The sequence below is a fragment of the Podarcis raffonei genome, chromosome 12 (genome assembly GCF_027172205.1).
Source record: "Podarcis raffonei isolate rPodRaf1 chromosome 12, rPodRaf1.pri, whole genome shotgun sequence".
Classification (NCBI taxonomy): Eukaryota; Metazoa; Chordata; class Lepidosauria; order Squamata; family Lacertidae; genus Podarcis; species Podarcis raffonei.
Genome location: NC_070613.1, coordinates 37,221,090 through 37,630,068, shown reverse-complemented (window position 1 = coordinate 37,630,068; position 408,979 = coordinate 37,221,090). Strand labels below are relative to the sequence as shown.

The 408,979-nt window shown below is 42.9% G+C and overlaps 2 protein-coding genes across 7 annotated transcripts; one reads left to right on the top strand and one right to left on the bottom strand.

Annotated features, from left to right (window-relative positions):
* Positions 1–14,080: 14,080 nt before the first annotated feature.
* On the top strand, positions 14,081–17,027 carry TRIL (TLR4 interactor with leucine rich repeats). Its single transcript, XM_053359552.1, has one exon. The coding sequence runs from the start codon at positions 14,686–14,688 to the stop codon at positions 16,972–16,974; it is 2,289 nt and encodes a 762-aa protein (XP_053215527.1). The 5' UTR covers positions 14,081–14,685; the 3' UTR covers positions 16,975–17,027.
* Positions 17,028–68,800: 51,773 nt separating this feature from the next.
* CREB5 (cAMP responsive element binding protein 5) lies at positions 68,801–333,904 on the bottom strand. Of its 6 annotated transcripts, none has more exons than XM_053359566.1 (12): positions 333,783–333,902; positions 276,193–276,323; positions 272,420–272,491; positions 270,679–270,772; positions 258,835–258,956; positions 237,926–238,098; positions 142,075–142,201; positions 140,911–141,021; positions 81,877–82,194; positions 75,063–75,290; positions 72,029–72,137; positions 68,801–69,164 (listed from the first exon to the last, which is right to left on the bottom strand). In XM_053359566.1, exons 3-12 carry the CDS (start codon positions 272,471–272,473, stop codon positions 69,001–69,003), a joined length of 1,500 nt encoding a protein of 499 aa, XP_053215541.1. In that variant the 5' UTR covers positions 272,474–272,491; positions 276,193–276,323; positions 333,783–333,902; the 3' UTR covers positions 68,801–69,000. The 6 variants fall into 6 exon arrangements, with proteins under 6 accessions (XP_053215541.1, XP_053215544.1, XP_053215542.1 ...); XM_053359569.1 differs by having other exon boundaries at positions 276,200–276,323; XM_053359567.1 differs by having other exon boundaries at positions 276,193–276,319.
* Between the last annotated feature and the right edge of the window lie 75,075 nt (positions 333,905–408,979).

The following is a 408,979-nucleotide window of genomic DNA, read 5'->3' as shown; positions in this document are numbered from 1 at the left end:
TTCAGCACCCTGCCCACGAAGGGTATATTAACAAATCGCAACAGGTGGTTAGCTGGAAAAGTCATCTGGGTCCAAGAAGGGTTTTTAAGAAGCATAGAATCATAGAATTGTAGAGCTGGAAAGGACATTGAGGTTCATACAGTCCAACCTCTGCAATGCAAGAATATGTGGCTGTTCCATATGGGGATCAAACCTGCAACCTTGGCGTTATCAACACCACGCTCTAATCAGCTGAGCTATCCAGTCTCACTGCTGCCTCTGTCAAGGCAACCAGAACCCACCCCCCATCTCTCATGAAGACATTCACTACCTCATTGATTGTCCATAGTTATCCAAGATGGGCAATGGGATGACTATAGGTAAGCACCTCCAGAAGCACAGCTTGTGAAATTTACTCAGGCAAATGCAACTATAAAATAGGAGGGAGAGAATGAGAGAGAGAGAGAATGTCATTTTGGAAAGGATGATCTCCGGCGAGCTAGGGACAAAGGTGAGAGTTGTTTCCTGGTTCTGCTGGATCTCTCAGCGGCCTTTGATACAATCGACCATAACATCCTTCTGGACCGTCTAGAGGGGCTGGGAGCTGGGGGCACTGTTATGCAGTGGTTTCGCTCCTTCCTCCTGGGCCGTGTTCAGAAAGTGGTGGTGGGGGATGAGTGTTCAGACCCCTGGGCCCTCACTTGCGGGGTGCCTCAGGGTTCCGTCCTCTCCCCCATGCTTTTTAACATCTATATGAAGCCACTGGGAGAGATCATCAGGGGGTTTGGGCTGGGTGTCCATCAATATGCAGATGATACCCAGCTCTACCTCTCTTTCAAATCAGAACCAGTGAAGGCGGTGAAGGTCCTGTGTGAGTGTCTGGAGGCAGTTGGAGGATGGATGGCGGCTAATGGATTGAGGTTGAATCCTGACAAGACAGAAGTACTGTTTTTGGGGGACAGGGGGCGGGCTGGTGTGGAGGACTCCCTGGTCCTGAATGGGGTAACTGTGCCCCTGAAGGACCAGGTGCGCAGCCTGGGAGTCATTTTGGACTCACAGCTGTCCATGGAGGCGCAGGTCAATTCTGTGTCCAGGGCAGCTGTCTACCAACTCCACCTGGTACGCAGGCTGAGACCCTACCTGCCCGCGGACTGTCTCGCCAGAGTGGTGCATGCTCTGGTTATCTCCCGCTTGGACTACTGCAATGCGCTCTACGTGGGGCTACCTTTGAAGGTGACTCGGAAACTACAACTAATCCAGAATGCGGCAGCTAGACTGGTGACTGGGGGCGGCCGCCGAGACCATATAACACCGGTCTTGAAAGACCTACATTGGCTCCCAGTACGTTTCCGAGCACAATTCAAAGTGCTGGTGTTGACCTTTAAAGCCCTAAATGGCCTCGGCCCAGTATACCTGAAGGAGCGTCTCCACCCCCATCGTTCTGCCCGGACGCTGAGGTCCAGCGCCGAGGGCCTTCTGGCGGTTCCCTCATTGCGAGAAGCAAAGCTACAGGGAACCAGGCAGAGGGCCTTCTCGGTAGTGGCGCCTGCCCTGTGGAACGCCCTCCCATCAGATGTCAAAGCGATAAATAACTACCTGACATTCAGAAGGCATCTTAAGGCAGCCCTGTTCAGGGAAGTTTTTAATCTGTGATATTTTAGTGTATTTTTGGTTTCTATGGAAGCCGCCCAGAGTGGCTGGGGAAACCCAGCCAGATGGGCGGGGTACAAATAATAAATTATTATTATTATTATTATTATTTCTTTTGCTACACTATAGTGTAGGTACTGAAAAGACAACACAAAAGCACTGATGCAAAGCTCCCAGACAGAAGAAGAGTTTGGATTTGATATCCCGCTTTGTCACTACCCTAAGGAGTCTCAAAGCGGCTAACATTCTCCTTTCCCTTCCTCCCTCACAACAAACACTCTGTGAGGTGAGTGGGGCTGAGAGACTTCAGAGAAGTGTGACTGGCCCAAGGTCACCCAGCAGCTGCATGTGGAAGAGCGGAGACGCGAACCCAGTTCACCAGATTACGAGTCCACTGCTCTTAACCACGACACCACACTGGCTCATAGAGATGGTGTCACCAGCGCAAAACCACTGTGCTCGATTTCCTGCCCAAGTGAGACCTCAAAATGTTCTTAAGATGCTAAGCATTGGTGTGAAGCAACTATATTTTTTGAAGCCAGAGTAAGTTTCCTTCAGAATCATACCTGGCTTTCTTGCCCATCCCAAGCCATTGTTCCACTGGTATGGGGAGGATCTGAAGTCGGCAATGGAGACCACTGGATCCCCTGCCCAACTCAACATGGTTTTTTTAAAAAAAAAAACTGCTAGATTTACTGCTGTGAAATTTCTTGCACTCCTTTACTAATCTCCTGAGTAGTCAGCCCAGCCAGTCTGTTCTTTCTATAGGAGCAGTGAGCTGGGAGAGAGCAGTAATCCCCCAGAGAACTGATAAATTTGGCAGTCCACAAAAATTTAACCATTAAAGTTTTCACTTGGCTCGCTCTTCCCTTGGCGTTGTACATGGAATGTCAAGGAGCCTTTCTGGAACGAGAAACGGGTAAGTGGGAGCTAAATTATCTGGGCCACTGTGTTCTGTTCTTTTGCAATGCTTGTGTTTTATGTCCAAGCGGCTTGGTAACTGCGAAGCGTTATTTCTGAAGAAATCCCCTCAAGCTGTGATTTGAGGCTTTGGCGTTGACATGACAACCTGAAAAGCAAGCAAGTCACTCAACAATGAAAAGTACAGTGTGGAATAACGCTGAGGGGAGGGCAACAAGGCTATGAGAAAAAGGACGAGACGACATAAATTTGGGCAAAGCTGAACAATAAACCTGTACTGAAGATGTTGTGCGAACAACCCCGCAAAAGGGCGAACAATCTACATATAATAGTAGTCAAAGTATCAGGTGTCTGGTAACCATCCCAAGGGATGAAAAGATTGTGTTACTTACTCTCTGGGCAAATCTCCAGTATTGCTGTGTGCCAACAAAAAAGTTAAGTATTCTTAGCAAAAGAACACTTCAGTTGCTGAAAAGTGGAGGCAGAGGTGTAGAACGAACTTCACTTTTAGAGTTACAGGAATACCTAGGAAAGACTAATTATTGCCAAAGGCAAGGAAATATTTGTATTATTTATTTCTATTTTAATTCCAGTCTCCCTGAAACCTGAAGGTTAATTACAACATTAAAACAAAACAAAACCCAAAGTCTAATGTTTCAGTGCAGAGAACTCTTGCCGGCAAAGGAACACATAAATACACCCACCACTTTCTAGAACATCCCCATTTAAGCAAAGGGAGGACCCTAATCTGTAGGAGCTTTGCTTGAGCAGTTGGTGGTGGTGGTAGGGTGTGAATCTATAAAAGAACAACATGAGCACAATGAAGTCATGGTCTGCAATATTTCACTGAACATTAGTAGGCTAGGTGTTCAAGAAAGGCTATGCTGGTAGGATCATAGGAAACACAAGAACCTGCATTTTCCCAAGTCAAACCAATGTTCCATCTAGATTTGCTGGACTACTGTTCCCATCATCCTTGACCCATGCTGTTGTTTTTGTCTGTTACTATGTTACGCTTTTCTTTTGCTTTGCTTTTATATTGTTAAACCACCCTTTGATTCCAGGATGAAAGGCACCATAGAAATTTAATAAATAATAATTATAATTATAATGCTGTCAGGGGCTGAAGGGAGTTGAAGTCCAGCAAAATATGGAGGCATCTCTGGGCTATACTGACAGGTGATAGCTCTCTAGAGTTTTGGCATCTCTATGGATAGTCTACAGGGAGGAGGCTTGTACATACAAAGTATGTGCTCTACCACTGATATATTTTCTCTCCGCATAAGCACATCAGACAACTTAGACGTGCCCAGAAGTGCAAGTCAGTGTCTCATAGCCTCTACCATCCTGGCCTGACTCCCTAAACAACACAGCAAGATCATGGCAGTAATTAAGGGCCTTTGTTGCTCTAATGTAGGGTGGAGATCAGATAATATGTTCTTTATATGAGGTGCAATGACTTCTCCGTGAATCTCCCTCTCACACCAAACAAAATTCCAAAGATAGGTCCATGGGGGCCAGCAAAGGAAAAGATCTAGAGGAAAAGTAGGAACCTCAACTGTTTTTAAAAGCAGCATATGGCTTTGAGGCAGGACCAGCCCAAGACATTTGGCCACCTGAGGCAGAGCCCAATATGATGACACACACACCAGAGAAGAAGGGGTGAGGGAAGATCTGTGTGAGTGTCCGGAGGCAGTTGGAGGATGGATGGCGGCTAACAGATTGAGGTTGAATCCTGACAAGACAGAAGTACTTTTTGGGGGACAGTAGGCAGGCAGGTGTGTAAGACTCCCTGGACCTGAATGGGGTAACTGTGCCCCTGAAGGACCAGGTGTGCAGCCTGGGAGTCATTCTGGACTCACAGCTGTCCATGGAGGCACAGGTTAAATCTGTGTCCAGGGCAGCTGTTTATCAGCTCCATCTGGTACACAGGCTGAGACTCTACCTGCCTGCAGACTGTCTCACCAGAGTGGTGCATGCTCTGGTTATCTCTCGCTTGGACTACTGCAATGCGCTCTATGTGGGGCTACCTTTGAACCGGAAACTACAACTAATCCAGAATGCGGCAGCTAGACTGGTGACTGGGAGTAGCCACCGAGACCATATAACACCGGTCTTGAAAGACCTACACCGGCTCCCAGTATGTTTCTGAGCACAATTCAAAATGTTGGTGCTGACCTTTAAAGCCCTATATGGTCTCGGTCCAGTCTACCTGAAGGAGCATCTCCACTCCATCGTTCTGCCCCGACACTGAGGTCCAGCGCCGAGGGCCTTCTGGCAGTTCCCTCGCTGCAAGAAGCCAAGTTACAGGGAACCAGGCAGAGAGCCTTCTCAGTAGTGGCGCCCGCCCTGTGGAACGCCCTCCCACCAGATGTCAAAGAAAAAAATAGCTACCAAACTTTTAGAAGACATCTGAAGGCAGCCTGTTTAGGGAAGCTTTTAATGTTTAATAGGTTATTGTATTTTAGTGTTTGTTGGAAGCCGCCCAGAGTGGCTGGGGGGGCCCAGCCAGATGGGCAGGGTATAAATAATAAATAATAATAATTATTATTAATATTATTGGGAACAAGGGAGAAGAAGAAAGAGTGACATTGGGATTGGTCGCCCGGTTGGACCTTGCCACCTGAGGCAGTCACCTCACCTTGCCTCATGGGTGGGCCAGACCTGCCCTGAGGCCATTCAGGGACACTTGGCAATGAGCTGTCATAAGTGTACAACTCTTCTCTTCAAGCATTTATTGCATATTTATTTGTCACAGCTGAATCCCACTCTGTCCCCAAGGAGCTCATGGTAATGCACATGGAGTTGCCACGCTAGTTTGTTGCAAGGATGAGGTAAGTTGGAATGAGCAGGGAATGTAAGATGAAGTTCCCACATCCCTCAGGACTGGGCTGAACAACGGCAATGCAGCCTAATACTTTGGCAAAACAATAATAGTGTTGTCATGTTTTAATAAAACGCCAAAAGCATAGGGCCCCTTATAAACAAGATGATGGCCTGCATCTGAATGCAAGCGAAGAAACCCTTCTTGCAGAGTGTTTTAATATTCTACCTGTACATTGCCTGTGAAATCAATATTCACGAGCAATTGTGATCTTTGTGATAAAATCTTTGACTTTTTACCTCAGCCTTTAAAGTGTTTTGAAAGGATTCACAGAGATAATAGCCGGGGGGCACTGGAGATTCCTGAAATCATTGTTCCAGATCTTCTGGAATTATATAGAGACAGTCACACTGAATATTATTTTGACAGATCAAAATTACATGAAACTGTTCTTCTCTCTTCTTAATTTATATAGGTTTTAAATTGAATGAATGAATGAGTTTAAGCATTGTTCATTCAAGCCCAGACCATACACACTAAACCATTTGTAACACAAAAATCATAGAAGTATACAGTAGAATTGTTGAGTTGGAAGGGACCGCGAGGATCAACTAGTTCAACTTCATGCAATGCAGGAATATGCAGCTGTCCCACAGGGGGATTGAATTGCAACCTTGGCGTTCTCAGCACCATGCTCTAATGTAGTCCCCCCCCCCCAATCCAGCATCCTTCATGCTCATCCTCAATATGCAGCTTTCAATTTACATTAATTCTGGATCCTGCCATCCATAAGACTGGGTGTGGTTCATTGGGTTGACGAAAAGTACCAGGGTCCTTCGGATGTCATATTCCTAAAGTAAGCCATACCTGATGTGGGAATTGTGAGGGCAGAGAGGATTTAAAAAACGAAAAGAAACCAAGTCAAAGACCCTAGTGCAAGTGAAAAAGTATGCAATCCAAGACAATTTAGGTCAAATCCAGTCCTACCAGAAGAAATACACCAAACTATATCTTTTAAAGTCATAGTAAGGATGGTAAACTGCAAGAAGAGGTGCTGGAATTAGGTTATGAGGCCTGGAGCTGGGGAAAAGAGAATAAAGACTTGGAAGCAGTTAGGCTGAGCAAGGCTGAGTTTACACATCTAAACCATGAACAGCAATTGTTATGAAGCATTACTGACACATGGCAGTGATGTGTGGTGTCTTTCCAATGGTGGCTGCCCCAGGGCCAGGACTGACTCATTCCTTCCCCCATATGCCAAACACTAGAATCTGCTTCAGAAATGATGATCTAACTACATGGCTACATATAGATGTTGGGGGAATAAATTATATTGTTCAGACCTCTTGGCCCTGAATGATCTTTCAGTCAGAGTCAAGTCTCCTGTATTGCATTAGCAGATTCCATGGCCGTTTCCATTGCTTTTTTTTGTGTGTCGTATCGTTACCAATGTAACAATAACATGCTTTGTATTTAAATCCACGAACACATATTTTCTGCGGCATGCATCAGTAATGTACATCCCATACGATCTTTGCAACCACAATGTTACATTGGCTCTGCATGCATAATGGTCAAACTAGCCGGATACTAGGAACAATGGAAGCACTCTGTTATGAGAATTATAAGGTCTAAGATATAAAACAAATGTTCATACATGTACCTGGCAAACACATACACAAGTATATAAACCACGTGTCTGAAATAGTACAGGAGAACAATCCTGAAGCCATTTTGACTCCCAAACTGACCTCAAATATTTCTCTGCAAGCAGGAAGGAAATGGGAAAAGCTTTCTAATTGTCTTTGGACTCTAGGGGCTTACACCTTCCTTTTATAATACAGTCTGGCAAGTATCTGCTAAGCTGAGCACACTATCAAAATGTGTAAGAGAGTCAGGAACTAAGTATTTACCATCTCTAAGGAATGGCCAGACTGCCCAGAAAATGCAATCAGTGACCATTATCAGGTACCCTGGCAAACAGGATTTCTGCTGTAGACTGCCTCCTCTGCTGTTGACCACCTCCTTTTATGATGTATGCATGGTGTTTCAGCGGGGTGGTCTTGGGCTACAGGGTGGGCAATTTCAAAAGTCTATATAAGAGCTTGCACACCAATGTTCTGGGTTCCTCCTCCCTCCTGCTTGGGGGTGTGAGCACCCTGTTGCAACAGTTTAATAAAGATCAGGCTTACTAGCTGCTTTGCTTCTCAATATTCTCTGGTTGGCCTGTTATTTTTCTCCTACCAATAGAGAAACCTACATAAGGACTCTATACGGGCTCTTGGGTACCCCATAAGGGAAAAGGAGCTGTTTTCTCTTATAACAATTCAGTCATCACATGACCCTGAAAGTGAAGCGAAGAGTCCAGAAATGTCATCCGGTCTTTCTGTAAAGGACTCTAAACACACTGGGGGAAATCTGGAACTGGCTAATCAATCGTCACCACCACAGCTAAAGTAGTTTTAAAACAAAATGAACACCTAAAGCAGAGACCTTTGTTATCCAGCTGGAACAGCTTGTCAAAACAAAAATTCTCTTTTCAGAAAGTCCAGATAATGAGTGTCTAGCTGTGAGGTTGCATGGACAACTATGTTCGAGCTGTCCCATTCCAGGAATGACTGCAGCTGTCTTACCAGTCAAAGCTGACAAAAGGCACTCCTAGTCCAATAGAACTGGGAGTAAAAGCTATTGAGATGATGTACAAAGCTATCAGATCATGCATTTGATAATACAGTGGTACCTCGGTTCTCAAACGTCTCCACTGATGCGTTTTGGAACCCAAATGCCGAAAACCCGGAAGTAAATGCTTCTGTTTTCGAATGCGCCTCAGAAATTGAACGGCTTCCGAAGCTTGTTATTCAATTTTCTCAACTGAATTTGCAGACAACCCTTTGTAATTACTTAAGGATAAAACTAATAAGAATGAATTTGCTGATCAATTTTTAAAGTGGAATACAAGAAAGGGAGGCGGGTGGAAGTCAGGAAAATAAGGCAATGAATGATAAGAATCTGAAAAGAGGTTCTTCTCTTTTTTCTTTTCTTCTTTTGTGCTAAATGTTTTAATATCTTTTTCCTTTTTTCTGGTTTGTTATATCTTTTTTCTTTTTTTTCTATTTGTTGTGTTTTAATTGTTGGTATTTGTTGGTGTTTTAATATGTATTGTCTTTCTTTTGTATTGTTTTTTTGTAAAACCTAATAAAATATTATTTTTAAAAAAACAAAAAACCCTTTGTGCCTCGGTTTTTCAATGTTTAGGAACTCGAACAGTCTTCCGGAACGGATTACGTTTTGGAACTGAGGTACCACTGTACTATTTAAGGCTTATACAGCACTGTCAACATTCCTGATGCCTAACAGAGTTTCATAGATAGTAGATCCCTGTCTCCAGGGCACTTACATATCTATGCAGAAGTACGGTAAGTTTCACCTTCCTCCCAGCTAAGTAGATATAGACCGGGGTGGCCAACTCCCAAAAGACTGTGATCTACTCACAGAGTTAAAAACTGACAGTGATCTACCCCTTTTTTCGGGGTTCAGGTCAAAGCCCTGTTTTGGGGGGGTTGAGCTTTTTTTAGGGAGGAAGGCCCATTTTTGGGGGTGCAAGGCAATAATGTTGAGCTTTTTTTAGGGGAGACAATGTTGTTGAGCTTCTTTGGAGGGAGCCAGTGATCTACCACAGACGCCCAGTGATCTACCAGTAGATCACAATCTACCTGTTGGATGTGCCTGATATAGACTATGTATTTAAGCCAAGAGACTTATGGGAAAGGATTTGAAGGAACAGAAAGAGAGGTGCTTGGCTTGTTGACTGAAGCTCCCACCAAAGGGTATCAACTGTTGCGTCAAATGCTTGTGTGACAAGTTACTGTATTGCACTGATAAAAACAATGCAGTCTTCAGGAGTGAAGAAAGTTGAAAACACCAGCACCCCATTTCCAAATGTGTTTAGAAATCTCATTCATTGTCCTGTAACTCACCACTACCTTATGAGTGGTGATACTGTAGCCTTCAAGACACAGGAGTAATGGATTGATGCCCATTTAAAATGATTTTTAAACGCTCTATTTCAGTTATCATGGATGCAAGCAACCTTATATGGGCTTTCAGGCTGTTTGGAATCAATTGCAATGCTTATGGAAAGAAGCATGTAATAGCATTTTATACATTAGGGCCTCAGCACTGCAGTAATAAACGGCATCTAATTCGCCCTGCCTAAAAGTTTGAAGCCATGTATGTGATTTGCACTGCAGCCATTTATGGGTATATAGGCTCTATGGAAAGTATACATTTATCTCAACTCCAGTGTTTGGTTCCCAGAGAAAGGAAATGCCTTATACTATAAAAAGCCCATTAGCAGCCGGGTTATTGGCTAGTTTGGCCAGAGTAGAGGATTGCACTGTTAAAGTAAAAAAGCAAAGTTAATATGCAAACACTTACCATTCAGTTTAAGTAGCAAATAGGAGCCAAATGCCCTGGGCGGCAGAGATCACTGGGGAACAGGACTCAGAAGACTGAAATAATTATTCAGTTATTATCTTGATCAAATGTCAGCACAACTAAAAATTCCCATGCAACAATCTGACTACTCCAGTGCAGCTAAAACTGGTGATGTTTTGTTCAGACTCTCCCCCCCCCCTTGGATTGCATCCCCAATTGAATTCAAAGCTGTAGATTGGGCGGGGGGAATCTGTGCTCCTCCTGGTTTTATTGGACGTCAACTCCCATTAGACCCAGCCACCATGACCAATGGTCAGAAATTATGAGGATTGCAGTCCTGTATCTGGAGAGAAAGAGGTTCCTTAGCCCTCCTGCAGATTATTTTGAAAATCTAGCAATGTAATACTATGGATAGTTAAGGGCCATACTTTGGTCCAATCACCCTGACTTATCAAGGGAAATCCACAGGCAGCTGCAGTGCTTGGAACTGATGGGAAGGCACATCTGGAAGTGTATTTGCAGCCATATTGTGGTTTTAATTTGGACCCCGTTGCACTGGTTGGATACATTTAGTGTAGGGATGGGAAGCCGCAGACCCCTCCAGATATTGCTCAGTGACAATGCCCACCATCTCTAACCACTGAACATGCTGATTAGGACTGGTGAGAGTTGGAGTCCAGAAGCATCTGAAGTGCCACAGGTTCCCCATTTCTGATTTAGATACAGCAGGGAATGACCCTTTCATACCAATATGTGTGCTATTAGCAGTAGAGCAGAGCCACTTACAGCCCCTTATCTCATTGGACTTGATGGGAGTTACTTCTGAGTAAAGTAAAGGTAAAGGGACCCCTGACCATTAGGTCCAGTCGTGACTGATTCTGGGGTTGTGGCGCTCATCTCGCTCTATAGGCCGAGGGAGCCGGCATACAGCTTCCAGGTCATGTGGCCAGCATGACTAAGCCGCTTCTGGCGAACCAGAGCAGCGCACGGAAACGCCGTTTACCTTCCCGCCGGAGCGGTACCTATTTATCTACTTGCACTTTGACGTGCTTTTGAACTGCTAGGTTGGCAGGAGCAGGGACCAAGCAACGGGAGCTAATCCCGTCGCGGGGATTTGAACCGCCAACCTTCTAATTGGCAAGCCCTAGGCTCTGTGGTTTAACCCACAGCACCACCCGCGTCCCTACTTCTGAGTAGTCATGACTTAAAACAAAAAAAACCATAAATGCGTGCCTTATACATCTTTAGTCAGGCATTTACTGCTTAAAAGCTCCTTCCAACTGGCAGAGCAAGTTTTTGTAGTTGAGTATTCCCAAAGGAAAAGGTACAGATAGTTATTAAACATGTGGCTGCATCTCCCTGCTTGAGCAGGGAGTGTGTGGAATATTTGCTGCGAGTCTGGAAAACACACTTTCTTCCTGAAGAAGAGCTGAAGGTCTCGAGTGACATTCCATTCTTAAACGAAAGCAAATGATCCCATCAGAAAATACCTTATCTGCAATGCTATTCAACCAACATGAATTACAGATGGCACACAGATTACTTCCACAAGTAAGCCATAAATCTGGGGAAAGGGTGTGTGCATGTGTGTCTATGATGTTTGGCAGCAAAATGTTCAAATTAGGCATTGGTGCTGAACATCGCTCTCCTTAACAGCAAATAAAGTTTTGCAGCTTAATTGCATGCTTACTCAGATGCGAGTCCAGTTGTGCTCAATGGGGCTTACTCCCCAGTAAGCGTGTTCTGGATTTTCACTCGAGTTTTCGTCTTTGAACGCCGGACACATTGTACATATTAAGTTGTTAGACATGTTTGTATTTTTGTATTAGAGCTTTTTATAGAATCTTAGTGGACATCAAACCCCAAAGCTCTCCCAAAACAGCCACAGATGTTATGCAGATGATTTTAATGCCGGTTTTAGTTTTGTAAGCCACCCTGGGAATGTTTTGAGACTGAAGTGTGGGGTATAAATTCATAAAATAACAAGAACAGCACAACAGCAGCACAGTACACATCTTATATGTGTGAGAGCGGCAGTCATTTGTTAAATGATTAGTAAATGTGTAACTGAACACAGTTTTTTAGTGAATGGAAGTGAATTTGAGAAAGAGACAACTACTGATAAAATGGGGTACTCGGAATGAGTGCATGTGAGAGAGATGGGGGTGGGAGGGAGATGAACTGAAGAGCTGTTGAGGCAAATCGGTCACAAACAACCACATATGTTGATTCAGAAAATAAATCTCTACTGATTTCAATTGGATTTAATCCCCCAGAGATTTCAGCCTTAGAAAGGAAGTTGTCAAGTCCAAGACCAATTCATTTGGCTGGGCTGGAAGCACAGGGTTGGGTTGGGGGAATGTTTGGCTTTTCAGATGTTGGTGAGCTACAACTCCCAACACCTCCAGCAGGCATAGCCAAGGGACCTGTAGTTCAGAAACATCTGGAGGGGGCAATGTTCCCGGGCACCTGCACTTGATGGAAGATTAAAGTCTCTTCCCATCTCCATACACCTGATCTGTCAAAGTTCAATGAATCACATTGCTATTAGCAGGGAGCTCACCTGGCAGACGAAGGTGGACTGAGCCAAGGCCCATGCGGTATGCAGGTTGCCCACCCTGTCCCAAATGCATCACAGCTGGGAATAAAAGCATATATAATGGGATGCTAGCGGACTTCATTCTTCCACTCCTTGTCCATATGGCAAGAGAGTATATTCTAATCCCTGCACCCTTGCCTTCTCCTTTTTATCTGTTTTCACCGCAGATTTCCTCTTAAACGTTTGGCCAGACATTAAGGTGGGAAATTAGCAGCAGCGATGTAATATACATGGGAATGATAGGTATTGTTTTCGCGCTGTCTTTCCCAGATTGATATTCAAGATGTTCGGGACGTTTTCCTCCTGTCTTCTCTTGCATGCTGCAATTTCCCAGAAAAAATCTAGCGATGGCTGCATAAATGCTATCCTGGACAATGTAGTTTGTTAACGGGTTGCTACGAGTTGTAACTTTGCGAGGGGTGAACTACAACACCCAGAATTCTTTGAGGAAAAGAATGCGCTTTGAGGGTGCTTTAAAAGTATAGTGTTCAGCTTTATTAGTTACAAAATATAGCCTAGCACAAATTTGTTATTAGAAGGCGACATCATCTAACAATTTACAGTGACAGGCTGTTGCACTGACACCAGGAGAACTGCTATTTGTAAGACACCCATGTGAACCAAGATTCAGGAACTATGATGAATACTTCAGTTGAGCTGAGCTCTCTGGGCTCCATCGTCACCCTCCAATTCCTTGAACCATCTTTACTTTATACAAGCATTGCATCCATGGGCTTTGAAGATGCTTGAACTCAGAATGAAAGGGACAAACATGCTAAGAGGAAGTGTGTCATGTGGTCAATGGATAAACCATTTATTTTGTTTGGAGAAATGGGATTCACAAGCTCTTGGGTGCACTGTTTGGTATCCAGATCATTACATTACAGCTAAGTTTGGGTAATTAGAGATCCTCTGTGAGGTGGGTTAGGCTGATTCCAGGGCCAGCCCTACCATTAGGAAGACGGGAGGCAACTGCCTCAGGAGGCAGAGACTAGGCAGCTGCCTGGCTGTTTCTCTTGAGCATCTCTAGTAGCTGCGTGTGCCTTGCTTGCTGGTCTCAGGTGTACTGGAGGATGCCCACTGTATTGAACAAAATCTCATCTGCCGATCCTTGCGGCTTCTGTAGATGGAATTGGAGGTGGGGATGCCTCATCCTGATCTGACATCCTATACCCAGGGGAGGGGGAGCCTGTGGCCCTCCATATGATCTGGGACTACATCTCCCTCATCCTTCTCCATCGGTCACGCCAGCTGGATCTGATGGGAGCTGTAGCGCACCCTCATGTGGGGGTCTCATCATACTGGCTCAGCAAAGCGATCCCTTTTGCGTCAGATATACTGTGGCGGCTGCAAATCCCAGCAAGCCCTCTCCTCTTTTCACAGAAGACCCGTTTCGTTTTACCTTCCAGCCAGAGAGGTGCCGCGGCGGGCGGAGGGCAGCAGCAAGGCGATTCAGCCGTCGGTGTCAATAGGCCCTAATCTGCGGTAAACCGTGACTATTGCTCTTGGCAGGCCGCTGCTCCGTGCAGAGAAGGGGCGAGTGGGAGGGACTTGGCTGGCAAGCTGCGCAAATTGAAACCATCCAGCGCTTTATCTGCAGCCCACGTGCTCCGATCTCGCTTCCCCTCCTGCCCAGACGGCCAAGTTTCTCCTGCCGAGTCCCCCCCCCCACTCTGCACCCCCTCCTCCTGCTGCTGCTGCTTGGCTGCGCCTCGGCACCCCACTTCCCCTCGCCTTCTGCACGCACACACTGACTCCGGCGCGCTGCCCTGGTCCGACGGCCTCCCTCCTTCTGTCCTTTCGGCTGCAGCAGCCTCCCCTCCTCCTCCCCTCCTTGCAGCCGCTCTTCCCGCGCGTCCCCGAGGGCCAAGGGTGGGAAGTGCGAGTTTCCGCTCCTCCGCTTGTCTGTCCCCGGCCGCCTCCGCCTGCAAGTCCGCAGAGCAGCCCAGGCAGCGGCAGCGGCAGGAAGCTCGCCGGGAGACGCAGCGCAGCCGACGGCTCTCTCCCGCCTAACCCTGCGCGGCGGCGGCGGCGGCTGCAGGGAACTGGCGATCGCCGTCTCCAGTGGCTGGAAGCCGTCGGTTGACTTGGCGAAGGGGATCTCTCCGTCGCCTCCTCAGCAGCGGGTTCGAGAGGCGCGCCCCCGACGCCAGAGGAGGAGCCCGACGGGCAGCCGCCGCGCAAGAGAGAGAAAGCAGGAGCGAGGAGAGGGTGGGATGCCGGAGAGACGCCGAGGGATCGGGGGAAGCTGCCGCTCGCCGCCCGCCCTCGCGGGATGGAGCCGCCGCGCCCGCGCCGTCTGATGCCGCTCCTCCTCCTCTGCTGCTCCTTGGCTCTGCTGCCTCCCGCCGCGCAGCCCGTGTGCCCGGAGCCATGCGACTGCCAGCAGCAGCAGCACGTCCTGTGCACCAACCGGGGGCTGCGGGCCGTGCCCAAAGCCGTCGAGCCGCAGGACATCCTCACCTACAGCCTGGGCGGCAACTTCATCGCCAACATCTCCGCTTTCGACTTCCACCGCCTGGCGGCGCTGCAGCGCCTCGACTTGCAGTACAACCGCATCCGGGCGCTCCACCCGAAGGCCTTCGAGCGCCTGGCGCGCCTGGAGGAGCTCTACCTGGGGAACAACCTCCTGACGGCCTTGGCGCCCGGCACCCTGCGCCCCCTGGCCAAGCTGCGCATTCTCTACGCCAATGCCAACGAGATTAGCTCCCTGAGCGCCGCTTCCTTCGCCGGGCTGGGCAGCCTGGTCAAGCTGCGGCTGGACGGCAACGCCTTGGGCTCGCTGGGAGACGCCACGTTCTCGGGGATGTCCAACCTGCTCTATTTGCACCTGGAAGCCAACCGCATCCGCTGGCTGAGCCGCAACGCCTTTGCCGGCCTGGGGAAGCTGCGCTTCCTCGACCTGTCAGGGAACCAGCAGAGCCTGCTGCGCCACCCCGACATCTTCCGCCCGATGCGTTTGCTCAGCACCCTCCTCCTCTCGGGCAACAGCCTGCAGCAGCTGGGAAAAGGGCTCTTCCAACACCTGCCCAACTTGGCCAAGCTGTCCTTGAGTGGCAACCGCCTGGCTTGGTTGGCGCCGGAAGCCTTCGCCGGCCTGGGGGCCCTCAAGGAGCTGCGCTTGGATGGGAACGTTCTGAGCCAGCTGCCTGCGCCACTGCTGCAGCCACTGCGCAGCCTGGAGGTGCTGGACCTGAGCCACAACGCCCTGGCCGCTCTACCGCCGGGTGCCTTCGCTCAGCTGCACAAGCTGCGGGAGCTCAGCTTGCAGGACAACGCCTTGACTACGGTGCCCGGTGACCTCTTTGCCTCCAGCCCAGCGCTCTACCGCTTGGAGCTGGATGGAAATCCCTGGAGCTGCGACTGCCGCCTGCGAGGCCTGAAGCACTGGCTGGGCTCCTGGCATGCGCAGGGCCGGCTCCTCACAGTGTTTGTGCAGTGCCGGCAGCCGAGGGCCCTGGCTGGGAAATACCTCGATTACCTGGAGGACTCCCAGCTCTCGACGGCTCTCAACGGCTCCTCTTGCCCCAACGTGATGGCCTCCTCTCCTGCCCCGCTTGCTAGGGGCAACAGCAGCTCGGGCCTGGGCCTAGTGCAGGAGAAGGTCGGCTCCTTGCCCTCTGCCTCGACCATGCAGCTGCTGGGCTCTCAGAAGATCTTGGCGTCCGGGAGAGAGAGCTGGGCAGCTGAGACGGGCCCCACAACCTCAACGCCCGGCTTGCACCTCAACACCAGGCCGCCTTCCCTACCTGGAGCTGCTTGGCCCAGGCGGGCAGGCAAATACCACTCAGTCTCGTCCGGCATCCCTCCGTTGGTCACCGACCCCTGCGATTTCAACAAGCTGTTCCTCTACAACCTGTCGGTGGAGGCGGTCGGCTCTGGCACGGTGACGGTGCGCTGGGGGGTCCGCCCACATCGTAGCCCCCGCCTGCTTGGCCCTGTGCGCTTCAGAGTCCTCTTCGACCGCTTTGGGGCCGCCACCAAGTTCCAGCGGTTTGTTTACCTCCCCGAGTGGAGCGAGCCTGTGGCCACCCTGCAGGAGCTGCGCCCCGACACCCCTTACCTGGTCTGCGTGGAGGGCGTGATCGGGGGCCGTGTCTGCCCGGTGGCGCCGAGGGACCATTGCGCGGGGCTGGTCACCCTGCCCGAAGAAGGTGCGGGCGCTTCCGCCGCCGTGGCGGGCAGATCCCAAAACCTGGACCATCAACTCCTCACCCTGGTGCTGCTGGCGGTCAATGCGTTGCTGCTCTTCCTGGCCCTGGCGGCCTGGGCTTCCCGCCTGGTGCGGAAGAAGGTGCTGGGGTGCCGGCGGCGGAAGGCAGCGTCGCCCGTGCACGTTCGGCAGATGTATTCGACCCGCCGGCCCCTGCGCTCCATGGGGACGGGCGTCTCCGCCGACTTTTCCGGCTTCCAGTCCCACCGCCCGCCCCGAAGTGCGGTCTGTGCCTTGAGCGAGGCTGACCTCATTGAGTTCCCGTGCGATCGCTTCATCGACAGTGGCGCCGGAGGGAACAGCAGCGCCCGGCGTGGAGAGGATCACCTGCTGCAGAGGTTTGCAGACTAGAGGCGTGGACGGAACAAAAGCTGTGGCTTCCGTCGCCGCCCTGCTATGCCGGAGTCAAGTGCCCAGCATTGAGATTTGGCAAGGTCTGCTGGGAATGGCAGCCTTTGGTTGGGTGTACTTAGGCCTTCTGCTGTGCAAAAATGGCGGCTCATCAGATGAATGTTGGATGGTTCTAGGATAGGGTATGCTGGAAAAACAGTAGCAGCAAAGGGGTTGCCCGTTTCTCATTTGGGGACCAACCCTAGTTAAAGCGGGATTCTACCACTGTTCTCTTGAAATTACCACTATACTGTAGCTGAAGGGATACTTGTTCCTCTTCATGGGCAACTATCAACTTGGTGATGTGGGTTTTATGGTTATCCAATCATCAGTTTCCACACTGAGATGGTCTATTGTTGTTTTCTAAATAACTATTCTGTAATCGTCTCTAACCTGTGGATATAATTCTTTAGCTAATCCTAATTACTGTTGGCCAAGAAATGAACAGAGATACTAGGAATGAAACAGAAGATGGAGAATGTAACCCTATACAAGTGTTCAGAGCTCAGGTGGATTGTGTGCCTTATAGTTGCTCCGTATTTGCACCATTTTACGTGCCAGGTACATCACTTAATGCAAATCCCAGGTCTCCTCTTTCACAGGACTAGGGTCCTGTTACTTCTGCATATGAACTGTCTTACATATGAGAACTCTGCATACAGCTTAAATCCCCCTTACCCACTAGAATGGTTAAACCAAATGCTCGTCCAGTGTGGCATGTGGCCAGCCAGTGTGGCATGAACACAACAGCCGTCTTCTGCTTGCCTACTCGAATTAGTATTTAGAGCGGGGTTTCCTAAACTTGGGTCTCCAGCTGCTACACCTCCCATCATCCCTCACTAGCAGGACCAGTGGTCAGGGATGATGGGAATTGTAGTCCAAGGCAACTCAAGTTTGGGAAATTATTGATTTAGAGGCATGCTACCTCTCCAAACTTTATAGCCTTACTTTTCATTGAATTTGTTTAATCCCCAGTTTTTGCTGGCGGCCATCTGTACATCTTGTGGCAGGGAGTTCCATAGTTTATGCGCTGCTCGAAGAAGAGCTTCCTTTTGTCTGTCCTCATCTCACACCCTTCAGCTTCGTTGGATGTTCCCATGTTCTCACGTTAATGACAAGGAGGAAAGCCTCCTACCTGCTTTCTCCATGTGGTGGATACTTCTTATTTTCTTCTGCCATATCCCACCTCACCTTTTCTCCAAACTGAAAAGGTTGAAGCATTTGTAACCTTCCCTTATGGAGGAGTTGCGCCAGCTCCGTTTACACCACCTAAATGTACAGAGCCTACGCATGGTGCTTCTGCCACTGCTGGGTATACGCTGGCACTGCCATGCACTTGTTGCAAGCACACGCATGCTAGGGAAATGTCTAACCCATCCCTAAGTCCGTACAGTGCTTGATTTGCAGACCGTTTGAATCAATGACGTTTCAGACACTGACCTCCTTGATCTTTGCACCAGCCTCTATTGAAAATGAGCCAGGCTTGCTTCTGTTTTGAGTAATGTGAAGGCAGATTACTGCTATGACATGGGGATTGTTGTTCATAGGTGTCCAAACTTGAACACTAGACTTTTAACTCTAGTCAACATTTTGAGCCCTAGTCTTTGACTCAAACCCTTTCCCTCCACAAGTGGTGCCTTGGAGACAAACCTTAACATGCAAGTAATTGGAAGAAACTAGAACGGTGCTTTTTTTTTTTTTTTAAATAGCCAGAGCCTTTTTTTAATTAGCTCAAATCAACGTGAGCTGATTTAATGTGTGTTTATATATAAAGTATGCAAACATGTTGGTTTTGCTAGGCTAAATTGCCGATACCACTAGGGGAAAACTAACCCAAGTCTGTTATGATTTGTTTAGAATGGGTTATTTTTACAATGGTCTTGAATAAATACTTTTTGGTACTTCTACAGCTTAGCATGTTTTTCTTGTACAAGCTGCTGCGACTATTGCCAGGGAGTGAAATGCAGAGATTTGTAATGAAGAGTGGATCTGAAGGAATCTGATTGGTAAATAGGTAACATGGTTGAATGAATGTTTGACCTCTGAAAAATAACACTCGACATAGTTCAGACATCTGAAATGGTTTTGTTTTTTTTAAGGAAAAAAAGAAAGAAATTCAGGCAGTTCAATGGGTCTTAAATAAATTGCTCTTCAGCATTTTCCTCCCTAATGTGACTCTCACTAGAAGTTTTATTCAGTTGGGCAACTTTTCATTAGCACTAACAAAAATAATGGTGGCAAGCTTTGGAGTTCTCCAGGACTCCTCATTAGGCAAACGAAGGGGTGGAGGAAGTGGGGGCCTGACTCAAGGTACAAAAATTAGCCTGGGTGTTGTAGCCATGAGATCAGCTTGTAGCCTCAGTTGTAAGATGGAGACTGCAGACAGAATAAATCCTTCTCATGTGCTACAGGTATCAGGTTACACACCTAGAATTCTGGGGTAAAGAAACAATGCTTGCTCCCAAATTATGAGAAATTAAAGTTAGGACATTTCAGGTTATAGATCCCCCCCCACCTCTGCTAATCTATAAGCTATTTTTAAAAATTATATATAAATACTGTCTTCAATGTTGCCTGATAATAAAGTTATGATGACAAGTCAAGACTTTAAATTTTTCAGAAACGAGGAGTTGCCATTGCTTTTAAAAAAAAATCCTCATCTTGCTCTCTTCTGTGTAACAACTTGCCTGTTGAAGAGTTTGGAAGAAATCAGAAGTTTGCTGCAATTTTGTGATACACTGGTACCTTGGGTTAAGAACTTAATTCGTTCCGGAGGTCCGTTCTTAACCTGAAACTGTTCTTAACCTGAAGTACCACTTTAGCTAATGGGGCCTCCTGCTGCCGCCACGCTGCTGCTGCATGATTTTCGTTCTCATCCTGAGGCAAAGTTCTTAACCCGAGGTACTATTTCTAGGTTGGCGGAGTCTGTAACCTGAAGCGTATGTAACCTGAAGCGTATGTAACCCGAAGTACGAGTGTAGTTTGGTTGGTCCTAATAAAGTTATTACGGGATGTGGGTGGCGCTGTGGTCTAAACCACAGAGCCTCTTGGGCTTGCCAATCAGAAGGTCGGCAGTTTGAATCCCAGCGATGGGGTGAGCTCCCGTTGCTCGGTCCCTGCTCCTGCCAACCTAGCAGTTCAAAACCACGTCAAGGTGCATGTAGATAAATAGGTACCACTCCGTCAGGAAGGTAAACGGTGTTTCCGTGCGCCGCTCTGGTTTGCCAGAAACGGCTTAGTCATGCTGGCCACATGACCCAGAAGCTGTACGCTGGCTCCCTCGGCCAATAAAGCGAGATGAGCGCCGCAACCCCAGAGTCGGCTATGACTGGACCTAACGGTCAGGGGTCCCTTTACCTTAATAAAGTTATTACCCAACTGTGGCTTTTAGAAGGTGGTTCCCCCCCTCTATGGACTAACACCTTTGCTTTTGACAAATTTTATACATATTTTCACATAAAATCTCTATATTATGTCTGTGTTTCTCAGTGATTTTAGAAATTTCTCAGCTGGTTGAGCTGCGATGCCTTCAAATGGTAGTTCTCAATTTGGGTCATAAACCACTGAGAAGTTATCTTTGTGCAGAAGTAAATGGGAAATCTGTCACTTTTGCCCTGTTGTGCAATCCCATTTATTTTAGTCTGACCTGGGTAGGGGGTCCTCTTAATGAATGATGCCTGTGGATATTACTTTTACGAGGGAATTAAACTGTTACAGAGAAAGTCTTCATGCGACGTCAGAACAACGCTGTTTTACTTCTTACACAAATATTCCTCTTGAGTGTAGCCTGGGAAAACACTGATTAGATTTCCTTAGAGACTGCATGGTTCTTAAATCTGCGATCCTTTTATTCTTTGATATTCCATATTCTTTAACATTTGCTTGATAAGTGTATGCCTGATGAGTAAGGAGAAGAGTCAAGTGCTAATGACATCACCATGTTTTCCCTTGCTTGTTCTAGATTTTTCCGTTCCAGGAAGGAAGGGGAGTAGAGCATCTGCCTTGCATGCAGAATGTCCCAGCTTCAGTTCCTGACATAGAATCTTAGAATTGTCGAGTTGGACGGGGGTCCTAAGGTTCATCTAAGTCCAACCCCCTCAAATCCAGGAATCCTGCATTCCAGGTAGGGCTGGGAGAGACTCCTGTCTGAGGTCCAGCGCTGAGGGCCTTCTGGCGGTTCCCTCCCTGCGAGAAGTGAGGTTACAGGGAACCAGGCAGAGGGTCTTCTCAGTGGTGGCGCCCGCCTTGCAGAGCACCCTCCCACCAGATGTCAAGGAAATAAACAACTATCTGACCTTTAGAAGACACCTGAAGGCAGCCGTGTTTAGGGAAGTTTTTAATGTTTGAAATTTTATTCTGTTGGGAGCCGCCCAGAGTGGCTGGGGAAACTCAGCCAGATGGGCGAGCTATAATCAATATTATTATTATTATTATTATTATTATTATTATTATTATTATTATTATTATTATCATCATCATCATCATTACTTTGAGAGTTGTTTCCCCTCTGGGCACACAATACCCAGCTAGAAAGTACAGTCTTATGACCCAGTATAATCCTACGCTGGTTGTTTTTCTCACGTTACATTAAAAACCCAATTGACCCTGCAATCCTGAACCCACTTACTTTGGGAGTAAACCCCACTGAGTCCAGTGGGACCCACTGCTGAGTAGATACGGTTAGGATTGCAGCCTTAGCCTTAGCCTTCTCCTGTATCCTTAGCTCTACATCTGAAAATTGTTAATATGTCCTGAGAGCAGAAGAGAATTTAAGGTTGTGTTCCTGTGCACACTTTCAGAACAGGCAGTGTGGTGTAGTGGTTAGAGTGTCAGTCTGGGACCTGGGAGACCAGGGTTCAAATCCCCCCATAGCCTTGAAACTCACTGGGGTGTCCATGGGCCAGTCACTGCCTCTCAGCCTAACCTACCTCTCAGGGTTGTTGTGGAGATTAAATGGGGTGAGGGAGAACGATGTATCAATCAATTAATCAATAGATAGATAGATAGATAGATAGAAGTAAGCTCCTCTGAACACTGCCACCATAAAATCTATCTGAAAATGTATGCTCTAGCCAATGTAGGTTTCACACCTGCATTACAAGACTGATTTAAGTACCAATGGGTTTAATAAGCCCCCCTGTGGAAAAACACGCTTTGTTACCAAACTCATCTGGGTGATGTGCAGCGTGACCCCCAAAGGCGTCTCTTCTTCAGATGTATCCATTAGGAAGTTAGGACTTTGGGAAGGGGGAGGGGTGATAAGTCATTTCCCCCCTGCTAATTGACAGGATGTTGTGGAATTATAAGTGCTGCGTAGCAGTAAACAAGGCCTTATATTGGCGGCACTAAAACAGTAGATGCTGCCACCGCTGCAAATTCGCAATGGGAAATGGGGAGAGAACGGAATGTCAGTGGAGAGGGAGGCTGGTTTTTTGGCAAACTGGGAAAGTCTGAAGCCTCTGCTATGTGCATAGCAATGAGCTAAGGCTCACAACAGATGTGTACGACACACAGAATTCCATTCCATCCGTGTAATGTGGGAATCAGCCACTGGAAAGAACAGCCATCATTCTGACAGGGCTTCCAGGAAGCAGTGTTCACCAGGCCCAAATGACATAAAACGCTATGCAGTATTAGCATTAATGCTAAAGTGTTTTTTGCAGCATGCTTACACAATGAAGAGATAAGGGCCCCATTCCCTTTACTTCTGCTGTTCAGCGGTGATGAGTACTGCTTATGCATCCAAAACGATCCTGTCCAAGAGGGAGCTGTCAGTAGGCTTTGTGAAACTGCAAAGTTTGGACAAACAGAATAAGAATATGTATCTATCAGCGGGTGGTGCTGTGGGAACGCAGGTGACGCTGTGGTCTAAACCACTGAGCCTCGGGCTTGCCGATCAGAAGGTTGGCAGTTCGAATCCCTGTGATGGGGTGAGCTCCCGTTGCTCAGTCCCTCCTCCTGCAGTTCAAAAGCACGTCAAAGTGCAAGTAGATAAATAGGTACCGCTCTGGTGGGAAGGTAAACGGTGTTTCTGTGCACTGCTCTGGTTCGCCAGAAGCGGCTTAGTCATGCTGGCCACATGACCTGGAAGCCGTAAAGCGAGATGAGCGCCACAACCCCAGAGTCATTAGCGATTGGACCTAGCAGTCAGGGGTCCCTTTACCTTTATCTATCTATCTATCATTATCTATCTATCTATCTATCTATCTATCTATCTATCTATCTATCATCTATCTATCTATTAACAAACCCTCAGGGAAATTGCAAAGTTGAGAAACCACAGAAGTAAAAATATCTTCCTGGAACTTAGAGCGGGGGATTAAAACACAACAACCCAAAACAGTGTAATATGGACTGAGCATGCTCAGAGGCCGCAGAATGCTTTGTGTCTGTTAGAGGAGGGGAGAAAAATAGAAAATGGGTGGGGGAGGGAATGGGGTGGAATATTTTGAATGAAGGCATGACTAGCTGACGCTCACACTGCAACATTTGGTTGCAGACCCCACTTGTTCTCTCAGTATTAATGCGAAGCAGTTCTCATAATGCCCTTCAACTTGTCTTTCATGCTCGCAGTCAATTAATACACGGTCTCAGTTTATTAAAATGCTAATTTTGGGAGTGCTGTTTAAATGTGTGCTCACGGCTGGAGCGGACATGCTAATCCATAATCTTGCTAAAAGCACTTCGATGTACAATTGTTAAGCTTCACCCGTTGCACAATCCCTGCCATTTTATTCTTGGCAAACTTAGCATTACAGTATTTCTTGCAAGTATTTAGGGCTGAACTGGAAAAGGACTCCTACCTCCCCAACTTTACCACCTTAGGGTGGAAAAAGGTTTGGTAAGTTGAAGTGTATGATTTCAGTCCCTCAGAGGCTGTAGAAGAGACATATTCACTCCACGCAACCCTGAAGCCATTCCTACTCCCCACTCATGTTGGGTACTGTTTCTCCAATGCTACCTCCCAATAAGACACCCCAGAGAGGACAGGAAGAATTGCATTCTGGTTCTGTGCGCAGTCTGAGGTTCATGAGGACGCCATGAAATGATGTTTCCTTCCTGCTCTCTGGCATTTTCCCAGTAGGAACGAACTACACAGCACTAACCAAACAGGCACCATGACCAGTCCAACCATCAGGAGGAACATATGTGGTAGCAGACAGCATCACCTCCAGGGTTTGGAGGACTCAAAACGTAAGAACATCACAAGAGCTTGCTGGGTCACACCAAAGGCCCATCGAGTCCAGCATCCTGTTCTCACAGTGATTAACCAGGTGGGGATTCCCAAAGTAGGACCTGAGCACAACAGCACTCACCTCCTGCAGTTTTCAGAAACTGGTCTTCAGAAGCAGGTTCTCTCTGAAAGTGAGTGTAAAGGTAAAGGGACCCCTGACCATTTGGTCCAGTCGTAGCCGACTCTGGGGTTGCGACGCTCATCTCGCTTTATTGGCCGAGGGAGCCGGCGTACAGCTTCTGGGTCATGTGGCCAGCATGACAGCCGCTTCTGGCTAACCAGAGCAGTGCACGGAAACACTGTTTACCTTCCCGCTGGAGCGGTACCTATTTATCTACTTGCACTTTGATGTGCTTTCGAACTGCTAGGTTGGCAGGAGCAGGGACTGAGCAACGGAAGCTCACCCCGTCGCAGAGATTCGAACCGCCGACCTTCTGATCAGCAAGTCCTAGGCTCTGTGGTTTAACCCATAGCGCCACCCACGTCCCTGCAAGTGAGTGTAGAACATAGCAATTGTGGCTTGTAGACATTGATAACCCTCATGGTGTCCTCTCCTTCACTGAGTCTAGCTTCTATTTGCAGTAGGCCCAGGAGGTTCAGGTCAGTGGGCCCACCTCCTGAGTGGGCGGTCCTTGGCAGATGCCCAACTGTGCCAACCCTTGGCTCTCTACCTGGTGTCAGAAGTGTGTATATGTGTGGAAAGTTTCATGAATCCTAGCCTTCCCTGGCCCCCAAAGCCCCCAGGTTCAAACAAACAAAACACCAAAAGGACTTCCACGCATACTTTAGGAAAGGGGATTGCGGTCAATAGACAATAACTGAATGAAGATAAGGCTTTTCTGTGGTGGTATCCAGAGTCTGGGATGTGCAACTGGTGCCAACATTACAGCCTTTTCAACACCTTGTTAAAATATTTTTATTTTCCCAGGCATTTTAAATTATGTTTAGTCTGCATTATGGTTCTAAAGTTTAATTGCTGTTAATTCCTCATATTGCAACTGGCCTTAATAGTTTTGTTCATACACAACGTACACCACTCTGGAATTCCTTTGGATAGGGGGCGGTCAAGGAATACTTTAAATTGATCAATCCCCCCAAGCAAGTGTTTGGCCAATGTTAGGTTTCGACCTGGTTCTTACAGGTTTATGGCCCAGACTCTTAACTACTCTTAAAAAGGTAAAGGGTAAAGGGACCCCTGACTATTAGGTCCAGTCATGACCGACTTTGGGGTTGCGGCGCTCATCTTGCTTTATTGGCCGAGGGAGCCGGCGTTTGTCCGCAGACAGCTTCTGGGTCATGTGGCCAGCATGACTAAGCCGCTTCTGGCGAACCAGAGCAGCCCACAGAAATGCCGTTTACCTTCCCGCTGGAGCGGTGCCTATTTATCTACTTGCAATTTGTGCTTTCAAACTGCTAGGTTGGCTGGAGCTGAGACCGAACAACGGGAGCTCACCCCGTCGTGGGGATTCGAACCGCAGACCTTCTGACTGGCAAGTCCTAGTCTCTGTGGTTTAACCCACAGCGCCACCCGCATCCCCTAACTACGCTTATAACATGCTTTATTGCACTCTCTTGCAAATGTGGAAGCAGGATGGGGAAATACATTGATGACTATATTCTGGGTGGACTCATCAGTACGAGGGTGTGATCTTGAATACTGTGTGCAACTGTGAAACTCGAGGGAATTTTCTGGCTTCTTGCAGAGTTCATTCCATTCCTGTGTCTTGCTAACTTGCTGCTTCCAGAGATGACTTGCCTCTCTGATTCATAAGGTGACACTTCTTGTGGAGCGAATGCTTTGTTCCTGACGCCCACATTGCATGGGTCTTCAGAAATGCTTTCCCAAGCAGGGTGAGCCCAGGTTGTACACTGAACAATTTGTAAACATACTAAGGAATGAGTGAAAAGGAGAAGGGGCAGCTGTATCTTTCTAATGAGGGTTTGTGAGATATTTATCAAGCAAATTAGGCCAATGAAGCCAAACACAGCTGTTTTATATTGCAAATTAAACTCTTCCTTTTCAAACAGCCATTAAAATATAAATAAATGGGGCCAAATTCACCCCTGATGCCTTGCTTTGCAATCCAGGAAGATTTGTCCTGAGATGACAGGTGCCTATAGTAGATAGCTTTTTACTGTCACTACATCATGGCTCCTTGTTGGGTTGGATACACACATGATTTCCCTGAAAGAAACCTGGGAGCTGCACTTTGCTAAGGGTGCCTGGAATTGCAGCTATGCGATGGGCAAACTCCACTTCCAAGGATCCTTTGGAGAAAGCTATTTGCTTTCTAGTGGTGCAGCAATATAACTGCTAGTCCATTTGCTAAAGCTAAGCAGGGTCTCATGTGGTTTCAGATTGGATGGGAGACCACAGTTTGAGATTCATGCATTGCAGGGGGTTGGACTAGATGATGTCTTTCAAAGGTTGCATGAATAATAATTGCATAATAATTTTATTATTTATACCCTGCCCATCTGGGGCAACTCTGGGTGACTTCTAACACATTTAAAGACATGATGAAATATAAAACATTAATGTGAAACATTACGTAACTCCTTGGCTCAGGGGTTGCATAACTCCATACCCTCCAACCCTCCAAATAGGGACGTCCTAAGGAAAAGTGGGACATTCTGGGATCAAATCTGAAAACAGTATGGCTTCTGTAAATCCAGGACTGTCCCTGGAAAATGGAGACACTCGGAAAGTTTTGTCTACACGTTTATTTGCTACAGCAAAGCACTGGACTATTGGGAAGTACACACGATTAAGCAAATCAGTTCTTGGTTTCATTTCTGTCACAGAGGACACGGCCTCATTATTTGTGACACTGTTTGAGAATTAATTAGTCTCTGGAAAGATTTAATCTCTGATTCAGCTGAATTTATTATACCTTGGAAGTGTCACATGGAAAACAAGGTTAACAAAAGGAAACATCTGCTCTTTATCTCCGCGGATGAACATTTGCGCAGTTAAGAAGCACATACGATTTGAATCATTGCTTATTTTGTACTGGCTAGAAGTGATATTTGAGGTAGGGCTCTGTCTTGGATGCATATAGTGGGAAACCACTTGACGATGATATTCCATTTAATGAGTTCCCATTTTTTCCTCTGGATACTTCTTCATAATAACCTTTTTTTGATTCTGGAAACAAAAGAGCGTGGGAATCTAAGAAAGCCTGAAGTGGAAGACAAATGCTAGTAAAGAACAGAAACCTCCAGCGCTTTTAGAATGGGAGCGAGTCGTTCCAACTTCATGCTGTTTTTCTCCAAGGAAAAGGGAAAACAGAGTGGGAAGAGAATTACTGCAGTTTGGCACTCTCCAAGGACACACCTGGACATCTGCTTCAGAAATGGAGTCAACAGTACTGTGCATGTAATATATAGGGGAATTTCTCTTTTGGAGGAGAACATTGCCTTTTTTTAAAAAGGAAAAGGATGATACATTTCTATTACAAATTGGGGCATCTTTTCCTCTGTTCCAGTATGTCTTTATTTCTTCTCTCCTTACCCATAGGTATCTGGTAGGTCACTGCGAGAACAGTACGCTGGACCAGATGGGATGTTGGGCTCTTCTTATCTTTTGATGTTCTTCTAAACCAGGGTTTCCCAAACTTGGGTCTCCAGCTGTTTTCGGATTACAATTCCCATCATCTCTGACCACTGGTCCTGCTAGTTAGGGATGATAGGAGTTGTAGTCCCAAAACAGCTGGAGTTCCAAGTTTGGGAAACACTGTTCTAAACCAAAAGGACCTATTTACCACTTAAGTTTGAGTGTCATGTACCATATAGCTACAATGGCCCATTAAGGTGTGTGTTTTTCATAACTGCACAGTATTCACAATCGTCGTATTTTAGGAGAAGACAAGGAGAAAGCTATAATACAGCAGAGGGAAGGACTGCAGCCGTCTGGTGCTGGGCTGAAATGCTGTTTGGGAAAATTACATTTTCCAAAGGAGCATAAAGGATTTATGAATGCTGGTTTCAGGATAAATCAACATGAACCAGTTGTTTTGGCATAGATTGCAGAAGGGACATCATTCTTCTTCCTCTTTCTGAGCTCCAGTCCAGAGCAGGAGGTGGATTCCATTCCCCCCCCCTGCACAATACAAGTTTTGCTGCAACAAGGAAATCCCTTTCCATGGCGAACTGTTTGCATGCATTACCTTGCTCCCACACCCATTTTCCCCTCCTTCTTCAATTCAGCTAGTCTTTGTCAAACATTCTATGATTTTAAATGCCTTAAACTCACATATGATAGACAGGACCAGCGCTACCATTAGACAAAGTGAGGCAGCCACCTCAGGCAGTTGATGTAGAGCACCATAAAAAAGGCAGCATAGCTCTAGCTATGTATTTGTGACACTTTCTGCCTCTGGTGCTAGACTAAACTGGTCATCTTTGGAAGGCGGTCATCATTTGCTGGTTTGCCTCAGGCAGCAAAATGTCTTGAGCCAGCCCTGATTATGGAACAGCTTGTCACTTACTTAACCGCCTTTCAACTTTTGCTTGCGAGTAGTTAACGTGTAGCTGTACAGCGGAGAGGAAATTCTAATCCCTGTTAGTAAGCATAATGTGCAAGTGAGTGATTTTATGTATATGATGAAATCTCCTCTCTCCCAATATCCCCTCAAAATCAAAATAAAGTATGGATGCATATATGGAAAGGCTGTAGTAGTCATGGGAGATAAATTTGGTTCAAGCCATACCTAGTTTGAACCCACTTAATTCTCACTCCCTGAAACATGCGAATGGAAATGCAGCTACCCTTCAAGATCATGTGATGCAGACCTCCAACCAAACAATGTGTACAAAAGCGTGTAAACAAGTGAAAAGTGCCAATACAGCACAACCTCTACTTATGATAATAATCTGTTCTGGAGGCCTGTCCGCTGGGTAAAACTGGACGCTAGTAGAGGCGCCGTTGTGCGAGTGCGCATTCGGCGGCAGTGGGCTTCAGATGGCAGAAGCCACTTCCGTGCATGTGCAAATCATGGCAAACCTGGTGTTTACTTCCAGGTTTGCTGTGGTTGCAACTTGGAACGTCTGTGAGAAGAGGCGGATGTAAGTCGAGGTTCCACTGTTTATGCATGCAAAAGCTATTGCTGAAAATGACATACAAAGTGAGAGCTTCAGGAGGAATGCATAGCAAAAGACTGATGGATATCCATATGGACTTTTTTTTTTAAAAAAAATCCATCTGTTGAGGAGAAATGAATCTAAGATTGGAAAAATGAGAAGCCCAAAAAAACTGAAATGGAGAGATTTTGTCTATCTCTGAGTCTGTAGGTCGTTTCCTAGGCTCCCCAAAACAGCACTGGGTGAGGAGAAAATGAATCTGCCCATGCTCTTCAGTGAATAATCTCTGAAGAGCAAGAGATGGTGTCTCCTCTTCTCTGCATCACCATGGGGAGTGTATGCGTGTGATTTTGAGTGTGTATCTTTGAGAGACGGGTGGGGGCTGTGTATTTGTGTGAGTGGTGAAGGCAAGTGCTGTTTGTGTGGTGATTGTGCTTGCAGAGTCGGTATGTGGATTGGTATATGAGTACAGTGGTACCTTGGGTTAAGAACTTAATTCGTTTAGGAGGTCCATTCTTAACCTGAAACTGTTCGTAACCTGAAGCACCACTTTAGCAAATGGGGCCTCCCGCTGCCACTGTACGATTTCTGTTCTCATCCTGAAGCAAAGTTCTTAACCCAAGGTACTATTTCTGGGTTAGCGGAGTCTGTAACCTGAAGCATCTGTATCCCGAGGTACCACTGTATGTAGTCCGTATGTGTGCTTTATGGGTGGTGAGTGTGCATGCACTCGCGCATGCATTGGTGTGTGCTGGCTATGCTCACTGCTAGCATGTGGCCCTTGGAGGGAAGTCTGACTGTCAACGTGACCCTCTGGCCAAAAAAATTTAGCCACCCTTGCTCTAAGGACTTCAGTCACTTCTGTAATCCTAACCGTCATTAACTCCCTTGAGAAAGTTCTCCATTTTGAAAATTTTCCTCACAGATTTTGAAAATTAAGTCTCCACCTTTGCATGGTTTTATGGCTTGTTCATAGGCTGTGTGACACAGCCTTCTTTCTGTCCAATTCACTGTCCTCCTCAGTGTGTTCCAGACAACTGTTTGCTTCTTTCGCTCTGTGTTGCCCTGTGTGTATCTGGTTACTTCGACCCCCTCAGTGAATAATAATCTTCTGTGCATGGAAGCCATGAAATAGTGACAAAGTTGAGCTGAGGGGGGAGAGGAGAAGCCCTCCAAAAGAGCATTTTCAAGCGAATTAACCTCCTAAAACAATCCTACATGAAGACTTCTTCAAGTTTGGCTGCCGTGAAAAATCATGTTCAAACATAAACCATTTGAGGTTAGGTTGATAGTTGCCACTTTAACTAACTGCAGTTTGATGCTGAATCCAAACCAGATGTTTTATTTTCTGTCAGGGGTGTTTTCTGTTGTCTAGGGAGGGAGGAAGGGAAGGGAGGGGGACGGGAAGGCAGGCACAAAGGGTTATGGAGCAGGGTTTTTTTTATACTGCAGTTGATTAGGACAAATTACAAAGAGCTATGCTTTCGGATTGGAAATGTTGAGGCGTTTATGATCTCAGGCCCCAACAATTAAAAGAAAACAAAAACAGAGGGATTGAAAGAATATGTACTGTGAACCGTTAAACCGAAAGGCCCACGGGCCCACAGCAGCTGGATTTCATTTAGCCTTAAAAAGTTTAATAGCCTAAGCTTGCACATCTCTCCACTTCAGAAGATCATCTGCCAGGTGGGGGAAATTCTACTCCTTCCTCTGCCCCGCTCCTGGTAATAGTCATGCTGTCTCACTTCATTTTTGTAATAAAAAGGTATTGTCTCTTGAAATGTTTTAGCAGGATCTGCGTTTTACCCAGAGCAGAATTTATAACCCTGGAGAAATGGGAATTCAGCATAAAGGGAACCGAAGGGATGAACCGCCTGTAGGTCTGTATTTTAGTTTTCCTCCTCAGCCCTGTATGACTGAGAAACATTTCATGCCCATGTTTGCCAGGAGACAAGTCGAGAGAGTTTGACAAAACCAGCCTTCAGAGCTCTGGTGAGAGAAAATGCCTCAGTCCAAACAAAAACTGGCTCCTCCATTTCTCTGATAGATAAACACGATTTGTGGCTCCTAAAAGCTGTCACATCCCGGGAAATGGCTTAAACTGGCCAGCTAAACCAGGTGGGGGTAGCCAATGGGTCTCAAACCCCTGGTGAGTTAGGGGCTTCCCCTGCGTGTGAAGATAGGCTCTGGAGGATTAAGCGGACGAGACCAGTAGTGGGTCCAATGGTCAAGAAGGCTGTTTCTGCACGTGCTGTAAAGGGAAGTGTTATGTACTGAAGTTCTCACCCTGGGCCAGCAGGGGGATACTGTAGATAGTTTTCACTCAGGTCCACATATGCAAATAAGGAATTGAAAGTGATGTTCAGTGACTGGATAGTTACAAAAAGTTGTCACTGTTGCGTTGTAGTCGAGCTGTATATAAGCAGGTTGGCTGAACCCTTCAGTTCAGTTTTGTTCCGGCCTGTGAATAAACAAGAGCTGTCTGAAGAAACGCTGTGTCGTCTGATATGTTCACCCACAACTTAACAGGAAGTGAGGGGCAGATGAGGCTCATCAACCTGCGAAGAGTTGAGGAGAAGGAAGAAAAACCTGACCCTAAACCTCCACAGCCCTGTGGGATATCTTCAGGAGAAGAAAAGGCTAGGGAGTAAACCCTACACAATCCAGAGTGGAGCCCCTAAGACCAAGGCCTTTTCCAGCTGGAACTTGCCGGAACTCAGTTCCAACACCCCTCGGGGGACGCCATTGCCATTCTAAGAGAATGATGGAGGCATTCATGGTGACTTCTGGCATCTAGAAGAATTGTACTGCCTAAGATAGTTGGATGGTGCCTTGCATGCCACCTTCCGGCAACTCCTGCAGCCCAGCTGGGGCCAAACTTATCACTCTGCTTTCCTTTGGACCACATCAGCGAGGCCGAGAGGGGGGTCTTGTCATTTGAGCAGCCCAGGACCTCCATACACATTGCCCAGGCTTGCGGCCTGGGGAGGTCAGTTGGGTGCTGCTAATGCAGTGGTTTGACTTCACTCCATTGTCTCTTGAGACAGACAGATGCCAACAACAGCAACATTGGCACCATAGATTTATACATACAGTGATGCCACTTTTAACTGGCATGGCTTCCCCTGAAGAATGGTGGGGGCTGTAGTTTGTTAAGGGTGCTGAGAGCTGTTAGGAGCCCCTCTTCCCCCCTCACCTGAGCTGCAATTCCCAGAGTGGTTTAACCACCAACCCCCCCCCCCCCCCAGGAAACCCTGGGAATTGTATCTCTTAGGAAACTCCTTTTCCCTTCTAACAACTCACAGCACCTTTAACAAAACATAGCACCCACAATTCTTTGGTGGAAGCCATGACAGTTTAAGATGATGTCATCGTGGCCTATCACTGCTTCCAATGTGGCACAAACAGAAGAGCAATTGGTTTTAACCCGGGACAGAAGTCCCAATTTCTGTCATGAACATAGGGTCAGTCGCTATCTGCACCAGACCGTGTGGCAGTAAGGTATGTGATTTTAGAGGGCAAAACTTAATTTTGTAAATTTCTTAAGTGTCGGGTCTTTAAGATTTTTTATTTTTTTTGGTGGGGGGTGGGCATGAGGGATTTAAATCGGCTACTATTTTGGTGATTACAACATTCAGCTCGGAAAGTTTCTGTTTGATGAAGAAGCACATAAACTGATTTTGGAAAACCAAAGAATTTTAATTTTACCTTCTGAAAATGTCAGTTATTGTGACAACAATGACAGCAACCAGTGCTTTCCCTCCCCCTGGGGGTACTTATGGGTATGCAATACCGGTACCTTTTTTTTCTAGAGGAAAAGCACTGATAAGAAATACTAATAATACAAATACTATAACTGCAAGTACTTGACAGTCATTCATTATTTCTATGGAATTTTACACACACTTTACTTACCAAGCAAAACTAAATTGTGTTAATTTAACCAAAATTTAACTTTCAACTTCCCAAGCCATGTTCTAACTTTGTAGCACCCTTCATTTTTGGAAAAAATTCAACATGTCCCAATGTGTCAGTGCCTGCTGAAATTGCGGCTTCTGTCAAGTGGTAGCTGAGGAGGGGTGGAAAACTTATATAAAGGTAAAAGGTAAAGGATCCCTGGATGGTTAAGTCCAGCCAAAGGTGACAATGGGGTTGCGGCGCTCATCTCGCTTCCAGGCCAAGGGAGCCGGCATTTGTCCACAGACAGCTTTCCAGGTCATGTGGCCAGCATGACTAAACCCCTTCTGGCGCAATGGAACACTGTGACAGAAACCAGAGCGCACGGAAATGCCATTTACCTTCTCACCACAGCAGTACCTATTTATCTATTTGCACTGGCGTGCTTATGAACTGCTTGGCAGGAGCTGGGACAGAGCAACAGGAGCTTGCTCTGCCGTGGGGTTTCGAACCACCGACCTTCTGATCAGCAGGCCCAGGAGGCTCAGTGGTTTAGACCACAGCGCCACATGTGTCTAGCCACTACCGCCAAGCACTCACACAGCATAGGTATTACTAAAGCAGTCTACACTCACAGGAACCAGTGATGTCCTTGACTTACCCCGGCCACTACCAGCCTCTGTGACAATACATACATCACATGGGGACCCTACTGTGCAATCAGTAAGGGTGTCATTGGCTGTGAAATATACTCGAAGTCGAGTGTGGATTTCATGCTCTTTATTCAGCTCAGAGTAGTGAGGAATGGAAGTTCCCCCGAAATGTTTGCTTTATATACCGTATTTTTTGCACCATAACACTCACTTTTTTCCTCCTAGAAAGTAAGGGAAAATGTCTGTGCGTGTTATGGAGGGAATGCCTACGGGTGGCATGCCTACGGATTTTCCTCCTCTAAAAACTACGTGCGTGTTATGGTCGGGTGCGTGTTATAGAGCGAAAAATACGGTACCTTATGTACACAATGGGCCCCACGTGATTGGCTGATTCTGGGATTCTCCTGTAGGCCAATCAGGTTGCGGATTCACTTCCACCCAGAGTTGGATTAGGTGGCTCCTGCGGACCAATCAGACTGCTGCATTCTGGATCCTATTGTTCTAGGACCAATAGACTGCTGCATTTTGGATCCTATTCAACTCAGGACATAACAGGCTGTAACCCCCACACCTCACACACCAGAGCATTTGCATCTGAACAGATTCCCATACAGGGCTGGCATCCGTGTGCGACATTATTCCACTGATGCCTACCCTAGGCTCCTTCAACAACAACACCACCACACCTCCTATTTGAATTTCCCAAAATAACCCTGATGCAGCATTGGCTGTAAGCATTGAGGGAAATTTAAACAGCAGGCCCCTGCTTGGAGCATTGCTCCTGCCTACCAGAGCCATTATCCAGGGCCTGCCAGCAGAGGAGGGGGCTTAACACGGGGCACATTAGCCAGCCCCCAGCCACCCACCCACCACACTGCTCACCCTCAGAGCCAAAGCTGGCCCTGCTCCCACTGGTAGAAGTCCGGCTTGGCCTGGAGAGTTTGATAGTTAGAAGAATATCACAACTGCAAGCTCTTTTTATTATTATTAAATATTTTCTTGATTTACAAAACTGCAAGCTGTTTTCTGCACTGTTTTTATTTTTAAGCGTTTCCATGGCATGTCTGCAAATCATCTGGGGATAAAAGGCAATTCAAAAATTAATACACACACACACACACACATCCCACTGAAAATATAAAACACCATGGAAAATATCAAGTCTCCCATACAGTTATAATCCACCCAAGGGAATTTGAATCTGCCAGTGCTCTGTGCAGATGGATTCCTCTCAAGGGAGACAGCTGGCTAGTTCACAGAACCTGGACAAATGGCACATTGGCCGCCATCTGGAATTACATATCTGACTGGTCTTCCAGCGAGTGGATCAAGTGGCCACGTTGCTGGAGAAAATCACTTCCACATAATAGCAGTTTGCTAAATGAGCTGTGACTTGATTGTGGTCCCATAAACCGCCTGTGTTCTGTAGTTAATGCAGAGTCTACTTTGCTATAAAGAAACCGTGCTGTTGCCTCAGAGCTGGCCTCTGGTGGAGCGCAGCAATGTGAAGTCTAAGCTAGGCTTTGTAGCCTGTCACCATGAATGGTTTGTTTATTATAGTCCTTCCATTCAGAAATGTCACCTGCAGTCTGTGCTTGTTAGGTCTTCTCACAGTTTTTCCTTTTCAAAAAAATCACTTAAAGAAATCTAGTGCCACCTTGTGGATTTGGGATTTACTGCAGAGCTTTAAAATCCTCACATTTTGTCAAGGGTGGGGGGGGGGTCAAAAGTGGATTGTTTAAAGAGACACAAAGCTGGGTGAGCCACAAAACCGTTTCACTTTAATTTCAACGCAGTTGATCTCAATTCATCAGTGTGCGAGAATACATTACGAATCTGTCAGTACCCAATTATCGTTGACTGCTTACTAAAGCCACATTAAATGTTTTTCCACCCGAAGATCTAAACGGCAGACAGACTCTCTTATGTTATCAGGCTGCCAATTGTATGAAGCATATTTTACTGCACTGTGGGCTGTATAAACAAGTTAGGGATCAATTTAATTAAACCCTTATTGGTAAATTTACCTGGAAATACTGAAACCTCAGGTATCTTCTCAAAGATAAGTCAAATGATATTAACTTGGCCATGGCAAAAATTCTCTCAGAGGTAATAAAAAATAGAAATCAACATGCTCTGGATAAAACATAGTGACTGTCTTGTATCTTCCCTTATATCTCTGCTGCACTTTGATTTCAAAACTGTTTTTGTGGGTTTTTGGACCGTAATAAAGAATGTGTGTGAATACATAAAAAAACCTCAACCGCTTTTGAAAATTTACATTTAATTAACAACGATAACCTAAGTGATGTCGGACATAAGAACTTTGAGCTGAAGTTCTAAAACTGATTTGCACAAAAAAGATGGAGGAATCGTAAGAAATAGTTTCAGAAACACACTGTCAGTGAATCCTATACTTGTCTACTCAGAAGCAAGTGCCACTGAGTACAAGGAGATTTACTTTCAGGTTGGTGCATATAGGATTGCAACCTAAACATCATGTGGATTTGCACATCAGTTCTGGTGGGGGACCAGTCTGTTGCCTGCTGCAGAATCTTCACGCTCCCTGTAGCCAGTTCACACCAGCTAAATGTATTCACATGATAGATGCATGTAGCTCCCAAAGTGGCTTACAAACGTAAGATCAATAAAAATAAGATGCATAGATCACAGGCTTTTTCTGTGCAATTTACAAAAGACGGGGCAGGGAGATGAGGGGAAAGGAAAACAAGCAAAGCACCAGTTCTTAAAGTTGCATAATAGTTCTTATAATGACCAGCTGAAATGGGAGCCATTCAGGGGGACAGGTCTCTCAGCAGAGCTAATGGAAAGCTACTCATCTCTCCTCTACAACCTGATAGGATCGATGAATGCCTAGGAAGTCAGAAGTAGGAAAGCAGTCACCCAAGTCTCCTTCCTCGCATGTATTCCCTGACCGTCTGAAAAGAGCTGTTGTAATTAGAAAAGCAGCTGTGAGTTATTCTAAAACAGGGGTAGGCAACCTAAGGCCCCGGGGGCCAGATCCGGCCCAATCGCCTTCTCAATCTGGCCTATGGATGGTCCGGCAATCAGCGCACAGAAATTGTGCAGCAGCAGCGGCACGGCGGCAGCGGGAGGCCCCATTAGCTAAAGTGGTACCTCAGGTTAAGAACAGTTTCAGGTTAAGAACGGACCTCCAGAATGAATTAAGTTCTTAACCCGAGGTACCACTGTATACATATCACTCACCTTGCACACTTAAGTCCTTTCCTTAAAAGCAGGCAGTTCTCAAAAACCTGCCAGAATAACAGTCTTCACCTGCTGGTGGAAGGACAATAAGGAGGGAGCCAGTCTAGCCTCTCAAGAGAGGGAGTAACAAAGTCTGGGAGCCACCGCTAAGAAGGCCTTCTTTTGCTTCCTCACCAAATGTGCCTTGTGAGGTTGGCTGAACTCAAATGGGACATATGAGTGGACCTTTATAAAGTTTTACTTTCAGCAGTTCACAATGGAATGGATGATTTGACCTCAGGTGCAAGCATTATGGCTGAGGTGATCTCTGTCTGTTGCATTTGTTCTGCACGTGTCTTTTCACTTATGCTGGTCACCATGTCATGTTGCCATTGGTGATGAACATGCATGCGTAAATCAGCATAAGGACGTGGTCTGTTGGTGCCACATTTATCGTATTCCTTTTTTTATGGAGTTGCCTTTATTTGTCAAAGGCCTTAAAAACTTTCGTTATGGCTCCACGTGACCCTAGTATCTTTCCTTTTCTTTCAACTGCCTGCCCTCCAAACATGCTCATTCATTACACACTAAGCATGCAGTCCTAAATATGCCGAACTGAATAATCATTCCATTAAAATCAATGGAACATAAATACTTGACAATTTTAAGGCGGTAGGTTGAAATCAATATGAGCTGAGCATTTCTGTGGATATGCATTGTATTGCATTAGCAACGCTTTTTCTTAAATTGAGCATAAAAAGCTGCTCAATACCAAGTCAAAACAATTCGTCTGTTTACCTCAGTATTATCATTTCTCAAACTCTGTGGTTTTGTGGACTGCTTAAACATTGCTGTGGGTCATCACAGACCACTTAATTAACTCTTTCCGTCAGCATCAAAGCCAGTGCCATGTTACAAACATCATGGGCAGGCTAAGTACAGATATTCCCACCTGTTCTGCAACCTTTCCATGGAATGTGACCTTGCAGACTACCAGACGTCCATGGATAATGCCAAGGTTGCAGGTTCAATCCCTGTATGGGACAGCTGCATATCTCTGCATTGCAAAGGGTTGGACTAGATGATCCTCAGGGTACCTTCCAACTCTACAATTTCATGACTAAGGCAATCTCTGGTCTACTGCCAGATGTTCTCCAGGGTTTCAGACATGAGACCTTTCCAGCTTTACCTGCAGATGCTGGGTGCTGAACTTGCATGCAAAACCTCTGCTCCTACCACTGAGCTATGTCCCTTCTTTGGGGAAGAAAATCTTGTTGTTGTTGTTTAGTCATTTAGTCGTGTCCGACTCTTTGTGACCCCACGGACCAGAGCATGCCAGGCACTCCTGTCTTCCACTGCCTCCTGCAGTTTGGTCAAACTCATGCTGGTAGCTTCGAGAACACTATCCAACCATCTCGTCCTCTGTCGTCCCCTTCTCCTTGTGCCCTCCATCTTTCCCAACATCAGGGTCTTTTCCAGGGAGTCTTCTCTTCTCATGAGGTGGCCAAAGTATTGGAGCCTCAGCTTCAGGATCTGTCCTTCCAGTGAGCACTCTGGGCTGATTTCCTTCAGAATGGATAGGTTTGATCTTCTTGCAGTCCATGGGACTCTCAAGAGTCTTCTCCAGCACCATAATTCAAAAGCATCAATTCCCTTTTTTATGGTCCAGCTTTCTTCCATCTTAGCATTTACCTAAACCAGGGGTAGTCAACCTGGTCGCTACCGCCCACTAGTGGTCGTTTCAGGATCCCCGGTGGGTGGTAGGGGGTTCTGGCACATGTTACTGCAGCCCTGGTGGGTGGCAAGGAAATTTTACCGTCAAGAAAGATGCATTAGTGGGCGGTAGGTATAGAAAGGTTGACTACCCCTGACCTAAACTATACATTTTGGACTGAAACGTGAACTATCCCACATTTCTAACATACCCTTTTTTACCAATGAGCAAAACAGTCTAATAATGCAACCCAGTGTTTGTTTACTCGAAAGTAAATGTTGTTATAACCAACAAGGCTCACTCTAAAAGTATATATGTGCAAAGAATTGCATGGTTAAACATCGATAGCCTACATCTTTAAGATCTCCTAATAAAATGCCAGCTTAAAAATTGTTTCCGCGCCTCTCCCCCAGCTTTGCTAACATCTCAATCTCCTCCAGTTATAAAGAAACACACTATAAAATATTTTCCACCCCTTTAAAGAAGTTCCCCATGTTTGCTTTACCATCCATCTCACTTCCTCTCTGAATTTTAATTATGTGCTAACATAATCACTGAAAGAAGGTCATGGAAAGTTCAGGCACATTTTATGTCCCTGCTTGTTTTGTGGCTTTCAAACTGTCCACATTACTAAAGGGGCAATACATCACACACAAACACACACACAAACACACAATCTGCATCAGCTGTTGCTTTAATCCAAATCTAGTGAAAGCTGTATGAACTCCCTTCTTGGCATTTACACAAGTCAGGGAATGATTGGAGTTGCTGGGTTTATTTTTATTTTTTTAAAGTGTGTTTTTAAAAACTTGTTCACCCACATGAACAAATCCAATCTCAAGCGACAGCTGCTGTATTTGTGGCTCACCTAGTCCCTAGGTTTCAGAATAGGCAACCGTTTCTGCTCTCAGAAGTAACTCTAGCAATGTTGGTGAAGTTTGAAATACCAGCTTCTAGAGATGGAGGAGAAATTTGATTCAGTTCACAGTCAAGGCCAAATCTATCAAATTCACACTTTCTGAAATAATATGAGAACTGAAACACAGCCATATTTAGGAATTCAGCTATATATTTTTTGTGGAGCAGTTCTCCAACCAAACAGCATTTACAAAAATGCATCTATGAGAGGAAAGTGTGCTTTAAAATTAGTGAATATTATATACATAAATGCATTCGATGGATTTATAAGGCCCCCAAGAGGAGGATACTCAGAGGGTCTCTAAGGATCGACCAGGATAAGTACATTGCTCATGTTTTGCATTCCCCCCAATTTAAATGAATGAATGAAATATCACTTTGTTCTGCTCTGTTACAAACTGAGCAGCATTTCTCCACTCCTCCAAAATGGAATGTAAAACGAGATCCTGCACACATGAGATCAAGCAGGCCCGGCTCCAGGTTTTGGGCCCCCTAACCAGGCTGCACTTGGAGGGACCCACAAGTGCCCATAGCCACTTGGGCCCCCGGTGGTGCTATGTCTGTAGCCACCAACCTCCTCCTTGTATACCCAGACCCACCAACCTCCTCCTTGTATACCCAGACCCTCCAAGTGCCCCTGTTTTCCAGGGGACAGTCCTGGATTTATAAAAACCATCCTGGTTTCTGATCTGATCCCAGAATGTCCCGGTTTTCATTAGGACATCCCTATTTTCATTGGAGAAATGTTGGAGGGTATGGAGTTATCCGACCTCCAAGCCATCTGAAGGCAGCCCTGTATAGGGAAGGCTTTAAAAAAAATGTCTAATGTTTAATTATGTTTTTATATGTGTTGGAAGCCACCCAGAATTGCTGGGGCAAACCAGTGAGATGGCTGGGCTATAAATAGTAACATTATGGAATAGGATGTCCCTATTTTCATTGGAGAAATGTTGGAGGGTATGCACACCCCTTCATGTTCACATGCAGATGTAAGCAGGTGGCACTGTGGTCTAAACCACTGAGCCTCTTGAGCTTGCCAGTCAGAAGGTTGGCGGTTCGAAACCCCATGATGGGGTGAGCTCCCATTGCTCTGTCCCAGCTCCTGCCAACCTAGCAGTTTGAAAGCACTTCAGTGTGAGTAGATAATTAGGTACCACTGTGGCGGGAAGGTAAACGGCGTTTCCGTGCACTTTGGCACTTGTCATGGTGTCCCATTGCACCACAAGTGATTTAGTCATGCCAGCCACACGACCCAGAAAACTGACTGTGGAGAAACGCCGGCTCTCTTGGCCTGAAAGTGAGATGAGTGCCGCAACCCCATAGTTGCCTTTGGCTGGACTTAACTGTCCAGGGGTCCTTTACCTTTACCTTAGCCAGTGGCAGTGACAGTGTTATAATGGCCTAGGAGCTGAGCAGCCTGCTAGCCCTTTATGGTACCTTGCAGTCACCATATTTCATCTTGCGCAGCTCTGTGGGGTATAAAATATTGTGGCCATCAGGAACCGAATGGAGCTGAGTGGCTGCTTAGCTCTCAGCTCATTACAGCAGCACTGCTGCTTAACATTCTTCTATTTATTAGGGAAATGTTAAGGATTTCTGCAACCGATGACAGGGGAAGAGTTTTCATATTCAGCCTAAAGTACTAGTGCTTCCTCAACTTCTCTATGAAAAAATGTGTGTTTATGTGTCCGGCTTTTTAAATACGTTTGTATTGAGGTGGGGGAACAAACAAGACAGGAATGTAGAAAAAGATCATATTTGATACATACAATGCACATGTAGTTACAGGTAAGTTCCGCTTTGTTTAGTTGAGCCTATTCCCTGAGAAGCATGCCTAGGATTTTAGCTGAAACTAATTATAGGCAGCGATTGTTTTAGGCACATCCAATATGAGCCTGATAAAAAAATGCGCTCATTGCCCCGAACCTGGAAGTGACCCAAAAACGTCACAGAAAGGGGAAGGACAGGGGCAGGCTTTTTCGATGGTGTTTCAAATATATGCTATTTTACTTAAACACACAGTGCCTTGGAACATAAATTGGGAGTTGCCTGTACACCAACAGCAAAAGTGCTTTGTTAAGGTACCTATGTAGCCAAATTGAGGCTACTGGAAAACAAGACAGAGGTATCAACATGCACAGTGAAAGAAACCCCAAAAATTGCAAGATGGCCGAGTGTTGGGATGAAATAATGGAGAAGAAATAATGTGAAATTGGCTGGAGGGGCAGCTGAGGGGGAAGGAAGTACCCTGAAATCAGGAATGGCTGGCTTAACAATGAACACTCCATACTACAACATTTAGTTGCGGCTCTCACTTTGTAATACGGATTCTGAAATATGAGTGAATCCGCATTTAATGTTTAATAGACTATTGTATTTTAATATTCTGTTGAAAGCCGCCCAGAGTGGCTGGGGAAACCCAGCCAGATGGGCGGGGTATAAATAATACATCATCATCATCATCATCATTATTATTATTATTATTATTATTATTATTATTATATACTTTCTGCACTTCATAGCATCTTACATTTTCCATCTCACTGGTGCTTTTCTTGTTGGCAGCTGTCACAGCAATAAAGTGGTTTGTTGCGGCAGAACAGCATTGACATGAGATTTATCCCTTAAGCAAAGTTAGAACCCCATTGACATTTTGCGAAAATTGTGCTATTAGATGAAGCTCTTGTCAACGTGGACTAAATCAAACATAATTTTCAAACAGCATCAGCGTTTCCCCAATGATCAGGTTTCAGACAAAGTTGACATGCAGAAGAAATCACAATTCAGCTTTCTATTTATGACTGACAGATTCAATTGGTTAATTACTGTGTCTTCCCCCCCTTTTTATTTTCTTCTATAATTCTTGTTAACAGGCTAGATTCAACTGTTGCTATTTTCGCCTTGTTACCACTACTCCGTTTGACATGTGAGTCATAATTGTAATAAGCAATGTGAGTAATGACTGTAATGACTTTATTTCCTCCCTCTATTTCTCACTACGCCCGCCCCTGTGGTGGTTTGGGATTTGTGCTCTTCTCGGAGGCAGCGGCCATTATTAATGCAGATGTGTCAAAATGGACCGCCAGAAGTAGCCATTGTTTCTCTTGAAAGACAAGCCACGAAGCAATGTGCTCTCCCAGGTTTCAGCCTTAAATAAACTTACCGCATTTTTCGCTCCATAGGACGCACTTTTCCCCCTCCAAAAATGAAGGGGAAATGTGTGTGCGTCCTATGGGGCGAATGCAGGCTTTCGCTGAAGCCTGGAGAGTGAGAGGGGTCGGTGCGTACTGATGCCTCTAGCTCTCCAGGCTTCAGGAAGCTATCCGCAAGCCTTGCAAGCCCGGCGGGAGGTCCCGCGGGCTCACAAGGCTTGCGGGCAGCAGCCTGCAGCCCGAAGCACGGGGAGCCCTCCGGAGGGCGCCCCGTGCTTCGGGCGGGTGTCCGCAAGCCTTGGGGCTGCAGCCGCGGCTGGGGGGAGGGAAATATATTTTTTTTATTCATTTCCCCCCCAAAAAACGAGGTGCGTCCTATGGGCCGGTGCGCCCTATAGGATGAAAAATACGGTACTCTACAATCCCATTGTCCCTGAAAGAGCATCCCAGGGAACTCAGGAAGTTGACTTACACTGAGTCAGACCATTGGTCCATCTATGGCTGGATCAACACATATATAAAAAAAATACCATGAAAAAACACTATAAATATATCTACCCCAATGCAATTTGCCATTGACTTTGGATTGCAGCTCTACAGCACTATCCAGTGTCACATTTCTATAACATAACATTATAATTGACCAGTGTAACTGAGTCCTAATTTAGTACTGTCGACACTGACAAGTACTGAAACGCCAGGTTTTTAGGCAGGAATCTCTCCCATTCCTACCTGGAGATGCTGAAGATTGAACCTGGAGTCTTCTGAATTCAGAACAGACGCTTGGCCACATATACCCATTTTTGTATGCAGTTCCCCCTAATAAAATGAGTATTCTATATATCTTATTAGCATAGGGGTTTCTATGTGCCAGTGTGGTGTAGTGGTTAAGAGCGGTAGTCTCGTAATCTGGTGAACCGGGTTCACGTCTCCGCCTCTCCACATGCAGCTGCTGGGTGACCTTGGGCCAGTCACACTTCTTTGAAATCTCTCAGCCTCACTCACCTCACAGAGTGTTTGTTGTGCAGGAGGAAGGGAAAGGAGAATGTTAGCCGCTTTGAGACTCCTTCGGGTAGTGATAAAGCGGGATATCAAATCCAAACTCCTCCTCCTCCTCCTCCTCCTCCTCCTCCTCCTCCTCCTCCTCTTCTTCTTCTTCTTCTTCAATCCCAGTGTACATATGCAGTGCAAAATTTGCCTTGAGCCTTTGCTCAGTCAGCAGAACACGATACTTTTAATCTCAAGGCTGTGGGTTCAAGCCCCACATTGGGCAAAAGATTCCTGCATTGTAGGGGATTTTACTTGACCCTTGTGCCCCCTTACGATTCTACAATTGAAGGATGGACTGGGTTCAGGTATTGTTCAGGAGCATTCACATTTAAATGCAAACTGAATTGAATTTCTCTTTCATCCTGAGGAGTAAGGCCTATCTTCCCCATGCAAGATTTCTATACTGAGCGCTTGGGGTGAAATATAGCTGCATGCAATTAAACAGTTCTTTAAAACCTTCATTATTTGGATTCCCTGCTTTCACAAAGACATCTCATTGTCATGCCCAGGACTATTGTTCTGTATTAATAAGCTGACACCAAGCAGCTCCAAACACCAGTGTCATGCTTCGCAAATATTTGTCTAACTTTTGCTTGAAGAAAAATGATTAAGAGATTTGAGTTGTTTATACAATACTAGCGTGTTCCAATATAAGCAGAGGAGTTTACAGAAGAATCCCCATGACACTAGTCTTTCTCATCTGGATAACCATTTAACTTTGCTTTTATGGAACATATGATGAATAAAGTGCCAAAAATTTGCTTGATATTCCTAGTGCAAGGACAACAACCCAGAGAGGCTGTGCTGTGTGTGCATGTGTATGCTCTAAACAGATTAACAATAAACATTTTATTGGTTTGGATCTAGATTACGTTAGTTGTACTTAAGTCTCATTGACTTTAATAGGAACTAAGTCGTAACTGACTGGTTCCATTGATTTCAGTGGGATACAATTTCTATTAACTTTCAGTGCAATCCCAAGTCATGTCTGCTCATAAGTAAACATCACTGACTTGCTCCAGCTAAGGATTTTAGCCCTAATCTAGAGCCAAGCTGTTGCATGGGATCCACCTAACAAAGGGCCTGTTCACCTGCGTTTATTTATTTATTCAAAATATTTGTACCAGTGGCACGGTTAGATGGGGGCCTGAGAGCTAGGACTGAGGTAAGAAAGCACCAATTCCTTCAGGCAGCCCTTTGGCTCATAGGGATGTTGCTTAATGCCCAGATTTTAAGGTAGGTGAGTGGGAGAGGCAAGGACTATTTTCTACAGAGTGGCCAAATAGTCTGGGCTAAACCAAGTTGCTTTTATGTAGCTGGTCTATGTGCTGAACTCATGCATGTTTGAAGCCTCCAACGAAAGACCTCCCACTTGAAAACCAACACATCTTTCATGTATTCCCTTTGTGTCAACTGATTCAGATTAGAAAGGGATCCTTTGTGAGCCAAAATTTCCTAAGGGTGAACCTGCTAATGATTAGCTGAACAATGATGTCCGCAAGCCTTCAGTTAGTGCTGAGGAAAATATTCCCCACACACTGTTAAATGAGAAATTATGAACTGGTGTCACTTACTTTGTTGACATTAATAAACTCTGTAATCCTATACTCATATACAACAGTGTTATTATGAAAATTGTTCTGGCTTTGCTGGAAACACGGCATGTTCTATCATCCTACACCTTAGTGAGGATCTCAGTCTACCTTCTGCCCCCCCTCTTTTAAATTTAAAACAGTCAAAAAGTCATGAACGTCAAAATCATTCTAATATGGCAGTCCCTGACTAATCTTGCCCCTTTCTAACATTTCTGTGTTTTCCTTTCTGTAAATCTACCAAAGAATAAAATAATATAAATTTGGGAATAAGGGGATTTCTCAGGATGGTGGAGGGCATTTTTTCTGTGCCCCATTGATGTGGTGGCAGCAAAACTCACCCTTCTTCAGATAGGAAATGCTCTTTGGGTGGGTGGGGGGCACACAAAAATGGGGGGTTGAGGAGGGTCAGTTGGGTGTGTGTGTGAGAGAGAAAAGTGCCTATTTTCATCTGAGGAATGTTGGAGGGTATGCTGCAAGTGTCTATTATTTTATAGACAAAGCTGGCCCTAACATTAGGCAGAGTGAGGCAACTATCTCAGGTGGCAAATATTGGGGGTGGAAGCAGCTGTTCCTCCCGAGCATGTGCTTCTTTTGGGGGACTGAGCTGTGTATGCCACAAGACTTCTCCTGGGGCTTTATATTAGTCTGTTGCCTCAGGTGCGGCAAAGGACACACTCCCAGTGTTTGAAGTAAGCTTCAACTGCCAATCCAGTTGGCTTCTGTTGATGGACTGAGGCGGTGACGCCATCTTGTCTTTCACCCCAGGCAGCAAAATGTCATGCACTGGCCCCATTCATAGTGCTTTATGAAGTTTGAGATGCTTCTAAGAGTTGGCAGTTGACTCCTTTTGCCGTAACGTGAGGTAATCATTTGACAGCCTGCAATTACTCCTTGTCTCCACTGCCGTAATGTCAAGCTACAATCTTGACGCCTGCAGAAAATGTGATTATTAATGTACCTCCCCTAAGCTCACATCTGTCTCTGGAATTCTGGAGAAGACATGGACAGAAAGGAACATTGTGTGTCTCTAAAGGATGAAGCTTGCCCTTTTGCTCCAACTACTAATTGTTCTTTAGGGACGACTAGTCAAATGTAAGAGTCAGGACTCGGTGCCCATCAATGTCTTTAATGAGGAATCTCTGTGCAAGGGGTGAAACGTACTCCAAACGTTCTTCAAATAGGCAGTGGCATTTCCCCATTGGGAAATCCCAGAATCTATTAGATAAGCTAGATAAAATGATCGGCAGCGGTTGTCCTCAGGTGAAGAGCAGAATCCTGCACTCTGTATATAGGTTTGCCAGGAGAATGTGATGGTGAGGAGGAAAGAATTCAGCAAGATTCTTTTTTTGCGCTTATAGAAAACGAACTTTGGGCCTGTCCCTAGGCTAATCCTCAAAGCAGTATAATTAATGACACTGGAGAGTTTGAGAAAGTGAGAAGACCCTTTGAAAAGGGTATTCTAAAGTTCTAAAGGGGACATCTTCAACTCCCAGAAGGTGGAATTTCAAGTTCATTTAAATATTCACTACTTAGTAATATATAAGTTCAACAGAAAGTCTTTAAAAATCTCTTGTTCATCTATCTGGGAAATGTATCGCTCCTGATATGTTGCTCCTGTAAGGAGGTTTTTGGAGGAAGAACATAGGGCAATGATGTTAGGCCATTACTTCTGTTTCCCCTAGTTTATTTTCTCATTTGCTTAAAGCAAATGAATGTACGCCTGGAGTTTTGAGATACAGCTTGTCCTACAATAGGTTCAGTTACTGGAACACTAGATCCATTTGGGCCTCTTAATGCGTTGCCCTCTTATAATTCTTCCAATGGAGTGGAGTCCTGTTTAGACTCTGTAGGGACATTGCTGCTATCACTGGTAACCTCCCAAAGTACAATTCTTGGAGGAAACATTCTTGTGGAGTTCAGTCAAGAACTTCAATCACTCATAGTGATTGAAGTGTCCCCTAATAGTGTCCCCTAATAGTGTCCCCTAATAGCAGAAAATGCCAGAGGCTAGCATTCAGCGCCATGAATAGAGCACTATTCATAACTTGTACTGTTAAAGCTGATTTAAACTTCTACATCTTTCCTCCATTAAAGGGAGGATTTGTGAAACATCGGCATCAATAGCTTTTGCCACCACAATGTTTCACGTTTTTAAAACCCTTTTAGGGATGTAGCAGTGGCATTAAAAGTCTGTAAATGTTTTAGAATGGTAAAGCCTGGAGATCAAGTTTCTGTCTTTAGATATCCCGTTGTTTCCCACTGACTGGTGTCATTAATATTAAACTGGATACCAAAGTCCTGACACAAGTAATGGTTTCTGGTAATAAGATTGTTTTAAAAGAAATGTACTTCTTAAAAGTTTGGGATTTTTTCCAATGCATGTTTACCAAAATTTATGAATTCAAAGCTGTTTTTATTTTGTCTTGATGAAGATGTCTTGGTGTGTCTATAATTTCCCTCCCTGGCCCAACCTTTTAGTTTCATGAGGAATATTCAGTTTCCTTGTTTGCAGTACTACAAATCGGAAAGAATCTTTTTCCAGTGCAATGTTTATGAGATTAGTACAATCTGGACAGTGGAGAGAGCACAGATTCATAAAAAATGCCTGCCCAAATACACTGGTTGAATAAATTGCATTAACTCGCATCTATTTTATGCAACTGACTATTTGCTTCCAAGGTGTCTCTTGCCTTAACCTTGTCTGTTGTACATCTGTGCTGTCCAGAGATGGCAGTGTTTCAAAACATTGCAGCTGAAGGAAATGAGCCTGTTGCTCTTACTATGCCACTCCTATTTGTGATCAGGCATAATTCTGTACGATAAGGCATCAAAGTGTGAAATAACAAATTATCAGTGTTCAGCTTTCTCATCTTTGTTGCTCGTTTGGAAAAAGGGTTACTTGCCTAAATCACATATTACAAATGCACCGCCATCATGGAATGACTGCAAGATCAAGTGATAGGTTGCATTTGTGAAACATCCATCAGAGATAAAAACATTGCACACATAGCTTTCATGCCAGTCGACAACACAGAAGATACATTGTTTTCTGGTGAAAGCAGTTCACACCAGGTGATCAAATAGTGTGTGTACATGTGAAAATAGGGACCACATAGAGTTGCTTGCCTGGTAGGGTTGTCATACGTCCGGAGAAACCCGGAATACTGTACAGTGGTACCTTGGTTTAAGAACAACTCTGTTTATGAACTATTCGGTATACGAACTCCGCAAAACCGGAAGTAGGTGTTCCGGTTAGTGAACTTTACCTCGGTCTACGAACAGAAGTCGAATGGTGGAAGGGCACCGGTGGTGGGAGGCCTCGTTAGGGAAAGCGTGCCTTGGTTTACAAACGGCTTTGGTTTAGGAACAGACTTCCGGAATGGATTAAGTTCGCAAACTGAGGTACCACTGTAATGGGAAGTAGTGTCCAGGCAGAAACCATCCAAAGTGTCTGGGAAAATTCAGAAGTATGGTCTAATGGTTATAGGGTTGCTCGTGCGTAAGTTGCCGCCACTCCTGGCTAGGTGGCCTGGTTAAACCTTTCCTGGCTGGACAGCCCCTCACTTCGTGGCTGCTCAGTCGCTGGCAGAATCCGACAGTGGGCGTTTCTTCAACCTTTTCCAACATAAAAGTTCTTTGACGCCCAGTCTCTTCCTAGCCTCCCTGCGCGGAAGCCTTCTGCGCAGGGTGGGCGTGGGTAGCGGAGGACCTGTGCTCTCTCCGCTGGTGTCCAGTGAAGAGTCTCTGAGCCTGCTCTCCGCTTCCCCCATTGGCCCCCCTCCACCCCTGGTGTCGCGCTGATTTTCTTCCCCAACAGGAGACCTGCCTCTCTCCCTACTTGGCCCCTCTCCAGCATCGTCGTGGAGTCCCTCCTCCTCCTCTCGTTCCGATGGCAGTTCCCTGACATATGGCTACCCATGTTGGCAGAATTGCTTTTGCCTATTTTTTGCGACTTCTTTTGTGTCCGGATTTTCACTTTTTGAAATATGGCAGCCCTGTTCCGTGGTGATGTTGGACTAACACTCCCATCATTCTTGACTGCTTCCCCTGCCGGCAATGGATGATGGGAGTCGTAGTCCAACAACATCTGGGAATCCAAGGCTGATACAGAGAGATGTGCTTAGAATGATGACCAGTATACATTCTAACATGATTTCAACACACTTTGATTAAATATGTATTGCTGCTGAAGCAGCAAATGTGTGTTCCAACCAAATTCTGCCACAACCCTGTGCAAGATGACTCAAGCATAAGTTTCGGTCCACTCACTGGAACTCACTCCTAAGTAAATGTGTCCAGGACAGCAGCCTTAGAATGTCTGTCTTCACCCTTCTGTGATTAGTACAAATCATCAGCACTCATGTGACTCTGATGGAGAAAAACTAGAGAAAAATTCAGAGGCCTTGAATGATCCCTGGCTTTAAAAAAATTGCAAACACATCTCATGTAATTTATTATCTATGTGTTTTTGAACCAGATTTGGCTTTGAAATTCTCTTTTAAATACAAACACTCTTCTTAAGTGGTGTAATTTCCTAAGACTAGCATTAGAAGATAGTGGGTGGTCTCTTTTGATAATTGCACTGGTTCCCCAATGCTTTGAATGCTAGAACACATGTCCCCTGCCCTTTTACAATCTTCCAGCTGCCCTTTTGTTTTTCCAGACTAATTCCACATTAGCTTGCAAATCTGGGAAGGTGAAAGCGAAAGACAGGCAAGATAGCTTGCTTCCAGTCAGCAGGTAAAACCAAGAACTGAGGGTACTTCCAGCTGACCTGCTTATTGAGTAGTCAACCTGATTTGTTTCCAGAGAGATTACGAGATGTTGGCTATTTAGTGAGCATTCCTTCCAATTTGTTTGCGGGGAGGATAGACGTTGTTGCATCAAAGCAAGTGTTATCCCACACTTTCCAGTGCAGTTCTGTGTCACTTTTCTGATCACAAGAGTCCCATCTTTGGGGAAAGTGGGTTCATAGCATGGGAACACAAACTGAATTTGCCAGTATGTGATTGGATCCCAATGGAAAATAGCAATGGTCTCGCCAAAGCACCCTCGATCTCTGTGGCTCATTGAAACTTCCCCATGGACATTCAAAGGGCAGCTGCCTTTTGGGTCTCCTATTTGTTTAGGTTAAGTGTGACTTAGGTAGGTTCGTCTTTAAATGCAAACTGAATCAAATAGTACCTCACCCATTCCTGACCTTCCCACAAGGGAATTGAAGCTAACCTTCGACAGAGTTCCAATGTATCCAGTATGCTCAAATTTCAGAGCTTTGAATTTCGAATGGGATTCCCTACAAACCACATACGCTTTTGGGTCGTGCCACCGGGCTGCCATTGCTTCCATTTGTATTTATGCACTAAGAGTAGAATTTGCTCAAGTAGACAAATAACCCTTCACTAAACATCTGAACAGAAGTAGTTAGCATTTCATATCTGGCAGTGGACTGTAAAAGAGGAACTGATTATCTCCACTAGCTAATATATTTTGATTGATCAGTATTTAATTTATTTTTCAACTTTTCATTTACTTTATTTTTCAGTTTATTTAATTGCCTGCTAAAGAGGTTTTGGTTTGTCACACAGATAGTGTAAGATTGTATCTGCTATGTTCTTGGTTTGATTGCTTGAGTTGGCCCCAGAGACACTTACGCTGCGATAGACTGCAATGCCATCGTTAAATCAATGTGTGTGTTTTTTATGGCCTCTTATGACTTGACAACTTGCTTAAAGGTTGATCACTGACAGATTAGAGAACTGATGCAGGATTTTTGTTGAGTTAAACTATGGTGTAATTTTTAAGCCAGAAGGGCAATCATTGTGTTGGGACATGGGATTTATCACCCCAATGGAATGCAACATACTTTCCAAAGTCTCTCCTTAGTTTGATATTTAACCAAATCTCGATTCCATGCATAAACGGACAAATGCACAAAACATGCATAAATGCACAAAACAATAAACGTTAGGCTGCATTTTCTGCGAGGCTCAAATGAATTCTTCCATTTGCTCCACTAGAGGGCACTGTGGGCTACATAAACAAAGTGTGATGGCTCGGCCCTGGCACACGCTTATTATTTAAGCAAGAACAAGTGAAGTTTAGAAGGCAACATGCATTTGTTTTCTCTGTTCTGTTAATGCCCTCCTTCCAACTCTTTCTCCCAGCCTTTTAAATATGTAGAGCTGTTAAAAGGAACTTTGCAGTCCTACCATTCCCTCAAAATAAAAGTTTTGTTTAGACACGAAGCCTGAAAAAAGTTTGTTGTTGTTGTAAAGATAGGCTTGTTTACACATTTTAAGATTCCTGAGGATTTCTCCATGCTCACCTATTCTTGTTTGTAGGAGCAAGATATCTGCAAATTGTATTGTGGTCATCAGTTTGCTCCTCCTTTCAGTGAATCCATAGGTCCCTGTTACCTTGTAATGGATTATGGATCCATCTCACCTTTATGCACTTCAGAGGAGTCCCACAGTGGTGTCTGCAATAGCAGGGAGGAGTGTGCACAAGATAAGAATCCTATGGGTCAAATTCCTGGATCACGAAAAATCAGAGGCGGAAGCGAATTCTCATGACAGATTGTCAAAAAGGACAGATAATCAGGAGAAAGGCACAGTATGGTCCACATTCTCTGCCTGTCCATGTTGTGAGGTAGAGTTCTTCAGAATTTTAAGTTTTTAAAATAATAATAATTTGTATACTGAAAGTAGAAATCACAAGAGTTCCATACACACGTAAGGAATGACAGTATCAATGGAAGTGACTCTCTCTTACAAACTGTTACCAGGCGGAAGTGCCTTCACAAAGCATTCTTCTTCCATTGTGCTGGAAATGCTGTATTTACTCAAATGTAATGCGTGCCTTTTTTGGCCAAATCTAGTCACCAAAATTAGGGTGTGCATTAGATCTGATAGCGCATTTACATTCACCAGCAAATACTCTTTTCGTTTCAAGGTTTTGAAAATGGAGGTGCGCGTTAGATTCGAAGGTGCATTAGATTCGCGTAAATACAGTACGTCATTTAAGCTTCTTATCTGACTTGATCTGGCTGTCGCATAAGAATCCCGTGGGAAGCAACAGGGCCTGTGCAGGAAAGCAACAGTCAGGACCAAGGAAGTCACCACCCAACGTCTAGCAGAAAGAGCAACAGAGATTCCATACAACAGACACAACAGGGGCCACACAAGGCTGTAGAAACAAGGGCAGGAAACCCTCATCAGAGAAGTTCAATGACTGGATTAGCTCAAGAAGGAGAGCACTGGAAACTATAGAGGCACCTACACCTACTTTTATGGTTTCTTAAACATTCTACCCTGAAGGACCTCCTTCTGCCAGGACTTTTAGGACATTCAGTTTATGGCCCTCTTAAAATAGCAACGGCCAACCACCCACTGTGCTGCTTTGGAGAACTTCTACACAGGTTCTGCTCAGAGATGTTCCTGGGTGAAGTTCAAGGTGTTACAATTGGTATAAAGCAGGCATAGGCAAACTTGGCCCTCCAGATGTTTTAGGACTACAATTCCCATCATCCCTGACCACTGGTCCTGTTAGCTAGGGATCATGGGAGTTGTACACCCAAAACATCTGGAGGGCCCAGTTTGCCTATGCCTGGTATAAAGCCTAGCTTGGGACCAATTGACTTGCAAGACTGCCTAACCCCAGATGCGTCCATGTGACTGATTTGATCTGTGAAACTGGCTATTTTCAAAGTGCCACCTAACACTCATTCTGCTGTTGTAAGAAATCAATATTTTAACGTGGCAACACAGCTTAAAATGTTTTTATTTAGGCAAAACAACAACAACAACAGCAGCAGCAACAACAACAACAACAACAACAATTTTATCATTTATACCCTGCCCATCTGGCTAGGTTTCCCCAGCCACTCTGGGCAGCTTACAGCATATATAAAAACATAGTAAAACATTGAACATTAAAAACTTCTTGATACAGGCCTGCCTTCAGATGTATTCTAAAAGTTATGTAGTTCTTTATCTCCTTGACATCTGAAGGGAGGGCGTTTCATGGGGAGGGTGTGACTACCAAGATGATGTTGTGCTGTGAAGTCAATTATTTTTAAATGTTTTGAATTTTTTTTTAAAAAAGAATTTCAATACCTCTTCTTAACCGCTTCGATGTGTTACTTTTTTCAACTTTGATTGAAAGTTTTCCATGTAAGATACCAATAAATATCACACTAATCCAAAACAGAAAAATAAAAAAAGAAGATGAAGAAATTATTATTATTATTATTATTATTATTATTATTATTATTATTTATATATTGCCCTATATCCAGAGGTCTCAGAAAGGAAGAGACTAAAGAAGAAAATAAAGGAAGGAAGGAAGAAAAGGAAATGACCAAGTCCTCTATCAAAATTAAATCTTAATCATTATTCCAAACATGGAAAAGTGAGCCCTCCCTGCTCTCACCTGGGAGTCCCCCCCCTTCCCCCAGCGCTGCCCCTCACACAGAGCCCCTCATCTCCATCACCTTCCTGTGTCTATCTTCCTTGATATGAGATGGGGAACTTCAAATTACAGAACAAAACCTAAATATAATGAGAAGAAAGAAAAACAAAATGTTTAAAATAAATAAACGTGCACAAGTAACACCTCTCCTCAGTCAGCTGTAGCTGTTTGTTCTAAAGTGATTCCTCCTAACAAGGGCCCTAATTCCTGAAAACAAATTCCAGAATCCATTAAAAATATTACGTTAGCCTTCATTCTTCATCTTGTTAATAATGCAACTGAATGTAGAGAAGAGGAGACGATTCAAAAATGTGTGGATGAAAAACGAAGAATGACGATATAGGCCTATAGTTTCACAAATTATGAACAGCAACTGTGGGTTGTACCCAACTACAAAAGTGAACATTTGGAGCAACTTCTTTGTGCACCATGAAGTTTCTCTCCCCATGCCTATTCCTGCACGCCTCCCAGATATGTTATGGGGGTTCCCCCCAACCCTCTGGCTCAGAATTAAGAGTCTGGTGGACGAGAGACTGGGTCCTCTCTGTTGGTGCTTGTGAAAATCGTTCTACTCAAGCAATGATTTTGTTCAATATAAGACTGGAACTCTCTGGATGTTCCAAACTACAATCCCCCAAATCCAAAGTCAAGCAGTCAGTTGTCAGGTATGGTGGGAATTGTAGTCTATGGTGATGGATCTCATGGAATTGCTTGAATTTTATATTCATTTCTTATCCCTATGTCTGAAACATTTAATATTCGAAACTGAAGATAAATGAAGCATTTCTTCTCTGTTGATGTAGTCAACAGATTAAAGAATCCTACTGAACACAAATATATTCCAGGGATATTCAACAGATTTATTAAGAATGGGAAACAGAATATATATATATATATATTCTTTCTTTCTTTTTTTTTACAAAAAGAAGTCTATACAAGTTGCTTTCTAGTAAAGGGCTAATTGTAGAGTAAATCAACCATAAGTCCCACAGCCCATTAGTTTATAGTTTATGGGATTTTTACCCTAAGGTAAGGACCTCTATTAAAATATACAAGAGTACACATAGCTAAATATTCTCTCTCTTTTTACAGTGCTCTGTATATAATGTTCCCTTTTAATTTGCTTCATTAAATGGTTTTGTGTGTGTGTAATTAATGCTTTTAATGGGAATGCTATGGTAACAAATATAGAATTTATTACGGCTTGTTGGTTTTCATTTTTGTTTTTCAAAAAACATTTTGCTTACTAGACTTTCCATTAGCAAGCCGCAGTGCGTGGAAGCCCTCGTAATATTTATGTACCCAGACCAGAAATCGGCTACCAAAAACCAGGTGATGTTTTCAATAGCGCAGGGAAATATCCTACATAAACAATCCTGACGAAAGGGTTAGTCGTGTGTATGGAACAGGAGGCAACACCAAAGGCTATCTTTAAAGGAATCCAAGGGAAATTTTTCCCATGGTGATAACGGGATTTATATGTAGGCACCAGGACTTGAAGGAGTGAGTTATGAAGTGTAGAAAGGTATAGTTCAGGGAAAAAACAACCCTGCCTCTTTCTGATTTTTGAAAATAAACACTACCCAGCTGCCCAACATAGGATGCATGAAAAATCCTAGCTGAATGCCTGAATGTGCAATCCAAGGGGAATTTGAACAAGCCCCATGCGGGCATACCTTGGTTGATGCCGTTTTCGGTTCCTATGAGAAACAGATTCCGCTTCAGGAAAGAGCTGTAAAATCTGTCTCTGGCTCAATGGTGCAGAGGTTGAGATACGAAGCACAGTCCTGTACAGTGGTACCACAGGTTACATACGCTTCAGGTTACATGTGCTTCAGGTTACAGACTCCACTAACCAAGAAATAGTACCTCGGGTTAAGAACTTTGCTTCAGGATGAGAACAGAAATCGTTCGGCAGCGGCATGGCGGCAGCAGGAGGCCCCATTAGCTAAAGTGGTACCTCAGGTTAAGAACAGTTAAGAACGGACCTCCAAAACGAATTAAGTTCTTAACCTGAGGTACCACTGTATAGGGATGGGAGGGGGGTGGGGGAAAGAAATCCAGCTCACTTTGCATTTTCCTGCAGATCTCCCCACTTTGCAACTTTCCAAAACAAGAAAATGGAAAAGCAGCAACCCTTCAAAATTTAATTGATTACTCCACCAACAAACTGTTGCAGCACAACCAAAACACCTGACACCCTGGGGTTTCAGGTTTTTCAGTTTAGCTCCCTCAAAACTGTGGGTGGGTTGGTGTGAGGAGGGGAGACAAGTTTGCGCAAACAGGGCCTCTGTGGAACTGGCTGGTTGTGGGGAGGTTCAGACTTTTATGGAAAGATGCCTGTAGGGTGGGAGGGAGCAGCTTGCATTGCTTCTACACAACTCAGCTTCTTTCAGCACCTGCTGTTTCGGAGACGGCTTGAACTGGGAGCCAAGAGTGAGACGGAGCCCACCCTTTCTCTCTGGAAGAGTGTGGAGTGCCTGTCAAAAATGCGGATAATTATACTTGCCTTATAACACAAGATCAAGTCTAAAATACTGCAGCTCCTCTAATAAGTATAGCAATTAAGGTGGATGTAACACATGACTGTATGGGTGGGCTCTAGAAGGACAGATACTGGCCTAGTAAAAGGGCTTTGTTATGAAGCTGCCTTTATTTCATTGACTGAATGACTGCAAAAGTGAAATTACAATGGTACCTTGGGTTACAGACGCTTCAGAAGCCGCAGAAGCCGCATCAGACATTCAGGTTCCAAAGTGCGTTCGCAAACCAAAACACTCACTTCAGGGTTTGCAGCGTTTGAGAGCCAAAGCGTTCGAGTCGCAAGGCATTCAACTTCTGAGGTACGACTGTATTTGTCATTCTTCCTTTAGATCAGGAAGGCTTAAGCATTAGTCTGCTGTGGCTTGAATCAATCTTATCTGGCCTCTGGTAGCCATATCAAGTGATAAAACATTTGGGGGGGAAACACCAAATCTCTTGACCTTGTGTTTAGTGTATATTGGTGGAATATAGTCGATTATATGAACTAGCAGGGGAAGAGAATTTCTCCATGTGCTTCAGCTTCCATTGCATTTGCATGAAACAAGAAATGGGAAATACTAAACCTCTTTCTCTACTTTGCTTTTAGATAACAGGTGAAGATTTGATTGATATTATGATCCCAGGCCAGCCTCCTGTGCTTCTGGCTCTGTGGTGCAGCTTTGCCTTGTTTTTATTTGGTTTATATTGTTGCAAACGACCTGTTAGTTTTGACAGGGAGCCACCTTGGATGCATCGGCAGAAAGGTGGGATCTGGAAGTTTACATAAATCTAAATAAGTGACAGATGTTTTCAGTCCAAGAAAATTGCTCAGTCTTTCCCCCTTTCTGCCTGAGTCAGGATATTTCAATTCCCCCTGCTTTAAAAGCAACCACTTTCTTGCTTTTACATGCTTTTGTCTCAAGCCCATCGTCTTCATATACTCAGCAGTTATGTCAAGCATCTCTCCGCCCGCCCTGACTGATTACCGCTGCCTGCAAAGTGCTGACGGAGATATTTTTCCTGTAGGGATGCCTCATTTTCCAGTGGGATGCCAGGGAGATAAATGCCGGACATCCCCAGCTGATTATGTTCGTGAGCTCCTCTCCGGCTGCGAGGCCACATCTCTGCTCGCCTGTATCTAGGGCCCATATTGATTGCGCTCCAAGCAAATCCTCGGAGATTGGGCCGATCAGGTTCACTAATGGTCAGACTTCTCCTGGTATTTGCTTACATAACACTATCAGAACACATGTCTTAAATATTTTATCAGCTTTAAAGGGTCGCTTTCATAACAAGGCATTGTGTTGCACTGGAGAAGAGAGATTAGGTTGGAGAATAGATGGTCTGCAATACCCTGCAGGGAAAACAATAGCCTTGGGCATGAGTAACTTGCTGCCTTGTCACTCTTTTAAAGGCACATTTCTCCACTGGGGTGGAGAGCCACACTTTTCAAATAAGAATATTTTTGCAGGAATATTCCACGGCGACGTGCTAGGCAATCTCAGCAGGCTAATTGTTTACTTGCTGCGCTCTTTTCTGACCATCAAGGAAGAATTTGGGTTGCTTTCTTCTGCAGAGACCAATACGCACGCCACTGTTAGACATGCACTTTATTTTTAAAATAAATAGGTTACACAAGAGCTATCTTAGTCAACGAAACTGGAGGATTTCGTGCATCCAACCTCATTCACAGATTAGAATTAAGACAATTCAAAGCGATTGTTCAAGTTATGGATGCATACACAACAAACGTTTAAAGCACCCTCCCCCTCCAAAAGAATATTGGGAACTGTAGTTTGTTCAGGGGTGGGTGGGAATTATGACTCTGTAAAGGAGCCAATCTCTGGTATAGTCATAACCTTCATAGGAGCAGTCAGTAGTGCTTCCTGTAAAAGACATGGAAATGATGCAGACTTTTGCAAAGAATGAATGATTTCCAAATGTTGGTGCTGACCTTGAAAGCCCTAAACGGCCTCGGCCCAGTATACCTGAAGGAGCGTCTTCACCCCCATCGTTCAGCCCAGACACTGAGGTCCGGCTCCGAGGGCCTTCTGGAGGTTCCCTCCCTGCAAGAAGTGAGGTTACAGGGAACCAGGCAGAGGGCCCTCTCGGTAGTGGCGCCTGCCCTGTGGAACACCCTCCAATCAGATGTCCAGGAAATAAACAACTATCTGACTTTTAGAAGACATCTGAAGGCAGCCGTGTTTAGGGAAGTTTTTTATGTTTGATCTTTTATTGTGTTTTTAATATTCTGTTGGAAGCTGTCCAGAGTGGCTAGGGAGGCCCGGCCAGATGGGCGGGGTATAATTACGGTAATATATATATATTTTTTAAAAAATATCATTCACACATTATGCACCAGCAAAACTTGGTTTACCACAGAACTGACACTTGGCAATGGTGGTGGGGTTGGCATACAAGGAATCCTGGCTCCCAAACACTTCTATCAGTATGGTCAGTTCTTCAAATATACATTTGTGTGTGCATGTGTGTGAGAGGGATAAGATGGAACTCAAAGGTCATTTAGTTCAACTTCCTGGCAATGCAGGAAAAACCCACCACTGCAGCAACTCTGAAAAACCTTAAAAACCTCCACACCATTTGGAAGTTCTTCCTAAGGCTTAGATGAAACTTCTGTCCCTGTATTTTGATCCAATTGATTCAGGTCTTACGCTCTGGAGGAACTGAAAACTAATTTTCTCCATCTATGTGGCAGCCCTTCAGATATCTGAAGATGGCCTCTCTCCAATCCCTTCCACCTTCCTTGCAGTACTTGCTCTCCTGGCTTCTAACCATCTTTACCACCTTCCCCTGGACATGCTCCAGTTTAATTTTGGTGCCCAGAACTGGGCATAGATGGGTGGAGGGTAAATAACTCTCTCAAATAGATACTATACATATCCATATCATGCTAGAAATGTATAAAACTGTGTATGGTGCAGAGAAAGTGGATGGAGAAAAGTTTTTCTTCATGCATCAAAATGCTGGAACCTGATGTCACACAATGAAGATTGTGTTAGAAGATTCAGCACAGATCAGAGGAACAACTTCTCCATGCAGCACATAGTTAAAAACTATGGCATTTGCTTCCCACAAGATGTAGGGATGACCACCACCTTCAAAAGAGGTTTAGACATATTCAAGGAGAATAAGGCTATGGTCTCTTTCCACTGATGGAGGCCTTAGGCCTCTGAATACCAGTTGCTAGGAATCACAAAAGGGCAGTGTTATGTATTCAGTGGTCTGTGTTTGCCTGAGCTTGAGTCTGGACTAAGGATACTGAGCCCCTGTGTTCTGATTTGATATATGATATCCAATCACAGAACATTTCAGTACAGTATTTGGGCCTCTGCCATTGGCCCTTAAACTCTGAGTCGTGATTCGCAGTTTGGAAGTTTAGACAGCCAATCACGTCGGGAAGGGAGTGGCCCAGGCCTTCAGGAAAGTATATAAGCAGTTGCTTTGCCCCTGTTGTCCAGTTCTGCTAGTTCAAGAAAGGTTCTTGCTGTTATCACTGTGTCTTGTCTCGTGGGAACCCACCTACACTTCGGGCAGGGTGCGGTTACTTGCAGGCTTCTGGCTGGCCAACTGTGAGAACAGGATGCTGGACTCGATGGGCCTTCGTCTGATCCAGCAAGGCTTCTTCTCTTCTCAAATCAGATAAAAAAATGGGAGGACAGTATAGAAGATAACTGTCCGGTAGCAAGGCTGATTGGATTTGATGTAATAACTGAATGAACAGGTTATGTCAGTTCCAGAGAAAGAGGTTGGATTGAAGCAATCCAAGGATCAATTTTTAAAAGTTTCCCCTAATAATAATAATAATTACAATAATACTAATATGCCATCCATCTGGCTGGGTTGCCCCAGCAACTCCTGGTAGCTTCCAACACATATAAAAACATAATAAAATATCAAATATTAAAAACTTCCCATTACAGGTCTGCCTTTAGAGGCCTTCTAAAAGTTAAAATTAACGAAAATTAAAGAAAAAGTGGAAACTGCAGGCATTTAATTGCATTTGAGTGCTTTATTATACTGGAATTGCAGTGATATTATTAACATTTGTACAAATGCACAAAATCTCCCCTCGTTAGAAAGAGATGTAGAAATCGGATCTAGATGAATAATCTCAATGAACTTCACTGTCCATTCGTAATAAATGTGTTCACAATGCGACAAAAGAAGCGTAAGATAAAATTAAACATATTAAAAGCAACTGCACGTTATTTACAGGTATGTACCAATTTTATTTCTCTCCTCCCAGCAAGGGAGGTGGTTGGTGGCAGCGGCTGTTTAAACAGAAAAGAAGAACAAGCACAAAACCTTTGCAAATAATACCAAAAAAAATAGGATCAAGCCCCAGCTCTAGCGACAGAATCTTTACCCTCCCTGTAAACCTCCACAGTGCTTACTTCTTCCAGTGCTAAGTGTTCCTTTAAAAAAAATAATCAATGGAGTTGAGTAATAATATTTCATAGAAGCAGCTTGCATTGATCAGCCGGTGCTTAAAATGGAATAATTTGGAGGCATGGGGAAAATAAAGGAGCTCTCCAGAGAGAGGAACAGCTCTTGTTTTGATTCCAGTTCTACATTCTTACTCCAATAGACATGCCTTTGACTGGAGGTCTATCTAGCAAAGGAAATCAAGTAGATTCAAAATCCAATATGGCGACCCTGCCCCATCATAAGTTGTTTTCAAGGCTGGGGTCATAAAACACCCATGGTAGCAGAGGTAGGATTTCCTGTCTACTATTCTCTTCGTAGGCATTCTTTTTAAAAAGTCAAAACCTGTGTCAGCTGGTTTTCAGTAAGTGGAGTAGAGTGTTGGGTGGTTAAAAGGGAAATATACAGGGCGATATTGACCACAGCTACTGATTCGGTGTTGAGAGACACCAAGGCAGGGAGGGAAATACAGAAACTTTTGGTTTTGTGTCCATTATTTTCAAGAGAGCATTGGAGACAGACAGGAAGGCCTTCCTTCCCCTGTTTAAGGATTTCCCTAGTTGTACAACTTCACGGAAATAACATGTAGCTTTGCAGACTTGGGAGAAAATACCATTGGACACAGTGATTGTAATAGAATGCTCTCAAACAGAACTGCTTCATGAAACATAATGTGAAATGTTTGTTTCAGTGAAACAAGATTCTACAGATGGCGCATTCCACATATTATGCATTTTATGTAAACATACTTGAGCATAATGTTCAGTTGTTATCCAAGGAGAACTTGGAAAGGGGTCAGATTTCCACTCAGGAGAATTCCTCTCTCAGCCTCATGCTAACATTTTGGATTTACGCTCTTCTCAGCCCCCCCCCCCTTGCAAATCCCTGTAAGTCATTTACAGAAATAGAAAAATGTCAGAAGAAGCTTTCACGTATTAATTCTTCCAACATGTGCCAATATTGATACACAGGTATTGCTGCTTCCAACACTACTGATACACAGATTTTAGTATGTCTGGCAAGGAAAGGTCTCTGACCGCATGAATATTTACTCCTGAAGAATGAGGTTTATATGCATTTTCTCCCCACTCTGTTATCAATTTAGCAGTAGGTATTATTTGGGCAGTGGGGGGGTGGGGCAGGTAGAGTGACATGAAAACAAAGTAGGAACACTTTAATAGTTGCTGGAAGAAAAACAATATCTTTTATCTTTCAGTTTTTAAAAAAAGTTGGCTTTAAAAAAATCCACTTGACGTTTTATTGCTTTAAATATACTTGCCGTTACGTTATTACACTTTAAAAAAATTAAAAAGGTGCTGTCTCCCGTTAATCTACAAGGCGACGTGATATTAAGTGGGTTTGGAATTCAAAATGGACTTCTGATCACTGTTCTTTTCACCTCGCTGTAGCTTAAGTAGCTGCTGCTACAACTTGGGCAATATTTAAAGAGCATTCCAATGGAAAAGAGGCACTTTCCTGCCCAATGACATACACCTACTACGGGTTTAAACTGTAGTTCTTGTAGAAGAGCTGGGGATATTTAGCAGAGTGTTCCTAGCACCTCATAAAGCTGAAATCCCCAAGACTCTTTGGAGAGAAGAACCTAAGCTAAAGTTGTGTAAAACAGACGTAGATAGGGTGCTTTTAAATACCAGGCTATTAGAAAACAGCAGGTCTAGATGTGGCAGGGTGGTCCATATGGTGCCTGCCATTTGTTGTTCAGACTACAACTCCCATCATCCCTGGACTTTGGCAATGCTAGCTATGACTGATGGCAGTTGTAGTCCAATTATACATGGAAGGCGCCATCTTGGCTAGTGACTAGCTTTTCCCTACTTCAGTCATCCAAGAAGGCTTTCTTGGAGCTAGAGTGAGAGACAAAGGTGGCGATGTCTCCAGTTAGAGCATCTAAATATCACTGGCCAGCCTCTTACAGGGGAAGAACTTCGGCCGGGGGAGACAGCTAAAGTGCAACTTTTCAAATAATATAAATAATTGAAATGCCGCGAGATACTAATTAGTTACAATGGTTTCCATTCTCTAGGCACTGTTTGAGTATCTGTACAAAAACCGAGACCTTTACTTCCCCCTCTCCGCCACCCCGGCGACATGGCAGAACATTTTTATCTGATGCACAATGGAGCTTCAGTGGTTTAAAGCTACTGAGCGCTGTTTTCGGAAGGGACACAAGGAGGACTGATAAGGCAGTTTTAGTGCAACTCACTAGGCGATATTAGAAAAAGAAGCAAGCGTCGGGCAGGATCTCCATTGGAGTTGCTTATAATGAGCCTATTCATAAAGGCAGCTTTCCAGTTATATGGGTTATTTCCCTTGAGCAGGCCTGTGCACATCTTCAACAACAAAAAAAGAGGAAACAACTGTACATTTGTACGCCTTTGTTGTCGTCGTTACAAATAGCAGATGCTGCTTTAAAGAAAATACTGAATTCTGGACATTTCCAGGTAGTAGACGCCAGCAAAAGAGGTTCCATCTAGGATGGATAACTCTTGCTTGAGATCTACAAAGATATATATATTTATATTTGTATTTATATATATATATATTTACATATACACTGAGAGTTGTGCATTGCAAAAAATTAAAGCGGTAGTCCACTCAGAACCGCTGCTGCCATTCTCTGGTTTTCCGTGAGGCTTGTGTGAGATTCAGAGTCATGAATGTGCAGCAGCTGTCGCCGGGCGGGTTACTCCCAATGTAACTAAGAAAAATACAAACATATTCTAATATAAGAATGCTGTTTAAATGGAATGTGTTAAAAATAACATTTAGTAATAAATACTTTATAAAATTCTATGTGAATACTAAATTAATAGATTCCTGTTTTGTTTTTAAATTTCAACTTTGGTCCTTAATGAATTTCCATAAATCCACTATATACTTTCCCCCCCTTTTCTTCTTTTGTAGAAAAAAGTGTTGTTGGCTAAAAAGCAGATTCTAACTAAAAGGCTTCTTTTAAAAACACACACCACACACAAAATATCATCGCTTAAAAATATAAATCCCCCCTCCCGCCCCCCCAAAGAAGGGCTTTTACCAGTTGCAGCTAGGTTGTTAGTGAAGAGAAATATACACCAATTTTCGAAGGCCCACCACTCAACTTTCCCCTGTTCTTCCAACCCACTCTCCAAAGGGTGGGACACTTTTACTTAAATTGCATGGATGAGCATGCAGTAAAAGCTCCCTGTTGTCATAATAAAACACACCAGAAAAGTACACACACACACACATACACACCACTTTTTGCCCCCAGGTTGTGTCACAGAAATATGGCTTGCATAAAAGATCAATGTAGCACAGAAACGTGTATTGCAACACAGCCCTTTGGGATAAGTATTGCAATCAGCAGTGCTTGGAATTTTCCCCCCACACAAACACACAAACACACAGACACACACATTTCCATTTTTGTACAGTGAGATAGAACACTCCTATATGGAAGAAGAAGAAGAAGAAGAAGAAGAAGAAGAAGAAGAAGAAGAGGAGTTTGGATTTGATATCCCGCTTTATCACTACCCTAAGGAGTCTCAAAGCGGCTAACATTCTCTTTTCCCTTCCTCCCCCACAACAAACACTCTGTGAGGTGAGTGGGGCTGAGAGACTTCAAAGAAGTGTGACTAGCCCAAGGTCACCCAGCAACTGCATGTGGAGGAGCGGAGACGCGAATCCGGTTCACCAGATTGCAAGACTACTGCTCTTAACCACTACACCACACTGGCTTCCAATGGCATCTTAATGTGGACTCTGAACACCTCATGCATCCAAGTTTTCACAGCATCTACAGGATGTCATCCTCATTCAAATGCCATACCATATGCCCCACAACGTCCACCCATTTGCTAGAGATTTACTATTTCTTCTGTTTTTTGTTTTACTTCTTGGAACTGCTGCAGCAATGGGAAATCTGGATTAAATGGGGGGGGGGATGCGGTACGGCAGTTGGTTGTGCGGATGCAAAACTTGCATGCTGGAGCAACGCTGAGTTCGCAATAACCTGCCACGTGGAAGCATCCACAGAAAGCAGTAAGAACCAAGTTCAACAGTCGTAGGCAGACATAATGAGACCCCATTTTGTCAATGCTCAGAGAAATGGCTGAGGCGCTGATATCACCAGAGCAGTATTGAAATGCAAAGTCAGGGGATGGGGAAATAAATTGATCAGCCTCTAATTGTAGAACACAGTTAAAATAAAGAGAGGGGAGAAAGTGGCCTTCACTTCCTCTTGTGAATGTGAGGGGTTGTGGATGTGATACTATGAAACAAGGCTACCTATAAGAAAGACAAGATAGGTCAGAATTATCAGAAGCCTGGAAACGAAGAATGACGCACTTATCTTATTCGATAGACTTGTAATAACAGCATAACGTGATGAGTTTGTTTTGATGCACCGAGTCTAGTTAGTTGTAGAATGAAGAGTACATATGATCACACAAGGATTAGTGTGAGCTCATCATAAAGTTCTCTAACATAGGATACGAAGCATCATTTGCAACATTATGAGGGAGCATGGGATCTTGATTCTGCCCTAGGGGGCTAGTAGAAATCAGGCGGTCAAATTCCCTAGTCGTTTCAGCGATCAATTCTTACCTGTTTGAAAATAACACCTATTTATCCCTTTCTTTTTAAACTCCTCATGTATTTTGTATACACAGTATACATCTCTAATGTCGGCCTCAGAACAAAATGTATATGAAATACTATATAGGCATTTTAAATATATTTAGTAATGCTATTCAAAATGATGAGATTTGTATTCTGTAGCTTGGTCCAGATATACTGGGAAACCATGGTTTCCCATTACATATATAGATGAACTTCAGGATCACGCCCTACCCTTTACCTTCTCTAACACACACCAGGAGGAAACTGAAAGTACCTGCTTTTGATTTTGAACCAATTGGTGGCATCCAATGGAAATCCACTTGCTCAATTCAACTTCTGGCTTGTCTTCTCCCTCTCCATTCCTCCATGCACCCCCCAAAATCTGCTGCCCAAAGTCCCTCAACCCTTCAGAGCAGATTTTGGGGGCGCAGCGGTGGGGGGGAGCTATAGGAGAAGATGAAGAAGCCTCACTGCATGAGCCAGACGTCTGCTCATGTTAGTTTGGATCTCAGCCCACGGTTTGAGAACAAACCAGAATTCGAAACCGCAGTTTGATTTGTTTGTAACCCATACTAATTATAGTTCAGGCACAGTTTCCTGAGTTCAGATGTCATGGGGAAGTGTGGTTACTTTAAAACTGCAAGCAAACGCTTTGATCAGCTCTGACATATGCAAAAGGAGGGGAGGTGACATGGGAGTGTGTTAAGTGCAAGGCTTGCTGAACATTATGCACCAAAGAGGAAATCTTCATTGTGTGTGAATCTGGCCTATGTGTAATTTTCAGAGCAACGAATAGAAGATCTAAAGACTTTTCGACGATTTAAGGCAGTTCCTTGGCCTAAGGAAATCCATTCTAGCCCAAGGAAGTATGGCGATGCAACTCTCATTGGGGGTTCAGTTCCTTATGTGTTTCTAAGAAAAAGCAATTCATGGCAAGAATAATTTCCCACCCACTAGGTAAACGACTCGGGATTCATGTGTATAAGAAAACAAGAATATTACATGGTAATCCTAGGCATATTTACTTGGAAGTAAGTCTTGTTAAGAACAAGGGAAGCTGCTGTATACTGAATCTAACAGTTGACAACTGTGCTGTTTCCCTTGAGACCATCGGAACATCAAGTCCTGGACTTTGGGCTCTCAAATCTCAGCAGTGACTTGTGAGATGCTAAAATTCAGCACCCCCGCCTATTGCACTCTGTCCTGTGGTATTGTTGTGGTGTCCCCAACAGTGTGGCACCCAGTGCTGCCATACCGGTTGCAGTTCCCTAAAACTGCCCCTGCTGTCACGTCCAGGGGACTTGCTGTATATGCACACTCAAAATGTTGCCATTGTGGTGGAGGGAGAGCTCTGTGCACTAGCCCCTTGGGCTCTGGATGCCCTGCTCTAGAAGTTTAATAGGGGAGGGGATGGAGGCAGCACACCCCCTTGGAACACCTTGTATAGGAATGTGCCAGACTACAGATTCCGAGGTGGACCATTGATGCAATCCAGGTCATGATCCACCCGGATCAGATCCAGTGACTCTGCTTTGGAATCTGAGTTGCGCAAATTCCTCCCCCATCCCTACGCCCAGTTTCCTGGATTTGGGCATATGTTTTGCTCTTTATTGACTGGCAACGCCACAGAAAACTGCGACTGACATAATGAGATCTGCCCTCCTCTTATGCCATGAATTTTTACAACGAAAATCTTACAAGAGTTTCCCTAGCACTGATGACTTACAAGCAGACTTCACCTGTGGTTAAACTGCTTTTAACTTTTACTATTTATTAAAAACACTAAATCAGGATCATAAAATGTATGAGGAGGGTTTTTCCCCCCCTTGTGGGTTTTTCCCCCCTCTCTTTTTTTTGACAAAGCAAAAGCCAGTGCAGCTGTGGATAAGTGGCTATTGAAAACAGTGACCAAGCAGCTGTTTCTGGGTAAATGGCTGGTGGGCCTGGAGGCATTATGGTTTCTTGAATACTGACAGAAAATTGTGCAAGAAATAGGAATAAGAACTTTAGCCTGCGATCCTATACCCACTTGCCTGAGAGAACGCCCCACTAAACTCAACAAGATTTACCGTATTTTTTGCTCTATAAGACTCACTTTTTCCCTCCTAAAAAGTAAGAGGAAATGTGTGTGCGTCTTATGGAGCGAATGCAGGCTGCGCAGCTATCCCAGAAGCCAGAACAGCAAGAGGGATTGCTGCTTTCACTGCGCAGCGATCCCTCTTGGTGTTCTGGCTTCTGAGATTCAGAATATTTTTTTTCTTGTTTTTCTCCTCCAAAAACTAGGTGCATCTTGTGGTCTGGTGCATCTTATAGAGAGAAAAATACGGTACTTCTGAGTTGGGTATGTATAGGATTGCAGAGTTAGTATTAAGCACAATAAAGATGCTTTAAAAGGAGGACAATAGCTATGAGGGTTGCGAACAGGAACAGAAGGTATAGAGGGAAGGACAGGGACAGAAAATACAGTGGAAGCTCAAAAATCATTTCAATGGCATCGTGGTGGTAGGCTAGAGGCTTTGGATTTCTGGATGAGAGAACATTAAGAAAGTGACAGAATGGCCAGGGAGGGTCAAGATTTCTATCCCTTGGAGCATTACATAGACCACCTGCATGTTTTCAAACATTCATCCGGAAACAAGCAGACTAAGGAAACCAAAATTACCAAAATAAAAGGAAAGGTGGGGGAGCCAAACATTCTGTAGAATTGAAACTTGGTGCCACAACACACTGAAAAGTGAAATTCTATGCATGGAGAAGATGATAAGCAGCTTGGACAAAGGGAGACGAGATGGAGAGCAGGACCAGTTGGGTGTATTGCCATAATTTGCTTTTTTGAGCAGATAACTATGTAAAGTATGGAAACAGTTTTCAAAACAGAAAATAGATATGCAAGGCTATGGATGTGTTTTAGAGCCTGGTGCTATAGGAAAGAAAGAAAGAAAGAAAGAAAGGAATTATGCTGTCAACCAGGCTTTTTTGTGTATTTATAGTCCAATTATGCCTAGTTGCCAGTGTGTGGCTGCTTAATGCTTCTCAAGCCTTGTTTTGGCTAATAAGTGGCCCTTTAACACGTTTCCGCTGTAACAACTTGCAGTGGTGAGAAGGAACATCATTATGTACAGGAACAGTTTGGTTTAAACGTAACAAACAAACAAAGAATACAAACAAACAACTGGTACCAGAAAAACCGGAGAAAGCACCAACGCATTTCCCAAGCTGATAGCATAGTCATTGCATAACTCCCTTTATTATTACTAAGTATAAAAGACATTTTATAAACTATAAAATTGGAACTCATAGTCTTTTGGGGGCTGAAGAGTCCTCCAGATCTGAGATAACTTTGAGAGAGAAAAAAATGCCTTTAAACCAGAAAGGAAATCTGATATTTTCCTATCACTTTTTCATAGCAGTTCCTGACCGATAGGTTTTAAAGGATCGGATTCATATCTGTTCTGTGGCTTGTGAGCTGACTGAGGGTTGAGCTTCCGACGACGTCGCTGACCGTTGATGAAGTTGTGATGGTGTTATGCTGGATGACTTGTTGCTGGGAGCAGGCAGGGACCGGACTTGAAGGAGGACTGCTTTCAGGACCTGAGGAAGGAACAAATGAAGGCTCAAGTCGACATGGGTAGAGGAACCTCGCTTTCTCCTCCACTACCCTTCCATTTGCCCCACTTTTTGCAGAATATTACAATGCTGCTAAACAGGCAGCAGAGTGTAAATGCCACAAAACACACAACGAGAGGAAACCCAGAACCCAGATATTCAGATTAGGACATATTATTATTATGTTTATGATTAGAAAGTACATATCTGTCTTAAGCCGTAAGCATTTTGAGGCTGCAATCCTCTACTCACTCACTCAGATAGGAGTAAGACCCACTGAACTCACTGGGACTTGCTTCCAAGTAGACAACAGTAGGATTGTATAATGACACCTCAGTGTCCACAGTAAATCACCACCGTGCTACTTGCATGTACTGACGTATCATCTTCATGAAGTCAGAGCTGCTCCAGCAAAATACTGAGTACGTGGCCTATCGTCTCCAGGCTGCCTTGTCTCCTTTCCAAGCACTTTAATGGGGCTCTGAACGAGGTGAAGCTGGGAAAGGAAGGCAGTGCTAGTCCCAGATTCCTTGAACCTCCAAAGATACATGGGAATCTGGAAGTATGAGTATTGTAGGAAGGCACTGCTCCCTGGGCGGAAGGACAATATGGCATTCCCTCCCCAGTCCACTTGGCAGCTGAATCTTACTTCCACAAAGGGCAAAGTTGTGTGGTACACAAAACTCTGTCCACTAGCACCTCATCAGTGGACTAATCTACAGTGGTCAATTAAAACGTTAAAAATGCATTATAAAATGTGACACCAGAGGGAGCTGTAGAGCAGTGATCTGTCGTCAATGTAAAATTGCATTGAGAGCTTTTCTCCGCTTCTCAATAGCGTTTTCCAGATCGGTGTAGATCCAGCCCGTGTCTGCCTGACTTCTGGCATTTGCTGCCTGAGGTGGCTGCTTCATTTTGCCTAATGGTAGGGCTGGTTCTGGAGTCTTCTCTGGCCCTAGGAATTTATGGATGCTGCTGTCTCTGGGGAAGTAAAAGAGATCCTTACTCCCCAGATGAAGAGAAGTAATGAGTTGGAGCAGCCCCGAGTAGTAGTAGTAGTAGTAATAATAATAATAATTTTTATTTATACCCCACCCTCCCCAGCCAAGGGCGGCTGAGTAGTAGCAGCAGCATTATTACAGTTTATTACCTGCCCTTCCCACGAAGGTCCCAACAATTAAAACACAGCAAAAATATTAAAACACAACAATTCTCAATGTTAAGAACAACTTCAAATTACAATAATAAGGTGGGTCCTAAAAATATATGTCTTGGGTACCAAAAGCCAAGGCGAACAGGTGTCTCCTCAGCATTCACCCAAATCTGTGCAATGAAGGTGCCAGACGCACCTCAGTGGGGAGTTCCACAACTTAGGGGCCGCCACAGAGAATGCCCCCCTCAGGCCACCATCGCCATTGCTTAGGAGGGCAGTGGAATGACCAAGAGGGCTCTTTTCACCAATCTTAGCACCTGAGAGCTGCTGTAAGGAAGGAAGTGCTCTTTCAGGTATTTGGGGGCCTGACATGTTTAGGGCTTTATTACGACCTTATTTGCACTAAACTACAATTGAGGGGCACCTCATATAGCAACAAACCTAGGTTTGCCGCCATATACACACCCAACTGGCAGCACAGCTCAGCTGAGCTCTCAAATAAGTATACCAGTATGACATCCATGTTTGCAAACACAGGTTTGTTGCGCTCATAATTCCCTCCCCAGTCCAGTCAGCAGCTGAATCTTACTTCCACAAAGGGCAAAGTTGTGTGGTACACAAAACTCTGTCCACTAGCACCTCATCAGTGGACTAATCTACAGTGGTCAATTAAAACGTTTGCAAACACAGGTTTGTTGCGCTCATAATTCATATTGCTAGGTGCACAAATGAGGCTATGTTTTACTTCCAAGCAGTACCACTCCAGGTAAGGGCTTGCATACAGAGAAGCAAAGAAAATAATAAAACCATGCAAGAAGCAAGAAGCATTTGAGGTGATTTTCTATGTGGTCCTGGCTTTTCTCTTTCATTTTTGGAGGGCTGTTCCAACTATGTGAGCCCTCCGCTGCAGCCTGAAGTGGTACAGCTTTGCCATGTAAATTGGCACCATCTTTGATGCTCCCCCCCCCCCCAGTCTCAAAATATTTTTTTCTTGCATCTCTAGCTGTTCCTGTACTTTTAATGTCCCATATGGCATTTTTATTGTATTTATCATTCTAAATTATACCCTGCCTTTGAAGACTTGAACTCAGTGACAGCCAGTAGAGCAAACAAGAAAGCAAATAAATAAAATAACAGTAAACTTAGGGTTTAGACTGTAATCCTAGACCCACTCCTGGGAGTAAGCCCCATGTAACTTACTCCCAAGTGCATTGGGGCTTACTTCTGAATAGGTATAGATATAGGATTGTATATGGAAGGTGCAATGCCCAGAATAAGAACAACAGGGCTAGGCATTACTGGACATTCTGAGGCCTTTGAGATGCCCCTACCATGTATATTTTAGTACTGAGGCTTCTCTAAGTCCGAACTGGTCCAGCTTGCGCATAATGTTAAACCATAGTTCATATTTCACTTTGATGGTTTGGCTTTATAGCAACACACGGGCTCGAATTTGCATGTAATTACAAGCTGTGGTTTGTTGCTTGTTGCTCCCATTTAACATTGCGTGCAAACCAGGCCATTTTAAGCTTTGGTTGCTAGCATGCTTCACCGCAGGTGCTTTTCCTCCATGCTAACTTCATGCCATTCCTAAAGATGGTTGAAGGAGACTGTTTAGAAATTGAGAGGTTAGGTCAAAAAAGAAGCGCATCATTAGTACTTAACCTATGATAATATAAATATGTTACCTACTTACTTAGGTATCCTTGCGATTCTTTCTGCATGGCTGTTATTGGACAGTCTTTGTGTGTTAACAATAACTGTTTCAGCTGTGCTACCTCGTTTTTCAACATGGAAACCTCATTCTGGAAGGAGAGAAGAGATTTTTTACTTTAACAAATGTATACATCTTAAGAGGAGACAACTTTGCATGCTTTTCATTGTCATAAATATAGTAGGCTTGCATACAGTTTGAATCTTCATGCAATTATTTTTTCATTGTAGATATACTAGGACGAAATCCATATCCTGCCATGTGCCTTAAAGTCTACTGTGTATCTGCCATCTCATTTTATTTTTTTAAAAAACCAGTCTTAATAGGATTATTGCCCTAGAGCACGACAACCACAGCAAATGAGGCAGCTCTACTGCTCATTGGGATTGGGCTTTAGGATCCCATCATCAGATTGCTGCTCTGTGTCCATTTAAAAAACAACATTAAATTAAATTGTATATATTTAGCAGTGGATTGACAATGAAGTAACCATTTTTAAAAAAAACAAAACCCAATTCTGACAAATGTAGCATGGTGTAGTGGTTAAAGAGGCCAGGGTTTGAATCCTCACTTGGCCATGAAGTTCATTGGGTGTGACCTTAGGCCAGTCCCTCAGCCTAACCTACCTCACAGGTTTGTTGTGGGTATTTCCTCTTTGGGGAAAGGGTGAGATCTAAATACAGTAAATGAATAAATGAATGAATGGATGGATAGATAGATGATAGATAGATAAATAAATGAATAAATAAATGGGCTCTCATGTATACACAGTGCTCCCTTCCTCTCCCTCTCATGTGAATGAGCTCTGTGCGCATATTACAGTATACAAGCAGCTCAGGATTGCGACAAATATCCTTTGAAAATGAGGCCCAATATTACAAAAGACTTTAGCTACAAATAAATGGATTGGAGCCTCGTGTTTTGCTCTGGAAATGGAAGAAGCTTCTGTTTACAGAAGAATTGTGCCCACAGAAGGGGTTCTTCCATTCAAGGAGCAAAAATATTATCAAAACTTAAACTCGTAACTGTTTTAAAAAGAGAACTACAATGACTCTATTGGCTTGCCTGAAAAATTATCTCTTCTGCAGTATTGGCTAGGCTAGCAAGGTCAGACGCAATGAATCAGAGATGGAAATAAGGCGTGGAAATGACTGCTGTGACGAAAATCATCCCCGTAATCCATACAGACTATATTCATCCAATTCAGAAAAGACTGTTGCGAATCGGACGTGCTTGTCTCTAGCTTGCACATGCAGACATATGATGTAGCATTAAACACATGCTTACAATTGAATTTTAATTCACTCATTGCTTTTGCAAGCAGGAAATCATATTAATTTGGTAGAAACGACCAGTTTTTATATTATATAAAAGGTTCGGCTTGTCACCAAACTACTGCCATTTGGTATGCACTGATCCCAATTGGTGTCAATAAATTTAACAGATAGATTTTCTGCTTCACTTTTTCTTTAAAATAAAACGAATTATTCCAACTCCAGCAGAACATTTCTGACTATCAAATTCATCTTCATTAGTAAGAAATCCTGTAACAAAGGGAAATCTATGAATTTTTAACTTTCCTCTTTCATATTGAGCTGCAGCACATTGATTACAATGTGTAGATTACATTGTCTAGATTACAATGTCCTATAGTGCAACTGGGACCATATAGAAGACAAAGAAACAGAGACAGGGGGAACCCTTTTTCTTATGGGCAAGTTGCAATCCACCTGGAAATTATCCTTTGCATATTACCATCTTATAATGAGTTGCATTCATTCTGATGCGATTTGCACGCAAGAATTTCCCATTTTGTGCCCATTGATTGCGCACAGTCCTCACTGAACCCTTTTGGTATTCCCTGCCCACCTTACAGTCCCCTCCCCCTTATCCTTCTGGATTTACCCAATCTTCCCGATTCCCTCTCTTGTATGTGGGCGGTGCCATTTTGGCTACATAAGGATTGGCATCCTGCAAATTAATTTGCTATTAGTACACAAGGTTGTCTTTAGATATCACTGTTTGCGGTGAGAAAAATGATCGGTGCAGAGTTTAGTCTACTTCAGACCATGGCTCTGTACTTAAAATGGAGGGTGAAGATCATTCGTTCCCTTTTGAGGTCTGGTAGTACGAAGGAGAAAGGCCCAGGCTAGATGAGAAAGGCTTCCTTTCTCTCTGCACATCACTCATCTATTACTTACTGTCTTTAAACATCCATTCCATACCTGAACAAAGATGCAATGAACAAAAGGTGTTGTTTCATGCTGTTTGCTCAGAATGTCTTTATATGTGAGCCTGCTTCCAAATCTTGACACTCTTCTTGGTTAATGTGTGTGTGTGTGTGTGTGTAGATAGATAGATAGATACAGAAGTAAAGGTAAAGGGTAAAGGGACCTCTGACCATTAGGTCCAGTCGTGGCTGACTCTGGGGTTGCGGCGCTCATCTCGCTTTATTGGCCGAGGGAGCCGGAGTACAGCTTCCGGGTCATGTGGCCAGCATGACTAAGCCGCTTCTGGCGAATTAGAGCAGTGCATGGAAACGCCGTTTACTATCCCGCCGGAGCGGTACCTATTTATCTACTTGCACTTTGACGTGCTTTTGAACTGCTAGGTTGGCAGGAGCAGAGACCGAACAACGGGAGCTCACCCTGTCGTGGGGATTTGAACGGCCGTCCTGAACTGCCGACCTTCTGATCGGCAAGTCCTAGGCTCTGTGGTTTAACCCACAGCGCCACCCGCGTCCCTAGATACAGAAATGATAGATAGATAGATAGATAGATGATAGATGATAGATAGATAGATAGATATAGATGATAGATAGATAGATAGATAGATAGATAGATAGATGATAGATAGATAGATGATAGATATTGTTCAGATTCTCTGTGTTTGTGTTAGTAGCCTAAAGTGTAGCAGCACCAGTTTAAGTCAAGAAGGTCTTGCTGGTGCAGCAGTGACCCAAGATGCAAACAGTGCCTCTCTGTGTCCTAGCCATGTCCTAGACAGCAGCCCGCACCTGAAGTTGCATGTTTGTCTGGGTGAGTTCTTCTGCTTTCTTTTCCAGTGACATCACCCAGACCTTCCTCTTCTGTCTGCAGCGTGTGGCAGCTGCTCGGTTTCGTTCCAGAAATTTCCGCCGCCTCTCATCTGGGTCTTCGTCCACCACTCTCCTTCGGCGCCCCCCAGTGGGCTGAGGCGGCTGTATTGTCTGCGTGGGCTGCATCTGTTGGGCTGCTGCTGATACCTAACGAGAAACACAACTGATCTTAATTAAGTAGCCAGTAAGGGGATGACACCATAGCTGACTGTGGAATAACAGTAATAATAATAATAATAAAGATCAACTGTAATAATAATAAAAAAATACGACTGGGATATGTTCTTTGAATACAGACATTTTGGCAAGATATGAGAGTGGCAGAAGTTCAAAGACTCCACCAGATGCCCTTAAATTACTCTTCAACTAACAGCCTGCATGGACCAGGAAGATGTTTTGGAAAATGGCCTTTTTGAATTGCAGCAGAGAGGATGTTTTATTTTATTTTATTTTGCTCCATCGTATTAAAAAAAATGTTTCATTTCATTTCAAGAACAGTTTTTTTTAAAAAGCCAGTCAGTTCAAATGTGAAACATCTAAATCACACCAGTGACTTGCATTAATCATGAAACAGAAGGAGCCTTGGGACCCTTAATTTTGTTCCTAATTTAAAGGCGTGCATTTTCCTTTGCACTGCATGTCTTGTTTACACAGATAGCTATCCTGAGGTAACAACCCATTAATTTGCTGTGCTTTGGATTTATGAGAAATAAATAAATCTTAAGATGGAAGCAGGCTTTGAACCAAGTGGGCAATTAAGGGGTGTCCTATTATCCCCCTTTTCCATTTTCTTGGGGAAACTGAGGTGATTCACTGATGAGTTTATGGGAACTAAAAAGAAATTAAGTTCTCAGAACCATTAATGTGACAGTTCTGTGAGGAACTGGAACACGTCATAAGACACATGATGGATTTCATATTGCTTTCCATCTCAACCCGTTCATGAGTGCTACACCAGGGAGGACAATTCTAGGCCAGTGAGCTAGCTTTGTTGGCTTCCTAGCTTTGCACCAGCACGACATGATCCTTTCAAGTAAGCAGTCCCTGCAAAACCTTCTGGAATGTCGTGAAGGATTGCTAACACAGGCTGCTCCAAACATTTTTGCCATCTGAGTTTGTGAATGTGCCTAGACTCAAAATTTTTACAATGACACCACAACAACTTTCAGCTGCTGGTTGGTTTCCAAATAGTAAAAGTCAAATGGCAGCAGGCGTAGCAAATCCAAGTTGTTTGACCATGAGTAAGGCAATCACTACTTTCATAATGAAATTACCATTGTATGCCCAAACTCAGGCCCCATGCCATCCATCTCACATTTTAGCCTTCTTGCTGGATTCTGTGAATTGGTCCTCAGTGTCTATCACCCCCATCTTGGCTTGAGAAGTTTATGTTGAGTAATGCCAGATGCCCCTTCCAGCAGGGATATGTATGTTGCCTCTACAGCAACACACCTGAAATGTAAAGGCCTCAAAGGTCTCTTTTAAACTGTCAGTCTAACATCAAAAGCCACAAGCAACACCTTCTGAGCCATCAAAGGTTTGTTGTTTACATTGCAGGACACGGACATCTTTGCACAAGCCTTTCTGCCTTCTCCCTTTTTAATTCAAGCTGTAAATTCTGTTTCTACTTCTCAGGTTGGTTCTCTTATACAGAACAGCCCTTTCCACTCTTTTAATGTTGTTTTACTTGAGTGAAAATGTGTTCTTTTTCAGCCTCTTGTTCCTCTGTTGCCTGAATAGTCTTAGATGACATGGTGGGACAAACCCTGGTAAAAACAGGGCTCATGTACCTCACTGTTTATGCAGGAAAAGGTAGACCAACTTACACAACATGCAGAAAATGTGGCCAGAACGGTTCTGTGCAAAGTTTGGCATATGCTGGAAGCATACCCTCCAAAACCTTGAAGGCAAAAACCAGGAAACCACCTACCCATTTTTTATGAAAGAGAAGGGTGGCCATTTTGGGCGCTGTGATCTCGCATGATTTCATGCTGCAACTCCCCTCTTGAAAAGCACATTTTTGGGGCATGGAGCCCTCAAACATGTGTTTTTCAAGGCACAAGATCGCGGCCCTGGGGGAAAAAAGCATTTTTTTCTGGAGAGAAATTGCGGTCCAAAATTGCACGAGATCACCGTGCCCAAAATGGCTGCCGTTCTCTCACGAGAAAAAAAATGGGATGTACCGGCTTTCTTGGGACACTTGCAGGGTATGTGAAATAATCACTTGATAGCTTACTACAGGAGGGAAGTTCTTGCATCTCAGTCCACATTACACCCCAGCTCATAATGTGTTGCCCGATGACATGGTAAATGTACTCCATGGTTCTGTTCAACACATGGATGAGTTCTTTACAGATATGCCCAACACATATTCTGGGTGCATCAACATGGCTATGCCAATGCCCTTAGATATGTATTATTTAGTGTATGCTCCAAAGGCTGACAGGAATGTGACACTGTTTGTGCTTATGTGATGACAGAGGATCGTGGAAGTGCATAGACTGAAGGTTTTAGAGCTCCTGACTCATTTGAAACACATGAATGTGTTTGGTTATGTAGATAATGTGGCAGAATCAATTAAAAAGGATACAGAATGTTGTCATATATAATTTTTTTGTTAACACATTTCTGACAATGTATAATTCGCAGCAAGGGGTAATGTAGGGTTGGCCATTTGGGGGCAGACCAAAGTTGTTGAGATTTTTTTAGTGATTTTCCTGGACATTTCAGTGATTTCTACCAGGACGCTGTTTGCAAGGGCTGAATACCAGCTACGTCCAGGAAATTACAACCTTGCTGTCTCAAAGTTCTTCTGATTGGAAATTCATCTGAAAGAAATTTCAGTATTAAAACCAAACATGTGTGAAATATCTGAATTAGGCTGGCCAGCACAGAGCAGAACAGAAAGGGAACTGCTAAATTGGCTGGGCTTTGCCTTGATCCCTGATCCTGTATGTCTCTCCAATTGTTTATAACCCTACTGCTATATTTTTAGCCATTCATTTTAGCAACCCCATAATTCATTAGGTTCTGCAGGGCTGTTGAAAACTTTGAAATTTAATACAGGGGCATGGCATAAAATAATCAAAGTTATGGCAAAAGGGGAGCGTAGCTCCTAGCAATTCAGATCATGCATTGGTTTTGACATGAACCTTGAAACTTAAGTATTTGGTTCAATAGAAAGAGTTGGTTAATAATTAGTAAAGTGTACCATAAGATTAATGTGTCTGCTGAAGCAGTCTGACCCCCCAAAGAGGCCAATACTGAGGGGAATTATAGATGGATTTTGAAAGCAATAACCTTATGTTTATTACTCACTCAAACCATCTTTTATCCCAGTCAATGCCCTCTTCAAAAAGTGTCATTGCTTTTGTGTTCCCTTGAGGAATTCAAACTGTTCTGTTGTCCAGGGAACTACCTGACCTATAGATCTTAAAATCTCCACCCATCCTCCAAGCAGCAACGCACAATGTTTTTTGAACAAATATCTCTTTTACATGTCCTACAGAAATGGAACAATTTCTACTAAAGCCCGTGAGACTGCTCTTTGTGGGTTTTGGCAACAGCCGTTATCTGCTGTTTCATCCTTCCATGTGCAAATATTAAATCTTTATCTGTTTAGAAGGAAAGTATAATTATCTTGGAGTTTGGTAACAATTATTTCTGAACGGGCAGATGAAGGACTGTACCTGATTCTCCCAAGGCACCAATCCTAAATACATACACCTAGAATTAAACACCACGGAAATGGAATTTAATTCATGGGTGCAAGATGAACTTCCGCATAACTGCTATAACTTGGCAAAGGCAATTTGCATATGGCAAGAGGTCTTGTGTGAATGGATTGCCTTTCCTGATCCAAGTTCCATGTGTGCAAAGAGTGTTGCACAGTGCGGGTGGAAAAGCCCTGCATCTAGTTGAGGGCTGCACATGTGCAGTTTTCACCTAAATCAGGACCTCATGTACAAACTCTTAGTACTGTTGAGTCTTGCTTTGTTGAGTACCTCTTCTGAGAAATGGAATAACTAATTCCAGGCATCTCAATTGTTCCTCTCTGAAAGTGTAGATCAGTACTGTCAAAGCTGGTAGTATTCCTTCACCACCATCTCTTTTCATACACAAGAGTGTCTACTTAAGGGCCAATGTATATATTTTTAAAATCACAAATGACAATTGGCTATGTCCATCTCAATTATTTGCGCACTTCTTCTTTTGTTAGTTAGTGTCCATCTTGTATATACGCTTCCTTCAAACTTCTGTCTAGTGGGTCAAACATTGCATTCCAAGCAATGAGAAATTCAGATCCATCTCTTAATGATTTCACTTTCTTCTTTCTCTGGTATTACCATTCTAGAGTCCCACCACTTTTCACCTTGGCACCATTTGTCACTATCCTGTAACTTATGTGTGTGGTTTTTTTAGCCCATGTGATCTTAGAAATTGGATTTTTGATCAGGATGCCAACCAAGACAGAGCATCCATCATTGCCGTCCGTTACTCTACTTGGTACCCCCAAATTAAGACCAATCGCTCAAGGCCCCATTACCTTGAAACTCTGACCTTCCCACAACTATGCAGGGCCTTTGTAGAACTAAGATTCCAACAGATGCCCTCAGCATATTTAGAGGGGAGATACCGGGGAATTCTCCAAATGTATACATGCATCTCCTCAGGTAGAAGACATTACACACTATCTGCTGGTTTCCCCCTGTACACAACACCCAGAGGAAAATTTATATCAGCAATTCTTAATTGGCTTCTGGGTCGATCCGCACAGGAAGTGATAGTTGAACTCCTAGCAGATAAACATCTGTACATTACACACCAGGTAGCCAAGAAGCTCTGTTCCAGCTATGTGAATGCACCCCAACCTTAAATTTTAATGTTGTAAATTTCCTTTATGTTGTTAACTGCTACAGGTTACGTTATATGATTTTAGATGAAAGTTTTTCTTTTATTCTCTGTCGTCCATTGTAAAGGCCTTTGACTACATACAATAAAATTGACTGATATACAGAATGTATAATTTCTCCTTTGATACCAAGACGTGTGTTTTTGTGGGTTTTTTTAGGTTTGCAGGTTGTTTTAAATGGTTTTTAATGTTGTATTTTAGATTGCTGGAATCTGCCCAGGGACTTTAGGATGAAAGGTGAGTAAATAATAATTTTAATCAGCTTTACTCCTCTGCTGTGTTTAAATCTTGATGGCATTCTAAGACAAAAAAATTTCATGCAAACTTCCTCAATTGTTTCACATCTAACTTTAATGTTTAATCTTATATTCAGCTTGGTTTCAGTTTTGCTCTGGGTATTGCATTAACCTGGTGGATTTTATCCCACTGAGATTGAAAAAAACCCTCAACGGTAAAAATAAAAATGTTGTTTTCCTATATGACTGATTCTCCGAAACATCCATAAATTTTTTATAGTAATGACATGTAGGTTGCTATGGTATATAAAACAAACAAACCATGGCACATACATGGTCAGATGTTGCCCCAAAACACATGTGAAAGGCTAGTTATTTCAAGACGTTTTGCAGCAATACACTTGAACAGCTGAAAAACTCGTGCGACAGACACTTCTGAAGCTGCTGTATGGTAGCAGACACATGAATACTCTGTGGGAAATACTGCTGTAACTCACAGAAATGGGTCCTGCAGCATAAAGTGTGGATCTGCCTTGAGATATATTCATAACCGTAGACTTCTTTAACCTGAAAATTTGATTCAAGCTCTTTGGAAGGTGGCAACTGGAGCAAGCAATGATACCTACATTTAGAAACGTGTTTGAACTTCTACCCCAACATAATTCACTTTAGGTTTTCGGCATAGATTCCTGAAGTACAATGTCGACCTTGATGCAGATTTTTTTTTTAAAAAATAGTCCTTGATATAAAGTGAAGGTGCCAATGAACAGTGCCAGATTTACGTATAAGCTAAACAAGCTATAGCTTAGGGCCCCACTCTCTTGGGGGCCTCCCAAAAAAATTAAAGGGGAAAAAATCTGGAAGTACATTTCCAAAATGTAAGATAAAAAAGAAAAAAGAAAAGATTAAAAAAACCTACATACAGCAACAGTGTTTTGCTTCTATGATGTAAGTCATGGGCCCCGCCTGCTAGCCTGCTCCCTAAAATATCACTGGTTTGCTCCTTTCTATATACAGGGTGCCTACATTCTGCATGGACTGGTTGCACGGCAACATGTGCAAATGGCTTTAGATACCTATTAGGTCCATAAATTACCATGCAGCATATATTCAACACAAATAAACAGTGACAATTTCCTGTTGACAAAGGACAGCTGGACATATAAAGGGTCCCATTACCTTCAGTAGCTTAGGGCCTCATCAAACCTAAATCCAGCCCTGCCAATGAGTACAGAAAGAGCTGGAGAAAATCAAAATCAAGCCAAGTTACAGGGAACCAGGCAGAGGGCCTTCTTGGTAGTGGCATCTGCCCTGTGGAACGCCCTCCCACCAGATGTCAAAGAGAAAAATAACTACCAAACTTGTAGAAGACATCTAAAGGCAGCCCTGTTTAGGGAAGCTTTTAATGTTTAATAGGTTATTGTATTTTAGTGTTTTGTTGGAAGCCGCCCAGAGTGGCTGGGGAAACCCAGCCAGATGTGCGGGGTATTAATAATAATAATAATAATAATAATAAAAAGACAATGTGAACATTTGATTTAAAACCCGAATTTATATCACAGAATATATTTTGAGGAAGTTCTACCTGTGCTTGCCCGCCTGTGTGCAGGGGTGGATGTGGCGAGGTCTGATGATGCGCTGGGTGCGCATGAAGGTGAGCGTGAGAGTGGTGGTGCGGGTGGTTCTGCTGGTGATGCGTCTGAGGGTGGTGCGCTGGGTGCTGATGCTGGTGTGGATATGGGTGATGAGGTGGAAGCGTCTGGTGCTGATGCGGATGTGTGTGCATATGGTGGTGAGCTGTCTGGTCCTGTCGGGAGCTCATCATCTCCATCATATGGCCCATGCTGTTCATATTTCCATTTGACATCCCTGCAGGATGATGAGTCAATGCTGCCTTCAACCTCTGCAACAACAAAAAAAGTTTGTTTATAAAGTCAGTCCACAGACGAGGAGACGTCATATTCGTTCTTTGCATTTGTTGGCCGCTGTCTACAAAATAAAGTTCTCAAAGCAACGTGACAAAATACAACAATTCAAATCATAAGAAAATTATCCATAAAGATTATGCGCGGCTAAGATTTGTCGCAACTGTTGTCGGTTTTGTTAACTGACAAAAATGCAGCCACAATCAAACACTTGGTAGCCCTGTTAGAATCTCATTTGAAGGGGCAAATGTGAATATTCTTGAGGGAAGCAGAACCAAAATTACACCAGAAAGCAGTGGAGGAACTCAAAAAGTGATAGAAAAATTAACTGATTTTTTTCCTTGAGGAACCAAATTATTCCTCAAGTGTTTTGAGAACAGGATGCTGAAAATGGAATTTAAAAAATATAATTCAATACAATATTCTCACATTTAAAACACAGCCATTTAATGCAACCATATGGTGATGTAGGAATTGTTTTGTTAAAGGGTGCTCAGTGGAACCTCAGTGTAAACATAGATTCGAATCCAAGGAACTGTGAGCTGAGATAAAAATGAGGGCTGGTGGCAGATGGTGGGCCTTACAGCACCACAACAGAGCTTGGTTATAACAGCCTTCAGCATATCAACCACTGTGGGTCATAAAAAGTACTTGCTCAAGGGCTGTGCTCACAGAGTAACTTTTCTGGATTTGGAGACATTTTTTCTCTAAATCTGCTTGGTTGGAAATATCCCTTCAGTAAGTTAAAGGCTCTTTCTGCTTGCAGATGAAACACCTTAGATCTCTGGATCAAAGCTGTATTTGTTTGTGATATTTTGTATACCGTTCTTTAAAATAAAACTATTATTTATTTCAAGGTGTCTTAGAATAACAATTCAAACAGCAGAGGCGCAACAGCACTTAAATAAAAATCAATAATCTTTTTAAAGGCTCTTAAAAATGCCACTATTCTATAAATATCAATTAGTATATGGTTACAATAAAAATATGCACCAACTATGCCTGGTATTAAATAAAAAAAGTCACTGTTCATCTACACACAAACATACCTGATTCATAAAAAGAGGAAAATATTCAAAGTGCCATTTAAACAAGGATTCAACACATCCAAAGCTAAAAGTCTTTTTAGAAAAGCCACTGGGTTTCTTTCTTTTATATTTTAGTAATATTGTGCTCTTACTTTTGCCTTCTTTGTTTATGCTGAGGTTCCATTGGAAACACACACACACACACACACACACACACACATTAATGGCATAATGTGCTTACATGAAAACCTCATGTTTTAAATTGAGTGTTGATTTGTTTGTTTGTCTGCTTAATTGGTTTTTAATGGCCTCTGATGCATTAGGTAATTTGGAATGCTCCCGTATGAAATTTGTTTAAAAACCCAGTATTTCTAGGTTCTCCTTTTGGGGTTTGTCTCTGTCGACGTGCATATCTCCTATTTGGAAAAAGTTCGGAAGTGTGGGGATGAAGGAAGCACAAATCACTCATCCAGTTTCCTTCAAATGTCTGGTGTAGCTTTTGTCTGACAATGCCAGGGACTGAACAATAGGATGTGCTTTTCTGTTTCAGAACCTAAGAGCCTGGAATGTAACAAGTTATCAGCCACACTCAAATAAAACAGCAACTGTTTCCATCAGACTAAAAGGTTAATTGCTGGCATTAAGGAGAAAACAATGGTGAGAATATTGAAATATTTGCTGGAGCAACCAAACATTAAATGCACATTGTAGTCTAAGCGGTCCTCATCTTTTTTTTTACCTTAGGGATATTTCTTCAGCTTTAATGTAGGTGAAATATGTCAACCTGTCTGGGTGCAGCAGCTCTGATTTCACTTAACTTATTGTGGAATAATCAATTTCCGTAGTAATGAAAAGGCAACAATGCTACCACCCTCCTGTTTTGAACTCAACACGGCTAATGCCTTTTGGTTCAGGGGCATAACGTGATCTCTTTCCAGGAATAGGATTGTTTTGTTTCAGTTCGTGCGATCAACAGATTTCAGATATCCATTTCATTCAGTTTTGCCGTACACATCAGATGAAAGAATTCCTCCATACCAGACTTTAAACGTGAAGAATTCACCACATGCAGGCAGGCCTCTGGACTGCAGCCAGCAGAGCACAAAATATGTGATACAAGTGTTGATAAAGTATCACAGGCAAAACTCAATTCTTAAAATAACCTTTAGCTGCTTCTTCTGCTATAAAGTACTGTTCAAAGTTCAAAAGCCTGCATTCATTTTCAACACCAAGATTCCCCTTATCCGCTTTGCGTATCTCACATTTTCACCTAATAACCATCCAAAAACAGCACGGCATTTGCCAAACAACCACTTATTTCAGAGAAACGTATTTTTCTCCACTTGTCAGGAATTTTCTGGGAAAGAGAGAGTCTTTCCCTAGATTCCTCCTCGACTTCGGCTACTGCTACACAACCCTTATTCACACAGTGATCTGTAGAACATGGTCACACATTTCTCTTTAAGAGGGCTTGCAACTTAATGTTATTTGCAAAAGAGAGATATGGAGGGGAGATATCAGGGGGCAGTGCAGATGCAGATGCAGAAGAAGTAAGGCTGCTATTGGCCCAGGATCAGGAAAGCTTTTGTTGGAGAAGAGACCAAATGGAACATTTCACCCACTCAAGATGGCTGCACATCCCCCTCACGTTCAGAAAAACAACAGCAACAAATAAAGAAGAAAATATGGAGGGTGGCAGACACCAATACTTTAGTAACCCTAGTTTCTCAGTATGTGTAACTCAGGAATCCAACGCAAGCAATACAATACTGAGTTTTCATCCATTTAAACAGGGATGAGGAACTGTGGCCCTCCAGATGTCATCATCTTGACTTGGGTATGGTGGCTGGAGCTGGTTGCAGCTGGGAGTCTAACAATAACATCTGGATGGCTTCAGGTTCTTGCCCCCCTGTATTAAAATGTACTATACAGTGGTACCTCGGGTTACATACGCTTCAGGTTACAGACTCTGCTAACCCAGAAATAGTACCTTGGATTAAGAACTTTGCTTCAGGATGAGAACAGAAATTGCACGGTGGCAGTGCAGCGGCAGCGGGAAGCCCCATTAGCTAAAGTGGTGCTTCAGGTTAAGAACAGTTTCAGGTTAAGAACAGACCTCCGGAATGAATTAAGTACTTAACCCGAGGTACCACTGTATTTCACACAGCACACAGCATGAACAAACTCCTTTCCATCTGAAGGGTTCTTTAGGCACTGTGGTGGTGATCTCCCTGGAACAGAGTTACTTTTGGCTAATCCAGAACTGACCGACCTACTTACACTTGTCTCTATTTAAGTCAATAGGACTGACTAGTTGAGTTTTACCATGTTTAAATATCCCACCTTTTCCCCATTACACCGGGAATCCAATTTGGGCACACAGGTTGGTCAACCTGACCATGATGATGATGCGCAAAAACTCTCTCAGCCAAAAAGCAAAGCAAAAAAACCCTCCCACTTGTTTTATAGATCTGGTATCTTTACGTTGGACAACTGCGCCATAAATTAGGTTATCTGTCCCCAATTAACGTACTGAAAAACAGAAGCACTGCAGCCACTCGAAAAGCAAAACAAGCAACTTATCAAGGAATTCTAATTCATCCTTACCTCCATTACCAAAACAAAAATGCACCCAGCTCTGCTGCCCACGGTCTTTGCTGGACTGAAACGGAGGATCTCTTCGTTTAGGCTAATTTTTTAAAAAATGAACACAAATTCTATCATAGCCACAAAATAGCTGGTGGTAGTAGCTGACGAAACTCACCAAGGAAAGATATAGAAAAATACACCAATCTAAGTCATTTTCAAGCAAGGCATTCTTTTCCAAAGCCAAATCTGTGGCATTAAAAGGGTTGGATAACTACCACTATTTTGGAAAAAGTCCAGTAACGTTATATTAAAGAGTGTTTATTCTGCCCAAATATAAAACTCCCACAAACCCCTATTTGCCAGAATTTTTATAAATGGTGACTATTAGTCTGTAGATGTGCCCACGCACTGTTTGTCCAAATGATCCTACTTTGATGGTGAACTGCACCACTTGCCATTATAAACTGCACACTCCCCAAACTCTCTTCCCCTTTCCCCAAAGTGTCAGGGATGAAAAAGACCTTAATGTGTGAAGGAACACCCAGCTCCAAATGCACACACACACACACACACACACACAACCATAAAAGCTGTGAATTTGATTCTCAGTAGAATACATTATTCTGTTTTCTTTCCACAGACCCTTCAGCCACATCTATTTATTTGAGATTGCAAATCAAGAGAGGCAGGGAGAAGCTTGACGTGCAGCTGGTTTCTGTCAATAGGGGTCATTTGTATGTGGTCTCTGTACTTTACAAGCTTCTTGTTCACTTTTCCCAATGGGAGGGTGAGCCAGCTGCCCTGGATCCAAATTCTGGTAAGAGACCAGCTATCTACCTCATCTTCTCCCATAGCAACAACAGCAACTGCCCAGCCCCTCTTTAACTTCATGCTTAGGTCAGCGCTCCATTGACAGGAGTGTTACGGAGCCCCTGCAGAACATTTATCAGACACACACAACTGCACACCATGCTCTTGCCATGAATGAGAAGTATTTGAGGAAACATTTTTATTCTTCTATTGAGGAAACATTTTTATTCTCCTGCCTTTAAAAACAGGCACTTAAGACCTTTGTAAAACTGAAGCCTTTGCAAAATAAAGCGACATTGCACCACCCGCAACATGGGCACTGCAGTATCAAATTATCTTACGTGCATTAGCCAGCATTATTGGAATAATGTAGACAAAACGTCTTAGATATTGCCAAGTGCTGCTTAGATTCTAATTCATAATATTTCAAGTGGGATCTGCAATACAAAGTCGTCTTCTTTACTGTTCTAGGCAGCAATGCCCTTTTCCATGGTACTCCATTTCAGCTTCCCATCCACACATTTCTGGCCATCCCCCGGCAATGACCAGGCTACAGAACATACTCAAACCTCACTGAACTGTTTTTAGAGGTCCTCCATGTAAGGGTTTTGCTTTTTTAAAGAAAAAGATTTGCACTTAAATCAACCTTGGGGTCCCCCAAGCCTACTGATATTTCCTCACATGCACAACTAAATAAATATATGTATTTATAGACATCTATTGCCCAGCCTTTACCACGGAGTCCTAGGGCAGGTCATGTATAGCTCATTATAATGAAACCAGGCAACATCTTCTGCCCCCAGGTTTTAGCTAGATAATCCACGACAAAGAAACTTGAAATTGCATTACAAAAACAGTTGCATGTTGCAGCAAGGTTACAAGGGCAAGCTAGGCGGTAGACAACTACTGATACATTTAAATTAACCTCTTTTAGTAGTTTAACTTTTGTATGTTTTAAAATACGGTTGTGAATTTTCCTCGAGGTTTTCTACAATCAAACCGGCGTGTATGGGTTTTATGAAATAAATAATAATAAACGCATGGACTGGTGTTGGTTAGCTCAGTGGGTTAGAACATGGTGTTGATAATGCCAGGGCTGCAGGTTCGATTCCCCATAAGTTACAGCTATATATTCCTGACACAAGCTACAATTCCTGACAGGGGTTGGACTAGATGATCACCAGGGTTTCTTCCAACTCTTATGATTCTATGCACAGTGAAAGCCTTGTGTCAGTGGTGGCCCTAACAGGATCGAACTGAAGCACATGCATCTCACATTCCCCCATAATCTTTTAGGTGGCTTGTTAATGCAGTGCTATTCCATCAAGCTTTGGGTATGTGGAGGTGTAGATTTATATTTATTTACTACTATTATCCAATGTTTTGATGGACTGCTGCTGATTTTTGACATTTGGATCATGCTGTGCGTTTTGGCCTTTTTTTTAAAAAAAAAATTAAATCATGTAATGGGCGCTAGCTACCATGTGGAAATTTTCTATGGAAAGGAACATTTTGATAGGTAAATAAAGAAATACATTTATATTGATATTTCACTGCCTTTTAAGATGAATGTCATGAGATGCAGAAGAAGCACAGGAACGAATCTTATCCCGTGCTTCACCACCAAACCCTTTAGAGGCAGACAAGATGAAGCTGCTTTTTGTAAACCAGAATTCCACTCAAGATTCGTAAAAAAAATATAAGCTGAATATAATTCATCTCTATCCAGCAACAGAACTGAAGATACTTAACGATGACATTTCAGAAATGGATAGAGCTGTTTATGATGATGACATGTAAGGAACAGCATTCTTTTCTGTACAGAAAACGCCTAATGATTTCAAGAGGGGGACAGCCATTCCAAAATCCACATCAAGGTCTATGTCTTAGTTTAGACAATGCTAATTTGCTAATCTTTGTAATTAGTCCCAGGCTTGTGCCCCTTCTGTTCTCCAACACTGAGACTTACAGCAGTTGGAACAATGAGCTGAACTGCTGGGATGGGAGTCAGAGTGGAGAGCCAATGTTAAGGATTTGGTTCTATGGGTGGGGCATTGCTCAGTCTGCAATGAACACAATGTGGGTGGAATTTCTGACCGAAATTGGCAGGATTCTACCAAGTAGGCATCATCCACCCAGTCCAAGCATAAACCATATTCATGTTGGGGGAAATTAATGTGTCATTAAGTGCTGTGAGTGGAGGTGAAAGCTTGTAAACCCTGAAAGACCAGAGAGTCTCCTTCTTTAATGGGCATACCTCGTAGCAACAAAATGGACGCCATTAACTGGCTGGCACAGTTTTTCAGCGGTAATATCTACAAAAACACCCAATTTGTTGTCTTATTAGAAGCCTCGTCTTCTTAAAAGCTGCTAGGCTTCCCTTAGTAGCTTCACCTCTTTCAGACTATGCAGGGTGAAGGGGAAAGAAGAAAATAAGAGGATTTTGCAACCATTGAAACATGTTGGGAAGAAAACGAAATAAAATAATTTGTTGGTGTAGGCCGCATGCCACTGAACTTAACGGTGAAGTCCATATGGATCCTAATGAGTCTACTTCTTTCCTCCTTTCTCACTGCTAAAGAACGGGACCACAATCCCGAAAGAAAGGAGGATAGTGCTGGGATACGGCCAGTAGCCCAAAGACAGTGAATGAAGGACAAGCTCAAATTTAACAAAACTGAATGGGGAAAACTGCAAATGTGCTGTGCAGGTACGTACAGGTGCTGATGGAGCCTAGGTCAACTCTTTTGCAGTCATTGGTCAGGACAGGTATTACATGTGGCTCTAGGTCAAGGTTTCCCAAACCTGGATCTCCAGCTGTTTTTAGACTACAACTCCCATCATCCCTGACCACTGGTCCTGCTAGCTAGGGGTGATGGGAGTTGTAGTCCAAAAAGAGCTGAAGACTCAAGTTTGGGAAACCCAGCTCTAGGTGACACTTCCTTAGATCTTTGTATACAATGTCACTATACCCACTGTCCGGAAAACTTGCAACAGCTTTGCTTATTATTTGGAGATCACGGCTATACAGACACAGAGAACAGTTCACATTTTCTTGTCTGGTGTGTGTGAGAGAAACCCTATCAGAGCAGCCCTAAAGCTGTTTGGCATTAAGCAGAGATACCACTGGAGAAAGCAGACACTGCAGTATTAAGCTAGCAAACCACATCACACACCCCATTCATTTTAACAAGTATCTTGCGGGCTTAAGCTGTGGCAACCTCGGATCTGAACGCGCCTCGCCGGTGGAACAGATGATCTCCCTTTCCCACAGAATGCTTGCATCTTACCACAGTCTAGGGGCTTATCTGCTATCAGCCTGGGCAAATGAAATAAGTTCTTCTCGTACAGCTACTTCTCCTTGGAAGACTGCCAATGTGTAGAAGGCAGGTTGTGGGAGAGGCAGACTCAGTGGTGGTTGGTTCAAACAAGGGGGTTAAGGTGACTGCATCTTTGCTAGTTATTTTCCCTCCTGTGGTTAAAGCCAGGAGAGATAATTTATCCCATGTTTTGATGGTGCTCCAGTTGGCAGCAGAGAGAGCTGTTTATTAATTTGCTCAGTCCACCTACATATCAGCACAGGGCTTAAAGGTGCAGTCAAGCTGTGCTGGTGTCAGGAAAATTGAGGAACGGAAGCGTTTTCCGGCCTGTTGCTCTGACAGTGCATGCCAATTGCAGATTTTGGTGCGAAAGGGTCTTACTATGGAAGACGACAAGTGAATTTTCTGCATTTGGGGGGTAGAATTCTATTGATGTCTATCTTTCTCAAAACCTACCCAGAGTTAGGGATGGAAGCAATTGTCAGTTATAGTTCTCTCTCTTTTGTCATTTTTCTACTCTTAAATTCAGTTCTTCACATTTCCACAGCAACTTGCGTTTTTAAAAACATAATCTTCATGGTGCAGTGCAAATTTCTCCTCAGAAACACAATTTTCTATGGAGGTTTGACTAATGCACATGCATTTGCAAACAATTTTCCCTAATATAAGTTAGGTTACTTTCACTATGTTATTCATTTTCATGCACAATTTCCCCTAATATATATTGTAAACATTGGTTGGCTGGATAATTGCATTACAAAATTTGGATAAGTGTGAATTCTGAAGGTTAGTTGTTTTGGTCTGTGCTTTTTTTTAAAGATTTACCATTAAATATGAAGTGAATCACCACCCCTTTCATTCCTCCCTTTCAAACACACATGGGTGAAATACTTATAATAATATAATCATAGAATTTTGGAGCTGGAAGGGACCACAAGAGACATGTAGTTCAACTCCTGCATTGCAAAAATCTCCTGAGATTAAGAGTCTCATGCTCTACTGATTGAGCTAATTTTAAAAAGAAAAAACGGTAAGCATTTAGGAAATAACATATTTTCTTTCAGAATTTGCATTTGATTTTTAAAAGCCTTGTAACTTTTCTGCTAGCGCCACCCTTATCCTAGCATGACCCAGTGCTATAATTCTGACATGCAGTCCACACATAACGGGCAGAGAAGTTGCTTTACTGTGTTTCTCACTTAAAAAAAAATTTCAGAAGAAAACAGGAAGATGCCCCGTTTGGAGATGAAGAACGTTATTGAAGAATGAATACAAAACACTGTGTAGAAAGCAAAAGTGGTCAAAATAGTGGGACATTGGTTTTGGGTGGTGACTTTCTTTCCATAGCTCATTAGTTATGAGACTAGATGAATTTCCCCATGCTGTTGTGATCTACAGCAGTGGAATGCACTGGAATGTGTGTTTTTTAATTTCTTTATTTTATTTAAAAACATTTTTCAGCTGCTTAATATTTTTTCAAAAGAACCCAAGCTGCATAAAAATAGTAAAAATAAAATACAAGCAGCATCAAAACAGAGACACAGGATAAAAACTAGTAAAACAGTATTATAAAAACAGGAATTCAGTAAAAACAAATACCAATATTATGAGTCGGAGAAAGCCTGGTTGAAAAGACAAGTCTTTATAAGACTGTGTTTTACGTATGGCAGTTGGAAGTGCCTTTTTTGGTATATCTTCTTGATTAGTCTTTTTTGGGAAGTTTTAAATTAAAAGTGAAACAAAACTTTTAGAACTCTAAAAAAATTGCAAGAAGACATGACCATAGGAAGTTATGCCGTCCATTAAATCAGAAACTACACCAATATCCGATTGGAGCCATAAAAACACATGCAACCATTTCCTCCACAATTTTCCGCAGTACCTTACTAATTGTATTTGCTTTGTGTTGCCTTTCTCTTTTTTAAAATCAAAACGATTGGCATAGGAAAATTTTAGGAGCAGACTGTACTTTGGATTCTGGTGTGCATTTGGGCACATATCAGTTGTTTCGAGTGAGAAGACGTTGCTTTCCTTGCTTCTGCTCATAAGAAATGCCTTCTTCATCACACACAAACCCACAAAGTTCTAATTTAGACCTTCATATTTCTACTGATATAGCTAAGTGTTTTATTCTTTTAAATGGCATGGCACAAGCACATATCAGAACGGCTCTAGTTGGAATCGGAACAGCAATCTCCATGGCTATGCCTATCGCTTTATTCATTTTAGATCTCTGCTGTTACTTGCACACATGTGTTTCGTATGAAAATCTGTTTTTAAACTCGTATCCCAGCAAACTTTTTTACAGATAGAATTAGAAAACACCTCTGCAGCAGGAATAGGTTTGAGCACAAAACGGGCATTTCTAAGAGTTTTAATGAAGATATCCTGCAAGGCTGTTTTACTCACCCTTGTTGTTTGGGTCTGAGGCTCATTCCCCCCCCCCCCCCGGATTTTTCTTCTAAATTATTTAGAATTGAGACTCTATATGACACACGATCCCATTATTATTTGGGAAACACAACAACAGCATTTCATACATTCTTCATTTTTCTCACTGCAACCACATTGAATAGTTTTGTGCAAATGAAGCTTATAATTACTCCTATAAATCAGCCCAATGTGGTATTTCTTGTGATCTCTTTCAATAGCCTCCCTCGAGGATAGGAATCCCATCTGCTTCCCTCCATTCAGGCTAATTGAAGGGCACTGACTTTTCAAAATGGATTCATTAATGACTCCACAGCGCATATTCTCAAACTTTGTCACGGCGATCCTCTTTAAGTCAAGAAGGGAAAAAGAGGGGGGGGGGAGAGAGGGAGACGAGGGGAAAAAAGAGAAGAAGCTGACCTATTCCCAGGTGTGACTCAGAGACACTTCGTGAAATATGCACATCACACGTGGAGCAATTGCAACAGTCGCTCCATAGCGGCTATGCCAGGCAGACATCGCTTTGGCATGCCAACTCATTTAGTAGGTTCCACGCAAAGGACCGCAGGTCAAGGAACGTCCAGGTGTGTTCACCAGACTGTGCTGTAAATCAAGGGCAGAGTTGTTGCCTTCTTCACAAGGTGGTACTTTGAGGGTGGCTAGCAGCACCCTACAGGGTGACATCATTGGCCTGGGTATATGTAGATACCGGGGTGCCCAAGAGCACTATCCTTGCCTATCATTTAGAAATCTCCCTTGTTGATATTTAATGACATGCATGGATATAGTCTCATACCCTCCAATGTTTCTCCAATGAAAAGAGGGGTGTCCTAACAACAAAGGGACGCGGGTGGTGCTGTGGGTTAAACCACAGAGCCTAGGGCTTGCTGATCAGAAGGTTGGTGGTTCGAATCCCTGTGACAGGGTGAGTTCCCGTTGCTCGGTCCCTGCTCCTGTCAACCTAGCAGTTTGAAAGCACAAAGTGCAAGTAGATAAATAGGTACCACTCCGGTGGGAAGGTAAACGGCATTTCCGTGCACTGCTTTGGTTTTCCAGAAGCAGCTTAGTCATTCTGGCCACATGACCCGGAAGCTGTACGCCGGCTCCCTCGGCCAATAAAGCGAGATGAGCGCCACAACCCCAGGGGATGGGGTTTGAAATACTGCTGATGTGAGTGCAGGACTGAAGGATGTGCTCCCGGTTCTTCCTGCTCTTGTGTGAGGAGGAAACAAATGACCAGAATTTTCATCCCCTTATTTGTGAATGCTGCCAATGTCTGCTCTGAAGCCACATTATCTGAATGACTTTACTTTGCTGGGACATTATATCTGTAAATGGCCCAGGCTTTTTAATGGATGTCTGCAGGATTCCCCCCACCCCACTCCTTCTTTAGACTCTCCTTCATGATGACGCCTCTGCTTCATTGTGCCATCTGACCAGGTTTCTGCAATCTCATCGTTCTCCTTATGTCTTGATCTAAAACAAATGCAGATGTGCTGGCAGCTTTCCCTTCTCTTTATTTCTAGTTTCTGAGTGCAATGTTACAAAACACTTGTAATCCCATTCCTCTTTTGCCACTAATTTAATGTGCATTCAGCATCTATAAATATTAAGGCCAAAACTGTTTCAATATGTTTTCTCCACCACAATAAATGCAAAAGATGGCCTGGAAAGAAGAAGAATAAATATGCAGGTAATGAATGTCAAACTCTCTCTATCCTCCCCTTGCCAAATTATTCTTGTTTTTGATTATATATATATATATATATATATATTCAGCAGCATACAGTGAAGAACTGATTTCTGTAGGTTGTTATGAGTTTATGGAACAGACATTAATTGAGAGCCAGGTTTCAATATACTGCTTAGCCAAGGACCAAATTTAAGGATTTGGGGGTGGGATTGGTTGTTATATATCTGTGTGTGTTTTAAATGAATAGATACGAATACTACACAACAGAGCAAAAAGACATCCTATATTTCAAGCCTGAGATTTCTCCTGATGTTTTGTATACAGCATTAAGCTTCAAGGGAGCATTAAGGTTAAACATGTTGTTGATGCTGACATGAAAAGCAGCAAATGGTGCAAAATGGTCCTCCAGATGTTTTAGACTACAATTGCTACCCCAGATGAATGATGCCTGTGGCTGGTGTGGGGAAGACCAAGGAAATGAACACAGGAGATTGGTATTGGGTTGAATTGGGCCACAATTGTACTGATTACATGTAAGAGTAGGTTTTGCTAGGGCATTGGGCCTGTATCTGGCATCAGACAGCCCACATGCTGGCTGATAGGAACCCAGTGGTGTCCAGCCTGTGCTGGGGAGTCCCCCCCAACATGGACTGAGTACCACAACCCCACACAGACCACCATTTGGAGAGGTGTTTAGGCCCATAGGTCCCTGTGTGGATTCCTGGACAGAGTTACCCCTCCCAGAGCCCATTAACCTTATGAGGAGGCAAAATTACCTTCCAAGTTCCATGCTATTGTATCTAGAACTGACAAGTAAGTTTGGAAATTATGTGCAAGTACTGTAGACTCTGACTCCTTTTCAAATGGTTGTAAAAATTGGAGTGGTTTTTAAAAAAGTGTCAGTACAGTCGTACTTTGGTTTTCAAACAGCTTAGTTCTTGACCATTTTGGCTCCCGAATGCCACAAACTGTTCCAGTTTGTGAACTATTTTTGGAAGCCAAACATCTGATGGGGCTTCCGTGGCTGCACTTTGGTTTTCTGAACCTTTTTTAAGTCGAACGGACTTCCGGAACGGCTTCCGTTCGACTTCCAAGGTATGACTGTATATTAAAAAGGTTTTCAAGTGAAAGTGTCATATTATGCTTTGTTCAATAATATTTCAGTGTTTCAAAAGATGGAATGTTGATGAATAACAGAAGTTAACTGAGAAGTGGTATCAGAAGAATCTCTTCTAAAGAAGATATATTTATACCTCTGGGATCACACTTTAAGAGATAATATGTGGAATCTGACATTTCCAACTTTAATAAATGTGCTCCCTCTCTCTCTTTAACACACTCACACTATTAGGGACTGTAACACAATTATTATGGTGGTGATGTGATAATCCATTTCTCTGCAACACACATGAAGCTGTTGGCTGGGGACAGCTGAACAAACAGCTTGCAAAAGTCTTTTTGGAGACAGCCAACAAGTTACACCCATAATTTCATCTCTGTTAACAAAAACAACTCATACTGGTGCGGGGCTGGGGTTGATTTCCTAGCTTTTGAATTACAGAGTGTCAAGATGCACTTAAGGTACCACCTTACTGATTTATAGGACGCTATATGATGTCAACCCAAACTAGAAGATTCCATGTGAAATTATGCAAAGCCAGTAAGTTTTCTTGGCAATATTACTGCATGCCCAACAGAAAAAACGATGACACAGAAGTGTTCAATTAAAGAGCTAAGATTGACTAGTTTAAGAAATTCCTTATTTGTATACGAAACTAGATTAAACGAAGAAAGGTTAACGTTTTAAATCAAGCTGATTTTGTTATCTGTTTACCAAATTAAGATACTTGCTGGAGTTTAAGGAGCCTTAGGTGAAGTCGCTAAGATTTATTACACTTCCCAAAGTGACATTTCAATCTTCCTGGGGATAGAAAATAACAGAATAGAATGAAGGAAAGTAAATGAAAGGACGGGGGAGAAAAGATTGTGGCATCCTAAATTGCTGTAATAAGGTATATCAATGGCAGGATTCTGGTGAATTATGACTCGGTAGTAACATGAAGGTGGGTCAGCAAAATGAAACAACAAAAGCCATTTTGGTGAATGATCACAAAATCGTAACACAGAAAGCCAAGTGAAATATTGTGTTTAAAGAGGGGCATATATGTATCCTTGGTACCAATGGCAATTGTTAGAGAAGTTTAGAAAAAACATATGTGGAAAAGTTGCCAAATAAGTATTGGGCTAAGTTAAAGGGGCTGGTAAAGGTAAAGGTAAAGGACCCCTGAGAGTTAAGTTCAGTTGCAGACGACTCTGGGGTTGCGGCACTCATCTCACTTTCCAGGCCAAGGGAGCCGGCGTTTGTCCGCAGACAGTTTTTCCGGATCATGTGGCCAGCATGACTAAGTCACTTCTGGCGCAACAGAACACCGAAACCAGAGCAGTGCATGGAAACGCCATTTACCTTCCCGCTGGAGGGTACCTATTTATCTACTTGCACTTTTTTGCGTGTTTTTGAACTGCTAGGTTGGCAGGAGCTGGGACAGAGCAAGGGGAGCTCACCCCGTTGCGGAGATTTGAACCGCTGACCTTCTGATTGGAAAGCCCAAGAGGCTCAGTGGTTTAGACCACAGCGCCACCCGCGTATTGGGCTAAGTTAAAGGTACTGGTGCATAAAGCCCTGTATGGTTTACTGTGAGTTCGAAATAGACACAAACTTCTGTCTCTAGATGGAATAGCTCATCACATATCTCGGCTGCAAGGCTATGTCTGGAATTAAGCCGCACTGAATTCATATGGGTTTACTTCTGAAAAAACAAAGGATGGTGTTTTTAATTGCTTCTGGGTTATATGAATCCAGAGTGCAGGTAAAGCATTGCTTGATTTAATGCTGTTCCAGGGAGAGGGGTGGGGGACTAAGATAGAAAACTAGTACTTCACTATATCCATAGAAACATTCGGTCACAGAATTCCCCACCCAGACTCTGGAATGATAGATTTCAGGAACCACACGATGGACGATTTGTCTACAGAGCCTCTGAACAAATTAGTATAAAAACAGGAAAGCACAATGCTTTAGATTGTTAACTATGTGGTTGTAATAGGAACTCAGAAATGTAGTCTACTTTAAATCTTTCAAGCAGGGAAAAAAGAGAGAGAAAGTCACAGAAGCGGCCACTGCAAATTTCCATGGCTAGGTATCAATTTCTGAAGAGAAGCCATAAGCACCCACCTCCCCCTGGCCAATTCGGGAGATGCATATAATATAGCTAGTGAACTACACATAATGTTTAAGAAAACGAAGGAACCAGAATGTTACAACTTTCCCACCCAAACACATATGTGAAGCCATAAAATGAAATATTAACAACACAGCAAACTGGCAGCTGGCGCAGCGAGTCACATTCAGTGCCAGCTGTGGGCCCCTTTACAGATTCCCCACCCGCTTAGACATTCACCGCTAAATGGACCATTAAAAGCACACTGATTCACTGGGCAGAGCTGAACTGAACATAATCAGATAGAGACAATACATTGTACATTTTATGCCTCTAATACAGATCTGATGAGACATGGGACTCAAGACTCAAAGCTACCCATATAATTTTGTAGCCTGCTGTTGTTTTCAAGATGAAAAGGAACCACCGTACAAATGGTTGAATTCTAAGATTTAAGCTTCATTGTGATATAATGACAAGTTAAAGCAACATTTCGAAGACCTTACTGTGTACTAAAATAATGTGAGAATCAGCCTTATTAATGGGCTAATAAACAGTTGCTTCCTTGTTTGCAAGGCAGATTTATTTTAGGTTCTGACTGTGAAATGAATGCAATCTTGTGTAACTTTTTCTTTTCTTTTTTGCTTATAGACACTGGGTTGGATCCAGTCTGATTTAGTTGAACTTAGTTCTCACTGAAATCAGTGGGGCTGAAAGTAACACATAACTTGTCCCAATGAGCCAGTGTGGTGTAATGATTGGAGTGTGGGCTAGGACCCAGGAGAACAGGGTTGGAATCCCCACTCAATCATGAAGCTCATTTGGTGACCTTCGGCCAGCCACCATCTCTTAGGTCACAAGGTTGTTGGGGAGGAGAACCATGTACACCACATATAAAGGTGATATATAAATGTAATAATAATAATAATAATAAAATTCAATGAAAACTAACTTCAACTAACTTACTCTGGATTGAGTCAACAGTTAATGTTAAAATATTGTTACAAAAGTTGGCCACCTCCACTCCCTGCAAGATTCCAGGACTTCTAGGCATACCCCAGGGTCTGTGCTCCTTTGGAGAATTGAGACACGGCAGAGACTGTTGTAGCTTCAAGAAATATGGTTTATTCACCTATTTATACCTTCAGTCTGCATGGAGTGAGTCCAGATCTTACAGAATGGTCATTTCAAAAGGGGCTTGTCCCCCACAGCAGTGCAGCTCTGGAGTCCAAGGCATCTCTCCCAGCCAACCTGCAGCCAGCCTGCCCAATATGGACCCCAGTCTTTTCTCTCCTTTCTTCTTCCCATAACACCTTGCTAAAAAAAACCCTCTCTTTTCCTGTCACCCCAAACACATACCCCATCACCTTGGCAGCATGTGTCTCCACAGGCTAAAAGATTTTGATTAGATGGCCCATCAATACCTTTCATCACGTTAACAGATTTGCTCCAGCCAGGCTGGAAAACTGTAACAATACTTAAGAGAGCATGCAGTTTCCAACACTCTTTGTGTGCTTTGTGTGTGGATGTTTTAAGCAGAAGGTATTAACTACAGGGTATGTGTGTCAGGACTTGAAAGAGTGCCTTGGAAGACCTTCTGGCGGTTCCCTCGCTGGGAAAAGCCAAGCTACAGGGAACCAGGCAGAGGGCCTTCTCGGTAGTGGCGCCCGCCCTATAGAACACCCTCACACCAGATGTCAAAGAGAAAAATAACTACCAAACTTTTAGAAGACACCTAAAGGCAGCCCTGTTTAGGGAAGCTTTTAATGTTTAATAGGTTATTGTATTTTAGTGTTTTGTTGGAAGCCACCCAGAGTGGCTGGGGGGACCCAGCCAGGTGGGCGGGGTATAAATAATAAATTATTATTATTATTATTATTATTACTACTACTACTAATACTACTACTACTACTACTATTATTATCCAGCTCTACCTGGAAGTTCCAGGGGCTGAGACCTATTGCATTCAAAGCATGTGCTCTTAGATGGAATAGCTCAGAAATAAGTCCAAATCCATTCAGTGTGGCTTAGTCTCATGCAAATATACATAGGGTTGCGTATTCAATTTTCAATATGAGGGAAACTTGCTTGAAGCCTCCCCCTCCCAATGCATATTAATGCCCACATCAGCTGCAAGTGTTAGTTATGTAAACAGGCATTCTGCTGCCTTACTGTATTGCCAGAATGAAAATGCATTCCCAGCAAATGCTGATTCATGGCTCGGTAAAATGGAATCATAAACTATTCTTGTGCTGAAATTATATTACAAGCACATACAATCCACTGGCAAAAAAAAATCCCCTGTATTTAGTGATTAACTGCTCAGTAGGTAATACAATATTCTAATGAAACTCAGAAATGCTTCCATGGGAATGTAATGAGAAGGATTGGGAAACCACCTCCAAAATGAGCTGTTACAAAAAGGAATGTTGACTGTGGAAAAAGACATTACGCTCAATTTTCAAAACAAAGCACGGCCAGGACTTTTGAGGATGTTGCTGGCGTTCACCTACTTAAGCCCATCAGTAATGGTTCAGAAATCAGAGATGACATCAGGACATAAGCAGCAGTCTGTGGCGTGTGTGTGTATATGTGTGTGCTAGGAACTAAACCCAATCCACTGCTGATGTCATTTTACACACTTGCAAATAGTGATGTCAGTTTGCAGGATTTCCATTTCTTTCACATAATAAACAGCCTGGGTAAATTGTGGGCAAACAGAAAGCTGGGCATGTCACAAAACTAGAGAGGGGAATAATGGTTTTTAAAATTAGGACAACTCCTCAGTTATAGGATTTCATAGATTTGGCAAAAAGAGCTCTCAAAAAGGGAAATGTCCTTCTTCATCTGAGTTCTTTTTTGTGTGTGTCTCTACCATGAGAGGTCCAGAGGATAGCAATGCGAGAACGGGCCTTTTCTGTGGTGGCTCCCCATTTGTGGAACACTCTCCCCAGGAAGGCTCACCTAGTGCCTTCATTACATATCTTTAGGTGCCCGATCAAAATGTTTCTCTTCAGCCAGGCCTTTGGGTGATTCTATGGCCTTTCAAATGTGTGTAAGTGGGGGATATTGGTTTGTTATTATTCTTGTTTGTTATTATTATGTATTCCTGTGTGTTCTCATTTTGTATTTTTGTGTTGTGAACTGCCCTGTGATCTTTGAATGAAGGGCGGTATAACAACAACAACAACAACAACAACGAAAACAACAACAACAACAACAATAATAGGTTTGCCTTCAGTATGCTCCCAATCACTGGCACTTTAGTGTGGCCGATGAATTGCTTGCTAATGCATGCAAAATAGAAACACATTTATCAATTATGTCAGTTATTGGATTCTGTACTTTATGCTGAATGGAAAGAGAGTGTTTTTAAAGGAAATATGTTTATCAACCAGAATTTCTGCCTCATAGATACAAGCTGCCAAGCTTCTCCACAACAGCTACAAGGCACCGCACTGCTGATTCATAGGTACAAGCTACTGTACGGCCTCTGTTCATCCCTCTAGTGTTGCCATTCAAGTCCCTTTGAAATGAACAGGCTCACAATATAGCTTATCATATGTATCATACATTTTACAAAAATAAATAAATACTGTCTTCCCTTCTGCAAATTGTGGATGTAGACACCATGCATTGGAATGTGTGGCGGAACTGTTTTAACCAAGAGTGATGTCTGTTCAAAACAATTCCACAGTTAAAAACTTGCTTGCCCTTCCTTCAACCCAAGCATTTTCAGACAGAGGCACCCCTCCCCCAAATAATAGCTGCTCTTGTTTTGTAATTCAGTTAACAGCACAGTCTTCTCCGTGTCTACTCAATAAACTTACTCCCAGTCCCAAAGGAGCTTCAGTCCCCGGTAAGAGGGGAGAGGATCGCTGCTTAAAAAGTAAACTGTGCACAGTATATCCATGGGCTACCTTCTTTCTTGCTTAATTGTTCCTGCTTACATATTCATGTAAAAGCTACAATCTTCATTTTAAACACACACCCCTTTTATAACTATAAAACATATTGTATAACTATGCCCTGGAAACTTTAAAAACCCCTTTCAAATTTGTGACATGGAAAAACAACACACTTAATCATGCTATTATATATATAAAAAAAGGATTGCTGTTTTGGTTGAGTTGTTTTGCTATAATTGCCTCCTAACTATGCATTTTTCATTAATGCTATTTATGCTGAGGACTTTCTTTTCACCGTAAATAGTAAGATTACTGTAAGTCAACAATCAAAAGAGAGGCTCTGAAATATTTATCAACAGGTATATATATATATATATATTCTGACAAGCCAATCAGTATTGTGGTATTTTCCTTTCTACTGAGGTTCCTCCCCCCCCCCCCGCCCCGGAAGGTTACATAGGCTTTCATGAAAACTTGAGCTGAGCTGAAAGAGGTCACTTTCAGTGGCATAAAAATCCTTTCCACTTTTGGTGATTTTAAAGCTATTACTTTAAAAGTAACAGCAATAGAGAGCATTCAGAGTGAGGTCAATGCTTCCTGAATTTGCTTTCCTTGCAAATTCCTCAGCAATGTCAGTATGTAGCCATATCTGATTCACTACATATCATCCTGATGCCATATTTCACCATGTGATCCACAAGTGGCTAGGATTGGCAATATGAAGGATGTAGGAAGTGTTGCCCTCACTCCTCATTGACTTGTGTGCCCCTGACGATCTTGTCAAATCTGACTTGACTGTGCAAGACTGTGACATCATCCCAGTTCCTATGGAATTATCAGTTGGCCTGGACACACTATATTAATAAATAAGGAAGAAAAAAGCACAGCCACCTGAAGAACAAAAGTAGTACTGAAATTCCAATGGCTCAAAAAAAAAAGAGGCTGACATTTTCCTAATTAAGGTTTTGTGGTTTTTAAAGGAAATATTGCATCTATCCCAAAAAACATCCCTCTTCTGTTAGAAAATAAAAATGGATGAAAGTCTAGCACGTTTCTATTTAAAATGTCTTCCTCAAGGACCATTTTGTCCTACCCCACACAAGGCAAGGAATGTCTTTATTGCAAAAGAAACATACAACAGTCCCCACGGTGTTCCAGATACACACACACGTGCTTCTAAACTTCTAAGCCGAGACCACATAACACCGGTCTTGAAAGACTCCCAGCACGTTTCCGAGCACAATTCAAAGTGTTGGTGCTGACCTTTAAAGCCCTAAACGGCCTTAGCCCAGTATACCTGAAGGAGCGTCTCCAACCCCATCGTTCTGCCCGGACGCTGAGGTCCAGTGCCAAGGGCCTTCTGGCGGTTCCCTCACTGCGAGAAGCAAAGCTACAGGGAACCAGGCAGAGGGCCTTCTCGGTAGTGGCGCCCGCCCTGTGGAACGCCCTCCCATCAGATGTCAAAGAGATAAATAACTACCTGACATTTAGAAGACATCTGAAGGCAGCCCTGTTCAGGGAAGTTTTTAATGTGTGACATTTTGATGTAGTTTTAATCTTTGTTGGAAGCCGCCCAGAGTGGCTGGGGAAACCCAGCCAGATGGGCGGGGTACAAATAATATATTATTATTATTAGCTGTTCCCAGATTTGTGCCCTGCGGAGTAGTTGTAACAACAGGGTGAACTCCCCCCGACAAACTTATGTACCCTCGTCTGACAGGGCACGCATACATAGAAGCCTTTGCCGCTCTTCCCTCTTCAAGCCCCTCCTGGTTCTAGGAGACCAGGGGCGGGGGATGGCAAAGGGTCTACATGACTGTTCCTTGCCTGAACCATCTCGTCTACCTCCAGCACATCCTGCACACCTCTCTCCACCTCAGACTGCCCTGCCCCTTCCTCCTCCTGCTGCCTTGGCTCCTGCCTTGCAGGTGGCACCAAACCCCATAACAGCTTGGCTCCCTTCTTCTGAGTCACTCCCCTGCCTCCACCACACAGTCTTCAGAGCCCTGCCAGTCCCTAACACATATGGTTCCTGAAAGTCTATTTCCCTCTGTATCCCATCTAAGGGATGGATCTTCAAAACGATAAACATGGGCAATGCTATTTTTCTAGAAAAAGAGGTGCCAGAACTCACCATGAACGCCTCCCTTGTTCTCTTATAATGGCAATGGCGCCCACCTGAGAGGTGCCGGAACTGAGTTCCGGTGAATTCCGGCTGAGAAAAAGCCCTGAACATGGGTACCTCTTAGGTTCCCTGTAATTAAAGCACAAAGTTAGGCACTCTATTTGAGTAGTGAAGAAGAAGAGGCTGTAACTTGGGTTTTAAAAGCAGCTACTTAGCTTTCCCCTGAGTTTGGAGAGGACTGTGGAAAAAAGGAATGTATCCCATGCTCACAGGAGGGATTTTCCAAGTTCTCACAGCTCTAATTATGATGGGTGGGCAGAAAAGAATCTATTGGCCCACGAATCTTTGGCAGCTTGCTGCAAGTCCTTTGAAGTTCCCATAATGTGCAAAATGAAGTGACACATAGCTTTGACAAAAACCCTAACATGGCTTCGTAGTTCAGCTCTGCTTTCCCACCTTTCTCCATTTCACGAGTTGTATCCAACCCAGTCCTACTCAGGTCGGACCCCCTGAAAAACCAATGGATTTAAGTTTGCGGTGCCCACGGATCGCGGTAGGTCTACTCTGAATTCAAGTGATTTGGAGACAGCCCGAAATCTTGGCTGAATTGGAAAACTGTGCAAGTTTTCACCAAGATGATGCCAACATGAAGCTATCATTCATATATATATATATATATATATATATATATATATATATATATATAATGGGGTTGAGTCATTTCTTTTCCCAAAGGAAGGTGGGCGCGAATGCATGGATGGGTGGATGTGAGTACAACTTTTGGTGTGTTTTCAATATTACTAATGTGGACGGATCCTTAAGCAGAAATTTTCCTCACAGTGGAGTTGTTCAATAGCCACACCAGTGGCAGAATATGGCTCAATAGCTTTTCTTTCTTTCTTTCTTTAAAAAACACCATAGGCTTTAAAATAAACTATATGAGGCTTTGCTTACATTAGAGGTGTAAAGAGGTCTCCACAGTGCACTTTATACAAGCTGAGGAAATAGTATACTGTGTATCGGACTGTAGAGTACAATAGTGTGTGTATTTCGGGTCCTGCGAGAGGCATTCAGGCATGCTACGGAGCGCCCGTCATAGCTCTGCTTCAAGAAGAGACGAACTGTTGCTGCGGCAGAAAAGCCTGTAGATTCAGCTGCCTTCTTACCTCACTTTCTCTTCTGCAGTGACCTCATCCTGTTACAATGCTACTATTCATGCAGATGCGGTGGAAAGCCACACACAAAAGTTTCATTTAGTCACATAAACAAGTATATTTGGCCTGTTTGATTAAAAACGAACGCTTAATACGGTCCTGTGTCAATTTTCTAATTTATGTTCGAAAAGGATACATTGCCATGAAAGAAACAACAACATCAACAACAACAACCCACAATCACTTCTGCCGACAAGTATTCCTTCATATAAATATACATGCAAGGCCTGAGCTTCAGCAGGCTTTTAAAAAAGTAACTGGGGTATAGGCATATATACAATAATGCATCTTTTAAAAAAGTGAATCTGGGGCAAACATCCATAGCTGAAATGCATTCCTGTAGATCTACTGATGTCAGGAGATGGGCAGCAATATTTTCTGGAAAAGGGTGAAACCCTAAGCGGGGCTTCACAAGAGCACACTCTTTCTATCATATGCCACCAGAGCCTCAGCCAAGTGCCATCTATTCCTTATTCTTATGCCCTCTGGTGGCACAGATCCAGGGTTAAGACTGTACCATTCCTCCCTCTATGTATGTTAAGCAATGCAGCCTAAAGCACACATTGAGTTCCCTCAGCCCAGTGGAAGAGACAGTTCCATCCATGGATGAAAAAGGATTTCTGCAGAGATTCATAGACTCAAATTGGGAATATTTATGATGATCTGAAAAGTAAGGAAAGGAAAATCCTAGGGTCCCTATTTCAAAATAAATTTATTCCTGACAGATTAGATTTTTACCCAGTGGCACTTTCAATTACATACCTCAAATAAGGATTCAATTTAGATTTAATAAGACAGTTATTGCATGCTAATGAAATACTAATGGATTATTAAAAACATATTTTTCCTCAGGTTTAACAACCCCAGAGTAGACGCATCTATCTGGATCAAAATACACATGGCTTCAATCTCCTATTGGAATTGAATTTAAACATATCTGCTGAAAGATTAAGCGTATCATTTGATTATAGGACCATTACATATTTGATACAATGGAATAGGTAATAGGTAATATTTATCTATGAAAAGACCGAGGTTGCTTTTAATTAATAATGATTAAAACAAACAAACCACAGTTTGCCTGACAGTGACATGCTATGTTCATTGTGTGGGTGGGTGTGGCACTTAAAATAGATTTTGGCATGGTTTGGACATAGTGGGAAATTGTGGTTTGCCACCGTGTGGACAAGACTGTGTGTACCCGACTGTGTGTACCCATTCAACCTGCTTCTCCTTCATCTATCAAAAATGAGAAGAGATTGCTTGTTTTACAGATTTGCTGCCTTAGTCTGTTTCAATGTATATTAAAGTATTTAAAATATTTATCAAAAGCTACCTTGCTAATGTTGTTAAAGGACAGGATACAAATGTGAATATATAAATAGAAAGCTTCTGCTTTCTGTTTCAAACTAACAACGGATTTACATTATGTCTGAACTCTTTGGTTTATTTAAACTATGGTTAGCAAGGGGAAAACCCCTACCCCCAGAAAGAAAACCTAGGTTCTCAAACCAGCAGTTCTTTTCAAGCCACAGTTCCCTTAGCTTGGGTATCACAGGAAACTGTGGTTGGTTAAAATAGAAAGATGTTTATCCTTGTGAACCCAAAATAATAGGCAAGGGAGAGTGATCAAAAGAACAACAGACTCTCCAAAGCTCATTCACATGGCCAGAAACCATAGCCACCTGTTGCAGCTGAACCAAACCACAAATTGAGTAATGTGCACATTTGCTACGTTTCAGGAGTGTATGGTTTTCTCCCTCAGATCAAGTTCAAGGGTTACCTGGTCTTCAGAAGAAGGCAGATTTGCCCATTACTGATTGACTAGCTGTTGCTTCAATCACACAGCCACATCCCCTTGTCCTCAGAGCAGCACTGTGCGAGGGGCTGAGCTAAACCTCAGGGCTGTCGTGAACCCACGACCCCCTCTTCTCAGAGCTAGCAGTGAACAAGGGTTCAGAATAAAGCACTAAGCAAATGTTTGAACAGAAAAACATGGAATGTGCCTGAAAGCAAGAAGAGTGGATTTATTGTGTGTGGTGCTGAGAAGACGTTCGATCCAGAGGCTCTTAGCGCATCATTACAGGAGTGAAAGTGGGAGAAGGCAGAGCTCACCCGGCACCAGCAAAATGCACACACTTGTGTGTGAAAGTACATCTGAATGCAGCCTTCATGCAGAAATGGACAACTGGTGATTTCATTGAATTACAAGGAGAGTTTCTGTGTGAGACAGTGGGCGGTGGTAGGTTCTCTCCTGTCCCCATGGTCTGCAGATTGGGAGGCATATTTTCAATATGAATTTGCACATAGAAGTATATACCAAAATACAGGCCTTCATGTGACCATACGTATCTATGCAAGCACAGAAATATACTGAAAACATCTATTTCAATGTGTGGACAGCATGACCTTAAGCCTACTGCAGGACACCCTCCAACATTTCTCCGATGGAAATACGGACTTCCTATTCCATCATCATCATCATCATCATCATCACAGCTCCCATCTGACTGGGTTGCCCCAGTCACTCTGGGCACCTTCCAACATATATAAAAACATAATAAAACATTAAACATTTTAAAACTTCCCTATACAAGGCTGCCTTCAGATGTCTTCTAAAGGTTGTATAGTTAGTTACTTATCTCCTTGGCTCAGGGGTCGCATAACTCCATACCCTCCATGAAAACAGGGACGTCCTAAGGAAAAGTGGGACATTCTGAGATCAAATCAGAAAACGGGATGGCTTCTGTAAATCTGGGCCTATCCCTGGAAAACAGGGACACTTGGAGAATCTGCTGCTGTCTAGCATCTGTGCATATACTGAATGCATGCAGAAGATATGAAGAGAGCTGTGAAATTGGAAGTTAAAAGCAGCCCAATCCCAGCGTGGGGTGGCAATTTTCTAGCACTTTTGACATGTAGATACCTGAATTCCAACTATAAATGTGCATTTCTCAGCAGATCCCCATACAATAATTATTGCAGGTCTTCTTTAAAGAAAGAAAGGGGGGAAATACCTATCTGAATGTATTTCATTCTTTTTTTAAAAAAACAACAGAATTGTACCTTACAAGATATATAGTACACTTTTTATATAGGATATGCTTTTTTTGGTTTTTTTTAAACCCATCAATTGCCAAGAATGATGTCACATTTTAGGTTGTTAGCCAAGTTTTCAACCAATTGGATTCTACGTCTGAGACATGTAAAACCATTTATCTTCCAAAAATCTGGCATTCACATTGAACACTTCAGTTCATACTTCATTAGGTACCCCTAGCAACCCAATAAACACACAATAACTAGGGAGGTTTTCTTAAATAAAGAATGAATTCATTTAATTAGAAATACTGTTTCAATTAGCTTTCAGCATAGCAAAAACAAAGAGCTGTGTTTTTTCCGCCCCCCAAACACAGAAAGCTGACTGCTTTATCGTTATTGCTCAAAACAGTCGTTCATGATCAATGAGGTCTTCAAGGATGTTCCTGATAATCCTGCTCCCCTTTTATTTATTATTTAAAAGGAATAATTTAATTTTTTCTTCACATATGCTTCATGGTTGTTTATTTTTTTATTTTACTATGGACTGCCTTCACAACAACCCTGTGAATAAGCTATTGTTCCCAATTTACAGAGAGGAAATCCCCCCAAAGTCACAAAATGAATCCTGGATGGAATTGAGACTTCAAGTCAGCTTATCAGAGCCGGCCCCAAATCTAGGCTTGGAGGGCATGTACTTCAGTTCACTTAGTGAGCTTGAGCAGGGGATTGGAGAAAGTGGAAACAGGAGTGCCACAAATGGGAGGTACTTTGTTCAAGAGCAGAAGAATTACGTTTCCGAGCACAATTCAAAGTATTGGTGCTGACCTTTAAAGTTATAAACTGCCTTGGCCCTGGATACCTAAAGGAGTGTCTCCACCCCCATTGTTCAGCCTGGACACTGAGATCCTGCTTTGAGGGCCTTCTGGCAGTTCCTTCACCGTGAGAAGTGAGGTGACAGGGAACCAGGCAGAGGGCCTTCTCAGTAGTGGCGATCATCAGTAGATGGCCCATTCCATCCTATGGAATGCCCTCCCATCAGATGTCAAGGAAATAAACAACTACCTGACTTTTAGAAGACACCTGAAGGCAGCCCTGTTTAGGGAAGTTTTTAATGTCTGATGTTTTATTGTGTTGGAGTGGCTGGGGAAACCCAGCCAGATGGGCAGGGTATTAATAATAATAATAATAATAATAATAATAATAGTAGTAGTAGTAGTAGTCCAGAATTTACACCAGACATGGCTAATCCACTAACTTCATCATAAATCATCTTCAGGCATTCAAAGGAATGCACAATGACTCAAACTGGGTAGCGGTCACCCCTCCCCAGCTTCTGTCTGTATGCAGAATCCACTCACTAAGTATCACACACTGAGTGTGAAGGTGTGAAGGAAAATCCTGGGCACATTCAGTTCCCATGATCCAGAACCTTGAACAATCAGGGTTCCTGATGAAAAAGAGAACAAGGGAGGCGTTCACAGTGAGTTCCGGCACCTCTTTTTTCTAGAAAAATGGCACTGCTTAACACATAGCTCCTGTTGGATATGAGCTGGGCATCCAAAGCTGTGAGGGAACACTAAAAGTGAATCCTCCAAAGATCTCAGTGATTGGGCAAGGATATAAGGGATCAAGTGGTCCTTGAAGGGCTGTCTACTCCCAGTCCTGTTAAAAATAGAGAACCCTAAAAATGAAGGGTATATATGATATATTCAGATCTATCTATGTGCTTATAGATGTCTTGCCTGGAGTCTTCAAATTACCCTTCTCCCTCCACTGACATTAGACTTGAAGGAAACATTCTGTTCCAGCCAACATAACAGGTTGTGTTGTGTGTTTGGTTGCACTGGGTGTGGTGAGTCCTTGGGTGGGATGGGGACATGTTGCAGTGAACTGCAAGGGAGAGGAGACAGTGAGAAAAATCACTCCTACAAGGTTCCTTCTACTCATAGTTCTCAGGATCCAGCCCAATGCTTGGATAGTGATCAACGTTCTCTAACGAATTCCTCATTTGTTCACCCGTCACGAATCTCAAGACATTTTCACATGTGATGCTCAAACCAGTAGATGCTGGATGCTCAGTAGGGAGGGAGACTGTATGGTCTCAACTGGAAGGAAGTCCTATAAAATTGGGCCCACAATACTGAACACACAGCTCCTGCTGGGTATGAGCTGTGCATCCAAAGCTGTGGGGGAACACTAAAAGTTTTATCCTTCTAATCCCAATGCCAACACTACATCTCCTCTACCTCTCACTCTTCTCTCATCTCAATTTTTCTTCCACACTGACAGCATCCAAATGCCATACAAACAGTGTGGGAACAGATAAACAATTATGGGTATCACATAATCAAGCACCACCATAGCTTATCCACTTGTACCTTTCCTCCATAACACACACACACACAACAACAACAACAACAACAACAACACCACTTTTTTTCCTCCAGAGCTTTCCCCACAGAAACCAAGCTGAATTGGAGCAAATGGCAGTCTGTGGAAAACCTGAATATATGTTGCTCCGATTCAGCTTTGAAGAGCTGGGGTTTTTTTTTGGGGGGGGGAGCTCCGGAGCAAAGAAAATAGCTTTTGGACACAAAACTTTAAAGTGTGGACCTGTGCCTGGAAAGAGCAGGGCTAAAGGTAAGTGTGGATAAACCCTTTTGTTGTTGTTTAGTCATTTAGCCATGTCCGATTCTTCGTGACCCCATGGACCAGAGCACACCAGGCACTCCTGTCTTCCACTGCCTCCCGCAGTTTGGTCAAACTCATGCTGGTAGCTTCCAGAACACTGTCCAACCATCTCGTCCTTTGTCGTCCCCTTCTGCTTGTGCCCTCCATCTTTCCCAACATCAGGGTCTTTTCCAGGGAGTCTTCTCATCTCATGAGGTGGCCAAAGTATTGGAGCCTCAGCTTCATAAACCCTTAGTCTTGCTCAAAAAAGCCTGAGCAAATTCTAATCCTGACTAAAACTCACAGTGAGAGCCCCTCCCTGCAATTCCGCATTCCTTTTTTAGTTCACCCAAGCTTCAAAAAAATCATAATTTGCGTTATGAATCTCTCTCTCATTATTCTAGTAGACAAGCATGGAATTAGGTAAGGTAATTTGGAAAACAGATGAGAGGAGTATGATTTGTTTTAAATCAACACCAAGTGAAGGGGGTCCCAATCTGGGGCCTTCAATTAGTGCACAGAAACAGATGAACATTGTGTTTCTTAGACCAAAGTCTTTGAGAAAGGGAGAGAAGCACATCTATCAATGAGGTCACATATGCAAATGACCCTTTAATCACTCCCAATTGTCCTGGCACTGTTTACCCATAGGAACACCAGCATGCATGTGGCTTTCAACTAGAAGCATCATGAGGATTGAAGTGGAGAGTAAAGAGAGCACTGCTCAAATTCTTACAAGCCGTACAACCCGTCTCAAGTTGGTCCTCACCTCAAATTTTCTTATACATATTTCAAAGAGTCATAGAATCGTAAAGCTGGAAGGGACCCCAAGGGTCATCTGGTCTGACCCCATGCAATGCAAGAATCTCAGCTAATGCATCCATGACAGATGGCCACCCAATCTCTGCTTGAAAACCTCCAAATGAAGGAGAGTCCACCACCTCCCAAGAGAGTCCATTCATTCTCTACTGCCTGCTACACCAGGCAGAAAATGTACTAGGAAAGTAGGGGAAGCAGCAATGATGGCTTCATAAATAGAGAAAGAACTTGTCCATGTGAAGACCACCTGGTGGAAACCCTTACACATCTGGTTCTTAATTGTAAACTATATGTTGATCTCCGTCAGCAATTTCTAGATCAACTCTGTACCCCCAAATGGAAACCAGTGTTGGAGGTCATACATTTACTATTACTGGGGAATGATCAGGAGCTCAGCAAGTTAGTGGCTAAATAACTCTATTTGGTTTTTGTCGTCGAAATACACTGCAGACGTCTGATCTCCCTGGAGACCTAGAGATGTGACGATAGACTGCTCTGCCTCCTTTCTTTTAGCAAATTTTTGTGCCACTGGGGAAGTGGTAATTATGTATTGATTTGTTTTTGATGTTTGTATGTGATGCCAATAAAAGGTTTGATGATGATGATAAATAATGGTGGCCTTCATAAATAGGAGACACCAGTTAGACTTCTCCTACTTCACCTGCGATTGTAAAATGAAGAAGATATTGCAGAGTAGTTCAGTCTCAATGATCCTTGGTAGATTCTTTTGTTGGCAGAGATAGTGGTGATGGGAGATGGAGAGGCTGATGGGCTCCCCTATATTTGAAAGTGCCAGCTGAAAGTGGGACTGTTAATATGAAAACTTTTTTAACAACACCACCACCACCACCACAATGAATCATTCTCGAGCAAATGTAAATTCTGATTTGCTGCACAGCCAATTTGTTTTTACCTGTGCATAGAAAACTCAGTAGCCCCCCCCCCAAAGGTCAACAGTTATCTTTATTCTTGCACACATTTCCTAGACAACCCAAAGAAAGGAGGAGGAAAAGGGAAAAGGAAACATCACTGACTCATTGCAGCAATCCATGCTGGATGACAAATTCTTGAAGCAATTCTAAAGCTCAATCCCAGAGGTGGCATTTGTGCCAAATTTCAATGACACGCTTCAGTAACATGAGATGTTCACTGTTCGCTCTGCCGTTCCTAACAACTCTCCAAGATTTGGATTCTTTTTCCCCAGGCTACAAAAGCACAAGGAATGAGTTCATTGCTGAAGAACGAAAGGGTCTCAGTGGCACAGGCTGCCTGGTGATTTGCTAAAGGAAGCATGTGCCTGTTATTTTTCTGCTTACTCCACTGTTATGAGTTTTAGCCAAAGCAGCCTACTGATTTAGGGGTTGGAAGACACCAAGGTAAATGCTAGAAGAATAAGAAACATGGCATTTTAAATTTAATATTTAGGCTCAGACTAACAACCAAATCCATATCTAAAACAATGAGAACCCTTCTGTTAAAGAGTGTCCTGTACACTCAATGCATTTTCATATTTAACATTTACATGTCATGTAAAGCTTATCACATCCCATTGCAAAGAAGCGAAGTACTTCGCTCTTCTTTTATGGCTCAAGCCAATCTGGAAACTCTTTTCCAGAGAGCCAAGATAGGATTAGTCAGTAGTAAGGGATATATATGTACTTTGAACATACTCAGAGGTGTTTTTGTTTTGTTTTGTTACAAAACACAAGTCCTTTTCTCACCAATACCAGAGTTCACTGGACATTTTGTTGTGGCTGGAATGGCACCTGTTGACCCTGCAACTCAATGTCTATACAGTGGTACCTCGAGTTACATGCGCTTCAGGTTACATATGCTTCAGGTTACAGACTCCGCTAACCCAGAAATATTACCTCGGGTTAAGAAATTTGCTTCAGGATGAGAACAGAAATTGTGCAGTGGCGGCGCAGCGACAGCAGGAGGCCCCATTAGCTAAAGTGGTGCTTCAGGTTAAGAACAGTTTTAGGTTAAGAATGGACCTCCAGAATGAATTAAGTTCTTAACCCGAGGTACCACTGTACTTCAAAATATCTGCAAACTGAGGTGGAAATTTGGAGAACTTAATTTAAGACTGGAATAATGAGAAGCTGAAAGAAACCAAAGCTGGCAAATTTATGTGACCCCTGAGCTCTGTCATCTATGAGCTAACTGAGATTCCTGCATTGCATGGGGTTGGACTAGATGACCCTTGGAATCCCACCCAACTCTACAATATTATGATTCTATTATTCATCCCTAACCCTATGATGGCCGTTCTTTACTAGCCTGCCCAAACCAGGAAACTTTGCTCAGGATACATGGTCAACTAAGAAGCCACAGCAGGAGTTTCTAAATCTGTGATGTTATCACTTTAACTTTCCTCTGACATCCAATAATTAATCTATCACGATAACATATGCTTTTATAGGGCACAATAACAAAAGCCTGCATTAGCCCATGAAAATAACTATGATTACAACCGCAAACGGGCAAACAACAAATTTTGAAAGGTTAGAGATTTTACAGGGATGAAAAACATATTAAATACTTTAAAACCCAATAGCATTAAAGTTCATATAGAGTGAGCAGGTGCTTACAGGGCAAGCATTCAAGTAAAACTAGAAATATTAATATTCTTACTATATATTATATATAAAGTGTAGCATTAGTAGTGCTGGGCCAAAGTATTCAAGCCAGAGATTTTCATAAATTTTGGGAGTAGGCAGACACCGCCCTGAAGAGTGGATCAATCTTACTGGTGTTATTTCAGCAATTTTAATAGCTTATTGTCTTAGTGGCCAAGGGATTTTCTTCCTTGCCCCCTTTAACAATATAAAGCCTTGTTGCCACTTCAAGAGTACCCATTCAGCTGCATTCCTGGGACAGAATGCCCCCTGGTGTAGCAAATATTCTGAAACTGCAAAAAAACCCAATCCTGCTCAATTTTGTAAATACTTTTTATGAAGGATCAATGCAGGTTGCATTGATTTCTCACTGAGCGCTGAATTAGAAACAGTTTATACAGTCAGGAAAACAAAGTGGCAAAGCCTTCTCCAGCCCACGTGTCTTCATCAGACAGCAGAGAAGGGTTTTTAGGAGTATGAATGCTCCCCATCAACATTTTGTTTCATGTAGAAAAGTCAGACAGGCAGAACCTATCTTCTGATGTGCTAGGTTTCTATGTGTTGCATTTTATGTTGCCTTTCTTTCAAGGATCTCACCCACCCACCACTTTATCCTCAAAACAACTCTGTGAGATGAGATAACACTGAGAGAGTGTGACTGGCCCCGTGAATGTCATGGATAAACAGGTACATTGGTACCTTGGGTTAAGAACTTAATTCGTTCTGGAGGTCCGTTCTTAACCTGAAACTGTTCTTAACCTGAAGCACCACTCTAGCTAATGGGGCCGCCCGCTGCTGCCGCGCCGCCGGAACATGATTTTTGTTCTCATCCTGAAGCAAAGTTCTTAACCCGTGGTACTATTTCTGGGTTAGCGGAGTCTGTAACCTGAAGCGTATGTAACCCGAGGTACCACTGTACACTGCAACACCTCTGAGCTTTCCCCAGAACCTTCAGGCAAAACAGGTTACAACATCCCAGCTGCTGCTGCTGCTGAGTGTGACTTGCAGTAAATTCCTAAGGAGACTTCAGACAAATGAGTTTAGACTAACCTTAATGACCCTCAACTGCTGCTGTTCTTTGGACCCCAGAGCCATAAGCTGGAGCAGCTACAATGTGTTGCCGTATGCTACGAAGGAAGAATTTAGCAGCATGCATTCTATCTCTAAAACTAATATGTTGATACACAGAAAACACAAAAAACTAGTTCCTCTGCGGTATTGGGGGGAAATACTGTGAGCTATGAAAAATTGGGAAGAGAAAACCAGACCAGGAAAGCTGAAAGTTAGGGAACATTTCTAGTAAAATGTCCCATTTTACTAGCATGCTTGATCTCTATCTTTAGGACAGAAATTCCTATATTGGGCTTGTTTGGAGGTTCTAGCAGGGGAGCGCAGCTATCGTATACCCTTGACCGAAGAACGGTACACTCCTTCTATCTGGGATGGTCGTCCTGTTCCACCGAGCGCGCAGCTTCGGGAGGGACGCACATGGAGCGGTGAGGGAGGAAGGGGACACCCGCCTAGCCAGCCAGATCAGCCGAATCAACCCTGGCGATCAATGGGGTGACAGATGTCGCAGCCAGATCGCCCTCACTTATATACTTGGGTATAAACATGACAGCTAAGAATGTGAATTTATTTAAAGATAATTATGAAAAAACTTGGACAGAAGTGAAAAAAGACTTGGAGATTTGGTCGAATTTAAAGCTTTCCTTGTTAGGTCGAATTGCAGTCATAAAGATGAATGTATTGCCAAGAATGTTGTTTTTGTTTCAAGCATTGCAAATAATGGATAAAATGGACTGTTTCAAGAAGTGGCAAAAAGATATATCTAAATTTGTCTGGCAGGGCAAAAAGCCCAGAATTAAATTTAAGATATTAACGGACTCAAAGGAAAGAGGGGGGTTTGCCCTGCCAGACTTCAAACTGTACTATGAAGCGGCAGCTTTCTGCTGGCTGAAAGAATGGCTGCTTCTTGAAAACACAGACATTTTGGATTTGGAAGGTTTTAACAATATTTTTGGGTGGCATGCATATCTGTGGTATGACAAGGTTAAAGCACATAAAAGTTTTAAAAACCATATTGTCAGAAAAGCACTATTAAATGTCTGGGTCAGATATAAAGACTTGCTGGAAAACAAAACTCCAAGGTGGCTATCGCCAATGGAAGCAAAGGCTGTTAAAAAGTCTAATATGGAGTCAAAGTGGCCAAGATACTGGGAAATCTTGGAAAAGGAAGGGGACAAATGGAGATTGCAGAATTTTGAGAAATTAAAAGGGAAGGTGAGAGATTGGTTGCAGTATCATCAAATAAATGAAGTGTTTAAAATGGACAGTAAAATTGGCTTCCAGGTGGAAAAATCAAAATTGGAGACAGAACTGTTAGAACCCAGTACTAGAAATTTGTCAAAAATGTATAATTTGCTGCTGAAATGGAATACACAGGACGAAACGGTTAAGTCAAGTATGATTAAATGGGCTCAGGACATTGGTCATAACATCATGTTTGCTGACTGGGAAAAGTTGTGGACCACCGGGATGAAATTTACGGCATGTAATGCCTTAAGAGAAAATATTATGAAAATGATCTATAGGTGGTACATAACCCCAGTCAAGCTTGCAAAGATTTACCATTTGCCTGACAATAAATGTTGGAAATGTAAAGAAAAGGAAGGTACATTCTTTCACCTTTGGTGGACGTGCCCGAAGATTAAGGCATTCTGGGAAATGATCTATAATGAACTTAAAAAGGTATTTAAATATACTTTCACCAAGAAACCAGAGGCCTTTCTCTTGGGTATTGTCGGCCAAGGGGTGCTAAAGACAGATACAACTTTCTTTATGTATGCTACAACAGCAGCTAGAATACTCATTGCAAAGTACTGGAAGACGCAAGATCTACCCACACTGGAAGAATGGCAGATGAAGGTGATAGACTACATGGGTTTGGCAGAAATGACGAGCAGAATCCGAAACCAGGGAAGAGAAACAGCGCAAGAAGAATGGAAAAAATTTAAGGACTATTTAAAGAAATACCATAAAGTCAATGAAAGCTAGAATGATGATGGATTGAAAGTAAATGGTTACTATTAGCAATGGTTAAGACAAGGAGAATAAGGGAGGTTAGCTTAAATTTAAATTAAAATAAGGGAAGATTTGCTGAGTAACTGATAAGAATTTGGAATACAGAAAAGGGAGGCATGAGGAAGTCGGGGAAGGAAGGTATAAGAAATTAGGACATGAAATGGTACATGTTTTTTGTTTTGTTTTTGTTTATGTTTTTGTATGTTTATGTATGTTATGTTTATATGGAAAATTTTTTGAATAAAAATATTAAAAAAAAAAAAAGAAATTCCTATATTGGTACTGTTTATTTGTAGACATGTATCTTTGAATTTTACGGGACGCAGGTGGCACTGTGGGTTAAACCACAGAGCCTAGGACTTGCCGATCAGAAGATCGGCGGTTTGAATCCCCACGACGGGGTGAGCTCCTGTTGCTCGGTCCCTGCTCCTGCCAACCTAGCAGTTCGAAAGCACGTCAAAGTGCAAGTAGATAAATAGGTACCGCTCCTGTGGGAAGGTAAATGGCGTTTCCGTGCGCTGTTCTGGTTCGCCAGAAGCAGCTTAGTCATGCTGGCCACATGACCTGGAAGCTGTATGCCAGCTCCCTTGGCCAGTAAAGCAAGATGAGCGCCGCAACCCCAGAGTCGGTCATGACTGGACCTAATGTTCAGGGGTCCCTTTACCTTTACCTTTGAATTTCAGAGTTTTGATACCTCCGTTTTGGCACACAGGGCAGATTACAACACAGCAAAAATCTCACCAGAACTGAATTCTTATTAGAATCATAGAATCTTAGAACTGTAGAGCTGGAAGGGACCCCAATGGTCATCTAGTTCAACCAACTGCACTGCAAGAATCTCAGCTAAAGCATCCATGACAGATGATCCAACCTCTGCTTAAACACCTCCAAGGAAGGAGAGTCCACAACCAGCCGAGAGAGAGAGAGAGAGAGAGAGACCATCCATCTCGCCCTTGGTCCTTCACTTGCTGCCTCCTCTACTCCTCCTCCAGTTAGGAAGTTAGCACAGTGCCCCATACTTGGTGTTTCCTCTCTAAGGCAACCAGCTATAGAGAGCCTTGTTAGCTTCCACAACTGGAAGAAAAGACAGCCACAAGAGTAGGAAGGGACAAAAACGACAGCTGGAACCCATGTTTGATTTGCTGCTGTGATCAAGAATGGTGAGTTGTCCTTTTTTATTTTATTTTATTAAGTCTCCTTTCACCTTCAACGTGCCTAACGCTCCCATTTGGAAGCACTCCCAAAGTTAGAAGCAATTTACTGTATGCTCTAAGATACTGTGTTCCTGGAAGCCAGACTGTTCATACCAAGTCTGTGGATAAATAATGCTTTTATTAAAAAATGCAATCAGTCAAACGCCGCAGATACTGAGCTGATGGGTGCTTTTGAAAAACATTAGGGAACAATTTCCTAGCTTGCTTTAAAGAAGAAAAACCAAGGGGAAAATCAGTTGCAGTTTCTGGATCAAATTCACCTTGATAGACAGATTAAATAGGCATATTACCTTTGATGTTATATGAAATTTGAGACTGGCTTATCTCTCCCCCCCACCTTAAAATTCAATTAAGAGCTTTTTCCTCTTTAGAAATTGTTTCAAATTAGGTTAGATTTCCAAACACAGAGCTCAGAATTGGGTTATATGTGTTTACAATTATATAAAATTCAGTTTTCAAAAAGTATAGACATATGTAATTTAACAATAACCAGAATAAATTTGTAAAGCCGGTTTCCAAACTCCCATCTTTCATTTTTGTTATAAAAAGCAATTCTGCAATATATTATACATACTCAAGAGGCTAAATGAGGGTCAGTTCACATAATTAAGTCATGTGCAACAAGTTGTATGGAACCATAGGTGGGGTTCTTGTTGGGTGATTATATTGGAGCATATACATGTGGATTCACTTTGAGATGTGCATTTGCATCCAGTCTGTGCATGTGGTTCCCAGACCAGCAAGGGGACGTCTATTTAGTCCTCAAGTTGATCTCTGTTAGTAGATCAGGGTAAATATGTTTTTCTACAATGATGTACGCTGGTATAGGAAAAGCCCATATACACAATGTTCACCATAATGTGTGAAGTTCACACAACTGAATGCTCACTCATTGCGAAGTAAACCTTGCCAGTAGAAGTTAATGGAATGATATGTATCCTACTATATAATAAAATTGTAAGGTTAGTGTCATGCTGCAATTCAGCATGACAACAAATCCGCAGGCACACAAGTAAACAAGTAGCAAGTGGCCCCACGGTGAGCAGTTGGCTAAACTACTCTCTGAAGCACCTCCAACTCTCCTTTAAAAGGGCTGGGGGGGGGAGCTGTGAGGGGAGAGGGAGGGCTTTGAGGCAAGTGGGGAAGGGAGAGGTTTGGGAGAGCTGTGAGGCGATGAGTGAGGAGTACAGGAAGGGGAGTTTGGTCACATGCAAAGGGAGGAGGAGCTGGCCAGGTGCAGGGGGAGAGATGTTGGCAAAAGGGTAGGTGAGCAGAGGTAGGAGTCCCTAAAAAGGTAAAGGGACCCCTGACCACTAGGTCCAGTCATGGCCGACTCTGGGGTTGCGGCGCTCATCTCGCTTTATTGGCTGAGGGAGCCGGCGTACAGCTTCCGGGTCATGTGGCCAGCATGACTAAGCTGCTTCTGGCGAACTAGAGCAGTGCACGGAAACGCCGTTTACCTTCCCGCCGGAGTGGTACCTATTTATCTACTTGCAGTTTGATGTGCTTTCGAACTGTTAGGTTTGCAGGAGCAGGGACCGAGCAACAGGAGCTCACCCCTTTGAGGGGATTCGAACCGCCGACCTTCTGATCGGCAAGTCCTAGGCTCTCTGGTTTAACCCACAGCGCCACCCGCGTCCCAGCAGTTCCTAGTACATGAATAAATACAAATCAATATATAAAACTTATTCAGCAATCCGTGATCTTCCCAACGATCAAATGCCAAAAGTGATAGTATTTACCCCTGACAATTACAGGATGCAAAACGAAACCATACTTAACAACGATGCCTCATTGGGTATACATATATTTACACGGTTAAATGTTGCATTAGAATAAAATATGACATCGTCCTGCATTGAGGGCACAGTCCTCAAATCCCTGGGAGGCCACTGTTGGAAAGGTGGTCTGATGTCAGAACCTTCTGGTCTGACTACCACTGGTGCCTCAGTGTGATCTGATTGATATCAAAGTTCAGATGTCAGTAGGGCCAAAAAGGAAGTGTCTTGGGGCCACTATAGGAAGCATCTTGAATCCAAAGGATCTAAAATAATCTGATCCCCTGACACACCACCAAACCAGCGAAATGTTTAGTTAGGCTCCTGAGTGTGACTTAATCTCTTTGTCCCCTTTCCCTCCCACTGCTTCACAATACAGCCCGGAAATAGAGGGAGGAACACAGAGGGAGTCTTTCCACTCTCACTTCCGCCCTGCCAGTTCGAGCCCATCAGGATGTTTGGATAGGCCTTTGGTTTTCTCTCCCTCCACCCTTAGGATTGCACCCCAAATATGTTTTATATTTGGTGCATGTTTTAAAACTCTACAAAGATACGAAATACACACACACACACACACACACACATCTCAGGAAGAACAACGACTAAAATAAAACAAAACACCAAGCCTCAACATCAAAGTGTGGGAGAGTAGGTTTGTGACCTGATTTATTCTAACCTGTAGAGGGTCTGCCACCTCCTGCTGGAATTTCAATTAGGTTCTTTATATGAGTTCTGGAGCCATAATGCAATGCAAAGCTAAGTGCTCAAGCTCATTGGTTTCAATGGGCTTAAGCACACTTAAGCCTGTGATGGATTGTGGTCACAGAATGTAAGAAAATCAGTTCATGCACACACACAAAACATGAAAGCAGCTTCACAGTCACAGCCCTTATGGTTTTTTTTTCCTCCTAAGCATCTGGGGTATAGATTGGGGCTTGACACCGCAAGTCTGCAATTTTTGCGTGCGTTCTTTTGAACCTGACACCGGTTATAAATCCCAAGAATATACAGCCAGGCTCAGAGTGGCGGTTGCTGTTGTTGTTGATTCTCTTTTTCATCTGAAACAACTCCCTGACACACCATGGTATTATTTATTCATTGCAGAATCGCAAAGATCAGGTAGCACCTTCCAAAATACTCCCGGAGCCTTTGAACTGGCTGCATATTGTATGAAAGTAGCCGGCGACGAGAGAAAATTAAAGATTAGACCTTGCTTTTTAATTTAGAAAACAAATGTGAATAAGGCAAGCATTCAGAAATAAGTTACTAAAACCGACTTATAAAGTCGCCTTAAAAATCTCTCAGCAGCTTTAGCTTCTATTGTGTCTGAAGAAATATATGAGCCCATAACAGTCTCATGAGATTTCATTACTGAAAAGGCTCATTAGAAAAGGCATTAAAATACTAATTACCTCATAAACTATTTAGTTGTGTACCCACTGGGAGAGTACTTACTAGTGCCCAAGCTCTGCATAGATCCAGCTAATCAATTAATGCTCATTACAACTAGAAAGAGTATGCAGACTGCAGCGTGTAGCAGAAATAAATAAGTCAGAGGTTAGCTTGGAAAGTGACTTGGCTGTAACAGAGCCTTCCTTTGCAACACTGCTTTTATCTGCCACGATTTAATTTTAATCAGCATTTTCGATACTGTGGGTAATGTGACTCTGTCGGCTTGAAGAATCTCAGCAAACACCATTGCTTCTTAGGTACATAATTTATCACAACCAACCCTATGAATGGCTTTCAGAGATTAAAGTTGAAGAGGTTGATAACTGTTTATGTTTTGCAAAGTAACCTAGATCCCAAAATAAGCCATCTTAAAAGAAAGGGATGCGTTTTCACTGTTTGTTTTCACTGTTTGTGTTTTGGTTGTTGGTAAATTAATAATAATAATAATAATAATAATAATAAAAAGGTAAAGGTACCCCTGCCCGTACGGGCCAGTCTTGACAGACTCTAGGGTTGTGCGCCCATCTCACTCTAGAGGCCGGGGGCCAGCGCTGTCCGGAGACACTTCCGGGTCACGTGGCCAGCGTGACATCGCTGCTCTGGCGAGCCAGAGCCGCACACGGAAACGCCGTTTACCTTCCCGCTAGTAAGCGGTCCCTATTTATCTACTGCACCCAGGAGTGCTTTCGAACTGCTAGGTTGGCAGGCGCTGGGACCGAACAACGGGAGCGCACCCCGCCGTGGGGATTCGAACCGCCGACGTTTCGATCGGCAAGCCCTAGGCACTGAGGCTTTCACCCACAGCGCCACCCGCGTCCCTAATAATAATAATAATAATAATAAATTAAAAGAAAGGGATGCAAGCACTTTTCTTTTCGCATCCATTGTAGTGCTTGGGAAACACAGGAAATGGCTTTCATAGATTCACAGAGTTGAAAGGGACCACACGGGTCATCTAGTTCAACCTCGTGCAATGCAGGAATTTTTTGCCCAACGTGAAACTCGAACCCACGACCCTGAGATCAAGAGTCTCATGCTCTACCGACTGAGCTGTCCAGTTTTACACCAAGTTATATCACTGGTCCATCTGCCTCAGCGCTGACTACAATAACTGGCTCTCTGGGGTTTCAGGTGGGGAAATATCTTCCATCTGTGTTACAGCTTCTGCTGCTATGACAATTGTGGAGCTGTAAGAAAGACGATAGGGGAAAGGCTAAGGGTGGCCTTTTACAAGGATTGTGCAGCAGAGCTGATGCAACTTAGGGACATTTGAGCTGTCCATACACTCCATATACATGGCAAGAGATCATTCCTCCCTCCCTGCTCCCTCCTGCTGTGCTCATGATGGCATTTCTGAAGCAAACAAATGTGTGGCTATGCTCACTGCCGCTCAATGTTTGTGTCTGATATGCGATGGATTCCTAGCGACTATGGCTTCTCATTGAATTCTTGCCACTTGCCAAATTGTGATAGGGATGAAGCCTGTCATACGTTTGACTCCTTCAGATCTCCCATCTTCAACCAGAATAGTTTTTGGGGCAGAGAGAGAGAGAGAGAGAGAGAGAGAGAGAGAGAGAGAGAGAGATGGATGACTATGGAATGCACTACTAAAAGGTGGAAGAAGGGAGGAGAACTAGATGGTCAGGGTACCAGAGAAAGTAATGTGCAGCAGGGGGACAGGAGTTGCGTGACTGTTCCTTTAAGTCTTCCAAACACTGGTGTGCACATGTTCAAATGGTTCAAAATGAAATCTTAAAAATAGGAGTGGGACGTGATGGTGACTACAACATTATTCCATGTATGGTTGAATATACAGTGGTACCTCGGATTAAGAACTTAATTCGATCCGGAGGTCCGTTCTTAACATGAAACTATTCTTAACCTGAAGCGCCACTTTAGCTAATGGGGCCTCCTGCTGCCGCTGCACCACCTCCTCGTGATTTTTGTTCTCATCCTGAAGCAAATTTCTTAACCCGAGGTACTATTTCTGAGTTAGCAGAGTCTGTAACCTGAAGCGTCTGTAACCTGAAGAGTCTGTAACCTGAGGTACCACTGTATATTCCAGAATGCTCAGCAACTTGGAGATGTAATTGGAATCTCATCTCAACAAATGGTTTGGCCCATTGATTTCTAGGCACTGGGTTTTGTGATATAGCTCCCATTGGCCAACTCTGGGAACTGTATACCCACCTGTATAATTTCCTCTACTTCTAATGTTTAAGCTGTGAGTGTTAGTGTTTACCTGGCCAACATGGCACCTCCTCTTTGCAAGATGTTAGCAGGCTTGGAGGAAATGCAGGAATCGCAGATATCTTTAGAAAAATCCAGCGGGAGGGCACAAACAATAGTTCAATGAGGACTGAGTGTGCTTAGTGGCCATGGAATTTTGACTGTTGGGGTCTGTGTAAAACTGAGTAAGAGGGGGAATGGAAGGAAATACAGTGGTACCTTGGGTTAAGTACTTAATTTGTTCCAGAGGTCCGTACTTAACCTGAAACTGTTCTTAACCTGAAGCACCACTTTAGCTAATGGGGCCTCCTGCTGCTGCTGTTCTCATCCTGAAGCAAAGTTCTTAACCTGAAGCACTATTTCTGGGTTAGCGGAGTCTGTAACCTGAAGCGTATGTAACCTGAAGCGTATGTAACCCAAGGTACCACTGTATCATGGTGACTGAGACATTGAACAGAAGCACTTTGCAATTTTGTTGCAGGCCCCATGTGTTATATATGATGTTGTAATACACCAATACCCAAAATTTAGTCAACAGTGGTCTACTGCCTGACATCAAAGCAAGCCCCTCACGGTGGGCAAGTGTGTCTTTTTGCAAACCTCCTGGAAAATGCAGCACCCTTTCCTCTGGTGTGCCTGACTTGGTATGCAGATGGCTGTGGTGTACTGCCTGCAAAATGGTGGCCATAATTACCTACAATGAACTGCTTGCTAAATAGGCTAATTGGAAACAAGATAACCCCAGTGGCAGTTGTGAAAAGTACTGTATTGAGAATAGCTGCAAAAAGTGCTTCCACGAAACAAACGACCGCCAAAAAGAACGGCCCCCTGCTAAAGAAAAGGTAGAGGGGCTTGCCAATAGGCGATGTCTTGCCAATGAACTCTCCCACTGGTGTGGACACCAGGAAAACAGTCCTCTAGGCTCCTGCAGCCATATGAAGGCAGGTGCAGACATTTTCAGTTTCTCCCTACAACTCGCATAAAGAGACTGCATAGCTGCTTAAGGAACTGAAGTCACAATTTTCATTTATTTGTATTTATCTAACTCCGCTGACATTTATGGGATGTAAGAGGCCTGGTTAATGTTTTGGCCAGTTTAGTTCACATCCAAAATTGCCTGGGCAAAATCTTCTGGGCTGCTGAAAAGTGAGACTAAGAGGGAAAAGGCTTTCAAAAAGTCTCCTTATTGCTTAATAACACAATCCTCCATTTAGCGGCAAGCTCCTTCGAAATTAAACTTCCCTTGAAAAACAAAGGTTCATGATTAAAACGTAAGGTTGTGGTTTTTTTCAAGAGCAAAAACAAACCCTGAAGAGTTTCATGAGGGGGGAAAAATGAACTAAGAAAGTTTTAGATGTTTCGTGGAATTTAAAATCTCAGTGCCTGCTATTCATGCAAGGTGAATATTGGAATCACAAAAGTGTAGAAGTCCAGGCTTAACGCCACCAGAAAGCCATTTAAGCCAGCAGCATTCAAGGGAAGGATTTTCCCAAACTAGCATAGAACTAAACTTGGTTGATGTTTAGGGATACAGTGGTGCCTCGCAAGACGAAAAGAATCCGTTCCGCGAGTCTCTTCGTCTTGCAGTTTTTCGTCTTGCGAAGCAAGCCCATTAGCGGTTTAGCAGATTAGCGCTATTAGTGGCTTAGCGGGCTTAGCGGATCAGCTCATAAGCGGCTTAGCGGATCAGCTGATAAGCGGCTTAGCGGCTTAGCGGATCAGCTGATAAGCGGCTTAGCGGCTTAGCGGATCAGCTGATAAGCGGCTTAGCGGCTTGGGAAAAAGGGGGGGGGGAGGAAAAAACCCCACAGGAACTCGCAAGACATTTTCGTCTTGCGAAGCAAGCCCATAGGAAATTCGTTTTGCGAAGCACCTCCAAAATGGAAAACCCTTTCGTCTAGCGGGTTTTCCGTCTTGCGAGGCATTCGTCTCGCGGGGCACCACTGTATTGAAGAATTCTGGCAGAAATGGAAAAGGGGGCAGAAATTGCTGTAGTTCACATGTGGTTAGGAATGGAAGTGAATACAACTGGGATTCATTCACATCATTGCTGCTGTTTTGTTAAGACTGCAAAAACAATATATAATTAATGACATGGGTGGTGGTTTTTTTTACATTGTTTTGACATTTTCTTTATATTGAGATGAATGTAAGCTATGTAGGTTACGTGAATAGTTATGTAACGTACGTAACCTATGTTACATAGCAGAAAGCGAGATGGATAATGTCGTATTTGGCAGAAACCAAACTGCAGCAGAATGGAAACAGCTCTGGTTGTGATACATACAGGGGACGAGTGTGTTTCCTGCTATCCCCTTTGCCCTCGGATGCCTTATAAGAAACTGCTTCAGGAGAGGGACTGTAAGCAGCCTGAAACTGTGAAGCTCCCTTGCTATTGGATGCTTCTTGTTGTTATATTTCTAGTACTGGTATACATTTTTTAAATATGTTATTACATTTGCAATTCTTTCACTATGCTATTATGAAATTGTTTTGCAGTGGTTTTTTTAAAAAAATGCATCCCTGTTTCTTTGTTGAAAGCCGCTTTGAGCATGATGTGTGTGTGTGTGTGTGTGTGTGTGTGTAAAAGCGGCATAAAAGACAAAAACAAATGAAGGAATGGAAAAAGGTTAGAATGGAAATGGCTGCCTTCTTGCATCCTATTGATGCTATTTGAATAAGAAGTGGCAAAGACAAGTCAGATCAAGAGGGCTTCCATTTCCATTCTTAGACTGGAAGTCCTTTGGTCAGACATCTTATCTGTAAAGCACCATGTGCATAGATGGTGCTCCAACTAGAAAATGACCTTCTACTGTGAGTGACCAAAGCATATTTAAATCAACGGCAAAATGTTAAATCACAATTAGAAATCACATTTAAATGTCATAGATCTGTTGGTTACGTTCTTATCATTTTCAGAATTGCTAAATTCAGTATATAGCAAATGCAAATACACAGGCGCATGCGTGCGCATGCACACACAAACACAAGCCACAGATGGTGCGCACAGTGCCATATCTTGTCGCCATGTAGCAAATGGGTGGGGGTGCTGCTGCTGTATCAAAAGATAGTCCTCCTTCAAGCTGCCTTTTCAGGCCCCCATAAAACCTCATACCCCCCCGACAATCTTGCGAAGGACACAATGAAAGTGGCCCAAGCTCACACTTTCTGTGCTTTCGTGCTTCACTCATGGTGAAATGTGTGAGCACAAATCCATATGCAACCAATGTATACCATAATAGAAGAGAAAAGCAAACCTCCCCTTCTCATGTCACCTAGAAAGAGGAAGAAGAAGAAGAAGAAGAAGAAGAAGAAGAAGAAGGAGGAGGAGGAGGAGGAGGAGGAGGAGGAGGAGGAGGAGGGGAGGAGGGGAGGAGGAGGAGTTTGGATTTGACATCCCACTTTATCACTACCCGAAGGAGTCTCAAAGCAGCTAACATTCTCCTTTCCCTTCCTCCCGCACAACAAACACTCTGTGAGGTGAGTGGGGCTGAGAGACTTCAAAGAAGTGTGACGAGAAAGATGAAATGTAGAGGCAAGAATCAGGTGTGTCACAATTTTTCACTATATTTCTGAATTCATGACGCAACTCAAACAAATTAGTTGGTTCTAAAGGTCTCCCCCAGAAATCCTCTCGCAGTCAGTATTACCACGTCCCTAAAATGCTAGATCTGTGCGGCAGAAGGAGAGGATGAGCTTAGTGCTATTTCCCCCCAGTTAAACTAGTGATGACATATTCATCAAGCACATTTAAAAAGTAAAAAATAGTGTTTTGATTGCTAGGGTAAGGCAATTTCCCTGCAACATATGCCCTAGTCAGTGGAAAGCATATGGACCCCAGTAACAACTCAGACATATATATATACGGTATATATATAGAGAGAGAGAGAGAGAGAGAGAGAGATCATGACAATGAAGTAATCAGAAACGAGATTTTCTCAGGCCTTCCATGACTCAAGAGAGACAGAATAAGTTCCTGAGTCACATTGTTGGGTGGGTATGTTAAATACTAGAACATTGCTGATTTAATCTGTGGTGAGTCTTATCCTTTTTCATACTATTCTATCATGCAGTTAATGTTTTATGGAAACAAGCCTGAATATTTCCTGCATTTTTTAAATTTCAAGTCTGCTGGGCATTAAAATAACCATTTACTTCATACAACAACTTCATTCTTCTGTCTCTGTCTCATGAGTCATTTGAATGGTGGTGGTTTTTATTTTTTATTTTATTTTAATTCACCCTGGATGAAAATTGCTGGGTACAAAACATTTAACTCGGGATTAGCCAAAGTGGAACCCTCCAGATGTTGTTGGACTACAACTCCCATCATCACTGACTACTGGCTGTGCTGGCTGAGGCTGATGGGAATAGTAGTCCGGCGACAGTGGAGCATGTGATGCAGCAGCAAAAACCCCTAATGCTATTCTAGACTGCCTCAACAGAAGTATTCCTGATCAAGGGAAGTGATGGTGCCACTCTATTCTGCCTTGGTCAGACCACACTTGGAGTACTGTGTCCAGTTTTGGGTACCACAATTTAAGAAGGATACTGACAAGCTAGAATATGTGCAGAGGATGGTGACCAAGATGATCAAGGGTCTGGAAACCAAGTCTTATGAGGAACAGTTGAGGAAGTTGGGTATGTTTAGGCTGGATAAGAGAAGACTAAGAGGAGATATATTAGTCATCTTCAAATATCTCAAGGGCTATCACATGGAAGAGGGAACAAACTCGTTTCCTCCTGATCCAGAGAGTAGGACTAGAATCAATGGATTCATATTACAAGAAAGGAGATTTGTTCCGCCAGGCCTTTGGCTTGGAATCAATTTGATTCCCTTCCCCTCTTTCTTTTTTCCTTTCCACTCCTGTGATGGAACTCCTATTTGGTGACTTCCCTGGCTTTTTTCTGGCCCATGTAGGACCAGTCTGGATACTTAGCCTTGGTGATGTTTTCATCCCCCCCAAAATGTTTTTGATTTGAGTTTCCATTGAAAGAAGGCTGCATTTTAATGTTTTAATGCTGTATTTTAATCTTGTTTTTTAAGTTGTATTTCAATCAATTTGTTTTTATATTGGTTGTTAGCGGCCCTGAGCCCAGTCGTGGCTGGGGAGAGCCTGGTATAAATAAAAATTATTATTATTATTATTATTAGACATCAGGAAGATCTTTTTGACAGTAAGAGCGGTTCGACAGTGGAGCAGTCTCCCACAAGAGGTGGTGGACTCTCCTTCCTTGGAGGTTTTTAAGCCGAGGTTGGGTGGCCACCTGTCCTGGATGTTTTAGATAAGATTCCTGCATTGCAGGAAATTGGATTAGATGACCCTTGGGGTCCCTATTCTACAATTCTATGACATCTGGAGGGCGTCAAGTCGGCTACTCCTGATGTAACTTGTGTATGCTGTGTTGTTCTCCCTGAACCTGGTATACATGAAAGCAACTCCTTTTGGCAGTAAAGCCAGTTGGACAAAGGAAATTATAGTCTTTAAAAACAAACACCCTGCCCCCTGTTTTACAGAGATGGGAATTTCTGGTGCATGGATATGTTTTAAAGTCTTTTCCTTGGAATTTGTGCAGTCTCACTTTCCAGGATTATTTTCATGCACCATTAACAACAACATTGTTTTACATTGCAAGCTTTTCTTCCTTCATCTGGCATGCACTTGAGTTGTATGTCTCATCACATCACAAACGGCCTCAAAGGCAGAGGGGAGATATTATTTTTACACACACACACATCTAAAGATCTAGTTTTATCTGCTCAGGAAAGTGAGCGTGAGCATGCCAACTATTCATGAAACCTCTGACAGTTAAAAGGATGAGCTGTGAAACACTTTCCCAATTCTTCTTCTTGAAATATATTTTTTCTTTCTTTCCCCCCAGTCCTCTCCCACAATACATTCATATATAATATAATAATAAATGTTTGTTTTGAAAGTTCTGAAATTAATTCAGGCTCTAAAATGCAATCCATTAATAAGTTAAATAATTTTTGATCAATTCAAAAGCTGCCTCTGATTAATCAGTAGGCATTTGTTTTGCATTGTTCTGTTAAATATTAATACAAGTAATTGAATGAGTGGTTCGTCCACATATAGTTTCCTTGCTTTCACATAATGGAGACAGGCGCCTATTTTATCTGAAAATATGTGTTCTAAAATTCTTGCTGATACATTTATTGAACTGAAATTAAGATGCAATAATAAAAGGCGTGAAACCCAATGGATGGTTACATTCCAATATGTGAATTTCAACCCACATTTTTATGATCAAATGGACTTCCATTAAAAGTTTTTGCTGTGTACCTGTTAGAGATCCAGCTGCTGCTGCTGGAATACAGTGCTATTGACTGCATTAAAATTAATTAGTATTTTAGGACGAGTCTCTCCTAAATTGCACATTTTTATGCTATAATATACTCCTAATATATACATTTTTACAAGAAATTTTCCTAATGTGATGCATACATTATTTTACCAGTATTATATGCACTATTCTGCACATTTTAGCCTAGCACATGTGGGGTTTGTTTTTTTTACACATTACTAGAAAGCTGCACTGCAAAATTCGCAGAAGCATGAATTTTCAAGGACAACTGTGTGCTAGTTTGTATAGTGTTCCAGGAGTTTCCTCCTTCATTCTGCGTACACACACAGGCACCCTACTCAAAATGCAGATGTTGGGGGAGTAAGGCCAGTGGGGCAGGAGATGGAAGGGCCTGTGTGTGTGACCCTGCTAACAATATTTTGCCCATGTGTTGTGGCAATGAGTGAAAGGGGCAACAAGGGCACAACTATTTGAAGATGGGAGGGGGGAAGGGAAAAGCCCCAACATGTACGCATAACTTGCTTGCACAAGCCCAAGGGATTATTTGGATTCTGGCCTGAGTAATTAAACCCCAAATTTGTTTAAAGGAAACTGAACTATGAGATGAACTGACCTAGCCAAGTTCAAGGAAACTGTGCAGTAAATGGAAGGTATGGACAAAGGAATTCCTGGTATGCATTAATATATGTTAGAGCCTGCTAAGGTCATGTTAATGCAAACAGAGAGAACCAGTCATTATTCTTGTAATTTTATTTTAGTTACCAGTTGTTCAGTGGGTGATTTGCAAGATCAGTTTTATAATTAGTTAAAATTACACAGTTTTGCTTTCGAAGTGGGAAAAGTTGTAATGTCTGATTTTGAGGATACGATGTACGGCTTCCAAAAGGTATTTAAAATAAGCATGTCAATGTATTTGGGAGTCAGATGCGCATAGTGTGACTCGGTTTCTTTCCCCCTTTTTCATTAGTAGCAACCACAAGCTTTTAAATGTTATTTGTGAAGTGTTTAAATTAGCACGAAACCCACCTCTGAGCACACATGCGAATACAAGTAAGACTTAAAAAATATTGTTTTGAAAAGACATGTGTCGTCCAGTTGCCGGCTTAGGATGCTGTCAAGAAATAATGTTTTTATTATAGTAGTTCAGTTCGCATTCATTCTCACATGAAAGGTTTGGTAATGCCATATTCTTAGGTGCCAAGGCTACGCACGAATTCTAATGGGATCTTGCAAATGTTCGAATGCCTAAAATAGTCTTTGCTAGACCTGTACAAATTATTTTAAATTGCATAAATATTTTTAGTATGTCTGGCTTCTGACAGAACACTACTATATACATGAGGATGGCACTGGCTACTTTTTCCACTTCCTCCTTCCATTCCCTCCCTCCCTCCCCCTGGAAAATAACGAGCAATCTTTATTAGTTCACACACACTGGAGTTGCTTTTATGTACTGCGTGACACTTATCATCAGTTAAACATCATATGGATGGCGGGCTGAATTCACAAAGAAAGGCACTGCAATCTGGAAGGGGGCGGGCATAATCTCGCCCAAGGTTCCAGTGCTATTGCACACCTACTTGGGAATAAGCCAAGAAAACTCTCTGGGCTTACTTCCAAGCAGATATAAGGGAATCTTAGAATTGGACAATACATCAAAGGTCATCTAATCGAAACCCCTGCCTCTGCAGTCAATCCACAACACAGAAGCATCGATATGCACAGGACCACGCTGATAACCTAGGACACTTGACTTCCAGAGTTTTAGTAAGGAACCTACAGTAATATTAAAAGCATTTTGTGTTTTGAGAAATCTGCTGTTTGATTAATCAAGAGAGACCTTGATAACCATCCTAAAGTGAAACAATTTCTCAAGCTTTTAAACCTGACCGGGACACTTCCAACCTTAGTTGTGGGCGAGGTGGAAATAATCCACAAGGCTGAGGTTACCTATGTGTGTATTTGTGTGCACACACACTGCAGCTACACTGCTATACCCGGCATCTTCCCTACAGCTCCCATAACCATTATCTGCTGATAGGTTGTTCTGCTGCTTTAGGATTCTTCTTCCATTTTAACAGAGGGTGTTTTACTGCGGTTTTCCCTGATGTTTTATGTTCCGATGTCAAGATGCCACGAGGGCCGTCAGGAGCCATGTGATTGGTTATAAATTCCAAACAGGAATATTTTCCCCAACACGACACTGGTTGCTCCTTATCCCTCCGCCCCCAAATATTATGAACCTATACAAGCTGGGGCCGGATACTGTTTGGTTTTCTCCACTTTCTGTCATTTTAAATCAATAATCATGCCTTTTAAATAATGCAGTATAGAACAAAGAGAAAAACTACATGAATAAGCCAAAGGTAATTGATGAAGGCTCAAACATTTACATAAAAAACTAACTTGTCCACTTTGACACAGCAGATAATATGTGTCTCTCCACGTAACCATGATATGTTAAAGGAATGATACTCCTTCGAAAGCATTGGTTCATTTAGTTTGTTCCAACAACTCCAACATGTTTGCAAAGCTGCTCTTTCATTTTTCCTCCCAACAATTTTCCTGCGTTATATATAGTGTAGCATACACAAAAAAGTTTGGCAATCACAATAAAATATGATTCTGTGGGTGCAATCCTATCTGAAGAACTGCCAGCAATAGGATTTGGCAGGAGTCCTGCTGTATCAGCAGAACACCAGATACACAATGAAAAAATATGTCAGTGGAATTCTTTGGATATAGTGGGTATAGTACCAGTGAAAATACAGCGAAAAATGGCTAAAAAGGGGTAGAGCTATGGGTGGGCTATGAGTGGCACAGCAGAGAACAGTTATGCCAAATCCTACACCTCTTCAATTCACACTCCTGTCAATGGAGCAAATTTACACCAACCAATGTTCTACAGTGGTACCTCGGGTTACAGGCGCTTCAGGTTACAGATGCTTCAGGTTACAGACTCCGCTAACCCAGAAATAGTATCTCGGGTTAAGAACTTTGCTTCAGGGTGAGAACAGAAATCGCATGGTGGCAGTGCGGCGGCAGCGGGAGGCCCCATTAGCTAAAGTGGTACCTCAGGTTAAGAACAGCTTCAGATTAAGAACGGACCTCCAGAACGAATTAAATTCTTAACCCGAGGTACCACTGTACTTGTGTGCTTTCTTCTTACCATCTCAGGCTAAGCATCTTTTGGCTGTTCCACCAGCATAATGTGAATATCAGATCACTTTGTACGGCTGCAATCCTATATCCACAGTTGGTTAGAGTGTGGTGCTGATAACGCCAAGGTTGCAGGTTCGATTCCCATATGGGGCAGCTGCATATTCCTGCATTGCAGGGGGTTGGACTAGAGCAGCGTTTCCCAAACTTGAGTCTGTTTTTGGACAACAACTCCCATCAACCCAAGCTAGCAGGCCAGTGGTCAGGGATGATGGGAATTGTAGTCCCAAAACAGCTGGAGACCCAAGTTTGGGAAACACTGGACTAGATGTTCCTTGGGGTGCCTTCCAACTCTGCAGTTCTATGATTCTGTGACCTGAGATCAAACCTCACTGAACTTGCTAGAATTCATTTCTGAGTAAATATGTGAAGGCTTGTACTGTAAGCCTTGGACCACAAGCTTAACATGAGCCAACAGTGTGATGCAGCAGCAAAGAAAGCTAATGCTATTCTAGGCTGTATCAACAGAAGTATAGTTTCTAGAGCAAGGGAAGTACAGTGGTACCTCGGGTTAAGAACTTAATTCATTCTGGAAGTCCGTTCTTAACCTGAAACTGTTCTTAACCTGAAGCACCACTTTAGCTAATGGGGCCTCCTGCTACCACCGTGCCGCCACCGCATGATTTCTCTTCTCATCCTGAAGCAAAGTTCTTAACCCGAGGTACTATTTCTGGGTTAGCGGAGTCTGTAACCTGAAGCGTCTGTGACCCGAGGTACCACTGTAATAGTATGACTCTATTCTGCCTTGATACACCTGGAACACTGTGTCTAATTCTGGGCGCCACAATTTAAGAATGATGTTGACTAACAGGATTTATGCAGAGGAGGGCAACTAAGATGACCAAGGATCTGGAAAATAAACCTTACGAGGAACACTTGAAGGATCTGGGTACATTTAGCCTGGAAAAGAGGAGACTGAGAGGAGATAGGATAGCTACTGCTCTTGAAGGTAGGACTTAAGGCAATGGCATCAAGTTACAGTAAAGGAGATTCTGACTAAACATTCAGCAAAGCTTTCTGACAGTAGGAGCTGTTCGACAGTGGGATGGTCTCCCTTGAGAGGTTGTGGACTCTCCTTCCTTGGAGATTTTTAAGCAGAGGTTGGATGGCCATCTGTCATGGATGCTTTAGCTGAGATTCCTGCATTGCAGGGGGTTGGACTAGATGACCCTTGGGTCCCTTCCAACTCTAAGATTCTATGATCCAAAGCAAAAGAGCACTCCCAGCCCTGATATTTGTAATAACCACAGCTTTGGGACTTTTATAACTTTGCAACATACACATTTCTTAGCTTATAATCAGTTTACAATGCACAGCCTATTTAGGGAAATTGTATGAATGATTGATGCATGTGTATGCTTAATGCACATAAATGCATATTATAATTCTTTTAAACATTGCTTCTATCAAAAAGTAATTAAGCCCGCAGGTTAATGGCATCCTGTTGTATGCCGGTTCTTGGAATTATCTGCTGGGGAAAAGCTTGCCAGAGGAACACCTTTGCAAATCTGACTCTGAAGCCAAAACAAATTTACTCAGATTAAAAAGCGATCCACTTAATTGCACGTATTAAAGAACAGAATTCTCACCATATGTATCAATAATTTCGGTTTTAAAGCCTCAGAGTTCCATTAAAAAAAAAGTTGGGGGGGGGAGGCAAAGTAACAGTAGAAATGTATGCCTCTGAAAGAGATGCCAATGTGATGTTTTTTCTTCTTCAGCCAAGGAGTATTTTGCTTGGCTCAACAGTACTTGGGTTAGAGAGAGAGAGAGAGGGAAAAAACACTTGCCGGCAGCCTAATCCAGAAAGATTTAATAAGCTGGGCTGGAGATGCTGTTGCTATTTGGCACATCATGATTACGGTATGGCACACAGCAGAGAAAAAAAACCTTGACCACAGATTTAGTTTGGCTGCTGTTGCCAACTCTTTTGGCTACATCTGCTGCTTTAAGCCAACCAACTGCATGTTTACAGAGTGTGGTTTCAGCTGAGGTGTTAAAAAGACTTGGGTTGGCTGCCTAGCTGAAATTTATATTGAGTTAAAGATGTGACCGTTCATGTCTACCATAAGTGCGCATCGTATCTACTGGCAGGCAAAAAGCCTCCCTCCTCCGCCTCCTGCGGCGAACAACAGCAACTTCAAAAGCACACATTGCGGCTTTCTTTCAAATCGGCAATAAGGAGTTCTAAGCATGTGGTGACAATATGAAATGCTAGGCACCAGCTGCCTGTCTCCCAGCTGCCATTTTGTTAGGGTATTGACTACAGCTCTCCTGATCAACTGAGGCGATTTTCTGCTCAGAAATGCCGTATCAGAATCCTGAAAACACTTTTACGTACAGTGATACCTTGGTTTATGAACTTAATCCGTTCCTGAAGTCCCTTCTTAAACCAAAGTGTTCTTAAACCAAGGCGTGCTTTCCCATAGCAGCGGGGGACTCAATTAACAAATGGAACACACTCAACATGTTCTGCTTCCAAGGCAAAGTTCACAAACCAAAACGCCTACTTCTGGGTTTGCAGCGTTCATAATCCAAGTTGTTCATAAACTAAGCTGTTCTTAAACCAAGGTACCACTGTATCTGCTTCTTATAGTTTCAGACTTATAAGAAGAAGAACTTGACACTAGCACAAGCGAGCCTAGATCGTACGGAAGTCCACAGTGTTAGACCAATAATGAGGTAAAGTAAAGGTAAAGGGACCCCTGACCGTTAGGTCCAGTCGCAGACAACTCTGGGGTTGCGGTGCTCATCTCGCTTTATTGGCCGAGGGAGCCGGCGTACAGCTTCCGGGTCGTGTGGCCAGCATGACTAAGCCGCTTCTGGAGAACCAGAGCAGCTCACTGAAATGCCGTTTACCTTCCCGCTGGAGTGGTACCTATTTATCTACTTGCACTTCATGCTTTCGAACTGCTAGGATGGCAGGAGCAGTGCTATTTTGGCAATCTTCACAGAACTCCAGCCCAATGGTTGCCATCAATTTGATTTGAATTAATTTTATAATGAATTGATTTTAGAATGTTGTACTATTTTATTGTTGTTAGCCGCCCTGAGCCCGGCTTTGGCTGGGGAGGGTGGGATATAAATAAATTCTTCTTCTTCTTCTTCTTCTTCTTCTTCTTCTTCTTCTTCTTCTTCTTCTTCTTCTAGAAAAATAGGTACTGGAACTCACCATGAACGCTTCCCTTGTTCTCTTATAATGATGGAAAGGCACTTATTTGAGAGGTTCTGGAACTGAGCTCTGGTGAGTTCCAGATGAAAAAAAGCCCTGAGATGGAATGAGACAATTTTCATGTGGAGACAAAGCTCTTCACTGCCAACTCCTTACTCTAAGTCAAGCATGTTGGCTTGCCCCCATGTGAGGGGGCTGTCGTTGTGTGGCATGCGCATGCACGCCACATGATGCGCTGACATATTGTGCAAATGCCATATGGCTTGCACATGTGCACACCATAGTCATGGGATATTGAGGGGGCCCGGTCCCCCAAGATGGTGCCCCTCCTCTGAGGAAGGAACAAGGGGGTACTTCAAAGTGAGGCCTTCTGGGTTGGGCAGCCAAGAGAGAACTGCTGCCACAGTTTGCCATGGTGGCTAGAACAGCTGCTTTGAACCAAGGTGGATAAAAATCAATGATTTAAAAATAAATAAACAAATAAAAATGGATTTTTTAAATTTAAATCAGATTTTTTTAAATTGGATTTTTAAAATAAAATGCTTTTGGAGGGAAAATCTTCTCAAGATTACATTACATACATTACATTATAGTTCAAAGGCTATTCATCAGGAAATAAGGATTTGTTTTAAGTTTTTCATGTGTGCTAAAACTCAGTCAAAGTTTTTTTTTAAAAAAAAGTTTAACCACATCAGTTAACAAACATGGATACATATGCTATAATGTTATTGTTTTAGTTAAATACATTGTTTATATTGTTATTAAGGAAGCAGAAAAGTTGTCCAAATATAAACAGTGAACTTATTAAACCTCACAATAATTTCATAATTATCGGTCTACGTATTTTGAATAGTATAACCAAATCAGCAATTTTTTATATAACTGTAAGAACTACTCCGAAAATTTATTATTCCAAAGATGAAGCGTTCATCTGGTTGTAAATATTAAGATTATACCAGCAAGAATGAGTCTTTCCATAAAAAAAAAAGATTGAAATCAAGTCTCACTGACTAGTGATTTAAATTGTGATTTAAATTGATTTGATTTAAATCAAATCCCCCCTGCTTTGAACATATTGTAAAGAAACGTCACAAGAAACTATCCATAAAGTTTAAGACAGGGGTTTTTTCTATAGCAGCAGCAGCAGCAGCAGCAGCAGCAGCAGCAGCAGCAGCAGCAGCAGCAAACCATGGTTGCTGAAGCCTCTTTTGACCCACCTTGCTGAAAAGATCTTCCTCTCCAGGCCCCCTTTAACCCTTTCTCAAAATAAGGCAAGACAGGGAAGAGGCGGGTGTGTGTGTGTGGAGAAACAGTTGGCGCTGCCACTGCTGGCATGCCAAAGCAAGGGCGAGTTTTGAACCAGTGAGGGCCCTGGGAGGTACAAGGAGGAGGATGGCACAGTGCTATAAAGCAGAGGATGGAGCAGGTCGCTCATTGGGCCTAGAGAGCCATTTGGTACAGATAGCATACTGAGCTGATGGAGAGAGAATCTATGAGAGCCAGTGTGGTGTAGTGGTTAAGAGCGGTAGTCACCTAATCTGGGGAACCGGGTTCGTGTCTCCGCTCCTCCACATGCAGCTGCTGGGTGACCTTGGGCCAGTCACACTTCTTTGAAGTCTCTCAGCCCCACTTACCTCACAGAGTGTTTGTTGTGGGGGAGGAAGGGAAAGGAGAATGTTAGCCGCTTTGAGACTCCTGAAGGGGAGTGAAAGGCGGGATATCAAATCCAAACTCTTCTTCTTCTTCTTCTTCTTCTTCTTCTATGCACACATGTGTGCATGCTTGTGCATGTATATATATGCACATGTTGATTTTATTTATTTATTTCCACAAGTCTGTATACCGCTTAATCCCAGTCATCCCTAAGCAGTGAACAGGAGTCCAAATACAATATATCTATGTGAGGGGCAATGCATAACGAGTTTTAATACAAATGACAGCAGCTTGGACTCCTCAGTGCTGGAGGAATTTGATCTTTCCAAACGGCAATATGAACTGACTGATCCACACCTTCCAGACTAACTTGCGGTTCAGAACATACATTATCCATCATGTCTCTCCCCCCCCCCCCACTTTCTAAATATCTCAACAGCTCAAAAACGTAGCACAATACATTTTTAAAGGTACACTATGCTTAGAAGTGCATAGTTTGAGAGGAAACATTTAGGCATGCATTATTTTGAAGAGACAATCTGTTTAAAATATATATTTAAATATGTATTATGTTTTTTTTTATAAATTTTTTTATTGCTTTTTTCCAGAATCTAAATCCATCATCAATAACACAACAAAAGCAGTTTTACAGAAAGAAAAAGAAATTAAACAAGAAAAAATTCATTTTTCGAAGTCTTTTTTTTTTTTTTTCATCATCCACTGGACTTCCCCATCTCCTCCATCCCTGCATTCTTTATAATAAATATAAACAGCAAATTAATACCTTGTTTCCTGTGTTTTTGTATTTTCATCTAATTATTCACTCTGAGATTAAAACTTTTCTCAATCATTAACTTTGTTTCTATCAACTCCGAATTTCAATACTGAAGCATATTTACCTCAAACCTTAGCAAATTTTTAACATTCATATATCTTATAATGTTTTTGTAAATAGTCCTTAAATTTTTTCCAATCCTCTTCCGCAGCCTCTTCTCCCAGGTCTCGGATTCTGCCAGTCATTTCGGCTAGTTGCATATAGTCCATCAGTTGTGTGTGCCATTCTTCCAGTGTGGGTAGCTCCTGTGCCTTCCAGTATTTAGCTATGAGAATTCTTGCTGCAGTCGTTGCATATAAAAAGAAGGTTCTGTCTTTCTTAGGTATCCTCTGGCCCACAATGCCCAAGAGGAAGGCCTCTGGTTTCTTCTGAAAGGTATACTTAAATACCTTTTTCAACTCGTTATAAATCATTTCCCAGAAGGCCTTCACCCTCGGGCATGTCCACCAGAGGTGGTAAAAAGTTCCTTCAGCCTCCTTACATTTCCAACATTTATTATCAGACAAATGGTATATCTTTGCAAGTTTGACTGGGGTCATGTACCACCTGTACATCATTTTCATAATATTTTCCTTTAAGGCACTACATGCCGTAAATTTCATACCGGTGGTCCATAACCTTTCCCAGTCCTCAAACATAATGTTGTATCCAATATCTTGTGCCCATTTTATCATGGCTGATTTGACTGTCTCATCTTGAGTATTCCATTTAAGCAGCAAGTTGTACATTCTTGAAAGCACTTTCGTCTTAGGTTCAAGTAATTCTAGTTCTAATTTTGATTTTTCCACCTGGAAACCAATTTTTTTATCTTTTTTAAAGATCTCTAAAATTTGGGCATAGTGAAACCAGTCTCGCACCTTCCCTTTCAATTTTTCAAAGCTCTGCAACCTCCAAGTGTCACCCACTCTTTCTATTATTTCACAGTATTTTGCCCAGCCACCCCCCATATTAAGTATTTTTGTGGCTTTAGCCTCCATCGGTGATAACCACCTCGGAGTCTTGTTTTCAAATAAGTCCTTGTATTTAGTCCAGACAGAAAACAGAGATTTCCTTACAATATGGTTTTTAAACAACTTATGAGACTTTACCTTGTCGTACCACAAATATGCATGCCACCCAAAAGCATTGTTGAACCCTTCCAGATCTAGGACATCAGTGTTTTCTAGCAAAAACCAATCTTTCAGCCAGCAGAGGGATGCAGCTTCATAATACAACCTTAAGTCCGGCAGGGCAAAACCCCCTCTTTCCTTTGCATCTGTTAATATTTTAAATTTTATTCGGGGCTTTTTGCCCTGCCAGACAAACTTCATAATGTCCCTCTGCCACTTTCCAAAACATTCCACTCTGTCCACGATCTGTAGGGTCTGGAACAGAAACAGCATTTTTGGCAATACATTCATCTTTACTGCTACAATTCTCTGGTTTCTCTTCAGATCGTATAAATCTTTCGCCTTTTATTAAATATGTATTATGTATTAATATTAAATATGTATTATGTACACACACACAGTTTAATGAGGAAGTGGGTCAAAGAGGACTTTTTGTGAGAATATGGAAAAGTTGCGTGCGCCAGCAGTTCACCCATCTCTACTTTTTTATATTCTAAGGTCTCAGAATCCACTTGAAGAACAAAGTTTTTAAAAAACCACACCATTAAATACACGCAGGCAAGAGAATCAAATATTCAGGCACTTGGGAAGCAAACTCACTAGGATTCCTTCAGCGTAGTGTCATAGCCATCCATTTCTACATGCACCCTATGGCAGAGACCACTTTTGCACCTCCTTCCACTCTGCCAAATATTTTCTCATAACTTGCACCTAAAAGCAACCTTTCACGTACGCAATTCTACTGCTAACGTTCAAGTATTCCAGCTCAGTATCCTCTCAGTATCCTCTCGCAATATCCTATGCCCAATATCCAGAGGCGTACCTAGGCTCTCTTACACCCTTGGCAAGGAGATGTCTTGGCACCTCCCCTGCCCCTTGCTCCCTTGGCAATCACAGTCTCTCTCCATCTTTCCTCATGATTTCTGAGGCACCGCCTGGACCAACCTATCTAACCCCTATCCAACCGAGACACAAAAAAATCAACTGAGTCAGCCATGCTCTGAACTTGTTTGTAGCAGACACGTAATCACATGACCAGAAAGGAATTATTCGGATTGTCCTGAGAGGCCAACAGATGAAAAGCATAATAATCTTTCCAGCAGACAACATCTACAATATGTTTTCAATATTTTACCATTTTGGCTTCTGAGTGCATTGGCGGGACTTGTGGTGAAGCACACGGGTTGCTGAGGTTTGGGCCTTGCATTCCCATTATGTTGGTGTTCATAGACATCTGTCGCTCCATCTTGAGAAGGATAAAGAGCAAAATAAATCAGATGGTATTTGAAAGGTAAGATAAATTTCCCAAAGGCTTTCTACAAGCAGGCAAAAGCGAGGCTCATGCAGTGTCCATGCAGGATGGCCATCACTTTTTACTGGCTGTATTTATCTGCTTTCAGAAAATATAGCCAGTAACTTTGTTTTGTCCAACAATCAATAGAAAACTGCCTCTTCACCAGAAGAACAAATTAGTCACCTAGGCTCGAGACTTTCAATAATGATTTTCCCTTGCTTTTAGAAAACAACACACTGGGTTAAGTGGCTTTTAAAACATCACTGTATAAAATTATGGCTGATGCTGTCAGGGCAGCCCAAACTAACTTGTTTAAGCTATATGTATAAAATGTATGATCTAGGGGGGTTGGAAATGGGAGGCTTTTCCCAATGGAGCTGTTGAATCTGACAGCGGGGGGGGGGGGGGAATTCACATGCCTGCCTTAGACTGCTGCGGCACAACATTATTTAAATACTCAGTTCATGCAGCAAAACAAAAATGATGTTCCTGAAAATTACATTGCAGGAGAAATGCTCAAGAATTGTTTATTTTAAAAAGTGTTGTGCTATTTTCAGTGAAACAATACTGTTTCTTTCTATTCATTTACTTTTTATTATTTTTCTTATGTGGCATAACAAACATAGCCAGTCAAAAATTTAACAGAAGAGAAAAAGAACATGACAGAATCTAAGCTATAACCAGCCAAACAGAATCAGGAAACAAAAATACCAAGAGGTTTTTATGTGCAGACCTCTTAATTTCTTCTTCTTCTAACGGATGCAGAGATACAGTAATGAAATTGAAAATGGTGCATACTTGATTTATATCAGCATTTACATTAAATTAGAAAACAATATAGTTTCTAAGAAGTCTGGCCTTTCTGGGGGACAGGTGGCAAAAGCACTTTGAATCACCAAACCACCAAATAACACACACACACACACACACACACACAGAGAGAGAGAGAGAGAGAGAGAGAGAGAGAGAGAGAGAGAGAGAGAGAGAGATAGCAGCCATACTTACGGGCATCAAAACAGCAGAGGAACCAGGCATGGTAGGATTTGGTAGAGTCCCAGGCATAGAGGCAGGCATTGGCTGTCGTTGCCGGTTGTGTAGTTGCAGTAATGACGATAATGAGCCTGGGACAGGCCTAGAAAAAAAGGGGAGAGAGAGAAAAAGGAACTGAGACATATTAAGGAAAAAATGATCACACTCAATTTCAAAATGAATGTCAAAACTCAAAACCCATCTGGTATTTGAACTTTAAGTTCAGTGAAATTTTCTCATTTCAGAGTTGGAAAGGATGGCAGAAAGTTTTGGGGGAAGACTTAATGCATAATCAGTTTGATTTTTTTAACTGTATTAAAGTCTCTGAAAAATGTCCCGCAAAAGTATAATTTTGAGACGGAAGCTGCAATCCTACATTTACTTACGTGGGTGTAAATCCCATCAAACTCTTCTGAGTAGGCATGTATAGGATTGTGCACTTATTTCCTTATATTACACGTATAGGATTGTGCACTTATCTCCTTATTTTATGGTGATTTTTCTTGAACCTCCAGTACTGTGCTCTGAATTCAGCATTGTTTTTGACTGAATATGAGCAGTGAATAATATTTTTTATTTATTTGCATGAGGAACATGACTCTTCTAAACCTAAATTTCAGCTCTTAAATCCCCTCAACTGAACTTGGGTTCCAGACTGGCCAATATAGAGAGTGAGCGCTCCACAAAATATCCAAGACCCAAGTCGTTCAGAGTATGTATGATTCAACAGCACCAACAATTTCAGTACAATGATATTGAACTTGAGTATTTTGCAGTTGTTACTTAAGCATATCCTCCAACATCCCTCAGATGAAAATAGGGGAATTCTATCCTACATCAGTGTTCTCCCCCCCAGCCCCCACTGCTGATGGAATTTAGGAAAAGGGCGAGGTTGGCTGAGCTGACCCAATGCCTGTCACCAAGAGGAGTATGTGACAATACTGTACTGGCAAATGTCTTGGTTATATGTGGGAGCCTTGGATGATACAGTGGAACCCTGGTTCTTGAACTTAATCTGTTCCGGTAGTCCGTTCGACTCCCAAAATGGTTCGAAAACCAAGGTGCGGTTTCCGATTGGCTGCAGGAGCATTCTGCACTCAATCGGAAGCTGCAAAATCCATATCGGATGTTCAGCTTCCGAAAAACGTTTGCAGACTGGAACACTCACTTCCGGGTTTGCAGCGTTTGGGAGCCAATTTGTTCGGGAGCCAAGCCGTTCGATTACCAAAGTACCACTGTATACGGCAAAACTGTGATGCTTCCATCAGCCTGCCTTGGGTGTCAGAGGAGGTACCCAGGCTGGATGTTTACAAAATGGCACTTCTGCGCCCGCAATGTAGTCTCTGTGATTGAGGGCTAGGACTGCCAGAGGAACCTTGTGTAGCTGTGTGAACTGGCCCCCGCTTAAACTGCTCCTGACAGCACCATCACCGTAGTTGGGTGTATTGAGTGGTACCGGCTGGGAGAGCTGAGGAGCGCAGCAGCAGCAGCTGGTGCCCTGCCCCCCTCCTCCTTGTGGGTCCTGCTGTGTCACCGTGAAGGGCTGGGTGGCCTCCCCCCACCCCCACTCCCTTCCCCCTCCCTTTGCCCACTTGCAGAATCCGGGACTCTGCATGACATAGTGAGAAGCTGTGACGGCTTCAGGGTTTTCATGATGGCCCCAACATTTTTGGAGCAGTTGGAGGCTACGCTGAAGGCTTTATTGATCCTCAACTTTTTCCAGATTAGTTCTACTGAAAAATATGGACATAAATAGTTTGTTTAAATAGTTTGTTGTTAAATAGTTTGTTTCCCTTGACTGTTCTCCACACCCTGAGCCACACCACCAGCTGATATTTAAACATTTCTTGGCTTAAAGGCCAGCTTGGAAATGCTGAGCTTCGGAGTAGCTGCTGGCTGAAAGAAAAAACCCAAAACCAAATTCTGCTTTGTATGCCCAGGCCTTTCTTTGCATGCACATCAAGGGGTTCATGGTGCTACGGCTTTAAACTGCAGTAAACTCTACCTCTGAACAAGGCATTTTCAGATTGCCTTGAGCCTTAAAAAAAATCAAATCTAACATTTGTGACTCAATGAAACTATATTTTTGTGTAAGGGAGAGCTGATTCTCAAGGTGACTGACATAAAACAAGCAGCCCCCAGATAACTTTCTGGAGCCCCACAGCCAGTCCTTTCTGCACTGCTTACAGACCCTTTATAGAGCTCTCTACCTTCATAATAAACTTAGGTGTTAGGCCATTTGACAGAAACTTGTTTTGGCTTGACTTTTGCCGTTTGCACAGGTAATCCTCAAGAGCCCATATGGTTGGAATTTTACTTACATGTTCCAGAGCCAAAATGTTTTCTGAAATTGATTTAATGAGCCTGGGAATAGGGGTCTCGGGTAGAAAGGAAATTATTTGTGTATATTAAAAAAATAGCAAATAAGCTACTTTGCTGTCCTCACTCTCACCCTCGGCTCTGCTTAGCTTTGCAAGTCTGCATCTGCTTTGCAGTTGGGAAAATTACTGTTTTCGTTGGGGATCCCCCCCTCCCCCTTGTAGCACCTTGGAACCTTCCAGGTTTTTCCTGGATGGAGGGAGAAAAAACAAAACACCACACACTTTTGAATTTCGGGCCACAATTTTGTCTGTGCTCGCTAACAAAAGTATTAAATAATTGTGCACGCACAGTCTAAATTGGCAGGGATAAGCATGGGGACTACATGGGTCCCCTCTGCCTTTATGATGACAGGTCCAATGAAACAGTGCACCTGACACCCAAGAAATTTCGTTTCTGGAATCCAGAAGTAAATAGCCTGGAAGGAAGAGGCAAAGTTCAGAAGAGAAGCCTTGTTAGCTGGTATTAGTGAAACCTCAAAGATCACCTCCATTATATTTGCAAAGCATCAACAGTGTTCTGGGTACTGTGCAGATCACATTGAGGATATAGACCATCTAGACTAGCCACAAAGCTTGAAGTCTACTGCCGTGGTGCCATCTTGTACCACCTGCAAAAAGGTTGCTGCTGCATCCTAAAATAATGCCAGGCAGTCAGCATCTGAATTATTTGCATATGTAAAAAAGGTTTATTAACATTTTTCTTCTAGGCCCTTGAATGAATAAATAATAGTTCGTGTGATCCTCCTTTACCCTTACTTTCCCTTTTTGCTTCCCCTATCCAAGCCAATCTTTTCCCAATGAAAATGGCGCCCCTTGCTCTTTTAAAAAATAATGTTGCAATCGATACCCTATCATCATGTCATTTGTAGTTTCTCTCTCGCTCTCTTGCTCTCTCTCTCTCTCTCTCTCTCTCTCTGTGTGTGTGTGTGTGTGTGAAAAGAGCTACATCTTCCTTCTTCCCCAGTCTAATTTTAAGCCCGGACCCATCTGGTATATATGACATTTTGGAGTGAAATCACTTTCTTGATTCACACAGTTGAATTTTAGTATAAAGGTGCATAAGCTTTCCTTGAAACCTGGTTTTTAACGGCACAAATATTTTCAGTAATTGTCAAAGTGATTATGTATATCAGTATTAACTTCGCAAACAAAGCAGAAGTTTTCCTCTTTAAAATGAGAAGGCAAATTACAGTAGACTCATGAAAACAAAGACCCAACAGTCTCTCCAGTGCAGGCTTGTTACCATGAGCTAATAATTCCAGACTTTAAGCAAGCAGAGTCTCCTTTTCTTAATAATTGTATGCCTCTGGGCAAAGCATTTCTACTAAAAACTATTGAGGCATGGAACAAGGCAAGGTGTGTGAGCTAATGTGGGATTGTTGAACCACTAAACCAACTCTTGTGGCACCCAGCCTGCTCTGCACTGACAGATTATTTCTCCACATACACTTGTAAAAACACACTGCTTAAGGTTAAAAACCTGCTTAAGCTTTTCTTTTCAATTAAAATGTCAAAGATGACAGGACGTGCAATCGCTATCCCCCAACAGTATGATGGATGTGAAGGTGAGAGTTACAGCTCCTCCTCCTTTAGAGACAGTTGCCTGATGATGGAGAAGTGGTCCTGTATGGTCCTCCCCTCCCGGTACCCATAACAAAGAGTTACTGTGCCAGGCCTATCTTCCATAACATTTGATAAGTCAAATAACCACAAACCGGGACTTCTGTTAGGCCAGGGATGGGGAATCTGTGGCCCTCCTGATATTGGTGGACTCCAGTTTCCATTAGCCCCAGCCATCATGGCCAATGGCCAGGTATGATGGCAGCTGCGGTTCAACAACATCTGTAGGGCCTCAGGTCCTCCTCCTTGTAGCAGGCGCACATGTCTCCTGTGCTTCCAACTGGGTATGGCGTGGCTGCACTCAAGTGGAAGCATGAGAAGCATCTTTGGCAAGGACCTAGAACATCACCAAATGAACAGTAGGAATCCAGGTGAGCTGATTGCACAGTGTTCACTGCTCCCGCAAGGCTCCAATCGAGCCACTTGGGAGCAAGCATCATGAAGCGCATTGCACACGTGTGTTGAGAAGATTAAGTGACAGCTGCTGGAGACTGGTTCACTGGGTCCAATGAGGCACTGCCAGCCCCCATTTGCCTGTTTACCCACTTGTAACTAGTCCAGGGGATCACACAACCTGTCAGCTCCCTCTCCCCATCCTCCATCTCAGTGTCATCCTTGCAGAACTCAGCAGGAAAGACAATGGAGACGGACAAAAACAGAATTACCGTACTTTTCCATGTATTAGACGCTCCCATGTATAAGACGCCCCCTCTTTTTTTGGGACTCCAAATTGAGAAAATGGGGGGAAATTACCCAGAGTTGTTGAGCTTTTAAGGGGGTGGGAGTTGCTGAAAATTGCTCACCTGCGGGACCAACACAGCTGATCACATGCACATCGACGAAGCGACCACTTATCTGCATGCTCACCAACAGCAAACGCCAATCGCCCACCCAATTGCCACAGCAGCCAATGGCCTGCAGAACTTGCAGCAACAACCAATCATCCGCCAAAACACCGCTGACCATCTCCGGCTTGCAGCAGCCACCAGTCACCCGTCCAACCTCACCGCTACCCATGTATAAGACGACCCCTATTTTTAAGCTTCAAGAAAATAACCTAGGTATCAATAGGGCTTGGGGGAACCTCAAAATCCTGTTTAGAAAAAATGCTAATGGGGAACCACCACCACCCCAAAGCCCAATGAGTTTTGAGCATGTTAATTGGAAAGCCAACTGGCTGTTGATGGGGAGGGATAGTGGAATATCAGGAAGAAGGGGTTTTCCAATAGCATGGCCTGGCTGCTGCAATGTTTTGTTGCAAACAATTAGGATAACCATGCCATAAAAAGGTAAAGGTACCCCTGCCCGTACGGGCCAGTCTTGACAGACTCTAGGGTTGTGCGCCCATCTCACTCAAGAGGCCGGGGGCCAGCGCTGTCCGGAGACACTTCCGGGTCACGTGGCCAGCGTGACATTGCTGCTCTGGCGAGCCAGAGCCGCGCACGGAACGCCGTTTACCTTCCCGCTGGTAAGCGGTCCCTATTTATCTACTTGCACCCGGGAGTGCTTTCAAACTGCTAGGTTGGCAGGCGCTGGGATCGAGCAACGGGAGCGCACCCCACCGCGGGGATTCGAACCGCCGACCTTTCGATCGGCAAGCCCTAGGCACTGAGGCTTTTACCCACAGCGCCACCCGCTGCCCATAGCAGTTGGTAATTGTCCCTGTATTCTTCCATTCCCATCCCCAGAAAGAAATCACCACTATATTCAGCAAAGGGCACTTGTGTGATAACAGATCTGTGACCAGCACAATGGATCGCACCTGACAAATGCTAAATGCCCATCTGGGAGCTCAGAAGCGATGACTGCTGGTAGGTTGAGGGGATATAAATACCTGACTTGTACGTTTAACATTTTAATAGAAAGGTTCATCATTTATGAATGGGAACCAATTTGGCAGCAAAAAGGCTACCTTAAAGCCCTGCATACAAATGCATTTACTCACACCTCATAGGTCTCTGCATGTACATTTCTTTTCTAAACATGCCCCCCATTCCCTCTCCCCCCCCCCGCCACACCACATACATACTCTCTCACTTGTATACAAAACCCTTCCAATGTGAAGCTTTAACAAAGTGATTCTATTTGTGCAGCAAAGCATATAAAAGTCTGCGTTCCTTCCCAGTCACAATTTGGGCTTGCTCCATTCCCTTTCAAGTGCTGCATTGAACATGAACTTGCAGCTGATTCTGAGGGTTGGAGTCCATTTGTTTTCACATCAATGAAATTAATTTCCATTGGAAACTGCATCTAAGGCATTTAATCAAAATGGGCCTTAAAATAATTCTGAAAAGCTCATCTGTCTCCAATCTATATAGTGTTTTAAAAATTGGACATGTGCCCTGCAGTAATATTGCACTTTACAAAGCTTAATGCTCTGCACTTCTGAGTATCGGTTACATCAAGGCTCTGGTAAATTAAAGCAGACTCATATTCTTATTTACATTGATTTATAAATATATAGACAAAACTGAAGTAACTATGCCCCCGGGTTGAACAAAGTGGAATTTGAACATTCTTGTTTGGGGGTTCAGAGGTATTTTAACATTTCAGACAGAGTTCACTGTAGCTAAAATGTGTGTAAGGAAGCATTGCGCTTTAACTGAAAAACATTTTCAGGACATTACGGTTCTGAAGTGAAGAGCTGTGCAAGGAAGGAGGTACAGTGGTACCTCAGGTTAAGAACTTAATTCGTTCTGGAGGTCCATTCTTAACCTGAAACTGTTCTTAACCTGAGGTACCACCTTAGCTAATGGTGCCTCCCACTGCCGCCACCACACAATTTCTGTTCTCATCCTGAAGCAAAGTTCTTAACCCGAGGTACTATTTCTGGGTTAGCGGAGTCTGTAACCTGAAGCGTCTGTAACCTGAAGCGCCTGTAACCCGAGGTACCACTGTATTTAATACTGTCCCCACCAGCCATTTTTTTACTAAAATTCATGGTCAAGCTGCTCCTGCCCCCATGGGAAAGGTTTAGAACTGTAACCCTGAGGGGAAAAATGCAGCTGGGGAAACAGTGCTTTGGAGTCGACAAGCAGCCAGTGAGGAAAGGGTTAAGCCAGGGGTCAGCAAACCTTTTCAGCAGGGGGCCGGTCCACTGTCCCTCAGACCTTGTGGAGGGCCGGACTATTTTTTTTTGGGGGGGGGATAAATGAATTCCTATGCCCCACAAATAACCCAGAGATGCATTTTAAATAAAAGCATACATTCTACTCATGTAAAAACAAGCTGATTCCCGGACCGTCCGCAGTCCGGATTTAGAAGGTGATTGGGCCAGATCCGGCCCCCAGGCCTTAGTTTGCCTACCCATGGGTTAAGCACTCCACCCACCCACCTCCACTCAAACTCATGTCCTCCCGAAGCTGCTTTTCACTTGAAGAAGAAGCCAGTCATCTTAAAAATAATGGGTTAGAATCCAACTTAACAACGTAAGATGAGAGTTCCAATGAAGGAAGAATGGCTTTTGAAAATGATGCGGAATATGCGGAATGCGCAAGATTAACAGCAAAGATTAGAGGCCAAAATGATGAAAAAATCCTCCGGGACCTTTTATTGAGTATTTAAAGAACGATTATAGCAAAGATGAAAACGCGAGAAGCATTTGAAATGTGAGCGTTGGTGCTAATTATTAAGATAAATAGGTTAAAATGGATGTATTGAATAGCGTATGCGAAATATATGCAGCATCCGAGGGTAGATATTGAAACCATGGAAGGGGAGGACAGGAAGCCAATGGACAAAGTAATTTACGGTCTTTTTGTGTGGTTTTTTTGTGTGAAAAATAAATAAATAAGATTCCCCCCCAAAAGAACATAAGATGTGTCTGCTGGATCTGGCCCATCGAGTCCAGCATCCTGTTCTCACAGTGGCTGACCAGGTGCCTGCAGAAAGCCTACAAGCTGGACATGCGCAGAACAGCCAACTTGAGACTCCCAGCAACTTTTGAGTACAGTGGTACCTCGGGTTACAGACGCTTCAGGTTACAGACTCCGCTAACCCAGAAATCGTACCTCGGGTTAAGAACTTTGCTTCAGGATGAGAACAGAAATTGCACGGCGGCAGCAGGAGGCCCCATTAGCTAAAGTGGTACCTCAGGTTAAGAACAGTTTCAGGTTAAGAACGGACCTCTGGGATGAATTAAGTTCGTAACCAGAGGTACCACTGTAGTATGCTTCAGTTGTTTTAATGCTTTTGTGTTTTCTGCCTCAGGCTCCTTTGGGAGGAAGGGCAGGATATTTTTCTAAATAATGATTTTATTTTTTAAAAATGATCTGATGAGTGAACCTCAGCAAGGGGTAGCCCAAATGTGGTGTATTCAGTCAGATGGTACAGAGGTAGTTTCATCGCAAGAGCTGGAACTAAGAGGAACTAAAGCCAAGGACAGCTCAGGAGTAGCCAGCTAGGCAACCCAAACACAGCAGAGAAAACCTGTACAGTGATACTTTGGGTTACAGATGCTTAAGGTTACAGACGCTTCAGGTTACAGACTCCGCTAACCCAGAAATAGTACCTCAGGTTAAGAACTTTACTTCAGGATGAGAACAGAAATCATGTGATGGTGGCGCGGCGGTAGCAGGAGGCCCCATTAGCTAAAGTGGTACCTCAGGTTAAGAACAGTTTCAGGTTAAGAAAGGACCTCCAGAACGAATTAAGTTCTTAACCCGAGGTACCACTGTACACACATTGAAATCAGTAGGACTTAACTACTCTAAGCATGGGTCAACTACTCTTAAGCATGATTAAATCTGGATCCAACTCATTTTTTGGGGGGGGGGAAGCTGAAAGGGCTTCTAGTTTGTGTGTAACATGTACTTTCCCCCTCATGAACAAGATAACTTGGTACACTTCAGTGCTTTGGCAGTTGTAAAAAGCCCGCGGGTCAGCCTTCGTCCAGCCTGGTGTCCTTCAGATGTTGTGAACTATAACTCTCATCTGCCTCAGGCTGCATGAGGTCAAGATGCTTGTGTCACTAAGAATTCGTTCTGCTTTCTGCAACAAGTGTCCTGAACAGGTGGTTAAAATCAGAATCTGACTCCTCTCTCTCTCTCTCTAAGTACAGTGTTCTGTGTTTCCCTGAATGCTTTTCTATGCTCTAACCGGCCAGGTGGCATCCAAACTATGCTTGACTGCAATATAAGTGCATTACTCCACACAAATTCCATTAAGCAAATATAAAGCTGAAAAAACAGAGGCCGAACTGTAATCTAGACTTCAGAATCACAGTTTTAAAAATATCCTTGTTGACCTTTGGGTTCCCAGGGGGGGAAATTCCAAATGATTAGCGGGCTCCTTGTGCAGCTCTATTGGAAACAATGTAGGCATGTGAGAGGCTTGAGGGATGCCTGTGGTTCAAGTAGGAAACTCTAAATTTGCTGCCGAGCCCCAGGGAGCAAAAAAAGATCTGGGAAAAGCCTTGCAGGAGAATGTGGTCTCGGAGTGCAGCAGAGCACCAGCAACAGAATTGTAAAGCAAATGCTAAATAAGTGGAAAATTGGAAACAGCAAAATTAGGCCGGTTCCCAACAATAGCTGTGAATCCAGTTAAAGGTAAAGGGACCCCTGACCGTTAGGTCCAGTCGCGGATGACTATGGGGTTGCGGCGCTCATCTTGCTCTATAGGCCGAGGGAGCCGGCGTTTGTCCACAGACAGCTTCCGGGTCATGTGGCCAGCATGACGAACCAGAGCAGCGCACGGAAACGCCGTTTACCTTCCCGTCGGAGCGGTACCTATTGATCTACTTGCACTTTTCATGTGCTTTCGAACTGCTAGGTGGGCAGGAGCAGGGACTGAACAACAGGAGCTCACCCCCGTCGCGGGGATTCAAACCGCCGATCAGAAGGTCTAGGCTCAGTGTTTTAGACCACAGCGCCACCCACGTCCTTGTGAATCCAGTTACAGCTCCGCAACTCTCATCTCACCTTCACAAGCTGTATCAACTCTCCACAGTCAGTACAGTCCCTATGGTGGCTCAACAACCAAAGCAAAGTGTAGTAGTAACAGTCTCTACATATGGGGGACTGGGTGAGAAGCACAAAAGCGCAGCTCTCCATGCGTAATGAAAGAGAAGGTTGAAATGTATTTAAAGCAACTCTGATTTCATGGATAATATTATAAGCTCATTCACACATAACACCAAACCCAATGGTGGTGGTAGTCATGATGATGATGATAATAATACTCCACTCTTCTACTTTCACATCAAAAGTGAACAATAAATGCCTAAGGCAAAAATCAAAACAAAAAAACCCCATTCAACCGCAATGTAAAGACAACAACAAAAAACCCAAACCAATCCAGAATGGTAATATTGACATCCTGGGCATCAGTGAACTAAAATGGACGGGAATGGGCGAATTCAGTTCGGATGACCATCACATCTACTACTGTGGACAAGAAACCCATAAAAAGCCATGGTTTTCCCAGTAGTGATGTATGGAAGTGAGAGCTGGACCATAAAGAAGGCTGATCGCCGAATAATTGATGCTTTTGAATTATGGTGCTGGAGAAGACTCTTGAGAGTCCCATGGACTGCAAGAAGATCAAACGCATCCATTCTTAAGGAAATCAGCCCTGAGTGCTCACTGGAAGGACAGATCGTGAAGCTGAGGCTCCAGTACTTTGGCCACCTCATGAGAAGAGAAGACTCCCTGGAGAAGACACTGATGCTGGGAAAGATGGAGGGCACAAGGAGAAGGGGGCGACAGAGGACGAGATGGTTGGATAGTGTTTTCGAGGTTACCAGCATGAGTTTGACCAAACTGCGGGAGGTAGTGGAGGACAGAGGTGCCTGGCGTGCTCTGGTCCATGGGGTCACGAAGAGTCGGACACGACTAAACGACTAAACAACAATAACAAAAATGTTAAAAATAATTAAACAATCAATATTAAAATACGCACAAGTTTTCAAAAATTGCACATTAAATGTCCACTAGGTCCATGAGCCCACTACAGAAAAGGTCCCTAGACCACCATGTGAATGAGCACTCCCAGTCAATATTTACCACCTCCTACTCCTAGGGCTCAGCGCCTAGGGCTTGCCGACTACATGGTCGGTGGTTCGAATCCCCGTGGCGGGGTGAGCTCCCGTCTTTCGGTCCCAGCTCCTGCCCACTTAGCAGTTCGAAAGCACACCTAAGTGCAAGTAGATAAATAGGTTCCACTTTATAGCGGGAAGGTAAACGGCGTTTCCGTGTGCTGTGCTGGTGCTGGCTCGCCAGAGCAGCTTTGTCACGCTGGCCACGTGACCCGGAAGTGTCTCTGGACAGCGCTGGCCCCCGGCCTCTTAAGTGAGATGGGCGCACATCCCTAGAGTCGGACATGACTGGCCCGTACGGGCAGGGGTACCTTTACCTTTACTCCTTTTAAAGGTAAATCAAGTGTTGTTGTTCTGTTCAAATCGTCAGCTGATGGTTCCATCCTAGTTTTCAGGACAAGCAGAACCCACAGACAGATAGTTTGGACGAAACAGAAAACTATGGTTTGCCGCAAACCAGGATGTGGTCAGCGAATCATCATGTGTGAGGGAAAGAGGGAGTCCAATCTTTAACCATGGTTTGATGTTATGCCATGTAACCAGTTTGCTACATTTGTGTAGCAATTCATGGTTTGGCAATAGGTTTAAACCTCCCCTATCTATGCAATGTGAATGGTGGTGTTCTGATATAATGGAGCCATCGAAAATGTGCTTCTCCGTGTTAGGGTGAAACGCATGGTTTAAAGCATGCATTAACAAACTGAGAATGAGTTTTATTTCACTGAAATGAAGTAGGAGCATAATGTAGCAATGTGTAGAAACTCTCAGGAGAAATCTGTCACCATTTTCCCAGATCCAAGCAGTGGGAAAGATTTAGGCCCCAACCTAAATTCATTTAGTTCCATGTTTACTCCATTTGCTCAATGCTTTGTTCTTTTTCGTTTTCTTGAACGTATGTCCCAGATGTGGTTATGTAAGTGTATTTGTTTGAAGTCAAACTGTGTCATGGGATTTTACTGTTCAAGATGTCAAAATGGGTTTGAAGAAAACGTCACAAGAACACATATGTAGTGGGAATATAGAAAGAGACTTGGGGAGGGATAACCAGCAGGAAGATCACCTTTGGAGGGACCTATTTAAATGAATGGGAGCCATGTGAGAGCACTAATGTTCACTGGGGGGGGGGGGCTTGTTACTAGAATTTCCTGTATGATTGTGCTATTGGTGTGTAAAGTTTTTCAAGAAAATACAGCTTAAGGAAAAAGAAAGAAAGAATAGGAAGTCTTTTGGAATCTATATATAATGGTCTAGTAGTAGTATAGTAGTAGTAGTAGTAGTAGTAGTAATAATAATAATAATAATAATAATAATAATAATAATAATTATTATTATTTTATTATTTACACCCTGCCCATCTGTCTGGGTTGCCCCAGCCAGCTTCCAGCACTTATAATAACAATGTAACATTAAAAACTTCCCAATACACGGCTGCCTTTAGATGTCTTCTAACTCCTTAACATCTGGAGGGAGGGCGTTCCACAGGGAGCATGCCACTATCAAAAAAAGCCCTCTGCCTGGTTCCCTGGAACCGACAGAAGGCCAAATGACATATAGTTCACTACTATATGTCATGGTTTTTATATCATTGCTCAACGTACTGAGCTATCAAATTGCACATCGATGAACCTGGTCTATGTTGGTCATCATTGCTAACACTTGCTTAGCTTTGTATTGTTGGCTTCCATTTTTAAATGGACAGAACTCCATTTTGGAGCCAGCAAAGCTGGCCTGTCTTGTTACATACACTAGTGCTTTTTCTGCTAGTGTGGACTACAAATCTCAGCACTTTCACTTTCCACCCTGCCTAATTAATAGGAGTGTTGGAAGCTGCCTTTTCAGACCACTGGTCCATCTGGGTCAGTATTGTCCACACTTACCAACAGTGACTCTCTAAGATTTCATACAAGGGACATTCCTAGCTGTAGTGGACAGTGGGGTGGGGTGGCGGTGCTAACCTCCTGAGTGAGCAGCTGAGTCAGTTCTGCTTACCTTGAATGAAAGGCGAGGGGCAAGGTATCCGGGAGGTCAGTGCAGTGCAAACACACAAGCAGGAGTGCCAGACTGGCTCTGCCAGTGCATTTGCACTGCACCAATCTTACCACCTCACCTGTCCCAGTAAGTGACTTAGCTATTGGAGGATCAAGTAAGGACTGCCAGTGCACCACACCATGCCCTGAATTTAGAGGGACTTTGGAAAGACAGGTAGGGGCTTGCCTAGCTTTTTCTGGATTTGAATCTTCAGCTACTACTTCTCCTCTAAAATGCTGTTGAGCTATGTGGCATTGGTGTTTGGATATTTAAAATTTATAGGATAATCTAAGGAACCTCCAAAGGTTTTGTGGAAGAAGAGGAACTTATGAAGCCCGGTTTGGAGTGATTACTATGCATTTGTGCTATTGATTTTTTTTCCTTTTGGATTATTTAGCAAGCAAATTTAAGGGCACAAAGCTTGGAAGTTTGTCCCCTGCAAGTACCCCACATTTCCCATATATACCAAGAATAAATTTATACTACTGTGCTTGGATGTGTGCAGTTATAACTAGGAGCATAAAAGAAAAATGTGAGAAAATACTTTACACTAGACAGAAGTATCTAGCAGCTGTTTGTTCTTTAGCTTGTGGCTGAAAATTTAATCAGCGAAAATAACTCAGCTCCTGGTCTTATTCCTACTGTAGTCTTATCCCTTTCTTTGGATAAATGTGGTGTCTGGGGTTTGGAGTTAAGTGTCATTTTGTATCATTTCTGACATCTCCTTGAGCTTCTCTTCATAAGAGTCTGATTTTAATTTGTGGTAGAGTTATGACTACAAATAAACATGTATCTCAGCTATTCATGAGAAAGTGCTAATGCATATAAAATATGAAGTCAACTCTTCTTCTGAACCATCAACACCATGCACACAAAGCATGCACAAATCAGGGATCTGTTCTCAGTGAGTCTCACTTGTTTCCCACTGAAAAATAGGCTTCATTGCTCAACACATAAAATGAGATCCACCCTTAGTATCTAGGGATAAATCTGCACTGTCCCAGAGTGGACCAGGCGTAATCTTTTTCAAGGGTGGGTTAACCAAAAGATTAAGAACCTAGTGGCATATGAACCACATCAAGACTGCACAATTTCCAGCTTTTCTGCCAAACATCTGCCTCTTCTTTCCTGCTTGTTCCACCATCATTTCTCCAGGATTATTTCCCTCTAACTTTTTGGAGCAACTGGCAACTTGGTCCAAAGTGGTATTTCCTGCCCCATATGTCTTAAGGAAATATTGAAATAGGAATAGAGATAGCAGCAACTCTGAAAAAGAACAGGTGTATAGGAGAGGCAAAAGGCACCAGACTCGCAGATCCACAAATGGAACTAGTTAGATGAACAAGACAGTAATACTACACAAAATTAGTATACATAGCATGCAGAGGGTAGAAATGGCTCCAATTTTGTTTCCCTTACTTTGGAACATGTACGTTAGAGTCCAACCTTATAGCTCTACAGTTAATGGAAGTGTCTTCTTAGTGAGGTTCTCCATGCTTACTTTGGAAGTTAATAATACAAGCTAATAATACAGTTTTTTCCCTAGCAAATGCAAGTTTCTGGATGCAGAGTACTAACTATAACAGGTTTCTGGTTGAGACTATTTTCAATTTGTTTTCTCTCATCAGAACTTGCAACGTTCCTTTCCCCATTTTCTCTCACTTGCCTCATTTTACTCAAAAAGAATGCTATTAATGGGTAGAGGTACGAAGACGGTGTTGTCTGTGGAGTTTTATCCTTTTCTGTGGAAAACTCCACAGAAACCAACTTCTTCATACCTATACCCATTTCCAGCTGAAAGTGACAACATTCAGACTCCTTCATGTATTCTTCAAGCAGTTTAAAAATGAAGTGTTTCAATTTCAAATTGACATGATCTTGTTCATTATAAGCCTGGCATTATGTACAAAAGTCCAGGACACCAATTTTCTAGTCATCATGATAAGGAGATAAAAAGGTAAAGGGACCCTTGACCTTTAGGTCCAGTCGTGACCGACTCTGGGGTTGCAGCACTCATCTCGCTTTATTGGCTGAGGGAGCCGGTGTACAGCTTCCGGGTCATGTGGCCAGCATGACTAAGCCACTTCTGGCAGACCAGAGCAGCACACGGAAACACCGTTTACCTTCCCGCCGGAGCGGTACCTATTTATCTACTTGCACTTTGATGTGCTTTAGAACTGCTAGGTGGGCAGGAGTAGGGACCAAGCAACCGTCGACCTTCTGATCGGCAAGTCCTAGGCTCTGTGGTTTAACCCACAGTGCCACCCACATCCCATGATAAGGAGATAGGTTTGTATTAAAAGTCAGAAATACCAGTTTCTGGTGTTCTCCCTCTCCATTGCAGCCCCTTTCCCAAATTTGCTCTGGGGAATCCTGACCCCCATAACACGTTTTTAGGTGTGCATGGGGAACTGCAGCGGTTGGGGGCGAGGAAGTCCCACTGCGTGAGGAGAAGTCCATTCCAGTGGTGATGATCACTTTTGGATGTCACCCACAGATTTTTCAGAATTCAATGCAAACGTTCTGTTCAGTCATCCATCAGCTACTGTGACTAAATGAAACCTTGTCTGAAAAGTTGGCAAAAAATGGGGGAAAGCAACTCATACTGACAACAAGAGGCTAAGTAGAAGTAAGAGATTATAATTGATACTGATAGATCTTAATTGCTGACCCAAATTACTGGCAAAAGTAGTGCCTTTTTAATTTCCCAATTATTTACTGAATAATTTCACGTAAGGAAAACAGAAGATCTGTCCAACTTTAATTAATGAACTACAGTTGTTTCAAGTTGAGGTAAGCCTAGTTAATATTGTTGACTTCCATGAATCATTGCCGGTTTTGAGGTGAAGATTTGACACATTATTAGGAGAAAGAATACAAAATGGAACACTTCTATAAAAGAGTTCAAAGCCCACAGCCAGGAAAAGATAGAAAGGCTTCTCTCAACTATTTTTTCCCCCAAGAAAAGACAAACAAACTGCAACACACACACACTTATCTGTTTCCCTGTGGACCATTTCTCCTGCTATCCAAATCAAACTACTGTTACACTGAAACAACATGAGGCATTTAAACCATTTTATTGTACTTGGAACCGTTTTACAGTACTTATATTGCAATTATATTGCCTTTATTTGGTTTTATAATTCTACATTCTAAAGTCCTATGCATCATGGGACTTTATGGGGAAAGGCAAGTAAGAAATCTTATAAACATTCAAACAAACAAACAAGCTGACCAGAAGTTGCTTGTGAGAAAAACAAGTAAAAATAAAAGATAATGTTGGCCAACGCATCCTCACTAGACCAGCATATCCAATTTTTTATAATATATACTATTCAAGTGTAAGAACAGTTTACTAGCAACTGACCCAGGCCCTGTACCATGTGAAAAAGATACCATACAGTGGTGCCTCACAAGACGAAATTAATCCGTTCCGCGAGTCTCTTCGTCTTGCGGTTTTTTCGTCTTGCGAAGCACAGCTATTAGCGGCTTAGCGGCTATTAGCGGCTTAGCGGCTATTAATGGCTTAGCGGCTTTAAGAAAAAGGAAACAAACTCGCAAGAACTCGCAAGACGTTTCGTCTTGCGAAGCAAGCCCATAGGGAAATTCGTCTTGCGGAACGACTCAAAAAACGGAAAACTCTTTCGTCTTGCGCGTTTTTCGTCTTGCGAGGCATTTGTCTTGCGAGGTACCACTGTACTATGTGAAAAAGATAGCGTGTTGAAATTTGGATATCAATACTTTTGATTTCCCCCCTGAAATGTCTCATAACTCAGGCCTCTAAATTCTCAATCTCTTAAAACAAGAACCTTCAGAATTGGGACTAGTCTTATCTTCCTCTCCTTATTCGTCACAGAGGCGTTATTAAAATGTTTGGTCCTTCTTCTTCACAAGACTTAGCAAGTAATAAATAAAGTCTGGAACAGGGAATTAAAGAAAATAAAAACTTGGATCAAATTTTATTATCTATTTATTTATTGGATTTATAAACCACCCTTGCATCACAGGCTCTCAGGATGGTTCATAGGATATAGTGTGTGTGTTGTGTGTGTGTGTGTGTCCTCAAAACATCTACACAAGTAATATAGATAGATTAGTCACAGATTTATGCTATCCTACTCGTTTGAGTGCAGGAAGCTCCTGTAACCAATCGAAAGCCGTGCCTTGGTTGTCGAACGTTTCGGATTACATTGGACAACCAAGGTTTGACTGTAACAAAGATGAATCAGTGAGTATAAACAAGACTATGTATCTGCTCCTTCAGGAGGTGTATGACCCTGTCCGGAACAGGCAAATGTCTAATTTTCCAGACTTTCCTTCCTTTTGCTCCATAGTGGCCACTTCCAGACCACCAAGTTATCCAGACACCAGCCCAAGACTTGCACATAAACTCCTGCTGCAGATGATACAGAGCTGCGTCATCAGCATACTGCAAATGCTATGCTCCAAATCTTCTGACGACTGCTCCCTATGGCTTCATATAGATGCTAAAAAGCACTGGGGACAAAGGAGTGCCCTCCAGGACACCACAACATAGTTGGCAGGAGGTGTGGCAACATACAGTCCCCCAGAGCTACCTTCTGGAATGGGCAGGTGGGAACAAAACGGCTGAAGAACAATGCCTCCAACTTTGAGAGACAATTCAGGAGGACACCATGGCATAGTCAATTGTATCGAAAACTCATGACAGATCAAATAAGAGGGGCACACTTACGTTACACACCTACGCAAAACTGAAGCCCAGTGTTTCCTTCCTGGAGAAGAAAAGTTGCTTCTGTGGGAAGGTGACTGGAAAAGGAAAACCAGTGTCCGCTGCTTGTATCACAATTCCAAGGACACATTTGAAACTCAAAGAGGGGAAAGACACTTGGGGAGGAGGTAATCTGAAGAGGGAAAACAGCAGGTAGGGAAGTCTGGAAGTCTCTCCATTCACCACCTATCTGCTATCCCACCTGCTCCCTCTAGAAGTGGCTTTTCCTTTTCAAAAAGGACTTTCAGGCTAATATATATTTTGCATGCAACAGGTGGTTTAGCACTAAGCTGAGCTAGGCCTTGCCTGGAAAAATAATGCTTCCCTTTACTTAGGAATATAGTAACATTAATTATGTGCTTGCATTTAGCTGGGGATGCGGGTGGCGCTGTGGGTAAAACCTCAGTGCCTAGGACTTGCCGATCGTATGGTCGGCAGTTCGAATCCCCGTGGCGGGGTGAGCTCCCGTCGTTCGGTCCCAGCTCCTGCCCACCTAGCAGTTCGAAAACACTCTTAAGTGCAAGTAGATAAATAGGGACCGCTTTATAGCGGGAAGGTAAACGGCGTTTCCGTGTGCTGCGCTGGTGCTGGCTCGCCAGAGCAGCCTCGTCACGCTGGCCACGTGACCCGGAAGTGTCTTCGGACGGCGACGGCTCACGGCCTCTTAAGTGAGATGGGCGCACAACCCTAGAGTCGGACACGACTGGCCCGTACGGGCAGGGGTACCTTTACCTTTACCTTTATTTAGCTGCTCAGTCCAGGGGTATAATGAAATAAAATAGGGTCTTCTAAAAAATTTTAAACAATATTTCAAGTAGGTAAACCTAAATCAGTTACACACCAGATTTCAGCCTTTAAAGAGAGATGTCAGTGTTACGAAAGTTGGTGAAGGCAGTGATATGCAAAGATGGTAAACTGGGAAACTGTTGGCAAAATATTTGGCTTGCTCTTGGCCCGTGGCCCGTATTTCCTTTGTAAATGAATCCCACATCTTTATTAACTTAAGCATTTCTTTTTTCTTTTTCTAATTTGAAACGTATTTCAAACCTTTTGTTTAACGAAGTCCTTGGAACATGATATGGCCCCCAGATCGAGAAAAATAGGAAAGTCAATTAAAATTCTGACATTAGCCACAATCACGTAAACACATGCTTCAGCTAATCCACTATTTTATTTTTTTAATTACATGCCTCAAGATGCAGAGGAGGAGCCACCAAAGGGCGTCACCATATCACTGTCATGGAAAACACAAGTTCTGAGCATTTTCACAGCAAGAATTCCTACTATTTGACAAATGCTAATACAGTTGCAGATCCCATAGTTTTTACTAACCTGCATAGAAACCTTAGAATCGTAGAACCATAGAATTTTGGAGGTGGAAGGGGCCTTGGGGTCCGGGGGTTGGCAAGGCTTACTGGGCATGAGTCGGATCACTCCCGCGGAGATCCTCTGTGGGCTGGAGCGGCGCAGCATGATGCCGGAAATTGCGTCTGCACATGTCCGCGGTGCAGGAAGTCACTTCTGCGCATGCCCAGCCGCTGAAAACCGCACCTACGCAGAAGCGATTTCCGGCACCGTGGACATGCACAGATGCGATTTCCGGAGCCATGGAAGAGAGTCCCCACACTGCGCAGGTTTAGCACAGCGTGCGGGGACTCGCCGAGTGGGCGGCTCAGTTTGGGGGCGGCTCATGGGCCAGTTAAGCAACCCTCATGGGCCGCTTCCGGCCCATGGGCCTTCGGTTGCCGACCTCTGATCTAGTCCAACCCCCTGCAATGCAGGAATCTTCTGCTCAACATGGGCTTGAACCTATGCTGCTGAGATTAAGAGTTCCATGCTCTACTGACTTAGCCGTCCCAGGTATTCTAGCCGTACATATTTTACAGCTACCTATATTTCCTGGCAGAAAAGGCCTACTGGCTTTCTTCCAAAACGCAACCCTTAAGGCATCATTTTTCTCACCCAAAATATCTTTTTTTTTTTGTATACACCATTTGAGTACAGTGGTACCTCGGGTTAAGTACCGTATTTTTTGCTCTATAAGACTCACTTTTTCCCTCCCAAACAGTAAGGGGAAATGTGTGTGCATCTTATGGAGCGAATGCAGCCTGTGCAGCTATCCCAGAAGCCAGGACAGCAAGAGGGATTGCTGCTTTCACTGCGCAGCGATCCATCTTGCTGTTCTGCCTTCTGAGATTCAGAATATTTTTTTTCTTCTTTTCCTCCTCCAAAAACTAGGTGCGTCTTGTGGTCTGGTGCGTCATATAGAGCGAAAAATACGGTACTTAATTCGTTCTGGAGGTCTGTTCTTAACCTGAAACTGTTCTTAACCTGAAGCACACTTTAGCTAATGGGGCCTCCTGCTGCTGCCGCCACACCGCTGCTGCATGATTTCTGTTCTCATCCTGAAGCAAAGTTCTTAACCCAAGGTTATATTTCTGGGTTATCAGAGTCTGTAACCTGAAGTGTATGTAACCTGAAACGTATGTAACCCGAGGTACCACTGTACTTGGATGTCAGCTGTAGGCCTCATTGAGTGTCTGTTGTGGCCATTCTGCACACAGACTACTATTCCTGCTCCTCTTTCTGTTTGCTGTCTCTACCTGTCTTCACCTGTTGCCTCCAGTCATGAAAGCAGGGCTCCCCCCCCCGGCAGAACTCTCAGGTGGGCGCCATTGCCATTATAACAGAACTCGTTCATGGCGAGTTCCAGGACCTCTTCTTTTTCTAGAAAAAATAACACTGCAAGAAAGCAATGGCAAGGGTGGGGAGATACAACAGGATCTTCCACCTGCTTTGCACTTTCCCTTCTGAGTGGTTGTATGGATTGGGCACTGGGGCAAATGAGTGGGCAGTGGTGCCTTCGAGAGAAGAAGAGGTCTATGGTGGCAAATTGCCCAAGCTCCCAATAACCTTTGAACCCAGAACTGATGATTTATTTATGTTCATCATGGATTTTGCCTACAAGAACATCTTTTATGAACAGGCTAAAGTCTGCAAATATGGCTATTTTGCATACCTTAATTTTGATCCCTTGGAAAATGTTGGTCAATATCAATACGCAGACCTGAAAAGTTTTCTTAGGGTTGCCATATTGTGAAGAGCAAAAAAGAGGACACATTTGCCGACTTCTACTTTTAACTATGGGTCGCTATGACGAATTTTCCCCTTGAAAAAGAGGACGTGTCCTGGGAAAAGAGGACATATGGCAATCCTAAAACAAAGACAGCACAACCAAGACAGAACACTTAAAGTCCCTACCCACATTAAATGAATGGAAATTCTAGACTGACGTGTGGCTTTTCAACGAAATCTTTGACAACAGAGATAAGAGGGTGCTTCCACATAAGGAAGCTAAAACCATTCCTGTTTGTATATTCAGATACTTCCTGCTTCAATTCTGCATTTGTAGCTTTCATTGCTCGGAAAACTGGTATCGGGACGTGTCCTTCGTTTCTAAAGGAGCTACAACACTCTCAACCTTCCTCAAAGAGCTGGAATTAATATGTAATTCATAGATGTATTCTAAGTGGTTACTGTACATGTAAATATTAACAAGCGATCAATAATCTAAGTTGGGAGCCATAGCAAATTTAATAGTTTAACTTTGTGCTGTTTGAGAAAGGACTTCCTTTCGTCTGTCTTCAGTCTCCTGCCAGGCTGCCTCACTCGCATGACTCCTGGGTCTAATAGTATGAGAGAAGAACAAAAACTTCTCTGTCAACTTTGGTCCACATCATGTAGATGTTTATTATCTCCAGACTTAATTGCCTTTTTTAAAAAAAAAAAAAAAGAGAGAAAGAACAAAAACAAAAACAAAAAGCCCCAAACATTGTAACCTTTCTTTATGGGAAAGAAGTTTCAGGTCCCTGGTCAATTTGGTTGTCTCATCTGCACCTTTTCCAGCTCTGAAAATATACTTATTGAGATGCAGAGGCCAGAAATGTACTCCATGGTAGATGTTAAGGGATGGCAGACGATTAAACAACCTTTTCACTGAAAAACAGAGCGTGTTTGTGATATATTGTTGCTACGAATTTCGAGAAAATGTACTGGATCCCTTGTAGAAGGAGAAAAAATATATTTCATCCTATTATGTTACGCTGGTGTCAGGGGTTGAGGGGAAAGATCCCATTCAGTACCTAAAAGCATGCACATGCTGCAGAGAAAGGGAGTAGAAATAACTTTTCTGTTGCTTTCCTATACAGCGGCACCTCAGGTTAAGTAATTCGTTCCGGAGGTCCGTACTTAACCCGAAACTGTTCTTAACCTGAAGCACCACTTTAGCTAATGGGGCCTCCTGCTGCCGCCGTGCCGCCAGAGCGCGATTTCTGTTCTCATCCTGAAGCACAGTTCTTAACCCGAAGCACTATTTCTGGGTTAGCAGAGTCTGTAACCTGAAGCGTATGTAACCTGAAGAGTATGTAACCCGAGGTACCACTGTAATACTAGAACTTGGGTTCACCAAATGAAATGTACTGGCAATAAGGTCAGGACAAAAACCAATGCACTTCATCACATGCTGTGTGGTCCATTTATGAATTCACTGCCAATTGATCCAAGTGAGAGTGCTATTGCTTTCATGACCTCCTTTCAGGCTTCCCATAAGCACCCTAGCTCAGTGGTAGAGCTTCTGCTTTCCATACAGAAGATCCAATCCTCAGCATCTCAAGATAAAATGGTGAATGTCCCCTGGCCAGATGCCCGGAGAGCTGCTGCCCGCCATTTTGAAAATACTGAGCTAGATATGGACCAAAGCAGTTTCCTCTTTTCCTAGCTGAGTGGTCCATGTTTGAAAACAACACCAGATAAACCTTTGGGCCTGATCTAACAAGGAGAATGCTTATGTTCATAATGTGCTCATGGTGGCCACAGGATTATGTGACTCTAAATGGGAATTAGACAAATGTATGGAGGCTATACCCCTTCATGGATCACTGCCTTGCCGTGGTGAATGGGCTTGAATAACTCAGAGAATCTATGAGCTATGCCGTGCAGGGTCACCCAAGATGGACAGGTCATAGTGGAGAGTTTTGACCAAACGTGATCTACCTGGAGCAGGAACCGGCAAGCCACTCCAGTATCCCTGCCAAGAAAACTCCATGGACCGAGATGGTTGGACAGTGTTCTCGAAGCTACCAGCATGAGTTTGACCAAACTGTGGGAGGCAGTGGAAGACAGGAGTGCCTGGCGTGCTCTGGTCCATAGGGTCATGAAGAGTCGGACACGACTAAACAACAACATGGAGGCTATATGGTGGCTAAATAGAACATCAATTTTCAAAGGCAATTAATACTGTTTTGGGGAGCAATAAGAGCAGAGGGAGGATTACTGTTTTCATGCCCTCCTTGAGGGCTTTCTAGAACAGGGGTCAGCAACCTTTTTCAGCCTGGGCCGGCCCACCATCCCTCAAACCATGTGGTGGGCTGAACTATATTTGGGGGGGGGGAGACTGAACAAATTCCTATGCCCCACAAATAACCCAGAGATGCATTTTAAATAAAAGGGCACATTCTACTCAAGTAAAAACACCAGGCAGGCCCCACAAATAACCCAGAGGTGCATTTTAAATAAAAGGACACATTCTACTCATGTAAAAACACGCTGATTCCCAGACTGTCCGCGGGCCAGAATGAGAAAGCGATTGGGCCGCACCCGGCCCCCGGGCCTTAGGTTGCCTACCCCTGTTCTAGAAGAATCTGGCCAGCCAGTGGGGAGGGGTGTGTGGGGAGTAGTCTGGACTAGACTGACCTTCAGTCTGACCTATCATGAATCTTATATTCAATTACACATCTTAAATAACGAGTCAGAAAAGAGGAAACACAAGTTGCATGTTACAGACACCATGGGCTGACATTTAAATTTTGTGGTGACTGGAGGGGAAGCACCCGCAGTCAGGAAAACAATAAATTTCCCCTTAATCTGTTGGACTGAATAAAATAACTTCACAGAAACTTTGGAACAGCCAAGGAAAGTTTAAGGCAAGAAAGGAAAATCTTTGGTGTTGTCCTTTCCTTTCCTTTTTTGCTGTCTGGTTGTTTAGAGCGTAGAAATGGGCAACCAGGACAGTTCTCTCCACCCACCGAATCTTTAGAATTCTTGCCAAGATAAAGAATGGTTTCTCCTGCCCACCTTCCTTCCAAGACAATAAAATGCAGTAAGTAAATGTCTTGAAGGAAATCGAAAAAGTAACATTACATGAAGGAGCAACTGGAGGGTAAAAAACAAAACATGGGGCATCTCTGTGATTCCCTGATAACTGGTCAGGAATTGTTGAACAGATTCATAGTTAGATGGGTTTATAAAATCATATTTTCCATCACAAGTGTATTTTTTATAGTTTCTGCACTTTATACATTCCTATTTTTAAAAGTAGAGTCTCTGGTCAAAATCTAATAAACAAATCCTATAGATTAAAGATAATTTAATAAATAAACCCTATAGAGTCAAAATAATTTAATAAAGAAATACTATAGAGTCAATCTTTTTTCAGCGTAGTAAGAACTGCTTATGGAAATATTGGATGCTCATAGATCTCTACTAGATTTCTACTTGGAAGCTGTTGAAAAGGCAGGTGTCCTCTATGGATTGTGAATGGAAAACCATACTCTGTGCCATTTTTAGCTACTTTCCTCATTCACAAGAGCAATCGGCGGTGCAGCTGGCAAGCCAGGCACTTGTGGGTCTCAGTCACCACAACTTTCAAATTCTGTACGGTACTTTGGAGAAGCAGAGTTTGCAGAAATGTCCATGCCTGAAACCCCCACCCACCAAATGGTAGCAACCAACTCCCATGAGCAAAGAAAACCCCCAAGATAACATGTGAACAAGCCCAAAGGTTTGTTCTGTGCAACACTTTTTTAAGGATCCCAGACGTTTCCCACTTCTGATGGGCAGTGTGCAGTGGGACGTATTTACATGGATATAAAGGAATATCTTTTATAAACTTGTTTCTTGCACAAGAGCCTTTGGCACAACACATCTTGGGTGCTGCTCTGTACTTGTGGCAAATTAAACATTTTCATGTGGATGAGTCAGTTACAACTGTTGTTTATGGAGAATCTTTCCACTGTACAGGAGATGAGTCTAGTTCAGCCCCACCAGCGAAGACTGATACAGGTACTATACAACCATGGTTGCACTATACAACCATGGTTCATCCATCAGAAGCATTCCAGGGGCTTTCACCCTTCCTTCTGTGTGGCCATTGCTCCACAACTTTCTGTTTGTAGGCTAACAAACAAAGGTTACTGTCAAGGTGCGCCAACTCCTAGGAGCCGAGCCCATTTGGACATATTTTTTGGGACAGCCACCCCCAATGTTCAAAGGGGGTGGTGGCGGCCAAGTGCAGAGCCAAGCACAGTGCAACTTCAGTGGCTGGTTCCTTCTTCTCTTCCTCCTGCCATGGAGGGGAAGGAGCAGAGAAGCAGCCCCCAGCCAGTGGCCGTGGCAGGAGGAGCCACCGGCCATTGAAGCTGAACTGCCACCGTTTTCAGCTCCACTCCTGGCTCCCCCAAAAGTCCTGATGACACACGTGCAACATCAGCCATCCAGTCACACTCAAATGTTGACACCTCTGATTACTGTTACCTCTCTGCCACTGTCAGCACTAACCTTTAGCTAGCCATAACGGCATTTTGCAAATCCACTTTAAACTATGCTGTGAAATGGGATTTGGCACACTCCAAAATTAGGTCTGAAACAGCAAAGGAAGGAATGGCCACATGAGAGGGGAGGAGAGAAGAATGCTTGTTTGTTATCACATTTTTATTTTTTTCACTGTAAATAACTTCAGCATAAGGTGTAAGGCACTTCCACATAAATGGGTTTCCTGAATGTCAAATATGCTGATTCAGAGCACCTGACGCCAGGAAGCCAAGTCTGGTTGTCACTGAGCTGACTGCCACTAGGTCATACTACAGAACACCTTTACCTTTTCCATTTAACCCTCTTCCACTGTATTTTCTTTTAGAAAGCCAAAGGGGGCAGGGGGGAGGGAATAAACCTGGTGTTTCAAATTCTGGCAAAGCACAGATTACATTATGGAAATAAAATATGAAATGGGCCACACATCTATGTAAAGACTCCCAATATTTGCAATTCATTTATTTGTAAAAAATTGTTATATAGGCTTTGATTTAGCATGCTTTATAGTTTAAAATTCCAAACTCCCTGTCCCGAACCTCCCAGGAATTAGCTACATGTGGCAAGTATTTTGCTTTCTTCTTAACAGGTATGTTTGCAGGGAGGGAGGGTATAAATCTCAGGGACTCTTTGCAACAGAGAGCACGAGCGTGAACGCCCAGGAGCCACAATCCTGAAATCGCTTTGGTTGTAAGTTCCCCCACCAACATAAATAAGTGGTTGCATGGCTTGCAGAACTGCGTTGGCAAAGCATTAGCTTGAAGCCCTGAGTGGCACCTTTGGGACACGACGCACAAATCACAACCCTAAATGATTTATATCCTAGAGAGCGTATCTTTACCAGCAAAACCTTTTATGCGCACTATTAGACAGCAGTTAACTGATCTCAAATTGACCAGTCTCAAAAGCAGTCCCGTCCCCCATAGCCCTTCCTCGAAACCCAGTTTCAAAACTGTGTGTGTGTGTGTGTATTCTAGCAGAAAATAATTCGCAGCTGTGATAATATCAGGTTGGGATTTTTTTTTAAAGAAAGGAAAAGGAAAACACTATACTATAGTTTTACATTGAATAATAAAAGATAAAAAAGGGCAGTCTGTGAATAATTAGGGGTTGCTGTCTGAAGCCAGTTGCAGTCACTGCAACTGATAATAAACTTAAACCCCCTCGAGAGCAGGTAAACGCTTTGCAACCCTGACCCCCTACATCTCACATTACTTAACTACCCTGCAGCTCCAACATTACATCACCATCCCAATGATTGGTCCCTGCAGTTTAACTCTCTCCCTGTCTCCTCCGATTAGGAACGAAAGAGCAACGCCAGGGAAGGAGGGAGGGGAGGAAGCAGCAGCCTCGGAAGAAACTTCGCTCGAAAGTTTGCTGCGCTCCCTCGCTTGGGCCGGTGCAGGATCGGAGGATCTGCTCCGCAACTCTTTATGGAGGAGGATGAGGATGTTTGTAAGCAGAAAGAAAAACTGCACCGAAGTGCAGAGAAGGACAAGGGGGCGGGTGGGGAGGACGAGAGAGAGATATATGCTCCCAGAGGAAATGAATCAAGAGGCAAAAAAATAAAAGCAAGAAAAAGGTGGTCGTCTGACTGGTGGTAGTAAGAGGAGGAGGAATGGTAGTAGTAAGTCGTGCGAGAGCAGAGCGCGATCAGAAAAGGAAAATTAAAAACAAACCTCATGGACATCACTGGGTCTGAATTCCCTGCTGAGGTGCAGAACATGAGAGCCCTGGAATGAGTGTATCGAGAACCTGAGCCAAAGCTTAACTAGCCCGAGTGAGTCATATCCTTCCCATTTGATTCCAGTCCAAATGGTGATGTAATGCTCTGGCCCTCTCTCTCTCTCTCTCTCTCTCTCTCTCTCTCTCTCTCTCTCTCTCTCTCTCTCTCCCTTCTACGCCTGCCTCTCTCCCTCCTCCTCCTCCCTTTCTCCTTTTTAGCTCGGTGCTAGTGAAGTCACCATTTAAATCTGGCAGAGCTGAAGCTGAAAAACTTCAATGTAACCAAAACAGCCCCAGGCGAAGTTCCAGACGCACAGAGACTTGGTGGTGCAATTGCCATTGGAAACGGGTAAACACTGGGAGAAACAGTGCCGCCTCACAAGGGCCCGAGCAGCTGCCTGGGCGAGATCACAGTCAGACCCCGGGAACGGGGCTGTCGGAAATTTAATGGTTTTGTATGTGTGTGTGTGTGTTTTCTTTCTTCCCCCCCTCAGAAGATGCTACACACACACACACACACACACACACACACAGGCGCATTCCCGCACATTTTAAGACCCCAAGGAAGAAGAAGAAGAAGAAAGGGAGGACTTGCAAATGGGAGGAAAGCAGCTATGGGAAGAGGAGGTGAAACAAGCAGGAACAGGAGAGAGAAACTATTCGAAATATGCTTAGGCTTATAGGGAAATGAACGCAGACATATCTGTCAAGAAGTCTTAAATCGAAGAGTCACCCTTGTTCTTGAAGGCCAGCCCAGGGCCCAGTTCATAGGGAATGAATGGCGCTGCCTTGGTAGTAACAGCCCAGGAAAAGCTCTGCTCCGAGGAGCCAGACAATTCTTTAAAAACTTTTTCATAGCTGGCATTCTATTGTTATTAATTCCCACAATTGCTCCCCCCCCAACCTCTGCTGTGTGTTTTTTAGCAGTTTTCTCCATTTCCATCAGGATCGCGCTACCATCATGCGAGGAGGCTTGCCGACATGACACCTGCCTTCATTTCCTGCCTCTTAGGTTTTTTTTTTAAAGAAAAACCACTTCATCTCCCGTGACCACCGTTTTATTTCACTTTTTCAAAACCATCGCGTGTCCTCGACGCACACCACTTTGGCAGTGAACCTCTTGCACCGATTCAGTGCTTCCCTCGAGGGAAGCAGATTACTACCGCGCTAGCACAAAAAGAAAGTAAAAGGGTTTTTATTGTGGTTGTTGTTAAAACAGTTGCTATGTCTGGTAACAACAGTGTCAGCTGGTGGAAGAATCAAGAGATTTGTGATCTCCTGGGAATTTGAATCCAGGCCGCCATTAACATTCGGTTCTGCAGCAGACCTGACAGTGCATGGTTGATTGCGCAAAGTCTAATAATCATAGAATCATAACGTTGGAAGGGACTCTGAGGATCATCCAGTCCAACCCCCAACAATACAGGCCTATGCAGCTGTCCTGTGTATGGATCGAACCCGCAACCTTGGTGTTATGAGCGCCATACTCTAGCCCAGTGTTTCCCAACCTTGTGCCTCCAGCTGTTTTTGGACTACAATTCCCATCATCCCTTGCCACTGGTCTTGCTATTCAGGGATGATGGGAGTTGTAGTTCAAAAACAGCTGGCGGCACAAGGTTGGGAAACACTGCTCTAGCCAACTAATGTCTAATAAAAAGCTGGAGGGCTTGGCTAGAGGATACCAGTTATCTATGTACCACTTGATTTTAACATTTCACACTACTAGTTGTTCAGGAGTTATGGGAAGTGAAAGAGAGCGATGTGCCTCTGAGATGTGGATGGGAAAATAACTGCAGCGCACCATTGCTTGTAGCACATTGCAGGAGAATACCTTATGAGGACTGCTAAAGTGCTGTAGTGTAAAAGCACCTTGTGTGGCTGCCATTATTTTAACAGCAGCCCATTTCTAAGATGCTTCCGTTGTGCAAATTGCAGCAGCAGGAGCCGCTGTCATAAATGTGCTTCTACAGAGGTGAAGAATAAATATCCCCTGTAAGATAAATCACTTTTTCCCAGCTCGATGGGCATGACCATCACTTAAATTTAAGAAAACATCTCTGTTATTTTCAGACAGTTTGGTTACAGCTATGAATTGTTGCTATCTCTGGGGACTAATATCTATGGCTGCGAGTTGGGTAAGGAGGGAAATAAAGGAGGGCATATTCCTTTCTGTGGATCGGGGAAACTCACTTGATACTAATACTATGTGGCCAGTGAAAGTGACAGTGTTACCAAGTGAAACAGCTTGGAATGAGAGGTGATCAGCCATAATTATTCCTGGCGCCACTGAAGTCGGTGGCTTGACAGTATCATATGTAGTTATAAAGTTTGGTTCATTGTGTCATTGGACTGCATAACTCATTTATGTCTGAATGACCAGTTATTGATTTCTCATCTTCTGTAACATAATAAAAAGAAGTTTAATCACTCTAAAGCTTTCTTTTATTTCCATGCTACTTTCAACTGAACAACATGCAGAAGCACCTCTGTTTTTATTTCCCAGTTGCCCTGCAAAATAATATTCTAAAGGAAGGGGTATACATTTTATAAACAAAATAATAAAAATATAACGATTGCAAGTCTCCTGTAAAAAAAATAAAAATGTTCCGGTTGTTCAGTTCTAATTTTTTTCTTAAGGATTTCAATGCGTTTAAGTCTTGGGAGCCAAATTTCAAAGACGACATGGTACTTATAGATATGATTTGGAATACCTGGTTTTAAAAGTTTTTTTTTTAAAAAAAACCCAACAACTGAATAAATGTTTCTAATACCATTCCTAACGTAGGATGGCGGGTTCATAAATAAAACGAAAGCAAAACCATTAAAAAAAGCAAAAGCCATAACTCACATAGTCTCCAAGTTCCTACAGATGAAAATAGGGCATGCCTGTAACACCCTTATATACAGACCAATGATCACTACCAGGACCCAACCCCTGTCTCTGGTCAGACATTGCTAATGACTGATGTATGAGTTACTGCACCCATTTACTCTGCAATAGCCTCTCTTATATGGCTTTAAAAGCCAAGAATCTGTTTGCTCTTTTAGTTAAACATACATCTAAAAACTGTAACAGTCTGGTAACATGTTATCGCAGTTCAGAACGCACCTCAGCATCTGCAAGTGTGTAAAACTACAGGCTGCACACTGCATGGTACAGTGGTACCTCAGGTTAAGTACTTAATTCGTTCCGGAGGTCCGTACTTAACCTGAAACTGTTCTTAACCTGAAGCACCACTTTAGCTAATGGGGCCTCCTGCTGCCACCGCGCCGCCGGAGCACGATTTCTGTTCTCATCCTGAAGCAAAGTTCTTAACCCGTGGTTAGCAGTGTCTGTAACCTGAAGCGTATGTAACCTGAGGTACCACTGTGCCTTCATTCATTTCCATTATTTACATGTGGGTCCTCCACTGGGGAGAGGCTTCATTTTGCCCCTGCGGCCTCTTAATTTTCCTCTACTGAGTGCATTCAATGGGGCACAAGTAAGAGACTGAACATACGATCGTTCTAGGGCTGCCATATTTTGAAGAGCAAAAACGAGGGCACATTTGCCAACTTCTGCTTTTAACTAGGGATCACTATGACGACTGTGCTCGTGAAAAAGAGGGTGTGTGCTGGGAAAAGAGGACATGTGGCAACCCCAAAGGCTCAAAAAAATAATCCCAAATCGTAAGAAAATAAAAAAAAAATGTTTCTTTTTCTGGAACGTGTCAGGTGATTTTTCAAATCAATTTGATGCAAGTGTGGCGCTCATCCATCTCTAGAAGGTATGGCTATAGCCCAGCCTTATCTGCTAGATCAGGGGTCAGCAAACTTTTTCAGCAGGGGGCCAGTCCACTGTCCCTCAGACCTTGTGGGGGGCTGGACTATATTTTGAAGGGGGGAAATGAACGAATTCCTATGCCCCACAAATAACCCAGAGATGCATTTTAAATAAAAGGACACATTCTACTCATGTAAAAACATGCTGATTGAGCAGGGCCAGATTGAGAAGGCGATTGGGCCTGACCTGGCCCCTGGGCCTTAGTTTGCCTACCAGTGTGCTATAGCCATGGCAGCACATGCAGGGGATTGTATTGCATATTTGAGACAAGCAGGAAAGAGGTTTATTTGCTGTTCAACCCTTCCTGTCAAATGTTTTCACTGACACAAGGAAGCTGACAACTGCCGGATGCACAATATTCTTATAGCAACCTGAAAATAGGTTTGCATCCATGTTCATTCTTTGTCAGTTCCAGAAATCTTCTTTGCGTGGTTGCTTATATTTCTTTTCCACAACCCCAATCCAGCATCCCCAATGGTGTAGTTTCCAACACTGGCTCCTAGGAAGAAAGCACCCCTGTACAGTGAAGTTGGGGTCCCTGCACATCTTTCTGTTCCCCAAAGTGCCTCTCTGTGCAACAGGCTACAATACTGGACCTGTATACTAACTATAAATATTGTCTTATAGTACAGAACCTTTCAAAAGGAAAGGGGTGTTCAATAGAATGTGGTGGTCAGTGAATTCAACATTGCATCATAATTAATAGGTTTCATAAAATGAATAAAAGGTTCGTCTACTACACATCACACTTTTCTAAACGTACTTGGAAAAAAGTTGCATTACATTTCGGCACCTCGGTTATCCGTTCTGTGGTTGTTACACAGGTGAGCGGAGGAACAATTCAGGATCAACTCTTTCTCAGACAATCAAAATGTGTTTTTGAATGAAGCTAAATGTTTAAATAGAGTTAAAAACAAGACGACTGGTTTGAGGGTATTAAAAAGTCACTTCCAACTCAGGTATTTTCAAGGTCTGTTGACACCTCCCCCCCCCCAAATCCTTACAGGAAACACTGTTATCCCATTTTCCTTCCTGTGACCTGTAAATGATGTAGGATTTCCTGTAGTCCAGAGGAAATCTCAGTCAGAGACCAAAGCTGCACCTTTTCATGTGTGTATTAACTTTATTCCTTTCTATTCTCCTTCCCTTTCTCTTTTCCCTGCATTCCTCATATACAGTATTTCTAACATCCAGACGTACTGAAGAATAGAGGCTGATGGGATGGGAAGCAAATGATATTTTAATTCCAAAGGGATCCAACTTCAGAACAGTGCCCATGGCTCCAATTTTGCAGACTAGCTGAGGAATGTTTATAGCCCCTCTCCCTGCAGCGTATCTCATCCTTGGGGAGAGGGTGGTGTGGCAGATATCACAGCTGTCTGATGTAAGCACGGTTAACAATTCCACTACTCTGGCTGCAAAGCTCGTATCTCTGCACAAAGGAGCAATGTGTACGCTTTGAAAATCACACCACCCAGCAATTATTTGGCAAGAGCACCATCAGCTGAAGCAAGCACAGGGAAAAAGCATTTAAAATGTTTAAAAGTCTAGAACATGTATCCATAACTTGAAACAGATCGTTGTTTAATTAAAAATACATTTGTGCACACCTACGTACAAACAAACAAACAGCGCCTACATACAAGCCCCAAATTCACCGTGAAGTACCGTAGGTTCTACTGTAATTAAGTGGGACTTATATCCAAGAAAACATGCTCAGGATCAAGACATTTGAGCCTGAACATGATGTCTTCATCCAAAACAACTTTCTCTGTTTTTTAAAAATTAAATTTTATTAGAGTTTGAGGAAAGGGATACAAAGATTATTATCTATTCTCTTTTTAATAAAAACTAAAATGTTAATCTAAATAAAAAGACAGGCCGAAAAGAAAAAGGGGGAAAGAAAGGGGAGGGGAGGAGAGGAAAGGGAAAAGAGAGAAAGAGAAAAGGATGGGAAAAATAGAGAAGGGATGAAGGGGAGAGAAAGAGAGAGGAGATAAAGAAAAAGAAGGAAGTTAATAAAATAAAGAACCTCTGATTCTTCATCTGTCTGCTATATATAAACATTATTCAACTCATCCACACCAACATAACACCCAGTGAAGCCACTTTCTATAATCTAAAATTATCTTCAATCCTCAAACCCCAATGCCAATAGTTCATTTTGTTTTTCTACGAGAAGTTTCAAATCTTTAGTAAATGTTAACAACGGCTTTTCTCTGATTAAACATGTCAATTATGCCATCTCAGCTAAGTCCATTCCTCCATAGTTGGCAATGATGAGCCTTTCCATCTTCGTGCATATAAAAGTCTCGCTGCAATAATCATGTACTTAAACAAAGTTCCATAGTCTTTTTCTAATTGTATGTTCATAAACCCTAGCAGGAAGAGCTCTGGTTTCAGTTGAAAATTAACCTTCAAAAATCTCCATATCAGTGTATGTATTCATGTCCAATATTTTTTTGGCTTTTTTACATGTCCACCAATCATGGTAAAATGTCCTTCCACCACCACATTTCCAACACTTATTTGGAATATTTTTATACATTCTAAATACAGTGATACCTCGGGTTAAGAACTTAATTTGTTCTGGAGGTCCGTTCTTAACCTGAAACTGTTCTTAACCTGAGGTGTCACTTTAGCTAATGGGGCTTCCCGCTACCACCACGCCGCTGGAGCACGATTTCTGTTCTCATCCTGAAGCAAAGTTCTTAACCCGAGGTACTGTTTCTGGGTTAGCAGAGTCTGTAACCTGAAGCGTCTGTAACCAGAAGCGTCTGTAACCCGAGGTACCACTGTAGCTTCTCAGGAGTTAAATACCATTGACATGTCATTTTATACAAGTTCTCTTTTAAATCCTAACACAGTGTGTATTTTAACCTTTGGTCCACATATGTTCTCACTGTTCTTTAACTTGTTCTTCTTGCATTTCAATTTTCAACAGTAATTCATACATTTTCGCAATAACATGTCCACCATCCGCACACAATTGTATTTCAAAGTCAGTCTTTTTTTGTTCTATACCAAGTAAATTGTGAATGAGAAAACCATTGGTTTCCCCTTGTTAGTTATTCCCTTGTTTTCACTTTGCAGTCTCCTTGATTCCACTCTAATAACTTTTGGTAAGTTAACAATTTCTCTTTGCCTATCCCCTCTTTTCTGTGTTTCGCATCCAAAACAACTTTCTCACTGACTGATTACCACTGGTGCAGAGTCATTTCTACGGTTCACAACTGGAGTGCTTGAATTTCAGCTGATGCTAGTTCCACTGATTAGAATGGTATCAAATCATCTTAAATCGAGCTGCTCCATCTGAAATAATCTATGTGATGTGTTGCAAACTATAGATTGCATAAGCTGGAAAAATATATATGCCTATATTACCATTTGTACGGGCGCGATTAATTCTGAAATAATTGTTCTCCATTGAGGGAAGACTCATTTTCACAGACATTATTTTTCCTTTTCAACCCAAGATCCTTCTAGTCCCAGTGGAATCAAGAGGGCCAGCAAATTTCAGGGTTAAATAAGCTTTAATGACTATCACATGTACAAAGACTTAAACCTAGCATTATTATTTTTTATTTTTTTTAAAAAATGTGACATCTCTTCCTTTTTTAATTTAAAATAACCATCCAGGTGGTTTCCTAAGGACTTCTTTGCAAATTGCTTCCAGTGAACCCTTTCGGTCACAGACCACTGCAAAAACCATGTGGAGTTATTCAGTGTTCAGTTCGACTTGGGTGTCCTATGTTTTTACAGTGGACAGAACCATAGAGAAATTTTATCCACAAGGCTACATTGATAGAGACAGAGCATGCCTCGCTGTGAAGCGAGATGCCAAAATTATTCTGGAATAAGATAGCTCTGAGTGGGGAGAAAATACCTCAAGATACCATTTGAAGGCACAAAAACTGATTAAAATCAGAGAATGCCAAACCATAAGCAATACAGGAGATATGCGATGATGTTCCTATTTTGAAACAACTGCAGGGCTCTAATTTTGATTACAGCAGGAGTTTGGTGGACTGGAAGAATTCACCTTTACCAGTATGTCATTTTCCAGATCTAAATCCCTCTCCCAGCTTTACCGTCCAATGGGAAAAGCTGGCACAATACAAGTGCTTCAGGATGCAAGAGTTTCAGGATGTAAATTTGATCAGGAAAATGGGATGGGGCGAAGAGTTAACTTCTGCTCCCCTAATGCCACTATGTTGATCAAAATCACAGCTTCTTGTGACTGCTTAAAATAAATGAGAAAAATCAGGCCATTTGATTGTGGAACTCCTACATTGCATCAGTACAGTGGTACCTCAGGTTACAGATGCTTCAGGTTACAGACTCCGCTAACCCAGAAATAGTACCTCGGGTTAAGAACTTTACCTCAGAATGAGAACAGAAATCATGTGGTGGCAGCAGGAGGCCTCATTAGCTAAAGTGGTACCTCAGGTTAAGAACAGTTTCAGGCTAAGAACGGACCTCCAGAACGAATTAGGTTCTTAACCTGAGGTACCACTGTATTCTTATTACATACTTGCACAGCAGAAAAACAGATCAAATCTGTTTCAAATCTGCATGTAGTAGAGTAAAAGTATTTCAAACTGTAATGTATTAGTATGTTTGAGAACCTACAATGGGGACAACAGACATGTGATTCCCATATTTAGGTGGGGCAAGACTTTACCAATATCTTTGAGGCATGCGATTGTGAAATATTTGTCCTCATATCAATGTTGCCTGCTATGAACCCTCTAGAGATTTCCTAAGCCTTCGTCCTATTCTATCCAGTACCTCTCAGGTGAGATTGTCAAAGTCAGTTAGTGTCAACTGGAGTAGAGGGCTCTTTTTTTTTGTTTCAAGTTGTTGACATTTGCCCCATAGGAAATGGGGTGAGAAATCTGCCTATTCATTTTCATATAGACCTATATAGGTGAAATAGCCTTAAGCCAGTATTGTGCTGGCGACCTGGAAATTAAGTCTTCTGTATCCAATTACTATCTTTGAGCCATGTGGTCCAATTATACAGATTTTTAAATTACAGTTGTAAAACATAGGTGCCTATAAGTAACCCAACAATTCCTGTAGAGACCCCCCCCCAGTGTTTTAAAAATTATGTAGGGTGTTTTTCACATTAATTAGGCTCGAAGCTACTCCCAACCTGTGCATAAAAACTGCAAAGAGATAAAATCATGGTTTTAAGAAAACAAACAGTTGACTGGTACAAACTAGTACCATACAAGACTAGTGACAAAGGCAATTTTGACTGAATATCTTATACAAACAATTCTCTTTCCCCATTCAGTTATCTAAGTGTGAACAAAATGTCGTATCTGTTCTACCTTAGCTTAGTGGTCTAATTGATCTGTCTTGCTGAATGATCCATTTCCAAATGCATAGTGAAGTGGAAAGGCAAAACTTAAGAGCCTCATCAGTTGCTAGCTTGGAACTCATCATAAAACTGACTGCTCAAGTGACAGGTTCTGGCATGTGGCTGGCCATAACACATTTGAATTAGCTCAACACTCAATTCATTAAGGCCTGATGGGAGAGTTACGAATTAGCCTCAGCTGAAAATCTGAAGGCTTTTCAGTGTTACCTTCTCACTCTTCTCTTCTATTTCAACAGAGGCTTTGCTGAGAAGGCCCTTCCAAATATATGCAAAATTTGCAGATCCTTCAAGTGCCGATATTTCCCAGGGACAGTCCCAGATTTACAGAAACCATCCTGGTTTCTGATTTGATCCCGAAATGTTCTGCTATTCCTTAGGCAGAACTGTAGCTGGGGGGGGGGGGGGCTAGCCAGGTTTTTTTTTTACCTGGGTGAAGCCACCAGAGGGGTGCCATTGAGGCTCCCAACCTTTGAGGGTGTGTATGCAACTTTGCATGGGATGGTGTGCTAAACTGTGTCTTTGACCCAGGTGAAATGCAGCCTACTTTCGCCCCTGCCGTAGGACATCCCTATTTCCATTGGAGAAATGTTTGAGGGTATGGTAGGATGCCCCTATTTACACTGGAGAAATGTTGGAGATGATGGAGTTATCCAACCCCCAAGCCATCTGAAGGCAGCCCTTCTATAAGGAAGTTCTTTAATGTTTAACGTTTTATTATGTTTTTATATACGTTAAAAGCTACTCTGAGCGGCTGGGGCAACCCAGTCAGATGGGTGATGTATAAATATAACAACAACAACCTTGGTTGTCGAACTTAATCTGTTCCGGGAGTCTGTTCAACTCCCGGAACCGTTAAAATACCAAGGCGCGGCTTCTGATTGGCTGCAGGAGCTTCCTGCACTCAATCAGAAGCCTCAGAAGTTCGGCTTCTGGAAAACGTTTGCAAACCAGAACACTTACTTCCAGGTTTGTGGCGTTTGGGAGCCAAGCTGTTCGACAACCAAGGTACCACTGTAATGGTGGTGGAATAGGGCATCTGTATTTGCATTGGCGAAATGTTGGAGGGTATGACTTTGGTGTTGCAAACCACGTGACACAAATATGTGTTTCTTGTGGTCAGGTGAACTGTGAGATACCAATACAATTCTTCTAATGGAGGAATCATTAAGACAACTGGTCTGCTAACGGGAACACAGTTCCTAAGCGCAGTCCTATAGACATTTGCCTGAGTCAGTGTCCTTGTACTGAGTTCCATAGTTAACCTATGGCTTTGGCTCCCACAAGTTGTGTTAATGGTCACCAGCTTGGATGGCTTTATAAGAGGATTAGACCAATTCGTGGAGAAGAAGGCTGTCAAGGCATGGTCATTAGGCACAAGGGCTACACTCTGCTTCCCTGCCAAGGCAGTATGCCCCTCAATGCCCCGGTTGCTGGGAATTGCATGTGGGGAGCAGAGACCTGCTGCGCTATGGTCATGCTTGCAGGCCTTCCCATAGACATCTGGTTTGTCTACCATGAGAACAGTGGTCTGATCAAGCAGGGCATATTCTTAACACAATGGGAATTACTTCTGAGCAGGCATGAATAGAATTTCACAGTCACCTTCACATCTTGCTTTTCATCTCAAATTCTGCTCAAGTTAATGTTTAACATTGCATGCTTTTTCAGATAATGACGTTTCCTAGACTGTCACTTCGGACACAAAGTGGAGAGTCCCATATCATCCAGAGGCAACTTCAGCCTTGGATTAACCCCCGACTTGTGTAAATAAATCCAAGGTTGAAGCTCCTACCTCAGGATAAGAGAAAGTGCAAAGACGGTTTTAGTAGCTATTGAAATTCCTTCCTTCCTTGAGGTTATCGACTCCTTTCTTAAATTCCATTTTTTTTTGTCTTGGCTGTTTCTTCTTCGGCTTGCAAAGAGTTCCCCAGGTCACCTATGTGCGGAAACAACAATCCTTTTGTTTGTTTGAAACCTGCTATGTGTTATTTTCATTGGGTGCCCTTGTCATACTTTTCGCATTATCTGAAAGGGTAAGCAACTATTCCCTGCTCACTTTTCCCAGCCAACTCATAATTTTATGCATTTTGGCTGCACTCCCTTCATGCAGACTTCCTCCCCCTCCTGAAACAGAGGAATCCAAATAATTTTGGCTTCAGCTTTTTTGCATGGACCTGAATTAGGGGACAATGAAAAGTAATCAGTCCAAAATCCTATGCATGTTTACTCGAGAGTAAGCCCCGCTGAGTTAATCCTTTCCAAGTAAACATGCACAGGGCTGGGCAATGAGAATTTGTATTTATTTATACTCATATGGTTACCCCCACTTTAAATGTTGAACCCAGCTAATTACATCATGCAGCAAAGTAAAACGATTCCAGTGTTCCCAAGGAAACTGTTTTCACTAAACAACACGATTCCCTCATTTTAATCTTATACACACACAGGGCAAACATTTAGTTTTTATCTAACTTCACAGCAATCCCATGCTATATAACCCCTCTGGTGGCAATTGAGATTAGCCAGGGTAGCTTGCCATCAGTACCGAAGGCAAAGGTCCTGAAAAACCACATCAGGAATCACTCTTGAGAAGGCCTCTTGCATTTTCATTCACTATCTTTGGTAAAATGCCAGAGGGTCTGAACTTGGCAAGCATCGCAGCACGCTCAAAGGGCCATTAATTCCAACTAGTATTTGGTTGATTATCTTTAAAGCTTTGGTTGATTTTGTCTTCCTTCTGTTTTGTTTGGTTTGTTTTAATTTTGCCTCGGTTGTCAATCTAGTTTGTTCTGCATCTTTGGCCTATTAAGACATTATAGCATACTACTGACAGCCATAACAAGCAGGCCACTTTGAGTGTGATTGTTTTCCTTCTTCTGCGATTATCCATGCAAAAAAATAGCTGGTCTTTCCTCGGACCATTATCTGTTGTAAGAATAGATGAGATTTCAAATAAGTGATTTTGCTTCATAAAGAATGGTGCATAACTCAAACGATTCCGTATCTAGCATCCCAGCATCAGAACTTGGTCCTCATGGCGTCTTAGCCCAGTTCACATGCCATATTGCGCCAAAACAAACCAGGGTGACAGTGTTGAGAAAGCTAATCCCTGAGCCTGGGTTTGGAGGACATGCTAAGCCAAACTATAACTTAGTTTAGCATGGCACAGTCACATAGGAGCCAACGCCTAAGGGCTGTGGGGTCTTTGGCCCCCACAATAAAATATTTGAGGGGTCTGGGCCCCCAACCCAAAGTTGATGGGCATTCCCATTCAAATGGTGTGTGTGCACTGCATCATATGATTATGTATATCTTCCAACTTTTGAAACTCAGTCACGATGTCTGATATCATTATTAAGCATTTTCAGTATTTTCATAGCACTTTTAGATGAACAAAGTGATTCACAATTTTCACATCAGGGACTCATTCACACCACCTTTCTTCGCAAGTGGAAAAGTCATCATGAGGTGATTTGCCCACCCACTCCCACATGCTTAAAAAAGGCTCTACATTCTGAAGTATTCTTGATTTTCTAATAATGCCTTTTAAACAGAGAATTCTAATAATTCTAATAAAATTGCAATTCTGGCCATCAGCATCTATGCCTGCTGTTATATGAAGGCATGAATAATGTAGAATCCAGATAACACATTATTTTTACATTTGCTTTCTGATCAAGCACCTGGATCTCCCTAACATTCTAGCCACTGCACCACACGAGGCAACATATTTAATATATTTAAGCAAATTAAATGTTACTTTAACTACCTCATTTGTGTTTTTTTCAGCAGATACTTTGGCTAGGACCAAAGAAATGGAAAACAATTTCCATGAAAAGGCTTTGTATTTGTGTTTCTCAACAACAACAACAACAACAACAACAACAACAACAACCAGCCACTCACCACTCCACACATACTGATTTCACACTGAAACCAGTGTGAAATTGCTTTGTATTTTGTCATAGTTTGGCTCTCCCAAGCAAACCATAAACCACATGACAAACCATGTTCAGGCATTCAGTTCAATCTCCTAAAGTCTAACCTGAAGGAGAAACCAAACTAGATACCGTATTGGCCCGAATATAAGCCACACTTTAAAAAAAAAACAAATTTGCTTAAATTTGCAACCTTACAAAAATTGGCTTTTACGATATCACTGCTGAAACAGACATACGGTAAAGCGGAACGGGTGTGAGCGCCTGTGGAAACAGCTTATATTCAGGTATTGTCTTTTCCCCCCTTCCCCCTTGAGTTTTAAAGGTGCAGCTTATATTCGGGCCAATATGGTAATATTTTCCCTGCACAGCTTGAGAAGCAATCATTCAATGGACTAGGAAGACTAGGCTAGTCCCCTAAATATTCCTGCTAAATTAAAGTATTAAAGCCTGGCGTCTCCTTCCCAAAGCCCAGGAAGCGTCTGATCAGCTTAGGGAGGGAGGGAGGCAAAATGCTTATGATGTTGTGGCCCCCTCACATCACCCTTGTGAGTGGGCACATCTGGCCCTAACTGTTCCTCTACGAAAAATTTCACTGCACGCCACTGGAAGCAATTAAATAAATATCTAAAGAGAGAGGCTCCCATTTTTATCAATAAAAAATAGTTTAATAAACTATGTTTTACCAAATAAACCTTGTCTTGTTCAGCAAATCTGTATTTTTAGGGGATCCTTAAAGGAGTTGGCCATAGTCCTTAGTCTCATCAATGTTCAGTTGTCTCACATTGAGTTTTGCTCATTATCCAAGCCAGGCACAGGTAAACTCAGCCCTCCAGATGTTTTGGAACTACAACTCCCATCATCCCTGACCACTGGTCCTGTTAGCTAGGGATGGTGGGAGTTGTAGTCCCAAAAAATCTGGAGGGCCGAGTTTGCCTATGCCTGATCCAAGCCAACAGCAGAGAATCTCCAGTTCTTTGTTGTCTAGCTCTGGTGTAGCTAAGATATTGTTAGGCAACAACGCCCATCATCCCTGACCATGCTGGCTGGGATTAAGAGAGTCCCATAAGTTACTCATTTCTGGCAGCAGACTGTGGCCCCAGTGTACAGTTTATCCTACAGAGGATTACTGTAAAGAAAAACCAAGCTGGAGGGATAAGACAAATATAGGTGCCAAAAATCCAGCTATGATCAGGAAAGAACAAGTGCAATTAATAATTCAAATAATCATTTGAATGTTCATTCAGACATTTACCACAAGGTGCCAGCAGTTCTTCTTCACTGTTTTATTGTTTTGTTTTTACAAAAAGCAGAACATTTTTATGACGTTACAAAGAGGAATAGAGCTTCAGATGAGGAACTAACAAGGGAAGCTGTGTCTCAATTCGGACTAAAGAGTGTTCCCTTTTCGTCAAGGGCGGAAGCCAAAACTCTATGGTTTTGCAATCATTCTTAAATGCTGTCATCCCCCCAAGAGGAAACAAAAACAGTTGTTGCATCACAGAATGCAGGATTTCCATCAGCCAGAATGGAGAAGATGAAAGTGCAGTGAAAACTATTTATCATGCTTTATAGCACTTCAAACCACACATAAGGACATATTTTCCCTTATTTTATTTATAAAATGCACTCTCTGTCTTAAAGGCACCTAAGGCAATTTACAAACCTTTAAAACACAATACACAGGGTAACTTCACAAACTCAGCATTTATTAGGTTTTCTGTTCAGTTTTTGCTCTCTTACAGAGAACAACAGAGTTTTGACTGGAGCTTTTCATAAGCATACAGATTTATCATTTCCCCTTATATTAATTTTCTTGTGATACTGTCCTCCTAGGATTGTATCATTTTGGAGCACAAATGGAATATATGTTTTAGAGAAGCATTTCCCTCCTTAAACTACTGGATTGACTGAGACAAATTATTTCCTCTATTCCTGTTGTTGTTGTTTTTTTAATTAAAAATATATTCTAAATTAAGTTGAGGCAAGAATAGGATAGTTCATCCATATTCAGTTGCTGTTGTGGTTAGTTAAACCATTTTACTCTTCTACATCATGTTGCAGATGTAGGAATTTTCTACCTGCTTCTCATTAGCCAGCTTTATTCATGAATTTTGTGACACCACAAATGGAACGGGACATAGATTCAACTTCACCTAGACACACACAGGGGGAGTTTTGTTCAGCCCTCTATAGATGCCAGTCTCTGAATTGCCCAAAGATGTTTCTAAGGAGGTAATCCCTTAAGGAAGTGCAGTCTCAGGGCAGATACTACTTCTCTTCCGTCAGAGCTGAATAATAAGAGACAGGCTGTCTTCCAGCTCTCTGAATTTTGGAGTCTCACCTACTCTAGGAATCATTACATTTTCATATGAAATCATTATCGACTATCGCTTTTGAAAAAGCACTTTTCCCTCCAATTTTTTTTACTCTCAAATGAGGTTCAAATAATCTGAAAATCAAAACATTCTGAACTTGCTTAAAATATTTTAATGGGCTCCATTCACAAGATATATGACTAAATATCCCCAGTGAGTAATACGACTTGTAGCCACACCAGCCTTAGTCTGAAATCTGGTCTGGTGTTCAAAAATAAACAGGGTTGTGCCTCTTTAATAGCAACATGGAAGACCACCAAAAAAATCCAAGGGTGCTGCATGAAGAGCTTTTGGTGAGTCAACGGGCAGCAGAATTCTCTTCCATTCAGTGCTCAAGCCAAATTATGAGAATTCACATAGAGATACAGGGATTCCATATTTTGATTTTTTTAAAAAACTTAACATCGCAGGTATTCCATCTTGCTCAGTATTACAGTGACATAGGGCTGCCTACTAAAAACAAGAGGTAAATTAGAGTAATTTGGAAGCACATGCCTTATTGATTACAGTGGTACCTCGGGTTAAGAACTTAATTTGTTCGGGAGGTCCGTTCTTAACCTGAAACTGTTCTTAACCTGAAGTACCACTTTAGCTAATGGGGCCTCCCGCTGTAGCCGTACCGTCAGAGCACGATTTCTGTTCTCATTCTGAAGCAAAGTTCTTAACCCGAGGTACTATTTTTGGGTTAGAAGAGTCTGTAACCTAAAGCATCTGTAACCTGAAGCGTCTGTAACCCGAGGTACCACTGTACTGAGTATTATGAATATGAGCCCACTCATACCTCAAAATTGTAATGGCTGCACTGAAGGTATGTGGAATTTGAGAGGAATGTAAGAGGGTCTTTTTTGTCATAGGCCCTGTTCTTTGGGGTGCATTACGCAAGGAAACATGCCGACAGAACATTATTACCCTGTAAATCTTCTGTTCCGAAAGTAGTGCAAAATCTTTTTCAAGTTATTACTCTTATTGTTTAGGGAAGCTTTTAGATACTTTTAAGAAGCTTAGTAGGCTATAAATAATTCAGCTGGATTATCACATCTACTTGGTTTTACAATATAAAAATATTCATTTGCTATTTTAAATTGGGCATTGTATCAACCCTTTGTGGTACTTATAGATGGCTGCCTTGTAGAATCTTGGAATGATAAGTGCAGGGCATACGTTTCATAAATACAATGATGATGATGATGGTGACTGAGGGTGGTGGTTGTTATCCCAGCACAAAAAAACATTAATAAGGAACAGTACGCATGTGAATGGCGTCTTATCAGCACTGAATAGTGACAACTAGCCCCCTCACACACATCAGGGCGAAAGTCTTCCTGCTTAGTAGCTGCAACCTGAGTCCCAGCGCTTCTCTTCTTACGAATACTGTATTCCATTTTAGGAAGCTGCCAGTTAACTCTTTTCCAAACTATACCAGTATATCTGAAGGAGCGTCTCCTCCCCATCGTTCTGCCCGGACACAGGTCCAGCTCCGAGTGCCTTCTGGCGGTTCCCTCACTGTGAGAGGCCAAGTTACAGGGAACCAGGCAGAAGGCCTTCTCGGTAGTGGCGCCCGCCCTGTGGAACGCCCTCCCATCAGATGTCAAAGCGATAAACATCTACCTGACATTCAGAAGACATCTGAAGGCAGCCCTGTTCAGGGAAGTTTTTAATATGTGACATTTTAGTGTATCTTTCATCTTTGTTGGAAGCCACCCAGAGTGGCTGGGGAAACCCAGCCAGATGGGCGGGGTACAAATAATAAATTATTATTATTATTATTATTATTATTATTATTATTATTATTATTATTATTTGTTCATCTATCCCAGTACTGATACCATGACTGGCAGTGGCTCTCCAGGGTCTTTTTCAGTAGTAAGTATTATCCAGAGAATTAAGTATTAACCATAGAACTAAGTATTAACCATAGAACATTAGCATTGGGAAAACTGGCATTTTTCCTTTTTTTTAACCACCCAGAACTATAGCCCTTGAAAAACATGTTCATGCTGCTGTGTTTTCACAGCCATCTGGATCTGTAAATGTTTGGAGGAAGGAAGGGCGGGAGATGGATGTTCCTACAAGTCTTTCTTTTTAATGTTTTAAGCAGAGCTTTCCAATACGCTTTAGCACAGCACTTCTCAATCCTTCATGCCGGATCAATGATGATTTGCTATCACTTTTGCAGCATCAAAATTAATTTTCCAATGGAAGAGGTCAACATAGGTGGCTCACAGATCTCACTTACAGAAACCTCACTTTCATCTAAAGTGCTTTGTCTGAATTGTCTTTCATACTTTTTTTCCTTTCAGGTAAAAGCCTAGTTGTCTGGCTCATAGCTATGGCAGTGACAACATAGATGTGATCTGAGTGTTGTAGTATTTAATAGTCTTAGATAACAGATGCCCCTGACACAATACTTAACCAGGTTCTGTCTTTCTTTCAGTATGCTCATTATTACTGTAATGTAAATTCTAGGATATCAGGGGAGAATATTTTACCAGTGTAAATATTCTTCAGCTGTTTGATCTTCTGAAGCTATGTTCCATCTTCCTTTGCTTGACAGTCCTCAACAACACAGCACTGCCTGTTTTCTTAACAAGGCACACTCTCCCCGATTTTGAATGGCCTTGTATGTCAATCTTTTACAGTCCCTCCGTGCCATTTTGGATTTAAAATAAACCTGCATCTTTGAAACAGATCGTTTTCCCAAACTCAAGGAAAACCTTGATTATATCTCACATAAAAACCAGGGACACCTAGAAGTCACTATGCAAACTTATTTCATATGCTTATGCAAAACTCTGCTAGAGAAACAGAAGAGCTGGGGGCAGGGAAAGAGAAATGAATAACAGTTTAATAGTAATCATTTGGAAGGAAGTATGAACTGAGTAGTTTCATGAGACCAATAAAAGCACCAATAAAATCTCTAGCTTACAGTTACACACTAACCTTACATTGTTTTGTGAAACCTACCACTTGTTCTTCCCTTCTTTCTTAGTTGCCACCCCTCATAATATGGATTTACTCAGTGCAGTGAGATTTTAGAAACAGATTGTTTCTTCCAAGTGCCATTTGTTAAACACAAAATGTGGAAAGTTATTCTGAAAGCAAGCTTTGCATCTGCCTAAGAGTAACATCCAGAATAACGTCCTGAACAATTGTCATATTTCCTGATTATCAATATATGGATACCACAAAGGCACTGTTATCTAATAAATTAGATCTCATTTATAGCACAGAAGAGGGCCACAAAGAAACCTCCAAGAAAATGCAGGACGGTATGAAATGTGCTAGCAGTAAATGCAGAATACCACCTGGACAACTTAATTCTGTCTGGACACTCCAATATGAAATATATAATGCTGTGTATCTGTTATGTACTGAAGTTCTCACCCTGGGCCAGCAGGGGGATACTGTAGATGGTTATGCAAATGAAGGATTGAAAGTGATGTTCAGTGATTGGATAGTTACAGAAAATGGTTACTGTTGCATTCTAGTGGAGCTCTATATAAGCAGGCTGACTGAGCTCCTCAGTTCAGTTCTGTTCCAGCTTACAAATAAAGAGCTGCTTTGGAAGAATCGCTGTGTCGTCTGATATGTTCGCCTACAACTTAACAGTATCCATGATCAAATAAGTCATTACCTAAAAAGTTATGGCCTGCACATCAAGTTTGCAAAAGTGCAGTAGATCTTTCATTCATATTTCATTCCACCCCTTGTTTCATTTTGCACTGGTGCCTTCAAATTAGGAGTTTTAAAACCCTCAATAAGGGGAGAAAAATAGAAAACCAACATATGCCCCCAAGGGCCAGTTCACAAATTATTTTAAGTGGTTGTTATTAGCCTTCCTACTTGATAAGCTTCCCTTTGCTAACATGTGCAGCATTTATTTGTCAAAAGAAGCTCCATCTGTGTGATAGGCTGTATGCCTCAGAACAAGACCTGTATCTCTGCTTACGCTGCTGTTATCTGTGGATGCCTAGTATGTGACTGTTTTCTAATTAGTTTTCAATAGATAGGAGGCAGAGTCAAGGAGGCAGAGATAACCCACAGGAGAAGGGCTATCTCAACCAGGCATAAATTGGGGGAAAGTTGCATCTCTCAGTTTCACCATATTATCAAAGTGTATTTTCTTCCACTCTTTCTTAGATTGGCCTTCAGTTCGTTGGGAGATAGATTCCACTGAAATCAAAGGTGCCTAGTTTCAAGTAAATATTCGCCGGGACCTAATTTCAGGTAAATATTCACGGGAGCAAGCTGCATATTCAAGATCACTTCCCAACTCCTTAACTATTGGAGAGGCTGGAAGCAAACTTCTCGAATTCTTCTTGTAAAAGCCGTGTTCATGGCCGATCCTCCGCAACACTGCACTTATGTTACCTCTGTGATTCATGAAATAAAGAGCCCAGGTTTCCCTTCCTTTTTAATCCAACAGTTTTATGTATTCCACTGTTATTCATTTAAAGCCAACGAAATTGTCCTCGGGGAATGGCATGCACAAGCACAACATTATAAGTGTTAATAGGAAACGGATCTGAACAAAGAACCACATTTCCCTATTATATTGTGTTTCTGCCTTAGTACAACATGTCAGCTTCCGTCACAGCTGGCTGTTTTTCCTTGTTGCTTCAAGGGAAGCAGCTATCATTTGCCTCGCACAGTCTTCTTTTCAATCTAATTTATTTCCTATTATAGTCTCGTGCTTAGCAAAGCCATATATTATACTACAGGGTTTAGGCCTCGCATTGTAGGTCGTGGAACATAAAACAGCTAACATATTTGAAAGCGGGGAGAAAAGACATTATAGATGATCCAGGCCCACAGAAGAAAGCACAATGTATCATTACATTCCTATCAGCATAATTAATGATAAAAAAATAAATCAAGCATTCATTATTGTGAATAAAAACCTCAGAGGGGGGCACAAATAGTTTCTCCCTTTTGTGAAGGCTTCAATAACAAATTGCATTCAGTTTCTTTTACGAGTTCTAAGTGATTTCCTACATCCTATGGGAAACATACAATCCCTAATGCAAATGAAAAAAGGGGGACAGCTTGTATTCTAATATTTGGCAATAATAATAATACAGTGGAACCTCCGTTTACAAACTTAATTCGTTCTGGAAGCCCGTTCTTACACCGAAAATGTTCTTAAACAGAGGCATGTTTTCCCCAATGAGGCTTCCCACCGTGGGTGCCCTTCCATCAGTCGGCTTCTGTTCGTCTTCCAGGGCAAAGTTCGCTAGCCTGAACACCTACTTCTGGTTTTACGGAGGGCATTGCCCAAATCGTTCGTTAACAGGACTGTTCTTAGACTGAGGTACGACTGTAATAATAATAATAATAATAATAATAATAATAATAATAATAAGTGTTCAGCATCCAATTTGAAATAATGCCTTGGTTTGGTATCCATTTATATGTGCCTATGTTGCTTGTATGGTTTTGAATTATGGTGCTGGAGGAGACTCTTGAGAGTCCCATGGACTGCAAGAAGATCAAACCTATCCATTCTGAAGGGAATCAGCCCTGAGTGCTCACTGGAAGGACAGATCCTGAAGCTGAGGCTCCAATACTTTGGCCACCTCATGAGAAGAGAAGACTCCCTGGAAAAGACCCTGATGTTGGGGAAGATTGAGGGCACAAGGAGAAGGGAACAACAGAGAATGAGATGGTTGGATAGTGTTCTCGAAGCTACCAGCATGAGTTTGACCAAACTGCAGGAGGCAGTGGAGGACAGGAGTGCCTGGCGTACTCTGGTCCATGGGGTCATGAAGAGTTGGACACGACTAAACGACTAAACAACAACAACATGTTGCTTGTGAATATTGTTCATACAATTACTTGTACACACAATCATGGAATTAAACATTTGTAACCTTCAGAACACAGATAAAAGTGGACCATGGAATCCTACAGAATGCATCACGAGGAAATTCATAAGAGGAAGACTAACATGTACAGTGGTACCTTGGGTTACATACGCTTCAGGTTACAGACTCTGCTAACCCAGAAATAGTACCTCGGGTTAAGTACTTTGCTTCAGGATGAGAACAGAAATCGTGCTCCGGCGGCGTGGCGGCAGTGGGAGGCCCCATTAGCTAAAGTGGTGCTTCAGGTTAAGAACAGTTTCAGGTTAAGAACAGACCTCCGGAACGAATTAAGTACTTAACCTGAGGTACCACTGTACTCAGCAGACAAACCATGGACTAAAGAATCTGAGCTAGAATGGTTTTACAGTAATTTGTTTTCCACCGGCAAAACAGACAAATTCACTGCAGAACCCAGGCCAAAGGATGGATCAGTTGTGTAACTCAGTACCGAGCCTTTGGCACATGCAGGATCGAAAACGTAGAACTGCAAACCGATGCACACTTATTTGGAAGCAAATCTCGCTGAACTCATTTTCCAAGAGTCATTTCTCGGCTTGTAGCATTATCCATGCTGATGTGCATGCATCTAACAATGTTCCCAGCCATAGAATCATAGAATTGTAGAGTTGGATGGGTTCCTGAGGGTCATCTAGCCCAGCCCCCTGCGGTGTAGGAATCTCAACTCAAGCCACAGTGCTGAGTCACTTGGAAATTCAACCTCCCTCCCACCAAAGCAAACAAGAGAGATTTGCTTAGCAACAATATCCATATACAATGTTTTCCAAGGAAGAAACAACTGAAGGGGCTGGTATCTGAAAGAGAAGATATTCACCAAGATATTCACCAAGCAAACAGCTACTTGTTTGGATGGCCTTGTGATGCAGCTCATAATGTTGAATGAAAACTTAATTGGAAGCAAGAAACTTCTGTGCATGTGCCTAAAAAGCTTTGTCATTTCAGTGATTAATCAGACATTTAATTGGAGTTTGATCCAAGATAATGGCCAATAGTAAGCAACTTTTATGCATTTGCCTGGCCAATCTGAGAATTTGCAGACTCTGATTTGACATTGCAAACAACTTCTGAAGCTCCATTTACAACGTATCAGAACATTACATGCTGGGGGAAAATTGTATTCTAAGATAGATAATTATTTTAAGTGATTACAAACTTTGGTGCTTTCTCTCTCGTTGAAATGCATGGGCATTTTTGGTTAAAGAAGTAACACGTGCCACTACTCTTCAACTCCAGGACAGGTTTCCTTTCTTCCTTTCTTTTTTAGAAAAAAAAATGTACAGACATATTAAACATCTTATGTGCATACAATTTTGTCATCTTTTTTAACAGCACGGGCGTCAGTGCTGTTGGGTCCTGCATGCTCTTTGTTACAAACTGCTTAGAACATAAGGCCTTTTGTGCAGTCACCGTCTTGTAAATTCTAAGAACATGCAGCAGTGCTGAATAATAATAATTTCTTCTTTTAAAGTTCAAAACATTAAGAAGAGAGAGAGGAGAGAGAAAGAGAGAGATTATATTGTAGTCCCCCCCCTGAATTTTAGCTTTATTCTCTTATTTAGTGTTTCACACAAAGTACACTTTACATAAAAACACAGAAATGCAAATGCATGAAATAAGTCCAGGAAGGACAAATGAGATCCGAAGATGCTATTACTTCAATATGTTTTGCTTAAAGTAAGTATTCTCCTACAAGTGGATTTGTATCTGTGCCCCTTTAAACTCCCAGTCGCAAGGCAGCTGTCTGCCTCTTCTCTTAATCCCTCATCACCCCAAACCACAGGTTCAATATGGCCTCGCCGTTACCTTTTGTATTAATCAGCCTGGAGCCTGAGAAACACAGCCTGTGCACTCCTGGGAACACTAAGAACTGCTGGTGTGGCCGAAGGGGCAGATTTCATCTAGCTGTCTACTTGATACCATCTCATACATTTTTGTGTGAATTAGTGCAGGCACGATCTTCCTGGTGAACGCCAGAACACTGCTTTTAATATATATAAAAAAGGAAGATGCGAGCAAAGCGAAAGCTACGTGAAGAGGCAGAGTTTCAGTCGGCCCTCTCCGCCCCATTCATTTCTTAAAATTGGCAAACAGCTAAGCAGTGTCCATTATTATCACTCTGCTTATGCATGGCTGTGTGTGCTCTGGTGCTTCTGAAATCGGGATTTGCTTCTGGAATACCAGCTCATGAGATAAGCAATATCTCTTGGTACTAGGAAGTGTGCGGTTGGACAACTGCCTGCAAAAATGCTGCTGAGCCAGAAAAAATCAGCAACTCCTTGTTTGATTTCATTAGCAGTAATTACAGCCAGTGCTCAGTCTGTCTATGACATGCAGCTTACTTGTTGTCTATTCATTGAAGAGGCGATAGGTGCAGAGTGAATTATGTCAGCAACAAGTGATTTAAAAGCATCCCAGGGCTTTAAGCCAGGCTATTATACCTGCTCAGTAAACAGTCCGGAAATTATAACTAGTGGCTGATCATTTTGCACAATCAGTATTCATTCAGCATGTGCAAACAATGGGACTGACAAAGACAATAAAGTAATAAAAACATCCTCCCAGAATATTTTACCTCTCGACTTTTATGACTTCATTAACAAGCAATGTCACTGTGCATCTAATCAGGCGGTTTTGAATGGCTGATTGGTTCAGCTACATTACATTGCATTACAGTAGGGGCATAATGGGACTGAATTTTATGGAATTAATTTAAAAATAAAAATTAAGAAGGCCAGACCCATGTGTTAAAGGCAGCATGCTGGTAGAGTCGTGAAAGAAACCTCCCCCCCCCCAGCTATTTAGTTATTGATCTGATGGGTTGCACTTGACACTCAATCTCTTAATGAAACCTGGTACTAGACATCTCCTGCCAAAATGCATGGGGGGGAGGAATGTCTGAGTTGTCAAGGAGCAAGTTGCCTTGCAGTTACTGAGAACACTATTTTTCTTACAGGCAAAATGTGGCACATTATTTCCAGTCAACCTGTGTTGATATGCTACATTCTAAGAACGTTGCCATGTCAGACTAGAGTCCATTAGCACCATTGAGAGATTTCTCTGCCACAATCAGCTAGAAACAGCTCTACTGCTACAGTTCCACATATTGCTTAATATAGCCCTATATTTTTCCATTATAATCCTGTAACATCCAGCCCTGCGACATGGTATTTTTCATTTGCACAGGTATGCATTAGCTCAAAAATGTATGAAAAATTCAAAAATGAAGAAACAGCAAGTGCTACACAGCAGGGGTGCCAACTTGAATAAAATATGGGGGGGCAGGTAAGCCCCACTGAACGTAATTGATCACATAATTGAGCACATGCACACCATTTGAATGGCAATGCCCACCAACTTGGGGGAATGGACTAGGACCCATCAAATATTTTTTTTGGGGGGGGAGGGCAAGGGAACCATGGCCTCTAGGTGTTGGCCCCTATGCTACACAGGAACCAACTAATTATACAGCATGTAATGGCCAAAGGTGACTTAAGAATCTTGGTGACTGCATGTTTAGCATAAAGAGAAAAATTGGGGTGTTGAATCTAATCACCACCTGCCTCTCCTGAACAGCTGAACTTCAAAAATAAAGCCTTTTTGCATAGACTTACCTAGGATTCCTTGTGCCCTTGGCAAAGAGTTGTATTAGAACTCCAGGCAAGGAGCTGTATAGGCACCTGCCCCCAGAAAAAAAATACTTTACCGCAAGCCTTTGTGCCGTGGTGCCAGAAGGATGGGAAACATCTCCTGTGTTCAATCTCCCATGACAACGGCAGTGTGTCACCACACAGAAACACATCATACACTCCTTAGTCTAAGACATGGGTAGGCAAACTGAGGCCTGGGGGCTGGATCTGGCCCAATCGCCTTCTCAGTCCAGCCCACAGGTGGTCCAGGAATCAGTGTCTTTTTACATGAGTAGAATGTGTCCTTTTATTTAAAATGCATCTCTGGGTTATTTGTGGGACATAGGAATTCGTTCATTTCCCCCTCCCAAAATATAGTCCAGTCCCCACAAGGTCTGAGGGACAGTGGACCGGCCCCCTGCTGAAAAAGTTTGCTGACCCCTGGTCTAATATGTGACTTTTGTGGCCTCTGCCTTTTTTTAAAGGGTTCTGTGGTTGTAGGAAAGATAATAATGACCAGGAAATGCAGGGGAAACCAGACAGACAAGGCAGAGCTCCCAAGATCCGCTGTGGAATTAGCTTTGAAACTGCCAGTATAACATGGCAAGGCAGGGAATGTCAACCAGTTCTTGTTGATAGCGTTTTCTCTTCCAAATATCAGACCAAGGGTTAGGGAGCAAGCTTTGTTTGCCCTCTCTGCCGCTGTCACACAGCCAAATCTGAGGTCATAATTCTGTGATTTCTGACTGGATGGAATCGCACAGAGAATACACCCTTTCAAGAACAAAGGGAAATGTTGCTGAAGCAGCAGCCGATCAGGAAAAAGAAAACCCCCAATGCCATCTGAGTTTGTAAGGAAGCAGAATGGGCATTAGAAGCATGGCCTTCACTCAAAACAAGTTACATCTCCTTAAAACAATACAGTGGTACCTCGGGTTACATATGCTTCAGGTTACATACACTTCAGGTTACAGACTCCGCTAACCCAGAAATAGTGCTTCAGGTTAAGAACTTTGCTTCAGGATGAGAACAGAAATCGTGCTCCGGTGGCACGGCAGCAGCAGGAGGCCCCATTAGCTAAAGTGGTGCTTCAGGTTAAGAACACTTTCAGGTTAAGAACGGACCTCCGGAACGAATTAAGTACTTAACCCGAGGTACCGCTGTATTCAGAGTCTGCACACTAGTATTTAGTGAAAGGACGTATACAAAGGTGGGGGGGGGGGAGAGAGCATGTCGTCTTTCATATGGTTCCTGTGTCCGCCACTATTAGAGCTGGTTGCACACGCTCTGAGATTAGGGACCCCAGTTTGCACAATACCGGAAACACTGGAAAAAGTGACTGGTATTTCCACTGCCCTGTTGCCCCTCGCTCTAGTACCTTGTTGCAGCATGACTGCCCTAACTGCAGTGTTTAATCATGGAGTGCCATGCCAGGGGCAGCTGTTCTTAGGTACAAATCTTGTATTTTTCTTGCCGAGGGATATTGTTTGCAAGTTACTACTGCTATGCTGTTCACCACCTTGATTTTTTAAAAAAGAAGGTGGTATAGAAATATTTGTAAACATGCAAACAAATAAATATATAAATACTGCTCACACTACTGCTACGACATCACTGTTTTAGGATTTATGTTAACATGCATTTTTTTGGGGGGGGGATGAAAAAACAACAACCATAACTTCATAAAGAGAGGAAATCATTCAGATTCTAGGCAACACAAACATAGTATAGCTTATGATACAGTACTGGAATGTATCCCAAGCCTTTATTCTGTTGTTATTCGCAATAAATTAGGCATAGCAATTTCCAATACAGTGGTACCTCGGGTCACATATGCTTCAGGTTACATACGCTTCAGGTTACAGACTCCGCTAACCCAGAAATAGTGCTTCAGGTTACGAACTTTGCTTCAGGATGAGAACAGAAATCGTGCTCCGGCGGCAGCTAAGGAGGCCCCATTAGCTAAAGTGGTGCTTCAGGTTAAGAACAGTTTCAGGTTAAGTACGGATCTCCGGAACAAATTAAGTACTTAACCCGAGGTACCACTGTAACAGGATGTCAATTAAACCAATGTATTTTCCTCAATCAAAAGTGATACAGAAATCAAAAACATAATAATGTTCAGAGTATTTATTAGGTGAAGTTCAGTTTGCTACAATAGTGGCGCTGTGGGTTAACCACAGAGCCTAGGGCTTGCTGATACGAAGGTCGACGGTTTAAATCCCTGCAACGGGGTGAGCTCCTATTGTTTGGTCCCAGCTCCTGCTCACCTAGCAGTTTGAAATCATGTCAAGTGCAAGTAGATAAATAGGTACTGCTCCGGTGGGAAGGTAAACGGCGTTTCTGTGCGCTGCTCTGGTTCGCCAGAAGTGGCTTAGTCATGCTGGCCACATGACCCGGAAGCTGTACAGCAGCTCACTTGGCCAGTAAAACGAGATAAGCGCCGCAACCCCAGAGTCGTCCGCAACTGGACCTAATGGTCAGGGGTCCCTTTACCTTTACAATGATTAAAATGAAAGAGATGGCTGTCCTGTGAACACCTGCATTGATTACTTCCTTTTTAAAATAGGATGGGAATGAAAAAATCTATTATACAACAATAACCCCCCCGCCGCACCCTATGCACATACTTCAGTAGGTTTTGCTTGCCTACTGCCACTGCTTATGTTTGGATTGTTGTTAACAACCTGAAAATAGACACAAAGAGATGTGTCTTTGTATGCAAAATTAAAGATACTTTGAATTGTTATTAGTAAACCAAACACTATGCAGAAAACATATGTCTTGGGTACAAGCATCTATTAATAAATGACTGAAAAATATCTTGGAGATCTAAATAATGTAGCATCCTGGTGGGTGTGCAGGGATGAGTGCGTGTATTGTGTGTGTTTGTGTAAGAGGGCATAGATAATTATTGTAAAAACATTTATTCCTTCTGTGGATGGATATGTCCAGGGCCAGATTTACGTATAAGCTAAACAAGCTATAGCTTAGGGCCCCCCTCTCTCTCCCCCCCTCCCCCCCAAATATACTTCTTCTTAATTGTATTTCACTATTAATATACTTCTTCTTAATTGTATTTCAGTTCAACAACTACTTTGATAAAATACATATTTTGTTATGTGCAAATGGCTTTAGATACCCATTAGGTCCATAAATTACCATATAGCATATATTCAACACAAAAAACAGCGACAATTTGTTGTTGACAAAGGACAGCTGGACATATAAAGGACCGCATTACCTTCAGTAGCTTAGGGCCTCATCAAACCTAAATCCGGGCATGGATGTGTCATATATATGCATGAAATGAATGTGGGATAATTCTGCTAAAAAGCTGTGATATTGGTATAGCTCTTGCAACATACTAATTTATTTCTCATTCCAGAGTTCCCAGTTATTTAAAGGATTAGCATTAGGCACGGCTGTTTACATATAACAAAATAAGGTTCTATTAGACCGAGTAAAATTATCGTTGAACTCATAATATAAAAAACAGAAATGCAAATGCTGCCTAATTTCTCCTTCCTCTTGTTTTTAGACAAATTTAAAAAGATTTTTTTTTCCGGAGCAAAGACTGTGGGATAGACAATTTTTATAGAGAAGGTGTTTTTTAAGTGTCTTCGTTCCTGTACATGAATAGGGGAAAAAATACTTCACACAATTGCCAGATGGTGACTTTGGGGCAAAATAAAATGATTACTGAAGAGCCTTAAACACATATCCTCCTTCATTTCAACAGGAGGGAAACTTGGTGTGTTTTCAAAAATCGTATTTACCCAACAACAGAGCAGTTGGCAACTAAGCCTTCTGGTGTTCCACTCATTTCATTTACTTATTATTAGTTACATTTGACTTAGTTATTTGTAGAATTCTTCAGACATCCTTTTAGTTCGTTGATCAAATCAATCTTTTAAAAAACTAGTAGTAATAACCTAAATCTAACGGCATTTCTTAATCGCTCAAATGTGTTTAAAAGGATTAACTAAATTTTAAACATTTACTTGTGGTTCTCATAACAGTATGATTAAAGCTGTTCTGAAGATAATTCTCTTCATTGCCGCAGAAAGCGGAAAATGAATATTGCATTTACTTTGCTTGGCACAGCCAGTTATTTCCAGTGACTTTGGAAAGCAGTGACAAAGTCTGCACTATATATTTGGGGTGACAGCAGCTATACAAGCTGTGATATCTGCGGCAGGACGGTGTCACCTAGACTTTCCAAATTCCCCTTGGTTTGAATAGGCTGGCTTGACCACAAAGCTATATAAATGCATGTCCAAATTTGGAAGGAGAACTTTGATTGGCAGCAGTATTTTTTATTTTTTAAGTGTTTTCATGTTGGTGGTCTGACCTTTCTGGCAACAACAACAACAACAAAGGGTCTCAGAACAGAAAATACCTTTATGTGACACACATTACTTTTGCCTTGATTTGAAATAGCAGCTAATTCCCAGGAGACCAAAGAAGCTGACTTAATGTAGCTAGCTGAATTATGGACTAGCAGGGAACAGGCAAGAACAAGCTGTTTTGAGGGCTGGCTGGACTGTGTGCGAACTGGCTAGAAACATTTGTGTCTGCTAGGAAGTGCACCTGAATTTTTGTGTGTGTGGCTTCACCCAAACACTATAGCACTATTCAGGCATTCAGTGAGTATGTGGAGGGAGTGATTCGAAATAATACCTCCTGTGCTGTCCCTGCTCCATGTTTTCATCCGAAAGTCTGAACAGAGCTGATGGATGGCAGTTTGCACAGGACACAACATGCTCAGATTTGTCCTCTTCCACATATTCACTGAAGGGCTGAATGCTGCAAATGGCTTGTGGCTTGCTCTGTTCTTCCAGGTACAAGAGATGAGAGCGATGTAAGGTGCTCTGAGTGTTGCAAGCACACTCATCAGGGAAAGCACTCTTTGTGTAGCAAAGCAAAAATCTGTGTATTTTCTACGTGCTCTGCTACCAAGTAAGTCCACTTTACTCTCTATCAGAATTCCTGGTAGAGTGTACTCTTGAAACATGTTGGGCTGAATCCTTTATGTTTTTCTGCAGCTGAGATGTTTTATTTTTATTACAGTGGTACCTCGGGTTACATATGCTTCAGATTACAGACTCCGCTAACCCAGAAATAGTACCTCAGGTTAAGAACTTTGCTTCAGGATGAGAACAGAAATTGTGCTCCGGCGGTGCGGCGGCAGCAGGAGGCCCCATTAGCTAAAGTGGTGCTTCAGGTTAAGAACAATTTCAGGTTAAGAAGGACCTCCGGAACGAATTAACTACTTAACCCGAGGTACCACTGTATTATGTATTAAATTTGTATGCTGCCCTATACTTCTAGATCTCTGTTTTCTCTATCCTCTTTTTTAACACTGGTACAAAGTTGGTTTCTTCCATTTGCCCTTTGTCCCATATATAACTACTTCAAGGAATGTTGCTTTGGTTGCTTAGAACAGGAAACAACTTTTAAGAAGTCTCTCCGCTGTATACTGTTTTAGGAATAGGACACATTCAATTCCAAGATTGCCCTGGTCAGACTGTATGCCACCATGAAACCCTGTGGAGATAGTGAGCATATCTCCCATGATGCAGAACAGGATCATATCCTCCTCTCTGCTTTCTCTGGGATGCAGCCAATGCCCTAGTGATCAAAGATTGGGCAGACTCTGTGACCTTTTGGGGTTTCCCCCTATGAGTCTTGATTTGTTATGTTCTCTGTTGACATGGGTATAATATTCTAGACTTTTCTTCAGCCCAGTTCTGACCATGTTTCCTCAAAAGTCAGTCCTGAAATGCAATTCCAAGTAAGTATGTTTAGGATTGCAGCATTGGCCTTCATTTGAATATAGCCTATAGTTAAGAGGAAGCAGAATGAATGCAGCATGAGTCATAGATATATGAGGATGCTGAGTGTTTTCTAAATAAGGTGCTCAGTGAAAGAACTGTGGGTGTTCTCCAAATAAGGTATCTAACTAGTTCCACAAATCAGGAAGCGATAAGTGCTTCAATTAAATGAAATAGCTCAACCCGTTGGTAAATAGGCAAATTGGCAAATAGGTTTCAAAGTACTCCCTGTACCCCACATCTTGATATACCCAATCAGTTCTGTCACTTCATGGACTAGGAACGCACTGAGAAAGTTCTGTTTCCTGTGCTCTATTAATTGTATGACATATTATACTTATTCATTAATAAACATGCATTACATACCCTCCAACATTTCTCTGAGGAAAATAGGGGCATCTTGTTCCATTATTATTATTATTATTATTATTATTATTATTATTATTATTATTATTATACCTCTGGGTATAGGGCCGTATATAAATTCAATAAATAAAGAATAATAATAACATTATTGTTATTATTAAACTATTTATACCCCACCAATGTGACTGGGTTGCCCCAGCCACTCTGGGTGGCTTCCAACATGTATACAAACACTATAAGACATCAAACATTTAAAAACTTCCTTGTACACGGCTGCCTTCAGATGGCTTGGGGGAAGCAGATAACTCCATACCCTCCAACATTTCTCAGATGAAAATAAGGAAAAGCAGGACATTCTGGGCTCAAATCAGAAAGCGGGATGACTTCTGTAAATCTGTAACTTCTTTCCAAAAAGCACAACAACTGAAGGGCAACCTGCCCCCCCAATGCTAAGCAACTCAATAAATATTTATTTCTTAATTTGGGGTTAAAAAAATAGGGGTCGTCTTTTACATGGGGGCGTCTTATACACAGAAAAATACGTATATTGAGCAATTTATCAAGGAAGCCACCATGGACAGGGCTTGTGGGTCAGAGAATAAAATATCTAAGAAGTGTATTACAGGAACAGATCTTTCTGTCTCGTCTGTGGTTTGAGGTGATTCCCTTCTTATTAAATTTGCTTTCTGCCATTTGTTATTGGTTTGCTTACCATTTTCATGGCGTTCAACCCAATACACCTACTTATCTGGAAGAAAGCCCCCATTAAACTGAACGGGGCTCCTTTCTGAGAAGACGTGTAGGATGGCGCCTTACGACTAAACCTAACCTTTTCCTTTGTTGTGTCTGCACAAAGCTCTCGAAGTGCTGTTGCATATTTAGGAAAACAAGAAATCAGAGGTAATCTCTGGCACCTTTGCAGTTTATCCTCTGGGACTATTGCTACACATCCCACATGGTACCACACACCCTTGTAAGGGATAGCCTCAGTCAGGTTTTAAATATGGATTAAGGGGACATAAAAATAGAAGCTGATGCACACACATGCCAACAAAATTGGCAAGGCTGTTTGCTTTGCTGACTTGGTTGGTGGAGGAATGTCAATATAAGTGCCAGTACCCTTTATGGAATGAGAAGGAAAGGTGTAAGGTACAACAGATGAACCAAACTAGAACCAGGCATGCAAACGTTTTCAGCAGGGGGCCAGTCCACTGTCCCTCAGACCTTGTGGGGGGCCGGACTATATTTTGGAGGGGGGAAAAGGAAAAAAGAACGAATTCCTATGCCCCACAAATAACCCAGAAATGCATTTTAAATAAAAGGACACAGTCTACTCATGTAAAAACACGCTGATTCCCGGACCGTCTGCGGGCTGAATTTAGAAGGCAACTGGGCTGGATCCGGCCCCCAGGTCTTAGTTTGTCTACCCATGCAGTAGATGCTAGTAGCCACTTTGAAATGACATTCAAAAGATGCCCGTAAGCACAGTCCACACCATAAACACCCTGGATTAATTTTTTAAAATGTAGAGTTTTTAATCCATATCTTTTCATGTATAAGACGCCCCCGTGTAAAAGAGGCCCTCTACTTTTGGGGATCACAAATTAAGAAAATGGGGAGAGATTGCCAAAGTTGTTGAGTTTTTTGGGGGGGAGGATTGCCCAGATTTGTTGAGCTTTTTCGGGAGGGAAAGGCCCCGAAAATCACTCACCCGATGCTGCCATTCACACACATCACAGAAGAAAACTAGCATCTGCCCGCTCGCTGCCAGCTGCTGCCAATCACACGCACAATTGCCACAGCAACAGCCCTTGACGCAACCACTGATCACCTACCCAATTGCCACTGACAAGCACCTGCTCGCAGCTGTAACTAATCGCCCGTCCCGAATATGCAACTATCTGTGTATAAGACGCCACCTGATTTTTAACCTTATTTTAGAGTAAACAAACCTCGTCTTATACACAGAAAAGTACGGTATATTTTAAGTCAGGCTTCCCCAACTTCAGCCCTCCAGATGTTTTGAGACTACAATTCCCATCATCCCTGACCACTGGTCCTGCTAGCTAGGGATCATGGGAGTTGTAGGCCAAAAACATCTGGAGGGCAGAGGTTGAGGAAGCCTGTTTTAAGTCATAGAACTGTCATGTCACAAATGTTTTTTGGCCCTTGTAAAACAAACTCATTGGCGAGCGGTAACTGCAGTAGATCTGAATCGTAGAATCACCCCATGGAGGGTTATGTGCACTGATAACGTTATCTTTCATTCATCACGGAATAAAATGTGGGGTGTGTGGTAACGCAAACAGGGGCATTTTGCAGCCATGAACTGCTCCATTTATTTCAACGGAGTGAGCAGATCTACACTTGTAAAGGAATGTGCCCAGCAATCTGGTTTCTCTATTGAAATGAATGAAGATACATTGGAGCAGTCCACAAGAAATCACTAGATTGGGACAAACAAATCGAAAAGCCTGTTTTAACTTATTTATTCTAAACTAAGAGGCTTGCTAGAAGCTGCCGAAAGCCTAGAGATCATCTATGAATCAAAGCCCTCCTCTGAATGTAAAGGACAGCCCAGGAAAGCCAAGCAGAGAAAAGAGCATTTTGGGAACTTTTTCGCCTAAGGGAAATAAGTTCACATATAATTAGAGTGCATAATTGTCCCAGTAGGAGATAATTATTGTTCCACTGCTGAACAAGTCACTTGTTTCTACGAATATTATAACCGCACAACTGTCAGATCTCCATAAAAGCCCCACATTCAGAAAAAGCCTTTTGTAAACTAAATTGCAAAATAAAATTTCAGCCAGGCCTATAAAAAATAAAATAAAATACGAAACACAAGTTGATAAATGCACAATTCTGTTTTGCGCCAAGTGGTATGTTAGCATTTGTAACAGCTTCTCACTTTCTGGAGTTTTAATTACGACTCAAGGGACTGAGGAAATGGGGAAATGGGATGGAACACAACTTTTTAACAGCCTACTTGGTTGTTGCCCCTACCTTTACTGCTGTTGAACTGCAGAAGAAAAGGGGGGGAAATCTCCACAGGCTAAAATTCTTTGCATTGCATATAAAATAGTTTCCTCCTGATTTTTATCAGCTAAGGTCCCACAAGGAAATGACAGACGGTTCATGTCAATAAGATGGAGTTATTGTTTTCAGATCTCTCCCGCCTCCCAACTCCCTGTACAAAAACAATGTGGCCAGTACAAAAACTGGTTAAAGCAAATGGTGCTAACGACAGCCAGAACGCTCCAATTTAGGATTCTAGCATGACTGCAGTTTGGTGTAGCACAGGTCTCTGGTAAACCAGGTCTGTTATTACTGATGCAAATTTGTAAGAACAAAACAAGAGTTTGGTTGCTGGATTAGACTCAAGGGCCATGAAAGTCCAGCATCCTGTTTCTCGCAGTGGCCAAACAGATGCCTAGGGTAAGCCTCCTCCTTTATTCAGATTTTTTTCTGAAGGATTAGCTAAAATATTACAGCCACTGCATAGAAGGACCCTGTAGCTGTTCACAAGTCGTAGTTGTACGACTAAAAAACGTTGTGAGCCCCTTTGTGTGTTTACACACAGACACACAAAGGGGTTTGATATGTGTTTAATTATACCACTATAAACCATTTAATACACACACAGAGAAAGAGTTTAGTGCCATTATGAGCTATTGCACAGAAATGCATTACCACATGTTAACATCCATACAAGTGACCATTTTAATCTCCTTGAGGCAGCCATTGCTATAAATCTGACACACAATCAGAAAAATGCCCAGTAATTAAAATCAATTCAGGGGCATACAAAGGCTAAATGAATCTTGTTTCTATTTGTCTTTCAGTTGCAGGACCTGGGTGCCTATGGAGGTACAGAATCACAGAGTGAGAATTGGCCACTCTTTTAACAACCCCACCCCCAACAGAGGGCTGCCAACCCCTTGCTTCCACAGCTCCAGAGGGGAGAACCCACTACCCCCCAAGGCAATCGTTTCTGTAGCTGAAATGCTCTTACTGTTAAGACATTTTTCGCAATGTTCAGCCAAAATCTGCCATCCTGTAACATCAGCCCATTACATCTAGTCTTACCTCCTTGGGAAGCAGAGAACAAGCAGAGGTGGCAGAGCTTCAGGTACAGTGGTACCTCAGGTTAAGAACTTAATTCATTATGGAGGTCCGTTCTTAACTTGAAACTGTTCTTAACCTGAGGTACCACTTTAGCTAATGGGGCCTCCCGCTGCTGCCACCGCGCAATTTCTGTTCTCATCCTGAAGCAAAGTTCTTAACCCAAGGTACTATTTCTGGGTTAGTGGAGTCTGTAACCTGAAGCATCTGTAACCTGAAGCGTCTGTAACCTGAGGTACCACTGTATTTGAAAAGTAGCATCATGTACTGACCAGTCTTCTCTTCTCCAACTCCAATTTTTTTATCAGCTAAGGTCCCAGGAGAGACGTGTGGCTTGGGCACACTGCAGGCCCTGCAGTGAGTGCCGCCCACCATTTTGTCACCCCCTCAATGGTGAGCTTTTTAACCTTCCCTCATAGGACCACCATTGAGGGGGTGACAAAATGGCGGGTGGCACTCACCACAGGGCCTGCAGCGTGCCCGAGCCACGCGTCTCTCCTGGGAGTGAAGCGGTGACTTGGGCGCCCACAGGCTCCGCACTGCCCCAAACGGTCCGCCCGCTGCCTCCCCCTCAGCTGTAGGGCGGCTGAGTGGGAGGAGGCAGGCAGACTCCTTGGAGGCCCTGCAGGGCATCCTGGCCTGGCTTGCCCCACCCCATGGGTGGCTGGCCCTGCCCCTGGGTGCAGGGCACGCACGCTGCCCCAGGTGCCCGATTAGCTTGCTCTGCCAATTTAAACCACTAACCATCTTTGTTGGTCTCGCTGAGAGTCTTAAGGTTACCTGCTTCCAAATATTTTGGGTGAGGTGATGGGAGGGAAGCAATTCTCCTTTGGTACGGCAGATGCAGCTGGTTTAAATTATCCGATATACAGTGGTACCTCTGGATGCAAACGGGATCCGTTCCGGATCCGTTCGCATCCTGAAGTAAACGTAAGATGCGACTGTGCGTCTGCATGTGCGCAGGTCGCGTTCCACCACTTCCACGCATGCGCATGACGTCATTTTGAGCATCTGCGCATGCGCGAGCGGTGAAACCCGGAAGTAACGCGCTCTGTTACTTCCAGGTCGCCGCAGAGCACAACCCGAAAATACTTAACTTGAAGCTACTTCAACCCGAGGTATGACTGTAAGTGGACACACACAAAACGTGTGTGTTACAGAACCCCTTGAACACTGACAGAAAATTTGTCACACAAAATGACACTTCTCCTAACCCATCAAAACAGAACTCTCTGATCTCGAGAATTTTGCACACGGTGAAGGGAGGTGTTCTGGCACACTTCTTCAAAGTCTCCAAGTGCTTTCAAATCTCAATCCAGTGTTTTCCTTTTGACATAGGGACTGCATAAAGAGAGTAACTTTCCTCTTCTGTGGCAAATGCCCTAATTCGAGCTGTGTTGCCTGATAACACTATAAAAACAATGATGGCTATGAATTGGTTTGTTCTGCCTTCCTAATTTCAAATGACTACTGTGCTAGGAAATTGCACTACTAAAAGATGGTAAATTTTAAAAGAAATGTTCTTAACTAGCTGGGCACTGCTAAGAGAGAATGTCAGCCCTGAACTTAGGCATTGCAGTAACTCTGTAATTCCTCCCATGTTGATAAGCATTCATTTTTTCACAAATTAAATAAATGTAAGAATATTTAAAAAACAGTTCCAGAATGTTCTGGCCATTCATAACTGAAAAACTGCAACTATCCAATAGGTAATTAAGGAAATGGACTGATGAGTTTAGATAAAGTTGCAAGCCAATATTTCATCTCCCAAGAGATTTTTGAAGTATTTTTAAGATTGCCAGTAAATATCCGCTAAGTGTAATATTGGGTGTGTGTGTGTTTGCTATTCATTAATGTCACTTAAATAAATGACATTTTCTATTATCCAATAAAAAAGAATAATTATAAATGCTTTAAATGACAAGACGTACCATTTTGTTTGTTTAATTTAACAGGACAGGGTTTAGCATTCAAGGGCTGCACTTACCTAAACAGGACTTACTTTTAATTAGCACATAGGCTTGTGCTGTGCGTGCGTGTGTGTGTGTGTGTGTGTGTGTATATATATATATATATATATATATATATATATATATATATATATATATAATGTTTTAAAGCTCCAGAATGTACATTTCTACTCTCTGCCAAGCAATGCCTTCCACTCACGTCTTTACTTCAAGACATAACTGCACAGAACCTCATGGGAATCCTAAATAGTTCAGAATTTGGTCCCAACATATAAACAGGAAGTACAATAGAAAATGTCTAGCCTCAAAGTGGTACTGAATGAAATATTAAAAAAATAAACAACTTTTGTATAAAACTCTTCTGACTTTGTTAGATGAAACTCGCTATACTGCTAGTAATATGCCTAAGGACATTTTATATATTTGCCTGAATAACATTATCGGTATCAATAAAAATATGCTTCTTTGTTATTGAATGGGTAAAGGCATCCTTCTTCACAGGGTACAGAAATTCTTTGCTAGAATAGTGGATCAAAGCATTCAGTAAATATACCTTCTTATCCCTTGTCATCTGGGTTTCGCTGTCTGAGATGGAACAGGAGGAACAAGAAGACAGCTGCCTTCAAACAGATGCTTGTAAAATGTCTGGTGGGAACAAACTCCCTTTAAGCATAGTATCACAGTGTATGGAATAACATCTGCTAAATCTCATTTGAAAATTGCTATGATGATCTTTCAGAACATAGTAGGGTAAGAAGAAATATGTATAGAAATGTTCTGAGCGGCTTACTGCTCCCTCACTGCAGTGGGCAGAAAGGCTACCAGTTTGGAGGTTAGAATGAGGTTCATTTTAACTATTATTATTATTATTATTATTATTATTATTATTATTATTATTATTATATACCCCACCCATCTGGTAATGCATCATGGCTTCAGCAGGCTGAATAAATAATAGTTTACCCAAAAAATTAAATACATCAAAATTCGATTGAAAATGTGGACAAGATGCTTTCGTTTCCCTCCAATTGTATGGATGTTTCTTAGGAAGGAGTTCCCAAACCAGCTCCCTGAAAATCTTCTTGCTTAGAATTCCGTCTTAAACTTGACAGTTAAGTCCTACTGAAGTCAATGGGACTAATTTCATGCTTAGCATTAGGTTGTTATTTGGGTCAGTAAGATATGATCACAAGTCAAAGATTGCCATTTAGACAATGATTGCTTCATATTTTACTAAGCAAGGGTGGTCGTAAGCAAACAAATAAACTATCAAACCCACATTTCATCCAGCTCCTGACATGGATGCTTTCAGGCTGCATTAAGGGGGGGAATCTTGGGGGAGACAATCTTCTACACCATTAAGAGTTTTAGGTAGCACCTGATTTAGGTTCAACTGGAAGAGTTGAAAGAATTTAAGAAGAGGTGCCCTTTTCCAAAACTCTTCAAGTGGAAGAATCCATCTTACTGTCACTAATTTAAGTAGAGCACACACTGTTTTAAGTTGTAGGATGTCAGTGATATGCAATGGAAGCAACTTCAATTAATTGGGGTGGGGGGAAATGGTACATTAGCTAGATTTCTCTTTTCTGAAACATCTTTGAGTGTTAAGAAGAGGTTTGGCAACACAAATAAGCGCCAGTTAATCACAGTCGCTTGGCTATCTGACTTTTCTCATTTGATCTATTCATCTTTCTTTATGCTTTCATCTATTCAGCTAAATGAAGCAAAAATAAACCCAAGGCAAGGGAACCTCTGAATCTTACATTACTTAATGAGAAATAAATTGACCAGCTGTGAAAAAGATACTCTAGCCATTTTTGAGAAGGAACAAGCCTCTCTTCGTCTGCACATTATAGCTTCAAAATGAAATTCATAAAATTCTTTCCCTCTCCTGGGATCTACATTCACACAGTGTTTCTTTTAAGGAAAAAAAAAAACTTAGGAATGTACCTCTTTCAAAGCCTCATGGACACTTGGGGTTAGACGGCCAGTTGCTATAAATCAACATTTTTTATCCAGCTTGCACCCCTTGACTATCTGATTCAATAATCCTTTGAAGGCTGAGACAGAAGAATGAACTGCCTATTTCTTAATAGGTTGAAAATATATATATATATATATATATATATATATATATATATATATTTACTTGAAAGCAATATTGTGGGATTGTGTTGGAGTTACAGAGAAAGATAGGTGGTACTAACAGAAGAACATGGTGGTACAAACCAAATCAAGAATTTCCCCCACTAAAAGTCAATTGAAATGCATGAATTGCCCATGAATAACTTTTGTACGCTTATGCAACAAGTACTCTTAAATGGAGGTTTTATTGGATTATGTCCATTGTGTTCAGCTTCCATTCACAGATTTCTTGAGCAGCAACTTTGAAAGGCATCAAATTTGTTTGATTTGGCTTTATGGTGCCATTTTCTGAAGGTGATTCTACCTAATTACCTGAAAGACAACAAAATCCTCAAAGAGAGTCTAGACTTTGCTACGCCTCTAAAGAGATGGACCCTAGTGAATTCTTTCATTTGAGAATTCATCTTTTCCCTAAACCAGACTGCTGCTCAGACTCTGCAGACACCAATGTCCTGTCATTAGTCAACTTCAGGAAATATACCATGTTTGTTGCCCAATCTGTAAAGACAGGAAATAAAGGAAATGGAAAGGTTGTTTGGGGACGGAAGAAGCCGTGTTTATTGGTAAGGGATGCATTGCTGTGAGAACATGGCTGCTCATGTTTGTTCAGCCCAGTCGTCTAACACTTTAGCCGAGAGACAAAGGCCTTAACTTCTGAAACCAAGTAAACATCATTTAGCCAGAATGTGAGGACAAGTCTAGACCTACATAAGGAAAGGGCTTTGGAGCTGGGCTGAATTAAAGAAACTCTGAGCCAAGGGACAGAAGCTATAATCCTGTATCCTTTCCAAAAGCCAAGGAGGTTTTTTTTAAAAAAATAAAAAATTAAGGAGCCAATTTATACAGAGATGGATTTAAAAGCCAGAACTCAACGCACACGCTCCCAATGATTGCAACTGGCTCTGGGACAAGCTGAGAATGATTATATGTTCAGCAAAACAAAAATATTCAAGGAATATCAAGGGAGGATTTTTGATGGTTTTAGGATAGATTTCTTGCAGTTCATGAATGCTGATTAAAGAGATACTGTGGGGTGAAGAACTTCTGAAACAATCATGCACTCAACTGGAAAATGTTTAGATTTGATACCTTATGACTGACATTATCAGTGCATAACTATGAAGCAAGGCTAGACAATATTTGTGTCTTCCTAGCCTATATCCTATTAGCTTCACTTTCCTGGGAGCTTTGACTAGATCAGGACACGTCGCTCTAGTTTCCTTCAACCATTTTGTGTACTTTTTTCTCATTAGAATAAATATTCTATAGCTCCTTTTGTCTTGGGTCACCTGAATCCATCTAGACTGCTGTTTCCAGAACCCATTCCTACCAAGCTGACTCATATTCCTGAACATATGAAAAGTAGATGGCACAGGCGTATCACATAAGATTCTAGAGATTATCACGCACTTGGAAACATACAGTTATTGGCTCCTGCAGGAGAGCATGGTCTACACTCAGCTCTGTAGCGACTTACACACCTCCCCTTTGTCAATATATGTGAGCAACTGGCATATTTCTGTGTTACTTTTATGTGTTTCACACAGACCACTTAGAGTGCTTTTGAGCCACTCTCCAAAAGTTGGTGAGCTTGTGACTGAAATGCAGTTTTGATTATACTTGTATGATCAATCGATGGCAACAGATCTGCACTCACATTTCAATCTTACTATATATATTTTTTGTGAAACATATGTTCCATCTGAAGCACACATGAATGGGACTTCTCCTCCCATTTGGAAGTGTCTCTTTCGCCATTACTAACAGGAAAGGGTGAATAATAACAAACGCAGTGGAGAGAGAAAGCCCTGATTCTGAATTAAACACTTTTCTGCCTTGGGTAAAAGAGGGGAGAGGAAAGGGGGCAAGAATGAGAGAGGGGGGGGTCTGCAAGTTTAAGAAAGGAAAGATGAGTCCAGCTTTAGGATATGCGTCCCCCCCATACACATACCATACTTTCCTGTGTATAAGACTAGGGTTTTTTAAACTTTAAAATTATGTTTAAAATAGGGGGTCATCCCTAGTACCTTGGGTTACAAACACCTCGGGTTACAAACACTTTGGCTTACAGACTCTGTGAACCTGGAAGTAGTACCTCGGGTTAAGAACTTTACCTCAGGATGAGAACAGAAATTGCATGGTGGCAGCAGGAGGCCCCATTAGCTAAAGTGGTATCTCAGGTTAAGAACAGTTTCAGGTTAAGAACAGACCTCCAGAATGAATTAAGTTCGTAACCAGAGGTACCACTGTACATGGATAGAGTGCCCATACTACATTACACCATTGATTAGGGCTCATTTTACAAGTATGAGGCAGCTTGCTGCAGAACCACCGTGAAGAACTGTTAATTAATTTCTCTAAAGCTGATGCTGCGATTCTAATTATGGAATAAGTGGTAGACGCTTTTTCCGTCCTGACTTCCAGTTGACACAGTATGCTACGTAAGGTGACGGTCATGGTCTTCCGCAATTCATTCATTACATTAGTCTGTGCTAGATAATTTCCTGGTAGGTTCAGGGCTCTCTATAAAATAATGTTGGGCCTGGCCTATCACAGCAAAGGGTTTCCAAAAGAAAGGAAGGAAATCAGGTCTACAGAAAGCATTTCTCAATGGCATGAGAAGAAGCTGCTGAGGCAGCAAATATCAAATTGCACCACATCTCCGCTTCATATTCAGAAAATACAAATCTCAGGCAGTAACCATTATTTGTAATAAGGTTATAAAAGGTGCCCATTATCCGTAAGTGAATAATAACTGGATAATTTAACACCTATGAGTTTTTTACCTTTCCTGTTGTTAACAGGATCGGATCAGATCCCATGGCCACTTGTTAGGTTATATTATTTAAACCTCTTATTCTCTCAGGCACCTTCCACCTTCACTTCTCTCCCTCCTTTTCAATCCCATGCTCCCACTATCATAAAACTATCTTAGTTCCAGCCGCCATATATGAATAGCAATGTGATCTAAACACTTAGTGCATGTATATCAAAATATTGGGGCTATTGTCTTTTGTAATTACTGTTTCCAGGAAAAGACTTAATTATTTGGGTTTGGCACTGGATCTTTAGAAAGGGAAGGCAAACACTGCAAGTTTTCAGCCGTGGTACTGAAAATAGTAGGGTAATAATAATAATATCAAAAAGGCAATAACAAATATCTGGCATTTCCATCCTGCCACGGGCTACCTTTACTACAAAAATGAAAAGATAATACAGAAAGCCTGTAGTTTAAGAGAAGAATGGGAGGAGCTAAGTGTACAAAAACAATCACAAAATGGAACCTAGGTCTATAAACTACACAATTTGAGTAAAAGGTAAAGGTAAAGGTACCCCTGCCCGTACGGGCCAGTCTTGCCAGACTCTAGGGTTGTGCGCTCATCTCATTCTAAAGGCCGGGAGCCAGCGCTGTCCGCAGACACTTCCGGGTCACGTGGCCAGCGTGACAAGCTGCATCTGGCAAGCCAGCGCAGCACACGGAACGCCGTTTACCTTCCCGCTGGTAAGCGGTCCCTATTTATCTACTTGCACCCCGCCCCGGGGATTCGAACCGCCGACCATGCGATCGGCAAGTCCTAGGCGCTGAGGTTTTACCCACAGCGCCACTCGCGTCCCTACACAATTTGAGTACTATACTCTAAAGTTGCTATGTTCCTGTTCTCTATCCCAAGCTTCACCACCTCACAATTTTACATTATTTAGTATGGTTTCACGGACAGGTAATTCTGTGACAATATATTACCTGCTGGTTTGTCCTTGGAGGGTAGGTTTCCCTATTAACATTTCCTTATAAAAACTACGGAATACATTAAAAGCTCATTCCAATATTCACCATGTTTTACTTAGAATTATTTCTCACTTCCTTTGTGGTACTTTACCTCACTTAAAAACCCCTCTTTATTTTCCTCTTCCTTTCCTCCCATTACCCCATAGAAAATGAAATATATCATGCCCATAGACTCTCTTGCTAACAGTCCTTTTAAACAGAACCTTTTGTGTGGGAGCAGAATCACCTATTACCACCAATGCTCATCTGGCATAAATTTAAATACACGTTGCTCAGCATAGTATAGGACCACAGTGCTCTCAGATTCAGCATAGATGTAATTGCATTTGACTTTAAAACATTGACTTTTCACTGTTTTTGTTTCTTATCACAAAGTGTTTGCTGCCTTGGGATCCTTTGCAGGAAGGGCAGGACAGAAATGTAGTAAATAAATTTAAAAAGAGAGAAAGAGAGAAAAATGCTCAGCAAAGACTCCTACGTATACTTATTGGTCATGGAGTAAGGGTGGCGCTATGGGTTAAACCACAGAGCCTAGGACTTGCCGATCAGGAGGCTGGTGGTTCAAATCCCCGCAACAGGGTGAGCTCCCGTTGCTCGGTCCCTGCTCCTGCCAACCTAGCAGTTCAAAAGCACGTCAAAGTGAAAGTAGATAAATAGGTACCACTCTGGCGGGAAGGTAAACGGCATTTCCGTGCGCTGCTCTGGTTTGCCAGAAGCGGCTTAGTCATGCTGGCCACATGACCCGGAAGCTGTACGCCGGCTCCCTCGGCCAATAAAGCGAGATGAGCGCCGCAACCCCAGAGTTGGTCACGACTGGACCTAATGGTCAGGGGTCCCTTTACCTTTAAGGGGACAGTACTTCATGAATTGGTAATTTTTTAAAGAACACAAAGCACACAGTAAGACCCAGTGCGCAACAGCTGCACAAATGGTGAAGTTCATTATTAGAAAAAGGAACTGAAAATAAAAACTGCCTCCCTTGGGCCCATTCATCAAGCCATGGCCCCCTAAGGCCATCACAGATTGGCTCTTTTGAATGAGTGGGTTGGGCGGGAACCAGTGAGCCTCCATGGCGGCCGAGGGGATGTGCTGCGCTCAAAATGGCGCAGCGTGTCCAAGCAGTGAGGGAGGCCAAAACCACTGCTCACCGAGGAGGTACTGTAAGTGGCCCTTATTGGCACCACGCTCTAACCAACTGAGCGGTCCTAGTCTCCAAAATAATTGCTCCCTCCATAGCATATATTTGTCCTGAAAAGGCAGCTGGTAGTGGTCCAATATCTGCTTCTTTTGGGGGTCAAATTGTAGCTTGGAGGAGGAGGATTTTTTTTGGGGGGGGGGATAATAATAGCATGGGAAGAAAAAGTTAAGCCTCACTGTGGCCTGTATTCCAGAGTGACAAGTCCGAGTCCAGATTAAAGACAGGTACAGTACAATTCCATGATTCTGAAGTGTTTGTTTTTGAAACAACAACACAGGGAAAGTTCAGTTGACTTGACATAACCTATGCACTTGTGAACACAGGATGCACTCTAAATATAAAACAGCTGGAAAAGAAGATGGTCAAATGCAAATGCATTGTAAACAGTGCTGACCAAAAGTGAACACAAAGATGCAAAGTAAGCTACAACGCAGAAGTGGCTTGCCCTTATTTAGCAACAAATGCTAGGAAACAACAGATGAGCTGAAATAAAATAAATGTCATAAATCACTGCAGTTGCTCTAGTGTGACTATTAATAACGGATTGTTGTAAAGGTCTTTTTGTCTGTCTGTCTGTCTTTCTGTCTGTCTTTCCTTCACTATGTCACACAGCGACAAGATGTTACATCTGAGAAGCTTCCTACAAAACTTCTTAGTCATTTGGGGAGGTCAAGAGTGTGGCCTTCAATATTAAACTTTTGCAGGGAGTTCTCGACTGAGTCGTTATTCTGTCTCTCTCTTTTTGCTGGCTATCCAAACTTAGAATCATAGAACTTATTTAGATCTTTAAGTTCACAATAATAATAAAAAATATATCAGGTAAGTAAAACAAGAATAAAGGCCACTTCCTACAACTACACCATATTTGTATTGCATTGTTGTAAGTAAGCTGAATGCCATCAGCCTCTTTATAAAAGGAACAGGAAAAGGTTAATATCAGAGGTGTCAAAACATGGCTTTTTACGCATTTCACCTCTTCCCTTTTACCAGGCCAGGATGCTTTACCTAGCTGACACCATGGATTATATAAATTAAGAAAGACGAGGAGAGATACAAAAGAAAAATATGCTACCGAGCTTTTAAAATCAGTGCTGTAAAGATTTATCGCGAGGTCTGAAGGGACAGCACTCAGGACTTGACAGTATGACTTACAGCATGTACTGGGGAGGGGGACAAAAAAGGGGGGTTTAGAATGAGGGTGGGGGGGGGGACCCTCGACTCTTGTCTCTGAAATGCTCTTGGACTAAAGCCAACTATTAGTCCAGAGAACAATGTTGACATTTAGCCTTTCTAATCAGTGTTGCCTGTCACCCAGGGCAGAGATTCCTGGCCTATGACGGAGTTTTCCAGAAACTGGCAACACTATCTCTCCCTTCCTTCTCTTCTTTCCCCTTTCACTGTAGAAACCCATCGCTGCCCATCCTTAAATCCTTTGTAGTCCTGTAAACTCCATATACTGGAGCACACAAATCCACAGTAGTCAAGGGCTGGATGAAGTGAATATTCACTCATGTGCAAGGTACCAGAAGGCCAGTACAGTGGTACCTCAGGTTAAGTACTTAATTCGTTCTGGAGGTCCGTTCTTAACCTGAAACTGTTCTTAACCTGAAGCACCACTTTAGCTAATGGGGCCTCCTGCTGCCGCGACTGCACAATTTCTGTTCTCATCCTGAAGCAAAGTTCTTAACCCGAGGTACTATTTCTGGGTTAGCGGAGTCTGTAACCTGAAGCGTATGTAACCCGAGGTACCACTGTATTTGCTTATGAGTGACTGTCAGACTCAAGGTAAAAGAGACTGGGAACTCATCTTAACGCAGGTCTTTCTTTTCCTCCCTAAAAACAGGTTCTCCTGGGTGGTAGGGAAGAGAGAGTGAGCAATGTGTGTGCTCCTCTGGAGAGGCTTGGCACTGGGTGCCCTTCCTCCATTTCGCCCCCACCATCATGCGTTTTGAAATGATGGAGGACCTGTCTGTCGGCACAGGCATGTCTTTAGTGCTTTCGTCTCTCCTGCCCCTTCTGGTCTATACAGGGATGCCGACATACAGCCGCCAGCTGGCTTCCAGTGAGTGGTTGACCATCTAAGGGGGCCTGCTGGGCTATGCCCTCTTCATCTTCTCCCTTACAGCCTTTGCCAACCTTGAACATTCGATTTTCAGCAAAGGACTCCAAGCTAAGATCTTTCCTGAAATCATTACCTGCTTGCTGCTGCTGGCGCTGTTTGCTTCAGGGCTGATTCACTGAGTCTGCATTATCACTTGTTTCATCTTCTCTATGAGAAGATCTTCATGCAGTCAACCACCCTGGTGCCCACAGTTGCCAAGAAGGTTAGGAAATGCAGGAAGATGAATTGATCCGGGGGGGGGGGGGGAGTGGAAGATCCTCCTCAACACAGTCTGAACATCCAATAAAATCTTTTCTTTTCTTTAAAAGTAGTTTCTCTTCTACTTGAGAAGTCTAGACATCTGCATGGCATAGAACACTTAGGAATCAGAAGCGCTGGTTCCTCTCTCAGAATGGAATAATTCTTAGCATTTAATCAAGTGGGCTCCCGGTGCCCATTTTTATGGAGGCAAGAATAATAATTTGAAGTCTGAACACGGGCTGCTGATAGTAGAGGCACTACAGTACTGGGTAAAAAGCCTGCAGGGGGCTACTGCAGACTCATACTCTGAGCCTTCATTTTTTAAAAAGAAGTCTCTAATTGCATTTGAACAACAGTTCAGAAGCAAAACGTACAGGCACCATTCTAAGCAAATGTTTCATGAGATATCAGCCTGCAGTAGCCTGTCCACCCAAAAGCAAACAAGGAGCAGCAAACACAGCGGCTCATGCTCTCTTTAACTCAGGTTTAATTTCATGCAAAGGTTTTCTTTTCTGAACACGTAAACATGCTTTAAGAAACACCTGCCAATGCAAATAAATGTCATCATTAGTATAGTCATATTGTGGGGTGTGTATGTGGTGAGAATATTGTGGTTGCAAAAGCATGGGCTGCCATTAGCCCTGCTAAGCAACCCATCACTGCTGTACTAATATTGCTGGGGAAGACGGTTGAGATAAAACAACAACAACAAAAATCCTGCAGTGTAGTCAAGTGCTGTTATCCAGTCTCTTGGTCTGATTTGTTTTCCTTTCTTTTCTAGTTAGGGAAATGTAATCAGGGGGCTACTAAGAAAACCGTAGCAGCAACATGGGGCTAATTAACTGCTTTCCCATGCATGCGAGAAAAATAAGGGGATTATTGGGGATGGATTGTTGCTGGTGCCAGTATAAACACTTATGGGTATATTCATATCAAAGGCTCAAATAGGAAAAAAAGAGGAAAGGGTGGATGTTTGACCTCTGCAAAAGTTACTGTAATATGAGGTATAAATTGCGACAACAAATGCTAATAGAATACACTGCTTGCTTTTTAGCAATTTAAGCATGGGCATCCTTAGTTGCTGTATATCTTAAAGCTCTTTTGACACCTCCGCCCGCCACTGAAATGCCTAGCCTGATCCTGCTCTTAATATAACATTGCCAGCATAAGATCAGTTGATGAGAGACCTACAGAAATGTTTTGTTCCATATACTACAAACCAGTTGCATCCTTTGCAGAGTTTACGGTTGGCATTGCAGGAAAGCAAGGCTCTTGTGCCTTTAACAGTTGTGTGATAGGCATAAATTCAACAGGTTAAGTCTTTTCTAGTACGGAGCTTCACTTGTTGACATTCTGTCCGTCATATATCAGATTACTTGTGTGTGGCCTCATTTATTTTAGGGTCACCTGCAAAACTGGATGCAAAAACTTTGTATGTCACAAAGCACACAAGTATTTTATGCAATTTTGTGTCCTCTTTTGTGAGGGCAGAGGAGGCTCCTATTTACCTCCAGGGTACCGGTCCCAGGAAATCCTGTTTGCATCTCTGCTTGAATCTGCTGAAGCAGGGGTGAGAAACCTGTGGGGAGCCAACTCCCATCGGCCCTAGCCACTACGGCCAAAGACTAGAGAAGATGAAGTTGCAGTCCAGCAACATCCAAAGGCTCAAAGTCTGTAGGATTTTTGAGTAAGGTTTCCTTTGGCTGGATATGAGCTCCATGGCTTTTTATGACTTGTCTTCCAGCTAATAGACTCCACTAATGGGCCTTTTCCTCCCCTTATGGTCCTATGACCCACTAGTATCTCAAAAGTTACCATCTCCTCCACTGTCTGTATCCTTATCCCTGACAGATGTTTCATGCTCACCTGTACACCACACATCAACACCCCCAAACCATAGCCACCATTACTTGGTTATAATATGATACCAGGAGAAAGCAAGCGCCTGGTAATTATACCCTGAGTTGCCGACATTATTCAAAAAATAGTTTAGTAAAACAATCCAGATTGCTCGAGCAAATATGCCTAGGCCTACTGCTTTTAATTACTGCCCTTTTGCATTAACAAGAACTCTTATGATTATTTCCTGTTCTGGCAACCATTCCCAAGGCAACATGATTACTTGAATCAACTATTTCAGCTATACTTAAATATTACAGTGAACCAGTTCATATGTCTCATGGAACTGTATGTTCAGATCCTGAATGCAAATTTCATTGAAATTAACATGGAACTTATTTCTAAGAAAGAATGATTAGATTTGCTGTTCCTAGAATCATGTTGTTTGCAGTTAATATTTCGATCCTGTCAGTTGTTTGATACCACTGACAAAATCTTTATTCTTTTTTTTTCAGGTGTGCATTTTCACGCTAAGATTTATTTAATCATTGTGTTAGGTGTTGTCAGGGAACTGCCATCGGAACGAGAGGAGGAGGAAGGGCTCCACAACGATGCTGGAGAGGGGCCAAGTAGGGAGAGAGGCAGGTCTCCTGTTGGGGAAGAAAATCAGCGCGACACGAGGGATGGAGGGGGGCCAATGGGGGAAGCGGAGAGCAGGCTCCGGGACTCTTCACTGGACACCAGCGGAGAGAGCACAGGTCCTCCGCTACCCACGCCCACCCTGCGCAGAAGGCTTCCGCGCAGGGAGGCTAGGAGGAGACTGGGCGTCAAACAACTTTTATGTTGGAAAAGGTTGAAGAAACGCCCACTGTTGGATTCTGCCAGCGACTGAACAGCCACGAAGTGAGGGGCTGTCCAGCCAGGAAAGGTTTAACCAGGCCACCTAGCCAGGAGTGGTGGCAACTTACGCACGAGCAACCCCATAACCATTACAGGTGTGTTTTTAAACTTTTGGTGCTTTCTGCTTTCGAATAGGTCACATTTGCAATAACATACATGCGTGCGATCGGCAGTCAAGTATTTGAAACTGGTGGCTTAGCATCGCACGAAGAATCGTATCTGAATATTTCATGATGTGAAATGTGAAAAATTGTGAGCTGCGGTCATTTTTTTTGCCCACCCAAATTCAGGAACTGAACTCCCACGCAGAGTGATGGAATGGAAACAGGGGTGGGCACCTTATCCCCCAAATGCAGAAGTGTCAAGAAGAAAGACAACTAAGCTTTTTCTTAACTAGGCCAGAAAGGATTGGAAATGCTACACAAGAAGAACACTCGTCCCCTGTGGGCAGGGAGTGGCTGTCTGGCTGACGCTCGCTCACAGCTGGCATTGGCACACTCCAGATGGACCTGTTTCCAGCTTTCCTTCTCCAAAGTGAGGGTTGCCGTGGGCGTCATGGGGCCTTTGGGGATGGGTGGAAGAGAGGAACAGTATACAAGTGAACACATGGCAAGGTATTTCCTGTTTCCATATATTATTATTTTTTAAAAGTCTGACATTCAGAGACTGTGCCGATGAAATATCATAGTGCCCCAGTATCAGGAAATCGCACAGACTCTGCTGGCGCATATTGGATAACACCATTTGAGTTCATTGCATGTCAATATGGGCTGTGTATGGAATCTAGAAGGCTAGCCAAGCAAGTTCTTTCGCTAAATGTCACTGGATTTTACGCAAGAAAATAGTCGGGCCAAACCCCGATGAATGAGAATTTGTTACCAAAACTTCTCTGGGATTCAATAATACCTGGTTTTGACTTGAATGAGCATCCTAGAAGACCCACTTTAAATTGCCGTTCTCGGGAGTTGTCAAATGTATAAAAATGCACCGGCCCTTTCTCACCGAAATCCTTGTCCTTATTTAGCTCTTTGGCCTAAGAAAACTATTTTCTAGTCAATACCATTCTTAGTGACAGTGCTTTTTTTCTAAAAAAAAAAATGTTTAGGGGTATCATTTTGACTCAAGAAAATCACCATTTTATAGTTCAAATTGGGAAAAATAAATATAGTAAATGGAGAAAAGTACAAAGATTCACAAAATGTTTAGGGGTATGCGTACCCCTCCGCACCCCCTGTAAAAAAAGCACTGCTTAGTGGTATCCTTTATTCATTAGATGTATCATTAGGGTAAATATTGCTGTCTCCTTTTCTACTTTCATCAAGCAAATGACACTAGCTTGGCGTTCCTCTGTAGCAAAAAAGAAGAGGTACTTCTGTACCCGACACCTTTTAACATAAACTGCTTTAAATTTTATAAGGAAATTTACACTTAAATAAATTGATCTTCTTTATTTATCCATTTCTGTGCAAACTGCTATGTATTGTAGTACAGTAGGTAACAGAATACCACAACAGAAGCATTGCCTGCTCCATGCGACCCTCCTATGGGGTTATGCTGACAACTGAGCTCACAACAGTCATTTAACTTCTCCTCTTCCTCCAGCTCTGACTTCCCCTGCCTCTGATTCTCAAATCCTGGCCGGTACAGGTCCCTGCAACTCACTGCCCCCACACCCTGACTCCAGACCCCCTTCAGCATCCTAGCAGTCCCTGATACAGAAGCTAGACTGCCTCCCTCCCTCCCACCATGCTGTCCTTCTAACGGAAGGTGAAGACAAGCGTTTGGGAATTGACTGCTTTTAATTAAAGGGCTGGTGCCATGCTGTTTTTATTGTAATTATTGGTACGTTTTAAACACATTTTATATATGCATATAGTTTTAATCCTACCAGTTTGATTGTCTTTTAATGATTGGTTTTTCTATTATTTTAGCAGTTCTTGCTTTTGCATGTTCAGACCTTAGATAAATTCAGACAAGACTCAAATTTTGGTTTGGTTTGGTTTTTGGCAGAATTTAGGCCACAACTTTATTGATTACAGCAATTGAGTGGTTGCATAGGCTCTGGTTCGACTAGCTCCCTGCACTGTTGCAGGTAGCGCTGACCCAGGGCACCAGCATAGGTCAGCCTAGGGTGAACACCTGGATAAGCGGAAAGCCAGGAACAGGCTATCTCCGCCACCCAAATGCCCCCCTGGACTCAGGCACGGGCACAACACGGGCACAGGGGTTGACCAAACCATTAAGTCCCTGGATTCCTTTAATGGAATACCCTTCACATAGGGATGGCAAGAGTATTTTCCCATCCCTATCACCTGAACCAGAGCCTATCCGCAACCTTACAAGTTGTGACGATTTGCTATGCAGCAGGTGAAACCCAAATGGCACCAGCCAATCAGCCAAGTGGGGAAAATTCCAGCTATGCCCCTGTCCCAACGACACATGACAGCATAGCAAGGTCAAGCACACAGCCCTAAATATTAGGGAGAGGTGGGCAGGTGTTCCGATGCACGCACCGAAAGAGGAAGCTCTGGGTCACATGCATAGGTTTATATAGGTTCCTTGATCCGTTTAGCCTGTGTCCCATTGGCCTGATTAAACCCAACAACAAGGGACCTACCCATCAGGTCTTGTGGCTATTCGATCAAACCCACCCACAACACAGGGTTTGGTTACCAGGTCTCACTGCAACATGTGCCCTCTTTAAGAGAGGACCCGATTTATCTGTATTCCACCTTGAGTCCCATCAGAGGAAAAGGCTGGGTATAAATAAATACATAACAATGACAGAAGAGGGGACTTCAGGTCTTCAGTGATGAGGTGGGAGAGTGTTTTTTCACTTCCAGGCCTCCACGCTTTCAGTTGAAGAACAAAATATAGCCTATGCATGAAGGATGAAATATAGCCTATGTAGCCTATAGGAGTAGGGCTATGAGGCCCAGTCCAGCTCCTTGTCACTCTGCACCTCTGATTATCGCAGATAGGTTGGGAAAGGGGTACAGAAAGATAGCTTATAAGTGCACAGGTCTTTCTCTGTACATTTGGGAACTCTTGGGTTTTTTCCATCATTCCCAGTTGTCTGCAGAGACAACTCTGCAACAGGGTTCAAAGATCATTATGTTCAGTCCACATTTTTAGAAATAAAACTGACCAATGCACACCTACCAATCTAATACATGGATCAGACCATAATTATCCTTCAGATTTTGGCACATCTCCCATCTTTACAATACAATTCTCAGCTCCAAAAAAAGGGACAAATCTATCATCTGTCTATCTATCTATCTATCTATCTATCTATCTATCTATCTATCTATATCATCTATCTATCATCTATCTGTCTATCATCTATCTATCATCTATCTATCTATCTATCATCTATCTATCTATCTATCTATCTATCTATCTATCTATCTATCTATCATCTATCTATCTATCTATCTATCATCTATCTATCATCTATCTATCTATCTATCTATCTATCTATCTATCTATCATCTATCTATCTATCTATCTATCATCTATCATCTATCTATCTATTTGTCTATCATCTATGCATACACTGAGATGAACTACATTATTTAAAATACTAATTTTATGTCAAAAAATTATATTTAAATATGTATTTAAATACAGGTTTATATGTAGGGTTTTGTTTTTTAAAAAACACAATGGAACAGACTTATGAACACACGCAAAATGGAAACAGACCAGGAATACAGTTTTATTCACATAGGTCAGGCATAGGCAAACTTGGCCCTCCAGATGTTTTGGGACTACAACTCCCATCATCCCTAGCTAACAGCACCAGTGGTGAGGGAATTTGGGAGTTGTAGTCCCATAACATCTGTAGGGCGGAGTTTGCCTATGCCTGACATAGGTTTTTATTCTTTATTATTACCCTTAAGGAACACATCGAGTCAGAAGCAGGAATAGTATGCACATCTCAACTCCAACATATTCAGTGAAAGTTTAGTTTTAAAGGGGGTAGCTACAAAATAAGGCAAAATAAGCACATTTTTTTAATTCAGCAAAATTAAGGTGTAGGCTTGCCATTTTCTATTCATGAGGGGGAAACTTGGATATTATGGGTGATAGGCAAGAGAAAAAAATCTTAGCCTATTGGATAAAGTAAGAGGGCCAATAATGATTGCTACAAGAATTCTTCATTGGAGTAACCCACACAGCCCAGCAGCAAGTTACATATAGTTCTTTGTCTCTTCAATTAGCTAGAGTTATGGCTGTACATATTGATTTTGAGAATTATGCATTCTTAATGTAGTGGAAGTTGAAAATTAAGACACTGTGTCAGTCAGAATGGAGTGGATAATAGGGTAGACACAGAAAAACATAAAAGAAGAAAAAGGACAATGCTTCCGAAAGTTTAAAGCACAAGAAATTGGTTCTTAGAAAAGCACAACATGCTAAAAGAACCCCTTCAAATACCGCTACATAATTGAATACTTTCATGGCATTGAAAGTTTAGCCAGAACTTCTGTTTTGGAAGCCTTTTTTTAACCACAAAATAACCCATAGCGGTGTACGGAAATAATTTGTTTTGAGGTGCTAAAGCAATGGTAAAGTTGCATGACTCAGAAGCAGATAGTTGCAGTACACTGTAAGGTAAAGATATCAAAAGCCTGATTATTCCACTGACAGCTGGAGCATGTAGAGTGCAGAGACGTTAAGAAAAAGAGTAATTATCTGCTATTCACATTGAGATCCTATTCCAAAGTTTCGAGAGAAAGCAACGCCCAACTGTAAATCATGTCATCAATGAAATCAGTATATAAGGCAGTTTTGGGGCAAGACGTAGGACAAGGTGAATGAAGGATTCTATTTACAACACTTAGGCTTCTATTTTTCCCTGAGGGAACTTATTATTGAGCTTGATCTTACTGGAGTCATTGAAACTTTCACTACAATTGAATGATCCCTTACAATTAGACTCCAAATCTCCTATCTGATCTCAGCTCCCTGTGCTACCCCTACACACACTAAATTTTCACTTGCCTGTGCTGATTTATAACACAACCATTCGGTAAAGGTAGCATGGAAAATACGAAGTCTTAAGAACAGTTTGCTTCTCCGTAATCTGGGGACAGATCAGCAAGCAAGCTCACTAATGCCAGGGCAACTAATGCCAAACAGTTAATATCATAAATAATTGCTTTTCATCACAACAATTTAGCTGGCTGCCTTGTCGTTTCTGGTCCCAACTGGTCAATACATCAAGACAGCATGCTAGGTTTTAGGCTTGCAGTAAGCAAAATAACATGGTACATCTTGGAAATTACTGGGTAACATTCGACTAACTCCTTCTCGCAGTGAACCAAAACGAGTCATGCCTATTAGATTCATGGGTCTACTTTGAGTTGCACTAGCATGTTGTATTTGGATTAGACCTTAAACTGGGTCATTCAGCCAGCCTTCAGTTACTGACCTGGTAGATAACAATAAAAGGTCAGCATTATACCTGCTCTGAAATTTGCAATAATTTGGGCTAAGGTGAAAGTTACTGATTGTGGATTTTCTTTAAATAAGCCATACTCAAGAGTAGAACATAGGAGCCAACTCCTATGGTCTTTTTGCCTCCCCAGTAAAATATCTGAGGGGGCCACACACCCCCACCCAAGTTGATGGACATTGCCATTCAAATAGTGTGCCTGTGCTATGCTATATGATAAGTTAAACAGACTGGGGCTTACTTGGGCCTCCCCAATATTGTATTTAAGTTGGCATCCTTGGAGTAGAAGTAGCAAAATGAGCGGTGTCCAATGGATTACCTTGTTAAAGGATTTGAGGTTGCTTGTCCATGTGCACAGATCACAGAACCCAAGTGAGTATTTCAGGACGACGTTTCAGTTCAGGAATTTGTAATATGTATTGAACTGAATAAAATAAAATGAAACTCATTCAAAACAATTAACTGCAGCACTTAACTAATAACCTGCGCTAAAGGATAGGTCTTTATTTTGCTAAACTATTGCTGGTGCCTAACAGCCGACTGCAGTGTCACTGGACTGCGGCAACATTCCTCTGCCATACAGCGCTATTCAGGCAGCCGGACTTACTCCAGCTGTAGCTTTGACGGGAAGGTATTGCCCAAATGCTCTCTCCTGTTACAATGTTAAGAAATAAAGATGTTTAAATAAAACACCTTATTCTCGTTTCCCTTGAAACGATATCTCTTGCTCTTTGTTAAGTGAAACCTGATGAAATACAAATCCAATCCAAGGGACTTCACCTCAACCTTTCACCTCAGAACTTCCCTATGCTTTCCAAAGCAGAGCGGCTGGGGAGGAGTACAAGAAGGGGCAAGAGCAGAGAAGCATTAGGGCTTAAACAAGTGTTTTACATTTATTCACATTGATCAGACTCCCACTCACGAACCCTGCTCCAAATCCTGTAAAAATGAGATACTTGCACATAGCAGGGTTTGAAGGAAAATATCATCTAGTGGAAACACACACGAGACAGACAGACAGACAGACAGACAGACAGACAGACAGACGCATGCCAAGGCTTCAGTGGTGGCAGTGCTGAGTTTTGGGACAACATGGTGAAATAAGTTAAATCCATTACGGGTAACTTGTATAGCCCACATCCAAAATATCTCCACCACAGATCACAGGGCCACATTTAATGTCCATATTTAATTTACACACACATCACTGGCTTGTGATGAAATTTTTCATAGGGGAACAGTTAGGCACCAGCTTGTGAGGGCGATTGTGAGGGATGGGGGGTTGTGACGTCGCTCAGGAGAGCATCACACCTCCCTAAACCAGGCAGAAGCTTCCCAGTCTTTGAGAAGAAGGCACCTACTCTAATTTACTGGGAACATTTAGGGGACTAGCCTAGTCCACTGACCGCACGCCACTGACACACACATCCAAATTTAATGTCGGTACACAGCAGATAATAAATTTAAGTTAGAGAGGCTACGGTTGCAATCCTAAACCCGGTGAAACTGGGAATAAGCCCCATTGTGCCAACAGGACTGATTTTGGAGTATGTTGTGATTTTGCTGCCTGCAAACTTCATACATGGCCTTCTGAAATTTAAAGAGCTTGAGCACGTCATGCAAATATGACGGGTGAGTAGGAGAAACTCACATATGACCTAGCACGCTGCTTACTGCAGATTTCAAAAGATTGTGTCTTGAGTTCTGCATTAGGAAACAAGGCGGGCAGGCAGAACCATAATTTAGCAGATTTGGGGGCCTAAGCAAACCCCACCCGCCACCGCACTTGGCATGCGCCCTGTTACAAAAGGCTTTCACAAACATGATCTTCTGCAATGGATTAAGGCACAGTAAACTACTTAACTTAACTTAAGTACTTGTTTATTAATTTTTCATTGCTTAGCCTAACCTCTGAAGGGTTAGATTCCCCTTTACCCCCACAAAATCAATGATTTTATGTTTATAATGGAGCTGGAATTAGCGCGGCTTCGCTCTCCTCCTCCCCTTCATTCATTATTCAGAGGAATCTTTAACACATTAAGGGATTCGTCTTGAATGCTTAAGACCTTGCTGAGGGGGGTTGGGAACAATGTATCCCCCCACACACACACACATCCCAGTATTTAAAATGTATAAATACTGGTACCTAAGGAATGAAGATATGGAAATAATTGGAGGTTCGTAAATTGATTCTGCTAAATAATTTTGATTCAAAATGTATTCGTGACGAAGCATGCCCAGCCCTTATGAGTTTTGATCTGGGGTGGACTATGCAGCATAAAAAGAAACAAGCACACCAATTATTTCTGTGAAATACAGTGCATTTTTACCCACAAAAAACCAGCCTCCCTGCCCCCCGCAAAAAGAAAAAGTAACAAGCACATAAATCCCTCAGACTCCCATCCTGTTTTTCTGTATATTCAAACGTCAGAGTTATTGAACTGTCACAAAGGTGTATAACTCAAGCTGCCAGTTAAATGGTATCCAGGTTTTCCCCACTACTGTTCCCGACCAAAAACAAAACAAAATTCAGATATAGTGCAATTTACTGCACTTGTCATTTGAAGCCTTTATTTCAAAAGGTAATAGGATGGCTACTGCACTACTAAAAGCAGAAAACCGAAGATATATGCCTTTAAAGGGGAAAAAAATAATAATGTTGACTGCAAGTTGCAATCAGTCTTAATTCATTCTTTATTGCTGCTCTAGTTCAGTGTTATTTGAGCTGGTCTTAACTGTTAAAAGCATTTCAAATGTTCACATGGTGTGCATTAGGTTTCCAAGTAAAAGCAAGGAGAGCCCACCAAATGTAACTTTCCGAATGCAAACCACATGAATTTGATTTCTTTGTGGCATAACTTTAATTGGGTTCAGAGGTCTCTCAGATGTACCTGTCTATCTGCTTTCCGATGGCCTGATGTGATAAGGCTAATACGAAGAAGCTGCTCCGAACTGCTCTCAGTTACCGTGAGACCATTACCAAGTTTACCCATTTGTGGCTATGCTCAGACCTCCCCCCCCCCGCCAGACTGCAGCCACCAAGAAGCTTGAAACTGCAAGATGGCGCAATACTTGTAATATGACATGGTCTTGCATATTTACAGGGCCATGCAAGTTGTTGCTGGGTGATGCTGTTCCAGAAGCTACTCGCATCTCTGCCGCTGGCTCTTACACCAAGACAAGCAACGTCTGCCCCATGAAGGTAGCGGTGGATGTGAGAGACACATACAGACCTCCCATTCACCTCCCTAATGGCCCCTCTTGCAATCCTATATGAACACAATAGTTGGGGAGAACAGGGCTCCATTGAATGTACAGGCATCCTCCGCAGCATATTGTATTGTGCTATTGTTAATGGGGAATAATTTATGGTCCTGCTGATGGCTAGGGGCACATCTCGCAAATTTACCAGGCAATCATCAGGAAATGAATCAAAGAGGAGCATAAAAGGCTGCAATGCTAGAACATGCCCCAGGTCCCTCTGCCAAATGAACAAACAACAGAAACTCCTGACTCCAGGAATTCCCACAGGAATCTTACAAATGGGACAGAGATAGAACGGCTATGCGTGAATATTAATCGTAGCTGTCGAGTCATTTTTAAGATGGCCGTAACCACGCCTCGTAGCATTTGTTTCATTAAGTTAATCATGCACCACTTGAAACGGTAATAATAACACTTAGCGCCTAGCATTGCTTTCAAAGCGTTACACACAACAATTATGCCAAGTTGGCTGCTCCTACTATCTTCATGATATACGGCCCAAAGTGGAGAGGTGCTTACTGAAACGGCATAGTGGTTTGCCAAAGGCCAATGACTATGAGCTCTAGGTGGGGACACCTTTATGGCTGAATGGGAAGTTCTAGCTAGTGCATACCTTTCAACATTTCTCTGATGAAAACAGGGGCGTCCAGTGCTATTTTTCTAGAAAAAGAGATGAACTCACCATGAAAGCCTCCTTCATTCTCTTAGAATGGCAATGGCTAAGAGGTGTTGGAAGTGAGTTATGGCTGAAAAGAAGCCCTGGGGACGTCCTATTCCATACACTCCATACCTATTTTCGCCGATGAAAATAGGGACATCCTAAGGAAAAGCTGGACGTTCATCAGATACCAGGAGAGCTTCTGCAAGTCTGGGACTGTCCCTGAAAATAGGGTTGCCATATTTTGAGAAGCAAAAAAGAGGACACATTTGCCAACTTCTACTTTTAACTATGGATCACTAGGGCAACTCTCATTTTACATACCCATGAAAAAGAGGACGTGTCCTGGAAAAAGAGGGCATATGGCAATCCTACAACTTGAAGGGCTTGCTACTGCAGAACACTGCAACTAGGCTGGTGAGTAAAGCAGCCTGCCGAAAGCATATTACACCATGGCTGTCCTGCATTAGCTGTGAGTATGCTACCAGGCCAAATTTGAAGGCTCTTGTGCTAGCATACAAAGCCCAACACAACTTGGAACCAGATACTTTAGGAATCCTCTTAGTCCTTATGTTCCTTCCTCGTCACTGCAATCATTAAGAGGGAGCATTGTAAGTACTTATTTTACACACACACACACACACGGAAATAGATGGCCTATTTTGACATTGCAAGGGATTTGAATATTAATGTCAGATCAAGATGCTACAGAAAATTTGCTGTCATGCACCTTGTTTTCCTTTGTTTCCTCATCTTTCATTTGCCATATATTTAAAAGATTATATTGGTGTTAATTGGTGTGTTGCTTTGTTACTGATTATGCATCTTGCAAGACACTGGTTTGCTTAAGTATTTCATCTCAGTGATGCTATGTTAAGTTTTTTCCTGATTCTTCAAACAATGCAACAGAACAATCCATTTTCTTCAGCTGCAACCCAAACCTGCTTCGAAGTTGAATAGAAATCAATGACTTCTAAGTAAATTAGTTTAGCACTAGTTTAGGACTGTGGTGCCAGTGGCTATTTCTTTTATATTACATTGAATTGTAATCCATAACCAAGAAGGAAGAGGGAACCATGGGGAAATTTCAAGCAATCAGGAAGTAGTAAGCTTTTCCACAACAACCTGGACTCCAGTCAGAGCTGGCTGTCATTTTATAACCTTCTGACCAAATGTGTTCGGTTAAGACTGGTTTCAAAACTTTACCATGAAACCTTAGGAAAACAAACCACATGAAAAGAACACAAACTGAGAATATTAAATAGGCGTTTTCACAGGAAATGGGTTCAATCCCCCCCCCAATATTCCTGGATGCTAAACTCTGAATCATTTATTCAAATTTTTATATTGGTGCTTTAACAGGGAGTCAAACATCTACAATAGCTTGTTTACTTTAACCAACTTTGTTTTGTTAACTCCTCAAGAATTCCACAGCTTCTGCACTGTTCATTTAATTTTCATCAACCCGTGTCCAAAAATACTGATGACTCACAATACTAATCTCTGTTACAGTGGGCACAACTGCATATACTTAAGGAACTACCCTCAACTAATGCAAAAACAAGAGTAGCCATATACTGGAGGCCGCCCAATTTTTACTTAGTGTTCTGGAACATATGCAGGGTTCCCACAGATAAACAAGCTGCCCATCATGTTAAGATACATTAGGGCTTCTGCTTCTTGCTTCGGAGTGCTCAGCACCAAAGTTGTTGTCAGGATTTCACTCTGGACAAGATTCCCATTAAGAACTCTGGAGTGGGAAGCTGTTTGGGCTTTGTCTATTCATGTTTAAAGAGAGCCTTCCATAAAATATAGCAGAAGTAATAAATTAAGCAGCAGAAATGGCAACAGATTATTTTGTAGAAAGGAAGTTGCATTTGCTACCAGGCCAGCGGCTGCTGCTCTTGCAGCTGAAACTCCAGCCAGGAGCTATAAAACAATTCCTTGTGTCTGGGAGAAATGATAATACTGCTCATTTTCAATGATTGATTCAAGATACACACCCAATGCCTATGCCAAAACCTGCTAACATCTATAATCAATAAAGTTGTGGCCTGTTTAAATCCCAGTTGGTTGTCCTCAATTTATTGCAACTAAATCATGTCTTGGCCCCACCACCTATTGCTCCACCGCACCTGGGCCCATATTCCTATGGTAGTGAAAATAGCACCATACTATTAAAAGTAAATGCATTGATTAATTTAATTACTATCCAACCTTTTTGTTCCATCATGGAACTCAAAATGGTGTACATGGGATTCCCATGGAAATAGGTCGTTCTCCTAAAAAAAAAAAAGTGCAACAAAAATTTGCTTCAGACTGATGAAACAGATGTGCAGCATTATACCAAGTCCAAAATCTAGATTGTTTTGGTTTAGAATTTCTTTGCTGTTCAGGTTTTAGTTTAGAATTTCATTGTTGTTCAGGTACCAATCAATAAATGCTGACACTTTAAGTGAGGCACATCATGATAACATCTAAGTAAATGGCGTTGTAGGAAAGAGCACAGATATAATAAATGAACAGATCAAATTATCTTCACTGTCTAAGGAAAGAGTGGACACCTATCTCAAACAGTGGTTTGGATTGAATATTATTTAGGAAGTGGCTCAATAATACTCTATATATGCAAATGTTTGGGCTCACTCAACACTGTACAGAACTTTTATTCTCAGTAATAAAGGAACTCAAAGGTTGAAAATACATAGATATAGATACAGATATAGATATATAAAGTTTTGTATGAGTTATTACTTTATCATCCCTTTGGAACTCTGCTGTATCTTTGCACTTTTATCCTTCTAGGTTGTGACACTTTATGGTTTACATTTTTGATTCTTTGCTTTCCTTATCTCTTGTTATGTTTGCACTTTTCTTTTTTGGTAACAAATCCCTAAAAAGTATTTATTTAAAAAAAAATAAAAGTGTTTCCCTTCTTCACTGGCAATGCAATGTTTGCTTTTTGTGAAAACAAAAATTGTCATTTATTAATAATTTTGTAAGAAATCAGTTGCATGAGATGTAGTAATGAAAGGGGAGGGAGGGAGGATCCACTTTATCTGCCTTGCCTTGCTTTTAAAATAAACTCTTATGCTATTTTATCTTTTCTCACTGTTTGAGAGACTACTGTCTTTCCTCTCTTTGGCTTCCCAGAGACCCCATATTCTGGCGGTAATGAAGCAAAGGCAAAGCATGCTGATTAAGACTGCACTCTTAACGTCACTTACCTGGGACGAAGTCCCACTGAATTTAATAGAACTTACTTCTGGGTAGACATGGTTAGAATGTCACTGTTTATATTCTTCTGATTTTTTTTCCTTTTGAATATATCAGGGGTAGTGAACCTTTTTATACCTACCACTCACTAATGCGTCTTTCTTGATGGTAAAATTTCCTTCCCGCCCACCAGTGCTTGATGGAAGGAGGATTCAGCTTGTGCCATAGAACCCCCTACTGCCCACCTAGAATCCTGAAACGCCCACTAGTGGGTGGTAGGGACTGTCAGCACGCCTTTCAACCGATGTCAGCGACTGGGCTCAATAACTGGTTCTGCCCCGACTGGGCTAGGCGACTGGAGCACTTTCAGAGACCTTCCAATCCTGGAAAGCAAGTCTCAGTGTACTGGACTCACAACTGTAAATTGTGAGCACCAGACTCATGCAGAGTATAAATAACGCGGAAGCTGGCTGTGAAGCATAACTCCTTTTATTTCTAATAGCTACTACAAACTAAAGAACTACTGGCTTGTATGAGTGGTGCATCTCCCACTCAGCCATCTAGTCACTACATAGGTAAGACTCTCTCCAAACACAGAATCAGGCAGTCAGGAGTGGAAGAGCAGAAGAGCAGTTTCTGGCCCCTCCTTTCTCTAAACATCAGATCAGGAGATTCTTGAAATGGGAGGGGGTGAAAATATCAACAGGGACCAGGTTGACAACCCCTGGAATATGCAGTCAAATGACTCCACCACTTTATACCTGGGTCGGTTTGGGATGTGTGTTTTAAGCACTGGCAGAGGAAAGGGGGGGAGGAGCAGTCCGCCCTTGGTGCCATGGGGCTGCACAGTGAGAGGGGCACCGCCTCCCCCTCTCGCCTTCCCCTTCCATCGGTGGGGGAGCATGTGCCTGTGCCACTGCCCCCCCGAATCCACTCAGGCTCAAGCATCGCCCTTACAGCCACTACCAGGAGGGAGGCAGACGAGAGGGGGGACTGAGCCGCCCCACCGGCACTTGGGAGCTGCCCAGAACCACTTCTCTTTTGAGGTGTGCACTGCACACCTGTAGCTCTTGAGCACCCACACTCAGGTATTCATGGCTTTCTTTTCCTGAGTAATGGGCTGTGCTTTTGAAGTTGCAAACGGGGCTTGTCACCAGCAGTGGAGCAAGCCGATTGGATGCCTGGGGCGGCGCGCGTGCCCTGCACCCAGGGGCGAAGCCAGCTGCCCATGGGGCAGGGCAAGCCGGGCCACCCTACAGCTGAGGGGGAGGCAGCGGGTGGACTGTTTGGGCAGCGGGAAGCCTGCGGGCGCCCAGGCCACCGCGTCACTCCCAGGAGAGAGTATTGTTTTTAACACTTGATTGGGAGCCGCCCAGATTGGCTGGGGAAACTCAGCCAAATGGGCGGGATATAAATAATAAATTATTATTATTATATTATTATTATAGCTGTCCACAGAAGCAACATGCAGGTACAGTGGTACCTCACGGTTACAGACACTTCAGGTTACAAACTCCGCTAACCCAGAAATAGTACCTCGGATTAAGAACTTTGCTTCAGGATGAGAACAGAAATCATGCTCTGGTGGCGCGGCGGCAGCGGGAGGCCCCATTAGCTAAAGTGGTGCTTCAGGTTAAGAACAGTTTCAGGTTAAGAATGGACCTCCAGAATGAATTAAGTTCTTAACCCGAGGTACCACTGTATAAGAGATTACATTCTTCCTTATCCCTCCTGCTTTGCACTATTTTTGGGTGCTTTTGCCTGGCAGGGATAGATGTTTAAGCTCTGCCTGTGTTTGAAGCAAGAGAAAGAAAGAACACAATGAGGCATTAAGTAAAGCAAAGAAGAGGTGGAGTCTGAGGTGACAGGAACAGAGTGCCTTCCCACCCCTTGGGTTGCGGGGGGCGCAGGGGGGGGAGGGAAGGACAGTCAGAGCAGAGGGGAGGACTGTGGCAATTCAGCGGGATTCCCGGGTGAGGAACAGCGAGAGGGGCGGCAAACTCAGTGACAGCCCCGGGCAACAAAACCCTAGCCACGCCACTGGCTTTAAGGACAGTACAGCAACACATGGGAATTTTCAGACTAAAGTTGGTTCCAGACAGGGGCTTAATTTGCAAACACACCGCTAAGATCACAAACAGGTAATCAGAAACAGGCTTTTAAAAACAAATTTCTAGATTTTCAACAGAAGGGGTAAATCCAGTTCAAATGCAGAAGAAAAAAAATGGATTGAAATTTGGATGCCAACAGTGTAATGCGAATGATACAATAAACTTGCGTGCTTACGTTGCTATCAATCCCACAATAAACACCACATCGTGGTTTTTGTGGGAGAAGGAAGGAAATATTGCTGTATTCTGCTTCTCCTCTTCTCAATTATCTGACTTGGGGCCTCCTCGGCAGCAAAAGTATACAGTGGTGCCCCGCAAGACGAATGCCTCGCAAGACGGAAAACTCGCTAGACGAAAGGGTTTTCCGTTTTTTGAGCTGCTTCGCAAGACGAATTTCCCTATGGGCTTGCTTCGCAAGACGAAAACGTCTTGCAAGTTTGTTTCCTTTTTCTTAACACCGTTAATACAGTTGCGACTTGACTTCGAGGAGCAACTCATAGAACGCAGTGTACATAGTAGCCTTTTTTGAGGTTTTTAAAGACTTTGGTGATTTTTGAAGCTTTTCCAAAACTTCTTTTGCAGCCATTTGGCAAGTTAAGCTTTTAAAACTTTTTTGGGGGGTTTTGGATTTTGGGTTGGGGTGTTTGGAATTCAAGGACTTGGTGTTGGGGAGGGGTTTGCAAGAATCTGGAAGCTTGTGTGTTTTTTTCCTGCATTTTTATGATTTTTTTGTGACCATTGGGGCACTCTGCTGTTTTTTTTAAAAAAATCTGGATTTGAATTTCTGTGTGCTGGGTGGCTGGGGGAACATTTGGGGATGGGTTTGCAAGAATCTGGAAGCTTGTGTTTTCCCCCCTGCATTTTTATGATTTTCTGTGACCATTGGGCCACTCTGCTGTTTTGTTTTTTTTTAAATCTGGGTTTGAATTTTGAAATGCTCTTTACAGTATGTGTGACTTTAAAGAGCACTTAATAAACTCTTGTTGTACCAAATTTGGCTTTGTTTGGACTTTTTTTGACCATAGGAACGCATTAATTGATTTTCAATGCATTCCTATGGGAATTCGTGCTTCGCAAGACGAAAAATTCGCTAGACGAAAAAATTCGTGGAACGAATTAATTTCGTCTTGCGAGGCACCACTGTATTAACATCTGAAATTAGTATGCATATAAAAATTATACAATGCCAGTAATTTGTTCACAACAACCCTTATCCTGTCTGGTATCTAGGATGATACCATTTTATACACATGCCTCCTGGGGAAGAAAGAAAGAAAGAAAGAAAGAAAGAAAGAAAGAAAGAAAGAAAGACCTGGAAATAAAAGTTACAGCCACTCCAAAGACACCTCACTCTGCCTCATGGAATGAAATGCACATGCATACAGATGAATCCCAGTCTCATGTGCAGGAGTGAGGCCTGAATGCAACAGTTTGAATGAAACCTTATCTTGCCATTTGTTGTTTTCATTGGACTGCAGCCAGTGCAAACATTTGCAGGTGGCTGGGCCATATTTTGACACTTAACTATCTACAGTTGTGATAAAAACCAGAATGTTGCTACACTGCAGTTTCCAATAGCCTACAGGGCCAGATTCTGCTCCCACTTAAGACGCACTAAGACCATTACGACATTGTCTGCTGAAAAGCTTAGAGTTTTTTAACCAACGTATTTCGCGGGGCCACTCATTTCTCTCTCTCTCTCTCTCTCTCTCTCTCTCTCTCTCTCTCTCTCTCTCAAAATAAAAAGAATCCTTTTCTGAGGCAGCAAATTCTCCTAATACTTCATACTGTTATGAGTTTGTGGGTGCCAGAGCCCTGTAATTAATCCCTGGATCTAGCAAGTGTTAACATCTAATCAAGACAAACTAGCTTTCCACGAAGTGATTGCCCGGGTGACGACCCATTAATGGGGATTAAGGTGCAACAGAGCAAATAGTCGGGGCCCCCTCTCTCAACAGTGGTACCTCCGGTTACATACGCTTCAGGCTACATACGCTTCAGGTTACAGACTCGCCATCAGTCCATGGAAGCAGGGCCAACGGCCAGGAATGATGGGAGTTATGTAGTTAAAAACATTTGAAGGATCAAAAGCTCTCTGCATTTGCCCCAAAGGATGCATGTGACAGCAGGAACAGAGCTCTAGTGTGTAAGAGAGGTACACAACAGAACTTTGGCACACCTTTGAGAATATATTACCACTGTATTTTTTTTTAATAAAAGAAAGCACACAATACTGTCAACATAGAGTAAGTGTTTATCTCCATTACTAATGAGCTAAAAAACTAATGTCAATAGCTGGTAGATGCCCACAACATTCACAGAACCACATTCCGGACGCCAATAGCAGTATCAATGAGTACATAAATTGTCAAAAGAACCTGATTTTCTTATCTTTCAGTGCTAAGAAAACAGGAGGTCAATACAACAGGAGCACACACACAATGAAGGAGCCTGGGATGTGTGAAACATATAGGCATCCACTGTGCATTGTTTTTTTGAAGAAAAAGACATCTGGAAAAATCTCTGAATGAGTCTTACACAGTAGAAACCAGTTTGGTAGGGTTGAGCTAACACTGGCATCACTACAGCTGACTTTGATGGCACTGGGGAGGGAAAGAGCCGCAGCAAAATTGGTTCTACTGCTGCACCTGCATAGCCCAAGCTCACCTCCACTGTCCTACCCTACCCATTGTAAAGGTGAGCTATAGCAAGGGCAGTTTCACAATTCTATCCCACCATACCAATTGCTGCACTCATCATGCAATTCTTATTCATTCAAGGCCAGAGGTCCAGGAAGAAGCATTCGAGCATACGACAACACGATGGACATGCATTTTACTACAGGTGATAGAAAAGCTGTAGAATACCCATTGATGGCTCTTTCAAAACTTAGGAAACAGACTAATAGATTATAAACAATGTATGAAGAGACACTAATGGGTTAAGGACAACAACTTGGCTGGATGCTCATTGAGGACAACAATTTGGCTGGATGCTCATTATGGATGAACGGGAGAGCCAGCACATGGAGTGGTTAAAAAATCCTCAGCCTAAATATAATGGAGTTGGGGTTGACTTTGGAATCAAGCTGGGGGCCCAATACATTTTGGCACCTGGGGCAAAGCAGAAAATGGTGCTCCCCAATCGGGGAAGAGGAGGGGAGTGAAGAGCTACATCAGGAACAAGTGGGGAAATCAGATCAACCTTACCCAACGGTTGAAGTGGGAATCAAAGGCTGTCATGGTGGTGGAGGAGAGGGACCCACTCTGAATCACATCAGGTGGGCGCAGAGCCCAGGAGACCCCAGAGGGCAGCCCCTACCATTTACTCCCTAGGGGTGGGAGGAGACCAGCCAGGGCTGTCTTAAGCATATGTGGCGCTGGGGTGCAAAGATCCGCCCGGCGCTGCCCCCCCTCCAGCTACCCAGTCCCAGGCGCACAGGAGGGTGGAGCCGGCTGGCCGTCTCAGCGTCTCACTGGCTTGATCACCCCCAAACTCGCGGTGCAGCACCGCCTGCAGTGGAAGAGCCTGCCGTGGCGCTCCAACTGACGGACGGGCTCTTCCCCGGACTCAACTCTTGAGCCCCGGACTCTCGGCCTGGCGCCCTGAGATCTTGGAACCCAGGTGCCCCGCACCCCTAGTGCCTATGGGTAAGATGGCCCTGAGACCAGCAGTGCCTCCTAGTCACCAATAAACGAGCGATGCATTCTTTGGAGGCCAGATCTGCTGCCCCTGTGGATCCTGCAACCTGAGGTAGTTGCCTCACTTTGCCTCATGGGTGGTTTGGCCCTGAAGGTCACAGGACATTTTGATGGGTGATCAGCTTCTTTCCTCTTAAAGATAGCTCTGGGCTCTTGTGGAGAAGAAAGGCTATCACTTAAGCTCTCAGTTATGATTAGCTTTGCATTATAGACTCCAAACTGTACAGAAGAAACGTGGGGTCTCGCTAGGATAGTAATCCGAGATATATGAACAAACACAGTACGTTTTGAATGAATGGCTCTTTCGGTGGCTGAAATGCTAAGCAATACTATTGATAAGGGTTGAGAGACTACTCAACAGCTCAGCTTGTTGGGGTACAAGTCCCCCGCGGGTCCATGCGGTCAGTAAAAGAAGGAAATTCCAGCCAAGTAATTTGGAGCAAAACAGCAGTCAGTAGACTTAGATCCTTTATTGTGGCGCAACAGGTTCCAACAGCAGTAAGAACCCTGAGCATGAATTTCCATGACACTACATAACCGCCGCCGCCCCTCGCTAGATTATCTTGCAAACGTTTCTCCGTGTATCATTCATCGAACCCAACATCTGGCACAAGACCTAGACCAGCACTTCATCCAAGCAAGAATCAACCGCGGATGTCCTTACCCAATCTGCCGATTCGTGGAAGGTGCTTGTGTTATGACGGAACTCGATTGCGGAGATGGCATGGCTTGTTGAATAACGATGCTGGTCTCGTGGTTTGGCATCCTTGGGTTTGAGAGCTGGTGCGTCCCCGGTGCTGCCATGGCTCCTCCAACGGCGTTATGCATTGAAATATTCTGTGAGAAGGGGATTGGGAGAGTAAATTGGATGCTATCCTGTGTTGTTTTTAATTTCCCTCCTGCCTAAAATTAGGGACCTGGAAGTGTCAACAAAAAATGAAAAGTTATTGGCTCCCGGCAAACTGCGTGTCAATAGATCTTGCTCTAACTAACAGCTATAAAGAAATGAAAAATAACTCTTCTGCTTTTACAGTGCAACACAAATTGAAAATACTTGGAAGTTGACTAATCACTCTTCTGTACATCTGACTCGTGATTTATAATATAGACATTTTGCACATATCCATTTGCCTGTGTGTGATATATATTTCATTTGAAAATGATTTTCACGGTCAGTCTATGGCACATTGATTTAGTATTCAGCCTGGTGCTACAGTACTAGATCTGCTGAGAATGATAAGTGAATTGGGTTTGACAGGACTCAGAATAACAACTAGTGTGTGATATATATATATATATATATATATATATATATATATATATATGTACGAGAACCTTAACATTTATTCTGGGTGTAGCTGACATCTTAAGCCAATACAAAGTTATTCCTGGACTCATCTTTGCTCTCTCATTATTGCTCTAACACCTGTTGGTACGCAAGATATGTTTTTGAGTATCCTAGAGTTCTTGTTAAGTAGTAAGAGGAGCTAGACATGAAAGTCAAAAATTTAAGGCTAAATGCAAGGTAACATTATTGCCACAGATAAGTAAGTATCTAGAGTAAATTCAGCAGCTGAGACCTGAAACAGGAATAAGAAGTTGACATCTAAAATTCATAGAATCATATAATAGAAGCAACCCTTCCATTATATGATCCTATGAATTCTAGATGTCAGCTAGTCATCTAGTCCAACCCCTTGCAATGCAGGAATCCAGCCCACAGCTATCCCTGAGTGGGCTGGAACCACCAACCTTCTGCTTAACAGCCAGGTGCACCAACCCATTGTGCCATGATAATAAAATCACCTTTAACTACCTGAGGAAATGAACTAGATTGCCCAAGAGAAGCACAGAAAGGTCCCAACCTCATGTTGTCTTTCTAAACCTGCAAACACAGGGATGGCGTGGCATCCGTGGAGGTGTGGGAGGAGCAAAGCATTCCTCCATCCCCCTGGTCTTCTATAATTGCCCTCCACACCCCCACATTCCTGTATTTGCAAAAGCAGTTTTGGTGATTGCATTAAAAATATCACCCATCTAGAAGCACAGCTAAGGTTTTTCTTCAGCCCTCACTGTTAATCAAGAAAGTGCATAGCAGGCCACTATCTGTCAGATGCTGCCTCACAAAGAACAGGAACAGATATCTTTCAGGCATACAGAGACAGATGACCAGCTTGAGAAGCATTTGACTTTGACTAACTTTCTCTGCTGCTGTTAGACAAATCTTGATTGGTCCAGCCTGGTCTTCTTCCTGGGTGTTCCAAGTTGGGTCAATGCCAGCCCTGAATGCTTGACAGCAGCCACATCCATGGTTTTTATATCATGCTAAGTACTCTAAACTCTCCTGAGTGTGTGATAATGCTAAAAGCAAGATGAGCAAGAGCACTCGTTGTGAATGAACGAGTGAAGAATTAAAAGGTGATGCACACTGCTGTAACAGCTAGGTAAAAAATATGAGTCCCTGAAATACTGCTTGACTGCAAAGTTCTACTGCCAACAGAATGGTTAGCAAACATTGCATGCATGGGAAATGGAAGAACATATTTATGGTTGTTAGATCATCTGTTACCCAGCACCTTTCTCGGATTTCTGATTTCCGAATTGTAGCTGCATAGTTTGTCAGAATCCCAAAAGGACACTGAGCCTCCTGGTTCTCAGCTGCCAGAGCTATATACAGTACATTGAACCAACTTTTAGGATTGATAGTGCCAGTGTTGTTAATCAGTGGGCAGCCCTGTTTTATTCTGCTTTGCTGGGACCTTTATTTACCTATATTTAAACATGCAGTGAATCTTCTGACTTCTATTTTAATCTACCAGACACAAGAGTAAAAGTTTTCAGGTGAGGCTTTTGTTTTATTTTAGTCACAGGTTGTGGGCACACACCATACAGTTAAAGCCCACACACCAAAGAATTCTGGGAACTGTGGTTTGTTGTTGTAGCTCTGTGAGGGACAAACTACAGTTCCCAGAATTCTTTGGGGGAGGGCGCTAGAAATGTATGGTGTGTATGCGGCCATAGTTCAGGAAGCTTGCAGGATCAGCCCGAATGGCTAAGGTCACATCACAGAACTGTAGGACGTAGAGCATGGGTTGGTAAACTAAGGCCCGCAGGCCGGACCAGGCCCAATTGCCTTCTAGATCTGGCCTGTGGACGGTCCAGGAATCCAGGCAGCCAGCACAGTGCGTGCATGCAATGGTTTTTGTGACTCAGCCAGGCTTGGGGGTCAAAAGTGAGGCGGGTGGCTGCTTGAGACAAGCCCCTTCTCTGTCCGTTGTGCGCGCAGGAATCTTTCCTTCTGGGGTGGGGAGCGGAAAAGAGGGAAAAGGAGCCACAGTTTGGATTTCCACCATGGAGCTACTGTCAACTGACCTCAGGAAGGGCAGTTGTGGCGGCAGGGATTCGGAGGCACCTCAGGAGCGACACCCACCGGTGTCTGTGGCGGTGGTGCTCCCCGCCAGAGGAAACGGGGAGCGCCTGAGCAGCTGCACTCTGAAGCAGTTCTGTGCTCTGCTGGGGAGACCACTCATTAGCTACATGGTGCAAGCCATGAAAAGGTAAATAGCCGCTGCTGCCTCGTCTTCCCTCACATGGGGAAAAGAATGTTTTTGCTTGAGCGGCACTGGCCTGACTTAGCGTGACCAATGGCTTTCCCCTTCACCCACGCATGCGCACACTCTCCAGGGCTGACAGGAATGGTGCGCTTACCTCAGTCCCCCACCCTGCCTTACGAGAGAAATAATAACTGTCAACGCATAAAACACAAAGGAAGCAGCGTGGGTGTATGAGGGAACCCCCCCAAAAAAATCATATTTGGGCAATGTTGGGGTACTGCAGCAGGTGCCACCGCTATTGCGTCCAATGGAAGGCGCCACTGAAATTTGAGACACTGAAAGCTGTTTATCCCACTGCTTTGGCTGAGTGCACAATGCTAAAACAGAACCTACTAAGCTACCATCTATACAGACTTCCAATATACATGTATTGGATTAAATCAGCCATGCAATGATGACAGCAGAGGAAGACTCGCAGAACTTTCCACAGAAAACATTCCTGGCAATCATTTCTTTTGTGGCATGAACAGGCTTCTTCTTTCCATCTCCTGCGTGCCACTCATCTTAAATGTAAACATCGCTAACTCTTCTGATGGCTTCCTCAAAAACATAATGGATTAAGTGCTTTTCATCTTTTATCTTAATTTTTGTGACATGATCTCATTAGTGGTGCCCTCTAATTATCAATGGAAATGAATAATGAAAGATGCCTCCTGTTTTCCAGACCCATCAATAACATGCATCCATGTCCCTTTTTTGTATCCCCACAGATTATCCCCTTTGACATATGCTTTTACATACACAATAGTATACAACATATACCGGATGTGCCAGTGGCTATGTTAGAATAAAGTTTGAGCAGAGTTTTTGTTGTTGTTGTTAGGCATTCTAGATTAAAGGAAAAGGCAGTATTTTGAAAGGCAGGGAGCCCAGTTCCACGAACCATTACATGAGAATGTTAAAATAAATTTTCATATAGGGAAAATACACGCTGCCCTGGAGGAATACTGAAAGAGTACATTTCAAGCTTCAAAAAGGAGGACCCATATACTACATGGACTAAAGGTTATTTATTTCACAAACAATCAGCTGCCTGAGATCATCACTCAAGCAGCACTGCACACAAAGCACTCCTTATGTTCCAGTTGAAATTGCAGTAACACAAAATACGTACCGCACAATTAGGGTCATTTACTATATGTTGCACCGGGATAACTGCACAGCATCCTGCTAATTGAAGGCCACTGAGCAGGGGAATTCAACTGGATGGATAGCTTTTTATTTATATTTTGTCTTAATAGTACTGAAGCCATAAAGGGAGCATTTTTTCTCCCTTCTTCTTCCTGAAACTGCCTGTTGTGGAGTTTATAAAACAGGAATTTGGCAGCATGTCAGTGGTGCAAACTGATTTCCTCTTCTAAATGTAATTTTTAAAAGCAAACAAACAAGGTTATGTCTGCTAATGAAGCATTACATGCTACTCTGGAGCTTTCCCCCCTCTTTCTTTTTGGTCGAGCAAACGCAATCTCAATAGAAAACAGTTAATGGCCTTGCAAAGGAATATATTTGCTTCAAATTCATTCAGTAAGTATCTCTGTCCAAATGAAAGCATCACTTTATATTATAGCAATCACGTATACTTTTGCTCCACAAACGTAATCAGGAATAGAATTTCAACTACAACAAAAATCAGCAGTTTTGCTGAGAAATGTGGGGTACTATATTATGTCAATATTTATTTATTTTTTAAAAAACCACATAGCTAATTATAGGCTGCCATCAGCAACTTCAGTATAATATTGTACTTAATTGATTAAAGCCTACTTAGATATACATGATTATATCCTCCAAATGTTGTTGGATTACCAGTCTATGTTGTCAATGGCCAGAGATCATGTGATTTTTTCATCCCTACTCTAAGGATTCATTTTGGCATAACATGGTGTGTCCATTGGCATATCCATCAGTTCAGTCACCAGATTCTCACTGGAATTCTAAAAACTCATTGGCCTATGTCTGTGGACCAATAGAGGTTTGATGGAATGTCCACAAAGGATCCATCACACTCTGACCTTTTGAATTCCACCAGCTCATAAAAAAGCTGTGTTCACCAGCCAACTATAAATATGAAATATCACAAGTTACATATCCATTTCTTTAGCAACAGTATCATTTCACTTTCCTCTTAGCAAACTGTGAACCAAATCCCACTGCAGTGTAGATCTCTCTTGCTTTGGTTAAGACTAAAAGAACTGGCTTTTCCCCCCTTTCACATAGTTAATCCTGTGTAATTCAATCAATGTTCGAGACAGAATTCTTATATTTAAGTTTTTCATCATAAAGATAGTTTCTTGACAGATTCTTTTTTCATGCTGTTTGCGAATTGAAAACTTTGGGGTACAATTTTTCCAAATACAAATAAACAGTAAACATGGCTAATGCTCCTGAAGAGGAGCTGTGATACCCAGACCATTACATTTATGCTGATTTTTCCTTTACTGTAACTCCTACAGAGGTATCCACACTCAAGACCAGTCGGGAGATTTATAGCATTGCTTCCAAACGACAGACTATGGACATGAATCTCTCACCTTGCATGGTTTTACATGGCAGTATCAATATGAAACAACTTCACGCTTTCCTAAATTATGGTCATTGCCAGAGCTGCTTCAAAGACATGCACAGGAAGTGCACCTTTATTGTAGCCAAATGTATAAAGGTCCAGGGTTGTTTTAAAAGATGCTTCCTTCAAAATTTGCAACTCGGATTTAAAATATCCAGAACTGGTTGGCCTTGGAGAGGTAATTAGAATGTTGTGTATGCAAATCAAAGCTGGCGGATCAAAAATATGTGGAGGAGGGTGAAACCTACAAAAAATAAGAATCTTGCAAGTACGTGAAGAAAAATTAAATGGCATCTATTACCATCATTTAAAAAAAAATTATAGCATCCAAGTCTTTGAATTGCCCGCTTTTCAATTGAAAGAGAAAAAGTGCAGAAAGTAAGTTCCGCTTTTAAACTAAGTGTTTTTCCAGTTGTTGTTTTTTAAAAAGCTTATTAGTTTCCCTACACACAAATGTTCTCAAAATAGCTTAACCTTGAATGGCTTAAGAGGGGGAACTTTTTTGAATGATAATAATTTAATCCTGGCAGCAGCACAGTACTGATGCATCCATTCCCCCTCCCTTCGAGCAATTGTCTAAATCATACACAAGAGAGTGTTTGTTTTTAAAGGCAATATAGATATTTTGCTCAGCTTCGTTTTAGTGATTGCCCACTTCCAGGAGGGCATCCTGTCACTGCAAGATTGAAGTGGATGGATGCCAGAACAGAGGAGGAATGCTAATACTGTCCTTCTTCACACTGATAGTTCCTCCAGTTCTAGTTAATAATTATGCCCCTTCATTGTGCACTATAATCTTTTAAAGATTACAACGCTCCTTTGGGAACAAGCCAAGAACCAGGGGAAATTCTCTCAAGGAAAACTGATAACCGTCTCCCTATCTTCTCTGAAAAGGCTTTTCTGCAAGGAATTCCACCCTAACTCGTCTCCAGCCAAATTCAAGAGAGCTGACTCAAGGCACCAGCATGAGTGAGGGACAGTGTTTTGATGGACCAAATGCGCTCAAATGTTGCTCACCTCTGCTATAAGTAAGTGTTGTGGGGTTTGCTGACTATATGAAGTTATGCAGGGCAGCAGAGGTGTAGCATGGGGGCGGGCAGCAGGGGCCACTGCTGCGGGCACACATTCAGAAGGGCGCAACTGGGCTGCCGTGAGACTGGGAGGAAAGGTGGCTCTTTATTCTGGTTCTGCAACACAGAGTGCGCCTCTCTTGGTCAACTGGATTGGCTGCGAGTGGAGAGCGGGTTTGCTGGGGCGGAGCCCCTTCTGTGTTTTTTTTTTTAATGATATTTATTAAGAATTTAAAATTTACAGAAAAACAGAAAAAGAAGAGAGAGAAAAAAGAAATTAAACAATACAAGTCAACAAAAAATAAAAAAATACAAAACACACAATACCTCAAAACCAAAAACAAAAGCAAAAAAAGAATTAAAAACAAATCCAATATTCCCATATCTTTATCTTTCATTAACTTGTTTCATCGACCTCCTCACACCTTCCTTTTTTGTATTCTAATTATTAATTATCTCAGCAAATCCTTTCCATCTTTCACCATATTCTGTCATTTAATTGTCTTAATTTATTTTAACTTTTTCTTACCATAAAAAGCCCTAAGACTTAAAACTTATTTTAAACATAACTCCTTATAGCGTTTCTACTAAAGCCAAATAGTTTCATTCCAACATTTTTCTAACAGTCATTAATTTTACATTATTTCTCTAAATGAGTTTTTAAACTTTCTTCCAATCTTCATCCACCGTCTCATCTTCCTGGTCTCGGGTTCTGTCAGTCCTTTCTATCAATTCCATCTAGTCCATCAACCTGGTGATCTTCTGTCCGAGGCTCTTAGCTCTTTTCCATGTCCCTTCTGCAGATCTTCTTCATGTTTATACCTGCACTTTACTTTGTCTTTTGCTGATCTTGTTCTTAATTTCCTTCCTTTGCCACAGAGGAGTAGATCTCGGGTTGACTCCAACCTAACAATGTCTTTATCCCTTCTCGACAGGTCAGCCCATTCTCCATGGTCAGCACTAAAATTCAAAAGATATTTCAAGGCATGCTTCAATGTCCCTCTAAAGTTAAAGGCCCCCACAACTCCAGTCTCCCCCTGGCCCAGAACCAGATCCCAGAAGTCAGAACATCCCTGCGTAGGGGAATCTATCCAACTTCCCATCTCCAGTCCAAACGGGACTCCATCTCTCCAAATCTGGCCCACTCCAGATTCGGGCATCAGAAACAACAGCTTATGTTCCTGCAAGGCCGCGGCTCTCTCCACTTGCATTACTTGAGGTTCAACAACGACCTCCTCCTTTATTTTCTCCGCAGCTTGCCCTATCAAAGCAGATTCCTGGGTCAGTTCCTGAGAGGTTTCTATATAGGTATTCAATGTTTGTCCAAAGTTTTCAGTTGCAGTAGTCATCAAATCCATCTTCTTATGAAGCTGCTCCAACAAAGCACTTGTCCTGCAAAAAGCAGAGACTAAGAGCTTCCTCTGCCCACATTCTTGTCCAAGGTCAATGTCTAGTTCTCACGATCTTTAATCTCTACAGCTGGCGAGTTCCCCAGGTCCACTCCAACAGCAGTTTCAAAAGCTCCTTCTATAGGAAACAATTTCTATTTGTATCCGTCCTTTTGAAAGCAGATCCGGCAACAAAATTACTTTCGTTTTTCAAATATTTTGTTCCTTTTAAGTGCAAAAGGAAACATTGGAATCAATATGTTTCTCTTTTTTAACTATCTGTCAACATACGTTTTATTCACTGTCAATGAACTTTCCCAAAATGTCTGTCTTCTTGACAGCCCGTTCCCAGGTTCAAGACGGTAGAAATATATCTTTCTTTACTCTCTCTCCTGCAGGCTTAAACAATATAAGATTTCCCCCCTCTTCTCTTGCTTCCAAGGGGGGTTTAGTAATTTTAGCCGATGGAAATTTAGTCCTTTACAAAAAACTTTTCAGACTTTAGCTTGCGATGTCTTTGCTTCAAACTATTTACAAAAGCGGAAGGCGGACTTCCTGTTTAGACCTTCCTGCTTCGATGCCAAATTACGTAGTTTAATAATCCAATTTTCACGGGTACTTGTTTAAAGTCCAATTGTCCACAGGAAAAAGTCAGCGCTCTCCGGCAACAGCAATGCGGCTTCACTCCGTGAAAAGAGCAGTCGATTCGAAGCACCACACCGCTCACCCCACGTCGCTCCGGATCCCCGAAACCGGGTTTCTCCGTGAGTAGGGGAGGCGCAAAAGGTGCCAGCCGAATCTCACGTCCACAGGCTTCTCCCGCCTATGGTTTTTGGTGGGTCTCCGCCTCGCCGTGGCGGTCAAGACCCTAATTTCCACAAAGCGGATTCCTCCCGATCAGAGGAAATCCGCCATTGCCGGTGGCGCTAACCCGGAAGTCAGGCGGAGCCCCTTCTGTATGCCCTTGAAATAAATAAATTAAGGTCTTATGTATATAATAAAGGTTCGTAAATGTACCAAGCAAACACGTACATAGATATATAGGCCACATGTCTGAAGCTGCACAGGAGAGCAGCCATGGAGCCATTTTGACTCCCAGGCTGACCAGGTGTTTTCTCTGCAAGGTCAAATGGTGGAGCCTCCCCATTGTCTTCTCCTTCGCAAATCCTGTCTTAAGGGTATGTCTGTGTAGGAATAGGGTGAGCCTGTGACTTGGCTCAGGAACTAAGTACTTATCATTACAAAAGACTGGCCAGGCTCCCCAAGGTATCAATCCAGTAAATATTAACAGGTAACTTGCCAGACAGGAGGTAAACAACCCACTCAGATTATGAGATAAACAACCCACTCAGATTTCTGCTTTAGCCCGCCCTCTCTGTGATCTAGGTATGATGTATCTGGGGGTGGTCTTTGACTCCAAGGTGGGCAATTTAAAATTTCTATATAAGGGTGGACACACCTGGGTTCTGGGTCCTCCTCCTTCTCCTGTGTGAGAAGGGGCACCCTGTTGCAACAGTTCAATAAAGATCAGGCTTACAAACTGCTTTGCTTCTCAGTATTCTCTGGTTGGCCTCTGTTTTTTCCTCCGACCGATGGAGAACCTACAAAGGACTCTATAAGGGCTCTTGTGTCCCCCATAAGGGAATAAGGGCAGATTTTCGTTTATTACACCCTCCTCCTTTGACACCTCTGAACAGTGCACCACAAGCTTCTTGTGCCATGGCTGCCGCTGTGCATGCCATGTTGTTGCTGCTCTAGGAGGCCCCCAGCTCCCTCCTGCCCCAGGCCCACAGCAGAACCACCAGCCAAGGTCCCTGTATTGGAGCAAGCAGCCACAAGGCATGGCAGGATGCCACTGGCGCGCCCGGCGTGGATGCAGAAGCAGCTGCTCAAGCCTTGGGTGGCAGCACACCGGCTCCTTGGCCTGGCCTAAGGAGATTCCTTTTGTTGTTGTTAAATCATTTTTATTAATTTTCCAATAAAAAACATCCAATTAACATATCAAGTCATAATCCAATTAAAATAAAAAACTAAAATAAAAAAGACCAAATTATCATCCAAATTATAATTATTGATTTTTCGGGACTTCCCATAGTGTGGACCTTGAAGCATATCTCCAAATCTCAATCCCGCCTCTCCTCGTTGTTTCCATATTTTCCACATCTCGATTTTAACACTTTAAAATTCTTCATCTCTGGCTCTGTGATTCTCAATCATGTCAGACATCATATATCCTTTCATCCCCCAAGAACAGCTTTATTTGCGTATATATCTTTTTCCAACTGTCTTTTTGCCAGCCTACGGAGATTCCTGTGGGTGCGCTACAGGTGAGTTGTGGTGCCCAGACTCTTTTGTACCTTGCCCTTGGTGCTGGATACAGACGCTACACCACAGCAGGTAAAAGGTAAAGGTAAAGGACCCCTGGATGGTTAAGTCAAAGGTGACTATGGGGTTGCGGCGCTCAATTCCTTTTCAGGCCGAGGGAGCCGGCGTTTGTCCACAGACAGCTTTTCGGGTCATGTGGCCACCAGGACTAAACCGCTTCTGGTGCAACAGGACACTGTGACGGAAGCCAAGGCACACGAAAATGCCATTTACCTTCCCGCCACACCAGTACCTATTTATCTACTTGCACTGGTGTGCTTTCGAACTGCTAGGTTGGCAGGAGCTGGGACAGAGCAACGGGAGCTCACTCTGTCGCGGGGATTAGAACTGCCAACCTTCTGATCACTGGCCCAAGGGGCTCAGTGGTTTAGACCACAGCGCCACCTACGTCCCACAGGGCACAGGACACAGGGCAGGACAGGACCGGAGAGGCTGCAGGCTGCAGCAGTTTGGACTCCTTAGCAGCATGTACAAGTTCACCCTATTTTCTGACAATAGCTAAGGTGTATATGAAGTAACAAATGTTAGAGGGATCAGTTGTTTTCTTACGGAACAGTCTTTTTTAAAAAGCAACAACAATAACCAGTACATTAATTTCCACACACATGTCTTGCAGTGCTTGGAGAGGCCATGAAAAGGGCATTCTTTCACTAAAGCAACATAAAGGGCTTAAGATGGGATGATCAGTATCCCATTGTTAGCTGCCACTAATACCTAACATATCAAATCTAGATCCTCTACTTTACTAGGGGGCTGTTCCTGCTTTAGTGGATTTATGCCTCCTATATTGTTTCTGTTTTCTTTTCCTTTGACCTTGAGGCACAAATTAAGGGCCTGCATTGTGGGATTAACTCTTGTAGTTACTCGCTGTATATGTCCTCATCAACAACAGCATTTCTTTTGCAGAAAGGAAACATGCCTTTTGGGACTAGGAAGCAAGGCCCAATTGCAAAAGCCCCGGATATCCTGAGGGAGGCTTAGAATAGATTGGGGCAGCCTGTATAAGGTGAAACAAATCCAGTTGACACAGCAACTGGAATCCTCTGTCCTTCTCCATTCGTTTAAGCAGCAAGTAGATTTATAAGCAAATAATAATGCCACGGCTGCAACCCTAAACTTACTAAAGCCCCTTGAATTCAGAAAGATTTACTTCTTAGTAAGCGTACAGAGGGTTGTGCCGCACATCACACAGAGTGCACCGAGAGCTGGCAAAATAATTCAAAGGAGATGGAAAGGATTTCGTCAATGGTAATTTTTAAAAAGTTCTCTGAGCAATCAGTTCATGTGGGCCATGATCCTAAACACAATTGCATGGGAGGAAGTCCTGTTGATCTCACTGGAGCTTACCTCTGAGTAAACATATTTAGGAACTGAACTGTTAGTGATAGATTTACCTGCTTGTTAACATCAGGCGGGATGTGGGTGGCGCTGTGGGTTAAACCACAGAGCCTAGGACTTGCCAGTCAGAAGGTTGGTGGTTCGAATCCCTGTGTCGGGGTGAGCTCCCGTTGCTTGGTCCCAGCTCCAGCCCACCTAGCAGTTTGAAAGCACGTCAAAGTGCAAGTAGATAAATAGGTACCGCTCCGGCAGGAAGTTAAACGGCGTTTCCGTGCGCTGCTCTGGTTCGCCAGAAGCGGCTTAGTCATGCTGGCCACATGACCCGGAAGCTGTACGCCGGCTCCCTCAGCCAGTAAAGCGAGATGAGTGCCGCAACCCCAGAGTCGGCCACAACTGGACCTAATGGTCAGGGGTCCCTTTACCTTTACCTAACATCAGGCAGGCATCTTCGCTGAAGTTTTTTTGGCACCTGCTAAAAACACATTGAATCATAGAACTGTAGAGTTGGAATGGCCCCAAGCGTCATTAATTCAACCCCCTGTAATGCAGTAATCCTGTACACAGCGGCTAATAATAATAATAATAATAATAATATCCCTACTTGGACTCAAACCACCAACCTTCTGGGTAACAGCCAGATGCACTAATCCAGTGTGCCACATTTATTTATTTTTTTATTGAATTTATATACCACCCTACACCTGGAGGTCTCAGGGCGGTTCACAGAAAAGATCACAATATATAACATCAAAATAAGAACAATAACCCAAAAACACCCTCCACCCAAAAAAGAGCCACATTTTAAAAGGGTATAGGATTTCTTTTAGCATTAATGTTAACAAATTTACTTGTGTTTAACTGATAATGTTAATATTTTTTTCTAAATGTCTTACAGGAGGTTTTATTACAGTCAAGTGGTATATACTGTACATTTTGTTAGAGAAATAAATAGAGCGTCACGTCAAATACGACTCAATGTGGATCTCATTTGAAAAGCAAATGAAACTTATTCCTGAAGTATAAGGAAAGAGTAGAGATGGGGGAGAAATGCAATCAAGTTCACATTTAAGGAAGAACCTACCAAATTTGCACTTTCTGAAACAATATTCGAACCAAAACACATCCTTCAAAGTTAACACATTTCTGAATTCTGCAGTTCTCCAGCCTAGAAATGTGTACACAAATGGATATGCTGCAGTAATGTATGTGCAGAAATGCATTCCTATAATAGTGAAAAAAACCATACATATATTGTGTAAAATGCTTTGCGAAGAATGTGTATTATTAGGCAACGTTACGTACAAAAGTGTTTTTATACAAAAAATAGTCATACTGAAATGCTGATGAATTTTTGAAACCCCACCCCCATTGCAAAATGCTTCAGAAATGTGGAGAAATGGATTTAAGAATGGAAAAGCGAGGAACTGAGAGAAATGGGCAGGTTCATCCATCCCAAGGAAGGGGAGGAAGCCAACGATTTGAAGGATTCCAGCAACCTTTGCAGAATTTTACTAACCACCTGGCTGAAAATGACTACCTTATGCTGAGCAATCGCCATTCCTCTGCTTTCTGAAGCCTTTATTGGTGTTTCCTGTTGCTGGCTTTTTTTGGCTCCACCTTTGGAATTCCCACTAAATAAAGATGGCTATAGCCATAATAGGCTTAGCCAGTCTGGCTTTTTATTTCCTCCTTCGCCAATTCCCATTCACAATACTTCTAAGATTAACGTCTCCCGCCCCACACAAATGATACCACTTAAGCACATAAATAGTTCACAAACAAGGGTGGAAGGATGAACGGAAGAGGAGGGGGAGGGTGGGAAAGGGGAGCCCTGAGAGGGGGGAGCACAGAACACTGTCCTACATGACTAAAAACAGACTCCCCATATTAATGCAAAATCAGCATATGGTTCTAATAGGCTTTCCAGGGTGATTTATCAGGTATGATTAAGTCCTCAACCTGCATGTCTGTCTCCATAAATAAGGCAGAAGTGCACCTTGCGCTAAAATGTATCAGCAGTGTCCTATTACCCACCCAGGTTACAGCTCGGCTAGGGAAAGAGAAGAGTTTGTGTTTAATAGACAAAAGAGGGCATTGAAAGAAGGCTGCCAAGATTTAGGAGCCTTATCTTAGCAGTATCTTAGTAAAAAGCTATTGCAATAAAGGCTGTTCCTTAGGTCTGTGCTAACCATAAAGCACCAGCATGTCAATATTTAAAAAGTTATGCTTTAAAAAAACCACAATCAAAATTCCCTAATCTAGAAATTAGTTGCAGGTGCTGGGGCTTTGCCTGAAATCTCCCTCAATCACACTGTTGCAGGGAGCGCACAAATATGCATTCCACTGATACATGCCTCCTTCCACTTCTATAGTTATTTGGCTAACAAAGCAAAGCTGCTGTGAAACATGGCTTTTGGAAGGGCAAAGTTATGATGGTATAATTATATAACTTAGTCACCTGGTGACACTGGATTTATAAACCTAGACAGCATCTTAAAAAGCAGAGATATCACCTTGCCAACAAAAGCCCGTATAGTTAAAGCTATGGTTGTCCCAGTAGTGATGTATGGAAGTGAGACCTGGACCATAAAGAAGGCTGATCGCCGAAGAATTGATGCTTTTGAATTATGGTGCTGGAGGAGACTCTTGAGAGTCCCATGGACTGCAAGAAGATCAAACCTATCCATTCTTAAGGAAATCAGCCCTGAGTACTCACTGGAAGGACAGATCCTGAAGCTGAGGCTCCAATACTTTGGCCACCTCATGAGAAGAGAAGACTCCCTGGAAAAGACCCTGATGTTGGGAAAGATGGAGGGCACAAGGAGAAGGGGACGACAGAGGACGAGATGGTTGGACAGTGTTCTTGAAGCTACCAGCATGAGTTTGACCAAACTGCGGGAGGCAGTGGAAGACAGGAGTGCCTGGCGCGCTCTGGTCCATGGGGTCACGAAGAGTCGGACATGACTAAATGACTAAACAACAACAAGGAATCAGGAGTTTCCTGTGCCTTCTCTGCTTTTCTCAGAGAAAGTAATTGTCTAGCCAGAGGCGGAGGAAACTGCTCGGACACCTGGGGCAGTGTGCCCAGGGGCAGTGTGAGCCCCCATAGGAGTGGGGCGCACCACAGGGCCTCCACCCACTCAGCCACCCTCAGCTGGGGGGGGGGAGGCAACTGGCAGACCGTTTGGGCAGTGGGGAGCCTGCGCATGCCCAAGCCACTGTGTCTCTCCCAGGAGAGATGCGTGGATTGGGCGCGCTGCAGGCCCCACGGTGAGTGCCACCTGGCATTTTGTCACCCTCAGTGGTGACACCCGGGGCAGCCCGCACCCACCACACTCCCCTTCCTCCGCCCCTGTGTCTAGCTTACTCTAAGTGCCCCATGATAGTAAGCACACAGCTCTGTTCTGTTTCAGCCTCCTTACAGACATCCATAGCTGTATTGATGAGAAATATTCTCCAAATGCTCCTCATCGACCACCTCCGCAATAGGCAGGTTCTAGGCAGCTGCACTGGAATTACTGCAGATTCCTTGATGACCAGCATTGCAGGGAGAGTGAATCCTAAACGGTTTGCCTAAGTGTCTGAAATCTTAAAAACGACCTTCTATTGATGTATTTTGAGAGGTTCCAAATTACAGTGCATAACAAATCATACAGCAAAATGCCACCACAGCACAGTTTTTGAAAGATGGCTATTAACTCCTAATGCCTCGTGCTAAATCAATAGTCAATAACGCCAATGACCCTAACATATACAGCCGGAGCATTTTTTTCTCTTTAAGGCAGCTTCAGCTTAGAAGCTCTATGGACGTAATACATTCATCATCCCCCTTCCTCATTTTTATCACAACAGTCCATTTTTCTAATCACTTATTAATGGTTTGTCAGTCTCCAGAATCTCTCAGGAAACAGTGGCACCATGTCTGCTCTCTCCAAAAGATATTTCAAATTTCTGTTTGTTCCTCCCTTATAAGAATTTGAAATTTTCTATCTGGCCCATAAATGTGATAATCAGCATTTTAAAATCATCCAGACAGAACCAGCAACTAATGGGCAACTGTTAGCACCACAGCCTTATAAGGAGATATTAGAGTATTTCTGGTTCCGGAATTCTTAACAGTGAATCATTATCTAACAAAAACCACAAGTTAGAAATGAAATCTACCCCCCCTCTCCACACACACTCCTATCACTTTCACTGGCATGACTCACAGTCTTCTGGAACAAGCGTGTATGTACTAGTTGGCAAAGCAGAATGGAATTGTACGTTCATACAAAGTCTGACAACATTCGACAAGGGTGCTTCCAGAATGAGGTTTCCTAAAGCTCGGCGACAGCCACAAGCATTTCAGAATATCTCGCAATCCAGATGGCACACTGGGAAGAGCCACCAAAATCTCAGTCGGTGGTAATGCTTGAATATAACAAGATATCTTCTCCTGCATTTCCTGATTAATTCAAATGCACTGACTAAGCCATTTGGGGGGACAGGGCAAAACTGCTGTTGGGAAACATAAACCCCTGAAACTTGTTAGCATAGAATCAGACTGGAGTGGAGAGGACTGCTACTAGTGTTGCGCCGAGGCAGAAATGAGATATGATACTATTCAAGCAAACAGCTATCGCATGGAGTTTCTTATAGTAAATAGCAGTTGCAGGCTCCCACCCGGTCCTGAATGCGACCATGGTGGAGGTAAAGTTTAAAGCCCTCCCCTGCCCATATCATAGTCTCCTGAGTACAATAGTCACAATAATTCCCAGATCAGTGTGCAAAATCTCCAAGGGAGTCTAGCAATAGGAAGCAGTGGCAATAAGGTTCCTTGCCATGGTGTGGAGGAATGAACAGATGCTATTTCATTCTCAATCCTTGCTATTTATAATTTACTGCTGCTGCTGCTGTCACTATCACCATCTGACACATCTAACAACTTGTAAATTACTGTGCGATATATTTCAAAGACACACCTAGCTCTCATTGTACGTGCACACACAAACACACACACACACCTACATCAAACAGAGTACCTTATACAGTTCCTGGTTGGACGCCACTCACACTTTCTTTCTGTCACATATAGATGCAGGTGAGGTTTAATACACCGATGTTTCAACAGAGCCAGTCCAGTTGTTTTGTAGCAAAGGGAGTACTGATCTCCCCAGCCTTGACTTTATTCTCTTAGACCTCCATTCATTGCCCTGGAGTCAATTTGCCAGCAGTTCTCCAGCAGCAGGAAAGGTCATGTGCTTGCAAATATAACCTATGACAAATGCTTGGGATACTTTATGCTCAGACCAGTGTAAACCTAAAACCTGTTGCTTGAGGCTTAGATGATAACCTGATCTGCCGTCACTGTCTACCTTGCTGCGAGGGACAGCCCAGTCTGAGTGACACATTCTGTTCAAAGTGCAGCCATCAGTTACAGGCTGTGGTCACAAAGGGATGCCAGGCGGCCTTCGTTTTATATGATCAAACACAATTTGCTATAGTTTTAATTTTCTTGATAGTCGGTAAACTAGAATCTGGGGCAAGGAACTAGGAACTATGCCCCCCCCCCCAAATGCAACTATTTTTCATCTATGAGTATGAGCTCCCCATCTGTGAGGGGAGTATTCTCCCAACTGGTGCTGTCCAAATTCCCATCAGTCAAAGCTATAAAGCCACGCTAGCAGAGGATGATGGGAGTTGTAGTAAAAAAACAGCTGGATGGCACCAGGCTGGGGAAGGCAGTTGCAGCATGCGCTTGTTTGTCCCATTTCTCCCCTTATCAATGCCTCCACTTTTCCTCCCCTCCTTTGAGATCCCTCTGCTGAACATTTCTACTGTAAGCTCCTGGAGGAAAGTAGCTATATTCACTGTGTAAAGCAGCCTTTCTCAACCTGTGGGTCCCCAGATGTTGTTGGACTACAACTCCCATCACCCCTAGCTAGCAAGGCCAGAGCTCAGGGATGATGGGAGTTGTAGTCCAACAACATCTGCGGACCCACAGGTTGAGAACCGCCAGTGCAAAGTGTTGTGTACAACGCCCAACATTCCTATGAGTACAGTGGTACCTCAGGTTACATACGCTTCAGGTTTACATACGCTTCAGGTTACAGACTCCGCAAACCCAGAAATAGTGCTTCAGGTTAAGTGCTTTGCTTCAAGATGAGAACAGAAATCGTGCTCCATCGGCGCGGTGGCAGCAGGAGGCCCCATAAAGTGGTGCTTCAGGTTAAGAACAGTTTCAGGTTAAGAACGGACCACTGGAACGAATTAAGTACTTAACCCAAGGTACCACTGTATTGACTATCATGGCTGATGGGAACTGGAGTCCAACCACATCTGGAGGAGCATCGGTGCCCCATCCCTTCTATAAATGGTGAATGATCAAAATAAACACTGAAATTGAACTGGTTCGTTCATGTGCACACAATTCTTGATTTGACTTGTTGCTCGCAAGTATTTACCTGGCAAAATAGGTTCACATCATAATTGGAAGCCAGGGGCCACAATAAAATAAAATACTTGCATTCTACACAAACTGCTACATGCAATTTGGCACATGTAGTAGAATGGTCCAACAGGATACCATAGTCGATGGTATCCTTTCCCACCAGGTCAGTTCCTTCATCCAATCTAAAACCATGGATGAGTGAAATTTCATGAGCATATGTAGCATTGAATAACAGAGCAATCAGAGTGGAGGGTGCTAGCAGTGGCAGAACTGGGTAATACGGTGCCCTGTGCAAAGGCCAAAATTTGGTGCCCAGCGCCTTCGTGCTGCCTTCCCAAAGCAGGGTGAGCAGGTGCTTGGGTTTGGGAAAGTGGTTCAAGGGCTTTGGCAGGGTCCTAGAGCCCTCCCACCTCCTTTCCAATGCTGGGAAAGTGTTAACTAGGCTTTGGGAAGGAGAAAGGAGGACTCAAGACCCTGTCAGAGCCTCAAACCTTCTTCTGAAAGCCTAGCACACTGGCTCACACAGCCCAAATCTGCCAAGGGACATGAGACTTTGGGGTAAAGCAGAAAGTAGAACCATATGAAAGCACATGGCATCTTATGATGGAATCCTACGCCCCTGGGCTGTACCGTCACTGAGGTTTTTAAAAAGCCACTTCTCTTCCCTTCAACACTTCTCAGGCACATATGAAAAAATCTGAATCACTCTAGGCATAACCCAACATAAACTGTAAAGCAATATCAGAAGGTCTTTTGCAATCCATGTCAAGGGACATTGAACTAGGAAACATCTACAGCATAACAATATCAGGCATGACCCACACCCCAGCTGTCACCTGGGACAAAACTTGTCATTCCTCCCCATCGCCAACCCAGGAAATGATTTGGATGATAACGTGGCAAAGGATCTCTGCGTCCTTAAAGAAGGTGGATAATTACCCCAAAGGAAGTGCTCACATTTTGTGGCTGGAAGGGGCAGGCTGCAGGCAGCTGCTGCAAAAATCACCAGCCAATTCCCTGCTGCCCTCCTCCTCTTCCATTTCTCCACTTTCTGTGCCCAGCAGAATGCCTGTTGCATTTCTTCCGCAGGCTCGAAAGAGAAGAAGCAATTCCTACTCTACCCCAAAAGGCTCACTTACCTGGAAGGAGAGATGCAGGCAGGTGCGATCCAACTCACAGGCAAACCCTTTCCCAACACTGGCAGCTTCCTTCCAATCCAGTTGTTTAGAAAGCTTGTATGAATTTAACATCGTTTTAACTTTCTGTATGTTTTAAATGGCGGTTGTCGTTTTGTTAGTGACAACTTTATTGTTTTATATTTTTTGTAAACCATTTTGAGGGTTTTGCTACAATCAAGTGGTATATAAATTTTATGAAAGAAATAAACAATCCCATTACATACTAGCAAAGCACTGGTATGGTATCCAATGAATGAATAATATAGATTGCAGTAAAAATTAAAACAATAAATGATGCTAATAGACACAATCCTTTTCAAACAATACAGGCAATTTTACCGTGCCTATAAATTAGAATTCTCTCTCCTTGATGTAAATTTGATTTAGAATTAATTTGAATACATCAGCGGCATCTACAACCTATTTTTGACTGCAAATTGGCAAAGATAGAAACAAAACCACAGGATATAACACAAGGTGGAATGGTCTCTCTTGGGAGGTGGAGAACTCTCTGTTGGAGGTTTTTAAGCAGAGGTTGGATGGTCCTCTGCCATGGATGCTTTAGCTGAGATTCCTGCATTGCAGGAGGTTGGACCAAATGACCCTTAGGATCTCTTTTAACTCCACAATTCTATGATTCCAAGGTATATTAAAAGGGCAAAAATCATGAACTTTCCGTATCCTTAAGCCCACCACAGATACATTTTGGAAAGTTCAGAGATTTAGGGTACAGTCCCACATACTGGAAATGTTTGTGTGTGTGTGTGTGTGTGTGTGTGTGTGTACAGTGGTACCTCGGGTTACATACGCTTCAGGTTACATACGCTTCAGGTTGCAGACTCTGCTAACCCAGAAATCGTGCTTCAGGTTAAGAACTTTGCTTCAGGATGAGAACAGAAATCGTGCTCCAGCAGCACGGCAGCAGCACGAGGCCCCATTAGCTAAAGTGGTGCTTCAGGTTAAGAACAGTTTCAGGTTAAGAAAACAAATTAAGTACTTAACCCGAGGTACCACTGTGTGTGTGTGTGTGTGTGTGTACACACACACACACACACACACACACACATATATATATATATATATATATATATATATATATATATATATATATATATATATATTCTGGGTTCCCCCCATCACTGTAAACTTAGTTCAGTTTGCACAGAACTTCCCCTTCCTCTCATCTTCCTGTGCACCCCCAAAAACTGCTCTGGAGGGCCCTATGGAGCATATTTTGAGGGTGCCCAGGGGGCAGCCGGGGAGAGGAGAGGTGAGTGAAGCTCCATTGCTGAGCTGAACCACAGCACTTGATACGACCCCTCTTTCCTTTTGTGAAATGCCCTTGTTTTAAGTGTGGCCCTCCTCTTCAAATCACCTTTGTAAATGTCTGCTCCTTCAGTAGCTTCATCACAGGTTGTCTCCTCAGTTTTAGCAGTTAATGCAAGCTAGAAAACATGTCACAATCTACAGTGCCACCTAGTTTCCAGTCTAAAAGGTTGTGTGTGTGTCCTTCCCCCTCAGTCACGTCATAGTGTTCTCTCTGCTTTCACACAGCATATCGGAAGGGGCGGGGGGGGGCATGTTTCCATACTACAAAGTCATACCCTTTTATTGTTCTCTTCTTCTTGTGCCTTTCTAAACTCATGCTCTAAGGAACAGTCTATATCATTGAAGAGTCCCACGTCATCACAGTTCTTTAGGAACCGGGTTGGTGTCGGAGTTTGGTCTGAGGAGAAATATCAAAAGGAACTGCAGTGGGTATTTTTTGCAGTTAAGAACAAGGTATTGTAACATAATATATTTCAGCATATTAATATAACAAGATGCAAAACCAATGTAGAGAAGCCATCATTATTTTGTGTACATTATACCAGAGGCAACTCCCATAAAGTGTTTTTTTTTTAAAAAAAGGTTTTTAAAAGTATAAGACGAACAGATCTATTTGCATATATATATATATATATATATAGTGCTTCCCAAATCCCTAAACTAAAATAAGCAAGGAGGCTATCCTTAAAAGATGGCGAAGAAAGCTGTATCCTTTATTTTTGTTTCTATTTCTTAATGTTTGTTCAGGTGTTACAAAGATGGAAACAAACACATGAGCAAAGGGAGCACTGTTTATGAGCCTGTTAAACCCACCCTTCTCCACCCGTTTCTACTGTCTTCTTCTCATGGAAGACAACTGTCTGAAATGCAGAAACTTCTGCACTCATGGAAAATCAGGAAGCGCCCACAAGTTTAGGAGGCTTCCCCCTTCAGGCAGACAGAAGCTGGAAGCAGTGGTGGTTGGTGACCCCATTGGGACTGGTAGGCAGGGAAGCCAAGAGCAATCATGACCCATGACAGGCAAAGCCAACTAATTCACCATCCTCTTCTCTGCTCATTTCTACAAGGAGAAAACTGAGACTAAGGAGGAAGAAGCAGACAAGGCAGGTCCACCCACTGGACTTGTAAGTACGTACGAAGGCCGGGGGTGGGGTGGGGGGCTTGGAAGAATCAGTGCTAAGGCTGAGGCAGTGTCCTATTTGTCCTAATGAACCGGCCTCCATAGGTTGGAAGGCAACCTAAGTGGCAGGGAAGGATGAGGTGGAGCTAGCACACTCTACAGCAGCCTTTCTCAACTTTGGGTCCCCATATGTTGGGGACCCAAACTCCCATCATCCCTAGCTAGCAGGATCAACGGTCAGGGATGATGGGAGTTGTAGTTCAACAACATCTGGGGATCCAAGGTTGAGAAAGGCTATTCTACATACTTTCTGTACACACACACTTATATGTTTACTCATCTCTCTCTCTCTCTCTCTCTCTCTCTCTCTCTCTCTCACACACACACACACACACACAATAGCACATAGGGTGTTTTACACTGGAGAAAGGAGCATTAGAAGAAAGGATTCAACATTCTCTCAAACGACCGCATCCTGGCTCTCCAAAGCAGTGCTGTGGGGCTGTACTTAGCAAATATAGCATGGGAAATAAGAGCCGGAGCAGCTAGGTTAGGTTTATGTCACATGGGTGACTTTTTGTTCTGTGTGTGCATAGCATTATGGAGAAGAAAAGTGTTTGCATCTTTCCTACCATAACTACCGTATTTTCCCGTGTATAAGGCTAGGTTTTCCCCCTTAAAAATAATGTCCAAAATTAGGGGGTGTCCTATACATAGATAGTGCCGAGGGTGGATTTTCTTAAATCTGAGTCCCCCAAAATAGGGGGCGTCTTATACATGGCCATCCATCAGCATATAGAGCTGAGTGTCATCAGCATATTCGTGACAGCCCAGCCCAAAGCTCCGGACAATCTGGGCAAGGGGGCGCAGAAAGATGTTAAAAAGCATCGGGGAGAGGATTGCGCCCTGTGGCACTCCACACACCAAGGAGTGGCGCGACGACATCTCCCTCCCTAGCGCCACCCTCTGTCCCCGACCAGAGATAAAAGAGCACAGCCATTTACGGGCTATGCCCTGTATCCCCACGTTGGCGTGTTAGTCTATTAAACTAAGGAACTGGTGAAATAGAGGAGGATGAACAAATGTTAAAACCACAATTTTTAAAAAAAAACCTAATAATAATAAAATTTATATAGAGAATGACAGCTTGCCAGTGAGAGTCCATAAGTGTCAATGAACCTCCTGCAATACCTACATATCTCCTTTTCTTATGCCCAGTTTGCTCTTAATGTGTGTGAAGCCAATGCAACTTAGGCTAATTTATCTGGGACCACTGCAACCAATAAAATATCACACCCTCTGCCTGCTATTCATTCAGCTGCTCTAGTATTTTTAACGAACATTAAAGAACAAAAGGAGCTGATTGCAACAATAGTGTGTGTGTGGGAGGGGGTTCATTCTACATTCTGAGTTATATGAGCAATTTTGTCCTGAATGAAAGAGTGCTGTACAATGTTTAACACCACCAAAGGCTTTCAGGAAACACCTACGGCTGTAGATTGTTTGAGTGGTCCCAGAGCCTTTTATAGAAAACAAGAGATTTTCCTAACTGTTTGTAAAGAATAGCACAATATTATATGCATATATTAAAAAGTGAACCACAGCATGCAACATTTTTCAAGACGGACTCTAACTTAAAGATGTTTGCTTCTATGAAGGAACTCTAAGCTTAATGGATCCTTAGAAAGCGGAAAGGAACTGTATTATTTCAATCATACATCAGACTTGTTAAACAAAATACAGGTTTTTAAATATTATTTGTCAGACCATTTTTAAAAAATGGTATTGCTTAGCAATAACAAACAGCTTCAGAGAATAGCTATAGATTTTCTACTTCTTCTTTTTAAAAAATCAAAGTCTTTCAAACTAAACCATAACAAATGTGATTAATCTACAGTGTGGATATGTGACAAGCAGAGATCCAAAGGGTGTAATTTGATGCCTGATATTTAACAAAACTGTTTAGTCTGCTGTACATTTAATAACAGGAATTTGGCTTGTTCAGCTGGAGCGCTTCAGTGAAGTTATATATTAGCCATGTTTTACTTCCATGCAATGATAACAAAATCAGAGAACTAGGAGCAATACGAGTGCTGAAACAAAGGCTGCCTATCACACCACAGAGGGGTTCAGATCTCTCTCACTTTCTTTTCCTTTTTTATTTTGACAAAGTTTTTATTTCCACCGACTTGTCACATCATTACTCAAGTGTATTAGACAATCTGTGTCCCGGGCAGCTGGTGGGTTGTGAGGGGTTGCCTTAATACCCCAGAAAACATGAGCATAGGAGGATTAGATTGCATGTAGCAGAATTGCCTTACTGCACAGTTAACCAAAAACACACTAAAACCCATAGCCAACTTGAATGAACTTTATTTTTACCTGTTGTTTACAATCATGATCTTAAGGGATTAAGGCCCTGACAGTGCCAGTTGAAGGGGTGTGTAATATGTATTTGCATTTAACATTTCTGGAATGTTTTATACTGCTGTGGGTGGATAACACAGTCCCAGCTGAAAGAGAAAGTTTCTACTCATCAAACTAAGCATTTGAAGACTCCTCAGTTGTGCACCAGATTGATCACTGAGCATGAAGGCTGACATTGTCTTGTCATCTTGTTTCCAAGCAGGGTAACCTTATTCAGAGATAGGGAACCTTTTGCCCTCCATATACTGATGGACTACAACTCCCATTATCCCTGACCGCTGGTCATGTTGGTGCTCACCAGGTTTCCTATTCCTAAGCTAAATAGTCCCAGGAACCCAAAGTAAAGGTAAAGGGACCCCTGACCATTAGGTCCAGTCGTGACCGACTCTGGGGTTGCGGCACTTATCTCGCTTTATTGGCCGAGGGAGCCAGCGTACAGCTTCCGGGTCATGTGGCCAGCATGACTAAGCCGCTTCTGGCGAACCAGAGCAGCGCACGGAAACGCCGTTTACCTTCCCGCCGAAGCGGTACCTATTTATCTACTTGCACTTTGACGTGCTTTTGAACTGCTAGGTTGGCAGGAGCAGGGACCGAGCAACAGGAGCTCAGCCCGTCATTGCGGGGATTCGAACCGCCAACCTTCTGATCGGCAAGTCCTAGGCTCTGTAGTTTAACCCACAGCGCCACCCGCGTCCCAGGAACCCAAAGTACTAAGGATATAATTGTCATGGTGATGCTACCAAAACAAGAACAAAACCACCAGCCTGTTAGTAGAAGGCATTCTATGAGCCATCATCATATGGAATTTGGGTAACTGGTGACGAGTTTTCATGTCACTGGTTGCAACTGGTAGTGCCAAGGCCATTTACAATTTGATAGCCCCAATCCTTGTGGTTAATGCTTCCAGGCTAGACAGACGATGGGAGGCCCTGACTAAATCAATGTTTTTTACCTTCTGGTCCCTAGCACAACTTCTGATCTACACAGTGGCGTAGCGTGGGTTGTCAGCACCCGGGGCAAGGCAAGTAATTTGCGCCCCCTAACCCGTGGATTTGCGCCCCCTAACCCGTGGATTTGCGCCCCCTAACCCTAACCCCCAGATGTTGCGCCCGGTGTGGCCGGCCCCCCCTGCACCCCCCACGCTACGCCACTGGATCTACAGCCCATCTACGCTCAGAGTCTATTAGGCACTCACTCTTCCAAGCTGAAACAAAGGCAAAGAACTCTGTGACAATCTCCCCTGCAGAGTCAACAGTAGGAGTAGGTTTGGCATGGCACCTTCCTTTACAATGCAGTTCAGCTGCAGAAGCCAAGACACAGGGAAATGGTTATGAACCATTGAAGTGCCTAAAGGAAAGCTTCTGCCAGAGCTATTATTCACACAGAGTGAAAAAGCCCTTAAGCCCTTTTTGAGGGGCTTGGCTCATGTGGGAGTTCCAGGCTATGGCAAAGGGATGGCCAGAGGAAGCAGGATTCTGGCACTGGGAGACCCATATGTTTTGGACTACAACTACCATCAACTTCACTCAAGTCCAATGGTCAAGGTTAATGTGAATTGGAGCTTGAACCTTCTAGGAGTCTGAGGGACGGCTGCTCCAACCCAGCCAGATGGGCGGAGCATAAATAATAACATTATTATTATTATTATTATTATTATTATTATTGGTAAAGGGACCCCTGACCATTAGGTCCAGTCGTGGCCGACTCTGGGGTTGCTGCGCTCATCTCGCTTTACTGGCCGAGGGAGCTGGCGTACAGCTTCCAGGTCATGTGGCCAGCATGACTAAGCCGCTTCTGGCGAACCAGAGCAGCGCACGGAAACGCCGTTTACCTTCCTGCCGGAGTGGTACCTATTTATCTACTTGCACTTTGACATGCTTTCGAACTGCTAGGTTGGCAGGAGCAGGGACTGAGCAACGGGAGCTCACCCCGTCACAGGGATTCGAACCGCCAACCACAGAGCAAGTCGTAGGTTCTGTGGTTTAACCCACAGCACCACCCGCGTCCCCTATTATTATTATTTGTGTTGTTGTATTTTCATAGAAGAGTACATACCTGTTTGCCATGATTATGTAAAGAAAAATCCTCCCCATCCCCTTTTTTTGTTTGAAACTGCTTTTCACTGGTTTCTCGCTGTTCACTTCTGCCAGTATCTGATCTTAACACATATTACTGGGAGCAGGGTGTGTATGTGTGTGTGGAATAAACTGCACCCTGGTAAGAACATGGCTAATGTATGTAAAAAGTAAGGGGTGGGTGGGGGAATTTAATGAAGTTTAAGCATACTGCACCTGGGTTTGCTATAGGGCAACTATGGCTACGATTCTTTTCAAATGCAGATGACATGAAATAACTTTGCCAGAAAAACAAGGAAGGGAAGGGGGTGGAAAAGATGAATGGCTGATGGGAAAGCATGTCTAAAGGGGAAAGTCTCTCCCACTCATATATCATTTCTCTTTTTCATTAGAAAATCTTAGAATAAACCATCTAACTTTAAGGAATTTAGATTTCCTGAGGGGCTAGGTGGGTGATGAAACAGGTTTCCCCCCCCCAACAGCATCTCTGTCAGAGCAAAAACTAATGAGAGTAGAAAAAAAATAGATGCATCCTAAATTACAGGCTGACTAACCTGATGTTAAACTAGATCAAGCAAATGTATGTTTGTTTCCTAAATACTGTACAATCCCATAGGGATGACCTGGTTCAGTGTAATTGGCTTATTCCACACTTAAAACACACTTTTTTCTTCTTCTTTGTTGAAATATACAGTGTAAAACTAAACATGTTTATTTGGAAGAAAGTTCCAGAGGCCAGTGGGATCAGTCCCAGTAGGTATCTAAGATTACAGCCTAAATTCTAAACCTATTTAGGTAGTGGGGGTTGGGGACTGGGTAAGTGGCTGTGATTGCCATCATTTAAAAAGTCTGACCTATAGGAAAAGGCCAAGGTGCTGCAAGAAAGGGTGAAGAGATATTGCCACTCTTCCTTTGAGCTGCTCGCACCATTCATGCCCCAGACCTGATTTGTGCTAGTTTGGGTCTTATCCAATGCTGTAGGCTAAGCTTACTGATCACTCAGCAATGGCTCGATGCATAACTAACAAACAAGATTAGAGCTGAACTTGGAGGGGGGGAAATATCCTCAAGCACACTGTCATAGTTCAAATGTGTTTTTGCAAAAATTCTCCTAGTTTGACTTTTGTCCAACAATTCCAATTATTTTTAATGTGAGGATTTTAGATAAGAACAAAGCATAAAAGTACTGAGTATGGTGCCATTATTGCTTTTTTAAAAAATCATCGAGATGTGTGATTTAAAAAAAAAAAATCGTAAGAACTGTATTGCTGTATTGTTTTTAACACTCGATTGGGAGCCGTCCAGAGTGGCTGGGGAAACTCAGCCAGATGGGCGGGGTATAAATAATAAATTATTATTATTATTATTATTATTTTATTATTATTATAAGAAGAGCACATAAGAAGACAGTGGAACGGTCTCCCTTGGGAGGTTGTAGACTCTCTGTCCTGGGAGGTTTTTAAGCAGAAGTTGGTGGCCATCTGTCATGGATGCTTTAGCTGAGATTCCTGCATTGCAGGGGGTTAGACTAGATGACCCATGGGGTCCTTTCCAACTCTACAATTCTATCATTCTATGACTGCTGGGTCAGACCAAATGTCTGTCTACTCCAGCATCCTGTTCTCACTGTGGCCAACCAGCAGCCCACAAGCAGGGCATGAAGGCAACAGCATTCCTTCCACTTGCAATTCCCAGTAGCATAGAGTTAAAACATGCCATCATGACTAGCAGCTGTTGATAGCCTTATGCTCTATGGATCTGCCAAATCTCCCTTTAAAGCAGTGGTTCTCAACCTGTGGGTCCCCACAACTCCCATCATCCCTGAGCTCTGGCCTTGCTAGCTAGGGATGATGGGAGTTGTAGTCCAGCAACATCTGGGGACCCACAGGTTGAGAAAGGCTGCTTTAAAGTCATCCAAGTTGGTGTCCGTCATCTGGTCACAAAATCCGTAGTTTAGCCATGTGCATTGCGAAGAAGTGCACGTCCTTTTGTTTGTCTGAATCTTCCACCATTCATCTTCAATCAATGGCCTGGGTTCTAGCATCATGAGAGGGAGAAGATATTTTTCTGTCCCTCAGAGTCAAATGTCAGAAGCCAAACTTGAAAATATTTGAAATTTAAAAAAAAACCCCTGTATCCTGGAATTATTGACATTTTAAATTGCACTCAATTTTGTGAAAGCTTTAAAATTGTGGAAAGAAATGTGACTGATATGGGGACTGTTGTCATAGTACTACAGTGTGAGAGACACTGTTAATGGCCAGAATAATGTCTGAATTCTTCCCTCGCATCCAATGGGTGACTCTCAACCGGCTCACACTTACAAACCTAGCCTTTGTGTTGTTTAAATAAATGGAAAGTACCTCATTTAGCATTGCATAAAACAGGTGCCCTATGGGATAAATGCATTAAGACATTATACCTATCGCAATTACATTTCCGCCTTCTGATGTGTATTCACCCGTGGCATTTTGGCAATACACTTGCAGCATTTATTTTACATTTAGAGGAGGTGATTCCCTAAATGGGATGAGCAATCTGAATCATCTCCCTGAAGCCAATCCTGTAACATGTACTTCACCTCATCCTCCCTTACTTTGAATAACTTTGTACAAATGCGGCACCCAGGAAAAAGACATCCATCAAGGGAAGTGAGAAAACACAGAACCAGCAGAAAGGAATACAAGAGGGAAAACATACAAAAGATCCCTTTATAATTCAGCGGATGAGCCTCAATCCAACTCAGGAAGGGCAGTATGAGAGTCTGTGAAAACTGTTATCCCACTGCAGACTTCTTCCCAAACTCTGCTGAATTATTCTGTGAGTGTTAATGATTTTTAAAAGCCACTGACATGGCTCAGAGATTACATACTGTCTGCAGTATAAACAGTTATACAGAGTGTTTCAAGGACTTTTATTGCTTCTGGTTCCAAGCTTTTCCCTCTGCTAGTTAGGGTTTTGTGTGTTGTTGTTTTTACAAGTGTCTATGTAACTATGCAAAATGTTCACAGATGTGCTCTTGAGGACAGTCTCCACCTCTGCCAGTTCCCTCAGAGATTCTCTTTTCACCTCAGAAAACTCCTCTCTCCACAGGACTTAAAGGAATTCCTGAGGAGCAGGTGCTAGGGGTGGCAAGTTGACTCTGAAGGGGTTCCATCCACACCATGCATCTCAACAACATTGTTTTCCTCAAATAATCGCGGGAACTGTAGTTTGTGAAGGGTGCTGTGAATTGTACTTTTGTGAGGGGGTGACATACAATTCCCAGAATTCTTTGGGGGGAAGCCATGGCCGTTAAAGTGGAATAAATGTGCTTTAAACGTCTGGTGTGAAGTGTGCACGGAAATGTCTACCTAGAAGCAGCTTTCGACATTCTCAGTGGTCTGATTCCACCCTCCTAGTTCAAGGTTAGACCCAAGGAAGAAAGAACCAGAGCTCTTTACAAACAAATGTTGACATCGGGAGGATGGAAAAGCTGGGGCAGCCATGAGCCTCAACGCCTTGTTTCCTTTAGCCTTATTTGGGTATTCCTTCACACCTTTAAGAACTGTACAGAGGGGGAGAGCAGGGCCAGTTACCCACTACTGCATCCTGCTATAATAATAATAATAATAATAATAATAATAATAATAATAATAATAATAATAATAATTTATTATTTATACCCCACCCATCTGGCTGGGTTTCTCCAGCCACTCCGGGCGGCTTCCAACAAAACACTAAAATACAATAACCTATTAAACATTAAAAGCTTCCCTAAACAGGGCTGCCTTCGGATGTCTTCTAAAAGTTTAGTAGTTATTTTTCTCTTTGACATCTGGTGGGAGGACGTTCCACAGGGCGGGTGCCACTACCAAGAAGGCCCTCTGCCTGGTTCCCTGTAACTTGGCTTCTCGCAGTGAGGGAACCGCCAGAAGGCCCTCAGTGCTGGACCTCACCCACCATGCTTTGGGAGGGGGGTTATATATTGAGGGAGTGCCTGCTGTATACAAGTAGCATCCCTTGTAAGAAGAGCCCTACCAAAGAGTCGAAGGCTAATCTTGTCTACCTAGTTCCTCTTTATCTCCACTACAAGGGATACACAAAACTCCACCTGAACTCCTTCTGATTACTCCAAATTGCACAATGAAACTGTCATAGAATCATAGAATTGTAGAGTTGGAAGGGACCGCGAGGATCATCTAGTCCAACTTCATGCAATGCAGGAACTTGCAGCTGTCCTGTATGGGGATTGAATCTGCAATCTTGGCATTATCAGCACCATGATCTAACCCACTGAGCTCTCCAGAATCAGCCAGTCTATAAGCTTAAGCTTAAGAATTCTTAACTGACTTGTACAGTCATACCTCGGGTTGTGAATGCTGTGGGTTGTGTGTTTTCGGGTTATGGACCATGCCAAACCCGGAAGTACCGGAAAGGGTTATTTCTGGGTTTTGGCGCTTTGCGCATGCGCAGAAGCACCGAATCGCATCTCGTGCGTGCACAGATGCGGCGCTGCAGGTTGCGAACGTGCCTCCTGCACGGATCACGTTCACAACCTGAGGTTCCACTGTAATCTAACTGTACCACTGAGGTTGTAGGTTGTGGAACATGGGAAGTTGCTTTTTTGTTATTATGTTTTACTTATTGTTTTCATTTTTAGCTTCATAAAATTATAAAAGCCAATAAAAATATATGCTTTTTTAAATAAAAAAACCCCTTCTGCTTCTCATACAAAAAATGGGGAAAGCCAATTAGAGACAGCTGTAACATAAGAACGCCCCTTTTGGTTGAGAACAAAGTTTGGTATCCTGTTTTCCACAGTGATCAACCAGATTTCTATGGGTAGACCAGTCCACTCTTACTGTCCTTTTGCAGCAATTGGTACCCAGAGGCATGTTGCTTTCTCTAATCTTGAAGGTTTTATTTAGCCACAATGACTATCAACCATAAAAAGCCTTATCCTCCACAAATTTTGCCTAACTGCCTTTTAATGTTCTCCAAGTTATTGGCCATCACCTGATTTTGAATAACTTAACCACACTCTGTGTTGCAGAAGAAGCACTTTCTTTCATTGTTCTGACTCTCCCATCCTTTGGCTCCATTAGATAACCCCATGTTCTAGTATTGTGAAAGAGTAAGAAAAACATCTCCCTATCTGCTTTCTCCACATCACACATACTTTTGTAAACCTATGTCATGTCCCTTCCCTTCCTCAGCTTTTCCCCACAAGGTGCAAGCTATATATATTGCTCAATTGCGCATAGTTTGTTTCTGACTTTTTGTTTGTTTGTTTGATAACATAGATGCAAAGGTTGGAAAATTAGAAAGTGGAGAGAACAGCACAATTTCCCATATTTATGTATCTTGGAGGATGAAGCATGTATGGCAAAGGCACATTTGTGCAAAAAACAAGGAAAATGGTTCAGGTTTCTTCCTCACTGTACCAGTTTGTGCTGTCAAAGAACAAAACACTGGAAGAAACAACACACAACTAAGCATCAAAGGGCAGGAGCAACACTTTTGACTCACCACAGTACTCCTCAAACAGGACTGTGCCTATTTAATTTATCATACACTCAGTTGGGAAAATGTGAATGGGCCATGGTCTGCCTTTTGCATCTTGAGAACATAACTGAACAATGAAATGAACATAAGCCCATTTACCATCCAAGGTGTGACAGCATTGTGGGCCAGCACCCCTCATTGTTGATCCAGCATTGAGTCCTGAACACTGGGGCTAACCTGCCTCACCTGCTGGAGCCTCAAATCCAAGCCTGCCTGTACAATTGACCAATACCAGGCAGGCTGGAAGGTGGGCCTTTCCCAAGGGGCGGACCTAACGGAGCAGAAGGCTTCCCTTGGGTCCGCTCCTGGGGAATAAAAAGCAGCACACCCTGGCCTTGGCACCCAGTTATTCACCAGATCTCCCACTCTCCCTCCCTTTGTATATTGGTTTTCTTGTTTGTCCTTGACCTTGCTATGGACCTCGTTGGCTGCCATCTTCAAGGCCAAGCAGGAATTTCCCCCCATCTGACCAATTGGCTGTTGTCTGGCAGTTTTGCCTACCTCATAACAATCATTACAACTTGGCAGTTCAGGTAAGCCTTGGCTGGAAAGGAGATTGTAGCCTCTGCTTGCGCCTCCGAGGGAAACAGTATCCCGTTAAAGGGATCCAAGAGGAATTGCTTCCATCCTGATGCCCAGATGACCACATTACTCCTCAAGACAGCAATCCCTCATTCCTATTTGACGTAGGTCATAGGATGGCCCTGCTCTCAGGTTGACCCAGGTGGTTCCAGAAGTCAATGGTTATACTCAATGCCTATGCCAAACCTCTGACACCCGTAATCAGTAAAGTTGTAGCCTTAGTTGACCCAAATTCTAATGTGTCTTGTCTGCTTATTCCTGGTAGATGGGCAACGGGGGTGGGGTGGGGCCTTGGCACGAAACTAATGTTTATCCTTATCCACATCAGAATTGACAACCGATTGCTTTTCCTACTCCTATCTTCTTACCTGATAACATGTTATCTGTTTTCAGTGAAGGAAACTTCAAAGTCATTTCATGTTTGTGCCTGTGAATCATCAGGTGATCCTCTGTTGGAAAACGCTGCCAAGCAAACACAAAAGGAAGGAAAGATTTCGTTTCTGAATATATATCTGGCAAAGGACATTATTTTTGTTCTTAAGGTAACTGGTTCAGGCATTACGACAACACGGTAAGGATGTGGGAAGGGGTGGACTCCAATGATGCAATGAGTAAAATTAATCTTTACCCATCATTTAAGAGAACCTGTTTTCTATAAGGATAACGGCACACGCAAATGTATTTCTCTAGTGATGGCTGCTTTGGTGGTTAGTGGATTTTTTGGTTCTCCCTCCCCTTTCTCTATACTTTTCAAGGTGTGCTCAGACAATAGTCTATAGATATCATCATAAATATTAATAGTACTATTTCAGTGTTGATATCAAAGCAGCCAAAACGCCAACATCAATGCACATAAAACCCATGGGAATGCTAAGGTTTGCCATAATAATGGTAAGGCCATGGAGAATCCTAAGGGGAAGGAAAAGCCCAAAACAGCTCAATGAATATTAGAATGCAGATTATTTTGGGAAACCAGATTATGACTCCACACTGTAACATGTTGTTTCAGGAGCCACTTGTTATTACTGCGCAAGATGTCCCCAAAGGGCTGGAGTTATTTTATTTTTCTAATTTTTTAAAAGGTTTGCTCTGCTCATCTCATCTGGGTCTCAAAGCAGTTTACAGAGAATAAAAACATACCTAAAATGCAAAGCATATATTCACTGGACTAGTGACAGCTGTATAGCTTAGCTACATAATTGTGTTACGTGGCTTTATTTATTTATTATTTCTATCTTGCCCTTCCTCCCACAGGATCTTTGGGGTGGTAGTAAAAGGTAAAGGATACCCTGAAAATTAGGTCCAGTCATGGACGACTCTGGGGTTGCGGCGCTCATCTCGCTTTATTGGCCGAGGGAGCCGACGTACAGCTTCCGGGTCATGTAGCCAACATGACTAAGCTGCTTCTGGCGAACCAGAGCAGTGCACAGAAACGCCGTTTACCTTCCCATTGGAGCGGTACCTATTTATCTACTTGCACTTTGACGTGCTTTTGAACTGCTAGGTTGGCAGGAGCAGGGACCGAGCAACGGTAACTCAACCCATTACGGGGATTCGAACCGCCAACCTTCTGATCGGCAAGTCCTAGGTTCTGTGGTTTAACCCACAGCGCCACCCATGTCCCGACTTGGGGGGAGGGGTGGTACAGTATCCTAAATATAGTTTCTATTAATGGTTCCCAATTAGCTAAGTAATGCGGACCTCCTGTTTTTCAAAAGCCAAGCAATGGCTTTTGAAAATGTTGGAGTCTCTGTGGCAGTTTTGGTTAGGTGAATGGTGTCACCATACCCTCCAACATGTCCCAGCACAAAACCAGGATGCATGCCTGTACTCCTGCATGAGCATGGTGCCCCAAAATGAGACAATTGATGGGTATGTGCCACGGACTCCCTGGGTGGGTTAGGCGGACCCCCTGGGGCCCGCAGGCCACCAATTGGGAACCACTGGTTTATACAATAACAACAACATCTAAAACGAAATATCCAAGCAATATCAAACAGCCTTTAAAAATCCGTAATAAATGTTTAAAGACCGGAGACATGTTAATACACCAGAAGATGTTATGCTACAGCTATAGACTTGGTTTGTATTCCTAGCCATTCAACTCACCTGTGAGCAGCCTGGGGCACTGCAGACAAAAGGCCTCTCCTGTTCCAAATTCATCTTTGATTCCTCATGAATCTACATGTTAAAAGGAAAGGAGGGAAAGGGAACCCCTAAATTTCAGAAAACAGAGAAAGTATAGTTGCCTGGGTCCCCATAAAAAACATCAACAACACACAGAAACTTTACCACCCACCCATAACTCCTAAAATCAAACTTCCTAGTGTCTGCTCCTAAGTGCCCTTCCAGAGCATATTTGTGCACTTAAAACGAGGACAGAATTATCCTGTCAGAGGAAGTTTCTATCTGGAGAAAAATTATTCTCAGTGTTATTGTTAGATAATACTACCGATGCTATTCAGAAATATCACAAATTAAATACTGTATACCTTTTTACCTTTGCCTCTTCTAGTGATTATCACTTCAAACATAATGCTTAAGAGCCTTTTCTAAGACTCTGAAGTGATTATCCTGAGCACTGATTAAGTATTAAGAAGATAAAATTAAATATTATTTATTGATGTATTTATTAAACTTATATTCTGCACCTTCCTCCAAATGAGCCCAGGATGGAGACCATCAAACAGTACAATGAAAACCTCTAAAAACAGTTCTAAAGAAACAGCTGCTATAAAACAGTTTAAAAACAACCTTCCAAAAAGAAAATTTAAAACTCCTAAAATCAGTTAGGTACTCTCTAGCTAATAATCAAATGCATGAGTAAACAGGAATCTTTTTCAATTTCTCCTATAAGTTAATACTGAAGGAAATGGAAGAATTTCACGAGGGAGGGCACTGCAAAAGTTGGAGACCACCACCAAGAAGGCCTGGCTGTGGGTCATCACCAACTGAGCCTCCTTTGCTGATCATAGGGCTGAAGATGGTTGATATTGGGGAAAGCACTCTTTTAGATTTGATCCATTCCAATATAGGATTGCATCCACAGGCACTTCCTCCATAATAGATCGAACCCTTGCTGCCCAAATAATGAGTGTAATGAAATAACCTCTGAAGGTATACAAGAACCCTTTTGCATGAACAAACAAAGCATATATAATCCATCTGTTATCCTTTGCATGAATTTATTGAAAATAATGTTCCATCATTCTGCCCCCACACTGTGGATGAGGAGAGAAAACAGACTTTACACAACCTGACAACTGAGCCACGGCATTCCTCTCTCTTTCTTTTAATGTGTGGAAAGATGCAATGCGACTTCAGCACAGGAAGAAGGGGGAAGAGCTAAAAGAATAATTTGAAATTATTCCCCCCCCCCCAAAAAATGGATTTATTAAGAATATACTATATATTTTGGAATGTTGAGCAGGAGCATTCTTTTTGGGGGGGCGGGGTTTACATAAGCCTCAATTGGTTATATAATGGGAAACCAATACCCTAAATTGCAAATATCTGGATCCTTGTTGGAGAAATAGTTTTGACCATGTCACTCCGTGGAAAAACTCGCTTCAGTTCTGGAACATTCCTTGTGGCAAATGTAGTCCAAAGTTGCATTCTATTGCTTTGCTACCTTCATCCATAAAATAGCAACTCATGCTTATTCAGTTTAGAACTTCCAATGAACTCGTTAGCAAGAAATTACATCCATTTCATCTACTGTATATCTCTGAGTCATTCTGATTCAATTTTACAGGGATATTTGTTAGCTTAAAAATCTTTGTTAGCTTAAAACACTCCTATTAATTCTGGGCTGCATCAATAGGAGTATAGCATCTAGATCAAGGGAAGTAATAGTGCCACTGTATTCTGCTCTGGTCAGACCTCACCTGGAGTACTGTGTCCAGTTCTGGGCACCACAGTTCAAGAAGGACACTGACAAACTGGAACGTGTCCAGAGGAGGGCAACCAAAATGGTCAAAGGCCTGGAAACGATGCCTTATGAGGAACGGCTAAGGGAGCTGGGCATGTTTAGCCTGGAGAAGAGGAGGTTAAGGGGTGATATGATAGCCATGTTCAAATATATAAAAGGATGTCACATAGAGGAGGGAGAAAGGTTGTTTTCTGCTGCTCCAGAGAAGCGGACACGGAGCAATGGATCCAAACTACAAGAAAGAAGATTCCACCTAAACATTAGGAAGAACTTCCTGACAGTAAGAGCTGTTCGACAGTGGAATTTGCTGCCAAGGAGTGTGGTGGAGTCTCCTTCTTTGGAGGTCTTTAAGCAGAGGCTTGACAACCATATGTCAGGAGTGCTCTGATGGTGTTTCCTGCTTGGCAGGGGGTTGGACTTGATGGCCCTTGTGGTATCTTCCAACTCTATGATTCTATGATTCTATTCTATGATTCTATGAGATTCTGTCACATTATTGTCCCATTTTTGGGACTGGCATTCTTGGTTGATATAGCAAACCTCTCACAAACTGTGAAGCTGGTGAAAGTGTGGGGAATTGCTATTCCACTCCCATATTTCATTGCATCGTGACTTGTGCTTGTATTTTTGCTGGCTGCTGTTGCGATAGTTTAAACAGCTGTAGATTATATACATTTGGACTTCTCTAGTTATCAAGGCTATTGAACCTTCTAAGTGACACCAGGAAAGTAGATCTGAAAAAATGGGACACATGCTCATGTTTCATTGGCTTTTACCAATCAATGATTTGGAGGAGGGGGAGATTTCCAGTAGACTCATGGAATCATAGAATTGTAGAGTTGGAAAGGACCGCCCAAGATTCATCTAGTCCAATGCCCTGCGACACAGTGTAGTACACACTAATGCTTGCAAATTGCAAGCTGTGTTTACTACGGTGGCTATAATATTGTTTCCTTACACTGATAAACACATATGTCATCTGAAACAAACTGAGTCACAACAAGCCTAAAGAGAATGCTGAAATAAAGCAGGAGCAGGCGGTGGGTCAACCTAAAAATCTCACTTGGCTTCTCTTGCTGCAGTGAGTCATTTCCAGGCTAGCAGGACAAGCTGGCCCTTGAGCAAACTACAGTGGCACCTTGGTTCTCAAACTTCATCCGTTCCGGAAGTCCGTTCCAAAACCAAAGCATTCCAAAACCAAGGCACGCTTTCCCATAGAAAGTAAAGCAAAACAGATTAATTCGTTCCAAAAACAACCCCTAAAACAGCAATTTAACATGAATTCTACTATCTAATGAGATCTTTGATCCATACAATGAAAACAATAATCAATGTACTGTACTATAAAATAAATAAAGACAGTATTGTAGATGATAAAAATTAAAATTATTGTTTTTTCTTACCTGCACTGATGATAGTCATTGTTTAGATGGGGGGCTTTTATCCATTTCCGCAGTTACACAATCAATCAATCAATCAGTAGCTGAACTGGGTTACACACAGTCACAAAAATGCAAAATAAATAGCAAAAACAAAAGCACCAAACTTAATCCATTCCGGAAGTCTGCTTGACTTCCGAAATGTTCGAAAACCAAGGCGCAGCTTCTGGTTGGTACAGGTGCCCTGGAAACAATAGCTGACAGCCGTATTGGACGTTCGGTTTCCAAAAATTGTTTGAAAACCAGAACTCTTACTTCTGGGTTTTCAGCATTTGAGAACCAAGGCGTTTGAGAACCAAGGTGCCACTGTATAGTGGTTTCTTTCTGAAATAGACTAATGCCATGCTTGCTTGCTTATATTACATTGGACAACTCTAATATGGATATGCATCAAGATGCCATCGAAATTTCTTACTTATCAGAAATTAGTATTTCCAAAAATACCCTTTTTCATTTCGTGTTAATAAATCTTAAAAATGCTTCATATTAGTGAAAGGCTTTGAGAAACTTACACTTTACATTTATTAGAAGAAGGTACCACACTGTCCTGCTCACATTCTTCAACTCTGGGTCAAGAGGCAAACTTCAAGCGAAGAGTCTGTTGCTATTTCAACACAGGCCTTTATTGCTCTGCTGGTGCTATCTAAATAAGAGGGAAAAGTTGGTGAGAAAATTTTATGGCAACCCACAAACAATTGTCTTGGATCAAAAGAACTGTACGCAGCAGGGCAGTATTCAATTCAAATATTACATAGAAACTAGAGGGAGAAATAAGGTGGGTCACAGCTCTCCTTTTCTTTCTTCCATTATAAAGTGGGATTTCCTTAGTCTTACTTTTTCCTCAGTGGAAGCTGACAACCGAACATATCTTAATCTGAATAAAACTACAGGATTATCTATGAATGCAGGACTAAATTTTCTGTAACATGTGAAACAGGCTCGGCCGCAATTTTCTGGAGCTTTAGCAATTTTAACACAAGAAGCAATTCTCAATGAAATTACAGAGACATTTTTATAAAAGAAGTTAAGGCAATATATACTGAACAATCAGCAACGTTGATAGTAAATAATGTACTGGCTGAGAATTGCAAAATAACGAAAGGAACTAGACGAGGTTGTCCACTGTCACCTTTATTGTTTATAATAGTTTTAGAAGTTTTGGTGAAAAGAATAAGACGTAATCAAGAAATTAAAGGAATGGGGTGGGAGAGAGAAAATATAAATTAAAAGCTTTCGCAGATGATGTGGTGATGTCTGTAGAAGAACCAACAGAGTCACTCCCAAAAGCACTAGAAGAGATAAAAAAATTCGGAGAAATAGCAGGTCTTAAAATGAATAAAGATAAAAACAAACTCCTGGTAAAAAAAATCCCTGGTAGGGAAAATGGGGACATTCCAGGATCGAATCAGAAGCCATGGTGGCTTTCGTAATTCCAGGAATGTCCCTGGGAAATCAGGACACTTGGAGGGTATAATAGCAGCAGCTGCATCTAAAGTGCTACTCACAGGTCAACAGTTTGGGGTACTAAGAAATCAAAGGATGGCCTTGGAGAGTCACCTAGGACAGCACTTTGTACCATAGCTGTCAACTCACAGATTTGAAAATAAGGGACCAGCAGCCTCGAAAATAAGGGATCAGCAGCCAAAATAAGGGATTTTCTGAACACAGGTATGTTCAACTTCTGAGCTCCTCCGAGCCAAAGGCAGAAAACCCAGCCAGGAGCCAAACGAAGCCTCAAGCGGTGGTTCCCACAGCGCAGCAACCCCGGCAAAGGGGATGCAGCAAGGAAAACCACCGTCACCTCTCCGCTGGGTAGCGCTGAGCAAAGGCGAGTCCCCAGGCAACGTGGCCGATTTGATCGGCACAAGGCATGCAAGCTCCACCCCCCCAGTCGTTCTTAGACTCCTTATTGGGTAAGCAACGCAGCCAAGCAACACAGTTGGAGCCTGCCTCCTCCCTGGCCGGCAGGGAGGGAGGGAGAGGAGCTGCTTTCTTTGAAACCCGGGAAATTTAAGGGACATCATCAATAAGGGACAGCAGCGGGACACAGCGCTGGGATAAGGGACTTTCCAGACAAATAAGGGACAGTTGCCAGCTATGCTTTGTACAAAGCAGAACTTTTGCAGCTAGTGCAGCAGTAAGTAGAATTAACTTTCCCTGCTCAACCCGCCTCAACATAGATGTTCCTGCTGCTCAGGAACATGAGGTGAAGTAAAGCTGGTTGGTACAGATGCTACAGGAAGACCAAAGGAACAGGTCATGGTGGAAGAGCAGCTTGTATAACAGGAAAACAGGGTGGAATTCAGACTTTGCAGAGGGAGCACTTTGCAAACATTTTCATCCCTTGTGAAATTAGCCCACCCTTTCAGGATTCTTTGTGTCAGATCTCATTAAAAAGAATTCAGCACAGGACTATACAAAAGAGACAGCAGAGTTCAAAGATCAAGTACAGATAGGGTTGAGACCGTGTAGAATGATAATATCTCCACAAACCCTTAGTCTGCAGAAAGGATATCCCACTGAACTTAAGTAAGTGAAATTAGGGTTGTGGAGCGTTTTTCTTTTTCTCTCCCCCCCAAAAAAGTTGTTGAGCTAAAAAATGAGGTTTTGAGCTATTTTTAATTAAAGTCATCCAAATCTACACTACTGGCATGGGCCATACGCCATGGTTTCCCCAGACATTTCAGCAATTTCCACCTGGACACTGTTTGCGAGGACTGAATGCTGGCTACATCCAGAAAATTCTGGACATGTGGTATATAGTAAAATATATGGGAACTGACACCTTAATTTCAGAATCGAAACAATTGTACTTGTAATCATTATATGCCAGTTTCTGACAGTATTAGCGTAGTTGTGCAAGTGAAAAGAAGCTTAGGATTTAATGTAGATGTTAACAACATCTTTCAAAATTCATTGCCCTGTAGTGACCAAGTAAAGCACGGTATTGGCAGCCTACATATGCTAGGAAGCCCACTGCATTGTTGAAGCCTGACACACCAATGAAATATCACTCACTCAGCATGAGGCAGAAAGATACATGGCATTCAGACTGAAAGAGTGTGGATAAAGATTGGCTGAAGACAGAACTGTGTTCACGTCAATATTGTTTAATGTGTATTCTCTAATGGGTAATTCACATAGCTATGGAGAGGGAGTGCATTCTGACTTTTCCATAATCTTCACAAACTGCTTGTGTGACTGTGATAAGCTGCATATATATATATATATATATATATATATATATACATACATACCATATTTTCCGCTCTATAAGGCACACTTTTTCCCTCCTAAAAAGTAAGGGGAAATGTGTGTGCGTCTTATGGAGCGAATGCAGGCTGCGCAGCTATCCCAGAAGCCAGAACAGCAAGAAGGATCACTGTGCAGCGCTCCCTCTAGCTGTTCTATCTTCTGGCTTAGCCGTGCGAAGCCTCTTCAGGGCAGTGGGAGCCTTCATCCCGCTGCCCTGAAGAGGCTTCGTGCGGCTATCCCAGAAGCTAGAACAGCAAGAGGGAAAGTTGTGCAGCACTCCCTCTTGCTGTTCTAGCTTCTGGCTTAGTCCCTCAGTTCCTTCCCCCACCTCCCGGAAAAGCCCCCAAGAGCCACGTGGAGCTCTTGGGGGCTTTTCCCCGAGGAGGGAGAAGGGCAGTCTGTCAGTGACTGCCCTTCTCCCTCCTTGGGGAAAAGCCTGCAAGCGCCGCACACACGCTCCGCGCAGCTTGTGAAAGGGAGCGCTGAGCAGAGCCTGGGATGCATACAGGCTCTGCTCAGCACTCCCTTTAAAGAATATTTTTTTTCTTGCATTCCCCCTCTAAAAAATAGGTGCATCTTATGGAGCGAAAAATACGGTACATATCATACATAGGCAACTCCTGCAGCCAAGCTGGTGTAAAACGTATTGCTCTCCTTTCCTTTGGACCACATCAGCAAGGCTGAGAGGAGGGTCTTGTTGAAGGCGGTGAAGGTCCTGTGTGAGTGTCTGGAAGCGGTTGGAGGATGGATGGCGGCTAACAGATTGAGGTTGAATCCTGACAAGACAGAAGTACTGTTTTTGGGGGACAGGAGGCGGGCAGGTGTGGAGGATTCCCTGGTTCTGAATGGGGTAACTGTGCCCCTGAAGGACCAGGTGCGCAGCCTGGGAGTCATTTTGGACTCATAGCTGTCCATGGAGGCACAGGTCAAATCTGTATCCAGGGCAGCTGTTTACCAGCTCCATCTGGTACGTAGGCTGAGACCCTATCTGCCTGCAGACTGTCTCGCCAGAGTGGTACATGCTCTGGTTATCTCCCGCTTGGACTACTGCAATGCGCTCTACATGGGGCTACCTTTGAAGGTGACCCGGAAACTACAACTAATTCAGAATGCGGCTGCTAGACTGGTGACTGGGAGCGGCCGCCGAGACCATGTAACACCGGTCTTGAAAGACCTACATTGGCTCCCAGTACGTTTCCGAGCACAATTCAAAGTGTTGGTGCTGACCTTTAAAGCCCTAAATGGCCTCGGTCCAGTATATCTGAAGGAGCGTCTCCTCCCCCATCGTTCTGCCCGGACACTGAGGTCCAGCTCCGAGGGCCTTCTGGCGGTTCCCTCACTGTGAGAGGCCAAGTTACAGGGAACCAGGCAGAGGGCCTTCTCGGTAGTGGCGCCCGCCCTGTGGAACACCCTCCCATCAGATGTCAAAGCGATAAACATCTACCTGACATTCAGAAGACATCTGAAGGAAACCCTGTTCAGGGAAGTTTTTAATATGTGACATTTTAGTGTATCTTTCATCTTTGTTGGAAGCCGCTCAGAGTGGCTGGGGAAACCCAGCCAGATGGGCGGGGTACAAATAATAAATTATTATTATTATTATTATTATTATTATTATTATTATTATTATCTGGGCAGCCCAGGACCTCCATACACAATGCCCAAGCTTGTACCCCAGAGAGGTCACTTCAGTGCTGCTAAGGCAGCAAAAACAACGCAGGAGGCAGCACTTATGAGTTACTGGTCTCTACAGCCACAGCAGGCACTGTGATTCTCCAGCAGTTGAACTTCACCCCCAGAGGCACACTCCGTTGTCTCTCAAGATGCCAATGATACATAATAGGGAGAAGGGACTTTTTTGCATGTATTGAAAATAAAACCCAAATACTGTTGTAATATTCTTGTGTAAATTAATCCACCACCACCACTACCCCATCTCAAAACATGTGTTTAAAATTGAACGAGAGAGATTACAATGTCCAGGTACATTTTCAGTGGTGCTGCCAAATTTGAAGGAACCCTGAGCAAGATGCCCTCGGGCAGGAAGGAGGGATGTTGCCACGACTGCTCAAACCCTTCCCTCCTACATGCCAACCTAACTCTTACCTGTGGCACTGTCTTACCTGCTCTAGCACCCATAACCTGCCATTTACCTGCACTAGCACCCATAATCTGCCAGCATGGCCATTCCGTATCCAACCCATGTTCCTCATACATCAAAATCAACTTAGTCACAACCCCTCTTCAATGCCTTCCTGTCTATACACCAAGGCAGCCCACTCATAAACCACCTCAAGCTCTTCCCACATTTCAAACTCAGAAACAAGGCCAATGTGGGGCAGGTGCTGGTAAACAGCCTCTCTCACTGTCTTAGATTGCAAGCAAATATTTTCCTGGAGGAAGTTGCAGAGGCTGCTTACCTGACAAACGACGTGAAAGGAGAGCAGGGCCACCAGTATCTCCACCTCAGCCCAACATGGGCACAGCCTCACTGTCAATCTGTCATGGGGTTAGTGAATATACATTGCAAAGCATGGTCCCTAACACAGCCAGGAACAAATTACAGACATATTTAAGTAACCTGAAGTTTGGGGGGTTTGGCCCTTCAGATTTTCCACAGGTTTGGAAACACCTCCAGAGAACAAAAAAGAATTTAGAAATACAGCACGTTAAACAACAAGCCCACTCCTCAAATGACCACTCCTCAAATATTTCACTGCTCACTTTGTATCTTACCCTTGTGGGTATATCAGATTAGCACAACGTTGTCTTTGCACAACTGCTGGAAAGGAATGGCGTGAAATCACTGGACCCTGTTCTCCTTTCAGTCTCTGCATAAAAAACAAATAACTAAATAAAATATCTGCAAAAATTTGTACGGCTTAACTCGTAAGAATATCACGCAGGCTTGTTTCCTGTTCCAATGTTATTCTTGAAGTGGGTTGCAGTCAGAATCTGATTTTCATCGAGCTATTATTATTTGCAGCTGTGCGACCTTCTTAACCCTGTTTCAAAAGTGACATTTCAGCCTTCAGCTCCATCCTGACTGAATGTTGCAGAGTTTTCAACCTTGTGATTAACCCTTAAGAAAGGGACAGAGTAATTGTCGTACATCCACCCAGTCTAGGTCAGAGGCTCAGCCCTGAAAACTATTCACTATGGGCATATTTGTTTTCCATGGAGAAATAATACGTATTTTTTAATTAAAAAAAAGCTTCAATGGAATGTAAAATCCACATGGATTCACGAGAAACATGAAAAAGAGAGGAGAGGTTCCCTGCATGCTGGTCTCTCTTAGAAAGTCCACATGCCAGACATTGGTTCTTCATGCTTGACTTGGGACAACTTCCAGTGTTACGGGACAGACAAGTTTCTGTTTGTCTACACTACAGCATGCTTCACAGAGCACTCTAAACCATGAAGGAGGGAGATGCATGCCAGCGTTGATGTTTATCATGCATCTTCAGTCACGCACCAGCTCCTCACTATACATTATTAAGTGTTTGATGAAAGAAACAAGCAGTGAACAAATGGGAACTTGCCTTGCCTGTGAATCTTGAAGTATCCCATAGCATTTAGCCCAAGTTCCTGTGGGCATTATTCCCAACTCCCCTCGAGGTTTGTTTCCCCCCATTCCTAGAAGTTAGCATTCTGTGGGCACCGGTTACACTCAGTCTTCTCTGGGTTCTTTGTGGGGAATTGTTTCCACAGATTCGTTCCATACTACTGCAAACTTCAGAGTTGCACTCAATCTGCTGACAGCTCTCTCTTGTGTGTGGCTGTCGTTCGCCGGTGCTATTTTTTGAGAAAAAGAGGTGCCGGAACTCACCATGAACCTCCCCTCATTGTCTTAGAATGGCAATGGTGCCCACCTGAGAGGTGCTGGAACTGAATTCTGGTGAGTTCTGGTTGGGGGGGGAAGACCTGTCTGTCGCTATTTTGCCCGCGTACGTCACAGAGGATGGAGAATTGAACTGGAATCTCGAATTGACTGAGCTGGCTAGTGAAGACATGCACCCAGTTCAGACCAAACAGCATGGTTTCTTGTTTTGAGCACACAAGCCTTACATTTACATGCTCCCACACTTGAACACAAGTGGGGAAAGGTTTTAAACTTCCACTCCTAGTCTACACACACACACACACACACACACACCACACAAGTTTCCCATTTTAAGCAAACTCAGTTTGATATCTATCCTGGCTTGCTACCTAAATGTGGTTCGTACAAACTACAAACTCCCATATTAATCAGAAACAGGAAACTGATGTTTAAGGGGCCAAAAACAGGACAAGAAGCTTTAAATCGCCGCCCTGTGCACATGAAGGCACGTGCAGAGGCCTGAGGCTTACACTGACTTGTTTGTAACAACACATCTTGCATCCTTGCATGCTGGTCATCACTGTCAACCTCTGCAATTTGCCCAGCTTGATACAAAGGAATGACCCACAAACTAACATTTTCTAGCTTCTACACTGGATACATGAGATCGGGATTTTTACTTTTCCAGTTATGCTATAGGAAGAAAGCAAATGCACCTTCTTCTTAAGCACTGAGATGGAAGACATTACCAAAATGAAACTGCATTAAATTTAGTTATATTCATCATGCACACACAGTCATCCAGTATATTGAGCTTTTTCTTATTTGTAATCTACTATGTCCTACAGTAGACTTCAGCCCACACATATATCTGCTACCTTCATGGTCTATTTCATGCATCTGATGTAGGGTACTGCCTACACAAACTTGTGCCACAATAAACCAGTTAGTCTCTCAAATGCCATAATGATCATCTTGGTTGATTTATTTTCTGAGGGCAGTAAATCCATTAGCATGGCTAGTTTTCTGGAATTACTCTAAAAACAGCATCATTCAAAACATGGTGAAGGAAGAGTTAATGGCAAACTTTGTTACCAGTTTCTCCCTGCCTGAGTAAACCCTCCCACCAATTTTCAGGATCATTGGAATGAAATGGAGTATGATGTTTTTCCTTCTGTCCAGCTGAAGTGCTTGTTTTAAAAACAGCTAGCATCAAGCTTTCCACATATGTACACATACAGGATTCATTATTACACTTGTGGCTGTTTGTGCTGCTATGGTAAAGGATCTGTCACCCATATTTTCCTGGATTAAAATATTTCCAAATGGGTCTGGATGCTAGGAAGAATTCCACATGTGTGGCTTTCTAAACAGGCCTTAGCATGATCGATGGCTGGAACCTCAAATCTCAGTGGTGCTTTCAGTGTAGTGTTATGCAATTATATGTAAATGCTGACTGCATACAGAAATACAATCGAACTAGAATCTTATTTATTTATTAAAAGGAAGGGTCCTCTATCAATCTATATAAATCAAAATGTCAAAAATTGTAGCAATCATCTGAGTTCTCCAGAATTCTTCATCAGGGAAAAATATGTTACAGAAAGTAGGGACTGGGGCAACAAGGAAGGCGCATACACACAAAATTTACGCTGCGGTTGTAGCCACAAGTTTAACTTGTACACTCAGTTCCAAGAGGAAGGTTGTGGAATGTCCCTCCAAGATGGAGGTTGTGGAATAAGTCCCTCCCATGTGACCTCCAAGGGATCATAGATTTTAGGATAAGGAGAGGGACAAATATTCAAAGAATGAGAGTACCAAAACAACTTGTTATAGGCTTTCTTTTAGTAAATATAGATATAAAAACAGAAAACAGAACTGTATCTTGAATGGAGAAAGTATCTGAAACAGATTTTTTTTTTAAGGACAGAACAGAGATCAAATATTATGTTAGATACAGATCCCAATTTCCCTCATGGACTTACCCTGGTGAAGTTTTACGTCCATCTTCCAAATCCAATCATCACCTTTGGGATGCAAGAAGGGAATTTCCCCTAGTGTAGTTCATGGCATTCGTGAACTGAAAATTCCCATAGAGTGGAGAAACACAATTCATGGCTCAGAAGCCAGTTACATATCTCCAAATATTTGAGCTGAGAAAGACATTAACGGGGTGTACCAGGGTCACAGGGCAGGCCTTTGGGTGAGAAGTCAAGGGAGCCACTCCGCAGAATGAAGAGTATCTACCCGCTCCAGAAGACTGCAAAACCCAGAGCCTAAAACTACCTTAAACTACATGTTGTAAGTTAGAACCTAGAGAACCCAAAATATAAAAAGGACAAGAACAGGGATTGGAGTACTGTAAACTGGCAACGCAAGAATGTGAAGTAGCAGGAGATATTGTGTAGTGGGGTGGGGAGAGAGGAGACTGGAGAAATATGAAAAGTGGTAAAGGACTATGACTCCCATGGCCATGCGATGATTTTAGTAAATGACACTTATGTGCAGTGAAGGCTGGTCCAGTAGGCTGAATTGGGTGCTCCTCCACCAGCCTTAGCCTGTCCTCTCCTACCTACCTCTTTACTTGTAACCAATTCAGTGGGTCATTAGGAGAACCTCACCGAGCTACAGTTTTCAGAGTGGCTTAACAATTTATCCCTCTTCACTGGAAACACTGGAAATAGTAGCTCTGTGAGGAGAATAGGTGAAGGTAAAGGTACCCCTGACCATTAGGTCCAGTCGCAGACGACTCTGGGGTTGCGGCGCTCATCTCGCTCTATAGGCCGAGGGAGCCGGCATACAGCTTCCTGGTCATGTGGCCAGCATGACTAAGCCGCTTCTGGCGAACCAGAGCAGCGCACGGAAACGCCGTTTACCTTCCCGCTGGAGTGATACCTATTTATCTACTTGCACTTTGATGTGCTTTCAAACTGCTAGGTTGACAGGAGCTGGGACCGAGCAACGGGAGCTCACCCCGTTGCGGGGATTCGAACCGCCGACCTTCTGATCGGCAAGTCCTAGGCTCTGTGGTTTAACCCACAGCGCCACCCGCGTCCCTCTAAAGTGGTATTATAGGCCTTTAAATGTATGGTGTGAATGTGGCCCACCTTAGGCAATATGGATTCCATGGGTCAGTCAGTCAGTCAGTCAGGAATGTTTGGGCACAATAGTTCTAAAGGGCTATGGAATTATGCTCCTAGTGTAACGCATTTGATGCCCACTGAAACATTTCTGAGATAAATAAATTTATCCATAAGTTGCCTTGGATTGGGTCCCATCTGGGGACAAGGTGGGGTATAAATAAATATATAATAATAAATAATAATAAATAATTTTAAAGTGTACAAAGGCCAGGGAAGGCAATGCCTGCTCCAGTGAGAGCTCTTAGCAACATCTGGTAAATACACAACACTTGAGACGCTTTCTCGGATGCTTGCAGATGGGGTCCTGTCAAAGGGCTGCCCTCTCATTTTTATTCATGGGCTCATCGCATGTGGCGTTGTGACTTACAAGCAACAACTTTCGTTGCTGAACACCAAGCAACCGTTCCTGTTGTTGTTATTTGTCTACAGTTCATTAAGAGGTTCCCCTCCAAAAATAATATTGACAGAGGGTTTTTTAAAAAGAGAGAGAGACTGTACTGTAATTCCAGTATGCTAATTGCTTTAGTTTACAGTACACCAGGAGATAAAAGAATGGGCCTACCTTGAGCGTAAATAAATAGCTGGCTTTCTGAAGAGAAAGAGGGGGAAACATGAAAGGCATCCTGGGGAAAACAACAACACAAGCCTGTTCAGCTGACTTTCATACCAAGAACAGATGTAAGGTTCTTTCCCCCCCTCTCAATGCAAACTCTGAAAAACATTTCCAGGCACCTTTTGCCTCCTGGTTCATCTTAAGATATTTCTGAAGTTTCTAAAACCAACAAGGAACACACAGCACTATATTGGAATGTGGGTATATCTATACCAGCTTGAAACACAAGATCAGCCTAAATCTCTCAGCCTAAATGAGAATTCCTGGGGACAAATGAGAACTGATGGGGAATGCTGGTCATTTATAACTCACCAGCTAACCTTTATTTATTCTTTTGCTCCTAATCAAACATAGTCATAAAAGACCTCACCCTCTGAAAAAACAACTAATTACAGAATTTACAGTATTACACATAAAATAATAATTACAGGAACCAGTATTTATATGATCCATTATATTTGGTAGGTTAGTACAGTATTATAATATGTGGATCTAGACACCAGCAAGTGGATTTCTGCTCATAAAATGTGGCTTTCCAATCTGCTCCTTCCCACTATAGTTCCTTTCTTGCACCATCCCTTCTCCCACTGCTCCCAAGGCTGAATAATTTTCCAGAATGGTGTAGGGTGTGGCAGTTGCTTACCTACATGGCCCCAGGGCTGGAGTCAGAACATGGCATTTTCCAGCAGCTCCAGAAAGCTCAAGGAAGACTGTCACACATTTCTCACAGTGCCCTGGACCAATACTATAGCAGGGGTTACACAGGAGCATTGAAATAAATTTAAATCTCTTGGCTTCTGGTGCTCAGAGTTCTAATGTTGCTGTCCACTGTCTGATAAGCCTCCACATCAAGGCTCATGGTCTGTCTGTGTGTATGTATGTGTGATAATAATAATAATAATAATAATAATAATAATAATAATAATTTATTTATACTCTGCCCATCTGGCTGGGTTTCCCCAGCCACTCTGGGCGGCTCCCAACAGAATATTAAAAACATGATAAAACATCAAACATTAAAAACTTCCTTAAACAAGGCTACCTTCAGATGTCTTCTAAAAGTCAGGTAGTTGTTTATTTCCTTGACATCTGATGGGAGAGCATTCTACAGAGCGGGTGCCACTACTGAGAAGGTCCTCTGCCTGGTTCCCTGTCACCTCACTTCTCACAGTGAGGGAACCACCAGAAGGCCCTTGGAGCTGGACCACATTGTCCGGGCTGAACGATGGGGGTGGAGACACTCCTTCAGGTATACCGAGTCGGGGGGTGGGGTCACCAGATGGCCCTGTGCCAAACCTGATAATGAAACCTCCTGGACTGTACAACTCTATCCAAAGACCTTCCTCAACCATAATTCTCATTGCACATCCTCACATAGACCCAGTTTTTTGCATCTGAAAGGATCAGAAACATCTCCTAATCTTTACACCTTTAGGAACTATGTCCATAAACTCAGGAATTCTGTGTACATGAAACCTGCCCTGTGACAGTCAGAATCTTGTTCTGATTGGATCCTTGTTCCACCTTTCCTCTTGGGAAATATAAATATAACATGCTTTTGGAAATAGCTTATCTCCAACTTCTATGGCCAAGGACAAGAGTAGCTAGTGTGGTGCCTCCTGATGTTGTGGACTACAGTTCTCATAATCCCAGACATTGACCATGCTGACAAAGGCTGATGGGAGTTTGTTCCAAAACATCTGGAGGTACACTGGTCCCCTTCAACCCAGGGAACTCTGACCTCTTCCGAAAACAGAACCAAGGCTTAGTTCGGGAAAGGATGATCTGTACATTGAAGTACTTCAGGATTTCTGCTAATAAAGCACTTTGTTTTTTATGTTCTTTAAAAGGCAATGGTTCACTCCTCCCCCCTCTAGTAAATGTATCTTAATTATAGTTGTTGTAAGTGTCAGGCAGACACGGGTGGCGCTGTGGGTTAAACCACAGAGCCTAGGACTTGCCGATCAGAAGGTCGGCGGTTCGAATCCCTGCAATAGGGTGAGCTCCCGTTGCTCAGTCCCTGCTCCTGCCAACCTAGCAGTTCGAACGCACGTCAAAGTGCAAGTAGATAAATAGGTACCGCTCTGGTGGGAAGGTAAACGGCGTTTCCGTGCGCTGCTCTGGTTCGCCAGAAGCAGCTTAGTCATGCTGGCCACATGACCCAGAAGCTGTACGCCGGCTCCCTTGGCCAATAAAGCGAGATGAGCGCTGCAACCCCAGAGTCGGTCACGACTGGACCCAATGGTCAGGGGTTCCTTTACCCTTTACCTTTAAGTGTCATGGAAGTATAACTCAGCACCTATCCCACTTGCTAACTAACCACTCAGTTACATTACAGTGGTACCTCAGGTTACATACGCTTCAGGTTACATACACTTCAGGTTACAGACTCCGCTAACCCAGAAATATTACCTCAGGTTAAGAACTTTGCTTCAGGATGAGAACAGAAATGGCGCTCCGGCAGTGCAGCGGCAGCAAGAGGCCCCATTAGCAAAAGTGGTGCTTCAGGTTAAGAACAGTTTCAGGTTAAGAACAGACCTCCAGAACGAATTAAGTTCTTAACCCGAGGTACCACTGTATAATATTTTTGAGGAGAGTGAAACAGGAATAACTAGTTAGATCTAGGCTAGCAAGCAACTAGTAGACTTGACATGTGTTATTTCCTGCTCTCTTGGATCCCCACAGCTCCACAGTGGCCCAGCCCCAATCTCCAAGGGCACCTCACATGTAGACCCTTGTTAATATTTGGGCATTTGATAAGCTTCGCAACTTGTTTTCATCAGCCTCAAAGCAAAATATGGCACATACTATCAGCTTAGAGATGCAAATTTAAGCAAATACAAAATGTGATTGGGATAGATAGATAGATAGATATAGATATAGCTATATAGATATAGATATAGATATATATTGATATATATATATATTGATATATGTTTTGCAGTGCTTTTCTTTTTAGAAAAAGAGGTGCCAGAACTCACCATGAACTCACCCTTGTTGACTTTGAATGGCAATGGCACCCACCTGAAAGGTGCCAGAACTCTGGGCTTGGGAAAAAAGCCCTGATATTTTGTCATATTAAATAGTTAAGAAGAAGAGGAGTTTGGATTTGATATCCCACCTAGTTAAAATGTTCATAAATATTAATTTAAAAATGACTTGGTTCTGAAGGCACAAGGTAAGATGACCATGGACATTTCCTCTCAGATTGCTGTACTAGTGCAGATTGCAGACTACTAGTGGCTGGTAATGGGTCAAGTGGGTGTTGAACTGTTACATTTTTATGTCCTTATAGTTTCACATCAAGTTGACTAAGGAATTACTTTTATGTGAGAATTTCTCGTTATTATCTTCATATGGTAACTAAAAGAGGTGACTGGTTGCTTGGTATTTGGATAACTTTGGGGGTGGGGCGGCAGAGATAGAATATGACTAGACAAGCATTTGTGAAATAAAAAAATATTCAAAGTATGTCTCACACTCTCTTTTTTGTGCCTTATTTTGTTTTCACATGTCTATCATTTTTTATATATCTCATGGTTAGGGTTCTCAGAAGCTGGAAGTCACCTCACAAATCTAGAGCTGGTCCTGGGTAATCTTCTTAATTTTTATATTCCCAGACTGAGGAGACTTTCCGTACATGGAACCTGGCAAGCAAATAATGTCTCAGGGACCTTAGCTGCATGTCCTTCTGAGGTAGAGCATTTCATAGGTGCTTCATAAAGCAATGTAGCCCAAGGCTCAGTCTGAGGAAGCTACTTCACAGGCCACACCCAAGGAAGACAACAATGAATGTGTTATGCTGGTAACAAGAGGTGGGAGAAAATAAGGCACAAGCCAAAGGAGCAGGAATGTACCTTGAAAGGAACAGGAAAGGAGACAAAAGAGAGGAAGGAGGCTAGAGAACCTTGTAATGTGGAGTGAGTTACTGTGGCACAGACTGAAAGGTGCACGCATACAACCCCATTTGTACTACCCCACAAAAAAATGTACGGTAGTTTTACTCAATCTGGAATTGAAATAAATAAAAAAACTGAAAAATTGTCCAGTAGCATCTTAGAAACCAACTAAGTTTGTTCTGGGTACAGTGGTACCTCAGGTTACATACGCTTCAGGTTACAGACTCTGCTAACCCAGAAATAGTGCTTCAGGTTAAGTACTTTGCTTCAGGATGAGAACAGAAATCGTGCTCTGGCGGCGTGGCAGCAGCAGGAGGCCCCATTAGCTAAAGTGGTGCTTCAGGTTAAGAATAGTTTCTGGTTAAGTACGGACCTCCAGAACAAATTAAGTACTTAACCTGAGGTACCACTGTATAAGCTTTCATGTGCATGCACACAAAAGCTTATACCCAGAACAACCTTAGTTGGTCTCTAAGGTGCTACTGGACAATTTACTTTTTAAAAATTTATTTCGGCTGCGTCAGACCAACACCTACCTGAATCTTCAATCTGGAATCGTTTGTGCTTCTCCTCAACATGACGCTTTCCGTCTAAATTGATTCCAGATCCTGCCCCCACCAAGGTAGGTGTGGCTACTCTCTTTAATTTGAAAACCCTCCCTTTAATAGGTTATCCATGCCTTTTGCTTCCTGCAAGCACCCAAGGCAAATGAAGAAGAAAGAGGTGGTTGCAACCTTGGTATACACCCAAGAATAGCAGATATAACCCCTCTTGCTGGGACCACTTTCATCTGTTTGCAAATCGACCCTCTGTAGGGTAATGAAGAATCAGTTGGCAACGAGCTTTTATTTTGGGAATAAGACCAGTTTCTCAATAGGAGGCAGAAAATAAAAATAAATGCAAAAATCTAGGTTGCATGTTGGACTACATGGGGCGGGGGGGGACCAAGTACAGTGGTACCTCGGGTTACAGACACTTCAGGTTACAGACTCCCCTAACCCGGAAGTACAGTGGTACCTCAGGTTACATACGCTTCAGGTTACATACGCTTCAGGTTACAGACTCCGCTAACCCAGAAATAGTGCTTCAGGTTAAGAACTTTGCTTCAGGATGAGAACAGAAATTGTGCTCCGGTGGTGTGGCGGCAGCAGGAGGCCCCATTAGCTAAAGTGGTACCTCAGGTTAAGATCAGTTTCAGGTTAAGAACGGACCTCCAGAACGAATTAAGTTCTTAACCCGAGGTACCACTGTACTCCGTCTGTACTGGTTTTAGAATAAAATCTTGTTTATATACAGCTGAAGGACTAAAAAATCAAGAATGGGGAAGTGGCGTGCGCCATATTGGGGAATGGGCAAAAACAGATAGAAATAAATAAGAAAGGAGCAAATGGGCTGGATCCAGGTGACCCTGGGCGATTTAAAACTAGCATTATAATGTATGTCGGAGTGTTGGGCTTATGGAAGGGCTATAGCAGTGCAACAGATGCATGCTGGGTTGTATGCAATGAGGAGTAATAAAGAAATCAGCAGATTGTATCTTGAAAACACAGCTCTGTGCAGCTCTGTGCCCTTGCAACCCTTCCTTTTCCTGTTGTGTTGGAGCACTACCAAACACTTAACCACTTCTCTGCACTGTGATGTACTGCATATGTAGTGACCTTTAGCCCATTCTGCACATTTAACAAATTTGCTAGCCAATTAACATAATGGCTTTCTGTACCCAAGGGCTCTCTGGAGATTATCAAAGGAGGAGGCCGAAGCTGAGCGTGAAATTTAGGGCACATTCAACAGAAACGCAGCTAACTAGATTAAGAGACACCACTGTCTTTTCATTCCTCCAGAAGGAGAGTCCTGCTATTCGTTTCACAATGGAGTTGACGGCTGTTGCCATTTGGCTGGCAGGATAAACCCAGCATCCTAGCTCAGCTCCTCCAACTGAGCAAGACAGAGAGTAGGTTTCTAAGATTCTAGACAATAGTTTGAATTTATCACTGGTAGAACAGGTAGCACAATGTAAATATATTGCAGAGCCTGGCAGGCCAACTCTGCCCATTGTCAGATTCATGGAGCAGAGGTTCCTTTGGCAAGCGAAGGAAAAATGTGACAAGAGATCTTTGTTGGAATGGGAAGATTTGCCTCTACTTGCACATATAGGAACATTTCCGTTCCCCTACACACACACACACACACACACACACACACACACACACTTCTGCCAAGAGCTTGATATGTGCCCGGGAGCTATGAAATAGCTCAAATTTGCTTTGGAGAAAAGATTGCTACACTATTGAATTACTTTTTTTAAGGAGCATTTTCAGCTTAAAGCCCGTTTCTTGAATCAAGCAGGCAGTTTTATCAGAACAATGTGACTTGGGTTTGCGATTGTCATTAGGTGAAATTATTTACCCCTCTTGGAGAACATACATATTGTAAGCATAGGGCAGCGAAAATCAACCACAACACACCTTCATTCATTAAAATAATCTGGTATGTAAATATCGGAATAATACAAAATTTAGGAATACCGAGTTCTGTTTGCATTACAGAATTGCTCGTAGATACAGAAGTACAAAGCACAACTATTATTTGGGATATTTTCACGGCCAAAGAGCAGGTCAAGAAAGCTCTACCATAGCTCAATATTATCCCCCTCCAAAACTTTTACGTACATCCTAAAATACAGAGGTTTCATTTTTGTAAGGTAACACCCTCCCAAAACCCCCCCGGAGAGTTTACTAGAACCAGTTGTTATCATTGTGTCTAGGACCATGTTACACAAAAGTAAACAAACTGATTTTGCATTTTAAAATATTTATAAAGAGGAGGGTGGGGTATCTTCTCTACGTTACCAGAGGTAACACTGGCAACTGTGTAAGGAATTTACCATAAATGAGGCCTAATGCTTTCAAAGGTTTACTCAGAGGATTAGTGGTTTGTTCTAGTTGTAATAATAAAAAGTGGTTAGATTATACTGCTCAGGTTTGGGGAAATTTTCTACAGGGATTGAGATCTAAGAACCTGTTAACACATGGGAATGTGGCCGAGTTGAAAATTTCATCATGTATTTCATTCCTGGGTTTCGTTTTCTTAGTGGGTATCCCAGTTCTAAATCCCTTTTTCTGGCAATGGTTTGTTAACGGAATAAATCAAATTTCCAACACAACCTTCGAAGGTGGGCAGGTATCAGAAAACACACAAGTTGTGTGGAAAGTTGATACCATTCCTCTCTCACCCCTCTCAGAAAACTTGTTCCTCTAATATGAGAAAAGGTTTTAAACTTCATGCCATGGTGTTTTTAAAACTTTATGGCTTTAATATACCTACATGTGATTTTAAAGTTGCTTTATACAACTGAAATCCACTGCTAATTCTTAGTCAACTTTAACTTGAGGGGGGGGGAGCTTATTTAAAATAAACAGCCATTGAACTTGGTGCAAAGGATGTTGTGAAAAGCCTGACCATGTCACTGTGAACCTTCGTATTATATACAGTATATATATATATTCAAAAGGAATTAAAATTAAGAAAAACGCTGACAGCGAGGGTCCCTTAAGGAGTATCAGCATCACAAGTTTCAAACAAAAGAAAAATAAAACAAAAACAAGACAGCCTTTGGTTTTAAGTGGCTTGTTTATCGTCCTTGGCACGACTGATTGGGAAATGGTACTCAGGGAAGGACCCCAACGGCAGCGCAAACCTATTCATCCTAAAAAATATGTCTCTTCCCTGAAAATGTACAATGAGAAGGTGGGAAGTGCAATCAAAAAGCCATGTAGCAAATACTGAGGGAATTTAATAAAACCACCCCACTTAGGGCTAACCCACCTAGGAGACCTCTCCTTTACATTTCTCAAGCTTTCACATTATTTGGGCATGCAAGCATAGGAGCCAACTCCTAGGGGCCATAGGGCGTTTGGCCCCCACAATAAAATATTTGAAGGGGCCGGGGCCCCACAAAATTTATGGCCATTTCTATTCAAATGGTGTGTGTACACTGCATCATGTGATCGATTATGTGGGGTGGGTCTTGCATAATATTTTACCTGGGCCACCACAATATTTTATTCAGGTTGGCACCCCTGCAGGCAGGTAATATTAGTTGTGTGTCCAGTAGAAACTTGACGCGTTGATAAATATTTTCAGTGGTTGACAAAGAGCTGTGGAACTCCTTGCTCTGGAGAACGATAGCTCCTTTTGAAAATAAATGCTCAAACATGCTGCTTTCACATTTCACTTTTTTCAAGGAGAGATGCAATACATTTTTCCACATTGGGGGCAGAGTACCTAATCCTCCTCTTCCAAAGCTCCACATTGTCTGATATAGCACCTGTGAAAGTACCAAGTTTGGGTAAGATTGTCACCTTATTTTTCTGCCACTGAGGAAATGTGGCCCTCTCAATCTTTAGCTCCGTACACAGATGCATTGCAGAGCAATCTTAAGTGAAGTTGCTGAGAATGGTATAGTTCTCCGCCACATCTCAAGTCCTGCTGGCTTGTTACTGTTAGAATTCCTGCTCCGTGATTGCAGTCATGGGATTTTTGACTATCACATGACGGTATATGTTTTGACTCCACAAAGTGGGAAGTGACGGGATGTTTGTGTTACTGTGTTCCTTGAAGTGGGACTATTGTCCTTTGTTCTTTTTCTCTTTGCTGTCTGATGCTAGAGAGAGAAGGAGCCATGTTGCAGTGCTCCATGTGTGTTTATATGTAAATAAAGCAGATTAGCCAAAATGCTGAGTTACTGAGGTCTGTTATGCAAGCTGCAAAACTCTGTGGATCCCTAAGTGTGCCGATGTCTGTTGGCATCAGTTGCTGTGATGTTCGGGCTGAAGAAAGCTTTTGAAGCTCCCGAACGATTGACCAGGAGGGAGGGAACATGCCAGCTGGGCATGTGTCTCTGCCAGGGTCCTACTTGAGAGTAGGATGAGCTCCTGACAGTTACTGGCCAGGGAGGAATGTGGGAAAACTTATTTCTCACCTTTGCAGTTCCTGCTCCCAGTTGGCACAACTGAGAGGCTCAAAGAATCGGAACTGCTTTAGATTCAGCAGGTACAGGAGTCCTGCTCTGAAATCTCACCCCCCTCCCCATTTCAGAACTTTTCACCTGCTACTGCCAGCAAAAGAGCCACTAGTTTCCCACATGCCTGGACACAGCTCTCCCCCAGCAGCATATTTTCAGTGGAGAGATACCTGTGCAAACCATCCTAACCCCCTGAAGGCACCAGAGACAGTGAGAGAACTTGCTCCGTAAATTCATGGCTGAGCAAGCATCTGACTTTGAGCACATCTCAATCACCAAAGAAGGAAACATACTGCCAAGTTACAGGGAACCAGGCAGAGGGCCTTCTCGGTAGTGGCACCCGCCCTGTGGAACGCCCTCCCACCAGATGTCAAAGAGAAAAATAACTACCAAACTTTTAGAAGGAATCTGAAGGCAGCCCTGTTTAGGGAAGCTTTTAATGTATAATAGGTTATTGTATTTTAGTGTTTTATTGGAAGCTGCCCAGAGTGGCTGGGGAAACCCAGCCAGATGGGCGGGATATAAATAATAAATTATTATTATTATTATTATTATTATTATTATTATTACGCGCACACAAAAAGGGCACAGATCTACATAGGCTATTTTGGGGTGTATAAATGCAAATTAGGAGATCATGATTTAAACAGAAATAAACTGAATCCCACCTGGCCAGTCTGCTGACCAGGTACTAATTGTTTATGGGCAACTCTAGGGTCCCCAATCTTCTTTTGTATGGTTTGTTATCTTTACAATAGACTTGGACCACCCCACCCTCCAAAGAGACTGCATTTGTGAGTAGTGTAGTGCCTACTCCCTTGAAGAACATGGCATTAACTAGCTACATAGGCTGCTTCTGCTGTTCAGGATTTTGTTACATCTTGTAACCGTTAATGAATTATGTAAAATGTTCTGAGCTGCCTTAAAAATGGTTTACTATAGAAAGGTGGCAAACAAACAATGGCAGTGTTGATGACGACGACAATGATACATGGCTTACCTTTTTAGAGGTCCAAGTCCAATACTGTCCACTAAACTACGTATATCGAGTTCCCAGACATTGCATATTCATCCCTTGACTGTAATGGCGAAAAATGGCTTCCATGTGCATCTGAGCCATCACTAACAGGAGTTACATATGACATAACGTCACTTCCAATTCAATGCCCCTCAGCAGATTCAGTTCACACATTCAGCTGTCAAACGTCAAGTAATCAAGTGATGTCCCTGCATGTGTGACTCAGCCAAAAGTCTCTGAAATATTTTCCTTTTACATAATAAACGTCATCAAGTACAGCAAGTAGGTTATTGGCATTAGTGCACCCCTCTTCCTCGTATGTTCTGCTTTCCCTTTTCAACATAATTATTCTAACAGTATTAGCATCACACCTAGGCACCATCGGAGGAGGACAAGCCTAAATGACCTACACTGGCTCCCAGTATGTTTCTGAGCACAATTCAAAGTGTTGGCGCTGGCCTTTAAAGCCCTAAATGGCCTCGGCCCAGTATACCTGAAGAAGCATCTCCACCCCCATCGTTCAGCCCAGACACTGAGGTTCAGCTCTGTGTGCCTTCTGGCAGATCCCTCACTGCGAGAAGTGAGGCTACAGGGAACCAGGCGGAGGGCCTTCTCGGTAGTGGCGCCTGCCCTCCCATCAGATGTCAAGGAAATAAACAACTACAGTGGTACCTCAGGTTAGGAACTTAATTTGTTCTGGAGGTCTGTTCTTAACCTGAAACTGTTCTTAGCCTGAGGTACCACTTTAGCTAATGGGGCCTCCCGCTGCCACCGCACGATTTCTGTTCTCATGCTGAAGCAAAGTTCCTAACCCGAAGTACTATTTCTGGGTTAGCGGAGTCTGTAACCTGAAGCGTATGTAACCTGAAGCATATGTAACCCGAGGTACCACTGTATCTGACTTTTAGAAGACACCTGAAGGCACCCCTGTTTAGGGAAGTTTTTAATGTTTGATGTTTTATTGTGTTTTTAATATTCTGTTGGGAGCCGCCCAGAGTGGCTGGGGAAACCCAGCCAGGTGGGAGGGGTATAAATAAAATAATGATAATGATAATGATAATGATAATGATAATGATAATGATAATAGCCTCCCCAAAATATTTTCAAGGAGGGGGGCAGGCTCCCTCAAAATTCCACAGCTGTCTTGCATGCATGCTGCAGGGTGTGCTTACATCAGGCATGCAAGTCACAGTGTGCACATGACACATCAGCCTGCCCTGTGGTGTGAGAGAGTCATGGGGGCAAGGCATGGCATCGCTTCTACAATTCTTCCTCCAATGCGATTACCAGTGCTTTTTTAAAAGCAAAAAGCAAAAAAAAAAAGTGCCGGTACTCACCACGAAGTTGTTACAGTAACTGCACTACTTTTAACATTAAAAAAAAAGAAGAAGTATCGTTACTGCATACCCTTGAGAATCCCCAGAAAAACAGCACTGGTGATTACTATACCATTCACATCTGAAAAATGGAAATTAGCATTTAGACAGCAAGAAATAATAACGGAATTAAAACAGATCATATGCCTGGCAGTTATGATTTGGAAAGCTAACTTCAAAATATGTCATTTCTTGTAACGCACACATCCCAGCGCAAAAATACCTAGAATTTCAAACGAAGACATCCTTAGGAATGCCGAACTTGATTCAAGATGGGGAAGCACCTGTACACAATTTGTGAATGATCTCACTCCGACATGGCTCTCAGTGATGGTAATTCAAGCTATACCATGGGGTCATGGACAAATCAGCTGTGGAAGTATTCCAGATTTCCTGGCTTTGAACTCCTTCCACTATATTCAACACAACTTACCAGAAAAACACAGTAAAATGAGATAATATAACAGTTGGAAGGTATGCCTTTATGCTTTAGGCAGCTCTTGTCCATCGCTGAGTTTTTCGGTTAACCTGCTACAAAAGAGATCGTGGTTTAATTGCCATGCTTTGTTTTCCTAGATCCCTGGAGAATACCTAATGACTGGATTTCCCCTTGCTTGGAGCGAGTGCTTAAATAGATTTCAAATACGACACCTCTCTGACAGTCACACTCACGGCCCTGAAAACATTGCCTAATCTTTAATATATGGTGACATGCTCTGCATGTCCTTAGTAGTGAAGGAAATTCCCTTTGCATATGCTCAGAGGCCCCTGTATTCTTTCCTATATCTTTGAGCGTTAGAGGGCATTGAAAAATAGGAGACAGAACCAAACCAATGCTATTTTCAGCATATGCAAAGTGTACCACTCAATACTGTGCTACCTTGATGCCTAGCCTTATTCAGACAAAACCTCCCCACTCCAATATGTGTGTAGCGATGTGTGCATTCATGGGTGTGTGCATGTATGATTTGCTTCCAAGTAAACATTGCTAGACGTGGGTGGCGGGACACGGGTGGCGCTGTGGGTTAAACCACAGAGCCTAGGACTTGCTAATCAGAAGGTCAGCAGTTCGAATCTCCACGACGAGGTGAGCTCCTGTTGTTCGGTCCCTGCTCCTGCCCACCTAGCAGTTCGGAAGCATGTCAAAGTGCAAGTAGATAAATACTTCCGGCGGGAAGGTAAACGGCATTTCCATGCGCTGCTCTGGTTCGCCAGAAGTGGCTTAGTCATGCTGGCCACATGACCTGAAAGCTGTACGCCTGCTCCCTTGGCCAATAAAGCAAGATGAGCGCTGCAACACCAGAGTCGGCTACGACCGGACCTAATGGTCAGGGGTCCCTTTACCTTTACCTTTTAAACATTGCTAGAACTGGGGTGAAGAATAATATGATCATAATAAATCTCTTCAGCAGGCATAAAACATATTTTTGCAACTTAGACAACATTTTCTTCTTTAGATAAAAATAATGAAAAGCAACATTACTGGGTAATATCCAACTAAGTTAGGATTACCCTATGTCTGGAATTTCCCGAACATAGCTGGTATTCAGTCCTCGTAAACAGCGTCCGAGCAGAAATCGCTGAAATTTACCAGCAGTTCAAAAAAGCTCAACAACTTTGCCAAGAAAATGCGGCAACTCTAATTAAGTCATACTCAAAGTAGACTTCAGTAACTTTAGTCAATTAATTTCAGGGAGTCTGTTCTGAGTATGACTAAGGTTGAGTACACACCGATTACAGACATTTGAAGCACATTTTCTCCCTCAAAGAATTCTGTAGTATGTTAAGGGTTTCTGAGAATTGTAACACTGTGAGGGGAAAACTACAGTGCCCAGAATTCTTTGAGGGAGAAAATGTGTTCTGAGCGTGCTTTAAAGGTATGGTGTCTACGTAGCCTTATAGCTGGATATCACACACTATTTCATTTATTCTCTGGAATCAACATGGCATCAACTGTCTACGCATGAAATAATTGTATTAGCAAAGCAACTCACAGACGGGAACAAATAGCAACCCTCAAGTACCATTTAACAAATTGCTTCAAATCAAAACATCACCTACAGAATGTGTTACGATGCAATTAATTGGTAAAATGCTGACTATTTTTTTTTTTACTTGCTGTAAACAATTTAAACATCTGCTAAGCTTTCAAAGAGCACAAAAGCTATACTTAAATGAATCAATGCCATCAATTTAAGACTCTTGCAGCGATAGTCAGCAAAATTTGTGGAACAGCTTTCAAAGATATATATGAATTATTTACAAGCCTAACAGCGTGAGACTTGTTTACTTGGAAGTAAGGTCCACTTAATTCTACAGGGCTTACTTTATTGTAAATATGCTTAGAATTTCAGAAGAAATGGTATGATACATAACGTTTACTTTTTTGGAAGTAAATGCCAGTGAAATAATGGAATTTACTTTCAAGTTTTAAGATTGGCTTGCACATTTAACACCTGCCAACAGTGTTGTGAGGATCCTGGACCTTGTAGATTTCATTATTATTATTAATAATAATAATAATAATAATAATAATTTATTAATTTATTAAATTTGTATACCCCCTTCATCTGTAGATCTCAGTACCCTGGAAAATAGGGTACTGAGATCACATGAAATCAGTTCACATGAAATCAGTACCCTGGAAAATAGTAATTGGTGCTTACATTGTACTCCTAGCATCATCATCATCATCATCATCATTATTAGAAAGTGATTAGTATAGTGTTTAGTGACAGAATATTACTAGTAGTAGTAGTACTAAGAGCATTTAATTGTAATAACTTGATATTAATTATAAGCAGTACTTTTTTCTTTAAGGAAATGTTTAGGGGTACTCTTATTTTGACTCAAGAAAATCACCATTTTATGACAGTTAGAATGATGTTGGGTTTAAAATAAATGGTTACTATTAGTAATGGTTAAGATAAAGAGAATAAGGATGATTAACATAAATTTATAGTAAAATAAGGGAAGATTCGCTGATTAATTGTAAGAACTTGGAATACAGAAACGGGAAGCAAGAGGAAGTCGAGGAAGTAAGGTTTAAGAAATTAGGACATGAAATGGTACTTGTTTTTTGTTCTGTTATTGTTTGTTGCTTGTTTATGTATGTTTTGTTTGTGTTAATACAAAAATTGTTGAATAAAAAATATTATAAAAAAGAAAAAGAAAATCACCATTTTATAGTTCAAATTGGGGGAAATAAATACAGTAAATGGACAAACGTAGAGGTTCACAAAAAGTTTAGGGGTATGCATATCCCTGCGTCCCCCCCAGAAAAAAGCACTGATTATAAGAACCTTGTAAGATTGTAAGAACTAATATTCATTGATAGTAAGAACATAAGAAGACTTTTGCAGGGTCAAACCAAACACCAATCTAATCCAGGATCTGTGGTCCACAGTGATCAACTAGGTGCCTACAAGAGGCCCACATGATCTCAGTCTCCCTCTCCCACTCTGGTTCCCCAATGACTGGTATTCTGTGGTCCCATATGTGGTATATTGCCATTATTACCATTAGCCTTTCATACCTTTATCCTTCATAGTTTTGTCAAACCCTAAGAGCTTTGGATATTTGTTTTCTTTTATGCTGTACAATCAATGAAACACAATGGCTTTGCCCATTGATTATTATAACAATCTAACAAAACATTATGTTACGCAGAACTGGAGGAGAGTTCCGGATTGAAAAGGTACCTTTTTACTCTCGGAAAAAGCAATAGGGCATCTTTGGGTCCATAGGTTTCCTTCGTACCCACCCCACAGCTTCCAGCTCATGTAACCTAGATCACACTAAGCATTCTCGACGCAATAATATGCCCACATGCTAAATTGTGTGGAGGGGTGTAAGTGTGAAGGGGCACTAAGAACACCTTGCTTCAGGATCCTGTCAACTGAATGTGATATATGAGGGCATGAAAATATTAAGAAGTTCTTCTTGGTGGGTTTTAAAGTTCAGGATAGACGAGGCAGTATCTAACATTATCAGGATACAAAATGCGTAAGGCTTTGTTGGTTGTTATCTAAAGGTCTGACTCCAAACTGTTTCTCCCAACAATTCTACCACCATGCAAAATATAATTGAAGCAACTGGCAACATTTCCTGAATTTAAACTGGGGGGGGGGGTGTGCCTCAATGTGTTTGACTAGTTCTGATAGGAGTATTAAAAAAAAATACAACGACGAAGTAGTCTGACTATTCAAAAAGAGTTTTCAAAAATGGATTACGTTTTTGAATGGGCATTTAAACTCAAATCCTCCTTTGCCTGGGTGAGGGGCAGTAGAGTGATCTATTTTAAAAGGTTTCGGTTACAGAAAGCTGCAGGGGTTATTTCTTCAACTCAGATGCCAAAGCTCTAAAGGAGATAAGCAAAAGAGTCTGGTTCATTCCGACTTTTCCCTCTGAGAGATAGATTTCACTGCTGTGCAGGCCCAGGGACTTAAGAGAAGCACAGGGTGACAGCAGCCTCTAATGGCAAATGTGTGCACAGAAATATTGTGACTTTAAATACAATGACACGGTTAATGCCGCAAAAAAAAAAAAAATCCCTTTTGGAATCTGAATGAAGCTCGTTTCTGCTGACTAAAGAAACGTCTCTGCCCGCACACCCCCCACACCCCCAATTTAAGGACTTTTTGAAGTTTGGTTCCAATTCCCTGCTAAATATTGTCAAGTTGATGATACTTTACAGGCAAAGACTCCAACTCTTCAAATCCCAAAGCAATTATGCTATGAGAAGAAGAAAGAGCTGATAAAAGTGTTCCCCGGGAAGTTGAGCTCTGCTAGGTTTCCCCGAGCTTTCAAACAAACTCGTTAGTGTAAACAGAAAGACAATCCGGTTTGTGTGAAAGTGGAGCAGAAGATCAGAGCATGCTTTAGAAAGATGTCAAAAATGCAAAGAAAGGGACACGTTTAAATTGCAATCAGTCTTGAGAAGACTGTACCCACAAAGATGACAAATGAGGATTTTGGGGCTTATAAAATCTGGAGAATGCACATACCGTATTTTTCTGTCTATAAGATGCTTCCATGTATAAGACGCCCCCTTATTTTGGGGGACTCAGATTTAAGAAAATGGGAGGAGATGGCCCAATGTATAAGATGCCCCCTAATTTTTGACATTATTTTTAGTCTAATACATGGGAAAATATGGTAATTAATTCTGCACTGCTCAGGTATAAAAAGTGGACAGACATTTGTGAATGGCAGCCAACAGATTAGGAAGTTATATTTCAGACACAGTTTGCTGTGGCTGCATTAGCCAATGTGACAGAGTCTTTAATAGGGAGAAGGGAAATTAACTAATAAGAGTATTAATTATGTTAGCACTGGAATTTCACTCATTAATATAAGAGTTTTTAGAGTTGCTCAATGTACACAAATCTAATGAAGAGGAAAAATCTAATTCGGAAATAAACAACAGATTGTATCAAACACAGCACAAGCAGTTTTTTGGTCATATAACAGGGCTTTCCCTTCCTTTCCTTGCCCCAAGTGCCCCCCAAATCTGTTCCAGAGGGTTCCTCAACCTTCTGGAGAAGATTTTGAGGGCACATGGGAGACTGCAGGCAGCCGGAGAAGTTCTGTTGCACATGTGGAAGTCTGTTGTGGGAATAAAACTGTAGCATTGGAGAGAACCCAATTTTAGTTCTCTAAAGAGAACGCAGACTGAAAGGTGAAATACAAAACTTGGCTTTCTTTTTTCTAGAAGTGAGGAGAAACTTAGATAAAAGGATAGCCTTGACGCACACACTCCTGCTTCAACATGTTGGTCTGAGAACTGCTGACAAAGATTACTTTTTCTTCTATGCACAGGTAGAGTTTAAAGGAAGGTATGTGTGATGGAAGTTCTGACCCTTTGGACAGAAGCTTAGGTGGTAGTATGCACACAGATGTGAGGGAGCTGCTAGCAAAATACCCTCCAGTGCCCCCACACACACCAGCAGGGTACCTTAGCAAGCTTAATGGCAGCAGTGACAACTGGAATCAACTTCACGAGGATTATTTGGGGGCATTGTGGGAATTCCAAAATGTGGGTGGTTCTTCACAACTGTCCAGTACAGTGGTACCTTGCTTCTCAAATGCCTTGGTACTCAAACAACTTGGAACCCAAGCACTGCAAACCCAGAAGTAAGTGTTCCGGTTTGCAAACTTTCTTTGGAAGCCGAACGTGCTCCGTTTTGAGTGCTATGCTTCTGATTTGAGTGCCACACTTCCGTTTTGAGTGTGATGCTGACGTCTGTTTGTTTTTTTACATTTATTTTGTGTTTTTGTGGCTTTTTTGTTTCTTTGTGTGACTGTGGAGAACCCAGTTCAGATACTGATTGATTAATTGATTGATTGTGTGACTGCAGTACATTGTTTATTGCTTTCATTTTAGGGATCAATGGTCTCGTTAGATAGTAAAATTCATGTTAGATTGCTGTTTTAGGGGTTGTTTTTAAAAGTCTGGAACGGATTAATCCATTTTGCATTACTTTCTATGGGAAAGCACGCCTTGGTTTTGGAACGCCTTGGTTTTGGAACGGACTTCCAGAACAGATTAAGTTTGAGAACCAAGGTACCACTGTATAAGTTAAGTCCAGATTTGAGCATGGACAGATCTGTGGGCTCAAGTACAGACCAGGCATCAGTCTCAGTGGTCCTTACCATGGTGCTGGGGTGACTGTGGCTGCCTAATTTTCATGAGTGCTGACACCAGGACTGCAGGTATAAAAACCCATATTTAATTATAATTGCTTGACTTTTCACATAGCTGCTTTCTTTCAAGGCTTTGGAAATACTAAAGTTACAGAGACTTTAGCTGGAAGAAAAGACTACCAATACCAAGACTAATCAATACCAAGACTAACTTTTATATAGCAACTACTATCTAACGGGACACGGGTGGCACCGTGGTCTAAACCACTGAGCCTCTTGGGCTTGCCAATCAGAAGGTTGGCAGTTCAAATCCCCGTGACAGGTGAGCTCCCATTGCTCGCTCCCAGCTCCTGCCAACCTAGCAGTTTGAAAGCACGCCAAAAAGTGCAAGTAGGTAAATAGGTACCACTCCGGTGGGATGGTAAACAGCGTTTCTGTGTGCTGCTCTGGTTTTGGTGTTCTGTTGCACCAGAAGCGGCTTAGTCATGCTGGCCACATGACCCGAAAAACTGTCTGTGGACAAACGCTGGCTCCATCGGCCTGTAAAGCGAGATGAGCACCGCCACCCCAGAGTTGTCTGCAACTGGACTTAACTGTCAGGTGTCCCTTACCTTTACCTTTTACTATCTAACAGTTTCTAAATTAACATTTTCAGATGATGTAAGATGTTCTTGTTTTTAAGCTTTATATGATTACTCTTTTTGACTCTGCAAAACAAAAACAATTTTACAATGAAGATTTTGTCTCTTGCGTATAAATGACCACCTAAGAGATGTATTCAGGCTGTCCTAGAATTTGAATCACCGAAACCATTTTGAATTTCATTCTGTGAATTTATCACGTACAGGAGACTTTATAGTGTAATGTTTTTAGGGTCTATCTCTGTCCGAACCAACAATGTCACCTAGACAACCACATGTCAAAACAAATGTGATTTTCACTTCTTTGGAACAAATTCGGTTTCTTCCAAAAACACTATTTAATTCTCTATAGAAGAAGAAGAGGAGTTTGGATTTGATATCCCGCTTTATCACTACCGGAAGGAGTCTCAAAGCGGCTAACATTTTCCTTTCCTCCCCCACAACAAACAAAAAGGTGAGTGGGGCTGAGAGACTTCAGAGAAGTGTGACTGGCCCAAGGTCACCCAGCAGCTGCATGTGGAGGAGCGGGGACGCGAACCTGGTTCCGCAGATTACGAGTCTACTGCTCTTAACCACTACACTACACTGGCTCTGTACTTTAATGTGGCTAGGCAAGTCACCTAGTAGCACACTCCATTGCAGATCTTGCTTCTCAATAAACATGCAGAGGATTCTTATTCTGGCTTTAATCCTTCCTGCAGAGTAGCTCTGTGAAATTCAAAAGCTTACTATCTTTAGGCACAACATAGACTCCCTCTATACACCAACAGAATTAACCGCTGCATTTTATTTACATTCCCTTGACCTTTGTGATGATGGCCCTGTTCTTTGCGCTCACTGTATTTAGAGCTTCAAAACCTTCCTCCTATAATAAAAGGTTTCGAGGATCACATGTGATTCCACCCCCCCTCCCCAGATGGCAGATTAAAGGTTTGGCGCATGGCCGAGTGCCATGAGACATGATATAAGTAGGCATTTGTTTTTAAACCATAGTTTAGCCGCAACGAAGGAGTTTTCTGTCTAGTCTGAGGCCAATTATGACATGTGTGCAAACCTTCATTACCAGCGATAACACAAGTGAGATGGTATCTTTTACAGAACCAACTTACTTGTTGATGATATTTCACACTTTCAGACTTGCATTTTCCATATGAAGGCATTCCCGGCAAAAAGAAAACAATGCACGTTCCGTCATATGGTGTTTTGTGCAACAGCATCAAAACGATGTTTGTCGCTGTGTCTCATAATCACCGTGTAGCATATTTCAGCATCTGGATACGGCCTTCAAAAACATTTGGTAACTAGGAAAGAAAAATTCCCACTTTCTCACTCAACTATTCCCTCTCTAACGCACAGCAACCTGGACTCTCAACACAAGCTTCTCTTCTCTAAGCTCAGCCTCCAACTTAAAGAGGTGGCAGAATAAAGGTGCAACTTTTATTTTTTTTATGGGCAGCTGCTGTCAATCAACAGCCACTGGTGACATGAGCCACTCTTCCTCCTCCTCTCATCCCTCCTCCACGATGATAAAATAATAGGAATTTTACAGTTGGAAAGGAGCTTGGAGTTTGGATCTCATCTACTTCAGTGCTGGATTGGGAATGCAGGATGCATGATCTATAATTGTCCTAAAGCCTTTCTTTGATCCTGAGTGCCATCTTAAGGACGAAAAGGACCAAAATAATAAATTCAATGCATTTAAAAAACAACCGCAACTTTTGTGCCCATGATTTACAGAGCTGTTGGCCGTTGTTGTTGTTTATTAATGCATCATCAATGTGCATGAGGCTTTCACAAATAAATAGGAGGTGAGTCCTTATCCTAAGAGCCTTATAAACTAAAGTTTTGCACAGGGTTGACAGAACAAAGAGGAAAGGGAAATGGAGGTGGGGTAGATAGAGAACGTGCTCTCATTTCAGCTGCACCTTGAAGGCTTGGTTACAGTAGGATTTGGAAAATGGGGCATTTGCCAAATGTCATGGAAAAGGCTGTTTGGGAGGAGAGAGGCAAAGAAAGCGAGGATGTTCCCACATGGGGGCAAATGAGTCACTGTCAATGGGTAGTTGACAACGGAATTGAATTTATTTCCCCCCAAAAAAGGAAAATCTGAATTAAGATGGGGTGGGAGGGAATGCAAGTTGGCATTTTGATGCCAACAACATCACATGGGCACTGCAAAAAACTTGCAAGCATGAGGAGCAATGATAACCACACCCATCCAGATTTCCCTTTGTGGCATGTTTTTAGACACAGGTCTGTCTTTTAAAGCTCCGTGTCCAAACACTAGGGTGCTTTTTTTTTTGCCCCGGTGCTTTCCTCGTGAAAACCCACTCTTTACTGCTGATTCAATCCATGGAAAACCCAAATTGCCATTTGTTCTGATTCAGCATTAAAGAGTGGGTTTTCCTAGGGAAAGGGAAACGGGTGGCACTGTGGGTTAAACCACAGAGCCTCGGACTTGCCGATCAGAAGGTCGGCGGTTCGAATCCCCGCAACGGGGTGAGCTCCCGTTGTTCAGTCCCAGCTCCTGCCCACCTAGCAGTTCGAAAGCACGTCAGAGTGCAAGTAGATAAATAGGTAACGCTCCGGCGGAAAGGTAAACGGCGTTTCCGTGCACTGCTCTGGTTCGCCAGAAGCGGCTTAGTCATGCTGGCCACATGACCCGGAAGCTGTACGCCGGCTCCCTCGGCCAAAAAAGTGAGACGAGCGCCGCAACCCCAGAGTCGGTCACGACTGGACTTAATGGTCAGGGGTCCTTTACCTTTCCTAGGGAAAGTGACAGAGGGAATGCTCAGACATAGAGCTTTAAAGCACAGACCTGTACACTTATAAGCATGGTGCAAAAAGTATGGACTGATGGGCCCCGAGAGAGGTGACACAATGCAGGCATTCTGGGAGCCAGTTATCTGCTTTAACCAATAAAACAGATGTCTCTTTCAGGTAATTTATTAACATGAAATGCCTCAAGCTGCAAGACACAAGTACCATAAAATAATTGGTATTGGAGAATATGCCAAAACACTCCTACATGTAAATTCTTATGCAATTCGTGTCTTGGTAGTTGCTGGGAAAGGGCTGTGTCCTTATCATGTATCACTTGGTAGAGCAATATGCAATTCTGCTGAAACTGGTATACAACAAACAACAACATTAGCTTTTATAGTTCTGAACCCCCACAAAGTCTTCAGATATAGCTTGGCTCTTTCAGTAAACAAATCTACAGTAGCAAACCGCCTGCGTGATATATTATGGAGCTCTGGACTGGGGCAAGGATTTGTTTTGCAACAAAGCAAATTAGCAGGAATTGAACAGGTGTGTGTATCTGAAGCCAAAATCCACAATATCATGCAAGCCATCATAGAGTTATGGGCTTGATCCAAAGATCTTGTGCAAAATGAAGCAGCACTGAAATTAGTCCCCTACACAAACAACCTACAGTGAACAGAGCACCAACTTCCTGCCTATATGGTCCTAATCGAGCAAGTGAATTTCACGCTTTCCAAAAACTGTGTGTAACAGTCAGAAATGAGAATCATGCACACAGCACCCCACCGTGTACCAAGAACTCATCCAGCCTGCGTAAATCCAGCCTGCGTACGCAGCTTTGCTGCGTCAGGCCACTCATCTAAATAACAAATTCTAATATCTAATAATTCTAATATATTTTCCTGTATCCAAAGGAAGGCTGGGAAGGACCAGGAATAGTATATGTAACATCTAAAAACAAACAGTTTGATTGTCTACAGTAGGGTTGCCATATTTCAAAAAGCAAAAACTGGGGGGGGGGGAATATATATATATATATATTTTAGGAAAACCCAAAAGTTGTTGACCTTTTTATTTTGGTACAAAAATGCCAAGATTCTTCGATTGACTTGCCTAAGATCCAGGACCATATCGCAGCCCTAGTCTACAGTAAAAGCAGTCAGAGAGAGAGATTTTACAGCATATGTCTACATGTTTTATGAACACCGGGCATGTTTGTGAGCTAGAAGTCACTAAACGCTTTTGAAAAAAGGCACTAATGCCTGCCCTTTGTCGAAACTAACCTCTTCACCTTGTGGAAAGCCATAAATACTAGTAAGTAGCAGATTTTGTCAAAGGTTATTCTGCACAGTAACCACTGGAGATATTAAGTAAAGGTGTTCAAAGCAACATTAGAAAAAGTACTGTTTATCTATAGAGAATGTTGCGATTAGGAAATATATCTAATACAAATGATTGAAATGTATCATTGGAAATGTCAAAGAAGATGGGGGGCAGTGCTATAAGCTATTTAATTAAAAAAATAAATGAAGATCTCATCATGAAACTACGCATTTTAAAATATAAAGTACATTGATACACATTGAAAGCAGCACAAACATTTTCTACCATAGGATATGCTAGAGTACATTGCGGCAAAGTGACATGCGTTCTGATTCAGCAGTAAATAGTGAGACAAATTAAAAACCAATTAGACCTAAGCATAGAAAACACAGCACAAGCAGAAAACCTCTTAGACCCATGTGGGCAGGGGTCAAACAGAAGCATGCACAAGCCTTAAGCCAAGAGTGAAGGACCTGTGGTCCATAATATATTACTGGACTCCAGCTCCCATCAGCCCCACTGAGCATGACCAAAAGTTGGGGGTGATGGGAATTGTAGTCCAGTGACATCTAGAGCCACAGGTCTTCCTTTCCAATCTAAGGGAGCAATCCCAATTCCCAGCTGTAGAGCAAAGGGGCTGAAAAAAATAAAATAATTTATAATAATAATTTATTATTTATACCCCACCCATCTGGTTGGGTTTCCCCAGCAAATCTGGGTGGCTCCCAACTTAATAATAATAATAATAATAATAATAATAATAATGCGATAAAACACGAAACATTAAAAACTTCCATATATAGCAGCAGAGCCACTGTTACATCTGAAGCCCTGGCAAAAGACAGGGGCAATATTTTTCTTGATTTTTGATATGCTGGCTCCAGACGGGCACAACCGAGAGGCCCAGATCAAGCTTTTCCACATGTATTGTGGGGAAATTGCAGTGTTTTGTTGTCTCTTTGCAAATGTTCACACTGTTTTAACTATGTGAGACTCTTTGAACTGTCTGGGTCAAGTAGATAAACAGGAATACTTGAAGAATTCTCATCATAGGGATCTGAAAACCTGGTATCATAAGGAGAGAGGGTTTTCCAACATATATATTACAGTAAGTGCAAATATCTGCTCATATGAGTAGTCTACTCGCCTGAGCAGTATAATGTCGAGGGATTAAAACTGCACAGCTCCTACTATGAAAGCTGCGGAGTGTTCACGCTGCAAACTCAATTAACTTGTAGAAACAGTGAATCAACCAGAAATGCAAGTTTTCCAGCCAGAAATCACACACAGCCCAAATTTAGTCCCTTTGCACACAACAGTACCAAATGGGATGCAGAGGGATTTCAAAAAATGAGCCAATTTTCTGTTCAGACAAATAAGTTTTATTCGTGCTTTACAAATTATCACCATCAGTATGTCTCTCCATACTGCAGTACCAACTTACCATGTTGCAAATCATCAGCAAATCTGATGATTGGAAATTGTATCATTAGAAATCTGCCAGGCTTCCTCCTCCTTTTTTATTTCCAAACTTTGTTCAAATTAATGCACTATGTACAGCTTGCCACAATTTTCCATTATTCCATTTGGTTTCTGCCCTGTGATTCATTTAACCCATGCCATGCCCATAGCTATTCTCACAGGAGCCCTGATTAAATCATAGTGCAAGACTTTTCTGCGTGGTTTTTAAATCACTGCATATGCACTCATGCACACCGATAGCCTACAAAGGTGGCGGGAGGAAGGGGAGCTGTGCAAACTTCAGACTACGATAAACTGTGCATTCCACAATTCCACAATTAATTTTAGACGCTCTCCAAGTTCTACTGGAAAGCAGGCAGAGTGGAAGGTGGGGCACAGCCAGGGCCGGATTTAGGTTGGATGAGGCTCTAAGATACAAGAGGTAATAGGGCCCTTTATATGTCCAGCTGTCCTTTGTCAACAACAAATTGTTGCTGTTTTTTGTGTTGAATATATGCTATATGGTAATTTATGGACCTAATAGGTATCTAAAGCAATTTGCACATAACAAAAGGCTAGCAGGAAGGGGCCATTATTTACATCATAGGAGCCTACACAACACAAAACACTATTGCTGTTGTTTTATTTTATTTGTTTTTTATCTTATATTTTGGAAATGTACATCCAGGTGTTTTTTTTCCTTTAATTTTTTTGGGGGCCCCCAAGAGAGTGGGGCCCTAAGCTATAGCTTGTTTAGCCTATACGTAAATCTGGCACTGGGGACAGCCAAGCCATGGAACATCTGAATGGAATGAGAAAAATAGTTGCCCCATTAAACTCAAGGCTGATAATTAACCAATGGCATTCTAATTTCTCTTATATACTGCAACACATTTAGGTAAACACCTGCTCAGACCTGCTCCAGGCATCCCTACCAATTTCTGCATCAGAATCCATCAATCCATCCTCACAAAGCCAAAGTGGATTTACTGACTATAGGTCCTTTGCCTTGTCTCCAAGGTCTAAGCTCCCGGCTTACAGAGTGATCTTCAACATGATTATTTTGAAGCAAGTGTCATTGAGTTCAGGGAAGATTTGGAACAAACCAGATCTGATAATGGAGATCTGGTTATGGATGTCCCAACATCTTTTCTCTTTAGTTAAAAGCAGTGAGGATGAGGGGAAATTTAGATTGTGGAACAGGAAGAAGGATTTATGGTTTGGTTCTTTAACTCTTTCTCTTTGGCTGATCCCCCGATTTAAACAGCCCGGTCTTGAAGCTGCTAGTAGCAAGACGGAAAGGGGGAAAACAGGAATCCGTATTACACCTGTCTTTTTAAATCGTAGTCATCACACTACTCTTACCTGCAAAGCGGGAAAGTTATACTTCCCGAGTAAGTGTTTCCATGTCATACGAAAACAGTACAGTGGTACCTCTGGTTAAGTACTTAATTCGTTCCGGAGGTCTGTACTTAACCTGAAACTGTACTTAACCTGAAGCACCACTTTAGCTAATGGGGCCTCTTGCTGCCACTGCGCCGCCGGAGCACGATTTCTGTTCTCATCCTGAAGCAAAGTTCTTAACCTGAAGCACTATTTCTGGGTTAGCGGAGTGTGTAACCTGAAGCGTGTGTAACCTGAAGCGTATGTAACCCGAGGTACCACTGTAAAAATATCTCGATCATAAAGTGCTAATAGAAGGGATTTAAATAATTCATCTCCTTGGACACTTTTTAACAGAAAGCTGAGGTACAACAACAACAACAACAACAACAACAACAATTTTATTATTTATATGCCACCCATCTCACTGGGTGGCTCCCAACAAACCGTTAAAAACACAATAAAACATCAACCATTAAAAGCTTCCCTGAACAGGGCTGCCTTCAGATGTCTTCTAAAAGTCAAATAGTTGTTTATCTGTTTGACATCTGATTGGAGGGTGTTCCACAGGGCGGCCACCACTACCAAGAAGGCCCTCTGCCTGGTTCCCTGTAGCTTCATGTCTTGCAGTGAGAGAATTGCCAGAAGTCCCTGGGACAAGAGAAATGTAATCCATTTTTCCTTCTGTTTCTGATGCTGGTGCTTTTATAGCCAAAACAACACCACGCAGACACACAAGAGGGGGCATCTGTAGGCTTAGGGGAGTCCCAGGAGTACAAAAAAAGGTTAAGGAAAAAGGGGGATGTCAAAAACATCACAGTGAAGACTGAGCGATCCTAGATGTTGACTGAATAGGAGAGAAGAGAGGGACAATGTAACAGAGTGGCCACAACAGAATGTAGTACTCCACACTGCAATGCTTAGATGCCAGTCCTGCTTGTTTTGAGTGCTTGATCATTTCAGGTCTTATATATTGAATATAGCTGCTTCTTCCACTGAAAAGTACTGTATTTTTCCATGTATAAGATGATGCTTTTTGCTAAATAAAATTAGGCAAAAATTGGGTGTTGTCTTATACATGAATAGTGAATGCAGAGGGGGGATGTGTGATTAATGGCAGCAGCAAGCAGGAGATTGGCAGCGGCTATTGGGGGGTGATTGGTAGCTGCAACAAGGCCTGCTGGCGATTGGCTGCGGCAATTGGGCAGGTGATTGGCGGCTGCAGCAAGTGCGCGGGTGAGCTGTTGGTGGCAGTGACCGGGCAGGTGTGCCGATCACACACCTGGGGCGAGGTGTGCGATCGGCAGTGGCTGTGGCAAGCAATCGGCCATGGCGGGCAGGCGGGTGAGTGATTGGCGAAAGTGACCTCCCCCACCCTGCAAAAAAGCTAAACAAAATTAATTTCTTAATTTTGGGTTTTTAAAAATTAGGGGTTGTCTTATACATGGGGGCGTCTTAAACACAGAAAAATACAGTATCTGCTCAATTCCCACCAAATAGTACAAAGTTGTTTGAAAGTGAAGTGCTTCTGGAGCTGAAAAGAGTGCAAGCCAATCCATGTTTACGCAAAAGTAGGTCCCACTGTGTTCAGCAGGGCTTAGGTAAAGGTAAAGGTACCCCTGCCCGTTCGGGCCAGTCTTGCCAGACTCTAGGGTTGTGCGCCCATCTCACTTAAGAGGCCGGGGGCCAGCGCTGTCCGGAGACACTTCCGGGTCACGTGGCCAGCGTGACAAGCTGCATCTGGCAAGCCAGCGCAGCACACGGAACGCCGTTTACCTTCCCGCTGGTAAGCAGTCCCTATTTATCTACTTGCACCCGGGGGTGCTTTTGAACTGCTAGGTTGGCAGGCGCTGGGACTGAACGACGGGCGCACACCCCACTGCGGGGATTCGAACCGCCGACCATGCAATCGGCAAGCCCTAGGCGCTGAGGTTTTTTACCCACAGCGCCACCCACTCCCTAGCAAGTACCTTTAGGATTACAGCCTAAATGGTTCGGGGAACATTATTCTCTCTCTCTCTCTCATTTAAAGTAGCAAGTCTAGTTTTCAAATTGGTCGAGGAAGGAGACTTCTCTTTCAGAAACTCAAGGCTGAAATGGGCCTTATCTTCACAATCTGCTGGGAGGATGACATCTGATTCTTTAAGCAAAGAAAACTTAACTCCCAAGCATATGTCAAGGTTTGAATTAATGAAGCTACAAGAGTCTCTGGAAATCTTACTAAGCTCTGGGGGAAGAAGATGATTAAGGGGAGTGCTCTGAATCCTCTGTTCCCACTGATGAAGGGTGTGAATACATAATACTTAGCAGCACACTGGATTATTTGATGCTCAGCACACTGCAATACTAAGCACAATTATTGCTCCCCCTTTCTAGAAATGTTATATTTTTTCAATTTGGGGTGGGGTGGGGGGCAGGAGGAAGAAGTGGATGTTTTCCCCGACTATGACTGGAGCTGAAATTAACACGTAGGTTTTGGCGCAGGGAACACCACATTAAAATTATATAGTGACTTTATCGTGTTAAAACATGTTTGTTTTTACACCATTGTCATGGATGATCTCAGCAGAGCAGCGTTCGGAGAATAATGGTTTAGTCAGTCACGGAGTTAGCAAAGAGAACACAAAACAATGTACTTATATTGAGGCCCGTGTAAATAATGCCATTTACAATTTTTGACAAAGGGATAATAGTTTGGTTTTAATAATTCTCTGCTGATTATTGCAGTCTGGAGGGCTTTCTCCCAATCAGTTACGCAGAGGCGTAATGCACTTTACCTTAGATGCCTTGCAGACTACACACATAACCATTGTGCAACTCTTTTTGAATGCTATGAGAAGTTCCTGAGAAGTTTAGAATCAGCACGTTCTCAGTGGAAGGACTGGAGCTACATAAAACTAAAGAGCATATAGATGAGATTGCGGCTTTACATAAATAAGGTGTCAGGTTAAAGCAGAAGTACAACTGTGACATTTGTTTCTTCGACTGATTTTCTTTTTTTACTTGTTTATTTTACAACTACTGCAAAATTACATCATGCATGCATGTGTGCAAACACAGAGAGAGAGAGGAAACGCCCAAGTTCATTGAAATTTTGGAAGTCTTAGAAGTCAGCAGAAAGCAAACTGTTTCAAGAATAAGGATAATTTGATAGATAGATAGATAGATAGATAGATAGATAGATGATAGATAGATAGATAGATGATAGATAGATAGATAGACAGATGATAGATAGATAGATAGATAGATAGATAGATAGATAGATAGATGATAGATAGATGATAGATGATAGATAGATAGATAGATAGATATAGATAGATAGATAGATAGATAGATAGATAGATAGATGGATGATAGATATAGATAGATAGAGAGATAGAGAGATAGATGATAGATAGACAGAGATATATTGAAAGCCCCCAACTCATCAAAAAATCATCAAGCTCAGTCACGAGGAAAAGAAACAGAAAAGCAATGAATTGAAATCAGAAGAGGAGAAACAGCAAAAATGAATTTCCTCTCAAATTACTATTCTGTACCTATTTACCTAAAGTCCCACAGAGGTCACTGGTGCTTACATCTGAGTACCGGGGGCACCAACTAATATAGGGGTGGAAGGGGCTTCAGCCCCCTCAATATTTGTGGGCAGGGGGCCGACCCCCCCATATTGAGGGGACTACCATCCCCTGCAGCCGGGTGAGCGCTCGTGGGGAGGGCAGGCTACATCATGTGACACCAAGCCCCCGCAATGTGGGGGGCAAGTTGGCACCCCTACTGAGCACACATTATAGAACTACACTGTTAATCATGTTTCTCTGGGTACAACTCCAGCTTGTGGAATGAGAAACAGAGAAAGATGAGGTAATGAAGTATAAACAGCTTCTTGAAATTCTCCATCCAATTTGTAAGCCGAATATTTCATCCCGTTTCACCAAATGAGAAGAAACGAAAATGGCTGCCTCCTGATCCCCACAACTTCTGCCACTGCTCCCCCTTCCACCACCGTGCCCTGGCTCTTACCAAACGCAGTGGGAGCCAGGGCGCTCCTCAAAGCATTGCTGGGGGCAAGCAAGACAAGTGGCAATGCTATGTGCTGGAACATCTCCTTCTCTGTGGTGCCTCTCGTTTTTCCGCTGCCTGAGGCAGGTGGTTCACCCTGCCTCATAGGTGGGCCAGCTCTGGGAAGAGAAATAGGGGGGAACCGTTTCACCAGTTTTCTTCAAGGGGGCAGGGGCATTCTGGGGGGGCGGGGAGGCGGGCCGCCCTGGGTGCCATTCCGAAGGGGGGCAACAAGATGCTGACTCCTGATTGGCGGCACCTGCCAGGGTGCTCGCCGCTCGCTGTGCACCCCTGGGACGCGCACCACACACCCCAGGATGCATGCCACACCCCTGGGATGAGAAATTCTACAACAGTTTCTCAGGGGTGAGGCTGACCATGGCAACAATACAGCTGCTGCTGCTGCTGCTGCTGCTCTTTGGCCTAAGGTTTTCCTTCACTTTGCAGTGGCATCAACAGCTATTGAGTTGGCAACCTGGCCACCATTTTGCATCCTCCACAATGCCTCAGGACTAGCCACTTTCCAGGCACTGGCCAAGGGAGGGGAGAAGAAGAAGATGGCAGCCAACACACACACACAAAATGGTGGAGAGCATTCAGCTAAAATTCTACAATTGGCTTTCCTTTTCTTTGGAGAGGTGGATGAGGGAAAGAAAAATCACAGAATTTTTTCTCAGAAAAAAAGTCTTATGGGACATTCCAGTAAAGGATAGCAATGCAGCATGTCAACAATTTGTATGCCCTTTCTTTCCACTGAAAAAGTGAGTGATGAATAATCACGTTAAGGCTGCAGTCCTTATTTAAGAGTAATTTCCACTGAACTCAGTGTGACTCGCCTCTGAGTAAATATATTTGGGTTCAAGCATCCTGACAAGTTTTGCATGGCTTTAAGTCTATATTTTTATGGCTTTTATTGTATGGTTTTATGTTTTTATTGCTGTACACCACTTCGATATATTTTATAACACAGTATACATAAATAAATAAGTACACTTATCCCCCAAGTAAATCCCAGTGAATTCAGGGCTGTACTCATCTCTCAACTCACAGGAATGTATATTTAGTTATGAAACCCTTTTGTCTGTTTTTACAGATTACATCTGAGGAGAGCTTTTTTTCAGTTGGAACTCAGTTTCGGCACTTCTCAGGTGGACGCCATTGCCATTATAAGAGAATAAGGGAAGCGTTCATGGCGATTTCCGGCAACTCTTTTTCTAGAAAAATAGCACTGCATCTGAGTAACAACTTCTCAGTGATGGAAGGGAAAGACATGTTTTGCCAGACGTTTTATCCGTGTACAAATGTGGGCAAAGTATTTTTGCCAGCCCTCCACAATGTTTTTCAGCCTGCCGTAATTATCTGGTCCTATTCACCTTAACCACAGTTTGTCTCGTATTAATGTAGTAATTTGCAGTTCTTTATACACATGAAAAAAAATAAAAAATAAAACAGGTGCTCCCCGAATCAACTTTGCTCATATGTTAAACTACATGTGGTGCTTAATGCGTAGATGCCTTGTTTTTCTTAAAGTAATAATAGTTTCAGATGACCAACGCCTCCACTTGTTATTGCGATTACAACCTATGGAGAGGGGAGATTTATCGGAGCAACAGCCCCACCCCAAATCCCCCATGTATGGCTACAGAGCTTAAAAGAAAAAGTTCCATTGGCGCCAATGAGATTTTTAAAAATACTAATTCTTATAGCCACATGGGTGTGATGGAAGGGGTTTGTGGCTGGGAAAAGAAGGAACAGGATAAGCCCCCCCCCATGTGCTAATTGATCCCAATAACAACCATCCACAACCTCGCTGTTATTAACTTAAGAAATTTTAAGAAAAACAAGGCATGTAGCTGCATGCTATACACTATCTAACGTAGTGTTTGACCATTAGTTTTGTGATTCAGGAATTCATTAAAAGGCATTACCCTGCAAACCACTACTACCTTACAGAGCTGATATAATGATTATTGATATAAATAGGCCAAGCCAAGCAGTGTTAGAAATCTGTATATATAATTTAATTTCCAAATGGCACCTTAAACCTAGGTTACGGTCACCACAATGGAATGTCTAGGTGCCGTTTTAGTTTATTTGTTTTTGTTTTGCAGTGGATTTCATTATTATTATCATTATCATTTCTATTCCACTTTATATTTTAAAGAACAAAGGTTTACACATCAAAAGATCAAGCAAAACAAATTCAAGCTTCAAAGACAGTATTTCAGATCCTTCTCTAAGGGACATTTTGATTTCCTCAGTCGCCAACCTAGAATCCAGAGATTTCCAAGTGGTCACAATTGGACCTGTGCCAGTCACAAAACACGCCTGGCTAATTTCAAACACTGAAGTCAAAGGGTAGAAGGCAAGCTTTAAAAGAGAGCAAAGAGAGCAAAGAGCTCAAAGACAGAGGGCAGGTAGCAGCACCCGTAGAGGAGATGACGAGGATGATGAATGAGGAAGTGGGAGAGATGGGGGTGGAGATTCACTTGGGACAACACCATTATCCAAGAGGCTGGGTTCTATAGCCTCTCTGCGTAAAGACTGAAATTAAAAAGGACTGTAAGAAACATTTCCTTGTCTTCATACTTTCCTGGGCAACCAGCCGTGAGCCATTGACAGCATCTTGACATTCAGCTACCTCTACCCAGTTGGCTTGGCTCATTAGCATAACTAAATGCAGGGGGCTTACGTGTTTGGCAAAGTTTAATCAAACCTTGATTAATTGTAACTTTCACTAAATCATAACACCTTTAGGAGACTCTGCCCTCCTCATACAATCTCATAACAATCGCCCCTCCCCAAAGAATCTTGCTGGGGACTGTTGTTTGTTAAGGGTACAGGAATTGTAGTACTGTAAGGAGTACACTACATTTTCCAGGTTTACTAAATTCCACTTCTCTTTCATAAAGACCCTCATTAAAGGTGTGTGAGGAGGTTGCGTGTTTTAAATGTATGGTGTGTATACAGCCCAGCAAAAAATCCTATTTGCTTTTTTGTAACTACTGCCCCCATGTCCTATCACAAACTGCTTTGGAAACTGAAGTGTGATTTGCCAAAAGAGTGGCCTCTGTTACTTAAGAATCATAGATTGGTAGAGTTGGAAGGGACCCTGAGGGTCATCTAGTCCAACCCCCTGAAACTCAGGGCTGTGAAGCTGTCCTATAACAGGGATCGAACCTGCAACCGTGACATCATCAGTGCCAACTCTAACCAACTGAGCTATCCAGGTCCTCTTAAGAAAATCAGATCTGAAGCCGCCTTATACCAGACACCGCTCATGCAATTACAGTGGTACCTTGGTTTAAGAACAGCTTAGTTTATGAACAACTTGGATTAAGGATGCTGCAAACCCGGAAGTAGGTGTTTTGGTTTGTGAACTTTGCCTTGGAATAAGAACATGTTTCACTTCCTATTGAGTGTGTTCCATTTGTAAACTGAGTTCCCCGCTGCTATGGGAAAGCACACCTTGGTTTAAGAACGCTTTGGTTTAAGAATGGACTTCCAGAACGGATTAAGTTCGTAAACCAAGGTACCACTGTATAAATTGTGTGAATTAGCATGGGGGTCTGACCTGAATTGGGATCATGAGAAGTAGGAGCTTCCATCCTTTTCTCTCTCTCCCTCCCCACCATGCTGATCCATCTCAGAGGGACCCTTCTGCCTCCTTTAAATTGCGTCAAAATCTTTGACTGGGAGCTTGTATTCTTATGTAAATAGCAGGTGTGGGGTCTCCAATCCAGATCAGTCGCACAGTGAGAAGCAAAGAATAACAAGCCCACCAATTCCCACAAAACATGGGCCCAACCCAGATCACGCCCTCACCTGCTCCTTATTTTCTTTTTCTTTTTTAAGGCTAATTGTGTTAATGGTGTCTCGTCTAGTCTGGGCCTGGATCTTTGGATCCTGGCCCATGTGAACAATTGAAGAAATGTTAAAGATCTTTGCTTCAGGTTAGATATACTGATATCCTTCAATGGACTGGAGCCAACCTGAAACAAAACAATTTGAAGCGGGGATTATTACAATGTGCATTGTTTCTCTAAGTTATATGAATGCCATCCTTGAAAGCAAACATCATTTAGGGTCCTATCCTGCTGAAGTTAAGCACATTGCTGAACTTTCCCATTGAAATCAGTGGTGCTTATCTTTGTGTGGTTTGTGCCCATTGTTTAAAATACAGCAATACAAAGTGTAATAAACACTTTCAGGAACATGGGAATTGAAATCTCCAGCCAGTTGCACTATTGTGCACTGGTTTTCAGCGGAGAGATACTGTACTTTATGAGAATTATAAATACTTGGCATGCTTTGTTGTTTTCCCATCTATGTATCTATATCACACACTAAATAGATACTGTCTGAATACAAAAAAGTAAAAAATATTTATTCAAATAGTGGCAATTTCTAGAAAAACAATGCTAATCTGAACCAGTTTTAAGCAGCATGCAAGGAAAGAGTAGCAAACAAAAGCACTGAAATGATACTTTGAATTTCCTAAACTTACCTTTCACTTTCTTACACTTCAGAGCCTCTGATCCACTGTTGAATGTTTAACTGCCATTCTCCTATGTCAATTTCTAGACAAGACAAGACAACTCCAAAGAAATCTGAGAATGGCTGCCCTGAGATTCCCACATTTACAGTACAATCCTAACATTTACAATACAATCCTAGGCATGTCTATTCAGATATAGGGCCCATTCAATCCAATGGAGATTTCCCCATGGAAAGCAACTATAGGACTGCAGCCTTCATCAAATTAACTCTGAAGCACAAAGAAGCTGGCAGTATGTGTAGTCATGTCACAAGCACCCAGTCGAGTGCCAGGAAGTCTTTTGCCTCTAGGGAAAATGGAGATAGTGAGACTACTGACAGGCTGTATTTAGGAGAATTCAAAATTAAATTTAATGCTCTTGCGTACTTGTTCACCCATCCTTTTCCTTTCTGGCAACTCAAACATTCCAACCTTGGGCACATTTATCCAGCAATCAAATGGGATTCGTTTCCAAATAAAGAGCAAGTCCCTATTGCCAGACTATGCCCCATACAGCCAATTCTACAACCCCAATAAAACCACAGACTAGAACTCACAGAAAATAAAATAAAATAGAAGGCACTTAGGAAAGGAGTGGTGTTCAAATTAAGACAATTGCAGAAGAGAAAAGCACATACAAATAGGAATGAAGATAAATTAAAGCAAAAAAGTTTGAAGGATATTTGGGTTAAAAAAATTAGAACCTATGGTGTACAGATGAAACCTACAGTATAAAGCATTATGCGAGATAGCCTAATGGTTTGTTGGAGGAAACTGAACGATGTGGATTGAGGCTTCCGTTATGTAAATCATGGGTCATAACCCTAAACATTTGGACCAGCTTCTCTCTCTGTGGTAACATCATAATTAAAGTACATTAGGCAGCACTAGTACCTGCTACTTCAACAAGCTTTAACTTACGGCTTTTGTTATAAGTGAGGACATTAATAGACAGGACATTAAACTGTTTTTATACGCAACAACAGTGGCAAAAGTTTTGTTGGCCCAGAAATGGAAGCAAGAAGAAATACCGCCGAAAGAAGAATGGCAGACGAAATTAATGGACTACGCAGAATTGGACAAAATGACAGGAAGGATTCGAAACCTGCAGGACCAGAGATTTGCAGAAGATTGGAAGAAATATACAAACTATTTGAAGAGCAACTGTAATCAACAAATTACGCTAGTAGGACTACAAGAAGTTTGCAAAGAAGAGAGGCATTAGTTATGATATTTAAATGTAACAGTGAAAGTAAGAAATGTGAAAAAGATTGGAAAATTTTCAGATGTGATTGACGGAAGTCAAAAAATTGTATAAGATATAAAAGTATGTTCAATAATTGTGGAAAATGATATGCTAAAAAAACACACACACACACTCTCTTATGGCTTTTGTATACTGAGTCCAAAAACCCATTGGAAACATTCAAAACACATATAGAAAGCCCAATATTTAGAACTGTACCCAGTGAGAGAGCTTCATGCTCCGGCACTGGGGGGGCGGGGTGGGTGGAGAGCAGGTGGGGGTGGGGCTGGCGCATGTCCCTGGGGCGGGGCGCCCAGCGTGGGGGGGGAGGCAGCCACAATGGCACCCCACAGGGATCGCACTGCGCTCCCCCCGCACTCCTCTTCCTCTGCCAGTGACTGTAGTCCCAAATAAAAGAGCTCACAAACCACTGCCCGCAAAAAGGTTAAATCAGTTTAGCTGTGCCTAGGGGTATGTGGCTCTGGCAGGGCAAAGTAGGAAACAAAGTCCAGAAAGGAAGAGAATAAATTAATGTCCAAAAAGTGTAGGTATGGACAAATGTCTCCTTTCACTCCAATTCATTTTTTGTATACGTTTGCCCATGATTTCATTCCACGTCTTCCAAAGTTAATCTTTCTTCTTTAAAAGCCTGCTCTTCAACGTTTCAAAACTTGATTCAGCATGAAGTATGTTTATATATGTGATGCAGCCAGATTATTGCAAGTTTCACCTGAATTATTTGTATGCCCTTCTGCACATAGGCCGTCCCTGGGCTTATTCATGTGCAACAAAGTAGTTCATACGTTTGCAAGGCTGAAACAAAAGTGCATTTCTACATTTGCATGGACAACACACACACACACACACACACACACACACACACACACGACAGATCCAATGTCCTTCCTGTTCTCTCCCTGAAGACCTTCACACCCCATCTATTCTGGAGGGTTGCCCCAACCCTCCACAGCAGATTTGGGGTGGGATGCGGGTTGAGGCACTAGGAGTTGCTGTGCGGAAGAGAGGAAGGCAACTCCAATGCATACAAACAGAAGTCCATTGGGGAAACCATGACTGGAGATCACCCTTGAATGTGTAAAGCCAGGACCTGTGTTTCAGGAACTGCAAAAGCCAGTGGTTCACAAAAATCCCAATTCAGTAATTTGTTTTGTAGGGTGGGGGGAGAGATAGGGTGTCCACTTATGCAGTACCAAAAAGAGGACAAAACATGGCCCAAATCTGCATACAATTTGCATATGCTAATATATATCTATAGATACAAATGTAGAAAGAATGGCTCTAATTTAAAGGGAAATGCAATACATTGCCACCATCAAGACAGGTGACCAGGTGTGTTCCTGCTGAATCTGCTGTCCATTCCAGTGCTAACTGTTGAAAGGTAACTTCAAGGTTGCTGCTGTTCCTTCTATTTATCTTTAAATTAGACTTCAACCAGACAGACATTTCAATAGAGGACTCCTTCAAACAGGGAACTGTCCCCTGACAGCTCTACAGAGAGAGGACTGTCCTCTATAAAATGGGACACATGGCCACCCTAGTGGATTGGGTCATGTCGACCCTTAATTTGTATATATCGGATTTCTTACAGTACTTTTAAAAAGTGCTGTTTGTCTTATGTAGCATTATACGGATGCTATAAGGAAGACTAAGAGCAGTGGTGAAAGCCAAATAACTAAGGATCAGATAGCAGCACTACTGTAATTTCAGAAGACTGACTGTTGCACCCCATACGCAAGCTCACACACGTGTGCTCTGTGTTAATTAATCCAGACTAATACTGTCTCCCTGATTCTGAATTTACAATCACTGCATGGATTGGAACCCCTACTTTAGACATAATCCCATCACAAGTGAATAGATATGACCTACACTTTACCACCATCACTGTAAATGCCACACGAGGAATGAGTTATAAGTGATAACTAAAGTGTGTTGTCCCAGTATGGGTTCTATGAGTATGTAACCTGTTCAGGTTTCCTAGCTAATTCACCCTATTTCCTTACAGTTCAGCTGCTTCCTTTGGTGAACCACTAAACCATTACATGCCACAATCCCCTGGTCCACAATCCAGAGAACTACTTTAGGTTCATCCGAAAGCTGGCACATACCCTATAGAAGTCTTGAATGTTTTCCTTCTTTGATCATGCCATAACAGTTTTGCATCTTTATCAGGGCCACATTAAAGTTTGATGAGGCCCTAAGCTACTGAAGGTAATGGGGCCCTTTATATGTCCAGTTATCCTTTGTCAACAACAAATTGTCGTTGTTTTTTGTGTTGAAAATATGCTATATGGACCTAATAGGTATCTAAAGCCATTTGCCACTGTTGCTGTATGTAGGTTTTATTTTATTTGTTTTTTATCTTATATTTTGGAAATGTAGTACATCCAGTGGGGGGTTTTACTTTAAATTTTTTTGGGGGCCCCAAGAGATCGGGGCCCTAAGCTATAGCTTGTTTAGCTCATACATAAATCATGCATTGATCTTTGTTGATTGATTGAATAATATTTATATCTCATTATTTGAGGTGTGGAATCTCAGAGCACCCTGAGGTGGACCTTCAAGAAAGACCTTAACATATGCTACTATTCAGGTGCCTTGGTTCTAAGTCATGCATACTGAATATGTCGGATTGCCCCCCAAAACTGAGTCACTGCAGCTGTTTAAGCACAGGTGAAATGGTACCCAAATACCTGGTGGGTATATGAGAGGGTGCTACCTGAGAAATGCAAGCTAAACTCCAACAGGGACACAGAGCAAGCTGAACAATTTTTTTGACAATGGTCCTAGAGTAGAATCACACAATGAGAGATCTCAAAAACTACAAGCATTATATCAAATTAAACTAACACTAGTAAGTGTAACTATCTAAAATATGTATTAAAAATTACTTTGGAAAAGTGACTTCTTTGAATTCCCAAGCAGAGGATATATATATATATATATATATATATATATATATATATATATATATATGCATAATATCTTACAAGCTCAGGAAACCATACTAATTCTTATTTTTTTAAATTTTACTTTGAAAATCCCCAGGGGGGAAATATTAGAAATTACGTTTATAATACCCCGTTAAAAAAAAACAAAAAAACCCAGCCATCTCCCCTTGGACAACTCCATATATTCAAGTGTTTTATTACAATCACCATTTGCATGCTAAAATCAGAACGCCAACTTTTAATTAAGTAAGAGAATGTGGGGCTGTCTTTGAAGAGTTCTCAGAAAAGATGACTGAGTCAAAATGGCTGCTGCCAAACTGTCAACTGGGGCGGGCCATAGGGAACATACGATGCCAATTTTCAAACAGCTTCATTAGATCCAAGTGGCTTCCCAGGCCCAGTTTAAAGGATAGGTGCTGACATTTAAAGCAATAGACAGCCAAGCATAAGCATATCTATCTGCCGTACACCAAGTCAGACTACTGGTCTAGTTATGCATGGTCTACACCAGTCAAGGACAACATGTGGCCCTCCAGATGTTTTGGAACTACAACTCCCATCATCTCTAGCTAACAGGACCAGTGGCCAGGGTTGATGGGAATTGTAGTCCCAAAACATCTGGAGGGCCGAGTTTGCCTATGCCTGGCCTAGAGGCTGCTTTCTCTCAAATGAACCAATCCGTACTTTTAAAACCCTACTGAGAATTTTAAATGGCCTTGTTTCAATGAGTTTTTCCTCAAAAAAAAAAAAAAAGAAGTAGTCTCTCTCTCTCTCTCTAAACTTTTTAGACTTACTCCCTTAAGGTGATACACAATATTAAATACATTGAAACAAGACACACTCGTATATCTGAATTAAAACAGCAGCAGATAAAACAACAGCAACAGAATAAAACTATATAAACAAGTACCAGAAAATGCATTAAGCAAACACACACACCTTAAAGTGGCAAATCCTCAGCATCAATGTCAATTAAAAGCAGTTGGGAATAAAATGGTCTTTAAGGCCCATTAAAAAATACATGTATTAAAAAATACACTAGCACAGAGGCTATGCTGGGGAGGGAATGGGGTCACTATGCTTACATATGCTTCTTTTTTCTTGTTTTTGCCATGTATTTTGTGCTCTTATATTGCATTTTTATGTTGGGAGCCACCCTGAGATCCGCAGGTGAGGGGCAACATGCAAATTTAATACATAAGTAAAATAAATAAGCAGAAAGGTGCTCACCGGACTTAAGAAGAAGAAGAGTCTGGATTTGACATCCTGCTTTATCACTACCCTAAGGAATCTCAAAGCGGCTAACATTCTCCTTTCCCTTCCTCCCCCACAACAAACACTCTGTGAGGTGAGTGGGGCTGAGAGACTTCAAAGAAGTGTGACTGGCCCAAGGTCACCCAGCAGCTGCATGTGGAGGAACGGGGAAGCGAACCCAGTTCACCAGATTACGAGACTACCGCTCTTAACCACTACACCACACTGGCTCACCGGACTTAACCATTCTTAGGCTTTGAAGGCCCTGTTTATGGGTCCATCGCTATCTCAAAGCCCATACACACTGATATGGTGCAGGTGGTCTTTCAAGCAGCTTGGTCCCAAATCATTCAGAGGTCACTAGAAATGGCAAGCAAGGCAGCTAAGACGACATGGGTGTCGTGTGCTCTGAGCGCCTGGTCTCCACAGACGAGCAGGCACCTCCATTCTGCAGCCATTGAAGCTTCTGGACCATCTTTGAAGGCAGCCTCACATAGAGCAGATAACAGTTGTCAAGTGTGGTTATAACTATGGAATGCATGGTTGCTGCAGGGTCTCACAGTATAGAGATTCTCCATCCAGTGCATGTCTTCTCAAGGCATGGAAATCAAGGCTTTGGAACACTTATTTTAGAAGACTTTTAGAAGACCTCTGAAGGCAGCCCTGTATAGGGAAGCTTTCAATGGTTGATGTTTTTTCTGTTTTATATTATGTTTTATATGTGCTGTAAGCAGCCCAGAGTGGCTGGGGAAACCCAGCCAGATCTCCGGGGTAAAAACATTGTTGTTGTTGTTGTTGTTGATTCTGTCTCCTCTCTGTTGGCTTTACAATGGTATTCAAGAGTTACGCTTTTTCAGAAGACAATTCAGGCTTTTCTGAGTTCCAAGGGGTTTCCTTCCCTAGCAGATCTACTTGGTTTCTTCTGCTGCTTTATTATTTATTTAGTTAATTGTTTGTTTGTTCACAGTTTTTTATTAGCCAATTATTTGGGAGCATTCTGTTTTATCCATTGTTTTAATTTGCATTGTACAGAACCACATATGCTTTATTTCAAAAGAGCAGGATATACGTAATGCAAATGTCCCTGGGAACACCAAGCAAGCTATTATTATAAAGATGCTGGCTGGCTCAGGCTTGAAAACATCTCAAATATGTTTTAGCTATAAAAACTCAACACAGTGTTATTTCCCATTATTCCCCATTAAACAGTTATTATTACGGAACATGAATGATGGGCATAACAATTATATTCAAAGAATTACTTCCTTGTATAAGCATTTTCCTACTTTTTAACTTGGCTGATACTCAATTAGACCAGAATATAATCTCTGGTCTAATTATTGCTATGACCTAGTAACTTACTAAAGCTGCAATTCCATTCATACTTGGCTTGGAGTATGCAACACTGGAAGCGATGGTACTTACTTTGGAGTAAACATTATTGGATTGGATTGCAAGTAACCTTCTTCTTTCTTTTAACCAGAAAAGTAGTGCACTGATGATACCAAAAGACCCTAAACCTAAAATTAAGTTCCACTCAAATCGATGTAAACATGCTGAGGACTGGAATGCAAAAACAGCAGTCCTAAGTATATTTATCTGCAAATGAATTACATTTCAATTAACTTTCCAAATAAGACAGCATTACCTGAATGCAAGCACTAAAAATCAGGACTGTGTGTTTGGCATCCGTTTCCAAATTTAACAAAGTAATTTAGAGAAACACATCTGTCATGTTAGCACGGCTTAAAAGTTTTGGTTCGTAGTTAATATCACACCTCCTTTTACATTTTGCATCTCACCAAACTGAGTCAACATCATGATTCATTAAGTTTTTGAAGACGGAAACAAAGGGCTATCAGGCTGGGTGGGAGCTCTTGTTATTTAAGATTTTGTGCTATGCTTCACAAAGTACCTCCTGATGCAGCCATGTGACATGTACCAAACTGTACACGATTTGCATGGTTTGCAGCCTTCAGATATTAGATTTGACAACGTTCTACATCTGGAAAACCAGAGCCACAGTCCTGCATCGGCTACAGTGGAATTCAAGCAACACAATTGTGCTAAGAACTTCATCCCAGGACCGTAACTCTTTAACATACACTAACTTGAGGTGCAAGTTCTTTACTCTCAAACCCAAGCCCAGACAGCTACAGCATGGCTAAACAAATCAGGTAACAATATGTGTCTGGAAGTGAACTAGCAACTATATGAACTGCAATGCATTTTAAATGACTTAATTGAAACTGGTTAGCCTCTTAACGATTAAAAAAATCTATATGCAAATCCAAAACCCAATTCAGGAAAGGATCATTCAGTTAAATGGAATGAGTAAGTGGGGGGAAATTCAACAGCCTTTAGAATCCTGACTTTAATGTGGATTTTAAACAAATGTAACTACATAACCATTTTTAAAGTAGTAAGAGGTGTAGACAAAGGTAACAAGCGACTGGGACCAAATTTTATTATCCTCTGTTGAAGATAATTTTCAACTTGCTGAAGTAAGTGTTTTAAGCTGTGCATTAATACACTTTGGCAAAAGAAAAGAAACGCTGATGGAACTTGAAAATTGTGAAATATTACACAGGGCTAATTTTATCCGCCATCAGGAAGACAGTCAGTTGTATGAAATTTCATATGAACCTAAACTAGGTTTCTACTTAAAGGCAGATCACACTAAAGACGGCTTCCTAATTTATGAGGCCTGCACAACTTTTTTTAACTAGACACATTGGATGATTTTCACACAGAAAAGGGAAGAACAGAACATTCTAAAGCAGCCCAGATCATAAAAAACAGAGGCATATTCATGATAGGCACCCAGGTTTGTATTGTGCTGAAGTACAAAATATCTCAAAGTGGGTTGGGGTCTTTCTGTTGAGGTGTGCAGATTGAATTGCTTTGTCCCTACTGCCAGCATAAATAAAGATTTGCTAATATGGGAGGACGGCAAAATATCAAGTGTCTTAAGTCAATTTATAGTTACCCCCTTCCAACTAAGGGCCGCTTCACACACACACTACGCGGTGCCAATTGACTAAACTCTAAACCTGGTGTGAGCAAATGTTTGTGAAATGTTACAAACTTCTAATACATGGCATACTTCATCACACATGTGATGATCGATGTCTCTCACACAGCGTGAAATAAACACAGGTGTATGAGAATCGCTTATTGGATAGACCTTATTTTCTAGACAGGACTGATTTCCAAGTGGGAATATTGCAAGATTAGATTAGGTGCAATACTATAAAAAGATTGTATTAACTGGGCCGAGAGACCAGGAACAGTTCTCTAGATTCTAGAAAGGGCCCTCGCACTAAATATCACAATGCACAACATCTAGACAAATGGAGCCAGTGACTTCTGAAGAGTCATAGCAAAGTATAGATGGCCCACTCTATCTTGGCTTTCCTTCCGGTTTCAAACTATGCTCTTTTTGAGATCCCCCTTTCCTCAACCTCATTCCCATTCAATTTCTGAATTGCAACACCAATTTTTGCTGTTAATACAGTTTGCTGTGGAAACGGATCTGTCTCAGGCCTCACCTTCTTATATACAAGAAAAGTATATCCAGAATACCTATACTGCAATCCTAAACCAACACTTCAAATCAAATATATCACCCCTCGCCTTACTTCTTTCTCTGCTACTCATTGGACGTAGGTATCTTTTTAAAGAGAGTTTAACCTGAGCAGTTGTAACCATTGGCACCACATAATAAACAAGTTGTTTTGTTTGTCAAATTTACTGTTTGAATTCTGTCTCCCAGCACAAGCATGATACAAGCACCAATATCATGATACCTTACAAAGTATAATAAGCAATAGGTAATAATTCACCCCAAAACACAGGATAGCACATAGCAGAAGAAAAGAGCGGACAAGGGAAAAAAGAACTGCATTCTGGAGGATGAGTTGCTTCACCCAATTCACAAGTCAACTCTCCTTCCTAGTGCCCATATTTTGTTCTCTCTCGACAGTAAAAGTAACACGGAAAATCTGTCTGAGTCTATAATTCTGAATGTAAGGCTAGTGGAGTTTTAGCTGTTCAATCCACTGTTGAAAGCAGATCTCCCGTTCCAAGTAACTACAGTACTTTAATCAAGTGTTTGACACCCACCACCACCTCTCACCCCTTCCATTTCTTGAAGCGGTGAGATTAATTTTTCCACGAGCCTTTAACTCGCTTGGAAAATGTGACTAAAAATGTATAGAACTGTCTAGCCTTAAACCCAGGTAGAATCAACTTTTTTTGAAAGCATTAAAGGACACGCAGTGAACTGCTGCTACATTCTGCACAGGAGAACTATACATCTCTAGGATGTATACTGTACTACGCCATCTAGTTAACCAACAACAGGTCTCTCAGGCTTACGTTCAAAGTGGATACCTTAAGATACTTGGACTTGGGAATGACTAGTTTCTTTCAAGATTCCAATTGTTTCTTTATAAGGAAAAGAAATATCACAACCAGGATAATCTCTGTCCTGTGGATATGGGAAAATCTAGGTTATAATAGCCCGGTGGACTTCTACATCAAACTTTGATTTACAAGATAAAAGCAACTTTTAAATTAAAGTGCCTTTCTGTGAACAGAGCTTATTATTCCAAAGACAGGAGTGATTTTCCTAGAAAGTTGTCTCTGTGTGCCTGCCTATTATCTTTGATTTTCCCCTTCCACTAATGAGCATTTATCTAAAAGAGCCTCTTAATCCTCTGATGTGTGCTTCTGGTCAGAGGTAACAGTTTGAATAAAACCACTAATCACTTATAGCTGATCATTAATCACACTTCTCTCTGGGGCTTTGCAACCTGCACAAGAGAAGGGAGGGGGAGTCCCAAGAATGAGATTTAGCCGTTTAAAGTTCTTGCTGAAAATTTTATCTGAAGCGTAAAAGTAAAAGATGCTAAAGACAGCTTTTGAAACTTAGCATACTCCTCCCCCAGTTGTGCTGCAGCACAATTAAGAGTTGTGTTGCCTCTTCCCTCAAAAAGAAGAACCTAAAATTATATAAACACACTCACTGATTTTATATTTGTCTGGTGTGTGCATATGTGAATGTACAGACAAGATCTGGATTGAAATAATCTATCCGCCTAAGTTTATATTCACTGTTTCTCCATGACAGTTTCATCCTGCAAAAAAAAAAAAAGTTTTCTTGGGAGTTAGTTGAGGTGACTTGCTAGACTCAAGGCACCTCAGTTCCAAATCTCTCTCAGGTCCTAGTTTCAGCCAAGTGCAGCGTCCCCAGGAGCCAGTGGGAAGGCTGCTACAACTGGACGCTCCCTGGGTTTAAAAAGAAAAACCTCGGGAAATTCAATAGGATATTTCCAAGTAAGATATAATCGGGATCGGAATGTTCCCGCCCAACCTTTCTGTGATGACCAGGAAATCCCTAGAAAACTCTCCCTTCCCGATCAGACCTTTTTCCTTCTTCCAAACTTTGCGCGTGCAGTATCAGCCCGATTCCATGCAAGAAACTTCTCATCGCGCTGCTTGGTGGTGGGGATTTAAAGAGACAGGCTTACTACTTGCCTACTATCCCGGTTAAAAGGGGGAAAGGGGTGTGTGCTGGAGGTGGGGGGTGGGAGAAAGCTCTTTGTCTTTGGCGCTGCGAAGTTTTCCTAGGAGCCCTGGATCTCGACGATCGCTCAGCATGGCGCAGACACCGCAGCAGGCAAGTTGAGCTTAGCAGGTATTTCCCCTTTTGACGCTCTTCTCAGACGACAAAACTTAGCCAAGAAGGAGAGTTTGGGGGGAAGAGGGAGACACATCCCAGTGTTTAAGAGGGGGAGGGTTTGGATCTAAAGGAATCGGACAGAGCAGTCGACCTGGAGCCAGGTAGCAGCGCCCGATCAGCCGGATTGCTGATCCTCCAGCCAACCCCCAGCCCCCAAGATCGGAGTCTCTTAATCACACATTTTACTAGCCTGCAGAATGACGTAATGGCCCGAGATCCAGCCTCTGACTCCCAGAGAGAGTGTCAGATAGGGCGGGGGCGACACTGTGTGTGTGTGTGTGTGTGTGTGTGTGTAAAGGAAGGGGCAGCCACCTAACAACCAAACACACACACACACACACACACACACACACACACACAGCTTTTTTGGAACAACAGGGGACCACGCGGGGACAGGCGATGGAAAGGTGGCGCGGCAAGGAGGGCGCAGAGAGATGGTCTCCTCTCCCCTCGCCGAGATGGCCCAAGCCAAAGGATGAAACTTCTCCGGGTCGCTCCTTAGTCCCTAAGCGGAGTTCAAAAGTTTTCGCGCTGGGGATCCGAAGCGATCAGGGGGTGGGGTGGGGAGGCAGCCGCGAGCTGGTGGCGAAGGAGAGCGCTGTCATTGCGCCCAACGAGGAAGATCTTGCGCGGGGCAACCGGGACAGGACAGGGGGAGGCGAGCCGGGTCGCTCTCTCCCTAGAGATCCGCCTTACGAAGCGCTTCCCCCAAACCTAAGAGGTCAGCGGTGGTGGCAACTTGCTGGCCACGAGGTTTACCTCTCTAGTTTCTTGCGGGCAAGCGGCGATGGTATCAGGAGGAGTCCCAAGCCAAGGGGACGGGGCATTAAAAAGAAACAGTTCAGGGGACGGGTTGCCAGCCTGCCAGCCTCCATCCCATCAGGGACCTTTTTTTTTTTAAATGCCAGAGGAACACATACGCCTGGAGTGTTTCTGAGCACACGCAGAGCGCACCGTTCTCCGCGCCTGTGCGATCGTTTCCTAGCAATTTTCGGGGTCTGGGGAAGGGCTTTCTCGGGTCGCCGAAGTCCCAAAAGTCTTGTCGGGCCAGGGGGTGGAGGAGACAGGTAGGATCTCAGTGATGGATTCTGCCTGACAGCAAACGGACGACTTTCTTCGCCACCGCTTTGGTTCCACAAGCGCCCAAACTTTCGTGCACTTGGCGGTCGCCAAAGGTTGCCTCTGCCGCTTCTTCGCCTTTTATATAGCGAAGTCCCCCCATTTTAACTCTTCACAGCCCAGGCGGGTTATTTCCTTCCACACACCCACACACACACCCATCCCCCGGCAAATAAATAAATGAATAACAGATAAATCTTCCCCGTTGATAACGCACCGTGGCAGCGCACGGGGCAAAGAGGCGGAGCGCGCGGAGACGCCCGCATCCCCCCGTTACATCTTCCCGGTTCGGGTCTCTCCCACACTTTCCCACCTAGCCAATTCTCGCCTCCCGGTCGCCAAGCTGAAAGCGAGAGCGGCTCCTTCTCCCAAGTGAAAGTCATACCCAAACAACCATCAACTTGTAGCAGAGACCCGGGAAAAATCCCAGACACAACAGCACAACCAAAACAGAAAGAAAGGAGAGAGAGAGAGAGGGAAAAAACATCGTTTACAAACATTTCGCAATTTTTACTCGATCGCTGTTGTTTTTTTAACCCCTCGCCACTTTGCGTTTTCTTTTGCCCTGCGGAGTACCAGCCCCGCGCGTGCGTGTGTGTGTGAATTCGCACACACGCGCGCGCGCTCGTTGGGGCAAGAAGAAAGCAGCAGCAAAACCCCTTGCAAGCGAGAAGTTTTGAGCAAGGCGAGTTTTGCCTTTTTGTTTTGTTTTGTTTTTCCACCCCCCCCCCCCCACAACGCGATGTAAAGTTGCGTTTTGGGGCAATCAGAAAGGCAGCTCCGTATTTCCAGGGACTTACCCAACAAGTGTAAGCAGGGAAAGGACCAGCAAGCAGCCTGGGTGAAGGAACCACGTTGGACTGAGAGAAGGTTACAATACGTTCTATTTAGAGAAGCATTACATCACCCTCCGTGACGTCACGTGGGATTCCTGAACTTCTAAATCATTGCGGTCCCTGCTCAAGGGAGAGAGCCGAGCGGTGGGCGGGGCCCGGAGGGGCGTGTCCTGGGTGGGCTCCGCCCCCGCCCGCCTCCCCTCCAGCCATTCAGAGCGCAGGGAGGAGGAGGAGAGGGAGGGCGAAGGCAGAGAGAGCAAGCGGCGCAAGCAACAGCTTGCCGCGCCGGGGATGACAGGACGCTGCCCTTAGTTCTGTGAGTCAGCTTGGAAAAAATCTCAGCTAGATGGGTTCGGGAGAAGGAAGCTGGAAAGCGGCGAGCCCCCACCTCCGCTCCCGGGGGAGAAGGAGGGCGGGCGGGATAAGTCCCAGGGAGCGTCTCCGATGCAGTTGCCGGAGGCGGCGGAGAAAAGGGCTTCATGCAACTGCGCCCATTCACACGTGCAGTTGTTGAAGAGGTGTATCCCACCCCCCAGGACTTAATCTGGGCCGAGGTTCGACCCCAGAACGCTGAAGAACAGGAGAAAGGAAACCTCTGAGCACATGCAGAGGGCGCACTGCCCACTACACAACACAGATGGCGAGGCAGGGCGTCTCAGTGGCTCTAGTCTTCGTGCATCCTGAACTCTGTTTTGCAGCAACCTGCGGCATCTTGCATGTAGCCCGGAATGGGCTCCCTTGAACTCAGTACTCTGGTCTTGCGCATACCAAATCACATGTCCCGTTTCGGCCACCGGTACTTCCAGACCCGGGAAAACGTGCGTGGGGTTTGGAATGCAAGTCTGTGTGACCCTTTTGCTACAAACTGCAGGGAGGTTACATCATGATCAGTTTGTGCACCTCCATCCAAATTTTGCTGCTTTTTGCTTTACATTCAACTTGATAAAGATTTGAGAAGAACAAAGCTTGTTCTCTGCTTTGTAATATTTTAATAAGTCCTAATTAAATTAGTATCATACTGTTACCTTTGGATTTTGCAGCCTCAGTTTCTTATGGGTAACTATTTGAGGCCTGATTGACAGAAGCAGCCATGTAGGAAATAAAATTTTGACCATCCCTTCTTTTTCAAAGGGCTAAGATTGGTCAGGTCAGTTTATTCTCTACTGGCAACTGATGTAAGGAGCATTTATTCTGCCAATCACTGTGGGTCTTATAGTCAGTTGCTGCCAAGGAAAAGATCTATAGGGTCTCTCCTGTGTAAATGGGGGCCTAGTCTTTCACTTGCCTCCTCAAATAAAGGACTTTCTGCTCCTCTTAGGGAATGAGGAGCAGCAGAGGTGGGATATTATTATTATTATTATTATTATTATTATTATTATTATTATTTTATTTATACCTTGCCCATCTGGCTGGGTTCTCCCAATCCAATTGAGGAGTGAGGTTATCACCCCCTCTACTACTATCCAAACCAGGTTGTTCAACCTTTGCTACTGTAGCCTTTCTTCTAGAAGATCAAGATAATCAGGTGATAGCAAGAACTGGGGGGGGGGGGGAATAGCAGGAGCAATTAGAATATGATCTATTATTTGATTATTGATGTAAACCTCCAGAATGTATTTTGTATAGTTAAGTTTTTACCTCTATCTTCAGTACATTTTATTTATTTCATTGCTATGGCTAGTAGCTGATGCAAATCAAGATTCTTCCAATTCTGATTCTGAACCCCAATCCAAGGTGGGTCAGTTAGGAAAGGGTTGTGCGTACTTCATAGTTGGCTGGAAATAAACTGTAATATTTTTAAGCATCCCCTTCTCAAAGAATTGCTGTGTATTTGAAATTACTTGTGTTGTTTTAGTCCCAACACTGTAAAGAAAAATTTGGGATCTGGGAGATCTGGGTACCAAACCCAGGTCACTAAAAAAAGGTATGCATATCCCAACCTTCAAAGTTGGACTCAAACACAGAATCAAGTAAGAGCAAAAAGTGTTTTTTGAAGTGCTACTAAAATGCACCTTTGATACCGCAAAAAGTATGATCATACAATAAAGGTAAATATAAATTACTTGGATGAAGGAATTGAGGGGATGCACATCAAATTTACAGATGACACCAAAGTGGGAAGGGAAGCCAACGCTGCAGAAGACAGAATCAGAGTTCAAGATGACTTTAACAGATTGGAAAACTGGGCCAAAACTATCAAAATGAATTTCAATAGGGACAAATAGTTCTACACTTAGCCAGGAAGAACCAGCTGCACAAATGTAAGGAGGAGGACACCTGACTTGCCAGTAGTCCACATGAAAAGGATCTGGGGTCCTTTGTCGACCACAAGCTTAATAGGAGTCAACAGTGTGATGCAGCAGCAGCCAAAAAAAAGCTAATGCTATTCTAGGCTGCATCAACAGAAGTATAGTGTCCAGATCATGGGAAGTAATAGTACCATTCTATTCTGCCTTGGTCAGACCTGGAGTCCTGTGTCCAGCAAGGGAACGCAAAACATACACTAAGATGCACTGTTAGAGTTGCACTGTTAGAGTTGCACCACACTGTCCCCATCTCAGCAGAGCAGTGAGCCTACAAAGTGCACAGTAAAGGACTTTTGTGAAAGGCCACCCAACACAGAAAGAGATTTTTGCAAAAACAGCTGCCCAAGGCACCCCCAAAGTAGGAATGGTCCATGTAGTAACACTTACCTTGCCCTGGAATCCTTAGAAGTCGCCTGCAGCAAGACGTCAGGTGTAAGCACTCATCTGGAGTCTTAGGTCCATGTTTACTACTGGAGCTGCAAGCCCAATGAACAATATAAAGAAGGGTGGAGGCGGGTGATCATCAGGTTGGGAAAAACAAAAAATATAATAAATAATAATAATAATAATAATAATAATAATAATAATAATAATGCACTTTTCAAATAGAAGTTTTTCAAGTCTGCTTACACCAAATATTCCAATGAAACAATCAACAATATAAAAGTCAGACATACACTACTACAACAATTCAAAGCACCAGCATCAGATCAGCTGATTCAAGGATAAAATACTTTTTTAAAGCCTGGACTTTGTCATCTTGTGCAAAAAAAATCTCCAACAGCAGCTGCATACTGGGCAAGCCTTTCTTGCCTTGCCAGCCCAAGACAATATATACACAGGCACATGGACACCCCCCCCCGGGACTAAATGTTTAAAAATTCTTGTTGCATCAATTCCTGGCTTCAGCTGCACCACCCCTCCCCACCCCACTCCTTGGAAAGTGTGCTCCGCAACTGGTCCACCATCACCAATAAGCCTCTTTCTGCAGCTTCTCCCCCTCCTCCACTCCACATGTCAATCAGAGAACACACCTGGCCAAGAACTTCAGTGAATGGACAGGAGGAAATAGAGGAAAGAGACCCTGCAGGGATCCTGGTTCCAAACTAGTACATTGAATTGTGCAAGGAAACTGACCAGGAGTTAGCGCAGCTGCTTAAGGAGACTTGCCTCAAGAGGTGGTTCAATATTTAAAGAGATATAGGGATGTTGTCCTCTCCCATAGCACCACCTTTTTGCACACAATGCAGATGAGCTGTGGCGCATCTGCTCACATGGTTATTAATAATACAGTGGTACCTCGGGTTAAGTACTTAATTTGTTCCAGAGAACCGTTCTTAACCTGAAACTGTTCTTAACCTGAAGCACCACTTTAGTTAACGGGGCCTCCTGCTGCCGCCGTGCTGCCGGAGCACGATTTCTGTTCTCATCCTGAAGCAAAGTTCTTAACCCAAGGTACTATTTCTGGGTTAGCGGAGTCTGTAACCTGAAGCGTATGTAACCTGAAGCGTGTGTAACCTGAGGTGCCAGTGTACTTATTTATTAATCGCCTTCCACCTGTATATCTCCAGGCACTGTACAAAAGCCAATGGAAAGATGCATAGGAAGGTGATCGGTGCGGCAGCGATGGCGGAAGTGGCACTGATTGCTTTGTTTCCTGCAGTGCAGTTTCCAGAGGCAGAAGATCTCTGCGCAAACTACACTGGTACCTCGGGTTACATATGCTTCAGGTTACATACGCTTCAGGTTACAGACTCCGCTAACCCAGAAATAGTACCTCGGGTTAAGAACTTTGCTTCAGGATGAAAACAGAAATTGTGCGGCAGTGGCGCGGTGGCAGCGGGAGGCCCCATTAGCTAAAGTGGTGCTTCAGGTTAAGAACAGTTTCAGGTTAAGAACGGACCTCTGGAATGAATTAAGTTCTTAACCCGTGGTACCACTGTACCAAGGGACGCGGGTGGCGCTGTGGGTTAAACCACAGAGCCTAGGACTTGCCGATCAGAAGGTCGGCGGTTTGAATCCCCACGACAGGGTGAGCTCCCATTGCTCGGTCCCTGCTCCTGCCAACCTAGCAGTTTGAAAGCACAAATTGCAAGTAGATAAATAGGTACCGCTCCGGCGGGAAGGTAAACGGCGTTTCCATGCGCTGCTCTGGTTCGCCAGAAGTGGCTTAGTCATGCTGGCCACATGACCCGGAAGCTGTACATCGGCTCCCTCGGCCAATAAGGCGAGATGAGCGCCGCAACCCCAGAGTCGGCCATGACTGGTCTTAATGGTCAGGGGTCCCTTTACCTTTACCTTTACCACTGTACCAGTTGACGGTGCCTGTGGGTCTACATAGCCATGAGGATGCAAAAGGTCCCAGCAATTCAGTCTTGTTGACCACCACCTAATGCAAGGATGGAGAATCTGTGGTCCTCCAAATCTTGTTAGACTACAACTGGCCTCATCACTGTTGCCCCTGCAAACCAGGGCTGATGGGAGCTGGAGTCCATCAATGCCTGAAGAATCACAGGTTCTCCACCCCTGCCTTGATGCATATGATGGTGACTACATCATGTTTGCCCTGATACACTAGCCACCATGTAGTAGGGCCACAAGATCAGCCTGTCTGTGTATGTTAGGGGCTTCCTCTTTGACTCAGTAGGTCAAAACTGTAATTGAAACCATAAAATAGCTTTCATAAATGCACCCAACGTTCAGTCAAAATGAAAAAGGTGTCTGAAATTTAAAGCCCCTCAGAATTTTGATTGGGATGAGACAGGTTGAGGGTACTTTTTGTGAGTAATGCTAATACTGGAGCTGTTTCAGCAAGCCTCCAAAATCTTAGTCATCCCAGTAAAATATATGATGAAGTGGAAAGTAAAGGTATTGCAATAATTAAAGGAGCTGTGTATGTCATACATTCGTTTCAAGTAACAAAAAAACCCTACTGATGTCACAAAATTAATGGTTAATAGGGTCTCCACTACATTTTACATGCAATTTTAAAGATATAAAATTATCAACCATGTGATTTTCTAAATTGCTGCCAGACCTGATTAATATCATCATTACTTTTAACATTTACGATAATCTTGTTGCTAGAGAACAAAAAAAGACTCTTTCCTCATAAGCGATAGCATTTGAAAGCCGTCAGATCATTTGCTTCACACGTTATCCGTATCAAAAGAATATAAATGCTTAGGTGTTGTTTCTTTAGAGTTAAGAATAAGTTAAGCATGAGGTGAGCTGACCGCCCCCCCCATTTGATGTTAGTTAGGATAATCTGGGACACAGGTGGCGCTGTGGTCTAAACCACAGAGCCTCGGGCTTGCCAATCAGAAGGTTGGCGGTTTGAATCCCTGCAACGGGGTGAGCTCCCATTGTTCAGTCCCAGCTCCTGCCCACCTAGCAGTTCGAAAGCACATCAAGTGCAAGTAGATAAATAGGTACCGCTCTGGCAGGAAGGTAAACGGCGTTTCTGAAGCTGTCTGCGGACAAACGCCGGCTCCCTCGCCCTATAGAGTGAGATGAGTGCCACAACCCCAGAGTTGTCTGCAACTGGACCTAATGGTCAGGGGGTACCTGTACCTTTTTAAGATCATCTGCAGTTGAATGAAAAAAATTGATAAAGGCATCAAGATAAGAAGAAGAAGAAGAAGAAGAAGAAGAAGAAGAAGAAGAAGAAGAAGAGAAGAGTTTGGATTTGATATCCCGCCTTTCACTCCCTTTAAGGAGTCTCAAAGCGGCTAACATTCTCCTTTCCCTTCCTCCCCCACAACAAACACTCTGTGAGGTGAGTGGGGCTGAGAGACTTCAAAGAAGTGTGACTGGCCCAAGGTCACCCAGCAGCTGCATGTGGAAGAGCGAACCCGGTTCCCCAGATTACAAGACTATCGCTCTTAACCACTGCACCACACTGGCTCTCTTATTTGGTCTTCTTATCTTACAAATGTATCCTTACCAGTTGCAGTAACCATGCTGTGGAGGACAATTATAACCCTGCTGGCCACAGCAAGCATGAAAAACCCCTTGAGAAACCCCTTTACTGGAGATTGCAAGTTCTTCTTGATATCTTGGTGCAATTTGAATTAAATGCAGAGGTACCTCCTCCCCGAGGTGAAGATCAGGTAATCCAATGCTAGCTCTCTTCTTTGAGAGATTCAGCCTTTTTACAGAGGTTTACATTTCCTCGCAGCTTGTATAAAAGTGGTGGTGGCAGAGAACACTTGACAAGAAATGATTCTCACTCTAGTTAGCTAGTTAGGAGGCCAGCTCATTGAACTTTAGAGACTCTTTTCCTAATTTGCTAACTATCAAAAGAAAGCAGAACTTGAGGGCGGGGAGTCAGATCTCTATCTTTCAAAACTGGATCAGAGGTGCATTGAGGTACAGAAACAGGAGGTTGCCAATATTTTGTTTCTCTTGAGTCCCTGTGCCTTTGAAAGCTTTCCAATAGACAGCAAAGCAACAGGTGCAACTATCTCCATGCTAGACACACCTGCTCCATTCCTATCCATCATGAGAAGTTCTGAGAGGCTCAAGAGGAAAACAGAGCAACAGCCCCCACCTCTGGGAAACAACTGCTTTCTCATTGGTCACTGCTGCAGAACTTTCTTGTGGCCTGCATGGTAGCGATGGGGAGAACCTCCTTGCTCCTCTAAGTTTCAAATGATGGCTGGACAAGCTATGAAAGACATAGAGGTAGGGATGAATAATGGAAAGCAGCTGGGTCCAGCAACAGGGGGCTTCGACAGGACTTGCTTATCTGTGTTTGTGTGATTCAGTTTGTGATTCACCCAATAACAAATATTATCAGGCCATATGCATGGATAGACAAAAATAAAATTGACAGAAACTCAATACATCAGTAAAGCCAAGCCAACGGTCGTTAGAATCCAACACAGACCCAAATCTAAACCCCGGCAAACAGTCTTAACAAAAATCAACCCAGTTACCAAAGTTAAAAAGTGTCAAAATGACATTATTAATCAGTGACTAAAATGGAATATCAATGATGTTAAACAATATTAAGAGATGTTTGTATACCTGAAAGGTTTTGTTTGTCTTTGTCTTACAGACACACACACACACACACACACACACACACACACACACACACACAAAGGCAAGGTAAAGGTAAAGGACCTCTGGACGGTTAAGTCCAGTCAAAGGCGACTCTGGGGTTGAGGCGCTCATCTCGCTTTCAGGCCAAGGGAGCCAGCGTTTGTCCACAACAGATTTCCGGGTTATGTGGCCAGCATGACTAAACCGCTTCTGGCTCAACAGAACACCATGACGGAAACCAAAGCACACGGAAACGTGGTTTACCTTCCCGCCACAGTGGTACCTATTTATCTACTTGCACGGGTGTGCTTTCGAACTGCTAGGTAGGCAAGAGCTGGGACAAAGCAACAGGAGCTCACCCTGTTGTGCGGATTCAAACTTCCAACCTTCTGATTGGCAAGCCCAAGATGCTCAGTGGTTTAGACCACAACGCCACCCGCATCCCTTACACACACACACACACACACACACACACACACACTAAAATAAACACCAGATGAGTCTCTCTAGGGAAAGCGTTCCACATAATGGAGGGCACTGCTGACAATGCCCTCTCCCTCACTGACACTATCATTTTGAGGGGCACTCAGAGAAGGGCCTCTGTTAGCAATCATAGGGCATGGGTAGGTACGGTACATACAGAAAGTTCACCTGACCTTCCTCTCGCTGAGTTGCTGCAGGATACTGGGTCTGAGTGGTGGCAGCAATGTTGGCGCAGTGCAGACACCCTGGCAGAAGCGCTAGATTGGCTCCACCGGCACGCTTGCACCGCACCAGCCATGCTGCCTCCACATGCCTCTCCCTCGTCATCCTGATATGATGCAGCAACTCAGCTGTCTGCTGCTGACTGGGAAAAAGCAGCTCTTTAGGTGTTGAGTTCCCCAGCCACTTCAGACTTTTTTTAGGTCAACCAAGCCCTTTTAGTTGGTCCTGCAAAAGAACTGGGTTGGCCAAGGTGAGTTTGAAAATAAAAGTGCTGCCATTTGTGTGCTCCTCCACTCCATATGCCCCAGCCCTACTCACCTGTTAGAAATTCCTCCTAACAGGAGAGCCAGAACTTCAATAAAGATTGGGACAAATTTACATTATATTTGAAAGACCACTGTAAACACTTGAGCTCTTTGGCAGGTTTTGAATAACTCTTGCAATGTTACACAGACTTTGGGTATAATGGAGGATTGCAAATTAGTTGAACTTATAATATGCAGGGTTTTTTATTAAAAAAGGGACTCAAAGAACCCATGGAGGGGAGGAGGGAAGTCTTGAGATTCGAAAGAATCTTGAGCTATTTTTATTCTTTGTGATTATGAATGTGAATGGAGGTTTAAGATCAAAGAATAATAAAAAGAAATTCCTCATAACAGAGGCAGCAAAATACACCCACAAATTTTGCGTGCATTTCCCCCCAACATTTCACTGATGAAAGTAGGCATGTCCCATTTCATAATGATAATTTTACTATTTATACCCCACACATCTTACTGGGTTGTCCCAGCTACTCTGGGCAGCTTCCAACATGTATAAAAACATAATAAAACATTTTTAAAAAACCTTCTCTATACAGGATTGCCTTCAGATAGCTTGGAGGTCAGATAACTTTATACCCTCCAACATTTCTCTAATGAAAATAGGGACATCCTAAGGGAAAATGGGACATTCTAGGATCAAATCAGAAACTGGATTTACTCGAGGGACAATTCCAACAGATTCCACACAAAAAACACTTATGTCTCTGCGGAAATGGCAGCACCAAATCAGTGGTGCATGCCCTCCTGGCTTGCACTCTTTATAAAGACCTGAGGAACGAGATTATCACCCCTCTTTTTTTGTCCTTTCTGGCTCGCCCAACCACTGCCATGGTGTCTTTTGTCCTGGCAGATCAAGAGGAGCAGATGACAGCAAATGTTGCAAGGTTCTTAGCTGGGGCAATCAGAATAAGGTCCACTACTTGACTGCTGATTCAGGACCCTAAACTGTGTTTTATATAATCAACTTTTTATTTTGTTCTGTGTATATCACAATGTTCTTTTGTTGCTATGGCCGATGGCTGACGCAAATAAAATTTCATTCATTCATTCAGAAACTGGGGTGGCTTCTCTAAATCAGGGACGTCCCTGGAAAACAGGGACACTTGGAGTGTCTGGCTAATATTGCATCCACGGTACGGAGTTCATTTAGACTCTGGCCCTTTCCAGAAATCCTTTTCATAGTGCGCTCACGAAGATTTGTGTGCATATGCTACTGAGGCATGATTTCGCTTACGATGTCATTTGTGTCTAGGAAAGTTTTAGCATGGCAACACCGCTTCATCTCCAATCCGTTCATATCCCATAGCTTCCTGCTGAAATCCTACAACTTTTTATATCACAAATACAGCAGGATTCTTTGTAACGCTTTTGTTGTGCCACAGTGCAAGAGTGCAATGCTGCCGTAACACTGAGGAAGCATCACAAAGCTACTAATAGAGTGTAATCAGTTGTGGACTGCTAATGAATTGTTGTTGCATCAATGGCATGTTGCAGCAGAACACACCTACTAAAAAAACAACAACCGCACAACAGCAACTCACAACCCAGTCCCTCTGTCTCTAATTACTGTTTGTTGTGTTGCCATGCTCCCTAGTTCGGGTCCTGCAAGGAAGAATACACCATAACTCACTGGCCAAGAGTACAGTACTAGAAAGTGGAGTGGAGTAAAGAAAGAAAAGGGATTCTTCCTTGCAGGATCCAAATCTGCACATGGAAAAATTTACAAGTACATAGCAAAGCTCACTTGGATTTGCAGGTGTAGCCAACAGCCCCCACCGAGTGCAAACTCCATTCTTGTACAGTGTCTCATGTGTAGGACACTCTGCAACAATCTGTTGAATAAGGAATAGTTGCTTGGTCACTAAATAGTGTATCCATATTTCAGGGAGAGACAGTACTACTCTGCTACCACAGGGTGTTTGCGCATTCTGCAAACTTTGGGATGCTTGGGAGGAAGAGATGAAGATGTTCAAGAGTTCTGCTTTGAGTTCTACTTTATACACACCCCTTTCTGATGATAACGCCATTCTGCTTATCTTTGTATAGTGTATTATCCTTGCAAGGAGCTGAGCTGAACTTCTCAGTAGCCATTTGTTTTTGTAGTCCAGAAACAGAGTACTTGGAAAGTTTTTTTGAGAATAAAAATATTATATATGTACTCTTCTATTTCACTGCTGCCCTTGGCTTAATGATTGTGCAAAACTCTCTATTAGGGCATTGCACATGGAGTCCTATGCTGTACATCTTGATCTGAGTCATTTACCAGGCTTGAACTTACATATTTCTACTGCTGTGCTTGACAATGACATTAGTCAGACCCTTGCCCTTCAGTGTGGAGGGGCAAGAGAGGTGGGGGAAGTCATAGGGGGAATCTTCATAAACTCAAATAGGAATTACTGTATGTTGCCTATTTCAAAGGCTTAACGTGACACCTTCACAGGTAACGGGTGAGTCATGAGTGGGCTTAGGGTGTTAAGCCAAGCTTTATCAACCATGTACCATTTCCACTTGATTTTACCCTTGTGCTAATGGTGTGTCCCATCAGCATGAGGGTTAAGCCATTTCTGGCCTATCAGGGGCAAAATAAAAATGAAAATTTACTATACTGGAGTGTTCTACTGGTCCACTAGCTTGCTGATCAGAAGGTTGGCGGTTCAAATCTCTGCGACGGGGTGAGCTCCCATTGCTCTGTCCCAGCTCCTGCCAACCCAGCAGTTCAAAAACATGCCAGTGCAAGTAGATAAATAGGTACCGCTGTAGCGGGAAGGTAAACAGCATTTTTTTGTGTTCTGGTTTCCGTCACGGTGTTCCATTGCACCAGAAGCGGTTTAGTCATGACCCGGAAAGCTGTTTGTGGACAAACGCCGGCTCCCTGCAACCCCATAGTCGCCTTTGACTGGACTTAACTGTCCAGGGGTCCTTTACCTTTTTACCTTACCACTAGTGTAGGAAGAATTAGTACAAATCATACCCCATTCAGAAAATGTAATTAGAAGATTACTCAGTAGTTAGAAGAATGCTCAGTTAATTATGTTTTGTTTTCTCCTTCGTGTTCTAGTTCAGTCCTATGAAAAAGGAAACTTGTCAGGTTTACATAAAATACAGTAACACAAGGGATCAATCCTCCTGAAAACAAAGCTATTATTGTGAGGCAAATGACAAGAGTACAAACTCTAGACTGAAGGATTATCTCCTCAGAAAGAGATAAGTTTGGTCCCCGAGCCATAAAGGCAAGAATGAGACTTGAAGGTGAATGGCTTTGTCCATGTCTGTGTTTAGGGAACATAGCCTGGCTCCTGAAACAGAGAACTGAAGCCAAGAGGGCCAGTTGTGTGAGAGAGTGGCAGGGAATTAATTGAGTCATACTGCTGGAGAAAGAAACGGGGCTTCAGGAAGGAGTAACTGAGTCACCCTGTGACAACAGAAGCACAAAGGCATGGAGCTTTGGAACAGCCGGCAAAATAAAAAGCAGGCAAAACGTAGGGTGGATTTAGCTGTGGATTTTCAACATGGAAAGTCAAGTGATTTCGGTATAGCAACAAGTGTACAGTGGTACCTCGGGTTACATACGCTTCAGGTTACATACGCTTCAGGTTACACACTCCACTAACCCAGAAATAGTGCTTCAGGTTAAGAATTTGCTTCAGGATAAGAACAGAAATCGGGCTTCGGCGGTGCAGCGGCAGCAGGAGGCCCCATTAGCTAAAGTGGTTCTTCAGGTTAAGAACAGTTTCAGGTTAAGAACGGACCTCTGGAACGAATTAAGTACTTAACCAGAGGTACCACTGTATATTGCAAGCACTTATTTCCGGTCACATACCTAAAAGTGTTTTGTGTTTTGAATTCTTTGGGGCTAGGAAAGGACTCTGAAACTGCTGGGGAGCTACTGCCTGTCGTATACACAATAGTACACTAGATGGACCGGGGATCTGAACTCAGCATAAGGCAGATTCCTGTGATCTGTAAGATCATCAACTGTACCACGGGGATGGTTGACTGCGACTGAGAAAAGAGTGACTTTAGTAATCCATTACTGCACTCCTTCTAAATACCAGTTTGGTGAGCATGACTTGTCCCTATCTCATTCACCATCTAGTTCATCCCAAAAAGTGCTTCCCTTATGAAAGTATGTGGTTCCTGCTTCATAAAAGCCAGTCTGCAGGAGAGGCACTTGCCTAAAATTTCTCTTACCTGGGAGTAAGCACCACGTTTCTGAGCACAATTCAAAGTGTTAGTGCTGACCTTTAAAGCCCTAAACAGTCTCAGTCCAGTATACCTGAAGGAGCGTCTCCATCCCCATCGTTCAGTCCGGACACTGAGGCCCAGCTCCGAGGGCCTTCTGGTGGTTCCCTCACTGCAAGAAGCCAAGTTACAGGGAACCAGGCAGAGGGCCTTCTCGGTAGTGGCACCCACCCTGTGGAATGCCCTCCCACCAGATGTCAAAGAGAACAACTACTAGATTTCTAGAAGACATCTGAAGGCAGCCCTGGTTTAGGGAAGCTTTTAACGTTTGATGGATTACTGTACTTTAATATTTTGTTGGAAGCCGCCCAGAGTGGCTGGGGAAGCCCAGCCAGATGGGCATGGTATTATTATTATTATTATTATTATTATTATTATTATTATTATTATCTAGTTCAATAAAGGATGCTACTTGATATAACAACACAGGTAGCCAGTATTCTAGAAAGGCATTAGCATCAGTATGTGTGCAAAATCAATAAACACTGATCAGTAAACATTGAAGCTATATTTCTGTCCTTCTATAAATGTTTGTTGTGTTTCCAGTACTGTTATTAACATTAGTTTTAGTGCATGTGCTCATATCCAGCTAAGTCCAGGTCAAAGATAATTCATGTGATGTTGTTTTTGTTGTTTAAAAGTCACCAAACTGAATTCTATACCCTCAGTTTTCTTTAGTGAATGATTTTAAGAAAATCTGTTGTATCAGCTCCTGAATATTGCTAGTAAAATAACAACCATGACACCTGTAAATCTGTGGTAATTTTCCGTCTTATAAATGGTTGCATGAACCATCTTTTCTAACTGAAGAAGAGCTAAGGGAAACTTGAAAGCTCTATATAGGTCTTCCTATACTGATGAATTTTGCCAGGTTTCTCTGCAAACTTGTATACTCCACTAATGTTCTTATTGCTGATGTTGACATTTTAGGAATATTATCCTTTTTTTGCAGGGGGTGGGGTAGGGAATCTTTGCTACAGAATTTTGGCCTTCTGAAGTTCTGAAATAAGGAATATTAAAATGCTACGTTGCAATTAAGCATTTCAAGTATTTCTATAAAAGTATTTTGTCTGAAAGCATTACTATTAAAAACAGTGCTATAAAAAAATCAAATGGAGCAGTATTAAGCAATGCTGTCTTTGAGAATCACCCAGATCAGTAGAGGAAGTTGATAGCGTTGTGAAAATAGTGTAAGTCGGGTGTTCAGTCCCTCTCTGAAAAACAACTGCTTAGTGGGATCAAAGGGTTCCCCTTTCAACGTTGCAACAATAATACATGGGAAATAAATCCGAAACATATGAAGATGGCAGAAATAAGGAAACAGGGGAAATAGGCAGCTCAGCTACATAGTTGTTATATTCTGTTTTCTCTGAATTATTTTCATTCTTCTCATTGTATTTGACAGGCTCCACAGTTGAATTAAGCATAGTTCTTTGCAGGGCCGGATTTCGGTTTGACGAGGCCCTAAGCTACTGAAGGTAATGGGGCCCTTTATATGTCTAGCTGTCATTTGTCAACAACAAATTGTCGCTGTTTTTTGTGTTGAATATATGCTATATTTTAATTTATGGACCTACACAACACAAAACACTGTTGCTGTATGTAGATTTTATTTTATTTGTTTTTTATCTTATATTTTGGAAATGTACATCCAGTTGTTTTTTTCCTTTAATTTTTTTGGGGCCCCCCAAGAGAGTGGGACCCTAAGCTATAGCTTGTTTAGCTTATACGTAAATCCGGCACTGGTTCTTTGATATGCAGACATATCTAAGACTATGCAGGTTGACTCAGAAGTTGCATTGACTGAGTTCAAGAGTAAGTGCACATAGGACTGCAAATTGGAAGGGACCCACAAGGGTCATGCAATATGCAGCATAACTAAAAAGAAGTGTAAATAAATTTATCCAAATAAAATTAATATTTACTGTAGGAATCCAAATAGATCCTTCTTGCATAGCCAAACAAAGTTCCCAGTACCCCCAAAAAATCATATTTATTATATACTTTAGCACAGGAGAGGTAGATCATGCAACTTCCAAAAAACTAATTTCATTTTTTTTAAGAGAGAAAGAAGTTCACAGACTGACCTTTTGTTGCTCCTTATCACGACTTTCCATTTTAAATAGGACTGGGTAACGCTAAGCCAGACCAGCAACCCTTCTTGTTGGTAAGGACTTTGGCGAGAGGTTTAAATCACCAGGGACTGGAATCCTAGCCCCCAAGGGTACCGGTTGGAGGATTATAAAACCTGTAGTTCTGCCCTGTCTCCCCCCAGACAAACTAAGAGTGCTGAACCAAGAACAGAGCTTTGCTTCAGGCTTGTGAGAAAAAAATGAGCCCAGGTTTGGGTTTAACACTAAGCTAAACCATGACTTAGCTCTGGATACCATAACAATAGCAGAGAGTGAAAGGGGTACCATTTTTCCTCTGAGTACCTGCACACTTGCCCGTTTATGCTTAGCCATGGTTCAGGCTTGGCTTACACTGGTACCTCAGGTTGCATACAATTCAGGTTACAGACTCCGCTAACCCATAAATAGTGCTTCAGGTTAAGAACTTTGCTTCAGGATGAGAACAGAAATCATGCTTAGGCAGCGCGGCGGCAGCAGGAGGCCCCATTAGCTAAAGTGGTGCTTCAGGTTAAGAACAGTTTCAGGTTAAAAACAGACCTCCGGAACGAATTAAGTACTTAACCCGAGGTACCACTGTATATAGGGACGTGGGTGGTGCTGTGGGTTAAACCACAGAGCCTAGGACTTGCCGATCAGAAGGTCGGCGGTTCGAATCCCCGCAACGGGGTGAGCTCCCGTTGCTTAGTCCCTGCTCCTGCCAACCTAGCAGTTCAAAAGCACGTCAAAGTACAAGTAGATAAATAGGTACCACTCCGGCGGGAAGGTAAACAGCATTTCCGTGCGCTGCTCTGGTTCGCCAGAAGCGGCTTAGTCATGCTGGCCACATGACCTGGAAGCTGTACGCCGGCTCTCTCTGCCAATAAAGCGAGATGAGCGCTGTAACCCCAGAGTCGGTCACGACTGAACCTAATGGTCAGTGGTACCTTTACCTTTACCACTGTATATGCAAGCCAAGCCTCTACCTGTAAGTTGGAGTCACCAACATGGTGCCCTCTGGATTATGCTGAAGTACAAGTGCCATTATCTCTGATCATTGGCAAAGCTGGCCGGGGCTGATGGAAGTTTGAGTTGAGCAAGAACCAGAGGCATCGTGTTGGCTCCCCCCATATTAGATGTGCACAACATTTACACAAGACAATCTTTTTCAGACACAATGTACAGTATCTGCACTGGTAGGGAAGTCTGGCAATGGCCACACACCTGGTCCTGGGGTGAACGGCAGTTGTGGCCCATCACCATCGCCCTCAATTTAAACCGCAATCATGGGCAGGTTGGGGGGCGGAGTCTGGGCAACAGACCGGAGTGGAGAAGTCTTCACTCAGGTCCGCCGCCTCAGTGCCCAGGCATAACCCTGCTTTAAGCTTCAGCCCTCCAACTGGAAGGCTGGAAAATGGATAAACACCCAATGCCTGAGCCAAAGATCTGTAATCAATAAAAGTTTCTGCCAATTTTAAATCCCAGAACGTTGTCTTGTGCAGTTTGTTTACACCTGTTGTTGGTATTCCCTTTTGCCCACCCAGGGTAGGAGGTGCTGTGAGTGGGTCTCCAATTCAAACTCAAAGAAAAGCAGTATACAAGTAGCAAATGGCCATTTATTCAATTTTGAAAGAACAGGTTGTGCAGCTTCTTTTCCTCCTGGACTAATTAGCCAAAAAATGTTCCAGTCCAAGACAAACTTACCGGGATGTAAGCCCCACTTCTGAGAAGACGTGTATAAAACTGCCTTGTTCGCCAACAGTTCTTGAGCAAGTAGCATCAATAAGCTGCCCAGTTGTGGAGTTTTACCATTGTTAGGACTCGCCTTCTATTCACACCCTGAAATTATTCCCCAAGCAGCTCTAATGGCACCAGGCACTGGCAGCGTGCTGAGTGACAGGCAAGACTAGTTATCACTCAGCACCTGGGAATTGCTGGAACAACCAATAGGATGGCATCTCTTTAGACAGAGATAATTTTCATAATTTGATTTTGTAAGATTTCCAGGCCACCAATAGCCACTTAAAAAGTTCCCTGTGGCAAATTTCTGTGTGTTTTGTTTTAAAGGGGGTAGGGTATGTGGATCTACAAATCACAAACATTTATACTGAAAAGTTGTATTTCATCCCAGCAACTAAACTTTGAATAAAAATAATAGTCTCCCACAATATTAATAGCCTCTTTTCCTTTTGGAAAGCCAGAGTGGTGTAGAGATTAGAGTAGCCTTTCTCAACCCAGGATTGCCCAGATGTTCTTGAACTACAACTCCCATCATCCCTGACCATTGGTTATGCTGGCTAGGAATCATGGGAGTTATAGTCCAACAACATCTAGGGTTCCAAGGTTGAGAAAGGCTGGGTTAGCGTGTCAGACTAGGGCCCAGGAGACCAGAGTTCAAATCCCCTCACTCAGCCATGAAGCTCGGCAGGTGACCTAGGGCCAGTCACTGCCTCTCAACCTAACCTACCACACAGGGTTGCTGTGTGGGGTTTAACTGAGACCATGTAAGCCACCTTGAGCTCCTTGAAAAGTTAGTACAAATGAATAGAAAGAGGGGAGTTTTAAGGGCCACAAAAACCCAGCCAGATGGGCGGGGTATAAATAATAAATTATTATTATAATTATTATTATTTTGACAGCACAGCAGAGGGCCAATGGGCAACAGTTAATAGAAATACATCTTTGCAATAAGTTTTATCCACTATTGTACAAACAGAGCAAAATTCAGAATCAACCTAGGAGCAGTAGGCCCTGCCCAATAAAGGGTGATCATCCTGCAGAAGGACTGTAGCTTCCCCTACCTCTCTCAAATATATTTTTATACTTACAGATAGGTAGCCGTGTTGGTCTGCCATAGTCAAAACAAAAAAATTTTTTTCCTTCCAGTAGCACCTTAAAGACCAACTAAGTTAGTTCTTGGTATGAGCTTTCGTGTGCATGCACACGAAAGAAGTGTGCACACGAAAGAAGTGTATCTGAAGAAGTGTGCATGCACACGAAAGCTCATACCAAGAACTAACTTAGTTGGTCTTTAAGGTGCTACTGGAAGGGAAAAAAAATTATATTTTTATACTGCCTGCCATTCATTCGATGTAGAGCCCCAGGGCAGTGTATGATCAATTAGCTTAAACCTAAAATCCTGTAATGAAGCATCATAGAACACCCTTCATTCTTAAAACATACACAAGGTTAAGATGCCCGCGTGTACAGAAATGTTTGCACATGTTATGCATGCATTGTGAATACATTCCAATATACAATATACTGTATTGCCCTTAGGAAACTTCCAAGAAACCATGTTCTGTAAAAAGAAATAGCTGAATTTGAAGCAAACAGGAGCTGCACAATCCTATATATGTCTACACAGAAGTAATCCTTGTTGACTTAAGTGAAACTCCCAGATAAATGAGTAAAGGGCTGCAGCTGAAAAGTAATTTCTTGCAGCCTCCATATCAAAAGTGGATCAATAGCATGGTTTTTCAGTGGCCTATAATATATAGTATGTAAGTGAATAAGACATGAGATATAGCACAGTTAAAATGCTTTTAAAAATAATAATATCAATTGTGTAAGAAAAGGAACAAGCACAGAAGTGCATAACAGCTGCCTTTTGTTCCTGTTACAGGACAGGAACAGGAGAATTCATAATCTTCGCCCTACTTAATATCAATAGCGCCCTCTACAGAGAATTCAGAGACTTACCGTAACTGTAGTTCCTTCCCTTGCCATAAGAAGTATGTAGGACAGATTATTGCTGCTCTTTGAAGAATATAATTAATATCAACAATTTGCTTTAATCACATTGCCAAAAGAGAATTTGTACTCTTTCAGGGCATAAGAGCAAGTGAAGGGAGCTATCCTTATACACTACAATGCTAAACACAGTTCCTCAGAAGTAAGTCCCTTTCATTTCATTACATGGGTCCATATATTCCACTGCAACAAGAGAATTAGGCACATCGAATTTTACTTGTATTGTGGCAATAATTTTTAAATTTGAGGGTGGTGATTTGAAACCAATGTATTGGGGAAACAATGTCATTTAACTCTTCAAAAATAATAGATCCAGTTTTGCATTTCTCCTGAAATTTATGAAACTGCGTTAGCTTTATCTGTTTTGAAAGAAGGGGAAATGATAGTGCGTGTGTTTTCTTTCCTGACAAGCACTCTAAGTAAAGCAAATTGGTTTTAGACATGATGGAGTGACTTTTTCAATGATTCAAAGACGAAAGTTCAGTAAGATGAAGCAACTGGAGTTTGTTTTGTCTGTGGTGATGGTAATTGAAAAGATCTATTGCACCTGGGCTAAGACCAATTGGGAGTGAAAAATGATCCGCGGTCTGAACATCAAACCCAGAACAAATATACTTATGCACAAGACATAAGCTACGATCACAAGCTCTTTTTAATTGTAAAGTTCAGGGTGTTTATTATATTGCATGTCTTTTTCTTCCCCACTTGACTTTCTCAATATCTTTGCATCTTTCAATATCAATCTTTCTCATTGTGAACTTACTCTAAAATACCTCAAATACACAACCAAGATTTAATAATTGGAACAAAGTTTAAACATCACCGTACCCCATGGTCTTGCAATTACATAAACGCAAACAGAGATGAAGGCATCTCTAATTCCATTTGTGTTGCCACCTTTTCCCTGGTAAGGATATTGTACTTTTAAAAAGTGGAAGACAGGCAGAAATTCAAGAGAGGAAAATGTCTCCTTCCTGCACCAAAAGCAAGGTTATCTTGAAGACACACAATCTCTGCCACAGCAAATGTTCCTCTGAATGTGATATTTCCTCCTCTTTCCAAATTCCTCTCCAGACTTTTTCTCAACAGAGTTGCACATATTCCTCACCATCAGCCCTCTGGGCCATGATTATAAATTCTCTTCCAGTGTTTGAGATTAACCTACCCTCCAGATGTTTTGGCCTATAACTTGAATGCCAAGGTATCATTGCATCTGATACTGGCTGCATCTATGACAACTGAAAAATCATGTTCACATGTATGCATATAGCCTGCATCACATTTCAAGGGTCCTTTACCCTGAACATGACACTGGCAGGCTTATGGTTTAGAAACAAACATGTTTCAATTGGACAAGTAGATCAACAAAGATGGACCATTTGAGAGCAGAAAAACCTAGATGGGGAAGCAGAGACTCAGAACAATACTTGATTGTATAATTCTGTACTTTTGTAAACCTCTTAGAGATTTTAGATACAGTTAAACCACAAAAAAATTGTTAAAAATAAAAATTAATACTGGAGAACGTTGTATGCTCAATGTACTTTGGCTAATTGCCTTTTCAGGAACAAGATAACTGTTCACTATCCTATTGCAGCACAGGTTCTATTGCACCAAGTGAACTGTTGCAGCAGGACAGTGAAATATCTTTTTGTCCTTTAAGAAGGCTATAAATTGGGATGTGTTAGTCATACCATTATCAACTTATGAGCATCACTGTAAGGCAACCTTCCTCAACCTTGGGTCCCCAGAAGTTGTTGGACTACAACTCCCACCATCCCTAGCTAGCAGGACCAGTGGTCAGGGATTGATGGAGAGTTGTAGACCATCAACATCTGGGGACCCGAGAAAGGCTGCTGTAAGGCTTTGCCAGTTATCCTTGACTCACAGTAATGCCATCGTAGCATGCCAGTATTGCCTATGCCCTGGCCAAAACAAGGGATAAGACGTGAGCCTCTTATGTGACTCAGGACATTTGGGTGGCACTATGCATATGACCAGCACCATGATTGAACCAGCCTTACAACAGCCTTTCTTAAATACGTTCTACATGCTCTCTTGTACCTCCTGTCCTTGCAGTGAGGTGCTCTGGGCAACGCACGTGACTCCAGCAGTGTTTTCCCACTTTCCTCTCCCTCCTTGGTGGGTGGTGGTGGTGCCCTCCCCCTCCTTTCCTCCCTCCTGGCCCAAGGGTGGCACATGCATGGGCTGTCAGGAGTTCAGCCTACAGTCGAGTAGGACCCTGGTAAGACACATGCCTGACTAGCATATTCTCTCCCTCCTGGTCAATCATTCGGGAGCTTCAAAAGCTTTCTTCAGCCCAAACATCACAGCGACCGATGCCAACAGACACCGGCACACTTAGGGATCCACAGAGTTTGCGTACCTCATGTGTGACAGACCTCAGCAACTCAGCATTTTTGCTAATCTACTTTATTTACATATAAACACACACGGAGCACTGCAACATGGCTCCCTCTCTCTCTAGCATCAGACAGCAAAGAGAAAAAGAACAAAGGACAATAGTCCCACTTCACGGAACACAGTAACACAAACATCCTGTCTCCGTCACGTCCCACTCTGTGGAGTCAAAACATATACCGTCATGTGAAAGTCAACAACCCCATGACTGCAATCATGGAGCAGGAATTCTAACATGGGCATCCCTTTGCTGGCCATGAGTGGAAGGAGGTGCCCCCACTGAAGGCCCTGAAGGCCTGGGCCTAGTGCAGCTTGCCTCCCGGCAGCTCTGGGCCTCAAGGAGGGAGCTTGTTGTGGGGGCACCTGGTTGCGCCCCCTCTAAAATTTGTGCCTGGGGCCATGGCCCCCCTAGCCCCCAACTACGCCACTGGTTCTAGTATTATGAAAGAAGGAGAAACCATTCTCTCTATCCTCTTTCTCCACACCACACCTAATTGTATACACCTCCGCTTATCCTTGCCTTTCCCCTAAACTAAAAAGCTCCTGAGTTTGCAAGCCTTCCTCACAGGGGAGTCACCCCAGTTTTTCGACAGCCCCACGCTTCAGGAAATGCTTCCTTAATCATATCTCTGCTTAATTATTGCTGTGCTTTTGAATATGTCTATATCACAAAAATCTGGCATGTAGTCGATTTAGATGAGCTTTATCCCATCAGGCTGTGACAGACTTTTAGCCTGCTCATTAATTTGGGGCCGTCGTGTTTTTTTGTACCACACAGAGAATATAAAAAGCCAGCCATGTTTAAATGCGACTGGACAGGAGTGAGAAGGCATTGCTATACATTTCATTAGAATTTCAATAAAAAGTGCTATTGCTAGGTTTGTTTTATGAAGGTTTAAATTGCTAAGTTTAAACCTCAGTTCGACACACGTTTCTGTTAAGGAAAATCACTTGAAGGGAAAATGTGAGCAATATTTTCTCTAGCCATAATGTGTCTTATTACAGCTTGATGGCTATTTATCTTCAAAGTTAACTGTTGCAACCATCCAAATTCCATATTCATGTCTGGTTTTATATAATTTCCTTAGGACTGATATGAGTGCAGGTATTGCCTAATGACGTAACCATCAAGCAGCCCATTAGCTTTAACTTTGAAGGCTCCTGCATTATTTTATGGGGGGGGATTGCAAGGGGGCTGGTTCATCTGTTAAAACTTTGAGCAAGCCCCTGCCAACCTGGTGACCTCTAGATTTATTTGTTTATATTCATTTATTGCATTTATATCTTACCTTTTTATCCAAGGAGCTTGAGTGGTGTACATTGTTCTCCTCCTCATTTCAACTGCCCTGAGACCTGCGGGGGTAGGGCAGTATATAAATTTAATAAATAATAATAACTGCTAATAATACTAATTACTTTGTGAGGTCCCCCCCAAAAAAAAATCTCAAACGTTTTGGAGCTATTTTTAAGGAAATTCATCAAAATCTAGACTTCTGACATGGGTTGCCAAACGTCCAGATTTTCCCGGACATTTCCGCTCATTCCCACCCAGACACTGTTTCCAATTGCCGCATTCCGGACGGACCCAGTGAGAGCTTTACGATTAAGTGGGGATCTGAACTCGGGCCTCACATGTCCTAGACTGACACACTAACCACTACACACACTCCCTGGGAGTTGTAGTTTCGAACATCTAGAGGTCATGAGGTTGGCAAAGGCTAAGCAATGAGGTCGCGCCCACTGTGACCCGGAGATAAGATCATACCCTAAGAGCAATGATATCCTCCTCTGCTCCCTGGCAGTAGGCAGACTCACAGTTGTGAGTGGGTGTGCAGCAGCAGGCAAGTCTGGGGTAGCCAGTGTGCACCAGAGGAGGAGGGAGCTTACAAATTGCAGGAGGTAGCAAGTGGCATTCTGTAGGACCAGATCTGCTGCCCCTCCCAGCTGTCTGGAGCCTGCTGCCCTGAGGCAACTGCACCATCCTGCCTCATGGGCAGACCAGCCCTGAACTTGATAGAAAGTTTCATAGAGACCCGCTTTTACTCTCGCAAGATTGAATATATTGCCCTTGGCTGTACTCGAGGGACTATTCCACACGAAAAATGCTTATGTCCCTATGGAGATGGCAGTACCGAATTGGTGGCGCATGCCCTTCTGGCTTGCACTCTTTATGAAGACTTGAGGAAGGAGATTTTCACCCCTCTTTTATTGTCCATTCTGGGTCACTCAACCACTGCCACAGTGTCTTTTCTCTTGGCAGATCAAGATGAGCAGGTGACAGCAAAGGCTGCAAGGTTTTTAGCTGGGGCAATCAGAATAAGATCCGCTATTTGACTATTGATTCAAAACCCTAAAATGTATTTTATATAATTGACTTTTAATTTCTATTCATTGTACAGTGGTACCTCGGGTTAAGTACTTAATTCGTTCCGGAGGTCTGTTCTTAACCTGAAATTGTTCTTAACCTGAAGCACCACTTTAGCTAATGGGGCCTCCTGCTGCCGCTGCACCGCTGCTGCACGATTTCTGTTCTCATCCTGAAGCAAAGTTTTTAACATGAAGAACTATTTCTGGGTTAGCGGAGTCTGTAACCTGAAGCGTATGTAACCTGAAGCGTGTGTAACCTGAGGTGCCAGTGTACTTATTTATTAATCGCCTTCCACCTGTATATCTCCAGGCACTGTACAAAAGCCAATGGAAGGATGCATAGGAAGGTGATCGGTGCGGCAGCGATGGCGGAAGTGGCACTGATTGCTTTGTTTCCTGCAGTGCAGTTTCCAGAGGCAGAAGATCTCTGCGCAAACTACATTGTATATCGTATTGTTGTTTTATTGCTACGGCTGATGCAAATAAAGATTCATTCATTCAATAACATTAAATTATTTAATTAAAGAAAACCTATTTAAATCATTCATAAAATAATTTAAATCAGTGATAAGCTAAACACACACACGCACACATTAAAACACATGTCAACATTCGACATGTCTGGAGAAGCTTGCCTAAACAAAAAAGGTTTTTAGCAGGCACTGAAAAGAGTACAGGAAGGGGACCAGCCTTGTGTCAATAGGCATGATGCTGTTGTACCAAGCATATGTTATCCCCCATTTTCCAGTGCAATTTCCTGTCGCTTTTCTTGCCTTAAAAAACAAAAACGAAAACCACTGGTGCAGGGGAGCTCCAAATAAACTTTATTTGCATGGCCTAAATTTGCCTGAATCCCACCCAAGAAGAATGACGGTCTGGAAGCACCCTTGTTTTGCCCCTTCGGATAAACAGCAGTTTGGGAGGGCAAATTTTCTGTGGAGGAATGGGGCAACAGGGCACACACCACTCACTTGATTTGGAAAGGAGGGGGAGAGAGATCAGGGGGCAGAAAATGGGTAATTTCCCAGAATTTTCCACTAGCCAGTCATTTTAACCTCCTCACTACAAGGTTGTCATAGAGATCAGCCACATGGCTGCCAGACAAAGAGTTTTAAATTCCAAAGTTACCCAGGAAAACAGACACAGCAAAATCTAGAACTGCTTCTACAACAAATGGTTCCGATTAAAGGAAATTTGAGTGTGTTTTCCCCCACCGGCTATAGCAGACACAATTGCAGAACACATCTATATTGCTAAAGTGTGCAGTCCATGTTCCTCTTAACAGCTGTTATCATTTCATGAGCTGCAAGATGCAGCCGTACGACCAATATTGTTTGTGGTGTTGTTTCTCTTTATACAGGAGAGAGAGAGAGAGAGAGAGGCAAATGAAAAACAGAAGCAAATGTACATTCCAAGAGAATGGAAAATGTACACACCAGTACACAACTCTATGGTTCAAGTGAACTCTATAATGGACCAAATTTAAACTGTGACTCTGAATAATCCCATAAAGAGAATGGATACAGCTTTGCGGCTGATGTTCAAAACTTGGATTATAATTAAGGCACTTTCCCATATAGCAGCATTTGGTTGACAAAGAAATGTAATTAATATGTGGGAGTATTGCTTTTGTATGTTATTATGGCATGTATTTTTGTGTTTTTATATTTTGAACCACCCCTGTGATATTTGGACAAAGGGCAGTATAGAAAACTAATAAAGTGGTAACAAGTAAAGAGTTTTTATACCAATCTTGTTATTAATTTAATTTTGACAGTTCTGAGTGCTTGGTATTGATAAGATTTCCTAATTAGATTTCTCCGTTTCACATGGAATGACCAGTCTGTTTTACAGCAAGTTAAGAGTATAATGCTTAGATAGATGGATAGACAGAAATGTATGCTTTAGTAGAACCCTGATCAAGGGAAGAAATCTAGTGTGGTATAGTGGTTACAGTATTGAATTAGGACCCAAGAAGAGCAACAACAACATTATTTTACGCAAAATAGGAAGCTGTTTATATCAATCATACCACTGGTCCATCTAGCTCAGACTGTTTAGATAGGAAGTGGCTTTCCAGGTCTTCAGGCAGAGAACTTTCCCATAGAGATACCTAGGTCTGAACCTCAGACTTTTTGGCGTGAGATGATTTACTGCAAATAAAAGACTTACCAGCTTTAAAAAGACAAGAAAGGGGGAGCCTAACAAAGTTCACACAGAAACATAATAATGCTTGCTTTAACTCGCTTGTGGAAACAACTCAGAGGTTATTAAAAAGAAAAACGATAACAACAAGAAGATCGGAAGATGGGACTTGTGAACACCAAAAGCAGCAAAAATATGAGATGATTGGACCCTTACTGAACTCGAAGCATGGGAACCCCCAACAAAAATTTAAACTTTGGCAAAATATCTGGACTTAATGATATGTATTGGTATAATTTGGAATAACTAATGTGATATGATTGGATTGTTAAATGGAAAATTTAATAAAAAATATTTTTTTAAAAAAAAGAACCTCAGACTTTTTGGTGCGAATGTCTACCACTGAGCTGTACTCCTTCCAGTGTTTATATACTACAATATAGCTATGGCAGAAGTGCATTCCTGTTTATCACTTGGTTAAAAAGTAAAATAAATCAGGGCCAATACATTTTCTGAAGCTAGAAAGAAACCAATCAGAGTCTTTAGAGAATGTTTCACAAAATCATCGAAGAACAGAAATTGCCTTGCTTGTGTTTTCCAAGTGTGAGTTTTAATGGCCTACCTGAGCACTTCTGTGGCATAGTAAGTAAACGCTCAACTTCTAAAGGAGGTTTTTAAAAACCCTAATAAAAATGGAGTAAAGTTTTCAAAAGGACCCAAATGGCACAGGTGTAGACACTGCTGAAGCACCAGCAGAGGTGGAGGGGGAATAATTGCATTTCCCTAGCAACAAAACATTTCGATTTCATTGCTGAGAAAATCGCAGCACTCGGCTGGTACCTTGGAGGAAGATGGCTTGACCTCTCACAACAAAACGAGTACCAATTACGTATGTTGTTTTATTGTGTAGAATAAAGGTCACCTCCAAAGGCTCCCATTTATGTTGCCAGGGGTGCTAGCGTGGGGTCAAAGCAAAAAGCAAACAAAGAAGCGCGACATTTCTACCAGCTGAATACATGTTGGTACATAGTGATAAAAGCAAGGTACTCATCCACCAATCAAATTGCTACAGTTGGAGGGTGTGGCAGAACCCATATATGGACTGTCATCCATGTTAGGTAGGGAGGTTCCTGTGCTAGCATCATTTGGTTGTGAGGTTAATTCTATTCACCACGGTGTTTAGTGTTTATTTATGGTTGAATGTCTTATTTAGTACTGTTGCTCTTATTGCTTGGTTTTTAATTTCTGATGCTTTATTTTTGTTGCTTCTGTTATTGTTTTGGATGCTTTATTGGACTTTTTGGTGACAATTGGTTGTTTCTTATGATTGGACAAAAGGTTTTATTTTGGTCTGGGTGTTTTTTTATTATCGTTTTGCGAATTTTGTAATGGTGAGCCACTGGAGATTTGTGTATCCTTGAATTTTCCCTTGGCTTCCTCAGGAAAGATAAATGACCAAACTAGGCAAAGCAAATGACTACCGTCATTTGCTTTGCAAATCATGGTGAATGGCTCTTAGTTTTTTATTTACTCTATAATTTACTCTGTTTTTATTTGAGGAAGAGCTTTTACGCACAAATTACGCGAGCCCAAAGGGAAAATGTGGTGCAGGGAAGGGCATTGTGTGTGTGTGTGTGTGTGTGTGTGTGTGTGTGTGTGGAGGGAGGGGAGCACAGAAATAGTAGCCTCTCAGACCAGCCATCCTGTTCCCTACTAATTCATCACTGACATTTATCAAACTCAGAACAACCTGATGCTAAGAATTACATGAATAAGATTCATCTTAATTGAAGGGAAGGGGCCCCACTGCTAGATAAGATTGTAGGCAAGTGCACAGATCTTAATGCAGATATTCTACAGCTCATGCTCTCTAGGAAGAAGGAAATATGTTATTAAATATTTGGGAAGGGCTGTGGCTCAGTGGTATGCAGAAAGCCCTATGTTCAGTCTCTGGCATCTTCACCTGTGAAAAGCTCTGAAACTCTGGAGAGACATTGCCCATCAGTGGAAACAATAATGGAATAATGATCTGACTCAGTATTAGGCAGCTTCCTGTTCAAGATTTTTCCAGAAATAAAAAAATAAAAAGAACTGTTGTGTCCCTCTTCCCTGTTAGCCCCCAACTGGTTAATCATGACAAGATAACTGATCAAAGAGACGGCTGATCAGAATCGGATGGTACAGCTGTTTAACAGCCTATGTGTCAGATACCAAGGTAACCTTAAAAACAGGAAATATCAAATACAACTTGAGAGAGCATAACTGTTGTGAATTTGTAGTTTTCTGATTCGGCCAATGATTTGCAGATGTCCCAGCTAACTCGGGAGAAGGCTCGCTCTTCATACAGAACTGACCCATCAGTCGCCATAAGGACAGCGTGGAGATGAAATGTTGCAGTTTGCTTTCTGCCAGACAAAAATCTGGAATGAGTTTCCGAGGTATTTCAAATTAGCCTGTTTCTTGAATAATAATAATAATACAAGCCCCCCCAAAAAAAACCTGGTTCATGGAAAGATACTAGTGGTAAATGTTCCTGGTGATTTTTGTTTTGTTTTACTACAATAGATAAATAATATCTGTAATTCATTCTTGTACCAGGTCTCCAGACAACTGTGGAAACAGTTCAAACCTGCTTTCTTACCTCAGTAGGAATGAGTCATGGAACAGACTTCAGAGAGAGAGCTTTGTTCACCTTCTTGAAGTAGATTCTCTTTTCCAGATTTGCACAGAAATTTGGCACCTTTAGCATCAATGCACAAAGTGAATTAGGAATGTAGGAAACTGCTTTATACCAGGCCAGTCCATCTAATCTGAATAGCAACAGCTTTCTTGGGTCTCAGGCAGACAAAATCATGCAGCTGAGTTGCCCATATATGGGGAAATCACAGGGGTTAGGGATGGATTAGCCATGCTGAGAAACCACCTTCATTGCCATCCCATAATTTGCTCCCAGGTTCTTTTAGCTTAGCAGGCATGGCCAAACTTGGCCCTCCAGATGTTTTGGGACTACAGTTCCCATCATCCCTGACCACTGGTCCTGTTAGCTAGGGATGATGGGAGTTGTAGTCCCATAAACATCTGGAGGACCAAGTTTGGCCATGCCTGGCTTAGAGGTACTGAAGATTAAACCTCGAGGGCTTCTGCACTTGTTCTTCTACTGAGCTTTGCACTGAATGCAGATGCATGGGCTCTAGTCTCCTTGGCCCAAAGATTCATTGGCCTAAACAGCATCCCTCCTTGATTCAGTGAGCGTATCAGATTCGATCTTCTCCTTCCATCAATCATGAAGCACTGTGAGCAGGCGATCTCTGTCTAGGAATTATAGTGACTACCTGGGAAACCAGCTGAAGCTGAAAATAGGCACTCAGTACAACTGATGCTACTTTGGCCTTCAGTAACAGAGCTAGGTGAATCCCCCCAAACTATGCACATGTTCCTTTGAAAGGGAGTGCACCCCATCCAGAACAGGCAAATTAAGACCCAGCAATCTCTGGGTCTTGTTGGGATTCAGCCTCAACTTAGTGGACCTCGTTTAGCCCATTACTGCCTCCAGACAAAGATCCAGCCCCTGCACAGCCAAGGACATCTTACCCATAGGTGCTAGGGGTGCGGGGCATCCGGGCGCCAGGCTCTCAGGGGTGCCCAAGAGTTGAGTCTGGGGAAGAGCCCGCCTGTCAGTCGGAGCGCCGCAGTGGGCTCTTCTGCGGGCAGAAGAGTTTGGGGGCGACCAAGCCAGCGAGATGCTGGGGTGGGCGGCCGGCTCTGCCCTCCTGCATGCCTGAGACTGGGCAACTGGGGGGGGGGCGCTGGGCGGATCTTTGCACCCCGGCGCTATATATGCTTAAGACAGCTCTGTGCACAGCTTCACTGGATTCAGGTGACAAGAAGAAACAAAGTTGGGTGTCATCTTCATATTGGGTACTCTTCACTCCAAAGCCTCCATTTATCTCCCCCAGTGTTGAATAGGATGCGGAACAAGATGGGACCCCACAACACAACTGCCATGGGGGCAAGGAGAAGTCCCTCAATGCTATTCTCTATATGTAGATCCAGCACCCACCAGATGCTTGGTACAAGAGCACCTCAGAGGGATAGGGAACGGATTATTGAGGATCAAGATCCCAGGTAGATGAGAACAGGGGCCACAGAGAGCTTTCTGCTAGCCATTAGTTTATTACCTGCATTCTGGGCAAGGGAGGATGTCTTGGCTAAGAGAGGATGTCTTGGCTAAGGGCTAAGGGAGTAGCAGAGTGCCTCTGTGGCAAAGAAAAGCACTTAGGTTTTCCAAGTTTAAATACAGGTTTGCAACCCAAAGACTTAACATAGGTTTTTTTGTGTGCAGTTGCTTACAGAGAACAAAGCCTGTTTACAGTTACATCTTGAACTGATCACAACTGATTGATTCAGGTGAGAATGGGTCTTACGGAACAGTTGAAATAGCAAAGATTAAATAACCATACCTAGGGAGGTGACTACTTAGCTCCATGAAACTGAGGAAGCTTTGATTGTTTCCTTCCAGGAGGGGTCATGCACAGAGCAAAGAATGATTTTAAGTAATTAAGGACAATAGAGGATGAGTCATCGCAGGAGCTTTCATGAGCCAGCTGCTTATGCACTTCGATATAGAGTTTTGGGTTCTAAGTTAGGGACTGGGATGTTGTAGCCTTCCAGGTGTTGTTTGGCCATCTCTGACCACTGGCCATGTTGCTTAGAGCTGATGGGAGTTGGTTCTTCATCCTTGTTCTAAATGGAGCCTGAGAGGCTTGAGCAAATATACTTAGAAAGCACTAGTAGGTTTCCTCCTCCTGTACAAACCATGATCTAGCACATCATACACCATAATGAATGTAAGAGAACTTTCCTCTTGTGCTGTTTGGAAACGCAGTCCCACAAGTTCAATATACTGTAGATTGTGGAAGGCAAGTGGGAAAGGCGGGATCTTCCTTTTCATGTAGGAACAAGAACGCAGACAAGATTTGCCTGCTGATATCACTCCTGACACGATGCAGACATGCTGTGATAAAATCAATGTGGCCATTGGTCTACAATGCAAATTTCCTGGGATAGTTCCACATCACATGTACAAGTGACCTGTGGATATGCATTTCTACACACACAGTCTTTCCCGTCTTAAAGTTTCAAGCCTTACTCTGAACTGTCTGGAGTTGGGTAGACAATTGGCAGGTTAAATTTTAGGTAGCTGCTTAAAACCATTTTGACAAACTACAATTATTTTAGTTATTTTCAAATATTGTTGTTGTTAATAATGTGAGTTTCTTAGTGCCCGATTTCACAGCTCTTAGTGCCAGGTTGGAGAATAAATTGACTATCCAAAATACAGTGGTTGTCTAGCCCTGGTCCACAAGACACAGATACTGACCATTGAGCTAATGCTCTATCACAGTTTTAGGGCCTGATCCAGTACCCATTTAGATCGATGAGGGCATTTCAGTTAAATTGTGGTGGGATTTGATTCAGGCCTCCTTTCTCTGACCTTGGTTCTTAGACCAGCATCCGTATTCTTTTAATACATTTCTGTCTCTTAATATTTTGAAACTACTTGTCTTGGTTACATCCCCTAGGGATACATAATAGAAACAATATGAAAATGAAATTTGGAAATAAAATTTACCAGAAAGTGGAATACAATTAAATAATGCCATTACCTAAAATTGAATACAGTTGTGGAAAGTTGCCATTTGAAGAGTTTCCTTGTTCCCATCCATTATTCAGACCTTCCTTTTGGAATATCAGATGCCTGAACAATGTTCAGATCAACCTATGCTACAAAGAGTCCAGCCTCATGTGTCTGGATTATTTTATGTTGCCTAACTTTTATCTGCAGCAATCATGTTTGTACATTTATATATATGGACAAAGGCACACACAAAATCTACTAACACCAACTTCCAAGAAAACTTAATTAAGTTACTCAACTCATCCATGTTTTAATGATATCAAGTAAACAAAACATTTATGAACATTTCCAAATGCTAGTAATACCTTCCATAGAAACTAGAAATACACCTCCATTTGAAAATCCAAATCCACCAATAAAAGGTCAAAAGCTGTTGACTGAACCAGTTTCCCCCTTCTCATCAGGTAACAACATCAAGCCAGAGTGTTGGAATGGTGTGTTCCTTTAGCACAAGGTGAATCCAAATGCCCCTTAACCTGTAGCTCATAGCCTGGGTATAGCTGCTGGGAAACTGAGAAACAACCTCCCGTTTTCCTCATGCGTGGAGACCAATTGGCAAGCATTTGAGGAGGAACAAACAGGTATCACTGCTGAAGGCCTGTTGGGTCATCCTATTGAGTTGGCATAGGGCTTAAGTTTTGGGGTGACTAGACTTTGGCCACATCATGAGAAGAGAAGACTCCCTGTAAAAGACCCTGATGTTGGGTAAGATTGAGGACACAAGGAGAAGGGGTCAACAAAGGACGAGATGGTTGGACAGTGTTCTCGAAGCTACCAACATGAATTTGACCAAACTGCAGGAGTCAGTGGAAGACAGGAGAGCCTGGCGTGCTCTGGTCCATGGGGTCACGAAAAGTCAGACACGACTAAATGACTAAACAACAAAGACTTGCCATGAAAACATGGGGTAGACTGTTGGATCCTTTCTTTTTGTGGCAACTATTAATATTGTAAAGATTCCTGGTTTTGTTTTTAGTTGTTTAAAGAACTACAGTATGGCAGTTAATTGCTTGTTCACCCTGAAACCTAGAATATTGTTTGTTTACCCTGAACCCTAGAATATTTAGAATTGGTTTTGAGAGCACCCTTCGACTACCCATTTTCTTGTCATCTCCCTCTGTGACAGTGCATACCACTGCCAAGAAAGGCAAGGTGAGGCAAGTGGGAGCTATTGCTACTTCTCCTTGCTTTTCTCACTGTCCATGCACTAAGAGAGAGCAGGTGAACATGCAACAACAGCAAAGAGAAAGAGGAGGAGCAGAAACAGGCCGCTCTGGGGGTCAGTGCAGTGGGCCTCAGCAAGGGCCCAGCAACACAAACTCTGACCAACAGCCCTGTCTAATACACTCACTTTCTCTAAGTCACCAGAGGAGATGTAACAGTGGCACTAGAGATGGGAAATAAATTGGATTTAGTTTCCATTTAAATGTGAACCTACGTAAGTTGCTATTTCTGAAACAATACACAAACTGAAAGGCAGACACCCTATAAAATTCACACTTCTCTGAATTTTGCAATGCAGTTCTCCAACCACTTTTAATGTTTACAAAAACACACATATGCAAGGTAAAATATACATTAAAAATGCACATGTATTTTTGAAAATAGCATACAAAATGCATCACATTCCAGGGAATTGCTTTGCAAAAATAGAATACAAATATGGGTATATTTGGAGAAATTTGCACTCAAATTCTGGTGAATTTTCATGATCACTTAAAAACATGAAAACTGATGTGGGACTTTGGAGAAGAGAACTTAAGAGTTGAAAAATAAGAAGCGGAATGAATCCAAAATTGAGATATCTGTCCATCCCCAAGCAGCACATCTGGTTTGTTTGTTTGTTTTTAAAAATACAGGTTAGTCCCAATAATATATAAAGTGGTGTGGGTTAAAATCAAAAGGCATCACAATGCACAAATGAATGATGCTCAGACACACATACCCCAACCTCACCTTTCCTTTACAAGGGTTCTAATCCTATAATTGATTTTCGTTGATAGAAAAGCACTGGAAAAGGCTGGCTGGAGGCAAGGCAAAAGTAGGTGGCGAGGTTTAATGCCACTCACTTACCTATTGTTTTAAAACTAGATTCCACCCCCACTCCATACACCAGACCCCACATTGTACGTAATTTAGTCTGACTGGTTTTTAAACAGGCAAATCTGCCATCATCACATCGAGTTCTATCCTATAAGTCAGCTATTCATTAACCCCAAGCACGGGTGGCGCTGTGGTCTAAACCACTGAGCCTCTTCTGCTTGCCAATCAGAAGGTTGGCGGTTTGAATCCCTGTGATGGGGTGAGCTCCCAATTGCTTGGTCCCAGCTCCTGCCAACCTAGCAGTTCGAAAGCACGTCAAAGTGCAAGTAGATAAATATATACCGCTCCGGCGGGGAGGTAAGCGGCGTTTCCGTGCGCTGCTCTGGTTTTGGGGTTCCATTGTGCCAGAAGCGGCTTAGTCACGCTGGCCACAAGACCCGGAAAAACTGTCTGCTGACAAATGCCAGCTCCCTCGGCCTGTAAAGCGAGATGAGTGCCGCAACCTCAGAGTCGTCTGCGACGGGACTTAACTGTCAGGGGTCCTTTACCTTTACCTTTTTACTAGAAAATCAATGGAGCCCTAATATTTGGAGCAGGTTGGGGTGGAGAAGTATTTTATTATGACAGAGAAGAAACTACTCAAGGAAAACATTTCTGGTAGCAAGACATCCTGGGACATGTCTCTCATACAGCAGCAGCTGTGCTACCCTTTCATTTACATGATGGATTCCAGATTAACACTTGGGGCTCCTGTCAAATTAGCCAGCCTTCCACGTCACACTCTCTGTCTTGACTGAATTCGTGAAAGGAAACCCATTTGAAGTCATCAGGCAGTTTAACTTCTGAAGCACAGAAAAAGACCGCTCTTTTTATATCCCCTCTTCTTTGCAAGGCGATTCGTGCAGTCGAACGGATATCAGCACTATGGGGAATGCTTTGTTATTTACTATTTTGATTTACGGCGCATTTATCCTCTTCGGAAAAACTCAGATTAGTTTACAACAACAACATTTCGAGATTTGAGCAACAAGCCATAATCCACAGGCTAGACAAAAAGAAAATTGAAAGGCTTTATCGCCAGCAGAACCAGTTGCACGGGCCTCTTAAAGCTTTCCAAAGCCAAAATGCTTAATAGTGTTTGGGAAAAGCTTGTAATGTGGGGCTCTGGCAACCTTCCCTAGGAGCAAATACCACAACCTTGGGGCCACTGTTGAGAATGCGTTGCTATATGCCTTTCCAGATGTTAGCTGGTGCAAAGATGGTGCTATCAGGAAGGCTCGTCTTAAGAGCCATGAGGACTCAATATGGGACAAGGTTCTCCCTAAGATTTAGAGACATATCAGTGACTGTACTAATGTTCATTCCTTTTTTCGGAGGGGGGCAAGTTAAGGCTGCAGCTGAATTGAATAGGTGCATTCTTAGAATCATAGAATTGTAGAGTTGGAAGGGACCACAAGGGCCATCTAGTCTAACCCCCGCAATGTAGGAATCTTTTGCCCAATGTGGGTCTTGAACCCACAACACTGAGATTAAGAATCTCATGCTCTAGCTACTGAGCTATCCCTCTATTAATGTATATATTGTCGTGGTTATACGTTTGGGGGAACTCCCCTGAACCCTAGACATTAAAAAATGGTAGGATTTTAATTATTTGGAGCATTGAAGGGAAGATTGCAGGCCGGTGGAAAAAATACAGGCTAAGCTTCCTTTCCAAGCCAGTGCCTCATCTGGGATAGAGGTATTAACACGACAGAAAGTGTTGATAGACCATCTAAGAGAGCCAGTGTGATGTAGTGGTTAAGAGCGGTAGACTTGTAATCTGGTGAACTGGGTTCGCTTCCCTGCTCCTCCACATGTAGCTGCTGGGTGACCTTGGGCCAGTCACACTTCTCTGAAGTCTCTCAGCCTCACTCACCTCACATAGTGTTTGTTGTGGGGGAGGAAGGGAAAGGAGAATGTTAGCCGCTTTGAGACTCCTTCGGGTAGTGATAAAGTGGGATATCAAATCCAAACTCCTCCTCCTCCTCTTCTTCTTCTTCTTCTTCTTCTTCAAGGAATCTTGGGCCTGGGCAGAGAGTGGGGAGCCAAAATCTGGCTACCACTTGGCAGAGAGTGGAGGTGGCTCCCAACTTTTGTAACATTATTAATTACAGTGGTGCCCCGCAAGACGAATGCCTCGCAAGATGGAAAACCCACTAGACGAAAGGGTTTTCCGTTTTGGAGGTGCTTCGCAAAACGAATTTCCTATGGGCTTGCTTCGCAAGACGAAAATGTCTTGCGAGTTCCTGCGGGGGTTTTTTCCTCCCCCCCCTTTTCCCAAGCCGCTAAGCCGCTTATCAGCTGATCTGCTAAGCCGCTTAACAGCTGATCCGCTAAGCCGCTTAACAGCTGATCGCTAAGCCGCTTAACAGCTGATCCGCTAAGCCGCTTATCAGCTGATCCACTAAGCCGCTAAGCTGCCTATCAGCTGATCCGCTAAGCCCGCTAAGCCGCTAATAGCGCTAAGCCGCTAAGCCGCTAATGGGCTTGCTTCGCAAGACGAAAAAACCGCAAGACGAAGAGACTCGCGGAACGGATTCTTTTCGTCTTGCGAGGCACCACTGTACTACAACTTCTACTACTGTTTTGCTTTACACATAAATGACTCAAAGCGACACACTATTTACAGACTTGCATCAAGATAAGATCAATATGACATTTAGCCATCCCACATAGATGTTGACCAAATTTATCCAAGTCCCTTTTCAAGGAAATGGGACTATCTTTACATCAGTAATGGACATCATAGTTTCTCTTGGCTTCTGACTTCTGTGTTGTTGCTTGTTACATTTCCTTCAGCAGCTTTCATACAGATGTGTCACATACTGAGCTCTCTCCCTTAAAGCTTAAGATAGTTACAGTGGTACCTCAGGTTAAGAACTTAATTCGCTCTGGAGGTCCGTTCTTAACCTGAAACTGTTCTTAACCTGAGGTACCACTTTAGCTAATGGGGCCTCCCGTTGCTGCCACACGATTTCTGTTCTCATCCTGAAGCAAATTTCTTAACCCGAGGTACTATTTCTGGGTTAGCTGTAGGAGTCTGTAACCTGAAGCGTCTGTAACCTGAAGCATCTGTAACCCGAGGTACCACTGTACTTCTTTAAGAACATAAGAGCAGCTCTGTTGGGTCGGTCCAAAAGCCCATCTAGGCCAGCATCCTGTTCTCACAGTGACCAACCAGATGCCTGTGAGAAGCCCAGAAGCAGAACCTGAGTGCAATAACACCGTCCCCTTTTTTTTATTCCCATCAGCCGCCATTTTAGAGGCATACTGCCTCTGTCATTGGAGGTAGTGTATAACTGTCATGGCTAATAACCATTCAGGGCATTGTTCTCCATAAAAAGGACATCATTTAGACAAAGTTCAATTCATTATTTGTTTCCAGCTATGGTCTATCTGAAGCTGTGGGGCATGTACAAATAGTTCTGGAAATCAAGAGAAATGAAAATAACTTAGAAATTCATCAAAGGTGAACAATGCTTATATTGCATCAGCTGGCAAAGGACACGATCACTACTAAATCCCTTTCCAGCAAAGTGGAATTATGGAATATGTCTGGCAGGGAAAAAACCAAAATGCTGGTGAAACACTGTGGTTCAATGGATGGAAACAAGACCATAGAAAGCTACAGGCAGAATTCTAACTGGGCACCCAATTACAGTGGTACCTCTGGTTAAGAACTTAATTTGTTCTGGGGGTCCGTTCTTAACCTGAAACTGTTCTTAACCTTAATTGCCATCGTGCGATTTCTGTTCTCATCCTGAAGCAAAGTTCTTAACCCAAGGTACTATTTCTGGGTTAGTGGAGTCTGTAACCTGAAGCGTCTGTAACCCGAGGTACCACTGTATAGCATCAGGAATATATAAGCATCAGCAAGGGAGCAAACCCTATAAAGACACAAAGCATATCTCTTTGCTCCCAAGTCCCTAGAACTATGGATACTCAGTGGAAATGCTGAAGATTGAGAGCTGCACAAATAGCAAAAATATAGGAATTGTAGATGAACACACTTGTATTCCAAGTGTGTCCAAACATAAAAGTAATGGGATATATTCAGAATAATAGATTCAGCTCATAGCAGTACATGATGTACTGAAACTCGGGCCCAAGCTTAAAGCTTTGAAATCTTAATTCTTCCTTTTGCACAAAAGTCAAAATCTAGTCCTGTACACTCCAGGGACTCCCTACAGGCATCTGGTGTCAGTAGAAAGTGCAGGTTTCCATAATTCTTTGTAAAATCAAAGTCAATGATAAAATGTATGATCGGGGAAGGAAAGGCCAAGCATGCTAGGTAGTTGATTTATTAGCATATTATACTGAGTGCTTTCCATTAAAAAAAAACAACTAAATAAAGATCAGCCTTGAAGGTCTGTTTTTCATTCTTTTGCCAGAAAGGAGAATTGACATACGAGGATAAGTTTTCAAAGCATCGCAGAGGTCTTAACAACCTGAGTCACGTGCCTGCAACCCTGGGCATTGCTTTGAAAACATCCCCTTGGGCTCTGCATGCCTTCCTTTGGGAAGCTGGAGCACTTACAGTTCAAAAGGTCAGCAAGGGGATAGACCAACATCATGAATATCAGCTGAGATTCTCACCTGGATGGCTTTGGGCCAGGAGTAGGGTGCTCTCTTCTGTCTGATAAGCTGTGTTCCTTCTAAGAGGTATCATCACACTGGAAATGTGGGAGGAAATCAAGGGTGTCTGTCTTGAACTAGGACTTTCCAGCTTTTGTCATCGTCTTGTTGATGAGCAGCAATGTACAAAGCTCAATGGAATGAGTGGGAGGCCAGCCAAACAGAACTGTCTCCAAGGTGTATTTGTCTGGCGGCAGAGTCAGCCTCCAAAGTCAGGTCCAGTCCTAGGGTCGGGTTAACAGCAATCCACATGGTTAAATGGCCCAGGAGTCAGGGAATCTGATGATCGGGGGTCAAGGATGAAGACAAGCAGGCAACAGTAAGGTAGGACCAGGAACTACAAGTATTGTTACCAGCATCTGACTGCTGCTGGATGCTCTGCATAAGAAGGCTGAAGCCAGCTGGTTATCATCAGCACCTTCTTCTTTGTGTCCTGATCAGCTGCAGGTGGGGTCACTCTGCCTTCTCCCCCTTCAGGCAAAACTGACTCCTGGCCCATCGCAGCTTTGTACCAATTGCCCTACTATACATTTTCTGCTCTGTTCTCAAGTACTACCTTAGGCAGTCTATAACTGCTGCACTCTCTTCTCAAGGCTTCCTTCAGCCAGAATAGGAAGTTAGGAGCCAACCGTGTTATCAATAATGGCCATGATTTGCATATTATATACAACAGGATGGTTGACTGTGTTTGACTGTACAAGGACATGGTTTTATTAGTTACTATCATGGAGTGCTCACTGGAAGGACAGATCCTGAAGCTGAGGCTCCAATACTTTGGCCACCTCATGGGAAGAGAAGACTCCCTGGAAAAGACTCTGATGTTGGGAAAGTTTGAGGGCACAAGGAGAAGGGGACGACAGAAGACAAGATGGTTGGACAGTGTTCTCGAAGCTACCAGCAGGAGTTTGACCAAACTGCGGGAGGCAGTGGAAGACTGGAGTGCCTGGCGTGCTCTGGTCCATGGGGTCATGAAGAGTTGGACATGACTAAACGACTAAACAACAACAAAATCATCTTGGCCAGGGATGGGAAAACTGTTTCCCTCCATATACAGTTGGCGTCCATCTCCTATAGTCAGGGTGTCTGGCAATACCTGAGGTGCCTAAAAGTCACCATACTGATTTAGGCTCTGATTTCTTCCAAGACACCTGAGTTTCCATCCTTTGAATACCTAGCTGGTGGTAAATCATGAGCCATAAAATATTTTGGTGTGAAGCGGGCTTTTTCTTTTTTAATAGTTAGATGCCGTGCTGGATTTACATATAAGCTAAACAAGCTATAGCTTAGGGCCCCACTCTCTTGGATGTACATTTCCAAAATATAAGATTAAAAAACAAATAAAATAAAACCTACATACAGCAACAGTGTTTTGTGTTGTGTAGGCTCCTATGATGTAAGTAATGGGCCCCGCCTGCTAGCCTGCTCCCTAAAATATCCCTGGTTTGCTCATTTCTATATAGAGGGTGCCTACATTCTGCATGTGCAAATGGCTTTAGATACCTATTAGATCCATAAATTACCATATAGCATATATTCAACACAAAAAACAGCGACAATTGTTGACAAAGGACAGCTGGACATATAAAGGGCCCCATTACCTTCAGTAGCTTAGGGCCTCATCAAACCTAAATCCGGCCCTGGTTAAATGTCCTGAATTAGAAACAACAAAGTAGAGGCAAAGAAATCACTGGCTGAAAAATTCGTAAGTTTTCTTATGAAATGACTTGTCTGGGAAGGCTTTCCAATTCTTCACATTTCCGCACCTGTAAACTCAAGGAAGAATGTAGCAGGATGTCTTCCTTTACTGTACTATGCCTTAGTTTCTCCATGTTGTGCTCATAATATTTTGTTGATTGCATGGATATTTTCAACCTCTTTCTAACCAAATGAAGCCCCAGAATGAGAGCATGAATGTACAAAACCCTCCAATGTCTCCAGCTAGCCTTTCATTCCTCTTCACATACTTTGGGCTGGATGTCAGTCTCCCTCAGGAGCCCGTGATGCTGCAGGGCAGAAGTGAATAGCAGGGGGAGGAACCAAGTTCTGGAGAATATCTTTTCCTTCCATTTACTGTGGCTTTGATCGAACAAGACTGTTTATTCATATCTCCGTGGAGCTTCAGAAGATCAGAGGCCTGTAACCTCCTACCCCGAAAAGTGGCTCTCTTCACTACAGACAGGAAGCTAAATCTGGTTTTCTTCATTTACTAGTTTGACACACTTGAGCTGAGACCTGCTCTTCTGAATCGGGGAAGATTCACACAATTTCTTTCTCTTTTCGCTACTGAGTTTTTGTTACTGATTACTCCTTTCGTTACTGAATTATTGATCTGTACAAACAGAACCTTGTCTGGAAAAGAGGAAGAAGTAAATCTTTTAAAACAGGAGTGGGAACCTTTTTTTTAAGCCCGAAAACTGCATGCCATTGTGGGGTGTGGCCAAAGCAGGTGGAGCAATGGATGTGGCACTTCCAGCCCCACAGAAGTCAGAAGTTTCTGCATAACACACAGACCCACACACTGGTCCTGGATGCATTGCACTGGCTGCCCGTGAGCTACTGGGCCCAATTCAAGGTCTTAGTACTGGTATATAAAGCCCTAAATGGCTTGGGACCCAAGTACCTAAAAAAACCACCTTCCCCAGTACCAACCATTTCAGACCCTACAATTGGCAGGTGATGCCTAGTTGGTGGTGCCCACGACAGGATTGATCCATCACAGGGCCTTTAAAGTTGTGGTTCCCCTGTAATGTAATGCCCTCGAGTGATGTTAGCCCCTCCCTGTTATTATTAGCTCTCAGGAGGAATTTGAAAACATTCCTGTTCACCTAGGCATTTGGTGACTGTAGAATACTGTTCTGGCAAACCCAAGATCCCTGGATGGGATTTTTTAAAAAAACAAAACAAAAACCAAAACTGCATTTTTTAATTTTTTTTTAGGAAATAGAATGTTTTTGTTTTTAAATTGCAAATCTGTTTGCTGCCATGGACTCCTTTGGGAGGAACAACATGATATAAGTTCATTAAGCATGAAATACATACATACATACATACATACATACATACATACGTACGTACAACCCAAGGAGAAAAGTTCCATGAACCCAAGCCAGCCAGATTAATTATTATTATTATTATTATTATTATTATTATTATTATTATTATTATTATTTTATTTATACCCCACCCTCCCCAGCCAAGCCCGGGCTCAGGGCAGCTAAAACTGAATATAAATAGAGTAAAAACATTAAAAACAAAACAAACAAAAAACAAAAAAAATTGATTAAAATATAAGTTAGAATACAGTTGTGATTCGAGGACCCTTCCCCCGCTTGAGAATAATAAAGACATGTGGACACAGTATATAAGGTTGTTGTTGTTTGGTCAAACTCATGCTGGTAGCTTCGAGAACACTATCCAACCATCTTGTCCTCTGCCATCCCCTTCTCCTTCTCTTTCCCAACATCAGGGTCTTTTCCAGGGAGTCTTCTCTTCTCATGAGGTGGCCAAAGTATTGGAGCCTCAGCTTCAGGATCTGTCCTTCCAGTGAGCACTCAGGGCTGATTTCCTTCAGAATGCATGTGTTTGATCTTCTTGCAGTCCATGGGACTCTCAAGAGTCTCCTCCAGCACCATCATTCAAAAGCATCAATTCTTCAGCGATCAGCCTTCTTTATGGTCCAGCTTTCACTTCCATACATCACTACTGGGAAAACCATAGCTTTTACTATACGGACCTTTGTTGGGCTAGAAAAAGGCCACAACTTTATTGATTACAGAATGTGAGAGGTATTGGCTTAGGCATTGGACAACAGCAAATTTGACTCCACCCACTCAGAGAGGGATGAGTCTGACAAGGGTTATCCACCAGTAGGGGGAGCCTGTTGATGCAAATACAACTATAAGCTCTCTCCTGATGTCACTGGGGGTCGTGCCATGGCCCCCAGGCACACAGGGCATTGGACAGGATCCACGACAGCAGGATTCCTTTAACGGAATACCCATAAGTGAAGGGGTAGGCGATGGCCACACCCTGCCCTTCATACACCAACAACACATTCCAATGCCTAACCGCCAAATACCGAGAAAGTTGTGACGACTGCTAGGAGGTAGGTGAAAAAACCAAGAGGCCAGTGCCAATTTGCCAATTGGGAAAAAACTCCTACCAGGCCCCCTGGACAACCAGCGCAACCAACCATAAGGTCCATAGCAAGGCCAAGCGAGAAGCTGTGCACTAAGGGAGTGGTGGGTGGGTGACATGACGAAATCCGGCGGGCAATGGGGGGAGAACTGGCGTGGCTGCATTTGAGCAGCCAAACCATGCCCCCAAGCTGCCCTCTGGTTGGGTGCCGCTTGGGGGCGTGGTGCGCCAGTGATGAGGACAGAGCAGGGGCCGGAACGCCCCCTATGCAGCGCAGGAATCGGTTTCCCGTTCACAACCCCTCCCCTCCGGGAGGAGGAGAGGCTTTGCAGCTTAAAATGCAGCCTTGTTTCAGTGGTAGCCTATAGATCAAAGCCATAAGGGGGTGAAATGTCAAATATTCACCAGGGCCAACTATCCATGCTTGTCCTACAAAGCAATTGAGGTGCGTGCAGAGCAAGGGTTGTGAGGGGGTGTGGTCTGGGGAGGGGACATGGTAGAGGAAGATTTATGGGGGCCACTTAAGGAGGCCCGGGGGCCACATTTGGTCCCTTGGCCTAAGGGTCCCACTCCTGTTTTAAAAGAGTATTACTTGCTTTTAAAATATTTTAACTTGGTTCTTAATGTAGTTCTGCTCCTGAACTTTGATATCATATTTTTGCACTGTGTTTTGAACGATGCATTAAAGTAAAAGGAGGTGGGAGTTAAAAGTAAAAATAAAAGGCAAATCCTTTCAAACAAAATGAAAATGGTTCAGCAGCTGACTAGCATTCCATCTTCATAACCCATTTCCCAGAATCAGGGGAAAGAGAAGCTTAACCTCAAAAGGACTCAAAAGCCCTCACAAACTTTTCTGCTTCCAAGGTTTTACAGACCAAGGCATCTCACTGCAGATCACCAAGCGTGCCACCCGGTGGCAAATTTATTTTTGTTATGAGCAAGGGGCAAACTCAGAGGGGGAGGGGCTGTTCCAACCAGAGAACAGTGCTTAGTCTCAAATGTTATTGTAAAGGAGCTGAGAATGAATCAGCCTGCCAGAAACATCCTGAAACCCATAATCTGCCTTTTGCTATTTATAGTAAAGCAATACACCTACGATTCCTTCCACACTTGATGCCGTCTGTTCAAACATGATAAACTTAGCCAACATCCCTCATTATTTTTAGTGTGCTAGCTGGTGTCGGCTTGCCTGTTCTGCAGATTCAGATCAGGACCCAAATGATGAGTATTATGGAGTTCTTGTGTGCTTTGGCTAGACTCCACAGCTCTGTACGAGAGAGAGAAAACCGCCTTGTTAGGTAGACTGTAGATACTGTGCTGCAGATGAATTCTGGGTGCTGCTTCTTGATGGGCCAAGAAGTAAACTGGTATATTGAAGTATATAGCGTAAATTAGGACTTTATTAATAGAAATGTATGTAGGGTCAGCCTCCTATGGGAGTCATTGCTAACCTGTAATTCAGTCAGTCTGTCATACACATACTTGGTAGGAGCATTGGGCAGGATCTATAGCTTATGAGGTGATCCCCTTAGGGAGCCTTGGGTGGTGCATTGAAGTGTTTTTGGGGAGGGGTACTGGATGTCTTCAGTATACCTGAAGGAGTGTCTCCACCTCCATCATTCAGCCCGGACACTGAGGTCCAGCGCCGAGGGCCTTCTGGCGGTTTCCTCACCGCGAGAAGCGAGGTTACAGGGAACCAGGCAGAGGGCCTTCTCGGTAGTGGCACCTGCCTTGTGGAATGCCCTTCCATCAGATGTCAAGGAAATAAACAACTATCTGACTTTTAGAAGATATCTGAAGGCAGCACTGTTTAGGGAAGTTTTTATTGTTTGATGTTTTATCGTGTTTTTCATATTCTGTTGGGAGCCACCCAGCCAGATGGGCGGGGCATTGATAACAACAACAACAACAACAACAACAACAACAACAACAACAACAACAATTTCTTCACATACCCAGGTTGCTGTGCACTGGAGAACGCTATGGTAGGGAGTTCCCACTGGAAACTCATCCTGGTTATTAGGTAAGTGGGCTGGCTAAGTGGAGGATCAGGCCAGCAATTGGGCTGCCAATTGATGGATCCTTGCTCCATGCTTCGTCAACTCCAGTCAATAAAGTTGTGGCCTTGTTTTACTTGCATTTGCCTTCACCTGCCATTGCTGCTTTTCCCTGCCTGGTGAATCACTGGTTTGTTTTACTGAATGATATTTATTAGAAGTTAAAATGCTCCCTTTTTGGAACGGGCACTACTATTCACTACTGAGATCACATTTTTTCCTTTTATATATGCAGAATTATTTCCCTTAAGGGTAGTTTCCCTCTGATTTTGCACATCCTTTTTAAGTAATTCGGAATAGACACGGTCCATCCAGAAAAATCTCCTCACAAACCACACTCAAGTTTAACAGAATCTGCACAAAAGCAAAGAACTGCTTCCTTGGAATTTGGCTTGTGCAGGAAACCCTATAAATATCCCAAAATTAATTACCACTAATATTACTGTGAAGTGCTGAATTAGCTTTTACGTGGGAAAGGAAGTCATTCAGTTCATTTGACCTTTTTAGTAAACTAATCTCTGTGAGCCTGCTAGCTATGTGAAGAGCTCTCCTTTCTTAGAGAAATCCTTTAAAACTGTCCGTCCAGTGAAGCATTAGATCAATAGAAGCAGCTGATATACATCTGTTCATCTCCACATCATAAGTTTAAAACTCATTTAAAGCATATGGCTAATAATAATAATAATAATAATAATAATAATAATAATAATATTTATATGGCACCCATCTGACTGGGGGTTGCCCTAGCTACTCTGGGTGGCTACCAACAAATTAAAACACAGTAAAACATCAAACATAAAAAACTTCCCTATACAGGGCTGCCTTCAGGTGTCTTCTGAAAGTCAGGTAGTTGTTCATTTCCTTGACATCTGGTGGGAGGGTGTTCCGCAGGGCGGGTGCCACTACCGAGAAGGCCCTCTGGCTGGTTCCCTGTAACCTCAATTCTCGCAGGAAGGGAACTGCCAGAAGGCCCTCGGAGCTGGACCTCAGTGTCTGGGCTGAACGATGGGGGTGGAGATGCTCCTTCAGGAATACTGGGCCGAAGCCGTTTAGGGCTTTAAAGGTCAACACTAACACTTTGAATTCCGCAGTAGGGTGGGTGCCACTACTGAGAAGGCCCTCTCCCTGGTTCCTGTTAACCTCTGTTCTCACAGTGAGGGAACAGCCAGAGGTCCCTCAGAGGTGGACCTCAGCGTCTGGGCTGAACAATGGGGATGGAGACACTCCTTCAGGTATGCAGGGCCAAAACATGGGAACTGTAGTTTGTTAAGGGTGCTGTTAGCTGTAGCTCTGTCAAGGGTAGATTAGAGTTCCCCAGATACTTTAGGGGAAGTGCTTGCAATGAACTGCTTGAATGTCACACTTGTTCCCTTAGTTTCAGCTACCCAAATTATGTATTTTGGGTGCACACACCCCAAAACCCCCACTGATAAATACTTCCTGACTAAAAAAGGGATTGCTTCCCCATTTGCTAGTCCAGTATTTTCACTTAATGGTGTTCTAAGTTTGTGGCAAGCCAGGTAAACTGCTGCCTGGCCGTTTCAGGATGACATCACCTGCATGGCACTCTCATCCTCATACTTTTGTACTTGCTGTTTCAGATAAAAGTTTCTGCCTCATGGAACCTTGAGGGCATAATGCCAGCTTCTTCCTCAGTGAGTAATCTGCTGGTTTTAGCCCTAATGGAAGGTGTTGACATAAGAATATTCACTAACTCTGGACTTTTCACTATATAAATAGTTTGGGGAGCTTCAACGGTTTGTAGCTTGGCGAATAGGTACTCATATGTACCATACAGTTTTGCAAGTCTTATCTGCACTGTGTTTCGTGCTATATGCAACATTTCCTGTTATTTTAGGTTTGTTACTTCAGTAACCAGGGCTTCTTCTTTTTAGCCAGAACTTGCTGGAACTGATTTCCGGCACCTCTCAGGTGAGCGCCATACCCATTCTAAGGGAACGAGGGGAGTGTTTATGGTGAGGTCCAGCACCTCTTTTTCTAGAAAAACAGCACTGCTGGTAACCATAAATAAATAAATCTCATCTGATCTGGTACACCCCACCTCAAAATAGGTATTACCTGAGGGAGCAAATATTAAAGCCAAGTAACACAATCCAATGGAATACTGTGTTCAAAGGATACAAAAGCCCAGTCCATGGCCTCTGATCTGTGATAGTAACTTCATGTAAACACAAATAGCAGTAACATAACTGTGTTACAAGCATATTGGGTTCTTTCCAGCTAAGTTCTAGTAGAACTTCTGAAGTCAGTTGGAATAAGTGAGCTATACCCATTAATTTCATAAGGTCTACTCTGGAGTAGAAGTAACCTTGGATACAACTCATTGTTGGGATGAGACTTGTCAGGGCATACCATAAATGCACACATGGATGTTGGGACAGTTATGAAACAAGGGACTGCAAAGCTAAATTAGGCTGGCCGGAGGACAGGTGATGTCTGTCCGTTTCGTTCTTAAAAATAAATACAAAACCCCAAAGGCATAACATTATAAGCACAGGGGCCCCGTAGATTGAGATCTTTCCTACACCCACCCAACTCAAACACTGTCTCAGACTGGATATTCTTTTGAAACACGCCCAGTCAGGTTCATACAGAAGGATATGGCTCTTGGGTGCCATAATTTTATTTTTGTTGTTGTTGTTTTTTTGTAAGCAGGAGGAGAGTAGTGATTATATGCTCTCTTTCTGGGTTTGAATGGGAGAGCCATTATGCCGCTGGGTAAACAACCACAGATAGCCACCTATGATTTACTATAGTTAAACTGTGAGTTGAAGCAGCCCTGCATCTATTTCTGTCAGCGCTTGTCTTGCCCTTGGAGAATAATGAGCTGCACATCTCTGGAATACGCTCACTTCTTAGGATTTGGACTGTCAGAAGTGCCATCTTATTTCGTGCCACACTAAACAGTTGTGGAAAGTGAAGGCTGATAAGCTTCAGCATCCTGTTTCTGCCATGACACACTACGTCGCTGGCTACTGTGCTGCAGGAATTATATTATGCAACTCTCCACACTAGATGTAAACACAGCTCATTTCAATGCATCTTTCATTATGTGGATGTGGTGAATCACCGTAAAGCTTTCATCATGTGACCTTGTCAAGTACTGCTGAATCTTTATCCCCGCTACGTGGTTTGCAAAAAAAAAGTTATGACTAAACGAAACACTTAAGGCTAAGAAACTTAATAGTGAAATCTTAAAACAGTTCTGTTGGTTAGAAGTTCAGAATCTCTTAAAGCGTGAGGGTCAGCTCATTAGGAAGAAATTAGCTTTATACTTTCGGCTAGATCCAGTACATGCCTGACTAATATGGTGTCTCACAGAGATCAAGTAACCCTACTTAAGCTTAATAAAAAATAAAAAGGACTTTAGGGTCCTTCAAGTTAGGAAACCATGCGGGAAAACGATGTCTTGGTCAGGATTTCGCATTGTATTCCAAGGAAGGTAGAAAGCTCTATAATATAGTCAAAAACCACCCAAGAATTGTAAATTTAAGTGGAAAGATCAAAAGTCCACCAGTGAGAAGACTGTATAATATATTATGCAGTTTGATTATGCGCTATATTAAAGTAAGATGTCCTATCTATTAAGAAAACATTGGCAGAGGAATTTGCACGAGTTATAGCAAAGGCTTAAAAGTTACGAACATGAAAGGAATTTTTATACGCAGAAAGTGGTAGAAACACACCCACACCTTCAAATTTTGTGTAGGTGACTGGCAAAATGAACCCTCAAGTACTGTCAAATAATTCAGCACATCAAAGTTCAATGCTTCCAGAATTCATGACATCTTTGGGGGCGTGGGGGAGCAAAGCTCTCTTATTCCTATCATTCCCTAAAACTGATTATTTGGACTTTTAGTATTTTAAGAAGTACTTCAGTCAGTCATGAATTGTAAAACCAGACAATGGCTGTATCCAGAAAATCAGACAAGGCCCTGCTTTTGGTATTTCCACTGGTACTGCCTGGCTGGCATTGACCCATGAGAGGATTTTTTTGGCAGAAGCTCCACATTTGTGGAAAACACTTCCCGGTGATTTTTTTTAATAAATAAAAAAATCCTATTTACCCAGGCATTTGGTGACTGAAAGGTACTGTTCCTGGCCACCTTGAAATTATTACCTGTGAGAGTGATTCTGAATGTTTTGCATGTTTTTAGATGTTTTAATTTGTTTTAAATATGTTTTTAATTTATTGTTTTATCACAGATAGGCTTGCCACCCTGGACTCCCTTGAGATGAAGGGAAGGGTATGTATAATGAAATGAAATGAGATCCAGAGGTTTCCAATTAACCATAGTTTCCCATTTCACCCAACACAGTAAACTATGGTTACTAGTTTAGAGCAAGCCGGGATCTTAAATTATGATTTGAAAGTTTCATGTTCTGAAGCTGGTAACCATATATTTTGCCGGCCTGAATGAAAGGGGGAATTATGGTTAACGGAAGACTTCTGTGGAGACCCATTGCAAAGAGAGGAAATAAGGCGATGCATGTGTGGACAAAAGGATTATGAAGATGGAAGATGATTGCTCAAAACCAGTCAATGGATTATAGCTAAGTCAGATTCAGAGTAGACCTGTTGAAACCAATGGACTTGATCGCTATTGTCAATGGGTCTACTCTAGTTATGTCTTAGTCGGATACACCACAGTATTTATACCAATATAGCCCACTACCTATCTTAAAAAGTATCTTAAAAAACATCACCTTGCCAACAAAAGTCTGTATAGTAAAAGCTATGGTTTTCCCAGTAGTGATGTATGGAAGTGAAAGCTGGACTATAAAGAAGGTTGATCGCTGAAGAATTGATGCTTTTGAACTATGATGGTGGAGGAGACTCTTGAGAGTCCCATGGACTGCAAGAAGATCAAACCTCTCCATTCTGAGGGAAATCGGGCCTGAGTGCTCACTGGAAGGACAGATCCTGAAGCTGAGGCTCCAATACTTTGGCCACCTCATGAGAAGAGAAGACTCCCTGGAAAAGACCCTGATGTTGGGAAAGATGGAGGGCACAAGGAGAAGGGGACAGAGGATGAGATGGTTGGACAGTGTTCTCGAAGCTACCAGCATGAGTTTGACCAAACTGCGGGAGGCAGTGGAAGACAGGAGTGCCTGGCGTGCTCTGGTCCATGGGGTCACGAAGAGTCGGACACAACTAAACGACTAAACAACAAAAGCCCACTACCAAAAGTTGTGCCCATCATGCCTTGGTTGTGAGCTACCCAAGAGCTGATCATTGCTGGAGACAGAGTAGGTGAGCTTCTATTCTGATCCAGCAAGAAGGCAAGATTGTCAGCAGCAGATGCCCCTTGTCATGATGTCACACTGCAACAGGGACTTCAAAAGCTTCCCTTGCCAAAATAACCTCATCTAACAACTATTAAAGATCTAGCAGGAGCAATAATGCTAAAAACTTGGTCATCTCTGGCATTTACCCAGGATGCTAATTTAGTGCATGGATGTGATCGTGCTGCCAGTAATGGAACTTCACTTTCAGTACAACACATCTATCTAATTGATTGGAAACCTCATTTTCTCTCTCTCTTTTAAGGCCGTACCATTGCGTACATTTACTTGAGAGTAAGCCTTACTGAGCACAGGGTCAGGTTGTAAAAAGGGTAAGCTTCTTGCCTTCTTTGGTACAGCGGTGACATTTTAAAAAGAGAAACTCATATCAGCTAAAAGTGGGAGTTCGGAGAAGCTTCCAGCGGCTAAAATGAGACTTTATCCTTCAGTGGTTTTATAAGCAAACTCTGCTCCCCATGTCTTGCTTGTATACAGCACATGAACCCTAGTAAACCTTTCCTGCATGCCGCTGTGTCACTTTGCAATTGAAGACATTGATGGGGTTCCAGAGTTTGTCCTGCTTAGGTGCTATTTTTTTGCGATTCTACCCCTGTTGTCTGATGTACAAGCTCAGATTGTTTCAATTTGTTTCAGTGGATTTCAATATTGCATGATTATATGGTTGCAACCTGCCTTAGGACCCTGTGGTGGCAGGTAGTAAGAAATCTCATAAACAAACAAACAAACAAGTAGGTCCTGCTTAATAAATCAATGAAATGGCATTGAAACGAATTTTTACATTGATTTCAGTTAACCCAAGCATGGCAAACTCGCTCTGGACTTATTCCACTGTATTCATTTGAAAAATAGTGCATGACAAATGTAAGTCCAATTAATTTCAATAGAACCTAAGTGTGACTAACTGGCTCTGGATTCAACCCAGAAGCCAACTTCACATCCATTTCACTTTCTTAAACAATTGTACTACTTCTTCTGACACTGAATTTCTAATACATCTGAACTGGTGGGCCTGATTTATTTATTTTTTTAGATCACAGTTTTAACAATCTGTTTATTTTGCTTAAGTGTCCTAAATAAAGATAAGTTGTTTTTTTTAAAAGTTGTGCCTTTTGCAGATAGAATCATAGACAGATTTGGAGAATTGGATTACAAATGGTAGAATTTTCTTTTTCCCCTTGTGAAACCTTGTATATATTCTTATGAAGTCTGTATTGTTCATCAATGGTTGTGCAACTCTTAATTCTGAAAGGGTAGATGGATAATTTCATTGCTCAATGTTTTCATTTTTCTTCCTAGAAAAGTTAAAACAACAACAGTGTGTGACCAAAAAGTATAAGAAAGTTACACTGAACATTTGGCAATCATTGCCATTCGTGTTGTATCATCTCGGTCCAGATTCAATAAATATTCAACCTAATTTCTACAGAAACCCATGCAAAGACACATAAGCCTCATGAAACCTTTACCAATCCTTTAATTGTATGCAACATTTGAAATCAATTAAAAACATGAGACTTCTATTTATAAAATATGTAAGGGGGGTGCATTGCTCAAGGCTCTGCAAGAATTAAACGAACCTGTATATACAGAAGCTGTGACTATATACAATGCATCATAAGGGGTGTTGTCATGCTGTTCTGGCCTGTAATGGTTACTTTGGGTTACATCTGAAAGCATTGCCCATGAAGTAAAGGCTACCTGGCCAACAAATACTTATTTGCTAAGATACCTAGATACCCACCCCACCCCTTAACCTGGAACGTCCAGAGCAAGTTGCAGTAGAAACCCAACCTTCACCAAGTGCTTAACATCTTTGAGCTTAAATAAATATAAATAAGCTTTTGCTTAAATAACAATGTGCTAGCAAATCACAGGGTCCAGTGGGTCTAGCTCGACATAGTTCTAAAGATATCCTTTCAGTTTGCCTTCCCAGCTGGACAGCCTTATCATCTCTTTGTATGGCCTCCCGCCCTGTCACCCAAAGTGGAACAAAGTAGAACAGTTTTAGTGTGATCTTTCCACTACCCCCTTCCCGAATGCTGGCCCCAGCCCACAGACACGTGGGTGGACAAGACTAGTTGTTGAACTAGAATTATAGAATCATGTCCTGGGCATGATTCATGTTTTTGCTATATCTCAGCATGCAACAGAAAAATTGTTGACATTGGGGTAGCATGGGAGGGACCACAGGGATGGTTGCCCTGGGTGCAAAATTATTATGGGTGCAAAATTTCAACACCCGGTGCTGCCTCAATATAGCTGCACACTTCCATCACTGGGCTCCATTGAAAACAGCTTCTCCATGTGAACCAGGAAATCACTTTTCTAGATAATTGAACAACTCTTCTTATCTCTGCGGCTGCGATCTCCTGGGTGATGCAGATGCTGTGAGCCCATTGAATGCGCATCCATACTCCATCCATTTCATTCTCTCCTGCCCACCCCCTGCGCAGCCCCAGATGCTGGCAACCCACGCTACACCACTGATTGTTGACATTGTTGTCAACAAATGTGTGGTGGGAGCAAAACCAAATCAAATCAGGACCTCACTTTGCTTGGTCCATCATACGCCAGCAAATCACATGGTTCAGAAGGTATCACTACTGTACAAGATATACTTGGCGAATTTTTTTTATGTCTGTGTTATTACAATGTGCCATCCAGTCTTGCTCAGCTTGTTCTTCTACTAGAACCATAATAATAGATACATGAGGGGCAGGCAGCAGGGATGAACATGCAAGGTCTGCCTGCTCCAGTCACGGTTTTTCTTATTTTCCATCCCATGAGAGGTGAGCTTCTGCTTTGGGACACCTTATGTATCCATGGAGGTCACCCAATTGGTTCTGAAACATGTGGGGAGCATCCACCAATACAAAAAGACTCCCCACTACATGACTGAAAGGTGATGGGAGTTAATTTAGCTCCTTCATCCCATATGCCCCTTTCACGTGTTTAATTAGCACTGAAATGTAACATGTGAAGAGCAGTTTGATGTATAGCTCTTCTAGTCTTAGATACCCCATTTCTCATCAGTCTGTCTTCTCCTGATTCCATTGTTGTATTTCCCTCTTTTTTCCAATATCTCTTCCACCTGCAGATCCTTCAGGCTCCCATGTTTTCAGTGCAGTACCTGCTCTGTCCTCTACTTTTGGCCACTATGCCTCTCGGGCTTCCTTTCCCTTAACTCGACAGCCACCTGGGCCATCTTCACACTGAAGTCTTCAGACCGGAAGTTTGTCTCCTAGTTCCCAGCACCCCTAAAGCTGCAAGGGTGTTTTCCCTAGCTAAAGTGACCTTTCAGTTCATTCACAAGCTGCAGCAAGCAGTCATTCCAAACATCATTCTGTGCACAATTTGAATATACACACACAGTCCTGTCTCTGTCCACAATCTCATTCCATAAATGTCAAAATACTTTCCAGCCCCCTTCAACAGGTGACTGGATTAGGGTAGTTTCTGAACTAAATGTGGAATGACATCAATGTACATGCTACACTTTTTGTGCTTTCTTAATGTTCAGCAAACATATCAACTTTTGTGCGCCCCTCAAAACTGGGTGTGTGGATTTGGCTTCGATTTTTAACTGGAAATGTGTTTGAGTACCTTAAATTTACAGAGTTCATCTTAGTCTTAATGTTCAAGGGCTATATCAGGAAATGAGTGTTATGTTAAACCAGTGGGAGCCAACATAGTGCTCTCCATATGCTGTTGGACTTCAACTCCCAGCATTCCTGGGGCCATGTTTACTGGGGCAGGTGAGAGCTGTAGCTGAAAACATTTGGACCACGTTGGGTACCCTAGAGTTAGGCCAAAGGCTTCACTTTGACAAAAGTAAATAAAAATAACATAAATCACGTTGTGCTAAATCAGCATCTGAATTCAGACACATGTTTAGTACCAACCAAAACATCTCATACCATGTTATTACAAAGAGTTCACACAGCTTTGTGGATTATGGCAGTCACCTATGCAAATATTTAGCATCAAAGTGCTCACAGAAGGAGGAGCCAGATGGCTAGAGTGTGTGGTTCATTTATATGGATGCATCTAGCAGAGGAATTAAAGGGGAGTTCTTTGTGAAAATGCTAACATGCTGAACGTTCATTTTCTCATTCAGCTTTGTGGGACACCTAGACTTCAGTGTTCTGGCAACGGAGAGCCAATAAAACAGGTTCTATGACTGCCACCTACTGTATAGGTCAGGAAACTGCCCACATAGTCTTATAAACTCCCAATTTGTTCAGTCCACCACAGACAATTTAACATGATTCTCATTCACTTCACTGCTGTCTTTGTAAGACCCTTCTGTGAAATCCACAATTCACAGTAAAGCTTCTTGCAAAATAGCTGTGTTTCTTTGCTGTGTCTACTACCTTCACACAAGAGAACATGTCCTCTCTCTCTCTCTCTCTCTCTCTCTCTCTCTCTCTCTCTTTATCTCTTTTGTAAAAGCCACACTACCCATCACCTTATATTAGGTGTGGAGAACTTTTGGTGCTCCAAATTTCTTCTAACCAACACATTTTTAAATGAATTTTGACTAATGTGCACGCTTTTGCAAGCAATTTCTCCTAATATAATGCATTTTGTATGCTATATTAATGAATATACTTTTCTGCACACTCTCCCGTAATATATGCATTTTTTGTAAACATTGGAAAACTGCATTGCAAAATTCGGATGTGTGCAAATTTTTCAAGTTTCAGTTCTCATGTTGTTTTGGAAATTGGAAATTGGAATTTGATAGATTCAGCCTTAAATGCTAACTAAATTGAATTTCCTCCCTCCTTCCTAAATGTGGATCCCTAAGGATAATTCCAAACTTGAGAGAAATTACCACCTGATAATAAATTCTGCAGAATGTCCACATCAATAGGTTCCCAGCAACTATTCCCAAATGGCTAATTTTATGGGTTGTAGCCAACCAAGTTCTACTCAGAGTCGATCCATTGACATGAATGGACATAAGTTAACCTTGCCCATTAATTTCAATGGATCTGCCTTTGAGTATTGCTTGTGTTGTATTTACAGTATCTTTCTGTGTGCATTCTCCAAGCCTATTTGCCATACAGATTTTGACACCTCCACCCCTACATGGATGCACTTTGTTTTATGCAAATTTCACTTGACTAGCAAATAGACATATAATGCAACCAATCAACATCTTGTTAACTCTGCTTGCACTTTGTTTGGTTCTTCTGTTTAACAGATTTTTGTTTGGCAAGCATAGAAATTGATTTGTCAGAAATCAGAAAGTCCACAGGTGTTTTGGAATTCAACCTGTCACTAAATGTTACAATCATTGCAAGAAATGTTGTACTTGCTTCCAGTAGCCACAACTTCACTCTTAATTAGTAACTGGTAGCTCCACCATAAACTTCTTGGCTGCCAAATAGGGAGTTTAGGATAAGATTAAACAATAATGTTTAAAAAGCCTAAGCCAGTGGCTTGTATTTCCTGTTTCAACCACAATATACAACCCAAACACTTCTGCGTAGGCAGTAATGTGTTAGTAGGCCACAGATACTGGGAAGCTGCATGAGGTAAAATGCTACCTCTTTGTCAGGGACTGGCTGAATGAGGAAGAGTGGTGGGAGCTGCCTATCCAAGACCCCCCCAGGAGGGCACAGAAGATGAGTTAGATCCCAGATCCTGGTGGTGGGACACTGGTGGTGGGACGCTGAAGAAGAAGAGTTTGGATTTGATATCCCGCTTTATCACTACCCTAAGGTGTCTCAAAGCGGCTAACATTCTCCTTTCCCTTCCTCCCCCACAACAAACACTCTGTGAGGTGAGTGGGGCTGAGAGAATTCAGAGAAGTGTGAGTAGCCCAAGGTCACCCAGCAGCTGCATGTGGAGGAGCGGGGAGTCGAACCCAGTTCACCAGATTACGAGTCTACCGCTCTTAACCACTACACCACACTGAAGAGCAGTCTGGGGAATGGATGAGCTGGAAAGTGCTAGAATCGGGGGGGGGGGGTTGAGTGATCAGGGAGAGTCAAGAGAAGGGCCTTCTGGGACAGGGCTGGAGGCTGAGAGTCGCAGTGTGAGAGCAGACACAGACAGAGAGGACCCAGAGGTTGTCCTGCTACCCAGCAGCAGGACAATCCCAGTCCTACTAGCTCTGCCACCCCATTTGAGGAGAGTCCAGCACGTTGCTGAGTCAGACAGGCCCAGAGGAGGAGCCTACACACTCAGTGCTGCCTTTGTCTGCATGGGAGGGATCCAGAGTGAAAGGCTATAGAGGGGGGCGGATAGAGGTCAGCTTCAGAAACGTCTCAGCTGGATGAAGACAAACCAGAGGACTCTACTGGCTTGTTGTTTTCTGTTAATAAAAAAGCAAATTGCATTCTGTGCCCCCTGCGCTTCCCTGCCCTGTGGTTGACCTGGACTCTCTTGACAGCTCCTTGACAATCTTGAAGAGAAGTACCATCTGGATATTAATTTTGAAGCAGTGCTTAAGGTTGGGTTAAATGATGGTGGTGCTGATGGTGCCAATGATATTGCCCACGCATTCCTTGGGCAGCTTGCAAAAATAGATTCAAACTTTATACACATAATTGATCATATATGAAGGTAATGTAGCTCACAGTAGAGCACATGTTTGCATGAAGAAGACCCCAAGTACATTGTCCAGCACATAGGAGACGACTCCTAGGGGCCAAGATCCCTTTGCCGCCCCCATAAAATATTTGAGGGAGTTGGACATTCCTCCCCAAAGTTGATGGGCATTGCAATTCAAATGGTGCGTGCATGCTGTGTCTTGTGATTGATTATGCAGGGCGGGGCTTACCTGCCCATCATATTTTATTTCAGTTGGCACCCCTGGTCCAGCATCTCTTTATGTAGGGCTGGGAAATACTGTATTTTTCGCTCTATAAGACGCACCAAACCACAGGACGCACCTAGTTTTTGGAGGAGGAAAACAAGAAAAAAAATATTCTGAATCTCAGAAGACAGAACAGCAAGAGGGATCGCTATGCAATGAAAGCAGCAATCCCTCTTGCAGTTCTGGCTTCTGGGATAGCTGTGCAGCCTGCATTCGCTCCATAAGACGCACACACATTTCCCCTTACTTTTTAGGAGAGAAAAAGTGAGTCTTATAGAGCAAAAAATACGGTACCTGTGATGGCCTGGGAATCCGATTCAGAGGCTGAACTGGAGGAATCCCAGCCTGCACAGGAGTCCCCGCCTCCAGGGCCAGCTGAACTGGGGCAGGGCCTTGATTCTGAAGCGCCTGCACCTGTGCCGGATCCTCAGGAGCAGGCACCAGGTGAATCCACTCTGGCTCCAGAGGTGGTTGAGGACTCAGTGCCTACAGGTGAGTCTCCCCCTGGGTCCAGTAACCCTTCAGCCTCTCCTGAACTGCAGAGGCTCAGGGCAGAGAGGCAAAGGGAACTGGTTTCTCCCAGGAGGAGTGCTCGCCTTAAGGCCAGGAGAGGCGGGTCTCCTGGGGGCCGGGACCGCCCCTGGCCTCAGAGAAGATAAAGGCCAGTCAGCCCGGTCCCAGGTTGCGGGAGCAACGTCGTTAAAGAGCTGTTTCGGCCAGCATCCAGTCCTGTTCCTCCAGTATTCCTGTCCTTGCCCGGCTTCTCGCTTTGAACCCCGCTTCGCTCGTGGAGGACTGTCTGCCATCCCTCGACTCAGGTCCTGGACCTCGCCCCACGGTAACCTCCCCCTAGGACCAGCACAGTACCTCTCTCTGAAACCCTGGAGAGCAGCTGCTACCCTGTACCGAGATAGATGGACCTATGGTCTGTTTCCAGCTCAGTTCGTACAGCATAGGACTGCTAATCCCTGGGTCTTGGGTTTGAGCTGCACATTGGGCAAAAGATTTCTCCATTGCATGGGGTTGGACTAGATGACCCTCACAGTCCCTTCCAACTCTCCTATCCTATGATTCTATGATTTAATTTAAGGCATGTGGCATTTGTCAAAGAATCACATCAGATAATTAGCACATCAATGGTAAGAAAAGTGGTCAAACTGAGGGCAATTAATTTGTGCAACATTTTAAAGTGGGTTTTGCTATTATGGAGCCAGCAATCCTACTGGAAATCTGCAGCGTTGATATTTACTAGCAGCCTGCTATGTAACAGGATTGCGGCTGACAGGCTACGTATGGTAGACTTGTTGCAGCAACATCCTATGCAACGGTGGCATAAGCCAGTCTCCTCACCGTAATTTTTTGGTTCAGAGTGCCTGCCTTCCCTTTTAAAGGATCAGCTTAGTTTAAATCAAAACTGGTGCCCGTTTCATATTAAGGACATTAAAAGCGACAATTCTGCTTCTTCAGCAACCATCGTTTGCCTTGCAGGAATACCCTTTGCTATTATGAGCAGGATAATGAGAGGGGAAATCTCAACTCCTTTGCAAGCACCCAAAGTTGCATGTGGTCTCCTTGCAAGCAACGCTTAATGAACATACATTCAAAGTGACTAAATGTTTCTGCTGGAAGCCAGCAGCATAACTGACTTTTCAGAATAAAAATGGCTAAAATCTACTTAGTTCAAGCAGGTGCATAAGGCATGGCATCTCACATTACATATTGGACCAGGCTGCAGAGTACTCTAATTTTTACCAGCTGTATATGGTCCTGAAGGAGCCATTGTCCCAACTGAAATTTGCTTGTACAGAAATCCTAGCAAAACCTATTTTCCTTCAGATGGATCTCCTACACTAGAAGAACTGGAATGCAGTGTGGAATGCACTACACCAGTGTGGTGTAGTGGTTAAGAGCGGTAGTCTCGTAATCTGGGGAACCGGGTTCGCGTCTCCGCTCCTCCACATGCAGCTGCTGGGTGACCTTGGGCCAGTCACACTTCTCTGAAGTCTCTCAGCCTCACTCACCTCACAGAGTGTTTGTTGTGGGGGAGGAAGGGAAAGGAGAATGTTAGCCGCTTTGAGACTCCTTAAACGGAGTGAAAGGCGGGATATCAAATCCAAACTCCTCCTCCTCTTCTTCTTCTTCTTAATTTCACAGGCCGATCCTGTGCAGTTTAACTCAGCAGTATATTCAATTTATATTAACAGTGTTCAGGATAGAACCCAATCTGAATAACTCTGTTTAGCATTGAATCCCAAAAGTAAACACTGGCTCTCAATTTTTTTTCTCTGCGCCACACTTTCAGGGGGTGGGGGGAATTGCCCAAGCCACACTGAATTTTTTTTTGACAAGAAATAGTTGGGAAACAAAAAGAAACAACTCCAAGCAGTGGGGGATTTATAACATAGAACACAATACTTTATAATATGATCATGGGACATCCAGAAAGTATGAAACAATACAGCCACATAAGAACATGAATCGTTCCCAAAATACAATTATAAACAAGCCTCTTACATACATACCTTAAGTATGTATACAAACTCAATAAGAGGTGTGAGATTTCTTTTGCCAGGTAATCTCATTTATATTAGGTCTAAATTTGAGACAAACAAACTCTTGTCTCTTCACCAACACAAAGAGTCCTTTCTCTTTTCTGATATTTCATATTTGTCAGAGTTGAAAATCTCTGGTCTTCCCATTAGCAACACAGCACCATCAGAAAAACATGCAACTGACCATCTGTGCTGTGTTGCTAATGAGAAGACCAGAATATCAGGTTAGATAGATTTGAACCAACACATTCTTTTATTTTTCATATCCCGCTCTGTCCATTTGTCTTCCTCTTTACCTTTTAAAATTATTACTAAAACTTATAATTTGGCTGTTGGGATCTGAAGAATGTTGATGCCAAAGTAGCTGCTGGGAACATGCTATGATGTAGAGTGGAATTTCAGAGGGGAAACAAGAGGCTTTGCTGAACCCCCAAGGTGAGAATCATTGTTTTGTCCTCTCAGACTTCACCCCACCTGGAGATCATAGGGGTTTATAGGATGTGTGGTGGCAGCATTACTGGATAGATATGGGACACAGATGGTCTACCTTAGAAGACAGTTGTGCAAGGCAGAGCATAAGCTGGTTCTCCTAGCCCCCCCCCTTCTATTACAGGAAAAGCACAGAATATTATAATTCATCTCCACCTTATTTTCTGTAGTAGAAAGATTGATTTTCTGTCAAGGAAATGTTTCTTTTGTAAATCCTGTTATTACTGAATTCCTCGTTTCATCTGTTTTTATAATACTGTTTAACTGGTTGCTATTTAGTATTTTTGGGACGCGGGTGGCGCTGTGGGTTAAACCACAGAGCCTAGGGCTTGCCGATCAGAAGGTTGGTGGTTCTAATCCCTGCAACGGGGTGAGCTCCCGTTGCTCAGTCCCTGCTCCTGCCAACCTAGCAGTTCGAAAGCACATTGAAGTGCAAGTAGATAAATAGGTACCACTCCAGTGGGAAGGTAAACGGCATTTCCGTGCGCTGCTCTGGTTCGCCAGAAGCAGCTTAGTCATGCTGGCCACATGACCCAGAAACTGTACGCCGGCTCCCTTGGCCAGTAAAGCAAGATGAGCGCCGCAACCCCAGAGTCGGCCACAACTGGACCTCACAGTCAGGGGTCCCTTTACCTTTTTATTTAGTATTTTATCCCCTTTTAAAATAATAACAGCAAGTGGTTTATAAATGCTTTTAGTTAATTTAATAATCCATCACATGAAACTTGCAGCAAGCTTGTTTTCTGCCGCTGCAGAAGGTAGGAAGTGAACCAATGGACACGGATTGCAAAAAAGGAAATTCCGACTCAACATTATGAACAATTTTCTGACCGTTAGAGCTGTTCATCCATAGAATGGACTCCCTGGGAAGGTGGTAGACTCTCCTTCACTGGATATTTTTATGCAGAGGCTGGATGGTCACTGATTTCCTGCGTAACTAATTGTCAGGCAAGTAGGTTTACGAACATAGGCATCTCGTTTTTCTTTGCTACCACGAAGAAGGAAACACTAAAGCTGCTCTATGAATTAAGATCTCCAAAACACATGCTACATATATATATCTTTCTTGTATAATGACTGCAGCTGTGATGTGTTGCTCTGTTGTTGTCTCTTTACTTGTGAAATCGCAGGCCATTGCTCTTGCCAAGTCTTGAAGGCATACAGTGAGGGAACATCTGTTAATTAGGAGTATTATTGGTCTTAAGTGAGGACATTGCTTACTGCTTAGAATTCCAGATTATTTACAGAGTGCCCATCTTCTTTGCAGAACCAAGAAACAAATGAAAGACAGCATTTTAAAAAGTTAGTTGCAATATTACGATGTTTAACATGGGAGTGAACTGAAGCATCTTATCAATGTGCTAGTTTGCTCTTTAGCCTTTGACTGATTGGCATCCGATGCCCTTTTAAGGGGGATTATTGTCTTTGTTCTTATTTTTATTATGTATTTTGTGTTTCTTCTATATTGTCATTTTATGTTGGGAACCACCTTGAGATCTATGGGTGTAGGGTGGTATGGAAGTTTAATAAATAATAATTTACTTGTGAAGACGTTATTCTTAACAATCTTCGTACAATGTTACTGTACATTTCCTCCTTACTGACCTGTACATGTGCCTTGTTGGTAAACATACATTTCATCAGCCTATAAGCTCTGAAGGTGAAGACAGGGGTTTCAGACCTTCAATATTCATAGAACATTAACTACCCATGACAAATAAAAATAGGGAACTTTTTCTAGGTCAGTATAGCCAGTATAGCCACAATGTTTCTACAGAAAATCAAAGTTTCAGGAGATGACTTTCTCTGGCTTCACACCATACATTTAAAGTACTATGATACCACTTTAAATAGTTATGGTTTTCCCCCTTCCCAAAGAATTCTTGGAGCTGTAGTTCATTAAGGGTGCAGAGAGTTGTGAAAATGCCCTTAGTCACCTCAGTCAGCAACAATTTCCAGAATTCCCTGTGAAGAGAGATAAAATACTCTGGAAAATTCATTCCCTCCAAAATTTCTCTGATGAAAATAGGGAGGTCCTATTCCATTACTACTACTACTACTACTACTACTACTACTATTATTATTATTATTATTATTATTATTATTTTATTATTATTATTTACTGTTTATACCCTGCCCATCTGACTGGGTTGCCCCAGCCACTCTGGGCAACTTCCAATATATATAAAAACATAATTAAACATTAAACATTAAAATACTTCCCTATACCTTCAGATGGCTTGGGTGGTTGGATAACTCCGTACCCTCCAACATAAAAATAGGGCTGTCCTAAAGAAAAGCAGAACATACCAGGATCAAATCAGAAACCAGGACTGTCCCTGGAAAATAGGGACACTTGGAGGGTCTGGAATTTAGGGTATCTAAAAATGTTTCCCCTTTGCTGTGATTGCGACACACATTTACCCACGTTTACTGAGTACAGTGGTACCTCAGGTTAAGAACTGAATTCATTCCGGAGGTACGTTCTTAACCTGAAACTGTTCTTAACCTGAAGCACCACTTTAGCTAATGGGGTCTCTTGCTGCCGCTGCACCGCCACTGCGTGATTTCTGTTCTCATCCTGAAGCAAAGTTCTTAACCCGAGGTACTATTTCTGGGTTAATGGAGTCTGTAACCTGAAGCGTCTGTAACCCTCTTTTGTTTTTGTGACTATGTGGAACCCAGTTCAGCTACTGATTGATTGATTGTGTGACCGTGGTACATTGATTATTGCTTTCATTTTATGGATCAATGGTCTTGTTAGATAGTAAAATCCATGTTAAACTGCTGTTTTAGGGGTTGTTTTTAAAAGTCTGGAACGGATTCATCCACTTTGCATTACTTTCTATGGGAAAGTGTGCCTTGGTTTTGGAACGCTTTGGTTTTGGAACGGACTTCCGGAACGGATTAAGTTTGAGAACCAAGGTACCACTGTAAACCCTACCCCAACTTTCCTATAGAGTTTGTATTCAGAGATACCCACGTCCCACTGCTCCTCTTCATTTGACCAGGTTTCTTTTATGCCCACTATAGCAGTGGTGGCGAACCTATGGCATGTGTCCCAGAGGGGGCACTCAGAGCTCTCTCTGTGGGCATGCGTTCTGTCGCCCCAGCACAGAGTTTGTAGGGGCAGCGTGCATACGCGCCGAGTAGAGCCGTGCATGCGCGAGTAGCCTGCGGGCGGCAAACTGGCTACAGGCTGCAGCAGAAACATGAACGGTTCCATTCCACTTTCTTAAAGCTCCTCAGTTCAGAACTGCCAGTAAGCCCGGCGCCATTTTGTTCCCTTCCGCATGAGTGATCTTTAGAAGTGCATCCCAGTGGGCTACCCATCGAATCATAGGATTGTGGGGAGTTGGAAGGTAACCTGAGGGTCATGTAAGTCCAACCCCCCTGCGATGCAGGGATCTCAACTACAGCATCCATGGCAGATGGCCATTCAGCTTCTGCTTTGAAATCTCCCAGAGAAGAGTTTCTTGAAGGGAAATTATCAATACGGCCATGTTCTCTGGGAGTAATTCCCTTTTTCATGATTTCCCAAACAAGGATAATGCAAATTTTTGCCTTTCAATAAAAAGTTGTTTGTATCATTGAAAGCTCTGTTGTTGTGTTTTCCTTTTCAGACAAAAGATGTTAATGTAGGAGTTGTTTTTTTCTAAACTGAAACCTCAGTATTCAGCTTAAATTGCCGTGTTGGCACTTTGGATAAATAAGTGGGTTTTGGGTTGCAGTTTGGTCACTCGGTCTCTAAGAGGTTCGCCATCACTGCGCCATAGCTACATTCTCCTTGAAAATCGAGCATTACAGCTCACCCATCTATTCTTTAATGAAAGCTGCCTCAAATACGGTACAGTTATTACCATTTTTTAAATACCTCTATCTTTAAACGCCATCCATTTCTGTGTTCTGACATAAAAATGTTGTTGCATTTCCTTTCTTAGTCTCACACTGCAACAATTTCAGGATTGCAAGTTAAATATTTACCCGTGAAAATTATTCAAAATAAATCAGTGAGTGCTCATATAATGGCTATGTATGTATTGTTCTGGGGTTTGTCCTTTCATATTCGAAATGCATCTACCCAAAGCATGTAATTGAGAACCATAATAATCTGATAAATTGAGGGTTGACTGGAAGTTAAAAGGATAGCTAACAGCCTTTGCCACGAATTGTAGATTAGTGGAGAATAAAGCAAGTCCCTTTGCTAAAGGAAACACATTCCTAAAGAAAATGTAATTACTGCCAGTATGCCTTTGACAAATCCAGGAAACTTGGACAAGTGTTCTGGTTTTTCTGTGTGTGTTTAAAATAAAGTGAATGGGGAAATTTGGACATGCTTGAATCTCTGGACCGAACCCATAGAAACATAAGGTTGTGCAGCTTTGGAGAGGTTGTCGTGAGCTTACTGAAATATATATGATCAAATACCAATATTTCTGTTCCTTAGAATAGCCACATGCCTTAGATAACCACATGCTCATCCAAGGATCAAAGTTCTGAAATACTCAATGGTGTAAATTTGACATGGTCCCTATATGTCACTGTTTTCACACATTAATGGCTGAGAGCTTCATGGAAAACTTCAGCTAGAATTTAAAAATCACACACATGCATTTAAACTGTTTTCTGATGAGTAACCATCTTTGCTGACATAACAGGAAGTACTGGCTTTCCATCCTAAAAATTTAGGACACTACGTGCCTGCAATGCATTCCTGCAACTTTGCAGTAATGGCTTGTTTTGTGACGTCGTATTAGCATAGCACTAACACAGAACACTCCAACCTAAATAACCCCAGCAAGTCCAAAAGGAGTTCAGCATCAATTGAAAATATTTTATTTATGTGGCTATAACTGCTGTTTAGGTATGATAATGAAAAAGTACACATGTCAGCGCTGCCCAAGGTCCCAGCTCACACAAGACCAACGCTGCTTCTTCCTCAAGTAAAAAAGTCTTTATTGAAGTTCAGTTTCATTTCCAGACGCGCAGCGCGCAACGCTACGTCTATGCCTTAGACCGTAGAAGTCCCATCTGAATCTCCTCCCCCCTGACACCAGCTTAAGATTCTAGCCTTACTCCACCTCTTCCTCTGTTCCTTCTTTCTCTGGGTCCTCCTGCTAGTCGGAGTTTCAGCCCTCCTAGATTCCTCTGACGCTGAGTCCCCTGACTCTTCTCCCCCCCTCCTTCGGGCTTTAGGACCTGGCTCCCAATCCGGGTTTTCTGCTGTCCCGCGCTCCTCCACATTTGAACTTGGCGCGCGCGCGCAGCCTCCCACCTTCCTTCTGACCGTTACACTTGTGTCACTGCTCCCTCTTTCGGGGAGGCTAGCTGGACCTGGCCTTCCCTCCGTTTCCCCACTTCCTGATGGGGGCGTGGTCACCCCTGACTCATCTTCTCTCCCCGCTGGAGAAGCTGGTCCTGACTCATGTGACTCTTCCCCCCCACTGTGCTCTGGTGGGGGAACTGGTCCTGATCCTCCGCTACTCCCTTGGGAGTCCCCTCTGGTCCCCTGTTTATGGAGCGTCCCCCCTGGGACTCCCCTCGCCCTTACCATAGGCGCCCCCTCCTGGGAATCTTCTGATTCGCTGGAGAAGCTCATGGAATCTCTCGGGTCACTGTCATATTCCCCTACGCTCCCCTCTGATTCCTCTCCTCCGCTCTCTATTTGCTCTCTCCCCTGCTCTTCTGCTCCTGAGCCTCTGACAACACATTTACGTAAACAATGGCTGCCTGTTAATATCACCACAGGAATGATGAGGAGCTACTTCTGCACATTTTGGAAGGTTTGGGAGAGACAGAGTTGTATTGAAAGGAGAAGTTCCAAGCTTCCCAGATACTCTTAACTTTGTAGCTTTGACAACCAGTTACTAAACTATCTGTACAGTGCAAGGAGGTGACAGGTAGGGGTGCCATATGTCCTCTTTTCCCCAGACACGTCCTCTTTTTCAGGATTTAAATTTCTATCCCGGCAGATTTTTAAAATTTGGCAAAATGTCTAGGTGTGGGGGGTTTTGGTGTGTTTTTTTAAATAATTTTTTCTAGTGCATTAGACTCAGATGTAAGGCACCCGGCTAAGCTAGTCTTAAGCAGAGAATCACAACAGAACAGCATCTTAAACTAGGTACATACTGTCTAAATTCCTTCTCTTATGGCTAAACTAAAAGGCTCAGCTACAAGATCTTGGAGAATGAGTCTGGGAGGGCAAGTTAACACCCCCTTCCCTTAGTGAGACTCCATATGTACACATTAAACAGTTTAATAAATTGTTCTGGGCACACTTATATTCACAAAGATGTAAACATGATCCCAAATACTTTCATGTGGCAAGTAAGGGAGCAATTGTTGTTGAAAGTTAAGAACATTGCTACTGTACTAACAATATATCATGGTTTCTATAGCCTACATATAGTAGGGGTATTTAAAATAAGAGTCGTCATAGCAATCCCTAGTTAAAGTAAAAAAGATAAAGGGATCTCTGACCATTAGGTCCAGTCGTGACCAACGCTGGGGTTGTGGCGCTCATCTCACTTTACTGGCTGAGGGAGCCAGCGTACAGCTTCCTGGTCATGTGGCCAGCATGACTAAGCCGCTTCTGGCGAACCAGAGCAGTGCACAGAAATGCCGTTTACGTTCCCACCGGAGCGGTACCTATTTATCTACTTGCACTTTGACATGCTTTCGAACTGCTAGGTTGGCAGGAGCAGGGACCGAGCAACGGGAGCTCACCCCGTCGTGGGGATTCGAACCGCTGACCTTCTGATCGGCAAGTCCTAGGCTCTGTGGTTTAACCTTGTCCAAGCCTCACCTCATGACTTATGGGTGCTCCTTTTCATGTGCCATGTTTACCTAGCTAAGGGTAGTGGCAACAGAATGAAGCGCCATACCTCTGTCCCCTGATCTACATCTCTTCAAGTCACCACCTGAGACCCCTGCATCCTAAATCAGTTAAACAGTCCGGCTTTAGTGATTTTAAAAAAATTGTTCTAGGTTTTGGAGCTGGTGGGTGCATTTTAATATTAATTTCTTTCTTGGGTTTTATTAGCTTTGTGTCTGTGATTTGATCCTGCATTTCCTTTCAGCCAAGATTGACTAGACACTAAAAGGCAGTTCATCACATAATGAACAGAGAATAACCTTTTGAGCTGAAAGGCTCTCTTGTGCAGAATAAGTTGTAAACTTGCTATAAGCACAGCATTTCCTGTGAAATAAGTCTTGAGTGCACTCATTCAATTGAAGAGCCAATGCTCGTGCAATCAGTGAATGGCCTAGTTTTCATTGACATCATATGAGGTGGTAAATCTGTTTCTGGACAGTATAACTGCTGAAACCCTTTTCCATGGAAAACCACCAAAATTGCCAGCAAAACCACATTCCTGCACATAGATAATATGCATGTCTGGGAAAAGGACAACCTAGACCTATTCTCTCTGATTTCTAGTTTCTCCGTGCAGTGTGTGGTTTGTTTGTTTTTCTGAAGAGTATTCAGTCATGTGAGTCTGCAGTCTCAAGTGATACCATGCAAATGCAAATTTACCATCTCATCTGTGAGATATAGGCCTATGAAATGCAGGCAGGTGCAGATTTCATAGAACCACAGAACTGGAGAGTTGGAAGGGATACGGATGGTCAACCCCCTGCGATGCAGTAATCCAAACCAAAGCATCCATGACAAATGTAGGGTTCCCATATTCCCAAAAGTGAAAATCCAGACATAGTTGTTGAGCTTTTTTATCAGCGAAAATCCACCCAGATGCCATTTTCAAGCCCAATTTCCAGATATATGGCAGCCCTAACAAATGGCCATCCAACATCTGCTTAAAAACTTCTGAGGAAGGAGAGTCCACCACCTCCTGAGGGAGTCCATTCCACTGTCAAACAGCTCCTAGTGTAGTAGTAGTAGTAGTAGTAGTAGTAGTAATAATAATAATAATAATAATAATAATAATAATAATAATAATAATAATTTATTTATTTATACCCCGCCCATCTGGCTGCGTTTCCCCAGCCACTCTGGGTGGCTTCCAACAGAATATTAAAATACAATAACCTATTAAACATTAAAAGCTTCCCTAAACAGGGCTGCCTTCAGATGTCTTCTAAAAGTCTGGTAGTTGTTTTTCTCTTTGACATCTGGTGGGAGTGCGTTCCACAGGGCGGGTGCCACTACTGAGAAGGCCCTCTGCTTGGTTCTCTATAACTTGGCTTCTCACAGTAAAGGAACCGCCAGAAGGCCCTCAGCACTGGACCTCAGTGTCCGGGCAGAACAATGGGGGTGGAGACGCTCCTTCATAAAATTCTTCCTGATGTATAGTCAGAATCTCCTTTCTTGTAACTTGAATCCATTGGTTTGAGTTCTAGCATCATCCAGCTCACATTTTACCAGCATTTCCACAAGAATATCATGGGGAGGGGGGGGAGCGTTGCCAAAAGCCTTACTGAAATCAGGATACACTATATCCACATAATTCCCCTGATCCACCAAGCTTGTAACTCAATCAAAAAAAGAAATAATAATAATAATAATAATAATAATAATAATAATAATAATAATAATAATAATAATTTATTTATACCCCGCCCTTCCTGGTTTAAAAACCGGGCTCAGGGCGGCTAACAGCAAATATAAAACATTGATTAAAATGCTACTTAAAAACAGCATAAAACAGCATAAAATACAACATAAAATACAGCATCAATATCAATAAAATTCAAAAATTCAGGGGTCATTTGGGGGGCAGGGAACCAGTCAGTAGACATCAAATGATCCCCAGGGCTAACTGGCCAAATTGGTCCTACTAGGGCCAGCAAGGAGACCAGGGAAGAATTTAAATGTGGGGTCCCAGAAAGGGTTTATTCTTAGAAGAGGAAAGGGAAAAGGGAATAGAGGATCAGGCTAATTCAAACTGAAGGGCAGGCAGAATAGCTCTGTCTTACAGGCCCTGCGGAAGGAGATCAAATCCTTCATCTGGCATTACTTGTTTTTGAGAAACCCATGCTAGGTCTTAGTAATCATTGCATCTATTTCCTGGTATCATCATCAAGCTGACCAGTTGGTAGTTACCTGGGTCTTCTTTTTCCCCATTTGCCCACCTCCAGTCTGCAGGTACCTCACCTGTTCTCCAAGAATTCTCAAAGATTATAGAAGGAGGCTCTGAGACTACATCTATAAACTCCTTTAGAAACCTTGGGTACAGCTCATCAAACCATGGAGATTTGAATTTGAATTTGGGTAAATAGATGTGCAATGCATTATTGGCAATGAAAAACTTAAGTAATGCACATTACTAATGTCATCATGCATGATAGCATCCCAACTGAAGCTAGCAAGGTTCTAAAGAATTAACTTAAAAGCAGAATGGGGTGGAAGATTCACAGACCACATAGGACCAATGCATGTATTATGGCTGACACGTAGGTCATCATCCAGAATAGCAAACATAACAAAAAGTGCTGTGGCATCTACAAAACTTTACACATTTTATTACAGAATAAGTTTTCATGGACCAAAGCCTACTGAATAATGTGTGATCAGGTTGCATCTGATGGAATGGGTGCTAGCCCATGGAAGTTTGTGCAAGACCTTTGTATCATAATTTTGGTATTTTGTGAGTTTGGGGATGGGTCAATGTAAAGTTTGGCTATTAAAAGGTACATGGGGTCTACAGGGCATTATTATTATTATTATTATTATTATTATTATTATTATTATTATTATTTTGATACTGCTATCCAACCCAATCTGGTCATATCAAATTGCAGATCAATATAGCTAAATAGCAATAAGTTATTACCTCTCTATTATTTAAAAACAACAACATCAACAACAACAGAAACAAATGAATATATATATTGTTTCCCCACAAAAGTGGAAGGCCCTTTTTGTGAAACATGGTAACTAAGGTTATTAGTTTACTCTTGTGCCTTTCCTGGTGTGTGTCTGTGTTTTTGTTCTTTAATAAAAATTATGCACACGCAGATACAGAAATACCTGCTTGCTTGCTCAGAACGGAAAAGGGAAGTGGAGGGCGAGGAAGAAGTGATTGAGGGGGAGAAGTAAAAAACACAACCCAGATACATTTAATCAAGCTTTGCCCAAAGGTGTGAATTGCAAGCAGCAGAATAGCAATGAATATACATGACTGAAAAAACAAGAGATGTATGAAAGCTACTGTGGCAATTGTGGAGACAAAATATCAGAGCCGAATCAGCCTTTCTGAAATAAAGTCCCTGTGAGGAAGTCTTTCAAGTGCTAAAAGACTTTTTGTTGCTTTTGCTGTGACAGACTAACACAGCTACCCCTCAGGAAATTGTTATATGCAAATCAGACGATTTTCTCCATGCCACTGCAAACAGACCCAGAAAGATCATCTCTAGTGGTGTAGAGAAGCTTGTTCCACCCACATGATGAGTCATCGCACATGAATAGCTCATCATATGAAGACTGAGGCCTGTAAACCGAAAATACAGCTCACCTCTCACCCCACAAACCAAATGTTAACTTCAATCTTCCTCAGCTTTAGATTGCAGACCCTCCAAGTGTCCCTATTTTCCAGGGGCAGTCCTGGGATTTACAGAAACTGTCCCGGTTTCTGGTTTGACCCCGGAATGTCCCGCTTTTCCTTAGGATGTCCCAATTTTCATCGGAGAAATGTTGGAAGGTATGCTAGGACATCCTTATTTTAGTAACAGAAATGTTGAAGGGGGTGGAGTTAGGCGACCCCCAAGCCAAAGAGATAATATAACTATACAACAGGCATAGGCAACCTTCGGCCCTCCAGATGTTTTGGCCTACAACTCCCATGATCCCTAGCTAACAGGACCAGTGGTCAGGGATTATGGGAATTGTAGTCCAAAACATCTGGAAGGCCGAAGGTTGCCTTTGCCTGCTATACAACCTTTAGAAGACATCGAAGGGAGCCCTGTATAGGGAAGTTTTTTAATGTTTGATGTTTTGTTATGTTTTTATATATGTTGGAAGCTGCCCAGAGTGGCTGGGGCAACCCAGTCAGATGGGGGGGGGGGTTATAAACAGTAAAATGTTGTTGTTGTTGTTGTTGAATAGGACATCCCTATTTTCATCAGAGAAATGTTGAAGGGTATAAGACTGCTTGGGTCAGACACACTCCACTAAAAAAACTGCCTAATAGCATCCATGTAGAATGACTTCAAATGGCCATGTGGCAGCCATGATGTTTTCACCAACAGTTAATACTCTAAGCTCATTGCCTTCAGCACCAATGCTAGTTTAAAGGATTGGTGAGTGGCCACCTGCAGGATGTATTAACTCACAATTTTGTGTATTGGGGCACTTTGAAGAATGTTCTGGAAGAGACGGCGCCATCTTGTATCTAGAAGAATAACCAGATTCTATCTGGCCATTTCCTCTCATGACTTCTGTGCACCCTAAAGCCAATTGTTAATCACATATATATATATAAAATATTATATATAAAATATTGATAGCTAATTGTTTTTTAATGATTGCTTTAATTATTGCTTTCCCCAGCTATGTTTCTATTTGTTTCCATTTTAGCTGTAGGCCACCTTGAGTCCCTGTCAGGGAAAAAGGCAGGGTATAAATATAAATATAATAATAATAATAATAATAATAATAATAATAATAATAATAATAATAATAGTTGTTGTTGCTGTTGTTGTTGTGGGATAGAACAAATTTTGGGGTAACTCAAGAAAACATGGTATATACTTCTTATTTAAAAGTGATGAGACCTTGCAAGTGAGCACACATAACTGTAGCGGCCATTGAAAGGTGCATGTAAATAGTAGGTGATTTTTGGCTCCAGTGAGAGGACTTTCATCTTGGTTTGGAAGATACTGCATTCTCTTGGAAGGATCATTTCTATACCTGGAAGATTCGCCTGAATTCTACTTTGTCGGGATAAAGTAGCCTTGGTGGCACCAGCTACCCCTTCTCCTGGGCAGGGACATCCACAAGGGCATGGAAAACTGGTCACAGTTCTCCATGCCCTTGCCACCTCCCAAATGGATTACTGTAAAGCAGAGCTGCCTTTTGACATTCGAGTTGGCACAGAATACAGCAGTCAAGATTTTGAGTGGCAAAGCCTATTCAAACAATAGTGTTGAAAGCACTCAGCTGACCTCCTGTCCAATTCCGAGTCTCAGCATACTAGCAACTGACTATTCCTAAATGCTTTGAGACCATGGACCCAAAGCAGTGCCTTAGCCCATACCATCCTTCCCCTTTCTCTGATCATCTTTAATGTGTAATATTTTATTATGTTTTTGTATATGCTGGAAGTCGCCCAAAGTGGCTGGGGCAAACCAATCAGATGGGCACAGTAAAATAATAATAATAATAATAATAATAATAATAATAATAATGGGCTGGAGCCTCTCTGTCTTCTCCTTATTGGTGTGAAGCAGGTGCTTGACAGCTACAGAGAGCTTTTTCAGCCCTAGGGAGGTTAACCTCACTGCTTTTATTTAGATGCCAGAGAAAGAAACTTTACATTCTCTCAGGTTTATACATTTCAGTTATTTAAAATCTTGCTGATGGACTTTGTTCTAGCTGCTTTTATTTCTCTGATTATGTGGGTTTATTGCTTTTAGATGTTCATTGTGCAAACTGCTCTGGAGCCACGTTTTGTGAAGGGTATTATTAATTTTTAAAAAATAAATGAAGCAGCAATAGCAGTAGTCACAGATATCATTTGGGATCAGTTCAGGGCTATTATGTACCTAGTTGTCCTAATGGTGCTGCTTCTAACTTTGTCAATAATGCATGTACATGTTTACTCTGAAGTAAACCTCAATGAGTTCAATGGGACTTACTCCCAGTAATGGCTTTTATTCATCATTAAAGTTTATTTCCAAACGACGTAACATTTTAAGAGATATACAAAACCATACAATTCAAACCTAAACTTCCCCATACAGATGAGCCTTCAGATGGCTCAGGGGTTGGATAATTCTATACCCTCCAACATTTATCCAATGAAAATAGGGACATCCAACATTTATCCAATGAAAATAGGGACATCCTAAGGAAAAGTGATAGGGACGTGGGTGGCGCTGTGGGTAAAACCTCAGCGCCTAGGACTTGCCGATCGTCAGGTCGGCGGTTCGAATCCCCGCGGCGGGGTGCGCTCCCGTCGTTCGGTCCCAGCGCCTGCCAACCTAGCAGTTCGAAAGCACCCCCAGGTGCAAGTAGATAAATAGGGACCGCTTACTGGCGGGAAGGTAAATGGCGTTTCCGTGTGCTGCGCTGGCTCACCAGATGCAGCTTTGTCACGCTGGCCACGTGACCCGGAAGTGTCTCCAGACAGCGCTGGCCCCCGGCCTCTTGAGTGAGATGGGCGCACAACCCTAGAGTCTGGCAATACTGGCCCGTACGGGCAGGGGTACCTTTACCTTTACCTTTAAGGAAAAGTGGGACATTCCGGGATCAAATCTTGGGCGTCCCTGGAAAATAGGGACACTTGGAGGATCTGCAAGATGCAGTGGTGGGCACTAACCTGAATGGCTTTAAAGGAGACTTAGAGGAATTCATACAGGATTTATCCGTATCACTGGTTACTAGCCACAAAGATGGTGTTCTGCTTCCACCGTCACAGGCAGTATGCTGATGACTACAAGTTGCTGGAAAGCACAGGTTGCACTTAGGCCTCGCTTACAGGCTTCTCACAGGGATCTGGTTGGCCACTATCAGAAGAGGATACTGGACTAGATAGGAATTGGGCCTGGATCCAGCAGGGCTCTTATTTATGTTCTTAATTGGAATACATGCCACCACCATCCCATATAGACCATGATGCATGTCATTGGTCTGCAAGCTCAAAGTTCCAAAGCAAAGCAGGAAGTACTCCTGCATATGTACTATAGCATCTACGACCTGCGCTAAACAGACAGTGGTGGCAACTTTACACTGAATGATGGGATATGGAAGTATCCCAGGGTGCATTTCCATCTCAAGTTACAAAGGTCCAGGTAGTCTTAAGAATTTAGAAGGCTTCCCACTGGATAAGGTGCTGCAAGTACACAGAGCTTGCGCAAGCGTTCAGTGCCAGGTTGCAAACTGTGGCTGCCAGATTATGGGTTGTAACAGGTGCAGTAGAGAATATCTGGAAGCTCCCCAGAGCCATATCACTTGTTATATACTTTGCAAGACAAAATAACACTATGAAAGAAAGTCACCTGGAATATTGCACTATAACAGCGACTCAGGATAATTCAGCTGAAGCAGTGCAAGACACAGCACAAGACAAAGATGTAGCAGTGACATAACTAAACTTACGCTGATACAGAGTGTTATGAGGTGGGGTTTGGTGGGGGGCGGGAGGTAGGTTGTATGCCTGAGGCCCCCTTCCAGTTCCTGGATCTAGCACAGACTCAATTGCTGGAATAGCCAAGCCAGCCTGGTAATGGCCCACTAAGTTTGGGTCAATAAAGAAACAAAGGGTTCTGTGCCAGATGGCAAATGGGTTGGCTTCCTGCCTCAACTGTCTGTTAGTTAGAAAGACGAAAGGCAGGAGTGGAGAGCTGAGTTACATGGCCCTGAAGCTAGAAGCAAAGCAGCAAGCTAGAAAAAGCACCATCCCTGGAATCCAAGGCTGGGAGAAGTAAGGCCCTATTGGGGTGTTAATGCTGTGAGCCCCTCCATTGTAGGCTCGGGTTGTATATATGTGTAAATCAACCATTTATCAACCACAGTCTCTGCTGCTGCCTCATTCCAAAGGAACGCTGGGTAAATGCCTGGAACCCCTGGATTCTCTCACTGCTCAGAGATTGGGGTGGCGTGCAACAATATCAACAGGGCTAAGAGATCTTGCCTGTACCAATGCACTATTCCAAAAATAAAACAAGAGTGTTATACTGGGTGTCTGTATGGCTCACAGAATGCTGGTTATCTGCTTCTCCAAGGGCAAAACTTCTGCTTGTCCAAGGGGAAAACTGGGTTGTAAGGCACAAACCAGAGAAGTAATGTTTGGATGATTATACCATAGCAGGACATCTGGAATAGGGGATAAATGAGGGATAACAGAAACTGTATTATCCAACAGATGTGCTGTGGGGCAGTGACTTGACCTAGGGAGACCTAGGCTCAAATTGCCACTCGGCCATGAAGTTTAGCCTCGGGCCAATCATCGTCATTCGCCATACCTCCCTCACTGGACTATTGAGGAGACAAAAGGGTCCAGTGAGGACCGTTTGAAGACAGGTGGATGTAAAATAAATGTAACATGGAGCTATGATTCAAGCAGGCCTCCTAGCTCAGAAGCCCTTTTCCTTCTGATAATCCCAGATAGTTGGTTAGAGCACGGTGCTGAGAATGCCATGGTTGAAGGTTCGATCCCTGTACGGGACAGCTGCGTATTCCTGCATTGCAGGGGGTTGGACTAGATGATCCTCAGGGTCCCAACTCTACAGTTCTATGTTTCTATGAAGGGCCGGATGATGATGATGATGATGATGATGATGATGATGATGAAAGTCCTGCTTGTGGGCTTCCCATAGACATATGCCTTGACACAAGGAGCTACAGGATGCTGGTCTAGATGGGCCTCTGATCTAATCCAGCATGACTCTTTGCTACATCTTTATGTTCCCTTACACAGGAGCCAACTCTGATGGGCTGACTCACATGCCCCACCTATAAAATATTTGAGGGGGCCACCCCCACAAAGTCAATGCCATAGAAGAATCAGATCCCCCAAAGTGGAGATGGGAGAAGACTGCCATTCAAATGGTGTGCATACGCCACATCATGTGATCTGATTATGTGGGGGACAGGGCTTACCTGCCCCCCAAAATATTTTATTCAAGTTGGCACCGCTATTCCCTTATGCTCATACATGTACACACATACACATTGCAATTTGCATATATCCCATTATTTATATTTTTAAAAATGCCGGTTGCCCAGGCCTAGGAGAAGAGGCACCAGCAATAAGCTG

Excerpts from the sequence above, each read along its gene's own strand:
- TRIL (XM_053359552.1), top strand. The coding sequence starts at position 14,686 with ATGGAGCCGCCGCGCCCGCGCCGTCTGATGCCGCTCCTCCTCCTCTGC.
- CREB5 (XM_053359566.1), bottom strand. The coding sequence starts at position 272,473 with ATGAATTTGGAACAGGAGAGGCCTTTTGTCTGCAGTGCCCCAGGCTGC. Across the intron at positions 258,957-270,678 it reads AACAGATAACATGTTATCAG|ACCAAACTCCGACACCAACC; the intron begins GTAAGAAGATAG and ends ATTTCTCCTCAG. Across the intron at positions 238,099-258,834 it reads AAGAAGAGAACAATAAAAGG|AATATTTCAATGCATAACGC; the intron begins GTATGACTTTGT and ends CCCTTCTCACAG.